Source organism: Phaenicophaeus curvirostris, chromosome 2 (assembly GCF_032191515.1).
Source record: "Phaenicophaeus curvirostris isolate KB17595 chromosome 2, BPBGC_Pcur_1.0, whole genome shotgun sequence".
Taxonomy (NCBI): Eukaryota; Metazoa; Chordata; class Aves; order Cuculiformes; family Cuculidae; genus Phaenicophaeus; species Phaenicophaeus curvirostris.
The window spans coordinates 122,872,753-123,360,339 of NC_091393.1; the positions used below are offsets into that span (position 1 = coordinate 122,872,753).

General features: G+C 41.6%; 1 protein-coding gene and 1 long non-coding RNA gene across 3 annotated transcripts; one reads left to right on the top strand and one right to left on the bottom strand.

The window, feature by feature from the left end:
• Window positions 1-79,122: 79,122 nt before the first annotated feature.
• KLHL29 (kelch like family member 29) lies at window positions 79,123-485,173 on the top strand. 2 transcript variants are annotated; one of them, XM_069850743.1, is made up of 15 exons: window positions 79,123-79,195; window positions 146,717-146,823; window positions 233,753-234,058; window positions 336,398-336,511; window positions 342,541-342,682; window positions 343,431-343,973; window positions 410,214-410,352; window positions 425,903-426,102; window positions 432,112-432,371; window positions 445,609-445,807; window positions 448,414-448,596; window positions 451,346-451,526; window positions 462,281-462,474; window positions 470,678-470,822; window positions 483,570-485,173. In XM_069850743.1, exons 3-15 carry the CDS (start codon window positions 233,798-233,800, stop codon window positions 483,751-483,753), a joined length of 2,745 nt encoding a protein of 914 aa, XP_069706844.1. In that variant the 5' UTR covers window positions 79,123-79,195; window positions 146,717-146,823; window positions 233,753-233,797; the 3' UTR covers window positions 483,754-485,173. The 2 variants fall into 2 exon arrangements, with proteins under 2 accessions (XP_069706844.1, XP_069706845.1); XM_069850744.1 differs by lacking the exon at window positions 336,398-336,511.
• On the bottom strand, window positions 266,556-267,868 carry LOC138717563 (uncharacterized). Its single transcript, XR_011336901.1, has 3 exons — window positions 267,713-267,868; window positions 267,045-267,200; window positions 266,556-266,771 (listed from the first exon to the last, which is right to left on the bottom strand). It is a non-coding gene; the product is annotated as an uncharacterized lncRNA (long non-coding RNA).
• Window positions 485,174-487,587: the final 2,414 nt, after the last annotated feature.

Consider the following 487,587-nt stretch of genomic DNA (forward strand, 5'->3'; position numbering starts at 1 on the left):
CTTGTATTCTGAAAGACAAGCAAACATTCCTCCGAGTTTTTTTTTCCCCAGAGTAGAATAACAGGGACAGTCCGTATGACTGTGGTCCAGGCAAGCCATTGAAAGTAAGAATTTCCAGCTTGCACTCTGATGCCAGATTTTGCAAGCATCCTGTTTACTGACTGGGACATTCAAGTGAAATGAGCCCGGTGGGCCATGACCGAAGCTAAAAATAAAATTGCAAGAAGCCTCTGGAAAGCTGCAGCTCTAATACCCCCAGAAAAAAATGTATGGCACCTTTTTCAATTTAATAAATATTTAGAAAAAAGTACTTCTAAGAAACTATATAACTGCAACCCAGGCTGAGTAGAGATGCAGAGCACAACCCTAACTTCCCTGGCTTGTCACCAAAGAGAATGGGTTTATTACAGCACGCAGGGAAAGATTTGACAGACAGCTGGCCGTCCAGGCACTCTATTATTAAAGCATGTGTTCAGCAGGATGCTTTGTTTGAAAGTTGTGTTTGCAAAAGCAGTCTCCTACTACTAACATCGACATTAACTATTAGTTCTATGAAGTACAAACTGCTTTGCAATGTCATTGACACAAAGCAAGCTTAGACCTGTGCCTACTTGAGGGAGAAAGGAAAAACAACTCCTGGGGTTATTTAGTTTTTTTCCAAACATATGTTGTGAAAGGCATCACGGCAGTTTGAAGGAACTCTCAGAGTTACAGCGAAAGACATGCTGAGACCTTCTCTTTTGCAAAGAAAAAGCTGAAGTCTTTTTGCTTTCATCAGGAGAAACAACGAGGATGGAGTAAGCTGAAGTACAGGTAAAACTTGTTTTGTCCATGCTGCCAGGTATAACAAAAGAAGGCCTTAGTAGCTTGATAGGCATATTATCCTGTAGTAGTAAATCCAGCCACAACACATAGGTTGGATATTAGCATAGTTTTACTACCAGAGCTCTGGTGATCCACTCCACAACCCAACAGCCAGCCTAATCTCCAGATGCTCTGGGGTTGTCAAATTCCAATGTAGCAGTTATGAAGGAAAATGCCATTAATGGGATCGGGGAAATACTAAAAGTAAGGCTATAGGCTCCTGCCTAGATTCATATGAACACTTGTAAAGCCTTCATATTTTTCTTTCCCTGAAGGTATGTTTGGAGCCAATTAAATCATTGCCAAATGTCTCCATCCTCTTTATTTGCCAAGGGTACATTTCTGTGCCCCTACGCACACACATAAATGCAGCACATAAAACAGGCAGACGTGCTCTCACCATACAGGATGAGGATAAGCATGCACGGTCGCTCATTGAGAATACCCCATACCCCTTCACATGAACCTTCTCTGCATGCAATAAACTGCAAGGTAAGAACCACTAGAGTAGGGAGGGAATCAGCACCTACATCCCACTGCTGCTGCAAGTTAGCAAAACATACCCATCACAGCCAACATCGGCTTTCAGATATTTAGTTTCTCAATGGACTACATTTATACTGCCTCTGTTGGAAACAGAGAGACAACAGCTATACCTAAATGGTAGGACTCACAAGTTCTTCTCAGTCTCATGGGTGGGCACGGGCCATAGCCATGCCCTCACTGAAACTTGAGGATTTCCCCCTCCATCCTCTCTGGCTTCTCCTGTAGAGAAACTTAGCAGGTTAGATACACCCCAGCAAATCTCCAGAATCTAATCCTTCTTGTTTACCCTAGACACCTATCTTATGGAATGAACCACCCACCCATATTTCTGTTGGCTGTAGATGACTCACTGGACAGCTAAACTGAAGTAAAATAAATTCCATCTGAAACGTTCTGCAGAACCAGACTCTATTTTACAATTACATGGTATTGTAGGAGTTTGAAGAGTTTTAAAAACTCATGCTTCTAAGCTCAAGTCCCTAAACATACCAAAGCTGTGAATTTTTTCAATAATCCATTTTCTGCTGTGGCTGGAACATGTTGAGTTTCTCTATTAAGTATTATAATTGGTAAGAAAAGAAACAGAACAGAAAAAGTTACTTGGCTGTTATGTTAGCTATCACCTCCAAGAATAATTTTGATTTTGCAAGTGTAATAGACATTTTTGGCTGGTTTGTGAGAGAAAAATCTTGGCACTCTCATAAACATCAATGTATTTGTCTTAAGAGTAATGTTCACAATTTACATAAACTAAATAAGATAAATGGGACGTTTCAACTCTCAGGCAAAAAAAGTGTCTAAAAGGCAATTTCAGATTGAAGTAAGTGCCAGAAGGACCAAAGTTCTACAAAAATATTGCCCTTTTCCTCAAGATAACAATGCCTCAAAACTGTGGACACGCATGCACACACACATCCCCCAGCAGGTGTGTACATGGATTCCTGTACCTGTCACCTCCTTAGGTTCAAATCCAGAGAGTTATGCCAATGTACCACTCTTTCTGCAATCTAAGCGTCTTTTTCTAGCCTAGTAGTTTAAAAGCTGGTCTTCTACCTCTTCTCGCACTCCATTATGATTTCAGAGCCGTAAATTGTCAGGCGGACCTGTAACAAAAGGTCACACTGTCTAGAGTTTGCAGTGTAGACCCAGCCAGAGCCGGTCTGCTCCCAGCCTCATCTGTCCTCCAGTAAATTCTCAATTATATTGCTCTAATGCAGTCTGATTCCCAGGTCTTTTTTCAAGCTAATGTTGGGGTCAGTCACTCATCACTTTTCTGCCATGGTGTTGCCAAATTTATGGTGCGTAAATCTCATAGTGTTTTTTTTTTTTCCATATGTGATAATCCTATGACAAGGCTGCTTAAAAAAGAAGTGTTAATGGTTCTGATTCTCCTTTGTCATGTACCCTGTCTGTGCATCTTAGCAGGATAAATGAAACCAAATTGGATCAAAAAAGATGATAAACCAAAACGTCAATTTTTCACACCTACCTTGACATCTCTTTGAAAGGCTGTAAATTATCAGAGGATTCAGCAGGGGACAATTGAGCCCCGACAATTAAAGATTCACTGTACATTTTTTTCAGGTGCCTTATCACATCCTGGCTTGGCAAAAAAATACAAGAAACTCACAAATCACAAAAGTGGTTTGAGGGTCATTCATGGGATGTTTTATGTTTCTTGAGTAGCTCACGTCCATTATTGTAAAAAAAAAAGTAAAAACAAGTAAAGACAAGAACAGGATTTAACCCTGAGATTTATCCGTGTTAAGAATGCAAATGAAATGTATAGATATCTCTAAAATGTTATTTATTATGCTGAAAATAATAAGTGTTTCAAAAGGGATCTTCTGTCGTATTCCTGTGTTTATGAAAGTCCATTTACTGTTAATGACAGTTAGTAAAAGTGTATTTTATTTCAGACTATAAATAGTTTAACTGTGCTGGTTCTCTCAGAGGGAGACTGTGAGACAGTTGCTTAGATCACACACTCCATGCTAAGGAGCCTAAAATCCCAAAGCCCTCCCCAAAAAAACAATTTCATTTTTTAGAGTTATCAAGTATTCACAGTACAGAGTCTGTATTCCTCTTCTCTTTTTGCTCATCCTATACGAATCACGAATGAAATATATTTGAAACTGAAACTGAGCAAATTACGTTAAGATTAAATTTTAATTACTCTCTTTAAGGATGGAATCCTGAAGTACTGGTGACCAAGAACCAAGAAATAGCTGTGAAAAAAAAAACAAAGTTAAAAAATACTTTAATCCAGAAATGATAAAAGTGGATTTCAACAATTGTCTTAGTTCTGTCCCTTATTTCCCATGTGGTCTTGGTTTAGTCGCTTGTATTTTTACCACAAGATTCCTATAAATAAAACAGTACATAATCCCATCTGATTTCCAAGAGGTTTAGTGTTCATAAAATAGTTAGTAGTCCAATCAATCATAGATGTTCTAGGAATATCAGCCATTATCATGGACACCACTCTAAGAAATGAGATAGACTGGTGAGGAAGCAGCTCACTGTACATCAAGGTCTACTTCCAGAAGCAGATGCTGCCAGGCTAATGTGGAAAAGAAGAGACTAGAAGTACAGAAGTTCTTGTGTTTAGGAAACACTGTCCCTTGACTAAATATTTCAAAGAAAGTACAACACCTGGTTTTGAAGATATGAGAAAAAGCACACACCTGTTTTAGAAATGGGAGGCAGAATTCTCATGTGGAAAATGAGGAAAATTTCTTAAGAACTCTGATGGCAATTCCCCCAGGCGGCTGGAAACAACTGGCTTGCGACAGCCAGCTGAGGGCCCCATCACAGCTGCTCAGAAGGAAGCTTCTCACACAATATGGTCAGGAGGATATAATTTTTTTGCAAATTGAAGTCGTAGGTGAATACACAAGATGCAAAGCATTTGTCAAGACTCCAATATATGTCATCAGCTGGGTGGGTGTCTGATGCTGGTCCCAAGAGAATGTGAGGGAGGGCATGATGAGGTAGGACCTGCCTGGCCAGGAGGTTTTTCCCTTAGGGAACAGAAATGGTGTGAGCAGGTATCTCAGCTAATAGTAAATAATCATAGAATCATGGAATATTCGGGGTTGGAAGGGACCCACATGGATCATGGAGGCCAACTCCTGACCCCTGGAGGGCAACCTAAAAATTTAACCATATGTCTAAAAGAATTGTCCAGGCACTGCTTGAACACTGAGAATTTCAAAAGGAAGTCTTTTATGGCTTCACACTGTACCATGAAGTGCAGCATCTGTCAGAAGAACACCAGGATTTATATTTCATAACACTACATGAACATGACTGCAACCACAAGTTACTAACAGAGCCACCAGGCCACTGAGATCAAGGGTCAGTTGCTGAGATGCCTAGTTCTACATGAGGTACTTCAGGCTGATTAAGACCTACAGGTGACCTTCACTATTCCAGACCATCAGCTGGAGAAGACTACTAATATACTGAGCATATCATATGGCACTAGGTATTTATACTTAGGCAAAACAGCTGGTTCGAAAAAAAAAAAAATACCAGAATAACCAGAATAGAACTCTCCAAATAACCACTTAAATAATAGAATTAGAGAAATCCAAGAGAGAAAAGTAATGTCAACTATTTTAGGAATGTTGGTGACTCAGCCCAAGACTTGCAAGGCCACCTTAATTACCTGGAAATTTCTATCAGTCTAGGAGTCTTCTAAATAATAAAAGGAGTTTAGAGCCTTTTCAGTATCCTGACAGTAAGTTCACATATAATAACCTGTTTTCTTCAAAGCCAAAGTTGAAACACACTCAAAATAGGTACCTACTTAACCATGATTTCATCTTAAAATTTAAACTATCTTAATAACTGTATTTTCTTTCCACAGTACTTGAGCCTTACTCACAGACAAGAACAAAATTGTAACAGATGATTTAAAAGCAATGAGAAAGTTCCTATGTTAAAGCGGTTAGAATCAGAATATAAGACAGGACACAGTAGGTGGTTGAATTCTGATGGAAGGACACAGGGAAAGGGTGAGTCAAAATTTGGTCACTACAAATGGGAGTAGAGTTAGTGAACATCAGCCCCTTTTTGAGGTCATCACAGAACAGATTATTTACAGGAGGAATTTGAAAGCTGGTGATGTGAAAATTTTGGATACATTTTTGGGGAGCTTCCATTACAGTGAGGAAGGTAACAGGAGAAAAGATGAGTATACTCAAAAATTTGTCAAGTAGAGGATGAGGAGCAGCATGAAGGGGGAATTTAAAATGGTTTTATAAATAACCATGCTAACAGAGGTGGGATAAGGATGAGCACAAGAAGTGTGAGTAAATAGCTTGTGACTGCTTTGACAAAGGGGATCTAGTGGAAATACCTTAAAAGATAGCACATCTTTTATGTGTTAATTCAGAAAAGAACATTCAACATTTACAGTAAACAAAGTTAGATCTCATGCAGGATTTTTTTCCTACAACTTCATTTTTAACAATAAAATTGATATAATCACCCTTTAGACACTTGACAAATTCTCTTGCAATTAAGTTTAATATCACTGAAGCGAAAGGAATCCTCTCCATTTATTTCAGGACTAGACTTGTGTTCTATTAATGAACATTTGAATAATTGTTTTTTATTCAATATATTACTCAAATATCTATTTGCTTAATCTTTATGAAATACTATGAGGCACAGGAAAGTTAAGAGGATACTTTTTTTGCCCCCAAAGTACAGAGAGACACTATAAGATAAAAATAAGCTTTGGTGATTTTTTTTTTCCTAAACTTTTTATTTCCATTATAATGTCAAAACATTTTACAGCATTGAACTGAACACTGAAAGATCTCTCTGTTTCTTAGTCCTTTTAAGCAGATGAGAAGCTTGTTGCAGAATGCGTCTCATCCCACATCAGTCTCTTAAGAGCTGCAAGGCTTGTGATGCCTGCAGAAGCACCAGACTGCTAAAATTTCATGCACCTGCTTTAAATTTTTTTAAGCCTTGCATTTCAGAAGCTTGCGGTAAACATCTTTGAATTCCTATTTACCTTCACATTGTGGGTTCCTCTGGCAAGGAAGCAACAGCATGATGGCAGCCCTGAATGAATGTGCGCCGCAGAATTCCTCCTTTATTACTATTACCACAATTATTAAAATTTCTGGGTATATTAAAGTAGCACCAAAGTATATGAAAGCAGCACCCAGAAGACAGCCGTAACTCCTGAGTATACAAACATATAGTAAAAAGAATTACCCCGACCTCAGCCTAAATAGAAAAGATATCCAAAGAGTGAGGAAATTCAGATCCTGAGGATGGGGAACTGAGGCAAAGAAAGACTAATTCACTTGCCTGAGGTGGTAGAGCTCAGAACTGAAGAAAAATTTCCCAATTCTCACACCAATGCCTTAGCCATAAAGCTAATCCTCTGCAGACCTTTACTTTTATCCTTCGTAACTTTTTAGAAAGCATTCCTATAGGGCTCCATTCTCTCATGGCTTTGACAGAGCACAAGGGTGAAATACTGGGGGCGGGGGCAGGCAGGTAGATGAATTGTATTTGGGATCCGCTAGCGTAGGAAAATGTGTTTGTCCTTTAACAGTGAAAGATGCATTTTTCATTCAGGTAACTCAAAAACAAGTGCTTTTTTATTACATATTGAACATAGCTAAAAGTGAACGTATTTCCTGATATACTTGTGCTCACAGAAATTGAAGGTAATGTGCTCAACCATTACCTAGTTCATCTTATGCAGCTTGTTAGGAGCCTCCTTTCTCTGAGTCTTTCACATAATTTCTTCTCTCATGATTTCTTCACACTTGACAAAGACATTTGTCCTCACTGAGAGCAGAGGCCAAACTGGAAATGTAATGATTTAAAGACAAGTTTGTGTTGAGCTTTCCAAATATAACAACACTTAAATACTATCTATCCCTGAAAGGCAAAGCTTTTCAGTGCACATTATTAAAAGCAATTTTGTCATAAAATGACAAGAAAATATTTTATTAAACCTCTTGGAATTCATTGTTAAATAACAGCAATGTTCAACATTTATATCCTTAAATCTCTGCACATACATAAAAACCCAAACCTTGCAACACAAGTGGATCAATTCTTCTTTTATTATTATTACTAAATTTGCTTTACAACAGCAGCAACAAGGCTCTATTTCCCACCACATTGTTTTCTCCCAGGTGTGCTCATTTATATACATGAAAATTAATTTAATATTTGCAAACATAGCAGTATTCACTCATACTGAACTTACCATATGACAGTGTAAATGACACCATGAAGTCCTGCATTGAGATTTCAAGCCTTATAGGCCTGGGAATCTGGTAGAAGAGCAATAGTCAGAGCAGACCAACAGGATCACGTGGCAGTAGATTTGAGAGCAGTTCCTGAGGTCTCTGTGTGTTCATCTCACCAGACCAGCAGCTCTGCTTGTGACCTCTACACTGTGTTTGCAAAGAGCTGTATATTTATTGCATAAGGCAAAATTAAAGGGACTCGAACATGCACAACTGATGGCCAGCACTTTCCTACTGGAAACAAGCCTTTTCCTTGTTTTCAGGAAGCAAACCTTCCAGCATTCAGGCAGGGTGGTGGTAGAAGCCTGACTTGCTTGTTGGGAGCCTGACTGGCTCCAGTCTTCTCATTCTTCCCTGCTTTCTTTTTTTCAAAGTAGAAGGTATTTTCACTGTAGCTTTAGCAGTATCATTCTTTTTACCAGACAGCTTAATATGTGCTGTAAAACCTTCTCTTGATTTTGCCATATTTTGTAAATATAGCATAAAAAATTTCAATTACGTAACAGTTCTGTTATCTCCCAGTCTGTAATACAGGGGTAGCTTTTCATGAACCGAGCAAGATGCACCATTAATAATGCACCCAGCAACCTCAGGAGGTGATTAATTTACCCGAAACAGCATCTTCTAAGACTTAGGGAGGGTTCTGGTGACAATTTACACTACATGGAGGCGTGCAGTGAAAAAACTCACCAGTGATCCCTACTGATTCTGATCCACAATTTCATTGTTTTGGTTTGGTTTCATTCTTTTCAAGTGACTCCCACTCTTTCTCTTGACAGACTGTTCTTTCTAGTTTCAAAACATTTATTCCAATCCATAACATCATCACTTTTGTTGTTACTGTTACTCTCCTAGATCCTGCTGCACCTTGATACCTTGCACATTACAGATTTCAAAAAGCCTGTGCCTGAGATAATCACCCAAGAAGTCATAAAGTCATATCCATCAACAGAAAAATAAATGGAGAGGACTCAAATGATGATTTATTCCAAGAGGAGACAGGTTTCTAAAGCTGATAAGAGGACTTGCCCTCTCTTTCTCCTTTGGCTATGAAGGAAGGCTAGGATGATAAGGATATACTTCACTGGCCAGTTTTTAGATACTTAAAGTTAGATTAAATGAGCCACAGTCCTACCATGCAGAAGCAAAAATGACAGATTATGACACCATGATGCTGGGCACTGTCCAAAAATATTTTGGCCAGCCCAGAAGAGTCATCCTTTAATCCTCTGAATTTTGAAGAATATGGTCTCTCCTCCCAAGTTTGCCTGAGGTTTTTACTGTGCAGGAAAGCAGCATTGTCGGCAGGCAAATGTGGGAGTAGTGAGGGAGATGAAAACACTGGGAAATTAATTAAGAAAAGGGAGGGTCAGTGGGGAAAAGACAATAAGAAACAACTTTTAAACAACCTGAAAAGCTATGGGAAACTCAGTCTGTCCTAGTGGTGCAGATTTGCTCACAGAAGGACTGCAGCCACTTCCCCTGAAGAGCAGGGTGCCTGCATTCCTCCTGTTACCTTGAAAACAGCCTGTTCCCATTGGGGTGGCACATTTCATCACAAACCCTCCTGCACCACTTCTGTGATTCCTCCCTCGGACTTCACAGTAGTGTTTGATGTCTCTTTACCTTGGTTTCTCCTCAGATAAAGCGAACCATGAGCCGAAATACTAAGAACAGAAGAAAGCAGAAGGAGCAAGGAATGAGAGATTAAGGCAAGAGATACAAGTGACGAGCAAAGAGACTCGGAATGTTAATTAGGAAATAATCATAAAGAAGTTAGATTTCTTTCAGAGATATTTATAGCAGTACAGAATTGCAGGGCTGCAAAGCAACACTGGGGTAAGGACTCCAAGGTGCATCCCTCTACAAGGAAGCAAGAAGTAAAGAATGCAAGGAGACACAAGCAGTGTGGGCACAAGCAATGAGAAAGGCACTTAATTAGTGAGCTACAAGGAGATCAGGGAGAACAGTAATGTAAAAACTAAAACAAAAAGGGAAGGAAATTTCACACAATTGATTTCTGAATTAACATTAGTCCAATATTAGATGGAACTTGCAGCATAGCGGTTCTTTCAGGGCTGGAGCTGAGTTGTCGTAGAAGAGAAAAGAACAGGATGGGATAAAACATAGGAGAAAAAAACAAATCTACAGTTAAAACTGTCACTGACCTACAGGTAGGAGAAATGAAATTGCCCAGATTGGTATCCGACTAGTACAGACTAGTTAATGAGCCCAGTGTGTGCAGTGTTTGTGGGAGCAGATGTGTATTGGAGAACCTGGCATTTAAAAGGACTAAAGGACTGTGGTATCTGTAACCTCACCAGCCTCTCTTCGAGTCCTCAGTCTGCATTGGATTCCAAGGTGTGCGCTTGAGCAAGAAACGGTGCTTGCAATAAACTCTTGCTACTGGGATTGGAGGGAGGATACGGTCACTGCCATCAAAACAGCACGTGTCGGATGCCATCCCGCTGCTGCCGTTTGCAGTGAAAAGTTAGACCAGAATAACCTGCACCCTAATGGTGCTGTGAACAGCCACATTTGAGCAGAGGACGTATCAGTTCTATGCTACGTTTGCTATGGGGATAGCGGTGTCTTTGCACAGCAAGATCCAGCCAGGCTCAGATGGGAAGCAGTTTCCTAGACGATGAACCATTGCTAAGGCTGCACCAGTCCATCACTGCTGGTGGAGAAAACCACGAGGAGCTGCAGGCGGCACGGTTCCAGCAACAGCTGGATGGAGGCCAAAGGGGAGACGGTGAGGAAACTACAGTGGTAGGAAGAAAGCAGGAGAAATTATTCCTGCATCCTGTCCTGGTTTTGCTAGTTTTATTTTCCACCTTTCTTCTTCATGAGGACAGTTTGTTCAGGTCCCCCATTCCTTCAAATTACTTCCATCAATAAAACAATTGGCAGCATCAGTTATACCAGCCGCAAGTATGTAGCCTACACAAAGCCCACGAAACCCCTTATCTCCTGTTCCCCACTGCAGGCAAATGTTTGCTGTTACCGAACTCACCAACAAGGTTGTTGGGATTTCGTAAACAACATTTTTCAGAGGGAGCCTTGTCAAATGGTTGAGGTACAAGGCTGGAACTCAGGAGAACAAAATTAATTCCTATCTTGCGTCAGGTCTCCTGGCAAGCTGGGGCACATCCCTACCTCAATTTCCTCTCTGTAAAACAGGGATAAAAACACATTCTCTGTCTATTCAAGGCATGCTTTTCTCCTTTCTTCATACAGCGCCTTGCATCATGGGACCACCAGTTGCAAGAGGGCCTCTCAGTAAAGTTCAAACAATAAAGATAAAATGCCCTAGATGGAATTCTTTAAGGAAAAAGAGGGCTTAATTGCGCCAAGATTTCAGAAACTGTGTATGCACAAAAGGCTTTTAAAAATAATTGTGTTTATTTTTAATCTTATTTGGCAGTCTTATCTTTCAAGCAGTCAGAGATAGCACCAATATAATCTGGCAAAAGCAACAGTAATTTAAAGGAAGGAGTAGATAAAGTGTCCAGATGCATGTCCAGCATGTAAATTGAAGAAATTCTTTTATTGTACTTTCCAGATTCAGTGAAGAAAAATGCTAAATATCTTAATGACACAATTGTTAAAACTTGAGGAGTTGGTATGCCTCCTACATGGCTAGGAAAAATCAAAGGACACCAAGGATAAAGGTCTACGTTATTCCGAAGTAATAAAGTGACAGGCAGACTTGGGCTAATAAACATGCTGAACTAAGAATGACGTGGGCACCATAAACAAGTCATCATCCAGAGAGTGCTCCCAAAGTTCATGATGCATATTCTAAATCAAGAAGCTCATAAAAAGTGCTGATAGACAATTCCACTGGGAGAGACAGGTCAAGAGGTGCCTGTGGAGGTACCATAAATACAGTTGCTATTTATAGATCAGAAACAAACCACCACCATGCACAGTTCAAGATCAAGTGCATTACATGAACGGCTTACCTGGGGAGGGAATCAAAAAATATGAGGAGATATATAGGAGCTGGTATGTATTTCTTGTTCTGCTGTCTGACCTTGGAGAAGTTATTTTGGGTTTAGACCTGAAAAGTACTGACCAGTCTTTTCTGAACTCAAAAAGCCTTTAGAAACATGCCTTGCCAATACTGTTGTTTCTTGTGGGCACAAAGAAGGTTCTTCTCACCTCAGAACAGAGCCTGCCAAAGTGCTTTGTTATAAATTGTAAGGGTGGCATCTGTTCTTAAAGCTTTATTTGCACTGGCTGTGAATCACTCCATCAGTGTGAGTAGGCATGGGCTGATCACACTCAGACCTCATCTGCACGCACAGCACAGAAACCCTGGAAGGTGACCAGGCTTCTACAAAATCCCTCTGTTGGCTTCACTTCTGTCTTTCTGCGTTCAGCTTCTGGGTCTCCTAACCCAGCTCCTGGTCCCTTTGGAGAACTTGCAAGTACTCAAGCCGTATGCAGAGGGTTGTTTGAAGCATCTCTCTGCTAAGTGACTATGAGTGTGTCTCCATCCACCCAGAAAGCTGCAGTAGCCTGTGGTCCCTTTGACCCCAGTCACATGGGCTCTTCCAAAGTCCTATGGATCCCATCCTCCAAGACATTCCTCGTGAAACCCACACTCCTGTTTATTTCCCAAAGACCCATGGAAGGAAAAACCTTTCAAAGCACCATTAAACTCCAGCTGTACACTTTCTGGACCGGATTCCTCTGACTCATATCAATTCTACTGCAGGATAACAATATTGATTTTAGTGGAGGTGCTGCTGATTTACACAAGGTTGAATAAGAAGAGAGCACTGGTGACCCCTGTAAGGTGGGGATAATAATCTTTACCTACAACCCAAGGGAAATGTGAGAGTTAATTAATTAGTATTGTAAATCTCTGTGAGATCCTAGCAGTCTATAAATGAATTCAAATGGCACCAGGGAGAGGGCATAAAATTGTTCTTCTTACAAAAGTTAAAAAATACAGACAAGGAGGAACAAGTGGAGTACAGATCCAACATTCTAACATTGAGCAATATGAGTGCATTTCAAGCCCCATTCCAGTAAAAGGGTTTGAGAAACATATAAGCCAAAGGATAATTTCACTCCTGAAAGCAAGACTCCCTGACATTTTCTTTAGAAGAAAATGTTGTCAATACAGCCCAAAGAAGTTCACAAAAGGGCCTGTTTTAAGTTTAGTCAATTAAAGATGCTAGAAAAAGAACTTTAGACATTGACCCAGATATTCTGTGGCATTTATATTCATAAAAGAACAGAATATGGACACAATGAATTGCAAGAAAAATTCCCAATACAGATGGTTAACTTGCCATTCTGCCCTTCAGTAGTGCAGAAGTCAGAAAGGTGATGGAGTCAGATGTAGAGGGCTATTCCCTGATCAAGGGAGGAAAGTGTGTTATTTAATAATAATGAGAAAAGAAAGGAGGATTTTTTTTAAGCTGTTGGAGTATCACAATGATGCTTCAATGGAGCAATAGCTCCCAAAGGCTGTGCTCTGTACAGGCAAAGATTCCCATTCCTAAAACCTTAGTAAGACACCCCAGGTTATTTGCACACCCAAATATTTTAATGTAAGCACACACATGGTTTGCACTGAATCATTAGGATTAGCTGTTCCTCCTTCTGCAGAAGTATGTAAGGACTCCAAGTAGAATGAGGCTCTTTTTTCATTGTGATACATGCAAACAAATGGCCCCCTAACCAAAAGCTTAGAATATCCATGTCCCAAGAGAGACTGTGTTCAGTCATGCTCTGCAGTCTGTTTCCCTCCACTGACCATAGAGAAAGCCCTAGGAGACTTGTTGAATGGCTTGAGCAGCCAAATTATGTCCCTAAAATGGGGCTTTACAGGCCATTCTATGTCCTTAAGAGATCATATCTGAAAATACTACCTGAAAACTATTCAGAGGCCTAAAAAGGCCTATAAAATCTGACCTGCTGCATTCTTTAGGGGTGGATGTGAGCATATGATTTGTTTTTCAAATGATTGTTTGTTTAGTTGTTTAACTCTTATCACCTACCACTTCCCAAAGCCAGCAGGGAAGCAGTTAACACTTTCAAGTGTATTTGTATACATTCAAAGATAGCATCACTGGTAAATCAACACAGTTCCTCTTCATTTAGATGATTCCAGGATCTCCTTCTGGCTCAAGTAAATCTGAAGAAGCAAAAGAAAACTCTTGCCTCTGAGTCATCATCATCAAACCAATGACTAACTCAGAGGAAGCTGGTTGAAGTTCACCCTTCTCATTGAGTCCCACATAGTCTAGGATGACTGTATCATCTAAAGATGGTGAGTCAAGACAGCTGTAGATCCAAATAAGAAACAAGGAGAAGCATTGCTAGCTTAATCTGCAGCATCATGTTGATAAGCCAACGATTTTGCTGTTGGTTTTGAATGTATTTCCCACTGTAGAGCATGATTTTTCTCTCCAAACAGGCCCGTGGCTTCCTTCACCCTGATGTTCCATTACTGCCTATTTGTAGCTGAGAGCTCTGTGAATACAAAAGCAAATATAAGGGTGTTACTTCCACAGTCATCTATCCGTTCTGTAACTAATAGCTTCCTTAATTTCACAAGTGACCTAGCCAATGTGATCACGCTCCCTTATGTATATGCAAAATCTTTGTTGATGAGACATTTTAATAATTGCTGTATTGTAAGGAACCATTTTTGGATGTATGGTACTCAGGTAGTGTTAAAAAACACCCTGAGCAGCAGCTGAAAGCATCAGCATTTTTCAGCTGCCATCTGTTATCAGTGTGGTATATCAGGTATAACCCAAGAGAAAAGGTAAGCAAACCATGTGATACCTGAAGGTTCCTTTAGAAAACACTTAGAAATAAATAAGCTCAAAACATTTTTGTAATCAACAAAAAATTACATAATTTATCAGCACAGAACCCCTGAGCCAGAGACTACACTTGGATCCCAACCCCAAAATCCCAGTGATCAGTGGTTTTCTTCTGTCTTAAGTATTAAATATATTTGCAAAGTAGCATGAGGAATCTTCTCTGATATTAGCCAGAGGGAGTAATTTCATGGACCGTGCTGGACTCTGGACTGTGAGTCAGCCAGCCTTTCCTCCACTCCAAGCATAGGGGTCTGAACCTGCATGTGTAATTAGACTTCCTAATGTCCTATTTAGATAGAAAAACATCTCTTCCTATGTACAGCACTGCATAAAACTAGAGGCCAAAAGCTGAGTTTTAACATTATACACCTATTACAAAGCGATTATTTAGTTCGCAATGTTATTGGATCTTCCTAGTGATGGGCAAAGGATGCTGTTGAATTAAATTAAAAATGAGATAACAGACACAAAATTATTTCAAAGGTTTCTGATTTTGAATAGAATAGAATAGAATAGAATAGAATAGAATAGAATAGAATAGAATAGAATAGAATAGAATAGAATAGAATAGAATAGAATAGAATAGAGCAGAACAGAAAGAACAGAACAGAACAGTTAGAAGGGACCTAGAAAGATCACCTAGTCCAACTGCCTGACCAATTCAAGGCTGAAAATTTAAAGCATATTAAAGGCATTGTCCAATTGCCTCTCAAACACAGACAAGCTTGGGACACTGACCACCTCTCTGGGAAGCGTGCTGCAGTGTTGGACCACCCTCTCTGGAATGTTTCTTAATATCCAGTCTAAATTTATCCTGATTCAGCTTTAAACTATTCACACGCATATTCTCACTGGATATCAGATAGAAGAGCTCAGCACCTTCCTCTCCACTTTCTCTGCTCAGGAAGCTGTGGAGAGCAATGAGGTCACCCCTCAGCCTCCTTTTCTCCAAATTAGACCGGCCCAAAGTCCTTAGCTGTTCCTCACAACAATTCCTTGCAGCCCTTTCATCAGCTTTGTGGCCCTCCTATGGATGCATTTGAAGATCTTCACAACCTTCTTAAATTGTGGGGCCCAGAACTCCACACAGTGTACAGGATCGGGTCACACCAACACTGAACACAGCAAGGCAATCGCCTGTTCTCACCAGCTGGTTGTTCTGTGTTTGATGCACTCCAGGATGTGATTTGCCTTCTTGGCTGCCAGGGCACATCGATGACTGGGATCCAGATCATTGATAAGTATGTTAAACAGCACTGGCCCTAGAATCCAACCCCGAGGAACACCACTGGTGACTGGTCACCAGCTGGATGTAGCCCCATGCCCTGCAACCATCTGAGCTCTGCCCTTCAGCCAGCTCTTCACCCCACACATCACAAACCCACTCATGCCACAGCTGGACAACTTGTGCAGAAGGATGCATTGAAGGACAGTATTAAAAGCCCTATTAAAATCCAGAAAAAAATGCCTACCCTTCACTCACTGGCAGGTGACCTTAGCATAGTAGGATATAAAATTATTTAGACAGAACTTTCCCTTTGTGACCCCATGTTGACTCCGCCTGATTATTGCATTATTCTTTAAATAACTTTCAATTACTATTATTGTCAATTTCAATTGTTGTCCAGTATGATCTTCTCCATAATTTTTCCAGGATCTGAGGTTAGACTGAGGTCTGTAGTTCCCTGGGTGTTCCCTCATGCCCTTTTTGTAGATTGAAATAACATTGGCTGGCTTCTAGTCAGCAGGGACCTCCCCAGGCTCCCAAGACCTTTGTTAGATGATTGAGAGGAGTCCTGCCATAATGTCCACAAGATCCTTCAGAACTCTGGGATTAATCCCATCAGGCCCCATGGACTTGTGAACATTCATCTGATCCAGCTGATCCCTTAGAATTTCAGTGCCTAGTTTAAAAGTAGAAAAATGTGTCAGGCAAAGAGTCCCTTCTTAATACACTCTACTACTGCAATAGAGAAAGTGTGCCTATAAATGTCAAATACTGCTGCTTTTCCTTACATGTGTTTTATTTAATCTTTAGGATTTGTGAAGGTCCAGATTTTGAAAATATCTGTGATGGCTCTTGGTACCTCAGTTTCCCCAATTTTAATATGTTGGCACACTATTCATAAAGGCTTGTGGTGCTAGGATGAGGGGGAATGGGTGTAAACTGGAGAGGGGCAGATTTAGACTAGACATTAGGAAGAATTTCTTCACCATGAGAGTGATGAGACACTGAAACAAGTTCCCCAGGGAAGCTGTGGCTGCCCCATCCCTGGAGGGGTTCAAGGCCAGGTTGGATGGGGCTTGGGCAGCCTCATCCAGTGGGAGGTGTCCCAGCCCATAGCAGGGGGTGCAACTGGATGATCTTTAAGGTCCCTTCCAACCCAAACTATTCTATGATTCTATGATCCTTGTTTCTTACACAGCAATAGTGCCTAAAGGCCTACCAGCTCAGCAATCTATTGTGCTTTGGTAAGATATGGAAAATCACAGTCTCTGCTCCAGAGTTTAGAGTTGTTTATCTTCATTATAGACCTCTCATGGAGCTTAATGCTCCTGAAGTGCTTAGAAAGCCTGCAGTGAAAAGTGGGTTATAAATGCAAGGAGTAGTACCAATGGTAATAGATTTCTTTGATTGAGATAAAATCATAAACAAATATACAGCGCAGTGCATTAACAGTAAAGGAAAATACCAAGGACTGAGTAATCAGCTACCATCAAACTAAAGAAAAACATCTCTGTCACCAAGGAGTGGCTAGAAAATGATGAGTGGACTTAAGTTCAAAAGTTCAATTATACAATTTCAGATTCAAAGGAAACTTCAGCTCAGCTATTGCCTAGCGATACGATTCCTAAAACCTTGAAGGAATGAAATTGAGTTTGAGCTGAGTGTAGGAACAGTAATTTACCAGATGGAGTATTCAGAAAACATTAACCCTGTAAATGCCATAAGCAAGGTAGAACTGATTAATGCAACAGTGGTTGATTTCTGATCATATCAGCTGATTTCTAACTCAGAACATAGAAAAAGTATATTTTCAACTTAACCATTGCTTAGACACAGGAGTGAATTTTTTCCAAAGCCTAAGAAAAATTTCTCCATCTTGAATATTTGACAGAAGAATTGATCTCCTGATCTCGTCAGAGGATAATCTAATCCTGGACCTACAATGCTAAAATCCTCCGTAGCAGTGTCTGATGGAAGAACTATCAGAGCTAGAGCAGATGATTGCAATAATCTAGTCCAATATCCCACTTAAGATACTGTACAGCATTTTAACCTGCAAGTCCAGCACCCAACCTAATAACACATCCCTGAACCAAGGATATGCTTCAGAAAGAGATTGATCTGGTAAGAGTCACCACTAGCTTCTGAATACCACGGACAAGAAAGTTTCTCATCCCCAGCAGTATCCACGGTAGAGGAAGAAAATAGAGAATAAGCTGAGCCTGAATTTTGGAGATACTTACTAAATTGCAGTGTCACATGCAGATGTTCAAATTCCATGTTTCAGTCCCACTTTGGAGTCCCACCACAGTAGATTGTGAAAAGGAAATTCCAAAATTGATGCTGCTTTGAACATGATCTATAAGAACCTCATTTTTCAGAGGAAGACATTGGAAACAAGGCAGGACACAGTATGGTCTCTCAAAAAGTAATTATATGTCCTGTTTAGAGAACTAAATCAAACTGCTACTCAGTGTAGTCAGTGAAGTCTAAAAAGACATTTAAATGTCTAGCTGCTGGAATACTCAAACATAAACATCTTATGCCGTTTCAGGTATTCTCAAGTGCCCTCCCCAGGGTCCACCTGCCACTCCCGAAGGTCACAGGTTTTCTGTTGATGCCATCATATCTGCCATCCTGTGCAGCAGCTGTGGGTGCTGTCAGGCATCTTAGAAGGTGTTAAGGCACCTCATGCAAAACAACCAGCACCATAGGTCAAGATTCAAGCACCATGTGTGATCAAACTGTAGAGGGCACCAAGCCTGACTAACCATTGACCAAGTGCACACTTTCATGAGCATTACGATTTAGCTCCCCCAAAATGAAGAGACAAGGCACGGCTCTTCCTGTGGGAAGTAGCTGGATGGCCCCTTGAAGACAACAGCTTGGAGAGATGACCACACCTTTGATGCCAGAGGAACTGCCAATGCAAATAAATCCCAGACTGCTGGCGAACATGGCACTCAAGGAGAAAAGCTCTTAATCTCACTAGACAGCTGGGATAAACATTTATAAAGGAAACATTTTCAAAAGACTAGGCAGATTATAAAGGCACCAGGAGTCACTGAAATCTTGTTAAACATTGTTCACTGCATTACTTTAGATTTTAGTTTGAACTTACACTGTCAGATAAATTCCATTTATCTCCTGAATGCTTTTCTCACTGTGAGAGTTTGTTGCTATGAATTCACACCTTCAGTGAAGATTTACATTTCGTCCTTGATCGAGACAAAGATAATGCTCAGCTTCAATCATTCTGAGGCACCTTTTTTTTTCAGTTAACTGGGTCAGTGTTTCTTAGTGTGAAACAGAAAACACAGGTTATGGTGTTCAACCGACAGTGCAGGAAAGAAGGATGGTCTTACAGGTAAGGGAATGAATTAGTCTCCAGAGAGAAAGTTTCTCTCAAACAAACCCACAGGCTTCCAGCCTGACCTTGGAAAACTACATTAGTCCCCCTGTGCCTCTGTAAAATCAGGAAATAAATGCTTTCTCCTCTCCTTTTGCTGACCTTCCCTATTGATACACACAAGTCCAAGCACACTGGAAACAAATTTTAATTGAGGTTTCTGGTCATTCTTTCCATATAGCCAATGATGAATCATCAACATTGTAGTAAATTTGGTGATTTAACCAATGCAATTGTTTCAATATAATTCAGAAGCATAAAGACTTAAATTATATTTTTGGAAGAGACTTAGAAGAATTCCCTTGAGCACTCCCACACTTCCATTTGCTATCCTATCTCACTTGCCAATAATTACAAACTAATGAGTGCCATTTTCTGTTCTGCATTGATACTTTACTTTCTCCTCCTGTGGGGCTATCAACTAGCATTGAAGGACGTGTCCAGACTGAAAGCATTTATCTATGCCATCTCACGAAACTCAGCGTTTCAGATAAAGCAAGACTTTAATACAAAATAACCCCTCTTTCCAAAAACTAATTTCACTGATAATCCCTTCTGTTTGGCTCAGTCTGTACTGGAAATTAGTTTTCCCCATACTCTCACTCAGATAGTGGTAAGAATAACCACGTGCCCCTTGACATTTCCCACTGTCCTCTGTACCTTTTCCTGATTTGCTGATACCATATTTCAGATCAAACTGTCCTTAAGCAACTCGGTTTTGTTTCCTGCATATTTTGCCTACTTGGAAATAAAAAGACAATGATTCTGATCCAAGTTCCTTGTTATAATCTCTGTTTGAGGCAACGGAGTGATAATAAATCTTGATCATTGTCTCTATGTACTTAATGGCTATCTACAACAATTACCTATGCTACTAAATCTGTATTTTTTAATTGTTACTCTAATTTCTGGCATGGTTTTGACTTGGGCTAACAACCTTAAATAACTACTAGACACGGTGAAGGTATCAGCATGATCCAGGTACCAGCCCTGGCAGGCTGTTTGGACACAGTGACCTTATTTTGGCTGGTAGGAAAATCTAACAGTGCAGCCATGGTCTGCTCTGTACTCAGACCACAAAATGGTGCTGGGTGCATTCCTTGTAATCTGCTTAGCAGCCACACATCTTCATGGATTCTGGACCTTACGTCAACCTTGAGGAGGAGGGAAGCATCAGCACCTCCTGTTCCTACCCTAGAAATCCCCATTGCCTATTCGGTGACTCAGTGAAAGATGGCAAGGGGTTTCTAGGGCTCAGATCACAGACTCTTCCTTAATGCCAACGTGAATAAGGTAGTTTTTTATGTCAGGAATCTTTTCTGTTAAAAAAAGAAAAAAAGAAAATGAAACCAAGGATATCCCAGAAGCTAAAAGTGATTGAAAACTCAGTGTCATAACTTAAGCAGCAGACTTACTGAAGTTTTTGGTAAGAGCATTAATTAATCACACAACTTGAGAGATCTGTGTCACTGTCAGTAATAAAATAAATATAGGACAGTGCAGTCAGACTATTCCTGAATATTGGATGTGTTATTACAATAATTAAGATGAATAGTGATTACCTGTCTTGTTTGTTGATAGTTTCTTGGGAGATAACTATAGCTACCTTAAATGACACTCTAAAGATATGTTTGGCAAATCATTCACTGATGCATTAACCCCTTTTACACAGCAAGCAAAAGCCACAGATATTAAGAGCTAATATATGATAATTAACTTACTTGAGCTCCAAGGAACAGTGGTGGGAAACAAGCTGTTCACAAACTACAGTGAAATTCAATCCAATGATGTTGTGCCTTTATCACTCATTGCTTACCCAAATTCTGAAATATGGGTCTTTTTTGTCAAAATACAGCATATTGTTAGAAGTGAGGTTAGAAACACACAGTTAGAGTATAGTTAGTATCTGACAGTGGAAAAGATCAGGAACAGAAAGATAAAATGACAGCAGTTTACGTTTCCCCCAGGAAAGAGGGAAATTACTGGATTGGAGCCAATTTAAACAAAAAGGGACTTTCTTTGCAAGCAGGAGAATGAACATCCCAATTAATTATTCCCAATTACTCTACTCCAGTGCAGCTCACCATAACCAAGTACCGCTTTGGAAAACTGGCAATATTTACCACTTCATGGGATTAGTCTTTACTTCCCAGTGCTTCAGAAAATCAGCTTTACCTCCCCATTACTTCCCCTCCTCCCAGGCTACTCTGTCCTCTGTCTTACTCTTGCAGCAATAACTGTGTTGTCAACATCAGTAGCAACCCAATAGCAGCTGTTTCTCTGGGTGGCTTTACACCACAATTCCCATCAAAACACAGGAATGAGTATATGGTAATTCTTTCTGTTTGTCTAGAGTTTCTATTCCAGATTCTTCAGTAACATTATTCTGTGCTCTTAAACAGACATTTCTTCCCACTCCAAAGGAATCTGCACTTCAGCACTGAGGGAAGAGACAGATGAGATTAGACTTGGCGTCCAAAGTACTTTAGTATTTTTCGGGAAACAAGGCACTGTAAAAAAGTTCTGTATTATCACCAAAGTTGTTAACAGAGTTATTAAAATGCAGAAATAGCCAAACAGGCTGGGGGTTCATCTGTTTGTTTGTCAGTTAGTAGAATCCCTGTTTTATGGAAGCTGAGCTTGAGCCAGTGTTTAAATGTGCAGCCTCAGATGTCCAGCATACAACAAAGAGATGGAACAATGACACAGCCTGGATATGCCAGCATAGCAAAAACATAGAGTATGTAACTGCCTTCTGAGCTGGGAGGAGTGCTTATGTTATATCAAACTTTTATAACAGAAGAAAGGGGGATCTCAGCACATAAAGGCTAAAGAGAATAGGAGACAATGTAGAGTCCTGAGGAACACCACAGTTTATCTCACTAGACTCCACCGCAGCATCATCTAACAAGAAAAACAGAGCACAAGCAGAGAGGAAAAGTTTAAACCACTTAAGCGGAGTAGCAGAAAACTCTATATGTACTTCAAGTTGCTTCATGATCTTGAGAGGCCAGAATAATTTGAACCATTTGAAACGAGACAGAGAGGAGTCTGCATTGTGATACAAATAGCAAGGCATTCCAGAGTCTTTTACAGCAGCTGTTGAGGGGTGAATGAGGATGTCACATAGCACAGAGGAAGATGGTTTGTAGCACAGGGCATTAGGGGAACCATGAAACACAGATATGTGCATATTCTTCACACGCAGAAGCAAGGGACTAAAGGACAGATCACATAAGGTTCTCCTAAATGGATGTAATACAAAACAGAGTAAGGAGGTCTGTGTTGTTCAGGTAGAGAAAGAAAACAAAATCAGAGCTTGTATAAATAGCACCCAGGAGAGTCAGACCAGTCATTAAATGACTTGCTTACAAGTCAGCTCCCATCCATGGGCATCTCATTCCTGCTGATTTAAACAGAAGGTAATATAATAGGAAGACCACGCATAATCTTTCTTCATTTCTCCAGCTATAAAACAGGGATAGGAACACCTCACTCTTCCTGGGTTTTAAGAAGATAAACACACTAAAGATGATGAAGAGTTTGCTTACAACAGTCGCAAAGAATATGTGAGCAATGAAGGTAAGGTACACAATCAGACACTAATAACTTGTGTCTTTCTTGTTTGTAAATACCACAGACATTGAGTCCCATTCATTCTTGGTACAATCTCATTAAAGAGGTCACATTCTACATTGTCTGTCTTTATCTTTCAAATGATCCCAGATGTATGGAAAATTGAGGCAGAGGAAATGAGAAGCTTTATTGTGCTTGGTATCCAAAGTGACAAGTCGTTAGTAAGTGATGAAATGAGATTCTTCTATGCAGGTATAGTGATGAGTCTTGAAAGAAGCCTGTTGCTGGATTAAACAGGGTAATTGCAGTACAATTAGGTACAAGCACTTAACTCCCCTCTTCCAAATTCTCAATTATAGTAATAAAAATGCTTTTGTTTTGCCTTTTGTGTTTCATGGCTTACAAATGCTCCTGTCTTTTGCATCTCAAGAGAAAAAAAAAAAAAGAGAGAAAGTAAGAGCTTTGACACATTTCCAATGCAAGCGGTACAGCGTCGCTCATGATACATTGTAGTGATGCTTAAATCCTGACAGCCTCAGTGTAACAGCATAGCTAAGTCTATCACTGTTCTTTCCTGCCTTTGGATAAGATGCAAAGCAAACCTCCTGAAAAACCTTTCACTGGTTCTCAGAACTCTCTCTCGTAAATCATCTGGTATCATCATTCACCTGAGAAAACTGGGGATTCAGGTCACAATCCTTTCATCGTTATTAGCTTTAAGGTACATTTGCTTATGTGTCAGGAGATCCCTCAAACCGTGGTGAGCAAGCAGGAAAAAAAGTCCATGCTTCCTTCTTTAAGACTTACCTTGCTAATAGCTGAAATTCATGCATAACATCAAACACACCTGGATAACACTTTGCACAGTTTAATTGAGTGGTCCAGGCTTATAGACAAACGTCAGCATTTTCTCTCTCTAAACATAGACTTTTGGTCAGGTATTTAATTTAGACTAAATTACAGCACTGAAAACCTGAAGCAGTAACATCAGTTAAATATGTGAAGCTAAAGGAGTTTTATAGACCAGAATCTGACCCTGTAGCCTGGAATGAACCCCCCATATGAAAGCCATGTACCCAGTTTATCTGTTGCAGCACAGAGCTCACCCTAAAGCTTGAAGGATATACAAATCCAGGTACAGCACCGGCTCCCAGGTACAGCCAGGTTACACCCACCCAACTGAAGCATAAACTCTAGCTATCTGTTACATGCCATTGCTTCTCTTCCTTTGTCATCTCTTCTAGGTTGTATCAGGCAGATTCTATACCCAGAAACCTCTATTCATCACTAAAATAAATGAAATTCAAGCAAAGACCTGGTACCATTCTTGGGCTTGAAATAAAATGTCGACATTGGATACGTGTCTCTAAATTAAATTATAATCATGGCTCTACATTAAAGAAGCCAGCAGCTGGAAAAGACTTCAGTCTAACCATTCCCTTGCTACAAAGGAGATTAAATACATTCAGTCCATACATTTAACTAGTTCCACCCTGACAGATCTTCCTCAGCCTCAGACAGCTTATTGACCTCTGTCATCAACCTAAAACTAACAAGAGGCCACCATACTCCATTTACTTGTGAAGTTATGAACCAAAAGCAGAAATTGCAGAATAAAATTCTTTGGTGTGTCTGTGTTACGGAGGTCAGATTAGACACCAACTATATTTTGCAGTTTTGTGACCTTGCAGAGTGCATGGGAGACAGCTTTGCACACAAACTGAGAACAGCATCCCTACGATTTTGTCATTCTCGGGTTTCACAAGCATCATTCCTAACTGCAGACAAAGGAGCCTTGATTCCTACATATATATATCCATTATTGACAAATATTTTCTAGGTCATCTCTGTGAAAAAAATCCCCAAGATGGGGAAAGTTGACTTAGCTTCTTCATTATTTGCAGTTCTTTTCTCATAGGATTTAAAGGGCACTTATGTCATCTGACAATGTTTCCTGAGTAGATGGCTTGAACTTTTTTTAAAATTTAATTAGGTCAACAAAAAATAACCACTGGTGAATAGCAGATATCTTTCTATGCGATTATCTTTCTTTACATGTGGCTCTGGGTATTTACATAAAGAAGGAATGGGAATTGCAAGCCCTAACCAAATCTGGCTTTGATTTTAAACTGTCCATTGCACTGTTCATCACAAGTGCCCACCTGCAATTCATATTCTTTGCTTTCTTCCTTCTGCCTTTGCTGCTTTACGAGACCCTCTTTATGGTTCATCTTGATTTTGATGGGGTTTTGCACATTGCATAGCAGGGCTTTTTTGTAGCTGTTTCCTCTTGGGCCCTTTCTAGCATCCATAAAGGCACAGGAGGGATCACAAAGCCCCCAAGAGAACATGGGGTGTAGGAGTACAATACTCATTCTCAGCCATTCAAAAAGTGTTGCTTTTCCTCAAGTGTTTTAGCAAAAGAAATCTCTTTTCCACAAATACTATGGCCAAATGGAGCAGATGCTCTGAATCGAAACACATATTTATGCATATTGAGATTCTGGATTTAGAAGACTGAGTCCTGAAGAGCACTTAGGTATTCACTTGATTTTATTCATAGGAGTAGCCCCAATGACATTAATAGGCATGAGTCATAAATAATTGCTGGATAAGTGCCCTAAGTTATAGAATAAAACGAAGGGAAGGGAAGGGAAGGGAAGGGAAGGGAAGGGAAGGGAAGGGAAGGGAAGGGAAGGGAAGGGAAGGGAAGGGAAGGGAAGGGAAGGGAAGGGAAGGGAAGGGAAGGGAAGGGAAGGGAAGGGAAGGGAAGGGAAGGGAAGGGAAGGGAAGGGAAGGGAAGGGAAGGGAAGGGAAGGGAAGGGAAGGGAAGGGAAGGGAAGGGAAGGGAAGGGAAGGGAAGGGAAGGGAAGGGAAGGGAAGGGAAGGGAAGGGAAGGGAAGGGAAGGGAAGGGAAGGGAAGGGAAGGGAAGGGAAGGGAAGGGAAGGGAAGGGAAGGGAAGGGAAGGGAAGGGAAGGGAAGGGAATATATTTCTTATTCCATATGCATCTATTAAAAAAGTATGTATATACATTTAAAAAGAAGTTAACTATAATAGGGGAAAAAGCAGAAGATCTTACTTGCTGCTGGAAGGACTGAAAGGTCCCACCAATCTCATTTTGCAATAGCTCTTTCCAAGCTTCTGCTGCAATGAACCTTTCTGCATATGCACAGTTGCAGCAGGTTCAGAACTAAACTTTGATATGTACTTTCTGGATAGAAGTTTAAAGGTGCTGGGCCAAAGCTGTATTTGAAAAAAAAAAAAAGAGTTGCTTTTAAAGAGGTTATTCTCTTCTGAAGGTCAAGTTATTGTTATATGAAAATGGGACAACTTCATGAGAAGGGATGTAGGACTTCAAGGGGTGTGTGGATGAGGGACACAGAGGAAGAAGCCTCAAGCATCTGAACTGAAGTTACTGCATGGAAATAGCCCCTTCTGTCTGCATGCTTCATCTGCAGTGATGAGGACAAAAGCTTTTCCCAGGTTTAAAAGCAAAAGAGTATTGAAGATTACAAGGTGTGTGTCTGCTTTGATAAAGCGGGTTTCATAAGCCATACAAGAAAACTTGAACACACACCTTCTTAGAGGCTGTTTCAAAATAACACATTTCCTCTTTCTTAATACAGTATTGGAGTTCAGATGGATTGCATTGGCTGGAAATCAAGGACCACTCAATCTAGAAAAAAATTTCCTCCAATATCACATGCCCTCTCCCCGCTTAAGATCATGTGCTATTTCTTTTCCATGCCTCTGTCCCTCCCAATTTCCTGTCATGAATGAGAAACAAGTGTGTTTACTTTTTCTTAAAAGCAAGCAAATAACAATGGTGTGTGGTGATCCGGCTGCAATGCCTCCTCCTGCCCACCACCTTAGTCCCTTTTGAACTCTATTGTTATGTGTTTTCAGAAGATTTGGAAAGCTTCTGTAAATTTTCTGGCCGGAGCACACTACACAGAGACTTGTTCTCCCAGACACACTGCCAGAGCTGTGTATTAGATCATAAATATGTATTTACATGAGCCTGATGCTGACAACAGCTATGAACCTAATAGAAAATTTTGCATTCAACAAGAGAAAAGATTTTCGTTTTTCATCAGTCTGTAAGTCTTGCTCTCAAATCCATTTCTTTCCACTGGATACAATCTAATATGGTTTGAGAGTATCATAGCAATCTTGATGCAGCACCTGTTGAAATATACATGGCCACCTCCTGGGGTGTGGATAAAACCTCAAAATGGAGAATAAATAACTTATTATAAAGAACTAGATTTCCAGTTGTTATTCACGGTAATATAAAAGAACTCCTGCTTTATAATTTAGAAACTCCATCGGGTTCATATCTTTATAGCATTTGGAAGGCATGCATCAGGTAGAAGGAAAGCATATGCATTTACTTTTCCATTAAGAAGGGGAGAAGAAGGGGAGTGCTGTGCTGCCTTATGTATAAAGACAGTAGTCACTGCTGAAACACTGAAGATGCTAAAGCTATAAACATTCTCACAAAAACAAATAAGGAGCCCGTGTCTTTCATCACTGAAATAAAAATATTAAAGAAGGTCCCCTAACATTAAATTTTTAAGGGGAAAAATACCCAAACCAACCCCAAAAACCCCATACAAAGATGTACTAAGGTTTTGGGTCACAAAGCCAGAAGATATCAGCATGAGAACAAATTTGTACTTGTGTCCCCAAATCAGGTGGAGAATGAGTTCCTAGCAGGGGTTGTGGGTTCCTATTGCATGCAAGGTGGGATGCTTGCTACATCAATTATCCATGGAGTCTCAGTGGCAAATCCATGCACCAATGAGACACCTGACACTGAATTAAGCTTCTTGGCCTCTTGGCTAGAACAAAATCAAATGCCATGATATCACAGCAAGTGGAAATGAAAAATGCAGTATAGTGAACAATAACATGTAAAGAAAATCAGAAAGGGATTTGAAGATACCCAGAGTAGGCTGACATTTGGATGTTGTATTTCAGTTTCAAAAAAGATGGCTATTATGAGAAAGCTATGAAATGTGACATTTTTTTACCAACTAGCACTCGGCTTCTTGTTATATCTGGTACATACTTTCTCTGCATGGATCGATGCCTGTGTGTGAGCACAACAGAACATAGTTTTTTATTACAACTTTGCACCACTTGAAGCAATCATAGTAACGAAAGTCTGAAATTATCTCATATTCTTTCTCTTTAGAATATTTTCTCCTGACCTTCAGGAGAGAATAACCTCTTTAAAAAACAACTCTTTTTTTTTTTCCAAATAAAGCTTTGGCCCAGCACCTTTGAACTTCTGTCCAGAAAGTGCATATCAAGAACTGGGTTGGCTTTTCAAAGCAGCCTGGATAATATGGATGAATCTCATCATCGAGTCCTTCAGCCATAATCTTCATCTCAAATACAGAAACCCAACCGGAGCTGCCTGAGAATGGCATTTGCGTATGTAGATACCTAAACTCACTCTATCGGCTATATCTGCACTTCTAAATTAAACAGCGCTGGGGCAAAGGCCCTGGAATCCAATCATTGTTTTGAACCCAATCATTAATTTTTGAATCATAGAATCACCAGGTTGGATGAGACCCACCGGATCATCGAGTCCAACCATTCCCGTCAATCACTAAGCCATGTCCTTCAGCGCCTCATCCACCCGTCCCTTAAACACCTCCAGGGAAGGTGACTCAACCCCCTCCCTGGGCAGCCTCTGCCAGTGCCCAATGACCCTATCCGTGAAAAATTTTTTTCTAATGTCCAGTCTAAACCTCCCCTGGTGGAGCTTGAGGCCATCCCCCCTTGTCCTGTCCCCTGTCACTTGGGAGAAGAGGCCAGTACCCTCCTCTCTACAACCTCCTTTCAGGTAGTTGTAGAGAGCAATGAGGTCTCCCCTCAGCCTCCTCTTATCAAGGCTAAACAACCTCAGCTCAGAGCAACCGGAATTCGGCATTTATGTATCTGCCTTTTTAAAAAAATAAAAGAGTACTGAGAGGATAGTTTTGTGCCTGACCACAGAGCCGGCATGGCAGTGGATTCAAATCCGAGCTGTGCTTAGTCTTGCTGTGTGGTCTTGGGAGTTAGACTTCATAGTCCTGACTCTCAGCTCATCAATAACACTGAAATGACAAAAAAATTCTCATTTCTGGGCTAATATACTCAGCTCATCGGGGCAGTATGTATACACCTCTTAATACCATTTGGGACAGCATGAAGCTCAATGGGCTCTCGCTCTCAATTTGGGCCTCTAGGCTTCTGGAATACACCAAACAATAAAGCCGTATGTTTTGAATAGCTTTAGTAAATCATCTGTTGAAAAAAATTTTCACAGAGCTTGCAGTGTGCCTCATCATGGGATGTACTGCCAAAATTGTAACAATTAGCTGTCTATCTAAGGTACTTCTGTGGCTCCCAGAACCACAGTATATCAGGATATCAAAAAAATTAATGGATTTTTCTTCCTCATACAGCTGTGAGACTGAGAATACAGTGTTAGCATCCCCCTTTTACAACAGTCAGTGAGATCCCTTTCTAAACTGGGGGAGCCTGGCAGCCTGGGAAGTGCAGCATATGGTCCCATTGTCACTACCCCTTCCCTGTTACACCCTCACCATAAAGGGAATCCCAGCCTAGGGGGCCAGAAGGGACTTTGGCATACCCTATCCAGACCCCAGATGTTGGAGGGTGAAGGACCAGGATCACAGGGTGCACTGCCGAGCGCATTTCTCCATCTGATTGGAGGTAGCCAGAGAGACTATGTCATTTGGAAGTCTAAATGCCACCAATTTAAACAAGGTTGGTTTTAAATGTACCTATGAACCCAGGCTGAGATACACATCAGTGCTCGTAAACTACAGACGGATCTGATTGTAATGTAAGATAGCTTATTCATGATAGCTACAAACTGTGCCAGTTTGAGTACAACTGCCTGCATGAGTTGTGGGGTTGGAAAAATCCAAGGAGCTGACCAAGACTACGAAGGACACTACCGACAGGGAATGTCATTTCTCCTCCATGAAGTCCAAGGTAAACCCTGCAGCCTCTAAGGTGTTTTATATTTTAGACATAATTTCCATTCTGGGTAGGAGAATCGGAGAAATACAATTTTGTTTTCAAAATGCTCTCCTCCTGTCTTGATAATTGACCAGACAAGTTGTGTGGCGGCTTCTGAAAATAAAATGGTTACCACACATTAAATGGTTTCTTGATTCAGGAGTGGGCTTTTTTCAACTATCAAACTGAGTTAATTTCTTAGAAGTATCCTGTACCTGTTGTCTTAGTTGTAGAGAGGGCAGAATCTGGAAGGAGACTCCTTCTGGATCCTTAGTGAATCTCAGAGGACAAGGAAATATTGTCATGGGTTTCCTCCCCCTTGATCTTGAAACCCTAGGCAAGGTCCCTAAGCAATAACTACTGATGGAGAGGGCCAGGAGGAGCTGATGTTTTAGAAATTATTTTGGAGTTAAATGAAGGTGCAAGAATAATCTACATTTTGAAGAAGAATCAAAGATCAGCTATAAGCCATGTATGTTCTTTTCAGGTGATTTTCTCTAAATTTGCTTCCTGGCAAAGAATCTTAGCTTTCCTGGTTCTTCTGCGATGTATGTCAGCACTGTCATTATTCTGCTAAGGAGGCGCACTTGGCAAACAAGGCAGAGGTATAAGCTGAGAAAATGGTTGGTTGAACAAAGCCATCCATTCTTTTCCTGCTGTTAGGCAGCACTTAAAAGAAACCGAGGTGGAAGCTAGTTTTCTTTTCAGCCTGAGGTTGGAGAACACCCAAGATCTTTAAATGCAGGTCAGCACCTTAGCCAGTGATGAAGAAGTAATTAAATTACATTTGTCCAGGCTGGTTGTTAAGTTGTCCTGGGTGGCTGAACAATAGGCTTCTCTGAGCCTAGGGAAAGCACATGTTTTTTCCAATTAGATGAAGCAACAAGAAGACAGAGAGATATAGGAAGGATGCTCTAAATGACAAGAGCTACAAACCCAGAGAATCTCATGTTTGTATTGCTAAGACAGAATGAAAGGGCTTCAAGAATCTTGTGAAGGAAGAAAGAGGGAGTAAGTAAGGCAGAAGAGGAAATCTAGAGGCGTTCACAGAGACAACTTATAAAAGAGACCAAAACCTCATTATTCTCTTTATACTATATTTTCTTAATCTGTGATGGAACTACATAAATCTAAAACCAGTAGCTACAATGTCAGTTAGAGTGTGGAGAGCAAACAGGTCCTACCCCATCTGCCTCTGCTCCAGGCATTTCCTAACTTCAGCCTCTCAGGCTCCAGTACATGCAGGGCTCAATGTAATAATCTGGAGGAAATTGCTTTGAGAGGTAGTTATTCGAGATTTATGTTCCTCACCAACGAATATGGTCTTCCAGGACACAGATCTGCTCTGCCTTTTTGGGAACACACACACACTTCACTGTGTGTCATATTTTCAGCCAATCTGAAAACCAACTTACATTTATATCCCTAAAAGCAGATTTATGTGATCATTTCAAGTAGTGAGATATGAAGACTTTTAAAATAAGTTACTGTTTTGTGACTCCTATCACTCCTATCTTTTACTTAAGGTGTTCAAAACTTCCATTGCACTGATTTAAAAATGAACATTTCCTTTTACTTTGGGACAAGAAGACTCACAATTTACATTATTACAGAACAGTTTTCACAATATGTTGCTCTGCAGACCTTACGTTTGTTTTTTGTGATGTTCCTAATTTTTGTTGGGAGATTTTTCAGCATCCAGTTGTCAGTCACCTGTGCTCTGTGAGTGACCATTTGTGTGCTGGCATGTCTGTGCAAGTCAAGGTTTGTTTAAAAGGGAGGAATAATCTCCTGGAACACACACTTCACACACAAGGTTTCCTATATTTACATAATCTTTCATCCCATTACTTTATTTCAAGTCTTCTCTCTCCAAAATAGGAACAACTGTTACTTCAATACCATTTAAGATCCAATATGACAAATAAGTGTTTGTAATATATGCTCTTAATCTTACAAGATGATCCACTCATGCCAGAGAGGCTCTTCTCAGACACTAGAGAGTGGTCTTTGGATTGAGAACAGCATAATTTGTGTCCAAAAGAAGTCATCAGGGAAACAAAACAAAACTCCAAGAAAACAAACATGATGTGGAAAAAAATAAAACACAGCTGTACCTTCCTTCTAGTGGTTAGCTTAGCTGGAGAAAGTCATAATTACCTAGTTTCATATGGCCATGGGACCACTGCAGAGCTGGGGTGTTCTGCAGTTTTCAATTAGTAGAAAATTGACAGAGTTCCAGAACATATTTTAAGTTGGGCATGGACTTAGCACTCCTACATGTGGTAAAAGAAAGCCAAGAAGAATGTGATATATTTCGATCCTTATGCTTCTGATTTATTTCCTGTCTTCTGTATTTTTTTATTACTATTAATTTCAATTAAATTAGAAGGGCCAGGCCTCCTTTATTTTGGGCACCATATACATTAATTAAAATGTGGATAGAAATATTAGAAAGTAATTCAACAAATATTTTTTTTAGATTGGGCTAAATAGCTGGGTCCAGCCTTAAAACATCTTTCAAAAATACCATTCACAGCAACTACAAATTTAGCTCTTTGGCCTCTCCAGTATAAAGAGCAAACCAGAAGGCCAAACAGATTAAGAGATCCAAGCTGAATAGGAGATCAGAGCATTTCTGACACTCAGCAGAAAGCTCCGTTGCATCTCAGTTGGTGAAGTCCAGATGGAATTTCATTGCTAACCTCAGTTGCCCCAGTTCATCAAAGGTGAGGAGTAAATATCCTCCCAAGGAAACAGGTTAGTGCTTTGCTGTTACCACCACCTTTCTGAATTGTCCGCATCACTCAGTCAACCGATTTGCAGTCTGCAAGGCAGGGGTGTATGTGCTCTCAGCTCAAGGAGTTGGCTGCTAAGTGGAGTTGTGCATTTTGCACGAGCTCTCACTCTCAGACACAATCACTCTTTCTTAAGGTGGCTGATACATGGGACATATCAGAGCAATTATCACATTTATCTCATCAGGAATAGATTTTATTCTCTTGGGACGTGCTCAAGGCCTCAGCTTTATAGTAGGTGCATTTTGCTTTTAGGCAACCAGTGTTGTAAACTCCTTTTCATACTGATTCTCTCTTTGTACTGATTGACTTTCTGGACAGAAGAGGTTATATTTCGAGTCTTCCAAGGATATTACAAATAAAGTAGCTGAACTGATACAAAATATGCAATCTCTCTTTCAAGGTGGCTATTCTATCACAGTTTGGTGGGATTTCAGAGGCTGCCCCTATACTTTAGTAAAGGCTGGACTCATACACTCCTATATCTTGATATTTTTTTTAAATTGCATACAGAATAACTTGCTACCTGATAAATCATGATAAGACAATATCTAATTATCATAAAGTCTGCAGAGAGAAACCATGCCTCACTACTCTATTAATATTCTTTGAATGTGTCAATAAATTAGCAGGTAAAGAAGAAAATATTCCTTCGATTGCGCAAAGGTTTTGACAAGTTTGCTAACAACATGTTTGTTACTACTGAACTTAGAAAGTCACACAGAAGCAAAGCAGCAGTGTGAATTACAAAATGGCTAAGAGACAGAAAACAAAGTAAGAATTAATGGCCAAGTTAAAAATTTAACAGTGGATGCCTTGAGATTTTACATTGTCACTGGCATTATTTAACATACCTATTAACACCTGGAACAGGAAGATGAACAGTGAAGCACCTCAGTTTGCAGATGACAATATATTATTTACATAACTGAGGACTGGGAGCCATTTGAGGGATTCTCAAAGAAACTTAACCTATACAGATCTTATCTTAATGAGCACAATAGTAAATAAATAAAGTTCACTATTAAAAAATGGGAAGTAATATGCCTCAAACTGAAAGAAATTTTGTTATACACACAACACACGCTGCTTTAAACTATGTCAGGAAAGAAATCAGTTACAATGACCATATAAAAAGGCTGCAATTCCACTTAAACAAGTAAATGCAATTTAGTAACAACAAGAAATCATAATGCCAGTATACAAAATACTGTCGCGCCATAATAATATTGTATCCAAATAAGACCCTGTAACATAAAAGAAAAATCTTAACAATTACATGTTCAGTGACAGGTTGAAAACCATTAAGAGCACAGAGGTTGCTTACATCAAATCAGAATGAAATGGCTGGGATTGTGGACTTTGCAAATTAGAAGACCTAGAAAGCCTACAAAAAAAAAAGGTTATAAAGTAATGAATCGTTCAAAAAGGCAGATTGCTCGCTCTGTTCTCCTTTGCCAAGGAGACATTCAATGAAAATGAAAGATAATCAATTCAAAGCTGATAGAAACTAGTCATTTTTCATCCAGTGCATGATAAGACTGTGGAACTCACTGTAGGAAAGCAGTCTTGAGATCAATAGTCTAGTAAAACTCAAAGAGGGACTTGCTTACTTATCGACAACAAAAAATATCCCTCCTTTTAAGAACAACCTAAAAACGTTGCCGGAAGGAAGAAATATTCCAAGGTTTAAGTCAAACTCTGGTGATTATGGACATCTTTGGACACATCTGCAACATTCTCACATGTTCGCTGACTCAGCTGGCCTTGGCCCCTGCAACAGACGGAGGTGGCCTGAATGGACCAGAAGTCTCATCTAATATGGCAGTTCCTAATATTCCCATCCTTTTTTAAATAATCATAGAATCACCAGGTTGGAAAAGACCCACCAGATCATCGAGTCCAACCATTCCCATCAATCACTAAACCATGTCCCTCAGCACCTCGTCCACCCGTCCCTTAAACACCTCCAGGGAAGGTGACTCAACCACCTCCCTGGGCAGCCTGTTCCAGTGCCCAATGACCCTTTCTGTGAAAAATTTTTTTCTAATGTCCAGCCTGAACCTCCCCTGGTGGAGCTTGAGGCCATTCCCTCTTGTCCTGTCCCCTGTCACTTGGGAGAAAAGCCCAGCTCCCTCCTCTCCACAACCTCCTTTCAGGTAGTTGTAGAGAGCAATGAGGTCTCCCCTCAGCCTTCTCTTCTCCAGGCTGAACACCCCCAGCTCTCTCAGCCGCTCCTCATAAGGCCTGTTCTCCAGCCCCTTCACCAGCTTTGTTGCTCTTCTCTGGACTCGCTCCAGAGCCTCAACATCCTTCTTGTGGTGAGGGGCCAGAACTGAACACAGGATTCGAGGAGCGGTCTCACCAGTGCCGAATACAGAGGGAGAAGAACCTCCCTGGACCTGCTGGTCACGCCGTTTCTGATCCAAGCCAAGATGCCATTGGCCTTCTTGGCCACTTGGGCCACTGCTGCCTCATGGTCAGTTGCTGTCAACCAACACCCCCAGGTCCTTCTCCTCCAGGCAGCTTTCTAGACAGACTTCTCCTAGTCTGTAGCACTGCTCAGGGTTGTTGTGCCCCAAGTGCAGGACCCGGCATTTGACCTTGTTAAACCTCCTGCCATTGGTCTCAGCCCAGCGGTCCAGCCTGTTCAAAGACATGGCATAACACAAACATCCTTTGGTTGGACTCCATCGAACGTGCGCTGTGGTTACTTGTCAGCCAGCAGTTCAGCATTTTGGGGTGCAGTTTCCCTGCCATGGTCTCCTGCACAGCTCTTCCTATAATGCTGCTTTTTTACACATCAGGCTGCAGTACCTAATGAAGGCAGAAGCTTATGTACTGTCAAATAGTTCATAGAGTGGATTTTCTATCTATTCTTTTTCTCGTTGTGATAGATAGCACAACTCTCCTTCCTCTCATTTACAAAGATTTTTCTCAAATGAACTATGAATAATTAAAATCTAACTCCATTTGTTCCTTTTTTTCTTAATTGAAGAAATTAAAGATGTATGTAGTGTGACTTCAAGGACTGCATATGAAAAGATATACATTATTTTATTCAAGTATAGCACTTTAAATGGTGCAGCACATATTTTTCTTACTAATTCATGCCTCATTCAAGTTAAATATTTGCGCTATATGTGGCAAATTAAGCTAATAAAAGCAATTTTATTATACACTGGTGTTTTTGTCACATCTGCAAACTCTAATTATTCCATCCCTGTTCTCATTGAACAGTAACAGTTTCTTTCCTACACTTTCTTCTCCTTTTCTTTTTTTTTAACCCCAACATTGAGTTATTGCATTTATATTATTAATAAGACTGTCCATAGTGAAATGACTGAAATATAGATTAGTTATGGATAGAAGCCCTCTTGCTGCAGGGTGTAAGCATATTGCTGACTCTTTGGGGTTAAGAAAAAGTCTCCCCAAAGGTCTGATTGTTACTCACTAGGAGATCTGTTGCATCCTCCCTAGATGTATCTTATTATGATGGCTTTTGGAGTCTAGATGCTGGAACAGACTAATAATTTAACAGACTCTGTGCTGCTGTTCCTCTGATCCTAACATGTCATTGTTAGAAAACTTATTGAAGATAGTCACTGGAGACAAAAGAATAGGCAAAACCTATATAGGAAGTATTTTCCTTACAGATCATTTGCTAATTAATTCCATCTATGGGTAAAGAAAAGATGATAAGACCAGTAGATCATTGGATCATTTTATGAATTTGTTTGCAAAGCAGATTTAAAGATGGGGGAGAGGGGTGGTTCTCTTTTATTTACAAACACAGAGATGCTTGTGCATCTGATTCTATTTCAGTGGTTGTCCTTCCCACACCCATTTTTAAGCCATTAGGATATTTATTATATCTTCAGCTCAATACACATATCAAAACACAGAAAGATTTGAGGAAGTTTTTTAGTGAATAAAGTATTTCATTGTGTCTCATTTCCAAAATCCCTCCATCAGAACATTTTCTCATCCTCCCAGTCCTCTGAAACATTCTGCTACCACTATTATAACTCCTCACCATTCCCTAAGGCAGAAAATCCCTCTCCATTTCCCAAAGCCACCTCCAGTTCCACTTTCTGCTCTTTGCTTGCTGGATGGCTGAAAGATGACTTGGGATGTGGTTAGCTCAGCACTACTTAGTGCTGACTGAACACCACACAGGGACTGGCCAGGTGGCCATGGCCAAACAGAATAAATAAAGGTTGAACTGTCCTTGACATGACTTCAGCTGGAGCAATGATATATTCTTTCATCTACTAAGCTGTTGATTTTCACAAAACTTGTGGGAATGTAATATCTTTGAAACCTTTACTCCTCTGACAAATAGAGTTGAAATTGGCCCCCAGGTTCAGAAGTTATAAGGAGGGAGCTGACAGACAGCATGATGGCGAAAGCCTTGTTTCCTTAGGGAACCTGGCTAAAACTATCAAACCTTAAAAGCATGAAAACGAAGAGCAAAAGACATCATAAATTCTACAAAGCTCCCATGATAAACAAAAATACACTATCCTTCCCAAGTGCAATGGAATGAGATTTCACCACCACACAACAGCCTGTGAAGCGCTGACTGCTTGTTGAAGTCAATGGTGCAATGAGAAGGAGACACACTGCAGAGTTAGCAACATGCTTATCTCTATTCTCTGCCCTCAATTAGATGTGTCATAAATTAATACCTGAGTGATCCGACAGTGATTATTGTTCTGTGATCCAGTGGCTGTCACCACAAATCAGAAACACAAGTTTCTAGCTCCACTTTAAGCTTGGCTTTATACGCACGGAAGTCTTTGGTGATATTCACTTGGTATGAAGCCAGACACCTTGCTGGAGAAGCCCAAGCTAGAAGGCTGGTTTCCTAGCTGTTGATGCTGGAGAAAGACTGTCTCTTCTGAAGAGCACTTGCTGTGTCAATTCATTCTTTGAAGGAGTTTCCAATTCTCTACTACCGGCAAAAGAGGAAATGGCCTCAAGCTCCACCAGGGGAGGTTTAGGCTGAACATTAGGAAAAAATTTTTCACAGAAAGGGTCATTGGGCACTGGAACAGGCTGCCCAGGGAGGGGGTTGAGTTCCCTTCCCTGGAGGGGTTTAAGGGACGGGTGGACGAGGTGCTGAGGGACATGGTTTAGTGATTGATGGGAATGGTTGGACTCGATGATCTGGTGGGTCTCTTCCAACCTGGTGATTCTATGGTTCTATGATTCTATGATTCCAAGAGACGTACGAAACTCATCTCCTAACTTAAGCTCCAGAGATTGATCTAAAGTTAAGCAGGAACACCCTTGCCCTTTAAAATGCCTGCAAAATGACTGGATTTTGTTTATGTTCTTCCTTTCCACTTCTTCTTCTCTTTAATGGCACATAGAAGAAAAACTCTTGATTTGTTTATTTTCTTCTATGAATATCAGTATCACATATGACCTTGCAGTAGCCTGCAGAGCAGGTGTATTTGTTGGCCACAGTTCCCCTTGCTGGCTCAGTGAAAATGGAGCTCAAGCAATCCTGATTCATGCTTCATGAAAGATGAGGTCTCACAGGCATCTTTCAGGTTCACTCTATATTTGTTGCAGTTTTGATGAAACTAAATGCTGGGCAACTAAGAGCCCAGGCTAGAGCAATTAATTTAAACTAATTATTTCCAGGTCCCTCTGCGCTAAAATGTTTAGGGGCTAAAGTTGTTCCTGAGCAGTAATTTAGATAAAATATTTAGACACAGAAGAATGTATCTTACCAGTCTAAAACAATTGAATGGTGCATTAATTCAAATAAATTTTGGGTCTGAACTACCAGACTGTATCAATTAAAAGGGCAAGAATAAGAAGAGTAACCTGTTCTGGCCTGTCTTCCAGGGTGATTATTGATGGTTTTTGAGAGGGGTGTACTAGATGGGTCCTATAAAATCACAATTCCCTCAACAAAATCAAGACACCCTCCAATACCAAATCTGTGCATAATTTCATAATTATGTCATTCATATGCTAAAAACCTGGTCAAAAATTTATTGATTTTCAGGCACGTTATTCTGACCAGCAAGAGCGCAACAAAGTGGGTAATTCTATTCATAGACTCACAAGGGGCTAAACTTAGCTTCACCAGGAGCTCAGAAGAGGGACAGTAGGATGATTCACTACCCAGGAGGAGAATGAGAAACGGACTGTGTTTCAGGGGCCACAATCTTTTCCCCATTTCCCTTCAGCACAATCATCTCTGCTCCATTATTTCGAACACTTTGTTTCCCCTCAGGCACTTGCAATACCCAAGCTTGCTAGAGGTGCAGAGCCATGACCTAATTCATCAACTCCATATGTCCACAGGGAGGTCACTCCTCCCACAAAGTCACTCTCTGCAATTCATGGGTCACCCCACACCAGAAAATGGGAGGAAAGCTGCACACGCTGCACTAGATGTCAAGAACGAACGTGCTTTGGGACAGTGGAAATAAAGACAAATGCCCCCCTTTTTACATCCGTATTATCAAACAGTTTAATTTAGGATAAACAAGGCTGATGGCCCTCACTGAGAAAAATCCACAGCCAAGCCCGTGCCTTTAGATCAGAAACATTCTTAGAAACTATGCACTCAGGTCTAATCAAAGCTTTTCAAAAGCCCAGCAAGTACTACCAAGATGAAAGCAAATTTTGGAATTTCCACCTCCCATTAAATTCCTCACTTGGAAATGAAAAAAAAGTGAGATTCTCATTTATAGAAAGGTCTCTTTACATTGCAAAGTGGTATGAATGGGAATCAAATATATTGTGTCGCATATATATATATATATATATAGCTAATATGTCTTTGCATGTGTGCAGAGTATCTTGTGTGAGAGGAAACACTTCAATATTTGTTCAGTATTTCATCTCCCAATATAATTTCAATATGTAAAACAAATGTTACTTATACAGTACACTCTTGTAAGTCATATAGATGAAGTTTGTTCCACCAGGCAGGATTTATTAGTCACAAATCCTAGCCAGTTTGTTTCTTTTTCTTGGATGTTGTAGTGTTCGTAAGACAATTGAGTCTGGGGACTGGAAAACATCCTCATATGCAAATCTACATATAAAGTATACCATTAAATTTATTGTTTGGATATTAGGTACTGTGACAAGATAAGTCATATGACATGTAATTGGCCCAGTGAGGATTTATTGGTGTGTATGATGTATACACTTTTATTAAAGTACAAGAAGAAAATTACTTTGTCAATCATTTCTATGAGAAAAAGGGCCTGGAGAAAGCATTAATTCTTCTGCTGTTACTTTTGGCACTGTAGTCCTTTCTATGAACAACTGTGCTTTTAAAACTATTGTTACTGTACTTAAACCATAAATAATACAAAAGTTTTCTCATTTGAAGCAAAAGATGTTCAAATATGTTCACATGTGCATGTGCACATGTTTCAAGCAGCTAATACCTGAGTTAATCATTTATAATTAAAAATCCAAATGGATAAAGAACCTGATGGGAATGATATCGTTGTCCCTGTTTTGTCAGAGGAGAGGTAAACCCTATCAATAGTTTATAATCAACTCAAGGCAACGCTAGCACTTCTGGCACGAGCATATTATAAATATGCAAACTGTCCTGTATCTTTGTTGATGTTTTTCCACTTTGTTGGAAATAAGACTTATATAATGGTCATAGGAAATAGAGGTATTTCCTTTGCTTTGCTTATATTTTTGTCCTATCCACAATATTACCTTGCTCACAGACACCTAAGGAAAGCATAGCAAAAGTAAGGTTTTTTCTGTTAAAGCACAGACCTCCTGTTCAGACCCTTCAGTTCCACTCTCACCTGCAAGCAACAAGGTCAAGACTCCTTTCCTGTCCCCTTGCTTTACCTTCCGTGTCAGCTTTCATTTGATTGTACAGTGTTCTTGGAGACCACAAATAATTTTGTCACAAACTATCCACAAGATAGGCCTACAGAGCGAAGTGGGAAAGGTTCTGTCTTTGGGCATACCAGGAAAAGATTATCCCAGGACTTGACTGGAATATCTGCTGGTTTTGTAAAGGAAAAGAAACAACTATCTTGTCCTTAAGCTGGGTGAGCTGGGGTTGTTTAGCCTGGAGAAGAGGAGGCTGAGGGGAGACCTCATTGCTCTCTACAGCTCCCTGAGAGGAGGTTGTGGAGAGGAGGGAGCTGGGCTCTTCTCCCAAGTGACAGGGGACAGGACAAGAGGGAATGGCCTCAAGCTCCGCCAGGGGAGGTTTATGCTGAACTTTAGGAGGAAAAAACTTTTCATGGAAAGGGTCATTGGGCACTGGCAGAGGCTGCCCAGGGAGGCGGCTGAGTCACCTTCCCTGGAGGTGTTTAAGGGACGGGTGGTCGAGGTGCTGAGGGACATGGCTTAGTGATTGATGGGAATGGTTGGACTCAATGATCCAGTAGGGCCTTTTCCAACCTGGTGATTCTGTGATTCTATCACTCTACAATTCTTAAGTACATCTCCGGCTTCACAAGCTTCTATGTCAAGACAACTTGCAGTAGTCACAAATGCTTACCATGTCCTGCTTCACTCCACTACCTCCATCCTGGGCCACCATCTCTGGCATTCAGAGCTAGTTCTATTTAAACTAGATGAACTAGATTTGGGTGCTCAGAGAATTTTAAATACAACATCTCTCCTCAGAGTTGGCATTTCAATAATATAATGTGCCAAGAGATTCCTGGGGCAGTGACTCTTCCCAACCATATCATTTCCCAATCATGTTATTTACATGTACATATGTGATCAATTGTAGATCTGTGTCAAGCCTGGGGAAAGGCTTTGCAGAAGATGCCAAGCCAGTTAGTACCCAGGTACCAACACACTCTCTTATTCATTGGGCACCCGTTTTGTAGTCCATTCACTCAGAGCCTGAACTAAGCTCTGCCAGCTGGCTGTGAGCCTCCACCAGTGATCCCAACAGAAAGTGTGCAGCCCAGGGGGCTGCCTGGACCCAGTTCTGTCCTTGGAGCAAAGAGCCAGTGGCCAACACTCCATAATGTGATGTCTCCAGCTTGCAAAAACATGAATGTTGGCCCAACTCTGCTGTTCTAGGGCAGCACTGACTTAGTAACAGAGGGAAGAGTCAGATCGATTCGATACCAAATGGCACAACTTCTGTTCTCTCGTGCCACATCACCTCATTTTGCAGCCAAATATTCTTTTACTGTTGGTCTTTCTTTTCATATGTAACTTTCCAAGCATTTATGAATTTGAGTCTTTAAAAGAACTGTAAAATAATATAACATGATATTGCTTCCTGGCTTCTCTTCTTCTTGGCTTCTTTCTTTCTGACAGAAACCTCTAGACCTGCTCTAGAAACCCTCCCAGCAGAGGTAAGAGAGTAGTTGACAGTAGCAGCTGTTTCTTATTCTTTGGGTGCAGAAGGGGGAATAAATGGGTATTTTTCCAATGTGATTTATGACTAAAGCCAGATGGAATGGGATGGGATGGTTCATTTCAAAACAGCTAACCTTCCCCATCACCCCAAAACAGACAGTGGTATACCTAAACCACCTCTTGCAAGTAGCCCCTGGCACATGCTAATGCCTGGACCGTGCCTGAGCATAACCTGGGAGTGCAGTGATTTGTACAGGTCAAAACAGTAACAATATATATATATATAACAGATATAACAAAATAAATCATAATTTTCTAGTGCTGGGACATGTACCCTGACATTGTCTTACTACTACAGGTGTATCTACTGTCTGCTTTTGTACAAATACCAGTCCCACAACTCCACTATTGATTCCAGGTACTGTCCACACACCTTCCTCCCGTTTCTTTAACAAGATTTTTCCACTCTTCTCCTCCATCTCCAAGACCACAGACCCACCTCTGACCTCCTGATCCCAAGCACTACTACCACATCCATTTTCCTCCTCCTGCTGTGCTTCACGTTCCAGCCATTAGCACTGCAGCAGTACCCAGCTCGCCTCACCCTCCCAGGGTGCTCACAAGATTTGAAACCCTTCAGACCTAGAACACCTCCCCAGTGACAAAAATGCATTTAGAGGTGTTTCCAAGACTAACTGGCCAAATGGAGGTAGCTGTGTGCAAGGACAGCCCTTCCCCGAGACACGGCCAACCTACCTGGCAAATTTCAAGCCCTGGCCTGAAATAACAGTTAAAAGCAGAACAGGCAAAAAACTTGTTAATAAAACAACTGTAAGATTTTTGTTTTAATATTGGCAGAAAAACATATTTTCCCTGACCCAGTTTTGAAAAGTGCTAATTCATTTCTCCTGAAAGATTCCTAAAATATTCAGCTAAACACAGACACTTTTCATGTTTTGGGAAACTTTTAATCCAAATTATTACAGTCTGGCAAAGTTATAAACCACTGAAAACAGAATTCAACAATGATAAGGGCTGAGCAACCTTAATCACAAGCTTTGCTACTATATTTAATCCCTGAAGGGGGTTATTACACCAATAATAATTTTAAAAGATTATGGAATTACTTAATTTTTGATTTCTTGACTTGGAGAGATTTCTAGTCTGAACATTTTTTGATGTCTAATTATGATAGGGGAATACAGCACCAGCAAAAGTTATTGCAGCACACGCATCAGTCAGACTGCACAACTCTGCTAAGAAAGAAGTTTCGGGGTGGGGACAGTGGAAGAGTTGGAGAGACCTTAGAGTTGCTCTTCAGCCTTGATTGTCTTCCATTGGATAGTGCAGTCACTAGTAGGCTGATAACAAATTCACATTTCTATGTTGGAATACATTACTTTTTATTTCTTTAGACAAGAGATGGAAAATTTAGGAAAAAATTATACATACCTTGATTTCATTATTTTTTAAGTGCCATAATGTTGTGAACATCATCCTTTAATTGGTGGAAAGATGGCTTTCTCTGCACAAGAACACACATTTTAGACTAGGAAGAAAAAAAAAGTTATCAATCTTCTTTCTGAATATCAGCATCATTTTTAGCATCATTGTATCAGGCAAATGAATTCTGGTTTTTAAAGCTTCAAATTATGAACAAGGAAGAGTTGCTTTTAACTTTGTTTAAAAGCTGGTCAATGTTACATTTGCTTATTTAAGCTTCATTAAATTCAGGTTTCCATCTGCCTCTTTTTCATACCATTTCCAAATGGAAGTAAAAGCATTAGTCTTCTCGGCTAGCTATAACAAACCATTCTTGTCAGTAATTGCTCTCTTGACAAAAAAAAATAAAAAAAACCTAAAAATTTAGCTGATAGTTCTGTATAAAAAAGAAAAAAAACTACCAAAATGAAAAAAACATCACCCCCCAACCCCCGAAATTCCTGGCCTTGCCAAGTAGACCAATATATTTGCAACAACATCTTTACGGAGTTCATGTATCTTCTTTATTGCTCTTCATAAAGATGCTATTGGATCCTTCGTACTTTCAACGTGAAAAATGAAAGAATTTCCTCCCATTCTTGCCTCTCTTATCTCATAATTGTTTTGTTCAGAGAAGTAGGACAGACCAATATAAATGTCTCTGCTGTTTTATTTGCCCTTTTCCAGCTCATTCATACATTCCTCGAGGGCATTTTTTCCTCCTTTTCCTTTTGATTTTGTATATGTTTACTGCTCTGTACACACAAGCAAGCTAAATTGTTTGAGATTTTATTCCAGAGCCTTATGTAACACAGATAACAGAACAAAATATTCAACAGTGAGATTTCACAGTGGCTTGTAGTGATGGCACAAGGTAAAAAATTTAGGGATGTGTTCAGCCCCAAGGAACACCTGTACAACTAAGCTTATGTTCCCAAACCTGTTAATGTTCTGAGTATGCAACATCAGCCTTCCTTTCTTCTATGTCGTTACAGCCCTTGTTCTGAGCTGCTAAGGAAAAGCAGGGAAAACCAGCTGAAAACTCTGTCTTGCATAGTAGGGTTCAGAACTCACACTTGTCTTGAAGTATCACAAGTACAATCAGGGAAAGCAAAGCGCTGGTTTCAGGAGAGATGCTATTTTTCATGACTTTAGGAATATAAATGGTGATGTGAAGCTTCAGAGAAATCACAGGACAGGATAATAGTAAAGATCCACTCACTGTGGTTGAGCCTTCTTGCCATATAACTCTTCTAACCAAAGTAGATGCATTCCATTCCTGCCTTCTTTCACCTTCCTACCTGTAGCTTAGGGAAAGCACTTTGGGTGTCTCTAGCAGGCAAAGGTTAAAGAGAACTATGGGTCAACTTATACATAGGTTAATATTCTAAAATTAAAATTCTATAACTGACACTCTTATAACATTTTCCCGTAACCTTCTACTAGCTGAAATCTGGCACAGCATAAAATCTCTGCCTGTGTTTTCAAATGACAGCCTGTAAGGCGTAAGACTGGTATGGGAATAAAGGTGATATGCTATTAATTATACAACACAACCTGCATTGAGAATCTAGACAAGGAAGTGTGGAAACGATATCTTCAGGGAAATTGTCGTTTGGTGTGGGTTTTTTATCCCTTTCTTTCCTCTGTAGGTTCTTATACCACGCTTACATCTGTAGCATCCAGCGGAGCATTAAGCAATGTGAATAACATCTGTCAAATGTGTGGTGTCTGCTTATGTGAATGCTTACTTGGAGTGTTCCCGAGGCTTGGCAGCTGGTTACCTTTTGTGATCTGGAAATCAATCAAGGAGGACTTCTGCCAAATCAGAGATTTTTCCACTCTTCTCCTAATCACAGCAGAAATTCCCTTGCTGAAGTAAAGGACAGTAAGCTGTGAGACTGCCAAACAGAAGTACCCAGAGACATGTGTTGCACAGGATGGCTGGGCAAAGTAACTCTCCCTGGTGGAGAACAGCATCCCGTGCTGCCTCACGAGATGAAATGAACTCTCAACTTCAGTTTTAATTGGCCATGTTTTGAGGGTCTAGGGACATTGTATCCTGAAAGAGGGGAAGCCTGCAGGAAATCTTTCATTACAGGAGTCATCCAAAACCAACAACCCTGCCAGAGCATGGGTGGATAAAAATTCTTCTGTGATAATCAAGCTGGTGGGTAAGGCAGATCGATAACTGCTTTAATAAGACAGAATAAGAAGAAAAATATAGGTTGCAAGTAAACCTTATGTCCCTTCAAATAGTGGCACCCCAAATTTGTGTGGCATGACACAAACCCTGGCTGAATATTCCCATGGTGCACTGCATAGAGCAGATCCTGGTCATGAAGAGAAATATCTCCTTTTTGGTCATTTGAGTCAATATGTAGTTTTCTTACAAGAAAACAACTCTATTCACTAAAGACTTTTTCATGACAACATCTTGCTGCACTTTTAGATAAAGGCAAGGCCATGCAGGCTCTGTAGTTGCTAGTAGCAGGTGGGAGTTGCCTGCAAGATCACTCTTACGATGAGCTGGCTGACGTTTTGTGGATTTTTGCAGCACAACACAGCCTGAAGTCCATGCTGGACATGCAGCACAGTGCAGCACAGGCTGCTCAAGTTAACTGCTATGTGGAACACCAACTCCACAGCATGCAATGGTCTCCTGGCTAAGATAAATACATTCTCTGCTTTGACCAACATAAAGTTTTCCTTCCCCAAGTATATTATACTTTACGGATTATGTTAATAGTATATGGGCTTCTCAAGTCCTAAATACGATGGACAATAGAGCAGACAAGGCCTGTTCAGGATCAGTAACTCCTCAAACACAACATCTTTTTTTGATAGGAACGGTTGGACTCGATGATCTGATGGGTCTCTTCCAACCTGGTTGTTCTATGATTCTATGATTCTATGATCTTCTGCATGGCTTGCAGTATAGGTAGTGCAAGGAGGGTTCTCTAAGAAAGCAGGGGAGTTGGATAGCTGTGTATAGCTGCTCTTCCAGGACATGAGACTAATTCTTCTGTGTCCCTTCCTATTCATTTTGGGTTCGTCGAGAGTCACAGAACAGCCCTGGTTGACCCAGACATACCTCTTAGCACTGACAGCATCAAGACATGTAACTTTGTTGGAGTAATTTAATTGCCCTGCTCTCTGGTAGAAAGGTATTTCAATACAACCTTGGTCAGCATCGCGAAGAAGAGGATTTAGGCATCCCAGATCCCAGGTTCAGAGTTGCCTGCACCCTACTGACTCATACACTGAATAATATTATGGAGAGAGGGGAATCTGTGTGGGATCATATCAGTGAGAGCTCTCTTGTCAGCAATGCTGTTTCAATCACTGCTTGCTGCATCTATGCCCCAAAGCAGGTCTCACACCATTTAAGCTCACTACCCTGGGGCTCACAGCCTCCCTGAGATGAACAAATATAGCTTGTGGCCAACAATGTCAGACATGACAGAGGGATCCACAAGTATAAGAGTGGATATTTGCCTTCTGTGATGCCTGAGAAATTTATTTCAGAAGCACAGCTAAACATTATATCAGATAAACTTTGTCCTACCATTTATAAAACACTTGAAGTACAGCTACTGACGTACACTTATTTAATACAATACTGAAATAAAAAAACTAATAAAAAATTAGCTCAATTAGCTGAAACATTTTTCTTTCTACCACTAACCTAAGACACATGTAAAATTTTATTATGTTTAATGGCTGTCTGGGCTCCTGCTGTAATGACTTCAAGGAGCTCACTGAGCTATGATGTTTTTCACCATGTGAAGTTTAAATGGAGGGCAAGACATTCAGAGGGAAATTTCAGAGAGAAACACAACAGGCTGCTGGACTTGACGAAGGCAGGGAGGTCAGGAGAGAACAGGTAGATTTGTAAGTCATTGATGCAAAGCAGATAGCTGAAGCCATGTGAGGCAGCGAGCTCACTGAGAGGAAGGTTTTAAACCAGAAAAGTGAGCCAAGGACAGTATCAATAATCTGCGAGTAATTGCCTGGTTTTACACTGGATGTCAGAGAGGCTGTAGGAAGCACCTCCTGGGATTCACCTTAAATACTGTAGAGGCACTGACTGTGGAAGGAGGCAGAGGGTGTGTCTACAGCAGTACTTTAGTTCCAGCCAGGACTGTGTGCTAGAAGTGAGCCCTCCTCATCATCATCATGTGGTAGGAGGCTCATACCACAAGTCGCCTCAGAGCAGGAAAACTGGACTCTTCAGGGATTAAATTAAACCAAAGGATGTGCTCCAGGTGCAGGCCAGGTGCACTCCATCTGCCAAGAGGAGTTAATTTCCCTCGATGAATATAGACTCAGTCCAAAGTAAAGCCTTCAAAACAGTTTTAGTGGGGATGTCAGGTCTCCAGCATGACTCCTGTCAGTGTTACAGCCCACCACTACCTGCTAAAGTGAGGACTGTTGAGGTGATATTTTTTCCAACTTCACTGCAGGCTTCCTGTATGGACTCACATAAATCACTTCACTTCTTTATGTCTGTGTCCTTCATATATGAAATACTCTTAATACCACATCCTGCGCTCACTGGGACATGGAAAGGGTAAAATTGTCAGCATACATCAGGCACTCAGACACCATGGTGACAAGCATCCCTCTACACTCCAGGTAAAACATTCTGTTTGCAACACAACTAGCATTCAGTAAATGAGATGGAGATCTTACCCTAAGCACTAAGAATAAACACATGGACCAGACTCCTTGATTCAGTGAGCTGCGCGCTTTCTTGCACACTCCGAAAAATGGGTCCTGCTGAAAGAGACCATGAGATAATCAAAGACAACCAGTTGAAGAAACAGCCCTGCCAGCTCTGAGTGGTGGGTACCTCACCTTGCTGCTTTATGTTGAGATGTCCTGGGATGCTCCTCCACTATGAAACTTCATAATGTTCTGCCATTGTCTCATTCAAGCAGTAACAAAACCCAATCCACTGCACAACAGAAAATGAAGGCTCTCCATGCATTTATCAAGTCTCTCAGCTGATGTCTTTGCTTGAATATTGGTCATCATTTTCTGTGATGTTCCTGAGGCTGATTCATTCCCAGTTTTAACCCAGCTGCATTCTGCCGTAGAATCCATTGAATTCAAACAAGAAACACCGGTCCTATACCTCATAACCTTGAAAGGTTTTACTAATTAATTCTGCACTCAGTATAACGCTACATCTATGTTCTGCAGCAATTGTCAGTGCAACAGTTACTGACTTAAATGTAAGTCAGGCTTTTCAGAAAAGGAGTGTTGTTCCCTCTTATTTCAACAGCAGTTCTTCCTCAAAATTCTAAATTGTATAAAACCTCCATGAGGATCCATTCCTCTTGCTGTGAATAACTTCATCGAGGCTGCTAATGGTCACAAAGCATCAGGCAGCAAACTACTCGAACCCTATATTGAGAGGCCATGTCCCACCTACAGAGCTTTCTATTTCAATCAGTGAAATTCCTGAATTAGCTTTAAAAGGACCGTTAGATTTTTGGAGCGTTCGCTTTGACACACTTTACTAGCTTTTCTGGGAAAACAGTCATAGTACCCAAAGATTTTCTCAGCTATTGAATTTATGTTTGTTTGCTTGTTTCTGCTATTTGCACACAAATCTCTTTCCACTACACTTGAGTCACTGAAAAGAGAAGATCCACACTCCCAACACCAGGCTGTAATAGCATAAAACATTTTTCTGCTTTGCTGGCACATCACATTATAGAGGCTGCCCGTAATCTTAGTAGAACAGACAATGTAAAAAACCTTCCTGCTTATATCAGACCTTGTTATTAAATTTATATCCATTTCTCATAATAACCTACATTTCCCTTTATCGGAACTCTGAAAAATAACTCCTCGTGCAGGACTTGAGCACGGCATTTGATACAGTCGTCAGAGGAATTCTGATGTCCTGTCTCAGAGACATGGCAGGGGATTAGTGGGATTTTGAGTAGATGGCTTCAATCATTCCTCACAGACAATACTCAGTGAGTCATGAAGACTTTTTACTTCCAGGGCTATCACCCATGGAGTCTTGAAAGAGTCCGTCTAATTCAGTGTTTAGAAGAGGGACCTTACTGTGAAATAGTTCAGATTGAACCACAGGGAATAAATATAGTTTAGGCACCGAGTGCTTGCTGGAATTGCCTCCACACCTCTGGTGCCCAAGGCCCCAAACGCAAAGGTGGCCGAAGAGTTTTTGGCCAAGGTGAGCCAGGCTGCAAGGCAGAAGCACCAGTGAACTTGCTGCAGCCGTACTGAGCTGCGACAGCAGCCTTTCCACTGTTCTGCTGGCCCAAAGGCCCTGACACTTATTATAAAACCATAGTTTTGAGTGGCTAATGAGAAGAACCAGTCTCCAGTTAAAATAAGAGGTGATGTGACCCAAAGCAGCCTCTCTCTGCTCTCAAATCTAGAGTACCTTCTGTCACCTCTTTCCTGAGACACAACTAAGGATGCTGAAGACAAGCGCTCAGTCACCACTCCTCTGCTCAGAGGCCGGGAGTAATTTTTCCAGCCCAAGAAAATGCTCTAATATGTTATCTTTTCCTCCTCAGCTTAAGTCTGGGCATATTTATGCAGAATTCTTCATTAATATCTTCATTCACAAGGTTTGCAGAATATCCTCTGCTTTGTGTCTACTGAACTTCAAAAGTTCAATTAAATTTAAATAGTGTAATTGAAACAAAGACTCGGATGCATCTGTGGCACAGTGAAAAGAAGAAAAGATGTGTTTTCTGAGAGAACTGGGGCTGTTCAGCCTGGAGAAGAGAAGGCTCCGAGAAGACCTTATAGTGACCTTCCAGTACATGAAGGGGCTACAAGAAAGCTGGGGAAGGGCTGTTTACAAAGGCTTGTGGTGCTAGGACAAGGGAAAACAGCTATAAACTGGAGAGGGGCAGATTTAGACTAGATGTAAGGAGGAATTTATTCATGCTGAGGGTGGGGAGGTTGCCCAGGGAAGCTGTGGCTGCCCCATCCCTGGAGGGGTTCAAGGCCAGGCTGGATGGGGCTTGGGCAGCCTGATCCAGTGGGAGGTGTCCCTGCCCATGGCAGAGGGTGGACCTGGATGATCTTTCAGATCCCTTCCAACTCAAACCATTCTATGATTCTGTGATTTCATTGCATGTGTGCAGAGGAAGACAGCTGGACTCTGTGGTCTGTGAGAGTGACTCCTTTGCAACCGGTTGTCAAGTTTACTGGCAAATTAAAACTGGGATGTCATTTCTCTTATGGTGCAGCTCTAAGACAACTGTTTTTAAATACTACTCCTTTGCCTAGACCTAATTATTCATCTCTCTCACCTTTTTATGCAGCATAGCTATTTTAGAAACTCTTACTGGGAGTGCCATATATAATGTGATACCTACCAACATGGGAAAATGTATTTCCTTCTTTGGAATAATTTGCATCAGGGATAACGCATTTGTGGTTGTTCAGGCATCACATGGATGTATTCAATTCCTTTTATTTTGGAGACCTGGTCGGCTCAGCCTGGACGCAGGGTTACATACCAAAGAGAAACAAAACACTTATTACTTTCACATTACTTTAACAAAACCAAATAAAACCATATTTTTAAAATGTTCTGAGAAATAATATATTCAAACAGCCCATCCCTTCAGCCTTTAGAATACATTCTTGCAGGAGCTCTCTGGTGGCACAAAAATTATTTTTACCGGAGATTTGCTTAGGAGGAAAAAGAAGAAAAGGCCTCCAGCATTCAGCTTGGATTTATGCAATATTTTTAACCACTCTGCATGGCAGAGAGAGTTCACATGCTTTCCAGTTTATTCCATGTGCCTAAAATTTGCACCCTGAGCTGCTGGCTCATATTCTGCTTGTATTTTACTCTTTCAGAGCTTAGCATAAGCAAGCCCTCTGGAATCTGGACAGACTATATTCCTGATGTTTCGTATTGATCCTGCCCAGCAGCTCCAAGATAGGATAATGGGTCATGGGCCTCTAACATAACCCTGTCACAAAAGAGATTGAGAAAAAGCCTATTTCTCTACCTATCTTCCCATTCACATCTACTAAAGCTTTCATTAATCTCCAGATTCTAAATTTCAAGATGAACCAGAGTAATTGAGACATCACTTCTCCACTTTGCTTAAGGTTTTAAAGTGGGAATCTAATATCAGGATACTAAGCCAGCTGTCCAGCTGATGTAAAATGATGGTACTGTTGCTATACGAGCATTTGCAAACAGAGGATCTGGCTTCCCAGTCTGCGTGAAGCTTCAGTAAGCCTGAAAGAGCCGTTATCTTTACTACCCTAGTTAACACCTTGGTAAATTTAAAGATACCAGAGTAAAATAGGTCCCATGACTCTGTAGTAAAACTGCAGTCCATTGACTACAAATGTTTGTACAGCTAAAGTTAGCTAATTTACAATGACAGATCAGTTGCCTTTTTTGACTGACCACTGTAGATGCCTAAACAACTCTAGCAAAATAGTTATCCCATCCTTAAATTGTTCATAGTTGACATTGTTATACAAGGAGACACAAGCCACAATTAGGACTAGCTTCTTATTACAGCCACTCCAGATGAAAACGAGTAGTCAAGGGTAGTCTCCAGTCTCTGAATTTGCAATATGAGTAGACTAGATGAGAAAGGAAAGTATTTACCTCCACTGAGGGCAGACTGAATCCTAGTGAGATGAAGTGACTTACTACCGGGAAGGATTTCTCACAGCCAGGAATTTAACTGAGATCTTCTAAGGTGCAGCTCAGCACCTTAATTACTGGATTATCTATCTACATTTCTCCTCAGGACCAAAGGTTTTGCCATAAAATTCTTCCTACGAGTCTGAAAGGTTAAGCTATTTAAGAAATGTGACTTCTTAAACCTGGCAAGCTTTGTCCAAATAAAAAATAAATAAAAAACAAAACAGCCATAGAAATAAAACATGAGTAGTTTTTACATCGAAGCAAAGCAGAAAATATTAGCTAATTCAACCTTACAAGACCCCTATGAGTTAAGTACAGGCTACACTTCTCAAATATGCTTTTTATCCCTCCTTCTCTCTTTCTCTAAGCGTGTAACCAAAATTACAAACAAAGTGTATAATGCTTCTGTGTGGTAACCATGGTAATCATCTGTATCAACCACTGTAAATGGCAACATATCCACAATGTCTCCTAAAAGCAGAGCTACTCCACTCTCACACAAGGTTTTCTACACACTGCCACAATGTCCTAAAAGCAACTCGAATATTTTTGCTGAGCAACCTCTTCCAGGCAGAATACTGCCATTTGTAGACCCGTCTTAAATGTGAGTAAAAAAATCACTTGTTGCTTTGAAAAAACTTAGCCCAGTGCCTCTCTATGCTTCAGACACTCTCTGACCAACACTGCCCTGGTTCTTTATTCTTACAGGTCCTGTACCCTGAACAGGACATCCTCTTCCGTGACAACTCTTTCTATCTGGATGAAATTAGCACTGGGATGTCAATAAAGATCGCTACTCGGGGAAGGGGTAAGGTTTAAATGAATGATGCTACAAAAAAAATATTCTGGGTTTTTCTTCACCAAACCTTAGCAATTCCCCCAACAACATTGCTCGCTTCATTGCTTTAAGCAAACGTGGTTTCACAAGAAATTAGCAGCACCTTCTTTGAAAGCAAGTATTTTTCCCAGCCTGCTGAAGTTAGACTGCGTGAGTACAAGACTGACTGATTCTCTGCTTTTTTGATTACTTCAGCTGAAGAAATATGAAAGTCAGTCCTTTCCTCCGAGCACATTCATACAAGATTACAGGCACTTCTAACCTTACCCTTTTGTATGCCCTACCTCAAATGTTTCTTTTATTAACCTTATTTTGTTTCAAAACTTAATTCCTCCAGGGCTTTGTTGCCACATGATGACTAAGGCTGCTTAGTTTAATAATGTCAAACACTTTTTATGCCCTTTCCACCCAATAAGGCTAAAGTTCCTCTTACCTGGAGATGTGTTTTTTTACATCCTAGCAGGCAGCTAAAATGAGGGCTCCAGCAGGTTGAGGAGGGACTGGAGCACATTGAAAAGAAAACATTTAAATCCGACTTTTCAACAGGCAGGATGGGGTTTAGCTGCTGTTGTGCTGACAATTTTGTGTGCCAAAATCCACCTTTTAGTGTCCAAACACTTATATAAATAAACGCAGCATACCTGTCCAATTCTGCAAATTGTTGTGTTACTTAGACAAGTGTTAAAGTTAATCTCAGTGAGAGCTCAGTCTGAATCTACAATGCGTAGGTCTGTGCTCTGTTTCTGCCACCAATTTGCATTATAGTATTCAGTTCCAAAATGCTTCACAGGCCTTATACCCACAAGACCATCTCTGGATGGAGAAGACAGAAAACCAGAAAACAGAGCGTTGGCCACCTGCAGAAAGAAAAGAAGGTTCACACAATGCTGACATTTGGGACTGAAACCTTGGGTTTATAACACAAAGATCATTGGCAAAGAGACACACAGCAACATCCATGAAGGTCTGTGTTACCCTGGTTGTCCAGCTACACAGAAATAGGTGCAGGACTGGGACCTTTCTACACAGGAGTGGCCAAACCACGGTATTCAGGTTTAATTCTGAAGATAAATGAATAGTGCCTTATTAACTGACCCACAAATCCAGGGAGATTCGGAGACTGAATTAAAGCTATTAAATGTGTACCTGCAATTTTAACAGTTGTTTGCAAGCAGATTCTTAAAACACTCCCCAGCAGCTCCTCTGTGCTTCCCTGTTTCCCTAAACAGAGGCAAATCGGCACATTTTAATTCAGTTCTAGTCAAGGTAGTTTTTTAGCGCACCTTGCCCACCAGTAGTACTATCGGTGACATGATAAATACCTCTCAGGTATCATTCATCTTCTCCTTCTCGTTATTAAGGTGAACTGTGTGTGCAGCATAACATTTTGTTTTAAAAGGACTTGGGATTTTCAGGGGAGAAAGGAGGAGATTAATACAATTGTCTGCTCTTATTCTGGAGAAGGCAGGTGAAAGAGGCAGGCAGCCAGGAAAGTGGGAGGTGATAAGGTTTGCAAAGGTCTTTAGTCCTCGAGCATCTCTAGTCAGTCTGAGAAAAATGCGCACCCCCCTCTGGCGGCCAAACCCCCGAACTGAGAACTTGCAAAATGATAAATATCGCTCAGGACTGTTTCAGCCTTTCTAAACCGAAGTATTAGCTTTGTGCACACTCTAAAATGGCATTAAAAATTGTGAAAAAAAGACTAATCCTTGCATTTTCACTTCTGTACCACTGCAAAGCATTATTGATGCAGCTAAATTAAGGCAAACAACGTTCTTTCTGATTACTTAATGTTTATGCTTTTGAATGTGAAGTCTCTGACTGAATTGGGTTTTATAAAAAACTGATACTGTATTACGTTATTTGAATATCACTGAATGTACCAGAGGCTAAGCAAGCAAAGCTAAGAGACAGGCGGTGGTGACTGCGGCATGAAACGAGGAAAACAAAAAGAGGGAAGCAATAAACACTGTATTCAGTACAAGCAGGCAGCAAAAGAAGGATCTAAAGAGGAGAGTTTGGCTTGCCTGACAGTATCATCTGAAATGCAAATACATTTAATTGTTCATAAAAGGGAATGGATAGCGCTTCTGCCAGTAAAGAGAAATTTTCAAAACCTGAAGATCATGTTTATAAAACAGAAAGGTGAGCGTAAAAACTTTGCTACATCAGGAACACTGTTTCATAAAGAAGTCTCTCATTTAAAGAGAGATGGTCCTATATCTGCTGTGAAACAATGAGTATTTACAAAGCAAGAATGTTAACCGTGCTGTCATGTTTTACATTGCTTCCTATAATTCAAATAAGAAATATTTCGAAATACTTCTTAAGGTCTATCATGTTTTTCTAATGTCAAGCCTGGTTTTGGGCTACCCCTTGGAAGACCTGTATAGGATGCAAAGAGATCAAGAAATCTAAAAACAACAAAAGAATAGTCCCTTAACTTAACATTACTTTGATCCTGATTATACATATAGAGGTCTGACTAGAAAGCTGCCTGGAGGAGAGGGACCTGGGGGTGTTGGTTGACAGCGACTGACCATGAGCCAGCAGGGGCCCAGGTGGCCAAGAAGGCCAATGGCATCTTGGCTTGGATCAGAAACGGCGTGACCAGCAGGTCCAGGGAGGTTATTCTCCCTCTGGACTCGGCACTGGTGAGACCGCTCCTCGAATCCTGTGTTCAGTTCTGGGCCCCTCACCACAAGAAGGATGTTGAGGCTCTGGAGCGAGTCCAGAGAAGAGCAACAAAGCTGGTGAGGGGGCTGGAGAACAGGCCTTATGAGGAACGGCTGAGAGAGCTGGGGGTGTTTAGCCTGGAGAAGAGGAGGCTGAGGGGAGACCTCATTGCTCTCTACAACTACCTGAAAGGAGGTTGTGGAGAGGAGGGAGCTGGGCTCTTCTCCCAAGTGACAGGGGACAGGACAAGAGGGGATGGCCTCAAGCTTCACCAGGGGAGATTTAGGCTGGACATTAGGAAAAAATTCTTCACGGAAAGGGTCATTGGACACCGGCAGAGGCTGCCCAGGGAGGTGGTTGAGTCACCTTCCCTGGAGGGGTTTAAGGCACGGGTGGACGAGGTGCTGAGGGACATGGTTTAGTGTTTGATAGGAATGGTTGGACTCGATGATCCGGTGGGTCTCTTCCAACCTGGTTATTCTATGATTCTATGATTCTATATGGTTACACTCAAAGAGGAAGAATTTCCTTTCAGAACTGTAAATAATCATGTGTGTCTCCCACAGCAAGTGCATCTCAGAAAGGAAGAAAGTTCTTAAAAATTGAAAGGCATTAAAAACCAAGCAGAACCATTTTAGAGCTATTGCATGTAAGTAGTAAGGTTACATGTGAATGAATGATTAAGGATCCTTTCTAGTGGAAACACAGCTCTCCTGATCAGAACTCCTTCATACAGAAAAGCAGGACATCTCCAGTAGAAATGTTGGATTCTCTTCGATTGAATCATTCCCCTTTTCAGGACTCACTCCATCCTCCCCAATTTCATCTGGCATGAGACCTCAATCACTGTCCCACAAAGAAATAATAGCAGTATTGACATTTACAGCTTTATAAAAATATACCCTAATAAAGGCATGTGGGTAAAGTGTAGCAGGCATATAAAGTGACAGTGTAATGGTGCACATGCTATTTAAAGAAAAAAGAGAGAAAAAAAATCCTTCATACTGGCTCTTGATAAGATTAAACATCCTCCTCTAAAGGAAGGAAGTGAACCAGAACTGATCGGAGATGGAGTCAGCAGAGTTTTGGAACGCTGTGCGTCTGCAAGGAGGGTCATTCCAGTTCTTTTGGAAATCGATTACATTCCTCAACTACCTACTGTTATATTGCACCAGGATATTATTGTACAGACTTGCTACACAGCCCTCCATTACAGAGCAGTTCTATTGGCATTTCAATGTTCAATGAAGGCTAGAATTGCCACAAAGGTTTCAATTAAAGAAAATTCAAAATGAAAATAGGGGAAAAAAAAAAAAAGAAAAAGAAAAAGGTTGGGTTGAAAGTTTCCAGCAAAGGTATTTATGGCTGTCTGTTACCTTTTCTCTTTTTCTTCCTCTCTCGTGAAGGTTAGTCTAAAGTGCCCATTTAAACAGGCATTTGTTTTGCGGAGTTCTTGGGAGAAACACAAATGGCATCATTCCAGTGGTGTAGCAGTAAATAAAAAAATAGATATCCTTACCCATTTGGTATAAACTCAATATTGCCCAAGTTAGGAGGGGGTAAACAACATTTACCTGTATTCACTCTTGGCTGCATCACTGCAGGATGCTACTAGGATACATCAAAAGTTGTTATTCAGTCCGTAGCAGGCTGTAATCACTATTTTTCCTAACTCCTACTCTGGTTAGAACACCCTGTGGTACCTACCACAACCACACAGGACTCCGTATATCCTTATCTAAACCGAACAGCCCAGCAGAATGTTTTTTTTACTGGTTACTGGTTGCATTATGTACATCAACGTACAAAACCAGAGCACTCTCCAGGCTAGCAAAGAACACAACTGCTTGCAAAATGTGGCTTATGTTTGCCTCTACTAAGGTTTGATATTTTAATGTTTTGTCTTTTCTGTTAATGGTCTGAACAAATTGGGTTAATTGTTTTGTTGGCGGTAACAGACCCTATATTTGAGTTTAAGATTAACGTTGCAGCCAGTTTCCAAGGTGATGGCCATTTAATTATTGCTTATGTAGAAGTGATTAACTAAATGCGAAAAAATCCTAGTTAAAACTTGAAAACAAATAGGGTTTGTAAAATGCTAATCATAAACCTAAAGAATTCAGGCAAGCATGTGAGATCCTGTATATAAGGGGGCTTAATTCTCTTGAACAATTTTATGCCAAGAATATGGTGTTTCCAATGAGTTTACAAAAGCTTTAATCGCACTTCCACTGTTCAGTTACATTCTTGAAAACTTTGAACAAGACATGGTTGGAATGAGAGGCTATCGTGCAGGGCAATGGCCGTATTTGAGAGGGGTTTTTTTATGCATAGATTTCTCTCTAATCCTTATTTTTACATCTTGATTGCATTTCACAATAGCAACCAGGCACTCCAGGCAATGTTTTTAGGGCAATTACCACAATTCTCGGGTGGTCACTCTGCATTAGATTTCATGCCTTATAAAACAACATGAGGTGTGCTATAATCACTCAGAAATATACAGCCTTTCATGTCCTATTGCTTAATTAAGGAGGGTGTTTTGCAGTACAGATATTATTGCTAGTCTGTGGGTTTTAATTTTACCATACAGTAAAAGCACCCTAATTCATACCAGTAACGGGCAAACCCGCAAATTAGTGCTTTTTCTGAATTAGAAAATAAGTGAATAAACTGCACAAAGAAAATCTAAATGTGAACTGTCCAATATTAAATCAAATGTGCTCATTTATCCTGGGAAATATAACTGAGTCTCATTCTGGTGATATTTGATAGTGTAACACCTTGGATTTTTTAAAACTATAATGAGGCTTCAGACCCCAGCCCTACAATGAGCTCTTTGTGTGCAGACTCCTGTGCAAACAGGAATTTCAGCAAAGTCTCCCAGGAGAGCACTCAGAGCATCAGTACCGAGAATGGGGTAACAAGATACTGGAAGGACCTGTTGAGACAGGAGGGATTTGTGGCAATTATCATTTCTGTGAGGTGGTAAAAAAAAAAAAAAGCCAGTGACTTCTACATTAGCATAAATACTGTAACTTTTAAAGCCATGCTTGATTTTTTGAGAGACGCTGATAAGTAGATAAGTCGCAAAATTTGACCTACTTGAATAAAATATCTATAATCTGACCAACAGTGTGCTGTAATCTCCATTTCTCTCTCTCTGTATGGCTCACAGAGCAAGTGCACTCACTCTGCCCATCTCCCTTTCTCCTTGTATGAGAAGTTAATAAAACTGTTAGCCTTAAACCTCATCCCAAATTATTTTGACAGTGGCAATTCTCCACATGTAGACAAGGAAAAGAACATTTCTAACAAATGCCAGGCACGCTAAAGCTCCGCGTTCAAAGCCTGGTGTTTGAAGGCCATGGAACAGCACACAGTGAGTACAGGGATTTATAAAGGATTCTCCAACAAGATCCAAATATCCTCTTCTAGCACAATGGTCCCTGCTGAAGGAGCCATTAGCTCCAGTTTGCTCATCACCCTCAATCAGACTTGTCTGGGTCACTCTGCCTGTCTCAGCCCTCAAGTGAATACGCCCTAACCCACAGCAGTTTGCATGAACTGTAGAAGACAAGCAACGATCACCTACACAAACTGCTTGAGCCAAGCTTTGATCAAGGTGGCCAGACTTTTGTGGATCTGCTGGAGGGCAGGGAGGCTCCAAAGGGATCTGAACAGGCTGGGCCACTGGGCTGAGTCCAATGGCATGAGGTTTAACAAGGCCAAGTGCCGGGTCCTGCACTTGGGGCACAACAACCCTGTGCAGTGCTACAGACTAGGAGAAGTCTGGCTGGAAAGCGCCTGGAGGAGAGGGACCTGGAGGTGTTGGTTGACAGCGACTGAACATGAGCCAGCAGTGGCCCAGGTGGCCAAGAAGGCCAATGGCATCTTGGCTTGGATCAGAAACGGCGTGACCAGCAGGTCCAGGGAGGTTCTTCTCCCTCTGTACTCGGCACTGGTGAGACCGCTCCTCGAATCCTGTGTTCAGTTCTGGGCCCCTCACCACAAGAAGGATGTTGAGGCTCTGGAGCGAGTCCAGAGAAGAGCAACAAAGCTGGTGAGGGGGCTGGAGAACAGGTCTTACGAGGAACGGCTGAGAGAGCTGGGGTTGTTCAGCCTGGAGAAGAGGAGGCTGAGGGGAGACCTCATTGCTCTCTACAACTACCTGAAAGGAGGTTGTGGAGAGGAGGGAGCTGGGCTCTTCTCCCAAGTGACAGGGGACAGGACAAGAGGGAATGGCCTCAAGCTCCACCAGGGGAGGTTCAGGGTGGACATTAGGAAAAACTTTTTCACAGAAAGGGTCATTGGGCACTGGCAGAGGCTGCCCAGGGAGGCGGTTGAGTCCCCTTCCCTGGAGGGGTTTAAGGGATGGGTGGATGAGGTGCTAAGGGACATGGTTTAGTGTTTGATAGGAATGGTTGGACTCGATGATCTGGTGGATCTTTTCCAACCTGGTGATTCTATGATTCCATGAAAAAAGATTGCTGGCCAAAAGAGATTATTGGCAAGTTGGCCCGATGAAATTACTGGCCAAGTTGGCTAAAACTCCTTTCCTCCAAGTCTCTGCACACCTGTAGTTGACTCACTCCAGCACCATATTCCAGGAGCTCAGCCAGAATTGTGGGTTTTGTTCTTCCTTTGAAGAGTCTCAGCTGCCAAACACCCATTTGCACCTGGTTAGCAATCATTAAGGCCTAATAATTATTGTCCTTAGTGTGGTGGAAGTATGTTTAGTCAGCAAAAGGCTAATTGCATTCTCTGATGGAGAAGTTCACAGGGTCATCTTTGCAGCTCCAGGCAGAAATGTGGAATCGTCCATAGACCAAGTCATCGCTTCCAAAACTGCCTGGTTTACAGTGTTTTGCTGCTTCTTTCTGAGCAAATCGTGCTAGTCCTATGCTAGTAGCGCTCCAACCTGCACTGGCAGCTTCTGGGCATCAACCTGTTATCCCATGGAGAGAAAGGGAGTTTGTGACCTGTCTAGGAGCGAGATTTCATCCTAGGTTCATGAAGAAGTATATGATGTCCCTCCTGAAAGTGAAGAAACATTGTTTTCCTGCCCATACGAATTATTAAGTCCTCTTCAGTCCAAGATCTGACTATTTGTGACCGTGAGCCCCAAAAGTACTGAATACTTTTGAAAACCGCTTCGGGTCTATGACCCGCAGTGGCAGTGATCTTAACAGCTTGTCAGCAGTGCAGCGTGAGGAAACATTTCCTTCTATTGACTTAAAATTTATATGCAACCTACTTCAATGAAGCACACTTATTTTTCTCTTCCCCTTGGGAAAACAGCAGGGGAAAAAAAAAAAAAGAAAAAAAAAAAGAGGAATGGCTGCTCTGGATTTATTTATGTTCTCTGTAATCATAAATATGTGCATTCCGTCTCCCTCTTACAAGAAAAACAATCCAACACTGCAATCATGTATGCCAGGCCCACTTCTGCACTCATTGTAGTCAGTGGCCAAAATTCATACAGATTTCACAGGGAGCAAGAGCAGGCTCTGTATATAAGCTCTCCTTATACATCTCACCATCTGTGCTGAAGTAAACAGAAAAAAGCCATATTAAAATCAAGCTCAGCTGGAAACAGAAGGAAAGAAGGAAATACGAGCAATTGCTAAATATAAAGCAATAAACAGTTTTAAAAGGTGTTACAAATAATGGATTTTTTTAAAAAAAAGTTACATCTGCTTTATACACGAATTCCTCAAACAGGCTCACGTTAAGGCTCTTTCTTTAGTGATTATAGCCTTTATTAATATAATGTATAAAATAACCTATAATATTCATTAACAGTGTAGACAGCAATATAAAATATTTTAAATTATTGATAATTTTTCCCTCTTGCAAGGAGAAAGATTTCTTCATTACAACCCCAGCCCAGTAATGGGCTGTGTGCATGCTTAAATTTGCACTGTTTCATTTAAGAGAAGCGCACAAGCCCTGGGATTTGTCCCCACAGATTTTCCTCAGAAGTAATAGGTTGAGGAGCTCATTCTAGAGAACACAATGATGTGGCACCGGCTTCAAATCAGTAAAGCACCCCTGTTTAGGGAAATACACCTAAGACAAGAAGCCCTAAGCATGTGCTTATGTGCTTCCTTGAATCAGCCTGATTGCTCCAAGTATTTTCCCTGAGGCAGAGATAAGGTTTACAGACACAGGTCCCAAATTTGGGGCAGCCCAAAGATAATTTAAATGCCTCTCTTTCCTCTCCCTCTTTTTACTGCTGAAAGAGCTGGGTTTGCTGCACATCTTACTCCTATCTGCCTTTATTAGGATTTTTATAAATGTGTAAGAAAAATAAATAAATAAAATTCAGCATCCCAGACGTCTCCTTGGGTTTAAGATCTTAACAAATGAGGACACAGCTGGGCTACTTGGTCTGTGGATTTGCTAGCTGCAGGATTAAGTCCAGCTGAGCCGAAGTTTATAAACCAAGTTATTGACTTTAAAAATTCTCATACCGCTTATCAAAACACACCACATTGAAAGAACACCCTTCCCAGAATCAAATGTGGTAAAGCTTTCTCAATTATAGGCAGCCTCTCCCCACACAGCCGCCCTCGCTGTAACCCTCCTAGTCTCCTGCCTCTACTTTATTTCAAGACGCCCTCTCAAGTCTCTCTGAAAAACAGCCTTTTCTATTTTCTATCCCAAATAAGCAGGGTCTAGGCAGCAAAAGGTTGGTGGCATATGGCCCAGCACTGAAATGGGAAACAAATAGTGCCACACCAGGCATCATCCTCCCCCTGCGAAACCCAGGTTGCCATCAGGCGCTACCCACCTCAAAGTATTTGGTTTTAGTCTGAAGTTAGCACAGTGCCTTTGTTCATTGCTTTTCACTAAGGGTCTGATCCATCTGCAATTAAAATCAATGAAAAGGCTCCCATTGACTTCAAAGGAATCGAGATATACCAGATATTGCAGTAGATGAAAAATACCAAAGGAAAAGAAAACCTCTGTCTTTTAGTGTACGCTTTCGATTTTTATAGAGTCTTCATCGTAACGATGTTCTGAAGGGAAGGCACTGGAACATTTTCCAAGCCAGTCAATGCTGAAAGCTGTACAAAATGAAAGTTTTGGACAAAAGCAGATGCTTTCCCATTTATTTCAAAATGTATTTTTTCTGTCAAAAATTGTTTTTAATAGCAAATAACTAGTTTAAATACTAAACTACCAATAAAGCCAGGAAAGTATTTTAAAATATATAGTCCTTTGAGACATACACATTCTTTCTACCCACTTTCTCATCAACCACCAGACCTCCAGCTCTGCATTTCTGTGACTTTGGTGTCATAAAAAGAAAAAAAGGCTGGATATTAGCACTTTTATTGCCTGTGTCTATAGGGAGGTTCCCAGAGCCTGCCTCTCAGCCCAGCGCTCTGTGACAGACATAAGATGGGATAACACACATAAGAAAGAGAAGGATTTATTACAGTACAGAAGAAGGCTGGGCCAGACACCCAGCTATGAAGTTTTATAGATGCATATATTTAAAACACCTTTCAGCAGCTTTATATACCATTACAGTTATTGGATTTTTCAGCTTTGACTTAGATATGAATTATTTAATTAGAAACTTCAATACTTGCATAACTTTAAAACCCTTCCACTATTTTTCTTATTAAAAAAAATATTTGCATCTAAGAGACCTAAGAGAATTTCCCAGCAGTCAAAACTTTTATTGAAAGCAGTAGTACAACTGAGGTAGGCTACGTTATTCAGGTAATTTGGATCAGGCTACACTTTGGTTCAGATTACACCTGGTGCTCCTTGAATGTAGTGACCCAACATTTGGTTATCACTTAGTGAATATGATTTTCTACCAAATACTAGTCTCTGGATTCTCTGGAATCATAAAGTCATAGACTCACAGAATAGTTTTGGTTGGAAGGGACCTCAAAGATCATCCAGTCCCACCCCTGCCATGGGCAGGGACACCTCCCGCTGCACCAGGCTGCTCCAAGCCCCATCCAACCTGACCTTGAACCCCTCCAGGGATGGGGCAGCCACAGCTTCCCTGGGCAACCTGGGCCAGGGCCTCCCCAGTCTCATAGTGAATCAATTCCTCTTTATGTCTGGTCTAAATCTGCCCCTTTCCAGTTCATAGCAGAATCTAACAGAAAAAAATCTTGAAAGCATCCAGACATCTCTAATTTTTTAAAACACTCACTTTAATTAATTCTCTGGGTTTAAAATATTTCATAATTCAATATCCCCAGCAGGTCTTTCCTTTTTTCCCTCCCAGTAGACTACTTTGAAGGAACTGCAAGCTGCTGAAACCCTACGCAGGGCATTTGTCCATTACGGAAAGGAGATCACAAAAGCATTTCATATCCTGCTGTTACAAGCAAGAACAAGTCTTTTTCTACCTCACATAGTAGGGTCACACACATGGTGGGTTCAAAGAACAATGATGAGGAAAATACTCTGTACGTCATATGCAATTATATGATATATATAATTGGATACAAGCACGTAACTTACCTAAGGGATCCCTGCTGACCTGCTCACAGGGAGAATCCGTAAGAGGAATTCTCACCCACCTGGAGTTCTGCAGATGATAGATGCAGGCAACTCACAACACATGGGATTTGTCCTCTGGGATTAACCCCTCTTGCACCCCAGGAAGCACAGACAGGACAGCACCCTTTCCAGGCACCTCAGCACAGGTGCTGGGGGCTTGTGCTGTAAATCCTAATGTGCCGTTAGCAGAAGGCACTTGTTCCTTAAAAATAAAGCTCATTCAAATCAGTAAAAGACAAGGCAGGATGTGTCTTTAAGAAATTTATGTGCGTTATGTTAAATTGCCAGGCAGATGTTTTGCCATCCTACAACTGCACCATGCTTCATGTTTTAGGGGCATGGAGACGGTTCACAAGGAGCAGCAATTGGTCTAGTTACTGAAGAGTAATTAGAGTATTACAGGGGTGGACAGGCTGGTTCATAAAGCTGCTCTAAGAGGAGATAATGTCTTTTTACTCCATAAAAGCAGCAAACTTGCAGGGTCCTGCTGCCACCCCCTCCCTCATGCAGATAGCACCAGCATGTAGGATGCTGCTGGGATGGTGAAGGCTGTGTAGGGGCACACGTATGCCTGGGACATATATAAAGTTACTCCTTCACAACCACCATCCCACCATCTGTACTCTGAGACTGCTCAGAGCTCAGGAACCTGACACAGGTATGCAGGATTCATTGTCTGCACTTGAATTGATCACACGTTTCACACCCAACCTTCTCACTGCCCTCTCCTATGGTGTCACGGGTGGCATGAAATCACCATCGAAGTACTCTGCACCAAAAAGCACTGGTTTTAAAAATATTTTTATTGGTATCTATCAAAAAATTGCTGTGAGCTGGCAGAAAGCACACTGGATATTTAGGATTTGGCATCATTTAATGTAGGGGGTATTCCTAGAGAGGAACACCCCGTTTTATGGAAAAATATCCAGCTTGATACCAGCTGGAAAAAAAAAAAAAAATTAAGGTTTGGGTGAACAACTGAAGAGCTTGGGGATGTGGCTCAAGCAGTTTGCAGGACAGCAGCCCCTAACAGTGGGCAGAGGGAAATGCAGTGTTAAAAGGAAAGATAATAATAAGCCTGTTTGATTTGGAGTCATAATAAATAATGAAACTGAATCACAAGTAACACGATAGTTTTCACTAACCCTAATGTCAAAATGTTTCCTCTTCCTTCTGCTTCATGTCCAAGACAGCATCGCTGTTACCATCTTGTCTTTATCAGCTTCACTACCTTGAGAAAGACTGGAAATGATTAATTTTGGGACTCCAGCCTCGGATGTCCTAACTGATGTACCCAAGTCCACATAAGCAGCTGAATACCAAGGGATTACTCTTGGAAGTCAGGTGAAGCACATGTATGTTTCTGGCTGAGGGCTTTGGACATGAAAGAGTCCCAGCTCCCCAGGATGCAAGGATTAGTTTTCATCACTAGTGCCTAACAAGATATTGCTCTTTAAAACACTCATTGATGCACGGGAATAGAATCATAGAATCATAGATTCATAGAATCATAGAATCATAGAATCATAGAATCATCAGGTTGGAAGAGACCCACCGGATCATCGAGTCCAACCATTCCTATCAAACACTAAACCATGTCCCAGAGAGATAAAAATGTTTTCAGTGTAGTAACAAATAACCTGAAATGGTCTGCATTGGCGAGTGAACAGAGGTTACATTTAAATTCAGCGTTCTTACTGTAGGTTTATAATCTTAAATTTATAAAAAGATTAGCCATTTACAGGCTGAATAACAGCTTCTGCACTCATTTCAGCTAGTATAAAAATCATAAAGGCTAACAAACCATGTGGATCGGAATATAAACTGAGCAGCATCTAGGATTAGGAAGAAATCTCCTCCAATTCATTGGTAAAGGCTCTCTCAAATACTAAATGGAGCTCATTATTCTATTTGGCTGCTAATAACTCAGGTGACATTTGCCACATGCCTTCAAAGAGCCTAGGGTCAATACGGATTTTATCTCTGTTAAGGCCTGCAGATTCGGCCTCAAAATGAGAGTCCACAATTCAATAACAAGTTGAGCATTCCCATTTTTAAACAGTTTTTGAAAGCAATGGGGATTATGTGGGAATCATGTGATGCAAAGGTGCAAGGGAAGAAACTATGGTGCGGTGGAAGAGTAAGATTTTTTACACAGGACAAATATTGAAGTAGGCAATTATTTTCTTTTCTTTGCCCAGTGTGCTAAAGTTGTCTTTTTAAACTGGAATCACTGTGTATCTCCAATAAAATCACATTCAAAGCAGTTATTCTAGTATGTCCCTAGCTGCATTTCCATAGTAATTTAAGCATGTTATCCATATGCTGAGTTTCCTACAGACAGGGAAATAAACCTGAGGAAAATTTTTCCATAGTTAAAACAAGGTACAGTGAAAGTTGACCTTAAAGTAAGGATAAGACTCAACGTGTGCCCTGTAATTTTTTCTGGAATAAGACCTGGCAGCCTTAAGAGGGTGCCATTAAACCTCAATTTCTTATGCTTCAAAACAGGGACACCTTCCACTAGATCAGGTTGCTCAAAGATCCATCCAACCCAGCCTTGAATGTTTCCAGGGAAGGAACATCCACAGCTTGCTTGGAAAGTTACATTTTCGCCAGAAGAATCCAACAGCCAAAGCTTTTCCCAGGTCTACGATTGCTGTCTAAAACAAGAAGGTCATCTGTACCCTGCCTGCTATGGGCCAAGGGAGGACATCTAAGGGACAATGTAAAATGGGGAGGTTATGTGATGATGCCTCACTAGAACATGTCCCCGAACTCCAGATCATAGGATCATAGAATAACCAGGTTGGAAGAGACCCACTGGATCATCAAGTCCAACCATTCCCATCAATCACTAAACCATGTCCCTCAGCACCTCGTCCACTCGTCCCTTAAACCCCTCCAGGGAAGGGGACTCAACCCCCTCCCTGGGCAGCCTGTTCCAGTGCCCAATGACCCTTTCTGTGAAAAATTTTTTCCTAATATCCAGCCTAAATCTCCCCTGGTGGAGTTTGAGGCCATGCCCTCTTGTCCTGTCCCCTGCCACTTGGGAGAAGAGGCCATCACCCTCCTAATAATTACAGCAAAAGGATTTCTAAGGCTGACATCAGTTCCTTTGAGTTTATCAGCTCTCCGTAGATATTTTTATTTTGGGAATTCATCCTAGCCCTATCTGAACCCACATAAACCTTTGGTATTCAGAGCACACCATTTTGTGAATGTCCTGTATGGAGAAGCTGTCTAGTGCAAATCGCAAGCAGAACAACTCCCTCAGGCTGTTTTGAAGCCAGCGCTTGCCATTTGCCTGTGCTGGCCCTAAGTCCAGAGGTGATGCTGTCACATACCTGGAACCCCTGCCAATCATAACACCTGACAGAGCAGTCAAACATGCTCTGTTTTCTGAAATGCGAGAGGCTATTAAAGTTATTTCTTAATGCCATGTAAGGGTCTGCAAGCTGACAGACCCAGTACTACATGAAATAAAGAGTTCCCAGAGGTTTCTCCTTGAGCTCCAGCCAGTGAAAACCTGCTCACATACAAAACTCTCCATTCAAGCCAAAGAGGGGACACTTGTGAGCAGAGTCACTCCCGTGATGATACCTGTCTGGTTTCCCAACTGGGAGAATACATGTTCCAAGCTGCACCAAGTGACTGATGTGGCTCTAGGGTAACCATAAACCAGCTGCTGAAGGTGGAAACAGCAAGAATTTCAGCCACCAACAAGTGATAACCCATTGAACTCATTGTAGTTTGAATATCTTACGCTTTCCTAAATCAAAACTTAAATCAAAGGCAACTTTTAAAAGACACTAATATGATTTCTGAGCCTCTGAATACCTTCCAGATCTATCTTTTCAGCACTGAAAATTTTTAGCAGTAATAAATAGAGACCTGATGCTGTAAAGTACTAAAAACCCTGAACTGTGGCTACCAGTTGATGTGGATGTTTTTCTGCCTGGGTTTACATTTACATCCACTCATTGCCAGAAATTAAAGTGAGTGTTCACAAAAATTATTAAGAATTTTTTCTGAAAATCATTAGTAGAAGTAGCATAAAAGGCAAAATCCTTGTAGAAAATCCCATATTATTAAAGAATTAAAGAGACAGTTCTGTATTAAATGTTCTCTGAGTGAGCCTAATAACAAACCATCCTTTTGAGACAGAAGGAAACTTAACATCTCCCAAGTTATCCAGAAACAGCACAAGAGACAAGGAAATATATTTTGCAGAAATATACTCCTTCTTCTTTGAGGAATTTGATGAAGAACACTCAGATATGGCAATTCTGTCTAGTCACATACACCAGGAATGTAATGAAAAATACAATGGATAGGACTAGTTTTAGAGAATACTCGTATGCTCAACTTATTTGTGTGATCTCCTGGAACACATCTGCCTCCCCCGTTCTCATACACATAAGGAGTTTATGGTGAAGAAAACATGCATCCAAGTAATGGAAAGAGGGCATTCTTTTCCTCTCTGAAAAGGCTACAGGATTTATTGCACTGTATCGTGCCATTTCAAAATGATTGTAAAAGTCTGTCCCTAGGCATAAAGTCTGCTCACTTACTTTGTAGCAGCACATCAGCTAATGAGCTCTTATTTGCCTTTCCGAAATTAATTACTCTTGTTACAGGTAGGAGGAATTTTGCAGTGGTGGGTTAAAAGTAATAGAGTAAAAAAGCACATTAGGCAACTTTTCTAGTCTGTTCTAAATCAAAGGTGCTTTACTGTTCTAACACCAAAGTACTAAACTCACACATCAAGTAAAAGTTGCTGGCAAAGTCTGAGGAAAGGTGCCCTTTTCTTTCACCGTCTGAGAGCGGCAACGCTGCCGTTTCCCTGCGCCTCCAGTGCTTATGTCATCTCCGAGATCAGTTTTCTGCTTCTTGAACATGACTTGGCTGTTTATGAAATGTGAAATCAGCATCAACAATCGGCAGCAACTTCAAGAAAGAAGCCTAGGGCTAGCAACTAATAAAAAAAATCCACATTTTTGCCCACAATGAGAAAAGTCTACAGAGCCACCACCTAAGGGCTTTCGTTGCCTTCGGCACAGAAGGAATCCACATTTAGAGAGCGCAGGCTAAAGATTTTCACTGTCTGAGCTCATCATTTATGTCGGTGGCAGACATCCCTATGTGAGACAACCTTGCCAGTCATCAATTCCTCTTTAGATTAAACATGAAAGGGGGCCCATCCTCCCGTTAGCACAGGGGAGATTTACTAATATGGCCCAAATTAATGTCCTAATCATTCCTCGACAGAATAGAATTTAAACTATCCCAGTTCCATCACCTCAAAATCATACAGCCTGAGTCTGATCATTTGAAAATCGGTGTTGGGATCTCAGAGTTCAGCTGAATTATTCAGAGTATCGGGTGCCACTGCACAAATTAGGCTGAGGCAGAGGGGAAGAGGAACGAGAGAGGGAAATAAGGGAATCTTGGTAAAAATCTAAACACAAGGTAGTTCAGCCAAACCCCGGCTTCTTCCCAAGTTATTTAGTTACAGAACAGCATTTTCCTCCAAGAGGCTGCTTGCAGAAAACACCATCTTTGCGCATACTTGCTTGAATACACGCTCGTATGGGCTTTCATTCTTAGTGTTTACTGGGGCCCTGGTTACATTCTCCAGCCAATTTACTCATATAATATGTTTTTTTCTCCCTCTAGCTACCGTGAAACAAAGCTTCAAAAGGGATGGTCAGGGGAAAAAAAAAATCGCTCTGGCTAATATTTTTCTCTCCTAAATACTGAGGAATTCTGCTTCCCTGGCACTCTTCTCACTACTTATGTGGGTGCAGCTGTGTACACACCCCAGCTTACTACCCCGTGCTCCCCACAAGGGACATAACTGAATAGGGTTATTCATAACCGAGCCCTCATATAGCTCAGCCTGTGCCAGGATTTTAGTCTGTGCTCACGGGGCTGTGATTAGTCCTTGAGATCATTATGAAAATCAACCTGGGTAATTATTACTCCAAATAACTGAGAAAGAAATGCAATAGATTCTCCAGGAAATGCTATAAGAGAATCACGATTTGGGTGTTTGAATTTATTTGTTTGCAAATGTTCTCATTAGCTCGTCCATAAGATTTATACTCTGTGCAAGAATTTCCAGGCGAAATGATATAGACTGTTCAATGAAAGAAGATCATAGCATCATGCCTTTTGGAGACAAAAGCCTCTGAATTTCCAAATGCCAAAATTTTGGGCAGAATATTCACGGTGATATTGTCAATCATATCCTTATTGACTATACAAACCATTTACAGGAAGTTTCACAGCATTTAAAAACAGAGCTGGGAGCCTCATCTCCTATATATCTCAAAGCAATATGCTTTATCCCTATTTTAAACCCCAACATGAAATCGCAGCCATTTAGTCCTTGGGAGACAAGATTAGTCTATAAAAGGAAAAGAACTGTCACTAACATCCAAGACCTCTGCAAAAGAACAAATGGACTAAATGAAAAACATCTAGATGATCCCAGTGTGCACATCGTGCCTGATGTACTTGAGATGCTGTGCAACCTTCAAGACCCCAGGCCAGTCTGACCTGAGGCAAAAGTTATAAGCAATTTAACTACTGGAATTAGTACAAACATAAATATGAAAGCAAAATACAGCACCCAGGCACCTATGACTGGGGAAGGGTCGGCTTGCACCGGTGCAGAACACTGACAAAAAGCCCCTGATGCTCCAGGGGAATACAGCAAAAAATGAAATAACTCCCAAATAACCAAGATATATGTGGCCAATTTCATCCAAGAGAAAAAATAAATCCTTCCTGACAGTCTGCAAGACCTCACCGAAGCCACAAAACAAGAGAACGATTATTTGATAATAATTATTCTCTTCTGAAACAGTAAGTGTTATGAGGATGCCGAGAGCAACACTGGCAGTGCAGGTCCCCGGAGCCCCACGAGGGACTGAATAACAGGAGGAATAACAGGTTCTCAGACTGCGAGACAAGGAACCGCCACCAACATCCTGACAAAGCTCCCACTCACACACACACACAGAAAGATGTACAGATTTTTCCACAAAGCGTATGAAAGCGTGTCTTTAAAAATACATATTTAACATCCTCTTAAACATCTCTACCTGTGACAGCTTTTACAGGACAAACAGTTGTATTATTTAGGACTCTGTGGGATAGGAAACAGTGCCTTTTAAGGGTGGATTTGTCTAACTTAAGCTGGTAAGCATCAAGTTCTGTAATGCCTTTGTCAGGTAGATAAAGTGGTACTTGCTCTTGGATATCTTTTCCATGGGTCAGTACCTACCTGCGGTGACCAAGTCACTTCTCAGCTTCTTCCCTGATGAGCTAAATAAGTTGAGCTGCTTATGCCTCATGTTGTCACGCTTGTTTTCTGAATCCTTTTTCATACCTTTCCTTTGAACTTCCCTTGGTATTTCCACATTGCTTTTGAGCAGCGAACGCCAAAAATGGACAGATCCTAACAGTCGTCTTACCACTGCTATGCACACGGGCAACATCAAATCCTCTTATCTGCTTGATATTACTCTTGTTTACATCTCAGGATTGCATTGGCCTTTTAGCCACAGAATTACAGCAAGACTTCATTTTGAGGTTCTTATCCAAAAATAATCCTGTATCTTTCCAAAAGGGAGCCTCCTGCCCTGTGGAGCCTGTTGTCTTTGTTCTTCGTTACATTGCCTTCCATCCAGCTAACATTAAAACTTCCATTTTTCTATTTTGACCTCTTCATTAAGCACTTCAGGTCATTACTCAGCAATAATAATTTGCCCCTTTATCACTTATTCTTCCATTTTTTTCTGTTACCTGTGCCATGTGTAAACCTGATTCTGTATCGTTTCTGGAATAAGTGATAAAAACATTTGGCTTTTAGTCAAAACTTGATTCCTAGCGGAATCTGTTTCAAAAGAGTTTTATGTAATATTCAGAGTCTATTCAAAGCATTAACCGAATCAAAACTGGGAGCACCATCACCATTTTCAACCTGACTTTTACCACATATTGAATGCACAGGAGGAAAACTTCTTGTCATAGTCAGAGGAATGATGCCCCCCTCTTCACAGGGTGTTGTGATGATGAACTTCCTAAACCCTATATGATGCTGGAGGCACAGTTTCATTTTCCTCTGTGAAACTACTCCTCATTCTTTTTGCAGTCTGGCTTATGAGGCACGTAACATTTACAGGAAAATTCAGTGTTTAATTAAGCTGAATTACATCCCAGCATTGTGCTGAGATTGTTTTGGAGGCCGTCTAAATATAAAGAAAAATTATGTGTAGCTACTTAACCTAAATATTATAGCATAAAATTGGGTCCTCTATTAAGTGACAGAAAGGCAGCATCTCCTCTCCATGCCCAGGTTGTCACAACAGTGTTTCACTCAGAGCTGAAATGAATTATTTGACAAGAATGGGGGGCATGACGTGTCTCCTAAAGGAAATGTGACTGAGTCATTTATATTTTTTGTTCTCCCTCTGTTCTAGTTATGCCACAGATGGCAGAAAATAGGAGTCAAACCAATTTAATACAGACATTCAGTTCAAAATGGCATGTATTTTAGTTCTCCCTGTATAATTATGAGGAATAGGTGGAAACACATTGTTGCTGTTTTAGACAAACAAATCAAACAACGCAATTCCCTTCAAAATCACCCAGAAAGTTCAATTCCTCCTACACCATCCCTCGCCATAAACCAGTGGAGTGGAGTTACTTCAACAAAATTCAAGCAACTGATTCAATGAATGACTTCAACAGCAATGAAAATGCCTTTCTGTGTGACTGAGTGGGACTAGAGGTGACTTGGAGATAAAATTGTTAAACAAAATCTTCATAAACTTTCAAAAAGTCCCAACAAAAGCCTAACATTGCTGTTATCCCCAACTATCAGAGATTTTCACATAATTCAAGACAGATCTTTTAGATTCTGCCCGTATACTGAAATAGATCTTACTTTTATTAGTGCCCATCAGAAATCAAAATCACAGTTCCAGCAGAACCCACTTTCGTCTTCTGGGGAAAGTTTTAGCAAATGATTCTGTCACGGCTAAGAGAAATCAACTCAATATACTGCTTGCTCTTAGAGGATCAGACTCTTCTCATTCCCTTGACAAATCAGGCACAAGGAAGTTTCAGCTCACACACCTAAAATCACACAAATCTTTATTTTGCCAATTCCAAGCAAATGACTTCATAACCTTGGCCCAAAGAGCCATGCATGTATCTGCAAACAGTTTGTGGTCAGATTAAAAAGCTAAGTGCCTGAGAAGATCAGGGATATATAAAGTCTGGGAGTTAGAATATAATCCTCTTGTGAAAAAATACGTGAAAAATGATCCGATACTAAGGCGATGATCACATATCTTCCTCATCTCCTGGTGAAATATATTTAGTCCCTCTATAGGTCATCAACCGAACAGTGACCATCTGACACTCTTCTTTTTGTCTGAAGATTGATTTGTTTCGCAAAAATAGCCACCCATCTTCATAACTACCCTATAAATGATGTGGAGGTGTGCGTGGTTCGGGAAGCATGAAGTAGAGGAGCCCTTTCTAACCAGCTGCCATTGACTGGGCACTGTACTTGCTGGTTTTGTCTTTCTAGCCCTGATATCAGCTCTGGTTACTCAGCAGAAGAGAGCAGGTTTGCTCAGAGAAGGAAGTATTTCATTATATTAAACATGTTGTGTCCGCAGGAGTCAATGATGTTTTTCACTAAATTCCACAGGTTAGTCATTTTAATCCATCTTGAATTCATATTTTGGCAATTAACTCAAGCTGCACATCTAAACATTACTTAATGTCATTTCTTGCTTCCTTTGGGGATTATCTTTCTGCTAAACACTAAGGATAATTGTAACAGATACGTACAGATGAACATTAAAAGTACCAGAGAACGTTCCTTATACTTCAAATAAATAAAAATACATGATTGAAAAAAAAACCCTAAGATATTTTCCTGATCTTCACTGACTTTTTCAGAACCCTTAAACCTTGGAAATACAGGAAATATCTATTACCACATTTTCCAGATATTCCACTGTATCTATTACCATTTTCAGACAGCAGAAAATTAACGCATTGAAATTAGAATCCAAGTTGTAACCCTATAATTAAGAGATCTTCATTAGCTGAATGCAAGAGTCAAACCTTGCAGTTAAAGTCTGGATAGCAGACATTCTTTTTTGACTGCGTCTTAGAAATATCCCATACAACACTTTCACAGATGAAATCATAGAATCATAGAATCATAGAAAAACCAGGTTGGAAGAGACCCACAGGATCATCGAGTCCAACCAAATGGCTCAACCTGAATCAAAAGGTAAGAATTTTTCTAGTAAAACCCTGAAGAATTATATCTTAAATCCCTTAAAATAGGTAGAAATTTCACTCTCTTATATGTCCAAACGTAGGAGATAAAGTTCACCATAAAGTGGGAAATATTTACAGGAACCACTTTGTGAAATCCTGGTACCCGATTGCTACATTGGTCCCTACAACGTGCCGACAGCTAATCTAATGGCATTGCATTCTAATATTTTGCAGACTAAAATGAATTCTCCAATAAGATGAATAGATCTGTGTGTCTTCTAATATTTTATCAGATGATGGACTTGATGCTCTGACAATTCAAGATGCCGTTAGTTTTGATATGATCAGTAAAGACAGGGGAAGTTGTATTATTCTCATTCTAATACATGCCTTGTAACATAATGATCTATTGCTAACAGAGGAAATCTCTTCTTTCAGCAGAGCAAGCTTTACCAGCCACCAAAGTCTTGCAGGCTATCACCTGCCTAATCCAAAACCAGGATTCTCACAAACAATCCTCAGCTTGTCAGGTACAGTTCTGTAATAGATTCTATTTAATAATAACACCCACCCATCCAAAAAAAAAACCAACCAAACCCTCATCACAGAATATTTGTTTTCCTGTATATAGATCTTTTGTTTCACTAGCATTTTAAGGATTCTTATTTTTGAGTGCTATTACTTGGGTTTTGCCCCCCTTAAATCGTGCCCTAAAGGAGAGGACAGGATATCCCATATGCTGAAAAAGGATGTGAGTGGCAGTGCCTTGTTCTCAGTGCCAGCAATAGCGTGCCAAGCACAGAGGAATTTCTCTAGACCCAGGTATTAACCTTAATTTTTAAACAACTTCTTGCACACTATGAGCCCACTGAACCATGAGCAGGATGCCTCAAATAATTTTTCAGCCACTTGCCCCTCTCTACAAAGCCCACCTGTAGAGGCATTTGTCTCAGAAACAGAGCAAAAACAAAAAGGGGATTAAAAAAAAATAATAAAATGAAGCACTTCCTTCTGAATTGTTGAACTCACTAAAATAAGAAAATCCAAGCAAGACAATGAATTGAGAATACTGTATTTAATGGAATCATATGCTTATCCTTCATGAAAATTGTGTCTCATATTCTGAGTTAAACTGATTTAGATTGAGAATAAAGTCACTGAGGATCAAGACATTCTTTGAAGTTAATTACCTGTACATGGCATCAGAATCTGACCCTATGTAAGCATTTGTAAATCAGATGTTTAACAAAATTTGAAGGGAAAACTAAGGTCAAGATTTTAACTCAGTCTTCATGAAGAAGCATGAATAGTATCTTCCTTAAATGAAACACCCAGAAAATGGCCAGTATAATAGACCTATAGAGCTTTGTAGCTTAGAAGTGCTGTCCAAATATTAGCGAAATCCTTGCTATAAACCTGTGAGGCAGATAAGATGGAAGCACTTACGCCGAAAATAAATAAAACCTAGAACTGTCTCATCTAACTGTAAGATTTTATTAAAAATAAACAGGGCTGGTTGGTATCCTTAACCCCAAGGTCACAAAACAAAGTACTAGGCACTAGAGGATAGCAGCAGAAACGAGTAGTCCAAAATCACTGTGTCTAATTAAGGATTCCAAAGAATCTCTGCTTTATGCTCTCTCCTGTCTCGAAGCATTCGCTGCGAGAACATTCAAATGCCACCGGGAGACTGACATGCTACTCGTTAGGTCAACGGTCCCAGTGAGACTTCTTCTCATCGGCTTTGTTGGATTCTGGGTCAACTATATATGCTGGGCAAATAACATTGCACCAGGGCAAATAACACCAAATGGGGCTCTCGTGTTTAAATGGGAGAAAACTAAGGGGAAAAAAAAGGAAAAAAAAAAAAAGCTGTGTGGAAATGGGAAGAGTGTGTCGTGTATGTGCTTGCTAAATAATTCAGATTTAAACTGTTCTGAACTTCTGACCCTCACACCCCACTGCGATGTACCAGACTGGAGGTTTCAATGTTAATCCACAATATATTAACAACAACAAATGTACGGAACCTTCCCGTTTCAGGGTAAGGCCATATTCTGCTAAAAGCATTCTAATATTAACGATGATGGTTGGTTTTAGAAATGTTTTAGTCCACCATTAAGAACGTGGTTCCATTTGTCTGCAAGGCTGTGAAGGGAGAAAGTAGAATTCCTGTTTTAACGCTGCACCCTGCTCCCTCCCAGGCATCAGGCAGCATGTGTCCCTTTTCCAATGAAAACGTTCGTTTGCCCATTTCTTTGGGATGTGTTCTTCCCTCCCTTCCCTTTGCTTAATGCTCAGCCCACAACTGCCTCACTTGCACCACGTTGGAGCGTGTATTTCCCCACGATGCATTTTTAACCGGCAAAGTGAGGAGAAAAGAATTTGATTAAGCTTATTTTTATGCTTACAGGAAACAGAAAAGACAAAGTGTTCTATGTTTAAAACTACAGCATATGCAGCTTGTGTGCACATCAGAAAGATCTCTACAAAGCAGCACGCGCAGACACAAGATTATAAAGAACAGAGAGACAGATGCAATTCCACGTGTAAAATCTGTAGTGACTCCAAGCACAATGGGTATTAAAGAGATAAATAAGGGAAGTGGGAGAGCAGTGTCAGAAGAGAATCACACCAACCTTTTCAAGGACTCCACAGAGTCACAGAATCACAGAATGACCTGAGTTGGAGGGACCCACAAGGATCAAGTCCAACTCCTGTCCCTGCAGAGGACACCCCAACATTCACACCGTGTGTCTGAGTGCATTGTCCAAATATTTCTGGAATATTGTCAGGCTTGGTGCTGTGACTGTTTCCCTGGGAGCTGTTCCAGGGCTCCACCACCCTCTAGGTAAAGAACCTTTTCCGTTCAAGCTAACCCTCCCCTGGTACATCTTCCTGACATTCCCTCGGGTCCTATCATTGGTCAACAGAGAGAAAAGACTAGAGAGAAGAGCTCAGTGCCTGCCTCTCCTCTTCCCCTTGTGATGAAGCAGTAAACTCTGCTGATATCCCCCCTCAGTCTCCTCCAGGCTGAACAGACCAAGTGACTTCAGCTGCTCCTCACATGCTTTCCTCTCTAAACCCTTCGCCAACTTTGTGGCCTCCTCTGGACACCCTCCAGTAGCTTTAGATCCTTTTTACGCTGTGGTGCCCCAAAAGAATACTTGAGGTGGACTTCAAGAGGCTTTTAGATCACCCCCGGGGGAGAGATGATTTAATAAAGCGGGGTAATATTTCTTTTCAACTACACGCGACTTTGGGGAAAGCCAGCTGGGAGTGAAAGCGAGCAGCGACCTTTTGGGAATCACGCTCTGCCTCTGCACATCCTTGGGGAGCGGAGCGGGGATGCGGGGCACTCAGGGGATCAGGGGATGCGGGGTGCTCGGGGGATGCACCCTTGGGGAGCGCTGGGGGGACGTGGGGAGCAGAGAGCAGCACTCGGGGGGTTGCGGGGCACTTGGGCTGTGCGACCATCGAGAGCACTCGAGGGGTTGCGGGGTGCTCAGGGAAGCAGGGGATGCGAGGCGCTCGGGGGAAGCACCCTTGAGGACCGCTGGGGGGACGTGGGGTGCAGAGAGCAGCATTCGGGGGGATGTGGGGTGCTTGATGGATGCGGGGCGCTTGGGGTCTGCATCTTTCGAGAGCACTCAGGGGGTGCGGGGCACTCAGGGGAGCAGGGGATGTGGGGGGCTTGGGGGATGAATCCTTGGGGACCGCTCAGGGGCTGCGGGATGCTTGGGGGATGCGCACTTGGGTACCGCTCGGGGTATGAGGGGCGCAGAGGGCAGCGCTCGGGGGCTGCGGGATGCTCGGGGGCTGCGCCCTTGGGTACCACTCGGGGGATGCGGAGGGCTCGGGGGCTGCGGGATGCTTGGGGGCTGCGCCCCTGGGTACCACTCGGGGGATGAGGGGCGCTCAGGGGCTTGCGGGATGCTCGGGGGATGCGCCCTTGGGCACCACTCGGGAGATGCGGGGCGCAGAGGGCAGCGCTCGGGGGCTGCGGGATGCTCGGGGGATGCACACTTGGGGACCACTCGGGGGATGCGGGGCGCAGAGGGCAGCGCTCGGGGGCTGCGGGATGCTCGGGCGATGCGCCCTTGGGTACCACTCGGGGGATGAGGGGCGCTCAGGGTGCTTGGGAGATGCGCCCTTGGGTACCACTTGGGGGATGAGGGGAGCAGAGAGCAGCAGCGCTCAGGGGCTGCGCCCTTGGGTACCACTCAGGGGATGAGGGGCGCTCGGGGGGCTGCGGGATGCTCGGGGGCTGCGCCCCTGGGTACCGCTCGGGGGCTGCGGGGCGCATCCCCACGGCGGGGGGAGCTCGGCTCCCGCGGGGGCGGCGTGCGGGGCGGAGCGGGGCTGTGCTCCGCCGCCTCCCGCTGATTGGCCCGTCCCGCCCCTCGCCCCGGCTCCCAAGCCGCCTCCCTCCCCGGCTAAAGCGGGCAGTAGGTGAGGGGAAAGCGGCCAGACGGGGAGCATGGTCGCGGCTCGGCGGCGGCCCCGGCGCTGCGCCCCCCTCTCCGCCCTGCAGCGCGGCTCCCGGCGCCGCGGGGCTCGGCGTTAGCGGCGGAGGCTGCGATGCACAAGCCGCCTCCTCCCGCCGCGCATCCTTCTCTTCCTCCTCCTTCTCCTCCTCCTCCTCCTCCTCCTCCCGCCGCCTGAGGACGCTGGCCCAGGGCCGCCTGCGCCCCCGCGGAGGGAGGTAAGCGGGAGGGGAGCTCCGGGCATCGCATCCATCGCATCCATCGCTGCCCTGCGCCTGCGCTCGCTGCCCGCAGGAAAAACTTCCTGCGTGCCTCCTGCTGCTTTTGCTGGGGAGGGAGGCTGTGCCGAGAGGGATATTGTTAGGATGATTTTTTTTTTCCTTTTTTTTTTTTATTTTCTCCCAGGGTGGGGGGGGGTTGTTTTTTGTTTGGTTTTTGTTGTTGGATTTTTTTTGGGGGGGGTGGGGGTGTCCCCCACGCAACTTCGGGCGCTCGCCCCGAAGTGGGGCTCGGCCGCGCATCCTCATCCCCGAGGGGTGGTGGCTGTGTCCCCCTGGGCCACCCCTTCCCAGGGGGGCTATCCCGCTGGATCCGCTCTTTCCTAGCCGTCCCCAAAGTGCCTGGGAACGCGGGGATGGATGTGCGCGTACCCCGGCAGGCAGCCTCCCTCCCTCCCCAAACACCGCTGCCGCCTCCTCCTGCCTGGAATACGTTGCCATCCTGTCTCTCCCGTCCTTTTTCCCCCTCTTCTCCCCACGCGTGATGTGTACGAGGAACTTCTCGGCACGGTCTCGCTTCCAGAGATGTTATTTTTCCTCAGCAGCGCTCGGTACGCGTTTCCCACGCCGCGTTTTCCACGCCGCATGACATTCCTCGCTGGTGTGAGGTTTTGTTTGGCTGCTGCTGGGCTTTTCTACCGATGCTTTTTTATTTTTTTTTCTCGGGGGTTTGTTTTTTTAACTTATCTTTGAGCCGAAGTGCTGCCTGGTGCCGTTAAGAGCAGGGAGGCGCATCCCTGGGTACCTGTTCTCAAAGGTCTCGCTTAGGATGGGAGGGAAAAGCGACTTCTCTCTTTCTATTCTTATATATGTTGTTTTCTTTTGACATTGAGTGGATGTGACCAGCTGTCCTTGTCGTGCGAGGATGCGGGTCTGTGGTCCCCAGGATTTCGGGTTCAGGTTCCTTCGCCTCCGTGGAGGGTGGGGAGAGATCTGGAGGAAAGGGAGTTGTGGGGATGGATGATGATGTTTATCCTGCTCTTCATCAGTAGCGTGTGCTCATAGTCTCCGATATTCTCATTCCCCCACCTCCCCGGCTTCATTTATTAAACTGAAAATATTCCTAGAACACTGGAGATGGATTAATCTCCCAAGCGCTACCAAAAATTATGGGGCCCCGGTCATGTAGTTGGCTGCTTATCTTTTGCTTATTGTGTATGAAAACAGTTTAGAAAAAAATACAGCGTTCTGGTAACTAGATTAAGGGAGCTTTAATCACTTTTCCGTCAATGAAGAGAAAAGACGTGCATGTTTGCTGCAGGCTTATTATTTGTTTTAATGGAAGACTGTGTGGAGCGTATTCTTGATAATTGGAGAAACTTTCTTTTTCTCTGATATTTCTTTAAACCAACTGAGCAAGTGTGTGCGTACGTGTAGGCACGTGTGAGTCTGTCGCAGCGATTTAAATGCGTTTATCGGGCTGTCCTTTTGAGGTTAATGTTGAGGTTTTTAAAAACCAAACTACTGTAGCTTTAAGGTGACTGCAGATAGCAGTATTACTGTCTCTTATAATTACCAATCTGCTGAAACTTTAAATCCTCCTTGATAGATGTGGTGATCTGTGTGAGAGAAGGAACAGTGTTCCAGCAAGCTTTATTCTTATTATTTTTTTCTTCAAAACAAAGCAACGGTATATCTTCCCTTTAGTATTGTTGTTTTCTGGCTTAAACTGCTAATGTCTTTGTATTTTTTTTTCCTGTGTGGAGAAAAATAAAGTACAGCTATATTTTACACTGACATTTATCTGCGTCAAACTTTAGTTATGCTCAGGAGGTTGTTTAATCTTCTCTGAATAATGTACAGGGTTTTTTTGTTCTTATAACCTGTCCTCATTGTGTGTATTTATGGAAGTTGTCTTCAATTTAAGATGAAATATGGGAGCTGTGCAAATAATTTAGTGACCCATCCAGAATAAGACTTAGCCAGCGTATGTAAACTACATCTTTCATTGCTTTGTTTCATATACATATATATATAATTTTTTTTTTGCTCTGTATAACATCTGTTTTGATATTTCCTGACAGAAAATGAATAAACCCTATGGTATTTTAATTGGAAATTGAAGTTTGGGGGTTGATTTACTACCTCTTCTAAAATCCAAGAGTATCTTTGTGATTGATTTAAAAGACAAAAAACATCCAGTCATACCAACTAGTTGACTTGCAAGTAATGACCAGTAATAATTTGGTTGAATTTTTCTTCATTTAGCTCCCTGTAGAGGGTCATAAAAGAACTATGAATACATACAGAGTTTTCGGTCTCAAAAAAACTGCCCGACTTTCTTGTATTTGTTGTCTCCGGCAGCTCATGAAATGCGTGCACAGTGTGTCAACCTTTCCCTTAACAACAAAACCTATGAGCAAATGTTCAGTGTGAATTATATTACTGAAATAAAATATTCTATAGTTGTCATGGTTACAAATAGAGGCAGGGTTACTGGTTTTCATCTGCATGCTGGGGAGGGGGAATCTAGTTTTGTCACTTTTTAATTACGTTTCTAATGAGTGATGGTCATACTTCAAGTACCTAGTGTATTAGATACCCAGCATAGTGAATTAGATTTTGTCAAAGTCTCACTGAAACGAAACAAAAAGTGGTGTGCAGGAGTAAACCCTTTCTTGCTCGTTTGCTTTTCCAAAGCAGAAATCTTGAGGAAAGAAAGTAACCACCTCTGTTTTGTCTCTTCTTCTAGATTAGCATGCTGCCAGGGTTATTGCTCCTCTTCAAACAATAAGAAGTAGGTATTGTGTATGTTGGCTGGAAATCCTCTCAATGAAGAGAGAGGAAGACGCTCATCTAGAAATTAGCTATGATTTTTGGATTTACTGTGCGCCGTATCTGGTGCTATCACTTTTAGTGCCTGTTTGTGAGGAGAATTCATTATCCCCAGGTTTGCTGCGTTCATCTCACCAGCGATATTGTTTTGCTCCCGTGTGTCCTTCTTCTCCCAGGTTGCGATCTGTTGTTTCCATTGGAATGGCTCCAGTTCAGCACTGTGGGAGCGACCCCCAGAATCGGGGCCTTAACTATTTGCAGTCATTGGTGCTTCTCCCAGTGCTTATTCCTCTGCTTCTCCGTGCTCATCTGCAGTTCAGTCTTGTCTATGTCTACTTGTTTTCCTGACCTTTTAATTTACTTCTGAAAACCTATGGACCCAGTTCTTCCAAAGCACGGGAAAAAAAAACAACCCAAAACCAAACAACAAACCAACTAAAACAAGGGAGGATGAAATTAATTTATTTTGTTTTTTTTCTTTTCTGTGTGAAGCTTCTGTGTGCTGTGGTGGAAACTCACATACAGCTTTGGTGGGGGGAATGTAGCTCTGGATCTGGGAAATGACAGTCGGTCCTGTCTTGCTTAAACCCTGTTCCATCCATTATATCCCTGTTGTAGGGTTTCTTTCTTTTAAAATTAAAACTGATCTGGAGATTTTTTTTTTTGTTGCACTTTTAAGTTTTGGGCTATCTTTAATATTTTATTTAATATTTTCAGTGTCTCTTCATTAACTCTAGGTCGAGCATAGCATTACAAAGGCTCTTGTAGTGACTTGTCTACTAGCTACAGCAATCCACTTGGGTTTGGTGCCAAGTCACGGATCCAGGGAGCCCAGGCACCTGAAGCTGCTCTGTTTGCAGGGCGTCAACTTCATGGTGCACCACAAAACTCTACAGCATTCTCGGATCGTTAATTCTTAGTGCTGTAATCAAGGCTTTTAGCTAGCTAAGAACTCAGCATGGGTTGGCCGCTTATTTGGGCCTTCAGCTTTTTTTTTTTTCCTTCCCCTTTCTCCAGGCCTTCCATTTTGCAATATTTGGTCTGTCAATGTGCTGACTCAGTAACCTTAAATTTGACCCAGTCCCATTAGATTCTATGATTTATCACTCTTTTAAAAAGTACTCATCTCTCCACAGAAGATATACTGTATAAATACCAATATCCTGAAGCTCATAAATATACAAATGAGATGGTGTTGCCTTGAATATACTCGTGGGTACTTGATATTATAGTATTAACCCTTTGCACATTTTCTTTTAATTTTCTTTCTGGTTTTGTGTTAGCAAAAGAGCGTGGGAAAGAGTTTTAGCATCTCCCTGTGCCATTTGCTTTTCTGTATAGTTACTCATAGGAAGATCGAGCTCCTATGCCAAGGCTAAACACTGTCTTCTCGAAGTAACCTGCCAACAGCAACTCTGAGCACGAGGCCGTGCGAAACATAAACAGCTTTGACATGCTTCTGTCACTTCTGTGTTTCCTTTGTTACCAGAAGTACAAAGAACTCTTCCCCAGCTATAAAGGAAGATTAAAAGGGAATAGATTAGAAATCTCTTATGGGAACGCCTTCGTGTCAGGTTTTTAAGTCTCTGCACTTCACAGGTTGTGACTGTGTGCTGTTTACCTGTGATGGTTAAACCAGAACCGAACAGACCTTATACAAGAGATGCCCTGAGAAGTCTTCCTGATGCTGTTGTCATGCAGCCAATTACTGCTGTGCTGTCTTGACCATCTGATAAATGATGGTATCAGAATTCCTGGTCACGCTCTTCCATAAATAATTTTATGCTGTGGATTAGAATATCTCGAATACAGAACCAGTTTCCTTAATTTTTATGTTCTGCTTTTTTTTTTTTTTCATCAGTGGTACTTAGGGCCTGGGGTTTCATATATTCTTAATTTGGATTTTTTGCTATAATTGGTTTTAATGTCAGAAAAACGCATAGGGTTTCACAGCCTTAAACTTCAGGTAACTTGTAGTGCTGGCTTGCAACAGTAGTACTGATTTACTAAAGCAATCTGCTTGAACTACAGTCAAACCCAGACTTTTAAAATTAATTCAAAATTTGTTTTGCAGTGCTTAGTGGGTTTGTTTCTTTTTACCTTTCTGCCATCCATTACAATGTGTTGTATGACATGTAATACTAAACGCTAGGACTTCGGTTCAGGTTTGGTTTGGCTTACTGGGAGACATGAATGTGCAGTTTCTGGACTTGTCTCCAGTTCTTATAAATACAGGTCAAACCCACTGTGATTGAGAAAACCAGATTATTTCTAGGTGCATGTTCTGGAACTCTTACACTGCAGCGGTTTGTAAGAAAATCTGCTACTGATACAATTCCTCTCCAATGTTACCAATGGCCAAAAACTGTTAGATGTGTGCATGGTAGGAGTATTTTTTTGGACTGTTGGTGTAGTTGAGAGATATGGTGAAGGATCTCTCAAGAAGATTCTGAGGCAATAACGGTGTCCTGTAGCAGGTTGCAGAAACTCAAGATGTACTTAGTTTGTTGAGCTGGGCTTTATTCGTACAGCTCCTGATGATATATTTGAACCTTGAGAGGGAGAGACTTGTATGTCTTCACTCTTCTTGTTGTTTTAAAAAAAACAACAACCAAAAGCCAACAAAGAGAAACCCCACCCCAAAGCCATGATCCGTGTGACAACACAGACAGTAGAAATCCTGGATTTAAAGTGTGATTTAAGAGCTTATGCTTCAGACGCTTCTTGAGGTCTGCACTGATGAGTAATTAATATTTAAATCAGATAATTCTGTTCTGAGGTATGCTTCGTTAGACCTTGTAGGATTTTATTTTTTGGTCTGCAAACACAAGGCAGGTGGATTTGCAGATCGCAGCATGTTGTAAATACTCAAAGAAAAAGTTTCTCTTCCCACTCTGAGGCTTAAACATGCTGCTTCCCTTAATTAGAATAATTTAAAAGCTGTTAGTTTTTCCAGCCACAGGTAAACCACAGATCAAAAGAAGGGATGCGAAAGAGTTCAGGAAGTTCATCATAATAATCACTTGACATGGAGTAACTTTAAAGTGGATGCAGCTGCGTTTACCTGTGCTTTGAAAGATACATACACTGCAAATTTTAGTTGACTCATAGCTTGTTAAACACCTGAATTCATTAAATAATTCCTAACATATTGTATACCTCAAAAAACTTTATTTTTATCTTTATTTTTATTGTCTCTTGCTTGCCACGAGTGGAAAAATGCCACATGGGAGCACTTTGTATTACAGAATGTTGTTGAGTCCTTAAATATCTGGAAAAATATTTTGTAACTATACAGAATGCTACAGAATAACTAAATTTAAGCAATACCTTTAGACCTTCTTACCCCTTCATAAAATTTGGAAGGCAGGGAAGGGTGAGGAATGTTGCTGGCAGGGGAGGAAGAAGAAAGCAGTTCCTAATTCTGGATGAGATCTCTTATATTTTGGAATGAGGGGCAGACAATAAAAGTACATGTGTATATATATAAAATGTATAAACTAATTCAACCTGCGTATCATGAAACAGCTCCTTGACAGTGCGTGTGTTCTTAAGTATATCTAATATTTTGCTAGTGGGATGGGTCAGCAGAGCTGTTGAGCATGTTGCTGTTGTTGCTTGGAGTATCAAGCCTAGGAACTCCGAAGGCAATGGAAGTTGATTCTTCTGCTTTGGGTGGGGCTTTTTTTTTTCCGTTCTGCCCTTTATGAATGTCTTATTTTAGTAAACTGGTTTTGAGGCTGTAAGGGATATCTTGGAAAGATCCTGTGAGTGCCAGAAGGAAAAGGATAGAATAAACTTTTTTCTAAAAGTAGTAGTAGTCCATGGAATCAGAGGGGCTTTCTGGAAGGCAGAAATGAGTAGCTGCTTGATTATATGACACCGGTTATATTTTAAGGATTCGGTTTAAGAAATGCGGGACTCATAAATGGTAATTGCTTCAAAGGTGCAACTTTTCTTCTTCTTCATCCTCCCTTTTCCCTTGGGGATAGGAGTAGGTGCAACAAAGCTTGTCCAGATGTTCTCCATCATGACTGTGGGCTGCTCTGCTTCCCTTCAAACACTGGTTTGATACCCCCCCTTCAAAAATAACTTGATTTATAGCATCTGAAAAGCCTACATACTGCCACAGGTGCTCTGTAGCCTATCCTGTTCAGAGCAGAGAAATACCAGATATCAGGATATTGTGTGGTGAGAGGTTATGAAAAATGCTGTGCTTCCTTCCTTAGGAGAAGAGTGGAAAAAGCATGGCTAACGCTTTCAGGTCATTTTTGACAGATTTGCTAATACAATGCAAAATTTTAAATGTACCGTACTGCCCTCTTTGTTATGCTATTTCTGGCTGACCATATGAGAAAAGTATGTATTATTTAAACAAAACTCACTGTTCTAAGTGTATCTTCCCTTCCTTCTCTCCCTCCATTATTTCACATTTCTAAACATTGAGCATACCAATCGATATTCCATTAAGAAAAGAATTAACTGGGGAGAAGCTTGCATGTATTTGCATGTAGTAGCTTATTTCTTGGTCTGTGGCTTTGTGTTGCTTTTTCCCCCAATGTCATCTTTTACTTCTTTTTTTTTTTTTTTTTTTTTAAAAAAAACACTCCAAATATTTGCACAATTACATCTAATAGCAAGGTTTTCCCTACCCCATCTTAATTCTCTTGGTACGAATTGCTGATACAGCCTTTTGCAATGCCCTGCTTTCAGGCAACATCAGTCAAATGTTTGTAGCTACTTTTTTAGCTTCTGTTTTACAATAGCTGGACATCAAGGTACTAGGCTTCAGATCAAATGTTGCTCTTGGTTACACACATGTAGTTAATAGAAATCAATGTCGCACAGATGTAAATGAAAGTTGGTTTTGATCTTTTGGGAATTAACTTGTATCTCATTTACACTGATGCCAGTCTGGATGCAGACTGGATTGAAGGCCTCAATCTCAAATTCAGAGGTTGGGACTTGTGCTGTCTGTGCCAACGCTTTATTTCTTATGGGCTCTGTACAAGCCTGAAAGTGAAAAAAAAAAAACCCCAAACCAACCAACCAACCAAAAAACCCAAAACAAACCAAAAAGCCCCCATTCTCTTGCTTTCTGAAGTCTAAGCCTTGAGACTGCAATGAGATTTGATTAAAAGCTGCCTATAGCACGCAAGAGGACCTTCTGGGGGACCTCTCAGTTGATCTTGATGTGTGAATTGCCATGAGAGCTACTGAGTGGTGGACCAAATCCTGGGCTAGTTAACACCTGTGGAGCTGACGTGTTCCAGCATGTGTCTCATATTGCACAGTGTTTTTGTACCCTGAGGAACAAATCACTTGTGAAATTCAACTGTAAAGATCTTAAGCTCGAAGAAAAAGCCTGCGGACCTCGGTAGATGACACCAATTGCAAAAGAGGGAAGTGGATGGTTGAAGAGTAGGCATATTTTCTGGTCTCTGGTTTGTGTTGTCCAGGTGCTTTAATGCCTCTTTTCTTTTCCCTTAAAGTTCTGTATTTTATAAAATGAGCCAAATTTGTCCTTGGCCCAAATCTGAGGATAAATTAAGTTACGTTTTGTACCTTGAAAATCTTAGATAAATGTCCTGCCTGTTCTTTAAGATTATCAAATCCCCAAAGTAAAACCTATTTTCTAGTACATTTTTCTTTTTGGAAGAAGAGTGTAATTTTATGATTAAACTTCTGGGCAGTTCTAGTTGTGCAACATCGCAACCTTATCTCTCTGAACTAAAAGGCAGTGGGAAGTTGTGGCTGATATTTGAGTTGTTATTTATAGGAGGAAAAAATGGACTATAGAAACGGTATAGGAAGTAAGGGAACAAAAAGGCCTGCCTCAAGTCTATAAAATACAGGACTGACTTTAAAAGTGCTACTTGGAGAAATGCAGCCAAAGACAAAGGGGAGAATTGTGGTTCACTTGCTGCAATAATACTCCTTATTTTGGTTTGATTTTCCTCCGTCTCAGAAATTTTGAAAGCCTGTTTGTGCGGAGAGGGAGGGGATGGTCTTGCTAAAAGAGAAATTGCAGCAAGTTTTCCTAAAACTCACTGTTTCAATATCACACTTGAACAGTTCACAGCAGCATCCTTCAAGCCTTCTAAAACCTATTCTTAGACAAATCTTGTGCTTGCGACAGCTAAGTTACTGAACTCTTGTGTTTCAAGAATAAAACAAGTAAATAAACAAAAAGAAAAACCAAACACAAACCCTGTGCTATACTGACTTCTTTTTTTTCCAAAGAACTTAATACAGGGATCTGATGGCAGAGTTGAGGGTCTGGGCTGGAGATCATGGATGGCACCTGGCTGGGTTGGGTTGAGAAGCTTAAGCTCTGATTTTTGATGGAAATGCAGGTGCAGCTGCAGGCATCTACACCTTGAGATGCTGATTAATGAGGACATGGAGTATCCCTATACTTTTCATCTGGTGAAGCCAGTGGACTGGTTAAGACTTCTGCTGTAATCTGAGTGGAAGTCCTGGTTAACCATTTCCTTCCTCCTGATCTCAGGCTATGCTGTTTATCATGCAGTCATTCATCTTCAGAACATGAGCAGGCTCAGATTTCATCAAGATGCTTACTAAAATGGCATCGCATATGACAGCAGATTATAAGCCTTCCACTGTCTAAATATTGCTTTGTAAAATTAGAACGTATCAGTTCGCGGTTTGGAGTAGACCTGTATCCTCTTGAATTTTACTATAGCCTTTTTTGTATGTTTGCTTAAAAGCATAGTTTTACCTTAAAAAAAAAAAAAAAAAAAGGTTCAATCTGCCTTTTTTATATGTAAAGACTGTTGTTAAATTCACAATCAGAGCCGTAGAGCCTTGGGCCGTTTTCTTGATTAGAAAATTGAAAGATACAAAAAAACCCAGAGTAAAGTGTTTTCTTTCTCCTCTGTGCTTGTCATGCATAGTAGCATGTATTTTATTTTTTAGTCTTATAAATACGTTATATATTTGTTTTAAGGGGCAGGGAGTGGTAGGGAGGGTGGAATAGTGTAACTTATATCTGTGATTGCTGTTGTAATGACAGAGCTGTTTATGAGCAAAGATTGACTATCAGGGTAGGATCCAAGTAATGTCAGTACTAATCTTACCTAGATAATCTGTTACTTTTAATTTTGGGCAAAAATTGAGGAGTGTGGATGATTACATGCACAAATACACTGTTTAAGCATGGCCTGCTGTGTCCAGAAAGAGAAATATGATTCACTGAAGCTGCAATAAACATAACATCTAGAGATGCTCGCAAGAGCGGTGATCGTGAAGCGGGGATGGACTTTATGCAGCACAACACCAAGCGCCAGCATTGCTCTGGGAAACCCTTAGCCTCTGCTTTTAGAGAAAATTGCAAATATAGCTCCGAACCTCTGGGTGGGCTGTTGGCAGAGAGGAATAAACAGGGGATCTTTGAATCATAAACGGAAAGTTTTTGATCTCTGAGCTGAAACCTGTCTGCTAGCCAAGCCGGGAGCAAGCTTAACAATTGGTATGTGACCTGGCTGCCACTAGAGAGGGACGGAGCTCTGTACAGAGCAGGGGTGCATCACTTCTATACAGAGCACATCTCAAATAAATCAGAGGGATTTTTGACAGTTTGTGTTTTCCTTTCCGAGAGTGGAAAAGGAGGGGGTGAATGTTAAATCGTATCATTGTTTATATCCAAGAACAACTTCACAAGCAAAGTTCTGTTGCCCAGGAACATCTTAAAAGGCAGAAATGCTTCACATTCCATATATAGATCAAACTCGCAAATATTTGTAGGATAAAGCAACAGTTAACTTCAGATTGTATTGTGGAAGCTGGAAATAAGTGTCTGTCTATCCAGGTGAACAGAGGAATTGCTATATCCTATATGAAATGGGGAAACAAAGGACTCCTAAGGAACTTGACAAAAGCAGTGGAGCTCTTAATGTGTTGTTGCGTTTTCTTCTACTTATTTAGCTGCTGCTCTCAAGCTTCTCTGTTAAAAGGAAAAATAAATATTGCTTGAAACTATGTGGGTTCAACTTTAATTCTGTGTATGTCTGCAGCTTCTCTTGGTTGTGATGGAGTCAGGCTTGCGTAGTCCAAACTGCCTGCTCTCCTTTTCCAGTTTTAGCTGTGTTTTAAAGCAATCTAGTTTACATATATACTCTCAAAGTAGCTCCACATGCCCTCTGTCCCCAGGTTGGTGAGTTAAGTTTTATGTCACCGTACCTTAAGCCTTCAGTTCCCTTCTTTATGTTTATCTCATTTCAGATTTAGGAAAGCACTACAAATAGGGACGAAATGTATACTGTTAACTTTGGTTTACTTTTAAGGTTTTTTTCCATCTTTTTCCATCCTTGCCTTTTCTCTTCAGGCAGTAAAGTCTTCTGGGACAAGGACTGTTATTTTTTGCCTGTACAATTAGAGCCTCCTTCCTAGCTGTGTCTTGTGCTCTAACAGGACAAAAATGATTCATAAGCTCTGAAAATGCTGCTCTTCTCCAGCCTGCTTTTCTCCATTTCAGTCTACAAAGATTCTGTTATGCCAAGGCAAAGCAAAACTTAATGCCGCATTCCTGTTCTGTTTCTCAATTACTTTTTCATCCTCAAAAGAAGTATCCTAAAGGGTAAAATGAACATTAATTTTAGGAATCATGAAATGCTTTAATAAGATTTTTTTAGAACTTCTGGTTCATGTCCTAATCCAGAGATGCTTAGCAGTAAAACATGGGCTCACTACTCAGGGATGTGTCTGCTTCTTCTGGAAAGCAAGTATGTTCTTTGTCTCACTCCATTAAATATAGTAATCCCAAGAACATGTTGAAGTCTCTGAACTATTTAGGAGGTGTCTGTTGCTGTACAGGTCCACAGTCACGCCCACCAGAGGGCATTTTATCACCAATTTCTTGGGGAGAAAGTTTTTTCTTAAGTCACGAATAAAATAGTAAATATTGGATGGAAAAGCAGTGTATGAAACACTGTACCGATAGCTTTTTTGTTTATACGTAAATACATATGCTTACTTCCTGGCTGTATTTATATGTAAATAAGTAATGATGTCAGCTTGAATGGTTGGGTTTCCCCTCTGCTTCCTAAATACTTTCTAATTTTACTTAGGGATAATCTGGAGGAGAAGGAGTTCTTTAAAGCTCTCACACAGCAGGTTTAGCCATCAGTTACCAGGAAACTGGTCTCCCTACCAAACAAGTAGTGCACATACTCTGGATGATTGTAGTGAACCTCCACTCCCCCTTTTCCAGGACACTCGGAAGCAGAGGCTGCTGTTAAGGAGCTCTACTCCTTCAGGAGGCTGGAATTTTCAGATATACTTAATAGCAAAGTCCTTGAATCTTAAGGAAACACTTGGCAGTTGAAAGTGTACATCTGCCAGATGGACCTGATGTCTGGTGTTTGGCAGCAGTTAATGCTACGGTACGATATGCAAAATCCATGAATGACAGCTAGGAAACGGATTTTTATTTGAAGAACTGTATTTTGGTTTGGTTTGGTTTTTTTCTTTCTCCTATCCATGTTCTGTTACGGAATAAAGCTTCTGCAGGAAGGGATAAAAAAAGAAAAAAATCCACTGCTGAAAATACCTTCTCTCGCTCCTTTTCAGGGTGATTCCTTGTAAAGTTGACATCTGTGCTGAAGGTTGGTCTGCCCCAGTTCAGATGTGTGACCTTCGTCAGCCTGGTACGGCACACGTAATGTGATTAATTCCCTTTAGTTCCCTGTGGACAAATATATTCACTCCACCGGAGCCCCTGTGACTTGTTTGCAACCTCAGCAGAGACCAAACTGCAAACCTGTGCAGGGATCTGAACAGCCTCTGCTGTGACGCGTAGGCAGAGCAGAACTAAAATCCTCCCTCCCTCTGCAGGACCCTCCCTGCATGCGTGTGGGACACGCTGTAAATGATCCAAATAGGGATTTGGATACCTGTGTCAGAAGTGCAGCTCTGGGACCTGTGGTTAGGACCCCGTGTTGTGTATGTGGCCATCTGGATAAAGATGGGAATTATTCCAAGCACGTTTATTGCTTGACAGAAGTATCTGGTGTCATGAGGATGGACAGTGATGAAATATATATTTTTTTTTTTCTTTTTCTCCCAACTGTTCAGGTCAAAACGCTGCACCTGGTTAGGGTGAAGCAAGCACAGACCTACAGCCCCCCACCACTGCTCCTCCCCAAGTGCAGTGCACATAGAGGCGCTGTGATTTCTTTGAGAATCGGGCCCTAACCCACTGAGTTTGGAGCGTTATTGTCTGGATGAAGGGAGTCAAAGGTACAAACCAACAGGACAGACCTCTGGACCCCAGTGCGTGGGGAGATACTTGCAGTGAGGATGGATGCACTGTCTTCCTTGCGTGGTGGGGAGGCAGAAGGTGCTGTGGCTTTCCCCTTTTTCCTGGTGATTCATGGCAAGACCAGAGTGGGAACAGCGCTGTGGTCAGAACAGATCTTGCTTTCCAACCAAAACAGTGTTAAGACCCTCAACAGATGGTGGTTTGGGAATTGTGTGGAAACAGTTGCTTAGACCTTAAAAAAATGTTTGCAATGAAAAAGTGAGGTGAAGAATTAATCAAGACTAGCTCCTGCCTGATCAGCAGCAGGCAGTCTCCTCGTAAAATGCCTGAATGTTTTTCAGCCTCTTTATTCAGATGATAGATCCTTTAGCCAAGAAATACTTTTTTTTTCCAGCAGTGTTAGTGTCTGTGCAAACAAATGACTTATAAAAGAACTTTATTAATCCTCTAGGACTGAAACTTTGAATAACGCTTTTTAGCTACATAATTTGCTTTCCAGAACTGTCCTGATGATTTGATAAGACCTTTGTCTTCGGCACCTTGCCATCTCTGAGTGTACTAGCTTAGTACCTGCAAGGGTTGTGAAATATCTTGTGGTTAAGAGTTGAGGGATTGTGGTAGCTGGTTTGGTTTGTTTGTTTTTTTCTCTATTCATATGTGAGGGCTGAAGTGTAAAATAGCAGTAAAAGGACTTTGAATCAGATCCTATGTTTTGTTTTCTTTGCTTTCAATTTTGTCTGTGGTGATGAGCTGGACTAAGTCTAAATGTGGGGACCCAACTGTAAAGACTCGAGTGAGCCAGTATAGTTGTAGTGCATGATTTAGTGCGCTAAGAACTTTGTTGGGATAAAAACCTGTTAGGATAAAAAGAAGTAGATGGCAGCACTAAGCTGTTCTGAGGGAGAGATGATTTGAAGGTGAGAAGGATGAAAAAGCCTGTTAAATCTGCAATTACTGCAACAGTGCAAAGCTCCTGCAACACTATAGTAACTCATATTAGCAGAAGAACCTTGCAATCTGGCTTCCCTGCTGTTACACTGGGAATAGATACTACTGCTTACTCTTATTTCATTAGCAAGGATCATATGAGGTCTTAGTGTAATTCTGAGCTAAAACAAGCTTATATCTAAGTTTCCTACTGAGTGACTTGGAGATTTGACCTGGCTGTTGTTTGTATCTTGGTGCTAACTTGTTACACTATTGCTATAGCATCCGAAAGAATTCCTTGGCTTCCAAAATATGTGCAAAAGCATACTTAATTTCAATATATTTTCATTTTGGCATATAGGTCTGTGGCAAATTTCTGTGAGTTATGCTTAGTTGGGAGGACCACATAGCCAAGGGCATTTCTTGACAGAAGTAGCCTGTAACAGATTGAAATCTTATAAACATGCTGATTATCCAGTATTTGAATTAGTATTTTGACATGCTTCAACGGAAGCCTTTCATATTGAAAACAACCACTTGTCACCTTTTGCTAACTTTTGCTGCTCTGCTCAGTCTGGTGTCAAACACTGATTTAAGGCACCTCTGGAGGGAGGGGGAGAAACTGTTGCTTTGGAGTCCGGTGACCTCCTTGCGTGGAAAGTATATTTGAGCAGAGAAAGGATGTCTTTCAGTTTTGTGAACTCCAAAAGAAAGGAGGAAAAAAAAAGTTCACTAATTTTTCACTAATTTGTTATAGTGAAACTTGGATGCCATCAGGACACTGAGCTTTGGACAGAATGGAGGAAAGTCCATGTGGTTTAGTTTTGATGTAAGAACGAAACCAGTTGTTTCCAACTTTGTCTGACTAGGGAGCAGGAAAGCCTGCTGATGGTGCAGAAGGTGAACTTCCCCTGGAGGAGCAGTGTGTGGAAAAGGGTACTGCATAGGTGTCGCAAACCAGCAAGGAGCAGAAAGGGGTTAACGGATGTCACCTGCTGGAGATGAAGGTTGAATTTTTTTTTTTTTCTTTTTTTCTTTTTACTATTTAAGTGTTTTGTGGAAATAAAGGCTCACAGAGCCCAAATGCAGCAGCTGGGACCAGAGATGTAGTGGCTCCTCCACAAACAATGCCTCTTCTCCCCATAGTTGTGGGCTTTAATTCTGCTGTTGGAAGGTGGCAAGTGTTCTGTAGAGTTGGAGGGTGTGATGGGGAGGATCATAGAATCCGAGACTGTCGTAACTTGGAAGGGACCCATAAGGATCATTGTGTCCAATTCCCTGCTCCTTGCAGGACTACCTGAGATTAACCGTATGAATAAAAGCATTGTCCAGATGCTTCTTGAACTGTGACTGGCTTGGTGCTGTTGCCACTTCCCTGAGGAGCCTGTTTCAGTGACAACCACCAGCTCAGTGAATAACCTTCTAATGTCCAATCTGAACTTCACTCCATTTCCTCACGTCCTTTCACTGGTCAACAGAGAGATCAGCACCCTCATTCACTGCCCCCTTTGAGGAAGGTGAAGCCAGCAGTGAGGGCGTTCCTCAACCTTCTCTTCTCCATGCTGAACTGATCAAATGACCTCAGCTGATGAGAACAGTGTTGCCCTTGAGGCCATTAACCATCCTGGTTGCTCTCCTTTGGACACACTTTAAGAGTTTTCCTCTTGTGTTGAAGCACCCAAAATAGCACACGGTACCTGAGATGGGGCTGCACCAGTGCCGTGCAGACTCGGACAGTCACCTCCCTCCACCAGCTAGCTAAGCCATGTACTGTTGGCCCTTTTGGCTGCCAGGGGACGTTGTTGACTCATGTTAGACTTGCTGTCAACACAAAACCTAAACTAGGGTGATCCTTGTTTGCCGTGAGTGGCCAATTCAAACAGTCTCTGGCCCCAGCTGGGTCCTCACGTGGTGGGGAGGGTAGGTCCAAAGCCCTGTCTTGGTCTGGGCAGGTTGGCTTTTTGGTTCTTTTGTTCTACTGGTGACTAAAAATAATGGTGGAGTTGGTGGTCTTCTGTGCTTTACTGAAACCCATGTCCTGCCCTAGAGGAGATAACACAGGTCACCACGAAGGTGTCATATATCTCCCCTGCCTGAGGGCTCAGCTCTGCAGAATGCTGTCCTCTCTCCTCAGAGCTCCTGCTCGGCTGCCAGATGCTTCATGCCAGCTGGCAGCTTTATTCAGTCAGGAGTTTAGGAAATGGCCTGGTTGATTTTGAATCTGTCCTTAGGATTTTAAAAAACAATAAAACAGCCTTAGTAGAACTGTTACTTCAGCATGTCTGTTCTGCAGTTCCCCCAAGGTTTACCTCTGTTGAGGCTTCTGCTAGTGGTTAGGTTCAAAAGTGATTATTGATGTATTTAGAGTCATAGAATCAGAGGCTGTCTCAGGTTGGAAGAGACCCAAAAGGATCTTCAAGTCCAACTCTATGCTCCTTGCAGGACTACCTAAAACTAAACCATATGACTAAAAGCATCATCTGGATGCTCCTTGAATTCTGGTGGTCTTGGAACTGTGACCACATCCCTGGGGAGCCTGTTCCAGTGACTGACCACCCTTTCCTTGAAGAAGTTTCTCCTAATGTCTAATCTGTTTTTCATCAGTTTGAGCGATCACAAACAAAAAATTATTTGTGTGGTTGGGTATTTGGTGTAGCTAATAACAAAATCCCCCAAATAAAACAACTAAACCCCAAACAAACAGAAAATGTACCCAAGAACATTTTACATAGGTTGGTTTGTAGCTTCTCCTGCGCTTACATGGTGCTGATTGCATGTACTGTTTGTTAATATAAGCACTATAGAAATTTGTCAGGGTTTAAGACTACTAAAATGTAATTTTAGAAAGCAGCAAGTAAATTCTTCTTCTGGAGAACTGAATGTGTTTTGAGGACACAGTCTTTAATATTACAATTTTTTGTGCCCTCTTGAGCAGTGAAGGAGGTTCTGATATGTGCTGGCATCTTATGGTTCTGTTGTGCCCTCAGTAAGCAGAATAGAAATATGATAATGCGGAATTTAAGTTAATGTGATATTCTTTCTTTTAAGAATGTTTGTTTAACTGAATAAGTGTTCTTCATTTACTGAAAAAAACACTCTTTTTTCAAGGGCTAAATGTGTATGAGAATGAAGCTTAAAAATAGGCTGACCGTGGTGCTGCCAGACCTCTGGTCCACCTGATCAAGTTTGTATTTCCATCAGTTCCCACGGCCAACCATTTATAAAGAGAGACATGATGCTTTGATTTGGGCAGTTGTAATTATCTTTGTCCCTCGCAGCCTTTCAGGGGTTATTCCAGAAGTTAAATACTCTGTACGGAGATTTTTTTTTGTCGTGGGCTCTTAAATCTCATGATGTTATTAACCACATCAGTGTGTCTGATTGCTTTGCAGGGCAGTTCTTGCTTTTTTGGCCTTGACAGCTGCTTCTGTCTTCAAACTTTGCAGTGTGGTTAGACATTTTGAGACTATCTTATTTTTATCTATTCTGTAACTTGTAGCTTTTATTGAATTCCCCTTTGTTATGGGACCAAGAGGAGAGGAACTGAAGTTATGACTTCTCTCTGCTAGTCACGATTTTATATTTTTGTTTTGTCTCTAAAGCCTGCTATTCAGTCTTCAGTCTGCCTTCAAATAAGTGTCTCCACATTCGAAATATTGTTGTTATGGTCCTCTGAGCCCTCTCTGAGTCTGCAGTATTTCCCTTGGATTTGGGTGTCTAGCACAGAAAGCAAGGAAACAATACTATTGATTTGATAGTGGCACTTCAGAACTGCATTATTGCTCAAGCTAACCCACTGAAGGTTTCTTTGGTATTGTTTTCCATGTCTCATTGAGCAGTTGTTTCAGGATTTTCCATGACCTTTTCAGAATGGTGCCCATATGAATTTAGCTGAACTACTTAAAAGAAGTGTGGCTTGCTTTCCCTGAGATGAAATAAGTCAATCTACTCTGCTTATTTAAATACAGGTTATGATTGGTGTTTTTAAGATGGGAATTTCCCTTTTGCCTAGATCGGTGGCTCTTCTGAGCAGTCCTGCAGATTGAGACACTTTTGGGAATCTGAATTGAATCTTATTCTGTCTTTGAATCTAGGCTAATGTAAAGAAACTTGTGGATGGATGCTTGTTTCTCATGAGTATATCAAGTATGCCTATTCTATCAAAGATCTTGCAGTTACATAGTTTTCCTTTGTTTACCGAGCCTGACATCAGTAGAAGATGGGGATTTGCTGAAGTTTAGATGTTCCTTTACTGTTCTCAGCGTTAGACACTCACTTCTTTACCTCTTTCTTTTTTCACTCTGAATAGAACGTGAAGAAGAGGGGAAGAAAGAGCAGTAAGATGTGGTGTACATCATACAAGCTATACAGCCCCTGAGGTTTCTCTTGGCTCAAGATGGAGCAGTAGTATCTTGAGTGTTGATAGTCTTGTGTTTGAGACCTCCTAAGTCCATACTCCAGGACACTGGTGTGTGTTAGATTTCTCCCAGCTGAGCAATGTCCTTCTCTGCTTGTCTGTCTCATCTGCATCCCAGCCACTCTCCCCTGCTGCCTTTATGAGTCAAGCTGAACTGCTTTCGAAGACTGGATCAAAAAAACCTTCAAACTCATCCTCCTTGCCATAAATGTGGCTTCAGTTTCTGGCTGTCATTTCTCAGGTGTCTGAGCAGTTGCCGTAAGGCTTCTGCTTCTCTGTTCATTTGTGCTGATTTAAGCTGAACGTGGCTGATTTATGAAATATATCCTAAACAAAGTTGGCTGACGAGCAAGGGTTTTTTCACTTCATGCGAACTGAATTACGGGGGGGTAGGAAGGATTTGGGTGGCTGTTGTTTTTCTGGGGTTATTCAATTCTCATGAAAACTAGATGCAAACATAAATACCGTGAATTTCCTTCATGCTCTAAATTCTAAGAAAATATTTATAAACACTGAAACAAACAAATAAAAACGTATCCTTTGCTTGTTTGCTTTGAAGTAACACTTGTATATAATCAAATGACTCCAGAAGCTGGCAGAGTGCTCTAAGAACAGCATCAAATGTGATTAAAGAAAATACTCAGTTGGCAAGCGTTGGACCTTTATCACAGTTAAGGCTTCTCGGTGCTCCTGAAACAATGTGAGAATGAATAAATAACCATCTTCGGAAAACCTGAGGCGATTGTGTCTGTTTTGGCCCCCGTCTTACCATTCTGCTCAGTGACTTTCTGCATTTCTGCAGTGCCTTTCACGCGTGTATGTCAGACTTTGCAAAGCTGTGCGGATGGGGAAGCTGAGATGCAGAGAGGAGAAGGGATTTGCCTGAGGCTCTCAGATCAAATGTATTCCCAGTTCTGGCGGCAAAAATTGCGAAGAGCACATTTCTCTCTAGGCTCAAATAATCTGTTGTCCTGTAGGCCAGCACTATTTGTTTGTGCCTGGGCAGTCTCGCAGGTGACCTGCCCTCAGGGGTGGGTTAGAGGCTCTTGGTTGCAGCAGGGAGGCGAAGCTTTGCCTGTGCTTCAAGCAGACTATAGTGATAATAAAATCACGTCTGCCCAGCTGTGAAGGACTCTATCGGTCTCTTAAAGGTAAAATTTGCTGTCCCTCCTAGTCCTCGCAGAATACGTGGAGACAAGATGGTGATATTTTATCATTTTTGTTCCTCTAAAGGTGAAGTGGTCCTTCGCTTTGTCATATGCTGCAACAGCACTGCCTGACAAATGCAATTCAGCATTTGAATTTCTCCACTTTAATTTGGGAAATACACAGGGCTGTGGGATGCTGTAGGCTCTTCAGAAAGACGCTCAGTCAGCTCCAATGTGCCTCTGATGGTCAGCAGCCCAAGAGGCCTGGCTGGGAGCTGGTAAATATGATATGTGGCAGAGTAGCAAAGAAGATTGAGCTGGAGCTTTAGAAGAGAAAGACCTGGCTTTGAAGCCGAGACCAAGGGAAAGTTTCTGAGCCTGGCAAAGGAGGCTGTGATGAGGGTTGCCTTGAAGCCTCCTGGGGATCAACACAGGAGAGTTCATGTGAGCAAACCTGGAAAAACAAGACCTAAAGTTGGCTGTGCCTTGCAGTAGTCGTCTTGAAGGCTGGAGGTTGATGTTCTGTAGTTCTGTGACTGGCTTAGGCAGGGTTAGAAGGGCCATCATGCTAAAGGGAAATGCGTATATCTTTGATTTGGTGATCATGGGATGCCAATGTAGATTAGAGCTGCAGTCCTAAATGGTTGGCCTCTCTGTGCTGTGTTTTGCTGGGTGTGAGTAGTTGAATGGGGGCAGCTACTTCTAACCGCTTGCTTCCTTGAAAGAGTTGCCTCTCATAAGGTTGGGTAGAAGGGGTTAGCGATGCTCTGGTTACCTGGAAGAATGCAGGTAGCTGATCTGCAGTACAGTTCAAAGTGATTACCTCCAGAACCAGTGCTCTGCAGTGAGTCTTTGCATTGGTGCAGCGAGAAATGGAGCTGATAGACCTGACTGTAGGGCGATAATCTTTCAAAAGGCTATCTTGATGGGTAGTCCTCATCCTGTCACTACTGGATTGTGTGGGGATTACTCTGCATCGCCTGCGGGTGGATTTTTTGCTTGTAAAAACAGTGAGTCATGAGGTAAGAGGCTTGTACGCTTTTCTAAGGTTCTGATGCCCAGTCACCAACGAGAGCTGTCAAATATCGCTTTCTCAGTAGCAGAGAGAAGCTAGGGCTGTGGGGTGGGATGGAAACTCTTCAGCAGGAAGATATCCTTAGCATATAGAGCTGGGAATCAAGGCAAGATCAGAGCAGCAGTGGGTAATACTGCTGCAGAGATGAGTGGTGTAAGCAGCAGGTATCAGAGCAACTAGGGTGTTGAAAATCTGAAGCCCTGTCCAGAAGGGAAACATCCATGCAAGGAAAGAAGGATGTGCAGGAAGGAGATGATGGAGCTTTTCTTGTTTGAGCTTATAGGAGAATTAAGAGGATAATCTGCTGTGACAGCTGCCAGGTAGCTACTGTACTGCTGTGTTAGTGATGCACCAGTCCTTTCCTAGCACCCACAGCTGCCAGCTGCTGATAGAGGGATGCAGCCATGGATGGGCCAAAAGGAGATATTCCCTCCATGCAAAAGGAAGATCTTGGCTTATGGGGAAAAGAAAAGTAGTTACAGACAGAGAAATACTACTTTTCTGCTCAAAATAGGTTATTTCCAGTTAAAGATAGGCTTCAGTGTTGCTTATGCAATTCTGAAAGCCTTCAAGAAAACGGGAAGTAGCAACTGAAAAGGTGGCTTGTGCTAAACTTGTTGAGAGCTGTTAAATACTCAAGCCTTTGGGTTATCCAGACTGTTTTATTTCCATATTTGAAAATCATCTGAGATAGAAATTGCTGTCCAACTATCTTCCAGTTGCCTTCTCATAGAAGTTGACCTTGCTTCCAGCCTAAGAATATTGCCAAGTACCTCATTCTTCTAGTTATTACTTTCTTTAGTTGCCTCAACTCTTACTTCTTGCCTTGATGGGGTTTCTCCTCATCTGTCATGACCATACTTATGCAGGTGGTCAGACAAGTCTTTAAGCTTTGAATGGTGGTTGTGGCAGAAGGCAGTTAGAAGTATTCATCCCTCTGGAGGAACATGTTGCTTCCTAACAAACTGGATGAGACACTTTTTTCTTTCTATAACCAAACCAGCCCTGCTGTGGCCTGTCAGGACTTACACTGATCTGAGGATCAAGAGGTCATGAGTTCCCCTTTCCCTTTTTGGCACTTTGTAGGCAGTGCTTTAGGAATGAGGAGTATCTGCTGGCTTTGGTATTTGACTGCCACTTGAGAAGTGGATTGAGAGGCTGTCCTGGGGCAGCTTTTCTTGAAGTGACCTACTTCTTTCATATGATACAGACATCTCACACAACCAGCAAAGCACAGATTATGTTCTTGTTTAATAGCGCCAGAGTCCAGATCGCAATTTTTTCTTAGCGTGGAGACCAACCAAGGAATGAAAGGGAAGGGCTTGTAGTTACCTGCTGCTTGGCAAATAATCCTGGCAAAGCGCACAAAACATCTATCATTAATAATTGGTCCACACAACCTTTCACCTACTTCTCGCCTAAGAGGCGAAGGTTCGTGCTTTGAACATGGGAAGGGTCAGGGTTTACTCTGTCCTGTATTCTTTTATGTAGAAAAAACCCAACAAAACAAATCCGTAGTTTAACAGTGTAAGAAAGTATCCTTTAAAATCGCAGTAAAAGAAAGCCTGTTATGCACTGGATGTTTTCATAAGTGGCTGCATGCGTTACTGGCTTATGCCACTTCTGGCAAGTTCAGCAGTTAAGCAATATGCTAAGCAGCAGTGGAATGCAGGGCAATGACAGGGGAAACTCCCACCGATGGAGAGCTTGCTTAAACTATTTAAGGGCTCAAAGTGGTCAAATCTCTAACTTAAGTCAGAGAAAAAAAAATAGTGAAATGTGTTAATTTACAGATGTGGTGCAGAAAGGGATGTCTTTTTCATAGAATCATAGAATCACCAGGTTGGAAGAGACCCACCGGATCGTCGAGTCCAACCATTCCCATCAAACACTAAACCATGTCCCTCAGCACCTCGTCCACCCGTGCCTTAAACACCTCCAGGTGACTCAACCCCCTCCCTGGGCAGCCTCTGCCAGTGCCCAATGACCCTTTCTGTAAAGAATTTTTTCCTAATGTCCAGCCTGACCCTCACCTGGTGGAGCTTGAGGCCATTCCCTCTTGTCCTGTCCCCTGTCACTTGGGAGAAGAGGCCAGCATCCTCCTCTCTACAACCTCCTTTCAGGTAGTTGTAGAGAGCAACCAGTCCAGTTTTTCAGTCCAGCTGAACATCTTCAGCTTGAAAAGAAAGTTGGCAACATGGGTAGATACCCAGTGTGTTTTGCAAAGAGCTGTTAGCCTCACTAGAGAGATGCCTGAAGTGAAAAATTCTCCAGTACCCTGAAATAGGTACCACTGGTGGATCCTTCGCCACAAGGCGATTCAGGAGCAGAAAACGGATCATCCATCAAGCAAGTTGAGGTTTTCGACAAGTTTTCATAATTTCTAGTGACACAGGGCAGCCACTGTTTGCTCTATCGGTTGGGTTTAGGCTTTTTTCTTAAAAAAAAAATAAAATAATAGCATTGGGGAAAAATAGAGCAGCGTGAAAGAGTTCACTACTTTTGCAAAATAGGCAAACTGGTCTGCTAGGAAGTATCATAATGAAAAGCAAACTACAATTGGCAAAATAAATGAACAAAACACAGTTTATGGTACATTAACTTGTTTGCTTACTTGCGCATACCCAAATTCTTTTGGATTAGCAGTTGGTCTCCCTCTCATTAGTGAGCATTAATTAGATTCTATTGTGATACTTACTGGCAAATTTGAGAATAGGGAAAGAAAAGGAAATAAGAATTGTTGGGACTGGGACCAATGTACTGCTAAGCTCTTGTTGACTTGATCTGAATTTAAAGGCGAAATTTAAGCTTTCCTTCGTGATGGGAGAACCAGCTGCCTGCAACCTGCCGGGACAGCAGCAAACTCTCTGTTGTCAGTCACAACCCAGTTGCTGTGTGATTCAGGTTCGATTTTTTGGGAAACGTCAGAGGTATTGCAGATCATCCTGTGTGGCTAAACCTGGGCCAGGGTCTGCTCTTTGCCCCTCCCTGTCATGCTTGGAGGTGAACAGTGCAGCTTGGAGGTGAACAGTGCAGCTTGGAGGTGAACAGTGCAGCTCAGCCGTTCTTGTGTTCCGCCTACTGGAGCTCCAGCTGCCTCTGTTGTTACTCATAGTTTTCCTAGGAGATGCAAGATGGAATTGGGGTGAGACTTGCCAGCTTCCTCAATGTCTGCGAGACTGTGAATAGCATTAGTGAAAATGGGCTGTAGAAGAAATCCTCATGTTGCTGCTGGGAGAGCTAATGGCTGTGTCTGAAGCATTTCCATGCTTCTGGTATCAGGGAATGAAGCACTGGTTTGTGTCACAGTCACAGACTGAATCCCTGCAACAGAGCAGACTTCTGTGTGTGTGTGAAGGTGGCAGAGAAGATGTCTGAGTAAATGCATTAATTCTTAGAGAATGATTGTGTGGGGTGGGATTCTTCTTCATCTGTATCAAGGAGGTTTGTCTCTTGACTCTTGAATATTACATGAGTAAGAGGGACAGGAAAGGACCTGTGTAATTCATTGAACTGTGCTTTAATCAGATGTTAGCACTTCGCAGTTCTACATGTGTGTCTTCCTAGATATCTCAGTAAGGTTTTTTGGATAATAGTAAAGCGTGAATCGTGTCACTCTTATCTTTCTTGCTTCACCAAGCAGGACTCAAATGAGGAGGTCAGTTACAGTGATACGAAGCCAGAGAGCCTCAGAGTTTTTTGCCATGAAAAGACTGCAGTGGGAAACAAGCCCTGGTGATGCGATACAGCAGAAGCTGCTTAGTCTTTTTAGCATCCAGGATGCCAAGGAAGAAGCCATTGGTTTTGTTCCTGAATGTTATTCTTTCATATTGGGTAGCAGGGGAAGAGCATGTTCTTCTCATTGTGAAGCTCCTGTTAATCAGTGTCTCCTGTGCTTAGATGTTTGCAAGGTCTGTGGTCAGACTTGATTCTTTTGTATTGGCCTGATAAGCTTGATTCAGAGTTGGTGCTTTCCTGCATACTTAAATCTAGTCTGAAATGTACTTCTAATAAATATGTTCTAAACTTTGTCTCCAAGCTCTTTTACTGCTGTTGGACATACAGTTGACATATATACATTTAGTGATAGCTTTGTTTTTATTTCAAAGAAGTTTCCTTATCCAGAGTGAATTACAATAAGCAAAACCAGACTGAGGGAGCTGGTTAGGCTTGGTCTCCAGTGCTCCATTTACTGTGTACTGCTGGCAAGTTTGGAGAGTTACTAACAGCTGGTCTTTCATGCTAAACTCCATATTTTCAGGGTATTACAACCTCACTGTAAAATGCTGAATTACTTCCAGTGGTTGTAGAAGAGACACAATTTTAGAACTTGTGGTAAAGCAGATTGATTAGTAATTTGGGGTAGTGCGAGCACGAAGAACGATGAGGTGTCATAACTCTGGAGGAGTCATCTGTGTGCAACTGAGCTCAAGATGTTGTCATCTCAAGCCACTCTGTGATCACTGAAGGCTGCAGAGGTGGGTTTTCCCGTTACTGCTGTGGGAAATTGTCTGGATGAACTCCAGAGTGGAACTTGCTTGGCCCTTTTGATCTCTGACTGAGAATTTTTTCAGCCACATTGTAAATGTGCTTCATCTAGCAAGGCTTATCAGTAAAGCCAAGTGCTATGTTAAGGTTAATGTTCCTGCATAAGCGAAGGTTCCTTGCATTATTTGTGTGTGAGTATTTTTATTTTACTTTGATTGATGGTCGGTACTTAACTGTGCGTCTAACTGCCAGGTCGGCAAAGCGAGGCTTGTGAAGCACCTTCAGTTATGCAGTGCTGGAGGTTTGAATGCTGAGCTGTTGGGTGCACGGCCAACTGTTAAAATACAAAGACTGAAATTATATACCTTCCTACTGAATACAGTTCATAAGGACTCTTGAACTCAGGTCCTGGAGATAAACTGGGCAGAGGAACAGTTAAATGTGAAGGTCTTGCATTGTCGTGAGAAAACACTGGAGCTACTTGTCTTGGTCCAGTCAATAAGTGGAAGGGTTGTGGTGAGATTCTTCTAGATTATGAAGTATAAAATGAGTATTTTGGCTACATTTGGTCTGAGCTGGACTTCTGTTTTTGACTGTCATTAAAAACTTAAACACTGAAGAGGGATGTAACTCAAGAATGCAGTAATGGGATTATTCTGATATCATTGGAGTTTGAATTCCTAAAACCCGTTCCCTAGAGGCACATCAGTTCCTATCTTGATCTATTCTCTAGGACTTTTCTTTTTTTAAGCTGACTTTATTCTGTGTTTAAAAAAAAACAAAAAAAAAACCAAAACAAAACAAAAAACTTGAAACCAAACCGATTTTGAGGAAATTATGAAACCCTGTACAACTGAGTTGCTGCTGGCCTAATAAAACAATGCTTTCAACCTGTATAGCAGGAATATCAAGTTGGGACTTTTTGACAGTCATCTAAATCTTGCTGTGTGCTTTGAGTTTTTCTGCAGTTCCTCTCTTTTTACCCTCTGCCCCCTCCCACGACTTCTTATTTCTACATGATTGTGCCCTGTTGGTTATAAAACAAGCATACTCGCTCCAGAAGGCTTGGTGATGCAAAGAATAGAGACCTAATCTCCCCATGGTGACAGAATTCCTAAATAGATAGTTGCCAATTTGAGCAAAGAAGCTGGGGTAATGGTAGTTTAACCGCTAGGAAATACATTCAAAGAGCTATTGATATTGGAAGAAAGTTAGCTAAAAACAAGTCTGTCCCTTCATAAAGTTGCATGGTTTAGAAGGGAAATGCTTACCAATTTTCCACTCCCCCCAGTTGTTTGACTTGAAAAGTCTTACTGAATCATGCAAAGAGATTGTCATCAACTAGGTATGCAACAAAAACTTTTCCCATCCAGTAAAACCACTTTTATAACTGTCCCATTGCTCTTTTGTACTGAAAATAGCCTTCTTGCAGAATCATAGAATCATTTGAGTTGGAAGGGACCTTAAAGATCATCTAATTCAACCCCCCTACCATGGGCAGAGACACCTCCCACTGGAAGGATGGAGGGTGCTGCAACAGGAGATCTCACTTACAGAAAAATGTGTGCCTTTGTATTAAAGACAGCAGTAAAAGTATTTGTTTTGGGTGTTAAATATATCAGCATTGTACAGAGCCAGCAACCCACTTTGTTTTTAAATGTTTAATCGTTCATTTGCTAGGCTGCCTTGAATTATGATTAATTATACAAGTCATAACTTGGTAAGAACCAACCCGTGAATGAAATATATTCGGGGGTTGTTTTTCTGCCTTTTTTTTTTAAATTTTGAGGGTTTATTTTGTTTTATTTATTTTAAAATAGGCTGGCTGAGAGGCCAGCTGGCATTATTACAGAATAATATGGGAGAGCTGTGAGCGTCGAGGAGGCTCAGCATGACGGAAGGCAGCCAGAAGGATTAAGGTATCTTAGAACTTCTTTGCCTCAGGCTTAGTCTGGTGGCAGAGGGAACGCGTAATTCCCTCTGCTTTTTTTATTTGTGGTGTGAGGGAGGGAAGGGGTCGGAGTTTTGCCACCGCTGTTTGTGGGATGGGGGTGATGGAGCTGGCACTGGGTTGTCATGAAAGTGCCGGCAGAAGAAATAGGAGGGATGTTTTAGGTCACTTTTCCTAAAACTGTCTGCCCGTGGGGCTGTTGGCATAAAAGGATACTGAATGGGGCTCTTGGAAGGGCAGTGGCCTCAAGGGAGGATTTGGGGTAATAAAAGCACACACGGCTTGCGCACACCACTTCAGTGTTAATGCTGGGCTGGCAGAACTCTACGAATACTTTAAAGTATTTTCACTGGATGTTCGGGGACTTCTGTTACCTCCTACCTTAGACACATGTCCCATTTAACCTGTAAGAGGATAGGCTACTTTCATCTACGCCCGTTTTTCTTTTTTGTAAGCAACAAAAATATATCAGTAGACATTGATATTTGAGATCTATTTCTGTGGAAATTCAGGAGAGACACTTATTTGCTTGGACTGAGGGTCAAGCTCCAGCTATGTCAGTCTGATTCAGGGCTTGGTTTTATGAGTATTGCTTACATATACACGTGCTTGTATTTATGGTTGTATATAGGTGTGTGAATATACATGTATGTATATGTATTTTACTAAAAGCCCTCAAAATTAACAATATAAAAAGATTCCAACTCTCGCTCAGAGTTGTTCAGATTTATTCTAAGAATTTAGGTGTGAAGTTGACGGTATCACTTTAATACTTGCACTGACAGTATCTCTTAAATACTTCCCATATTTGGTTTTAAAACATAAGTACTTGTGCCTCTTATCTTCTGCGGCCACTGTTCTGAGAAAGAAAATCAACAGTCTTTGTAGCTATTTTACTTTCAAGGTACTGAGCCCTCGTGCCCTAATCTCTCTCAGAAGGGATTGTAGGAAGTGAAGTGCTGACTTGCTGCCTGTATTTAAATCCTCTTTGAGAACTTTTAATCTTTTTTTATTTAATATTTTTAAGTCGGTTTGCAGCCCAACACTACTCGCAGCTGCAGAGACTTGCGTTTTAGGAAGGCGAACACAACCTGTTTCATGATGATTGAGATCTGGATGCCGGCGTATTTAGTAAGCCCTCGGGACAGAGGTTGGCTGGACTAAGGAACAGCCCTTAAACACACATGGATTCACTTTCTATAAAGCTGCTCCTACTTCTGGAAACGCCTTGTTTACAGTGAGTATGCCAAAAGGCTTAACGCCGGCATTACATATTATTGGGTTGACTAACTTTATTGCCTTAGCTGGTCTGAAGTGGATGAAGCTAAATGCCACCCAACCCTTCTGGCACTATTTACAAGAGTAATTTGAGAAAACTTAGTGACCCAACAGGTCGTGGGCACATCTCAAACTGGTGGCAGACGAGCGTGGTTGCAGGGGGGACACTAATTCTTCACATTTCTGACTTTGGAAATCCTTGGGGTTTTGCCTCACCATGGTCAAACTTTTTGAAAGGAAATCTTTCATTTCTCTCCTTCTTCTGGGATATTCCTAAATAATAGAGAATCATTTAGGTTGGAAAAGATCTTTAAGATCTTTAAAGGCCTTTACGATCTTTAAGATCATAAAGATCATTTATGGTTGGACTTGATGATCCGATGGGTCTTTTCCAACCTGGTGATTCTATGATTCTGTAAGTCCAAACCCAATACTACCAAGTCCACCACTAAACCAAGTCCCTGAGTGCCACATCTGTATGTCTTTTCAATCCCTCCAGGTAAATCAGATCCTGGAGTGTTTTATTAAAAAGTTCTAGGTCTGGAGGGTTTTGCGTTGTGAGCTGCTGCTTGTTTTGCAATTAATTCCTGGTTTTATGTGATAAAAATATTTGTGAGTTGCCGCTTGGTTTTGCAATTAATTCCTAGTTTTATGTGGTAAAAATATTTTTGTTGTTAGCACATATGTATTTTATAGCTGCTTAATATTATATAAGCATCCCGTAGTGCAGTTTGACTGGCCAAAACCATAAAAAACAGCAGAGACTTTTATTAATAAAAATTTTTTCATCATTAAATTGCCATAATTGGTGAAAGATGAGCTTACATCTTAGCAAGAGGGAGAAGAAAATTGCAGCTGGCAAGATTAAAGCCTAGTCTGAAGTAAGTGTTGATGAGATGGATTTGAAGAGGAAGGCAATGTTTTTCACTGTGGCACTGTTAAATCTCTCTCCCAAAACAATTGCATGTAAAGCTCCACCTATGTGGCTAATCATGTTTGCATTGTTAAACCTTTCCATAGCACAGCAGTGCTTGCGGTGCTGCTTTAGATTAGATTAGCTGCATACTGTGTTGAATAGATAGCGTTTTGAGTACCAATGTGTCAAGTGATACAGCCAGTAAAAAAACTGACTGTAGCAGCATCTTTCTTACTCTTTTCTGCTTTACTCAAACCTCCAGGATGCTTTTTAAACTCATTGGAGGCAACAGCTCAGTAGGGTTCACCAGAAAAGGTGATCTGAAAATATTTTTGTCCGTTGCAGGAGGAGACTGTTTTATTTATAGAAGAATATTAATTTTAAAAGGCAGCTGTACCCAAAATGTACTTTGTCTTTTACAAAGGGAGCACACAATTTTTTCTGTTGCGCAGCAGTTTTGTGATCAAGCCCTGGCTGTACAGCCCTGCATAGACTAAAATCTAGAAGTAGGTTATTAAAGTTAAGAAATGGTTTTCCTACATAGATGCTTAGGTCCTAATTAGAGATTTTTATTTTTTTTTTTATGGTTTAGACAGGGAGGAAGGTGCTACAATGTGAGAAAGGTGCGTTTCTGCTCATGCAGCAGAAGCATGTGCTCCTGAGAGGATGCCTTTCTCGGATGGCTGATAGGGGGATGTTGCTGTGTTTGCACACCTATCTGCAAAGCAGGTCTGTTATCTCTGCAGATTGTGGATGCTTGTTGTATAGAGGCAAAAACAAATATACGGTTGTGTCTGTGTGCATTGCTTGACAAGGTGAGTATGTTTTCAAAACAAGCCTCTCTGTGCTGCTTACTTTGGGGGCTGGAGGAAAACTTATTAAAATTAGTTTGAAGGAACAGATGCCTTCTAGACCACTTTAATAGCTCTTCTGACTGCGGCTCAGATGGACAACTGCTACCGTTTTCTTTCCTTTTCTTAGTATGCTCAGTGTCATGATTCAGGCAAGCAGATACTCAATTATTAATGATTTATCTACAAAGAAAAATAATTAAAAACAAACCCAAAGCACTAGAGCACTTAATTAAGGGTTAGTAGTGGAGTTTCTGCTATCTCTTAATGGAAAGCTTCCAAGAACAATTTTACCTTCCAGAAAGAGTACCTGCTTCAGTCTGCCTGATTAAAAATCCTTCCCACGTCAACTGGAAGTTGGATCATACTTTCAGGCAGGCGAATGAACTTATTGATTAGACGCTAATTGGAGTTCTGGATAGTGGGAAGGAGCCTGTACCTATTTCAGAGACTTCACGTAGAGACCTGCATTAGTGTTATATTACAGATGATCGCAAGAGGAGCTTATAGGAGGCCTAAAGAAACTTTGTCCCAGAAATGAGTTAAAAGACCTTTTGGTCCTCTACATGTTATGGGATCTCTTGTTACCCTGTTGACTTACCAACTCACTCGGGCATTTCAGCAGTGTTGCTGTTAACTGTCCTTGCTGTAGTACCGTGTTTTTTGCTAGTGTCTCTCCCTTTTCCACGTCTTCAAAACATCTGTGGCAAAGTAGAACGAAAAGCCAAGCATCTTAACTAGAATAGAAGTTTTCTGAAAATGCACTTTAGCAGTACTTACTTGTACGATAAGATGTAAATCGGTCATGGCAAAGCTGTGTATGCACAGACAGGTCTGTTCATCTCTCTGAGGCTGCATCCGGGCTGGCTTCTGCCTCCCACCCTAGTTCCCTGTCTTCTCCTTCCTGAACAGGTCTCTGAATCTCCTCCAGTTTGGAGAACACAGCCCTACGAAGTCATATAGCAATAAGACTTGCATGAATAAAATGCTGTCTCTGTCTCGGGAGTTAAGTGGTCTCTGTTCATGGGGCCAGAGCCCATGAGCAGCCACTTGGAAAAAAAAAAAAAAAGAAAGAAAAATAAATCAACTCATTGCTGCTGAATTGAATTTCCAAAGGTGTTTATTGTCTCACATCTCTTGCTGTCTGGTTTTGTGGGTTGCTGTATGCTTGCTTTATTCCTTCAATGTCTTTCTCAACACCCTGTGTTTCTGTAGTGCATTTTTCTTACCATGCAAGCACGTGGTATTGACCATCCTCATTTTGGCAATCTTATTGTCCTGTTCACCTTCTATCTGTGAATATCTGTCTGTAATTACTGAGGATGCATAAACAGCAAGTGTGCCGAGTGTCTTAAATGTAACTTGGTAGCATGAAATAAGGAGCAAAACCAGCAGGATGCAACCCACTGCTTTGCCACCGAATAGGTGAATGTTGCCTTGAATTACGTCACAGTCCTTTCTCTCTTTTTTTTTTTTGTTTTGTTTTTCCCTTGTCTTAAAGTGCTGCCAGTTTCAGTACTGGAGAGTTTTGTGTACCTCATGGTCCTCTCTATGCTGGGTTAGCTGCCAGTAAGTAGCTCATCAAGTAAATGATCTCAAGTCCTGTCCTCATGTCATTACTGTCTGCGGTGCTTTTGTTTCGCGTTTTCCCCCTCAAGACATAATACACCAGAGGAGGGCTTTAATTTAATTACTTGGAAAGAAGAGTCGGTGAGTGGTCACTCAAGATCTTGCAGGGGGTTTTAACCTACAACTCGTTAGCGTGGCTCGAGATGGAGTGATCAGTGAAAACCGAGCAGGCAGCCTTTTACAATCAGTGCAATCATCTGCTTTAATGATGTTACTTTATGTTCCCTATACAGAACCAAAATTAAATTTTATAAGGAAGCTGTTAATGAATCTTAAGTCATTCAATTTCTGCCTTTTCAGTTAAATTAGAGATAATAAATAGCCGAAACCTTGGCAGTGTCAGTTCTAAAACTTGTCTCTGGCTGCATTGTGCTTTGTCAGAGAATTAATGAGCAGAAAGATTATTTCAGTTGTAAGGTTTCTGTCCTTTCTGCTGGAGTCCTGTGGGTGTCAGAGGCTGGATGGTGGCGTTGTGGCTTTTAGATGGACTGCTAGAGAGAACAGCATTTCACAGACGTTGGGCTCCTCCTGCTTCATGTCAGCGATGAATTGGTAGCAGAAAGAACTGCAGAAGGGAGTTAAGCTTTAAGTGCTGTCCTTACCTGCAAGGTAATTTTGGCAGGGGTAGTATCATGGCATTAATGTTTACGTTCCATTTCCCATTCCTTATTCAGTTAATGAAGGTTTGTTTTCTCTGAAGGTGCAGTTACCCCAGTTTCTCAGCACACACATGCGATTGACTGGTTGACACAGGTAGCAAAGCAAGCACCTTCTGAGAGACGTGGTCAGAGGATGCATTGCATTGGCTTTCCACAAGCTAAGATATCTTGATTTGTTTGTTTTTTGCCTTTTACTTTAGCTATCCTTTGAAACTCAGGTATTGATCCATCAAAACTTGTGTGCTCTGAGTTTTTGCAAACCACCTATCATGGGAAAGCTGAACAGGGCTGCTCCTACTAGTATATCTATCTCATCGACTAAAATGTGGCCCTCTATTAGAGAAGAGCAAAGAGTATCAAAGAGCAAAGAGTATCACATTCTCCCTCCCCTGAGGCAAATAAATACTTTTTGACAGTTACCTTGATAACTATGTGTTTGTGTGCTATGTTAAGTGTGATTCCCGACATACCTAATTACTTTGAAATAGCAGACAAACAGCTCTTTATCCTGACTTGGCCAAAAATATTTTTGTTGCACATTGATTTATAAGAATATGGCATTTTTGAGGTGTTCTTAAGCAAACATATTCTGTAAGTGCAGCTGCATTTTTCATCGTATGGTTTTGAAAGGGGATTGTTGATTATTATACACTTAAAATTGCAAGGCAAATTTTAGTCCATATGAGAAATCCATGTGCATGACAAAAAGCAGTCCAGCTGCGAGCATGTGGTGTGGCTGCTCCTTTTCGCACGTAGGATATTTATCAGTGTGGTGGTGAGTTGTTTGGACATTATTTTTATCTCTCTGTTTCTGTTACTGAATGTTGGGAAGCTTAAGGAAAATATCATCTGCATTTTTAACCTTGCTGAACAGTCAGCCTGCTCTGGAGCTCCTGATTAGTGTAAAATTTGATCAGAAACTGTGATTGAGAGTAGCAGCTTGTCACTATGTGTGATTAATGACAGCTCCACCTGCCATGGAGCTTCCTAAGTGGTAACAGCAATCTGAGCAGGAGTGTCCTCTTCACTGAGTCACAATTTAGGTTGCAGATTTATTTCCTCATCTCCCCACCCATCCCCCACGAAGAGTGTGAAGCTGGAATAAATGATCAGAAATACCTGTAAAGATTTAGGATTCCAACAGCAAGCTTGCTGGCTGGTGTGGTGAAACAGTGGCAGAAAGAGCAGTGCAGATGTATTGATGGTTTTGGTGGTGGGTACACAGAATAGATAATTATGAGTGTGCCGTGCTGCTCCCTAAATGGATACTCCAGTGCAAGATGCTACACAAAATTAGTTCAGATGTGCTCCTTGTACACAGGCAGACAGTTCCACTGGCTGTCCTGGCTGTTCTGACTAGATTTTAGCCATTTTCCAGGCTAGTTCTGCAGTACTTCTTCGTAAGAACTCTTGCTGCTTTATTTTTTTGCATTTTTTTCTTGATACTTGTGTCCAAATTTAACACTTGCTCCCCAGCTCCTCTCCCTGCTAAGCTCCTCTTTGGCTCCTTTGACCAAAACCTGCACAGTATTGGGAACAAGCCTGTGTATCACACCTGACCCGAGAGCAAACCAGTCTGGTACCAGGAGAAATTAGGTACCTGGAAGATACTTCTCAGTAGTTGACGATTTCTGCATGAATGAAGTCTTGTAGATGTACTTAGTCATCCTGATTGATCTCACTAATGTTATTCTGGAGCGGAGTCTTTTACATTGCTATTTGTGCAAACTACAGCCTAGATCATAGGGACCTGCCTGGGGAAAGCATGTATCTCTATAATTGGCAAAGAAATTAAACCTCTGGTAGAAATGAAACTACAAAAGTATCACTGGTGGTAACTAATGTGCTTCAACATTACCTATCAGTGAGATCCTGCTCCTGTTCCCTTGTTCTGATGCCTCAAATAGACGCTATACATAAATGATACGTGGAGCTTTGTAGCTGACAGATCTCAAATAATAAAAATGCTTTTAAAAAAAAACCCAAATCGATTGTTGTTTGGTATTCAGCACTGGCTGCAGGTGATTTGTCCTGGCAAAGCAGGCAATAGTCATGGCTGCACAGGATAAGAATAATATCTCATGGTAGGAAGCATAGCCAGGCTTGAGGAGATCTCTAACAATGCTGGAGGTCTGGAAGAGAAGAATTTGAGAGGTGGCAACGGCGGATGGTGAGGGTGACTCAAGCGCTTTCTAGCATTGATAGCCTTTCTTAAAATAAAAGCTGCTTGCATTCGTGGCAGTGAGGGTGGAATTTGTCTCCCCTTACTTCAAACGTCTGAGTTTAAGCTCCTTGCCCCAGGGTGCCTGCACAGTCAGGAGAAAGAAAGAGACTGTTCTCTCAGTGTGTGTGTTTTGTGTTTTGAACATCGTAGGCACTAAGCTTAGATTGGGGTTAGCTTCTCTCTTGGCTGGTTTGTGCTTATATCTTCATTCCTTTGCTCTTAACCTAATGAAGTTCAACAAAGCCAAGTGCAAGGTCCTGCATCTGGGTCGGGGTAGTCACCAGCACCAGTACAGACCGGGGATGAACTCGGGTATATTAGTGTTTGATAGGAATGGTTGGACTCGATGATCCGGTGGGTCTCTTCCAACCTGGTTATTCTGTGATTCTGTGATTCTGTGATATTGGTAGATAAAAAATTGCATGCGAGCTGGCAGTGTGCACTTGCAGCCTGGATATTCAACTCTGTTCTGCGCTGCGTCAAGAGAAGCATGGCCAGCAGGTTGAGGGAGGTGATTCTCCCCCTCTGCCCTGGTGAGACTCCACCTGGAGTACTGCATTCAGCTCTGGCATCTCCAGTACAAAACAGACACGGATTCATTGGAGTGGGTCAAGAGGAAGGCCATGAAAATGGTCAGCAGGTTGAAACACCTCTCCTATGAAGAAAGGCTGAGAGTGTTGGGTTTGTTCAGCCTGGAGAAGAAAAGGCTTTGGGAGAACTTATTGCAGCTTTTCAATGCCTAAAGAATGCTTACAAGAATGATAGAAGCCTTTTACGAAGACCTGTAGTGACAGGACAAAGTTTAAACTGGAAGAGGATAGGTTTAGGTTGGACAGGAAGGAATTTACAATGAGAGTGGTGAGATATGGAACAGCTTGCCCAGAGAAGTTGTGCTTAGACGGGGTCAGAGAAAACCACATGGGTGTCTGTTCATATTGCACTGGTTGTATTTATTGCATTTATTGCAAATTCAGCCTGAAATTTTTGGCTCTGGCTGCCTCTTTGTTGCTGCTTCCAGCAAGCTTCCTTGGTGCTCTCTGCTGGGTAAGAGCTTGACACTTTAAACAAAAATATCAGTTTCCAGCACTTCTGGTTTGAATGCAATAGGAGAGAACATGTGCATAAACACTACCTCTGGCTTCTGCCTCTGTCTGCAGTGTGAGTTAACATCAGTGTTTTGTCTTCAATAAAAATGTTACCACATTAAGTTGTTACACACCAGTATGACAGACTAATATGACGACTGTATCCAACTTCTCCCCTCTCTCTACTTATTGCAGGAAATGCTATTAATTTAGGTAATGAGGAAGCCAAATACAGTAACTTGCAACTATTCATATTTTGGCAGGCTGGTGTCTCTAAAGTTTGTGGGCCTGTCTCTCCTGATCCTTTGGTTTTAGGAGATGATGCACTGGTTGTTTCCATTTCCTATCCTTACCAAAGACTCTAAACAGCAGCATCTTTTACAATGCAAGCATAAAATTTGTCTGGAGGAATACTTGATCTGATTTGCCTTAAATTTGTGGGAAGGAGATGGTAGAAGATGTTTGGGTGATAGTAACTTTCACAGTACCTTTATTTAAGGCTTGGCATCACTTAAGTGTATGAGCACATCATCTCGTTCTTCGATTTGAGGGGTTAAAGAATCCCACAGACCTTGGTAAAAGAGGCAAAACCAACCTTGTCGTACTAAATCTAAGTCCTGTTCCCTAGCAAGCTATTTGGAAGTAGGACACAGGACTTCATGAGTGTGCAGAGGAGCATAGCTTTTTTGTGCTTGTTGTGCTTGCTTGCAGCACGTTCAAGGGAATTAAGCTCGGAAGAAAGCAGTTAAAGACTTACTTTATTTCTCACAAGCTAGGAGGATACAGCTAGGTACTCTGCCTTGCTGACACACGGTGACTTGTTTTGGTGCAATGATAGGAATCTGAGTGAATGCAGAAATTAAGTCGTTTAGACAACAAGGCTAATAATCTTTTTATAAGTGGTGGCAAACTGGTGGTAGCTGTGGGTTTTTATTGCTTTTTTTGGGTGTTTCAGTTTGAGCCGTTGTGCATAATGAATGGGATTCATTTAGTTGATAGCAAAATATGTTCTTGGTCTGTGATTTTGATAAATCTCTTTCCTGATACATAATTCAGTTACTGCCTTAAAGGCAGAAAGAGCTTTAAGTGTACTGTTGTTTACTTCAGTCGAAGCAGAATTTTACCTGCTGACCTATGAAGGACTCGTTAAGATAAAGTTAGTTTTGCTGGACATGAAATACTGTTAAGCTTGGCTAAATCTGAACAGAATGAATCTGTATGTTGTGAAGTCCAAGTGATGTGCAGAAAATGTAGCATAAGCATGTGTTTTAAGCTGCAAAATGAAAATTAAAATCCCTTGGTGAAATTGCTTACCCTGTAACTGAGAAACCAGATGCTTAAGTTGTTTAGAAGAAAAAAAAAAAAAAATAGTGGCTTTATTTGTAGAAAGTGAAAAACTAGTAATACCGTAAGTCTGCTGTCAAAATTGACTGTATAAAGGTGACGTCTTGCTCAGCAGGTCTGTTTCTAGCCTGTATTTTGATGCCCATTTTCCTTATTTTATTTTCTTCCTTCCTCCTGATGAATGCTTTTGCTTTGGTTGGTTTTGCAGAGCTAGCACAGTGTCGATGGAGGGGGGCTGGCAGACACAGCAATCGGAATTATCAACTGCTTTGCCAAATTCTGCGTTGCTAACAGCTGTGCCAGCCCAGTGAGGACAGTGAGAACTTGCAGGTGGCCCCGCGCGTGGGCTTTGGCCATGGGCAAAACTGGAATATCACAAGGCCTCTCAAAGTTTTGTTTTTTTTTTTTTTACCTCTTCTCCTCTGTATCCACTCACAGGAAATTCTGTTATCAGCCCACTTATAAGAGAGCTGCTTGTCTGGAGTAGGGGAAAGAAAGAAAAAAGCTGAAACTCCTTCCACGTGGAATATTCCGTTTTGTGAAAATAACCGTAAACTGCTAAGGCTGTGGAACAAGTTTTCTGTGAACTCAGATAATGTTGTGCCTCAAAACACTTTTCCCTCAGGAAGCACGGAAAATAATAATAAAAATAAACCTAGCCATCCAATTAAATATTGGAATTTTGGAAACTTAGACACAGCAATTAAACAGAGCATCTTCCTCCTCTTATTTTTTCCAAACAAACCCAAAGCATTCAGCAAGTCACAAATGGAGGTCACACAACACAACCCAGTCCCTGTGGTCATTAGCCAGAAAACTGAAATACAGATGTCTCTGGGGCAAAACAAAGTAGTTTTTAAGTAGGACACAACTTTTAGGACAAGAAACGAATGTCATCGAGATGAGTTGAGACTTTCAAAGTAACTGAAGTTGAGCCCTCATCTACCCTTGATACGTGGGGGTTTAGTTTGTAGCATCCCATTTTGAAGTTGTTAAATTCTGTTGTTCTTCCATTAAGATGCCACGGAAAGGTTGAAGGACTTTCCCTTCAGCCAAGACATAGGAAATTTCTTCTTAACTTGAAATAATTTCACTCCTGTGGTAACTGAGGAGATAAAATAATCCCTTAGAACCTGTCAAAATGGAAGCAGAATCAGGCTTTGAAAGCCCACGTTTCAACAGGAAAAGAAAGCACTTTCTCAAGCTGTGGTGGTTGGTAGGTGTTTACAGTATTTTCACAATAAATACTCTAAATTGTATGACAGTTAAAGGAAACCCTTGTTGTCTTTAATAATTAATATTTTTTTAAAAGACACACTTTGCTAGATTCCATCATCCCATGTAAATATACTTCCATGAAATTCTAAATATTAAGTTGTAGGAATTATGATTGGGTTTTGTTTAACTTTAGCCTACACTAATGGTATCCTGCAGGTTGCAGAAGAACACTCTTCAGCCAGGGAAGATTTCTTGTTTGGGACCTGCACATCTTCTAGAGCTTTAACTGCATTGCCGTGAACATGGGATTTCTAACCCTCTTCCCATTCTGCTAAGGGATTTTTTAAAAAATTGTTGATTATGCCACCATCTGGGGACTTGCAAAAATTTTCAGAAGTGTGAGAATTAGTCTCTATAGTCATTCTGTGTAGAAAAATGCTGTTGGGGATGTGGCAAAGCTCATGTGTGCAGCTACTGCAGAGTTGTGAGATGATTGACGTGACTTTAATGGGACACTTTGGCAAGCGTCCTTGCAAAACTGACTGCGTGAGACCCACTTACAAAATGATGGGTTTGCTTGTTGGGAAGCATATGGAGGAGATGCTGTCTCTCTCCAAAGTGAGTTATGGGGCAGGGTTCTTCAAGACTTGCTTTGTGCAGGTGCCTTCTTGTATTTATGCCTTGGGATACTGGTTTGGCAAGCAAACAAACCTGACTTTGGAGGATTGGGAGAGGGATGTGAAACCAGAATCTTGGTAATGAGTTGAACGACAACCCAACTTTTCTTACAGAACTCAAGTAACATATGCTACCTTTTCTATAGACTTACGGCTTTATTTCAACAAATGGAAACCCAAAGCATAATGTCTATGGGAGGGACTAATAGAATTAAATGGGAATAAGTGGATGATCTTGCTCCAAAATCCACCTCTGGTGATGCTGACCAGAAATCTTTGGCCGAGGCTGGTTTTACTATTAAACAGGACACTGCATTTTAATGGAGTGAGCATGCAGCTGAGACATTAGCTCAAGAATCTTAATCCGTTCTTTCCTCTGATAATTCATTTAGGTTTTCAGTCCGTCTGCCTGCCTTTGAAGCTGTGAAATGGCTAAATTCATAATCCTTCCCGGAGGAAAGTGTGGTATGATATTAAATCCTACGCTAGGAAGGTCCCAGGGGAAGCACTTGTTGCAAGGATGCTGTAGCAATGTCCTTCCTCCCACCACCCCTTCTCCAAGCACGTGGAGGTTCTCTGTCTTGAAAGAGGACAACATGAGGCTGACTGTCCACTAGAAAAGTATGTAAGTCGTGGGTGAAGAAATATGCTGGGCTGTCCCAGCAAGGCCTGATGGAGCAGATGACCGCTCTGCCTGGTGGCTGTGAGCAGAAGGGAAGATGCTGCTCTGGATTCCTTTCCTCTAGTCTTATCACACAATGCCATTTGGCTCTCATTTTGTTACCATGGGTTTCAGACCTTCCCTCATCCCTCCTGCTGTGTCACTTCTTCCCCCCTTTTTCCTTGCCTCCAAAACCAACAAGACACTATCAAATGGAAATTAAGAAATATGTAACGCTTGTTGCCATTCTTTCTGTAGTGTCTACCTCCTTCTCCACCTGCTTCCATCTGTGCTCTTTTGACTGACTTTTTAGAGCAGGCAGTGCCAGTTGTGCATTGCAGATAAAGCTATGACAGCATTTGGTCCCAAATGATGTTAACATGACAATAATAAGCCCAGAGAGCTAACTAAAACCTAAATACGTGTAAGATCAAGAGGAGGGTGTTCCTCTCAGGTGATGTTTACCACTGCTTGATTCAACCTCTCCTACTCATCTGCACGGCCACGAGGGAGCTACTGCAAATCTTGGCTTTAATTTGATAATTTATCTTTTCCCAGGTGTTTGTGGTTTAGGTTTCTTGTTGTTGTGGCTGAGAGTGATCCTGCTGGGTCTGTCAACACCACATCTGTCTAACATGGAGTCTGACTGGATGCGCAGGTAGCAATGTACAGTGAGCCCAGTTGGTTGCTGTGTGTGGTTTTTTTTTCCCTTTAGGATTGTTTGTTATGCCCAAGTATATTCCAGCAAAATCACTCGAGCTCATTCTTGGACAGTGTCTTAGACAAACGTTATTTTAGGGCTGGTAACCCACTGGTCGTTCTGATTAAAATAGCGCTAATTTAAGATAAACTCACATTTATGTGGGTATATATGAAAGGGAGAGAGCACCCTCTCACTAGAAGCCAAGTTGAAATGAATGCATTAAACTGAAGAGAATCATAAGTTAATTTTTTTTAAAGATATTTTGAGGTAACTCTTTTGGAGACAGACTCTTTGTAATTTAAAGTCTGGACAATTTTTCCTTTTTGGAAATGAGGAAACTGTTCTTTCCTCCAGCTATTTTCAGTGAGCCAGTTTCTAGAATTTTATAGAGAAAGGATAATACTTAGGTCATATGAAGTAGGCTGTTGGGAGCTTGCTTCAAATATACTGTAAATATCATAGCAACAGTTATGAAAGAAGGGAAATAGTCACTTCTTACAGTATTAAACATCAAGTAGCTCAGCTCAGCTATTAATTAGAACTATCTGAAATGCAGTATAGTAGGCTGTGTGAATGAACCAATAAGATTTTCTATCAAAGAGGAGAAGTAACTGTTCAAGAACAGTAAAATGTGGGAAGATTAAAACTGAAGTATTTTTTTTTTAAGTGGAATAAATCAGGAAAACTAGTTCTGTTATCTCCTGGAAGAGACTCTGTAGCTTTTCAGTGCACAGCCAAAATATTTGAGACTCAAGAGCTGCATATGCCATCCAGCCATACCTACAACGTAATGCTGAGAGATCTGCAAGGCTAAATAAAAATTCAACACCTGTGGACATGAAAACCTTATTGAATGTAATACCTTCTCCTACAGCTGAAAGGGCTTTTTTGAGAGCCTGGGAATGGCTTGACAGAAATTGGTAAGAATTAATAAGTAGATTTTTTTATATGGTTTACACTAAAGTTGTGTAGTATCAAAAGAGAACATTAAAAACTGGTCTAGATAAGGGTTGGCTACAGTGGCACCTGGTCAAATTAAGAAATTAATTACTTCTCCATCACAAATTATCAAATGTTACACTTTGGCTTATGGGCACGTGTCATTAGTCACCGGGGCTTGCTAGTGTCACTTTTCAGTGGCTTGGAGGGAGCATGTGTGTGACTATGCCAGTTCAGGGACAGTTAAGTCAGACCAGCAGAGGCACTTTGGCTGTGTTGCTCCCTTGTCCCCAGACAGGAGGGCTACGTGAGCTTCTAGACCTCTTTGAGGTCACGGGTGTGGAGTCGACCTTGCAGTGAGCTGCAGCCTTGGAGAAGGTAATGCAGGTGTCCCTGAAAAGCTGGCTGCACTGGAGGTTTTCCTTGATCAGTTTTGGCTGACTCCAGCACTCAGTAGGCTCCTGAGGAAAAGGGAACAGTTGCAGGGGATTTGGCCACACGTAAAAAGAGTGAAGATGTCTTCTATGTCCTGCGTTTTGATGCTTTAATTGGTCTCTGACAGTTGCAGGCAACAGATATCAGCAAGGACTGAGTGCTTGTCAAGTGCTGTTTTCCTGTGGACAATTACTGTTTGGAGAAAGGAAATGTGTGGTGCTAGAGGTGGGAAGCAGAGGAGTTTTCCTCCTCTATCATTTCATTTTACCATCATTTCACACCAGGGTCGCACAATTTCTCGCAGAGGGTTCATTGAAACAGCATGACGTCTGCATTCCTGCCCCTTCCTTTGGAGGGGCAGAAGGAATAAGATTTTGTACCCTGCAGCTTGTCTTCATCTTGCCTGTCTTGAGGCACCTTTGGTTTAGCATGGAGCTCCCTGGACAACCTCTGTAGGTGGAAGGTGGATGGGGCACATGGATTAGATGAAGCAGCCTTGAAAAGCAATTATGTTTTCCTCTCACTTGTTATTCAAATGTGTCCAGGTGGCATGTTGATGGTTCTCTTTTGCAAAGAGAAGATGCTGAGCTGTTGTGTGTTTCGCTGTTGGGTTTTTTTTGGTACCTGCCAAGAGTTCTGTAAGGCAAGAGCTTATGGGACTGAAAAAGAAATGGATTGAAGCACACCTTTGGTAAAGCAGATGGGTGGTGAACTCTAAAACAAAATCCTCCCCACTTCTGAATGATTTAATTGGGAAAAGGATGCAGGAAAAACAAGGTTGTGTGAAAATTGAGCTGTGGTGTCACAGGGCAAGGACTGGTTTTGCTTACATTTCTGTTGCCGCACTCCTAATGCTGATGGGATAGTAGATGGCTCTCTGTTAAACACAAGCAAACCAGATTGTACAAAGCAATGATTTAAAACAACAACAGTCTTTCATCTTTGGTGAAGCCAACAAATATTATAAAATCTAAATTGTCTGGAAGAAGTAGTTTATCTTTGAATCCTGACAGCATTCAGCTGCTGAAATATATAAATGCACTCAATTCTAGCTTTCAAGCCAAGATTTAATGAGATGCTCTGAGGGAAATCTTCGGATGGGCTTATATAAATTGTGGAAATGGGCCACTATATTGTCACAGATAACTATTCTTTGACTCTTGATCCATTCTTATAAGCGATAATTTTACCCAACACGTGGGTCTGCTGTTTACCTGTTCTTGAAAATAATTTTCAGCAGTAACAAATAATCATAGGCTGGAGATAGAGTCCTGTCACTGATGCTACCAAATAATGACTGGTGAATGTTGAGCGGTGTGTGAGCTGCTGGGCTCTGCGTGGGTGTAGGATGGACCTACCTACAGTTTGGCTCCAGCCTTCCTGTGGATAACTACGGCACAGAGGAAAAAAACGGGAAGGGTGTGGTGTGGGTTAAAGCAGAATGTTTTGCTCTTGGTCTCTTATCCTAAAATGCACCCATGTAACCAATGTCTGAAAGGTGTGAGAGCTCACACTTTCTTACAACTGACTTTCTTCTAGCATAGCAATCTGTAATTTCACAGAGCAATCTGCCCTTCTCATTCACCGCTTAGTATAGCTCAGTGATGAGAGATGTTATCTGATATCAGCACCTTCCACTTAGTTAGGAAATGGTCTGGGCTTTTGTTTTTTTAAAAAGATATTCTCACATTAACATGAAGACATTATATTTTGGCAAAGATGTCCCAGTAAGAAGTAGAACAACCCTTGGAAATGCTGAGAGTTGCATCAAATGTTAAAGAAAGCTGATAAATTTTATCTGGCATCTGCTTTTTAATTATGAACTGCAATTTCTGGAAGCGACGTCCTTTATTTTTCCTGTTGTTGACAGCTTAAAATAAGTTAGTCTAAAAAGTACATGCTCTTAGTTTTTCCTCCAATGTGAATGTGAGCTATAGATACTGAAGTTTACGGCGTTTTGTTTTTGCAAAGGGCTGGTGTTTTGATACATTGGAGGCAATTAGGAACCACCACCAATATATTGTGGGTCCAGCTGTCCTAGATGCTCAAGCTGCTGAAGGTAATCCCTCCCCAAAAGTAGCAAATTAAATGCATAGAGGAGGGAACCAGAGAACTACCACATCTATCTGAATTGAATCTAATGCCATGCTTCCTGGGTTATCTCAGCCTGCTTATTTCCTATACCATCAAGGCCCAAAAGTCTTTGATGGGTTCTAGTCTGATTTGCCATTTCTCAAGTTCTGCAGGATTGTTTTCCAGCCTTTTCTGCATTTTCTCCAGTGGTTTTACTGCCCATGTAGGTGTTGGCAGGTGTTTTGGCCTCATCAGTATTACAAATTTGAAATACTTTCATCTTTTCCTGGGAAACCTCAGTTTTGATGACTCTTATTTATTCTCTGATTTCAGTTATTTTGATAGTTGGTCCTTCCCAGAGGATTTGTTTTGAAGTTATTTAAATGTCCAGCTGCAGTTTTGGATTTTGTTTTCATTGCCAGACAGTAAGCTGGAAATAATTTTCAAGTTATCTCCCCCTTCTCCCTCCTCCTGTGACCAGATCGTGCCAGCGTGTGTCCTGTCTGTGCTCCAAGGGGTTTGTTTCTTCGTAACAAGTTGAGTGAATTGTTTGTGTCTTTGTATTCTTGTCCCTTCTTATAAAATGTGTGACTTGGGATTGTTGTTGCCTTTGATTTTACAGCCCGTTAATATTACAAAAAAATATTCAAAATACAAATTCAAAAAGATATCAAGGTAGTTCTAAATGGTGTGTGGGATCCCTTCTCCTGCACGCTTCACTCTTTACTTTTACATTGGCTGGGTTACAATTTGGAGAAGATACTTTTATCAGCAAACTATGTTCTTCTAATCAGGATCACAAAGTAATTTGAGTTGGAAGGAATTGTCAAAGGTCACCCAGTCCACACCCCCTGCCATAGGCTGGGGCATCTCCCACTGGATCAGGTTGCTCAAAGCCTTATCCAACCTGCCCCTGAACACCTCCAGGGATGGGACATCTGTGACTTCTCTGGGCACTGTTCCAGTATCTCAGTGTATTACTGCTTGCAGTAGTGGGTAATTCTTAATGCATTTTAGAGCGAGGTCTATGGTAAAGGTGCCTTTCTGTTGGGAGATGGTGGTGTTGGGTTTGTGTGGTGGGTTTTCATCTTATTTTTGGAGGGAGGTTGTTTGTTTTGGCATCGGCAACTGTTTTAAGACTATTAGTTTAGTTTAACTGTGCAGGATACATGGGGACAGTGTTGTTTTACTTCTGTTCCATGTTACAACACTTCAGAAAGTGTCTGTGAGTGGATCGTGGGGGGCTTATCCTGACCCCGTGGCTACGGAAAGAAGTGGAAGAGCATTTTCCATTTGATGTATTATTGTTTGACTTTGAGCTGGAAGCCTGTGATTCGCTGCAGGTTTGCTCCCTTTTTCCATGGCAAGGAAGATGCTGGGGGAAACTTCTTGTTTACTGCTAGAAGGAGCATAAAGTGTCTAAGACAACTTTATTTGATATTTTCAGTATAATTTTACTTTTGGTTTTCCTCTGTGTGTTTTTCCAGGTCTGGGAGAATTTTGGGAATTTTCATCAGTCATCTCTTTATCTCAGAGTTTCAACATTTTCTCTGAGTTAGTTTTCACTGGCAACTTTCCCCTAAGCTGTTGTTATTGTATCTTTCATGCCATTGCCTGGGGTGTGAAACGTTAAGCAGCTTAGCCATGACTTTAATTTCTCTGTTTTTAAATAGAGTTGGCCTGCTTAGCACCTCTCCAAAGTTTGTGGATACCCTCCCATTACACTCTTGGTGCATGTTTTTACTTTGTCTGTAAGGGATAGCAGCTTTCTGGGTCGGGTCCCTGAACTTCGAAGTTATTTTGGCTTAGCTTTGTTCACAAGCTGCATGTTTAATATAGTTAACTGCATAATTCTTATTTTCAGCCTGTTTTTTCTTTTTAATTTTATTCCTAATGTCAGATGCTTATTTCTCTGGAGCTGTGTGTGAGGAGTTAAATGTATTGTATCATTTCTGCTGCAGAGAATATCCCTTGCCTCTGATTTCTGCATCTCCAAAATTACCTTCCATTGTGGGAAGCGGTTGGTGTAGAGCCTATAACATGTCAATTTTGAATTGTGTTGGATATGCATCTTACACTCCATAAAATCTTTTATTGATATTGATCTGAAATTGCCACTGTAATCGCGTTTAGTCTTCCAACGTGGATTTTTCTCGGCACTTTTTTGTTTCGCCTTTTTAAAGTTTGTTTTTTATTCTTGCTTTGCATGAAAGCTGATCAGACCAGATGTCAGCTGCACTACACACTTTAATATCCTGGATAAGTTGAGCTACGTTTTCATTCCAGTAGACAGGTTTTTAATCTGATCTATGGGTAGATATCTTACTAGGGGAATGAATATTCTACCAGCAAGAAACCCCAGAGCGATTCTGTCAGTCTTTTGCCATCCTGACTCTCTTTATTATTACTGTTATTTATTTATTTCCAAGTACGCTTACCAGATTCATTCTCTCTCCATTGCTGCCGGGACTCTCCAATGTGAGCAGATGTCATGGCTGAGGACACTGTCGCAGTTTGTAGCAAGCTGTGAGTTCAGTAGCAGTGTTGTCTGTTGGTGTGTGGTATCCTATAATTGTCATTTTCCTATATCACTTTTGAAATACAGCTTACAGAAATTGGCTGTTAATTGGCTTCCAGTCCTTCAGCACCATTTCAGCATTAGAAATCCTAATTTAATGTTGCTCTTTCTGCAGGGAGGGAGAACCATTTTCTCATCTTGGTTCATCATGTCTATGATGAATTCTTATATTTAGTTATATTTTTTTTAACCCGCTCCTCAACATCAACATAAGCTGTGGATTTTAGGAACAGGCTCATCTGCTTTCTGTGTTACTTCTGCAGCTCTTGACCTTGCTGATTTCTAGTATCCCAGAGAGCTATAATTGTAGTCAGCAGAGAAGCATTCATTTCAGAAACTGCTGTTGCATATGGAATATGTTACTGCCACTCCTCCATGCCTTCCCCAGCTGTGCTGCTGGTAAAAGGGGAGATGGGAGCACTCCAGTATCCAGTTTCATCAGTCAGCCCAGCCAGCCTAGGCTGAGAAATCACTGAAGAGGGTTTGGCGAACCGAGGCAAGGAGAACCTCGCAAAGCGCAGTGGAGTTGAAACCATTACTTGGCAGGTAACGATTAGAAGCCGCAGAGCATTTTAGCCATCTTCAGCTGCTCCTGATACATCCATAGGCACAGCTGGCTTGTCAGTGCCTTGTTATCCAGATAATTTCTCTAAAGGCATAATTTCTCTTTTGAGGCATTCTTTTAGCGTACAGCTTGTTGCAGTGGCAACTTTGTTTGGCTTATTGACTTCACTGCCCTACTTGGGTACCTCTGTTTGCTTATCAAGCCTGCAGGTCATTGCTGAGAGTAACTGGGATGTCAGTGGATCTGTAATACAGCAAATGACTTGCTTTTCAGGTGATCCTTGCTCTTCTAGACCTGCCTGTCTTGGCTTAGACTATACTGGAGGAAGGTGCAACTCCTGGTGTAGGAACTCCAAGGTTCCCATGATGTTCTCAACTCTCTTCTGCTGTGTCAACATGCAGATCCTAAGGAAGAGACCACTGGCTCAGATGATGTTAAATTTTAAATGTTTCTCTGCTTAGAGATGGATATTTTCTAATTCCCAGTTATGCTCAATCCTTTAACACAAAAGTTATGCATTTTTGAGAGTTGTAATGATGATAAAATTGTTCCACTTAATTTTTTTTTTTTTTATCCGTCTCTGTGTGCAGATTGGAGAAATAACTCTTCTACTATAGTAGTGAAATTTGTCTTTATAGGAAGTCCGAAATTATACTTGGCTTGTCATGTCTGGCATGCTGACCTGTAATCTTCATTCCACTATCACGTGTAGGTTTCTTGGCTTTCCTCCTGTGTGTGTGTGTAACTATATAATAAACTACACACCTATAACTTTATGTAAAAAAAAAAAGAAAAAAAAGGAAAGAAATTAGCAATGTGTTCTGAGTACAACGTGAGTATTATTTAATGTCATGTATGTGACATGGAATTACATTGAGAAAGCCGGCAGGCATGCATCTCCAGCTTTCCTTGGGATCTTGGACAGGGTTACATATAAGTGCTACTGCCTATAATCACAGATGGAGACTGAACTGTGAGGGATAATCTCTTGTTGCTTGTTACTGTGAGTGCTTTTTCTTTCCTTCTCCTGTTTTTTGAGTCCCTTTCTGAAGCAGGCAAAGCCTAGTTGTCCTTTTATCAAATCCCAGTTGGCGATCGCTATTAGCTACAAGATAACACGCTTTCACAAGCTTGCACCTGGTTTTAAAAAGCCGGAGCGTGTGCTGCTTTGAACATAAGCTTTGTCTCTTAGGTTATAAGGGTTCAGTTTGAATAGCTGATTCATGTTCTGTACTTGGATACCTAGTACTTCAGCTCTGTCAGAAGCTGTAACGTGTTTTGTTGGGCTTGCATTTCACTAAATTATGTAACCTGGAGAAGTTTTAAATGCAGAGATTTTCACCCCTGTTAAACTGTAATCATTTACAGTCATAAGGAATGCAAGGCAGAAGCTGAGTTGCTATTGTAGGTGTGAGAATTTTTGTAAGAAAGCTTGCTTGATGGAGGATCTTTGTAGCTTTAGTCAGTTAACTGCTTGATTAGCCTTTCAGTTATTAAATCAACTATGTGACTATCCATGAAGCGGTTACTGAGGTCCTTCCCAGCAGCTCTTCTGCAGACAAAAAAGGACTGTTTATGCTGAATCCAGCATTCCTTACAATCAATGAAAAGGGTGTTCTGTGTTTGAACTTTGGATCAGATCCTACAACATTAGAAACAATGAGGTGATTTAACAACTCGGCATGTGTTCTGCTTGTTCCCTGCCACCCGCCCCGCCACTCGATTTGTACTATCTGAATTTTGCTAATAGAAACCATATTGACTTTATGCGAGTTCTGTGAGATTCTTGTCTGTGGCAGTATTTCCGTGAGCTTCCAAGATGCCAGCAAGGCAGAGTTTTAGAAGGCACTAATATTACAAGGCCAGGTTGGATGGGCTTTGAGCAGCCTGATCTACTGGGAGGTGTCCCTACCCATGGCAGGGGGTGGAACTGGGTGAGCTTTTAAGTCCCTTCCAACCCAAACCATTCTATGGTTACAAACTGATGTAGGGAGGAAAAAAAAACCTAGAAATGGCACATAACCCCCGAAAATTCAACATGTCATCTCCAGTGTTTACTTATCTGACTCTGTGCTCTGTTGTCAACATTAAGTAGCATCTCCACGTTCCAGCACTGTTCTGAGTAAACATGTTATTCGGAAGCAGAGTGTATCTGTTCTGTCTGAAGAGCATGCAAGAGGACTTGTACTGGTTAAGTTGTTCTTTACTATCTCTTTGAAAAACTACCCCATCCAAATAATAAACTGGGTGGACAGCATTGTTTCCTCATCCCTTTCTGTGGTAAGCAACATCCTTATAACAGAATCACCTATGGATGAACTATGTAGCAAAACTAACAAAAATGTGAGTGTTTTCCAGTCATTCCCTCCTGTTTGTGTGTCCCAAATGGCATTCCTCTATAGATACTCCTATAATCTCATCACAGGAGAGGCAAAACTATACGCGTGTGCAGCAAAGCTGGTGTTTAAGGCACGGGTGGATGAGGTGCTAAGGGGAATGGTTTAGTGTTTGATAGGAATGGTTGGACTCGATGATCCGGTGGGTCTCTTCCAACCTGGTGATTCTATGGTTCTATGAAAGCCCTTGATGTTGGGATTTCAGTGACATGAGTGGGAGGGAGGAACTCTGGATCTGTTTTGGTTTGCAGGCTTTGAGTGAATATTGCAAGAGACTTCCTTGCACGTGCTAAACTTTGATTAAAAAAGCTTTTCTTGGTGAATTAACTTTTGCATTTGTTTCATGTGGAGGTTGCCTGGGAGTCCGATATGGACATGAGGGGCTGTCAACCTGGCAGATGGGGAGTGTGGTCCCTGAGCACGGGAGCTGAGGAGATGCCACATACGCTCCTTGGAGGCAATCGGATACCAAGGAGAAAAGATACCTAGGAAGAAAACAAGATCAGTGCTAACTCGTTCCCAAGGGTTTTTTTTTGCTCAACCCTTTGTGTCAGGAGCTGGTTGTTATAAAAGTCTTCCAAGAAGCAGCAAGCTCCAAGGCTGCTGGGGCAGCATACAAGAACGATTGAGTCCTTACAGAAATGCTTTTAAATGTTGATATGCCCTTAGCTAAATAACTCACTTCCCGAACTGGTACATCTTGCAAGAAGCAGGAATATTTCACAGGAAGTGGTGCAGCTGATCAGAGAAAACTTAAGGTTTGGGGTTTGAGGGTTTTTGTTCCTCCCTCAATACCATTTGTGTTATGTGGCCAGTTGAAGCAGTGTGAGCTGAAGACCTAACTTGGAGAAGTTGGGTCATCCCGGTATTTGCCACTGAAGATCTTTAGATCCTGCCAATATAGATTTTAGACTCTGTGTACCTGAGGTTGCTTTAGTTACTGTAAAGGTTGAATTTTAATTTTAGCTTGATTCTGTGTGGCTACATCAATATAGGTTAACTATGGCCAGGGCACAGGTTCAAGTGTCATTGCACGTTTGGGTGATCTTCATGTGCTCTTGGCAGGGTTTTGGTTGAGGGCTTTCCCTGAACCATTCCCAAAGGTGGGCATGTCTTTGGAAGCAGGATGGACAGCAGTACGTCTCTGGAGGGGGGTTTGGGCATATAGGTGGGAGCTGTGCGGTGCCAGTGAATAGATACTGACCTGCTAGTGCTATTTTCTGGTAGAATATATTTGTTAAAGTGAAGAGTCTTTTTGACCTTCTTTTAGGGGCTTTTAGATGCCTAGAGCTCACAGGTGTGTGTGGATATGTACAGAAGTGTGGTATGAGATGGCAGAACAGTTTCTGCCCCATGTGGGAGCGCAGTGGCAGGGAGCCTTGATGGCCTGATGGTTATAGCTGCCTCTTGAGGGCTGAAGGTGGAATTTGAGATCTCTGACAGTGAAGAGGATTGAGCCACAGATCTCTGTTTAAGGCAAGTGTTTCAACCACTGAGACATTGAAGGGAAAGGGAGCGATGCTTTTGAACTGCTTGAGGGGAAGAGGTAAAAAAAGCTCCCCCTTATTATTGCTTTTAGCAGAGGGGAAGGGAGATGAAAGAAAAAGCAAGCTCTGGTAGGGAGATCACCCCTAGGAAGCTGATGTGAAGGTTTTGCTGCCCCCACAGAGAGCTAGATTTTAAGATTGGTTCCTTCCGCAGCATTTCTCAGGCTTCTGCTGGACTCCTGTTTGCCCAGCATCCCAACTTCTGTGAGCCCCACAATGCCCAGCAGAGAGCAGGAGCATCATGCTGCCCCGTAGCATATTTCTCAGTGCTTCCCAACTTCTGCAAGAACTGCATTGTCTTTCATGATCTATCCTGTGCTTAATAGCTAAGAGTAGTAAGAGTCATTCACGTGGTATTTTAAAGGTGGTGTTTTGAAGGTCCATTGAGTTTATTTTTCTTTTAACATGTTTTTCTGATGTTATGATTCCTCCTTAATGCACTCAAGTTCCAGTCTGAATGGACTCTGTTACTAGGTGAAGTGTAATTCTGGGGCTTTGAAGATGCTTTTACAAAATGCTGGTGGGCTTTCACCCCCTTTTTAGTACTGTGTTCCTCTCTGACACTTAGTTCCATGAAATATAGCCTTGAATTGATGAAATTAACTTTTCTTGATCCAAGAGATTAAATGTGGCTGTAAATTTTTAAGCAGAACCAGTTGCTGCAATTCTGCATCAAAGAAAATCTTGTGGACTTGAACGAATAAGACTTAGGAAGAGTGTTCTCCTGGGGAAGCTGATTAGTTAATACTTACGTAATATCTTTTTCTTTCTTCTCCCCCTGCATCTCCAGACCTGAAACAACACAAACGATTCCTAGATCAAAAGAACGCTTGAGTCCCTTTTATCGGACAAATATCACAAACCGTAGGCTCTTACTTTTCACTTGTGCAATGCCACCAGCTTTCACAATTCCTTTAATAAACTTGAAGTAGGTCATAATACCCACCACTGCATCCTTAAACTGGTATAAATCTTGGTTTCTGGAGTTTTAATTACAGTGGCTGCTCCCATTAGGTGGTCTTGTTTCATGGCAGGTTGCTAGACGGCTCTCTTGCTCTAAGTCATTTATGTGGACTGCGGGTATGTCTGTCAAACCATAATGAGCAATGAAAGAATGAAGAATGTTAATTTAACTGATGCTGCTTTTGCTGTTAACGTAAGTACCACCAGCTGCACCTCGTAAACATTGCTGTTTGCTTGCCTCTGCATCGCCATTCAGCGAGACCTAACGTGATTGATAGAGGCAGAATTAAACTGATGGCTTGCATACCACAACTTTCTTTAGCTCCACTTCTGTGAATGCTTTTTTTGTTGCAAGACAGCTCCTAAATTTTAATTGCTTTTCAAACTAGCAAGTGCTGCTCATGTCAAATGCTGATAATTGGTTTATGACATAGAGGTACTATAAATTAAGGAGAGGTCAGCGTAGATAATGTGCGTATTACCTGTTAGAGGAACGATGGTTCGGTAGAAGTGACACTTAAGAGATGCTCGGTTTAGCGTGCAGGGGTTCTTGGTCCTCGCACACAGCTTCTCAAACAATGGGCTGTAATAGGAAAGGACTGTCTGCAACAATAGCAGTGCTCGAAGTCACTTTATAATTAGAGAAATTACTGAATAATGCAAAGCTCTGTGAACGGGTTTTTTTTCTGGCCCATTAAGTGTTCATGTAAACCTTCAGAATAAAGCTGCACACCTCCTTTCACCTGTCAGTCGTGATGTGCACTGAGCAAAAGCACGTTTTGTTCCTCATGGGCGGGTCATTAAGAGGGTGATTAACACTAAGAATTTGATGGAGGCCACTTGGCGTTCCAGTTTCAGCTCACCAGAAGCATCTCTCCCTTCTGCTTTTGCTTCACCAGTTAAGGTGCTCCTTTACCTCTCAGCATGAAAGTTCTTCTCACTGACATCCTGTTCAACAAGACTTTGCCTTAATGATTTCTTGGAGTATTTCTCATCTCTCGCGTAGCTCCATTCTCATTCTGTCCTGATGTACCCAGTTATTTTAGAGATGATTTACTACATGTTTCCATTTTTACTCCAAGTGTATGTCAGGGTGAAACACTCTATATCAAAATGACTGCCGTCTTTAGGACTTAAATTATTTAGGGTTTAAAATGAGAAATGCTAATTTAAGTAATTGATTTATTTTTGTTCTGTATTGCATATAACTTATTTCCATAATATTCTTCAGTTAGTAATAATTTAAATGTTGTGACTTGCAACTAAATACCTTAAATTTATATCACTTTACTAATCGTCATAATATAGTCTTATCTCTGCATGCTACCAGGTTTTAAAGTTTTATATTCTTTGTTATATAATAAATATTGTAACTTTATTAAATTTTTAACAGATTAATTGATTTATGGCAAGCCATACTTTGGATATTTTTCTGAACACCCCTAATCAGTGAAGCTCCTTGTTTTGAGTAGAGATGGGAGCGATCCAGAGCAAGTCAGAAACGGTGGTTATGACTTACAGGACCTCATGGTTACAGTGCTGGACCATTTGCATGTACTTCTAGTGACTTAAACTGGTTGTGACATGGCCCCATGCCTGTAAGTCGGTAATATTAGTAATATTTGGCTATAATATCTTTCTTTCCCACTTCTTCTGGTCTTATTTTCAGTGGAATCTTCCCATTAAAGAAAATACTTTCTGAATAACTGCTGGTTACGTTGAAACAAGGGAAAATGTAATTCTGGACAGGCAAGGCTGAAAAATCTGACTTATCGGGAAAGGTTACAGGAGGAAAAGATAAAAATAGTAGTACTTAAAAGTTACAAAAGTAATAATTTAGGTACATGCTTGAGATTTACAGTGTTTAAATACGCAAACATGCTTGAATTGATTTTGGAGGGCAAGGAGATCTTCCATGGATATTTTTTGTATAATTTCAGGGTGTTATCCTTTTAATCATATCTTGAAGAGAATTCACTGATATCACTTAACATTTTCTTTAAACCTTTGTCTGTTTAAGCCCTTACATTAAACCAAAGTTTTAATAATTCTTTTTTTTTAAATTAAATTTGAAATTATTACATTTTAATCCCATACAACTGAGAAATATTTATTTTAATACAACTTTAGTACGAATTTCATTATGCTTTCTTAAGCGGAAAACCACATTTCACTGTCTCATAAGAGCATTTCTATTTAGTGGATATCTAAAACTATTTCATTTATAGCCACTAAAAATACAAGCATTTGTTCCATAAATCAAAGGATCATTTTAAAGGGCCTGACAAACCAAATTCCATTAAAATTCCATATCATCTTCAAAGCGAGGTTTAGACTGGACATTAGGAAAAAAATTTTCACAGAAAGGGTCATTGGGCACTGGAACAGGCTGCCCAGGGAGGTGGTTGAGTCACCTTCCCTGGAGGGGTTCAAGGGACGGGTGGACGAGGTGCTGAGGGACATGGTTTAGTGTTTGATAGGAATGGTTGGACTCGATGATCTGGTGGGTCTCTTCCAACCTGGTTATTCTATGATTCTATGATTCCATTTGCTATCTAGTTCTTTTTGGATTACCTTTTTTTCCCTCGCCATAGATGTGTTGCGAGCAAATCAAAGAAAAGATGGTGTAGGTGTATTCAGGTACTGATTCCACTACTGTAATATGTGACTTCAACAGAAGAACTGTCCTCATCCTCTTTCTATTGGACAGAACAACCTTTGGATCTAGTGAAGCAAATCTCAGTTCCTCGGTCGGTGTCGGCTTGCAGCGGGTTTCCCAGAGAGCTGCTTTCAGCAGTGACACTGAAGGAAGGCAGCAGTGGTTGAAGCCTTGTGCTGTGTTACCAAAGCAGCCTTGGAAAGAAGCGGCAGTTAGAATCATAGGATCACAGAATCATAGAATAACCAGGTTGGAAGAGACCCACCAGATCATCGAGTCCAACCATTCCTATCAAACACTAAACCATGTCCCTCAGCGCCTCGTCCACCCGTCCCTTAAACACCTCCAGGGAAGGTGACTCAACCACCTCCCTGGGCAGCCTGTTCCAGTGCCCAATGACCCTTTCTGTGAAGAATTTTTTCCTAATGTCCAGCCTAAATCTCCCCTGGCAGAGCTTGAGGCCATTTCCTCTCGTCCTGTCCCCTGTCACTTGGGAGAAGAGACCAGCACCCTCCTCTCTACAACCTCCTTTCAGGTAGTTGTAGAGAGCAATGAGGTCTCCCCTCAGCCTCCTCTTCTCCAGGCTAAACAACCCCAGCTCTCTCAGCAGCTCCTTGTAAGACCTGCTCTCCAGCCCCCTTAATAGTAATGTATTCTCGGAATATGATCACAGAATTAATCCGAAAGTCACACCTGAATACAGGCTGGAGAAGTGAAGGAGGGATAACTGACCAAGTGAATTATGGAGAGGTGACATCCTTACCACCAGGTATTTCTTTCAACAAGTTTCAGAAGAGGCTGCTGGTATATTGAGCAATGTAGTTGTCCATAATCTGGTTTTATAGCTAATCCCCGGATACACCTGCAAATATATACCAGTTCTTTTTTTTCCCCCAAGAAAGAAAAGCTTCTTTGGTTTAGGAAGTAGAAAAATCTTAAGGCAAAACATCTAACTGGGTTTTGTTCAGCTCAGTTTCTAGGCTGGAGATGAGAAAATGAGATGTGCCAACCTTCTAGCTCCTCCTGTAACCTGTGGGGTGTCCAGATAAAGGGTAGGATATCTGTCCACGTGGAAGCCATAAAGTCAGGATCAAGTGAATGAAACTCCCAGCTCCAGTACCTCTCTCATGAGATGGTAACACCATTTCTTCTTTTGCTCTGGCATTGGTTTAAGTCTTGCTGTAAACAGATCTACCGAACAAGTACTTGAGTGGATTAAATATTCCGTGTTTAAAATTGAATGGGTGGAGAAAATGAAATTTTTTTTAACAAAAAAACCCAGTAGCTTCTGATCTCATAAATAAGTAAAAGAAGGCTGCATTAAGCAATCGACAAGTAACATTTTTGTTTTCAGCGACTCCACTTACCTTGTGCTAATTTTCATCTGGATTCCAGATAATATACTACTAACCATTATTTTCTCACCTAGTTTGCTCAGTAGTGACAGATAATAGATGATCCTATTACAAATAAATTTGACACTGCATCCATGAAAATGTGAAAATTGGAGTCTCTCATCATTATTTAAAATGTGCGCTCACTCACACAAATGAGGTATAAGAGTCTGCTCTGGAGATAAAGTAGGCCAGATTGCAGGAAAGGCTGCTTCCATGTCACACAGGTTAATGTAGATGTATTATGTATTTATATAGCCTATAGGAGGATAACTTTTTAGCAAATGATTTGGACTCAATGTGCACTTGATCAGGACCCTCATTTATAACCCATAGCCACACTGTTCTCATGGTGAAGTTACCCTTGCAATCACAAAGATTAATTCTAGAGCTGTCTGTTGTAGTTTGGGAGAAAGAGTCTGCAGGAACGAGTCGTGCATTAAGTGCTGAATGGAGTTCCCTACAGACTGAACTATAGATTAGGATCTTGCAGTATCCCTAATGTTTTGATTAAAATGACTATTCTTTTCTCAACCACAGATCTGGAGATTGGAGCAATACTGGGCTTTTTGTGTGAACGTGAGGGGTGTTCACGCTGCCTGCACCTCAATGAGGGCCCAATGCCAAACTGTAACGTTCACGCATGAGGTATCAAAGACAAATTGACTGTTTCTCATTGGGTCGTGCCCACGTTTCCACAAGAATTGCGGTAACACAGTGAAAAGTTAGTAACTCATGTAATGACACACCTAGCAGGAGGGAAGAACTGGTTAAACATTAGACCATAAGCATTTTCTTTTGTACTGGTAACCTGATTTACCAATTTTACAGATCATGACAGACCAATGCATTTGGAGTTCTTTGGAGCATGGGCATATTCAGTTGATTTGTCCAGGGCTATTACAAAATTTCATTATTTTGTACAGGCATTGCACATCTCTGAGTCGGAGTCGTTGCAGGAGCCGTGCGGCACAGCGAAATGGTTTTGCTAGACCTGTTCCTCAACAGTGTGTTCCTGCACTGTGGCGTTTGGGTTGTGGAGCTTGTGGAAATAGTCCAGTACCAGACAGTTGTCTGGATTTATCACATGAAGATGGTCAGTGTTTTGACTGTCGCTGAATTATATATATGACAGATTGGGGCACTTGAAGGAGGAAAGTTTGAATGGGAGTGTTGGATGGTATGAAGAGCTTGCGCCTGAATAGTACATCACCAGAGAGCTGGAGCTGTAGAGAAGCAGGGATAAAATTGTACTAATCTTGACACCACTGCTAGACCATGAAGAGAAAACAGAGGAAGTAAACAGCAGCATCCCTGGTGCAGGGGCATGATCTTCGTACGTACTCCATCATCAGCATATACTTTATGTTGAGAAAGGGGCGTGTGATAGTCTTATTCAAAGCCACTGATGACAGGCTGCAGGACACTGCCTGGAGCTGTAAGACAAATAACAGTAGTCTTCTCCATGGGTGCTATCTGACTTTTTAAAAATTAATACCTTCCTGGCTGTGCCACTGCTGGTTTGGTAGGACACAGACGAGCTCTCTGCTATTTGTGTAGCTGCTGAACTTGAACGCGTTTTAGTCAGAGCTGTAAACAAGGGTGTCAAGGGAAGCACTGCAGCTCCTCACCTGGAGTATTCATGTGTCTCCAGATACTGTCAAAGCATCACGAAGATGGTGATATCTTAATGATGTGAAATGATGTGCTGTAATGCCTCATTCAGGGTACATGTGTGTGGAGACTCCACCAAGCTTGCAACAGAAATAAAGCCTTGCTAGTTGGGAGGTGCTGGAGGTAGCACTGGAGTGCCACCACCAAGCATGCAATGGAAAATATCTGATTGCCAGGAAAATATCTGATTGCCAGGAAAATATTAATCCTCTAGGAAAATGCTTTCTCTCCACTTATATATAGCAATCTGGACGATTGCAAGCAGCGCTGACTATTCTTGATGAAGGTTAGCTCTCAGGCTACCCACTGATGCAAGTTTCTCAGCCCCATATGTAAAGAGCCTAAACCATATTTTTTTTTTTTTTATAACTTAATTCTTAAATTAATTCTAGCAGTTTTAACAGCATGATCTCCTCACACAATTGAATGAATTATTGATGGTCATATGTGCTAAAATCAACAGTTTACATCAGGAGGACAAATTCATGCTGTGAATAAATTGCTTCTTTTTCTAATTATTCTCATAGAATCAAAAGTTTGATTGACTAACCTGCTCACCTCCCACACTTCCTCTTCTGTCTTCTCGTGCTTTTTTTCTCTTTCCTCTAAAGGGGATCTTTTGTAACAGATATGTTTATTCTGCTGTTTCTTTGGGGATGACAAATTAAGCTGCAGATCTTTTTTTAGTGTTGTAATTGGGAGGTGGAGAGAGGAGATGAAGAGCTCAGCTATGCCAGTGTGCTGCTGGCAGACAGCTTTGCATGTTTCATTCATTGCTTTGGAAAAGTCACCAAGATCTGTGCCTCAAAGGTGTCAGTTTTTGAGTCTTGTCATTCTAGTATTGATTTGGGGTATAATAAATGGGGCAGCTGATAAAGGATTGAGTAAGACAAATATAATTAATGCTGATCAACACGAGTTTATAGAAAATGGATCCTGTCAAGCCAGCCTGATATCCGTTAAGTTTTTTTTATGGGATTACAAGTTTGATATTTATTTATGGGTTCTGCAAGGCTTGGTGGCACCATTTTGATTAAGAAAATAGGAACAAAATTTGATTTGGCATGTGTGAGGGATGGGATTTGAGCTTGACCAACTTTAATCTATTTACAGTTTGGTGTCCTACTCTAAACTAGTTGTCCTAGGTTCCCTCTGAAGTCAGTGGAGAGGAGGAGAGGTGGCTGTTGCTCCACCACTTAGTTCACACCAGGAGAATGTGAGCTTGTAGGGACAAAGCCATTGTGTTGCCTGGGTCAGCAATCTCTGTGCAGATCCTTAGGAGAACTTCAGGGAAGCTGCGCTAAATCTGGGTCTTACCGTATTGTAGACAGTCCCAAAATATTGTGTTCAGGTCTGTCTGCATGTTATGGAGGTCGATGAGATAGGAAGAAATGGTAGATGAATGATGGTGGTGGCTGAGGGGTGGAAAGGCGTGCCTATAAGCCACTGGAATGGCTTGCAATAATTCATTACCTTGATCTCAGAGAAGGAAAGAATTGATTAGCTTTTTCTGTGGGAAATTTTAAGGAAGGAAGAGTCTTCATTCTGTTGATTTTAAAATACAGCAAGATGCGTTGTCTAGAAACTAAAGCCAAGAAAATTCATAATAGAAAAAACAAATGGATTTTGACAGCAGGAATAATTAATCACGAAAAACTTTCATCAACACCCCCAAGGCATCACTAGAAATTTGGTAATCATGACAGGATTTTTATTTTTTCTTTCTGAACAAGGCAAGAAATTGAGTCCTGTGCCTTAGAATATGCAAGAGAATCAGACTAAGGTTGAAAAGGAACAGATAGTTGGTAAACAGTGCATTGGTCCCCGTGAAGAGCATAAGGTTTCACATGCTGTGGTCAATTTGTCAGTCCAAAATGAGTCTGAGACTAAATGGAGACTGTAGTTGGGGAATCAGAGGTGACTTCTGTCAATCCTTCTGTACCCAAAAGGTAACTTCTCTAGACAGACACCTACAGCTCTGAAAATCATTTTGGGGTACAGTATGTTGATGGCCATACTACGCTGTTGCAGTGTTATCACCTTGGCTGTATTTTTACCTTTCAGACTACTTTGTACCTAAATATATACATAAAATATCAGTGCAATGACCTTTAAAGGTCCCTTCCAACCAAAACCATTCTATGTTTCTATATTGCATAAAGATGTTACCTTCTTTTGGGGTGTGGCAGCGTTAGCTCAGATCATATGAGAAATGGTTGACTTTTGCCCTTTCAAGCAGGGGCTGTACTTTCCAAGCTAATGGAACGATGCTCTTCCTTCCCATTTTGCAGCATCAGACCCAACAGAATGTGTTTTCTTCCCCCTCTCATTCCTGCTGTCTGGTACATCATGACCCAAGTTCAGTTCCTATTCTCCATTCTGTTTTTGTGTTGTGCAAGGCTTCACATAAGACAACAGGGGACACACAAAACTCATAAGAGTCAGGTACTTACTTAGCCATGGCTCTGGCTCTTTTGCAGAAGCCCCCGTTCCTTTCCTGCTGCTCTACAGCTGCCTAATAGCTTTCCTCTCACTCTACAAAAGACACGATGTCGCTGTCTTCACATCACTTGCAGTTGGTTATGTGAGCTGACTCTGTGATAGTCCCTCTGAGTCTTCCTAGAAGAGTAGGACTTCCTATTAAAAACCACCTGCAAATGGCAAGCCAACAGATTTGTTCTGTTTCTACTTTTTCTATTGACTTTTTTGACAAAAATGTGGAAAAGACCTTAAACTGCAGAAATTCGGTTCATGATGTCAAAGAAGTTGAGGTCTTTTCAGCCTCAAATGCGTCAGTGCTTTGAACACTAGTCTCTCCAGCTGCTTCAGTGAAGCAATGGAGTTGGGAAGATATATTAGTCAAGCTGTCCTAAAACTTTTCAGCCTTTTAATCCTAATGTCTTCAAACCATTTCAGCAGAAGGGGTATCGTTGCTAGTCTTCGCTTCAATAAAGAAATAAAAGACCTTTCAACACAGGTTGCCTATTGCCTTCACTGAATCTCCAGCAAAGCCAGTGGACTTCAATGAATTGAGAAGAAGCTGACTCCACTTTAAGGAAACCTACTCCTTGTACTAGACTCTATGCATTTGTCTTGAAAGAAGCTTCCCTATTCAGGTGAACAATTTTGAACTGAACATTGCAGATCCATTAGAACTCTGTGTTCATTTGAATAAGCAGTCTTTTCAGCAGTTTCTTTTTGCATGTGAATATTTTGCATCTCTCTTTCGAACTCCACGCAACCTTTCCTTGAGCTTTTCCTGGGAAATAAAAATTAAATAAACTCAGAATGAGTAACAAATTCTTGTTTGCATCATCAGTCATCTGGGTGTGAGCCTTGCTGCAGAATACACATGATTTAATGTTGCCTGGATAATGCAGTTCAGTTAAATATGGTTTGGGAAGCACAGTTAAATACATTCTTTAAGGATGAGCCCCTAAAGTGTCATCTACACTTTCTTCTGGGGTTTTGTTCAGGTGGGCAAACATGTAGACTTTCAATTCATTTAGAACTTTGGCTAAAGGTCATTTGAAGAGAAAGATGAGGTTTGGTAGGCTACTAATGTGGGATGTCGGATCTTCTAGATCTATAAACTCACTACTAGCCTATGATCTCTCTACATCTTGTGCTGTTTTAAAAGTAATTTTTTTTTTAAGAAAGAGTGCCTGTAAGTTATCTTGGCACACTTAGACATAATTGCTCATTGCATTTGAGTTTGCAAAAATAGCTTTGTTTATGATCTGATATTTTTAATGGCATATTTCACTGTTTCCATTTAAACTTCGAAGTGACATCTTTGTTTTTCCCTTTTAAAGAGCAGCATAATCCAGATGCCTGTCAAAAAGTGTTGTTGATGTAGCATTTTATGAGTAATCTTTCTGTTTGAGTTTTTTTGTTTTGTCAGAAATGTTTGCCAAGCTCTTATAAAGCTCCCCATGAATATTATTGATGTACACTTCCTTTTAAAGAAGTGATTATCCATGCAGGAATACAAACTGAACAGTCAGTTCTAAACCACAAGCATTTTCTCAAAAGCTACGTAATGTCATAGGAGGAGTTCATTCGTCGATGTAATGGAACAGAGGAGTACTGAGCTAAAATTATTTTCCCTATCCTCCTCTTAACTCTTTGAAGCACAGGCCAGCATTTGAGTTTGGGCGAGTTACTCTAAAGTATGACACAGAATAATCTCAGGGTTACTGTCAGTCTGTCTAAATCATTGATGAAGAGATTTTAATAGTTCCCAGCCTGCTTTCAGAGCGATGAGTGTGATGGCAAGAAGCATCAAGGAATATGTACCAAGTAGTCTTAAGAATCCAGCAATTATCATTTCAAACCGGGAGCTGTTAGACAGTACGTGCAGCGATGCTCTTGTTTGTTATGCTAAAAGATTTATATAATAACTTGCAATTGAGGCATGTACCAACATCCTTCTCTGTGGTCTTTCTTGGGTGTCTCCTCAGTCTCAGTGGTTGTTGGTTAAATTATATTGGGTCCTGACAAGGACTGGCAGCATTACTGTGGTTTTTTCCAACCTTTCAGAATCCTTCTGGCTTGCAAATGCTCTGGGATCTGCAGAACTTGGAGCATTTTAGCCTGCAAATTAGTAATTGGCTGGTTGTCACTTGGGGAAAAGAGATCTGTAAGTTCTCTAATAAATAATAGATTAGGGTCAAGATACATCATAGCGTTCTGGGGGTGTCGCTGTGCAGAGTAGTCACTCTTTCCCAAGAAGTCAAGTGCGGCTGTGAAAACGGATTCATCCTTCATTTCCCACCCTGTGCTTTTATTTTTTCTGTCCCAGCCTGCAACACTTGGCTGCAGCTTCGCCCAGCTTCAGAGCCTGTGTAGCTTCTCATGGGATCCATAATTGCTCTCTTCTCAGACCACTTGCTTGGTTTCTGGCAACGTTGCATCAATACCAGGATTTTCCTTGTACAGCCGGGACAGCCCTAATCTAAATATCCTGAAGATCCTAGGATGGCACAGCAATAGTCCCTAACCTGTGCAGCACTGAGAGCTTTGGGTATGTCTGTCTGTTCTTAACACTTAAGGTGTCTGTAGGGCTTCCCAGTTGGGTGAAGCTCAGCTGTGTACAGGGTGACCGATTTTGATTTGCCAGATAGGCTGCCTCTAAGCACCTTTCTTTAGTTCTTATTAAACAACTACTTAGCCTGCCTAGTAAGCGTTACGCCTTAGACTGGAGTCTCAGTTCGTTGGTTTTGGGGTTTCTTTGTTTTTTTTTTTTTCTCTTTCTGATTTAGTTTCTTTTACTCTCTTAATTTGCAAAGATAGTGTGCTCCAACTGTGCCTCTGAGTGCTTCTTTCCCTTTCTTTATCCCCTGCTCCATGCTGCGGTAGCTGAGGTGGGGGAGGTCATGTTTGCGTGCAGAGCAGCTTGTAAAGGGCATTTTTAACGCACTTTCTACTTCACAGTTAATTTATAGGTTGTCTGCATGGGAAGGCTTTCACAGAATGCTTTTGCATTGAACTTTTTCTGATTAATTAACCTACAATAACTGTCTTCCTGTTCTTGCCTTTCTTTCTAACCATTTTTTTCCAAGTGAGCAAGATATGGGCAGGCACTACATCATTGCTGAGGTGTGTGTTGTGTGCTCTGCAGCAGTCTGTTGGGTGAACTCTGCTCGGGGGGAGCTCTGGGACAGTCACTAAAGGGCTCCGGGGCTGCTCCCTGCTTTTCAGAAGTTCGCACAATGCAGAAGAACAAACGCAAGTAATTCCCTACCCAGAGAGGAATGTGACAGCTTTGGAATATTTTCTTTACTCTTTTTCTCCCTTCTTAAAGAAGTACCATTGCTTCTGGAAGGAGAAGATTATTCTCAATCCTTTAATTTCACTAGTCATTATTCAAACTGTTGGCTTTGTTTTAGAGATGAACTCTGCTTTTCACCACACATTGGAAGATGTTAGCTTGCTCCTGGCAGGTGTGGTTCTATAGCAGTAGAGAGATCAGTCAGTAATCCTGTCCTGCTTTCCTTCTGGTTTTCCTAGTTCTGCAGATGCTGCACAAAGTAAGGCAGATGTCTTGGTGGATGATCCTTGACTCAGGGGAGTTTTGGTTTTCCAAGCTTCCTTTCATTGCAGTACTGGGTTTCTGAATGTTGCTGTCTGCACTTCGCCTTGCTTTAGATCAGGAGGATGCTGTTCAAATCTGTATATGCTTCTCACACCCTGTGCAGTTCTTGATTTTCTGTATTGCCCTTGAATGCTTTGTCTGCAGCAGGGAAATTCTGAAACTGTGTCTTGCTGCGTAAAGAAAGTATGATTTTGACTTGGCACGATAAGAAATTATTCTCTCCCTCATTCTTCCTTGCTTTTAGGAAAAGGCTTTTCTAATTTACTACTTAAAATTGAATCATAGTGAGCTTTCTGTTAGCTGCTTGTGCTGTCACCGTAGCTGATTGTTTGCTAGTACAGGGTAACTCTACTTTGTCCACTCAACAACTGCTCAAGTCTGGGGGAATCCAATTGCTGTAGCTGCTTTCCCCAAAAGTTCCAGACCTGGTTCTCACTGATCAGGTCTTTTGAGTCAAAGGCAACTCTGATTATTCCATCCCTTCATGAAGATGCCTGTCTTGGTGAGGTAGGTCAGCTGACACCAACTTCTTATACCATGTTTTGTCTGGCCTCTTGCTAGTATTACCCTGGAGAATGAATCATAGGATCATAGAATCATAGAATCACTAGGGTGGAAAAGACTCACAGGATCATCGAGTCCAACCATTCCTATCAAATACTAAACCATGTCCCTCAGCACCTCGTCCACCCGTCCCTTAAACCCCTCCAGGGAAGGTGACTCAACCCCCTCCCTGGGCAGCCTGTTCCAGTGTCCAATGACCCTTTCCATGAACAATTTTTTCCTAATGTTCAGCCTGAACCTCCCCTGGCGGAGCTTGAGGCCATTCCCTCTCGTCCTGTAAAGCTTGCTACTACAGTGATGCAGTGTCTAAAGCAGGTGCTTGGTTTTCATCAGATTACTTCAAGTAATTTAATTTAGAAGCTTAAGAACAATATGGGAGATACGACCTATCTCTGTTGAGGTTGTAGGCTCTCAAAGGGGAGATGGGGCTGCTGCTGTAGGCATCTGTAAGGTACCTTCAACTTCATAAGTATTGATAAAGGGAATTGAGGCTTTACCTCAATTACGCTGTAATGAGATGGCAACTCTTCATTTGGGTGTAAAACTCCTTGCTGTGCCTCTGCATCTTCCAGTTTTGGTGTTTTATTCAAGTGGTTCTGAAATGCATAGCAGGTGTTGCTCTCCTTACGCCCCCTCAATGGCAACTGTGGTAAAGCTTTGGTGAGAATAAAATCCTTTCTCATAAACAGCAAAGGCTTTCTAAAGTGGGGAAAGTAAAACCCACCCAAATGCTAGTGAATAATATAAATTGCAGTATGTTAAACAAGAAAGACAATTAATCCTGTTTTTGTGTTGCCACAAGTAATAATTTTGACTTTTACTTGGTACTGCATGTCTAGGAGCAAGCAAACAGATTTTGAACTTCAGCCTATCTTTGTCTCCTGTTTTTATGGTAATGGTTTGTTTCTTTTCTCGCTTCTTTCCTTCTGATCCTTCTTCCTTCAGATGTCCTGTATCCAGCTGTGAGGTCTGTTTTGCCTTTCCCTATGGCGCTGCCGTCTACAGTCTACAATACACTTTGTAAATATTCTTCACATCTTTTGTTATTGAGGTGGGAAAGAGAAAGATTTCCTTCATGTAAAACTGTCATTGGCCTCTCTGGCTTCTCCCCTATCAGAAAGCCATTTTATTTTTTATTACTATCAAAGGCTCTTCTTCTGTTCTGCATGGTCCTGGAACAAGAGTCCTGAGATGGCTTTGAAAAGTGGATGTTTCCCTAAGGAGATCTTCCAGTGCAGCTCTGGCGTAGTGTTGCCCTTGGAGATGATGGGGTAACTATGATATGATGAGTCGCTACGCAAAGGAGAAATGACTCCCTTGAGTTTCTTCTTTCCTTTCCATAAACTGCTTCATGAAAACAGTGCTCTTTCTGACAAACAATAAGCACAACAAAAAGGAGATTCTATTTTTGTTTGAGCTTTTCAGATGTTCCATGCTACATTCTTCAGTTGTGTTGTGAAAGTCAGAAATACTCTATTGAAATATCTCAGCAACATGTTTGAGAAGTGTTAAATAGATAAATAAGAAGACCAGCTATTTGAAAGCTTTAACTCCAGAACGAGTGTAACCCTGTAAACAAAGCAGGCTAAAGAGGAGGATGGAGCTCTGTGTGACAGAGGACAGGAATGATGACAGATAATGGGGATGAGATGTTTACGTATCTGTGCCCTCCCCAGGCCTTTTATGTGCTTCCTCCTTGTCTTCTCTTGCTTTAAATTTCCAAGAAAGTAACCTGCAGCTGGCTAGTAGTGAGGCAAGGCTCTAGTTTTTCTGCATCAAATGAGGTATAAAAATAGTAAATGTTTTGTCTGTTTGCTTTATGAGATTAATTTTGGGATGTCAGCTGGCCCTAATCCCATCGCTTCAAAGTCTTTTTTTTTTGTAGTGGTCTGATCTTTTTTTTCCTTCATCTGTGTGATGGTACATTTGCCTTGCAGCCAGCTCTCATTACAGATCATTCATTACAGGATGAGCCATTTGATCAGCTTGTCAAGCCAAAGTTTCTATATGCTTCATTTGCAGAAATGTAGTTAGAATTTACCAGTTTTATTAAACTCTCTTAAAGGAATAGAGCATGGCCCAATGAGATTCATTGCTTGACTGGTCCACCAAATGACCTTGGATAAGTTATTTAGTTCTTCCATGTGCTTCTGTTTCCTTTTCCTTCACCATCCTCACCTTCACCAAACCTCCTCAGGCTCTAAGCTTTTCGGCACTTACCCAGTTATAAGCTTTCACAAGAGAAATCGTTTGGTCAAGCACAGCAAAAAGTCATACATATATTTTGTAATAACACACTACACTAGCAGGATAGGAAGATATCTTTCAAGGAGATGTTTACATGATAAACTTTCTACAGCTTACAGGTAGGATTAGTGAAGTGTCATTCTACCACCTCAAAATTATTATAATTATACAAAACATGAAGTTTCTAGAAAACGAAAAGTTAAGGCTGAGGCAATGGAAGGGAAGCCCTGATTGCATTGTTCAAGGGAATTGTACTGTAAACTCCAAATTAGTTTGTATCAGCTCAATTACTTGTATGTAGCTGTCTTGTCGTTGTAAGAATCTTCTCTGTAGAAACTGAAACTCCAGTGCTAAAACCGTGAAATCAATAGGTACTGTTATATCCACTTAAAAAAAATTGTATTGATTTGCAGATAATGACAGCAGTTCATTCTTGCAGGATTACATGCCACTTCCTGTCATAAAGATTGCTTTCATATATATTACATCTGAGATGGAGAGCATAGGAATAAAACTGCTTTGCTTTAATGAATAGACATTTTACCCAGGGCATTAAAATGAGATATATTTCTTTAAATTATCTCTAGGGATTATTTTTATTTCACGGGCAAACCCTATGTTACCAAAGAGTCTAGAATGATGTTAAACTTTCAAATAATCTTGGATTGCCTTGTTTTGCAAGTGCTTGAACTCATCCTCTCTTTGATAGCAACTAATTAAGCAAAATATTGTGCTCTTTCTGGTCTCCCCTGCATCCTTGATTAGAGGGTTAACACCATGTTATCTTGGGTATTAGATGTTCTTTGCTAAACCCCAAGTATCTACCAGCGTCTCACTCTCTGTGCTTCGTAACAAATTTCTGTCACCTTCAGAGGATTAAATTCTTCATGCCGATCATGGTGGCATGGTCCCATTGTGCAGCTATTTTTTATTTGTGCTATGCCTCAACTGAGGCCTCTTCTTATTAAGCATAGATTGCTTCATTTTCATGTATTAAAGTTACTCTTTTCAACTCTTTCTAGGTAATCTGGCTTCCCAGAAACCTCCTGCTAAATGCAAGGGTTTGCTGTCCTGTTTACTGACTGTTACACCTGAGGCTCGTTTTGATACAGATCCTGGACATCACAGGGTAAGTGTGCAGATATCTGTTCTTTTTGTGGTTTGTTTTTCTTTCATGGTCTCTTAATTTGCTTGCACAAAACCAATTTGGGCTGTGCTTTCCCTTTCAGTGACTGCAGCAAGTCCCTATCAGAGCATGTGCAACTGAGCATCTGTGTTACAATAAAAAACTAATGTGCTAGGATGAATGCTAATGCTGTAAACCTGATCAGGAGTGTTTGAGCTTGGGGTTATAGCTCCAAGGAAGGAAGGAAGGAAAGTTTGTATGTCTACAGACTTGTAGGTCTACATCTTATAAAACTGTAAAAAGCTATTAGACTCTTACTCGGATGCAACGAACATTCTGACTTTTAGGCTGACAAATGTGCTTGTATTTTTGTATTACAAATGAAATATTCTTCATAACATACATGGTTATAAATATCTGTGAAGTTTGCAAGATCAATTTTAAATATTTGGAAAAGGGAGATTAAAGGTTACTTGGTTTCTTGGGGATGTGGGGAGGGGAAAGAAAACTGATCCCCTCTCTTATGCAATTTACTCTGCATATCAGACTAGAAACTTAAAATACTTGACTTCATTGCTGAACAACTCGTGTGGGATTTTTCCTCTCCCAGCTACTGGAGGAAAGCGTAATTTAGTGGACGTATATTTATTTTTTCATTTTTTTGCCTCTTCCTCAGTCTCAGTCCTTTGCTTGCACCTTCTCTTTCAGCCTGCTGTTTTTCTTGCCTCACCACTTTCGTGGTTTCTCATGGCAATCCTCTGTTTTTCTTCATGGAGCTAATCCTGGCCCTTGGTGCGATTTATCTTTCTTGTCTTCTTGGCATCCTTTGACCTGTTTCTGGCTTTGCCCAACCAGATACATAGGTTTGTGGAATAATTCAGGCTGGGAAGCACTTGTGGAGATCATCTAGTCCAACCTCCTGCTTAGAGCAAGGTCACCTAGAGCAGGTTGAATAGGGCCTCATCCAGCTGGGTTTTGACTGTCTCCAAGAATCACAGAATTGTTTAGGTTGGAAAAAAAACTTTTAAGGTCATAGAGTCCAACCCTTAACCTAACACTGCCAACTCCACTACTAAACCATGTCCCAAAGCACCACATCTACATGTCTTCTAAATACTTCAGGGGTGGTGACTCAAACACTTCCCTGGGCAGCTTGTTCCAATGCTTGACAACCCTTTCCATGAAGTAACACTTCCTAATATCTAGTTTAAATGTCCCCTGGCACAACTCGAGGCCATTTCCTCTCATCCTATCACTTGTTACTTGGGAGAATAGACCAACACCCGTCTCCCTACAGCCTCCTTTCAGGTAGTTGTGGAGAGCTATAAGGTCTCCCCTCAGCCTCCTTTTCTCCAGTCTAAACAATCCCAGATGCCTCAGCTGCTCTTCATCAGACTTGGAATGCAGACTCTAAAACATTATTGTGCCCTTGTTGCATGTTTCACCACATCATGAAGGATATTTTCCTCATCTGTAACCTGAATTTCCTCTGTCGCAGCTTCTTGCTTCTTGTTGTATCTCTATGCCCTTCGAGGAGCAGAGTTACTCTGTCTTCTCTGCACCTTCCCTTTGGGGAACTGGAAAACATAGTGGGGTCCATAGGAGCTCAGCCTGTGTTCCAGCCACCAATATCCTCCACTGGACTTGCTCTGCTGTGTCAAAACCTTCTTGTTCTGGAGGGCTCACATGTCCTGCATGAAAGGGAAGGATCACTTCCCTGGAGCTGCTGGCTGTGCTCTGGCTAGTTAGCGCTGCCCGGGATGGATGCAAGGGCATGTTGCTGGCTCAAGTTCTCCTTTCTGTCTGCCAAGACCACTAAGTTCTGGTTTTCGGTTGGTGTTTTTTTTTTCATGTTTGTAATCTGTTTAGTATTTTCACACACTGTTGTGCAATCCTTACTTCCAATACTTGCTGTTCCTGCGCAGGATTCCTTCCCGAACACCTCAGTATACCCAACGCACCTTGGTTGTCATGTTTCTGGCAGCCTCTTCCCATAAATGAATATGAACTACACTTTGGAAACAATGAAATCTCATTTCCAGGTCACTCCCTCTTGGAAGGCAGCATGTTTTCCTGAGTGGCTAGCCCAAAGCTTTCAATATAGCTTTGATAATTTAAAAATCTTGTTAAATTTCTATCGTTAGTATATTCCCGGTAAAACAGGAAACTGTGTGTTTGCTTGGGTGTGTACAAGCACGTATGGGATGGTGTATTTAATCCTTTTTTCTGTGCTGCCAGTATGCAGTCATAAATAGTGTATATAATAATATGTATAGGAAACTGTTGCTGGAAATTGAGTCTGAATTATGAATAAGGCTTTTATTTTGCATTCCTTTATGTCTGTGCCTGCATGTGTATATAATGCTGCAACTTGCCGATACCAACAACTGTAATTGCATTGTAGTTGTAGTTAAATCAAACGTTCTCCAAATTTTATTTTTCAGTAGCCTCTACAATGAATAATGTCTCTGTTTTTCCTGTATTTTAATAGAGCGTGTGAGCTGGGAGACATGCCAGCGAATGGACACGCAGGAACACAGTCTCAGCCTTAGCTAGACATGATCAGGTGGTCCACGGGGGCTCATGCTCCTGTGCTCCTACAAGCTTTGACTGGTTGACTTGTAATTGGAATAGGAAAAGGACCAAGAGGTTGTCGGTATCATCAGCTCAGGTCATCGGTAATAGTCTTGCCAGAGTGGCTGGAGCTCATGTGCAAATTCCTCGGCTTATAGCTACCAAGGAGGGGAGCAAAAGGAAGCATGGAGGGGACAAGTGGAGCAGAGATGGTTCAACACACTGAGTCAGGGGAAAAGTATAGAATCATAGAATCACCAGGTTGGTGATCATCGAGTCCAACCGCAGTTGAGTAGAAAATAGGTAAAAAAAGTAAGAGAAGAAGAAAGGAAAAGCAAATGTGCAGAAAGGAGGATGAAGACTTTTAACTTGCAGCATAATGTTTAGTTTCTAATTCAGAGGAGTGTCCAGCTCATGAAGAAGTAGTTATACCAGAGCAACTCATACAGTGATGAGTGACAGTTTAATTCACTTTCTGTGGTGACGAATGCCTAGGAAATCTTGCTTGTGATATGTTGCAGCATTGCCTAGTTCGCATCAGTATGAAATGCTGAGGGTAGTCATAAGCTGAATATCAAATCATTGCAAAGTTACTCTGTTAGGGTATGGTATGCCTGTGGATGTTTCTGCCACCATGGCTGCAATCTGGAATGGAACTGAGAAGCCAGTGGTGTGCAGGCTTCCTTCTGAAGGCTTCTGTCACTCATGAGAAGTTGTTTGAAAGGGTCTTGTATTGCACGCTGGACTTTGTCTCCTTCTGGGAGTGGTCTGCCTGTAGAAGTTGCACAGTCTTGTGTGGTTTTGGATATTCCTAGCTCAGCTGTTTCCCTTAAAAGGCCTTTTAACTCAATTAGCTTTTCTGGAGGATATAAAAAGTATTTATGTGTGTTGACTGTAGCCCTGCATATCTTGAGAATCACGTGCGGTTGCAATTTTTGTATTCCAGCTGAGGAAATACTTAACCCCATCTTTTTCTGGTTCAAACTGAATTAGGTTTTGCCATATGCAGCACCTCATATGAAAGCGTGGGTGGTAGGGAGGAATTTGAAATGAAGAAAGTGAGAACCATTTCTGTGATGCAGTTATTTTAATAACCATGGATCTCTCCGCACAGCAGACTGATTGCTTTTTGGAGTATGTCTTAGGAGGAGAGAAGGTCAGGAAGGTATGTAAACTCAAAGCGGGACCTCAAATGACCACGTACGTTTAGGTGCTTGATTGCATTTTGCTTTTCATTGTTGTAGTTTTTAGGTGGGTGAAAGGCAAAGATTTTGGTTTGTTCAGTTTCATCCTTTTCAGGACAAGGAGCAAGCCAAATGAAGTGGACTAAGTCAGCCACAGAAGTCCAGGAACACACTGTCAGTATGAATTTGTGATGAGTTTTGGGATGCAGCAGAGAAGCCAAGGAATAACCTCATTTGTCGTTGGTATGATATTCATAGCATAGATCAGTTTGGGGAGGATCTCGAGAGGTCACCTTGTCCAGCCTCCTACTCAAAGCAGGCCAACTGCTCAGACGGAGCAAGTTGTTCAGGACCGTGTCCATGTGAGTCCTTTAATACCCTCAAGGATGAGGGGCTGTAGCCTTACTGCTCTCAACAACTACCTGAAAGGAGGTTGTAGAGAGGAGGGTGCTGGCCTCTTCTCCCAAGTGACAGGGGACAGGACAAGAGGGAATGGCCTCAAGCTCCACCAGGGGAGGTTCAGGCTGGACATCAGAAAAAAAATTTTCTGGGAAAGGGTCATTGGGCACTGGCAGAGGCTGCCCAGGGAGGGGGTTGAGTCACATTCCCTGGAGGTGTTTAAGGGTGGATGAGATGCTGAGGGGCATGGTTTAGTGTTTGATAGGAATGGTTGGACTCGATGATCCAGTGAGTCTTTTCCAACCTAGTGATTCTGTGGTTCTGTCTGGGCAGCCATTCCACTAGTTAAGCGCCCACTCTGAATTTTTCTCCCTTATATCTTACCAGATTTTCCCTTATTGCAGCTTCTGCCTGTTGCCTCTTCTCCTTTTACTGTGTGCCCCAGGATTGTACTCTCCAGACCTTTAACCATCCACTAAATCATGACCAATCATGTTTATGAAGAGCTCAAGTCAATGTTTGTCAAGCACCTACACATCAGACAATATTTTTGTTTGTGTTTGAGTCCATTTAACTGGATCTGGGTTGGAAGATATTTAACAGGGCTCTGATCCTGCTAAGCTGCTACATCAGGGAGCAAGGATGGAGTGAGGCACAGGCAATGCTCACACCAACATCTCTATAGAGATGTTATATATACTATATATAAATAAATACCTATGTTCCTTTCTACCTGTAGGTAATACGTGTCAGGTAGACCTGGGTTTACACACAGAGCTTCGTGTTGCATATGGTTCCTATCACCGCAACAGCCGCCTTTTTACTAGTTGTGCCTCAGCTTCTCTGCCATTAAAATGGAGATTATATACTCTTATTCACAAAAGTGCTGTGTGTCCTACAGTAACTGTTAAATGGTTTCAGTTCCTTGGGAGAAAACTGCTATAAAAAAGGCAAAAAACTGAGCGTGTTTATAGTATAAACTACATGCTTGTACTTATACAGGGTTATGTTAACTCCATGCTCTTTGTAGGCTGCTTTTAAACCAAAGTATGCTTTTGTAATGGGTTGTGTTACCATACAAATTACGTGCTTTTATCCAAATTACTTGTTGGCAATTGAAGGAGACATACACAAGGGTTGCTAGGATGGCCTCATTTTTCATATTCAAGATTTGGAAGTAGAAACAAAGCTTATAAACTTGGTATTCTTTTAAAAATTAAGTCCTTTCATAGAAGCAGTTAAGTATTTTTTTTCCTCAGCTTTAATAATAATGAGTTTTTGATGCAGGGATGAGCGATAATTGCAAATGGCAAAAAGTCATCAGAACGTCGTTACTCAGATTGCAGATTTTATTAATCGTAAAAGAAATTATTCACCTAGAAAGGCTGTTTTATAAGTGCTCATTTGCATGAAGACTTGCTGCCTAATTTAGTTTAAAAAAAAAAAAAGAAAAAACAACCCAAAAAATGCCACAAATGTAGTCCTGTCCTTCAAAACTTTGATTATTTTGTCCTTCCTGTCCATTTTGCTTATAAGGTCATCTGTGCTACTGCTTGTCAGAGGGACCAATCTTATTTTTGCCCCTTCTCTCTCACATATCTGATGTGCTGCTGCTTGGATTTATTCCATCAGCTGGATATTGTGCATCTCTCCTAGATGCATTTCCTCTACAGTTAAAAAAGATGTTTATCTTTTATGACTGACTTCTTAGGTAGATGGGTTGTTTGGCCCTTTACATGGTTCTGATCTCATGAGGTGTTGGGATTTGCAGATGTAAATTAATTTTTCATCTGTTTTCTCCCACTTCTTTCATGTTGTTTTCAACATGAGTCTTGATTAAGTGAAGAAATAGAGCACATCCTTCACTGTAGGACTATAACTAGTCAATGAGCCTGCCCTGTGAAGTTAAAACAGGGCACACGCTAAAGTATCTCTTTTAATTGGGATGTTGGATGGTAAACTCTTCAGGGTATGGGTACAGCCTTCACATGTTCTGCTAGAGAATTCATACAGGGAGCATTGCTGCAGCGTGAATATTCAACAACTCCCTGTCCCTTATTCCTTATTCTGAAACACTAATACAGCAGTGATTCTGCACCTAATTTTTCCGAGACTGTGTGCATGGAAGTCGTCCTACTGACAATATCCGGCATGCACCCAAGCCTTTTGCAGGGTCATGGCTTTCTGGACCATGCTGAACACCAATTACTCACAGTGATGCAGCTGGATCTCCAGCTGCCGGTGCGAAAATGATGATGGGCTTTCATGTGGAAGGCGAGGAGCATGGACTCCACTCCCAGTCGTGTGCCACCAGGTCACCATTTCAGCCTGCAGAAGGACATTAGCTCCAAGGGGGGAATGAAGCTGCTGCTCATCGTAGCTAATGTAATTTCAGGCACGCGGCTAGAGAAGTACTTTAATGCCCATTGTGACAAAGCTGCCTTTGAATTCTGCTGGTACCAAACTGAGATCCTTCAGCTGGTGTTTTCATCACTCGGGCCTTTTCAGGGTTAGATTGTGGGTGACTCAGTGGCAAAACAGCTTCAAAAGTGCAGGATTCCTGCTCTCTGCCATGATCTGGGCTGTGACTTGCAAACAGGATTTCACAATTGGTACAGCAGACTTCTGAGTCTATTTTCTAAACTAATATTTAAAGTATGCCCCACTAATTCTGGTCTCAAAGTTGGTTGTTGAAACTGTAATGTCTTTCAACACAAAATTATGCAGGCTGAAGTGAAGACTAGTACGGTAGTGGAGCAGATTCTTCTGTTTCATGTATATTTGAAAGCTGAGAAAGCTTCTGCTGAAGTCAGACGACACAGGCTTGTCAAATCGTTCACAAACGAAAAGATTGCTCTTGGATGGAATTAATTTGCAGTATCTCATTTACCATCTTGAGTTTTGTCATGAATTTCCCCTACTCGGCAGCCTGAAATGCCAAGTGAAAAAGTGTTTCAGCGAGAGATAATATAATATATTAAGAAAATGTTATTGATCACAGTATGCTTTTACTGGAAGATGACTTTTTCTGACCGGAACACAAGGGACTTTGCCTTGTTATAGTAGGAAAATGTATTGTAACATACAAACAGGATTGTTGTTAAGGTCACAGCAACTTTGTTTTTATATTCCACTTGCTCTGGGAAGCAAGCTCCTCCACAACTAATGCTGTCAGCTGGGATAGGGGAAGAACAATTTCAGTTTCAAACTTGAAAAATAGTGTTACAGCAAGTTTTTGGTTTGTGAAGGAAGGAAACGAGCGCTGTTTTCCACATCACCAAAGGTCAGAACTTGTAATTCGATAGGCATTACTGTAAGCATTTAGTTATGATGGTGGGCTGTATTGTGGTGGTTCTTTGTCAGAATCAATTAACCCACCTTTTCTCATCTTACGTGTATTTATAGCCATATGTTATGGGCAGAAGAGGTTGTACATTTTGTGTTTGAGTGGCTTCCACACATGAAGACTGAGGCACTTGATTTTTCCACTTAATGTGAGAAGATTAGCCAAGTGGAAGAGTCTGTGTTGCTCAGATATCTTGTGTGGGTAGATGGACACTATTATTCTGCAAAGCATGAGGCCATAAATTTTTGATGGGATGCCCTGTATTGGGAACTCAGAACAAGGACACTTTTAAACATCTGTGATTTAAAGAGGGCTCTCACTGTATAAACAGTGGCTCTGAGCCATTAATATCCTGCTTGTAATGAGATTTCTTTCTGCTGAAGGGCTCCAAATTTACCCTCAAAAGTAAGCACGTCATAAAGATGATATTTCTTTAAATGTACTTTGAGCTATTTCTAGTGAAACTCATCCAAAACACATTCTACAAAACTTAACTCTTTACCGAAACTTCTCTGTCGTTTAGATTATAATATTATGAGCCACGTTAACTTAGACTGGAAATGCAAACTCTTTTTGAATAAGTCAGAGAGGGCTGCACCGAAGATCTAAGAATACTATATTTTCTGCATTTGTTTTCCTTTTGTCCTGCTCTACTTCCAACACATCCCTCCAGTGGTTTTGTCTGGTTTTGTTGCAATAAATCTCCACTTCAGTGAATTTGAAGACATAAACCTGACTGCAAAAATTCATCTCTGGTACGGTGGTGGTTTACTAACCCACTCAAGGTTTCTACAGGGCAAAATCATTTCTTCTCTTCAACCAACCATATCCTACGCAGGCCAAGCAGCGTTGTTAAAATTGTTGTCAGTTGCTCTTATATCCTGAAATCTAATTATATTTCTTTGCTGAGTTTTCTAAATTAGTTTGGACAATGAGAAGTTGGTGTCCTGTCCTGGTCTTCCCTTGAAGACTCTTCTGTAATGTTGCTATTCACGTGCAGGAGAGAGACCAATCGTGTTATTAAAGCAAAGAGTTAACTATTAAGTGTTGAAAGGTTTATATTCTGGTTTTTGGGGGAGTAAAAAAAACAAAGCCCTGATTCCTAGATATTTTTTTCTCTACTTTAACTGCAAGAATCTGGTATGGTTTGTTTAGCACAGTAAACATGAAGTGCAAGTGTAGCAAAGGTTACAGAGGAATATTGTTAGACTTCCCGCAAGAGTAAATCCATTGTTTGTACTTCTGAGAATGTTAAAAAATACACCAGAACCCCTCTCTGTTTTCCTCTGTTGCTTAAAGACGGGGAGAGTTACTAACATCGCTTCACTTCCCAATCCCGATGGCACCTTAGTTTAAGGCAACTTGGCTTGTAGGATCAGCTCAGCTAGTGCGGATGTTTACCCTGTGGGACCTGTGCTCCTAAAGATGCTTTATGTTTCTGTGTGTTTTCCTACTGCTTGGCAGCAAAATGATACTCGGCCTTTGTAATTTTCTTCATCTTCCTGGGATGTGCCAGAACTTGCCCTGCTCACAAAGCATCTCTTGTTGCAGGCGTGAGTCTCCAAAATGCAGTGGAATTTTGGGGCAGCTGGTAACGTCTCCGTGTCAGCTGTCTTCGGTTAAGAATAGGTAGAGTTTCAACACATGTAGTTTCTAAACAACTCTATCAGCACAGCTGTTCAGCATTTCCTCACAACCTATTGTGACTAGCTCTCCAGAATGCTGTTTAAAATACTGCTGGCATCAGCTAAATCTGTCCAGCCCTGTGGATGAACTCTAGTACTTGGTTTGATGTGCCTGAAAAGATGAATTATTTAAACACAAATCCATTTCATTTTCATGTTCCTTATCCTTATGAACTGAAAGATGAGGGGAAGAGGAGAGTGAAAAAAGAACCCCATGGGAGAACAGTTTGTGCTGCCTAAATCATAGCTAAGTTGTTTTATTTGGTTTTGAAATGGTTCTTGGTGGGCACTGTAAACACAGGAAAAGGTACCTTTCCCTTCTACAGCATTTTGTGCTGAGCGGAAAATTCGGTGGTAAGCAGAAAAGACAACAATCTATAAAATCCCTTTGTACATTTGTAGAAGAGTTTGATATAATGACACAAAAGATATCTCTTAATCCGTGCATCTAATTGTAATGCAGTAAAGAACAGCATCTCTGCTTACGAGTATGTGAAAGAAAACATTTACACTGAATGTTTATGGGGACACAAAGAAGCAGCTCTTGAAGAGTGCAAAAGGCTTTTGAATTTTTTTTTTTCCCCTGCTTATAGGAATTTTTTTAAAAAGCCTTTTGCACGGTTGAGATAAATTGAAAGATGCAGAATACCACATCTCTGACAGTGGTGGGGTTGTAGTGGGAAGATCACGGCTAGATTTGAATCTTCTCTTGCTTAGTCGTAAGCCTGCTCGTGAGCTGCTTTACAGCCCCGTGAAAGGCAAATCTACACAGCCTGGATTTGAATAATAGAGTTGCCATTAACGTCCAACATAAAGATGATTGGTTGTATGCTTGATTTATGGGAAGCCAGAAGTGGTGAAGTATACGGTACACGAGGGGATATTTATGCTGCTAATGCTTAAAACACAGCCGAATGTGCTGTGTGCTGTAGATGCTTTCAAATGGCAAAAACAAAGGTGCGTATAGCAGTAAATCCGGTTATTCTGATAGTTGAATGGCCCTAGATCAGGATCTGACGGTGCAGTCTCGTCGACATGCAGAGCAAGTCTGGTAAGCCCCTGTTTAGTTACTGCCTGTTACAGGATTATCAGCTTGGAATCAAAGAAAATAATTTCAAATATGCTAGGATTTAGGGTATATTGTTTCATCTTCATCAGTTTCTAATGCAAGAATTGTTTTTTCCAATTTATGTGCAAATAGGCTTCCAAAATCTGTAGCTCTGAACTGAAATTTTTGTCAGATTTTTTTTTCTTCATCGAATTACTCCTGTTCTGCTAATAACTGTCAAATTGCATCTCAACTCAGCATTTTCTTGATTTATCTTGCCTGCAGTTGCTCCCTGAGGTGTGTCACTTGGCTTCTTTGCAAACAGGGTGCTCTTAAAATACTCAGCTCTGCGTTTAGACTTTTTTTTTACTGTTACAGCAATTATATTTGATTGTTAGAAGAAGAATTCATTGTTGAGTCAAACTGGATTAATTTTTCAAAAATGTAGAGGGCTTTTCCTCGTGTGGTTGTAAGCTGAGCAGATGTAGTGCGTTCATCATTCTGTACTGTCTAAAACATATATTTAGCTCTATGCTTTTAAGTCTTTTTTTTCCAGCCAAATATTAGTCTGATCTTTCTACTAAAAAACAACTTTGTCTGCTCCATTTGCACAAATCCATGCCTTCCCATCTTTCTCTAGCAAAATACTTTACAAGGAGGGAGGCACTGGAGAGAGGATGGTTAGTAGCCCCCATAACCTGATGGTGTTAGTGGTTGTTTCTTCTGGCTGCTTCCTTTCCAAGGCAGAAAGATGTTATTAATTAAAGAGCACTTGCTGAGTTTGTGGTGAGTTTTGTCTTCTGCAGGAAGTTTACCTGTATTCCCTACAATACCAACTCTAAACCACTTTCTATATTTGGAGCAATTTTTCTCTCATTCAGGTATTTGGGGAAAACAACTACAGGTAAAAAAAAAAAAAATAAATAAAAAAAAAATTGGCTACTAAATCTGGCCAAGCAAAGCTTATATAAAGCCATCTTACCTCACTAAAGAACTTATCATTTTGAAAGACATAGAATTGTAGAATGGTTTGGGTTGGAAGGGACCTTAAATATCATCTAGTTCCAACGCCCCTGCGATGGGCAGAGACACCTCCCACTGGATCAGGCAGAAAGAACACCAGAAAGAAGGTATTTAATATTAAGGAAATGCAGATGAATACCTGTCTTGGTATGCTGTGTGAACTTGAACCAACAAGATCGATGCATCCAAATTATAGCAGCTTTATCTAGTGTGAATGAGATACTACTTACATTTTCAGGTAAAAGAAATCAACAACTATTAATTTGGCAGAATTATTTATTCCTTACTGATGATATTTTCAGTGTATCTAATCAGAGCACTCATGAATAGAAATGAAACAATTTAAATAGAGGCAGTGTACATTGTATGATCTTGTTTTCTCAAACTGTTCCATAATGCAGTGAATAAATTTATCTGTTCTACTGAAAAGACTTCTGCAGAAATCATGCACAGTGCTTTCACCTCTATTATTTAATACGACTGTTTTATAACTCTTGGAAGATGGTTATTTCTGCTTCTGCTACAAGCGTCTGGAAAAAATGTTCATTTTGGGGGAACAGAAGGGAGAAGCAGTCTTAGAGTCTGAAAATCCAGACAGATGCACCAGGAGCACTTGAATGAAAGGCGTGCTAGAAAATGATGAGATAGTCGTATTCCATATCACTCCCCAAGCCCTTTCATAGCAAGGTCCAGATGTACAGAAGGTAAATTAATGAGCGAAAAGAGGTTGGTCTGAATCAACATTCGAGCTCCTTGGAGGTCCAGGAGGACATGCAGCTGAGCGGAGCGAATGCTCATGAAATTGCATGGTGGCACTCTAATCTTTGAGTCATAGGATAGATTTGGGACAGTGTGGGAGAGAGGGAAGTTTTGGGTGGCCTCACTGCTAAACAACTGTTGACTGTCCATCAGGCCTGCGGGGAAGCTGATGGGCTTTGCAGAGGTCTGTGTTCTCAAGATGTATTACGGACTAGGCAGTTTTGGAGTTGGTGACAGCGATGAACTTTGCATGGAGAACGCTCCGTCATAAGCGAATTAGGGAATCTGACCTTGTGACGCAGTGCTCTGCGCTGGTTCAAGTGAATTCTCCATCCAAAATTCAAATTTGATTTTTAAAAGGCAGCTTTTATTTGTTTGGGGGTTTTTTTTTGAGGTTTTTGGAAGCAGATTTTGGTTTTTGTCCTCCGTTCTCCTTCCTAGGGAGAATCCTTTTACACTCTCCAGACTGAGTATCTTCTATGGGAGCTTTACTTGCCTTTGATAACTAAGAAAACAAATAGATCATATGGGTGAATGGAAACCAGCTGGAAACAAACCAGGAAATTAAGGTGGTGTCTTATCCTTACTGCTGAAAGGATGAAAATGCTAGATACCATCTTCATTTCTGTTACTAGTGCCTTTAAAAGCTGCAACTCTGCTGTGTTCTGGCAGGATTTTGGTATGCAAGATCTTTTAACTCAAACCCACTATTCTAAGAGGCTTTAGATTGCAGTAGTTAATGCGTAGCTACCAGAATAGAAATGCTTGCTTCTCCTCACTAAAGCCTTCCTAGGAGCCTTCAGCATAAGCCATAGCATACATTTCACACATTTCACTTTTCCACTCTTTTTAACTGTCCTAATCCTAATCCTTGGGACTGGTTGTGGACGGTGCAGGTGAAACTGGCTGCTGCATTTACAGCCTATTCTTTATCTTCTTTTTCTTTTCTTTTTTTTTCCTTTTTTAATCCCACAATGAATTCCAGCAATTACATGCTCTTAAATTTACCGGCAACCATCACCTCTTAATCTTTTTACATTTCTTGTGATTAGCAGTGCTTTCTAATCCTAACACCAGACCCAGCAGCAACTGTTAACTGCACTTGTTTTACAGCTAAATCTAATCCTTCTAGCAGTCTGAGGCCAGCATTATATTTATCACCCTGAAATTACTTACTGTAAGATGTTGTGGCAGATCTTGAGTAGTTTTTCTTTTTTTTTCTTTTAGTTTCTCTTCCCTTATCATACGTTGATAAATGCAGTGATTAGTATAAGGTTATTTTTTTATCTGTGATGATTTCCAGAAAAAGATGAAAATAAGTGCTTTTCCCCCCTCTTTTCTTTCTTTTTTAGTCTTTTTTTTTTCTTTTTTTTTCTTCTCCTGGTCCAGGAGAAGTAATTTGCTTTCTACCTGAGTTTGAATAGCAAGATGTGTAGGTGGAATATGTTTTAGTAGCTTTTTTGCACCCTCCCCTTCCCTTCCCCCACACCTATTAATATATCTGTTAGTAAGCTAATGCTATTAGGTTATGCAGACGTTTCAGTGTACAAGGAAAGATAAGACAGCCATCAAATCCTCACAGTGCCCCAAAACATCTCTCCTTTCTCCTGAAGGCTTTGTATGTGTTAGTCCATAAGGCAGCAACAGATTTTATATCCAGTCACTCAGCAAAGACCGGGTAAAGAAATTGCACTGTTATATTTACTTCTCTGGGATTTTTTTTCCCCCCACCTGGAAAGCTGTGTGGGTGTTTACAGTTGCTACAGGAACTGCTTTGAATTTGCATTAGGTGGAGGGGAAAGAGAGCGCTGAAGAATTGCAAACTTACTTCTCTTCTGTGGCTGCTTGATTTTAATTTTTTTTTCCCCAAGGGAGGGTCAGGGAAGGCTTAGCCAGGGGCACTGGATCCCCCAAATGCCCTATTTGCTTGAATCCTAAAATAATTTTTAAGGTGGATGGAAAGAATGCCCAAGAAGAGCGAGGCACAGAATAAGAAATAGCACTTTTCCATAATCACAGTAGGCAATAGCTAACTGTCTTCTGCTGCTGGGGTCTTCGCAGTGTCTGTTTTTCTTGGCTGGTGATTTTCTTTCCCCAACCAAAAGACAAGCTGTATTTATTACTGGCGGTGCAAGCTTGAGAAAATCTTTCAGATTTTAAAGCAAGGTATTCATTTTTTTATACATGTATATGTATATACATGCATATTTATATGGTTTCGTATTTAAAGAGCAGTGGTCTTCGCTCAGTGAACATTTTATGGTTGTGGATTTTGATGTCTGGAGGCTCGCCTGTTGTCTCTATCGATGGACTAATAAAGATGGTACTTCTCCCTCAGCTCTTCGTCTTACTTGTATCCTTAGATCAGGTCAACTCTGGCCAAAAAAAAACCCCGATAGTTTTCTGTTTAAAACAGGAACAAAAATGCAAAGCCGTATGTAGTTCAAAACAATCAAAATGTGATTGTGTCCTTGCCCTTCTGACCTTATTAAATGTATTGTTACTTAAACCACTTTAATCCATTACAAGCAAGATTGCCTGGCAGATGGAGGAGGAAACTGGGCTTTCATCTCTGCTCAGACAGAGCTGCTTCTCATCTCTGCTCAAGGAGAGAACATGTCAGTGCCTGGGCAGTTGGGTTGCCTTCATTTTATGTTGAGAAAATTTTGAGGAGCTGCATCCTCCGTGTGCACGTGTGTGTGCCCTCGCCCTGCACTGCCTGCTCTGGTTGTTGCTGGCTTCCCAAGGTGGCTTTGGGGCTCCTCATGCCTCTTCTAGCAGTGCCTTCTCCCTTTACCTCTTTCTTAACTGTTTTGTTGGTTGCCCTCCCCTTCACTCTCCTGCCTATTTGCCAGAGTTGAGCCAAGGTCCCCAAGGAGATTTATAACAAGTTTTAGTTGTGATAACTTAGACTTGACTTTCCAAAGATATAAGGGACCTTAGTATATAGTGATATGGAACTGTCAGGCTTTTTAATTCTCTGCTGCATGCCTTCAAGGTCTTTCCTAATTTAGATTTGTGCGCTTTTTATGATTTTTGCTCCCTACCTCTCAGATTCCCACGGGGGAAGCTGGGACACTGGCTGGGCTCTCCCTGGCAGCCCGGCAGGAGATACTGATCCTTGCTGTTCTTCTGAGTTGCCAACATCCATGGCTACGGAAGGAGGGGATGAAGTGAGAACTTATCTGGGAGCTGGCAATGTTTATCCTGGGTCTACTGTTACATCTTGGGATGTCTCACAGCAAGTGCAGGGCTCACAGTGCAGAAAGGAGGGGAAGCCCTAAATTTTAGGGTCCTAATTTCATCTTTGGTGGTAAACTGGCTTAATATTGCAAATTAGGAAGCTGATGGATAAAAACTAGGGTCAATAATACAAGAGAAGTGTGGGAGAAATAAACAGTATTGGAAGAAATAGCTGGTACCTGGATGAAACCTAAAGAAGTCTGGGGTAACATTTTCAGACTTGGTGCAGTTTTGCTGATGGCCATGGAGACTTTTGAGCTCAAGTCCTGCAGTTGTTTTATACTGTTTGCCTCCTTTTCTTTGGATGAATCTCTTAGAGAGAGAGAGATTTCCTGAGCCCTGCCTCTCTAGCTGTTCCCTCTCCATTCAGTGCTCCCGTTTCCTGCACAGCATCACACCTACATACAGTATGGCAAAATCACTCTAGATTCGTAGAATCACAGAATCAGTAGGTTGGAAAAGACCTCTAGGATCATCGAGTCCAACCGTTCCTATCAACCACTAAACTATGTCCCTGAGCACCTCATCCACCTGCCTTTTAAATACCTCCAGGGATGGTGCCTTAACCATCTCCCTGGGCAGCCTGTTCCAGTGCCCAGTGACCCTTCTGCGAAAAATTGTATAATGATTGTAAAGATAAAAAGGAAAACATGTTTATCAGGCATTCCTCTGTCTCAGCAAAAAGGGAATATCTGTTCCGTTGAGGTCTTCTGACTGAAAGCCATGATGAGAGTTCGTTTGATATAAGACGGTGGATATTCCACCTCTCTTGTTTTCACTTCCAGTTTTGAGTTCCAACTACAGAGGCAGACAATCCCATTAACCTGTTCCTCATTCAGTATGTCCACAGAAATCTTTTTTTTCTGGTATATATTGTAAAAATCAATATTCCAGTTGATGGAAGGAAGGAGTGGTATGCAGGTTGATACCTAGGGATCTACAATCTGTTAGGTGTGAGATTGCTTTCTCTCTGCCATCATTACATTCTTGGTCTCACACGCTGCCTACAAATTTTGAGTTTATGTAGGCAAGACATGGACTTTTACGTTTTATGATAAGTTTCAAAGGGACAGAATTGATCAAGGCTGCTATCATGAATAGTAGATGTCCGCATCCATAAAAATTGTTTGTGTAAGTAAATAGTGTTCCAGAAACTGACAATCCTAATCCCTTACATCGAATTTTATTCATTCTTCTACCTCTGTAAATGTATAAAACTGATAACCTTCAGGCTACTCTGTACCTTAGAAACCTCTTTACCAGCGAAGCTGAAATGGAAGGAGATAGTGATTAAAAACTTAATACAAATGCATGGAAAACGGGGAACAAATCTCTAGTCTGTAAGACTCAGATTCAAGAATAAGAAATTTTAACACCGATACAGCCCTGAATCCCAGCTGGGCAACAGTAACTGTAGACATAGTGATATTTATCTGAAAAACCTCTTTCCTTACCAATCCCACTCATTGATGCCAGCTCAGGTGTTTGACTGCAGGATGGAGATGCCTCTGACCGTCAGTGCTGCAGGTCGGGCGAGCGGGATGAGGAATCTATATGCAAAGCATGTTTTTAACTGCTTGAAACCCAGCAACATGCTGTACCTGACCACAGCCTATTTCAAGGTCTGTCAGCTTTGAGGATTCAGTGAGCTGGCAGTGTCTTTTTCTAAACATGCTCATGAAAATAATTGTGAATTATTAATTTTAATTACTGCTGGCAGAGAGCGGTTCCTCAGTTGTGTGGATGGGTTTTTATTACACCGTGTCCGAGTTGTTTGGGCTGGGAAAGTCTCGAACTTCTGTGGTGTGAAAGATGTGCTCAGGCAAGAGCAAGTCCGCAGGAGGCTCTTCTCCTGTCGCCCATAATCATTTAATGGTTGTGTAGCAGCTACAGCAGCTGCCCACGATGTGTGTGTGTGCATTAGTGCAGAAAGCACTCGCAGCCGGGAGGGGAGAATGACTGGAGGTGAAGATGACCGATGGCTATTTCTGGCACTTTGCGGTCTCTCTTCCACTTTGTGTTCTTCTGAACTGGAAATGAGCAGGGAGGACAAACAAGCCAATCTGAAAGAGCTGTATTTTTATTTTAGCTTTAAAATGCGTTCCTTCCATGTTATTGGGTCACAGTCATGCAGAAGTATTTTAATCTGACAGCATTCAGAGTTGTTGCCCTCCAAAAAAACAGTCATGTTAGACTTGTTCGATGTACCTCCTGCAAAACCTAATCCAGGGGTAGTGGACTGGAGAGGGGCAGATTTAGACTAGATGTAAGGAAGAATTTATTCACTATGAGAGTGGTAAGGCCCTGGCCCAGGTTGCCCAGGGAAGCTGTGGCTGCCCCATCCCTGGAGATGTTCAAGGCCAGGTTGCATGGAGCTCGGAGCAGCCTGGCCCAGTGGGAGGTGTCCCTGCCCATGGCAGGGGGTTGAATGGAATGGGCTTCGAGGTCCCTTCCAACCCAAACTATTCTGTGATTCTATGACTTAACCTCTGTTTCAGAGATGTAAATGAGAAAAAAGACTGATCAGAGGCTGCCTTACTGAAATCTGCTTGGCTACCTAACACCCCATCATCTATGTGGGGTCTCAAAGGCTGTTAGAGACTGAGTAGTTTTGAGTTTTGTCTCACCTATAACAGCTAATTTCCTAGTCTGAAACATCCGTCCTCTCAGACAATGAACCTGAGAGTCTTCATTCTGTTTTAGGAAGACTTGTTGATTCCTAAGGTTTGGATGTGCATTTAGATACATGTATACCCAAGAGATAAGAGGAGTTTTATCACATAAGCGATTGGCCTCTAACTCTGAAATCCACAAGTGAAATCATGTGCTTGACTTTACTCCTAACTTTCCCACTGGCTTGCTTTTTTGACCATGGTTTAATCATTTGACCTTTTTTTTTCTTATGTTTTTGCTTTCCTATTAATAACATTCATCTGCTGGGTAGGGACTAGATTTGTTTATTCCTTTTCTTTTTATATTCTTGCACAATACAAACAGAGAAACTTTCAGTTGGGGCAGAGTAGATCAAAATTGAAATTGCATGCAAAAATATCCTCCAGTCATTAAAAAAAACAAAAGCATCCTTAATTTAGAAATGTCTGCTCATGGAAATATTTGTTCTTAGCCAATGAAATTCAGTTCAGTGTTACTAATTCTTGAACTATAAGAGTGTGCAGATCAGCAGCAATGATTTATGTCCCTACAGAGTTCTAAGGAGTATTCCTAATCTAAGAGTGGTTTACAGCAGAGTTTCCATAGAAGGCTTGCTGCTTCTGATTTGAGTGGAGCTCTGTAGAGAGCTGAACTTGGAACCCAGAGCTGCTTATATAGTATCGTTTTACTCTACTTTAGCTATTTATACTTATCAACTCACTGACATTGGCCTTCTAGATAGAGGCAAGCACTACATTTCCCCAGGAAATATTGTGATGGTGCTGGGAGTCGAGCCCAGACCAGTTGTGCCCCAGACGGGTGTTTGAATCATAAAAAACGCTTCCTTCATTACTTGGGGGATGACTAAGTTGTCCCTGTAGAATACCGGAATGATACATTTTCCTGCTTAGACTGATCATGGTCATGTTCACAGCAACCAATTCATTGCTGAAAGCTGACAAGACTGGAGAACACCTGAGTCTCGTACCAGCCCGTGGACGTGGCTGGAAGGTGTCAGCTTTTTTTGATGGTTTGCAGAGTGGGTTTGTTTTATCCTTTTCCTTGAACTGTGTTATCAGTTAAGAGATAAGACGCCGTGATCATGGCAGTCTGCCCTTGTATTGTCTATACAGTTTCCTTTTGCCAGGATTATAATCATCTGGACTCTCTTTTAATTAAATTAGCTCAAACAATGAACCGTAAGAGAAGAGCACTGGGACTCTAATGCAACTGATGTGTTCTTTTGGGTAGACTTATGCGATATTGTCTTTGGTTTGGAGACTGATGGGGAGGAGATTTGTTGGGGGAGAGGCAATTCTTGAGTTTTCTTGGTCTGAATTCTTTAAACTGGCAGTTTGAACAGGGGTAGGCTTTTTAGTAGGCTTTTTAGTAGGCTTTTTAGTAGGCTTTTTAGTAGGCTTACTTCCATTTTTAGTGTTTCTCAGAGGAAGTAGAAGTTGGAAAAGAAGTGCTTTCATCTAAAGTTTTTTTCCTTGTATTTCTCTGCCCTTTTTTAATTCCTTTTTTTTCCTCCGATATATGTAAAATTAATAAGGTTATTTGGTACTCCCTTAATTGCTGAGATCATAACTGGTCAGTGAGAAATCTGCTGTTAATTACTGACTTCCTTTCGGTCATTATTAATTTTTCTATGGAAAAAAGCACCATACACGACCTAAAACCAGTACAATGTGTCTGTTCCCTCTGCCAGTAACTACCTATATATCCTCACCTTTATAACAGCAACCTTTAGGCTCTTCATGGGTTTTTTTTTCTCTTTTCCTTTTTTATACAGTTAAAACAAAGAACAAAATACATATGTAGAGAACAGGAGATAAAATAGGGAACAAATCAAAGAGCAGAAAGTCCTGTGTACTGTCAATATCTAATGCCTTTTTGCTTTTCTTCAGGCTTTCCTGGTGTAATATGACTCATTGAATGACCTGTTGTTATACAAACATCTTTTTTCATAGCCTTTGGTATGGACTAGAAGTTAAGTAAATGGTCTTGTTTAAAATGTATATGGAAAAGGTATATTGCAACGTCATCAGCCACATTTGTACCAGGGGCATATTTGTTCCTGCAAGCTTTAAGCAGTTTTGCTGCTACCCAGAAATGCTTCTGAGTTGGCAAGAAATTGGCAGATGATATTCCAGTAATCTGCCTGCTGCTTTGTCAAGAGATGATGGAGATGTAGAAGGATCTTCCCTCATGTGTGGACTATACTGAAGCCCCAGCTGCTGATTTATTTTTGTCTCTGTGCGTTTTGTTATGTAAAACATAGACCATAGAGGCTATATGATTTGTCCTAGCTGAAGGATTTTGCAAAACAGCAGATTCCATTTTTTCTACAGCTCTGAGTTGGTAATGACATCAGTTACTCAGACTACAGCCAGATAGCAAAAACCAGCAATGTAATTTCAGTGCAGAAACCTGCAGAAGTCAGGGGATGGCTCTTAATCGTGTTTATGTATCCCAAGCAAGGATAGAAGTGTTTTAAAGAAAATAAAAAAGTGTGGTGGTTTCCATCCGAAAATAACTTCTGTACATACCTCCCAGGTGACAACTTGTTCCCTGTCATCATGACAGCTTCTCTTGGAACTGCATAATGGTCTCTAGGAGGTCATTCGCAGAAAGGAGAAAGTACAAAGGAGCTCGGGGATCCAGCTTGGCTGCAAACAACACACCTTTCTTGTAGTGCCAGCTGCACGGCAGCGCCGTGGTTGTGCACTGGAGATGGTCATGTGGCAGGGGTTGTGTTGGAGATGGTGTTGCAGGGGTCTAGAAGGAGCAGCTTGAGTCTAAAACACGACATTTGAGGGTGGTGAGAGTTGTTCAGGCTGCAGTGCCGTTGTTCTCCTCCCAAACAATAGTGGGGAGTGATGTGTGGGTCATGGGGGGGTGTCACTCGCACATTGGGTGCCCCGTGCTGAGCACCGAAGAGCAAGAAGGGCAGCATCACCGTGCTTACTGTCACGCTGGACCTCAGCCACACTAGTCAGCCTGTCAATCCTACCCAGATCTGCCCATCACCCTCTTGGTCTTCCTGAACTGTGTCCAAAGAGGCACTTGGATTAACAAATAGTCATGTGTTTCTTGTGGGAAACCTCAAGTGACCCCTCAGAAGATGATTACAAATCTCTTTTTTTTTTTTTTTTTTTTAAGGCTGTTTTGATTAAATGGCCCGCCCTGCCGCACACAGCGCAGCATGTTGTTGCTTTTGTTCACAGAATAATCACTGGGGATTTGTGTCTCTATGTGCACACAAGTGTGTCTTTTGCTTCCTGTAATGACAGCAATAACTATAGGGAGAAAAAGCTGGGGGAAAAAAAACAACCAACAAACCCTAAAATTCAAAAGATGTAGAGAATCCGTATTATTTTTAGCAAGTCTCATGATTATTTTTTTAAGTGGCTGATTTTCTGATTGTTTTTGTTATCTTTGACTACTTTGAATTACTCATCACTTTCCTGTTATCGAAGCACTTTGCAAACTGCTAGCTTCGTATTAATGTGCTAGGTTCATATTAATGGGAGAATTATGCAGTTTTTTTAGTTTGCTTCCATCTTTCTTCTGCTGTTTTCTTTTAATTAATCTGCAACAGAGTCCAGCTACAACAGATAATTCACTGCTTGTCGGGTCAGGTGAAAGTAGTTCAGTGCAAAAGGCACTCTTAACAACATGTGGAAAAGGTTTTTTGCTAATTGGATTGCAATGCATATGTTACTGCCCACTTAAACTCAACAGAATCATTTTAATTTGATTCCCTCGCTGTTATTTTACACTTAGAATTTGTGACATTCAATCTTTTTTGCAAGAAATAAATATTATTTAATTAGAGACTCACAGAACGACTGAGGTTGGAAGGCACCTCATCCAGTCAGACCTGAGGCTGCCCTCAGTCTCTGCGTGGCTTGATGCTTGGATCATAGAGTAGTTAGGAAAATCCAGAATTCAGTGATCTTAATGAGAGACTACTGCTTAGGGTTAAAAAAACAACACACCTTAGTCGTTTAGTATGTTTAAATTCTGGTTTACACACATGTATCCTCCTGCTGAGCTTAATGGAAGTGGGTGTATACTCCTTGACCTAGGACACCATTTAGTCACTATCTCTGTATGTCTGTAAACGTAGAGTATCTTGATTTTAATAGAACTATGTGTTTTGCCTTTTTCTTCCTTTCTCATCACCGATTGCCTTTTCTACCCTGAAGAGAATTACATTTCCTACCTGTGAGCTCTGCTGCTGCAGCCAGCTGGAAGACAGGATGCTAAAGGCATTTGTTGGTACTTTCTGAATATATCTATGTTGCAGTTGCAGAAGTAATTGCAGTGTCATGCAAATACACCCAACCTAGCTTGGTATATATGAATATACCAAACCTGGTTATTCTCAAGCTAATAATACTCTAGCCACAGTCTGATGGAGTTTATAATAAGCTAGTGAACCCTGCTATTGCTTGAGCTGATTTATGGTGCTCATATTTACCTTGCAACCATATGACCATGTACTTTACTCCTGCTTGACATGCTTGTATGTGGGTTGTTTTATTTTTTCGTTCTTCTAGGAAAAAAAACCCTTCCTTAGTATTTTTCACTTCAAAAGCCCTTCCCACTGAGGAACTTAGTTTTTGGTCAAACAGGAGTAAGGTTGTCCCATGACCTGGTTTTCTGGGGAGTGCAGCTGCTTCTGGCATGGATCTCATGACTTAACTGCTGCAAGGATCCTTATGCAGAAAATAATTGTCTTTCAACAAAATATTGTCCTGCATTTTAACTTAACTTGCTTAAATTAAAAGCACTTATGCACACGGGGGACGTTTGAGAACACATAGTCACTTTTTTGAATCATAAACACGGTAGTGTAGCATTGTCATGCGGAGGAAATGAGAAAAATAGATAATCAGGTTGGAATTATCCAAGAACTTAACTCCGTGGGGATGCTGACTTACATGGTAGGTGGTATTTGGCTTTCTACTTTCAGTGCAAGAACAAGCTTTTAGCAGCCTGATAACCCTGTGCTCGGGAAATGGTTTCTGTATTGTCTTATTAAGGGAACAGCGGCATAAAAGAGCAACGAGAACCAGCTTTTGTCACCAGTAAGCAGTTAATGTTCCTTAAAAAATGCTTAGTGTGCAGGATTGGACAACCTCACAGAACGTGGCAGCATTAAGTAAACATGGGATCTCTTTATGCGATGCGCTACGCTCATCACGTGCCAGGCTGAGAGGACTCTTACCCGTTGTTCTAATTAACGTTACTCTTGTATGCGAGAGTACAGTGCAAATTCTTTGTCTTCTGCAAAGATCCCCGCTCGTGTGTGGCAAATTGTATTGACAGTTGGTTTTCCATTAACGGTGGGGAGAATAGCGAACAGCTACTGTCTAGACCTACTTGCAGAACTATTATGGCAAAAAGAATAATCTTACAGGAGAAGTTCCTATTTCCAGGACCTATTTGTACATTCTGACTCCTCTCCGTATAATAGGATTACACATTTCTTATCACAGCCACAAACTGGATGTGCGCCAGCCATAAACTGTGCACAGTGTAACAATATGATTGCAGGCAATCTTTTTTTTTTCCCCCCTCTTCTCTTATTTTTCTCTCCATTCCTTCTTATTCTGGGCTAAGGGGAAAAAGAATCATATTAGACAATGCAGGATGAATCATAGAGCATCACTTAAAACACTCCTATGCCCTGGTATATAGAAGCAAAACCACTTGACCAATGGAAACTAATTATAGACAAGAAATGTGCCTTAGGAGAAAAAGATATTGATGTTTGAAGTGTTTCCTTAATGCATACATTTGAATCTAGGGGGAGAATTAAGATTCTGTTGCTTTTAGGGCATCTTCATCTATTCATATGGTAAACATGGGAGTGACACCTATAGCTGAATGATTGTGGACAGGTACTCATTGCATTGCATTCCTGTTTTACTTAACATGTGGGGTTGATTTACATAGTACTGGGGCAGTAATTCAGTCTGTTCTGCAGTGTACCTGACTGTAATACATTGAACAGATTAAATAACTTTGGCCTGAGGTAACTTAAAGCTAAATAAATGCTGGAGGGGGAAATCTAAGCATGTGGTGACTACCTTTAAATAGGTTAAAAAAAAAAAAAGAGAGAGAGAGAGGGGTGAAGCCCACCTTCTTTAAAAAAAAAAAAAAAGTAAATAATAAGAAGTGGAAGTCTTGTGGCTCCTACTGTTAAATGTTGCTTCAGCCATCTGCAGAGAAATGCACATTCCTGGAGTCTGGCCAGACTTCAGTATAGTTTTATGAGAGGAAGACGACCCAGATTGCCCTTCCTCAGCATCCATACCAAACACATTTGCTACAGCTATTTTGGGATTTTTAAACTTTGGTCTGGGAAAGTGCAGTACATCTGCTGGGATGAGCTGCAGCAGCCATTTCAAAGGTTCAGCCTCTCTCAAAGATTGGCTGAACTGTGAACAAATGTGGCCACATTAAATGACTTTTGGGATTTGTTCTATGTCTTGAGTCTGCAAAAATAATGTCTGTTGCTTGCTAGCTTCCAATTCTGAAATATATTCTTGCAAGAGGTGAGGTCGTCATCTTTCTCTCGCTGTTTGGACTGGCTTGCAAATTTTAGGCAGAAGAAGAATAGTTTTAAATAGTTTTGTTCCTCAGTCCCAGTTTTGGAAGGACAAAGCTTTCAAGATGTTTGCTGGGTTATGTCAGCTATAAGGTCTTGCGTTTGTCCTGGATTCCCCCTTTCAATACATCTTTACTCTCCCTGAAACAAATGTGAACTGAAGAAGTGCGCAGGTAGGACTGCTGACTCAGGCTGAACTGGCGAGGAGGCTAATCAGGAGACAGTCATGGGGAACCATGGTGCTTTCTCTCCCCTTGCTCACAAAAGTCAAAGTAGAAATGGTTTGTGCTACGTAAGTGCATTTGATGTCTTTTTTAATAAAGCCTGCTTTTACTGAGTTGGTAAAAGGAGGAGTATTTTTAGCTGAATTTTGCTGGTCATTTGCAGGATGGTCAAGAAGTTTTAATCAAGGTAGAAGTTCTTTGCTAAGTGCATCATAGAAAAAAAAAGTGCTCTGTTCAAGATGGATGGGAAGAACTCAGGTCAAAACTATGGCTACTAAAGGCACCAAGTGTTTTTCAAACAGGTGTAGGTGGCATCTTGGCTGGGGCAGCTGCCACTGTGTTCTTGGCCCACAGACTTCTACTAACTCAGTTACAGAAAAAACTTGTGAAATGGAGATGTGTTAGTCATGGTTTTGGGAAGGGGTTTTTGGAAGGATGAGGAGTAAGACTGGCACAACATAAACCACATCCTTCCGGGAGAAGTTTTGAAGATTTCAGAGCCCCGTTCTCCTACCCCAAATCTTAACCGTATTATGCTTTTTTTGAGTTGTTTGAAGTAATTCTGCAGGTCATTGAAATTCTAGTCACACATACATAACGTTTCTCTAAACTTTTAATGTGTGAGGCTTCAATTACATGTGCTGTTGGATTCTGCACACTAAATATGGTTATTTCAGTAATTAATTCTAAAGGTATAGGTATGAGGTGGATTGATATATTTAGTCTATAAATTCTATGTAGAAATTGGCAAAAGTCATCTGCATTTATTTCAGTATTCAAACACTGCTTCATTCATTTATTTTTGAAACATGGGAAATGAGTGTTTAAAAAAAACCACCACCACCAACAGAAGAGAGCATGAAACTATATTGGGAATTTAATGTACAAGTTAGGAAATTAAAAGTTCCTGCAATAAATGCGACTCTGTCATATTACAGGTATACTGCAACATAAATTTCCCAGCCTCTACAACAACATTGAATTCTGAATATGTGCAAGATGGTTGACGTAGAGTGGTTATGAGAATTACAGCCTTGTTTTTCCTAACTAGTTCATTTAAATTCTCAACCTTAATGTTCTGTTAACCTTCCATTTTCTTGCTAATCTGCTTTAGGAGAATAAACAAAGTACAAACCTTAAGTGTCTTGAAACTCAAAGTGATGTATACCTGGAGGGAGAGAGATAACGTTAGATTGCAGCACTTTTATTTTGTGGCTTCATCAATGTTGAATCCTTGGCCACTGATGTTAAATATTACTTGTCTTCATGGAAATCATTGATGAACCTGTTGGATCTGCTCTCTGAGACTGGGAAAATGGGGCAGAAAACAGTTATAAACTCTCATTTGGAGAGTTTATAAAGCCTTTTTCTGGCCATTGGGGATGCCAGGAGCAAGGAGAGGGGTTGGAGAACCCAGCTGCTTGGTTGGAACAAGGTGGATCCGTTGCATCTCTATAGAGGGTAGGATCCATGGAGGGGACTACCCTATCCCACTCAGCCCTTAAGATGCTTACTAGCTCTACATCCTCACTGCAGATAAATTCCCATTATGTTAACTGAACGCATGCAGGGATAACTATTCTGATGGGTTAGTGTTTGATAGGAATGGTTGGACTCAATGATCCGGTGGGTCTCTTCCAACCTGGTGATTCTATGATTCTATGATATAATATTTGCACAGTGGAGCTGAGCGATCTTTCTGAGGTGCGGTATTCACTCAAAGCGAGATGATAAGGCTTCTGAGGGCTCCTTTCCTCATTCCCAGAGCCACAATAAATCACACTGCTCTGAATAGAGCTGCACGAAATTTAGTCCATCTTTTTCTGGGCTCGCATGTGCAGTTAACGCTTACTTCAATGCATTGTACAATTTCCCACTTGCATAAGAAACTGGCACACAGAACTGATGAGGCTTGGAGTCACTTCTGAACATGGGTCACCTTTTGTGTGACATTGAGCTGTATGTGGTGACCACAGGAGAGCTGAGAGCCAAGAAAAATGGCTCAGAAGTAGCCTTTACAAAGTAGTCGAGGCCGCTGGGAGATGGAAAACTGATTTTGCAAAATAAATCTGTTATTTCATATACAATGCGATACTAGTCCCTTTCTGAAATCTCTTGTGGTTAAACACTTCTATCATGTCCTCACCACCTGCTGGAAATCCAACACAAAAACAAGAATAACCAAATCTTAAGTTGTAGCAGCTGAACCTGTTTCAAATAAATTGCAAAAGCTATTGTTTACGATAAGTGTTATCTGATTGCTGGCAGAACCTGTGTTTATTGCTTTTGTGTATTACAGTCTCTTGTAATTTGGACAACTAAAAATTGTATCCCTTTTTCCATTGTACAGAGGGATGTGTAAGTAGACAGACGTCTATAATTATACTTAGTGGGATTGGGGAGTATATAAAGCATAAAATAAAATTGTTTGGTTTTAATCTGAAGTAGCATCACATTGCATTTTCCACTGTTTTTTTACATATCTTGGAACAAATATTTTTCTCATTCTTTGAATAACATTGGAGGACATTCAGAGACTATCATGGATACACTCTGTACAGACTGGTTTTATGTACTTGATGTTTTGAAATGTTTGCACTGAAAGTCAAACACTGGATGCTTATTGTACTGGTGATCATGAAGAAAAGCTATAAAGTACAGCCTGACAAGCGTCAATGAGTAGCTGGAGTGAATCTTTCATTTCAGCCTAGTAATGGGGCCTTTCCCCCCAATTAAAAAAAAACCAAGTAGTAAGCCGAGTGCAAATGGATCTTACAGTTCATTTTTTTTTCCATGTTCTGTCAGTCCTCTTTAGAGCTCATTCCTTCCCCCCCCCACCACCCCTCCATGATGAATGAAGAACAGAAAGCCTCAAATTATGTATAAAATCCCAAGTTGTAGCTGTAAAGTCGCAGCTCAGATATATTCCTCTGTATTTTTCTGGGTGCTCTTGGCTTTGTGTCTTTATTATTTATTTATTTACCATTTATAATACACTGACTTCTTCTCGGGGGATAGAGGCATGTGTATATATTATTCACACCTTCTGATTTTGTCAAATAATGTCACACTTCATGCTTTCAGAGTGCTCAATAACCCAGTCCTAGCAGTCCCACGAGTCAAGAACAGGCACGAGTGATCTACCACACAGGCTTTAATTTGGTGCTGAGTGAGCCTCACTGCTCCTTGTTCTGATCTGTCCTGGTGGTGCTGGCCAAGCCTGGGGGGCTGTGACCTTTCTGCTGACTTCCTCAGCTCACCATGTTTGCACTGCCTAGACCCACTGAGGTGAAACTATGAGAATTTGAAATGTTGACTCAATGAGAGCAGCGTCCTGTTGACTAGGAGAAATGGGTTTTGTTATTGGTAACTCCTGCATGTTGCAATCCCTGTAACAGAAGGGAAAAGGTTACTCGTCAAAAGAAGGCTTTGATCTGTAATTTTCACCTGTTAAAGCCTTATCTGTACCGTGGAGGCCAGGATATGTGTGTTGGACTAGGTAGGAACTAATCCTGATATGGGTACATGCTGGACAGTCATGAGGGCAACACCTTTACCCTCTGCAAAAGCAAGGGAGGGAAGGGGAGGATCAGTTTTGAAAAGACCATTTTGGAAACAGAGCAAAAGCACTGCTCTGCTTTTGAATCAAAAGCAGTGGAGAGTAGGCACTGTGATAGAAATTTTTTCTTCTCAGGGTTTCACGACCCAAATACCTTTTAACCCAGAATACTTCATTGTGCTATAAGTTTTGGACCGTTGCGATTGGTTGTCTTAAAAGCAGATATTTTTGTTATGGAATTTAATCTGAATGCTCACTGTCTTATAGAATGTGTATGCAGGAACACGATTTGAATGGCAGATCTGTGAGGTGTGTTTTCACAGTGTTCTTTCCTCAGACCCACCCCTACTTTGCAGTAACACAAATTATATTGAATAAAGGAAATCATGATGTTGAGTCAACCCAAATGTAGCTGGATGTTCGAGACCAAAAGGATTCTTACCAAGGATGACTAGCCCACTAATGTCTTCTGAAACTGCAGCTCCTTCTCTTCCCACCAAAAATGATGGTCTAGGATGGATGCACGGTGCAACGATACCTGCTCAGCTGGAGGGAATTCACTTCACAGATGCTTATGCATCGTGTCGTGCCGTAAAAGTGAAATGCTATTTGTTGGATAGGATTTAAAAAATGACAGACTTCTGAGGTACATGACAGGTATGTCATGAAATGTAAGATCACAAGGCAACATGTATGTTCAGTTCTCTGCAAGGGTAGTGTCTGGAGATGCTCACAAGTGTCTACTCTGTGTCCCTTAATCCACATCATGAGCTACTAAATGTATCCCAAGACCCTGGAAGAACACAAAGCCTAAAAGCCAAAGTACTGCATGGCCTTGGGGAAAAAAAAAACCAACAACCCTTCACTTTTCAGTCTAAATTAGAATTCTTGCATGATTTCTGTCTTCCGTCTGCTTTCAAAGGCTAGATTAGAAAAGTAAGTCAAGAACTTCCTTTTTTGGATTGGCTAAAAATCTCTTGCACCGTTTGATTGCTCCTGGTGTTTTGCATCTGTGTTTCTGCCTCTTATCTGTGTACCTGACATGCAAGGGTGTTATTCAGACGTGGCTTTGTGCGTCGCTATGATGATGTGGGCACCGCTTTCGGTGTCAATGTGTAGCAGTAGCTTCTCATTCTGTAGATGAGGAGTAAGCATCTGAAAAGCAAATAGAGTTGTAAAGCCCGGTGAAAAAGATATTAATTTCCTCTTTCAGAAAATGCACCATCATTCCCATTTCAAAGATAAGGGAATGCCTCCGTAGAAAACCAAACCGTCTATTTCATTATGTTTCTGTCAGGAGCATTGTTTGGAAATGTTGGCCATTAGTGACATATTTTGAAGACTGAAGGACTTTTTATAGTGAGTACTTTCAGAAACTGCAGGAAGCTTTTCTGTACTTCACAATCCAGTTGGCTCAGACTGGATGTCTCTCCACTGAGACTGCTGTCAAGCCAGCAGATCGTGTGCAGGTGCCGCTTGGGGGCTGGTCAGCAGTTACTGGAGGCCACAGATTTAGTATCTAGACACCAGTAAAAATGCTCAGAAATGGTGCCGGCATTCTAGGTGGCCTCTTTGACTACACTTTGTATCAAACTGTTCTTTGAAAGTATTTCTGTTACATTTCTAATTCTACAGCCGTGATGACTGTCTTGAAGATAGCAGCAAGGTTGGTTCACCAAATATGTGACTGCTCTATATGTAAAAGATACATGTGTAGTAGTCTAAAATAATCCATTATCCTTTTACTGCTGGTGCAGCTGTAATTTAGAAAAGATGGACATGTAGAAGTTACTGATTGGCCACCGGTTTATATGGTATGTGTAGATGCTCCTTGCCTGACACATTGAGAGATTTAAACTTCTTGGAATGAGAAGTAAGCGGCCAGCATACATATGCAGCTGCCTTCTGCTGGTTGATAGGAAATTATAGCATTAAATATAGCATTAAATCCACTTTCCCCAACATTTCCAAGCTTCAGGGATTTGCATCTATCGACTCCTACCCCTTATTTTAGCACCTCCTCCCAAGGGCAGGTTCTCTGCTTGCTAGGTAAGAGCAGCCACTTCATTGATATGGAGATTCAGAGGTAAAATTTGGAGGCAGGTTTGGAGTTTGGGGGGTTCAGAGAAGTTTAGTTAAATAGCCCCTCTCTGGACTGTATTAATATTGCAGCTGCCAGGTTTGAGAGGCTCCTTATTTCTTGTTTGAGGCAGAAAAGAAAGACAGGCAGGTCAAGGAGAGCTCAAGCAGAAGGTGGGATGACTCGGGTGTCTGTGCTGCTGTACCAAAGCACATGGAGAGATGCTCTGCATGTGGCAGAGCTCCCTGATGTTCAGGCAAGGCCAGGAGGTCCCCTGAGCCCTGGAGACACCCTGCACCATTCCTCCAGGGTGCTAGAACAGCCCTTTGGATGTTTTTCATGATCTGTAGCAATGTTTTCCCTAGACCCACGTGTTTTCCCTTTTGTATAGGGCTCTGCTTCCTTGCCCGAAGGAACAGTTGCAGACATCTATTTCCCTCATCCTTTCTGAGCCCTTTTCTAAGCTTCCTCCCCTCTGCAAGTCTTTGATATATTCCCTTCCCTTCCTGATCTGAAGACTGGTAAGCACAGCAGGTGAGGAGTGTTAGTGCTGCATCTGCGGCTAATTGGGCTCACAGGCTCATTTAGATAGCGCCGGCAAATGATATACCGAGTTAATCAGGAGCTGAGGTTTGTAGGAGAATGTTCATATTATGTAGGGTAAGCAGAGATTTGCATGTCAGCTTTTAAAATTGGAGCTTACCAGAATGAGACTGGCTGCTGCTTTCTGTTGTTGGCCTCCCCATGGCCACCGTTTACCTGGGGTGTCTCAACGCCTTTACTCGATTTATCCTCGCAGCAGCCCAGGAGTGTGAGCAGCGCTGCCGTTCCCAGCTAGGACATAACACCTGGGAGTCCAGGCTTTAGGGAGGAGGCTACACGACACGTGGTATTCGGCAGTGGTAGCTTAAGCAAATTTCTGGCTGTTTCTTCCTCGGAACAGCAGCAGGTGAAGTGCTGACATATGTTTCCTTATGCCACTCCTGCTAGGAGGGCAGCCGTCCCTGCAAAGGGGGCTGGAGAGGCAGCCAGGGAGCTGCATCCATCTTAAAGAGCAGCAGTTCATGCTGTCGGAGCGCATCTGTCACCACCACAGAGGTTCTTCAGCCTGGCTTGGACGGCACCGTTGGCATTACAGCCCTCCTCCTGGTGGCTTATTCCAGCCCCTGTGCCACCACAGGCTTCCCCAGCCTCACCTCTTCTCCTGCGGTTTTGCTGCCACAGCTGATTGATTTTGAGTCCTTTAGCAAAACTATGGCCCTCTCCCCAAAATACAACAAAACGCTTGCTTTAAACATCCTTCTGTTCAGTAATTTCGTTTACAGGGCAGCGCCTGTGGGCTCTCAGGGCAGTGCAAGTGTGGAAGCAGCAAATGGCAGGCAGGGGAAGGCAAGAACTTCTTAGACTGACTTTGCTTTTGAAGCCAAGGTATCCGCTAACTACAGCTTCAGTGTTTTTGCCTAAGGTCATGCAAGAACGCTTGGCAGAGTGAAGAACTGAAGTGGGTCTCCCCAGATCCAGGTTACCACTCTAACCCCTGGACTGTTTTTCTTCCAGCACTTGAAAATGGTCTGAACCTCCCACGAGGTATTTTGTGAGAGCTTTATAGGCAAAGATTTTGCTTTTTAAAAAGTGCCGTTTTCTTTGTAAGGGGAAGCTCTTGTTCCTGTTTCCTTTCTGATGTATCCCTTCTGTTCTTGGCTTGCTGACTTGATGATATCACGCCCCGTGCACTGGGCAAAAGCTGTTTTCCCTTCTATTCAAAGAGGCAGGAGGAGCAGCTGCTGTGCTGACTCTAATCTCTGGTTCTTCCTGCACTCCTGTGGCATGCCAATGGGAGTTAGGACCAAGGAGATGCATGGAGAACGCAGACGTAAAAGTGAATTTGCTGTCTCATCCTCAAGTCATAAACACCAGCAAACAACTTCTTTGCTTGTTCAGGAAGGATCTAGCTTGTTCAGTGTGTCCAGGGAACTGCTGATTACTGGGTATAGAGCACTTCCAGCCTCTTTTTAAAAAGAAAACCTGCATCACAGAAAGTGGAAGTCCTCTCCACCTGATGACCTTCCTCTGCTACCATATGGGAAATGAGTTCTCAGTACATTCTAACTCCATGAGATGCACAAGATGCCCATATTGTAGGAATGGATACGGCAGCATCTTTGTTATTTCCACACAGTGGAAAAACTGCATGAATAATTCATGTCCCTTCCTGACAGACAGCTTCCTTCAGTCAGGTACTCTGACCCCTGCCTTCTTCCAGAGGACCATCATCTGTCTAGGTCTTTGGTGCTTAACTCCAATGAATTTAGACTCACAGAATCATTAAGGTTGGAAAAGACATCTAAAATCATCAGGTCCAACCATCAACCCAACACCACCATGCCTACTAAATCACATGCTGAAGTGCCACATCTACATAGTTTTTGAACACCTCCAGGCATGGTGACTCCACCACTTCCCTGGGCAGCCAGTTCCAATACTTTACTGTTCTTTCAGTAATGCAGTTTTTCCAAATATCCAATCAAAACCTCCCCCGCACAACTTGAAGCCTTTTCCTGTTGTCCTGTCACTTGTCAGTTGGGAGAAACACTTAAACTTGCTCCTCTTTTTTTATGTCCTTTTCTGACAACGATATCTCATTTTTTTAGAAGAAAATAGAGTAATTGTTTCAGCGCTATCCACGGCTCAGTCGTGCAGGTGCCTGGATGAATTATCCCATGCATGCATCTAGTATTCACTCTGGCAGTCTTCTGTAATTGATAATTAATTTGTGAATCTTTTTCCATGCAGTTCTTTCACCTTGAGTGCTGGGCGTACTGGATCTCTGCCACCTCATATTTCTTGGATAAAGTCACAGTGGCTTCTCATCTTACAATGTCTGACTCCCAGCCAGTGCTACTTGTTGAAAAAAAACCTGTAAAATGCAGCGTGCGTTGGAAGATTCATTTAAAAAGGCAGAATAGTTGCTGGAGAACGGTCTGTGAAACAAAGAGAAAGTTGAAAATCTTGATCTATTCAGAGAAATTTCAAGGGAAGTTATTTACCAAATAACACAATTAGTCAACACCTTCATCAGAACCATTACATTCTTCATTCTTTTCTTGTGTGAAGAGGGGATGATATAAATCATTTTCTGGGATGCATTATGTCCATCCCATTCAAATGTATGAAATTCCACTGCAGTGGTGCTTTGATTTCTAACCTTTAAAAGTTATGAGCTGTGACAGAGAAAATTATAAACTCCCATTTGTTTTGTGTGCTTGTGTGGGGGGATTCTGTCTCAGTCTGAGCACAATGAAGCCTACAGAGTCTTAAACTGATTTATGAAGCCTTTTCCTTGATTTGCTTGCAGCTGGTATGTGTAAGTCCAAATTCAGTTACCACACCTGCAGTAAATCAGCAATATATAAATGTTTCCTAACTTGGGAGAAAATCCATTAGTGGTTGAATTAAACCTTTAAAGGACTCTTATTTCCTGAGTGTTAGACTACTATAACTTTTATGTGTGATTTTAACACGTTCTGAAGTGTTAGGGAAACTACAAAGAGCCACTGAGTATGTAGGTGATGATTGTTAATGTATTTTAAGAACGGTTTGCTTCTAGAAAAAAGAGCTCTGTCATGTAAATGTTGATGTATCAGCTCTAATGAGGGGGTTATAAAGCAGTAAGAAGTTGGTGACTGGGTACGTTTTTTTGTTTTCTTAACCTAAGGGACCATCTCTGCCTTTGAAACACCATTTAGTTTGCATTAGGAACAAGGAAAAAGCTGTAGAGAGTGACAGGAGAAATGAGCTAGTATTTGCTAATAAATGTTCCCCTCCGCCTTCTTCTCCATTGCATTCTTCGCTTTGCAGTCAAAGCGATGGGAGCTGGGAGTGGAAGGTGATCCAAAGCCTCCCTCTGTTTCCCCAGTGCAAAGGGTGAGGATGCCTGCACGAGCGCCCGTGCCGTGAACTGAATTACCCAACCACTTGAGCGCCTCCCAGCTCAGCAGACAGAGTTAGGGCCCCAGCCGTGGAGTAGGCTGGCTTTCCACAGAGGTAAATCAGGCCAGGCACACGCTACCCTGTTAGATCTGCCATCTCAGCTGCTCATTTGAGCATTTCCACTGCATTAAAATGAGCCAGAGCTTCAGCAGTTCAAGCGTAATAAGTCTTGGGTAACCCATGCAATTTTGCTGGCATGCTGTTAGCCATATGGATGCTGCTTGCGTGAACCACTGGGCAGTGGCAAAAATTGGACACCTGTCTTACAATTTCATCTTTTTTCTACTCCTGCGATTCCCCCTGTCTTTCCTTTCCTCTTGCACCTCTCAAAACATATTCCAGCCAACGGATCTGAGCAGGTACAGAGAAGTAAATAAGTTGCATCTCCACACTAAATTGCTTTCTCTCCCCTTTCCTCCTCAAAAGCGCAGAAGGGAATAGAATAGGAAGATTAGTTGTGTCGAAGCTCCATCCTGGTTCCATTCGTGTGCCATGGATTGCTCAGAGCTGAGCAGGTATGCTTTGTCTGGGATAAATAAAAGTGAAACTCTGTCTCAATTTTCTCTGCAGTTTCTCCCACTTGCATTCATTTTAAAATTTCATTCCTCGCTCTCATTATTGCGAGACCTGCTGTTTTGTGCCCAGGGGAGTCAGGTAAAACACTTTTATTTACTTTTGGTTTGCTTTGGTTCCACTTTTAACTTTTTCTCTTCTTTGAATTTTTGTATGTGTATGTGTTTTGTTGTGGTTTCCAGTGACTTTGGGAGGAAGAGGGGGCAGGCAATGGGGGATCGACATCTATATCAAGTAGGGTGATCTGACTTTGTCCTTACTGTCTTCACCACTGATTGTCGCCTTGATCTCAAAAACATCTACATGGAATGAAGATCACCAGGAGTTGAGGAATTTTGGAGCTACTAGATTGGATTATTTAGATTTTTTAATGGAATACTTGGCAGTTGAGATGTACTGTGGCATTTTATGGGTACCAGTCAAGCCACAAGTTTGCAGTCAAAAGCCTTGGCAACAGCAGTAGTTGAAAGACTTCGCCCTTTTTCGTTCTCCTTGTTGCCTTTTCAGGCTGCCTTTTCAGTTGTGCTGATGCTGCGCTTTGAGGGACGTGCCATGAACCAGATTATCAATTGGTCTGCACTAAAAATAATCTTTCAGCATAGGAACGGGGAGAGTTTTTTTTCCTACCTGCCTGAGGTCACTGTTTTGTCAGATGCCCCCACAGATTGTTGCAGCAGCTCAAACCAAGGGACAATATGGTGACATGCAAGGATGGGAACAAGACACTAGAGGCTGGGGAGAGGTAGGAGCTCTGTAAACCAACTTCCTACCAGAAATTTTGGATTCTGACCTGGTAGATGTGCCTTGCTGCAAAGGTTTTTACATATTTTCACTGTGCGTATCTGTAATAACTGCAGCTCTTGTAGCAGTTTCCGTATCGGTGTCTTGATGCTGGTGCTCTGTAGTCGATATGTTAATGCAAGTCTACCTTTGCTAGCAGTTGCTGTGGTTGCTGACGCAGAGACACACAATCCCATTCAATCGCCGTTGATCTGAGAATAGTAACCTTTGCAGAAGGCCAGAGCGATAATGAATTAAACCACAGCCACTAAATCTGCAAGAGCACATCTGTCAAAACACCCAAGCTGAAAAGGTAATGTAAGCTTCCCCTTCTCCAGCTTTACTCAAAAGAGACATCGCTGAGGCAGAATTTGCATAGCAACTTCCAAATCAGTGACTGAGTGGCTTCTGGGGTGAGGATGATGAGTGAGTGTTTCCCTATATAGTGACAGATGAGTGAGGATGAAGAGGAGTTTGTGAAAGAGGCTCAGGAGACAGAGATGCTCTCAGCCTGTTCATGACGGAAGAACCATGGGCAAACCCATGTGGGTTAGCAGACCACTAGACTATCTAAGCACTCTTAAGGGGCAAAGTTCAATCAGCTTTCACTCCAAAGAGCATTATCAGTGTATAACACTAATCCTATGTAACGGTCCTCTAGCCTGACACAGGTACCGTGAAGTAGATTTTGATGACGTAGATTGCCCTTACCAGTTTAGCGAAGACATTAAGGTGCTGTCAGAGTTGACAGGCCAAAATATGTTCTGAAATTATACTGCTTTCCTGATGGATGGCAACAAGTTTTCGCCCTAAGTGCTTATCAATAGCTAACCTGATGTGAACTTTGCAATATTAAAATTACTGCCCAGTTATTTTTGATCCTCTAGACTCTTATAGTGCTTGGGTTTAGCATTTGGTATTTTTTTGGAAGAGTTTTTTGTTTGCTTTAGCCACGACCATTGCTCCTTGAACTTGGAAGTGCCCTGCTTGCTCAGTCAAGTGCTCGTGTCCTTATGTGCACTGCTCCAGGCTGGCTCAGATTTCAGCTCTTCCAGCCTCTGCAGTATCACTTTGGTTTTAATTTTAAAGCATGTAGTAGAGGCCAGAGAGAACTCATCTTCAAACATTCACAGATGCTTAGATGGATAGGAGAATTGTAGTGCAGATTTCCCAATCTTTCCCTTTTCAAGGAAAGAAATAAGAAAAATTCTGCAGGTCACTGAAATCCTGACTTCGAAAACAGAGCATTTCTTGTGCCTTGAGTCTTCCTGCTGTGAGGGTTGCTGGGAAGGAGAGGGTTCAAGGTCCCTATTCATGCACGGTAGTCGTATTCTTCCCATTTACTTCTTTTATTTTACCCTCCCCTTGAAATTGCATTACCATGCTCTTGTGCCCATCCCTCCCCAGCCGTGTGAGCCTCTCCATCTCTGCATATTGTGTCGCTTTTCCCCTGCTGTGCAGCTCTCTTGTGTGCAATGGCAGGAGCAAAGTAAAATCTACTGAAAGGCTGATCTCTGAAGCACTGGCACACAGTGCTTTAGAGATTAGGATTTTAGTGCATTATACTCAACTGCTAGCGGAGCAGAGCGCTGTGACAAGGAAACACAATGCCAGAGCCAGGGGTTCTGACTTGGAGCTGTAGCCCTGGTCCCTCCAGGCAAAGCACTTCACGCTTCTCCTTCTGCAAAACATTTTGGTGAGCGTATGCATTGAGGGGCTTGAGTTTACTCAGTAGACAAAGAGGGATACCCAGGGGCAGGTTGAAAGCCTTTTGATCCGAATCATATCTATTATTCAGAAAAAAAAAATCTCACTAACAAAACAAAGAGAAAAAAGTTGTTACAGCAATATTTTTCCATATACTGTTGTATGTACCTCCTCATTCTTTCTTTTCCTTTGCTATATTTTGCTTTTTTGTTTCCCCAGAAGCTAGGGAAGATATTTTTCCTCTTGTTCCCATAGTTTTGCAAGCTTATGTTGCTGCTGTAGCAATTTGCTTTAGACCCTGGTTTCTTCTTCGAGGTTCTTGGATGATACAGGCATTTTGGGAAATGCAGTGTAGTACAAGAACTAAAAGTAGGCTTGCCGCTTGTCCAGTTTCCAACGAGCCTGGCTGGGTTTTGCTGTGAACTTGCCAATTGCTACTGGAGCTATTGCCTGTGTGCAGGTTAGTCTGTAAGTACCCAGAGCCAATTCTGGAAGGTGGATCACGGGATTATTTTTGTACTTCAAAGAAGGCAATGCTAATTAATGCCCTCAGCTAGTGTCTGCTCTTCATTGATTTTGAAAGCATCGTTACTTAACGACATAAAGTCATTTAAAAACTTGGTAATGTCTAATATCTTTATCAAATATCAGATAATCACACATTTTTTGGTGTATAGTTTTTCCGTTGGCTTAAGGCCACTTAGTTAAATAAATATTAACACTTTCTACTCAGAAGTTTAAATTCTATTTAAGAGTGTTTCTATTCAGAGGGGAAGGATATAATTTCAGGTACCGGAGGAAATTCTCTCTTCCAGAACAATGAAATATTTCTCTGGTATGGGCTGAGGTTTGTGCTGCATGCAGATTCTTTCTGTAGTTGTTGTTCTGTTCAGAAGCTCAGCATCCCATTTCCTTTCAACATCCCGTTTCTCTTCCTCCTCAGCACCACACTAACTTCCTCTTCCCTCTCTTTTTATCTTCTGACTTTGTCCATTGGCACCAGTTTCCCTCCTACCTTTCTGCTGATTTTCACAATGTCATTTCTCCCCTGGTTTCTGGTTTTACTCTTTGGCCTTGACCTGACCTTCAAATCAGAATGAGTTTTCTCTTCATGAAAAATGGCCACTTCTTGGACCTGGCTGCTTTATCGCATTCTCTTTTCTGATCTCGTTCTCTGATCACAGTTTTATTCCATGCTGTAGGTTTCTTTTCTACGTACTCTGTGACTTAAATATCCCAGTTCATTATTCTCCTTGTTGCTTGACATAACTTCCCTTTCACAGTCATTGTTACCTGGGATTTTCCCCATTTTCCTTTCTAACTGCCCTGTTGCTGTGAAGCCATGAGCACAAATCGCAGACCGACATTGGTTTCCTGCTTTTCAGGTTCTTGGTAGCTACTTTTAACAACAGATTTACTGTCTCGTTGCATGCAGTCCTCTGCTTCCAGTGATCTCCAGTAACTTCTGTCAAATTTACAGCCTTGCCCATTCTTCTGATGGATTCAGAGAGGATTTCACCCAACTGTAGTTCATGCTCTGCTCTCTACCACCTTCTCCCAACTTTTTTCTCCCCCTTTTTGTCTGGCTCGATGTTTCGCTATCTTCCACTTATCATCCTCTTTGACCTTTCTTCTTTTCTATGTTTTCCATGTAAAACCAGAGTCTGGTAGCCTTAAAGCATCCAACAAGTGGCCATTTGTATTTCTCTTGTCTCTTTTATTTGCAAACATAAGAGTTCAAAACTCACCTTGCTGAGGTTAGGCACAGTGGGAAATAAAAAATGAGAGTCCTTGAGCTCAAGTCCTGCTTCACGTAAGCTGAAGCACACACCTGGCTGCTGTGCGTGTGGACAGGGAATTGCATACGGACGAGCCATTCCGTACCCTGTCTCTGTGGCTCCAGACAATTCCCTCTCTAATAATTTGGAAGCATCAAGCCCAACTCAAGCTGTAGTGGCTGCCTGTGATCTGCTCGTGGTCCCCCTGGATTCTGGCTCTGAAGAGCATCACCTGCTCTTCTTCTCTCTTTGAGAAGATGCTTAAAATGCAGCCCTAGGAGGGGTAGCAAGGCAGAGGAGATGAAAGTATCAGAGGCAGTAAAGAAGCAGAAATGTCACCAAAAGTAGGGATGAATTACAGCCGTTCAGCCATAGCCAGGAAAAGCACACCGGAGACTGTGATGGGTGTTTCTCCAGAGAGAGGACACAGGCCAGAGAGCTTCCAGCACATGCTATACCTTGTAAATAAATAAACAAATAAATAAGTAATGTGCATGTGGCAGAATTGTAAAACAGAAAATACCTGATTTTTCCCACAAATTGAAGTGTTGCACTAGGGGAAATCCAATTATAAAACCTTGCTTTTTACCAGAAGCAACTTTTCCTAGGTGAACAGTACGACTGTCAGGGCTGATCTGCTGAGTGACCATCCTCAGGCTGCTGCCAACACACACATTGCCTAAGTGGGTGGTGACTTGTCCTGGGCACTATCTATTTGGTAGGATTTAGTAGCACTTCTTAGCTCTCACATACAGTGCCTGTCCTGGAAGGTGCTTGGCACCGTGTTCACCATCTCTCATGTGCCACGTTTTCCATGTGAAGGAAAAGGGACCCTGAGAGTGGATGCCTGTTGGGGACCTGCAGCAGCACATGTTGTCTCATGATCCAGAGGCAGCTGTAGCACATGATGCGACTGGTGATGTGTTGGAAAAGGGCAAAATTTAAGATTTGCATTGCAACTTTGCTTGCTCATGTAAAAAATGGGAAAGGTATTGTAATTGAGAAATGTTTACACTTGATTAGTCCTTGTCAGAGATAATCTCGCTGGTATGTGCTGCCCCCTTTAATATGCACGTCTGACCCGTATGATGCAGGACCATTACTGTGAGGAAAGTGTTCAAGGCCAGGTTGGATGGGGCTCTGAGCAACCCAATCTAGTGGAAAGTGACCCTGGAAGCAGGGTGGTTGAACTAGATAGTCTTTAAAGGTCCCTTCGACCACAAACCATTCTATTATGCAATGAAAACCATAGCGTGCCAACTAATTTTTAACAGGAAATATGCTAATGCTGAATTTGTCTTTCAACACGGGGAGAAAATATATAAAGAGGGTCCTAGATTCTTTTTCTTGTACCTCAGTTATTAAGGTAAAATTACTGAGTCAAGCTCAACACCCTGTGCACAGTGAACACCCAAACACAAGCACTAAAATCTCGTATTTGAGTCACTGTGTAGCAAATTTCTGTCTTCAGCAGGTCTATGCGATCAAAAAATGGCACATTGTCTTAAAAATACATCTATAGCACAAAAACAATGGCAAAACAATGCCAGACTTTTCTTGAAGCTGATATCTGCAAAAAGAAAAGTCAGGACAGTTTTGCTCCTTGCACTGCTGGGAACGATGCAGAGAGGTCAGAGCTGCAGGGGCACATGCAGTGCTTTTGTGCCTCTTTCTCATGAGGTTTTCCTGGTGCCAGGCTTCCAGACCTCCTGCCAAACCATGTGTGTGGCAGCCTCAAACTTGTGGGATGGGATGGGATGGGATGGGTTGGGCACGGGTTGGTCTAGGCATCCCGGGAAACCTTTTCAGTGCTCTGTAGCTGCTCAGTCTATGAGACTTCACAGCTGAAAGGCTGCACACCATATCTGAGCTTTTATTCTCAGAAGCATCTTTTTTTTCCTTCTTGTGAAAGAAAAATATCTATTTGCTCAGCAGCTTATGGTTAGGTGCTGTCCTGCCATGAAGCTCTGTGATGTGATGCAGGGAAACTATTTCCAGAGGAAAAGCTCCCATGATGGGCTCAGGTGAGGCCAAATTGCTAGATCAGATTCTCCTGAGCGGAGTGGGAATTTAAGTGGTGGTCAGACACACTGTTGCTTCTCGCAGAGGTAGTGATATGGCCACACAAAGGAGCCGCCTGCTTTTTAATAACCAGTTCAAGATGTGTAAATAATTATTTTAATTTATTTTTAGTTTTACTTGTGTCATATACTCACACATATGTATAAAACCCCCAATTCTACCAAGAAAATTACATTGGAGAGGGACTTACCTCACCAGTGGTTACTTTTATTCCTGCATCTGAAGTGTTTTAAGCTACGTGTTTTTAGAAAACTCAATGAGCATCAACATCAGAGAAGGGCATCCTGTACTTACTAAGCCACCATCTTCACATGCTTTAGCAATGGTGGCAGCCACCCATCATGCTGCTTGTTTACTCACATATTTGCACTTCAGATAGAGATTATGGGTTTTTTTTCAAGGTTGAGAGGCTGAGTGCTTCCAGAAGGGGCTGCTGTTGGGGCCTTACTGCAAGTGGCTGTAGTGGATGATGAACACAAACCTATTAAAGAATGAAACATGAGATTCCCTATCAGATAACGCCGTGCTGCTAATTCAAGTGTGAGGGAGACGGTGAGGTCATGGGCGCAGGATATAATGAGATACTGGTGAGTAAGCAGGGAGGGAACAGTCAGCAATGTTGGTGGCTTAATTCTTGTGTAAAATATACGAGCAGAAACCTGTATTTCTGTGACTGCTTCAGAGAAAACAAACAACCAGCAAAAAAGTGCAAGGCAGAAAACTGGCTACCAGAAAGCATTTAAATATAGAGGGAGTTAAATCCAGGTGACGTGGATTGGGTAAGATCTGCTCTTAGTAGCATTTTCCCCTTGTAATTCCTGAGAGTTGAGTTTTTTTCAGGCTGGTCTGGGTTTTTTTTTTCCATTTTTGGTGGTTCTGTGCAGACACTATATTACATTGGCATTGATTCACTGTGTTTATTTGTCAGCAATAAAATGAATGAAATTCTAGAGGTACAATTTCAACCAGCTGCTGTTGTTTACTAGTGAGACTGCCAGTGACCCTTAGCATCTATAAGTACTTCACTGTGAATTAAAAGCGGTGAACTATCCAGTAGTTTTTCTCTTTATTCATGTTTCCCAGATAATTTTTTACTCTGCCTTTTTTTAAAAAATTATTTTTGTTTTCAGTCTCATCTCCACTGCTTCAAGAAAAGCCAAATGTCAGGAGGAAGTTTTAATTTCTAGTGAACAGTGGACTTGGTCATTCACTACAAGACTCATCAAGCTGTTAGACCATGTGAAGATTTTTCTCCGGTCTGCATGGTGCTGACTTACAGTAATGGCCTTTTGAAGTGAAAATTCAGGTTTAAAATATCAGAGCATTATTTTTAGCTCTCCCGAGCTCATCATTCTTACTAAGGAGAAAGTTGTTTGCAGTCATTGATTAGTTACAACTGTAACTTCCAAATAGCTTTAGGAAATATTGCAGAAGTGCTGCGGTTTCTACTCGCCCTTTTCAGGGTGATTTTGTTTGGGGTATTTTTTTTTGTTTTTTCTTTCCTTTTCACTAATTTTGGAGGTTTGACATAGATCTTTATTATATCACAAGGCAGGAAAACAAACACTGTTGTTACTCAAGCGTAGCTGAGCATTACAAGCCGCTATGGAAAGATTTGCTCCTCAGTACTCCAGCGTGTCACAGAGTAAAATTCACCCAGCCCCACTGGGATGCTGAGCATCTCAGTCTAGAAGACTATATTACTTCTCCTTATATAAAATCATGGGCAACATTGCCAGCCCCACATCCATTTCTCCAGGCCTTGTTAGTGTTTGTTAGAGATTTGGGGATGGATCGGTGTTCAGCTTTTGACTTTGTGTGAGGATACGCTAAGCACACATCTCTACGCTCTTGCTGCAAGGAGGGAGCTTACAAATTTAAATTCCATGCTGCAGAGCACACCAATGCCTCCTTGCCTGGCCTTGTCCCTCTAAAAATTAATGTGGATACAGTCAACACCACTGGGTTGTGCAAAATCTCTGAACAAAAAGGCAGTTTCAGAGTCATTCATTAAAAAAAATCCCAGCCAGACGAAGGTGTTTTCTCCATGTGAGTCTGTGATGGGATGTGAAAGGAGATCTCACACCTCTCAGCAGAGCACTGTGAGCACCAGAAAGCCTCTGTCAATCTTTGCTGGCAAAGCTGTTCCACTTTCCATAAGGTTTTTCTGCATTTATAGGGTTGGAGCGAATGAGAGACTTCACTGTCTCAGGATTAGGACTGTCAGTGGTGCCACTGGCTGCTTCTCCCTGCTTTATATAGAACAGAGAAGAGTCCAAAAGGGAGAAAGGGGAGGAACCCCCTCAAGAAAGGGTAGGAGTTATCCAGGAACATCTCTATTTTTACTAAAACTGAGTCTAAACCAAACCTTTTCATATAAAAAAGGAAACATTTTATGTTTTGTTTTGATCAGCTACCAATTTTATTTCTAAACCCAATTAGAATCATGTAGCTCCAACTGCTACAGAATTTTAAATTAATAAACCTGAAAGGACGGGCAGTGCAAAATTTGCACTGGATCAAAACGATATACAGAAACCTGCTGAGAGTATATGAACCAAAGAAGTAGCCAGGTTTGGGGTTCAGCTGTTTTTTTGATCCTAGGAAATGGAGATCTTTAGCAAAATAAATTTCTCATTTTCCAGTCAATTGTTGTTACAGTCTTTTCTTTGAACCTTCCTACAGGGAAAGTTATTGCAGCTAAAGCTTTCCTTTCACTGATGAGCATCTTTGGGTGCCTAGAAATAGTGGTTTCTGCAACAGGGTAGCTGGAGTCACTTTAGGTCTTAGCAGTTTGCTCTCATGAGCAACCATACAATTTGGTCAAATAACCAGATTTGGAGATACGATTTAAAACTGTCCTCCCTGATTTTTTTTAATGCACTAAAAACTACAAAAGCTGCTTCCAAACTTTTCCTGATGAGAAATTCTCCTTAATTCTACCACTTGTGTCCTAAGTACAATGGGAAGCATTTTCTTTCCCTGATGATCTTTGAGGTATCCCAGTGAGGACAAAGAGAAGTTAGTCTCCAGAAGCTTTTGCAGAGAAGCTTATTACTGTTTGCTAGTGTTTTAAAATAGGAAATTAATTCTAAGCTGTTTTGCTTAAATGGCTGAGCTTTGTCTTTTTACCTGCAATTAAAAAGAATCAACATTTGTTGAAGGGAAAGAAGATAATTATATAGTAAAATTGTTACTATTCTCTTTTTTTAAAGACAAAGAAAAATCTAGCAGAGCAGATGTGAATATGCAGACCTGTAGTATTTAAGAATAATTACTGTACCTGATGTAAGCTAGTATTTTCCCTGTGTAATTTCAGCGTAGTTTTTCTTGTGCATTTCCAGGACGGCAGTGCTTTTTCATAAGCTTTTTCATAGGCTTGTCCATGTTTCCGGAGCTCAATTAATCTTTTTTTTTTTTTTTGGAAATGGTGTGCTTTTATTCCCCACGTTGTTATCACAGCAGGAGGAGGGGGAAATGTGTGACAATGGAAGAATTTTAACGTTTATGTATGCCACACATGAAGATAGGGATCCTGTGAGGTTTGTTTGTGTTCTTGTATATGTGTGGATGAAGATCTGTGGAATGACAGCCTAACAACTTCCTTCTGACATTATAAAGGGGCCACAATGGTACTATATATATATTTTATTATTTTTCTAGTTGTTTTTTTTTGTGTTAACTCTTTCATTTCTCTGGTGATTTCAAGCCTTGTTCACTTCTTCAGTCAGTAAGAGGGTTGCATCACTGGGGAGTCAATTAGACCTTGAATTTGAAACTAATAATGTCAGAATACTTAGCCTGGATCTTCAGGTAACAAGGGTCTAAATTTGGGCTCCTTCCCTGTTATCTCCTATATTTACTTGCTTGCTTGAGATGTGATCTTTTTCCATGCCCTTCTAATCTCCTCCTCCATGGTCTCCGCACAGTTCTGCAGGTAGTCTAATTGTCAATGATACCTCAACAACCTGAAGATGCAGACATGAATGCACCTCGCTGCTTTGTGTCTAATAGAGCAGACATAAATTTAAGAGAGCAGAAAGATGTTGAAGTTTTCTATGAAGTTCTCAGGCTGTCGTGCCTGGGAATGCTGGGAATGAAGGGCTTTTGGGTCACCACGTCCAGTCACTGTTGGTGGATCTCAATTCTTTCCAATTCCAGCTTACAAACTTGCTTGCTTTGGGTCTTTATCTCAGCTGGTTTTGCATTGTGTGAGTTAAGTTTGAGTTAGCAGTACATAAACGAGTATAAATGTATCATGAGTAAAGTTCAGACTAGAAATGGGAAATAGAATTTGAAAGAAACATTTTTACAAGTTTCTGCATTAACTTCCCAATAAGAACAATAAAGACCAAAGCCAAAAAACCATCCCCCAAACCCCAACAACAACAAAGTGCCTCACAATCTATTTTTGAGGGCCTGATCCAAATCCCAAAGCACAAACCTAATCAACTTCATAATGATTAGAAAGTCTAATGTACTTTCCTGGTAATCTCAATTCTTAATTTCTGTCTGAGCTATAGCAGATCTTTTAGGACATTAAGTTGACTGGTTTACAGATTCTGAGTGATCAAAAATCCGCACCATCCTTATGGTTTTTTTCCCAGTGATTAATTACCTCATGAAACCAACTGGTCTTGAATGTTTATTAACTGTTTCTGTCTTGATTTTTACTTTTGTCTTCCTATTGAATCTTCTTCTGAGATTAAAGACCTGTCTTGAGAGACAGCGATCAGCTCCTCTGTTGATAAGATAGATTGCATTTCTTACATCTGTCATTTATAAGGCAAGCTTTCTGTGCATTTGCAGATTATACTTTGTGACTACTTTTGATTTAATGTCTCTGTTTTAAAGCAGAGACAGTAGCACTGGCTTTACTGGTTCTCTGCGCCTTTCCTATATACTGAAGGATTTTATTCAACTTCATAACTGCAACATTGCATAGAAATCTAATGCTCAGTTGGTAATTTATGATAACCCCTTCTTAGCAATGGTGTATTGATTTCCCTAGCCTCTTCTGAGGGGAGGAAGGGTGACTTGAATATTAGAGTTTCCTACCATGATAGCTCTGTTTAATATTGATTATCATAACCATATAAGCTCCTGAGATCTATTGGATAGAAAGTTACTAGAAACTTTGAAAAACACATAATAGCTTCCAAGTAAATAGTAGAATACCCAGAACTGATACTTCTTAGACGAGGCAGTTCACCTCCTGCATATGAGAAGTATGTGTTTATGCTAAAAATCCTGCCGTAACGTTCTGCTTGGGGAATTGAGACTTGCTAACAAAGTTTAATATGCAAAGCTGAAAATCTACATTTAAAAGCCCTTTTTATGCAGAGACACAAAAAATTAGCAATTTTTAATAAGGGAAAGTATAACTTTAAGAAAAAATCACACAGACTATATAAATTGTATAGGTGGCAATCATTTTGCTCAGCAGCATAACGTGAGAGATGTGGAGCTCTCATCGAGGAGTGATGTGGCAGTCTGTGGAACAGCACCCAGCTACGCTGCACAACTCCGTAGGGCACTGCAGAAATGCCACCTTTAATTGAAACTCCATGAGGAACAAACGTGGGCAGTAGGTTATCACCAGAAGTGGAATTTGGTGAGGATAACTGGAATGAGTGCTGCTGCTCCCCGGATAATTGCCATCAGCCCGACAGTAGCCTGCAGGATCTCTGCTCAACAGAGATTGGGTATCAACAGAGAGCTTAGGGCAGCGAGAAGGATGCACAGCAAGCTCACTACCCTGGTCTTTGAGGAGAGAAGACTTTGGCCTCTTTGGGGATCTGCTTGGTAGAGTATCATGAGAGAAAGCCTTGGAGAAGAGAGGGTCCCAAGAAGGCTGTTTAATATTCAATAATCACCTCTTCCAAGCTTAGGAGCAATGCATCCCAACAAAGAAGAAATCAGGAAAAAATACCGGGAGGCCTGCATGGATGAACAAGATGTTTCTGGATGTACTCAAACACAAAGAGGAAGCCTACAGAGGGTGGAATCAAAGACAAGTAGCCAGGGAAGAATACTGAGAAATTATTCAAGCTGTCAGGGACCATGCTAGGAAGGCTAAAGCCCTAATAGAATTAAATGTGGACAGGGGCATCATGGGCAACAAAAAAAGCTTCTATAGGTATGTCAGTCGTAAAAGGAAGAATAGGGAGAATGTGGTCCTTCTCTGGAAGGAAATGGGAGACCTGATTACCTGGAACATGGAAAAAGCTGAGAGGTACTCAACAACATTTTTGCCTCAGTCTTTATCAGCAGTGGTGAAGCCACAACATCCAAGTTACAAAAGGCAAAGGCAGGGATTGGGAGAATGAAGAACCCACCCGCTGTAGTAGAAGACCATCTATGGAACCTGAAAAAGCACAAGTGCATTAGTGTTTGATGGGAACGGTTGGACTCGATGATCCGGTGGGTCTCTTCCAACCTGGTTATTCTGTGATTCTGTGATTCTGTTCAGAGGGAGCTGGTGGATGAAGTTGTTAAGGCACTATCCACCGTATTTAGAAGTTGCAGCAGTTGGTGAAGTTCCCACTGACTGGAGATGGAGAAAGATAAACCGTATTTTTTAAAAAGCAAAAAAACCCAAGGCCCAGGAACTACAGGACGGTCAGTCTGCCCTCTGGGCCTGGCAAGATCATGGAGCAGATCCTCCTGGAAACTGTGCTATGCATGGGAGATAAGGAGATTATTGGTGACAACCAGCATGGCTTCACTAAGGGCAAATCGTGCCTGACAAGTTTGATGACCTTCTATGACAGGGCAACAGCGTTGATGGAAAACAGAAGAGCAGCTGATGTAGTTGTCTACCTGGACATGTGCAAAACGTTTGGCACTGTCCTGTGCGACAACCATGTCTCTAAATTGGAGAGACACGGATTCGATGGATGGACCACTCAGTGGATAAGGAATAGTCGGGATGGTCTTACTCCAAGAGTTGTGGTTGATGGGTTGATGTCCGAGTGGAAATCAGTGACAAGTAGTGTTCCTCAAGGGTCGCTATTGGGACTAATGTTGTTTTACATCTTTGTCGACAACATGGACAGTGAGATCGAGTGCAACAATTCCTGGTATCGATAAGGCTGGAGTAGGCAGGAGAGTAGCCCTGAAGAGAAGGACTTCGGCGTACTGGTGGAAAAAAAAGCTGGACATGAGCTGACAATGTGCACTCGCAGTGCATAAGGCCAACGGTCTCCTGGACTGCATCAAAAGGAGTGTGACCAACAGGTTTAGAGATGTGATTCTTCCTCTCTCCTCTGCTCTGGTGAGACCCCACCTCTGGAGCCTTCAGCACAGGAAAGACATGGACCCATTGGAGTGAGGCCAGAGGGGGGCTAGGAAGATGATCAGAGGGCTGGAGCACCTCTCTTATGAGGAAAGGCTGAGAGAGTGGGGGTTATTCAGCCTGGAGAAGAGAAGACACTAGGGACACCTTAAAGCAGCCTTCCAGTACCTAAAAGGAACCTACAAGAAAGCTGAGGAGGGACTTTTTACAAGGGCACGTAGTGATGGGACAAAGGGTAATGTCTATAAATTGAAAAAGGGCAGATTTACATTAGATATAAAGAAAAAATTCTTCACCGTGAGGGTGGTGAGGCCCTGGCCCAGGTTGCCCAGAGAAACTGGCTGCCTCACCCCTGAAAGAGTTCAAGGCCAGGTTGGATGGGACTTTGAGCAAAGTAGTGTGGTCAGAGGTGTCCCTGCCCAAGGCAGAGGTTGGAACTCAGTGATCTTTAAGGTCCTTTGCAACTCAAGCCACTCTACAATGGCTCATCTGAAAAACAGTCATAAAAACTGATTCAGCTGTAAGCACACAACAGCAGCCACCTGAGATAAATAACTTCACTTTAATGGCATCTATTTTTCTTTGTAAATGGCTTTAATGTCTGCTGTGCTATATAAAGGCTTTCCAATATTCATTATTAAAGTTTTATGTAATGTATTGTAACCAAATCTAATTTGAGAAGTGAAATACATGGGAACATGCAACAAGGAGAGCTCCTAAGTCTCTGAGACCCAGTTAAGAAATATGGCTGTGTTGTAGCCTTACTGTCCCCACCCCGTGAAACCCTTCGGCTTACAACTGCTGTTGGAAGGCTATTCCCAACTTTTCCTTTGTTGTGATTCAAAGTTGTTTTCTAACCCAGTTCGATTCAGAGGAGGTTTATACTACTGTTTGTCAATGTTATTTTACAGTATCTCTTTGAGTCACAGAATCACAGAATGGTTTGGGTTGGAAAGAACCTTAAATCCCATCCAATCCCACCCGTGCCATGGGCAGGGACACCTCCCACTGGATCAGGCTGCTCCAAGCCCCATCCAACCTGGCCTTGAACACCTCCAGGGATGGGGCAGCCACAGCTTCTCTGGGCAACCTGGGCCAGTGACTCATCTTCCTCACTGTGAATAATTTTTTTCTAATGTCTAATTAAATTTTCCCCCTTCCAATTTAAAGCCGTCCCTCCTCATCCTATCACGACATGCCCTTGTAAAAAATCCCTCCCCAGCTTTCTTGTGGGCTCCCTTCAGGTACTCTTGCACACCACTGTTACGTACCTCAATTCTAGATTATTTTCACCAACTGTGAAAGAAAATATTTTTTTTATTTCTGATCATCCTTACCAGATTTACACCTGCAATGAATATTTAAAATATTCCAGAACACCAAGTACTCGATTTGTAATGCAAAACTTCATTTTTCATTGGAGTAGAAGCTATTTCCAGCAACAGTTTTGCTGCCCTAGCGTGCTTGTTCTGACTCCTCTCATCTTTGAAAACCAGCACTCAAAAGCCATGTATAATTCTACTGTTTAAGATAGAATGTCTCCTTGCTGGAGTTCTGAGTTTTCACTCACACTGAGCTGATTCATGAGGCTTTACCCAAACAGTTTATTCAAAGGCAAACCCTGGTTTTCTTCGGAGGAGTTTTCTTTGCTGGTCTGTGAGTAAAAGGTGCTTTAGCCAATTTGTCTTGCTACACAGCTCAACTTGGAAACTTGCTACTTCGTATCTGAAATTCATGGAGCTGAGCAGGACCCCTGTAATAATATATATTAATTTGACACTGTAGCGGCAGTAAAATAAACCATGCATTCAGATTTTAACTCTGCAAATACGAGCATCAGATTATCAAGAACATGGGGTCGATAGTTCTCATTTCTGTACTTAACAAAAACGTTAACATCCCACATTTAGTGTTGGATTCAGCCTTGAAATTTGATAATGGATGTTTTCACTTCTTCCCGGAAGAATTTTTCTGGAATTTTGGATTTGTTTTCTGCAGAAATTTTAGTATGCAGTTGTGCTAGGAGGTTTTTTAAGTATACTCCTGGTTTCAGCTGATTTCCTTAGCAAATAATTTTGTGTGCTTTGCTTTGCTCTGGCAATTTCCATAGACTCTCCGATAAAATACTAAAAAGGATCACATAAGCTTTACCCCTCCCTGTAACATTTAGCCCGTCTATTCCATTATAGCAAAATATTGCATTTTACATGCCAAGCCTTAAAACCTTCTTTCTAAAAATGGTAACTGTATTTAATAACTAATTACTCTAATGATCCTACAGAAGTGCTCGAGACCTGTTTTAGTAGTGGTGTCAATTACAACCATCTGCACGATGAATAAAGGAACTGTGGCCCAGCTGTAGAGTTGAAACATGTTGGCATTTTCCTACGGGCGGCCATATGGTACTTAACGAAAGCGAATTGTTCACACTGCAAACAGCTCTGCTCCTGATGAATGATAACGTTTTGTTCTGGAAAATGGTTCCACAAACACGAGGAGTATTTTTAAATGCTGGAAGTGTGTCTGTAAGTGACAGGCTATAAATGGGAAGGTCTTTGGAAGGAGGAGAGGGGGATGAGAAAGGAATTGTTTTGTTTGCCTAGGGGTGTTCTAGCACAGCCTTCCTGTCTCTTAATAGCAGTATCTATTTTGTGCATACATAGCCCTGAATCTGTAAATTTTATTTATTTTGGTAAGGAAGAAGATAATTAGAAATGTAATTCTCATTTGCCATCAGCATGCCTGAGCTTGAAGCTGGTGTGAGCTTTAAAATAGCGAAGCTGAGGCTGTGAAGAATTAATAACTCTCTGCCTGGTATATATGCAGACATTTTCTTACACTTGGAAAGGAGCTTCAGAGTTGTAACCGCGGTAAGTATGTGAGCACACAGGTTGGAAACAAGTTCTAGCTTCCCAGCACTTGGTGTTAGTCAGGGAAAAATCAGGCAGATAACAAATCAGATGTAGAAAACGTCTTCCACAGTTTTCTGTTAGAAACAGAAATCATTTTTTTCCCCATACGACTGTTAAAGAACAGTTCAATGAACTCATCGTGAGATTGATAGTTCTTTGCCCCCAAATCTTTAGCCCCAGCTCTGACCTGAATCAACAATAGGCTGTTGCCATTTCATGGCTGATAGGCAAACATTTGGGTAATGAGTTTGGTCTCAGTTCAGTTCCTAATATCTATCTTAAAGAACCTGAATTGATCGTTTTATTAATCTGGGAAATGGATTTTCTGCGTATGGCTTATGGCTTCTGTATGTGAGATGTAGTCAGAAATTTGCATCATCTGAATTCCTGTTTGATTGATTAATAAATACCTAATTGGGGGATTTTTGTTCCGTCCTGCGTGTTCTGTGTAAGTGGAATTTGATGATGGTTTCTTAGGTTTAGGGCATAGATGTTGTATTTGTGGTGGGGTACGTTCTACCTTTTGCTGGGAGAAGACTGTTTCCACGTGCCGGCGCTCTCGTATGTTTGCAGGCATTGGAAGCTGCTTAAAGCCTCTTGATAGATCTTGCAGTAGTTTTGCAGAAACAGCACAGTAAAATATCTCACCAACCCGTGCCATCTGAGTTCTCATTACCTGTGCACAGAGCTATTTGCAGATTCACAGCAGCAGTGGGGCCGCAGCTCCAAAGCCCCACGCTTTTGGACTAGGAGCATCTGTCACTTGAGCTTAAAGCAAATCTTTCTTAGCTCTCAGCTGCGCAGGGTGAATAACACTGCTGAGAAACCCCAGGTAATGAATCCATGGGCCCCACTGCTAATGCATTCTAACTCAAAGTGTAAGAGTTAACACAGGGACAAAAAAGCGCTCCAGTATTAGCTAGGATATATTTTCTTGCAGCCTCCTTGTAAGACTGCGTTTTTATCTGACTCCGCTTCACAAATCATGATCTTATGTTATAGCTAGAGCTGAAATACAGGCAACCAAACCATGGTGGGATGCAAACCCACCATGACGGCTGTGAAACATGAAGTGCTGTGATCTAAGAGGCATTAAGCAGCTAATTGCAGCGCATTGTGCTCCATATCCTTCTTGCTATTTGATCTGTTACAGCAGTGCTGTCTGACGCAATAAATCTTTCTCACTTTTAATTAATAGTTGTTCATCTGTACTGCAATAATTTCAAGTAATGTTTACATTAAAAAGAAAGCACGAGGGGGGGCGGGAAAAATATCTCCAGGCAGAAGAGTAGTAAAAATAAAAGTCTTTTCATCCAGCTGAGGAGCAAAAACTATAATTTGGGAGCAACGCATTTAGTGTATATTTTACAGAGGAAGGCATAGTCCTTCCATAAGGATCCTGCGATAAAAATATGTCTCTAACTAAGACCTGCAGAATTATTTAAGATGTAATTCTTCATTGCATGTTCTCAAGGGCAGTGCCAGTTTCAGAGGTTTCTTTAGCTCCTGTCTGGCAGTTTGCAGCCTGTCCTCTTTCCTCCTCTGCCCTCTCAGCTCTCTGGGTCCGCTTCTCCTTTTTTGCACGAGTGTGTTATCCATTAGATCAGAGAAATTGCTTTGACTTAAAAATTCAGAAACAAAAAGAAAGGTAGACCCATGGTTTCATAATGCAGAGACGCGTATTACCTTGAAGGCGAGGCCGTGAAGCTTATAAGTATTACTTGCCCAGTGCATAGCCCACTAATCGTGTTACAGGTTCCCATGATGTTTGCCCTGAAGGGAAGGAGTGAAAAAAACCACAAGTCACAGATTTTCACAGTGTGGGCAGCTGGGCCTGCCGGGAGCCTACAGCTTTTCCTCAAAGGGCAAACTGCAGAAAGCTGCTTAAAGGGAAATATAGCGCTGATAAACTTTACTTAACGTCTTTAAGCAGAATGTGTTGGAGGACCCAGATCAGGATACTTAACTGAGTCTCAGTATTTTGTTGTTGCTGTTGTTCACTTTCCTGGATTCCTGTGACTTGGTGCTAAAACTCTGTTGGTGAAAGCTGGGACTGTTGGTTTGTAGCCATGTGGTCATGGAGTGGAACTTGAAAATGTCATCCTGTAAATATTAGAAGCATAAGAGCATTTGAAATAAATAAACGAGTAAATTTCCTGAATCTGAATACTTGGATCTCAATTCATTTGGCTCAACGTAGGCACCCAGTGCCATTTAAGATGCCTCAGGGTCTCCCATCCTGCCTCCAGCTTGCAGTGCCAGATGGGTATGGATTTCCTGGAGGTCTGTAGTTGTATTTGCCTTGTCGGCTCTGTGAAGATGCCTTGTACACACTGGAGCATCTCAAATGATGCTAAATGTCTGTGTTTAGGCAACTGAATCAGCCCTTCATGTTGGAGAGCAGCGCAGCCCATCTCAGCTGTTTGTAAATACTCAACATAAGGGGAAGTTTCTGATTCGAATTTGAGGTCCGCGGCACTGGCAGCTTGCTTTTGGACAGTAAAGTATTAATTCTGGATGATTTCCACTGGGAGGTACAACACAGCTATGTCTGCCCATGGAGGGCTAAATCCATGCAGTAAATGGAACGATGCCAGGCTTAAGCACTGTCCTACAACCTCCCAAGCGTTGTTACGGTTCAGGGCATGGTTTTGACGTACTCAAAGGCAGGATGATGAAGTACAGGCTGGATAAAAGGGCAGTGAGGTGGACTGAAAGCTGGTGGTGTGTCCCAGGGAAGGGAAATAACCCCACGACCCCGACAGTCTGCGGCTGACCATGTAGAAAGCCGCTCTGCAGAGAATGACTCGTGGGTCCTGCGGTTCAACAAGCTGACTGCATGCCAGCAATGTGGCTTTGTGGCCCTCCTGGGCTGCACTGAGAAGAGTGATGCCGGCAGGTTGAGGGAGGTGATCCTTCCAGTCTACTCAGACCCATCTGAGATGCTGAGTCCAGTTCTCAGCTGTCGAGTGCAAGGGAGATATGGACTTACTTGAGTTAGCAAGTCCAGCAAAAGCCCACAGACATGGCCAAAGGACTGGAGCATCTCTTGTATGAGGAGAGTCTGAGAGAGCTGGGACTGTTCAGCCTGGAGAAGAGAAGGCTCAGGAGGGGTCTTAGCAAGGTGGGTAAATATTTGAGGGTAGCAGTAAGGAGGACAGAGTCAAACTCCTGTCTGTGATGCTCAGTGTCAGGACAACAGGCAAAGAGCTCTAACTGAAATGTGAGAAATGCCATTTAAACATAAAAGAAAACTTCTTTACTGTGAGGAGGGTCAAACACTGGAAGAGGTTACTCAGAGCGGCTGTGAAGTCTTATTCCTTGGAGATACTCAAAACGGACTGGACATGGCCCTGGGCAACCTGCTGTAGGAGACCTGTCTCTGAGCAGCAGGGTTGGACTAAACTATCTCCAGATGTGCCTTCAGCCTCAGCTGTTCTGCCCTGTTTGTGATTCTGTGACTCTTAAGGCTTAATCAAATAAAGGATTTGGAGTTTAACAGCTACTGCCATGTGTCAAAAGTCGTTCCAGTGATGTGGCAGCAATTCAAGTCTTTCTACTTCCAGACATGTGGAGTTCGGTTCCCGCAAAAGGTTCAGTGATTGTTGGTGTAATTCCCTCCCAGTGTCTGGGAATGCATCAGGAATTGCAGTGATCTTCCTGTTCTTCGCAAATAGCATAAGCTGTGGTTGGAGGAACTTTTCTCACTCCATCGTGATGCCTTCACGTCTAAGCTAGCAGAGGCTTCCTTCATTCAGCAGGCAAAGCAAACAAATATCAATGCTGGAGTGTTGAAACAGCTTTGTTCAGTATTTTGGCCTCCAAATTTAGATTTAGTTGCTGAAAGTTCCTTTTCACACTTATGTTTTAAAAACAAATTTTTTGCAAACTGGAAAAATTGACCTGATGGAAGATATTTTGTTTGGATTTCACTAATTTTTCCACATACTGAAGAAATGCCTTCACTGATTGAGGGAAAGCTCTCCTCCAGTTTCCTTTAGGAAAATATTTACAGTTGTGGTTTCAGTTTGGAAACCTCTTCCATATTATGGCACTTCAGCTACATTAAATATTAAAAACAAATTAATGACTGTAGAGCTGTGCCACTGCATAAAAGGCAGAAACTGAAACCACTTATGAATAGGATTGGAGCAGACTAGTGTACTTCCCAAGCAGAGCGAAATGCAGAAATAAAACAGCTAATCAGTAGTTATCCTAGAATCATGCTTAGTTTTAATAATCTGTGTGTACACATCCCATGGTATTTTAAAGAGAATAACTTACTGTTAAATGTATTTAGTAAATCTGGGTTTGCTTTGGATGCCACGGTACAGTACTGAGGCAGAAAAGCTTCCGTTCGTTCCGTAAGAGTTTCTTCTCCACTTCTTTTTGAGTGTGTTTTGAAGACAGGAACTGTACCATCTTTGTTTAGAAGGGAAGTGTGTAACACTTAGATACTTTCAGCACCTAACATTGCAATAAGTAGCTTTTGATTTGCAGTTATTGACCTTGGAGCCGGACACCAGATAAGCTGTAGGAAGCCTCAGAAGTGATGGGAGTTTGGTTCTGCTTTGGAGCATATTGCTGAAGGGTTGGTTTTGTACAAGAGAAAACCAAACATGACAGAACTGAATTTAACACATAGCAGATAGACACTCATGTTTTATAGGTTCAATCTTTATTCTCCTTTGCTTTAGCCTGACCCGCTGGGAGCAGGATGATGCTGGCCTAATGGCTGTTCTGTGCTGGGGTATAGGTTGGCTTGCAGCTGTTCTTGCTTATGAGATTGTTGATGAACCATCAGACATCAAGACCTCATTGTTGTTTGGATAAAACTATGGTGTAGATGAATTTGCTGCCACTGATTTGCCAAATAGAGATGAATATATATATATACACACACACACACTTACAACAGGATAAAAAGTCACCTTTTGTTGAAGAAACCAGCAATTGTAGACGTCTTCAGGTTTTAGTTCTGAAAAGAACTGCTAGCACTGGGGTTGAATATCATGTCAGCTCTTCATCTTCTTACCCAGAGCTCAACTTACCCCTCTGAGCCCTGTGCTGTCACATCCCAAATGTCTTGTCTTGCTGCGTAATTCAAAGGAGAGCTGCGACGGGAGATACTGCATTCCACCAGCTCGCGTGCTCTTTGGCTCCTTCCCTGGAGGTGTTTAAGGGACGGGTGGACAAGGTGCTGAGGGACACGGTTTAGTGTTTGATAGGAACAGTTGGACTTGATGATCGATGTTTTTTTTCCCAACCTGGTGATTCTATGATTCTATGATGCTGAGTCTGGAGAAAAAGGTGATGGTGATGTGCAAGGGGGTCAGAGAAAGATGCCGCCTACTTTTGTTTAACTTTTTTTTTTAATTAGTAGTTAACAACTGAATAATTGTCTATATTTTTTTCTTTACTTAATCCTGCAGAAAATCCCCCAAGCCAGGGTCACAGACCAAGATTTCCTTACGTTAGGTAGTGCGTGCATACAAAGTAAAGCCAGCTTTCCAATTCATTCCAAGCATGCTGTGTACAAGACGTAACACAGAAAAGATTTGCTAAGCAGTGGCAAAGGGTGGTGCATGAAATTTAGAGGGAATGGCCTCAAGCTCCGCCAGGGGAAGTTCAGGCTGAACATTAGGAAAAACATTTTCACAAAAAGGGTCATTGGGCACTGGCAGAGGCTGCCCAGGGAGGGGTTGAGTCACCTTCCCTGGAGGGGTTTAAGGGATGGGTGGACGAGGTGCTGAGGGACATGGGTTAGTGTTTGATAGGAATGGTTGGACTCGATGATCTGGTGGGTCTCTTCCAACCTGGTTATTCTATTATTCTATGAAACCACAGCAAGGCAATTATTCAGAGGGATAAGCAGGAGTCGAAGAGCACCTTGTCAAACAGTTGCATCTTCTGTGCGTGGCACCAAATATTCTGAAAGGGGGGAAGATATTTACTTTGTTCTGCTGTCTTACAAGCTGTTCCGTGAGTATTTCCAGGGAGTGTCGGCTACAGACGAGTGGCGTTGGAGTGTTGTGCTGAGAAGGTGAGGGCTGACACTGCTGATCAAAGGTGGGAGTCAGTGTGCCAGGAGCGCAGAAGAGATGACAGTCCAAAAGGGCTCAGAGAGCAGAGATGCACACACTGATGCAAGGGACAAGAGAGAGGGCAAATAGTCCTGGAAAATAATCGCTGTAGCAGCCGTTTGAAGAGGTTACCGGGCTCCTTCCTTGCAGCACATGACCTTGATAAGGTGTGAGATTTCCAGTGAGACAGCCCGAGAGACACAGCTGTGTCTACGATGGGGAAGGAGACTTTGTGGGAAGTTGTGCCTTTCCTAAGTGAGCCAAGCTGCATGCTTTTTCATCCCAAGGAACACAAGAAAGCTATTTAAAAATTGATGTGCATACATTAGACCTGCTCCCCTTTCTCTCCTACCCTCAGTTTCACAAGTACTAACTGAGAAATCAGTATAAAATTACTTTGAAGAGAAGAAACTAAAAAACACTTTCAGCAGATCAGAAATAGCAGTATCACTTCTACAACATTCAAACAAAATATAATTGACACAGCACAGTGGTAGCACAGGGACTCATTTTTAATGCACTCAGGGAAGGAGCCGTGAGCTACACTGGTATGATACAGAGAAAGAAGTAGACTTGTGATATCCCAAACCACATCCAGGTTCCACAGACCATATCTAACCCTCTTCCACAGTTTCCTGTAGCTTGTAGTAGGAAAAACAATTTGTTATTGTGAAAACTGCCAGACTGACTTTGAAAAATTGCTAGAATTTGTCTTCAGATTTCAAAGATAATTAATCAAATTGTTTTTTATACTCCAATTGTCCGATGAAACCTGCAAGGAGGATAAAGTGGGATATATGCTGTATTTTCGCTTCTTCATTTGCTTTCCTGTTTAGCTTTCAGTCTCATATAAATGTCAACTAGAGTGGCCATCCAGAGCTCTGGGTGCCTCTGATGTATGTTGTAATATATGGGAATGTCACAGGTACAAAGTAAAACTGGGTAATTTAACAATCCTGTGAAAAGGCATGTAATGATGGTTTGAGGGAAGGTTGTATTTTTGTTTAAAGCAGATATTCTTAGTGTCTTTCCATGGCAGAACCAGATAGCCAACCCGTACTACAAACTCTGAACTGGATGCCTGTTGTAAATGCAAATTACTTCAAGGAAAGAGCTTTTTAAAAGGAAAATTTCTCATTTTTAATTAATTATAAGGCTAAAAGCTGATATGCAAGTCGTGTCACTGAAGTAATTAAACTGGACTTCAAAAAATGAGTTTAATTATTATTTTGCAAGTTTGTGTACAAAATGGCCTTAATTTCAGAATAAATCTAGCCTATATTGAGGTAGCAAAAATCCACTTCCCAAACAGAAAATATGGTGACCAATTTGGTTTTGAAATCTGAGTGTCCAAATAAATTTGTACAGCAGTAATAAGGTGGGAGGCTGTTTATTTTCAGATATTTTTTTTTCCATACTGGTTCTAATGTATTAACTGAAAAACCTGTCTTAAACATTTGCAGTTTTACTCCCTCGGGTAAATTGTTAGAAGCACATAGAGACACTCTTGAACCTCCCTGTCATTTTTCCCAGATTGTCACAAGAAAAAAGGAAAAAAGCAAAGGCAAGAAGTTATTAAAAATTAAAAAAAAAAAAAAAAAGAACAAAATACTTGGATGTATTGCATATCTTGTTTTGATAAAATCCCGGAGTCTTGCTTAGTGCGATTAAAGCAGCCAGTATAAAATAACTGCTTATTCTGCGCTTGTGCTAGTCTCCCTTTTTTCCCACACCCACAATATCTTCCCCAGAGTGTTTGGTTTCGAGAGGCTTCTGTCTGTGGGCAATAATGTCAAGGAGAACTTTGTAACGCTTGCACCTGAAATCTCTGAAGATTAATTTATTTGTTTTGTCCGGCTGTATTCTAGTTTATGGCAGTATTTCCCCATAGCCATCCCAACACGTCTGTGAATACGTGACCAGACAACTCAGGTTAAAACTCTGGTTTAAAACACGTCATTTGCTTTACCCACCTCTGGTCTGCAGTTCTGTTTGGTTTTGCTCTTCAAGTATCTTAAAAATCCCATTAGCTGGACTGGCTGCTAGGGACAGCCGAGGCTGGCAGATCGTTCGGCTCCAGCTCCTCCTGGGCCAAGCTGATGGGAAAGTCTACAACAGTGTTTCCGGAAAGTTCCCTTTCTTGGCACCTTAGAAATCTCCAAACGGTAAATAATACAATTCTCCTCCTTTAACATAATTAGGGGAGGTTTAGGCTGAAAATTAGGAAAAAAAATTTCACAGAAAGGGTCATTGGGCACTGGAACAGGCTGCCCAGGGCGGTGGTTGAGTCACCTTCCCTGGAGGGGTTTAAGGGACGGGTGGACGAGGTGCTGAGGGACATGGGTTAGTGATTGATGGGAATGGTTGGACTCGATGATCCGGTGGGTCTCTTCCAACGTGGTGATTCTATGATTCTGTGATTCTATGGTTCTCCTGCACAGCAGAAATAAAATAAGGAGCTCTTGATCTTCTCTATGAAATCTCTTGTGTTGCAAGATAATAACATACATATATTGACCACGGCAAGTAAGACCCTGTGAAAGTAGGAATAATTCCTTGGAGGTGACATGACACACAGTGTGAAGTCTGAAGAATATAGAGAACAACTGAATTATTTGTACCAAAGGGAGGTTTCTGTTTAATCTGCAGGTACCTACCACTATCTTCCTTGCTGCTGCTGGGATGCAGAGGAAGAAGTTGTTTGTAGTTCTGTTCTTCTGTCTGTAGTTTAGTCCTTAATGCTTGTCCTCTGCAAACTGTTTCATTAAGTCAGCCTCTGACAGTGGGTTGGCAACAAAGAGAAGTGTTTGCTTTGTAGCATGTGTAAGAAAGCCTAGACAGACAATTTAAGACACTGGCTTTTTAATTATAGTTATCCAGCTGGAGAAATCAAAAGGGGGGTTTCTACAGAAGTCTAGGGTCATTGAAGCCCTCGCTGAAATAGCAAAGGTCTGCAAGTTTTAAATACCTCTTCAAGCCTGGCCCAGCAATGCAACACCTGCCTTCTGTGCTTCTCATAGAGTAAAAAGCTCGACATATATTTATAAATCCTGTGGTGCTATTTTAACACATTTATTCTCAGTACTTTAGTATATGCTGCTTAAAATGGACATGTGTGCAGCCGCATTATCCGCTGCCTGAATGACAAATGGTTTATCAAGCACTGACAGAGCACCCGGCTTCATGCTGAACGGAGGAAGGCAGCGACAAGGACTCTGGCTTCAGAGAGATTAACTTCCAGATAGGCAAATAATAATAAACAACAGCCCATAAGCAAAGGACCAGAAAAGAGGAATCGAGACCATAAAGTGGAATCACAAGGATCCAGACGGACAAAGGGAAGCAGATTTGTATATCTGAGCTTGAGATATGATAAATGAGTGGCAGATTAACGTTGCTAGGCTCCATGATTGCAGAGAGATTTGAAAGAGGGAAACGTGGAGAAGGGCAGTGCAGGAGAGCAGCAAAGACAACAGCAGCTGGCAAGAAGGGAAAGAAGTGGAGCCTGAGGCAGGGGGCGAAGGATGTGGGTCCCCAAAGGTGAGACGGGGAGCTGCAGCCTCTGCAGGAGAGGGTGGCGTGGTCCGAGCTGGGAGGTGTGTGTCATGTGTATCAGTGGGGTTTTAAAGCTGGAAGAACGGTGGTAGGATCATGTAGTCTGATAGTTTAGGCACTGTAGTTCCTAGTGCCTGAACTGTTAAAAACTGAGGATTTTGAAAAGACGCATTTAGGAGATATCTGGGAGTTTGTACTTTCAAACTCAGGTATTTGCGTTTACTTTGCTATCAGTACGTCTTGATCCAATTTTTCTCCCTGATAGTGGAAAATGCTCTTGAATCATTTGACATGAGTCTTATGACAGACGATACAGTTTGATTTACGCCTGAGTGATATCAGACTTCTCTGTTACCTTGCAAAGTTAGATAGGTGATGGAAAGTTACCACCTGTCTGCTTGCTCCCAAACTACTCCCTTGTGTTCAGACTTTTATTTTTTGGGTCGACATTAGGAAAAAATTCTTCACAGAAAGGGTCATTGGGTGCTGGAACAGGCTGCCCAGGGAGAGGGTTGAGTCACCTTCCCTGGAGGTGTTTAAGGCATGGGTGGACGAGGTGCTAAGGGACATGGTTTAGTGTTTGATAGGAATGGTTGGACTCGATGATCTGGTGGGTCTCTTCCAACCTGGTTATTCTATGATTCTATCATTCTATGACTGTATTTAGGGTGTAACAAGGAGCTGAGCATCAGTGATGATTCCCAAGTGGATGGATGGTTGTTATCTGTAATCTCTACTCTGGAGTCTCACCAAGTATGTCACAGTGTGGCACAGGGGAAAGTCAATTTACAGAGAACCATCAAAATACTGCAAGTTTTTATCACGTTACATGTCACCTCTTTACCTTCATATACAATATAATCCCATTACAGGTAAGAATTTGATATTAGTCTATTCTGCTAATCCGTTAATTAGAAACAGCTAATGTAAATACAGCTGATACTGTCTAAGAGCCATCTAAGAGTTGGCAAAGCCATGTGGCCCAGTGACTGGACCACAACCCTGCATCAGCATCTCAAACCTTTCCTTTCACTCTGTTCGTAACACGGTTTGTGACTTTGAGTAGGTCACTCCCTGCCTCAATTTCTCCATCCAGGCAACATTATAATTTACTCTAGTTTTATGTTATATTCCATGCTGTAGATCTGAAATTTTTACATCCTTACTGTGTTTGGAAGAGTAGTGAAATGCTGGTGGAGTGACTGCATGTGTTTTCAAACAATTTGATAAAGAACTACAATTCCGATACTTTGGAGTGAAAGTGCCCTGGGTTTTGCACCTCTTCTGTGAGATGGCATCACTCTTGGAGAAATGTTTGTGTAATAAAATACTGTGAAATGACACTATTGCCAAATGAGATTGTGATGAATAGAGCATTTGTAGTATTAAATCTATGGGTACTTTACATTGTTATGACAATAATAGTTTGCATTGTTGTAATAAGTTACACTTATTCTTCTTTTAAAGAATAAATTCAGTTAGACCTTAATGCATCTTGGAAAACATAACCTCCACTGGAATCAGATGTGCATCTCTTGGAATGAAATTGCTTTAAACATATATAAGGGTACGTCATATGGCATATCATAGGCAATTGTGAAATAAATGATGTTTATCAGTGTGCCTTATGTAAAAGGACTGCAAATACATGGTCCTTTTTGTAGTTCAGGTTTGACATAATCATTGCCATAACTCTTCTGCTTTTAATAAACAAAATTACATTGCAGCTGACACTTAAGGCTCTTTTATTAGAAATATCCAGGGACAAGACTTGCATTTAGGGGCTAGGGGGTTAAACGTAGCATTTTAGAGATTTTCTTCCCCTTTCCCTAATTATAGAGAAGGCGTGGCATGCTTACAGCTTGGCTTCTGAGACACTTGAAGGATTTTATGATCCTGCAGATGCCAGCACAGTTTGTTGAAAGCTTTCCATTTTCATAAGGGGAGCTGGGATGAGACTGTATTCCTGAACTGGCAGGAAAAAAGTGTTTTGATTTAACAGGTGCCATCCATGTTAAAAGGATGATTTTGAAGATTATTAGCTGGTATGACTAAGATTTATGATGCAATCTACTTTTTTTCTCTTCTTCAGTACAGATAAGGTGGGTTATTATTGTTAGTAGAAACACCTATTAAAATAAACCCCATGAAGCACTTTCAAGAATTTGATAAAAATGAATATGAAGTTGAAGCTCCCAGCTTATCTTTAACTCAAGTGATTTTCATGGGGTTATAATTCTTCTGGCGTGGGATAAGGGAGCAGGAGTGTGATTTCTATCTTCCCTCTACAACAGAAGGAAAAACCAGATTTTGTGTTCCATTCATTAGCACATCCCTGCTCAGGTTTATGTCTGCATGGGAGAGTTAATAAAGATTGCATAAAGGTGGGAGTGAACTGGGAATTTGCATGGATGGCTCATTTCCAGGTTGCACTCAGAGGAATCTAGATATTAGGTTCTACAAGGAGTTTTAGGGAGAGTCTTTCCTACCAAAGATGTGCTCAGAAGAGCTGGAGAAGCCTAAGGGTGAGGGAAACTTCAAAGAACTTCCCCCATAACACTTTTGCCATCAGATATCTGGGTCTTAGGCTTCCAGTCCTGCCTGCTGAGTCGCCTCCTCCTCTCTCCTACCTTTTACTCTTTTCCTACATCTTAAGACTGCCGTGACTTGATCTGTTGATCAAGAAGAAGTCATCAGCAGCATCAGCTGGAAATTTTGACAGTACAATGTGGTTTTATCTCTGTCTTGGCAAGTGCATGTGTGTCCGTCCCAGGCAGAATGGAAGTGAATCATGCTGAATTTGCACAAGAAAAGCAAGATATGGTATTGGGTTTTTCTTTATTTCCCTGGTTTTATCTTTTTGAGGGGTTTCTTGTCTTAGGTTTCAAAGGCAAGAAAGTCACTTTTCATGTTTCATTTTCATGTGTTCATTTTGCTGTTGCTGTATTATTTTCAGTCACAACTTTGTATTCTGAAATTATTTTCTATACAGCACTAACTGTGACCAGATTATGAGTTAGGTTTAACTGAAAGCTAAAAATTTTATATTTCCCTTCTTTGATTAAAGAAAAGGTATTGATGACTCAGAAAACAATTTTTAAAGTATTGTTGCCAAATATTAAAGGAATGGTTCATAATTTGTATACTTAAGATTGTTTTTCCTTTCAATTAATATCTAAGTTTAATATTTTTTAAATGAAATCTTACGAATTGGTTTGGTTTGATTGGGGATTTGGGGGATATTTGTGGAGTGTTGGATTTGTTGTACATATATACCATTTGTGCAATCCAGATTTTAAATGCTGTTGACTTGGACAATTAAATTAGTTTGGTAGCTTCACTTCTTTGCTGAGTAAGGTTTGTTTGCAGGTTGTACAGCTGAGTGTGGTCTTGTGTCCCCAGCAGTACAGGGGATGCTGCATTCGCAAAAATATTGTTTTGACCTTTGACTTGTCATCTGAAATCTTAACATGGAGTCTAGTGACATTGGATTGCCCAATGTTGGTTTTATTTGTCAATGTATTTTTCATTTAGTAGGGGATTTTGTCTTGGTTTCTGAGCGTTCAGCATAATGCTGTTCCAGATTTGTGAAAAGCAAGCGAGTTGAGTTCCCAAGGAACAAGAAGGTTTCCATTGCTAAAAGCATGTGGGGATCATTCTTCAGCATTCAAATGCTCATTAAGAAAGAAGGGAGACTTACTACAACAGGGTTTGCATTTTCTATCGGTCTCATGGAAGGGCACACACATCGATGTGCCCTCCCTCCACAAGCAGGTTCTCAGATGCAGGGATTCCCGTCGTGGCGGAGCTCTGGGATCTTGTTAAAAGTGAAGCATCAAGACTTGGCTCTGCTTCCTTTCTCAAAAGCCTTTTTGCATCTTAGCCAGGTGATCGGATCTCTTGGATTAAGCTTCCAGTGGTTTGGTTGAAAGCTCAAATGTCAGGTATCATCAAGTGATATCCTGGAAGTTGCGTGTGGTTGGGCATTTTCCTCAGTCTCTGCGGGGAGGTGAGTGTGACATCCCTCAGCTGGGCCACTTTTAAGCAGCTGAATGCTCAGACTTTCATTCTCACTTCCTTCATGTTTATTAAAAATGACTAGAAAGAAGTTCAGAACTTTTGTATCTGATACGTGTTGTGTCTATTATGGTGTCAGACAGCTAAGAAAAAAGTCACTGACTAATGAGTCTTAATTGTAACAAAACATCAAATCGTTGTCACTTCTGCTGCAGCAAATGGCATTCATTAAATTAATCCACTCCATTACAGAAGTATTTTGCAGAGAATACCATGACCCGACTGCTTCTGTAACAGTAATAAGCTGAACATATCACTATGGCACTATTAGGTATATTAGAAAGCAGTTTGAAGCATGGCTGCATGACCTGAAGCAACATCAGCAGGTCTCAGGTAGCATGTTTGAAAAAATAAACTACCTTAATTAGAGAGGGGACTAAAGCAGACCCTCGATGTGAACATTCCTGTAGCTTAGCACTGCAGGAAATAAAAAGCTGGATCAAGAACCTCCTTGGCTCCATTTGTACAGCGGCGCAAGCCAAAACAAAGCTTAGACCTTGAACTGGAAATGGGGAATTTTGATATCTGGATATTGCTCCTACTTCTTCACTCTTATGATCCCCTTTTAACTTCTGATCTAAGCCCAGCATGTCTATCTCCCTTTTTCCCCCTCTGTCGGAAAACAGGGAACTGCATCGCACCCCAACGCTTTTTTATTCTTTCACAACGGCACCATCAAAAATTTCTGGCAGGAGTTCCTTTGACTTTTAACGGCGTTCTATTTCATACCATATGTGTGCATACACCAAACGATGATACACCGTGTTTGTTACTAGGGAATGGTCTGCTTTATTAAACATCCCCCTTGCCAACAGTAAAAATGAACAGCCACAGTAAACAGACGCAGGGAGGGAAGCATAGTCCAAGCCGTGTCGCAGCACATTGTACCTACGGAAGAAAACGTCAACCTCTAATTGGCTCTGAATGCAGCCCACCTACTTAGCAAAATAGGCTGCCAAAAGCAAATTGCCCCAGTGCTCTGTGCACCGCGCTGCCTTCCCATTGAATTCAGTCAAATGGGAGGCTTTTACCTTCATTTTTCCAAACTCTCCATGAGTTGGCAAAAAGCTTTCTTGGGGAGAGCCTCTCTGTCTAGAATAAAAACCTCCCAAGGATGCGTTTCCTCCTCGGAGGGTGGTGCCACTCCAGTTCTTCTTGAAATTTGAAGACATCTGCAGGAGGGAAGAGGTGTATATTTGTTTTGGAAGGAGGGGAATTATTTGGTTTTTCTTTTTGGGAAAACACATTTTGGCCTAGGAAGAATGAGCGAAATGAGAATGTCTTGGTGTTCTTAAGCTGCAAGGAACAATATTCAGTGCTTATATGTTGTAGCATTGCCAGCAGCAGGTATGCAGAGGCAATGCAGAAAAGAAGGGATTCACGTACAGTGTCCTTAAAATGATGCTTTTTTTTTTTTACTTACAAAATTATAATTATTGGGTTTGGCCCAACTTTTGCACACCAGCACTAGCACGTGGCTGGGATGCTTCTGGAACAAACTGCACTGTGGGATTTAACTCCAGGAATTCCATCGCAAATAGAAGTGGTTGGTTGATTGGCAGGTCTTCCTGCTGGCCAGTGAAATTTTTCCTTCTAAACTAATAAAATTAATTGTCCAAAATTAAAGTCTCCTGCAAGGCATTAGCAGTAGATAGATGAGCTGGGAGACGAAGAGTTTGTTGGTTCTCTTAAAGGTTCCTGTTAAATATCTTATTTAGGAGGGAACTTTTTATTTCCCTGGTTTTTGGATCAAACTGTACTTAAAAGCTTAATAAATTATAAGCTTGTCACTTCCATTTCATCATTACTAAATTCCCACCTGCTTCTTCACCTCTGTTTTCTCCTCTATAAATCTAAGAATAGGATACAAATCCTTTTTTGGTTTTTAATGGTGTCAGCTTGCCAAACTATTGGTACATCAGGTCACCTAATAATTTATTTTAGGGATTTTAAGATGGAAGAAGAAAGGTCAAAAAGATAAGTAAAGAAAACAACGTTTTCCAAACTATCTGTTTGGGTCATGCTTGTTTGGGGGCAGGGGAAGGTCTTTGATGAGTTCTTACTGTGACGTGGAGGAAAGAGGGAAAGGAACCTGAACAGGAGCACATGGTGCAAGGGGAGGTAGTGAGTAGAAATACGAGACAAAATGGACACGTGGTAAGGATGGAAAAAAAGTTAGGCCCCCTGTACTCAGCACTGGTGAGGCTGCATCTCAAATACTGTGTTCAGTTTTGGGCCCCTCACTACAAGAAGGACGTGTTGGAGCACATCCAGAGGAGGGCAACAGACCTTGTAATGGGTCTAGAGAACAAGTCTTACGTGTAGTGGCTGAGGGAACTGAGATTGTTTAGTCTGGAGAAGAGGAGGCTGAGAGGAGACCTTATCACCCTCTACAACTGCCTTGAAAGCAGGTTGTAGCAAGGTGAGTGTTGATCTTTTCTCCTGAGTAACAGGTGATGGGGTGAGAGGAAATGGCCTCAAGTTGCACCAGGGGAGGTTTAGATTGGATATTAGGGAAAATTTCTTTACCAAAAAAGTGGTGAAGTGTTGGAACAGACTGCTCAGGGAAGCGGTGGAGTCCCCATCCCTGAAGTTGCTGAAAAAACATATAGGTGTGGCACTTCAGGACATGGTTTGGTAGGCATGGTGGTGGTGGGCTGATGGTTGGACTTCATTATCTCAGAGGTCTTTTCCAAGCTTACTGATTCTATGATTCTATGCGGCATAGTCCCAGCCTTAAGCTGCACCTGAAGGTGGTCTGCTCTTGCCCCTTCTCCAGCCCCATCTCCTTCACTGAGCTTCATTCCAGCCTTTCCCATCCCCCTGACACCTCACTACTGCCAGCCCTGAGTTGCCCCCAAGTCATGGTATTATAAAGGTGGAAGGCTGGGCACAGTACCTTTTAATAGGCTTATATGGTGAAAAAATAAGACAGTCAGATTTTCTTGCCTGCTTCAGAAACCCAGTGGTTCAAGATTTAAAATCAGACCGTTAACAGCAAGCTATGTTTTGTGCATTCCTGAGAAGGGCTTTAATTCAGTGTTATTTGATATTTCCATAGTCGTGACAACTGCATAGCTGTATTTCTCATTAAAAGAAAAAAACACAGTGATTTCATGAATAGGGTTTGACTCCCCCTTTCCAAGGAATTTAATCTTGGCCATTTTTCTAAGTATATTAAAATCCGCGGGGAAATTGTTTCTTTTTCCTTCCATATACGCATTACTGACAGAACATGACTTGTGTAGACTTTACTGTAACCTGTACTTTAGCTCGTCAATGTAATTTATAACAGAGAAGCTACATATTATAATGACATAGCTTTCAAAGTACGTGTGTTGCCTCCACTCAGCTGTTTTATGGCAGTGCTACAAAATATTTTACCAGTGTCTGTGTAAATCCTATAATCTTAAAAATGGAAATGCAGGAAAAAAGAGCACCTTCATCTGACCAGGAAGGCAGAAGCGTGTACTTCGTGCAGTAGCTGAGCATGTGAGTGCCTGAGGAAGATACTGGCACGCTTGCTAAATCACAGTGGCTTCAGTCCCAAAGAGTGATTGCAGCAGAAGCACCAGTGTCCTCCCTCATGAGCTTTGGCTGAGCCGTGGGGTTTGGCTAAGGCTACCCAAAAGCTCTGTTAACAGAGTGGTGAAGGCATGGTGATAAATTGGCACGTCCTTTGTTGCTTTTCTTATCTCTCTCCAATGAGCTCCAGCACTCTGTTGAGCTGAGCTCAGAGACACACACAGGACATCTCAAGAAAGCAGAGGATTATACCCACTCCGTGCCTTCAATCTAAAGCTGAAGTTAATAAAGAGACAGTGCCACTTAAAAGAGAGCTCCAGCCCCAATGCTGTGTTGAACATAGCCATGGTGGGTGCATCAGCATCCAGCTTCTGGCATGGAAACCTCTGACACCAGTAGGTTTCTATAATGCCCCTTGTCTGAGTTATATGGAGAGCTGAAGCCGGAAACTAGATCCCTTAGCAGGACAAGTCATGTTGAATTACCTCCCTTTGGTGCTCATCTCAGAGCATCCACGTGTTTTGAAGGGACTCATGACATGACGCCATGGAATTTGGACAGTGGTTGCCTCATTTTGGAATTTCCATTGTTCCTGCAGAGATAATTGTCCAAATGATGTTCCTTTTGGCTTATATCAGCAGGATGCTGGGCATCTAAATAGCTTTGTTAGCAAAAGTGTGGTTTCACAAAATCACAAAATGACCTGAGTTTGAAGGGACCCACAAGGATCATTGAGTCCAGCTCCTGGCCCTACAGAGGACACCCCAACATTCACACCATGTGTCTGAGGGGATTGTCCAAATGCCTCTGGAATATTGTCAGGCTCAGCACTGTGACTGCTTCCCTGGGAGCTGTTCCAGGGCTCCACCACCCTCTGTGTGGAGAACCTTTTCCTAATGTCCAACGTAACCCTCACCTGGCACATGTTCCTGCCATTCCCTCGGGTCCTGTCCTTGGTCACCAGAGAGAAGAGCTCAGCGCCTGCTCCTCCTACTTCCCTTATGAGGAAGCAGTGACCTGCGATGAGGTCCCCCACCTCAGACTCCATCAGGCTGAACAGACCAGGTGACTTTAGCCACTCCTCATGTGGCTTCCCCCCTAGACCCTTCCCAAATTTGTGGCCCTTTATGGTCTCCTGCAGACTCTGAGATACATAAGACCTGAGGAGTTTTGCATGTGTTTAAGTTGTATTTAGTGTCTGAGCCCTGCTTTTCTTACCTGAGGGCATCTTTTAGCTTTGGTCTGTCTTCACTCCATCCTCAGGTCATCAGAAAGAGGAATATCGACAGGTCTGGATGTCAGAAGATTTTATCACGGTTAAATGGTTATCAACACTGCTTGCATATGATAGTGTTTGAGCAGGATAAGCAGTGAGAACCCAATGGCACAAAGAAGGAAATTTATGCAATGCACGGATGTATTATTTTCTTTATCTTTGACTTCTACTCATACCATGTTTTTCTTAAACTCTACTTCCATGCTGTTGGTCTTGCATGTGTGCATCTCCCAAGAGAAATCTTAAACAGACCTGAGCGTAATGCCAGGAGCACGTCTCTCATGGAAGTGGGATTGCAGGCTCCTGTGCCGTGTCCCACGTGTCGTAGCAAGGGATGCTCTGGTATTGGCTCTCAGTGGATACAGCACTCGCTGTCACAGTATCTAGGGCTGGATTTGGCTTTTCATTCAGCCAACAGATGATGTTTCCAAAAAGAAACTTCTACAAAATGGGCAGTCTCTGGGAGATAATTAGGTAGTTGTATAAATAATGAGTGAGGGCCAGATATTATCTGCTAGCTCTATAGTCACGTCCGTGGAGAGAAGAGATGAGCTTTCTTCAGAGGCAGAAGAGTTCTCTCAGCTCAATTAAATGGACATACAGTACTAGCCTGACACTGAGCATTTGTTCCCACAGAAGCCTGTTACAGGGAAATACAGTTAATGTTGCATACAGGCTGTGTTTAGACCTCCTGCTTGGATTACAAAAAAATGTTAAAAAATACCCTGCTCATTATTTGAGTTTCAAAACTCACCTGGCTCCCGAGTGCTCTCTGCAGCAGGGCACAACACCTTATCCACTGGCCGATTAGCTTCTTGTTATCTTGTTGCAAACGCCCGGCATTACTATTCCTGCACTTTATTTTAAAAGGTTTTTGCTGTGTGCAATTGAATATGCTGTAATCTTCTTATCAAATACTAAAGCTCTTTAGTGATGCCATTTTGAAACGTACTTCAGTTTTTCAATTGCAAATTCTTCTCTGGCTGGAAGGTCTCTGTTCTCGGTTTAGGTGGTGGTTGGGAATATATATCTCTGTGTGTGTGTCTGTATATAAATGCTTGAAAAACATCCTGTCCTGTGTTCTGATAATGTACATTTGTGAATTTCCCTCTAGATCACTGGAAAGGGAGGATATGGATTACAAAGCTGGTAGCTGCCCTTCTGGATCATTTCAGAGTGCTTTTCCTTTGTTTTTTGGGGTTGCATTCAGAGCCTTCAAAGTAATGGATAAATTATGCTTGAACAAGAGCAAGGTTCTTCATTGTTATTTTTATTATTTAAGTGAAAGAACAAGGCTAGTCTAGTTTTGAGTACAGTACTGAAAATCTGAGTTCATATATTCCAGTCTCACATCCGTCAGTAACTTGTGATGTGACTTGAAACAAAATCACTTAACCTGTGAGTCTGTTTCCCTACCTGTAAAATGGGGTTGGGAGTAAGAGGGATGCCACGAGCATTAAATATTTAATGTTAGTAAAGTGCTTTGAAGACTAAGACTGCTACATAAATGCTTATCATTGTATTAAAATGTGAGGAACCAGATAACCTTGTATAGGAAGATTTTGCTAGAAACTGTAACTTTGGGAATGAAGACCAAAGCAGGAGAAGAAAAAGCATCTTGCAAAATCATGCATTAAGAGTTTTGAATAAAATGCACTGTAGAGTCTGTCTCTAAAGAATTAGCAGAGACAGTCTTCAGGACCGTTGAAAATAACCTTCGGAAAATCATAGGATTCTGTAAACAGACAAAGTTGGACTTTTCTGCTAATAAAGAAAGGAAACTTCTAAGCAAATTACTCTGTATTGCCTGGCCACAGTCGCCAAGCATGTTATGGGGCCATTATGCGAATGCTGGGAAATAAGACATCTAGTTATAGACAGGCATTATTTTGAAGTGTATGTCTAATCCATCCTCGGTGGATGTTATTACTTACCTAAAAGATCAAGGAAATGCAATGGGTATGTGCTTTATTCAGGAAAGCAATTGGTAGAGCACTCCATCTCTGAAGATCATGCCAAGCAGCTCATACACTTGTGTCAGCTTAGAAATTAGTTACAAGTGGATAGGCAAAAATACAGTGATACAATGCATGGAACAGAATTTTGTAAGAAACTGGCAATAAAGCACATATCTTCAAAGCAAGTAATAAAGTGAAAACACAGTCTTCATAATAGTGTAGGAGATCTTCCCCATGGTGTCTTTCATAAATACAATCAAATATTGAGGATACAGAAATAGTCCTTTCTGTCCCTTCTCCCTGCTAGTACAGAGAATATGAACTGCCTTGGGAGATTCAAGAACAAAACCAAAATAGTTCTTTTTTTTTACTGCAGGTCTTGACTCGCTGTGGTACATTGGCCATGGCTGGTGTTCAGACGCTCAGTCAAGCCACTCTCTCGATCCCACTCCTCAACAGGACAGGGAGAGAAAATAAGATGAAAAACAAGTCAGGATAAGGATCTGGAGATTTCTTGCCGAGAGCCATCATGGGCAAAATAAACCTGACTTGGAGAAAACCAGTTTATTGCCAATTAAAATAGAGTTGGATGTCAGAAGCAAAGAGACAAGTTAAAACAATTTCTCCCAGCTGCCATCTCTTCCCAGGCTCAACTTCAGTCCTTCATTCCCAGCTCTCCTGCCTCTCCCCTCCCCAGCAGGAAGAAGGGAAACGGGGATTGTAGTCAGTCCATAACAGCACTTTGTTTGCCACTCCTTCCTCTTCATGCTTCTTCCCTGCTCCAGCACGGGTCCCTCCCACGGGATACAGTCCTTCACAGACTGCTCCAAGGGTCCCTCCCATGGGCTGCAGTCCTTCAGGATAAGCCTGTTCCACCATGAGTCCTCTATGGTCCACAGCTCCTGCCAGGAGCCTGCTTCACCAACGTGGGCTCCTCTCTGTGAGGAAAATACCATGAAGTCATCCATGGGCTGCAATGTGGGTTTCTGCTTCCCTCGTGGTCCTCTCCACAGGCTGCAGGGCAATCCTTGTTCTTGTGCCTGGACCTCCTTCTCCCCTTCCTCCATCTCTGACCTCAATGTTGACAGGGCTGCTTCTCACACTTTTTTTCCTCTTTCCTCACTGCCTGAGCAGTGGTTTTGCCCTTTCCCCTGGCCTCCTCCTGCAGACACCACCTGTGCAGCCTCCCCAGTTCAGATAAATGACTAGGAAAAAGAGGTGGATGGCATGTTAGTTCATTCCAATAATCAATTATTTTACCTTTTTTGTTCTTTTTCTTTTTTTTTTGGTGAGGGAACTGTTCAGGTGTTTATGGGCAAGCTTAGACAGATATATTTTATAAATTTATGTGCAACTTACTTGGTCCTTGTTTCTGACAGACAGGTTGCTGGATGAGACAGGGCTGTGGTGTTCACAGAGTCAGAGCAGAGCGATCATAACAGCATCTTGTGCCTTTTGGCCTTAAAAATCCATAAATTCGTAAGACTAACAGGAATGATGCAGTGACTCATCCACACGGCAATCAAGGTGTCAGAGCAAATCAAAAGTTTCCACTGCTTCTTTGAGATGGGGATTCAGAGAAAATGTTGACGGTAATTAAAAGAATTGCTCATACAAGGCTGTGAAACTCCATCGTGCCTGATAAGATATGTGTCTTATCTCCAAACTATTTCTGGGTCCCTCTTAGGTAGTGTGTGCCTGCACCCAGAGCTGGGGAGCGGGACGTGGCTGCTGGTGCCCTGCATCACGCAGGGCTAGATTTTGTATTCAAAGCCTTTCCTCAGTGTTTTAGAGCTGTGACTTTATTCCCTCACATGCCATCATCCATTAGGATTATTTACTGGGATTGCAGTACCTTTGCCTGATCTTCCCATGCCCGCTTCTGTTGATGCCTAAGAATTGCTTCAGTGATTGTAATTCACAGTCTCAGCTTTTGACCACTGTTTTTGCTTTCTCAAAGAGCTTGAATTCCTGGCCAAACCGATTAGATAAGCTGCAGCTACATCATTGCTGCTACTTAGGATGTATGGTTCTCTTAAGAGCTGTGCGGTCTACATGTGAGGAATAACTCTGCTCAAAGTGATGTCTCTGTAATATATTCATTTACGTCTCCTTGCCATGTTTTAGATCTCTGTGAAAACACACTCCTTAGTAAGGTTTGTAGCAGTAATAAAATAATTTGCCTCAATGTCTCGCTATTAGATGTCACAACATACTTTGGGTTTTCCTCTTCTTGTTTATGGGGAAACGGCAATGTAAGGAAGGATTAATCAATCAGGAAAATGATCTGTTATTTCCCTTCTCTTTTCATCTATCCTGAAAAACCCTGATGGGCTGTGATGCAAAGTGTCTCTAAGCAATGCATATAATGTATGCGATTACTGCATGCTCAGCAGCCAAATGCAAACATTGCAGAGTAGAAACACAAGGTTTATCTAAAAATAAACAAAAAGGAAACAGAAATCTGTACTTTAGATTCTACACACAAGCTGTTCAAACAGTCAGATCTTAATAGTAGATTTAAACATGTCAACAGCAGTGGCCTTGTTTTTTTTGCATGGTTAAAACTTGTCAGCAAATTCAGTCTTTTGAGTGATAATAACACTAAAAGGCTTACAACAGACTGTCCTTGGTGTATTGCAAAGAGAAAAACCTTACAGGAACAACAAGTATGTGTTGACCTGGGGTCAGCATGGGAATCACAGGTCACTGTTGTAGGCTGAGAAGCTTCTTGAAGTAAGAGCGAAATCCGTGAAATCATTGCATTGCTTAACCATGCAGTGAAAGGTCAAAAGGGAACAGACTTCTTCAGATTATATATAGTAGCTATGAAGATTTTGCTTGTAGTAGTAGTTGCTTTGCACCGTGTAGTATTTTGCCCATCCTTCTCCCCGCTCCTCCTTTGAAAAATTTCCTCTGATCTAATCTGAAAGTAATCACACACTCAGAAGCAGTTTTTCCATCTTTTAGCGAACCAGAAAAAATTATTCTAAAAGCAAAAAAAAAGAAATTATTTTGCTCCACGTCTGCTTTTTGACAGATGGGCCGGGCTGGATCCGTCCTGGAAGACACGGGGATGGGATGGTAGAGAATAAGTATGTGATGCTTCCAGGTAGTAAACTCTCCTGTGATGCACTCCTGTAAATTGAAGTGACTACTGTTGCTGTTAAGGTTGGCTTTACACATATTTTTTGCTGGTGTTGACATCTACTGGATAAATTTGCTACTGGCAGGAGGAATACGCTGTGTTTCAAAGAACCAGAGCGTGCTATTCCCCTCCTTTTAGGGTAGATCACCCTGCACTGTTCTGTCTTGCAGAGTCATATTCCCTCTCTGCTTCCTTTATTTTGCTGTTTTCTTTTTGTTGCGTTCTGTTTCCAAAACTGTCCTGCAAACCAAAATTGAATTTAAAGATAGTAAACTGCAAGCACATTTGGGCAACAGAGTGATGAAGCAGCTGCAGTTTCTTCTTCCTTCGACTTCATTTTTTTTCTGTTTTGCCCAAGGCTGTAAAGGGAAATTAGTTTATTAGTTTCACTTCGGTCACTGGCGAATATCATCCCCCCTCACAAGAATAACACTTTAATTCTGCTTGATTTGAAATAATTGACCGATCAGGAATGAAGCATGTGAAGGGAGCTACCAAGGCTGAATTACACCGTAGGCCTGGAAGATCAATTGTTTGGGAGGAGAGACGAGGCACCGCAGCCTTATATTACACCTGCCTGTTTATTACACTTGGCCTGAGGGGAAGGCAATGCACCATTCTGATCTGTTGCCTCGGAGAAGTATGGATGTAAAGTGAATGCAAAATAAGGGAACAGCGAGTTAGGTTTTTTTACACGAATACATTTTATATAGATATTGAGGACATTGGAGTAAAATGAGTTTCTAGTTTATGGAAGAGCATATGTATTTTTCCTCCTTTCTCTGCCAATATTCTTTGCTAAATGCAGTTTAATTTTGCTTTTTTTTCTTTTTTTTAGTTTCTCAATAATACTTGCAGTGATTGACTAGTAGCAATAGCACAAATACTTAGTAAAATTAGTCCAACTGGAAGATTACTCAGACGCTACAGCTCCTCTTTTTACTCCTCCTTCCTCTGCTTTTTCTGCCTGTTTTAATGATTTTGTTTTAAGAAAAAATGACCTGAAGCACAGCAGAGAGAGAAAAATAATAAAAGTCACAAGAAAAAAAAAGAACTGATGGACTTAGACTTTGGCAAATCCGGGGAACAGAAGTGAGGCCAGATGTTTGCTATACAGGCATTTGGCATGTATATAAGACTGTCGCTACAAGACTGCATATAGAGTTTTTGACAGCTTTGCCTGAATGAAAATGAATGATTGCTGTTCAGAATAAAATGCAAACATTTTGACCACTGCTTGCAAATCTATGTTTTTTCAAGTTGTATTCTTCAATAGATTCTTGGTATTCTTAAATCTATATTTAAGTAGGTGCTTACCAAACAGAATTTGATTTCTCCCCGTAATTTTTAAAAGGTTTGCATCACCTAACACATCTTAAGAAGGATATGGTGAGTGATTCATGCTTTTGAGAAATGAGCTGATTTCTATTAGATCATGTTATTTCTAAAGCAGTTAATTAAAAGCTTGAGACCTCTGGCCTAGAAAAGGTAGGTTGCTGATTTACTGCATTCACCAAACAGTCTTCATCTGACAGTTGAAAAGATAAAACATGAGGCGCTGGTGGCAATTTTAAGTGAGAAGCAAGAAAGGATGGTGGAAGAAGTGATAACAGGAATAGCTTTTAAGAGGCACTGGAGCAAGCTGAGAAGCAGTTAACTTTGATACAGGATATGGTATAAATTCATTAGGATGATGGCCCTGTCCCTCTAATTCTTGAAGCATCGTCTTTCAAAACAAAACAAAAGTAGCAAGTGGATGTAAGTGATGCTTATTCTATCGAACCAACTGAAAATATAATCAGTCCATTTTGTGAAGCACGCTTGGGCCACACTGAGGTGATGAGCTGTGACTGCAGATGGACAGATAACATGGGCTCTGGCCAACTCCAGTGACATGCACCAGGGAACGTGTAGGTTTGAAAGCCGTAAGTGTCTGCCAGATGAGGTAGGAATCCAATATTTGCAGCCAGGAGAAGAGGCTGAAGCATCTCATGCCATGAAGCATCTCATGGAAATATGCAGAGAAACTCTCCTCTCCAGGCTCTTCACAAACTCCGAAAGTGTGACAAGAATATAGGAGGCTCCTTAAATGAGAACCAAGGTAGCTTTTGAGGGTATGTGGGTGGAGGTGAGCAACAGTCCTTCATTTAAGGCACCAGAAACCAGAAAAACTGTAGTTATTCCCTTCGATGTAGAGATCTTGCGTAGTCTCTGGAAATTCAGTTTCTTATTGCAGAATCTGGATAACTGCCCCTTCCTACCTCAGACAACAGTATGATTCATGTTAAAACCTTGAAGGCGCTTGAAGGCATGTTGATATGGACTGCACTGGTCTAATGTTCAGTAGCTTTAATATTTCTTGTTTGTTTCTGAGGCATTTGGCATCTAATAGGCTCTTTTTATATACCAGATGCTTAGTGACTGTTTCGTGCTGTAAATGTACATGTGGTCTTGATTTGGGAGAGTGATATATTTCTCCTTTTAACAAAATGTGTCAGAATACTCAGTAGGGTCAGAGGGCATCAGCCCTGGAAGAGAAAATTTACTACTTCCCCTGGCACTAGCTGAAGCTTTTTAAATGTGAACAATGACAGAGGTAGGATGACCCAAAAATATCCTCTAAGAGGGAAATTCAAAGTACAAGTTCTTTATTATACACTTTTGCAGCAATACAGGTCATCCGGAGAGTTTTTGCTGTAAAATGTCTTGCATTTAACCCTCTCCTTGGCAGAGACCTTTCTCTTCTAGTAGTCTTGACTGATTGATCAGTCTTCCCCAAGGGCTGCAATATTGAGAATGGCAGTAAATCAAAGGGTATCTCACCTGTCTTGCCCAAATGTAATTTGAAGACCTTGCTCCCTCCTCCTTCCCCCCACAAGAAACCAGCTCCACAAGAGCCAAGATCCTGTTAATTAAATTTTTTGAGGTTTAATTTGTGACATTGGGCAACACTGACAGTAGCTTATTCTATGTTTCTGCTTTATTAACTATGAAGTCTCAGGCAAGATTAGGTATGTCAGGTACTGGCAGCCACTTAATGTTTTTTGAGAAGATGGCCCATTCCCCCAGAAGAGATCCAGTCATCTCTTCTCTACCTCCCTCCCCTACCTCACCCTGGTGGGCACCTTTGGACCCCGGCCACCAGCTGATGCTCAGCCAGCCCCTGTGCTGGGAGTCGGGTGCTGGCCACTGGCTCTGCCCTCTGAGTCTTTTGGCCCAAACCCTCCACGAACTGGCCTTAAATGTAGCAGCTTTTGGCATTTGATTTTCTTTTGTTTGCTTTTCATGTTAATGAGATAATTTAATTAGGCAAGTCAATGTTTTGGACAGTGTTTTGCAAGCAGGAGCGTTACAGAGGAACGTGATGTTTTTCTTTCTCCCTGTTTTTGACCAGGCTGGGTGCCAGGAAGTGCTGGCTACCTAGGACCCTACAGGAACACCTGAGAACATTATTATGTGTTCATCTAATGTTCTGGTGGTTTTTCATTTAGAAAACTGCTCTGCGAAGTTCCAATCACATTTGTGCCAAAGTAACTTAGAAAGTCCAAGAATCTACAGCAAATGGCAGCTAGAATCGATTTTTGGGAACGGAGGGTGGAGAACGTCGAGTTCTGCTCTTAGCTTTTTGTAGGATGTTTGCCACAAACTAAGGAGGAGAACCAGATCTTTCTTTTCAAAACCTGAAGACGGAGGAATGGATTAGAAATTTTCTCCAGATCACAGAATCATAGAACGGATTGGATTGGAAGGGACCTTAAGTTCATCCAGTTCCAGCCCCCCTGCCATGGGCAGGGACACCTGGATCAACTTTCTCATGGCTTTACCCGACCTGGCCTTGAACCCCTCCAGGGATGGGGCAGCCACAGCTTCCCTGGGTAACCTGTTCCAGTGCCTCACCACCCTCAGTGTGAAGAAATTCTTCCTTCTGTCTAGTCAAAATCTGCCCCTCTCCAGTTTATAGCCATTGCCCCTCATCCTATCACCACAAGCCTTTGTAAATAGTACCTCTCCAGCTTTCTTGTAGCCCCTTCAGGTACTGGGAGGTCGCTATAAGGCCTTCCCAGAGCCTTCTCGTCTCCAGGCTGAACAACCCCAACTCTCTCAGCCTGTCCTCATATGGGAGGTGCTCCAGCCCTCTGGTAGTCTTTGTTGCCTCCTCTGGACCTGTTCCAACTGCTCCATCTCCTTCTTATGGTGAGGGTTCCAGAACTGGACACAATACTCCAGATGAGGTCTCACAAGAGCACACATTGCCAGCTCATGTTGAGCTTCTCATCAACCAGCATCCCCCAAGTCCTTCTCTACAGCGCAGCTCTAAATCACATCATCCCCCAACTTGCATTGAAATTGGGGGTTGCCCTCATCCATGTGTAGGACCTTGCACTTTGCCTTGTAAAACCTCATGAGGATCGCTCAGCCTCACTTCTCCCTCCAGCTTGTCCAGGTCCCTCTGGTTGACATCCCGTCCTTCTGTTGTGGCAACTACATCACTCAGCATGGTGTCATCTACAAACTTGCTGAGGGTGCACTCAATCTCGCTGTCTGTATCATTGATGGGTATCAGTTTATAGTTGACAATGAGTGTGTGTGAGGATGTAGCAAGGTAGTCTAAGATGCTTGGATAATGGGAGGTTTGCCTGGAAGGAAATGCCTGCACCTGATGTAAACTTCATAACTTTATGTGCATCCAAATTTGGCTTGCAGTAGGATTCGGGATGGGATTAGTATTCATCTTTTGTTCAGCAGTGTGAGCAGCAGGACCACAGACACCTCGGGACCTTTGTGAGTTTTCTCACCCTACAAATGCTCATGATCAGTGAATTGCAGGTTGCGTTATCTACTCCGTCCAGGTTGTAAAGGAATTAGCATTTGAAAGCAAATGGTGAAATATAGGAGATGATCGTACTGAAGATAAATTTTCAAGGAGCTTAGCAATAAAACATATGCATACAGATATTTTAGTAACTCCTTATTTAGGAAGATCATATTCATCCAACTTGGAGAGAAGGAGACCAGACTGGTAAGGTATGGAGTCCTTCCATTGTGGCTGGCTTTTTTTTTCAGCTATATAGTCTAGTTTATCCATCTACTTATCTAAAGATAAGATTTGCATACCCATCTTAAGTACTCAGAAATAATAAGTGTACATGCTTCTTGATGATATTTTGAGACAAAGGAGCAAAAGCCTCATTTCTGCTTCTTGCAGAGTGACCTCTGTCCTGAGAAGACTCTGTTGTGTTGCTGCTCTGCTTTTGTGTGTGTGTGTGTGAGTGTGTCCCAAAGCATTGCCTCCTCCAGCATATATTTGGAAAATTAAATCCTATATAATCTCTTTAATCTACTGCTCCTTTATCACTTACAGGGTTAGGATTTGGGCTTTTTTCCCTTCTTTTTTTTTTGAACATCTGATTGTAGCAAAGCAGCTCAAGTCTCTCTGCCTTGTCTTGGATTTTACAAGAGCTTTACAACTGTTTACAAGACTAAATCAGGGGTTTACAAAAGTAGACCTTGCTTGATAATAAAGTTGTTTCCTTGCCCCTCAAATATTTCTGGGTCTTATCTTTCTACACAGCTGCTTGTAGTTCAGCTTTACAGAATCTGTTGATTGGATTCCTAGTGCCTTCATCTAACAAAGAAGTCTTTCAACGAAGTCACCCAAATGGAAAAAAAGAAGTTAAGTAAAAATTGTGAAAATGGATTAGTCAGATCCATGTAGGCTTATAACAGTGATTCCATATGTGTCTAAGAAAGTCTTTGTAGGTTATAAATAATATTGAGCGTGGAGTTTGTCACAATTCTGAAGCAAAGAGCAGCTGCTGAAGCTGCCAGGTAAGCTGGCACCTTATTTGATTTGTAAGATTTTCTTGAAGACGTGTTTACCTGTGTGGAATATTTGTGCATGTATGATCTTACTGTTGAGTTGTATCCAGAATTTATGGTAACATTGATATATTTCAAGTGGATTTGGGTGCCGCATGCATAAATTATGCCTTCAGTCCTGTGCCTGAGGAAGAGGTTGTTGTGTCAGTATGCACTGATAAAACTGCATCCAGTAACATTTTCCCTGCAGCGTATATCTGAAATCATTCAAGCTTGGGTACTTAGACATCTTCTTTATCAGTTGCAGTTCTTCATGCTAGATCTGATTACAGCAAATCTCTCTCTTCTTCCTCCTCTTTTTTTTTTTGTGTGTTTGTGGATCTCATAAAATACTTATGCTTTACATGCACTTAACTGCTTTTGAAGCACTCTTGTAGGCTATTTTATCTATGCTGCTGTTCATCCAATCTGAAAACATGTAAGGCTATTTAGCTGCTTGTTTTAATGTTTCAGACTCTTTTCTTTTCTTCCATTTCCCTAATGACCGTGTATCTACTTCCGTTGCTCTGCCTCCCAACCTCTCTTCCCTATCATATTTCTCTAATGTTATTATTTAAAAGGTAAATTTAGAAACAAGTGCTTACCCAGGAAAAATTTAAATTAAAAGGTTGACCTTTATTTTTGAAGTCACTTAATGAAGTTGACTAATAGTCTAAGAAATCTGATTCTTCAGTTTCAGACTGGCTGAAAGCCTGTTTTTCCTTATATTTATATCTGTGAGGACAGACCTTGACTGAATAAGCGTGGAGAGCAGGGAAAATCCTCTCTAAGGCTCGAGCCGGACTGTCATTTAGAGGAACATGAATAGGGAACATTTTTTCTGCAGAACAGTGAGTGTTTTGGGCTTGGGGGAAGAAGGGCTGTGTTTAAATGTATCGAGCATAAAATGAAATGTTAATCACTTAAGTTTAATAAATCTGCACCAATGATCTGTTTGAACCTGGTAAGAGGCCCGTAGTTAGCACGCTGCTATCTCAAGCGCCTCTAGTCTTTTTCTTGCCTCCCGTGTATGTGTGTGGAAACAAGGAACAAATGAACTTGCATAAGAGATGCAGTGAAAAATGAGTACCAGGAGGAAGGTGTTTTTAAACTAAGAAGGTAGGAGGCTTTCCAAATGGCCAAAGTGTTTTTTGTACATTTGGAGGCTGGGTGTAGTCATCTGTGTAGGTGCCCCACATTTATAGCCCCGAAGACACTCACGTTTTGCAGAAAAACTTTCTCAACTTCTGTTGTTGAGCAAGCTGTTTATGTGAGACATTTCTAAAACTCCTCAGCGTAGAAAAAATTATTTTCTGTAGCAGGGGTACTCTCACATTTTACTTCCCCCAAGAGTGATGGATTTAATGGCATATATTTCTCACCTGCTGCATTGCATATTTTGGCCTTGGAGGGCTAGCAGAGATGCCTGCCACATTCCTCACAAGAGCATTCCGTGTTGTCATTAATTCGTTACTCTTTTCTCTTCTACCATCTCAAGCCCATTGTGCCGTGAAAGTAAATTAAGGAGGAAAGGATTGAGTGTGTGTATGGTCCTTATGCCTGGCTCCAGGGTACTTTCCATAACCCGTCTCTGAAACTGAGAGGGCTACCTGTGTGTTGGCATGATTTTTGCAATGCCCACACAGAGATGCCGTCTTTGGGGACTGAAATAAGCATTTTGTTTGCTTTGCCATATCACTAAATCTCATTTCAGATTTGTCATGGGACTTTCATTTTCCTCTGGTTACTCGATCTCTCTTCTTCAGCTTATAGCCTTTTCCACAGCTCTCCCTTAATACCAATTTGATCTCCTTTTTGCTTTGAATTTATCAGTTCATCCAGTGACAACTGTGGGTTTGTCTCTTCTCTCTCTTTAGCAAGGTGAGGGGTTTTTTCCCTCTAAGAGTTTTTGTTCCTTTTGGCTGCACGATAAAATCCTTTGATTCTATGTGACAAACAGGAACACACGTTCCCTTTCTAGTAGAGATTAAGGACACCCAGTTACTCCAGTGATTACGTCTTGAGTAGAGAGTGGAGGAGGGCCTGTCTCGTAGACTTTACCACCTTCATGAGATAACATGTCAGCTGCATTCACTGTACAGAGTGATTTCCAGCAGTAACAGCATGCAGTGTGCCTCCTCATGGACTTCTATTCTCAGATACACAAATCATACGTGCTCTCTATTGCTGGCTATGTCTGCATTGCCGTTTTATGGCTCTGATGTAGGGTAGACGTGTCTGAGATAGCTTCGAGCTTATCTGCTCAAGAACTGACTTCTAGATGCGGCAGCGGGGAGCATCTTGTTAGTTGAAAAATCGTCCCCAAAACTGAAGTTGATAGATGCATAATTAGCCAGGGCTTAGCTGGAGTGGTGGCTTCAGTGCAGACAGACCAGGGAGTTCCTCAAGAAGCAACACGAAAACCTTTCTCTTCCTTAGTGCTTTTTAAAGGGACCTAAAGCTAGTTAAGATAAAAATATGTGCATGTGAATAAGTGTTGCTGAAAGGTTCCCTTAAAAATGAAAAGCATATGAATTAATTGTCATTATTGATATTGATATTGATATTGATATGTCTTAGGTGTTGACCTTTGATAGGAATGGTTGGACTCGATGATCTGGTGGGTCTCTTCCAATCTGGTTATTCTATGATTCTATGATTCTACGATTCTTTTTCCTTCTCTTTATCATGCCAGCGGAACAGTTAGGTTTGTTGGGTTTTTTTGTTGTTTACTCTTAAAGATATAAACCAAAACAATCCATGTCTGCAAAATCTTAGCCTAAAATCATGTATTTTGGAACCAGTAATGACTGGGCTAGGATGAAAATTCTCATTCATCTTTGATGACAGTGACTGCTTTCCTCCTTGCTGTTTGTTTGTGGTTTCCACTGGCCTCCGTCACTGCTGATTCTCAAGATGGTTTATGCTGCCCTGTGTAAAATTCTGTGGAGAGGAATGTCATGATTATGCTTGGCTCCACTTTGTTGGAGAAGCTTTTCTTATGAGTACAAAATATATTTAAAGCATTATTGTTATGATTATGATCCTTGACAAAAATAGTCTAGACAAAGCATAAACTCTGGATCCAAAAATACATTTAAAAATTAGCTAGCCTGTTCACTAACCATTTCTTACCTCACCCAGCAGCTATTTATGAGAACATTTTATATTGTTTCTAATTTTAGACAATTAATAGCGAGCACCAGCAGTTGAATACTCGTTTATTAGATAGTTATCCCCTCCGGTTTTTCTACACAACTTGTTGCTGTCAAATGTCTTCATACATCGCCAAAAATGACATGTTGAAACAAGCAGTGTATATTTAATGCAATGCATAGAAGAAAAAAATACAACATTCAGCTCTAGCTTTTATTTTTTCTTTGAAATATTTTCATGAAATACAGAAGCTGGACAAAGAAGTGAATTTTCTCGTGAAGAGGGTGGTGGGTTTTAAGTGAACTTCTTAATGCGTGGCTTAGTCACAGGCTTTTTTCCTGCTCGTTATTGACATAATTGCCTGTCAGTCTCATCTGATAGTAGAATTGCTGGGGGCATGGTGTCTTGGATCGTGTGGCAAAAACTGCAAGCTATTGACTTATGTGCATGTGTGCCTCTGCTCTCTGCTGAATTAAATGTCAGATATACTCAAGTGTGTGGGTGGGTGGGGGATATGTGATTTGGTTCTCTCTGGTTGCCTTGTCAAGAAGTGCACTAATACAGCTAATGGAGATCCTTGAGCTCTGAAGGAGAAGGGCGTTCATTTGACAGCCACCATCCAAACAGTCAAAAAAGACACATTCATACAATGGTGGAGATTGTGTGGCCTTAAAAAGAAACTTTTCCAAAGGGAAGGAATAATAAAGGATATGTTGAAATTATAGCTTGCGGTTTACTGTCTCCCTTTTTGCCTGTCTTTGCAGCAGGTTTATAAAACAAAAGGAAAGAGGGTTACACCTGTGACATTTGTAAATTTTAAAGATGCTGTCTTTAAGTACTGATTTTATTCTGAGGTGGTTGCCACTACAGGAAAAACTAGCTTTCTTCACCTCTCCTAAAATAAAAGTTTCTGTTTGTTCTACAGCATCTTTCACAATGCTCATGTCTGGGTTTTGCCATGTTCAGTGTGTAGCCGTCATTTCCACATAGTCTTCTGGAAAAAGAGAAATGAGCTTTCTGAATTAAGATATCAAATGGCCACAAAAGCACAAGAAAAGAAGAATCTAATTAAATATCAGTGAATCGTCAACCTTTAAGTCAAATCTTGCATCAAATCCTACTGGAGGAAAAATATATGGCTCTATCAGATTAAGAGGAGTATTAATTTTGTGATCAGCACTCAATATATGCTCTCGCTGGAGGTGATCGCTCCTGCAGAGAAGCAACATAACCATCACAAATGCAGCTTCTTGAGAGATGTGGTTCAGCTGTTTGCTGAAGGTAATGATTGTAGAAGGGAAGTTTTGTTTTTTTTAATAAACACTTATATAACTGAATTTTTAGCTGAGCAAGAGTTTTCTTCATCTCAAGCTAGTAGCTGTATGATGAACAAGGTGAACCTTTAATTATTTAGTCATAATAGTTGGATTTGTTTGCCTTTTCTTTTTAATTCCTACCAGTTGAATAACTAACACTGTTGATGAGTTCACTGGTTTATACAACTTTTAAGTTACAGCTCTCTTAAGTAGTTTCTTGGTTTTAAGTTTCTGGGTCAATTGGGTTCCAGCTCCCTCCTCAGCCATTATGAGCAGATGTTTCCAATATCCATTTTTGTATCTAAGAATTTATGAAACAAAATTGCTTCAACTGACCTAATGTTACTGTTGCAAAGAACTTACTGGGTCGTGTGATGCAAATAAAATAAATCAGATGCCACAGTGACCTAGATACTCATTATTTATTTATGGGAATAAATATATTTAGCATTTATTTATGCTGCTCTTCAATTCCAAATGCTGTAAACTTTCACTTACTCTGAACTCAGCTGGGAAAATAGCATTATTGCCACCATTCTGCAGGTTAGGAGACCTTGGCAGGAAGATTTAAGTAACTGCTCTAGGCTACGTAACATGTAATTATCAGAACTAGGATTAGATGTTGGGAGTCTCAGCTCCCATCGTTGTGTTCAGAGGTCTTGCTCCTGGCAGATAAAATCTATGGATAACAAAGACTGAAGTGGTAAGTAATGATAAGGACAGGCTGATCGTACAAAACAGCCTGGTCATTTGATCGTCCTAGGTATATTAAGTGTTTTAAGTTTAGCCCAAAGCACAGGAGAAGACAAAGACATGTTGGCCAACCCTGGAGAGCAGCCGTGCTGTGGAGAGCTCGGGTGTCACAGGGCTGGAGCGTTCCCGCAGGAGCTTCCAGTGAGGAGGTCTAGTGAAAGGAGAGGAGGGGGCTGCATAAAACAATATTTGGTTTTGAAAACAGAGATGCAATGGATAGATTTTGTAGATAGATTTTTTCCTCCCGCTGATCTTTAGGATTAATATTTGGTCATGCATTAGATGCAGAAAAGAGCTAGAGAAAGCATTTGAGGGCTACTGAGAGAACTGCAAGACAGGGCTGTTGGAAACATTTTCCTGCTATCAGAAGATCTGGCTGATGATTGTCTTATAACTCAGCTTTTCATGATTTCTGTACTGTTGCTTGTTATTCTGCTGGAGACATTGGGCAGATGGTGTTTCCTTAGGTCTGAGGGATTGGTCTCTCTACTGCATGCTTGTAGTTGTCCAAACTCTCTCATTTGTGTTCTAAATTAGCATTTACTACAACACCACTCTCTCCCTCCTGATGTTTAGCTGGGAAAAAGGGAGAAACAGTGCTCTCTAAGGCACTGAAGGCATGTCAGGGACTTGCCCTGATGATTATGGGGTACAATCACTGTGCTGGGACCTTATTCCTAACACCTCTCTGCTTTTAATCTTGCAGGCAAGCTCTCGAGTTCCCTTTGAGAAGAAGCTGCCCTCCATCGAGATGTCACGGCACCACAGCCGGTTTGAAAGAGATTATCGGGCCGGGTGGGATCGCCGGGACTGGAGCGCCAATGGCAACCACGTCAGCAGCACCAACTGCAGCAGCGCCGTGAGCACCAACAGCAACAACCGCCCGGGGCTTCTGCCCCTGCCCATTGTCCCCTCCCGGCTCCCCACCCCAGCCACCGCCGCCTGCACCACCGTCAACACTGATGTGATCACGAGCCTGGTGGCCAACTCTTCTCCAGCTTCAACTACCAAAGTAAGAATTTAGCTTTTTTTTCCTGGGGTTTATGGGATGTTAGGGATGGAGCTTCATCTGTCCCTTCGCAAAATCCGTGTTTCCTCGAAGAGGAGAAAAAAAATTTTCTACAGGCAGTCGGTGTCATTTTTTTATTCTTGTGTGTGTTGTGCCTACAACAGAGTAGGTCTTTCTTGCTCCAAGACTGAGGGTTTCCACCCTCCTGAGAAACCCAAGCAGAGCAAATGCTTCTTTCCTTTCAGCAGTGCCTGCGTTTGGGCTTTCTATTGCTTTCCCTGGAATGTGTAATTCCCACTTTTGCTTTTGGGAATGTTCTTCTCTGTTAACCAAGGCAGAGCTGTGGTTGAGAACAAACGGATGTGGTTTTCACCTAGAAGGAGTGGAAAGTGACAGAAGGGGATGATTTTGGCTGGATGGTGGTTTTTCTTCTCTTTAGTTTGTATTTAAGGATCCTAAAGTCCCATTTTTAGTGCAGATAGGAGTGTAACTCTGGGACTGCAATAACCAGGCTCTCTCATTTGTGCAGAAAGGCACAATAAGGAGTAAGAAAATGTTAAGCAGTAAAGAATTGAAATCACTAGTAAACCACTGGGCTTTTTTGTTCTGCTATTAAATTGGAGGGAAGAAGGTGACTTTTCCTTCTTTTTAAAACATTTAGCCCTTTTAAATCTGCAAAGTGCAAGTTGTTTTTCTAATAGAAAGTTGGAGTTTCTTTCTGCATGCAAATTCAGGTAGAACAGCTGGGGAATAGAAAACCCTGGCAAATTGTAAAGGTGACCACAGCATTAGCAAAGCGAGCCAGAAGCACTGCTGGTTTTCTTTTTATGATATTTAACATTTTCTTTCAACTTGGTTTCATTTTAATAACTGCAAGTGCCAAATACGGCAGACATAGACAGAAGGAAAGGAGACAATAAAGTTATTTAAAGTAAGCCAAGAGCAAGCTAAAATTTTACTGCAGTACCATTATTATATTGATTTTTTTTCACACAGTAGAAAAACAAGGTCAGTGCTGCAGAAGGAAACATTAGGCCAAAGTTTACAGTGTGATTGGTTTTAAAAATATTCCATGGCATCTTCAAATTATTTTCATTTGAAAGAAACCAATCAGATTCTGATCAAAACATATTTAGAGTTCTCCAGATGCTATCCACAGATAGATGCATTTCAATCGTGCCCTGTCTGGAGAAGATTGAGGCAATTTTGGAGCCAAAGCAGTCATTTCATTTATCATGACCTTTGTTCCTGGGTCTGCTTAGAGTCCAACGATTGTCTGGAGCTGATCAGCCCTTTTCCCAGATGTTCAAAACCATTCTGAAGCATTGCAGTGCCAGTAAACCATGTGTTTATTGGGGGAGAGGCGGCAGGAACAGCAAGTAAAGAGCCTTTTGATCATATACTCAATGTGAACTGTCTTCTAAATTACCTTATTAGACAATTTTCTGATGACTTTCATTAGTAAGAATGTTTTGGCGTGAATAGATCAAAAGCAATAAATAGGCAAGAGTGGAGGTAACATGGGACACTTTTTATTCTGAGAACTGTTAATCAGCTGTGTAATCTCCCATAAAATAAATGTGTAAAAATGCATAGTCTTTGCACCAGCCTCTTCTGCTGAGAATCAGCTAAACAGCTCTAAACATTCAAAACTGCACGTACTAAAGAGGAAAAAAACTTTGAAAAAGCAGTGCAGTGAGTAGGATGAACAGAGATGTAAGGGTATGGTGCCTAGCAAGTTTCCAACTAATGATGTGGAACGGTGTCAGAAAAAAACATCAGGTGCTCATACATACTTATGTTCACCCTGCCTGAGTCTCTCTCTCTCTCCTTCACACACAGCAGATCTAGACTTGTGGTTAGCGATGTTACCAGCCCGTGCCTTTCCCTTGTAGAATCCAGCTTGTGGTTAGGCATAAAAAATTAAATCTGTATAATGAGGTGAATGCAAGTCAGAAGAATAACGCGGTTGTTTGGTTTATTTTAAAAAACAGGAATGTGCCGAGTTGCCTTGAGCTGTGGAGAGTTCACAGTCTACACTCTGCAGCTTTTTTGTGAGCGTGTTTATGGGTACGAGCTCATGGGGGACTGGTGTCATCTTAAGCTGAATTTCTTAGTTCTGTTTTGTGGTCGGGAGCGGGATATTTGATTGCTTAGCTGCCCTTCTGCAGTCTGAGCCTTCCCCAGCGTTACTGCAGATGTCAGCAGCAAGGCAATGCCCCACACAAGAAGTGACACGATGAATAAAGTATCATGGTGTTGCAGAGCAAGAAAACTGAAAACTTGGTTATCCCTGTCTCAAGGATATTGGTACAACCAGCAATGTTCCTCCAGGCTGAGGACAGAAAGGACTCTGTGTTGTCTAGTTACCAGTTTTAACTTCAGCTTATCTTCCTCAGCTTGTTTGAAGATCAGGTCAAGGCCAGGTTGGATGAGGCTTTGAGCAACCTGATCTAGTGGAAAGTGTCCCTGCCCATGGCAGGGGCACTTAAGGTCCCTTCTTAAGGTCCCTTCCAACCCACATCATTCTGTGATTCTATGATTCTACCTTAAAGCACAGAGGTCGATCGTCCATCTCCCTTCATTTTGTGTTCCTACTAATTAATTATCCTACCAGTTAAAAGTTTGTTTCAATATTTTTTTATAAACCATTTAGTCTGCCTTCAAACTTTTGAGCTCCTCTGGTTTCCTGCTGTTTTCCAGATTTAGTAGCCTCCAAATAATTGTGTAACTTCTGCATCCGCTCCCTTCTTCATTTAACTTTTAAAATCTTAAGTACCAAACCATAGGCATCCTTTCAGTATCAGACTCACAATTCCCTTGCATGGCCATAAAAATAATCCCTTCCTCTGTTCCCTTGCCTGCACAGCTAATAACTGCTCCATATTTTTTCACCAAAATTTTAAGTCAGTAGTTATTAAAAATACATACACATACCATCATCCCCCGTTGCATGTTATCAAACAGAGCCATAATCTTCTCAAAAGCTGGATGGGGGCTTTTTACAAGGGCGTGTAGTGATAGGACAAAGGGTAATGGCTTTAAACTGAAAGAGGGTAAATTTAGATTAGATATAAGGAAGAAATTCTTCACTGTGAGGGTAGTGAGGCACTGGAACCGCTTGCCCAGATAAGTCATGGATGCCTCATTCCTGGAGATGTTCAAGGCCAGGCTGGATGAGACTTTGAACAGCCTGACCTAGTGGAAGGTGTCCCTGCCCATGACAGGGGGCTGGGATGAGGTTGCTTCCAACCCAAATAATTCTCTGATTCTATTTTGTAAATACAAGATTAAGAATTTCACCTGGAGTTATATGATGTGAATGGAGGAAGCATTGGAAGGGAGAGAAAAAATTGGTGAAATTGTATGTTGAAGAGGGGTGAAGTTATCTTCAGAGGGAAGCTTAAGATATATAACACCAACTATGAGGCGAGTTTAGTCTGTGCTTTTATGCTTCTGGAATTGCGTTTTACGTCTTTCTGTGGAGGACTTTACAAGGATTTTATTACTAATTATTAATGTGTGGGAGAACACTAGAACTAATTATACTTTGCAGACCTTTGAAATTTATTCTCAAAGCGTACCTGTAGCCTTCTTACCACAGATGCTTTGGTACAAATCACACTTAGTGGATCTGCCACTGTTAAGTGGTTACGGATGTTTGGTCTGAGTTATTTAAATAAAAAGCTGTATTTTCTTGAGCACTGTTCCTGCCCATTTCATTGGAGGCTGCCAGACAATATCAGAAAGCTTTTCAAACCGGAACAGCCTATAAGAAATAGTTCGATTTTACACTGCCTGTATACCAACAGGGAAACTGAGGCACTCAGAGGTAGCGATTACTGTTTTTTCTACTCATTCTGTGCTGCTATGAGAAAGTTCCAGCTCTTTTACTCAGTTTGGCCTTTTCACTCTGGTGCTGTATCCAAAGCGTCGGGCACCCAGAGTCAGCGTAGTTTGAAGGAATGAGGCTTTCACTAGAGATAACTTCTTCAACTCCTTGAATACCTGAGGTAGTCGATAGGAGAGTGCAATTCCTGCCATTAGACTGCTGCATTTGGATCAATTTGTCATACTCTGAGCCCACTCATGTATGATGATTGAGCTCAGCTTTGGGTTTGTATGTGTGGGGTGGGGTTTGGGATTTTTTTCTCACAGTGAAGCTATTTGTTGATAGTAGGAAGCTATCAAAGAAATCCATATAAGTCCGCAACACTGCTTAAGATATTGGCAACAAAGCAGTCTAAAATTCATTTAAGGATGCTGCACACCATCCCAGCTATGTTTTCTGTTCATCTCAGCAGCACCTTCATTCTTTGTTGCTTTTCCGAATTACTTTGCGAGTTACTTGTACAATTTTCTCCATCAAAGCTCCTGTATCACAGCTTCAATTTAGAAGTGTTGTCATGGGCTGTAATTTGAAATTTTATTATCAAGAGATTTTTTTGGTTATAGAACATTTGCTTTTATCATCTCTATATTATTTTTAAATGCCTGAAAAGATTGATACATCAACAGAATTGGTGCAACACCAGCAAGATCTAATTCTTTTTCCAACCTTAATTTTAAAACCCCTTTGCTTGAAACATAAATTGATTCTTAAGCTCCCACACCCTTAATGATTTGTTATTCTCAAGGTTAAACCTATGACAAATTTTATAAAAACGCCAGGCTTCAGTTTTGATAAGATTTTTTCTAGTTGAGCTCAGGGATAACTGTACAGGTTTAAGTCTTTAAATAGCATAACTGAGATGTGATCCTGGCCTCCTGTATGTACAGTACTTGCATAGCATTTAAGACGTGTGTGTCTTGTTGCTACTGTAGTTTTTATCCCGCTGTGGTTACCCACAGTTATGATGTGGGAGAGAGCACAGAGATGGTAAAGCGTTTGTTAACCTCTCTGGAAAGTCAGGCAAGGATTGCAGGGGAAAAAATCACCCCCACTGTCTGTCTCCATGCAACACTGCAACTAAATAGCATCAAAAAAAGTGTGAGGAGGGAAGAAAATTTTTACATTAAAGGAAAAGCAAGTCAGTATGGCTGAGGAATGCATGGTAAAAAGTAATAAGATTAAAACGGCACATAGGTAAAACATTGTATGTTTCCTTTACAGTCCAAAAAAATGTAATTCCCTCTACATCAGTCTGTCATATGCAGATGATTTGCTGTACATTGCAGAATTTCTGTTGTCTGTTCTCTTCCTCTTGCTTCTGAGGTGATGATTTGCTAAGCTGGTTGTATGGCTTCCACAAATATTTAAAATATTGATTAAGCAGAGGAAAAATAAACATGAATTGTTTTTCGAGTTGCGCCTTATGTTGTACATGACTAATTACTTACAACAATTTGCTCTGCAACGGTAACTGAAATTTATGTACTCTTTTTATTATAAAACATAAGCGGCTTGCATAAAGAGAGAGATTATAAATATTGGAATACAACAGTTGCTAGAAAAACATTCAAAACATGCAGTGATGAAGTATATAGGATTTGCTCTTCTAGCTCCTCAGTGCAAAGCTACTCTGCCACTCCCCTGAGGGTTTGTATTGATAGCTGGCATATTTTTGTCACCATTTCAGATTGTAGCATGTCAATTCTTTGATCGGGATGTGATGTAGCAGTCCAACCCAAGTGCAATAATGGCAGAAGCTGTGTTAGAGATCCTCCTGATTCTTTTGGCAAATTACTGTGACGGTAAGAGAGGCATCAGTCGTTGGATGTCAAAGAGTGCAACTGATTTTTTTTTCAGGAGCGTATTTTTATCTATGCATCAGTTTCTGAAATAGAGTAACGTCTAGTTTCATTGGTAAATGAGATGCAAGCCTGTTCCCACCTATGCAGAGACTTTTGTTGAATATGAACCTCTAATTATGGCAAACTGTAACATGAATGTGTAGGAAATCAGAGCAATGCCCAGAGTACATAACAGTGAGTGGTTTCTAACAGAAGACGAGGATAGGTTTTCCCTGGCACCCAAGTCTCGTTTTACTGATTCTGTAAGTTTGAAAGTTCGATAAGCTTTGCACAATTTACCTTTTGGGGTGACACACCATCTTACTGGAATGCAGCTTACAGTCTCCTCCTGGTATCCTCAAAAAATTTTGAGGGTTGCATTTGAGCAATGGTCAGAGCTTGTACCAGGAATGAGAGGAGGAAGCACAGGGATCTGATCATTGACTCCCAAAAGACTTTCATTCTTTTTGCATGTTACAAATTGACAAATTTCTGTAAATTGAACACAGGAATGACTTCTGCTGAAGTACCCATAATAAGCTACAAGGAAAAAGTTACAAATCCTGGGAGGTAATCATGCTACCAAGGGACACAAGTGACATCAGTGTTGGGTTCGAAAACTGACGTGTTGAAGGCCTTGAAGTAGAGGAACCAATTTTTAGCTTTGAATAAACTGGAGTGACACCTTGGGCATTTTTCAGGCTCCTCTAAAGAAGGCTGTTCTTAATAATTTGTGGCCCTAGTCTCTAGGGCTTATATTGTGCTGATAATCTGTCACTTCCTCTTATCATCTTATTTTTTTTATTTATTCTCGGATAGATTTTTACCTATTTTTAATAGTGTAGAAGTTGGAACGTACAAAATGTGGATTTAGTTTGTCAACTTTTGCAGATATTTTGTTGGACTGATATTGGCCTGAAAGCCCTCACATGCTAATTTATCTTTATAGTCATAAAAAACTGCTTGGATTTTTTTGACTTGCAATGTGTTTATCATCTGTTGAAAGAGCGAAGAGATCTGGCCAGTTTCTAGGCCCAGTTCCATTTGAAGATGAAAGGCAGCATTTTTGAAGCACTAATTGACATAGCCGAGTACTTACAAGGTCACAAACATGACAGCTTTGGATAAAGAAAAAGAGTATTTCTAGGCTTTGGCACGTTGATCAAAAAATGTCTTGACTTCCAAAAGGGATAAATATCAGTAATAACAGTAACCTAAACAAAATGTGTGTTGGCCAGGATTCAAGTGCTTGATTCTTTGAATCTATTTAAAGTTCTTCTTATTTTCTGAGTTATTGCTCATTGTTACTTCATTTTCAAGTCAGGTGCAGATTATCCGTAAAAAATGCAGCAGAATATATACTTCTGCCATTCAGGAGCCATGGGTGTTTCATTAGAAAATTTGTCCCAGCCTCTTGTCAGGCTAAAAAAAACCTGCCAGAGAGATTCCTTGCCTATTCCTTGCCTTCTAGTGGAAGGTGTCCCTGCTTATGGCAGGGGTTTGGAACTAGATGATCTTTCAGGTTCCTTCCATCCCTACCCATTCTATGATTTTATGGTTTGATGTCTTCTATTATTCTATGATTTTATGCCCTCCTAAAGAAGGGCAGGTTATCTGAGTTCTAGACGCATAAACTCCTTAGGTTGGTTGCTGTCATTTAGGAATCGATTGTCACCATCAAACCTAACTACAAAAAGAATTTTGCAAGGAATCACGTGGCGGTTTCCTGTTATTTTTACTGTCAATGTGTAACTGTACCAGATAGGCCCTAGAAAATATTTTCAAGAAAGCTGATCTTTCTTAAACTGTAATTTCTGGTTTTGATGTTGCATGAAGAAGGTAATATCAGAGGAATCATTGAGGGAGGGGATGAGTAGATTAAGGTGTATGTTGGGTACAGATGAGCCTCTATGCAGTTTATAGAAGGCTGCAGAAACGGTTGGGTAGGTTGTGTCCATACCATAATTTTTGTTATAAGTAATAGGAAAACAATGATCATTTTTTTAAATCACAATTTTAATGCATATGAGAAGGAAAGTAAGTTGCCTGCCAAACAGGTAGTATTTTCTTGATAGCATTGGTTTCCTAGGATTGCTGATTGATTTGCGGTTTTCAATTCAGAAGTTGCTTGCAAAATAAATGAAGCAAATGAATAAAAAGCAAGAAAGAAATGAGACAAGCTTCACTTCTCCCTGCGATTCTGGTGGGCCTTGAATTCCTGCTCGATACAGCAGTTTTCTATCAAGCTGATAGTATAAAACCAAATTTGACCCTGAGAGTGATAAAAAGTACATTACAGTCTGGCTCCTTGTGCTGCTAAACGTTGCACCTGCAAATGCTGGGCATGAGCTGATGTTCTCTGGGCATACTGGGAAGCTCTGATGTGCCAAGAGCTGACACTCCAGATTGACATTAAAGCAGCACCACTGCCCTGTCTTCAGTCCTGAAAACCCTCTTGAAAAAGTTGTCCAGGCCTTTAAGATCTTGTGACTTGATGGCATGAAATGTAGGCAGCCTGGGCTGTTGTGACAGGATTGTTCTGTCGATGCCATGGAAAGTAATGCCAGGAGTCACGTTGCATCAGCGATGCTGAACTGGGCTCCGTCCCATCTGAACAATGAACTCAAGGTGCAATATCTTCTGCATAAATGGAAATACAGTGACTCATTATCTTGTGAGTGGGCAAAACACAGGCTTATTGTCAGCCTGTGAGAGTACATTGAGGGAGGCCAGGCAAGGAATTCCTCACACTTTTTCCTGACTCCGGTTTTGCTCTCTAGAAGCAGCTCTAATGAAAATTTATAATCAGCCATTACTTTTTGAAGTAGCCTGTAGAAAATTATAAAGCTTCAGGTAACCGAGTTATTTTGTTGGGTTTTCTCTTGGAATCTGAAGCATTGCTAAAAGTCCAAATGATGGTTAACTGCTGAACAGATACTCTGTTCTTGGATGAAATAGAAATTTTTCAGCAAACAAAATCCACATTTTACTTCAGCTTGGAGGAACTGACTATTCCGAATTCTCCCAGAAGTCGGCCTCCCTTTTCTGTTTTCGGTTGTTCTCCGCTCCTGTCAAGCTGAAATATGTGTGGTTGTTACCCACAAAAATTTAGCATCACCAAACTGGTTCACTTTGGAAATCAAAGCTGGTAGAAGTTCTGCAGAGAAATATATGCTGTCTGTAAAGTGGTGTTTGTGTGTAAAGCGATATGCACCCACTGTATAAATAATGAATAATAACTGGTAATAAATTCTTCATATTATATCATTATTTCTTACTGTTTATGATCCCAGGTCTTTTATGGTAATCCTGAAACAAAGCACTGAGAAGTATGTGAATATTTACAACTGCTAAGTGGTTGCACAAACGTGTCAAGAAAGGGAAGCTTTTTTGCCTGTGTAATTTGAAAGTTTAAGGTTATATATTCTTTATATTACAATATTATATATAATTAAAGTTATCCTTTTATCCCACATGAACATAAAGTTTTATGCAAAGTCCATGCATTCAAAACCACTGAGGTAATTCATCTTGCCTGAACATGGAAATCCTGAGCAAGCTCAAGTAAACAAAGGAGGTTTGTAGGAACAGGGGGAATCACTGTACGGTTGAGGTTGGAAGGGATCTTGGAGGTCATCTGGTCCAGCTCCCCTGCTCAGTCAGGGCCACATAGACACAATTGCCCTGTCCAGGACCATGTCCAGATGTTTTTTCAGTATCTCCAAGGAGTGAGACTCCACAGCCTCTCTGGACAACCTCTGCTAGTCCTCATCAACCTTCAGTAAAATAGTGTTTGCTGTTCTTCACAGAATCATAGAATCATTTGAGTTGGAAAAGACCTGTAAGATAGTTGAGTCCAACTGTGAACCTAACACTACCAAGACCATCACTAAACCATTTTGGTGAAGTAATTATTTCCTAATATCCAATCTAAATTTTTTTTTGATGGGAACGGTTGGACTCGATGATCCGGTGGGTCTCTTCCACTGGTTGTTCTGTGATTCTGTGATTCTGTAAACCTCCTCTGGCACAACTTGAGGCCATTTCGTCTCATCCTGTCACTTGTTACTTGCAAGAAGAGACCTACACCCACCTTGCTACAAATCTCCTTTCAAGTAGCTGTAGAAAGCAATGAAGTCTCCCATCAGCCTTCTTTTCTCCAGAGGAGACAGGTCTCAGCCACTTCCCATAAGGCTTGTGCTCCAGATTTTTCACCAGCTTCGTTGCCCTTCTCTGGACACACTCCAGCACCTCAAGGCCTTTCTCGTAGCGAGGGCCGAGAACTGAACACAGGATTCGAGGTGCGACCTCACCAGTGCCGAGAACATGGGGTTGATCGCTTCCCTGGTCCTGCTGGACACACTATTTCTGATCCAAGCCAAGATGCTACTGGCCTTCTTGGCCACCTGGGCCACTGCTGGCTTATATTCAGTCGGCTGTCAACCAACACCCCTAGGTCCTTTTCTGCTGGGAAGCTTTGCAGCCACTCTTCCCCAAGCGTGGAGCATTGCATGGGGCTGTTGTGGCCCAAGTGCAGGACTTGGCACTTGGCTGTGTTGAACCTCATAGAATTGGCCTCAGCCCATCCACCCAGCTTATCCAGATCCCTCTGTAGAGCCTTTTCTCCCTCAAACAGATCAACATTCCTGCCTAACTTGGTGTCGTCTGCAAACTTACTGAGGGAGCACTCAATCCCCTCATCCAGATCATTGATAAAAATATTGAATGGAACCAGCCCCAATACTGAGATCTGGGGAACGCCACTTGTGACCAGCTGCCAACTAGATCTAACTCCATTTACCACCATTCTTTGGGCCCGACCATCCAGCCAGTTTTATTACCCAGCAGAGAATGTGCCTGTCCAGGACATTTGCAGCCAGTTTCCCCAGGAAAATGCTGTGGGAAATTTCTGAAGGTTAGGTAGACAGCACCCATAGGCTTTTCCTCATCCACTAAGTGGGTTGCCTTGTCATAGTAGGAGATCAGATTAGTTGAGGAGGACCTGCCTGAGAAGGAAAAACTGAGAGCTGTTGAATGTGTGGAAGGGAAGGCTCAGTGTGAGTTTTTTACCTATTTACACCTGTATAACTGGGTCAATGCAAAGAAAGCCAGATTCTTCTCAGAGGTGTCCTTTGAAAGGAGAAGCAGCAATGACAACAAATTGTAGCAAGAGAAATTCTGATTACCTGTAAGAAGAAAGAGAAAAAAAAAAAAAAAGAAAATCTTAATGTGACATCCAAAACAGGAGCAATGGCCCAGAACAGCTGCAACATCTCCACAACTGGAAACACTGCAAGCTCAGCTGGACATGACCAGGGGAACGATGATCTAACAATGATCTAACATCAAAGTTTGCTTATTCTGAGGAGCAGTGGACCAAGTGACCTGAAGAGGTCTTTTCCAACAAAAAGCATTCTGTGATATAATCATGACATCATCCTAGAATTGAATTGCTGCTTAAAGATACTTCATAAGGCAGAGAAGTTGTCATTTTGCTTTAGAACAATACCTAGAATTCTCATTGGCCAGTAAAGACGAGAACTTTGGATTTATTTTAGGTCTTCTGAGCCTAACTCCTATCTTGGCATAGTCATCAGATTTTTGTTTTTGAACAGCTTGTTTCCTTTAGAATTTCTGCCTCATGCTGGGCTGGAGTAAGACTGAATAATTTATCTTCCTTTTCCTCAAAAGCTGAGCAATAGTTATACCCCACATGGATTTGAGACATTATTATCTTTCTAAGCTTCCATTAATTATCTTTATCATCCCTGCTTTTAAAGGTCTAACATTTATCTTTGCAAGGTTCTTCAAGCTGGATTATGAAGGAAAATTTGAATGTATTAATTCCATTCTTGCTCATGAAGTTTTAAACTTCATTTCATAAACATTCTTTTCCACTGCTCATGATAATTCTTCTGATAGTTTTGCTGTGACCGAAGTGTGACTTTTCAGGTCTTTATGCATGTGCATATTTATCTCAGATGTGCTGCTTTGATTAGGAAATGCACGTGTATTCAGGTTTTGAACATACGGATCACATACCTTTTTTTGCCATGTAGAGCAGCTGCCATCTACCTTGTTTTCTCTGTCTGCTTAGAAATCTGAACTACTTTACAGTAACTAACATGTAGCTCTGGAGCAGAGCAGGATAATGCTATTTCGATTTTTTTTTTAGATGTCATCTAAGCTATGGATTGCACAGCAATTCCAAGTCTTCCAATAGATTCATCTTCATGCTATGAGGATGATACCTAAATTCTCTGTGTTGCCACTGTTCCTATCACTGGTTGCTTTGTAAAGGGACAGCATCAGTACTCTATAAAGACTGGAACATACTCTTTGATGCAGTGAATTGAGTGGAGTGAGAGAGGATCCTTTTAAAATAATGAGAAGTAAAAGAGCAGAGCAAGACACCTGTAAGCTCCTCCAGACAGACTCAAACTGACCACTTCAGTTTGTGTTCCTCTTCTGTTCCCTGTGGGCCATGTTGCTCCTCAGGTTGTGCTGAGTGGTTGTCCCATACAGTAGTTGGGTGAAGTCTATGGTGGAGAGGCTGAAAGTTGGATTTGCTCAGCCTGGAGAAGAGAAAGCTGAGGGGGGATGTGATTGCTCTCTTCAGCTCTCTAGTAGGTGCTTTTGAAGAAGACACTGCCAGAGCCTTCTCAAGGTGAACAGTGGAAAGACAACGGGCAGTGCACCCAAAAGCCAGCAAAGGAAATCCTTGTTAGAAAGAAAAAAGTGCTCACACTGCAAGTGGCCAAACACTGGCACAGGAGCCCAGAGATGTTGTTGAGTGCCCTGAAGTTATCCAAAAGTCAAGTGGACAGAGCCCCAGGCAATCCAGTGTAGTGCTAGCCTGCCTTGAGCAGGGGATATACCCGGTGGCTTTCAAGATCCCCTTCGAGAGAGACCAGTCTGGTCGTTTTCGGGTAGTGGAAGCCTATGGAGAGGAATCTTTGAAAAAAGTCAGTCTAGACTGTCTTAAAAGGTTTCTTTCCGAGAATAGAGAGTTGGCACCTGTCATGCAGAGACAGTTGTGGAAGTTACCTTGACCTGGGCAATAAGTCTGCAAAGCCAGTCTTGCTTATCTAGCCTTGTGACCCACTGGCAATGAAGCAGATTTGCTCTGCAGCAAAATCTTTTGGGATTATTCTTTTGTTAGGGAGCAAAAATGGTTCAAAACCAGACTGAGAGAGAGAGAAGGCGAATGCAGCAGTTGTTCAGCAGAGAAGTCTTTTTGCATCCAGTTCTTTGAAATAAGAGATTAAACAAAACTTAATGCTGCAAAGTTTGTGAACCAATCCAAGCTTTCATTCGTGTGTCTTTTTGCCGTTCTACTTCACTCTCGACGTCTTTGTCCTTCTCCCTCATTTTCCATCAGACACTTGATTTAAACTCTTCTGACACTTCCCACAGTGAATCTGCCTAGGCTGGAAATGCCATAGGTTGCTGGAAACTACCACTGAATCATTGGTAAGAAATGAAAAACACTCAACGTTTACCAGAACTGTTTTGACTTCCTATTGTTTTGGCAGATAGAACACCTCTGTGAAAATAAGGCTGTCTGGAAAAACTTAAGAAAAAAAACCCAGAATAATAAGGAAGAGAATCATGAAAATGCATGGAGATTATAAATTTGGTCAGATACTCTTATTTCTTTTTTTGGATCTGTTTTCCAGCCAGCTCTGCTCACAATACAACTGCATTTGGCTGGGTCTATGCTCATAGATTAAGCGGTGCCAGGGCACAGCCCCAAGAGCTGGAACTTGACCATCTATACCATTAAATTGTTAGCACAGGCTTTGCCTTGCATTTGGCCAGGACCTGCTAGTGCTGTCATAAACAATTCCTAGGCATGGCTTGGGGATTAGCGAGGGCCAGCAGCTGTTCCCGGTTGGCAGTTCGGATATAGCCACCTTGTTTTGGAGGGTAAAAGTATATAATCCTGTGAATATGGCCAGGCCGTATCATTTGGCCTCAGAGCCATATAACAGGTCCTGGCCCTGTTTATTTTCCTAGCTACTGTGATGGCTTTGTGTTTGAGGCAAGAGAAACTGGTTTTACTTGGCTCTACAGTTTCTTACTTGACTGAGTCGTATCTGAACAATAAGGAGCATGAGCATACCACCACTCTGTCTATTCCTTCACCTGGCATACTTATGCACTATGGTGGTATGGTCTGTCCTTGTTGTACTTGTCACAGTGACTAAAATAGTTTGTGAACTCGGTTTCCCATTATTAATAGAAATACATAGTCTAAAGGTGTCTATAAGTGTGTGTTCTAGAGGGTTGTTTCAGCTGTTATTCAGAAATCATTGTCATGGAATTGCACGTGGGCCATCAATTGCTGGCAAATTCAGTTCCTGTATTGGAGTGAAGGATAACTTCTGCAGATGTTCCTGGTGCCAGGGAATGATCTTTATCTTTTCTATTGGATCTGGAAATAAGAGCTTGTGTTATATATTGGATGGATGTTGGCATACAGCTGGTATGAAAGATCATTTTAGCCATTAAGTGTTGAAGTAGAAACACCTCTCACTACCTACAGAATTGATTTTTCACTTAGTAGAATGTCTATTCTCTTCCTTTCTCAGCACTGCACTGAGAAGAAAATAATAACGCTTTCTGCCAATGAAGGCCCATTAAACTTGTGATAGTTGCCAGGACTGGGGAAATTCCAAGAGTATGGTTATATCCTTTTGTCCTGCCCTGTTTTCATCAGCATGCTTCCATTTCCAGCTGCCTGAGGTACAATTATGTATGCATCTTGGGTTTTTTGGAGATACATTATGAATGCATTTTATTTTATAACAGAAGTTGCCTGATTACATGAGTGAAGAGCTCCAAACTGCCTTGATGTTGCATCCTCCTAGTACAGCAAGAAAGGAGGCCTGAGGTTTTGCTTTACCTTCAGCATTTTAGTCATCGTATAAACTAAAATTAGTGTTCCCACAAGTGGCTCCACAGACCACATGCACCCTCTTACACATGCCACAGCCCATGCAAACGAAGTTAAAGCAGCACAGTTAATTTGTGTTTTTCCTTGTTGAGTGGATTTGGCCTTTATTTTCAGTCAGTGCTGACAATTTTGGAGGCTTCTCAGAATCAGATAGTTTATCTGAATTATGTATTGCAGGATCATAGAATCATAGTATGGTTCAGCTTGGAAGGGACCTTGAAGATCATTTAGTTTCATCCCCCCTGCCATGGGCAGGGACACCTTCCAGTGGGCCAGGCTGCTCAAAGCGTCATCCAGCCTGGCCTTGAACACCCTGAGGGATGAGGTGTCCACAGCTTCTCTGGGCAGCCAATCAGTGCCTCACCACCCTCATAGGAAAAAAATTTCTTCCTAATATCTAATGTAAATCTCTCCTCTTTCAGCCTAAACCATTACTCCTCATCCTGTCCCTGCACTCCCTGATAAAGAGCCTCTCCCCAGCTTTCCTGTAGCCCCCTTTAAGTACCTGAATGCTGCTCCAAGATTTCCCTGGAGCCTTCCCTTCTCTAGGTTGAACATACCCAGCTCTTTCAGCCTGTCCTCTTATGGGAGGTTCCCCAGTCCCCTGATCATCTTCATGACCTCCTCTGGACTCACTTTAAAGACCCATGTCCTTCTTGTGCAGAGAACTCTAGAACTGAAAACAGAACTCAAGATGAGGTCTCACTGGTCCATTTATGATGGCACCTGGACAGAAATCCATGAGCATAGGTTATATTTGTATACTTGCCCTCAGAAGAGTCTACAGAAACAAAGCCTGGTGTATCTCACCTGTGGTGTCCCTTCTTGAAGAGCTCTGGTGACTCCCTTTCTTCTCCCATCAACCATAAAATCTGTGAGATCTATCATACCTTTGTAGAGAAGCAGCTTACGAGTCTATTTGAGGAACAGCTTAGGGGTTAATAGTGGAGTGTTGTGCCAGTCAGGTTCAGTCAAATGTAACGCTATTAGCACCAGGTAGTTGTTCAGTGCCTTGAAAATGAGCTTCTGTTGCTCAGCCCTTTTCTCTTTGTGTTTCTGCTTCATTGTGTTTAGTGCCCTGGCTGTTCACTTTTCCTTTGGAGGTGAGCGTTCCTGGACAGAATAAAAGTACATAGATGGTGCAGTGTGTAAATGTGCACAGTGCTGCTGAAACCCTTTTACAAGAGCAAGACTGCGTGGAGAAAGAAAAAAAGAAAGAAATCCAATTGCAGGAAGCAAATCTAAATAAGCTCCCATTCCACCTTTTTCAAATATCTTTCTTCATATCATTTGTCTTTTTGATTGTCAGATCGAATTGAGACAGTTGGAATGAACCGTGGTGATCAGAAGAGAAGTCCTGAAAACCTCTGTTTAGCTGCTGTCTGGCCTCAGTGCAATTGGTTTGCTTAAATTTGCTGTAATAACCTTTTAAGAGACGTGTACCCATTCTTCACTGAGGCACCTGCTGTGTGCGTTGTGATTATGTTATCTGCTGCCTCCCTGAACGTTTAACGTGATCAAAGTATTGTGGGACTTGGGTTGGGGGGAGTTTTTCTTTTTGTCTAGGTCCACCCCCTTGAAAAAAAACCAAAACCCAACCAACTTGTATTTTCAAAATATAAACTTCTATCGCTTGTTATCTATTACTCTGCATGTGTCCGTCCTCCTTTTCTTCTCCCCCTACCCTTTCCTCTTTCAAGTATCTTCTTGGTGAAGTATTGAACAAGCGTGCTGAGTAGCTCTGATAATTAGGTAATTTGAATTCGGGGATGGATGTTGGATGTTAAGTCATGGGATGGAGGCTGGTTGTGTTGGAAGGCGCTGTATTCAGTCTCTGGGTAGGAGAGAGTTGAAATGCCCTTTATATCAGCAGCGCTCGCCAGCGAGCCAAGGGCAACAGCGTTGAACATCAATGCGATTGCATGGCCTCGTTCGCCCTCTTTCTCAGGGAAAGCAGCAGATGTTGACAGTGAATATAGTGAAGTGCAAATGGGTAAAATAATGAACTGAAGTGGTAGCTTAATGGAATTATTAATGGGATTTGTGTTCAAATAGTGAACAAGGATTGATTTTTATTAACGTAGGTTTTACACATGTAAACTTATGCGAAAGATTATGCCACACTTCACAGACTACGCTGTACGCGCAGGGTTCTCCCAACTTCTTCAAATATTGCCCTTCTCCCTCTTATCTCACTGTGCTTCTCAGTGTGTAACACCCCATATAAATCTGTGTAATACACCCAGAGATTTAACCAAACAGCGAGGAAACCTTGAAATTAAAACTGAAGTAGTAGGTGTTCAGTGGGAGTTTGGTGTTTGCTTGTTCGTTCTCACCAGAATAAAAGGTGGGAACATGACGGATGGCTCAAAATGCTAAAGTGCAGCTCTGTGCAAGCTGCAAGGCCTCTGCTAGAAGTGGCTATATACCTACAAGGTGGTGGTGGAGACGTCATAATTATGAGCTGACATTTAAAGAAATGTCAGAAGCATTCAAACAACCCCCCTGCTCGGCTTCCACCCATGTATCTTTTTGTGTCCCTGATCCTGCCATCTGTTATCCCAAGGACTCCAGTTTTGATTACCTTTTTGTTTGCTTTTCTGATAAATGTTTTGTTTATCCTCTGTGCCTGGCATGTGCTTCCAGAGATTGTTTGCAAGCCCCTTGCTCTCTTCCTACGTGGATATCTCCTAAAGAACTATTTACCACCATGATGCTGGCAAAAACTAATCCTTTGATTGTGGCTGGGCTGTGAGTATTTCTGAATACATCTGGATTTAGGAGCAGACTTTCCCAAATACCTGTTTGGAGTGTGTGTACAGAAGCACATGTGGTATCACTCAACGTCATTACCTGTTGTTTACTTACTTGTTTCTTGTGTTATTTTCTTCACGTGTTGTTTTCTTGTCATTTCTGGATATGAGCTCTGCAGGGCAGGGACCATGCCGTTCCTGGCTTTCAGGAAGTTCTTTTTTCCATTTAATAGAGTTTTATTGCTACATGTCTTTTAAAAAGCAAAGAAAAATGCTATATTGCCTTTCTGTGCTGGTGCAGCAAGGTCTGTGTGAACTTTATTGGTGACCATTAAAAAAGAATTCTTCCACAGCGGCTGCCGTACTTTACTGGTATTAGTGATAATGTTGAAGAATGTTTTATGCGTCTAATCCTAGTTAGGGCCGTAAAAGATAAGAACAGTCGTAGTAGGTGAGACAATGCATTCATACAGCTCGATATAGCACGTCAAGTAGGGGATTTACATTGCAGTGCACAGTGGGGGTACTTCCCTGGGATATACTGCCTGCAGCTTGGGGTTTTCTTTCACTACATGTTGTATCTTTGTCTTTCAACCATCTGATAAAACGTGAGATATATAGATATATGCTTGCCTTGAAATGTGCAAGTAGCCCCATTGGCCCCAGAGTGGCTATTTTCATGGCTACTGTTTGGTATGTTTTTAATCATTCATAGAATCATAGAATGACCTGAGTTGGAAGGGACCAACAAGGACCATTGAGTCTAACTCCGACTCCATTGGACTGAGACTTTCCTATGGAGAGCTATCCACAGCAGGTAGCTTCTGGTGAGCAAAACCAAAAGGAGCTGAAGTGTGATTTGAGTCTGCATGGACCTTAAGAGATGTTTTCATTAGGGAGAATGAGTTCTTCAGACACACGTCAGTATCTGGAGGCATGCGCAAGAGGGAGAGGACTCAGGTCATGTCTAATCATTTTGCCAAGTAATTTCCAGCTGGGCAGAGGAGGGAAAGCCCACTGAGCAAACCTTGACTTGCTTCTTGGAAGCGGTAGTTCAACACTTAGCAAAATACTGGCACTTTAACAACCAGAAATGTATGTAAATTATGGCTGGTGCTTCCGTAGAGTCAGGTGGATGCAAGGTCAAGGTCAGATGCACAGTGTGGTAGCAAGACTAATCTCTGACGGCAGTTAGTGCCTTCTATTTCTGGAAAATATGCTGACCAAGTGATTTTTTTATATTGTAGAATCACGTTAGTCCTGGGGTAGGAAATATTGGGTAAAATATATTGTACCCATAATTCATATTAATGAAAATTCAATAATGGCAACCTGTCATCCACAGGGATTAGAAATGAGTCCAAATGTTGTTCTATAAAAACATTAAAAAGGCATTATGAATTAGAATCTATTGCACCGTGTTTTGCTTGTTATAAATAACGGAGGGAAAAACTAGTCCTTGGAAGTTTTTGGATTGTCCGTTTTGAGAGAAGCCAGCAATTACTTTCTAGAGCTGACTCTGCACCATTGATCTGACTTATGGATTTCATAAATGCAGTGGTCTGCTAATTTAATAAACTTGCTCAATCTGTTTTTAAACAGAGTACAGAACTTTGAAAAATGATTTCCTTTCAAACTAAAATTAACTCTTATGGCTTTTAAACATTAGGCTGTGATATTTGCTTCCAGTTTTTCATTAAAGCACCTTCTGGTTTCACATTTTTCCTGGGATGGGTAGACGCTTGCGGCTCATGTTTTATTATATTAAATACTCATATTTCACTTATGCAAATTTGGCATTGAGCTATGAATTGGAGTTATTAGGCAAACCTTTATTTGGTTCTACATTGTCAGTAAAGTTTACAGCTGCCTACAAAGTTTGTCACTGCCAAAAGGTTAGATATAATAGTTTGGTAAACTAGGAATTGTTGTAGACTAGGCAGAGTATTGATACATGAGATGTGATACCTTGTCCAAGTAGTTTGTATGTCAGCCTCCACATTTTTGGGGGGGAGAACTCACGGTGTTTTTAATAAATTTGCAGCAAGCTGAGTAAAGGGAGAACTCCTTCTCAAATTATTGTGTACTCTCAACCATGAGATGGGATTATTTCTCTCTCTAGTCTATTTTAGCTGTTGTAATCACAGTAAGTCATAAAACAGTTCAAGCTGCTTTTGAAATCTGACTTCTTTTGCCAATTTAAAGCCTGCCTCTTGGACTTCAGGTGTAAAGAGGTCAAATACTGTGATGGCAAGTTCTATCAGCTTCAGAACTTCAAGATTTGATGATACAATCTCCGTTGATGTCCAGGGAGTCTTGTCATCTGAATTCTTTCTCCCTCCCTCTGAAAACATATCTACCCTGTTGGAGCATATAGTATAACTAGGGGCCAAAGTCTTCCACATTAAACAAATTCTGAACTTCATGCAATACAGATCCATCCTTCCTTCCCTACACCGATCTATGCAAAATGCACTGTATCGTGAATTAGCATTGACAGGGTGACTGAAGGATCTTTGGTCAGATGCCAGATTTAATTCATATGTTATCAAGACCAAGAAACGAATGTGACACTGACAGTAGTAATTATCTTCTTCTCTAAAGAAAAGCAATACAATCTTACACATTTTGGCTAAAGGGAAGATAAAGAAGCGTAAGGCAATTATACCTATCATACACTTTTGACCTGTGTTTTTATTGGTCTTGACAAGCTCAGAAAGTATGATGGCACATCCTGGCTAAGGAACAGCTAAATTCAAATAAAATAACTTTCAACTGCTACCATATTTGTACTGCAGACTGATAAATTGCTTTTTCAGAAATCAGCTCGGTTGCATTTTTTAATAAAGTTAATGAGCTAGGACAGACAATAGTGGGTTGCTGTCTGCTTAGTGTATTCTGGATACAAAATGAAATTCCCTCAATCTTATTTAATATTACAAGTTTGGGGTTTCAGAGAAAGAAAATGAAAAATCAATGACATTTGCAACACAACACAATCTTGGGCAGCAGGATTCGGGGAAACTTGCTAGTGCCTGACCTTGAGGACTCCCACTAATACTATTTCCCTTCCATCTCCTATAAATGATAGAATCATAGAATGCCTTCTGGGTTGGAAGAGACCTTTACAGGTCATCTAGTTGTATCACCCCTCCTTGCAGGAAAGAGGACGTCTTATAACTAGATCATGTTGCTCAGAGCCCCATCCAAACTGACCTTGAATGTTCCCAGGGATGGGATCTCCACTACCTCTCTGGGCAACCTGTTCCAGTGTTTGACCACCATCACTGTAAAAAATTTCTTCCTTATATCCAGTTTAAATCTACCCTCCCTTAGTTTAAAGCTAAGTTTAAAAATAATTAGGAATAATGTTGTTTACTTTTCATTCTTATGGCTTTGTTGGATTACTTGAACAGCTGTTATGCGCTATTTGATTGTGGACACCTTTGGAATTCCTGCCTAGGCAGAGGTCCAGTTCCTGCTGATATTCAGACCATTTTGTATTCAGAAGGTCTTTTGGAAGAGCCTGAAGAGTGAGTTGGCAAAAGTATGAGTGTTTTGAAAAAATGACTGGAGGAAGAATCAAGTTTCTGCCTGATGCGGGGTAGGAACCTGGTCACATAAATTTAGATATGAATCTATCGGTATCTTTAGGTACTTTTATAGACTTTGGAGCCTAGCTTTGGAAAAGGCTTTTCTAAAGCTACACGTCTAGAAAAGTCTCTGTAAAAGTGCTGGTTTGTAGCAAGTCTTTCATTTATCCTTATATGGGGAAATATAATGATGTCAGGCTGGTGGCAAAGCAGCAGTGCTCTGTGCTGTTCACTGCCACCAAAGTCGAGCTTGTCAGTCGTTGACCAAACTGAGAAGTTGACAGTGTCATGAAGACCAAGCCCTGAAGGCCTGGCCAAGAGGCTACATCAGTCATCTGAAAGACTGAGCTCATGGTCTGCGTCTCGTGGTAGTAACAAAAGAAGAAACTTAGCAATATTTCTCTCGAAAAAGCGATGTTCCCAAAGACAGCAATCTTTCTGCTGCTCATTGGGCCATTCTGCACATCTGCATCTTCCTGATCCTGACAAAACATTCCTTTTCCCTGATGAGTTTTCTCCAGACTCATCAAGTCTTTCAACAGTATTTGCTCTTTCCCTAATGAAATAAAAGAAAAGAGAAAAAGCTATTTCTTTTTAATGAAATCTCTTGTATGAAAACAGAAAATCTCAAATTATTTCATTGATCTTTTTTGGTTCATTTTATTACTTAAGCACTAAAAATGAAATAGTTTAGATATAAATGAACCGCCTCATCTTTTGTTTCTTTCCTGCTCTTGGAAGTCTTTTTTCTTGTGCCTACTATACAGATTTGTCATATGTAATGCACTTTTTTTTTTTTTTGCTTCTCATCCATTTTCATGTCTTCCCATTTATTTTTATTTCCAACACTGTTGGGGACCTGGAAGCCTTCTGTTGCACTCCTGGGAACAGACTAAGTCTAGCAGATGAGGCATAAGGAAAAGTTTAGGGAAACCTAGAGCGTAATACCGTTTCACTTGGAAGCTGCTGATGAATCACAGAAGCTTTGATTCGCCTTGTATATCTTTATCCATCCAAATGAGAAGCATCTATTTAAAGGTAGCTTGTAGCCTTCCTTCCTCTTCATTCAGCAGAGAGGAATAGCACTCTCCAAAAGATTATTTTTCTCGTCCTAAAAAAGACAGGTTGAAGCTGTCCTTTGGCATGCCTTTCTATTCCCATTGGCTACAGAGGGACCCTGTAGATTGCTTTTGGGTATCTGATATTGCAACAAAGCCTGTCCTCCCATTCTTTATCATTTTATTCATCTGTGTCAGCTAGAGCTGTGTAAGCACTTAAAGATCTAAATGTGAAAAGAATACATGTTCCGCAAATGGTTATTGATATTGTAAGTAGAATTATTATTATTATTATCCACCTGCTGAGGGAAAAAAAAAAAGTCACATCTTGCTTATAGTGAATCGTTCGTGTGGCAGGCACTTTTCCCAGTGTTTCCCTGCGTATATTTATTTCCCATTTTTATCTTGATTTTCCTTTTTTCGTTCTTCATTAGCGCAAATTTTTCTCATTTGTGACACTAGTAGGAAGTGCTTGGCCCATTGCACATAGCTTAGTCATAAATGAGGTGTTTGCTCTTTCCCATGAACAGAAGTGTCAGAAAATTTCATTCTGGGTTATCGGTGACATTACCACACTGGAGTTGGCTGTTGCTGAAAATTATTTTCTCTGCAGAGACAGCACTCAACCTCAAGATTTTGAGGTAAATCCACACAAATACAGCAGTTTACCATCTCTGGTCAAATTGCTCGTTTTCAGTTGTGTGGAAAGGCTATAAAGGAACGTGATGGAGAACCTGTAGAGGCCACAGGGAGCTAGAAAATTGAGTACAAAGAACAATGATATTTTTAGGCTATTAAGGTGATGGGGCAAGAAAGGACAAAAATCACCAAGAGCCTTGGGTTGGCTTTGAAGCACGAAGTGGGGAACTCTGCTTCTTTCCGGGCTGTCTGTTCTTTGACACCCAACCGCGCAGAATAATGCTTGTAGGAGGTGTTGTCCCGATTGAAGATCTCATCTCTGGGATTATGAAGGCCAGTAAACATTTTTAATCTCCATTAACTAGTAGTGGAGGACCCAGAATAGTGTGGTAGTGGAGTGTGGAGTAAACTAGTGGAAGATCTGAAGTAGCTCTTCACTGTGTCTTGGCCTGGGCAAATCATCCAGGTGTTGAATGTCTTTTGCCTTCTGATTTCAGTAGCATTTTGGTATGGACAGGTGTAGATTTGGACTTCAGTATTTTTGTCATTAACTGTAAAAGAATGGAAAACACCTGCACAGAGGATACATTTTTGAGGATAAACATTTTAAAGATTATGAGGTACCCCAAGGCTACTTCCATACCTGTACCCTTGAACAGCCAGGGCATGGGTCTAATGTTTTACAATTCTTGCAGCAATGCAAGAACAAATTGTACTAAACAGCATGCAGGTAAATGGATTTAAATTCTACTGAATTTTATCAAATGTTAGTAGATGACCATTGCTAGAAAAAAAATTACAGCTGACCGAAGAGAGTTGGGGAAAATAAAGAAAGGTGATCTGGACTGCTCCATAGTCCAGGAAAACACAGAAGATAGTAAGAAATCTAGACACTGTGAACTGCCTGTAGTGTTATTACTCTGTTTGCAAAAACATGGTTCTAGGCTTTAGAGACTTTGAGAAGATATTTTAAAGAAAGCTCTGAAAGACAGAATGGCAGCATTTCTGAACATGATTGCCTCAGCTCTCTACTCCTTTGCCACAGATTCACTTATAGCAAGGACTGCAGGATGAGAATATGTAGCTGCAGTAGCTACAGAAACCTGTCTTTCCGCATAAAACTGATCTTCTCAACTGCTGTGATTGAAGTGTGAACGTACCTTCTGTTCTGCTGTCCCATGAAATGGACTTCTGGAGCCAGCAGCGTCTTAGGCCTCACAGCTTAAACCACCAGGACTTATCTCTTAGGGCCCTCGGGAAAGGGCATCAGAGTTTCCTAGATAATCACCTCAGAATTAGCTGTCAGTGTAATAGTGTAATTAAGAGAGCCAGCAAAGACCTTGGTGTCATAAAAGGAGAAATATCAAGCAAGAGCAGAGAAAGTATTTAGATTAGTCTATTCTATTAGCAAGACTGATACTTAAATACTCTGCCCAGTTCTAATGTCCATAATTGAAGAAGATGGAAAAATACTAAAGCAAGTCTTAAGGAGGACCATGAAAATTACCCAGGCCTAGAGAATAAGCTATAAAATGTGTTTCAGTCTACTCAGTTTGCTGAAGGAAAGTCGGAAAATGATTGTTTCGGTGCTGATGAATGGAAAAAGAGCTGAAGTGGAGAAGATGTAACTCTTGTGAACAATACTGAGTGACTGGAACGAGCAATTAGATGGTATCGGAAAATCGAGTCATCCAAAATGATCCTGCAAGTTCTTCCAGCCTTAGGTGGTGAATCTAGAAGAGCTAGAACACTTGATAAGAGCTGCACTTTTAAATTATTAATGGACTGCAGTCTTCTGCTTAGGTACTGTGATGTCTTCCGTACTCTCTTGAAAGGTTTTGATTCGAGGATGTCTTCACACCAAGGATTTATTTTGCAATACCATTAAGTTTTAACTGATTCACTTGGAGTACGTGTTCTCAGTTGCAGAAACCAAGGGAAAAGAAGTTATGTATTTATTTTTCCATGAAGACTCTTAACTTTGAACTTGTTACTGTTCCTTCTAGAGATTTCAGTGCATGCATTTGAGCATGGTTCTTCTAATGCAAAATTACTGGTTGAGGTGTCTTTGCAGGGAAGATGACTGAAAATGAAACTCCTGTAGCTGCAGCACTGTTTGGCATCTAAAACTATGGTTAGAGAAAGATGCTTGCTGTGTTAATCCTGCTTACGACTCTGCCATGTTTTTTTTATCAGGTGTACCGTAAATGTCAGGTCGTCAGCTGGACTGAGTTGCTAAATGTCCACATTTATTTTCTTTGGTTTTTTTCCACTATTTTATTTTTATAATATTGCTTTCTGCCTCCGTTTTTTCCTGCCTCTGTAGCTCCTAAATAGTTCCTTTAATCATATCACTCATTTTATCTAAATAGCAATGACATGGTAGCTAGGATTACATTCAGTTGTTAACATAATGCAGCAATTAATCAGATTGCACTGAGTATTTTAGGATCATTCAATAATGGGGCACTAGGGAGACCATTCCTTATGTCTAGTAATGCATAAACCCATGTAGGTCGCTCTGTAAGACTTGAGTGCAGAAGGAGAGGGATGTGAAAACAAACTGCATGGCAGATGTTAGTCACTGTCACATCACTGAAGGCTGCAGTGAAAGGCATTCATTGATATCACTGAGCTGCTGGCGAACAGGGCATACGAATCATAGAATCATAGAATCACCAGGTTGGAAGAGACCCACTGGATCATCGAGTCCAACCATTCCTATCAAACACTAACCCATGCCCCTTAGCACCTTGTCCACCCGTCCCTTAAACCCCTCCAGGGAAGGTGACTCAACCACCTCCCTGGAATCCATGTGATGTAGAGTGGTTTGGGGTTCACAGTGCTTCATTCAGCTTTTGGATTTCGCCTTGCTACCTCTCTTTGCTGGGTCTGACGTTTGTCAGGTCCAAAATGCTGAGAGCCTTCTAGGTAGGTGTATCATGACAGTGTTAGAATTGCAGACTTAAAAGTCATGATAAATCTCATTTAGTCTCATAACATAGGAATGTTTATGTAGTTACAAAACACTCAAGCATCTGCCCTGTCGTGGTAGACATTGTTTATCTGTTCTATCACATTTTTCATCCTGTTAGCATTACTGACTTCTAGTGTTGTCAACTCCAGACATTCCAATGTTGTGATGCAGTCCTCAAAAATCATAAGATTTTTACAACATAATAAATTTGTGGTTGCTTTGGTTCTCTTTATGACTTTTTTAGGTTTTGGAGTATGGTCAGATTGCATTTCACATTATTCCCCATAACAGTCAGCATTAGAAATTGTCTTTTCTAAACGAAAGCAGAGCTGCCTCCATGAATCATTTGGAGCTGTGTAACGTCAAGTCACCCATTAAACAGGGTCCTTCCCAGGGGGGAGAGGGAAGCAAAATTCAGACACTAAAATCCAGAGTTGTAAACCTAAAACTCCCTGCTGTTTAACCCTGGGGGCTCCATAGGTGCCTTGGTTTGAGGCAGTTCAGAATGCCACTGGCATCTTCATATCTCTGAAGTGCCAGAACTGCCGCTTTCTTGCAGCTAAACCTGTCTGGGACTTTGAAACCAAATATTGCTTTACCAAAATCTGAATACAAGACATAAGGTCAGCAGCAGCTTTCTTTTTTTAAAAAACAATGTAGCACTAGGAGATCTTAGAACTGTCAAAAAGTGTGGGGAGCAGGGATTTTTGGATGGAGCATTCCAAGTGGCAGGTTCATCATCTCTGCTCTGGGGTCAGATGTGCACTCTCTGGAGAAGCTTTTTCCTTCAAGACCTCACAGTGGATGCTCTGCTCATATTTAAGAGGGAAAGGGAAAAAGTTAAGGTCTGAAGAAGAAGGAAAGGGTATGTCCAGTATTCAGCGGAAGAAATGTAATCCCAGCAAATGTGATCCTGCTGTTTAAAAGAACCAAAAGAAAGTGAAAATTATTTTTCATTAAAACAAGTCAAAGGGAAAAAAAGGAGCCTCCAAACACACAGTCCTGAGGTAAGACTTCAGAGCTGCAGGGCAGTTTAAGGGTTTATATCCTGTGGACAGTGAAATGAAGGTGAAAGGGTGAAAGCGTTGGAGACTGAGTTGTTTCTGTCATTCAAACTGGTATCACACATCACATCATAATGTTATGGTTAAGAAAGGATCCTGCTGTAATTATACATTTAAGTTTAGTGGGTTAGGGTTTGTAAACATGATTCTAACTTTGCAAATAATGAAATAACTTGGTCTTGCAAGAATATGCTTGTGATGCTTTCACTGTCAAGTCAGTCTGTTATTAAAAGTCAGTCTGTCTGAAGCTTACAAATCCAGGATGCATGTGTTCTTTGGAGGTGAAAAATCAATTACAGCAGCCTGTGTTGGGGAACCTTCAAGCCTGGGAGGTGGGTTTATCTCAGACTGAATAACGAGGGTTTGTAAGAGAGCTGGCATCACAAGTTGCTGGGCTCTGGAGAGAAGCATTTCCCTGTAGATATAAGCCAGGCTGCTCTTGTAAGAGGCAGAGAAGTTCTCAGTGTACCAGTCAAGCCCCGGATTGTCACATGTCTGAAGCAGTATGAAAGAATCCTTTGACTTGATAAAATTAAGCACAGTGTCAGACCACTAGCCTATGAAATAGAAGACCTACTTCAGTTGCCTCCTCAGTTTGAGGAGATTCAGGCTTACACTTCTTAAGTCTCCAGTGCTGTTTTATTACACACTAACATTTCTGAATAATGTTCGGTACTCCAAGAGCAGAGATATGAACCTGCCTCTTAGAATCGTAGAATCATAGGATAGTTTGGGTTGGAAGGGACCTTAAAGATCATCCAGTTCCATGCCGCCTGCCATGGGCAGGGACACCTTCCACTGGATCAGGTTGCTCATGGCCGTGTTCAACCTGGTTTTGAATGGGATGGGATGGGATGGGATGGGATGGGATGGGATGGGATGGATGGCATCCACAACTTGTCTGGGCAACCTGTTCCAGTGCCCCCCTGCCCCCACAGTAAAAAAACTTTCCTCCTAATATCTAATCTAAATCTAGTCATTTCCCTTCCTATCCCATTGTGGGGCTGCAGAGCCAGACAAGCCTGAATGATGTGTGTGAGGATTTGAGACTCTCTTCTTCCTCCAGCTTTTCAGTTTTCACAGATACTTAATGAGGTTCTTTAAGGATACGTATGTATGGTGCCTAATACATCAAGTCCAAATTCCTGACACAGAGTTCTGGGTTCTTCTTGGACCAGGAAAGCATGGAAGAGAGCAAAAATAGTCTAACAATCCTGTCCTCCCACCATGGTGACGGTGATCCATCAGTATAGTCTTCTCCAATTCCCAGGCATGCACATTTTCAGCCATGAAATTTTAAAGCTCTGATTTAAGTCTCCAGCAGTGTCAGTAGTGCCTGAAGAAGACTGGAAACAAAGATCAGAATATTTTTTAAGAGGGGTCAGTGGTTCTGACCGCCTGCCCCTGCTGGGGCAGGCAAGCACCAGCCACTGGGCATCAGACACAGGAGAATGGACAGGGATTGATGATCATGATGTGAAGCCACAGGTTAAGAATATTTTAGGCTTTAATTTCTGCTTGTTTGGGGTGGGAAGCTGTGAGCTTTGACTTTTTGACCCACTTTTTACATCATTTCCTTCTGCATCTATCTTGGATTTATTTGGATCTGGAGGGGGTTTTGAGGTTATTTTCAATTGGATTTTAGGTTAAGAAGATTAATTTCTTGGTCCGTATGTTTAGTCGTGGGAGAGAACTCTTTTAAGCATCTTTGAAAAGGCCCAAAATGTGACTGTTTAAAAGCTCCAAGTCCAGCTGAATTTTTTAGCCCTCTATCCTTCCACTGCCAACACTTTCACTATATGAATTGATTAATCACTACCAGTTATTTACTTTTTGATTATAAAAAAAACAACTGAGCTGTAATTTCTCATTGACTTCCTATTTGTGTTTTAAAGAACACTGTAAAAGTGAGGTCCTGGCTGTTGGGGTTTTTTACTGTGTCCTTAAAATTCTTAGTACTCCCACCCCCATCAGTGGAGGCAACTGATGGTCCTGTTCTAGGAGGAGATGAACATGCAGATTGGCAAAGCAACCCATATACAGCAGCCTGTCAGGTAATAAAAATCTGGTGCAGCAAGAGAAAAAAAACAAACCCAAACTTGTAACAGAATCACATAATAAGGACATCTTCACAGTGTTCTTTTCTGGAGAACATCTGGCAGCTGAAATGGTTTAGGGGCTTTCCATTTTTCATGAATGGAAAATTCTCCAAGCAAGTGGCTACAGTCTGTTGATCACCAAAAGATTTTTTCCTACAACTGAAAATAACTGAAGTAAATATGGGAGAAGCCCAGAGGAGGCCTATGGTGACTTGCTGAGATGCAGAGAAGCCTGTGCAATGTAGAAATCTACAGTGCGTTGCATCCCGCTCCAGAAGCCTTTTATGTTATGAGCCTGAGATAGGTTCATGCTGCGAGTACTATTTATTTAGGTACCTAAATCTGGCTTTCAGTTATTCTGGATCCAGACTTTAGCATCAAATTTCCAGAACCTCCCATCTAAATGCAACGTTAGATGAAAAAACTTAACAGTGTATACATCATCCTGGTGATGTTCTATCATGCAGTTTCCTATGGTTTCTCAGTCTGAAAAAACAGGGACTACTCAAGAAGTTTGTCACAGGACTGAGGTGGGCAAAGCAGTAAGAAAAGTAAATTGGCATCTTTCTGCATTATTAATGGAGAAGCCTGTCACATATTTCCCCAAGCAGCAGGACTTGCACAGTTTTTAGAGGAGTTACACTGAAAAGCTGGTAACACAGTTGCATATATAAGTGGAAATGTGCTTGGACAGGTCAGAAAATGCATTGCAACCCAAGTATCTTTGAGTAAGTGTAAGAAGAAGAATAACCCCATGAATCATTTGAAAGGATGCAGTGTATAACTGTGATGAGTATCCAGCCTGTAAATGTAGCTGATCTTTGTGGGCTCTATCATCAGGGAAGGTCTGTGTGGTATAGCGTGTATTCAGCAGATAGACTGCTGAGGTTTTCACTGAAAATAAACATTTAGGCCTCAGATGGAAAGGATGAGACTCAATTTCTTTGAAAATAAGTTACTACAAATGCCATGGGGTGCCCCACCAGATCATCAGCTTCATGAGGGCGTAGGTGTCTTGTAGGACCTGTAGTCCACCATCCAGACTGGTGCAGATGTCTTGAGTTACCTTGGATGCTGAAATCAGCACTAGACACTAAAATGTAGGCAGCTGAACCTCTACCACCATTAAGTTATTTTGTACTAAATTATGAAGCTTTGTGCAAAGGCAGCAGAAATGCAGCGAGTCAGCTGGTTGTCGAGATTAGTGAGTCATGCAGCAGTGAGGTACCCGTGTGTCCTGTCTTCAGCCATCAACCACGGTCATGACTGTCCTTCACGGAGGGGCAGCAGAGATTCTCCTAGCGAGTGGTAGATTTTGAGGACTTAAAAACTGAAAAGAGGACAGATTCAAACTAAGCCACAGGGACAGCTGCTAACAGTGAGCCTTACTATATTGCTAAGTGATGTGGAGGAAGCTGTATTACTCTTGACTGCATCATTGGATGGGATATCACTGCAGAAACTGTAGTAGGGGACAATCCTGCACTATCAGCACAAACTGGGTGAGCTAATGGCTGTTTTTCCTATGCAGTGCCTGGGATCAAATCAGAACGGCAATCTAGCTGGAATGAGCAAAAAAGAAATTACATAGTGGATTTCATGGAAAATTAAGGCTTTGGTTGCTGTACATATCAGTAGTCTTGAGTAAATTAAAATCTGCATGTATTTTCTGGCATTTTTTACTTTTCTGTTTCTAAATCTTCAGTTTGATGCAGTTCCTTCAGTGATTACATACATCTTTTTATTTCATTTTTATTGTACAGTTGAGGCAAATATTTAAGGAATAGAAGTAGGGGGCTGAGAGAGGACCAAAAGTTAATGTTATAGCTTTTTAATTAGAAGTCTTTTAAATTACAGCAGTTTTATACTGTATTAAGTTTTCAGGGCCCTTTAGGTTCTAAAATACCTGCCAACTGGGAAAGCCAGCAGTTCATCTGTTTTATTTTTCCTCCTTTATGTCTGTAGCAGAATGTAGCTTTTATAGATGTTTGCTTTTCCCCCAACGTTTCCTGCTAATATGTTTGTTTGTGCCAGTGCAGTCTTCAAAATGCTGATACTATGTCATCATCCTGTGTTTATCATCTCCAATCATCTTTGTTGTTTTTTTACGGAGGGAATTGGTTATTCTTCTGGGTAATGATGTTTAAGGTGATCCGTGGATGTGGGTCTGCGTGTACCAAGAGGAGAAGACACCCGTTAAATATTCTTACATGTCTATCTGCCTTCAGTCAGCTTTGCCTGCCCTGCACTTGCGCACGATGGGTTTCTTGCCTTCTTCCCTTCTTTGCTGGTGCCTGGAAGAGTTGTCACTGGTGACATTGCCATCGGTACAGCCCGATGGAGTGCTAAATGAGAGGCAAGTCATGTTAACAGTCTCACACAACCCTACGTCTCATGAATATTTTAGTTTACTGGCAGAGCTCCTGTTGTGCTGCACGGTCCGTATTGTGTATAGCAGCAGTGCTCTGGAATACAGCTGGTAAACAGGGAATAAAACGGTGTTTTATATCTGGAAATTTTCTGTTATTTTTATATATAAGCTTGCTAATTTAACATAACATTGTCAGGAAAATCTGAAGGAATTGATTTCAGTCAGGTCGGACTCATAAGGAGTCAAGTGGGGTTTGATATGAGAATAGGTCAATGCTACATTGAACTATCAAATACACATCTAGAATAAGTCAGAGTCAGACCCAGTTATTATCACCCTACCTTTTGATGAAAAGAGGACCTTTTGAAAGCAAACAGGCAAATGCACCCTCAACCGTTTGCTGTGGGAGTTTTCTCTTTTTAAGCTTAACAGTGATGTAAAATTTGTTTTCCTAAGGGTGTTTGTTGGGTTTCATTCCTTAATCTTTACAATGTATAGATGAGACAGCAGGAAGTAATAATCAGAGCATGGGACCCTGATCTAAGTAGATCAGACACTGCAAAGAGCCTCTTATTGCATTCGGCAAATGCCTACAGTATCTGTCAGTAGCGTTTTGTATTAAACTGCTGGCTGATGTGGCTGGGACGAGACGTCAGAGAAGGTTACAGGACATCCGATGATATGCATGAGGCCACCTGTTGTCTATGGATAAGATGAGATCTGGCATACAAGATAGCTAGAGATGTTCCTGTTGTTTCCCTGGATCTTATTCTCATTCTTTTAACACGGTTGTATTTTTATAGAGAGAGAAATACATATATTCTGGTTTTGTCTTGGTTTGTCTTTCCCAGGTGGCTTGCGTGTATGCGTGTCAGAGGCAGCCCTATAGTCTTCACTTCTTTCTTTTATTTATAGCTTGCTGGGTTAATGTTGTTGCTGTTGATTATTCATAAAGAGTTATTTTATCAAGCTGTTTTCATGACAGCTAGGTAAAATTGGAGAGAGAAGAACCTGTACTTAATTATTAATGTGGCCAGTGTGATTTGTAGTAGATGTTGTTGATGTGTTTTCCAGTACATGGAAAAAAGCCCTACTTGAACACTTTTTTACTCAGTTTCTGAGCTGCTTTCGCAAAATAAGTCCTTTTTGCAAGTTTCTTACTTGTGGGTTAGGTGTGTGAACCCCAGCTGCAGGCGAGCTGCAGAGGAGGACTGCGCTAACAGGACTGATAATGTCCCTATTCAGTAAAACAGGACTGAAAATGTCCCTATTCAGTAGAACAGGGCCCTTTGAAGAGGCCACAGCTGCTGCAAGGACCATCAGTGGGCTCGCAGCTGGTGCCTGGTGTTTGGGTGAAGGTGGTGGGCTCTGTGCAGATCCTTTCTCCAGCAACCCAGTCAATGCTCTTCCCTTCCCTTTGCACACCATGACCTGATTTTCCTTGCTTTCAATTTTTTCTGCGTAGCAACACTGGGAAAAATAAAAATAAAAAAAAAATATAAGAAAAAGGTTATTCTGTGTGTATCCCTCGGACTCCTAACCCAGAGGTAAGGGTCTCTCCTGGCTGACTGATGTCCTTTCAGCCAGGGAAGAATTTTAAAGGGTCTGTGTGGCTCAGATACATCTCCAGCTGACAGCTCTGTTGCAGAGGGTTGTTTTAAATGCGAGTTAACTGTCAACACTGAAGCACACAGCATGAGGAGAAAACTTAAGTAGTAAACTTAAAGTTTTGCCACGGCTTACTTTCAAGGCTTCGTCTCCTGCGCTTTGGGGCACGCCGCAACGGGAGCCAGCCAGCCATGGCCAGGAGAGGCAAACACCGGCAGAGAGGGGAATCTGAAATGAGGCGTTCCCTTCCTCCCACTTGTTTCTCTTGCTGGGGTGTTTGGCTCACGTGGCCTCAAATGGATGAAAAAAAAATGGCAAGTTGATTGGCAGGTCACCTTTGAGAGGCAGCCAAGTCCTACAGTGGTTATCGGGCAGATCCTCGCTGCCATCGCCCGCGGCCTCACAATAAACACAGATGTGGCAAAGACAAATAGCAGGCAGAAAGGAGAATTTGAATGGGAAGCAAAAGCAGCTTTTGCATGGACGCGTGACTGGAAAATTTAGTAAACCAAGCAAATTGCTTACCAAAAGCTTAAATAGGATTCCTCTGGTATCCAGCAGGATTCACGATGAGTGAGCAATTTCGAAACCAGCACATCCACAAGGAGAAATAGCTTCACTGAAACCAGCCAGCCAGCACCTTAGCGATGCACTGAAATCACTTCAATAAATCAGTTTGGTTTTTCATAAAACTTTAACATTCCAGATTGTTAGTGGCATATTTGTGCAGCGCTGAACTTTGCAAGCGTGTCTTAAAGCAAAATATTTAAACAGCAGTTTTTTTGCGTTTTTGAAGTACTGACCTACAAGTTGTGTTGCGCCTTGTGCAGGGCTTGATGAATCACCGATGCCCGAGGCTGCACGGAGAATCCAGGTCTGGCTTTGTTTTCAGGTGTTAGTGATTCAGCAGTAGTTTCTGGGGAAATAAAGAAACTTGAACTCTGATCGGGGCAGGTAAAAAGCCTTCCGGTTTGCTTTTTAATCCTGGAAAAATACAGTAGCTTTTCCAACTCAAAAAAAAGAAAAAGAAACAACAAAAGTGTATTGCATAAAGGCAATAGGGGGAGGATTACTATGAACTGTCCAGACAAGAGCAGTTATCACTGGAAGATAAGGATTGGGTAAAGGCAGGCTTAATTTGTTTGGTAGGAACGGTTGGACTCGGTGATCCGGTGGGTCTCTTCCAACCTGGTTATTCTGTGATTCTGTGAATTTTGGAGCTTTTTAGGGCAATGGACAAAAGAGTTATTTGGTCTAGATCAAAGGTCATTCCTCCACTGCAACTTGTTAATTGTTGTACTGGATGTTGCTATTGAGGTACCAATTTGTTAACTATTAAGAGTTTTTTTCAAGGATAATGGAAACGACCCCGCCAAGCCTTGTCAGACCAATTCTGCTTGATATTGCTCTATCACTGCTTGTGGAGATCTTCATGGTGAGGAGAATTGGGTCTTGCATCCCATGCCCAAAGGACCTTTGTCTTCTGTAGTTGGAGCAGAAGGTTAGAAAATGCCAAGGGCACGGGGGGAGGTTTCCTTTCTGTTTCTGGGTATAACTGTAAGCAACTGCTGCCAAGTTCTTGAGCATTTCCCACCTTCTCAGATGAGTTTGGTTAGCCCTGTGTGAGCTCGGCTGTAGAAAGCCTCCTGGCTTATTCCTGTTTGCTGTGCAATGTTCTGTAGCCACACAGGACACCGAATCCGCATTAGGTTGGAGACAATTGATCCCTTCCTGCCTTCTCCATCAGCCTGATTTGTAACGGCCAGGCTGCTACCAGAACCAAGTTAGCTGATTTAAAGGCACGATAGCTGCGGTGCAACCATGTCTTCAGTTTGATACAGCAGATCATCTTACATTAAATTTCAAGGAGGCAATTGGTAGCACCAGCTCTGCATGAAGTGTGGAAATGAGTCAGCTATTTAGCACATATTCATTTTTAATCGTTGCTTTGTGAAAGAAGATACATTTTTCTGCCTGCCTTGTTTATTATAAACAATGTGCTTGTTATCATTATGAAACAAAAGTAATAGTCTGCCAAACAAAGTGTTGAGAAATTGAAGCTTGACAAATGCAGATAAATTCAGAAGTTAAGACTCAATTTTCAACAGTGAGGGCGATTGACCAAGGGGTCAATATACCAAGAGATTTTTGCACTAAATCTCCATCACTGTTGATTTTTGTATGAAGATTAGGTGCCTCTTTACAAGATACACTATAGATCAAAGAATAATCAATTTGTGGAAGTTCTGTGGCTTCTTTTGCCACAGGTCAGGCCATGCCACAGGTCAGGTTGGATAATTTTAAAAGATCCCTTCTGATCTCCTCTGTGAAAGAAATACCCATTTAAAAAATCACAGTTTATATAAAATACAGTTCCCCTCTTGCCTGATGCTAAATGAATTGCGAAAGCATGTTTAAAGAAATGTGGCAGATTGTTCAGAATACTCCTAAGAAAACGCAGCTGCTCTGGAGATGGGAACACGCTGTATTTTGAGGTTAAGCAAATAAGGTTTGTTTCTAGTAGGATAAATATATATTCATAATTCACGTGGTTATAATTTATCTCCTTATCGACATCTTTGAGAGCATAGTTTTAGAACAGGGATTCAAAGTCCTATGTCACTTAGTCCGCGTGTGAATTGCTCATTTCTCTCCTGTACGGATCACACTGCAGTGTCTCCTGTGGATTAGTGAGTTGGGAAGCCTATACAGTGCAGTTTACTTTTATTTGGTTTACTTTGATATCATCTTTGTTGCTGATGGCAAGGTCAAAGAAATTTGCTGTTCATAAGGAGCACGCTGTGGGGTGAATAGCGATGTTTTTACTGCCCTGGAGTGGTGCAGGGTTGCCCTCTGTAGCTTCCTGGCCATGGCATGATGCTTTCACCTGAATAACTGAGCTGTTGACTGCCATGTTCATTCAACACCTTGGCACAATCTTTCACATTTTCAGGACCAAGACTCTGGAACAGCTTAAACAGAGGCCAAGACCTTGCATAGAAATCCAGTTTGCTCGGAAAATAAAATAGGAGACACAGAGAAGAGAGATTGGACCATCCTTGTGATGGTTGGTTGGTGTTCCTGGGGGTATGCACAACAACTTGAGTCATAGCTCATTACAGCCACAGCTCCTGTACCACATCTTTGAGTCTGCTGGCCCCCAGCAGGCAATATTCTGCGCCACTGCAGATCACTTAAAGTATGTAGTGACCACGAAGGTACATGCCCTGGTCCTTGCCACCCTATGGCGTGGAGGCCCTGAAGGAGAGCAGGAGAGTGGAGAACAGCAGTTCTGGCAAAATTCCATGTCAAGTACTTCATGGAACAGAATAGGAAATGTTACAGCCCCAGCATCTCTTGATTATTTTTTTTAATATCTGTTCCAGAGTTTAGGTTGCTGATGTACTAATTGCAAGTTCTTCATTTTCATTCTTCCCCCTATATAACGATGTGTTCATCTGTTAGGTTAGGCAATGCAATATTATTTCTGGGTTTGTGCCAATTGTCCTTTTGTTCTTGTGCTCCGTCAAACAAATATTTTCTAGAGAATTTTGTGATGTTTCAGAAGACAGTGCAGGAATTCCACCTCAAATCTAAGAATAATGTACGCTGTGGCTCATGATAAGAGCCATATTTCTTTGAGACAAAAGACCTAACATGGGCACCGTAACAAGGATATGTAATATTATGGACTGTTATCACCAGTAAAGTAAAGACATTGTGATTATTCCTCCTTCTGCATGAGTCCAGGCTGATAATAGCAAGCCTCTTGCGTTGATTTTGCAGGACCTACTGCTAGAGACCAGCAAAGCTGAATTTCTTTCTCTCTTGTGCTTCAAAAAAACTCAAAAAAGTAATTATTTTTATTGCTGGTGTCGATGGTATATCATGTGGTATATATGTGATAGGATGGAGTCCAGGCAGCTCTTAAGTATGTATCATATTAGGCAAGTCACAGCACCTCTTTGCATCTCTTTCTCTGCCTGCCATCCTCTTCCCGTATCTTAGTTTTTCTGTAATTTTTTTGAGCTAGAAACTCTCTCCCGAGGCAGATACTCTTTCTTATGTATTCCTGGCGTGTCTAGCCCCAGCTGGGATTGTAAGATGCCGCTGTAATACAAACAAAAAATAATAATAACTAGAGATAAGAAGAAAAAAGTATCCAGCTTGAAATATGGATCCCAAGGCGCCTGACAGAGAGACAACTAAGCAAGTCTTACACAGAGGTCATTGAAGGAAAATAAATAAGGATGCTCAGCTGTCAGATTTACAAGCTCCTGAGAAAACTGCAATTAATAAAATATATTAATTGAGAAGTGTGAAGAAAATCTTGAAGCTTAACGCATGGAAAATATGTATATATATCCCAAGAATAAACATTACAGTGAGGAAAGGCAAAGTTTATACAGCATAACCAAGCTCGGGATGACTGTTGTAGGTAAGTAGATATTTATGATGTTCTGACATGTGGCACTGAACACATTATCAGTAAGTAATACATTAGTTCTTACGAAATACTTCCAGTGTTTCTAATGGAGTCACAAACTTAAAACAATTTAGAAGCTCAGTATGGAATGTCTACGTGTGATTTTTTTTTTTTTTTATTAATGTGGCCTAAAAGCTTTGAAAGCAGCTGTGGTAGATTTTAAAGCTGGAACTGTTATTTCCAGCATGGACATTTCACTTTTTCTGACCCTCCAGATAGCAATGGAGTTGTTTTTTTCTTTTCCATCAAACACAGATTTCTTGCTGCAGATGAACATTTATATTGTACCTTTCCCTACATTTCCTATGGAAAGAGAGAAGAGGGAGTTTGTACAACCTAGCCTGTGCATTTTCCTTTCCATCAGTCACAATATCTTTGCTTTGCCATCACCGAAAAAGATCTTTTATGCAATTCTGTTTATCTTCAGGTTGATTGATCCTTGCGTATTCCTTATACACTACCCGCCTGTGCCTTACAGTCGTTCAGGACTGGGACTGAGTTTTTCCTGTTTATTTCCTCAGCTGCAGGAATTAAGCTTCTTGGAATGATTTTCATAGATTCTGTTCTTTAATCCCGAAAGCACCTTTGTTCTCTCTCATACTGTAACTTCATTTAAGATGTTTCTGCTTGGAGGGGAAAGAGGTAAGTTGCAGTCTGCAAACAAGGCTAGGACTTGGCAGACCGAGGGAAGGATGGTGTTTGATCATGTCTTGATGTTGTATTGTTGTATGATACAGCTGCTCTCATTAGAAGAAAAAGAGACAGAGAGGGCCTACTAGGTCATACAGACAATGTGTCCACCAGCGTTGCCACTGCACAACTCACTTCATTAGAGTATATATATTACCTTCTTCTGTGCCAAAATTACTAAGTTGAAAAATGTGACTTCCAGCTCTTCCAGACAAAGTGTGTCGGCCTTAACTCTGGATTTCTTCTTGCCTGTAACATTACTCTGAGTGTACCTTTTTGTGCTGGACTAGTTTTTCAGTGTTTATTTTGTTCTGACGTTGGTGCCTAAGCCCTCTGCCTCCTGGTCTCTCTGCTGTTTGACTCTTCCCTAACATTGCCATGATGTTTTCAAGAGTGAATTCCACTATTACTCCAAGGCGTTTTCAAAATCTTTCTTGTGGTCAAGTTCAATTCCATTTATTTTTGACATGTGTTTCCTACTTCAGAGACCATTGTGCATTGCTTTACATTTCTGTCAAACTTTGTTTCACAAAAAACTGTGACTTTTCTTTATTGTCCCTCTTTCTGCTGCAAAGAACTCTGCTTCTTATTTTATTTTATTTTTTTTAGTATATATGACATCAGTCACATAGAACCACAGAATCATTAAGGTTGGAGAAGACCTCTTAAGATCATCAAATCCATCAGCCCAGCAACACCATACCTACTAAACCATGTCCCAAAGTGCCTTATCTACATATTATTTTAACACCTCCAGGCATGGTGACTCCACCACTTCCCTGGGCAGCCTCTGCCAGTGCTTCACCCCAGAGACATCTTTTTCTCATCACAAACCAGGGCAGAGGCTTGGGATGCCTACACCCCATTGTTGTCATGGAGGCGAATAATTGCTTCAAGTTTATTCTTTATGCTTTTAGCTGCAATTCATGTCATATTGTGGTGTGAATTTCAGATGCCAAGAGAGACTTGGTTGCCTCCCATCTAACTTTAGACACTTAAATGAGATATCAGACTTAGAGTGATCCCCATATAATCAGAGGAGGGTGCCCAGTGAAGGTCTGCCTCATCTCATCACTGACCACAAAAGGGACTTTGGGAGTAAGATGCCTGAGACACATCATTAGGATGCTTAGAAAATGAATTCAAGCCAAAGTTTCCTAGATTCAAATACTGGAGGACATGAAATTGTTGTGTATCTTGATTATTTACCTAGTGCTTGCACTCCCTTTAAATAACTATCCCTCAGCTTAACTTCACATCAGTTTTGTTACAGACTTCAGTGAATTGAGCAAATGTGCCTTTGAGGATGGTGAACACTCTACACTGTTTAAGAGATTGTCCTTGATGAGGGGAGGAATGGAAGCAGTGACATCTTTGTGGTACTGGGGACGATGGTAGGTGATGAGCAGAGGAGGAGATGAGGAAGCCAGGAGGAGAAAAAGAAGTCAGGAGATTTCCGAGAGTAGTTTATTTTGCAAGGAAGAAAGAAAAAAAAAAGAGATTTAGTATGCCATCTTTCTTCCAAGTGATCTGATTCAGAAGTAGAAGTGGAAAGGTGCCAGGAGACGTAAGGTACGATAATCGTTATGGAAAGGAAGGAATATAAGGACTATCACTGAATTCACACATAGGCTATGACACTTGGATATAGTAATCAAACGGCTAAGTCCTGGACTGAGAAAATATGGATTCTTTTCCTAAAACCAGCTCTGTGACCTTGAAAAATTTGCTTAACGTCTAGCATTGACACCTCCTTCTCAGAATCATCCATCTTACCTATTTAGAATGTAAGGTCGCTGTAGTCAGGCAACCTCCTGTAGCGATGGGCCAGTGCCCAGCGCAGCTTGGCTCGCTTTGGACCCCTAGCCATGTTAAAAGCAGTAATACTTTAATACACTGCCAGCCTGGGCAGCAGGAAATCAGGAACGGCTGTGTGGAAAACTGAGCAAAATAACTGCTTTTCTCCTAGCAAACCACCTGGGACATTTGTTTTGTTTTGCTTTGATAGCTTCTGACACTGTGTCTTATATTGCGACTTGTCAAATTATGTCAAAATTGTGATATGCTGCCGTGTTACAAACCGTATTTATTGCTAATTTCACACTAAAATGTTATTTCGTATCACTTCGTAATCTGGTGCCATATTTACCGATTTCTGTATTCCATCTGGAACTTATCAGCCTTTCCATGATGTCTGCCAGTAGCCCGAAAGTTTCTTTCTTGATCTTCTCTAATACCCAGGGATAACTTCCATCTGGTCCTAGAGATTTGTTGCTTTTAAGTTCCTCTAGATTATTTTCTTTCTGTCTCGCTGGTGCTGAAATCAGCTCAGATTGTGGTTGTGACACACTTTTTTTTTCTATTTTTCGAAAGGCATTCAGAAAATACTAATTTATTTTTAGCTTTTGTGGGTATCCTGCAGTTTTCTTCAATTTTCTTTCCCATTCCTTCCCATGATTACAATTCATGTGATTGAAATTCTTTTGTAATTCTCAATTAGCAATTAGTAAAACAGCAAAAGCAAGAAATTAATGTCCCTAGCCCATGGGGCTTTTCACAAAGTTAGATGAAATTAAAGCAAAATAATAAGTAGAGACAAAACTGAGTTTTTTACATTCTTTGATTTTCCTTTCATAATTTATGTAGTAAATAGTTTCTTCTTTCTCTCTTTTACTTTTCTTTTCTTTTTTGAGATATGTGACTTATTATCATTCGAGTGAATTTACATACCAAATGGGTTTTAATGTTGTTTTGCTGCTTTGGGTCATGACATGTATTTATTATTTTTGAAACACGAGTAGTTTTAATTATTTTGGTGCTACTCGTGTAATTCTGGATAGCTGCTAGCAACTGAACTTTTACATTTTTGTTCATGTTATTAATAAGGCATTGTTTTTAATTTTATGAAGATTTACTGCTGCTCTTCCATGTAAACTAAAACAATCAGTTGTACTTCAGGAGAGTCTGTTCCACATTTATTCCAGGTGATATGCTTGTTCTCCGCTTTAACCACCCCCTTCTATCAGATCAAAGTTACCCATGTAGGTATGTCAGGAGGCTGCATTACAAAAATGTTTCCACTGCCTAAACATTAATAGCCTTGATAGCATCCACTTTTCTTCTAATTCAGGTTGCCAGAAGAATCTGTATTCTTTAACATAAACTTTGCTGCCTTTTGATCTAATATTCAATCCTTTCGTGTCTTCCCAACCCCAAGAGATAATATGGTGCTCTGCATCCTTAAAAACACGTACTTTAGCATGATGTATCAACTCCATTGCTTGCACCAAGGGGTAGCCCTTGCAGCTAGAGACACCTTTAATCAGTAGAATTAATCACTGTGGAAATCAGCATGAGTGCTTGCGGGAGGAGTTTGTTACTCCTCGTCAAAAGTGAACATGGAAAAACTGATGTGTGAAGTGAATTTTCCCTTGGAAACTGAATTTTCTCTATTGATCTGAGACCCCAGCTAGTACCTCCTCTGCAAGGACGGTTCTCCTCTGTTGTTGAGTGTCCCATAATTGTGCCCCTCCAATTACTCTCTGTGCATTTGTGGTCCAGAGGTAGGAGAAGTGGTCAGCTACACGTCAATAATTATCTCTACCAGTAATAATTAAAAGGTGTGATTCATACTATTTGTCACTCGCGTTTCTGTTTATCCTTCTGCGAACTCACTGGCTGAAGGACAGCAAATTGATCGCAGGTTGAACTGTGGCTTTTTATTATTAAAAAAGGAAGGAAAAGGAATTTTAAGTGGAACAGCTAAAGGTTGCTGCATTGCTGTTTCTTCAGTGGAAACATTTTATGTCTCCTTATTAAAAATTGCCCGGTACAAGTTATACCTTGAGCAGAGTCCAAATTACCTTATGTCATGTTAGATCAAAGTATCTTCTTTCCAACACTAGTGCTTAATGCCACCTCAGAATATTCAGTTATTTAGTCTTACGAATGACAATGGAATTCTATTTTATTTTTTTCCTTTGGCTCAATATTTTCTGAAGCAACTTTGGTTAAATATCATGGGAGGTCTTTTTTTGGTTTGTTTTTTTAAACAGGTTATAAACATGTAAAGATAAGCCAAATTAAGGAAATAGAAGAAAAATTTTCAAGGGAAGTACTGAAAGAAGCCTTTCGAGATAGTCAATACACTAATAATCTTATTTTTTCAATAAGTCTTGCTCTTTCCTCTTGCTGAGAAATAATAGTCTATATAGCCTAGGATTTGGCAGAGAATAACAAAAGCTGTTCCTGTGTTAAACTGCAAAGATATTTCTTTATTCCATTATAAAAGCAGTGAAAAAAGAAATTAAAAGTAGATGGTTTATTGGCACTTATAAAGCTGTAAAAAAAAGGAGGGGGTAAAGAGGAAGCAGAGAAACCCAAATGAAGCCTCAGCATTGTTACTGAGTGGCAGAAGTGCTGGACTTGCAGTTCCATGGTAGCACTGTTGGGTCTTTTGGTTCCTATCAATTTGTTGCTGCCGAAGCTTGGGGTGAGCAGAGCTGGAAAAGCTTTGCTGGGGCAGCTGCTGCTCGCTGCCCCATTCAGAGAGCTGTAAAATCATCTGCCATGTGGTGGTGGAATTCAGGCTCCAGCCAGTGCCACCCTTTTCTCCCTCTGTACCTCTCTGGTTTGGTTTCGCCAGCTTTTTCTGCTCCTGAAGTTTGGAGCACGGGTCATCAGGGTTGGGATTGCTTTTGTTTTTACGGTGGAAAACTTCTAATCTCTTCTTTGATCAGGTCATTCTCAGAGTTACCCTTTTAGTTCTGCCAGGGCTAGCTGAAATCACAGCCTGCTCTTACTACCTACAATTAGAGCACACATCACTGAAAATAAGTGTTCTAGATTTTCCAAATTTCAACTGAAGTATTTGCTCAATAAATTAATACGCCTTTGCCTTACCGGCCCTTGCAGAACTAACTCTTGTCTTAATTTCCCCGTTAACACAACATTTTATGCTCAGATGGTGCCTCGTATTAGCAATTGGTTATAGCATCGAATAAAAATATGCATAAAACATCTTAGCATTCGTGTAAATGTAATCAAGCAGCTATAATACGGAAAGCCTGTATTCAAATACGAAATGATTGGAAATATGCGTCTGAGGAAGAACTTGTATGATCCTAAGCACTGTAGAAGTAGGTAGTATCCATTGAGAAGTAGTTTTACACATATGAATTTCTTTAGACACACTTTAGAGTGCTTATATATGGATATTTTCATCTTGGGGGTGAGGTTTAAATTAGACATGATGGTTTCATTACTTAAAGAAAAGAGGCAAGAAGACCAGGTAGTTTATAATTCCAATAGTAAATCCATTTTTGACTTTTTGATATTTCTGTATAAAGAAGATCCTAAAATCCTTTCTCATCACAAAGCAGCTTCCAAAGGGACAACCGTCCTACAAAGTTCTTCAGATAATCTCCACCAAAGGAGTATGTTGTACATGAGGGAGGTGTGGTTGACTGCTTTTTTTTTTTTTTAATAATAAGATGCCCTTGTAGGTTTATTTACTTATTGGCAACATGATTTCTGGATTCCCAATCTGCTACATAGTATGATTTGTAATTAGGGATGCCTTGTGTGAAGTAATCTACATAAAGCACCATGGTAACAGGAAGACATGTACATATGTTAAGATCAGGTATAAAAAGATACAGAATATTAACTGTTAATTCCAAACTTGCATTTGGAATCCTCTCCCGTCTTATGCTTAGTGAAAAACCTGGCTTTTTGGCTAAGGAGATTCTATTGTCTTTAGCACTTAGGGTCTTTTTCAGTTTTGTGGAAAGAGATCCTCATATTTTAAGCATATTATACAACTGAACAAAGCCAATCTGCATGGGCCCAGCATGAGGAACTGCTAATACTGTGTTAATTTCCTAGCAATGTAAGAATAATCGAACATAATTGTATTAACAAACACATTTGCTCATATACCACACATTCCCCAGCTCCAGGATGGAGGAGTCTAACGCAGGTTCACTCTGGATTTTTTCCTTTTCCCATGACTAGGTTTTTGCTCGCAGACGTAGGAGCACTTAAATGCCTTTCTGTCCTTACACCCTCTACTGTGTTTTGTTTTGCAAAAATGCAGTGTGCATGGAAGTGTTAGAAACAAAAATGCCCCTCAAGCTTTAGGCTTCTGCTAGGATCTTAGTGATTAGCAGGGCTTCTCTGGAATTTGCCTGGCCTTTTTGCAAAAGCGCTTGCACAGGTAAGATAGCATCTAGTGAACCTCTGGGAAGGGTATAGGCTTGTTTGGCTTCGTCTTATATAATGCAAAACAAACAAGAAGATAACGAAGATATCCTGTGTTTGCAAGAGCAGTGTTGGGCAGAGGGTGTTTACCGCAAATGCACAGAGAATTTTTGCCTTGCATATTTATTTAGCAATAATATGTCTTCACTTCAGTGCTACTGAAAAGTTAAAGGTCACCGTGTGCAGATTTGGTGCCTCAGGGGTGAGATCTGAATACACATTTGCAGTCCTCATACATTTGGGAGTTTTCTCAGAACCTCAAGACTTCCTTACATTTGTGGAGTTAGTTAAAAGTTTGAGGTAGCTCTGAAGGAGATTTCTTCTGATTCATCAGTAAGGCTCGATTTGCTGCCAGTAGCTGGAAGGCGATATCTCTCTAGCAATATGTGTAGATGATCTTCACTATTCTACTTGCAGTGCAAGGTATTTTTCTTTTGCTTGCATTTTCTAGCATAAACAGATAACAATAAATATAAGCACAAGAAATCTACAGACAAGAAAAAAAAACTTAAAAACACAATAAACATCCCCCTCCCATCTCCTACACCTACAATGGTAGAAGATGTACCAGTGTACACTCATATTCTACTTGAGGTGTAGAACTTAAGCTGCAACAAATGTGAGTCACTGCTTAATGCTCTGTTGGGAGCTACTCAGAAAGGTACAGATAGCATGTAAGACTAGTTAGTGAATATTTGGGGTGGTTTAGGATGCGTTGAAAACTCTTTGTGCTTTATATGTGCTCTGTTGTTTTCATTGTGGTTTGTTCAGACTATGAGAGAAAAGAACCTTTACTTGTAGAGTACAATCCCAACCCAGCTGAAGTCAGTGATGTGGTAGGGGTCAGAATTTCATCCCACGTCTATGGGTAGGATCAGAGACCCTTGAAGCCGTGAGCTACTGAGGCAGAGTAGGAAGAATGCCTCTGCTTCTTGACTGTATAAAATAGATCTGTTCATAGTCTTATTAGAGGTACATTTATGGAAGAGATACGTGAACTTTGAAGGGGCTCCCAAAGAGCAATTTTATGGTAACAACATCATCATCCACTATAGTGAATGAAAACTGAGATTATATTGGGCAAAAAGCAGTAATTCAGCAAATCACTTAATTCTTTGAATGGGAAGATTTTTCATTCCAACTTTAGGCGACAAAGAAGCCTTTTACATGAATTCAGTAAGCTGCAGCAAAATGATTTCAAACAATGGGAGAAATGTTCTTTTTTATACCATCAGCTTCGGATTATTCACTTTTCAGGAAAGAAAGTAGTAAGTTGGCTGCTATTAGCTGCTTCACCTGTCTTATTTTCTTTCTTATTGTTCTTACTAGATAATCCTACTGCTTGATCGATATCCTCATACATGCTTTGTTTTATTGCATCTACTTAGAATACTTAAAAAGTCTCGGTGGCACTTGAAGAACAGAACTGAAGTTAATTTGATTACAGTGTTTTTTAGATGTAGCAATTAAATGTAATCATTTTTAAATAATATCATTTTATAAACATTGTATAAACATAATGTAAGCTGCAAATAGCTACTGCAAATTTATAATAAACGAACAACTTCATTTTGTATTTTGACAAACATTCTGAAAGCTTGAAATATTTAGAGTTTTATAGACTGTTGTTCATATCAGTAACAAAAGAAAGCCTGACATGTTTAAAGAGTGTGGATGTAGGACAATAGATTAAGCGTTTTCAGGATTTTTTAGAGGAACTACTTTAGGTTTCTTAAGCAGGGTATAACATTTCAGTTTGGGGTTGGCCCTGGTCTACTTACCATTCTGAAATTTCTTTAGTGTCCATTGCCTGGTAAAGAAATGAAGAATTGCTCAACACCAACCATAAACAGCCATCTCAGTGAGAGATGTGTGAAACTAAATGGGCTCTCCACTAAGGTATCTTTGCCACCTTTGTTGAAATTAAGTTGTAAGATCTGGCTCCTGAGTAGGTGGAACAAGTTGCCAGAACAACATAGAGCTGGGAGAACTTTAGCTAAATGACATGGTCACTCCTGAATTAAGGAAAGCATATTTTAATTTTTTGTCTTGCTTGTTTTGTTTACTTTAGACTTATTTTTGGTAACCGTCGTTCTCCAAAAGGAATGGCAGTTGTCCATTCCCTTCAGTAGCAAGACTATACTTTGTTAGGGATGCTCTTCTTTACATTTTTTCAAGCTGTAGGCACATGTGTAAATAAAAAATTAATAATCCTGTAAGATGAAGAGCTTGCAAATACAGACACTGCAGGTAAGTGAACTTTTTTGAGTGAAGGATTTTTTTTAATGAATGGGTTAGGCAATACCGGAGCCTTCTAATTCAGAGCTCCACAGGCTTTCTCTCGTGGCTGGTTTAGCTCCCTTGGGAATTTAAAGCCACTTTGACTGTGAGCCATGCCGGGGACCCCTGATCACAGTGGGCAGCGTTGCCGTGATATGGTGAGGTATTTTTCATCAGCTCAGCTGCAGTAACAGACTGTGTGCCTTCTTATAACCTGCCTCGCTTCTAACGAAAAACATGTTAGCTCAAGTCTCAAATATACACATGCAGCTTAAGCTTATTTTGCTTCTCCAGAGGGGCGCAGTAAAAGAAAACACATGATGTGTTACTGCAGCTTGGTTATTATGTGTTATTTTACAGTAACGTAGTTGCTCGCGGTCATCTGTGTTTCACCGTAGTCCTGCGTAGAAAAATGTAATGTAATTCCAAAAAAAATCCATTAAATTCTCATTTCAGTTAAGCCTTTGTAGATCTGGTTGTGGTTCTGTTTTGCTTGCATTTTGTGTCAGTCCACAGGTCTTCCCCTTTCAATTTTACTGTATGCCTGTGCTGTCAGTTGGGTAAGAAACCAGGGGACTGATGGGGAAAAATTTAACTGGAATGACAAGTGCTGGTTAATGTATATCAAGCATGACTCAAGATGTTATACAGGTAAAAAAAAAACTTGTTACTGGAAGTTCAGTGCCATAAAATCTACATTACGTGCAATGTAAGATATGTTAACCAAAAACTTAATGCACAATTTAAAAGAAATTGTAACAGCCTGCAGCTGTCAAGCAGAAGAGGTGTGCTTTCTTTTCATGCCGTTTACTCTTTAATGCCTCTTCAGCTTAACCCATGTCCTATCCTTGCTCAGACTCAAGCAGGGAAGTAAACAGATGTTCACCTGAATGGTGGGCAGTAGTAGAAGTCTGCTAGCTAGAGGCTATTTTTACTTTAACATGTTCTGGGTTTTTTTTTCCATAAGTTTAAAGTGATATACATGTAATTTAGTGAACACGAAACCTGCATTGGATAACTATATCAAATGCAGTAATAATAACATGTTTCATATCATCTTTACATCAGAAGGTTTTAGAAGGCGGCATCTCTGTATTTTGGTTGGTTCATTCTCTTCTGAAATCCACAATGGCTTTGTCCTGTTGGTACCTTGGGTGCAAACGTGGTCAGTAAAGGCATAAGCCAACAGGGATCTTGAAGCTCGGTTTGCTTTCCATCATGTACAACAAGCCTAAATTCTGACTGGGGCAAATCACCTTGGCAGCGTTCAGATTAGTCTTCTCCTTTTCGTTTCCGTGCTTTTCCTGCAATGGGTCATTGAAAGCCTGAAGGGAGATTCGGGAAAGCATTTTTCTTCCTCCTGTCTTATTTTGCACATTTGAACTACTTCAGCGATTTCTCTCTTTTTGCTGGACAACTCCTCGGAGAAATTAAAGAATTATTTATTTATGATTATTAGTTTCCTTTCAGCATTTTAAAAAATGTCTTCAATGTTTGAAGCACCCCAGCAGGCATCAGAAGCAAAATCTGTAGCAAAGAAAACAACAATAAAGCAAAAACAGTGACAAATACTGTCCAAACAGGAGAAGGAAGGAGTTCAGCAGCAATAATTAACCAAGTTTCAACATGTTTCAGATGCCTGTGGAAACTACCTGACAGATTCATGGGGTTTATGGTATGCCCTGAAGATGGATGGTTCTGAGCTGATTCACTTGCAGCTGAGAAGAGTGGTTAGCTTGTAAGCCTCTGAGGAACGTATTGCTTTTTATAACCGCCTCAGTAGTAATAAAAATTAGTGCCAATCATGTTTATGACACCTTTCTCCTGTCTTAGCCAAAAGACAAGACAAGATTTTGATCGTTGGAGCAGAGGCTGAATTGTGTCTTCACAATTCAGCCTTGAGACCTTGAGACCTTGGTCTCATCAAAGATCAGAGATGTTATCAGAGGACACTGGACTTCTTCACCCTTCAGCATCCACTGAAGACAGGCTGCAAGGAATAAAAAACTTGTAACTGTTATTCTTTTGAAACATCCAGAACCTGATGTGTGACCATGGTGCATAACAAGAAACCTATATTACTCAAACTCATCTCCTTCATGTCATCAGTTTTTTCTCCTCCCAAGATCCGGCATCCCTGTGAGGACTCCATGTGGCAGTTGTAGAGGACACTTAGAGGAGCCATTTAGTCTAGTGCCAAAGGCAAACATCCATTTCATAACAGACCTTTCTTTTCCTACAGACTGTCTGAACTATCAGATGAGCGGGATTCTCTCGTGGTTGCAACAGAAGTTCTAACTACAGCTCCTAGCCTTCAGGGGTCATCCTGGAGATCCTTACTGTTTCTGATCTTCCCATCATTAAAGCAAAAGAAAATAATTTTTCAAATCTTTCTGTTCTATTTCCTTTGAATATCCCCATCAGAGATTGCAGAATAATTGTATATTTTTGGAGATAAGGTTGCTCCATTGAGAAGGCTGTGGGTGATGGCTTCCTCATGCCCCAGTAAGGTCTTGATCTTGGTTTTTTGAAGTTACTTTGCCAGAAAGGACCTTCCCTAGAGAGCACATATAACTCCTCTGCTGGATTTTTTCCTTTACACTTCTAAAAAGGTCTGCGTAGTCTTTAGAAACCTGTGGGTTTTGTGGTCACAGAACATCAGTTATCCTAATTAAAAGAAGATTTTTGTGATGTCTCTTTATTTTAAACTATGCAAAAGTACTGTGGTGAGATGAGCTAGCTGGAAAAGGCTTGAGGAGTAATCCTAAATGTGGCAATTGTGCCAGCCAGTAGCCGTGTTGCATCCCAGCTGAGGTTCCTGGGGCATTTAAAAGCATTAAGTTGCCTAAAGGGAGTTGCTTCCTTGGTCATGGGCCTATTTATGCAGAAACTGATCTGAAAGTCTTTTAAAGTACAAGATTTTTACTCCCAGAAGATGTTGACCTGGAAAGGATCTTTGGTGTTCCTTGAGTCTAAACTCTTGACATTGCATGGAATTACATTATTTGAAGTAGATTCAGAAATATATGAAGAACTACCTAAAGCAAGGTGGAGTTTTGATCCCCATCAATGCCTAATGACGCCCTTTCAGAATTTCATTTGTCCGATGGTTTGTTCACTGAGAGGTTGTGGCCGTTTCACGTTGAGCAAACCTTATTTTGTGTTTACCCCCTGTATTAGCAGAGAGCAATTATACATCCTCCTGCTGCTACCTCTCTCCCGTTGGCTTCCTGACCACGTGCTCCATACAAGATCCACCTTCCACGGCGCCACATTGAACCCTGAACTTATCTCTGGTGGAGAATGCAGTTTTTAGCTTTTAAATCAAGATTATACCTGTTATAAAACACTGCTATTTCAGACTGGGTGAGCTCACCAGGAGGTTATTAAATAGATGATCTAATGTGTTTGTTTCTCTTCCTCCTGTCAGAATCCTCTCAGTTTTGTTGTTAGTCTGAAATATGAAAATTGGGCCTGAAAGAAGACAACAGCATGTCAGAATATCTTGGTTACAGTTTTGTCTGGATGAAGATGGAGGAAAATTTGCTTGTACCACTGCAGGTGTGCTCTTCTTTGGATTACCGCATGACTAAAAGGCGAAGAAGCATAACTCCTTGTGACTGTAATTGAGCTATAAGGTTCTTAAACCAGAAACAAGGAGGATGCGCTTTGAGGACTACTGAGATATTTTTCCCTTCCATATCCCTGCTCTGTTCAATGCAAAACCAAAGCAGACCCGTGACATGTCTGGTGCCAAAATCTAGAATAGAGAGGGAGACTCTGCCCAGCTGGGGAACTGCCATGTGGCCAAAAGGGGGGTGTGCACGTGCTACTGCTACCCACGTGGTATCAGATACACTCCCATTCGGTTTGGTAGCTGAATCAGTCCTTGAAGTGGCTACTCTAGATTTGGCATTTAAAGTAAAAAAACACAACAATTAAGCCCAAGTCAGCACAAAGTGAAGGGCCTTTGAATGTAGAGCCAATACCACGGTGAGCACGAGAAGCTGATACTGCTGATCCATAGATTTAAGGAATTTCTATTCCCATTTCTGATAAAATGAGGCCCTGCAGTATTGCTCCAGCCTATTTTAGTAAGATTTGAGCCACTGGGCTTTTACCTTTTCCTTACAGAATATTTCACCATTTTCATAGAATCATAGAATAACCAGGTTGGAAGAGACCCACCGGATCATCGAGTCCAACCATTCCTATCAGACACTAAACCATTCCCCTCAGCACCTCGTCCACCCATGCCTTAAACCCCTCCAGGGAAGGTGACTCAACCCCCTCCCTGGGCAGCCTGTTCCAGTGCCCAATGACCCTTTCTGTGAAGAATTTTTTCCTAATGTCCAGCCTAAACCTCCCCTGGCGGAGGTTTTATAACAATTTTATAACAATCGGTAGAGAGAATTTGATTAAACAGCCCTCCTTTTCCCTTTCAGGGAAGATACGGGGGCATGAGGCCATCCTGCCGCCGTTCATCTCCCTAAGACTTCACACAGTACATTCTTGATCCACAGCTCATAGGCTAGTAGAGGCTGCAAGAATAAAATGCGGTACAGGGGGAGGGTGTCTGTCTATATTCAGAAAGTTAGTCTTATGAACATAAGACCTGACAGCAATTGCTTTTATTCCATCTGTTTCAATTCCCACCCAAACATGCATACTTCTACCGAAGAGATAAAACCTTGAATTACTTGTATGGTCTGCAGTCAAGCTACCAACAGAACATACAAATATATATATATATATTGCATGCGCCAAGCCCTACTGTTCCTACTCAGCCCAGCTCCTCTCCATCGTTTCAATTAGACAGAGTTTTGCTTTAGTGGGAGATGAGTAAGAATTGTGAGTTTTGGCCTGAGACTGCTTCAGCAGTTATGTGTCACGCTTTATCTTACTGCACAGCAGTTTGCCAGCTATACCATATTGGAGACACGTTGATCTTTGTCGCTTCCAAAACTGACACTTCCTTTTCCAGTCCCATCTTTTAAACTATTTCAGTTGGACAACACCGGGTTTTCAAAAAATGCTGCTATTCCTCCAACTTTTGAAACAGCATTTTATTATATGGGCTTAGTTAGGCTTAAATCTTATTGTTCCAACCATGCCAGTTCAGGTTGCGGTTTTTATTTTACTAAAAATCATAGTGATGCTAGTATAAAGCGTATTGCGAATAGGGTTACACCCTTGGCTAATTTTATGATAGAATGGCTTGCCAAAACCTGTTTTTCTACCCAACTGCTATGTTTCCACGTTGTTCCTCACTTACATTTTAGCATTCTGGCATTCTCTTTGCTGCAGAATTAGTCTTGGTCATATTGGCACAGCTTACACCCTCTCTTATAGGCAGCACCATAATGTGTTACAAAGCCACTGTGGAAGGTCAGGAAAAGGTGGTCTGAAGGGCTGTGATGAATAATTACGGAGTTTTAGGACTAGCGCCATGTCCTGCTTGCTAGAATTTCAGTCAGTAAGGCTTCTTCCCAGGCTGGCCAGAATTAAGGATGTTTTGACACCTTGCACACTGGATTTTTAATCTCCTTTTAGATATCGGGTGGATCTGGGAGAGGTGGGAAAGCTAGGAGAAAAGCATGTCTTTCTATAAATTCTGGATTAAGGCAAATAAAGCAGCTGCTGCTTGTCTTTGGCTTTGTTACCTCTGTACATCATTTTATGTATTTGCCCTTTGGAACATGTGGAATTTGGACGCATGTGTGCCTTTATATTGTAAAACTAAATGAGGACAGCTTAATTTCATCTATTTCATTGGGAAGAATTCCTGTTTCGTAGCCAGTCTTTCTTTCTAACAGAGGCCATTGCATTTATTTATGATTGTTTCAGTTGGGGGTGGGTGAAATCAATAAATGCCATTGGTCTCTGCATCCACTGGGATGTGCACATGAAGCTGTATCGCCTTCTGTGTAGCTATTGTTAAAATACAAACACGTATTTATTTTCAGTATGAACAGAGCCAGAGAGAGAAGTTTATCCCAGTGTATTATCTTGAACGCGGCATTACCTAAAGGCTGATGATATAGAAATAATTGAAAGTAAGTACTGCAAAATTGTTGAGATAAATTTTGACATAAAAATGTAGGTTGGTTCATAAAAAGTTGCAGTGACAATAGGTTATAGTGACAGCTTTTCAGCAACTGTATAAGCCTCCAGATGGAAGGGAATTTGGGTTAATGAGTTATAGGCAGTCTGTGGAACACAAGCTCCTTTTATAGGAGCAGATCAGAAGAAAGAATAAACTTATTCATACTGGCATGTGTTAAATAACATCATTGTAAAAAACATAGAGTTGATAAGAGACTGACAAATGCAAGACTTACAAAAAAATCCACTGTTAATATCTCAAGACCTTCGGGCTCCAAAGCAGGACACTGGTCTGCTGTTGTTTCGGTGTTATCTGATAACAATGTCATCAGCCACAGCCTTCTGCTGCTGAGATGACCCTCCTGCAGGACCTTCTTCTTTGTGTCTTTACTCTAACTCATCAGGAGTGGGACAAAAACCTCACCTTCTGTTTTTATTTCCCTGCCTCTCCTGGTGCAGTCTGCTAAGGAGGATGGTTGCAATCCCTGCTCATGCCTGCACATTCTCTCCCTGCATCTTTGCCCTGGGTACAGAGTAGCCTTTGCTGGTGAAGTTTATTACTTTCACCTGGGGACAGATAGTCAGGGCTTCTCAGAGAGTCTTTTTTTCTCTAAGCTGTGCCACAGACAGGCTGTGTGACCTTGGCAAATTACTTAATATCTGCTTTCCCATCCAGAAAATGATGATGATACTTACCTGCCTCCCAGGAGAAGCATTTGGGCTTCATTAAGGATTAGGACATGCTCTTAGTTTAGTTAGTTGTGTTGAAATGTGCTTGGTAAGCAAAAGTTATTGTTAAATAATGAATGAGGAGAAATGCTGTCAAAGTAATATTAAGGACTGAGAGCCAGTGCTAAGAGCAGTAACCAAATAAAAATCACATGCGCCGTGATGTAAGAGCAGGGGAATACGACTGAAAACTAAGAATAAGCAGCAGATGTCAGTGACTCATTAAAATAACAAACTTGTATTTCTAATTTTGTCAACGTACTGTGGCACTTTTGATAGGGCAGATTAACTGCTGATGAGCTCGTAGGATTTTTTATGCACGTGGCGGTGAGTTAAGGACATAGTTATAGCCTTCAGCCTGCATTGCTGAAACTGTGGCTGGTTTACGAGGCAGTATTAAAATCCACAGATTTAAGATTCAGCAATGCAGGAAATCTCCATGAAACTGCTAATCGTGGATGCACAAAATAGTAAGTTATCTGAGTAGGGGGTGCTTTATCTTGGTAGAGAAATATTTTTCCAGCATGTCTGTGTTTTTGGATGTTATCAGGTGGCCTATTTTGCATCTTCCAACTACAGCGAGCAGCCGTGTAGTGGATGGATGCGTTTACTGTGGATGTGGTACCGACACTAAGTATTTTCTTACAGCAATAACCAGAAAGATGCACAGCCAACCACTTATTTATCCCAATCCCTGTTCATGAGCACAGGCATCTTAATTGTACTGGCAAAGCAAATGTGTATGTTTTGTCAGCGCGACTGTGTGTTTTTGATAATCCATCTCCTCAGACTCTGCTCGGGCTCATTTGTCTCAGCTTACTTTATACTTAGGAGCACCTGGATCGTTATCCATGCACCTCATGAAACCTTTTTTCTTACTCATTTTCCTAATTAACAACCTGTACCTGCCACGTGTGGATAATAACACTTGCATCCTCACACCGGTAGAAGGAAACTCTCAACGCAAGTCTTTGCTTTTTCCCCCTTTGCATCTCTAAAACAACCTAAGAAATCTTTGTTGAGACCTTTTTTTTTGTACGGAACCCTGACCTACACGAAGTGAAGCTGCAGGGTGCTGGAGGTCCTGCCAAACCCCAGCGTGGTGTCAAGCTTCTGCCCACCACACACAGCAAGTCAACGAGAAGAAAGAGCCGAGTGGCTCCACGGCGTCACCGTCAGCCCTCACCTCGCCCCGGGCATCATGTCTCTCCCAGAGCACAACAGCGCATTGTACGACACTGAATGACAAGCAGTTCTATATTAAGAAAACCATGAAAACACAGCTTATTAGAAGCCACGGGGTTGATTGAAAGCGTAATAAATGGCAGCCTACCAACAAAGATTGTTGCTCAGGGTAGATAATCTGATTAGTAAATATTTATTTCATTACAAAGTCTCTTTTATGGTTTGATCTGGGTTCAGTCAACAATTCTAAATGACCTCTTCAGCATTTTAAATTGGATCTGGAGGTTCTGCCATTTGAACCAGGGATACTATAAACAAATAAAGAGGGCCAGTGCAATTGGAGGTATGAAATGCAGTGGTATTTATTTAAAGAATCCTCACAAGGCGTCTGCTCTTTGATTAGGCAGTTTGTTTGCTTTGAGCTCCTAACTTGTTTAATCTTAAACTTTGAGAAGATGCTGAAATATTGCACCCATCCAGTGGCAGTTAGAAAGTGTTGACTCTGCTCTTATTAGTGTATGGGCACCTGTTTCACCAATGCAGATCTTTAGCGTAGCTGATAACCTTAGGGCCAGCAAATTGCACTGGACCTGGATTCTTCAAACAGCGTAGGAAATGCTTTTTGCCCTAGTGTGCCTCGTATAATCAGCTGTCGAGATGAAAGGGAAAACATACAACTGTTATCATCTTTGCTGGTGTATTGTATATATTAAAGTGAAGCAAACAAATCAGGACATCTTAATAGTTTTATTGTAAATATATATGACAAAGTCATTGTTTCTCAGGCTCCGTGAGCTCTTCAATGTAATGTTCAAGGGCTGCAGAAATAATAAAAGCATTTTTACTTTGTCCAGTGGCAGTGTATCAGATAAATGAATGCAGATTTAAAGGTGAAGAGTGCAGCACTTTCTCCCACTGGAGGTTGTGGGTTTAGCTTTAAATTCAGAAAATGCTTAAGAGAACCTTATGAAATGTAATAAAGTTTTCCTTCCCTGAGCTCACACTCTCAATTTGAAATTGTATTGAGGGATTTTGAGTTTCAATAGTGTCCTTACGGAGCCGCTATGCTTATTACTTAGATATTAGAGGTGCCCTGTTGATGTACAAACATTTGAATTCCAAAGGGAAATAAAGTCTGTATTTTCAGCTTATTATTGTACAATATTGTAGGCACTCCGCAGTAAGTGTCTGAAAAAAATTGTTCTTTTTCCTTTCTAACTTTCACCACCTAACGTGTTGTCTTGGCTTCCTACCTTTGCTGCAAAAGAAAACAGCAGCTTAAATTTCCAATTCCGTAGTAAGAGGTTATGTACATTATAACACTATTATAGCTAATATTGTTTATGTACATAATTCTTTCTGCTAACAGTGGTGGCCACAGTTTGAAGTCGTCATGCCACCTAGGTGCTCAAGAAAAGTGCTAAAATTGCCCAAGAGCAGTGTGTCCTCTCCTGTCTTGTCTCCTCCAACGCTGACTTTTAATGTCCTGCTAAGTTTGCCTTGTAAATACAGGTGTGCTCCAGGTATGTTAGTTGTAGGATGGCTCCCTCAAAGAAGGAGAAGCAAAGCTATGCAGCAGGCACATGGATGTACTTAGAAGGAGCTGCTCTGGATAAAATTTCCTTGTCACATCCCTTACCTTCTCATTTTCACTTGCATATGCTCCTGCAGTGTTGTGAGAATATGCTTGTTCATGGCCTGGCTTGTGAACCCAAATCCCAGTTGTCCTTCCCACCCCGTGCACTAGAAATGAAAAAAAAGGAAAGAGCAAAAGCTCTTGGCTCTCTCTACTCTCCACGTGAAATGGAGCGTGGAGGAGAGTGCTCCAGGCAAGCATCAGCTCCCGAGTTAACTGCCAGGTCAACGCGGAAGGCCAGGAGCTGGTCAGGATGCTCGCAGCGTGTAACTGAGGCAATGCTTGCCGCTTTTTGCAATGGATAGGATTATTTATAAATGATACATGAAGGGATTTTGAGGTCTGCAAAGGCAGTGCCATGGCAGGATCAGAAAATGCTTGAAGGTATTCATTCAGCTAAGCTCCTTGGCCATGCTTCCCCCAGTCCAAAATAAGCCCCAAAATGACGGGGAATAGAAGATTTTTGCTGGGCCCCAGAAGGAATTTCTCCGCTTCCACTTGCACAGCCATAAAATGAGGAAAGAACTATGCTGTGCGCGTTAAGGGAGCTCGTCTTCTCCACTGTGTTTCTTTCTGTCCCCAGCAAGTACAGAAATCTTGCCGCCAAATAAAATCCCAGGGCAGAAGTCCCCTAGTTGAAATGAGGGAGCTGAGCACGCACATGGGTTTTGATTCATGCTTCCTATAGGCAGCTTCAAGACTTCTGTAGATAACTAGCCTACTTTGTATTTCATTGTGTCTATTTAAGCTCTATTTTAACTCTAGATTTGGAGGGACTTAGCCCTGGAGGTCATTTAAGAGTGTTTGACAAGACACTCTCTATTTTAAATTAATTCTCTTAAGCGGTAGCCTTGTCTCAGTTCTATAAGTTGTTACCAACCTTGAAATTGTTGTTTTCCCTCCATATAACAATTAGTCAGCTAAAGCATAAATGGTCTGTCTTGGAGGGAAACAGATTATGGGGCTCATTAAACTACACGCATTTAATGTGGGATCCATGTATAAATTCTTAGCACAAATGAACAAACATTGGTTTCCATAGATACCCTGGTGTTAGTGCTGGAACTGGGAGCCCTTCTTCCCCCAGAGCAGGTCTGCTAAATTTTAGGTTGTTAAAAAGTAGGAAGAAATCCTTTTGACACATGCAGAGGATTCAAAACAAAGACACTGTTCGTTGTGCTGTTACAAACACACCCCGAAACTGAAGCTCAGGCATTTACCTTCTGGGTTTTGAACCTTCAGTGACTGAGTTTTTCCCAACCAAAGCAGCTAGAAATTTATAATGAAAGTCATATTCTTCGTAAGTTGTTACACAAAGAACTAGGGCTCAACAGAAAACAAACTACCACTAGGCTGGAGATACAACGGAGATTATTACAGCTGGCAGTAATGATTTCCATTTTCTGGGCCATATCTTATCAGAGTCTGAAAAAGTGCTGTATTAAAAAATAAACATTCTTGGGCAAACATGAAGCTGCCAGTATGGGAAAAGTTCAATTTTATCACTGCTGTACTGGCAATGCCAGTCTTCGTATTCAACTACTACGTTAATTAAGGGAGGAGTTGGCTTGGAATTCGTACAGGCGTCTCCTTACAGGAGTCTGCCCACGTCGTGGGTCCCTCCCCTCAAGTGTGACGCCTCCACAATGTCTCTGCTATTTCCTACAATTGAATATATTCCACAAAGGGGGAATGATACGATTTTTGGTGAAATTCTTTTGTGCAAACAAAAATATGAGCAACTTTTGCATGACCTCGTAAGAAAGCCGTCTTACCTGAGCCTTTCTCGAGCTACCATGTGTGCATGTGTTAGGGTTCAAGACTTTTATGTCTGTTTTTTGAGCTTACAAAAAAAAAAAACATTCATGCTGGACGCATGTTGGATATATTGAATCATCCGGTTAGATCTTCTTGTCGGATGAAATATAAAATCCCTGTTGTATCCATTTGTGTTCCTGTATACCTTTTCTTTTTTTCTTCCCTCCAACATGGAGATTTTTAGCCCAAGAGCTCTAATTTCTACAGCTCATTTACATTCTTTCGCCTTTCTCTTGGCTTTTGCTCTCCCATGCAATACTGGTCACAAACACTGTGTAAGGATGACGCACTCCACTTAGTTGCTGTCTTCTGCTGCCATACACAACAATGGTGCCCAGGTTGTTCTTAAAAAACTCCCCTTCCCCAGCCTCTTGGTGGCCCAGAAGCCTTCCCCTCCTCTTATCCTTCTTCCACAATTCCTGTCGTGCCTGTACCAGGAGGAGGAAAGTCACCCCTGAGTTGTAATGCGTTTTAGGTCTTCCTGATGTAGCAAGATAAAAGACTTGTAATAATTTCTCTCCATGTTAAGTGTTGATTTATTCTTTTCCATGGCACATTTATGCCATCAAGTTTCAACCCTCACTCTGTGTGTGTGTACTTCTTCATACGTCGATACTCATTAATATCGGATGTCCTGTCAATTCCCTGTATTGACACTGAAGCGGGCCATGCGTTTGGAAGCACATATTGATATTTAGGAATTGCCTGTATCAATCAAAGATTTCTTCCCATAGGAAGAAAGAGCCCAGCCAGATAAACAAAAAGTCCCTCTGTGGTGTGTAGCCTTTGCTGCTGAAGCGTAGACAGGAAAGAACATGACCTTTTTTTTCTACCCTAAAGAACAATTCCCTGAAGAGCCTGTAGTCCACACCTCACTGAGCTGGGTTGATGGCTGGAGGTCGTTTTTTTGAGATATTCCATCCTTGGTTTCACGGGTTGCTTAAAAATAGCAAGGAAGCAGCTCTTCAGGTTGAAGCCCCATACCCGTGGTTGCAACCTTTAGAGCCCTGGGGATGACGAGGTAGGCTGGGGAGCCCGAGAACACCATGGAGGCAGAGCAGAATCACTAATTGATATAATTTAATAGTATAGCCTGGTGAGCTAATTGCTTATGCTGTATTTCTCCAGCAAAATGCATTTGTATGCATTATGGCTAATAAACACACTGGCCAAATTCAAATAGGAGCTAAGACTGTGTGCATTTCCAAGGGAATTCATTGCTGAAAGAAGAATTTCCTGTGCTCTTCTCCCGTGCTTTGGTTTGTTTTATGGGGTTAAAGAGGTTAGGCTGTTGATAGTACATCCTGTAAACAGTGAGTCCTCCATGGATGGTAGTGGCTGGCAGGGGGCTGCCCCCACTTCTGCGTGTCTTTGCACCACGTGAAGGGTTGTCAAATCCAACTGGTTCTGGGAGGTACTTCTCAGAGGGCTGGCAAAGGGTTTGCTGGAAAAAGTAATTGTACGAGTAGCTTCTTTCAGGAGGAAGTGGGTGGTCAGACTTGGAGGCTGAGGGGTCAGCAAGCACTTTCTGGCACTGCTGGCCTCTGCGACCTTGGGCAGACAACCTCACACAGCGTTTCCTTACACTGCAAGTACGCAGTAATTCCAAAATGTAAAGGGTTTTTTTGTCTCCATAAACAAACCTGAACATCAGGAATCTTGTCTCAATCTCCCCCTAACATTGCTGGGTCGGGGCTGATGGTCACACGGGCTGTGCTGTGGTAGGGCAGTCAGAGGGCTTCTGTGGCTCAGCAGGGTTGTGCTGAGACTCCTGACTTTTGCCAGTTATTGTTTGAGGAGGAGTATTTTGTAGCAATTGGGGCCTGGCCGGGGCAGTGTATATCCCTGCACACATTTAGAAGTCTACTTATATGTGGCTACACCACAAACTTCTCTTTTTTCCATCAACAGAGCTCCATGAAGCAGCATGCTGTCCTGTTGTCTGTCACACATGGCTGGTAGCAACCCATCACTACCCACTGCACCATCAATTGTAGTACGGTTCTTTGTTCCTGCACGTGAATTTTCCAGGTGGTACTTGCTGCTTTGCCCAACTCACCAGTCTGGGTTTGGCTAAGATGCACTATGAGGCACCAAAATAGCCATAATTCTGCGGAACAGGGCTGTGGAGACCGCTTACAAACATGTTTGGTCTCTTGCACCTTGTTTCCCCTGAGGAAAGGGTGTGCTGACATAGCTTCCCTTGAGTCCTTGTCGTTGCAGTTCCCTTGCCCACAGTTCACCAAAGGGTCTGGGCCTGGAGACAAGGCTGTTGGGACTCACGGATCATGGGATGGCTGGCACTTGGCACAGAGCTGTTGTGTGTGAAGAGGCATCAAGGCACAGAGTCAAGACAAGGGATATCTTTGCTATCGCAATCCTCACTTGAAGGACTCAAACTCACGAGAGAGGCTGTCACACTGTAGGGCTTTGCAGCCCCTGACTTCTGGTCACTGGCTAACTGCTTCAAGATGGACAAATACACTGTGGGCCAAGTGGAGATGGAGGGATCTCAAGCTGTCTTCCACACGTGCCTTGTTTAAATATAGATGGTGCTAATGAAGTCGTGATCTCCAGAGGGTTCCTAAACTGCACTGGAGCTCGTGGTGGGATCCGTGTTCCCATGTCATACCCCATCCATAGCAGTTACAGCTCCATGAACAGGAAAGCCTAGCGGCCCGTTTTCACAGAGGTCTTGGGGTGGTGGTCCCCCATCACACGCTTGTTTTGTGGGTGATGCCAGATCTGAATTGAGCACCATGGTCAGCATCAGTCGCCGCCTCATTCTCGTCACGCTGACTTCTCTCATTTCTCCTTCAATTCTTCCCTCTGTTCATAGTTCTTTTAGTAGTTTCTCTCCTACCTTCCCTGTTAACAATTTTGAACTCATATTTTACATATTCCCAAATCTGTCTTCAGCCCACCAATTTTGTGTCCTGTTTACCGTTGAAACTCCTTTGCATTATGTATTCAGTAAGAAATGTCTCTCTCTCTGAAACGCCTTCTGCCTGCAAACACCCCATTTCCCTTAAGACTTCCAGCAATGATCTCAGAAAATATCCACACCACTTCACGGAGAGCTCGCCTCTGGTGTATTCAGATGTCAAACTGTTTGTGGCTTGGCTTGGAGCAGACGCTGTCTCATTTGTGTGCAAAGCCCTACTGTGCGCATGGGACACCTCTCAATAAATAATAACACTGGATTGTCTGTTGCATCCTATAGTAAAATTGGAAAATAACCCCAAACTTTTCACAGTTGAGCACTGTGTCTCCTCGCTTTCTTTCCTGCATTTTAAATAATGTTTTTTCCTGTGCTTCCATTAAGCTTTTGCAATTGCATCCTCCAGCCTGTGAAAACTCCCCTTTGCACAAAATTGGGCAAGGTGGAATTTCTTCTGATGGAGATGCTACTAATCTAATGCTACCTTCTTTCTCTAAGCCGGAAGACTGGGTGAGATGGAGGATGAGGTGAGGAGCCAAAGTCTGATGCACCTTGTATGAGGTGAACCTAAGGTAGATGTGGGGGATCTTACATCATCCCTGCAAGGAAGGGAAGGACCTGTCCTTCTCTGACATAGAGCTGGACCAAACAGGGTTAAACTAAGGAAGCAACACTCCTTGCAGTGTCCAAACTCCTTGCAGTAGTAGGGCATTGAGTAGGACACATTTGCTTCTTCCTCCTCTCCCACATGGCTCCCTCCTGTCTTCCTTTTCCAGTGGTTGAGTTGCATGAGACATCCTGGATCTTTTTGCCCAATAGGGATTAAAGAAAGCAGAATGAGGGATTCTAGGAGCTGGAGTAGCTGTTGCAATGAAATGAGGGATATTGTGGTAATCAGCAAAGGAACACCACAGCAGTATCAGATGAGTGTAATCTACAATGGAGCCAGACAGCCTTCTGGTCTGTCTATCCGAGTTGGCTGATTTTAATATAAAAGTGTTTGTATTTGCAGGGGAGATGTGTATTCAAGCAAAGAGGGATCTGAGGGGGCTTGAAGGGAGGGATGTTGGAAACCTACAGTAGCAGCACTGTGTTGCTAGAGATGCCTACGTGCCTGTTTCACCATCCTGCTTTTCTGCCTGTTGTCCATGGTCTTCTTGAACAAGCAGGATATTTCAATACTTGAAAAATTCCTCTTTCCAAGGGACATTGCGTAGTTAAAACAGCAACTAATCTGTGAGGTGACCAATCAACACCACCACCCTGGGTCTGTTTGTGCTCACGAGTGTGTCTGCGCATCGCAACTCATTCTCTGCTCGAGAGCCACCAGAGTACTGTAATATAGAGGAATCCTGCTCTTGCGCAGAAGCTGACTGCAAAACAAACCCTTGCTGCCCTGTCCTGAGGTTTGTACAGTGGATGGACTTCCAATCAGGGCTCAGCAAATAATTGATGCATCTGTTAAGCTGCCAAATTGGAAGAAGTTGTCACTGTTGTCGTTTGAAATGCTCATAGATGACAAAACAGCACCAGGTTGGTTTCTTTCAATCAACATAGCAGCAGGAAAATGGAGAGGGGAAAAAAAGGTAAAGGAGGAATGAGGTTTCAGTGTCAAATGAAGGAGTCTAAGGTACTAAAAATGAAGCAGTAGTCCGTGGAAGAAAAGTGGGGGAGAGAAAGGCAGACTGTGGAGGGGGAGAATTGGATGGTTCCCCTTTGACCTGATAGCTCAGTGATTCAAACCTTCACCCAGGTTGACACCAGCAAATGCCAGCATCCCTTTCCTGCCGGGAACAGCCTGGATCCATCCCCCTGTGAACAGTCAGCCCAAAGCATCCACTCCACTCTTCCTCCTTCATGGATCATCCCTGCCACGGGCTTGCGGCACCAAGAGGTTGTCCTTGCCGTGGTGTTACTCACGCCTTCGTATTCTCTTCCCTGATGAATAGCTGAAATATTTCCATCCCAGCAGGCTGTGCTGAGTGAATTGCAGCCATAGAGGAGTTCAGGCTTTCTCCTCAAACGCAGAGGGCTTGATCTGTGTCCACCCCTGAGCCAGGCTGTGGCAAGACTTGAGCCTGTATCCCACGTCTCAAGGACTATATTGAAGTTGGTTTGTCTTAATTCATCCCATTTCACATCAGCTCTGCTGTGCACCAAAGACATAGAACATGCTGTACATATTCATGCCACTCTACAGCAGTAAGTAGAAATTACAAGTCTGCTCTTGTAGCAGATGTTCTTGCAACTCCCCAGAACAGAGCAGTGGGACATTAATGAAGAAAGAAAATTAAAATAGGCAGAAATAGCCCGCCTGGCTTGATCTTACACTGAATTTTTGGAGAAAAAAAGCAGCAAGAAGCTGCAAAGCATGGTCAGGGACAAGGCTCTGCTATCACAGGCCTTGGAGTGAGAAGACCTGACCTCAATCAGAAGAAAATGGGGGGCCCGGAAGGATGGGGACCCAAAGCCTTGGCAGTATGTAACGTGAGAGATGGCCACCTAGGTACCTTGGGCATAAATTGTAGTTGGCACTTTAATAATCTTGCAGCCCTTGCTTTGGCAGGCTGATAGATTTTTTTCAGAATCAGGAGGACATTTGAAAAATGTATTTTCTGGACTAGATGTTAATTTGGGGGCCTGTCAACCTTGGCACTGTCCTTCTCTTAAAGTAAGGTCACCATGACATCCTTAACCTGTGGAGTATGTGCCTCTCCCAGGGATTTAAATCTCTGAGACACAAAGTAATTTATGATGTTGTAAATATCTTTGGGATTGCCAATTCTGGTGATTTTTTGATTGCAAGTCTTGTGGCACTGTGTGATTTGGAAGGGGAGGCAAGGGAGTGACGGTTGTGTTGCTGTTGTGGCTTTATTTCATTTGGCTTCAAAAACTCAACTGTGAAATTATGAACTTATGGGGGAATGTTTTTAGGGTTTTTTTTCTTTGCTAATATCGAAGTTCAATTAAAATTGTCCTAATTGTACTCTTTGTTTGGAATACTTTGTAGAAGTAGTTGCATATGCTGAAAAATGCATTTCTCTGGCTTCGGATCGGTACCAGGGAGCCCAGGGAGCCCATTAGCTCTGGCTGTGCTGCAAGATCTGAAACCAGCTCCTCCAAAATAGTTGTGCTGTTCTTCCTGTATTCAAGGACAAGTACACATCTGATTGCACAGATGAAACCAAACTGATGTTTCCTGTCTTCTTGCTGCATTTCAGCATTGTCATTTGTATCCCTCATATAAGCTGTGCGTCAGCTCTGTATCTTGACGAGAGTGGCCAGGTTAGCCACAGCTTCTGGTTAGTTGGGCAGGTAGGATGTAGGCTACTTTCCTTGATTTTTTTTTTTTTATTTCTTTTTTTCACAGGTGTTTTGGCAGAGTCTCTTGTTGCTTTGCATGGAGCACCTTCTGCTCAGGCGTTTGATTTATCCCAGTTCTTCAGCACTAATAATTTCCTTTGCCTCTCACTTGGCTTCTCGGGGAAAATTAGACATCTTCATGCAAATGACAGTTGTTCATATAAATTTAAAAAGTAGCAGCAAAAGTAAGTCTTGGTGCTTTCGCTGATGTGCAATAGTTTTTTCTTGCTGGAAAAGTATCCACTTGCGACTGCCCTTTGTCTTTTACCTTTAGACTTTATAGAAGCACGTCAATTATCTTCTTTCCTAGACATTAACCTTTAGCAAGAAACAAGGTCGGGGGGGTTAGAAATCCAGATAGCTGATCTTTGCTGTTCTTTCCTTGTCAAACAAGGCTGTAATATCCTCAAAGACATCCACTGAGCGAGTGAAACATCATCTCCCCTGTGCTTGCTCTCGTTGGTCCCTTTTCTCCCTGCCTGAAATGAGATTAAAAAATAAATTCGTAAGTTCATCCTTTGCAGTCTGCATACAGTATTTTAAAATTTCATTATGTAATAATTTCTTCACTTCCCCTCATTTGCTATTTGGTCTTTTGTGGAAAGATTGTCACCATCATGACAGAGCCGTCTTCCTACAAAGCCATTTTAAAACATGGGGTTTTTCCAACTTCTGTGAGCAGAACAACAGAGGTTAATGCTGATAACTTCTTCTTTATCTCAGATTTTGTGTATAGATCATGGTAAACGTTTTCCTTCAGCGTTTCTGCAAAATCAAACAATTTCCCATTCAAGGCGCATATAGGTTTCTTAAAGGCATGTGGATGCTGTAGGGCTCTAAAAAGTGTAGTGAGCTCTAACAAGCACAGAGAAGGAAAATGGGCATTTTTATTCCTGGCAGACTTAGAGTGTGTCCAGTTTAACAACTTGAAATACTATAAATGTTCTCAGGCGTTTGTCAAATAACATCAGATCTAATAGATGCTATTTAAAGTTGCTAAACATCAGGCATTGTGTTATTCAACTGATCTTCTGAAAAATACGTTCTTCTTTTCTTGTAATTAATCTCATTAAAAAGTCTTTAGCTGGTATGGAGAAATAATGGATCTTTAATGTTTTGTTTGATATTGAAAGCAAGTTTTATAGTGAGACATTAAAAAGTAGTTTTCATGTGCTGCTCAGCATGCGTGGGTATCTGCAGACGGTGATGCCTAATGGAAATGTGATCAAAACTGCAGCTTAGGCCAAAAAAAGTGCCTGATAAATGTGCTGAGGGAGGATGGGATGTGTAACTTGGCACCTGGGGACCAGTATCCTCCTGCTTCGAATATAACGGCCGCAGGGGAAGCAGCAGGTCTTTGTCAGTAGCTGGTGGTTCAACAGGTCACATATTCTATGCTACCAATGTGTGGTCCTATTTCATGAAGAAAATATATGTATATATTCACAACTTTCATAATTTGCACACATTTTTTGTAATTCAGCAAAATTCTGAAAGTCCGTGTTCTGAAATCTTCCTGCTTAAGAAGTAGATCTCAATGTTTAGCCACAAGCCCAGTAAAACTGGGAAAATAGTTCCCAAATGATCTGAAATATCTTGCAATCACTTGAAACATCTCCTCTGGATCTTGTTCGAAAAGAAGGATCCCATTCTTCTCTGGGTCTTGTTCAAAGTCTGTCCCTGCCTAGTTTTGAAATGGGAAACACCAATGCCAAGTAGAATCACAGAATCATAGAATGTTTTGGGTTCGAAGGGACCTCAAAGCCCATCCAGTTCCACCTCTGCCATGGGCAGGGACACCTCCCACTGGACCAGGCTGCTCCAAGCCCCATCCAACCTGGCCTTGAACACCTCCAGGGATGGGGCAGCCACAGCTTCCCTGGGCAACCTGGGCCAGGGCCTCCCCACTCTCATAGTAAAAAATGTCTTCCTAATACCTAATCTAAATCTCCCTCTTTCAGCTTAAAATCGTTAGCCCTCATCCTATCACTATGAGTAGTGAAGTGCCCAGAGACCTGCAGGATCTTGGTAGAAGACTGTGAGCCAGCCAGTTCCCTAAACAGGTGTTGTTAGCAAATAGTAAGCTTTCAGCTTTCAGACTAACAAATAAAGTTGAAAACCAGCAAATATTATGATGAGAAACCATATATTAAAAGGAATTTGAAGTTACTTATTTAGTATTTATTTTCAAAGTAAGTGACCAACTTATTTTGCTTGCATGTAGCAGGTTATCAGAAACCATCCAACAGGTGCAAAGGAAACGGAGAAGTTGATATGTTGGGAGTTGAATAAAGTTTTTCATATGGTCAGATGTACCATTTAACCAAGGAAGTGTGGTCAGACTGAGAGGGCAGCCCAAGAGAAGGCTTTGCGTGGGGTGGCCGGTGCCCCGGCTGTCCCCATTAGCACACACAGTGTTGGTGTGTGTAGATGGTGATACCCGGGGAGGAGATAGATGGGGTGGAAAAAAACAAGAGTGCTGTCTGTTGATAACCTGGTTTATTAGTGCAATGCAATTCTGTGAGTGGAAAAGGACATAGGGAAGGAAAAAGCCATCCAAATCCACAAATATAAAAGGGGAGCTGAGTGGCTAGAAAGTGCTGCTGAAAGAGGAGCTTTATATCAGTTGGTAGGAAAATCTTTCTGGTGACAGAGACAGTTAAGCAGTGGATTTGGGGTCCTTGGCAGGGTATTGAATTGCCCTCTTAGGAGACCTTTAAAAACTAATGAGATGTGTACAGCAGGGGCCAACTGTGTCCATGGGTAGCACTTCTGAAGTGGCTGGTCAAGCTCCTTCCAGCTTTCTACCTAATACCTTTCAGGATGGGGTCGTATCTTACCAAATCTGTATCCTGTAATGGAAGAGTGTTGGCATTGTGTGAGCTCAGCCCTGCGCCTCCTTTGCTGCTGAATGCATTTTCCTGTATTTCACAATGTATTTCTTGACAAATACTATCTGAACGCAGAATAAAGAAATACACCTGACAATTACGATGATGGGATTTTTATGCTTGCAGAACTGCTCTGACAACGTCTGTTTATTCTAATGTTTAAATTTCCTTGGGAAAAGCATTATGGGCTTTTATTTTCATTTTAAGTAGCTGAGAGTTCAGGTAGAAGAGCCCTTGTATCATCCCTGCTCATGGCTAAAAAGGCATGAGGAAGCTGGCAAGAAAAGAATATGCTTAATAGGAAGAAATGGGACTGAAAGTACAAATTTTCTTGACTGATTATATACTGGTTTGGGCAAGTCACGTACCTTCACTTTCCTTAGCCACTCTGAGGCTCAGCCTGATCTCTCCTGTGAAGTTTTGGAGTAATTTAGAGAAACAGAACCATGCAAGTGCTAAATATTATTCTTACTACCATTTATTCTCCGAGCAGTTTTTTATGAGAGTCCTACTTTTTCTTATATCTTCTTTAAGAGGATTTCAGGGGCATTCTCTTATCCTTTTCCCTTTAGTTAACAGAATTTTATATAACTAGTTTGTTGATACAAAATGGAACTCCACACATTTCCCATTGCTACTGAATAAATTGGCGCATTACATTGTCAACATGTTTGTAAAGAACTTACACACGTAAAAACTGCAGTTAAAATGTGTGAGGCCAGGAGGGTGCCCTGGTCTTTGTGGTGCTACTGAACATTGTGGTCTAAGAAATATTAAGTCGCTGCGACATTGCTGAACACAAAGGGAAAGCTTCCTCTTTTTTATGACAGAAAATCAATATATAGCATCAAGACTGTATATTGACAGCTTGATTATAAAGGACACTGAATATGCTTGACCCTGGAATAACACCAGAATGGAACAGAACGAGACATTTGTACAGCACCAACAAGGGTAGCATGCATTAAATCCTGCTTGCTCTTCTCAGCTGCATCTGGTATTTTTATATCCTATTACCATTACTGGTTTTTTATTTTTCAGATCTCTTCACTTTCTGTTTGTTTTTCCTTAGCTCTTCGGCGTTGATGCTTTCTAGCACATGTAGCTGGTGGTTCGTTTCTGCACTGAAGCTTTGTCACTGCACATCACTCCTTACTCTTCAGAAACATCTTGCGTGACTTACGGGGGGAAGATATGAGCTTACAGTAGAAGCTGTGCGAGAGTTGAATTTTACATGGGTTTTGTCTTTTTAATTTCCTGTAGCAGGGATGAAGTTGACGCGTGGGGTGGTTGCAAGTGTCCATGCTCAGACCTGATGCTAGTAGGTGCCAGAGCTTTTAGTGGGTCTGCATTGCTCTAATGAACCGTAATTTGTCCCTTGGAGCACAACAGCAGAGGAGCAGTCCCCATGGCAAGTCTTTCTGACTTCCTACACACGTTTTTCCATCTCATCTCAGGTGCTGCGTACTCTCTTAACACCAACGGTGAGGTAACTGGGCACAGTGCTGGTTATCCTACCCACTTCCAGCTGGAGTACAAGACAGAGGACTGAAATGAAGGGCTGTAGTAAACAATATGATTCATTTAATCCAAAAAGGGACAAAATGCTAAAAATGGTAGCAAGAAAATTCTCTGCTTTCTTTATTTTACTGTCTTAACTTGGGGATAGCTGCAGTTACTAAAAGCATATTAGGCAGTTGCAAATGAGGGGGAAATGAGTCTGTAGGGTAACTGCTAAAACATATCTGGCATTATGAAATTCATGAGAAGTTCTAGTTTTCGTAGAAGAGTGTAAGCTCCTGTTTGTGAGTCACTGCTGTGGCTTTGCTTCCTACCTCATTAGTGCCTGACCCTGAGCATTACAAAACTTGATCCCTCCCTTACTGCGGAATAAACCATGGTGACATCATATGCCATCTCTCCTTGACGTATTCTGCTTCCCGGTACTGTTTTTCTCTGACATTTCATTGCTGGTGCAGTTCCCATAACACTATTATCTCCATTTTGTAGCAGTTTCCTTGTTTTCCTTTGACAGTGAGCACAAATTCCAGAAGTTTCAAAAACAACAGAGCTGTCTTGGCTGTTTCCCTAAGCAGAGCAGTCACACCAGCCTGGGTATCTAATACATTCATGAGCAACTAAATTTTGCTTTACATTTTTTCAGCTCCTGCTTTCCTAACATTAATGGCTAGATAATAGCATTCATTAAAAAAAAAAAAGAAAAAGGCTAACATTTACAGATATATCATTCATGTTTCTTCAGTCAGTAAAGAAAGGTTAATCTGTGCTGCAAACAGAACTGCAACCACAGTACAATCAGGATGCTGTCCTAGCCTTAATCACAATAGCTTGTAACAGAAACAGAGGAGGTGCAGCAGGATAAATGTCATCAGTGTCTCACCATGTGGTTGAGGATCTAGGCTCCATGCTGGTACCCAGGGCAGCGAGATTAACATTGTCTCCAGTGCTGCTGGAGGTGCTACATTTGCTTACTAATTCTGGATCGCACATTTTATTTGGTTGATGGTTTTGGTTTTTATTTCTGTTTGCAACTGAACAGGAAGCAATAGGACTCTCTTCACTTTGGAGGTGGATATTCATCATTCTCCTCCCTGTCTCGAGCTTTCGGGCAGGCACACACTCAGCGGGGAGAATCAGAGAATTATAGAATGGTTTGGGTTGGAAGCGCCCTTAAAGATCATCCAGTTCCAATCCCTGCCATGGGCAGGGACACCTTCCACTGGGTCAGGCTGCTCAAAGCCCCATCCAACATGGTCCTGAACACCTCCAGGACTGGGACATCCATGACTTCCCTAAGCAACCTATTCCAGTGCCTCACCACCCTCATAGTAAATAATTTCTTCCTAATGTCTGACCTAAATTTATCCTCTTTCAGCTTAAAATCTTTACCCCTAGTCCTATCACTACATTCATTTATAAAGAGCCTCTCCCCAGCTTTCCTGGAGCCCCTTTCAGCTCTGGAAGCTGCTCTAAGGTCTCCCCAGAGCCTTCTCTTCTCCAGGCTGAACAAGCCCAACTCTCTCAGCCTTTCCTCATATGGGTGAGGTTGCCTTTCATGATCTCAGCAATTGTTTCTCGACAAAGTTAAACAGGAAATTAGATAACTTTTTTACACTCTTGCAAAGCTGCTAAAGCGCTGTGTGGATAAAGCTGAGTGCACATTTGTCAGTAGAGAAAACACAACGCCTTTTCCTTTATTATTTAGAGAATATTGGCGCACACAAATGAGTTCGACTCCAGCAAGTCACTTAGGGAGAAGAAACCTCAAATCTTTGGAATCCATTTACCATGTCATCCTCCCTCTCAAAGCAGCTTTCAGTCCTAGGATCTTCGTAGGAAGAAGTTATATAAATTAGGGAACTGAAATACTTTGGGTTTCTGTGTATGTTTGTGTAGTATCCATCACAAAATGCAGCTGTCTCAGCAAGAGATTTTGCAGTGCTTAAAAGGTGCACCACATTACAAACCAGATGACGGCACGCGGGGAAGAGAACCTTATCCAATTAGAAGTACAATTTGCTACAGAGAATAAATGTGGCAAACTCGTCCCTGACAAGTTGTTTGTCTGCTTAGCTCAGTTGCAATAACAAAGGAAAGCCCAAAGCACTGGCTCCTTTTGTGCTGGATCCTTCAACATACATAGCTAAAAGATCGTCCCTCAAATATATATCTTATGAGGTTATGATAGAAAACAAGAGGTGGATAGAGCAAACAGATGGAGGGAGCACAAAGCGAGACCATTCCATTTAACGTAATAAGCCACGGTCACACCATCTGCCTAACTGTTCTGGAATGTTTTGTAGTCAAAATCTCACCTAAAACACCCCAATTCTTGGGAAGATTGCCACAAAATCTTTGCTGACTGCAGGAATTCAGGATTTTCACTTAAATCACATTTCTAGAATGATGTTGCAAAACTGCACTCTTGAATATTTAGCCACAGCTTTGGTCTAGAAATAATCCAGCAAATGGTGATGGGCTGCATGCTGTTATTAGAGCTTATTTTTGTGCTCTTGTTTGTTGTTGTAATTTGTGGAGAAAGGCCATAAGTTTAATCTCTGATTCACAACAAGTTTTAATGTAAATCATATCCCATTACAGTACATCATAGTGATATAATACAATATGTTAGTTTGCCCTAAGTGGATGTATTTGTCTCTATTTTCTGGCTCAGATAATAGTTACCATCTGGGTGTGTGTTTATTTTTTGTTGTTGCTGTTTCTTTTAATCATTTGTGGCACTGCTTGTTTTAAAGCCGAAAATGAGTAAAATTTGAAGCTCATTTCGGAAATCGCCTGGAGAATATCAAAGGGAACATCAGACACTTTCAACGCTTCACGTTTTTAACCTATTACTGAGAATGTTTCAGTAGCCTTGAGGCATGTTCCTCCCGTCCTACTCCAATATCTATCTTTGGATAGCTTATAAAATCGGCAGCACTGGGGTTGAGCATGAGAGAGCAGGGTAGGGTTCCCCACTTCATACCTCGCTCTTTTCTCTGGAGTTAATGAATATCAGATAGCAGAGTAAAGGACTTCAGTGTTACCCATCCCCATGTGCAAGGGTGGAGAGAGATATGTGCTGCCTGATTCTGAATCCAAGGGTTCATATTTCTGGCTGTTGTAAGCATTTGCGCTGCAGTCAGTTTTGTCTTAGGAGTCTGCGTATATAGCTGTAACTTTCATTATCTCTCTATTTTTATATGCATGTATTTTGTACATCCTTCAGGCTGTTTTATTTAATTCCTTGCGCGTCTCTTTATTCCAAGCCTGTCACCAGTGCGTCGTACGTAGGAATGTAGGTGATTAATTTGCACCTAGGTTTTAGGTGCCTGGTGAAGATGCCCTCATAAGGTAAGTGAATAAATTCCATATAAAGTCACTGAGGAGAAACCGTTGCTTTGAAGGCTCCCAAAGAGAGATCGTTTCTACCTGACTTTGGCACTTAAGTTGCTCTCAGTAGTGCTGTGATCTTTTTCCTTCTGATGAAATCTCAGGGATTTGAGGTATGATACACTTTTCTTGTTTTGCTCTGGTGCAAGACGACTGTGGTATTCGAAGATCATAAAGAACAGACTGAATTGAATTTGGCCTCTGTCAGTGAAAAAAGGATCTATATATTCAGTTTTCTGGTCTGAAGCACATATAACACTATTTTAGATGTGGATTTGAGGAACATAAATGTTGGCTCCAAACTTGCACACAGTTAGATAAGGAATAGATCCTTCACTGCAATATAACTGCCTTCTGGCAGGTTCCACGTGCATGGGCAGGCATGTGCCTGTTAAAAGACGAGGTCTCAAAGCATATTACTTTTACCCTGAGAACTGAGAAAATGTGACCCTCTTTGTTCTTGTGCACCACTGTTCATAGGAACCCTCAACACATCAATAGGGACCCTCTCCTGGTTTCTCTTCAACCATATCCTGGAAGCATCCATTTTCTCATCCCGTGCACTAGTTTGGATACAGCCTTCTAGACTGCATTTGAGCCTTTTACTCTACTTAATTTTTCTTGCCTCACACAAAGAAAAGCAGAATTTATCCCAGCATCTTTCTCAGACATAAAATAGTTGAATCATATTTTCTAATTATTTCTATTCAGACATGGAAATCCAAATCATACAGTCCCTAATGATGTTACATGCAATGAAAGGAAGAGCCTTTCCCCAAACACTTGACTTTATTGTGTCATGATTAGAGGCAACAAATAAATAAGAGAAAACAAGGTTTTGGTTAAATAGAAAAGTCATGGCTATTTTCTCTTTTCAAACTGTTTTGATATGATAAACTGCGAAAAGGAAATTACACATGAGAAAACACTTGAAATTACTATTGGTTTTGTCATTTGCTCGAAAAATATCTTACATTCAGGCAACAGTATTCTTCAGAAGCAGTCTTGAGATCAAACCCTCTGGGATTGAATTGGGATGAGTCTGAGAAGCATCTTTCTTTGCTGTGTAATTCTGTTACGGCTAATTGTGCCTCTGATGAAGGTTTCCAGGTATGGCAGGATTTATCTCGACCAAATATATGGTCACATGATAGATGTATGTTCCTCACCACTGATACAGATAAGCATCCAAGCTGGGCAAAAGTACAATAAATTGAAAGTAAATTGCTTCATTTTCTGTAGACACATACCACCAATTCTTTGGTTTGTTGTATGTACTAGAGTTAAGTATGACTTTGCCCATGCTTAAGGCTCCATCATCTCTTTTGAATTTGACTGTGTAAAAGGTATCAGATAGAGTAGTTTTATTAATTTGGAGATTCAGAGGTGGGGCACAGAAGCTTCATGTATCTGCATAGCAAAACTTCGAGTGGAACCAGCTGTACTCCAGCTGAAAAATGGCCAAAGGGCCTTAAAGGAAATTAAAACAAGCTGTAACAATTGGAATTCGCACAAAAGCATAAAGAACCTTTCTAAGATAAATAATACATGCATTTAAAAGCATTGAATGGGAAAGAATGCAATAATGGAGATTAGCCCTCAAAAGCAAAACCAGAATCAGATAATGGAAGTAAGGGCTTTGAGTGAAGAACAAAACTGTGACACTGCACCTGCAAGGACTTCACAGGGAAGGCATACGTGTAGCCTGGGTCTCCTGCCTCCTTCTTTCTCCAGACACTGGGCTGAGGATCAAGCTCTAAAGTCTTGAAAGGAAAAGGTAACTTCAATAGTCGATCAGGCAAAGATTTCTTGGATACTGGGGGATGAAACCTGAATCAACACTGGATTTGTATAGAAATTAAATACATTGCTTCTGTAGTGGACATGATTATTATGGGGAAAATTTCTAAAGAATTGTAACAGATTTCTATCCACAGCATCTTAGAGATCAAAAATAGAAAGGAGTAGGAAGAGGTGCCATTTAAAAGGATGCTGTTACTGAAACACTTTGGAAAAGGCCTTTTAACTCTATTATGCAGGAGATAAGAGCAGATAATACAATGATGTCTCTGGCTTTATAATCAGTGCAATAGTATAAAAGCCCAAATAACTTGGAGAAGGCTATGTCTGCAATTCATGGCAGTACAGACTGAAAACCAGTAACCAAAGGGATCTGGGTTTAGACAAAACAAATCAAAAGGATGGAAAATGACAGAAAGGGAGTGACAGGGATGGCTCAGGTGGCACCTAAGTTGTTCTCTCATTCCATGGCTCATCCTCTACATTCCTGCCCTACTTTCTCTGCTCTATGTACTTTCCAGTGACTTGAATGTGCTCCAGGATCTTTACACCAGTCTTAACTGGAGCAGCAACAGTGGCTTCTTGGCAAGTGAGGGAGACCCAGGAGCGGGGGTAAGAGCAGGGCAGGCAGGGCGAGGTCAGAATCCCACAGGACCTCATAGCATTTACTTAACTTACCCCTAAAATGGACTGGCTGGACTGGTTTGGGGACTGGCTGATACTAGTTGACCTGTCTTGGGTTTGAATACAGCAAAAAGAAATGTTCTCATGCAACTGTGAAAGTTGGTGGTTTGGGGCACAGAATTCCTTTTATGTTTTCTTGTAATACAGAAGACGCATGAGAATAGAGAGAATCAATAGGATAGACCTGTCTGTCTGTACACTGTCAATAAAGTCATACACTGCATGTCTGTGTTCACTCCATGGGCAATATCCATAGATTGTAAGAAGAATTGAGCACTCTATACAAATTAAGCCCTTTTCTGAAATGAAACAAAAGTCTTAAACCATATTATAACGTGAAACCATCTTATTACATATTATATACCATGATTATGACATCATCAGTGTCTTAGATTGTTGCAGCAGCAAGGAGTTTGGTAGATGAGTATGTGCTGGTATTTCTGCAAAAGTCTTGGCACCATGATAGGGAGAACACGATAAACAGTCCCAGTCTGACCATAGAAATTATCTTCTCTGATGAATCACAACATAGAGCTCAGATCTGCTTTTGAAACCACCCTCTGCCACCCCCACCTGCAAGATTATCCCAATGATATTGGAAAAGCTCTAACTCATTAGTGCTAAAATCTTCAAGGGCTTATCCCAAGCTCTTTTGAAGTCAAAGGGCATGTTTATATTGACTTGATGAGTTTTGGAACAGACACCTTGGCTCTTCACTCATGTGACATCTAGCTCCCTAATTGTGTGCACATAAGAAGAGAAAACATAAAAGCTGTCGAGTTTCTGTGCCCTGTGATTGTCCTCAGTGATGCTTGGTACTCTTTTTTTTCCAGAAAGCTTCTGCTACTTTCTTACTTCAGGCTGTTTTGATGACTTAATAAGGAAAAGCTCTTGCCATCAAACAAAGCTCATCCAAATACACATCTGTCTTTGATGCTTCCCAGGTCTCGGACTGAGACTTTCAAAAGCAATAAACAGAAAAAAAGAGAAAACAATTATCAACTTTGTGTGTAGACATCTAAGCTTCTAAAACAAAGCTTTCTTTCATGTCTTTCAAGTGTTCAAGGCTAGAAGTAGGCTTTTGACCCGATTCTCTAGAGAAACTCCTTTAGAAAATAACTTCTTCTTTGATTGCTTGTCAGGGTTTTATTTCATGCCAGTCTTCCTAGACTAATATTATAAAAAGGACAATTTCAGGAAATAGCCTTGAAGCCAGAGAGAGGCTGCTAATAGCTCCAGAAATAAGAAAGCTGCAGGTCAATTGGAGAACACAGAATTAGCTGAAAAAATCAGCATCAGCAGACATACTGGCTATGTGTCATGAAGATCGCTTCTTCACACCGGTGGATATGATACACCTTTTGTTCGCATTACCTGTTAGAGCGGTTATCAAATTTGTCCCCACCAAGGACAGCAAGAGATTACATGCTCATGGATGAGGAAAAAAAATACTTTACAGCAATCATTTTCTCATGTTGTCATATTATTTTATTTTATTCCTGGAAATGACATTTTTCATCCAGCAGATTCCCAAGTTGTAGTGTGCAGTGGAAATATTTCATGACTGAAAATACTTCATCCTGGTTACTGTATATTATTTGTTAGCTTCCTCTAGAAGTGGCTCAATTCTGCAGGATGATGAGCACATTAATGCATTCACATTTAAAACCTAGACTGCATGTGGGTTTACAGAACTTTTTTCATCATTCTCTTTAATGCTGTCTAGTGTTTACCTGCATGAAAGTACTTGTAGATGGCTGACATGAAACCCACAACGTAAAACCTAAATATACTTCTCAAACCACTTGAGTTTTTCATTTATGTGTGAAAAGGCTGGACCTTTCAGGCAGGCTTGGGGAGGTTTAGCATGTAGCGAATAATGCTGTTTCACAAAGAGGCAATAAACACAAAAGCATTTGGTTCTCTTGGTTATGGCAAACAAAGTAAGCTGTATTTCTCATGGTGGTTAAAATTGCTAAAAATTATTCCGTGGTGAAAAGAAAATGTCCCATTTCCACAGCAGAAGTTCATCTCTCAGTATTCCGTTACTAAAATACAGCTCTCGAGGCTTTTTACTCCTCAGTCCTATGATAATTTTCCACTGTTCTTTATAAGCCTGAAGGCAAACTTATCCACCATTTTTTCCAATTAAAAGCACTTGCAGATGAACCCTCCTCAAGCCAGTCGTTGTTTATTACTAGCTTTTTTATCATTTAATATCTCTGTAGCCTCTCTTTTTTATTTTGTGAAACATTTTATTTCTTCATAACCACTTTGGCCAGCAAATAAGAGATTTTCTTCTCCCTCCATGTATCTGTTTAAGGCCACAGATTATGCCTGTGATTACCTTCTGAAAGGCCGTAGAGTTTCACCCAGTGATCCTGGAGCAGATCCCATTCTTTAAGACAGATGAAGAAAATTACTTGAAAATCCCCTTCATCCTTAGTTTAGTTCATGACGGGCAATCCTCCTTGTTCCTTGACAATGTGTTCTGTTGGTTAACTAATGTCAAAACCTTCACCTTATTTCCCCTCTGAATGTAACCTTTTACAGTTCCCAGCAACTGGATCCCTTTTTCCTTTGTCCATTGGGTTAAAGAATGAGGGTTTTCCCGTTGTAGGTTAGCACTAGGCTTTGATGATGTATCCTCCTATCTTTTATAAGTGTTGGTAGATATGAAGGAGAAAATATTTTAGAGTCAGGAATCAAATAATGTAGCCTTCAAGGAAGCCTCTGAGGAAACCATGAACCAAATTACATGTAGTTGTTTATGTGCTGCAATTTCAGGGGTGTGATGGTCCTATTAGCGTCACACTGTAAAGATTCTTACTATGCCCCGGAGAAAAACCTGACACATGTAAGCAAACAAAGGAAATGGAAATTATTAACAACAAATCTATTTTTTTTCTTTCTTTATATAAAAAATGGTGTCAAAAAAATAAGTAACAAAATTCCACATTAGTTATATTATTCCCTGGGGAAGACACAAACTGCATCATCCATGCAAGTCATACCTACTTATATTATGGAGGCAAGTGGTATTAAATCCTAAGATGAGGCACAGATAATTATCATAGATAATCCAGCCGGTTCTAATGACAAGTCTATTTAGAAAGATGTGTCTTTTTTGACCTAGCAAAACTAAAAATGTTTTTGAGAAGACAAAAGTAAATCACAGGAAGCTTTGTAACTGGAGGAAAGCTTTAATTCAATTACTTGATGAAGCAGCTCTGAAAGTATTCACTTAAAAACTCAATGTCATTTAACCTCCAATTTATTTAAAAACTAATTTGAGATGGAATGTTTAATGAAAATTAAGCATCTTAAATTCAAGTTAAATCCCTCACAGACTCTGTCTTACCTTAGTCGGCTTACGTTGTCTGGATGTTTGGGGTTTAGTGGAATGAGCTTTTAATGAAACTCAAGTTACAGCAACATTTCAGTGTTCAAATAAAAGCAACGTCAAGAACAAATAAACCTCTGCAAGTGCCATTTACAGAATTTCTGTCATCCCTTTGAGTCGGGGTGAACACTTGTTTCTAAAATGCTGTCGGATTCTTTGGGGGCTCTTTTGGGATCCTCCTTTTGCTTTATTTCCCAGATATATGGTCACTAATGAGTTCCTCTGCTTGCAGTGATGTTTTTAAATTGGGCAGTACTTTCCACCCTTAATGCATCAGGTTCTGACATGACTTTGAAATTTTATTTTGGAAAACCTGTATTCTTCACAATATCATTGCAGTTCTCTAAGTTCTTTAGCGTGACGTTCTTAAGAGTATTTGAAAGTTCTTTCACCTGCATTAAGATATAGTTTGCATATATCAAAGTTCCTTGATTTATAGAAAAAGTACATTGAAAGTTTATATTATTGATACGGCACACTTGCTTGAAATACTGAGTCTCTTCAAGTGTAGCTTCTTCTGCTGAATACTTCCAGAGGCTTCTTGTAACTGAAAATTTAAATAGCATGTTTCATAGGCCTTCCCAATAATTAATTCCTCAGTTATATACTCAAGCAATTTCTTAGTTATTACACAACCAAAATATTGATTACTTGTAACAGAATCCTCCTTGTGTCCTAAAAGCAGGTGTATGTTATCATCCAGTCCAAAATAGCATCACAAACAAACACACACAAGGTTTAAATACGAATGAATTATTTTCTGCTCTAGGAATTGCATTTTAATAAAGTTTAAAGACAGAATATTTACAGTGTCTGAACACAGATAAGCAAGCAGGTTAACACCTCTAAAAGAACTAAGGAATTGAAAGTAATCCAAAAAAGTTTCTCAAGTGTACCACTATTCTGACATCAAAGTCTTCCTTTTAATTCTTGGTATGTTTGCAAAAGACACCATCATTTGATATGATCATTTATAATAAGACATGTCTCCAGAGGAAAAGCTCCATGGTTTAAATTACATTATTGTGCAGGAATGAGGTGGTCTATTTTTATGGATGAGCTTATGGCTTCGAATAACCGAGATTGCTGCATACACAGTGTATTCAATTAAAGAGTTAATTGGTTGGGTTCTTTTAGGATAATCTTATTTTGAAGGGGAGAGGCAAAATTGTCATCAGAAGAGTCGCTCTGATTACAGACATCTCTAAGGAAAGATTTTTGCTTGTCTAGTTTGAGAAAGAGTTTTAACTTCTTTACTTATTCAATTTAAGTTTACAGTTAGAAGTCTCACAGCGAGTATTTTGCATGTGATAGGAAAATCATTGCTATGTTTAGAGTAGTGAGAAGTTTCAGTGGATCTCTGTGTCTGAACAGAAAGTAGTAACCAGGTTTCAAGGAAAGATTTTTGCTTGTCTAGTTTGAGAAAGAGTTTTAACTTCTTTACTTATTCAATTTAAATTTACAGTTGGAAGTCTCACAGCGAGTATTTTGCATGTGATAGGAAAATCATTGCTATGTTTAGAGTAGTGAGAAGTTTCAGCGGATCTCTGTGTCTGAACAGAAAGTAGTAACCAGGTTTCGTGAACTTTTGCTGTCCTTTCTTCCTTTTTACTGCTTACTCCTGTTTTACTTTATTCACTAGAGGTTCTTATTCTCCCCAAACTGCTGTATTGGAATCTAATTCCCTCTTATTGCTGTGCGTTGAGAGTCTTCATGTTGATGATTAGTCTTTTTAGCAAGTAATTACTTAAATTACCTTAATTATATAATAATGTAAGGTCAGCAACAAAATTATATATACTCTAGCTGAATCATTATAATGCTGATGACATTAAGTGCCAAGCACTAGCTTCCATCCTGTCTCTCCCAAAGCCAAGGTTTTGTACGATCCCACTGCAGTTTACTCAGTATAATTTAGTTTGAGGTGTTTATCGTAGTGGAGATGGCCAAAAAGGTATTTGAGATAATTAGTTAAGTGATTTCATAATTGCTAAAACATCTGTCAGAATTAATTCTGGCAAAGTAGCCATTTTATTGAAATAAAAATACTCTCATCATACCTTTGGCAAAATAGCTCCCTTGAAGTCATTGAAATGGCTATAGGGAGGAATCTGGGGCTTTGAATTAGTCTTCAGTTGCACACTGCATAAACTATCTGCCCTTTTGTCATTTCGGCTTAGGAAGACATTGTCAAGCTCAGTGCAGTAATTCTTTAGCTGCTTATAATAAAACTCTTTCAGCTTCTTTGGCACTGTGGTTGTTCTAAGGAGTCTGAATGGTCCTTGTGCTCACAGGGTCTTTCCTTTGTGTCTTCCCTGACCTCAGATGTGCTGGCACTACAGTCTTTTCGCTTGTTAGGGCTCTAATGAGAATCCACGGGTGTGTTTGTTTCAAGATTTTAGTTTTTATCAATTCAGACAACTGTAAGCCTACACATTGTCTTTTCAGAGTCCATAAATGAAGCCAAACTTCTTCAAACACAGGTAATATTTAGAGCATTTTTAGAATTTAACAGCAGCTAACATTCTGAGAGCTAACATTTCAGAAAAGGCCAGTGATGCTTCAATTGAGTATCTGTGGTGGAAAAAACATGGTAAAGAACGCATACAGACAATAATGCAGCCACGTTGCAGTGATACTCCTTTTAAAAAGTGCAAGCTGCATGTATGCCATAATTTAAGCATCCTCGGTGAGCAGGCACGGAGTCCCTGACACCCAGTAATGCTCAGTTGTGTAAATGGTTCTTGCTACAATTTGTCTTGACCCAGCTGAGAATCTCCCAAAAGGTTCCGAGTTGCATGGCAAAAGTTGTCACTGCTTGGTTCACTGTTGTGGATTTAGCCTTAATTTCCATCGGGTCCAACGAAATGCAGTTTAGTGAGGTCTACCATGTGTAAATTGTGCTTGGCTCTGTGATGAGTACCGGAGTAGTAGCCGCCGTCCAAGACATGCCTAGTATAGATGAACTAAGCTACTGATCTTAATCTTGTCTTCCATCCTGCCAATGGACAGCATGGAGTCATCAAATGATGCCATGAAGCTGAAAATTGAGCTCAGAGCTGATATGATACAGAGAACTTTGCATGTTGAACCAGATTTATGTACAGTGTGATAACTGGTGTGTGAAAGGAGCAAAGCAAAAGGCAGGGAGTGACGGGTGAGTACTCAAGTGTCCAAAAAAAATAGATTTCCATATATTTTAGCAAAATTTTCCATAAATGCATCGACAAGATGGGCCGATCAGAGGATAGTGGTACTAAAGATAGAGAAGAAGCAGAGCTAAGATGATGGCTTATCAAGGTAAGGAGAGTATCCAGAGAGACTAAAGTGGTGGTGTAGAGGAGGACAGGGCAGCAGTAAAAAAGGAGAAAGTGGGTTAGAAAGTGTTTGTATTTACTGTCGTTAAGGTTAAGAACAATTCATGGACCTCAATTGTGCAGAGCTGGTCTTAACTTTCTTATTTACCTTTTAGACCAGACGTGTTTAATAAGGACTGGTTATTTCAACGGTAGCTTTAACTTACTTGTGAACTTGTGCTGTATCTGAATTTTTCAAACCTCCATGAAAAAACAAGAGAAAATGCAGTTCCTGGTGATTTTTTTGATACAGTTCTCAGTCATGTTGTCTCAGGACAGAAGGGTGATGAGCACTAGGAAGGCTCAGTATCTCCAAAGAAACTGTAATGAGACAACCTGTAGTACCACATCACTGCTGGCTCCCTGCTCTGAGACTGAGCTTCCCCCTTGCACCCAGGTGCTCAGAGTCCATGTCCCCAGGAACAGCCTCGATACCGCACCAAGAGAGAGCTCCCAAAATAGTTTAATCAGAGAATGTAACTCTTAGCACCCTTTTCAAACAAATTAGACCAGTGAACTGACCCCCATACAGGCACCCAAGTGTATTCTGCTCTCATTTTCACAGCTGATTACAGAAGTCAGTTGGAAAAAGTGGAGGGATGTCAGGGCAGCTGGATGTTGTGTGCAGGGAGCAAGACCTGTTTCAAATGGAGAGAAATGGATTTGACTGAAGGAGTGTGAAAGGCATTCAAAGAAATATCAGGGTATTTCTGCCTAAGTGCTGGATATTTTCTCTCTCATTCTACTTGACAGGCATCAGTGCTAAGCAAGACACTCATGTTCTTCGGTAACTTTTTTGGAGGGGGGAAAAATAAAGATAATATACAAAAAAGACATTGAAAACAAGAGCTTTTGTCTTTCAAAGAACATTAAGATTTTAAATTTTTTTAATGCATGTGGCTGATCTTATTTCAAAGTCACTTGGGGGTATATGACGGATGAAAAGTTCCTTGGGGATGAAAGAAATTTTAAGTTTTAGGTTTTTTTTAAACTGGAAAGACATGTTGAGTCATATTGCAACCACTTGGTTGTTCCTCAGCATTTTCATTGGTATTATTTTCATAATAGAGAAGCTTTTGTAGTGGTCAGTTTTGTGCTTTATAACATAACTAAAGCCATTTGGAGTCCATATGCCTGTGACTAAATTTTCAGCTGTAGTAATGTGTGTCAAAACAGAAATATTGACATCTGAAAAGCTGAAGCTTGTGAAAAATCTCAGCATTTAGCTGGACGTAGAACATGAAGTTAAACTTCTTGCATCATAGGCAATCATCATCACCTCTTTGCCTGTAAGAAATCCAAGTTATTTGATGGTGTTCAATAAAAAAGACAAAGAAGAAATTACTAGATACAGTAAGATTTTTCAGCTTTTGGGTTTGGCTTCTCCTCTGTTTCTTTACATTTCCAAAGAAAGATTTAGCAATTGACAAATGCAATAGAGGCAGCACAACAGTTGGGTTAAAGGATGAGAAATCCGCCAAAAGTTGCAAGTTTCTCATTGAAAAAGAAGGAATATGTAATTTTATCAAGGTTCATTTGCATGTGTAAATACAGACGTTTGTGCATAAGTACGATAGCAAATGACACAGAGAACTGAGTTGTGTCCACTCTTAAAAGGAGCAGAGGAGCCTTCAATGAAATTGTGGAACATCTAAACTTGTTATAGGTCAGATGGGTTCACCTGAAATGCAACCCATCTGCGAAACACACAGCCACAAACTACCTCAGTTTTAAGAGCCTGTTCTGCTTTTATTTCGTGCTCATATCCATGCATTCCTGAGCCCACTTTCCCCAAGTGTCCCATTGGGAGGGGCCTGGCTCTTGCTAAAGGAATGGCTAAGTATTAATGAAACACATATGGGATCTTTACGCCTCAGGGCCCACGTTGTCCACAGCATAGACATCACCACGTGACAAAGAGCTTTCACCAATTTACCTTATTCTCAAGTGATTCACTGAAAGAATGGAGGTCCTGTGTGTCCCATAGTGCTTATTTCTCTTCAGCAGACAGCAGATGGTTGTGCCTTTCCTTAGAGATAAACACCAACATTTTTCATCTGTATAGATAGGTGTTATGTCCTTAGAAATCAGGGAGCTTATCAGACGCAACCTGATCTTAAATATTCTGTAATAAGCTCTTGGAGTATGGGGTAGCAGAGTCAATAGTGTTACCATCCAGGGGTGGTCCATTCTTAGGTCATAGAATCATAGAATCACCAGGTTGGAAGAGACCCACTGGATCATCGAGTCCAACCATTCCTATCAAAAGTTGTATACAGTGAATGCACCGAGGTCTTTCTCTTCATGGTAATTAGAACTCATGAGCCCTAGTTTAGTGGAAAACCTGCTTCATCCCCCAAACTCACAGGCTCACCTTTTGCAATATGGCATTTTTCCCTATTTTACATCACCTCTAACCCATCCCCTTGCTTTCCCAGCCCACATCAACAACCCTGACCCTGCTACGGTCTCCTCCTGGGGCACAGCTGATGCTTTAGGGAAGGCAGACAGAGTTTGGAAGACTAAAGTACTACCCATAGTAGAATGAGATGGGCCTACAGGCTACTTAGTCATCTGGGCTTATACGAGTCCATTGGACCGGACAAAGATAACAGTGCAAGTCAATCACTTTGACCTAAGTGAGGCTTTTGACAGTCTCCCATAGTCCCCTTTTGTGCAAATTGGAGCTGTGTTTCCAAATTGGAGGTATATTTTGGATAGTTAGGCTGTAAGGTGGGTGGACTACTAGTCATGAAAGGTGGTCATCATGGCATGAAGTCGGTTACTGGTTCGTGGGGATTCCTCAGGGGTCAGCTCTGCAGAAAAGGGCCTGAGGACAAATTGAACGTCAAGCCATCAGCGTGCTTCTCTGGAAATGGAAGTGAACAGCATTCTGGCTGTATTCACTAGTGGAAGTGTAGCCAGCAGGTCCAGCGAAGTGGATAGTACAGTACAAGAAACGTGGACATGCCAGAGTGAGTCCAACTAAATTGTTTAAGGAGGTAGGTACAGCACAAAGCATAGAAGGAAAAGCTCAGAGAGATGGGGTATTTTCAGCCTGTATAAGACTTTTCTTGCTGTGTACAGCTACCTATGGGAGGGTGAAGAGCCAGCAGTCAGACTCTTCTCAAAGGCGCACAGAAGAAGAGGCAAGTTGCAGCAAGGGAAATGCCAATTAGATATTGAAAACAAAATGAGGTGATCAAATACTGGAGCAATTTGCCTGGAGAAGGTGTAGCATCTCCATCCCTGGAGATATTCTGGACTCCACTGGGCAGAGCCCCAAGCAATCTGATTGATCTAACTTTGAAGTTGGCTCTACTTTGAGCACGGGTGTTGACCAAGTGGCCTTTAGGTGGCCTTTCCAACTTAAATTATGCTGGTATTTTATAAACCGTTGGACAATAATGATTTAAAAAGAGCTCCAGTAGTCCGGCTCATCATTTCAATATCACACTCTTAGCACTGACTTTCTGACAATGCAAGGGCCATTTTAGTCTCTTCTGTTCTCCTTTTGTGTCTGGGAAAGCAGTGCCTGCAGATACCTTCTTTCAGTAAATTCTGCTGCTTTAATGGGGCTTCCAGCAGTGCAGAGAAGGGGTGTTGGATCAAGGAAAGACAGAGCAAAAAGTCTTCCAGGGCAGGTTGATAAATACTGTGTCCATAAGGCGAACTGAGTGGTTAGCACCTCCTGCTCACAAATGAGGTCTGAGATCTTTGTTTGGTTAACCTTTCTCTCTGCTGTGTGATGATATCCAGCCAGCTGAAGGTCAGTAGGAGATACCAATGGGCAAGGTAACTTTCCTGCTTTCCCTTGATATATAAAGTTAACATTTAATTGTTGCAACTGCTTTTGCTGCAGGTCCTGGTGTTGAACAATTAACTTATCAATTTCTAACCTTGTACCCGAACTCTGAGGAGCAGATCTATACTTGGTAGAGCTGCTGCATTTCATTAAGTTTATACTAGAGATCGGTTTGACCTGAGCTACACTCTGCTGTTGTCTAGTAGCAAAGCTTGAAATTTCTCAAATTGCTTACCAGTATAACTGCTGCAAAAAGAATAATAGAGATTTCAATGTATCCTGATTTGTTGATGACCACATCTCATCCAGCTAGGCAGTAGTAAAATCACAAAGCCAATTTCAAATGTTCTTTATTATGGGTGCCTGAATTCACCCTGACCAATTTCCCTTCTCTTTCGAGCTGTGACTTTGTATTTGCCCCAGAAGCCTGTTGGAGAGTGGAAGGATGCGGCAAAGATTTTAAGGGATTGTCAGAGAGCCCCTGGAGACAAGGATCGAAAACTGGTTTCATAATTATTCCATGGACTAGACTGTGTGACGTCAATGTGATTCATGCAAGGTCATTACAATTTATCTTCACGCCGAGTAAAAGTGGGAACAGGATACTGGGGGGAAAAAGTACTTGCTGTGTGTCCAATTTTGGGATAAAGTGCAGAGTCATAAATAAACAGGTGCCGTCTTGAGGAGTTGGGGTGAAGTAAGGTGAAAGGCACTTTCCTTAAAAAAAAACCACATTTGTAGGACATTCTCATGTTGCTTGATACAGATTATATGTAAAGCTGCTATACGATGATAACCACCATAGTAGCAAAACCATGTAATAAATAATAAACAAAATATGTAATGTTTGGTACTGTTGAAACAGGAAAGCGTTTATGACCTAAAATTTTGTTAATGCCTCTGCCTCTTCTAAGCAGAGTTGTGAGGATTGCCACCTATTTCTAAATGCAGATATTTTGCAGGCTGATTTCTTTTTGCCTGCTCCTCCTCAGCACTTCTCATGCCATCTTTTACTCCTCTTGAATTACCATATTGTGCTTTGTACAATAAATGGCATTCGAGTGTCTATTCGAAATGACCAGGATTGGTATTAGAAATTAAATAAAATATTACCTTTTTTTCCCCTTTTTGTAAATTGCTCCAATAGTAGCAAATTAACAGTAAATTGATAGAGAAAGGTAAGCACAGATCCTTTAAATCATAGTGAAGTTTTTGGCATTCAAGCTAGAAGTGTCTCAATTTAACACATCATTGGTTTGTATTATTAGAAATTTCATTGGTTTGTGGAGCGTATGATGGTTATGCTCTAAAATTGAAAGTACATAGACTCAAGACTTCTACAGTAGGCTGAGCTCTTAGGCGGTTACTGATCAGTGTGCAGCAACTGCCACGGCTTGTTAATAAGCACAGGCAAACCACCATTAAAACCCTACTTGCCACTGTACGGAAAGATTTTTAACAGTACTTATTTTCTTGTTTATAGTTCTATATCAATCATGAAATGAGAACTGAGAGACCAGTAAATGTCATTTGCCACTTTTCGAGTGGCATGAATTTATCATCTGCATTGCATTTCATCGCATTCATCTGTTTCCTTCCAAACAGGAGTAGGGGATTAGAGTAGAAATGTGTCTTGAATCTTTAAAAGAAACTCTGCTTAAAATAGTAACGTAAATGAAGCTAGCAAAACAGTTTCAGCCAATACTTAGGCAGTGTGATTCAAACTTCTTTTACTGTTTTGAACTTCAAACTCTGAAAATTATCCCGGAGACCTGTCAAAATAGGGAATTTTTTTTTGTTGTTAAGTAGTTAATTATTTCTAAAAGCTCCCTAAACTTTAAGGAGATCTGAATTTGCTAACCATTATGGCTGCCTTTTTCATGGTATATTTGACGTGAACTTAACAAAGGTTTATTATGTCTATAAAGTCCTGGCATGATATTTATTCTTTGTCGTGTGCAGCCTATGTTAAATGTGACTTCTGCCACGGTCATGAAGCTGGTTTTATTCAGATGGTGGGTTTTCCATCTGTGAGGAGAGTTGACTGGGTGACACTGTCTGATAATGAGCATTTCTCCACTCTCATGTGCCGCTAGGAGATCGTAACTTGGTGCTTAAGATATGGTCTTTGCCCTCTCCCTTGGTGGATTGGACTCAGTGTTGTCAGCCTTTTACTCTTAAAGCCTCATGTTCTTAGTTGTTCCTTGCTAAATAAAAAATGTTAAAATGCTTGTGCTAATGTAGCATAAGAAGCTGATGTGTCGGAAGCATAGGTGGTTTCTTTGACTTGTCCTGGTGGTGTCCCATTCGCAGGACAGAATTTTCAGAGTCTCCGTTGAGTACATGCCTAATGGCACCACAGCTCGTGTAGGTAACGCATCTAATGGTTTTTGGTTTGCACACATGGTCCTGCAACATGATGGACGTAGGCATTGCATCACCAGGCTGTGCACGGAAGCACTTATACCTGTATCAGGTAATAAAACGTATTAGTCATGGGATGGAAGAGGGTTTTCAAAACACTTGGGAAACCAAGTCACAGTAATAATGCCAGATTATTTCTTTCTTGTATCTGGAAGCTCCAGGGTAACAGTGTTGTTGGAGCAGTTAGCGAGTTGGATCCACCCTGCAGGTGACAAATTAAATATACTTATTTCATCTATTCCATGTGCTAAAATAATTTCCATGGTTGAGGATGCTCAAATCCAGCCCCAGTTCAGGCAGGCGATTTATTAAGAGGAGCAAATCCTATCACAGTCACGCAGATATGTTTGGTCAAGGACACTGTGATGCAGGATAGGGCTCTTTCAGCACAAAGAATATCTGCACCATCTACACTTAGACTGAGACATTCCCCTGCAAAGTCTAGTTTCTTAATGGAGCCAAAAGTGGGATCTGAATGAGTTGTAACTTGAAAGCAATTGCTTCTCTGCTTTTAATTAGTACTGGTTGAATACTATTAGTTGAATAATGTATGTGATGAATAATGCTGTTGTCCGTCAAATAAATAATTCAGTTAATTTTTTTTTGCATTACCTAAACACTTCTACAGAAGGTTGCAAATATCCATTGAATAATCTATTAGAATGATGCATTGCTTTTCAAATGTACTGTACAACAAATAATTTTATCTAGTATTCACCCAAGTTTTCCCTTAATTAAAATTTGCATGTATATAACAACTGTTCCCAAAGAATCACAGAGAATTTAGGTAGTAACAGGCACAGGGTGAAGTGTTTCGGTTCATGTGGATGATTTATGTTTTATAACTCCTGTGATATTGCGTTTTAAGAGTATGTCAGGGTTGCCAAGAGTTTTGAAGAATCTTTTTTCCCTTTTTTTTTTTTTTTGTTTAAATAGAGTTACTTTTAGACTGATCTCCAAATAAATGTTGCGCATTTTACCAGTGGTGTGTGGCCACCCTTGAAAGAGGAGTGGCTTGCAGTCACTTCATTGGGCAAGAGTGGAGAATAAAGAAACAGAGGCTGAGGAAAAGAGCCAATTTGCCCACAGATGGATTCACACGGCAGGCAGCATCTTCTTGTCTGCGCTCGCATGCAGCGAGCCCTCACTCTAAGCAAATGGCTCAAAGAGCCTTTCATAGAAGGGCTGACTGCTCTTATCAGGGTCCAAACTAATGGGTGGCAGGTGTCCCAGCTTCCAGAGCTAATGTTGACATCGATATTTTGCACATGCAGTTTGGAGAGAGCTCTAGTATGAGTAGTAATGACTACAGGGTAATGGCTCACTCTTGCCTCCTTTAGATGTCACTAGCAAAGCATATATATGTCCCTGCCCATGGAAGGGGCATTGGAATTCAATGATCTTTAAGGTCTTTTCCAACCCAAACTGTTCTGGGATATATGTGTTGGTGATAGGCAGTGATAAGGAACGTGCCCCAAACCCACTCTGGCTGTAACAGCACACGGCTAAACAGCCTGGTCAGCTTTTCCTCTTAAGCTCTTTGCTGAGAAACTTTCACCTTTCAAGAGAGAGGCTCTTGTGCGTCTGAACAGAACCTGCGTGACCAAAAAAGGAGATTTCCGTCCCTTACACAGACGGACAGTGTCTCTCTCCCTCACACACACACCTTGCACCTTCCTAAGCTGTTTCAGTCACCACTGGTGCTTTTGGAAGGGTTCAGTTCCATTTCAGTCAGGAGGAGCTGGTGAGGGGCTGGCTGTGCTGCTGCTACGTGAGCTGGTACCGTGCGTAGCATCTCTGCGGGATGGGTGAAGCTTGTGGCCTTAGACTTGGAGCCCCGTGTCAGGGAGATGGTTTGTCCAGACTGAATCCTCTGTCTATTTTTGCCAACACTCCAATGCAGATAGCAGCTCGCGTTTCCAAATGCATCCACGTCCCCTTTTTAGAGGCGACTGAGGCCCCTGAAATCTGCCTTTCAAACGCCTTTAGGTGCATCTGGATTTTCAGGCTTGAGTATTCGGCCAACTTAATTCTGTCTCTTTGGACTTTGGCAGAAATCATGAACCCTCTCTGACTCAACACTTTCAGTGTCTAACTTGAAATTTTGGCCCTAGAGGGCTGTTGTGGTTTGAGCTAAATTAGAGTCAGTTTTGTGACTAACTCAGTTGCTCTAAGTAACATCATTCTCCGAAAGCTTAACTGCACATTTTTGAGACAGCGTTCCTCGCTAAAACTGAGGGGGGAAGGGATTTGGCAGTCCAACTGCATGGTTTTAGCTGCTGAAATTAGCCAGGCTTGTGCTAAACTGTGACAGAGGCGTTGCCAGCGTTGCAGGTCCCTCCCGCCTCGTGCGCTGGGACGTGAGCATCCCAGGGTGGGACACGAGGGACCAGAGTCCTTAGCTGTGGAGGAGCAGAACTGCAGTGCACGGGGCTCCCCGTAGAGTAGCTTTCACTAAAATTTACTTAAATAAAAACTGAAAAAACAGTCGTGTTTCGATTTAGGAGGGGGAAGCAAAGCCTTTATTCTCACAATTACATTTCTCTTTACCTGCCAGTTACTAGAATTAAAGAGTAATTTAGAGGTTCAGAGGATCTCCATGAAGTATGAAATAACCCAGTCACCACTGTGTTTGGGGACCTCAAAGACAGGCAAGGAACCTGGATTGAGGCCATTAAGGTCATCTGGTTTTGTCTCACCAAAATCAAGTGGGTTTTGATGTCTAGTTAGTTGGTCAAGAACACTTTTAAATGAGAAAAAAAGACATTTATGCAGAAATTTAAGCCTCAGGTTTTATGGCTAACCCTTGGGAATGATTTTGCAACAGCTCACTGTCTCTCTTGTTTAGAGTGTCTGTCTCAAAATTATGTAGGCTCTTGATCTAGCCAACCTAACTGTATCTTTTTATTAAAGTTGCACTTCCTATGTTATTGGGTTTAATTTAATGCAAGCGAAATTGTGTCTAGGTGACATGATCTGACTGTGTTATGCAAAATCCTACATTATGACATTCCTCTCACACTAACTAAAAGCTTTGTTGCAACATATTAATATAGAAAGGGTTATTTGTTTTGCTAGTAATAAAGGCTGTATATTTGCTGTTTAGAACGAGTAATAAGGTTGACTTTTACACAACCTTGGGGAGAAAGTTGCTTTATTTATTTATTTTTGAAGAGTTAAAAATTAAAAATGCATCTCGTATATGTTCAGATGAGACGGGAGCGAAGGAGACTACATACAAATTCCATCAAATACAATTAGCATAATCAGAGGCTGGATGAGAGCCACAAATGATTGCACAAGGGGAAAAAAAAAGTAGTTCCTGGGATCTTGGTGCATTGCCTGAAGCTGAGCGGGACACGAAACAGTAGGAACTATTTTTACCCAAGGGCAATTTTTACTGATATTGCCCTTGCAAGCAGATCTTATTTTATTACTTTTATGGATTCCTTTTCTGCCCTAAACTTGTATACTGAATTATCTGTGAGGATAACTGTCAGAGTGGATTAAGATTAAATTAGAAACTAGATACCCCAAAACAACAACAACAAATATATCTCCTTCCTATGCACTTCAATTTTTTAGTTTAGTTTAGGATTGTTTGGGGCGGGGTGCCTTTTTTTTTTCCCTTAAGATGCACCAGGCTGCAGCTGCATAGACAGTATTTTCTTTTGAATCTTTTTACATTAAATTTTCTGCACAGATAATTTAACTTCCAGTATCCCATCTTCTTCGGTTTAGGGCATCATTCTCTTCATACAGTTCCTGGATTTCTTTCTTCGGCTTGTAATATAGCTGGATGATGTTCTTTGTCATTTTTTTTTCCTCTCTCCCTCTTTCTGCTGCAGTGCACACGGGGGCATAGTCAGAGAGTTTACAATGGCTTCTACCTTCTGCAGAGTGATGAGTAATTTAGACCACTTGTTATCCAGGGCTGCCAGACTCCAGCTTCTAACAGAGTCAATGGAGAGAAGTAGGCATGACACCTAGATTAGGTACCTGTATTACATCGTTTAACTGCTGCCCCTGGATCTTACCGAGTTAGTTATAATAACCCTATTGATGTTAGTAGGTAAAAGCTCAGCATTTAAGAATTCCCCCCATGCTGTACACAGAGTCTTTGCTTATCTGCAGGACAGTTTTTTCCCTGCCTGCTTCTTTCTTCCCGGCGGGTGCTTTTTTCTGTCACTTTGTGTCTCATCTCCTGTTTTCTCATCTCCGCTTACCTCCTTTCCACTCCCTGTGACACATGCAAATGCTACAGAACACATTCATACACTCATACTTTATTAGTCTTTCTCATATGCATTCTTTTTTTTTTTTTTTTTTTTTTGCTGAACTGGTTTGGTTGGCATTCTTTTTACATTTTAATGCAAAATATACTTAACGGTGTGTATTTAAAATTGCAGAATTGCAGTTGTTTAAACACTCCAAATGGCCCCTTTGGGAAGTGGGAGGAGTGCAGGGAATGCAGACGAAGGCAGCTGATGATGACTTGTGTTTAGCACGTCTTCCTTTGCCCGCAAAACCAGGTTTACAGGATTGATTAAACCACTTTCTGGCTCCGAGCAGCTTGCAACAGTTGCTTAATCTTTAAAACTAAACTAATTTTTTTTAAAAAATTGAAAACCAGTGTTTCCTCTCACTTTGTGCATTCAGAGATTCAGTTTTTGAGAAGCAAGATTGCAAGGACATACAGCTGGAAATAGGAGTTCGATCCCATCAGGGAAAGTTCCAATTTCTGTATATAGGAAAGATTTTTGGAGGTTTTAAAGTGTTTTAGTTACACTGTTCCTTCCCTCTGGTACTCTTTCAGTTGGGCTAATGCTACTGATGCCCCTGGGCTTACAGCTCGAGGTAAGATGCTGTGCTGGGCTTGTGACAGCTTTTCTAGACATGGAAATGTCACGAGTTTAAAACCTCCCATTTTATGCCCTATAGAGCTGTAAAGAGGAGTTTTATTCTACTGAGAAAGGCAGATTTTTAGTTTGCCGTTGGAGTTAGCTCTCCTGGATAGATCTGAAAGGGCTTGAACTCCCTGAAGCTGAGTATTGAAAAGCTGTAGACAGTCACATCTTATAGATACTTTACTTTAGTGAAATTGAAAAAAAAAAAACAAACCACAAAAAAAACCCTGAGACCTACCTGTCACAACCTCTGGTAAATAATTTAAATGTCCAAATTTACTCATGAAAGAGAGGAAATTAAAAGATGTCTCAAGATGGCTAGTTCCAGAGGCAGATAAAAAATATTTTAAAAAACTGCAGCAACAATATCTTCCACTTTTCACCTCTGGAAGAATCACATAGCTATTTAGGTAGTAACTGCTATCACAGAATCATAGAATCACAGAATGGTCGGGGGTAGAAGGGACCTCTGGAGGTCATTTAGTCCGATGCCTTTGCTAAAGCTGGGTCGCCTACAGCAGGTCGCACAGGAACGCATCCATGTGGGTTTTGAGTATCTCCAGAGAAGGAGACTCCACAACCTCCCTGGGCAGCCTGTTCCAGTGCTCTATCACCCTCACAGTAAAGATGTTTCTCCTCATGTTCAGGTGGAGCCTCCTGTGTTCCAGTTTGTGCCCGTTGCCCCTTGTGCTGTCGCTGGGCACCACTGATAAGAGTCTGCCCCCATCCTGTTGACCCTTGCTCTTTAGATATTTATAAGCATTGATAATCATAGAATCATAGAATCATAGAATAACCAGGTTGGAAGAGACCCACCGGATCATCGAGTCCAACCGTTCCTATCAAACACTAACCCATGACCCTTAGCACCTCGTCCACCCGTGCCTTAAACCCCTCCAGGGAAGGTGACTCAACCACCTCCCTGGGCAGCCTCTGCCAGTGCCCAATGACCCTTTCTGTGAAAAATTTTTTCCTAATGTCCAGATATAATATACAGAGAAATAATGTATTACAGGCAAAATATATACAGGGAAAGCTGTGTTCACTGCTCAAGTGTCTCTGGTTTGGTGCTGAGCGTGGCCGTGGTGCTGTGAAGCAACGTGGGACTTGATTAGAGAATTCCCACATCTCCCTGAAGCGGCAGGGGAATATTAGGCAGGCAAAAATGTAATTACTGGAGTTGAAATTGGACCAAGACAATGGAACTGACAGTATATTCTTGGAAAATGTACTCTTTGATCATAAATATCCATGAAGCAAGCTTGCCAACGGTATTGATTTTGGCAGTGGATTATCACTGACAGCCAGGATCTGCTGCCCTCCCGCTTTAAGCGCTGCCCTAACAGGTTTTTAGACAAACTGCCAGGGTTTTACATAGAGAATAACTCTCCAGGATATGTTCATCACATCATGGGTTCGCTGGCTGTGTTGGATTGACCACATGGGAAATATTGTACAGGCATTTAGTGCCAGGGCAGCGAATCCTACATATTTGGGATATGCTGGAGATAACACAGACTAATTACAGGTGCCCTACGTAATGTATCCAACCTCGCGGTGTTGGCAGCTCTGTGCAAGTTCCCATTCTCATCCTAAGGATAATCTTGCTCAGCCCCACTTCCATCATGAGCTTTGACCAAAACAAAGCATGAGCTAAGTCTGACCTTCGTGGTGGCTTTTTTTCCTTCAATATCTGCACCTGGGAGACAGTTGCTGGCTTTAGCAAATGTAAGACCTGTGTTTCAATAGCAAGTGCACTAGGTAATGATGATTGCATGCTGATGGTACTTTTATTCTTAAATGGAGTTCTGTATACTTATGAGGAGGGTATTGGTTAAAATAATGAGATAAAATTTGGAAAAGTGCAGAATAATACCTGCTTATCATCCAAATGATCTTTGTCTTTGGGTGAAAAATGCATTGAGATTGTGCCCTGATCCTCATCTGACAATTCTAAGTCCTACTGTAATACAAATAATAACCAGATATTTAGAACAGATAAGAATTTACTTTTGGATCCATTAGCATTTCTGTTAAATCTGACAAATGATTTAGAAAATCTATATGAATACAAAGTGCCTGCTCATCATATTTTGTGACAGCTGGGTGAATACTTGACATCTTTGTGCTCTTAAAAGAACATATGCAAAGACTCAATTTAATTTGTAGGGTTGAGGGAATTTATTTGCCTAATTTTGAGCCCACTAGCACATGATGGATTTGAAAGTTCAGTTCTAACAGGAGTATAATTGGGTTCTCATTTCACTTAGGAGAAAGCGTGATAGAAAGGGTGAGGAGAGAGACAGAGACATGGGAAAATAAAGAAAATGAAACTGAGAATACTCATGAAAGAAATTGCAATGAGGCTGAAAAAAAAAAAGAAATGTAGCAAGGCAGAGCATGAGAAAAAGGCCGCACATACAAATAAGATACACTTTGAGGGGGGCAGAACAGAAAAAATAATGCATTCTCAATCATAATGCCAAATGTCTTTTGGGCTGGAAAGAGCTGCTACTTTAAAGTATATTCACCGTGGTAGCTGAAAACAAAGATAAAATATTAAGTCTTTAAGTTGTGGGAAGGGAGAAAGGAATATTTCTCTAAATACTCTCTCAAGCTCAGTAAGAAAAGCAGCTCATCAAACGTTCAGTCCCACAAGGCGAGTCCTTCACTATCAGTATCAGCCGCAGGCTGTCCCCGTGTGCCGAAAGATGAGCCAGTGGAGAAGAAGGACAACCTGGCTGAGCAGAGAGCTTTGGCTGGAACTCAGGAAAAAAAGGAGGGTTGATGACCTTTGGAAGAAAGGGCAGGCCACTCAGGAGGACTACGAAGATGTTATGAGGGTTTTTATGCAGGGAGAAAATGAGAAGGGCCAAAGCCCAACTAGAACTTAATGTGGCTACTGCTGTAAAAGGCAATTAAATATGTTTCTGTAGGCACATAAGTAGCAAAAGGAGGGCTAAGGAGAATCTCCATTCTTCAGTGGATGCAGGGGAAACAGAGTGACAGAGGATGAGGAAAAGGCTGAGGTATTTAATGCCTTCTTTGCCTCAGTCTTTAACAGTAAGAAAGACCAGTTGTTCTCCAGGTACCCAGCCCATCAGCCAGAAGACAGAGATGGGGAGCAAAATGAAGCCCCTATAATCCAAGAGGATGTGGTCAGTGACCTACTACACCACTTATATACGCACAGATCTATGGGACTAATGAGATCCACCCAAGGGTACTGAAGGAACAAACGGAAGTGCTCGCCAAGCCACTTTCCATGATTTATCAGCAGTCCTGGCTAACTGGGTTGACTGGAGGTTAGCAAATACAATACCCATCTGCAAGAAGGGCCAGGAGAAGGATCCAGGGAACTATAGGTCTTTCTGTCTGACCTAGGTGCTAGGGAAGGTTATGGAACAGGTCATCTTGAGTGCCATCACATGTCATGTACAGGACAACTAGGGGATCAGACCCAGTCAGTGTGGGCTTATGAAAGGCAGGTCCTGCTTGAGTAACCTGATCTCCTTCTTCCGTGGACGAGGGGAAGGGCTGTGGATGTTGTCTACCTAGTAAAGCCTTTGGCACCTTTTTCCCAATGCTTTCTCCTCAAGAAACTGGCTACTCGTGGCTGGGACAGGTGTACTCTAAACTGGGTGAAGACCGGCTGCATGGCCAGACCCAGAGAGGTGTTAAGGAATCGAGTTAAATCCAGTTGATGGCCAGTTACAGGTGGTGTTCCTCAGGGCTTAGTGTTTTTTCTGACCATCAGAAGTAAGTCTGATGTCTCTAATGGTTTCATGTGGGACAAAGACCAACTAACACTTCTGAGGTCAGCTGTCAGTTGCCTAAGGAGTGAACTTGGTCTGTTCCCTGCATGCATGGAGAGTCTTAGGGTGATCGCAAAGGATTAAATCCTGCCAGGTGACAGATACGCATTCACGGGATGGACATGATGTCTCCTTACCTTTACTGGACAGCATATACCAAGAAACTGAAGTGATGCTGTACCAAGTGATAGGGAAGGAGTCTTCCCATACAACTCCTGCTTGCTTCCGTGAGAGACACGGGATGGGTGGGGCAGTTGATTTGGATCTGATCTGTTTACATGTACTTTGGCCTTTGCTCAGATTATGGACACACTCTGGTTTGTTTTTTTTCTTTTTTGAAAGCTGGGGTAACCTCTCTGCTTGAGCCTCTGACGCGTGGAGCGTGGTCGCTGGCCGTGTAGCTCTCATCTGTTGTGTTATTGAGGATGCTGCCTTGCAAGTGACACATCCACCGGTCCAATGTCCTCCCTTGTCCCACTTTAGTGTGTGTGGCCAGGATTCTCAAGCAGGACTGCCTGCCAGCATCCTAAAGCAGCTTTATTAAAAGCCCTTAAGGAATACTTCTCCCCATCCCTCAAGTTTATCTTTTAAATTATTCTCTTAGTGGGAAAAGAAAAGGGCAGGAACTGAGTTTGATTTCACTCTGTAACTCTCTGCATTTACATTTTCCTATCTGCTTCCAAATGAGCTGGCTTCTGATGTCCCCAGCCTTTCTTTTGCCTGGCTTTAGACACAAAGTCGCTTTGCAGCTGGTTACTAATGGGTCCAGCTGAACCAGCACGAGCACACGGCATTTGAAGGTACATCTCTGTTCGCTGCTGTAGGACCTTGTTGTCTGCTCAAGGCTTAGGTCAGTACACAGAAAATGGAAGTAATTTTCCTGTGATACTTGTATTTACTTTGATTTTTAGGTAAGAACTACATTTCCCGCTGTATCACTGGCAACTTTCATTAACGCTCCTTGTAGAACAGCAGCTTTTTCATCTTTGTGCCTTGCTAACATTGTAGAATTAAATGGGTTTTTCTCTCTTTTTGATTGTATCCTGATATTCTGTCGCCTTTTGATCTCTCTGTCGTACATAGACTGTAAACTCCTTCAGGTGCAGACTGCTGGGGTGGGGGGATGGGGGGGTTTGAGGGGGTATATTTTTTCTTTAGGGGGTGCCTACTACAGCAGAGCCCCAGACAACTGTGGTACAGTGAAATAATAGTGATAGTAATGATGATAATAATAGTAGCAGTAGCTTTTTATAATAGAAATAAAAATAAAAATAAAAATAAAAATAAAAATAAAAATAAAAATAAAAATAAAAATAAAATAAAAATAAAAATAAAAATAAAAATAAAAATTAAAAATAAAAATATTATTATTACTATTAGTACTATTAGTACTATTATTATTTCCACGTTGCCCTCTTGATACCTAGGAGAAACAATTTTGTTTAAAGTTTATTGAGAGCTCTAGGAAAAGCTAGAAATACCAACCTACAGACACACTGAATGGCCTGAAGTACTTATACATTTCTGACTTTATGCAGCAACTTCTGCTTAATCCGATCACTGGTTAATTTAATCGTGTTTCATTTGATTGGATCCCCTGGAACAAAATCATTTGTATTGTGTTTTAGTCTGATATTTCTGATCATTGTCTTTGTTAATTTGATCAGGATTGATTGAACCAGTCATTGAAAATAAATCACATAATTAATCAAATGCAGGATTAGAAAAGCAGATCCTCAGCTAGTCTGTTAGCTCTTACCTCTTGGGTTTTTTTCCCTCAGTACATGTAGTTTGGATTTCCTTTAGAAAGAAGCAGAGTTGAACATTTTTAATAGCTTCCATATTTAATTAGTGCAAGAGGAAAGATGTATATATAGGTATCTCTATATATGCATTTGTTTAATTGTTTATAAAGAATAGATTAGAATAGAATGGAATGGAATAAAATGGAATAAAATAGGAGTAGTTCAACTGGAAGTGACCTACAACAATCATCTGGTCCAACTTTGTATCTCCATTGAAAGTGTCCCACAAACTCTGTGACCCTTTCTGAGACAGGAGTGTTGGATAGCTATGGGGTGGAGGGTCTTGATTAATGGCTCGACTCTCTTAATGACTTAGTGATTTTAAGGGAATCTGCATGTGATCCACATTTGGATTTGGAACAGAGTCATCAATAAATATAAGAACCAAGATAAGGCTCTGTGCTTTGTTCTAGTAAGGGCTGGTTTGTCTGGTGTACAGTCAATGCTTGCCTGAAGCTAATGGTTACTCTGAAGACTGTACATGGGTGGGAAAGGAGATTCTGGATTTGCAGTAAAGATTATTTTGATCCCTTCCTCTTATGTTGAAAAGAAATTATCCTGTTTTCTTTTTTTGTTTGTTTCAAAGTAGGTGTTTGGTCCCCTTTTGACTCTTGCCTTATTCTGATCGATGCTTCTGACCAAAGTTGGCCATTTTGATCTGCACTGTTAGATATTTATAGATTTGTATTCTAATTGAAGCTTTATTACAGCAAGCCAAGGCTTTATTTATCTACTGGAGGCAATGGTTGCACAAAGAACAGCTAGAAGTCCCTTTGTCTTTCCTGAAAGCCACAGCAAGTTCAGCAGGGGACATGCTGCCTCTTAAGGGGTATTAAGTGCAAAGACCCTGGGCTGGTGTCCGTGGCAGGTCATCCCACGGGGTTAGGATGGCACTGTCTGCCCTACGCTCATCCTAGCAGAAATAGTAGCTTCTGATGAACCATGACCTGCAACAGCGGAGGAGGAGAATTAGGAAGATCAGATCATGACCTGCTGTTGTAGGTGTGGTATCCCTGTGAAAGGTCATTTAATTTTAGCTTGTCCTTCCCTACGTGGCTTACAGAACCAACCTGCATTAATTAGAACTCATAATAACCCCTCTCTCTCTCCCTGTCATGCTGAAGTTTTTTGAGTGGGAGATTATTTTTAGAAGTGGTTTACTTTGTGTTCACTTCCTAGGAATAAAGAAAGTAAAAGGTTTTACGGTTTTAGTAGCATATTTTTTTAAAAAAACATACATAATAGAGGATTTTCAAAAGCACAAAGTCTTTGGCCAAACATCCCGCCCTTACTGGATTTCCTCTTCTTAATTAGTCCAATGGCCTAAACTGGGCACCTAGAAGAATTTCATCTTAAGGGAATAAAAAGTAAAGGAATGTAAAGCAATTTATTGTTGAAGGAAGTCTAAGCAGAGTTTAATGTTGACGATATCCATTTATCCTTGGATGTCAAAGGACTATTTAGCATCACAAATTGCCATGAACAAAGTAGTATTGAAGGATCATCTGATTCACACCTCAAAAATTAGAATGGAGTGCCTGGAAACAATGGGTAGCACAGAATTAAATCGTAGAGTCACTGAGGTTAGAAAAGAACTTTTAAGATCTCTCAGTCTGACTGTCAGCCCAACACCACTGTGTCTAACAAACCACATCCCGAAGCGTCACGTCTACATGCTTTTTGAACCCCTTCAGGGATGGAGACTCCACCACTTCCCTTGGCAATGTAACACAATTTTGGCAGGCCTGCTAGTACCACTAGCCCCAGCTATACCATTATCTATTTTACTTTAAATTGTGTGGCTGTGGACAGCAAATAGGTCTAATAGCCATTTGCTAGATTTATAGCTTGGTATGCGATGTGTTTGCCATAAATCTTTTAGAAGAATGATGGGTGAGGCAGTTGAAGCATTCATGCTAGTCCACGAATCAGTTCTGCTGAAGGAAAACAGGAGAGCCGGGCAGCTTCCGACTGGTAGCATGGGGATACAGAAACAAAATCAGCAGGAATACTTCGATGTAAAACCTACAGAGCAGAAAAAATGGAGAAAACGGTGGCTGTTTTTCCAGAAAAAAAAACAACATATATTAGCTTTCTGTTGTAAATCAAATTAAATGACCACCCAACTGCCTGGACCTGCACTGAACTTCTTGTGTTATTAAAGCTATGAATCTGAATGGAAGTAAGGTTGCATCTTGAGACCTCATTCCCAAAAAGGATCTGCCAGTCATGTCTGATCAGAACAGCTTGGTGTATGTTTAGCTTCTTTTAAGAACCAACTGGGAGATTGATAGGTTCGAGCTGTTTTTGCACAGACTTGTTTAAGTCTTAAAATGCATTTTCATCTGTCTGCACAGGAAAAAAAGGATTTTAATAAGAACCATTGAGATACATGATTTTAGATTAAAAGGGAGTGCAGTGTAATTTTTTTTAGTATTTTTTACTGCAGAATACATTTGTGTTTCTCTCACATAACCCAAATTTTTAACAAGACCAGAGCAATTACAGCAATAGCCAGTTTTTAGATGTTATCTTGTGTGTAGGAAAAGGGATGGATTATTAAAGTGTATAGCCTCTTTGAGAGATGCAGCACTCTAATCCTGGTTTTCACATCTTAATTTTAGTAACTGCATAACTTACCTTCATAAGATGCTCTTAATTGAACATTTCAATAGAATTTGAATAAAGTTTAATATATCTGGGATTCCTCCTCCACTCCTTTAAAATATGATGTGAAATTTATTAGTCTTAATGTACATATCCCAGAGCTAATTGTTTTATCTTGTAAATCAGTTTCTCCTCATCTTTTATATGGCTTTTACTTTTGGATTTAAAGAATAAATAAGTTCTTGATTGAGAAGTCTTTGTTGTTTTGCAGTAGAAGAAGGGGGTAGCTTTATAAATGTAAAAGGATTTTTAGTTCTTTTTTAATTATTTACAAACGCTGAGTTAAAGGACAGCGGAGTTTAAATTATGCATTAAATTAGCATTTTACTGATGGAAGACTCTCAAAGAAAGCTGAAATTTTAAAATTGTTATGAGCCAAATTCAGCCACAATTTAATAGCTCAATTGATGTTGATGAACTTAAGGCAGTGATAAATCTGGACCTATGAGCTTATTTTTCTTTTTTGCTGTGAAAGGTAAGCATGCTGTTTCTACAGTACTGACTGTCCTTTTGTTTGAGAATTGACTGAGTATACTTTGATCCTTTTTTTAGAAAAAGAGTTCTCTGTTCTCCCTTAAAGAAAGCTTCCTGAGACCTGGATCATATTATGGAAACTAAAGTGAGCACACAAAAGTGCTTGTTAGAAAGTTAAATTTATGTGCAAACTAAATGTGCCCTTGATGATAGCCTTATTGATCAATCCAAGTTAATAAATCAGTAATATCATGCAGCACTGTTCAACACTCCCAGCCTTATCTTGAGTTTCTTTTGTTTCTTTTTTTTTTTTTTACGTGCCTGCTGTGTAGGCAGAGAACATGCACTTTCCTGCCACGAAGCGTGTACTACAATTGAAACACTGAATTCAGAGGGCTTGAATGTAAAATGTTGGCATCCAATACGACAAAAGGGAACTTTTATAGAAGTAACTTAATACTGGGCTTGCAGTAGTGACCCAGCTTTTATTTTATAAGTATTCCTTTCTTTATTTCTAGTGTTTTAGGCCCTGGTCCAGGTGAACTTCAGGGTGCTGTTTGGATAATTAAAAGAAATCCATGGGAAATACGGGACAAAAATGACTTTTGAACCCATCAATGGCCAGCATTTGCATTCAAGATAAATGTTTACTTTTCAAGCAGCCTGCCATTAGGTCATTCTTGAGTAGCTTTGTCAGTACACAAGGGTTGCATCCTTTGTACGCCCTTGGGATTCTGGTCTGACAAGCACTTATTCCATTATTACCCATATTTCCTTTTGCCCTCTGACAAAAAGCACTTATGATGAACTGGATTTATCTGCCTTTACCATGGGATGCCTGCAGGATCTCCGAGAGCCCTCTTCCATTGCGTAGTGCATGTTCTCTGTAGTACGTGCTGCCGCGTTGTTCCTGATGTTGCGTTTTCCTCCACTGGGAGATGGTTTTGCATTCGTAGCTTTGCTCTGATTTGGGGTTGATCTGCATGCTGACCGTGTTAGCAGAAGAGATTCTGCTCAGGCTAAAGTGGGGCTTCTGTGCTCGAACCCAGTGTCGTGCGCTGATGTCCCTGGTGTCCTGGAGCAGCAAGTGTCGCAGCCGGGACCTCGGTTCGATACCTCAGCTCCGTTCCCTGATGTTCTCGCTGAGAAACGAAGGCGGCTGGGTGAGTACCTGAGCCTCTGCTGGTGAAATTTGCCAAGACAGAATACAAAGTACCATTTTATGAAGTGCTCTCATCATTCCATGGTCCCGCACTCATTCCCACCTAATGCTGAGCACCTAACTGGAGCACTGGTATGAAAGCAGTGGTTGTCCTGGGCAGTGCAGCCACCAGAAAGAAACAGATACCACCTGTGGTCAATTCACAACCTTCTTCTATCTCATCTTTCTCCCCACTTTTCCATAACCTCATTCCTCCTGTTGCTTCCTCAGATCTGCAGCCGGTGTGGATAGGGAACCTTATAAAGTGTTAATGGAACAGTAGCAGTTGACCCATTCCCGGTAGGGGCTTATCTCCCCTTGCATTGTCAAACTTGGGAATTTGTCTGACTGCCTCATTTGGGAGGGTAACTGAGGCAGAAATACGAACGTCTTAGTCCAGGAAAGATGGGGTTGATGTTGGTGGGGGGAAGAAGCTGAGCATGCTCATACATCTGCCTTCTTAGCAGCCCACGAACTGGCTGGTGAGAAGCTCCGCTCTGCACAGAGCCGGGATAAGGGCTGGTAAAGTCAGTTGTGCTCTACCTGTCTGGGGCACGGACCCTGCTGCACTCAAGGGTTACTCCAAGGCTGTGTCATTAACCTCAAGGTGGGGGGTGTCTTTAAATCCTCTGAAAAACGGGAATGCATGCAGACTGTACCCCGCTGCTAAACCATGTGTCTCGCCTGGAGGCTATACCTCAGTGCCTCAGAGCTCACAGTGGCTGGTAGCTCGTCGCTGGATGGTGTTTAAGATGCTGATATTGAATTATTCTCTCCACTTGAGAGGGAACTAAGACTTCTTTTGTCTTTTATGCAGGATGGAAACATTTTTCCTATGAGCTAACTGTATCATTCTCTTTCTTGCTGCTCCCACATTAGCTTTGGAAAGAGAAAAACAACGCTGTGTCATCGCAGAATTGCCTGGTGATGGGAACTGTAAGGTAGATGAGTTCTCTCCACCCATGAGCAAGTTCTTGAATGAAGTTTTACTGCAGGACACCTCATTCTGTTCCTCTTGCAAGCTAGCCTGTCCACATCTTTTAGGATTTTAATACATTACAGTACAGCCCTCTCCTAAAACAACAGTTTTATTTCTGTAGCCCACCTCAACAACCAGTGCTAGGGGGATATTGCTGTCTTCACTGTATTGTTAAAAGCTCTGCATCTATCCTTAAGAGCTTCTTTCTCAGAATTATGCTTGGGATCCTGTCCAACACAGCATAGGGCTTCACCCCATATGAAGATCTGTGTGGTTGAGATTTTACATGCTTGCCTCATGCACACAAATAATACCTGTTTCATGCAATATTTAGTAGCGTGAACTATAAATTAGACCATAAACTCTTTGGTGCAGAGACCACTGAGCTTTTTAGAGCACCAGACACGTTCAGGTTTAAAATGCAACCAGGGCCACCAGTCATTACTTGTTAGAGCGAGGCATAGCTAAGAGCTTTAAAAGGAATTCCCTCATTAAATCGAAGTTGCTTTTACCCATGACAGGCCATAAAACCTGAATCCGTGGGAGGGAATGTTTGCCTCTATGCATGCGTGTGTCTTAGCCTTTTTATTTTCAATAGGAAGAGAAAATAGAGTGGGTTGCATATTGGATACATTATCTTAGTATTAAGCTGCCATTCCCAATCTCTTTTGGATAATTGGAACAGAGAATCGCTACTTCTCATCCATCACTTTAAATGAAGGCCTTAGTAAAATAATTTTGGTCGCTGGAAGCCACAAATAGGATCCCTCTATCCAGATTAGTTCTTTTTTGCTCATGAAACTGTTTGAATAGGTCTTAGCACTCTGAGCTGTAGCAGGATGCGTGTCAGCAGTTTTACAGGCCTTTGGGGAAATTGCTCAGATGTGTTTATAAGGACCTCCCAGGGAGCGTTCAGTGGTGTTGAGCCTGGGGAAAATTGTCTTGGAATTTTAGTTGTTGGATTTTGGTTGTTGTTGAGTTGGGTTTTTTTTAATTCCACTAGCATACTCTGTATTGCTGGTAGGAGTGCAGTAGATTTTATCTTTCCATCGAGGTCAAAAAGGTCTTACTAAAAGCACAGGTCTTATTTCATCAGTTTGTAAAGCTCTGGACTTGAAGTCAGGCTTAGGAGCAGCTATTCCTCCTGAAAACCTACTAGTAACCACGTAAACTGATGCAGTATAGACCAAATCACTAATTCCCAATCTTTAGCACCAGCTGATTGCTGTGAACTCACGAACTTTCTTGTGGATGTTCTACAAAGCCCCGCGAATCTGAAGGTTTTTAATGTTTTAATTTAATAAGGTTCAGTGGACCAGCTGTACACCAATTACTGTTGCCTATGGGCCATGGTTTATGACTGTTTGAGCTACAAAAAATCGACAACCTGGCAACTTGTCTGTGTTTGTCTCATGTAATTCTGAAATTGTTCCATCTTGCTCCTTTCTGCCTGTACATCTGTATTGCAGTTAATTTCCTTAAAATGGGGAGATTGCTCACTGCTGGAGTTCAAAGTGGCAGGCATGAGGTGAAACAGAGGCTTCAACTGAGAATTTTGGTTGTTCTTAATGGTTATTTCAACAAAAAAGAGGAAAAAAAACCCTCAAATTTGGATTTAGGGTACTCTATCTGTGACAAGGAGCACAGATTGAGCATTTTAGGGGTGCTACAAAGATGATGATGATTGCTTTAGTAATCTTTGTAGCCTGCCATGAATATCAAACAATTAAATAGCCAGCGCTGCTGGTGACTTGCCAGGCTTCAATGGACCTTTTAGAAACCTTCTTGTCTTTTCGTGTAAATAGGCTTTTGGCAGTATTTTAAAATGTATACCCAGCAGATTTTGTAATGCGTTTCCTTTTTTCATGTGTTCCATGTTTAATTCAAACAAGCATCTGACATGAAAGCTAAAGATAAAAGTGTAACAGTACAATTAGTTTCTGTGAAGTCTGCAGATCACTAATGGAACACATCTCTTCCCCCTGCACAACTAGCATAATACGGAGCATTTTTTGGTCATTTGTGTTGTACAGTAAAAGCAAATAGAGTGCTGCCATGTGCCTGAGCGCACGGACAGAAGGTTCCTCTGTTTGATAACGTTGGGAATAATTTGGCTTTCCAAATACACAAATCAGTAATTGCTGCAATCAGATCAGAGACGTGTAACACTTGTAATTTAACCCTTTGTGTATTAAGATAAATCACATCACAGATCACAACTATATATACATTAAAAAAAAGTTCACTAAGTCATTTTTTTCTGTTTCTACCACCATTATTGTATTAACTGTGTTTCATGAACATCTGCTTTGATTTCATACCAGCTAATCTCTAGCTCTTTCTGATGAAATAAAGGCAAGCTCAGGAGTGGAGTTTGAAAGCGATGTGCTGCATTTAAATCCACTGAGCCTCTAAGAAGCAGGGTTTGTGAGCATATTAGTGAAAAAAGATTTTGAAAAAAATAGCATTTTTTGGAACTGGAGGAGTAGTATTGATTGACAGCAAACCTCCTTCCCCTTTATGGATGCTCAGTCTGGTATTTAGATTTAGATTCGGGTGCAAACTCCACCAGTTTCAAATGTGTCTGATCTGGTGCTCTAGTTTTTTTGGAGAGCAAGCTTTCCATTGCAAAATAGGCAATGGGATTTTTGTAGGATTTAGGAGAGCTGTGTCACGTACTCCCTTTCTTACCCATTCTCTACAGAGCATATGGGTTCCTTTAAAATTATAGCATGTGTGTGGTTCTGTATTACTTAAGGTACAGGATTTTTTTTTTCTTTATTTAGATTGACACTGTTTTAAAGCAGCTTGGAGATGTAACAAAGTTACACAAGATGCTGCACATCTTGACAATGCCACACAATAATGAGAATATGTATTTCAAACCCACTTACAAGACTTAGTTCATTCAACAAAGAAATGCAACAAACAGATGCCACATGTGGAACTCGAGTGGCATGATTTGAGTCTTGAATACTCCTGTCCATCTTTGATGATTCATAAAAGTGTTCCGTTCACTATACTGCATTTGCTGTTTTCTAAAGCTTTGTTTGAAATAAATGATAATCTTTCTGGGGGAAGTATCTTAGCTGATTTATAGGCAGAGAATGCTGGTTGTGCTTTTTTTTTTTTTTCCTTTTACTGCAAAGTGCTTAGGCTACTGTTAAAAGTTTAGCTAGATCCAAAAGGATACTGCTAACATGAACTAGTAAACCACCAACAGTGTTATATCCTCTTGTGTCAATGATCTTCACAATGTAAAAACTAAAGGTTTTCAGATTAAGCCTTTTCTCAGAGTAGTTTATAAATATAAAGCATTTTTTTCTTCCCTTCCTGCCCTTTCCTTGCCATGAAAACAAGAGAAGCAATCTTGAAGCTCCTGCTTGTCTGCACATCTTCTCTTTTTGCCTTTCCTGAATCATTTTTATTTCAACTGCAAAAGTTATAGAAGGTCTGAAAAGTTAAGAAAATGAAAATGATGGAGGCTGAAGAAAATCTGATCTGCATCTTGAGAAGAAGAAAAATTAATTTGGACACAAGCTGAAAATTCTCACTTCCAGATTCCATAACAAAAAAAAAAAGGATGTTAAGAATCGTTTTTCCCGGTTGACCATCTGCATTTAACAAAATACAGGATTTCTAGTGGGGAAAGTATTTCCTTTGTGGCTTCTGGGAGCAAAGGGAGCAGCAGAGCAAAAAACCTACCCTCCATCAAGATCTGCATCCAAGACTCCTGACTTCCAGAGCCCAGGGAGATGCCAGTGGGGCAGAAGGGAGGGCAGGAGGAAGCCACTGAATGCAGGAACTTCCAGTGGATTTAAAAGAGCTGAGGAATGACTGATGGGCTTGGGAAGGTGTGCATGTATTTGTAGAGGGCAGAAATGGGTTTGATAATGACTTCTTTTCATGGGGTGACCGAGGTACTGGTGACGGGGAAAAAAGGCTGCTGGTGTTGACAGGATTTCATTGGTACTACGTGACCCAGGGCATTTATGGAGCCACTGTACCCCCGTCTCAGAGCTAAATTACTTCCCAGATGTAAGTCAAACAAGCAATCGCTCAGACTGGTCTCCTGTTCTTTATGGCTTCAGTTCTCAATACTCATTCAGCAATAGGCAGCTGGTTCCGTTTTCTTGGTTTAGAGGTTCTGACACCAGTAAAAACAGAAAACCAAACCAAAACAAAAAAAACTTTTAATCTTCCAGCAATGCAATACACTGCCAAGTTAAATAAATGAGACCTGTTGGAGCAGCCTTGTTTTCTACAGGCCTTTTTCTCAGCAAAGGGATGGTTGTTTGCGAGCAACCCCTGAAGCTGCAGGGGGGGCTGGCTAAGCCTTTAAATTTCACGCGATGGTTTCTTTATCAAGAAGTCTCTTTCAGATCATATCCCCTTTGATGATTAGTCAGCCCCGATACTTCCCCTACTTTACAGTTATTTTAACATCTCTGAAGAACTGCCAACATACCGACTTTAGCGGCCAATGACTGTTATGCTGCTTTTTTTTATTGGCATTCAATTTTAAGGGTTGACAGACAGTAAATACTAAGATTTCTCTTTACTGCTCTACAGCAATTTGTCCTATGGTTGTAAATAAGTCTCTCTTGTTCTGCCTTCTGCTAAACAAAACTCACCATTTTTGGAAGTCTGAGCAAATGGAATTGTCACGTTTTATGTAAGCTATGACTGAATGGTTATTACCATATGTGGTGGGTTTGGTTTTTTTTTCAAGGTGAAAGAAGCAACTTATTTCTGAAAATGCTAGTTTGATGTGGATTTTTTTTTTTAAATGTGGATCTATTCAATCTCCTGAAATATTTTTTTTCAAATATATTGTGTTTTCCATACAGACATGTCATGCAAGCCTGGAGGAGAATAATATTTAAGATTTTAGGATATCCTCTTGGACTATAACAAACAAACAAACAAGCAAGCTACTAGCTATGAGGAACAGTAATTATTCCCAACAGTCTAAACTCTTCTTATTCTGTATTTTTCTTTCTCTCTGCTAGACGCCTTGCATTTCCAAGACTGAAAATCAGCCTCAAGGACTTGCAACAAGCGTCAGGTGGGGACAGACACCCATCAATCAGTCCACGCCCTGGGACACTGATGAGCCTCCATCTAAACAGATGAGGGAGAATGAAAACCCAGGTATGTTTCTAATCTTATTTGTAATTCTACAAGGAAAAATAATTCAAAGGAAATTCAATGCATTATCTCCATTTACTTCCACAAATTAGACTTCATTGTGAGCCTGTTCTTTATTCTTTAGCAGCATTTTTCGCTCGTTGTAAAGACCCCTCAAGTTTCTTCTGTGCTGGGGCTAATATAAATGTATTAAAATGCCTGCAAGTTCATTAGAGTGCTTTTTTTTTCTTCTCTGCCTTCACTAGAGGAAAAGGCACTCTGTAATACTTTAAGACCTCTTTTATGTCCAGAACTACCTGAAATGATTTCCAGCTTCCAGACACATATCATACATTGTGCTACTATGCCAGACACCTAATTACAATCTCTTTGTAGTGGCTGGAGCACCATTATTATACACAGAGTGTTTGTCAGGGAGCCATGAAAGCACGGTGGGGAAAGAGGTTAATTTTCTTGGAAGCGTGCGCTTAAGCTGCATAAAGCGCAAAATACATAAAACCGCAAACATGCCGCGTGTCACCTGATGAGTATTTTAACAATTGTACTCACATCGCCGTAGCAATTTTATGCACTTATGGGTTGGGAACAGTTCCAGACCCTGAACCGCTTTAGAGACCATGAAGGAGAAGGGCGCGTCATTGCGGTTCAGTAGCATACGTGGGTGCAGGAGGGAGAGGCGAGGGTGGGGTGTTTCTCTCTGGTCTCCCCCTTGCTGAGCTCACTGCGTTGCCGGCCTTCCTTCGTGCCGCAGGTGCAGCACCTTGGGTCACCACGGTGGCGGCAGGCAGCCAGCCCGCCCTCATCACGCACTCCTACGGGATGACACAGCCACCCACCTTCAGCCCGGCCGCCAACGTCCAGGCTCCCGTCATCGGCGTCACGCCCTCCCTCCCTCCGCACGTCACCCCGCAGCTCCCGCTGATGCCGACCCACTACCAGCTGCAGCCGCAGCCCTCCCAGCCCCTCAGCAACATGGTGGTCAACCTCCAGAGCCAACCCTTGTACACCAACAGCCAACCCCTCAGCATGTCCTCCATGAGCGGCGTGGGTCCGGTCGCCCACCCAGGCCCCGGAGCGGTGGGCAACGGCCATCTGGCCTGCCCCATGCTGCCACCGCCGCCGCCAGCCCTGCCCTCGGCCGCCCTGCCCAGCAGCGCGCCCGCCACCAACGGGCAGGCGGCCGCCCCGCTGCCCCCCAACGCGGCGGGGGGGCCAGACAACACCAACGGGGTGCAGATGCTGCGGACGATCGGCGTGGGGAAGTACGAGTTCACAGACCCCTGGCACCCCAAAGGTAAGGCGAGCCGGCTTGGTCCCCTGGGGCGCGTGGGACGGGGCGGGCAAGGGGGCTGAGGATGGTGGCGAATCTCTGGGCTTCCCCGCCGCTCTCTTCAGGTCCGCTGGCCCAGCTCCAGTGTCTGTTTTCATGCTTCTCTTTAATGCGTAGCTTTTATGAGTTAATGACCACAAAAAGTAGCGCGTTAGGAAGAAGGAGGATGAGCTATGGGTGTATTTTGTAGTGAAAAACAGCTTTCGAGCCCGTCAGATGAGCCGATGCTCCTGATGGTAGAGTGACCATCATCCTGTGCCCCTCCCTTTGAAACACGCACCCATGTTTCCATCCAACCACTTCCCTTCTGGCTTCGGTTGTGCTTTAGTCACGACACTAGCCTCCTTCTTCAACCATCGTCTTTCCCCCGTCTAGTAGGAATCCAAGCCAAATGCAAGTAGCCCTGCTGACTGAAGCTGAACAGCCCAAAATGTTCAACATTAAGGGAAAAACTCTTCATTACCAGCTTCATTGAGCTCAAATGCTGCAAAACACTCTGAATAGTCATGAGCGTTCCTGAGAGGTTGACCTTTTCTGATAAGTAGTTTCTAAATGAGCTACACCATTGGGTCACGTTGGAGTGTTATTTCCAAGTGTCTATCTCTAAACACTTCAAAAATACCTACCTTCTGTGTACTTAGTTTCTGATTTCGTTTTCAGAGTTTTCCCTGCCTCCCCTAAAAATCATGGCTCTGCCACGTGTGCAGGTAAAGCAAAATGTGGCTTACGGAAATACAAATGCAAACCTATCAGGAAAATCAATTCAATTGATTTTTAAAAAAAAACACCCCAAAGGCTTCATTAAGTCTGTGATATTTTATGTATACATTTGTATTCAGACACAATCCATGTGTAAATTATTTACTTGCCACAAGCTATTAAGTTCTATTGTGTAGCTCTGTATTAAAGACAAGGAATCTCTATTAAAAATGATTAGTCCAATAACTCTTCCTGCTCATTACGTAAATTGTACTTCGGTATGTGCAAAACCTTACCAAACACCTCTTGAAAGGGATTTCAGGCACAAGCTCAGCAGTACTTTTCTAAAGCTAAATATTCAGACTGGTTTTAAATTTTCAAGTCCAAGGCCCAAATATGATGAGAACACTTGCAGAGTGTTGAGCTTCTGAATTTTTCTTTAAGATCTAGATGGTCTTTAAATGATACCAACCCGGTCAGGTAGCCAAAAGTTCACCAAGGGTTGCATCATAAGAAAGCAAGTTGCAAATCCTTGATTTTGTAGGAGAAAAGGAAGAGATTTATGCTCTAATCCTGGTAAACTGAGATGCAGTGGTTTTACTGGGTGTCTCTCCTCTCCATGGAAGCTCTTTGTCTTCTAAAAGGCATCATCTCCACTTTTCATATCCACCTATCCCAATTTACCACACCGGGTACTCGGATACGTGATCAAATTAACACCATTTAAAGGATTACTTGGTGTCATTGGAGACGTGCAAATAAACAATACAAGGAAAAACACATAAGCTTAAACCACTTTTGCTGTGGTAATTTGATCACATATCTGAGCCCTAGTGACACTAACCTAGTGAGACAAATGAGCACGTCAGTGGCTGTACACTTCAGGTTAGGAACACTCTTAAATGCCTTGCATACTTAGGGCCAGTAGTGTCAGCTGTTATTTACTCTTCCTCCATCAATTAACCTTCAGCGTATCCCTGGCTAGCAGCTGAAGTAAACTTCAAATCAAAGACTAAGTAAAAAGATCGTAAAATATTTAATCAATCTTTTAATATTTGATTTGCAAAGCCCTAATCAGCATTCTTGCTTAAACTACTCTAAGCCCTAGTCTAGTCTAATTGTCCGAGCACCACTGAGCGCAGTCAGCTGAGAAGATGTTCATTAAGGTGAGGAGGAGTGTTTCTTGCTAGAGTACGCCAGGCATGCCCCTCCTGGGTCTGGTCTGGCATTTGGAAACCTTTGTACCTAGGAGAATAGTAAAACAAGCCGTATTTCTAATCCATGGCAACTGCTGACACATTAGCAGTACTGCACGTTATCAGTTGCAAGATATACAACTGTTTTCCCAGGGATTGGCTACCTTCTCCGTGACCATCAGCTATTGAGTTATTCCTGTTCCTGTAGTGGTTAAAAAACAAAACAAATGTGAAATAACAATGCATATACAAATAGGTCTCATAAGCAGGACCTATTTTATAGAGAAGAAGTAATCTCTTCCTCCATTTCCAATCTTAAAAGCCCTTACATCTAAAGCTATAGTTCTTGTCAAACCTAAAGTCAGGAAAAGTATATGTTGGGTTTGATTGTTTTGAATGATCTTTGCATAAGAGAGAAAAAAAATCAGGAAAGAGGAGACAACTGGGTGTCTAATCAGACCTTAAAACCTCGCTAAGATAAAATTCTTAATATAAACTCTGTGGATTTCAATGAGGCGCCATTTTCAAATTATTTTTTTGTTTTAATTTCTGCCCAAGGGATTCCAGTCTCTAAAGCCTGGCTGATTTCAGAGTCTTATGTGATAGGCGCCTTTTTTTCTCCAGGAAGGAATGGAAACTATGAGACAGTACTGAGCTGTTCAAATATACAAGTTCAAACTAGTTCTCTACAAGTTTCATTTAAATATTCTCTCGCTTTTTTGGAGAACCTTGGCCAGTATTATAATAAGAGCCACCACTAATGGCCTTAAGATCTATCTCATTATCCTGAGATACTCTGTATTATTATTTCACTTGACAATCCAGTCTTGTACAGGTTTGAATAATTATCCAGCTATCCCTTAAGTGAAAGAGCAGCTCTTGCTGGTTAATATGATAGGTTTTCTTATATTTTTAGACTTTATTAGGGACCTGATTTGAAACATCACGTTTTATTTCCCGTAATTATCTTTTATTTGGCTGTGTACATGTTTGGGCCAGGTTACACTGTACTTATGCAGAACTAGGTTTCTTACATAACTGTTTATAAACAAAAGTAAACAAATAAGTTGTCAAAAGTTAAAGGCACTGCTGGTATGTAATCTCATTTGCAATAGGTCAAGAGATCTCACTTACGTGACTCAAAGAGTCAAGTAATTTCAGTGACTCTGCAAAAAAAATACATCCTGATAACAAGAATCATGATATAAAACAGATATGTCACTCTCTTTACAGTGTCGCAGCTAATTCCTACCTAACTCCATTGAAACTACTTACAAGGAAATAATCTTTGCATGGATTAGAGAATTTGCTTGGTCTGGATGGGTTACATTCTGTGAAGGGATTTTTTAATTGCTTCTGTAATATGTTAAATACAAATGTTAAGTTTAGCTGCGTGATCCATTTACTTAGTGAATTTGTAAAGCAGTCACATTATGAGAGACATAAATAAAGTTTTGAAGTAATTACTGCTTTTAGCAATGTGTGAAGAACAGTAGAGCTGCCTTATGAAATGCATGGGATTTTTTACCATACGCAATCAACAGCAATTTTGAGGAGTATCTGATTTAGCCTGTAATTGCCCTTTGGATAGGATTTTTGCCAAATACTCCTAGCTGACTTCAAAAGCCATGTCACCTTAACACAGACACGTAACCTCATATTTTAGAACAGAAACAGCCCTTGTTTTCTATCCGTGTCCTAAGCCTTGCTCTGTAATCCAAAGATGAAGTGCCAGGGGAATTAATAAAGTAGAATATTCAGAACCATGAAGAAGTTTATTGTGATCATATTAAGCGAAGACCCACTGAAGTTTGCATAGCCCGTTTTTTATGTGGCTTCTTCAGAAAATACAGAGTTGCAGTTATTATTCAAACATAATTTCAGTATCTTCAGTTACATGATGTGCCAGCACAAGTTGTCACTTGCACAACATGCCTGCAGAGAAGAGAGAGGGATGGAAATCATCCCTTCAGTTTCTGACACAAGATACTGGTATCCCATGCCATGGCACAGTGACAAGAGACCAATATCTATGTGCCTGCCAATCCAGTTGAGCGCAAATGGAGAGAAATTAATCAGCTTGATGAAGGACTAGAAGAGATTGGTTTCCTTGCAGAAATAACCAAGTAACTGAGATATAGTCCTTGACTTTTTCATGGAGCAGTGTGCTTCTTTATATCTGAGACTGATAATAAATCCAAAATTGAACCCTTGGTGAATAGCCCTGCCATATGTAGGACATAAATGCCCCAGCTTGGACTCCGTTGCACATTTGAAAAGACATTTGCTTCATAAACTTGATATACTTGGGCGCATAGTCGCTTACACAAAAGATGAGGAAAATAACACTTCTTCATTGCAGTACTTTCTCCTTCAGTGTAAAATTAGCCACGGACATTATGAGTCTTAGTTTGTGGATGTTCATGGATAATATTCATGTTTGTTTCCATAGCATTTTTAGTCTATAATCCTTTGGTTTGCAGTCCTTAACTAGTGGAAAAGAAATCAGATGCTAATTAGTCTTCAGAATGTAATGACTGTAGAAACGTAACAATATCAGAAATAATATCTGAATATTAATCCTTGTAACACTAATTTCTTAACACTTCATTTTCAAGCATCACCAAATACCATGAACTAAACAGTAACAGAACTACAAATGAATACTGTTGCATCATCGCTTATTGATTGCACCTTTCACACTTGACTTTATTGCGATGGAATTCTCATTAGACCACAGACAATATTTACTTTCATTAACCCTGAGTAGTAACAAGGTAGACTACAACATTTTGTCAATAACCATCAACTTTTTTTTCAGAATAGGCTGAATTTTCAAAGGGGTTTTGGCTTGACCTGCAGTTCTGTGAGTGTGCCTGGTGCTAGGCATGAATGCTGGGCCTGGAGGGGTGTTTGAATTCAAAGTGCAAACTAGCATTTTAAATTCCTATAAAGCCAACTAATGGATATTGTGTGATGAAGACTCTAGGAAGTCTGTTTTCAGTTCTCTGCCTTACACTAGAATACACGCCCTGTGTAACCTTAGGAAAAATCTCCCTTATTTTTGTGTCCATAGATATAGATAGGAAGATGGATTTTAGCGTGCGTGTGTACAAATATATACATGTGTAGATGAATATATATGCATAGAATTGTGGGGAAGAAAGTCTACAATAGAAATAATACTGCACTCTATCTCCTGTTGCTTGTAGGAAGGTTAGGTTAGCACGGAAACCTGTTACCACTGTACATGCTTCTTACTGTGTTTTCATTAAGATGGTCTTGATATTATGGGGCAGCCTAAATGGTACCAAGATAAGATGACTAGTGATCATTCGTAAGCTCAACTTGGTAATGAAGCATGAGAGTTCACAGAATCACAGAATGGTTGAAGTTGGAAGGGATCTCTGGAGATTTTCTGGTCCAGCCTCCTTGCTCAAGCAGGGCCACCTAGAGCTGTTTGCCCAGCACCACGTCCAGATTACTTCTGAATATTTCCAAGGATGGAGACTCCACAGCCTCTATGGGCAGGTGCTCAGTCAGCCTCACAGTAAGAATGTGTTTCCTTATGTTCAGAAAGAACCTCCTATGTTTCAGAATAATGTTAATGGAATTCTAAAGTTCATGAGGGTATCTAAGCCATAACTTTAGTGAAGCTGAAATACATTTCACCTTTTTGCATTCCAGGTGGAGTATTTTCAGTGATTTCTGCCCTATCTTCTAATGCCACTATTAGTTGGGTCATGATAGGCAGTGATTTAGGGCACTAAAGAGTCAAAGAGGACTTGTAGTAGTCCTAGAACATTGCCTTGCTAAGCGCACAGCATAAAGAAGGTCATTGAATTCTCTTTTGACTGACAGCTCGCAGTGACTTGAGATTTCCGAGTTTGAATTGGAGCAGGAGTCTCTCGCCACTACCAATATTTTATGAGGGTTGTTGTAAAATAGAAGTGTAGGCTTGCTAAAGTGTGTTAAAACTCCCTGAAAGTGCTCTTAAAAGTCATCTGCTGCTTGCTGCTTTTTTTTTATACCTGGATTTTTTTTCAAGTAAGCACCAAATTTGCAGCTGTGTTCATCTGTTCTTGAAAGTTCTCAGCTGAAGAACTTCGATTTTACTCTGTTATGTGATATTATGTCATCGCTTGCAGATGCACTTAGGTAATTAGACAATGATACATTTGAAGATGTCTTGAGTTTCTTCCTACCCTGAAACCTGAGACACGGTAAGCTTAGAACATGGTTTATTGACAGATATGGTTTTATCCATGACAGTGGCTGCTAAATGAATTAAAAATTAGTCTGAGAGGTGGCAGAATTTTGTTGAATTACTATTTTCTGTCCCACCCACACAACACTCTACACAACAAAGTGCAAAATTCCTCAGGGGCTGGATGATGACCAAAATCAAGGCTCCCTTTTGGCACTAAGCATATTAGTGGCAACTCTTTTTAAATACAGCTTAAATTTCCAGGCAGGCTACCTGTCCATGCATCTAAATGCTGTCCCAAAAATCGCTTGCAAAGACCTGGACCTGCATTTAGTTGTTCTGAAAGTTATTAATTGTCGAAAACACATGCAGAGTCTCTGCTCTCCTTTCAGAACTCCTTATATTTAATTTCAGATTTCTCTGGCATTGTCTTCTCTTGGTCCTCTGTCTTGTTCAGCTCTTGACACATGTTTGGATGCAACTGCTGTCTGCATCCAATCCTTTGGATGCAACAGAAAACATACCTGTGCTCTTTCACGCTGTTCTCATATGCCTGGGGCCACCTCAGAGCTACCTTTCCTGAATGTTCAGTTCTTTCCACAAGTTTGGTCTTTCCTTGAATTTCCCACTAAGATTTTTTCCTGCTCACAGCAGGATAATTCTATTTCTTTTGCTGTTATGACTTAAAAAATGGACAGTCAGCTTATAGCTACTACAGAGAGTCTGCAGAGAGTGGGGACTTCACACTCTTCACAACTTCACTGAACAGACTAGGTCCATCAGGAGCCAGGCAGTGCATTTGTGTATATACTTAAATGTTTTAAAGATGGGCAATTCTGCGATCTCCAGAGATCTCCAGACAAGTGGATTTATTAAATTGCAAATGGTTTTTGGTTTCCCTACAAGAAAGTGGAAATGCTTTTGTAGTCAGCAGTCCTCTGTGGAGCAGTACCTGAACTCTGAATGAAGAAGAATCATTTCTGTCTCACTGCACTCAGAACAAGAATGATTCTGTCCCATGTTAGATTAAAAAAAAAAAATAATCTAAACAGATTTGTGAAATATAAACATTTCCAAATAGTGACTTTCCTTACCCTGCTGTGCCTTGAGATTGCTGATGATAAGCTCTGCTGTCCCACAGCGAGGCTGGGCTTTGAGCTGCAGTCAATAATAATAACATGGGATTGCGTAAGACCCTGCATCCTCAGAATGTTTTTATGGACATATTTTTTTAAAAAAATTAACTGCTTAAGTAACTGATGTGCATATTTTGTAAGACTAAGGGTACAAGGACTTGGAAGCAAAAGCAAGAATAGCTGTTAGGATGCTAATTTTTATGTAGAATCCCACAAATCTGCTTGTTTCAGATGTCCTCTGTGTTCCCAGGGTACATGCTATGAGGAGAGGAATGCTTTGTGTTTTACAAGTTTACATGCATTCATAGCAATGTTTCCTTATCTTTAGTTTTGCTTTCATTGTTTAAATTGAAAATAAATTGGGTGACAATTCTAAAGGTGCTCGTAAGAAACTCCTCCCAGTAACAGGCCCATTTGTTTCTCTGTGTTGTATTCCAGTGTATTGTCACAAAGCTGTGCTGAGAAGTTCTTTCTGCCCAGATAGACGGTGAAGCTTCTTGCATTGTTGGTTTTGTGTTGTGCATATATTCAGGTTTCTGGTTGTACTAAGTGAGGGCAACCAAGGTATTTGTATATGGTTCCATCTTAATATGATTATTTAACAGGGCCAAGTGCCAGGTCCTGCACTTGGGCCACAACAACCCCATGCAAAGCTGCAGGCTTCGGGGAGTTTGTCTGGAAAGCTGCCCGGCAGAAAACCACATGAGGGTGTTGGTTGACAGCTGGCTGAACATGAGCCAGCAATGGCCCAGGGTGCCAAGAAGACCAACTTGGCTTGTGTCAGGAATAGCGTGGCCAGCAGGACCAGGGGAGTGATCGTGCCCCTGTACCTGGCACTGGTGAGGCCTCAAATCCTGTGTTCCTTTTGGGCTCCTCACTACAAGAAAGACATTGAGTTGATGGAGCACTTCCAGAGAAAAGCAACGAAGCTGGTGAAGGGGCTGGAGGACAAGACTTATGAGGAACGGCTAAGGGAACTGGGGTTGTTTATTCTGGAGAAGAGAAGGCTGAAGGGAGACCTTATCACTGTCTATAACTGCCTGGAAGGAGGTTGTAGCGAGGTGGATGTTGGTCTCTTCTCTCAAGTAACTAGCAGTAGGATGAGAGGAAATGGCCTCAAGTTGCACCAGGGCAGGTTTAGATTGGATATTAGGAAAAATCTCTTTGCTGAATGAGTAGTGAAGCACTGGAACTGGCTGCCCGGGAAAATGGAGGAGTCACCATCCCTGGAAGCATTCATAAAGCATGTGGATGTGGCGCTTTGGGACGTGGTTTAGTAGGCACAGTGGGATTGTGTTGATGGTTGGACTAGATGAACTTGGAGGTCTTTTCCAGCCTTTATGATTCTACGATTACAAATATTTACATTTGATTGCCACACTAGATATTCTGGGAAGTATTATATCACAAGGTCATGCAGTCATCACTAGGAAGCAGATATATAAGCTTGCAGGAATGATTACTTGTAGGCACCTAGATGTGTGAGTAAAAGTGATATGAAGTTTTGTCATATTAAATTCAGAAAATTACAGCATATAATGTTGTACATGGTTAGTACTGTAATGGAAAAATATTGGGCTACCAGCAAAATCAGGAGGTTCAAAATAAGTGTTTGACCAGGAGTATAGATACACCATTTGCATACACCTATATGTGTGGACAATTAAGTCAGAAGCATTAGACTAGACCAGGTACAAGATACTTGGTGAAGTTTGCACAGCTTAACTGTCTAGTACTTTCCAAGAAGACTGGAGGGTTTGAATGCTGAAGACTTTGTATGCTGTACTTTTGCACAATGCTTAGTGGCTTTGCAACATCAAAAAAAAAACAACCAAGAACGTAGGATGAAAGAGAACATTATGCTTTTATTTAGGATTCCTCTGATGTTTCAGAGGAAGACAAAATGTGTTTTGTCCATCAATCTGCACACTGCTTTAGGTGAGGATGAAGAATATATGAAAAAGGCAAAACTGGCTAAAATGGAAGGCTTCTAAAGAGAAACATGGGCTAACACTCCTGTTCAGTCTGACTGATTTGTAGAGGATCCAAATCTAACTTCAAGCCCAGCTCCTCTGCCTGACCTTTTACTTGGGAATGAAGAGGGAAATGTTCCATGCATCCACAAGGTGTGGATGCTCTTTAAAACAAGGATCATTTTGCACAAAACACCACCATCCTGTGGAAAACAGGTGGAGGAGCAGTGCTGGTAGTTTCTTATTGCCTGTAACCTAGGAAATAGGTGATGGTGCTCTTTGCCTTTTCCTACATGCTGTGCAGATTTTGTTACAGATGTGAATTTTCTAAATGACTGAATTTGCTGAATGTTTTTCTGCTAGATATACTCTTATCATGGCCAAACTGTGCCCTTCCATGAACAGTGCATTTCTTTGAGGTTTTTTTTGTTACTTCTGTAGATTGGTTAGGGCTCTGATTTGGAAGCCGTATTCCAAATAGAAAAGCACTTTTCAGGAGATTTTCAGAAGAACTTTTGCTGGATAGATAGTAGGTACATCTGGCAGGAGGCAGTCATAAGATTTCAAGTTTAGACTGCTGCAGATGTGTTACCACATCAGTATGTAGCAAATCCTTGCGCTCTGAAGAAATACAGAGATCTCTCTTTCACTTGTGTAAATGTAGCAAGAACAGGGGTTCATGTTCCTTCACTTCCAGAATAACACAGTTCTTCATGTGTTTTACTTGCTGGAATGATAAAAGCAGATTTGACATCCTGCCCAAGGATCAGCTATTCAAGGACAGTCAAATCTGTTCATTATTAGAAATTCAGTACACTCCAAGAATGGTCAGTCTGTTAAAACCCCACACCAATAAGATATTCTTCTGTGAGAACTTGAATGAGTTCCACAGCCCTTGCCTGGAAGTTCCACTTATGCCTTTGGATAAGCTGTCATGAATTTACTTTCTTTTTTCCTTCTTTCAAAACTACCTCATAGGCAAACCACGTGCAGTGAATCTAGGTGTTATCAGTCAGGGATGCTCTAATTCCCTTTTGTAGAGACAACGTGGTACTGGGAACACTTCTTGGCTTTAAAGATAAACTCAATCAAGAATTTTACTAAAGCCAGGAAACTGTATTTTTGTATATTTTTGTCCACATTCTTGGATGTTGGAGTGCTAGATTCAGTATTTCAGTAAGATTTGCTATTTCCTCAGCCTGAGTTTTCTTTTTGTGTTTTAAAGAAAGTAGAGAAGATTTATTCATAAGTTCTGAAGTTGTACAAAGTGTCTGGAAATAATGTGCTAACCCTATTTAGAAGACAAATAAATTTCAGCAGACAATTAAGAGAAGGAGCCTATTTCAAAAATACTAAGTCCTTTTGCAATTATTGACTTAGGCACAATGGCTAGTTCCTAGCCTTTGAACACACTGAAAGAAACAGTGGGATTTTAAGACTGCTTCACGGTGCCGTGGGAGGTAGCCAGCCTGGGAGTAGAGTGGGACCACACCGTGTTTTTATGACAGAAAAGGGGTAGCCGTGTTGCATCCAAATGAAATGAGAGGGGTGGTTTTAAGGATACAATTTATAATTACCCAGTCTGGATCTAGATTTTAATTACCTAGCCTGGAACTACGCCAAGATGCTGAAACTAATATTTCAAGTTTGGATGGAAGAAAAATGCGATAGTATTTGTCTAGGTTGGTAGTTGTTTATCAGGCATGAGCTCAGAAGCAGGAGAGTTCAAGGAACTTACCCTGAACCTACCTCCCAACAACAGATGAAGAGACTTTTCCTAAAATGTTAAATGCATGACAGAATAAGTAAAAAAAAGACATCATAATAAGGAAAAGGCATGATGACCTCTTTGAATGTTATATGGCTAGTAAATGAGAAAGAAAAATAATATCTGTTCAAAACTGAAGAATTAAAGAATTGTAACCAGTAGTCAAGTCTTCTAGATAACCTTTCTTCCCTGGCTTATCTAAATGTAGAACGTAAATACATCACTCCATCATTTAAACATGGGCAGCTAGGACCACGTTCATCCTAGGGCCATAGTACATCCTATGTGCTCTTTTGGTACTAATAGGGCACAGCTCTTCCAAAGGTGCTGGCCCTTTGTAGGTGCCTTGGCTATCCCAGAACCCATCAGCAGCTGCACTGAGCTCCTGTGACTGTCCAGCCGAATCACTCTTGGCTTCGTTGACTGCACTGATTAGCCATCCACAGAAGTTATAGGAGCTTATGCACCTAAGCGACTTGAATGCCCTTGAATTTAAACACCTTATCACAACCTGTATCCCGTTCTAAATATTAGGAGTAGGGTCAACATTCCTAGCAGATGGTCACCTCAGGGTGAACACAGCTTCACTGTCAGAAGTAGAATATTATGAAGTATAACCCTTGTGTTATTTTACTGTGCTTGTATTGAGAGGGTATTTTGATATTATTGGTTTAAAATTACCTAAAATTAATGCAATATTTGCCTACTAACACTGAAACATGTTGATCTAGGTGAGGTAAGCAAACTAGAGCCTGTTTGTGAGCAAGCTGACTCTCCTCACCTGCCTGTGGTGCTTCTAAATATACACCCAGTGTTTCACCAGGCATCATTTTCATTAGTTGAAGCTAATTTGGGCATATTTTGTCAACAGCTGTGATTCATGATTTGTTAAACTGCTACTTAGACTGTTATCTAACCTAATTTCCAATTCTGTCTTATACTGTTTAATATATTAAGGCCTACTACGAGGTGTAAGGTTAAAAGGGAGGCTTGTATACCTCATTCAGGGCACGTCTCTTGCAGTGGTTTGGTGCCTCGCAGGGTACTTGAGCTTTTTGGTTCAGCAGTGACTCAGAAAAGAAGTGTGCCGTGTATGCAGTCTCCACCAGCGGTTGGTCTTTTCTCAAAGGTTTCCTCACTAATTCCCAGCTCATCACGATCCTCATCAGCCTGTGTAATGTGCTCATCACACGCTCGTTTTCAGCTGCTGATTTGGCCAGACGGTCTGCTGGGGAAGGTTTCCTCTGGTAGAAGTCTCCAGGTACATGAACAAGTGAGCTCTAAGTGTTACTAATAAAAAATCCTTTAATCCACTTTAACAATGTTAAGTTGGAACTGAGAACTACTCCTTACTTTACAGATACATTCAGTTCAGAGTTTCACCTAAGTCACGAAATCATTTTACGGGTAAGAGAAAAGTCTTGAACACCCCAATGTGGACAATAGGAATTAAAGGCCAAATGCTCAGTTGCTCTTACTGGGTATCTCAAGCACCTACTGCTGACTGAACTTCTACTGATGTAGCTAGTCGGTAGCAAATTCTCTGGTCTTTGACATTATCTTTATTCTTAGTTCACACTGGAATTTCCCTTTTAATTTTCCTCACCTTGTAGTTGGTGCACGATGAAAGGATGCAGCTAATCAGGACCACAGAAGTTCAGACTGGGCAAAGATCTGGCCAAAGTATGCTTTTCTGGATTTAGATACATTTGCTACGTTGTTCTGGTAGTAAGTGCATCACACCTAAAGTCTGTGCTATTATCCACCTGCTATCCTACATTTTCTTTCTGCTCCGGTGTTGAGGAACATCAGCGGATACAATGAAAAATGCAGTATTTTTATTTTTCTTCTCAAAAGCTTAGCAGCTTGAGCTAAGGGCTCATCCCCAATGGTTTGTTCCTCTTGCAATCCCCACAGATATCTCTTGCAATAGTGGCACCTGAAAGTTTCATGCAATACAGCTCATGGCAACATTATACCAGGCACAAAGTAATGTCCAGACAGCAGGAGAGCTCTTACAGGAGTCTTCACCCTACCTGGCCTTTCACATGTCAGTGCAATTGCTGGATTCCGTGTTGGAACATCTCAGGTGCCTGCTGTGTACCTTTATCTTCCGTGACACAGTGAGGCTTTAGGAGGCAACACGCGTTCCAGTACCTGGTTTCCAAGCATCCATCCATCACTTGCAAGCAGATGTAGGCTTATTGTTTCATGTCGAATTTAGAAAATCTGGCCCCAGTGGCAGGTTTTTGTGCATCAGTATACTAACATCTGGCTTTTACTGGCTTGGCAGGCAGTCTGTATCATTAAGCAGAACCAAACTATGCATCGATATGGACGGAGATGATCCTGCACCAATTTGCAAAAAGATGGAAGGGCTATTGGCAAATTAGGTAGTTGGAGAAATTCTCCATCTCTCTTCTTTTTCGTGATGTATCAGGGAATAAAAATGAGGGGAGAGCAGAAAACAAACTAATGTGAATGTAATTCCCAAATTTCAATCTTCTGCATATTATGGGTCATTACCCGTTAATTTGCTAAATGGCAGTTTTCTATGAAAGAAAAGTTTTGTTTAGCTGTATAATGATGACAGATGATGTAATTAGTATCATCCGCGCATTGAAAATGATAAAAGCATTTCTTTTGTGTGTCACTGCTTTTAGACTATATAATATCAGAAATGATAACAGTATGAAAATTGCACCGGCCGCTTTCATATTGTGCATGTAGAATACCTCGGTGATATGATACAAGTAATGACAGGTACTTTGCCATGTATTCATTTTCTCCACTCTCTAGCCTTTATATTACAACGAAATTAAAGCACCGCACTAAGGAAAGCAGACGTGCCTGAATACAGACCCATCTTATGAAATTGTAAACGGCTAGAGTCCCTTTACCATTGCTGGTTACGATAATTAAGTGATTATAAACAGGGTTTTTGAGGGAGAACACTGAATCCTCTCAGTTAAAGGAGGTAGGGGGAGTATTTTAATTTCAGGCCACATTTGTTGCTTGAATTAGTTTTAATTATATTCGGTATAAGTACTTGCCCCGTATTCCTGGTCTTGATAGTGGTAGATATTCTCATTTAAATATAAATAAATGCCAAACTTATTTAACATGGAAAAGTGACTGCTGTGACTGTGTAGTAACAATTTTCTCTTTGTTGCCATGGTTTGGATTTTTATATAAGCTTTGCAAATATAATAAAGCTAATGGAGCTCTTCATCCAAGGAAATGGGTATATTCAAGAAAATAAATTACATTTTGCAAGCTAATGAGCTCTACTAATTGTGTTTATCCTTGTGAATTAATACAATTTAAGCAAATCTATCCCCCAAAATCAAGCATTTGATTGCATTTTAGCTGCGTGGAAATCAGAACATCCGGATCAAATCTGAGTTTACTGGATATCCAAGGGGTAGGGGGGAAGGTTAATTTCCATTGACTTGTACAGCTGGTGCTCGCTCCCAGTAAAGCAGGGAAAGTTAGACTTTGAAAGTTGCGACTTTCATCGTTTTTTTTTTTTTTTCATTCAGCTGCTTCCCACACAGGCAGAATTCTCGACAAGGAGTTGCGCGTAATAAATCCCATGTAATACGATGGCAGGCGTGTACGAGTTGTGCTAATTAGCCCACATGCCCACAGGACAGGATAAAGGAAGGAAGGAGAAGGGAATAACAGTTGTACTTTTTAAGAGACAACTTGTCTTCACCCACTTCCCTCACTCCCTCCCTTTTCTCACACTTTCTTTTGCCAACATTTGGATTTTTTTTTTTTCTTCTTATAAGCAGGTTTTCATTTCAGTGAGGCATTTTGGGAGATGTGGGACAGATTAGAACACCCTGCATATATTCTAGCAGATTTTAGGTTACTATCCAATTCAGCTTTTTTGGAAAACTGATGGAGAGTAGAGAAAATGGACAGTTTGAACAGTTGAAATGCTGCACATACCCCCAAAAACTCAGAAGCAAACTGTGTTGGTCAGCAGCAACAGGCAAGCAAGTGCTGACCACTTGTGGTTTGTGCTATAGGACGGTGACAGCAGTTGTCAGCAGTGGGTCCTTACGGAGGCGGCTGAGCTTGCCACGCGTTGGGTTGGTGCCATATTTAACACCATGAGGGAACGCGCGCTGGAGATGAAGGCTGAGCCCAACTGACTCTACTTCCTTAGTCCTGGCTGCAGTGTAACCCTGCTTTTTTATCCTGCCAGATCATTTTCAGTGCTGATGCAGGAGTCCCAGTACTTCATAGCCATCGCAGATTCCTCACATACAGCAGGGATGAGATGAGAGTTCTCCTATTTCTCAGTCGCTCTTCGTTTAAAGCCAGGACTGGGAAGCAGAGCCAAACAGCTTTTCTCAGCCACTGAAAAAAAAAAAATAGCATCTTGAAGATGGATAGCAGACACAAAAAAAGGCTCAGAAATGAAATTGTTTGTTTGCTTGTTTATTGCAGCTCAGGTAGGAGCTTGGATGATCTTTCCCAGTCTGTGCGCTGAAAAGAAATGCACTCCTTCTATCCCTGGCAATCAAGTGCTTAGAAGGGCTGTTAGGACTTGTCTTCTAGAAGTTTTGGATTGATTATATTTGTGTAGTGAGAAGAGCACAACTCCTCAGTGTAGATGCAATTGCACTGTTATAAAAATGCTCATGATAGCTTCCTCCGTAAGAAGTAAAGAGGAGAAATTAAGAGCTGATAGTATGATCACATCCGCAAGCTGGTATAATTGTATCCAGAGCAGGAATTGTATCGGAGTAATAGCTTTGGAAAAAAAAATACTAGTCAGTCTTCTAAGTGAAATAAGGGAAGTTCTTGATGCACAGAACTGTTCTGGTTTCCATAGATTCCCAGGTTTTGACACAGACCAGAGCAATTCCAGAGGAGACGTGCCACAGATACATAAGGGTAGGGTCCCAAAGTACACATTAATGAAACCATTATCTTGTCAATAATGTGGAATGTAGAGCTATCTTCAGCAGAGGTTACTATGATTTTTCATAAAAGAACAGGAGTTTAGTGACATTTATATTATTTAACAACACATCACCATTAAAAAATGAGAAGAGGAAGCCAGAGGAAGGATTAAGTACAAAAAGCTTTGTATGAAAAATATTGTTCACCTCTGATAGAAAATATAGGCAACTTTGAGAAAAAGATTTGGAGTTTGGTCAGTTCTTGGCATTGAAAGATTTTGAAAGCAGCAGCCTAGAAGTTACCTATTGCAGAAAACTGCGTCTCAGAAAGGAGCATAGCCATGATGATGTGATAGTTGTGGGCCACTGACTTACTGCACTGACCCATGCGTATCAGCAAGAGTTAAAATCAAAGTAGAATCTCAGTTTTGAACTACTTTTTTTTTTCTAGAGCGTTTGAGTCAGATGTTCAGTGTTTCATGTCTCGCTGCGTGGTATTGCAGGGGTCACTTCTCAGGCCCCATTGACCCCATGCAGATTTATTGTAGACTTGTTTCGGGGAAAACAGAGCTTTGATACATCATGCAGGTTGCCTAGTGACTCCTGCAAAGTGCTGACCACCCCAAGTCAGAGAGAAGAGATACCGGCACGGAGCTGAGCTCTGTTACAGGTTATAGAGCTGGGACAGATTTGAATGATAGGAAATGTTCTGGCAGGCTGTTAGCTCTCTTCAGCTGGGAAAATGGAAATGTTTATTAATAAGAACCTTTGACATGAAAGGCATGATATGTGGCCCCTGCGCTAGGCCCATGATTAATAACATTAATTATGGGGAGTTCATTATAGTCTCATGGGGATGTGATATGTAATTCAGCCAGCATTTCCTTGTAAATTAGCATTAATGTCCACTTTAAGTACAGTAGCTATCTATGGCCATGCAGAAGACGCTGCAGTCGGTACGTACATAACATCGCCTTCTTATTAAATGATGGTAGACTTTAACCTCAAAGAATTATAGACCTGTTGGCGTTTCACGTGCGTTAAATCTTTGCTGTGGCTGGCAGTGTAATATCTGTTGCAACTAACCTACTGGTACGATAAAGACTTTCATGAGGAGTATTAGAAGAGCCTAGCTCCTTGCTGACTTTTAGAAGGAACTGGATAATTTTAAAATCCAGCTGGAAGTAGTCTTGATTGCAGTTTCATTAGCAATTAAAAGAGCATGTAACCTAATGATTTTTCCACCCCGGTCCTGAGAAATTATGCACAGTGGGCAGCTCTTCGGTTGGTGTAAACCGTCAGCGATGTAATGAAAGCAGTGAACCTTCACTGATTTGCGCTGAGAATCTTGCCTGCTCCAGAATGTTCAAATATATGCCTTCCTAAGGCTATGCTTTATTTGTTTAATAATGAAAAAAAATATTTTATCTTACTTGAAATTCCCTTCTTTAGCTTGACTTACAGGAATCCATTGTGAAACTGCTTGTATGTGGCCTTAGCTTCTTCTGAACCACACATACTGATTCACTTACTTTCAAACAAATAACCTTTATATACAAACATGGTTTCTTTTCATCCTTATGTAGCATCTCAGAAACCAAGACAGCCTCTCAAGGTACTCAGAGCCACTGTCTTCCTGTGGTGGATCCTGGAAATGGCCCGCAGGACCATAGCTATGGTGGTTTCAAATACGTGTGCTTTTAAGCAGCTGGGGAAGCAGCTGGTGGCACTGTGGGAAACATCATGCAGATGCTGGAAACGGGCTGAAGGACAGAAGACTTCATTAAAAGACAATGTGCATGTTAAAATGTGTAAGTGTATAAATAGGGATCCAGTCAAAACAGAAAGAATAGGAGAGGGAGGTGCAAGAACTTGTTGTTCTTTGAGAAGAAGCTGCAATATTGCCAAGTTATTATTCTTACTTATTTGTTTGGAGTTTTAGAAATGCAAGGCTAGAAAGGGCCTCCTGGATCATTGTATCTAATCTTCTGCAATCACAGGTAGCCGTGTGTGAAACATCTAGTTTAGGAGAGCCCAAGGCTCCCTTGCCTTTCGTGCCAGTACATACCAGGGGCCACAGAATACTTCCTCTCTGAAATTTATGACCTCTAGTGAAAGACAGAAAGCCATATCTGTACTGTGCCAAAGGAGGACAGGAAGAGAGCTCAAGGGCATCACCAGGAGCTTGTGTCCTCAGAGTTTTCTGTTTGTATACCTGGGAACTTGTTCTGTTTTGTTAAGTCACCTACCTAAACTGAAGGCGACTCGAGAGAACTGTAAATCAAAGTAGCTCTGCAAGCGTCTGTACTAGAGAGCCGGGTGGCAGCCTGCAGCCATTTGGCACCGAAGGATGCAAGTTGCCGAGATCCAGCACCTGTTGGGCTCTGAACACTTTTTCTTAGAATTTGCGCAGCTGACTGGCTCCTGGGGGAAAGGCAGCAGCTGCTGGGCAGCAGTGGTTAAATATAGGAAACGGAGAATGCCGCATCCAACTGGAAAGGGAAAGAGGGAGACAGGGATCTAGCCGCAATGAAAACTCTTCTTGGTGAAAAGGGCCCTGGGGTGATCAGGAACCAGAGGCTTTTACACTTTCTGTTCTATCTCTTGTCCATGACGGCACCCAGTGTTGCACACTACATCAGCCTCAGATAATGCTGCACGTTTGGTTGGCAGTGACCGTGTTAATGGATGTTGCTCCAGGAATGTTTTGGAGTAGTGTGTGAGGACCCTGCCTCTCACTGCAAGTCATGTATGGTTGCTGAGATGTGTTGTCCTTAATTTACCTTGATTCTTTGTAGCACTTTTAATAGTGAAAAAGCTGTGAAAAGCTTAAATATGAAGCCGTACAGCTTTGGCACAGATGGAGCTTGAAAGGACATTCAACCTCCTCTAATCTTTTACTGAGATCAGCAAGTAAAGCAAAAGGAAGGACAACCTGAAAGATAATATTTTTTCATTCTGATGATCTGCGGTAGTTTAATTTCACCCAGGCATTTACATGGTCCCTTTATTGAAGAGTCTGAGTGTTTCTTTTGCTTTAGCAGGAGGACTGATGAAAAGGAACAAAACAGCAAAGCCCATTGCTTTGCCACCTTTCAGGTGGTGCCAGACGTCCTCACAGAGAAAGGGAACCAGGTGAAGTTGCAAAGGCTCAGCTACAGATTGAAAGATTATTCCTATTTTTCAGACAAACACAACAAAAGAAGGCAAGAGGAAGGAATGGGGAGGAGGAGAGAAACTCCTGCTTTGCTTTATTTGCACGCTGCACACATCCGCAACAGAGGGTAAAGGCACGCAGGTGTGGCCCAGCCTCTGGCCCTGGCTTATCTCTTCTTTCTGGGAGGACATCTGGCCAGCACGCTGTCCTCTCCTCCTACCCCTTCTACTTCATACCGGGCTGCAGTAGCTCAAGCTGGCTGAGCCTGTCGTGGTCATGATATCATGCAGTTAAATTAATTTCAAAGCCGGTCAAGCTTGGAATCAATTAGACAGGAGACAAAAAAGGAAGCTGGGAAAGAGAGAGAAGCAGTCTGAGTGTGAAGCAGTATGCAAGGAGAGGGAATAGTGGGCATGTTCCTAAAGGTGACTTGGGTTCAGCTTAGCACAGAGGATCTGAAGGTGACAGGAGCATCACAGCACCACACAGATCACCTCTGTCTCCCAGCTATCCATACAGGATTTCAATGATGGCTTCTGGGCCATATAATCAAGATAGCATCCGGAGCTCAAAAGGAGGATGATCCTTTACATCTCAAGGACAACACTGAGATGGAAATAAAGATTCCTCAGCTTATTATACAGCAATCATCTCACTTTACATTTACCTCATTCCCTATGACTTGACCATGCTGCTGAGGGGAACCCAGGCCCAGGAACGGGCAGTGCTGAGCAGGCACCGTGCTCTCCGTTTACAACCTCAGCATCTGCTGCAAGTTTGGGCCAATAAATCACAAACACTGGGAGGGAAGGACCACCTTCCCACCGCATGTCCTGACAATGGTTCCCTCAGCGGGCGTCTGATCCTTGACTGAACCTCGACGCACTGCCATATGCAAATAGTAGTAATCTCTGGTTTGTTGTTCCTCCAAAGTCGGATGCGCCTGCATGTGTCTGCTTGGAAGCTTAAACAAACCCAGTTGAGGTTTGTTTGCTTTTGCAAGCTTGATTCATCAGCTTTATTTCCAGAGCATGTAAAATACTTCCCAGTTGGTCAGAGTGGCATTTTGCCATCTTTCTTCCAAGTTTGCCTTAGAGAAGACTTTTTAAGAATACGTAGTTTTTAATCTTTTGATACCTTGGAAGCCAGCCTGAAAAAAACTGTGAAACAGCTGGCTTCTAATTTTGAATGTTTTCTGTTTTCTTCAGTGTAATCCAAAGACTCTATGAAGAACATAAAAAAAGAGTTAAAGTACAACTTTATATATCGAGCCAGGTGTAAGGAAAGGAACAAGGACTTCAGTAAACTAGGCTATTTTAGGCCCTTCTTTATGAAGCCACTTCGAGAAACTTCAATATAATAATCCCTAACAGGGCCATCAGAAATGGAGCCTTTACCAACTTTTACACCTGCAAGATACCTTGGTTTATTTTGTACAGCTGCTCTGTTATACTCATGTTATATTATTTTTATTTACCATACAAATTCTTTATAGATAACGTTGTAACAAGAAAGGAAAAAGTAAAAGGTCGCTGCACCAAGCATTCTATGATCTATAAGTGTCTCCTTGGTCCTGCAGCCATGAATAGTGCTTTTCACTGAAGTAAGTGGAAGTATATCCTTCCTAAATTGCTGTACCTGGTCAAAAGAATTTGCAGAGTGAGGACCAACACTATTGCGTCCAACTACTTCAGCTATAGCAGGAAAAATAATTATTAGGTCCTTGAATCTTTTCCTAAGTGCTGGTTGTAGCTTTTCCACATATACTGTTAGCTCTTGGATAGTAGTGAGCTCATCTATCGTCAGCAGAGAAAGAGGCATTGCCAGGGGGATGGTTGATTGTACAGCAAACTTTAGCAACTTGCTTGGGATAGAGATGTGACTTTTGGATGCTGAGTTATAAGCCTGATACTTCTTACAGACTGCCTTGCAGATCTCAATTTCCTCATTCATATTATCAATAGTTAATGGGAAGAGGTGGTTTATGGTAACTTCCAAAATGCAAGGCTTGGGCTTCTGTATATGAACAGTTCAGAGGTCCCTTCCAACCTAAATTATTCTGTGGTTCTATGAGACTAAATTTTTTAACATGTCCTTAAAATTAAAATTAGGTGGGGAAAAGCTTAACTTTCAACTATTCACAGAGCTACTTTAAATCTCTTCTTTGAAAATTTCCCTTTGCCTGCTATCTGAATTTGCTCTCTGCTGGCAGATCAGGTTCTTGGAGAGATGAAAAAAAATGCTGGGAATATATTTTTCTTGCATTTTCTGTCCAGAAGTCAAATCTAGTAGGCGCTGTCTTCTCGAGTGCAAGCCCATTAGACTTCCTATATGTTCCCATATGAGATGCTGGTACGTTTGATGCTGAAGTCCATACTGTCTGGATCCATGGGCTGAATTAAGCCTCTGAGACCACATTTACACTGATAAGTATGATACGTATGAGGTGGATGCCTGGTACAGAGATACAGCTGGAACCGAACAGTCTGCATTCTTCTTGTTAAACCCATGTACTCCTCAAGAGAGAATGCCTGTGGGTAAATAGTTTGTTGAGAATGGTCCCTGTCTTGTTGGGAGAGTTATTTGGCCTGGACAAAATACGACATGAGTGGCAGAGACAACTGATTTCTGGTGCAGAAGAGCATTTGCTGGCAACGATGAAATTACTAGTACAGATATATCTTCAGGGAGCCCATTCTTACAGACTCCTGTTCGCGAATTCCGAGTAGATGCATAGTGTTCCTCTAAGTGCACGCATTGTGAGCTGAGGATTTTTTTGTTGTTTTTCTCCCGTACTCACTCTTAAAATGGTTTATTTTCTGTTCTATTGCAAATTCTGCTTATTACCCCTTCCTTCATAGGCTCTCTCTGATGCTTTCCATCAAATCTTCCTGATTCATTAGGACTAGGAACGACAGCATGCTGTTCCCTCAGCCCACATATGGACAGTGTCAGATGGACAACATCCTCTGTAATATCATCTGCCAGTAGAGAAGCTGAACCTTTAACTTCAAATCCTGGCTCTTTGCCCAAATTAAATAAATGAGCGTAGACTGACCGCCATCGTTTCTGTGAATTAACCACTAGAGGGAGGCATGGCAGACTAGGCTTATTTTATTTTTACATACTTTGTACTGTACACAATTTTATATACTTTACACATCCAGTTTCTCTAGTCCTTCTCTTTTCCGTAAACTAAAGCCAGTTTTTATACAACCCTCACTTGTTGCAACCTTAGTGGGATGTTGGTTATGGGCTGTTCATCACAGACACCGTCTCATGGCTTTGTTTTTATGAGGCATCTAGTGAACTGTCACTGTGCTTGCAGAATATATCACATTTTCACATCGTATGAAATTGTGAGTTTTGTAGCTCATTTTAGTAGCCAGAATTCTCCAAACGTTCCTCCTTGGTAGTTTTAAGTGCAGCAGAACAGGCAGTCAAACATTGCAATGGCATGTTATTTCATGCAAGGGATTTTTTTTTTCTGCTTTCAAAACTAAAAAACCACTGCCAGCAGTGGGAATTGATCAAACCGTAACATTTCTGTGTGACGCCCTAATAGATTCTATAATGCCGTTAGCCTGGCTTACAACATGGCAGCTAGACAGGCATATTAGTCGCATCCTTTTACATGCAGACCTTGCTGTTAAATCGTGTTTGGCTAATCTTCCCTTAGGGGAAATTGGATTTCGGCCCCCCTCCCACCTCAAAACCCACTGTAAGATATAAAATTGGTTTTTAGAAATCTCTTTGTCTCTAAGGCACTTTAATTGGCATAAGGTAGTTGCTCTTATAGAGAGACTATTGATTAGCATTTTTATTTTGCTATACTTTCAAGTACACCACTTCCAAAAGCATTTCATGAAATACCAAGGCTATAAACCTAGCAATAAAAGGCCAGAATGGAGACTGACTTGGCTTGCTTACTCCTACCTGTCTCATGTGTTTTATTTTTTTGTTTTTAAAACCAGCAAATGGCTGAAGCTGGTTTTCATTCTCCTTCTCACCATCCCTTTAGTGAAACCCAAGTTGGACATGGGAATCGGTGTCAAGTACACAGCAAGATTTGCCCCCAGGATTGAGGGGAGCTGAGTTCCAGGTAGTCTTGCCCAGTGCAGCATGTTCTTTGGTACCAACACGGAAAAAAAGCAAGCACAGCCAGTGCTTAGTCTTCCCCTCCTTCCTCAACGCTGGGGTTGTGGAAGTGCTGTGGCACCAGCCCTGAGGAAGGGGGGCAAAGTCATTAGAGAAAACAGATTTGGGGGATTTTTCTGCAAGAATATCTGAGTGCATCTTAACATCTAATTTTTTTCCAGCATACTTTATTAGACTTTTAGAAAAAGTCTTTAATGTGATATTTTATCTTTGAAAAGATGTTAAAATGCCTCTTTTAGTCCTCAACACCTATTTTCAGCATAAGTACACTGGTGACCATTCTCGGGGCTTTGTTCCTTTGGGCTTTCTTTGATCCCAGAAATTAAATAAGTTGCAATTTTCAATGTGACAGTCCCTGAAGTTAAGTCTGTCTCATGTCTGTGTCAGACTCAGTTTTCTTTTAGTTAATGGGTTACTGACAGCCTGAAGTCAGGAAATCATATGTCTTCTAGCTACAGAGTATGTCCCGAATGCCACAATTTTTTTCAATTTATCTTTTGTCTTCTACTGTCTATCATATTCTGAAAGCAAAAATAACACTTGGCCTCTTTCTCTTTGCCAGCACCAGTGAAAATAAAATTTAAGTATGTCAATGGCAACACTGTGTGTCTGGAAACTTATATATTCGATAAAGTAAATACACAAGTTGCCAGAGCTTTGTAACAAAGTACTCAAGAACAAAAATGCTGAGTGAAAACAACTTGGTGATCCCAATCCAATCTTGTTACATTACTTATCATCGAAATCCAGGGCTTGGAAGCAGAATAATTTTGACCTAAGACGAAGCATTTGTGTATTTACTCTGTGCTTTCTTTTATAGAAACCATTCTGGGGGTACATTGCTTTGCCTGGATCTTGTGTTTAATGGCACTTTGCATCCATCTATGCCACTGAGACAGATTTAATTTTAGAATGTTTCAGAAGGGCCTTTTCGCCAATCAGACATTAGCTGTATGAAATCACCATGAACTGCTTTGCTTTCTCAGCATGGCTCGGCTTTATCCTCAGTCAATAGACATCTTATCAATCCTTGTTCAAAGACATTCTCTTGCTTCCCCTGGGCTAATGCTGGTGATAGATAAAAAGTCTGCAAGCTTGGGTTGTGATTTGTTAGTCCCAAGTTATTTCAGGCAAATGGATAATAAACAAATTTTGAAAGTCCACCCAGTTCATTAAAACTCGAAGCAGTCATTTGAAAGTGTGGTGGGGTTTCAGAGGGCTCTCAGCTTCACAGCATGGCCCATGATGATGCATGTACAAACCAAAATGTAATATAAAGTACATTTCTTTCATCTTCACATAGAGGTTTTATCATACAGCCTTAAAGACCTTTAGGTCTTTCTACCAAAAAGAAAGAAAGATCCAGCATCTCTTGGAATTTCTCAGTGTAGATTCAGAACCCCTTTAGTGTCTATTTCTTTGAATCTCTGAGTTAACTCTCATTTTTGTTTTGTATTAAAGTTTCTTTTTTTTATTACTTTTACACTTACAAGGGTCGTTAGAGGATTATCCCCAAACTTCAGAATATTAGCAATTTCTGACAGCTCCTGCTATTTCCCTTCCTATGGTTAACTTGACTTTTCACTTGAACGGAAAAAAATAATTCTTATCATTGCTTTATCTTAACTCTCAAAATTTCCCTGAAGAACATCTTCAGCTTTCTTTAGTGTCAGTGTGATAGTCTCATATCAGACAAATGAAATGGTTCATATGAAAAATTTTTCCTTGTTAATATTAAGACTATTTTATGTCTATGGATCAAGACTTCTCTTTTAGAAGCAATCCATTGGATCTGCTGTAGCAATTAGATGTTATTAGAAAATTAGGTCTATGGGTACGTGGAAGAAACACAAGCAGTGCTTCTTCTTAAACGAACATAAATTATAATACATTCTGCAATCAAAATGTACTCTGTGAATAACTACTTGTAATCTGTTTGTACACCCAGACAGCTTTTTTTTCCCCATCCACTGAGCTTTCAAGACAGCCGTTAGTCTAAAATAAACAGCCCTTTCCAACTGAGAAAATTATAAAGAACTTTTGAGGAGGCTGGGCCATCTGAGGATGCTCCAGTATAAGAATGCAAACCTAAAAGCATTTAAAAGACAGGGAGGTTTACATCCATGAGCCAACATACTATGGACTTGGGAGAAAATGAATGTGTATCAGCAGTTGTGTTAGCATTTATTATAAGGCAGTGACTGGAAAAGTACAGATAAATGGTGAAATCATACGTCTGCCATCTGTTTTAGCCCATAAGATGCTTAGAAATCCAAATATACTGTCATGGAGAGACTGTTCTGCTGCTGCCTTATTTTGTCTTATTACTGTGGATGAGAAGCTTCTACAGGCAGATTTCTCAAATATTACCAGTCCTGAATGCCTGTATTAGGGACTGAGACAAGAAAATTCCCGCATATGGAAGAATGTTTCTGAAGGATATCAGAAGAGGAGTGCCAGGACATTTCCTGAATTAATCTGGAGAATTCTGACAGTGGATTCCACCTCTTCTTCCTTCTTCTCCTTCTCCTTCTCCTTCTCCTTCTCCTTCTCCTTCTCCTTCTCCTTCTCCTTCTCCTTCTCCTTCTCCTTCTCCTTCTCCTTCTCCTTCTCCTTCTCCTTCCATACCATCATTCCTACTTTGGTAGAACTCATCACACAACCTCCTACAAAGAGATTTGGAAGAGACAGCTCTCAGATTACAGTTTCCATGTTGTTGTTCTTCAAAGGTTGCAATAAAAGTCACCAGAAATAGACTAATGGGGGCAAGCTTCTAGAGGGCCCCAGCCTGTCGGAATGCCAAAGGCTCAGGAATGCCAGTGGGATATAAGCAGATCACAAAAAAGCAACAGGAACTCATCATATAACACCGAACATTCAGCTAAGTGAATACATATAGCATCTTACTGCCAAGTTATGGATGGTTATTGAAACGAAGGGAGCATTTTAATGGATAAATTGTGCTATACAGGTTAGAACTATTATAGTCCTACCCAGTTGTGCAGGTGATGTAGTTTATGAATGTGAGAACAGAGAAAAAAGCTAAGCACAAGTGTTTTGTTTAGCTTGAGGAAGCAATATGTACATGGATATGAATCTCAGAAAGAGATGTGTGCAGAAATGTGTGCATGTTTTATAGCAGTTATGTATGTAAACTTGATAGTAATGCATGTGTCAGATGACTAAAGATCTAAAGGGTCTCATATATGCAAAATTATCTACTGGCTCTTTGGACCCAGTTTTCACATTGTGATGTGACCAGATTAACTTCCAACCATGTGGAATTGAGATCCTTAGAGGATACAGTCGGGAGATTGTCCCATCTCTCTAAACAAGTATTCTTTTTCATCAACCTGTGCTACACATAAAAATGTAAAGAGTAGAAATAACTAAATTGAAACTACTCTGAGCTGCCTGCCTTGCCATCATGGCTTGTACAGTACTTAGATCTGATTCTTAGGAAAAAAAATGGAAAAAAATTTGCAGAAGGCACTTGTAGGACCTCTCCTATGCTGATATAGCTCCTCGTTTTCATTTGAAATCACCTTCTATTAATATTTCATAATTTCAAAGTAGAAAGAAATCCATATGGCAGAAGGATGAGAGTAACAGAATTTTCTTTTCCAAGACTACTGTAAGGGTCTGAAGCTTATATGATCACAGTATTTTGATATGAGTGCTTCCTGCCATTGTTCCACTAGTTTTTTATAAGATTAGCCCACATAAGTCAAATTTTGCAAAGGGTACCTATTCTCAAAGACCGTAAATTTCTCCCAATTTCATTAAATACCTAATGAGAAGAGGGGCTTCTACGTTGCCTCCATTGAAGAAACACGGAATATCTCATGAACATGATGAAGGCCTCACTTTTTCTGTTAGAGCTCAGTCTTCTGGAAAACTAGAACATGCAGCCATGAGACTCCTTCCCAAGACCCATCCTTGCATGCTCACACATTTATTTATTTCTCTTCGATGAATGCCTGGTAGCCAAATGTTTCTCCCCCATGCATTATGCTGATATAACTGAGCTTGTTGACTAATAAGCAGAAAATACAATTAATTGCAAGGATTCAGTGAAATTGCTGCGAAGGAAGCTGCTTAGAGCAACATAGGTACTTAAAGTCAAGTGTCTGCAGAGGAAATATTTTACCGTTGTATGGGCTTTCACATTCTTATGTGGCAAAGAGTTTGCAGGGCTGACACTGTGCACGGCCCCAACGTGCTTGCTGGCTGGAACAGGTCTCTTCCCCACCCTTTAGACAAGGAGGCCAAGCCAAAAGGTGTAATGACTTGCTGAGGTTCACAGAGCTTTGTATCATAGCGCTTGCTCACTGCAATCTGTTCCTCTCTTCTGAAATGAGAGTAACACATGCTAGTGCAGATAGTTGTTTAGATCTCAGTCCCTAATGTTGATTTGCCAACAGAGTTTCAATTTCTCCTCCCATTATTCCTACATATCTTCTTTCTTTTCGCCTGTATAGGACAGTCATGCACCAGCACTGTCCTGCATCAAACTCTGAGTAGTTCTACATGGGTTCAACTTGGCATGTGGGAGTTCTGCAGGGGATGTAAGCTTATGGAGGGTTAGGGTCTTGAAGTAGGTGGTACTTCATGATTTCACTGAGGTTTGATACCACAGTTCCTGCTGGTCTCTGATGCTAGCGTATTATGTTGCCTAGGGAGGTGGTTGAGTCACCTTCCCTGGAGGTGTTTAAGGCACGGGTGGACGAGGTGCTGAGGGACATGGTTTAGTGTTTGATAGGAATGGTTGGACTCGATGATCTGATGGGTCTTTTCCAACCTGGTGATTCTATGATTCTATGTTGTTATCATATTCTTATATTCTTATCCTAAAACAAAAATAAATAAGAAATCTTCAGTGCAGAGAATGAGGACAAGTCTGCCTTCTAAATTACTTTCCATTCCTTTGGTGGTTTCTCTGTGATTGGATTAAAAGAGGTTGTCAGTACATGCTCGTGCAGTAACTGCCTGGCCTGTCCCCTGGCTAGGTATAAACACAAGCTTGCCAGATTCTAGTACAGCGTCTTGTTTAAGCTCTACAAGTACCAATATTTACTCAGAAATTTAAAACAATGCATTCAGCTTTCTCTTACTGGAGGGCAACAGGAGTACAAAGCGGCCAGTCATGTCCATGGCGTGTCTGCTCTTCCCATGGGGTTTCACTTTCATTATCTCTCGGCTGTCTCCTTTTGTTTAACGTAAGAACTGAATTATGAACTGCTCAGGAATTCCAGACTCATTACGGCAATCTGCGTTGCAGACAGCTTTCTGTTAGATATTCAGTAATTGCCTTTATCTTACCCCTCACAATGGAGCTAGGAATGAGACATTTGCCATTTTGGTTTTCCAGCAGTTGAGTATCGTGATACCCACGCTCACAAATCTACGGAGTTGTGTCTATGATTTCATTATGCAAACCCTTTTCCCTGGTTCCTCTAACTTTTGCTGTTGTTCTTGTTAAGAGGACAATGGATTTAATCATGTGTATGGTTAAACAGCATAGAACAAGAAATCTTGGAAATTCTGCATACTAAAACCAAAATTCACTTATGAAATGTAAAATAATAGTAGCATTGTACTGTATTTCCCTTATATTTTTCACTACAGAAAAAGGCTTAAAATCCTTACAAGGGCGTGTGAATGGGAATGTTTCCTAAAAAGTGCATTTTTTACTCAAACAAAAGAATATGTTCACCTCTGAAATGGTCTTTACCAAGCAGCCTGGAATAAAAATACACAACTTGAGAAAGCCACTGAGTATACAGCAACAAAAAAGAGATTATAGTACCTCTGCATGGTCTAGATATAGAAGCAGACCCTCCGCCCACTTCTTTGTTCCCAGAATCCCTGAAGCCTTCCCCCCTCCTTTCACCATGACACGTCTGCAATCTCTTTGGGCTGCTACAGATTCCTACCAGTCCCAGGCTGTCTCATTGTTGCCCTCCAGCCCCGGCACTGAAATCTGCTTTACTTGCTTTTATTTTCTTTCACCCTGACCATTGTCTGCTCCCCTGTTCCTAGAGGGGCTTAGGAATTAGCATCCCAAGCCGCCCAAGTCAGGCTCTGGGCTCTGGGATGGAGTTAGGAGCTGGGCTGAGCAAGAGATCACAAGGGGCAGTTAGCACAACACGGCATCACACATAGGACAGGTAATAAAAAAGAGCAAAACAACTGATACACCTAAAATCTCACCTCTCTTAAAGAGCTGGGTTCCTTTTGGAAACTTGGATTCACACCCTCAAGCACTTAGACCTCTAATTCACATACAACCAAGCAGAGGGAGGATGGCGAGGGCAGAACGCCTGCTGCATAGAGATCTTGGTTGACAAATAGGAAACCCAGACTCACTTCCCTCCTCCAAGTTAGGGACTCAGACTCATGTCTCCCACCTCTCAGGGGAACGCTCAGCCTCCATCGCCTCCGTGTGGGCACTGTCTCTTGATGTTAGGCTGTTCCGCATGGCAGGCATGGAGCTAGGAGATCATAGAATCGTAGAATAATAGAATCTTTGGGGTTGGAAGGGACCTTAAAGATCATCTAGTTCCAAGCCCCGTGTCATGGGCAGGGACATCCCACTAGATCAGGCAAGGTGATCCATCGTGGCCCACTAAATCATCTGTGACCGTGGGAGAGGGTTTAAGCTTTGATGCCCTCTTGGGAGCTGTTGGACAGTAAATACCTGCTTTGTAGAAAACAGATGTTATAAGGAGGTTGTAGCTTCATGGGGGAAGGGACTGGGAAAGTTGCCCAGCTGACAGCACTGGGCTTGGTTTAACTGCAGATGCTAAGGGGTCTTCCGAAGCTGTGAGACAAGAAGACAAGAAGTTCAGGGGGACAGTAGATGGTTGTGGGGACACAATGGTCACTTCAGCCAGTGGGCCTTTCCAGTGGCCATCCAGGGACTTAGCTGTGCATCCAGGCGTCCTAATTCTGCTGGTTACTGTGAATGGGCTGTGGCTGCAGTGCCATTTCCCATTTTAACCACACTAATGATCCGAGCCCCTCGTGCATGCTATGCTGTGGGCTGGATATGTGTCTAGTTAAGTCCTCTTGTCATGAAACAGGCTGACAGGACGGTCTACGAGGAGCCTGAAATTCTCTCTCCTGCTCTTTTATCTGAACTTCTTGGTGATACACTCAGTATGTGTGCAAGAAAGATTTGATGGAAAGGCTAAGGCTATCATTCCTTGAAGATGAAACAGGCTCCTAGGTGACTGGCTGAGATCCTGTAGGACTGACAATTTTGAGGCTGCCAAGATTTATTTTAAATTATATATATAGTATAATTAATGCAACATGAGATACATGTATATAATTAACAATGTTAGGGCGTCTGGAGTCTTGTATAAGTTAATAAATAACCTGAATTAATAAATAAAACAAACACATGGGGTTACTCATAAAGAGAACTACAAAGCTACACAAGGAAGGGGCTGCAGTTTTCTGCATATACGGTTGGATGAATCGGATTCTGTGAGTTCCCTGAAAAATGCCCTCATTTTCTGTTTGGTCATATGAGTGAGTTAAGACTTTCACAGTGATCTGTGATGCTCTACTTGATAAGTGTTCTGCAGGTCTAAAGAAAACATTTCTTTCGTGCGTGGGCATAACAGCTGAAATTAGGGGAAACATTTCTGGTGAAGATTTTGAAGGTAGAAAACCAGCACACTGGAGTTTGCCTCAACTGTTGCCTTCTGGGATATGTCAGCTGGAAATGAGAGCAAAATGTCAGGTCTCTGCATGATGGGGTTGGACTTGGGCTGATTTCAGGTCCTAGCTGTTAAAATGGGTCTGGTACAAAGCTTGTTGAACAATTGCATGGCAATCAGAGAACAACTATAAATCAGTTTGTGAAATACAGCCTGATCTGCATACTTTCTGCTAAATAGTCTTTTAGTCTAAGAGTTTAAGCTTTTTCTAAGGCTTAAAATCTGCTAACAATACATAATATACAACTTTGATATATAAATAAGTGAATCCACAATATCATTGTCTTTATTCCACAGAGTCTCAGTTTTGCACTGGCTACTTTCAATCTGTGATTCTAAATCAAGTGCATGAAATACCTGTCCAGCTTTCTTGCTGGAAGACATTAACTTGGAGTTTTATTGTTGCTACTGAAAAAACTGTGCTGCTCAGACTGCCAGAGCAAAAAAGAAGGTTTTACAGATGCTGCTAGTCGCTTATGAATGTCTGTGTGTTCACCCACGTTAAGACAGGACTAGGGGAGAATCAAAGGGAGTTTTCAATATCATCAATAGCTGGTCATAGCTGTGCAAAATTAAGGTTCAGAAAGGATGGCTACTTTACAGCAGTGAGTGGAGATCCTCCAGCTAGACCTTCTTACCTAAAGAAAAGAGGGTGATTCACCTCCAGTGCCCCTAAACCAAAACGGAAGCCACAGGAGCAAGTGAGCAAAAGCATATTCAAAACCAAGGGGAGAGATTTACATGGGAGGTGGTGTGTGGAAGGAGACCACAAGCTTGCAAAAAACCTTTGCTAAGTGGAGCAAAAGGAGAAAAAAAATAAGATATATCCTCTTAAATCTGCAGTGAGTCACCACAGGTCATGTTTTATGGGGGGTTTATTGCATGTTTTGTGTGTACCTTGGAGAATAAAACCATATGCCTCTGATTAGATTACCTAGTACTAGGAGTATAAGGTAAAGGCATAAATTGAATGCAATTATTTCTAAAGGAAATTATATTCCTGCTGCTTTCTGTCTGTTTGCTGTCCTCTGTCTTTTTATTGTCTCTTTTATCTTGGTTCTAAGATGGCTTTCACACCATATCTACCTTGCAATCCCCTAGTTTGTATGAAGGCAATTCACAGCTCAGTGCATTGCCTGTCTTCTCTGATTGTTTACAACTGGTTTATTAACCAGGCTTTGTCTTGGACTATCTTTGCTTCATCAGGAGGGAGGGGGAGAGCACAGTTCTTCATTTTGCATTAAGCATGTGTGCTGATGTGGAAATATCCAACCATACCCCTCAGCAGAGATATCTGTGTGAAAATGAAACCAACTTTTATAGGAAAAAAATTAATTTATTACCAATGCAAGGTTATTACTTGGACCATATAATCCAGTGTAAGTATGTGATATTGCCTGCACCTAAGAGTCCTGTGTTCCTGATTAAAAAGTGCCAGAGGGGAGTATATGCCTTGCAACCACTTATCTGCCCCGTTTTCAATTTCACCTGCTACAATATTCCATTTGAACTCTTTCTTAGAATTTTCCAGCTGAAGTGAAATATTTGACTTTCGCATTGGGCTGCAATTTTGGGGTGAGAGGGCAGGAGCTTGAGAAATTTCTTCCTTTTCCCCGCTGCCTTCCTGTTCCTTCCCCTAGAAATATGTTGCCTTAAGTGCCTTTGGCAAAATAGTGATTAGCTATAATGAAGATCTGTCTGAGAGAGATTACTGCCTTTATGAGGTGGCATTTTTCAATGTGACTGTGCCTGTACCTTCCAGGCAGTTTACTTTCTTTGTCTACAATTATATTTATTTATTTTGTTCTATAGTTTTAAGTACGTAGGCTAGGCCAGGCTGATTTATTCATATTATTTAAGTAGACACAACATGTAATGTATTGTGCCACACGTTCTAACATTATATGTTATCATCTTTGCCTTCTACAATAACAAGCCCATGTATAACTATCCACTTGCTCCCCAGATTCACAAGAAGAGAGTTACGCTTTGCAGCAAGATTGAAAAACTGTATTGAAAGATGCATCTAGTCTAATGATTTTTGGATCTCCCCTGGGATCCAAACCTGTTTCTTGGGGTAAGATTCATCTCATCTTACTTCAGGCAGTCTACAGGGTAGATGTGGACATTTGAGGCGGTTGTCATGGTGTCTTTTTCCACTCAGTGGAGATCTTGACAAGAGTATTAAAATAGTCTGAGAAATTGTTCTGATCCTCAAAATGTGGATTGTACATGTGACTCCATTGGTGCCATTGACTACATCTCCACTGTCAGATCCATGAACGAGTGGCCCAGCTAGAGATGTTTACACCATGTCAGGTGGATCCCCGCCTTTTTGTCCTACTAAAATCTCAGCCTGTAACCCTGAAGGTATCTTACCATCATCTCCTTTTACTCAAAACTAATTATTTACTGCCTCCTTTACTTAGCTGCTGTGAGCAACAGTATCATCTCACCTGCCCTCTCCAGGTATCGTGTTCGATATGTGTGTCTGCTTCCTCATAGCCAGGTTGAATGGACAAGTCTTGCATTTTTTTCCTCTTTCCCATGATACAGACTTTCCAGGTCGTTCTCATAGCCTAAGCTCCTTTCCCATCACTCTTCATGTCGTATCTCAGCCACTAGAGCTTCCTCTTCTTTGGCTTTAATATGACGGGGTCTGTTGCTTTCAGAGCTTTAACGAAGCCACTAGAATGGTTGTAGACTGTCTTCAGGTTGCCCAACTTGATGAATCTCTATATTGCCTTCAATTATTCTGCTTCATCAAATATGTTACCTGCATTCACATCAAGGGACATTAAAAGTGTATGCCTTTCCTGTCTGCTGTTATCTCCTGAAGGAGCTGCTGTGCTCAGACGTCATACCTGAGACATCGTATCTGCTTAGGAGACCAGCACTTTTCAGCCCAGCACTTTCTTTTCCCGTGCTGCTTCTTGCACTGGGGAATTGTGCCTATAAGCAACTCTAAGAGCACGACATAGTTCTCCTTCCAGTCCATCTGGAAAATTCTGTTCCTTTGTGTTCAGGAGGGGCTTACAGCTAGGAGATCTGTATTTAGACAATCTGCATCACTGCTGGGACACATTCATGTTCCTGATAATGCACACACATGTACCTTTGAGCTGCCTGTCTCCATGATAGATTAACCGTAGAATCATAGAATAATAGAATCACCAGGTTGGAAGAGACCCACCGGATCATCGAGGCCAACCATTCCCATCGATCACTAAACCATGTCCCTCAGCACCTTGTCCACCTGTTCCTTAAACACCTCCAGGGAAGGTGACTCAACCACCTCCCTGGGCAGCCTGTTCCAGTGCCCAATCACCCTTTCTGTGAAGAATTTTGTCCTGATGTCAAGCCTGACCCTCCCCTGGTGGGGCTTGAGGCCATTCCCTCTTGTCCTGTCCCCTGTCACTTGGGAGAAGAGGCCAGCACCCTCCTATCCACAACCTCCTTTCAGGCAGTTGTGGAGAGCAATGAGGTCTCCCCTCAGCCTCCTCTTCTCCAAGCTAAACACGCCCAGCTCTCTCAGCCGTTCCTCATAAGGCCTGTTCTCCAGCCCCTTCTCCAGCTTTGTTGCTCTTCTCTGGACTCGCTCCAGAGCCTCAACATCCTTCTTGTGGTGAGGGGCCCAGAACTGAACACAGGATTCGAGGAGCGGTCTCACCAGTGCCGAGTACAGAGGGAGAATAACCTCCCTGGACCCCCTGGTCACGCCGTTTCTGATACAAGCCAAGATGCCATTGGCCTTCTTGGCCACCTGGGCCACTGCTGGCTCATGTTCAGTCGCTGTCAACCAACACCCCCAGGTCCCTCTCCCCCAGGCAGATTTCCAGCCAGACTTCTCCTAGTCTGTAGCACTGCATAGGGTTGTTGTGCCCCAAGTGCATGAGTTCTCCCCTTGAGCCAGGCAGCATCCTAGCTGTATTTACTGGTCCTCATCTACGCTTCCATTTCGGCTGAAGCCCTGCAAGAACCGATTACAAGCTTGGGGTCCACATTTCCTGTTGCTTGAACAAACTTTATTTTTCTTGCATTGCCTTTGCCCTTTCCAGTGCTCACCCATTCATTTTCTGAAGCCAAACTGCTCCCTCCCACCATACACTGCAAAAATAAGGAGAAATCATTTACTTTTTCTTTTAAAACATGAGTACACACAGGACTGACCACTTCTTCACCTTTTGAGAGTATCGCTTTGTTAACATCATTTTCAATAGAAGTCTTTATCTGTGCTTTTACGGGTCTAGCGTTTTTACCCTCCTGCAGTATGTTCTTGGACTTATGGTTTTAACCAGATCCATTATTATCTAAATACTGGGGAAGCAGGCAAGGGAGGGAAGAGAGAATGACAAGTGACTCCTTAAAGTGCTGTTCTCGGTAGATCTTTACAATATACATTAGGAACAGCAGGGAGAAGAGCTTTCATGGTAGATCTGAGCCTGTTAAAAAAGAAGTCATGGTGCATAGTCTTGAAAAAAAAGGGACTGGTTCGTCGCTGTCACTATCGGTCTTGGCATTTTGTGTTTGCATACGGCGATCCTGTTGTGCATCGTCTAGACAGAGCAGTGTCAGGTTTGCCCCTGCTGCTTTGCAATCATGCTGGGTATAGTTTGCTTGTGAACAAAATCTCTTTAGGTGTTTTGGGATACACAAGGCTTAAGGTCTTAAAACGCTGCTCTCTAGAGTGCATGTTCCTATTAATGGCCCCATAAAGATCCCCTTATTTATTATGGTTTAATTATATTTAACCTGTTGCTGCAAAATAGCTGTGCATAATTGGTATTTATTTCCATGCTAGCTTCTGCGTGCGGGTACTTAAAAGATACATTTTGGGTATGGTGAATCCTGCATCGCTGATTGTTCGCAGTGACTTTATTTTCCATTGTCTTTCCTCTAAATGTTCTTTTGATATTTAGAGTGTTAGTGATGATATTATTACATTGCTGTTAGCTATTGAATGAATGATTACTGTTGTATTCTGAATGTGCTGATGCTGAAAATCTGTGGTATAAATAAACTTCCTCTGGTAACATCATTATAATAGCACAAGCAGCAGAAATTTATGGAAAGAACAGATTAAATGCTTAGACTTAAATTCTTCAGTGTGCAACTCTGCTTAAACTGCTGTGTCTGAATTTTGGGTTGCTGAATCAGGTGGAAAAAATCAAACTGACACATCGCTTGTCTGTGCATTTTTACTATGATATATTATGTTACTAAAAGAAAAAGCTCAAAAGCTACCATTGATAATCCCGGCTAAAACTTGGAACATAAATTATTAAGATCTGTAGTTTCTTTTCAAAGTGGCCTGGGATTTAATGCATATATCACAGCAAGGAAATGTAACATCAATATGTACTTATGCATTATAACATGAGACATTTTTATGTATGTAATAAAGTATTCACTGTGTAACTGTTTATCTAAGCAACAGATAGGAAGGCTGAGAAATTCACACAGTTAATTATATTTATTTAGCTAATTAACAACTAATAGCATTAATCATAAAATGCATGAACGTTTGAAAAGTAATTTATTGTTGAATGTGAAAACTACTCTCAAAGTTGCTTTCCAAAATATATTTTGTTTATTTATATTCATAAAATCTCCCAGGACACCCAGTCTCCATATTTCACGTACTTATCCTATAAATTGGAAATGCAGGATACAAAGTACCATATCAAAAATTTACCAGAGATGCATACACCTCCACTAACCATCTCCAATTATCCTGTGTAATCACTTCTAGGCTAGGGAAATGAGACTCCCAAAGTCAGTGTCGCTTATCTCCGGGTTGCTGTAGTCACCTACACTTGGTGCGGAGCTTCAGGATTTTCCAGAAAATGGGTTGCAAGGTAATATTATAATTATGCAATAAGATTGGTGCAGTGGTCCCCAACCTTTGCTGCCCTTTGGCAGCAATACTGAGCAAGTAATGTTGTACAGTGGGATCATAATTTGTTCTCCCTGTCAGCCTTAAGTGTTAACTCCTTAATTCCCTGTGGCTGGGAGCAATGCTGTCCATTAACAACCTGTTGGGAATTGACTGAGAAAGCTGAAGACATCACCAGTGTCTGGGTTTCTAATTCAGTAGGTTTGTTCTCTTCCTTTTGGTGACTTTTTTATTACAAGTTTAATAGTGCTCAGTGAGACTTCCTAATAAATGAATGAGTGTTCATTTCCTGCCCAGGTTTTGTCAAATTTTTCCTATTATCTCCCAGGTTCAGACTAAGAGTAATAGAGTGACAAGGCTCGTCTTTGAAAATTGAGGAGAGGAAGGTGTGTCCCTTTGGGGGGAGAGCAGAAAGAATTGAATAAAGGCAAACTTGAAGCACAAAATTGAAAAAAAATGAAATAAAATCAAGTTTTACCTGTATTTTTCAAATGTTTATTTGTGACTATGTTTAAATTAATCAAAGTAAATAACTGAACTCAGCGGGTAGGTGAAAGCTGAAATATATAATCACTCACAGAAAGCGTTACAGCAACACATTAGTAGTGCTGTGGAAATGACTTGGGGGGGGGCATTTTCATACCAAATCCTGTTTTTTTCAGTAACTTATAATTGTTTCAGGAAAAAAAACTACATTCCTTCAGGGCTTTGGACTGGAAGAGCAGGTGTTTGCTTTCTTTTTGATGGTGCATTTTAAAACTGGCAGTGTTCTCTATGGCCATTACAGAGTTATCATACTGTGGTACAACTGGTTTACGCTAGCTGATTTTTTTTTTTTTCCCAAATGTGTTTTTACTAGTTCGGGTTTCATTCCAATGAGCTGAGTGTTAGTTTATTACAGAAAGATTTCAGTCAGTAACTTCAAACTGACTTGGACCTTAATCCTGCAGTGATTTATGCACATATTTAATGTGTCCTGTAGAGAAGCCAATAGGCCTGGAGTCTGAGCTTTATGGTACTGCCTTCCTTTGGCAACTGGAGTGAGATCTGCTGATGGGAAGCTTTAGCAAAGACTAACCACAATTAACAATCATTTTAAATGCTCACTTAAAGTGGGCTGCGAAGCACACGGTTAAACCTGTCTGAGTGTCATCCTACTGGGCAACTTTTCCCAAATATTCAGAAATTACCTGGGTTTAAACCCCCCGTAGATGCTGTTAGAGCTGAAGAAATTCAGTGTAAAATAATGAAGCTGTATATTTGCAGGCACGTGTACAATTTGGTACTGGATCATTTCAACATTGCACTCAAGTTCTGAACATAAGTTATTTTTCTTTTACACACAGCAAGCAAAACTGCAGTTAAGTCATATTATGATCTAAGTGTATACTAATATACTGCAGTCTGTGTACACAAAATGGTCATTTTAGCCTCCAAGTATTTCTGCATTTAAACTTAGGCATAAACTGTTATAGATAAGGCCTATGAAGTTATAAATTACTGTAGTCCCATTGGATTATAGGAATTATGAGGTTATTTTTAAAGTAGTTATGCTTTTGTAAACTGATCTGGATACCTAATTTAAAAGATAATAGCCCCCTTTTCTGGATTTTTGTGGTGAGGGTATGGGAGGAGAAAGGGGGAAGTTTTCATCCCTCCTATAGAATACTCTTGAGAGGATTTAAAGGAATTTTAAATCGTTTAGAAAGGTAATAATTTTCTCTGAAGTCATATGGAACTCAGCACAAAGTGCTGATGACTTATTTTCATGTAAATTCTTCATCTTGATATAATTCATGTGGCATCAGCACTGATAAGTAATCAGACCTTTCTGATAAAATCTAAAGAACAGAAGAATAAATGAATGCCATGCAGTTAACTCTTTACTGTAAAGCCATACTATGGAGTTGGTTTCAACTGTTTAAACCATAAAATATACATAATTCGCTGTAGCCATCTGAGGCTGGTTTTGCACTTGCTGGGCTTCTGCACACCATACTGACCTTGGGCATGGGACAACAATGTCTTTGAACATCTAAAGTTATGCCTAGGAGTAGGCTTACGGACCCCCCCGTCACATGCCTGCAGTTGAGGATTCTTTGTTCAGCCCCCAAATGAATTTTATTTGCATGTGTATCAGTGTTTTCTGCTAGCTGGGGACAAAGACATATTAATACTTATTCAGTCTTTTGTAATATCCTTTGCAATCTTCAAATTAAGGTGCCATGTAAGTATATTGTAGTGTTGTCGGTTATCCTTGTTATTAATCCTGAAATAATAAAATGTGTATTAGATAGAATCAGGGCAGCTCAACAGTATATTGCAGGCTATAAGCTTTCATTAACAGCTACGAGAAATTTTTTTGTTAACTCAATGTGTGTAGAGGGAGGGAGGGAGAGGAGCTGGAGGGAGTGTGATTTGGGCTCGATAAAGGCAGGATAAAACAGGGGTTGGATTTGGATTCTGGTCAGATCTGGCTGCTCTTCAGCTTTGTCCATCAGTTGTCTTCTGGCAATACATTGTGTGTTGCAGTGTTCAAACATAATAACAATCTTTTCTAATGGTCTTCTAAACGTGTGTTTCCTGGGCTGGGTAGTTTAATGTGCAATAGCTTTTTATTTTTACTACTTTTTTTGCATTGCTCTCAACTAACAGGTGAATGCAGAGTGCTACAGAATGCAGCAGCTTTGGTGATTTTTTTCACTATGATTAAGGAATGGTTAATCTATAACCAGAGCAGATCTCAGTCACCAGGAGACTGCAGTGACAGGAAGGGGTATTTAATCATCTGGCTAGGATAGGATCAGGAAAGAGAGCCCATTGTTATTGCTGCAATCTGACTGCTGAGGAGAAGCCGCCAGAAGTAAACCACCAGCTCCTACTTCCATCCATCTGCTCCCTACTTTTCCTATTTTTCTAAATATTTTTTTTTTGGTGCCACTTCAATTATGATCAGCAGAGACGCTTGACAGAAGCTCTTTGTTCTGACAGGCGTGGTGGGTCCTGCGATTTCACTGCTCCTCTCGCTGCGAATGGTGGAGGAGCACTGCAGAAACAAGAGCAGGATGATAATCTCAGGAGGTCCTTTCACCTCACCTAGATGTCACACACACTTGGAAGGACATGCATGTGGTTTTTTTCCAAACGCTTTCAGCTGGAGTGGCACGTGAAAACCCATTTCACATGTCGGTGTGCAGTACCTGGTGCTTTCATGTTCCTCAAAGGCATCCGATGCGGCTGAAGCATCATGACGAGCTGGCTGTCGTTGGGATCAGAAGGTTCAGCATCTCTTGGGCTTGCTGCATCTGCTGGTTCATTTGGCAAGAGAAGCACTGGTTCGTAGTAATGCCTCTCACCTCCCAAGCTAAGCAGAAGAATATATTAATTGTAGTTATGTGTTGTCTCTGTACACTCGGGAAACAATTAGGGAAAACCTTCCTAATTTTCTGTGCAAGCTGAGCCTCGGGTGCTCTGTAATAAACTAGCAAACTGTGACTTTGGCATTTGGATGCATTTGAACCTTGCATGGATGCTAAGCTAAAAATGAAGCATTTCTTTGTCTCATTCCTTAATTCTGATCTTAACACTTTACTTGCACGGTTTTCTAAATCTCAGGTTTCTGAAGTTTCCCAAAGTAGCATTGTTATGTGGCTTTATAGAGTCTTTTGTGTGGGATTGTATATGGCTGAGAAAAGGAATCAGCTGATTCTCCTACATGAATAGTGCTGCATTTCTTCAGCAACATTTCTCCTTGATCTACACGTTTCATTTCCTCTCGCCAGGTTTCAAAGAGAAGTAGAGTCAAAAAAGTCATGGCCAGTGCTAGACAAGGAAGCAACGTGTTGCTAGAGATGGAAAGTGGAAGCTCTGTATCTTCTGCTTGGGCCACTTCCCTTTGCTTTGCATCCAGGGAGGCTGCCGGGGTTGTGGCATCACCCAGCACGGTGCAGAGAGCAGCACGTGAATGCCCGAGAGTGTCGTTGAGATGAGTCGAGCTCTGCCAGTTTAAGTAATCAATCAAACCAGTCTGTCTTCCTCATCAGTTAATGCAATGAATGAGATTCATAATGTACCATGAAATGAGAAGCTTTTCTGGGGAGGCTGAAAAACAGAAATGTGACTGCTTAGATAAATGCTATACAATTGCCTTCACTTCCCAATCATATGCTATCAACTTCAATTAGGTTGAAAACTATCATAAGGTTTGACTTCTGCATCTGGGCAGTGTCTTATATTGGGGTGTTGGTCATAGGTAAATACAATCTGACCACCAAAACACATGGAGAAAACCAGCAGGAGACTGCACCGAGGCATTGCAGCTAATGACAACTCTTTCAGCTGCGAGGCTGGTTTACCAGCATTCCCATAAATCAACTTCTCTATCATAGTTTAGGCATTAGAAATTCTGTTTATCACACCGCTGTCTTTTAAAATCCCATTGCAAATGGCAATTGCATGTTGTAGGGTGTCTCAAATGCCTCATTGGTGGTGCTGATGTTTCTTTAGTGTTAATGGCAATAACACTTTTTCAGTATTAATTGAAACTGCCTTTCCAACAGATGCAGTGGCTTATCTAAGCCTATCATTATAGCAGTCATATGCTTACTGGGAAAGTGCAGTACCTTATTTCACAGAAAGTTAAAGAATTATTGACAGTTTAAGTGACAGCATGGTGTACAGGGAGATGCCACAGTGAAAAAGTTACCTGATAGCTTAGATTTATTTTTTTCCTGTTGAGTTTAAATTGTCAACACTCCTTGTAATAATAAAACTCTTTGCATGGAGAGGACTATAATTTAATTTACTACTGTGAATATTGATTCCTGGATAGTACACTCTTTATCCTGCAGATGACCTAGATCTTTGGTTCCCTAAGGGTTTTGAATAATAACAGCAGCAAAGGGTTTGGATTACATAAGAGACTTGATGGAGATTAGTTACTTTCTCTGCTGACATTTTAATTTTATTCATTTAATTTATTCCCCATATTCCTCGCTTTGCTTTGTAAGCTGGAAACCACTGTCAGTTGAATTGGTGTCGAACAGCACTGACTGTTCTAAACATTGTACTTCCCAATCATGCTAAACCTTATGTTCAAAGTAAACCAGAAAAGACCATATTCATTTAGAGAAGTGATTTCATTTCTCATTAATTGAAATAATCCTTAAAGAGATTGTTTAGTCCAAGTTTCTATATCAGGAGGATGGTCACCATGAACTCCTGACAGAATCTCTTTTCAGCAGTCATCATGGTGTAGGGTTGCAGCTTTTTTAGAATCTATGGGGAGTATTTCCACAATCCAGGCAAACCAGAGAGAGTTCCCCTGGGAATCCACGAAATGCATTACTGCCAACTCCTGTCATTGAAAGGAAGGATAAAACCTCCAGAAGTGATACAGGATTCTTGATAAAGTAGGAAAAGGCAGACGCGAAGGAAAGGTCAGCAAAGGGAGGGAGAGAAGAAGGGGGTAGAGGGGAAGGTGAGGAGGGTGTGTCGTCTGCTTTTTGAATTCCCAGTATTGAGGGTGCATATGGACCAAATATTCAGGTTTTTGAAGTCTCTGTAACCGCAGGGACCAGGGACCAGTCAGGGTATCAGGAGCCTATGCGAATTATCAGGTGTCTCAAAATCCTCAGTTTGCCCACAGGAATGTGGCCGAATTGCACAATTCTGGAAAACCCGGAACAGAAAATGACAAAATAGCATAGTTTTAGAGTAAAACAGAGGTTACTTCAGAATTTTTTTTTACTGCTATTTCCTTTGCCCGGTTATCTTGAGTCACTCTAAGGCGATTAGAGAGGCTCGTTACCGACGCTCAGGAGTTGAGAAGGCGAGTTGTGTTCCCTTTTGAGAAAACTGTCACTATCTCAGCGTGAGCTCAGATGGAATTGAATAAAAGTCTGGTTTGTGCTCAGAGTACGGAGCCAGCCTTCTTTTTTCTTCCAGTGACTGTGGGTTAATACAGGCAGCTGGGAGATCTGAAGCCTGTTTCCTCCGTCTTGCAGCCGTCTGCTCTGTGAGCTCGATTGCAACAGAAGATATTATATATGTATGTTAAAGAACTCTTTTCCCTTTCTCCTAAGCCTTTCTGTGCGGCCCACCAAAGAAACCTTTACCTAATTTTGTGCCTGTTTTCTCCCTCAGACACTTTCTAGTCAAGGACCTAAATAGCTAATACTCTTAAGCTTATGAAAATCTTTTCATTATCTTTATTAGAAAGAAGAAAGATGCAATTGCCTGGTTAGAGTTTGTAGTGAAGACATCTATTGGCATAGATAATTTTCTAACTATAATGGGTAGATAAAATTGCTCTTATATAAAAATAGAATTCTCAGTATATTGTTAAGTCCATGAAAGTTATGTTTTAATTTTGTCTAAGATGAAACAACAGATTTGTACAGCTCTGTATCTATTGTGGACTTACAGGGGAAAAATTATTGTATGTGGGAGGTGATTAACCCTTGAAACCCATCTCTGTCTGGCACCAGGACTGAAATATGACAAAGAGATTCTTTAAATAATTGGAAGATATTTTTGTTGAAAATAGAAGTTTTAAAGTTTTTAATCATAGACCCTGGGGTCAGAAGGTTATGTGATTAGATAGCTTGTTTGTATACCAGGAAAACCAGTATACTTGACCACAGATTCAGTTTCCAAGCAGATAATGACCTCAAACATTCTTAGAAACAGTATAAGCATCTAAGAAATGGTATAATGAAATCTGAAAAGAAACTCAGGATCGAGCAGCCTGGTATTCATTTGTAACCTTAGCCATTTGGAGCAAATGCAGATTTTATTTCATTCAGCACAGTCGCTACTGTTCCTTTTATATCTCCAACACTTCACATTACACAGTATGTTCATACAGCAAAATCTTCAGGCACTGAGAGAGAAAAACAAACAGTTTTTATTACCTGCAGTTTTTAGATAGATATGGTTTCTTCACTATGTGCTGCATTTTGAACCATCAAATGTATTTAAGTTTCAGTTTGGCAATAATATGAGTATTGGACTTAAAATCTAGGTCAGCCTCTTAAAAGATTGTGGGATAGGATGCATGTCAGCACTGGGCAAAAGCATTTTCCATTCTGGCTTCTGTGAATATGCAGAACTTCATATGAATTTTTATTGCATTAAAGAAAAGGTTTAAGGAAAAGGCCAGAAGGGTTTGTTAGAGATAAAAAAAATAAATCTGTCTTTGTAAGTAACAGGATTTTGTAATTTAGCCCATATGTTAATGGTAAGATGAGTCCTCAAAAGTATTCTTTTCTATAATACTTCATTAATGGCCACTGGTTAATAAGGCTACTCTAATTTCAATAGTTGCCTTAATTTAAACTGCTACCTTGATTTTCACAGGAATGGCTCTTATTCCATGAATAAATTATTACTTTGTCACTCGTTTTGTCAGTACTATTAACTATGGAATATATTCTGGCTGGTCATTTTAAGTGTCTTCCTTATCAGTATTGTGCCTAGCATTCATTATCCTCTTATCTCTCTGCCATTTCTCTCTGTAGAGAGGTAATGGATTGATTACTTTCACTGCTGTATTGGTCAGGATGTACAACAAATTCTCTTCAGCTCTATGGCTCATTCATCATGGATATCCTTTAATCCCCCATCCCCGAGTTTAAACGTTTCATTCTCTTCATATATATTGGAAATTATTAACAAAGACAAGAATCCAAGCAGTGCATCTTTTATCACTCCTTTACTGAAAAACATGGTCACTGAAAATCTAAGGGGGGGTTTCTCTCTGTAGTGCCACTCAGGGGGGTTTAAGTGCTACAGAACCACTAATTCAGTAGCATTTGCATTTTCTGAAAGAATTATTGAAAACAAAATGCACAAATAAGTGTTCTTTGTGATGTGATGCTCCCCAAAGTGCTGCACACACGTAGGGGTAGTAAGGGCATCCCTGCTGTATGGGTGCATATTTTTAACTTGTAGATGGTATTTGAAAATAAAGTCTGTTTTCTCATTTAAAAAGTGTGTGCGTACATGGTATGTGCATACTATACAGAAAATCCTGTTTGAGCAAGTTGAATGGAAATCAAAGGGTTTCCTCATCTGGCAGAGCTCTAGCAATCGGAGAACAGAGGGTAGGAGTGCTTTTCTTGGCTTTTTTAAGAAACATGTTCTTCCTGGCAAAACTGTCATTGCAGCTTTGTCCAGCGGGGCCCTGGTGAAGGACCAAGGCAGTAGAAACACTATAGTACAAGCTGAAACTGAAATTACACAGAAAGACCCTTATAGAGAAGCGGAAATTCCTGCCATAGGTATATGAAAGACACACAGAGGCTCTGTATTGCAAGGGAGCTTCCCCTAAATCTAGCTGTATAGAAGATGTAGCTCTGTATCACTAACTGCTTATCCTTCAGAAGGTACATTTGCTTCCCTTGTCATTAGCACAATTTTTAATACCGATGTGTATCAGTCTAGTCTGCACACAGATGCTGATGTGAGGTTATACTGGCATTTCTTGTGCAGAAGTGCTTAACACGGGTTTTTGAAGGCATCAGCTTCATCCTGGGAAGAGAAAAACATGGCTAGAGAACAAATGGGGAAAAGAAATATTCAAAATCTTCCAAACAAGTATTAGTTAAATATACAGAAAGGCACCATTCACCACAATTTACATCCGAGGACCAAAACCTCCGGCTAGTCCTGTGACTCAGTCTCTGTTACAGTCAAGCCCTTCCTGAGCCTCTTGATGAGGAAGGCTTCTCGCAGTACACTGAGATTCACAAAAGGCCTCTCTAGTGCTTTTCCCTCATGTCAGAGACACGATATCGATCATTTACAATGATGAGTCATCTAAAATGCTGTCAATATTCAAGGGATAACAACCGTGGTGCCTCTGAATAGGAAAGAAGAATGAAAGAAGGAAATCTTCAAGACAATTAGAGAAGGACCTACATTAGAGCGTGTATCATCCAGTGCTACAACAGACTGAAGAGAATAGTCTAATCACAAATGACCTAGTACACAAAGATATATAGAGATAGGAATTTTATCTTTTTTTTAAAGCATAAATAATAAAGCACTGAAATATTTCCGTGCGTGCTTCTGATGACAACACACTGCCTACCACGAGGTTTGCAACAAAAAATATATTGAATATCGAGATGTTTTAAGACTGTCATGCCTTCTCAATTCAAAAAAAAAAATTAGAAATCAGGTATCTTTATACCTGTATTCATTCTCTGGGGAGACAGTCCAGAAAGAAGATTGTATCACTTCAGCCTGGTAGTGAAATCTTTGTAAGCAGCCCCTTGCCTCTTTGACATCTTCTCTTAGATGTCTTGTCAGAGGCTCTGCCTCTGACATCTCTTTCAGATGTCTTTTGTAGTTGCTTTAAATGGAACATGGCCAAAAATTAAGTTCGCATCCTTCCCTATGTCCCTTTTATTGTTATCTACAGTGCTATTATCATCCCTGTCTCTCAGCAGTCGGCGTGTTCATAGTTACAGTTCTGAATGTTTTACTTCCCAGAATTTGACTGGTGGGATCAACAAGGTTTTTGTCACTGCTCTAGAAATAATTAGAAAGGACAGATTTCTCAGCAAGACAGAGGCATGCAAGCAAATCTAGACCCGTGTTAGGATCCATGAAGGTTACTGCTTACAGAGAGATTTTCAGTAGGGCAATAGGGCCCAACAGAGGGGGGGAAAAAAGGAGCATTTCTCCCTCTGTTGTTTAATTTGTACTGAAACTATTAATAGACCAGGCTTTTCTCATTTCCTGTATTTTTCACAGTGTGTTGTCACTTTCTGCTTTTGCTTCCACCAGATTGAAATGGAGAGTTATTTGTTTTCTTTAGAAATGTCATTTGTCCTGTATCACAGTATTTGATTTCCTGGCACCTTTTGCTCGGCTGTGTGGCTCACAGTATGGATAATGTTGTGTCTCAGCGACCCCATCATATTGTAGTGCGGCACAGAAATTCTTTCAGGTACGCGTGAGAGGGAGAGCTGCTAAAAGACTTCGAAGTTGCGTTCTCCCACAAAGAGCACTCTGTATTTCAGCCGATCATTTATTTAATGTTTTGACAGCCTCCAAAAGGAAAGGAGGGTTATCCATACACATAAATGCATTCTGGAAGGGAGAGATTCAGCCCGTGTTACAGTTGGACGGTCTGCACATCCAGCTCCTTTGGCGGATTTCTGTTAGTATTTAAACAATTTCAAAAACAACCCCTATAGAAATCCCACTTTCAGTCTGCCCCACCCTTGAATCTAGCTTTCAACCTCCAGGATTCAACCAGAAATCAATTATTCACGAACCATAGAGAAGTATAGAATCATAGAATCATAGAATAATCAGGTTGGAAGAGACCCACCGGATCATCGAGTCCAACCATTCCTATCAAACACTAACCCATGCCCCATAGCACCTCGTCCACCCGTGCCTTAAACCCCTCCAGGGAAGGTGACTCAGCCCCCTCCCCGGGCAGCCTCTGCCAGTGCCCAATGACCCTTTCTGTGAAAAATTTTTTCCTAATGTCCAGCCTAAATCTCCCCTGGCGGAGCTTAAGGCCATTTTCTCTTGTCCTGTCCCCTGTCACTTGGGAGAAGAGCCCATCTCCCTCCTCTCTACAACGTCCTTTCAGGTAGTTATAGAGAGCAATGAGGTCTCCCCTCAGCCTCCTCTTCTCCAGGCAAGCCCCTCTGGACCCAGGACAGGCTTGATGTCACACTCTGGTCTACAGTGGAGTCTGGTGTGGGCTGGGACTGAGACCTACGGAGTTGTATCCAGGGAGCCACAGACTCACAAGGGAGATGCCCAGCGAGTTTTTGGGTGCTCTGCTGTCAGGCAGTGATACTGCACATGCTTTCTGGGTTACCCCTAAGCTTGTGTCCATCAAGTCCTTGGGTGACTTTAATCTTGTCCTTGGTGATTACCTTTCTGCCCGTACTTTAGGCTGAACTATTTCTCTTATCTACACCAAGATCATCTGAAGCTCAAGCTACCATCCTCCGATTTCATACCTGGAGGGGCACCCACCAGTATGGTATTTCCAGCTGACTAGTGGTTTTCTGCTTTTTGAGAGCACGGAGCTTCTAAATTAGCATCTCTTCTAAATTGCTACCTCTGCTGTGCATTACCTCTGTGACCTTTCTTTATTTTAATAATGTTGCCAAAAATATATTCAAATGGATGTGTCAAGTTTGTCACCAGGAGCTCTTAATACTGTTCTTAATATACTATAGGGCATCAGGGTCATTACTGAGAGACTAAATACTAGCCTGCTGTATTTTTCTTCCATGCAACTCCTGTGCATTGATTTGACAATTTTGGTAATTTTGCGTGTTTCTGCTTTTGAGTATTTTGTGAATAATGTGAGATTAAATACCAAAATCAATATGCATTTACAAAAAATTTAAGTGATGAATAGCTGACAAAATAGTGGCCAAATTTCATTGAAGATACACTATTTTCACGCGAGTAAGTTAAACTATGAAAGATTTCTTTATCAGCGTTTATATTAAAATATGCTACTTAATTTCTGATTGTTTTTATTTCTATTAGAAATGCTAATTCAAGCTGAGAAAACGTTTTTTTACAACTTGCAGCTGAAAAGAGATCCGCAACCATCACTGAATAGAATGGGGCAGAATTAATGAGGTCTTTTTTAAAACATGTTGAAAATGAAAAGCTGAACATAGCACTGCCAAATATTAGCACTATTCCTTAAAAACATGCAATACAATATTCAATAAGTTTTGATCAAGTGTTTTACAAAAAGGGGGAATTTCTGCTCTTTATAAACTGATTTTATTATAGGAGCATTTGACTATTAGATGATTTGCCTTGCTAGGAAAATACTCCCCTTTTTTCATCCTCAGATTAGACTGAGGCTCAGTTTAGGAGATGAACTTCAAGATCTGGGTTTTTCAGTTTTCTAGAGCTATACAGGATAACTCTCCTCCCAGTTTCTCAAGAACAAGTGCTGTATCGAGTGTTTGCAGTGTGAAGTTTGGGACAGCTATTACCAAACTGAAAAAAAATCTGAACTTCTGCTTTATAACCACTTTTTAATACAGTATCAGAAAGATGCGAAAGATCTGCCTGGAGACTGGCATTTAGCTATTGTGCTCTCTTAAATTAAATGACAGCTCGTACAGGCATTCCAGGGCTAGGTGTACAATCCTGTTATTTAAATATTGTCAAAGCTTGAGTTTAATTAACTCTAATTCAGAGTAGTTTCCCCATCCTCACATACTCTTTCTGTCTTTCTTTCACTCCCTCTCTGTCTTCTTGCTGCTGGCTTGAAAGGCTTCGGAGCGCCTGTCAGGGTTATAGTGTGATTTCAAATGCCTTCGTGCCTGTTGCTGAGTGGAAAGAAAATTACGTCCTAGCAGAGCAGCAACGAAGCATTTCATTGTCAGCCAGGAGATTTGGGCTGCAGGGTGAAGCTGGAGTGCTAAGTTTCAGCCTGGCTGCGGCTCTTAATGTTTCAAATGATGTATGCACAGTTTCTAAGGTAAACGGAGCAGCGCTGCTTCTCTGATCAAAGTTGTAGAGGCTGCATTTGGATTGCCAGAGTGAAAACGTCGTTTGTCAACTTCACCATCACATGAGGCAGCGGAGGTTGCCCCGTGCCTGTCCTCGAAATGTCGCTGCAAGGGCTGTCGGGGGTTTGGGAATAGCAGCGCGTTGAGGATCACAGCCCAGCCGCAGCCGAGGACGCGACTGGGGATGAGTAGCATCTCCTAAGAAACTCAGCCAGCAGCGTGTGGCAGGGGATGGTGAAGCCAGCAAGCAGTGCGGTGGTGTAAAGGCATAAAGAGATCAAAGTCTTAAGTTGCCCTTCATTTGTTGCTCATTCAAATTGTTATTTTTTGGCAGAAGTAGTTCAGATTAAAGACAAGCTTTCCTGAGTGCTTTTAAATAAATACACTACCTCCAATGCATATCTACATCTCTTTCTCCTCTTTGATATGCTACTGCGGTTCCTCAGACACTATGGATATACAAATTATTACTCTATTTCTTCAACGTGATTTTGTATGGCAAATATTCCTAGACTCTGAAGGGTGGTTTTGTAATGAAAGTCGCGCTAGAACAGGCCAGGAACAAAAGCATACCAATGGTTTGCTTTTATGTAGCATATATTCAAACGCAGTCTTACAGCCTTTGGGTTGTAACCGATTTCCACCTCAGCTGTGCCCAAACCAACAGCCTGGTTGTCAAAAGTAAACCCTAAACTTCCTCTCTGTTTGAATTCCCCTTTCCCTTTTTGCATTCAGTTCACGTGCTTTTTCTTTTAGGGCTTTCAGAGCTTTTACGGCTTCCGAAGCCTCTTCAGTTCCCCACGATGACTTCCCAAATAGCGAAAAAAAAAAAAAAAATCACATGCTGATTTTCCCCAGACCAGGAGACCTCTTTTTGTCCTAATCAGCTGCCAGCGTACACGTGGTGTCCTTCATGCCAGTGGCTCCAGTGCCGGATACTCCCCATCCACCGGGAGCAATGTGGGCAGCCCTCAGCAATCTCTGCCTTTCAGCGGATGAGAGTTAACCCAGCTGGATCAAAGGAGTTGAAAAATGTGGATGGCTAATCAAAGCTGATCAGCTAGCCTTCCTTTATACTTAATAGAGAGAGATGGACAATCCTGGGGGAAACCCAGCTGTGCTGAAACAGATGTCCAAGAAAGCGAGAAGACGCTCCCTCTGGATGCGCCTGTGTCTGGCTGCAGAAGGAGCTTGGATAGCAGAGTTAAGGCTAAATGGTTTTTACACAGTTAAATGTAGATTTGATTCATTTCAGCCCAAAATGTGTACCCCGTGCAAAAGCGCGCATGTTTATCACAATTCAACTTTAATAAGTAGTATTTTGAGGAGTGCTCTCCTGTCCTCTACCTGAGGGACCAGTGAGCGCAAGGAAAGCAATCACATCCTCAGCCGTCTGCTGCAATGCTAACAGAGACAAACTAAAACAACTGTCAAAGCTGACACATCAAAGATCTTTCTAGCATTTCCCAGCCTTGAGAAAAAGCAACCTGCTCGGATGTTTTCCTTAAATGTTTTGTAGATTTTTCCAATGCTTCACTTCTCATTTAAAAAAAAAAAAAACAAAAAAAAAACAGAATAAAGATTTTAATAAAGATAGCTCAGTTATTTTTCCATCACCCGAGGAAAGCCATGATTCTTCTTATTAAAAACATTGATCCGCATGCAATACCGTTAATACTGGGAAATAAGACTGACTTAACAGCATATATTGCCAGCGCATGTCTATCAAATATGTGAAATTATAAACTTGAAAACAGGTATACAAAATAAATACATCAACTTGAAAATGATAAAAGGGCAAGAGTTCTGTTGCTTTCCAGTCTGGTAGAAATGAATAGGCATGTACAGTACATTGTTCTCCTTCGCTGGGTTTTAAGGCATGAAAAGCAATTTGGAGTATAGTCTTGCTTTAATGCCATTTAGATTCCTCCCACGGTAATGTCGGTGCCTTTCGTGTGTGTGGCGGTGTCTACATAATGTGTTTCTAAAAAAGAAACTTAGCTCAATTCTGGTTAAAAAGTTTTGGTTTGTTACCATTATTCATGCAAACTCTGGATTTTCTAGAGCTCCATGAAAAAAGTGCTTTAAAGGTTTATTGCTGAAGAAGGTTGCACCAACCCATCACGACCAGTGGTTCAGGACATGTGTGATGTTTCCTTTCGATGCCAGAAAGGAGATTTAGAGCAGTTTGAGTTAAAGGACACTTAAGTTGATGGGGCAGACCGTGCTGTAATGTCCCAGGAGGATTTTGATGTCACAAGTCCAAATGCAGGCTAGTTCTTCACACAGGCCATCAGGAGATCCGGAAGCCTTTCCTAAAGGGATGAGCTATAAGCTTAATTAAGCACAGCTAGTGATGCCCGCATATCACCAGGCTGCGTTGTGCTGTTTTGCAATAGTGCCCTGGGTCCTTTCGAAACTCACTACCCCGCGCTCCCTTTTCTGGTCTGGAGGTACCTGATGAGATGGTGCAGGCGTGAGTTTTGGGGCTGAGTGCATCAGGAGCATCACATCATTCAGAATATAAACCGCATCCGTCTATGAGGAGGTGAGGGGGCAGTTCGCTTTGTGAACTCAGTGCTTTGATTAATCTATTCAAATATTAACTTGCCTGGTGAGGTAGACCAAAATATCCTCTGGATATATAAATATTCATGTACTGACATCTGCCGCAGCTGCACAGTTATAATTTTGTTTTCATGGGAGGAAAAAAGTCTCTTTGAGGAAGGTCCAAAGTAGCAGAGGGTCTCTCTCTTCATACCTGTCACTGAGGAAGTTGAGTAACTTTTTACAATCTTTTAAACTTCTGTTATTTTAGCCTGGTCTATGAGGATTTCACTCCAGCAAAACAGCTATTTATGTTCTTGGATCACTTTTAGTATATGCATGTGCAGTGGTATGTGTTGTTCACCATATAAAACAAACCCTTTGATCATTTGCAGGCTGTTTTCTGCCCCTGGCACAGTTCTGAAGCAACCCTGCTTTGCACAGTTAATACTATCAGTTTTTCATTATGGTCTTGCCCTCTACCTTTGGCACTTAAGAACACACCTTCCGTTTGCTATGGCTTGGCACAGTCCTTTGAAACTCCGGATTCTTTCATTTTATTTTTTTATTTTTATTATTTTCTTGCTTTACAGTCTTACTTTATTTATGGTTGTCCAGATCCAAGATGTCTTTTCACTAGGTTTACTCCTAGCTTCACTCCTCTGAGTTTTGCCTCTAAGTCTACTTGGCCCTCTTCTTCCAAGAAAAGAAGAAAATAACCCAAGAATATAATCAGCAGCCCTGTTTGCCAGTAGATTCCATACAAATCTGCAGCAGCTGGATTGCTACATATTAAAAAAAAAAAAGATTACTTATTTTTCAATTCAACGTATTGGAAATCTTTGTGGCTTTGTGATTTTTGGCATAGGGAAGACATTGTTTTGGTGCTCCACCAAATGTGTGAGGGTACAGCAACCGTATTCTCTTTTTGCTTCTGAGAAGGACTTGAAATGGATTGTTCTTCAAGTAACGTCAAACCAAGTAATTTATCTTTTTCCCTTCTAGAAGCTCTATGCAGTACTCTACAGTTGTTTTTTTAAGTTACATTCGTTTTTCTCATTTATATAGCGAATGCTGAAGACCAGGAAAGAACTGGTTTGGGCTCCTTTTTGGGTCCATTAACTACACAGGGAAATACTGTGAGAACAGCAAGAGATCACACGTGCAGTTCTGAACTCTGACTTCTTTTCCTTAAACCAGTATTAAAGATTGGTATTAAAATGATACAAAATTTGGGTGATTAAGACAAGAATTGCACAGTCCCCTACAAAAGGGGATGTCTTATTTCTTTGTGAAGCTGTCATTGCAGGCTGTTCCCTGCAGAACAAGCAGAGATTTAAAGCTCCGTAGAATGGCTGTTTCACAGAGTAGGTACTTTCCTGCCAGCTTTATCTCTTTAACCTTTGACATTACTTAGATTAGTCAAAAGCAGTTTGACCCTATTATTTCAGCAGAAATCATTGTTTTTCTCTATGACAAATTATAGACAGGTTAAATTTTCAAGAGCTGTTCAGTCCCAGGCTTAGAAGTTAGCTGGGCATTTTGCAGAATTTAAACTAAATCTTCTGGGTTTGTGGTTTGGCTGGGTTTGTTGGGTTTTTTTGGTTGTTTTTTTTTTTCATTTCTTGACGTTCTTGTGAATAGGAACCCCAGAGCTTCTGTTTTATTTTGCACTTAGAGCATTATGTATTTTTAAAAAAAGACATTGCAGCCTGCCCAAATTACACTTCAGTCTAGCAATTTTATATCCTTAAGAATGCACTGAATTATCTTAATCACATACTTCAATGATATATTGCCACCTTTAAAAAATACTGCTAGGAGACTATCACAAGCATACAAGAGGGAGTTGAAGAATAAAAATGTAACAGTTAGAGGAAAAAAGGAAAACTAATCAAAACCCAAGATATAAGTTAAGCTGACTAGAAAATTAACCACTCAAAAGTGTCTGGAAATCAAGAAACAATAATCCTTTGATGGTATTCCAGGTATGTGTCTGTATAACTTTAGTTTACAGTAGCAGGAACCCAATTCTGTTCTTAGTTAAACTGGTGCACTGGTTAGAGCTGGTAAACACTTAAAAGGGCTTCGTATCAGTTTAACTCTAGTAGTTACTGCAGAGCCACAACTCAGTTAAAGCAAGCTCTGATTATATATAAATAGCTACTGTCTGATGGTGTATTGACAGTGTCTTCACTGAAATAAATTGTCCTTGAAACTATTTTTTGCTGTAAGACACCATTTCAATCAGAGTTTTTTTCCAAATCACACTCGTTAGAAAAGTCATTTAACCGTCGTTAACAAGGCACATATTGCCAGAAATTATTACAAGAGATGATGTTGTTTCAAAATGTATTTTGTATTTATTTTTCAGTTTAGTAAAATTAAAATAGCAAGTAGATATGATAGCTCATTAAGATGTAAAATGGTCAAATACTCTTTTTTCATTTCATAATGTCATGGTTTTAATTGCATTGCTGCTACTTAGTATGAGAGAAACATCTTCTTTTCTAGGTCAATGTTTCATATTTGTGTTATGATTAAAACAGTTTGACATTTTGAATAAAAATATATTAATTTGTTGTATTAATTAAAAATAATGACCTAGAAAAATGTTTCTAATACAACCTAAAGACGTCAGCACAGTGAGACATGACAGTTGTGCCATATTGTCACTATTAATGACATTTTATGAAGAAATGTAAAAATGTACATACAAATGAAAAAACTAAAATTCTGAACAATTTTCATTTTTAAAACCCTCTATCTGAAATCTTCAGTCCATAGAAAGGCTCACAGATACTTGGGAAGACAAAACCGACTTTTGAAATATTGACATTTCCTGTGAAATGTAAAGGGCAGCTTTTGCAAAGGTAGATATTTGTTCTTTTTAAATACACGTTAGCCCTCTGCTGCTGGAGTGGGGAGAGGGCAAGAACTCAAGAGGTGAAATCCTGAAGCCTTTGAAGTTTAGCCATAGATTTTTAATGAGATTGTTCCCAGGGTTGTTCATTTGTACATATAAACCGCTAATACCAAATCGTTAATTAAAAGTATCGCCATTTTCATAAATATGTATATGATATATGAAAATTAATGGTCTAGAGAAATGGGAAATAATAAACGAAATTACAATAATTATCTCTCCTGAAACCAGTTCAGACACGCAGCTCACACTAGTGAGAGACACCAGGTTCTACTTTGTGTCATAGGGCAGAAAATCACTGAAGACAAACTAAATAATCACCAACTGTTTTGTTCCTGAGGAATGCAAATTAACATTAAAAATTCCGCAGACAATAAGTGGTGGCTATTTCATTTCCAGTCCTGTATTTTCCTTTTTGGAGATGTCTCTGCTGAATTTAAGGCTGCAAGAAGGCATCTGCCCTTTGAGAGGACCTCAAAGACAACCCTCTTCTCCAAATTGGCAGTAAGCCCTGTTTTAGTGTGTCACAGATCAGTAAGGTACCTATTTCTATTTTCGCTTCGGCACCGTGCGTTATACTCTAGTTTAAGCCTAAGAAATGAAATAGTGGATCTACTAATGTGACTTCCCCCAAGTCCGGTGTACCAAAGAAAGTTTCTGTATATCGTCTACGCCACTGCATTCCTGATTTTCATTGAGAGACAGATGAATCAATTGCCATCAAGAAGACTTTCTCTAAATTAGATCCCATTATTTTCAGTTTACCTAAAGCTGTAGCAAGGCCCCTCTCCAGAACTGCGCGGTTTCAACAATGTCTTTCAAAGATACCCGTCAGCCCTTGACATTTCTTACATTTCACTGTCTTGAGTGCTCAGGTTCAAACCTGGAAACAGTTAATGTTTTACTCTGTATATAGCTTTTCAGAACAGTGCAAGTGTCTTTATGGACCCCCGTTATCCTGCAAACGACCATTGGGGAGCTATTGGTCTAGATATTTCGGTCATTAGCAGGAGAAGCTGCTAGTATCTTAAATTAAAATAGATCTTTGATTTCCCGCTAAGTCCTCTAGAAAAGAAATTTACTTCAATTCTTTCATAAAACTTTACAACTTTGTCTTCCCTGTGCAAGCTGGAGCCCTGGTGAGGCTGTCGTTTGAACTGAAGCTGTATTGCAGCCTCTTTTGTTCTCTCCTCGCCTTAGATGCCTGCTTGCTGCCTGCTGGCTTGCAGGAACGAGCAGGATGACTTGTGGTGACAGCTGTAAAGTTGCGGATGGGAGCAGAGAGAGGAAGAAAGCCCTTGTTCGGTTAGGAGGGGTTTTATATCTCTCTGTTTCCATAACTACACGGAAGGAGAAAAACATGCTTCTTTCATGCTTGTCTAGATTCAAAATTGCCTGTTGTCATCCTTTCATGGGTTCAGCACCTTTGCGAGTTGGTCTTAGTAGCGTTTTTGGATTATGAAATGATTGTGAAATTTGTATATTCCCTTCACAGTTGAAATTTTGACTTAATCACTGTGTTTTCTGAGGTGTCCCTTTGTTTTCATTTGTATTTGAAATGTTTTAGCCAAGTCTTATCAACCATCTTCATTATGTGAAAACCATTCAGCTCTCAAAGTAGTCTTTATAAGCTTGCTTAATTCTTAGAGAGCCCATAAATTTTAATACTCATTAAATAAATCTTTGTCCTTTAATCTCAACAGACTTCTTAAAAGTGCCTTTTTTTTTTAATTCTGAGTTTGGTAAGGCAGCTACTTAAACACTTCCTGATAATGTGTTCCTCTATGAATATAAACAACATTCGCAGTTAAACGGTTTCTTACATTATCAGCCACAGTCACAGCTCAGATTCTCTTGTCACGGTGTAGAAACTCACTGTTCATGCAACATGGATACTAGGAAGTGGCTCGGCCAGGATCTATACAAAAATATTTAATATTAACAACAATACATTCCAAAAAGTTTGTTTAAAAATCAAGGTTTAAATACCAAGGTTTACTCTGTTAGGGGGAAATGTGAGTTAGGGAGAAATTAGGAGAACATTTTACAAAGCATTTCCTAAGCAGCTGCAACACTGTTAGACTTGGAAAACTTTACAGTGCTTATAAAAGGAAGAGGGAAAAAAAAAAAACAATTATGAAGTCTTTCACATCTTTAGGACAGGTATAATCTAGAGATTTAAAAATGTTATAAGTAGAGAGACATTCAAAGAAAATCTGACACAAATGATGGCTTTTTTAACATATAAGACCTTGTTCCTAAAGCTAAAAAGCACATAGAAGTTAGAGGGCTGTTTCACTGAGACCAGGCTGCCTCCCCAGCCCCTCATTCCTGCTGCCTTCTCCCCTTTTCCTCTGCTATTATTATTAGTTCTCTGCCTTGAGATGTCTCTACAGGTATGCCCCAGCTCACAGGGAACTAAAAATAGCTTTTTTATAATTTTTTTCCAAACCTGTTGTCATTTATGATTATGAGGGAAGTTAACAGCCTTGTATTTATTATTATTATTATTTCTTCCGTAACCATGAGTAGGGGATTGGAACTGGGTGATCGTTAAGGTTCAACTCTATGACTGGACATGAATGCAGCCACTGACAGATGCTGAAGCTGTAGAGCAGGGAACCAGTTGTTGAAGAAGAGTTGCTGGGTTGCACAGTACCCCAAGTGAGGTCCCAGAGTTGACCAGCAGCATTTTCATTCGTTTCACATGTTTTGATTACAATTAGCTGGTTTGATAGTGTAATAAATCACTGGGTCTCATGGTGGAGACAAGGTCTATACTAAAAGAACAGTTCTCTATCACAGGAGACGTGCACTGGACCAAGAGATGCTGTTGCACGCGTTTAACCCAGTGCATAAGAGATGCCTGGTGTTAAGCGATCCACTGAGCATAGAGGCCTAAATACTTAGGTTTAGTACTTTATTATTTATAGAAGATGTATAATGTTTTCTGAAAGACCAAGATTTCCTTGTCAAAGGAAACAGGCTGCCCAGGGAGGTGGCTGAGTCCCCTTCCCTGGAGGTGTTTAAGGGATGGGTGGACGAGGTGCTGAGGGGCATGGTTTAGTGTTTGATAGGAATGGTTGGACTCGATGATCCAGTGGGTCTTTTCCAACCTGGTGATTCTATGATTCTATGAAAGATTTGAGTTGGTTGTATTTGTTCTTAATAGGGATCATATACTGCAGTATATGAATGCGACAAAATAGGAGCATTGCCACTGGACAGCAAAGAAGGAGTTATTTTGTTGATTACACTTACTTATATTTTAAGAAATTCTAAGTTCTGCCCCTGTTGAAGCTGGGCAGTGCTGCCTTTGTTTAAAATGGGCTGAGGACACCCCCCTCTCTTTTCTAATTAACATACGTTAAGTGCTTTGAAGTCTTTGATCGTCAGGTGTTGCACCTTACAACACCTTACAGTTGCGGGGGTTTTTTTACCCTGATAGGTGCAATTTGTGTTGGATGCACCCCTGATTTATTTCCAGAAACCTATCTTTTCTTATTTTGGAAAACAAGAGTGTTGTTTGCCGGCTGTAGGTGCTCACACGCGAGTGACTGAGTGCTGTTAATACACAATTCACAGCTTTTGTTCTTACGCCACCAAAGCTGGTCGGCGTTTGACTATTGCTGACATGTTGGGAGCCTGTTGATTACACTATCGGTTTCACAGATGGGTGCTTCTTGTTCAAAGCCTTCAAAACTGGGAAACGTTTAGCTGATGCCTTGCACTACATAAAGAGATCAAAAAGGTCTAAAAGCTATCTGCTAGTCTTTCTGCTACAAGCAATTAGGATAATACTGAATCCATCCCAGATCACATAGTAATAAATATTTTAGCCTTCCCTTAAGTGTGTATTGATATTCAGGGCTGCCTGCTGGTAAATAAAACAATCAGAACTAAATTTCTCTTTGAGTCTGGGCTGTTCTCTGTTACCAGCACTCACAGGGGTTAGGGTTGTTTTTTTTTTTCCTTCTCTTTCTGTCTGTCTCTCTCTCTCATTTTGTCTCCGGAGAAAATTATTGTCTGCCTGGAAATCAAGTTACAGTGCTAACTGAAATAGCGGCGTGTTATATATGGAACAGGGGGCCAGGCTGGCAATTTGCTGAGATCCCCTGGGGTTTGTTTGCCTTGGCCAATATACAACAGGCTGCAGCCAACTTTATATTTAATCAAGGGTGAATCCTATAAAAAAAACTCCAGCAGATCCTGATACAGGAAGCTGCATCTTTATCTCTACATCTCAGTAGGCATTTTTATGCTGGATCCTTTGGTCTTGCTGCTTGTCCTTGTATGGATCACAGCCGGTGTTGGAAAACTAAAGAGATCAGATTGTCTCCGTATTTTTTCTTATTCTTTCTGTGCATTCATATGTGTAATGTAAATGCAGTTCATTTTCAAAGCCGGTCACATACGCTCACTGTGCATTTGTAACCCTGTATGATTATAAATTAGCAGGCATGGATACCATAGAAGACTTTACCGTATAAATCAAAGCGGCAAAGGCAGTTTAGCCCCCAGACTCCCCTTTTTATTATTTTTATGTGTAACTGTGATGCCAGAATTTCTCCAACGTTGCATTTAAAGTAGATTTTCTAGAAACCAGGGGTGTAGTTCGTCTCTGAAGACAGTCAGAAAATATGCTGAAATAGTTCTACAGCCAAATATAGGGAAATCTCAACTCTGTAATGTGTGAAGGCATCCTTGAGCTACCTCCTAATGTCAGTTCTAGTGATGATAATAGGCTGAAAATTGGTTTCAAATCATAATACAGTGACTCCCATGGGTTTTTTATATATTTAGAGAGGCTCCATTTACACATAGAGCAGTAGTTGTCTTCCTCAAGTGAGTAATCACCGCGGCTAACTTTGTTGGCCCACTCTCATGTTAGAAGGTGAGAAGAATTTGTCTATGTGAGCAGTGAAAAATTATTCAGCACAATGGGGCATCTCATTGCCAACAGTCCTTTGAGTAGGCTTATCCTATACAGCCACATACATGTTGTTCAGGAGGAGATATAAAAATATTTTCCCACTCTCCAGCATCTGTTGCTGTTTTCTTAAACAGCACAGGTATGTAACAGTGTCAACAAGACTAAGATCTAGACAGGTTGGTCTGCACTACCAAGTCCTACTGCCTTGGCTGTGTCAGCTCAGAGTGTGACAGCTTCACACCTTGCATTTCACATTGCTGTGCTGACAAAACCCAGCAGAAGATGACTCTCGTTGCCTTTTGTTCAGAGGTCGGTGTAGCTGTGCCAGCAGCAATACCTCTCCATCAACATATGCTCCATCTTCACTAGGAAGTGTAGCTGCGTAGCAGAGACTCAGCAGGGCACGGCCTCGCTGAGCCTCTACATTAGGGCTGTAATGCTCCTGTAGACAGTATTGAGTTTTCTCAGTGCATTTTTTTCTGGTTTAAGGACTTATGAAAGCAGGATGGTGTCCTGTGGAAACTATGTAATCAATACAGATTGAGAGAGAAGGGCCGGGCGCACCAGTATCATCAGTGCTATTTTGAACCTCCATCCCAAGCCATTAGCAGCCTTAGCGTGTCACTGTACAGAGTGAGAGTGTTTTACCATTTGTCTGCCTCCCCCATCTCACCAGTAAAGGCAAGTCCCAGCTTAGTTACGCCCCCTTCTCCTTCTGCTCTTGACGAAGAATTGAGATCCAAAAGGAAAAAGTAGAAGTTGTTTATCTGCAAGAGATTAATTCTCACCTTCTGTGCAAAATATGAGTGTCTAGTCTCAGCTAATTATCTGATCTCCCTTAGTAATCCTTAGGGAGAGATACCCGTGGTAGTGCATCCTACCTGACTGAGCACACAGAGGGGGCTGGGTTGAACATGAAACGTGTTTCTGTCTCTAGAGGAAGTTTTGATAACCAGATGTTTAATTTTTAGAGTCCAGGAAGGGTACTGAAGATCACAAGATAATAACTGAGACATCCTCAGCTGTTAATGATTCCCACAAGGCTTCACTCATTCCCTTTTTTGTCTATTACTATTTCATTTCAGGCTAAAAGAGAATAAGGGACCTATTTCTTGTCCTTTGTCCTGAGTAGGGAGCTTTTCTCCATAGGTGTGTACTTGTCTTCACACCACATGGAAGCTGCTGTAGCTAGTGGTGTGTTTGTCAACTGGAAAATAACTAACTCCTTGCCCGATAGTCATGGGAGAAGCCAAGGGAGGATGTTCAATTGTAGCTGGGAATTCTGTTGTTACCTCTCTGTGCTTCAAGCAATGTAGCAACAGTGCAAGGGCAAACGGAGCACTCTTCAGGCTTTGGGGTTCTCTATTTGGTGGGTGTAACAGTGAGGAGAAAGACTTGTCAAAACTGGCAAAAACTCATGAGTTCTTACGTGGTTCAATAGGACAGGCTCACCATTGGACACTTCCCCGTGACTCACAACTCCTACTTGACTGACTCCAGTCAAGCAGAAGACTCCAGGTCTTCTGCTTTGTAATTTAATTTCTTGTAGCTGCACATTCTCTACTACCACTGTCGATCAAAATGAGCATGTGTGTGTAGTGCTGGCACTTCATGGTTAAAATGTTTGTTTTACATAACTGGAGCACGACCTTGGGAAGTAATCTCCTTACTTATAAAAGCAAGAAAGTAATTGGATTTTCCTTCCAGTAACTTTTCTTGGCTTTCCCACATTTTCTCTCCCAATCATGAAAGCGTGGAGCTGTCTGGGCAAACACTGGTCTCTTGCATGTTCTTCACAAGAATAATTAGTGATGTTTCATCAATTACCCTTTGCTTTATAATAGGTTAGTTTTTCTAAGCAAATTTTAAAAAATACTTTTTGTAAATTATTCTTCCATATTTCACAGCTCATTATATTTTAGCTCTTGCTACCCCCTTTTGAATCCTTATCTGCTAGGATTTAAGTAAAGAGTTCTTCATTAAAAGTGGAAATAAAACAGAGAGCCTCCGTTGTGCCACAAGAGTGTGCATTAGAGAGGATCTTTGGCTGGGTATCTAGGCTTCACTGAGCCCAAATTACAGAATAAATAAACTTGGGGAATAAGTTCCTTGTTCATTTTTATTTCTGATCATAAGTAATTTAAAAAAAAAAGATTCACTATATCATTTCTGTTCCCTTTACTTGATCTACGCAATTACACATTTGTTCTTGGTCCTACATTTGAGCCAGGGCTTGTGGGGTCTTTAGCTTAATTTGTAATTTGTCCATTAATTAAGAGGAAGAAAATATAGTGTGATGGATGGAGCTGGGGACCAGGAATCAAAGCTTCTGAGTTCTTCCTGCCTCTGTTCCTGACCTGAGGAAAGTCACTTACACCTTCTGGCCCATATTGTCTCTGGGACTTGCAATATAATTACGTTTAAATGCCCCCAAGCAATGATATGAAGGCTGATAATGGCAAGATAGAAGGTGCTTCACAAGCTCCACAGAGATGTTCAGTTGCCGGTTTCAGGTCAAGTCCGCTTTAGGTTCCACTGCTGTGTGGCTCATGTAATTATCGAAGAACATGGGAGTGTCTGATGTGTACTTCTTCATAAAGAAAACATTCAACCAGTCTTTGACTGAGGGTAATTTAGCATCAGTGATGATGAAGAGGAGAGAAAGGACCAGCTTGGTTTCTGCAGTCCCAACACGTGTGTGTATCTGGGACAGGAAGGAAAATCCCCTGCATTCTGGATGCGTTTGCTGTGATTCACTGAGGAGAGGGAACATTAGTGCCTGCTCTGACAAAACCTTGCACTTCATTTTTACCTGGATCTCTTAAAAAAAAATCAAGCGAGGAAAAAATATCAAACAAAATAAAAAATGACTGTAAGAACAAAGAAACCAGCGGAATAAATAACTACTAGGAAATTCCCAGCATATCCCTTTCTGAAGGTTTCAGGAAATTCCGTTTGTTGGAGGAAACACTGAAAATTAGGAGTTGCCCAGAAGAGGGACTAGCAGGAGACAGCCAAGATCATTTTTCACTGCCAGGACTGCACTGTGTTGTCTCTCCTTTTACAACTCATCGACAGACATTATTACCTGGTGAAAAAATTTGTTTTGCAACTCATCCTGAGCCCTCATAAATCATTAATGCCTGGCTAAGCACAGTGTGAGCATTACAAATACTCTGAGAATGAGGGCCCGTTCTGATACAACCCTGTGTCCAATACTAATGCCTGCTAGTTATTTAGTAATACAAAGGAGCCTCAGCGGGGAAGATCGATGAATCAATGCAGTCTCCTGACTTCCTTTTCCTCTCCCCCTGCCTGTTCTCTTTTGAGATCAGAGACTACAAAAAATGCAGGACTATTCGTAGCGGTCTCTGTGGAGGGCACTATAGCAAGTCAGGGGAACGAGGAGGGAATTCTGGCCTCCAGATGCCTATAGGAATCAGTTTCTGGTTAGGGCTTGTTCTGATTTCTGGTATTTTATGAGGGAAATTGCAGCACTGCTCCAGACCTGTTTTTTTCTAGATGCAAACAGTATAAAGAACACTGGAGTGTGTAAAGAGCATAGATAGTCACTGTGTACAGGAACTGCAGGACTGGAGGTAATTAAAGGGTGCTCAGTCCAAGTAATGAGCCCATTGCCTGGGGCAGCCTTTTGAGGGCTTAAATGTTCAAATCAGCTCTCAAAATAGTGGAGATAGAAGGTACAGAAGGGACAGCAACTATAGGTAAAGTGGCTGAACTTTGTGTCTTGTTATTCAGCAATCTTGGCCATAGTAATGAGTTCACGGATGGTCTCTACTATCATGCTTACCCAAAACCCATTTCCAAAAACCCCCAGCCCATTCAGAGTGCAACTAAACTCTGTTTCCTCTGGCCTCGACACTTGGAGCTTAGATTCCATCCATGCAGTTGGTATCCATACAGCTGTGCTCTTTCAACACTAAGAATAACTGATCAGGACCTTTAAAAGGCGGGAGTGGAATGAGGTGAGATGGACATTGACCCCTTGTTTAGGTGTGATCTTAAACTTGGATGACTTAGTCTTGGTTGGAGCCCTTTTCTTGAAAGGCTTCTGCAAGGCAGATTGTAAAGAGCTGCCACGGATACTAGAGAAAAGGATCTTCCATAGGAGCTCAGGAAAAGTGCAAATGGGGATGGTGGACAGTAGTTGAGCGACTTTGAAAAGGGGAATGACAAAACAAAAATGAAATTAAGTACAGTATGACAGAGTATCAGAAAGTTTCAAGGGAAAACTAACTGTAAAGCATGAAATGATAGAAAATTGGTCAGGAGGAAAATGCAGTTGCTGCAAGTGAAAGTGGGGAAAATGGACAAAGACAGGGGAAAAAATTGTTCATATGTGAAAAGGGACAAAAAAATTGTCTCCAAAATTATGCAGCTAAGAAAGCACCTGGTGCAGTTCCTGTGAAACCTGGGACCTTAGTCACTTTGACCCCAACTCAGGCTGAACACCCCTAGTGTCCAAAGCATCCTTGGTCTGAAGCATTTGTAGTCATGTCAGACTCCAGGCACCGCACCTGCAGCGAAAGCCTGAAACTTCTCTGCAGAACATTCAGATCCCATTTTAAGTTTTGCTCAAAATGTATCATTGTGCTTTAGCTCAGATGAATTCGTTAAAAATAGTCCCTGCTATGGCACCCACAGGACAGAGTGGTTTGTTTTCCCCTGTTATAGATCTGACACAAGCCTGCTGTTATTTCTGTGCCCTCTCTAACGATCTGCTTGCTCTCTGGAGAGCACTGACCCATTTCAGCACAGAATAATTAGCCTTTCAGACACTACTGTGTTTCCATTAAATAGACATAAATGTGCAAGGTGACATTTATTTACTTAGGCCTGAAAAATGGTCACCACAGATAACGGTGCTTGGGAGAACTTCAATTCCTTTTCATGCAACAGTTGTATATTTGCATGGTTTCGTGTTTTTTAACCACTAGAGCTTCGCTGAAATGATTCCCGTTGAGCTTCACTCGGGAAGCAGGGGAACACAAAAAAATATTTGGGTCTTCGTTTCACCCTCAGGCCCTTCAGCGATGCTTTGGCAGCCCAGCACCTGAGCCCAACAGTGACGTTAAACGCAGTTATAGTTACGCGCTCTTCATGTCCCCTTTATTTTGGGGGGGGGGGGACTCTGTGTAAAGAACTGTTGGTGATTTACAGATCTGTCTGAAGAGGAATGTGTTCAGGGTGTTACACTGAGAAAATGAGAACCTTGACCTATTGCAAACATAAAATAAAACCAAAATCCTTTAGTATTTAAAATCAGCCCTTTTATCATCTTGATCACTGGCTTCTGAACCGCCAGCCTATTGCCCAGGTGAAAAGTATATTATTCATCTTGATAGCCACTTCGGTCTGCAAAGTTGGAGGGAAGTCTTACCCGTAAAAGTCCAACCAGCATATAAAACATGTAGGTTGCTTAGTAGTTCACATCCACACAGGAAGACGCGGCATACTATTATTTCATTCTGTTAGTACCAATAGGCTTTATAAAAGGAGGCACCATGCAAGGTAGGTGCTTTATTGCAGGATGGAAACACTTTCGTAGGTTATTTTAATCATTACGATTCTTTCATGATGTGTGAAAGTTGATTGTTGCTGTAAATGAAGCCATTGAAGGCTAAAAAATAAAAATGCTGTGATGGTAAAAATCCTCGGAGTGCAAAAAATGGGAAATGCTATAAAAGGCAGTAATTTTTTCTCTGCGTGAGATTATTTTTTATCATAAGCATGCTTTTAAGCTAATTCTGAAACATATACAATTGTAGTCTATGTAGCTGAGGTATATTGCAAGATGCTTTGATAATTCGACTAATATTTTATGCACTGTAATTTATATATTATTTAGAAATACTGTTTTATTCTGTTAACTGAGAGGCTTAACACATTTTTACTATGTTAAGGATAAGTTGTTTTTGCAGGTTTTGTGGTTTTATTATTTTGACCCATATCCAGTTCATATTGCATCATAATACCATATTTTTACTGATGTTATCCCAGTATGTTCAAAGCTTATTTGCATTTGGATATAAATTCATTAGCTCTTGATTTTTCTTATAACAAATTATTTTAACTTTTCTGTGATAATGCATTCTCTGTGTTTCTGATTTGCTGATGCTGAAATATTTTGGTTTTGTTTTTAACCCTTCCAAATTTAGGATTGTTTTTGCTTTTTTTTAAAATATATGTTTCAGTTATTTAGACCTACTGGTTCCTGCTTTTTTCTTTTTCTTTTTTTTTTTAATATGTTATGTTCGTAACTTCTGACTGTCTGTGTTGAGCCAATCTTACCAACAAAAATATCAATTGTTTCCTGTTTCTCTACTTCTTTACAAAAAAAAAATTTGCAAAGTAAAAAGTAAAAATAAAAAACTCTTAATGGGAACCCTGGCACTGTCTGTCTTCTCTGTTCTGCAGAAATGTTGAAGGAGTTGAACCAGCAACGCAGAGCGAAAGAGTTTACAGACCTGAAAATTATTGTTGAAGGCAAAGAGTTTGAAGTCCACCAAAATGTTCTAGCTTCCTGCAGCTTGTATTTCAAGGACCTGATTAAAAGGTTTGCCTTCCTTCCAGCTGTGATCTGCTCTGTTCTTTTGTAGGGCGCATTTGTGTCGCTTTTTTTTCCTCCCCTCTCTTGCAGGTTTATGAAGATTGAATCTCCTGTCACAGAGCCAGTAGCCATTCTTTCCACCTCCTCTGAATGTATTTCCAAACTGAGACTCAGAACCATTTGTTACACATCTGACCCGTACAGTGTGATTATTTCTGATCAGTAGAGGCCGGTTTTGGCCGAAGAAAGTGTTCCACCACTGAGGGAGCTAAGATTTAAACTCAGCTGCTAATGGTGATTCAGAGAACAACTAAAAACTCTTGCTGTCGATGTTTTCAAGGGACTCCATCACGTAATGGCAAAGTTTGTCCTTCGGGCTACAATAAGCCATCAGCGTTCTGGTGAACGATGCTGAGACCTCGGGCTAATAAACCATTTTGAGGATCATAATCCCTTCACCCTGAAATCTTTGTTACATGCTTTTGTGTGGCTTTTATGGGCAAAGGGATTGATATTTTTATTACTTGGGGACTTTTGAAAGCAGAATAGACAATTGATTAATTTCTTTAGAAAAGTTTGGAGATGAGATGATTTCCTGGTCAAAACATAGCTTAGTCTGCATAGTAGAGTAAGGGTAGTTTTTCCTACAGTCTAGCTTAGGGTAGGTACAATATGTACATTTTCTAAACATCATGTCTCCACCTTCGCATTTTCCCCCCTCTGTTTCTAGCTGATTGATTCTAAACAGTGCATGATAATCTTTTTTTTTCCATTACATTGATTTTTCAATTTGTATGCTTCATATACTTGCATAGGAATAAACTGGTACTCTCGTATTATTAGTAAGTTAGAGTAGCAAGTAGGGAGAAAAAAAAAAAACATGAGGATAACTTTCATTTTTCTCTCAATCATCAGCAAATTAATGCAGCTGCTGATTTTGCCTTGCAGTATTTTCCTGAGCAGACTGAGCCTGGACTGTGCTATAAAATGGGATTAAAGAACATTTTGCTTGCTTCAAATCCTGTATTTAAATTTTGCCAACTAACACAATAGTGACTGTATTTTATTTCAGGATGGCATATTGGCTGGTATCTCCTTTCAGTGTCTTATGTCCTTTTGCACAAAGCTGGTTTTATAATTATGGATATATATTACATTTCTATGATATAACTGTGCTGACTGCCTTATCAATTATTCATAAAAAATATGTTGGCCTAGGAAGCATGTCTTTTCCCCTCTGTAAATCTAATGATTGCTAGCTGTAGCTGTGCCAGATCTCTCCTGTCCTTTCTCTTCTGTCTGCTCATTATCATTTAATTGTTAAGGCTACAGTATATGCTCTTTAGGGTGATAAGGAGTAGAGTCAATAGGGAAAGAAAATCTTAGAATCAACTTACAGAAATCAAATAACTGACTGACCAAAGATTGTTACTGGGATTTTGCTGTGAAGACATCTGTTTGTGTGCAGAAGTCACCAGGCAGTATCTATTTCTAGAAGCACAGGAATGTTGCTGCTTTATTATTTAGTTATCAAACTATACCTTAGATTGAACACTGCTCTGATATGAACTCATTTTAAGCAAACAAACAAACAAAATCTCTTTTGGATTTCTCTGAAAAGAGACTGTGAAAGCGAAACCCTAGATTTATTGTCTTCCAGCTGCTCACACAGGCTTACATGTGGTACGAGAAAAAAGTAGTAGCAGGTTTAGCCCATTTGCCAACCTCACCACTTTTTGCCTTGTTTCACATCATCATCAGCAATAAATATTCCACAAGTCGATTTGTGTCCATAGCCAGGTCACTCCATCCCAGTTGTCTTCCATATATAACCTCAGATGCACACATCTAACCTTGATGAAGGCTAATGGATTTGCACAGGTGTATCCAAGGCAAAAATATCTTTATTACTGATGATGATGCTTGAATAGGGGAAAATCCAGCTTGTTGTCTAGTTGAGTTTGCGAAACTGTCAGGTGAGAAAAATAAATATTCACCCATAAACTGAGCAAATGTGTCTTTGTGAGACAATAAACTCGGGGCTATGGGGTGGAATTTCTAAAGACTTGCTTTTTAGAGGATACTTGCCTAGTCCTTTTAGAAACCCCATGAAGTCGATGAAAGTCAATGAGTCAAGTTGCAAGAGGTACTCAGTGTTTCGTAGGATCATGCTCTTGATAATACAAAATCATTATAGTTGACGGAATCAGTAGGTTTATATCACATCTAGAATCCTCTCCTGATATTTTTTAGATGATATTTAAGCATTATGTGATTTTTATCTTTGTATTACTATAGAATTCAAAACAAGAAATGGCAGGTTTTCTTGAACAATAAAGGACATCTCTCTGTTAAGTATAACATAAAGGCCATTTCAGTCAGTGCCTGCTCGGGTTAAATTCCAATGGCATTCCAATAGAAGGCAATAATAGGTCTCCAGAAATGTCAATGAGAAGTTGACCTATTTATGTAGGTGCTATGTGCATCCATGTAAACATGCAAAAAGTTGTATCTTTCATCAGAGTATTTACTTTGGCTGTTCTTTGCCACAGGCTAGTTATTGTTAACCTTATGTTCTGCCATTGATTCCACTATGTGCTGGAGTTGGTATCTGATGTTAGAATAGCAAATAGTGTCTCAAAAGGATAAAAATGAAATGTTCAAAAACAGATAAGATCAATTATCACCTGCTCAAAAAAAGCCAAATCATAGGCAAAAGGTATCATAAAGTTAAGTTTTATTGTCCATCTTGAGGATGGCTATTTGATGAGAATTAGTCATAGCAGGGAAAAAAATATGTTGTTTTAATTGCACTGTCGTGAAAAGATGATAATCAGGTTTGATTGACCGAAACAATTCTAACATTGTTTATTATTTATGAACAAATTTGGTAACGAGAGCACAGTTTGAGACACAGTTTCTCAGAAGATTGTTAATCCTGCAATGTGCTGAGCATTCTGGCCCTCATCCAGAAAAGTTCTTGTTCCACATCATTTATGTTCTAAATATATGAGCATGGCCCTTTTGAGGTTGACTTAGTCCAGTCCTGAGCCTAAGGTCAACGCGGTACCAAGCACTGTGCTCTTGGAAATGGGTTAACCAGTCCCCATCAGGAGCTGTGCCGCCCTTGAGCCTAAGCCAGGACTGGACGGTCATCTCCTTCGCAATAGCAGCTGGCTGTGAAAAAAACACTCCTAGTCCTTTCCAGTGCGAAATCATCTGAAAAGGGTTAGGAACAGCAGGTGTGAAATGTTCCTGACATCTGTCGCACTTCGCTGTGCACACAAAGAGAGGAAGGAGGTGTAGAAGAGGGATGAAGGTGTGTGAAGATGGGTGTGTGCCCAAGGCTGTTCCTCCGGTAGGGATTAGTGCAACAACCTCAGTGGCTGTAGGGCTATTGCTGGCAACCTTAGGAACAATTTTACACAATAGTAAATATATTTAGAGAGTGCTAGGTTTCCTTAAGCTCTCTTCATAAAATCCTCTTTAAAGTATTTTCTCTTTTTTGAGCCTGCTTTATGCCAGGTATGGGGCTGAGTACTTGGCCTTGCTGCTTGCTCATTCAGGCATGCAGCATACAGAGGAGTTGATATACTTTATCTGCACTTAGGGAAATCATGTGGTTAGTCAGCTTCTTCAAACTATGACCCAGACAAGATTACTGCAGCATGGAACTTGAGGAGAAAATGGATGATAAATAGTGGTTGGAATAGGGATCTGTCCCCTGAATACCATCTTGTGTATTTTTAGTGCACTGTCAACCACAGTTGCTTCCACTCTGCCTGACATTGGCCTCTGATTTGCATCTGTATTTTAAATACTTAAGAAATCAGTCCAAAGCAAGGGCCTAAGTATGGTACAAGCAGTGAAGAGGAGCACCTTAAAGGCTTCCATTCCAGAAGGAGCCTTTCCACCTAATCCAGGTACCTATGTGTAAGCAGGTAGGAGATTTCTTTGGAGAGGTGCTTGTCTCTTGCTGTTAGTCAACCCTTAAGCCCAAACTTGACATCTGAGGCAGGTTTTATCTAACCTCACCTTCTAGACTCTGCTGTAGTCTGCAGGGAGGGTGACAAACCTCTCCAAGAGGCAAGTCCTCTCATCATAAAATAGGAGTCTAAAACATGAGGTGAAGGACGAGGTCATTCCACTTTACTATTAAAGAGACAGACGATGTAATTTGCTTAGACTATAAACTCCCCATGAGTGTTATTTTGCTTCTTTCATGGGTCCAGCCTGAGCTGGTTATCGAGGCTCCCTCTCCCGTTGCGAGGGAAGATGGGGATGTCTGTAGGGCGATTCATCCCAGCTTATGATAAATAGCATGGACCACGTTCTGGAAGTGCTCATTTTTCATTGCCCAGAAAGAAAGGCCATTCACCCAGCCAGAATAGTAGTTGGCTCAAAGTACATGAATGATTCCTTCTGGAAATGAATGTTTGCTTGAATGTCACATACATATATGCTCATAGATGTACACAGAAAGAAAGAAATAGATCAGTATCCATCAAAAAAACCAAAATAAACCAACCTCCAACATGACCTTCATGCAGAGCACAGATTTTCTTAATTAAACCATTCTTGTTTTGGCTGAGGAGAGAAATAAGCTCTGTGTCTTTGTATCTGCCCTTGAAGAAACGGTGGAAGATGTGTGTGTTCTGGATGGAAGGAAGGAGTGGAAAATCCCGTGAAGAGGCATCATTTTTTTCCAGCTGCAGTTTGGATAGACAAATACAGCTGCTGGATAAATGGAATGTCTGATATTTCCGTAACAAAGAGAATTTCACCGGAACATTTTAATTTGCTGCTTTCTTCTTCTTAATCCAACCCAAGTGCTGCAATCTTTACCAAATATGACGTTAATAATAGGAAGCACTTTACATAAAATTCTCTTCTTGGACGAAATGCTGGGTTTTATAAGCAGACTTCAGTTTTATGTCTCTGTGGCCAGTTCCTAAAGATACACAGATCCTGTCCTACATTGATGCTTCATAATCTTGAGGTCATCCTGGCTGCATAATTCCACTAGCACAGAGCAGCAAGTCACACACACAAAGAGATTTGGTGACAAGAAGTGAGCTTTTTTGATGCAGTGTTATCTGGCAAAGCTGTGTTCATTTTTCTTTTCCTAAGGAGCAGAGCCAGTGGCTTCATAGCCAAATCCCTTTTCCATGATACCTTGTCTCTTTTTTTAAGCGTTCAGATGTTTTGTTGTGTTTTTTTTTCCTAAAATAGGGTTTTATATACTCTCTTAGGGCTTGAAGGCAGGGCAGGAAGGCAGGAGAAGTAAAGCATTGAGGGTGAGAGGAACAAATTCTTTTTGCTTTACACCTACACTGAAGACAGAGATGTCATTCCGCATTTTACACCACTGTGCGGAAAGGCAGCATTTGGATGCAAGACAGAGAAACCTGCCGCTATCCATCTGAAACAGTCTGACAAAACTGCAAAAGCATTTAGGTGTCTGGAAAACAGACTGTCTGGTTTGTGTTTGCGTTGTAAAAAGCCCAAAAATGAGAAATAGCAGATGAAAGAAAAATCTACTCTTGGTGACCCCTTCATGTTTTCCTGCTTATTAAGAACCTTGCTTTTAACTCTAGGAGAGGAGCAGGCAGCATTTGTACATCTGCATGCTTCAGCTCAGTTGAGGAACAGAATGGATTTGGAAACAAATTATAACATTTCTTTGGCAAAAAAAGAGAACTAAGGAGTTAAAAATAAGATGTTTGTTTCAGGTGCCAAGAGCAGTATAGTGTGCCTAGACACACAGCACCAGTGGTTTCTGTTAAACCACTTAAAGGACTCCATGAGAATGGGAGGTTCGTACGAGTATAAAATGTTCTTCATCCTTCACTGCCAGGGTGCAGGTGTAAATTATGCTATGGATGACATTTTTCTCTTAAATGAGGGACCAATAATTGCTGTGTGTTGGGTGCAAAATCTTGGCACAGGAACCAGCTTTGTGTTTTCGGTGGCTCCTTTCCGGGAATGTCACTTCGCTCGCTCTGCCTGGCCGAGCAGCCGCACTCCTGTCTGTCGGAGCTGCCTGCTGGGTTTCAAATTTTGCAGCTGCCAGGCCTTGGAAAACATGTTTTCATCAAGCAAAAATGTATGGTCTTCTACATAAATGAACTGCAGCTTACAAACATTCAGTGATGTTGCTGGGCTGCCAGGCTAAGGGACGGCCACAAAACCCATAGCAGGTATCACAGCCCACCTATTTCCAGCCTGGCGAGCATGGCCATGGATTAGGAGGGTGAGTGGCTTGGGCTGGTTGCTGGCTCTGAAATGAGGGATGAATCAATGTGCCCTACTCTGAAGAGAAACCATGGCAAGGAGGAGAGAAGAGCTCCTTTTCAAGCCTCGAGGTGCAGCGCAGAAATTGAGCTTCTGCCTATAATGGCTGCAGCTTGCAGAGACGCCGAGCAGAACCACTTAACCTCTTGCTCCTCTTCCTCATTGACAGCATCTCTATTTACTGTAGTTCGGGCTTCTCGCTCACATAATTTCTTGACATAAGTACAAATCCTGCGAATCTTATTCAAGGAATGACAGCCTAATCACCCCTCCTGCTCTGGCTAGACCTATCTGCAAGCCGTGCAGCTGTCATACAACCAGTCATGAGACGCCTCTGCGGGTGACCTACCTGTATTTGCTTACATCTCACAGCCCTGCCTAGGCACGGCTGCGTTGAAATTTCGGGGTGAAAGGGAGTAGTTAGCTAACGAGGTGCAGTTCAAGCGAAACGGTTCAAAGACAATGAGAAAACTTCCACAGCATAGACACTGGAGCCCTGTTCTTGAAAGCTGTCATTTTGGGGCCACTTCCAAAAGCCACCCCTGCCCTAAAATGAGGGTAATCAAATCTCCGACTCCAGCATGCTCACAGGTAGCTCCGAGGATCAGCAGTTCACTTCCTTTCATTTAAGTCATCAAGGATTAGCCACTGCTGGATTGCTGTAATGAATTTAAATTAATATGACCAGATTGTGATCATATCAGATAACAATCCCCCCCGCTTTTTCGCTTGCGTAACACTAAGCTTCGGTGACTGAAATTCTGCTGGTTGGTGTAGGCAGGGATTGATGGAGTGAGAAGATCTACCTGCCCTTTCCTGCATATGCTGTGGTCATAGGTGATGCAATATATTACCCTTCCTTGATGTCCAAAGCGCAGGCTGGCTAGAAAAGCGCTAGCAACACCCTGTAGCTGAGTGAGAAAGAACCAGTGCCTGACAGAATTAATTCTAATTACTGCAATGCTGATTGGGATCTTTGGGCACTACCATAATCATAGTAGTAGCAATAAATAATAATTGTGGTTATCTTTATTTTATTATTGTTTTCCCTCTAGACATTGCAATGATGAGAAAGCCTTGGATAGACTTACCTAGATAATTACTTGTATAAATTTCACCACATTCCTAAGAAACAGATTTATTAGCTGCATAATGCCAGCTCTCTGCTAAGCTGGTTTTTGATGGTGTAATAAATATCATTAAAACAAATCAGATAGGAGTTGGTTAAGTGGTTGAGCTTTAAGTTTGATGAGAATAAATTTTTTATTCTGTCATTTTCTTTTTAATCTTCCTTCCCCTATAATCCACCAAAACACGCTTGTATCTCTTATGTACCTTTAACAAATAGTTGCTCTCACCCCAGGCTATTTTGCCACATATTTGCTGAATTAGGCTGCCAGAGATACTTGCAAACAAGTTAGATCCCATGCTGTTAATAAGTTGGCCCAGATGTGGGGTTTTTTTTACTTCTCCAGCCGTACCTTTTGAGATTCAGTTTATCCTCAGTCCCTAGCAAAAGTCTAGGTCATGAAATGCTGTTCTTCCAAGGGCATGAGCTATTCACTTCTTCATTCACTTGCCGGCGTTTAAGCCAGCATCTTCAAACTTGTCATCTTCTTTCTTAAATCTCAGCAGGGAGGCGGATTTGTGCCTCTGACTGTGATCTCCGACACTATAGCGTTACAGGCTGCCACTGATCCTGCGCCTTTAGAAACAGTCTTGACCGAGCAATTAGATTGTGTTCCGTCGGTGAATAGCATTAAGGGTATATAGGAGACATGGCTCTTTTGTTTGTTTTATTTTATTCTGGCCATGTTGTCCGCGAACAGAAGCATTTGCTGTTAATCCCATTGCTCCTCTTGGTTTGTAATGATCATTTCTGTGATGGTGAATTAGCAGGAGCTGCTAGTGCATGCCTGAGCTCACAGCCATTAATTTTCCTGATTTTCTTCTGATAGAGCAGGTGCAAACTGGCAGTGTTTGACCCTAATAAGTTACAGTAGTCTTGCCAAATTTTGTTTGCCTGGAACAAGGAACATTGTTTGTATCAACATCCTGGTAAAAAAATGAGCAAATGGATTTGTTGATCAGGTAAATTTTCATGACAAATTTGCAAGCCTGTGTTTAAACAATGTAATTTATTTAATCTTGTGATTTTACTACTTCTTTATCGTAATCGCACAATAGCACCATTACCATATATGTGTTTGTCTCTCATGAGACAGATGGATAGTGGCTGAGGCTCAAAGATAATATTTATCTACAAGATAGCGTAACGAAGTCAGAGATTTGCAAGTTAATACATTTTGAGCTGATAAAATAATTCCAAAGGAGAAGCGACGCTAGGGTGTATTTATTTTTTTTTTAAATCCGATTTCAAAGAACATTCAGTGCCTTATGACATACATATTGCAATGATGTTGCTCTATAAATGTCCCTTCCTGTCATCATTTACATGATTGATTGCCTTGCAGCTGCATAAACTTGAATAACTCAGTCAATAACCTGTTACCTCGGTGTGCACGTGCGTCTCGGTGCGTGTGTCGTGGAAATGCATGTTGGTATGTTTGGACAACTGTGCTTTTATATCTCATGAGCATGGCATAAGATAAATCAAGCTCTTCGGTACGAAAATGCAGCTTTCCATGTAGAGTGCCCTGTCAGTTCTGTTCATAGCTGAAGGTTGTCTATTATATGATGAAGTCTCTTTGTTGCTTTTCCCAAGATAAATAGACATGTGAGGTTTGAACCATTAATACCTCTGAAGATGATGAAAAGTCAAATAGTGGACAGTTCAGATGCAAGCAACATTGCACTCTTCTTTGCCTGGATCCTTTACGGATTACATTCCACAGTACCCAAGATGTTCAGTCTAAACTGTATAGACTTGAACAGGAGTTTTTAATCAGCACTCAGCTAACAGACTCTTAAGCCTCATGAGAAGCTGCCTATCCCAATCTGGAGTCCTTTCTTTGGTAATCAAAATAATTTGACAGAGATAAAAAGAAGTAGCTTCTCTTCATTTAAATACTTCATCTTACATAAAAATCTTAAATTCCTGTTTTTTATAGACTAAAACACAGTCCAGGGAACAAAGGGATTTAATTTGATTTTTTTTTTTGTCCTCTCTATCTTGATAGCAAATATTTTGCTCTAGAGGAATGGGAACACAATTAATATAGGGTAAACATTTATGTGCCTAATTATGAAAGCAGGCCAGCAAGATCAGCATGTCGTGCTGATGGGGCACATCCTGGGAAGGTACAAGGTGAAGAGGCCATCAGGCAGATGACCAGTGGGACAGACATTGCTTGGGTCACAGAATCATAGAATAACCAGGTTGGAAAAGACCTCCAGGATCATCGAGTCCAACCATTCCTATCAGCCACTAAACCATGTCCCTCAGCACCTCATCCACCTGTCATACCTCCAGGGAAGGTGACTCAACCACTTCTCTGGGCAGCCTCTGCCAGTGCCCAATGACCCTTTCTGTGAATTTTTTTTTTCTGATGTCCAGTCTGAACCTCCCCTGGCACAGCTTGAGGCCATTCCCTCTTGTCCTGTCCCTTGACACTTGGGAGAAGAGGCCAGCTCCCTCCATGCAGGGAAGAACCAATCCCAAAATACGGGCTTCCAATGCCTCAGTCCCGGGTGGAGCTGGAGCTGCTGCCTGTGTGACAGCTGTCCTGTAGCCTTCCAATAATTCAAACAAGTGCATTTAGTGGAGGATATTCAAATTCCTGCATGGTATGAGATCCTTAGCAATAGATAGTCGAAGATACCAAATATGTTTTCTTACACTACCAGAATCAGTCGGTTTCCTATTTCTTAAAAATAAATTCTGAGTGTAATATGAACAAAATTGAGGCTATACTATGGAGCTAGATCTTTGCTGTTGCATCCTGTTGGGAGAAGCAGGTAATGATGGTATGCTGTCTGCTCACAAGCAAAAGTGATAGACCCTGGGGAGGCAGAAAGAGAAAGACAAACACCAAGTCCCCACGTGCCTGGGAAAAGCGCACAAGTGATAATTCTGAATGTGTCTTTATTTTAAAAGATGATCATTTATTGTGGTGCCCTTTTGGAGCGCAAAGCTTAAATATACGTCATACCTTTGAGTCTACGGCACAGTGAGTCATATGGCTTCAAATGTAAATAGGTGTCACAAACTCTGTCAGTCCTCCTGTTCCCAACCAGGCAGCCTGGGAGGAAGCTGAACCAACTGTTCCTAGGCAGGAATGTACATTTACATAAAATGTTTCACATTTTTCATGTTTATTCTGTGCAGATGGCTCCATTTTGAATATCCAGAATTTGTTTTGACTTTGTGACTATAGCTTGTAAACAGAGAGTTGGCTGGCATCTGTACCGAGTATAGGTAGCTCTTCCTATTTGATCTAAAATTGAGTGAGGCTGTAGCCAAACCATTACTCAGTCAGAATAATGTGGCAAGCCGGTTAAAGGCAGCATATCCAAAGCGTGAGGGAAGCTTGAATTAGAGGTGTTAGTGCTGTCCATAAATTGACATATTGATGCGCTAGTGGTGTTTCACTTACATTGCTGCTTTAGCCAGACTGCAAGCACGGCTTTGCAAATCAAGGCACCTCACTATTAATGTTTTGAACTGAATTGCACTGAAGTTCTGTTATGTGAATGTGTTGATACAAATAACGCACGGAAAATGCATAGATAGAACTCAAGATGCAGCAAACTTGGTTGCATCGCTATTAAGTATGAAAACACTAGCACTGGTTCTTGTCTGTGCGTATTACATGTATAGAAAGGATTTATTACATGTATAGAAAGGATTTTCAAGGACAAATGAATACCAAAAATGTAAAGTTCTCTATTTTTTCTTTTGTCAGATCCACTCCTAATCTTCCAGATGAGGTTTTAGGGCTATCTTTCCTGCTATCAGTATTTAAATACTTTAGCTCTTTTCTATATATTAGTTAACAGAAAAGGACACTGGTTTCGATTTGCTATTTGAGAGTGTAGTTGAGCCATCTTTTGCTTTAAAAGGTTCCCTCTGCCTTTGTCTTCTCTAGTTTAAGTAATTAAGTTGAAGGGTAAGTAGCCAGAGTATGTTCAAAGGCCATGGCTTTATTTTGTTAGACCTAATTATTCAGTATATTTTTCAGTAACTCCCCCTTACACATTCAGAGTGTATCTGTGCTTCCTGCTTATCTGCAGATTCAATTCTGCTTGCACATTGCTCAGGTCTATCACCTTACTGGAGAAATACATGATTTGTAAATCTGAAAGAATTCCCCAACAGCTACCATAAAATTAAGCTGTTAAAGAGCTCTTGGAGCTTGTTTAAATGCAGAGCTAAACAAACCTCTTTGCTGCTTAGCTCAAGATAAATCTTTTTAAAAGTCCTGTTCTAAATCACTTCCTAATTTTAATGAGTTTATATATCAGCCTTTGCCAGATTTTTACTGTAGCTATTCTCCAAGATTACAGCCATGATAAAGTAAGGACTAAAATTGTTTATTATATATTATTCTTCAGAAGCAAAACTTTTTCCCCCAGAGGCTGTTGGGAGAGCTATTGATTTTCTGCCACAATGTGAAATGTGTGACCTTTATAATATGAGCAATGATTACAAGGCCAATAAAATGACATCATTCTGTTTAAACTTTAGAGTTCGCAGGGCAAATAGCAGAATGTGCCACATTTAACGATGTCCACGGACAAGAAGTGGACATTGCCTGTCTTCACATGAGACTGAAACATGAAGCAGGCAGGCTCTCCCTTCCCAAAATGCCCCGTGTTTGTGCCAGGAGCAGAACAGGAGTATTGGTACCAGGTGGAGCTCTATTTTTCCCAAGGTCTTAAGGCAAGAAATCTGCTTTTCTGAGAGCAGACTTTTCTAAATGTTTGCATCTACCAATGCCACTGACAAAACTCCTTCTGATGTGATACTGGATGAGCTATTTGGGGCACAGCTATATGAATTCGTACGAATTTTCCCCAGTCCACTGCTTATGCATTTGCAGCACTAAATTCTGTTCCTGTGATGCAGCTTTAGCCACTTCACTGCGGTTCGTCTAGAGTACCCGAGAGAAGGGTCTGTCCCAAATATCTGAATTATAATTGCACGGAGCAGATTGGTATTTTAATATGTGTGAAAACAAAAAATACTGAAGGCTTAAGTCAGGCTTGGAGGGGGATGCCACAACCTGATTCACTGAAATAATTTCAGAGAAGAAATTTATGGAATCTCTGCATTTCCTACTTCAGTCACGCCAGTTTGTTTCCCCACATTATTTTCTTCCCTTTTCTCAAAAACTCGTTTTTCATCCGTCGGGATCTGTTTCAACCAATTTCCCACCCATTCTCCAGCCTGTACCAAGCCAGATCCCGGGCACGGAGACCGGAGTCATTTCCATTTCCCTTTGCAGACTGAACCCAGCCTGTGCTCGGTATTTGGTTTGGCTGAACGTGGAGTCGAAGTGCTCACTGCCTAGGAAGAGCAAGCAAAGCAGCACAGCACATTCACAGCATTGCAGAGGAAGGAATAGGGATGATTTTCTTTCCCATTTCTAGCTCATTGTGTAATATCGATATCTCTGTAGCTTTGTATTATACTTACTGTAAGGGGCTCTAGTGATTGATTAAACACCGTAGCTTTTCTTTGGCATTTAATCAATTGCAGTAGTAGTTTATTGCTTGGTGTATTACAAAGTTAAAGAGATTATTACTTAATTATTCTGAAAAATAGCAGCTTGCAGTTGCTGCTAACGTTGGTGTGTGTCTACGCTGACACTGGTGTCACGTCATCCTTTCCTTTGTGCCTCCTCCTCTCTGCTCTGGGAGAGAGCGTGTGATTCCCGCCGGGTCACAAGCATTCATTCCCGCAGCCATCGCCAGCACAGTGCAATTAGCAGCGTTAAATAAATAATTACATACGGTGGGGCTTCCCACAGTGCAAAGAGCCTGATTCTGTCACTCGCTGGGTGCCTCCAAGTCTCACTTAAATTTTAGGCAATGTCCTTATTAACCAGCCTATGTGACTATGAACTCACTGCCAGGTACAAACCGCTTATGGAAACAATTCATCAAGAATTACGTCGGTACCAGGAGGCAGTTTGATAGCCCAGGGTGCAGCACCAGATGTGTGCACAACTGGAGATAAATCAGACATGGGGAACATTATTGGTGAGTGAATGGGAGAAAGCTAAAAAAAAATCTAACATTTTGTGACATCCTCCCGAGGGTCTGTGAAACGGCAGCTCTTCTGTTTTGACACCTGAGGTTTTCTGCCTTGAGTGCAAAATGGAATCTGTATAGAAGAGTTTAGGAAGAATATTGTGGTGTGATAAAGCATAAGGATTCAGGGTAATGTACACATCTGTGCATATAGGGGTACCACAGGTATCTCCATCCATACGTATTCTCATCCATCTGCTTGTGGGTAGGATCTAACTTGCCTGTATTCCCATGCAAAGGATAGTCCAATGTTTAGAATTAAAAACCAGGATTTATTTCCTTTGCCCCTGACTTTCTTTATGATCATAAGCAAGCACTTTGTCTCCTTGTGCTGCAGTTTCCTTTTGTGAATGGGAATAACTGCTGGTCAGTACCTTAGAGAAGTAAATGTGCTTAAGGAATGCTAGCTGCACCTCCATTGTGATGATGGGCACCACCTAAATACTTTCAGTAGAAAAATGGAACCTCTTTAAAGCTTTAATCCTGCAAAGATTTTTACAAATTAAAGCTGTGCCCTTGACTTCAACAGAGATAGTCAATGGAAGACCAGTGACAAAGCATCCACTGTAAATTTTAAGCATTTCCCCCAATGATTTTGGAGTAGGTGGGCTGGGCTGTCTTTGGGGAAGAAAACTGAACCTCTTATGTTGTTTATTTTTCCTCCATTGTGGTAGTAGAGGTCTGACCATCGCCTTTTGAGGCAGCTTTATGAATCCAAGAGCTTGGTAGTGCTCTTGCTCATGCTTGAAGCTGGCATTGCCTGTGAATAGTGATGCTTTGGCCAGTCCGTATGAAGTCACAGCATTGTACGCAGGTTTTGTGTCAATCGTGCGATGGCTTTTGCAAGTACTCCAGCAGAATTGGAGCGAGCAGACGTTGACTGTCCAGTGACTAGGAGAAGTCCATGTTTCTTTGAGAAGGTGCTGGATGGTCCTAACCATTAAAAGAATTTACTTTCTTACTCCAACAGATTTCCCCACCCCTCCTTGATGTTACAAAATTTATTACCACTTTTGTCTTTCAGGTGTAACCTGCCTTTAGTGTTGCAGACACATCAGCCAACCATGCATTAAGAACTGGGCCCTTACCTTAATTCAGTATAATTTTCTTTTTGTCCAATAATTTCACGAGCACTAATCCACACTTCAAATGCAGGAGATACTTTGATCCCCAAATTGTTCAGCACTTCATGCGGGAAAAACCGTAGGCCACAGTCATGAAACTCCTAGAGGATGGCTGCTGGCTTCCTGTGGCAGAGCTGGTTGTTGTTTTCCCCCCTCTCCCTTCTTTGCTCTAACCATTTTGTCTGTCTATCTTGTCTTGTATTCAGTTTTCAAAGCAATTGCCATGAAGAGCTTCCTTTTTTTGGTGCCTAAAAGGGAACAATAGATTTTTAGAATAAGCATATACATATTTTTATATGACCGTCTGTATATGCGTATCGCATCTATCATATTTATACTTTAATAAAACATGCTGAAAAGTTCAAGTTAAACAGAAATTAATATTTATTATTGTTATTTTTTATGAAAAGGTCTTTAAGTATATCTTTAAATGCACATGACATTTAAAATTATTCCGGTGCTGGATTCCTGAAAAAGTAGATGACCTTTTCTTTTGAAATTGGAAAGTGTTTTTTCCTTATCAGTTACATTATGCACAGAAGATGAGATGTTAACCAAGATGTTAAAATGTATTGTTTCCCTTTGAAAGCTAATCCTGTTCCTCATTTTCATTAATGTTGGCTCATTCATTTTTCTTTTTCTTTCTTTCCTTTCCTTTTCTTTTGCAACTGTTTTTGCATGAAAATGCAGAGTAGCAATAAACAGATTTTTCGTAAGACTCGCTTTAAGACTCTTCTCTTTCAGATCCAGTTAAAGTTTTTTAAGTTCAGTTATTGTAAGATTCATATTCCTCAGTTCCGTAAACAAAAATAATGGAGAAATATAATGAGGTGCAAAGCGATTTTCTAGCCCTCACTAATCAATAAATGCCAACAAAATGGGGATGGTGTAATGTCCATAATTTAATTGTCTGCTGTTACCAGGTCACCACGAGACAGTAACAGAAGTGGGGAGAAGCTGGAATTGGCCATGTCCAACCTCACTGCGGACGTCCTGGAGTTACTCCTGGAGTTTGTTTATACAGGTTCTTTGATCATAGATTCAGCCAATGCAAAAACGCTACTGGAAGCTGCCAGCAAGTTCCAGTTTCATACTTTCTGTAAAGTCTGCGTTTCATTTCTAGGTAAGAATCACTCCATCTAGTGAGATTTTAAGAACGCATTTTAAAGTTTGTAAGCCTTTCTTTTAGCAACTCTCAAAAGATAATTAGGAAACCCAAAATTAAATATAGTTTTAAAAACCCACATGATTTATTTGGATTGAGATTGAATTTAAAATGCTGATGCAGTGGTCAGTGGAAAATGATCTAGAGAAGTGTAGCCTATTGGTTGCTTTCACATCTTGGATAGGCATTTTTGTGTCCCGGAGGCTGATCTCTGCACAGATACCAGGTTGCTTATAAGTGTGACAGCAAATGATGGGTAAATACATCAGGCCAGCTTGGTCAAGCACTAAAAGAGCTGGAGGTGGATTCCCACAGAGCAGTCTAGATCTGCAGGTTTTTTGCATCCGTGAGGAAGTCCTTCACATGTCCAATGTTCTTGTAAATAAGATACAGTTGAACTGCTCCAGGATGAATATTCATGGGGTTTATTTTCTCGTACAGATTTATGATCTGATGGGTACAGGTCATCACAAATGGTGGATGGAACAAAAGGCTGCTGTTCCCTCCCTTAGTAACTGATGTGTCCTACATGTATGGGGTGCGCTTGTCCCATTGAGGAAGATCAACATCGTCACCAATGTCTCTGTCCATGCTCTCATGGCCACATGAGAAGCTGATTGCTTCTTGTCCAGAGCACAATGTCATCCTGCTCCTTCCACTTTCTTTATATTTTTTATTATCTATTATATCTAAACAGTCCTAGGTGGCCAGCTCTGTTAACTAAGCTTTACTGCTCTGAATGGGAGCCGTCCAGACCTATTTCTATCTTGGCAGAAGAGAAGGCAGGAGTGGAGCTCAAATTAAACATATGTTGGTTCATATTCCTGCCTGCATCACATGTCATGCTTTCACTAACATGTATCAGGTAACAACAGAGTAATAATTTACAAATTATTAACATGGATTTATTAATACAAAAAATGTGAGCCTGTTCTTCTAAGACTTACTTCCCATGTCCAGGTTTCAAATATCTTTTTTGGACATCAGATTTCTATTCAGGGTCCCTCAGCCTGGAAAGGCAGATCCCATTCTCTCTGTACCCCAATTATATCCTCAACCCACATGAACTATAGGTTCTTCTTGGGCGGTTCTTATTTAAAATTGACATCTAGAATTACAGTGTGTGGAAGATGAGAATTTAGAAAATGTTGCACTCATAAAAAAAAAAAAGAGAAACCATAAATGAGTCCATTTTACTGCTGTGTTAATTTTCACTGCTAAGCTGGCCTGCTGGCAAGACGAGTGGTGTGACTAGGCTGATACAATGCAAACATCAGTAAAGGAGCTGTGGTATTGTAATCTTCCCTTCATTCCAGCTCTTTATACATCACTTGTTTAAGAATCTGTTCTCAAATGGGTGGGTAATAAGGAAATCAAATCTATGCTCTGCGATCTCACTGTGTTAGTTGTGCAACTTGAGTGCGGGCTCTGGCTCTGGCATTGTTTTCCCCCAGCTTCCCTTCACCGCCTTTTAAAGTGATTAGATCTTACAGCCTTTCCAGGAACAGAAATGTTTAAGTCATGCTGTCTCTAAAGATTCAGCCACAAAATGAAAATACATTTATTTCACTAAATCAATGTGAGATTTCTCGTTTCCGATAGTTAATATTTGAATTCAGTGAACCATGTTATGGTGTGAAATAGTAGAGTTGGTTATAAGTTCAGTGATATATGGGGAGTTGCTGAAATTTTGTATTCTCATTTGCAGAATTCATGGAGTGTAATTGCTTATTTTTATTTATAGCTGTGACTGGATTGCTCTACAGAGATATTAGAGCAATTGCTGTCTAAAAAGTTTAGGGAAAGACGTTTAGTCTTCTCTGTGGCTGTATTTTTTTTTCATCCCAGCCACCTCTACTACCAAAAAAGCAAAGATATGCTAAAAAGTAGGGGATGGGGAGACGTGTTCCAGGGTGTCTACAGGATTCAACACTACACACAGTGATTCTCTCCCATCAGAACTGGAGGGAGGTCCAGAGAGGCCCAAAGAAGTAAAAGCCCCAAAGTTATAGGTCTGTTCAGCGCTGCACTATCCCAGGGGAAATCCAAGTCGTTCTTTTTCAGCCGTGACCCTCCAACAGGGTCCTAACTGGTTGATGTCTAGGCAGCTCTTCTGTCTCTGTCCTGGGCCTCTCAGCAGCACTGGGCAGAGGCAACCAAATCTACTTGCACTTTCTGGTGGAAACTTGCTGCGAAAGTGTCAGGAATAATTGTTTCGTTTCAATGGAAGATTTCTTAACCAGCTTCACCAGGCTAATTACAGCCACGTTCTCCCTGCCCCCCACACGTTATCTCCTCTGCTTTTGTCTAGACCATGAGAAATGACAACAGTTTTGTGCTGACTGATGCAGTGATGCTGACAAGGTTTGTATAGGCACCATATGATAACTGGACAAATGTTTGCAAACTAGTCAGGGCATCGTAGGTATTTCCTCCATCCATATGGCTGAGGACTTGAAGGCTTTTTTGCTTTTTTTCTTCCCCCAATATTTGTTTTATTATTATTTATTTGTTTCAGGAGATTTATCAGTAATATGGTGTGGGTCCATGGTGCAGAGACCCCCATCCCAGGAGTGAACAAATTCTAAGCCTGTACTTCAGTGTGCTGCTGATAAAAGTATTCTTCCTTCAATCTAAAGAAGCCGGTTGAACCTGTTGGATTCATGTAGGAGAACAGGAAAGAACAGGAGCTCTTTGTTTTCCTGGTCTTTTCAGCAAAGGGCACAAAGACAGAGTTTGCAGAGTATGAGAAGGAGCTATGAGAGAGACAGGACAGAGGACCAGTGATGAGACCTGCATCAACAGGCATATGCACCTGAGGGAAGAAAGGCACATTTTATACTAATTTTAGTGATCTCCAAGTCATCATCTAGAAAGCATCCCTAAGTGAAAATACGCTACTTAATGCACACAGAGGGTGCTTACATCCACCACTGAGATTCCATCATGCTGTTACCGCAGTCTTGCTGAGTAATCCTTCCTACGTACAACCTATCTCCGACTTTATCTCAAGTCATCTCACTTCCAGAAGTGCAGTTTTAGCAATCTGTCTGGCTGATTATCTCCTGATGGCTCCACATGGGATCCCATTCCAAAATCACATCTAACACAAGTGGAGAATACTGGCTGCTGATCTGCAATGTTATGACATACAAGTGAGAACCTACTAGACAGAATTTGATACCTTTAAAGTCCACTCATAAGTCTGTTATGAACTGTCCTTGAGCCCTGGGAATAGCTTCGTAGTCAGCAGTTACGTCCTGAATGGATTCAAGGTGAAGCTCCACAAAAATGTGTTGTTGCAAGTCTAGTGTCACCGTGGCAAAACCAGCAATTAGTATAAACGTGTCAGTGTCCAAAGGAAAACAGATGGAGCAGAACCAGTCCTTGTCAGCAACCTAGAAATGCCCCTGGGTTGCAGTCGCTTGGGATGGGCTATATTATGTAACAGAAGTCTGTAAGTAGTCATGTAGGGTCCCTTTGTAGTCAGTGAAGAGTGACATGCATTGGTAAGGTGTGGTTCTGTACATCCTGAAGTCATTACCCAAAATATTACCATATTAAGCCAAAATATTAGCAGATTTCTTCTTTGTTTATGAGTGTACAGGGATACTGATGTCATTTCTTAGTTGTACCATAGACAGGTGGATTCAAGAGACACCAATCTTGCCGCAGATTTTGAGTCAGGGATGAAAATGAAGGTGTGCTTTTCCAGTTCACAGGACAGAGGTTTTCCATACCTCCTATAGCTGTTGCCCCAACTGCTGTCTTGCTCACCTGCAATGAATCCCTCTAGTTCACACGCCAGCCCTCATCTTAAAAAGGCATCACTACACCCACGTTGCTGTGGTGCTCATCACATTGAAAGTGATCAAGCATCACCAGCTTCCTGAATATAACCCTAGTCTGCATCTCCCTGGAACCCCTCTCTAAATGGCCTTATGATACTGGCTGAGTCAGACAGGGGCATCATCATCTGGGTCTGCCACCAAGTGGTTTCTTAGGGAAGAGGAAGGAGTGAAGCTTCCAGGGACAGCATGGACTGCTTGGACACCAGTGTTCCACCCAGCATTGCTAGAGGTAAACAGACCTGCCCAGAGCAGAAGAAACAAGTCATGACCAGTGTTCTTTCTGCCCTGTGCCACAGGCTCAGCTGGGGATGGTATGGGAACCTCTCCTGATAGAGACAGACCTAGTCCTTTGAAAGTGAAGACTCATCCTTGCAAATCTTTTTCCATTCTGTGCTAGTAAACAGCTGCTTAATGAGTCAGACTTGATTATTACCTTTATTATAAACCCTGTGAGAATAAGGTGGAGCAGTGTCAGATTTGTCTTTGACTTGAGAGTTTGCCAAGCGATGATGAGAGTTTTGGGCTCTGCTAGATGATTATTTTACCCCCAGCCGTATGTATACATGAAACTGTGCCAACAGACAGAACCAAGGAACCTGGAAGAGGGGTTTGGTTCTTTTTTTTTTTTCCGTTTTTTAGGAAAAGAAGATATTTTGGGAGCTTTGTGCTTCATAGCTATCAGTTTGCAGCCTGTCTCTGGGCAGCCTTTGAGTGACAAAATCTACTGACAACAAACGCTGCTACTGCTCCAGTCTGCTTCGGGAAATGGGCTCCTTGGAGTCAGAACAACCAACTGATGCAAAATGAGATAACCTAGTTTCAAGACTGCTGGATCTGTAAAAGAAAATAAAAAAGGGGAGGGGGTGTAAAAATCAAAACAAAACACAAAACTCCTAATCTCAAGCCAGGTTAAAAAAAAAAAAGAAACAAACAAAACAGGTCATAATTCCATTTTAATAAAAGCCATATATAGATAGTGTGCAGGTTTAAAATCTGATGAAGGCAGAAGCTGAGCGTAGGAAAAAAATCACCGACCACTTCCAGCAGAAGCAATGTGGTGGGAGTTCTGTTTGAAGAGATGTGGGGATATTGCACATTCCTTGCCAGTGCTCTGAAATAGCACACTAGGATGTGGCACTGCCCAAGTGTGATATACTTCTCCTCTGACAGCACAGAAGCCTGCCACTGGTACCCATGCTTTTGTGATCTATTGCAGTCTGCCTCTCCTTTTTTTTTTTCTTGGTCCTCTATCTTAAAAGAATATATTCTGCCTATTAGTAGAGGCTTGGTTAACAAAAGCTGAGACGAATCTGAGAGTTCCTCTTATAAATGCCTGAAATTGGTGGATTTTTCTTTAGAATAGCTGAAAAGGGGAAAAGTACAGGCAAAAGTATGGTGTAGAACACTTAACGCAAAGCTACACACTGTGCAGTTACTTCTGTTTGCTGGGTAGGAGATAATGCTGTCTCCTCTGTGCATGATTTTCTTTGAAACCCACTACACAACATTTAACAGAAGGCGTTAGTATAATCTGTGTTTTGCATAAGGGATGTCATCACATTCAGCAGCAACAAAGTTCCTTTGAAAAAAAAAAGAGTGGGGGGAGATTTATTTTTTTTTATTATTTGAAGTAGCTTAGTAGCTGAACAGGGCAAAAATTATCATAAAGCGACTGCAGCATCCTCAGAAATGTCCTTAGCGCTGTTTGCATTTATGCTTAAGTGTCTGCACTGGCGTTTACATCTCTGCTGTTTCTTAAAGCGACATCGTAGGCGGTAGGAAGAACAGCAGCCTCCTGGCTGGGTTCCCGTCCCTCGGGAAGCCCCAGACACTGTTATGTCAGTAGGTTTCCCCAGTGCCTTGTGAAGCCTTACACGAAAAGCAAACTCAGAAAGCGCGTTTCTCTCCCCATCCGTGCCTCAGCTGTTAGACAGACTTTGGTTTTTCTACTTTAAACCCCGATTCTAAAGTAACCCGGGGGCTGCTTCTAATTAACTCTATGAAATTAATTATGGTTGGAGGTGTGTCCGTAGCACTTCTTTTTTTTTGTGATCATGGTGAAAATGTGACTCTTTCTTTTAATAATGCTCATTTCCTTTTTTATTTTTTTTTTTAGAAAAACAGCTGACTGCTAGCAACTGCTTAGGAATATTAGCCATGGCTGAAGCCATGCAGTGCACTGAACTATACAACATGGCCAAAGCATACGCCCTGCAAATCTTCCCAGAGGTGGCAAACCAAGAAGAGATCCTTAATATCTCAAAAGATGACTTCATCTCCTACATGTCCAATGACAGCCTGAACACCAAAGCAGAGGAGCTGGTGTATGAAACAGTGATAAAGTGGATTAAGAAGGACGCTGCAATCAGAGCTCAGGTAAAAAAATAACCTCAGCAGCCTCACTCTGCTCTGTTCCTGTGAATGCCTCTTTTAAAATAGAAACCATCCCCGTGCAATTTTAAACATGAGGGTGCGTAGGAGATGGGATGGGCAGTTCATATTAAAAAAAAAAAAAAAAAGAGAGAAAAGGAATGAAAACTATGCACTAAACATATGTAATTTCAAAGTCTGATCCCCATGTCGGATCATTTAGAATCAAAATCTCATTTGCGACATGCATGTGTACAAAGCTAGGGCCTCGAGTTGTTGGCTGCAGGCTTGGACAGAGATATATCGGGAAGGATTAGAGCTGTGTGAGATGCTGCTTTAAGAAGGGGTTGTGTTTCAATAATGGGGGGTGGTGGAAATCTATCAGAAAATCTGCATCTCTTTTGATGCCACATACTGAATGAGAGTAACCTCAGTACATAAATAAAGATTTTGTATCTCCGTTGTCTTTTCAGATATCCTCTTGGGTGTTATATATTTACTAGAGTTAGCTTTTCCTCAACCATCTGAGCTACACAGTCTGTTCTTGACTCAAGAAACTGAGTGTATGACTTAGCTCAGCACTGTCTCCAGATTCATGCTAGAAGCATTGACTATTTTGAGGCTATTGAACGTCCTTGGGACCAGAAGACGTCCCTTGTGGTATTTAAAAACCTGCCACTCGCCTTCAGTGCAGCTCTTGCAAATCAGCTTTTGTAGGTAGTGAGTTGTGGTGGTCTGAACCCCAGACATCTCCATTTCTGGAGACGTTTCTCCAGAAACTTCCCGCAGCCTCCAGAAGGAGAAGGTTGTTTTCCCCTTTCCCCTCCTTCAGAGGCCAAAGCTGCTGGCCTGTCCTGGCAAGGCCAACTTCTGCTGATCCCTGGTCACAGTTTTGCTGGTTTAAGGAGGACAGTCCAGTCACTTGCGGACCACACTGAGACTTGGCAAAACTGGGCTACACGTTGTCGATGCTACCCTGCATCGTGAAGCCTTGATTTAACTGGGGATTCAAGCAATTAAATGCAAAATGGGGTATTAAATACATCTTTGGATGTGATCCGGAGCAGCGTATCTCTGTTCCTCACCTGGAAAATAGGAGAAATAGCATTTCCCAACCTCACCAGGCTGCTGGATGAGGATAAGGACATTAAGGATGGTGCAGCGCTCCATGCCAGGCCAAGCCTTGCTGCTTGTGCTGCTGCACCGGCTCAGCCCCTGGCCCTGCCAGCAGCCTGCAGCCCCTAGGAGCTTTATCTAAGCTTGTCCTGCCCCGTGGGATGGGGGAAGATAACTCAGGGCCGTGCCGTGCTGGAACCTACCACACTCTGTGACCACCTCCTGCACATGCAGGGGATGCCATTGGGTATTACCCAATATAATTATTGCCTGAAACATTTGAACAGTATCATTGATTTACCGAAATGGGCCCCTTTTTGGCTCTCACTGGCCTTGAAAAACACACTTTTATTTCACTCCTTGCTTTAAGTGTGATGACAGCAGTCAGCTCAGGGCAGCTCTGAGCTCTGAACCTAATGCAACCTTGGGGATTATTCCCAGGGTCTGGAGCGCAGGAGCACTACGGCAGGAGCCCGTTTGCCTGGTGCAAACAGAAGGTGTCACTCACCAGGCGGTCCGAGTTATATTTTCAAAATTGCTGGTTTAATCATTTCCTTCTGCGCCCTGCTGCGGTGATGCTATGAATTTATTTTTTTTAAGTGGTGGTTTTTCTTGCCCCACTCACTGCTGCCACCACCATCGTCTCGTCTCTTTCTTTCCTGTTGTGGTTGGGTTGGTTTTCTGTTCGGGTTTTTTTTTTTTCCTTTTTTTTATTTCCAAGCTCCTTTCCCCTCTGCCCTGCTTCTGCAGTGCCTTTGTGCTTTACAATGGCAGTTTTATTTGCTTCTCCAAATTTCTCTGTGGTGCTTTGGTTTCATGCATTACTTTACAAGGGCTTTAAATTTTTAATTTATATTTATTCAGAGATGAGGGTCTTGAATAAATTAATATTAAAGATGCCAAGCAGATAACTATTTTCATGCCCAGTCCTGTCACTAGACTAGTTTCTTTGGATCGTAGCTCTCACTTTTTTGTACTCTGTGCACTGCTTGATCTATTATAAAGCTCTTAGCTAAATAGGTACTTATTTTCTAAAAGTAGGAACTCATACTTACCATGAAAAGTACCATCTTTATAGTAATGACTTCTGCATTTTCAAAGCCCCCGAACAAATAGCTCTGACAGTGGATAGGAAGGAAGATAGACCTAAATAATCTTATTTCTGATAAAGATGATGAGTGAAAATTTGTGCCTGGTGCAGGGCAAGGCCCGACAATGCCAGGAGCTGCCCAAGCTCCTGTGAGACATACAGGCTGCTCGCAGCTTTGCAGAACTGGGCAACCATGGCAACAGCAAGCACGGGGATGGACCTTCTCGCAGGAGCCATCCTTGGATATTTTGACTTTATTCACAGTTCGGTAAGATGGGTTCGCTCAGCCCTTTTCAGACTCTTTGAGGTGGGCAACCAGCAGATGGAAGACACCAGTGCAGCAACAGGATTGTTGCTTCTGCAGCCAGGCAGTGAGACCTGTTGGGAGAGTTGCTGGAGAGGTTTTAGCCACAACTGCAACAGCCCCAAGCACACCCAGGTGAGACATCACCCCTACTCTGCTGCGCTCCTCGGGTGACCGATCTGGTCTCTCCCAAAGGCAGTCCTGGCAGTTAAATCTTCCAGGGCTTGGATTTCCAGGGTCCGTGCTTTGTTCATCTCTCCCCTCTCCCCATCTCCCTTTGCCTGACAGGCCAGGCTCTATTGTCATGTTTTTATTTTCAGTAGCTCCAAGGGCAAGTGATTGAAATTCTTCTTTGGCAGCTTCTTCCAAGCACTGAATTGGTGATTCTCCCAGAGGTGGATGGCTGGCATGAACAGGGAAAGGTCTGTGCTCTTCATCTCACCTGCATGTCCATCTTCCCTGGCCAAGCCTGGCAGGGGCTCGCTCAGCAGAGACAGCCCTGCAGAGGAGCTTGGAGAAGCAGCCTTCACTTTAAATCAGCATCCCCTGCCCCAGGGGCCTCCGCAGCCCTCCAAAAATCCTTGTGTGTTAATGGCTCTGTGTCACTCTGGAGTGCAAGCTTACGCCTGGGGACAGTAAATCTCACCACTCGTGTTCCCCACACCACAGCTCCTTGTGCTGCGCTCTCACAACAGCTTATCCATCACTGCTTCCCTCCCCTCCTGTCTGGATCTCTTTCTGAGAGCCTCTGGGAAGGAGGTTTTCAGCTGAGCCTCTTGTTCTCGTGGAAGGGCATCGAGTTTGCTATCTTCCTGCTCTTCTCTGCCTTCCTAAAAGCTCTTCATTGGGCACCTAATTCTTTCTGCTTTTGTTAATTCTTTCCCCTCCAGGCTGGAGGGCAGTGGCAGGGAAGGAGCCAGGATTTGCTTGTAAGGCAAGTTGAGGGGCTGTGCTCTGGCTGATTTCTAATTCTGCAAATTGTGCTCGTATGAAGTCTTACGATGCTTATAAAAGTCTTCTGCAGCATCACAAAAGTCAGCAGCAGAGCCTTGTTACAAAGAGAGAATAACAGTGCTTTAAAGGTTATTGATCCATCTATATAAGACAAAGGCAGTTCAGAGAGGGACATATGTGTTAAGCTAGGATTTGGTAAATAACCTTATCCAGTGCATTGGAGCAGCGTGGTAACGTTAGCTATTGAGTGCTGCCAGTAGTGCAATTGCATAAAATGGGTCAAACCAAAAGAAGCAGCCTGTGATGTGAGGTCTGCACTAGGTGGGTAATCGCCTGAACCACTGGATCACAGAATCATAGAATAACCAGGTTGGAAGAGACCCACCGGATCATCGAGTCCAACCATTCCTATCAAACACTAAACCATGTCCCTCAGCACCTCGTCCACCCGTGCCTTAAACCCCTCCAGGGAAGGTGACTCAACCACCTCCCTGGGCAGCCTCTGCCAGTGCCCAATGACCCTTTCTGTGAAGAATTTTTTCCTAATGTCCAGCCTAAACCTCCCCTGGCAGAGCTTGAGGCCATTCCCTCTCGTCCTGTCCCCTGTCACTTGGGAGAAGAGGCCAGCTCCCTCCTCTCTACAACCTCCTTTCAGGTAGTTATAGAGAGCAATGAGGCTGAGCGCTGGGTGTAGGAGACCTCTTGATTGCTTGTCACCGAGTGGAAAACCTGCAGCCAACTGACACATCTGGAAAAGCTGAAGTTACAAGGAAGTTTATTTATTTCTCTTCCTGACTGATGGACAAGATTGTAGGGTTTATCCTAGCGTTTATCGCCTTGATAAGCTTATTACAACTCTGGCAAACTCATATAAAAAATGTGTTGTATAATGGAGGCTTTACTGTCTGGAAACTGGCATGGTCTGAACCGTCTGAATAAGGAAAAATTTCTACCAGGCTCTAAGCTATCTTCACCTGAGCTCATCCCCCAGCTCTCTGCGTGGCCTTGGGCAGGTTGCTTCACCTTTCAGCCCCCATTTCTTACACTATAAGCTGGATGAAAATGATGCCTCCCCCACATGGACTGTTGGGAGGATCTGGTGGCTAACGAGCCATGTTTTACTGGTACCAATGACCACGCTCAGCATCAGCACAGGATGAGGAAGATGTGAAAGTGCTGGATGCGCAGCAGTTTGCTGCCTGCTCAGAGCACCGAAGCTCATTGGAAACCTTCCCAACTTCTGCTCCGAGTCCAAAGTTGTGTCTGTTTTCTCTGACATAAAAAAGCATAGCAACGTGTTTATTAATAACAAAACACCTGGGAAAACAGAATTCCCATTGCGTGAAGCTCTCTTCTCGCCCTGAAGAAGAGCAAGAACTGAGGAGAGGGCAAAGATTTCAATCAGTTGCCCGGATGCTGAATGGCAGTCACCTTTTGTTGCACTCTGCAACGATATAATTGTGTGCCCTTTTTTTAAACCCTGTTTAAAATCATGGTGCCCAGCAGGAAAATGAAATGCCTCCACCGTAAATGCATTAACAAGCCTTCTATGAACTTGTGTCCTCAGAGGCAGATTTGTCTGAACAGCATCTTCATAGTGCCTGAGAACCAGAGATGCGTAGACAAATTGGAGGTAATTTAGAGAAGAGCAACACAAATGATTAAAAGACTGAAGGAACTGATGTGAGAAAAAATAGATTAAAAGATGTGAATATGCATGACTTGGCCTAATGACAGCTAAAGAGGGATAAACGTCTACAAGTGTTTGAAGCCCCAAGGAGAGGAGTTACCTAGAAGGATGCAAGGGGTGCAACGACAGTAAGGACCTTTGGGATGAATTGAGACTTGACAAATTAATCTAAGCAAACAGAAAGCCCACCTGGAAGCCCTGTATCTGCAGGTGAGGGCAAGGAAAGGTGATAGAGAGAAGGAGAAGATAAATTATGTCAAAAATGCTACAAATGCCCATGAGGTATATTTTGGCAGTGATGGAGAATAGTATTTTGGAGACAAAATCCTTCAGAGAAGAAGGGGTTGGTAACCGTGAGAGAGCAGATGGAAGATCCCTGGTCTGCCTTTAGGCTGTTGAGATGGTAGCATAATTTCTCAGGCACATTTTAAAGAGTTCCAAAGTTACACAGCAGAGTGGCTTGCTCCAAGAAAATGGAGAATCTGACAAGAAACGAGCACAATCCCAACTCTGCTCTTCAGTGAAAAGGAGGTAGGGATATATTCAGAAGCTGATACCCAATACCAGCATGTACAAATTACTTGAATTCATCTTAATAAGGAAATTAATTGATCAATCAGTGTACTTAAGGGCGTTAAGCTTCAGGAAAGCAGTGCTGGAATAAGTATGAAAAGGAAACTTCCAAGGGAGCCTAAGTGAATTAGGCACTAGCACTCTATTACAGTTCAATTAGTCTTCTTTGAAAAGCCCAGGCTACCCTGATGCTTTCAAATCCATTAATGGGAAGAGCAGACAAATTCAAAAAGATGCCATAATGATAGCACAAGAAGCTCCAATTTCCCTGAAAGTGAGGGATGAGCGAGATCTCTGAATGCCAGGGATGAGCAGTAACCCCTGTGATTTCCCAGGGACTCACTGCCCAAAGTGCTCTGGTTTAAATAAAGCTTTTGCAGACACACTCAGAGCCTGTACAGGCTTAGAGAGGAAGCAGAAAAGGCAGCAGCAGGAACAGAATCTGTGCAAGAACATGCTCTTAGTTCTATATTGGAGAAAGAGACTGCATTAAATAAAAAATAATAGAGGATGCAGGTGACGTTAGCATTTCTTTAAACTCCTCCCTTACTAAGCTTCTGCATTTTTTTTTAAAGGGATACCCTTGACTGAAAATGTGCTGAATTATTACGCAGAAGTTAAAATTGGTTCTAACATATTTTTTTATTTTTTACAAAATATTTCTCTGCTGTTGCTGAAGCAACAGGCTTACGAAGACACTTGTCCACAAGCAGCTCCTCACACATGCTGGCTTGTGTTGCCTTGTGCTGCACATGGCCCCAGCGCTCAGGACTGACCTCCAGAAACAAAATCATTATACGCTGTAGGCAAAAAGCAATTCGGAGAATTATTGTACATGGATTCATGCATCAGTGTGCTACAGGGATGGATGTATCAGGAGTTTACTCGGTTCTCTGAAGCCTCGTAGAAGCTTCAGCCGTTTTGATATTGGCAGCATGGTTTTGTGGTGCATCTGTTGGAATGAGTAATTGCCCATAAACAAAAGAAACGTCACTCACTACTGTAGTAAACTTTGGGGAGACTTAGGGGTTTTAATCAGCAACCTAGAGATTGCATGGTAGAAGTGAAGCTTTTTTAAGTCTTGGTATCAGGTAAATTCCAAGTATGATGAATCAATGATTTATCTTTCTTTGTATTTAGAAAACTCTCATAGTGTTACTGCTAGAAATACCCACCCATGTGCTGCTTTGTGAACAGTTCTGAGAAGAGGGCAACAGTTCACTGGATGCAGCACTGATGACATTACAGTGTTTAGTCAGCTGGGCTGCCGTAAAGATGTCACGTTGAAACCTTGTTTTAGGAAGATGGAGGGGCTGCTCTTTCCTTCTTGTTAGGCATGAGATTTATGAACGTGGCATCCCACCACCAAGCCACCAGGTGAATGCAGTGCCTGCAAACCATATTTTCTGCCACGTGTTTATATCATGATATTATGAGGCTTTCAACTGACATGCTACCAAGCCTTTTGGTTTAATCTGGAGGCAGCATTGCAATTCCAAGAAGTCAGTTTGGGCAATTAATAAATACCGCGCACATCAGAGAGCTTAGGTTGAGCTTAGACGTGACCTTAGATGTAGGAATGTGCAGGTTACTGGAAACGGAGCATGTCATTGTAGTAACTCAAGGTTAGATCATAGAATCATAGAATCACCAAGTTGGGAAAGACCCATTGGATCATTGAGTCCAACCATTCCTATCAAATACTAAACCACGTCCCTCAGCACCTTGTCCTGTATCAAAACAAGATGTATCGTAACAAGTACTCACATTACCAAGTAGCAGAGTATCACTGTGGTGCACTACTGATGGCAAAGTAGCGTAGCAATAGCTTTGGCTTCCCCAGACCAGCCAGTTCCCTGATGAGCTTTCACATGGAAATTCGGAGTTGGCGATATTTTGAATATCAGGTTGGGTAACCAGCTAGGGAAGCCTGGGCTGAGCTGGAGATGGTTGCAGGGAGGCACTGCTCACGTCACCACTCCAGTGCACTTTCTTGCTTGGTCACCATGCTGCATCCGCAGCCACCACGATCAGCACAGCCCACTGGGCGGTTCCTTACCTCACTGCTAGCATCTTCAGTCTGGGGGGTTTGGGTGGTTTTTATTAATTAGAGAGCCCTCGTCTCACCTAAGGGTGGTTTATGCAGCAAGGAATTGATGCTGCTTCAGATCTGTCCTCACCTGTCCATCATCATAGGTGGCTTCCTCCATCCAAGGAGGTTCTAACTGCAGCTGGGCTGGTGCAAGACACGGGGCAAGTTTGAACTCAGGGTTTATGTGAGATGAGAAATCACCTTTGTTGGTCTCAGATGAATATGTTCCTACTTCATAATGTTTTTAAAAATTCTCTTGGATTTACACATAAAAAGCTGAAACAGCAGTTTGTTGGAGCAAAACTCTATCGTATTGTGGGTAATCTAACTTCTGTATTTGTATTTCTAGCTGAAGACTGTTTCTTTAGGCAGATAGCACAAAGGGTCCTTTGTAGAAGTAACAGTAAACGAGAGAGACAGATGAGTTATAAGGCATAAGGGAAGCGTTATTTTAACCTCTCTGGGCATTACTTCAAAAATGTTAAAAATCTTGAGAGCTTTCCAGTGTAGCATTTAAGGAGCAGGAAATCTTACTCTGTAGCAGTAAACATATTTCCTTTTAAAATTAATTGTATACTGATGTAGCCCAAGTCTATGGAGGAACACACTGAGAGTCCTTTCAGAGAATACCTGTGAGGATTTTCCTGAATTAGAGATTTGAGAATAAAAAGATTATTTTTAATGTGATACTGAAGGGGATTTTGTAACTGAGACTCAGAAGATACCAGAACAAAGCCCGCTTGCAAGCAAGTGTTCCTAATACTAATATAATTAGTAGGAGAAGAAATGTCACTAAAAGTTTAGCAAAGTAAATGTCCTCACTCAAACTACCAACCAGGAACAAAACCAACTGTTTCGTAATCTATTTTGCTGAAGCTCTGGCCTGCCTGGCAGATGGGAATAACTTATCATAGAACAGTTTGGGTTGGAAGAGACCTTTGAAGATGACCTAGTCCAACTCCCTCTACAATTACCAGGGACATTGTCAACTAGATCAGGTTGCTTGGAGCCCCTACCAACCTGATGTGAATTTTTCCAGGGATGGGACATCTACCACCTGTCTGGACAACCTGTTCTAGTGTTTCACCTCCCTCTTTGTAAAAAAATTTCTTCCTCATATCTAGCTTGAATCTACCTCCTTCTTCTTTATAACCATTACCCCTTGTCCTATCACTACAGGCTCTCTTAAAAAGTTTGTTCCTATTTTTCTTATAAGCACCCTTTAATTACTGAAAGCCACAGTAGGGTGTCTCTGGAGCCTTGTCTTCTCCAGGCTAAAACAGATTATTAGGGAAAGGCTTAAAAGGGTCAGTACAGGTACAGTGCATGATGTTGATCATATGTTCTTCTTGAGTCAACACTGAGCCAATGAAAACTTTTAGGCTTACTTCTAACATGATTACGACCTTCCAGGCACAGCACCATGGGCAGAGGGACACACCAATTCCCACCAAAGGGGCAAATTAATCACCCTGCATTTGGGTTGACATCTCATTGTAGACATCTCGATGTGGCATGATTGGAAGCACGCAATCCCTTTTCCAGGAGCTGGTGGCTCATAGTTTCAGACCAGAAAGGGATATGGGTATTCTCTGCTTCCCCTGGTGTGTGATACAGCCGCTCCACACAGATTGCTCTGGGGACTGTGTTAAGTGTGTTGACTTAATCTCTGTTAATTATAACGTGAGTTTACACATGTCTAGCTGCCAAGTAAATACTTGCTGGTATGTACCTATTGACATGTCTGGATCTAGAGCTGTATCTCTCCCTGAAATGCCTATGAAATTAAGGAAAGATAACATCTCCTAAGATTTTTCTTTCATTGTTTTTATGAAACACACTTGTGATTGCAGACAGGGTGAAGACCCTGCTTTCAGTTCAGCCGCTGAAATCAGTATTGGTTGAAATAGGTGCCTTGAAGAAGGCCAGATAGCATCTCTCTGAAGTTGCTGCTGTACTGTAGCCCCTGCGACTGTCCAAAAAGCCTTTGCTCATGTCATAGCAGTGCTCTGGCTCCTGCAGGATCACCCCAGCTGTGCATGGCACCACGAGAGTATCCAGCAGCAGCCTCGCTCTGCTAGAGTTTACAGACTAATCCTTTGCTGGTGCAAAACCTGAGCTGCTCCCTTCATCCAATGGGAGCTACGCTGAGCTTCACATCTCCTGAAAAAAACAGTCCTGACAGTGTTCAGAAACTTCCCTAGCATTTTAAACAATAAATTCATTAGATTTTTGCATAATAGTACCCATTTTCAAGGAGCTGAGGCATGGTCTCCCATGTCTATGAGTTGATAGCTCCCAATTTTAGGCCAGAAGGGACATTAATATTCTCTGCCTCAGCCTTGCATGTGATGCAGGTTGTAGAGCAGTGGTAAGTGATTCCCAGCAAAGACCTGGAAAATATTTCTACTTGTCCAGTCAGAGCCCGCAGCCAACTAGCAAGAAGAAAACACCCTCAGAGTTAGAGGTGTAAACCGCAACTCCAAGGACTGGAGGTTGTTGTCTGCTGAATTTGGCAACATGCCCTGAGCAGGTATTCTCCTGTTTTAATAAAAACCAGTAACATCAGTAGGTGCTGTCGATAGTTCATAGCTGTATAAGGAGCAACGGAAAGACAAGAGAGAATGGAGAGCAAATAACAGATGGTAAGGAGGTTGAAATGCTTTACGGTGCTTATTCCAGTCTTAAATGAAAACGATAATAGTAACAGGATATTTAGTACAATCGTAGCTGACGGAGCTAGGAAGACTTCAAAAGGGAGAATCCAGAAGAAAAAGGCTGCTGATTGCCTAAATCACTTGAATATTCTTAAATCAGTGAGGCTAAATGAAATTCACCCTTGACTATAGTGCTTAAAAGACCTGGTGTGAAAAGCTGTTGGTTTATAAAAACCTCTCCTGTCTTCTAGAGATGCTGCAGTGGTACATACTCTTCAAATCCCTTGGTGAAAAACACTGCTATTATATGTACCCTTAATGCCATCAGCAACGAGCCTGAGTCGCGACTGCGCAGTCGTTCACACACGCACGCTCTCACACACAGAGCTGGCATTTTCTAGCTGTTTGAACAAAGAGATGAGTAAGAGTGAAAAGTGACATTGGTTTTGATATGTGACATTAAATTTCAAGCTGATGAAGGGGAGCAACATGTTCTAATTATTATTCCCCTTCAAAATAAGCCACGAGCTCAGACAAAAGAGGAGAGAAAGGAGAGAAAAAAAATCCAGGAGAGAAAAAAAAATCCAGGAGAGAAACAGAATCACATTTTCTCAATTAATTAATTAAAGCAAGGTGGGTGAGCAAGAGGGAGGGCTCACCATGCTCAGGCAGTGATGCTGCCCCATTTATCCCAGGAAAGGTGGGAGATGGAGGTGGTTGCTCTGCCAAGCCTGTGGGAATTGTGTGTCCCTGCTGGAAGGGGGTTCTCTTCCCAGCGCTAATTCTTCACACTCAACTTTGGGACATTCTGGTGCCTGTTGAATCCTATGTCCTAATTTAGTGGCACAACTCTTTGTGCCTGCGTTTTGCCTTTGTTTATGGTATGGATGCTTCCAGCGCAAACCTGCTTCGGGAGCATCAAGGGCCACTCTGGCATGTCCCACCACTCTGAGGGAAGGTGTTGCCTCTGCTAGGCATTCCACGTATTTCATAACTTTATTTAAACTGCCTTTTAGCGACTTGTACTGCTTCCTGAGCAGCGTGTAGTGGGGATTAACCTACCCGGTGGGGGTTTTCTGGCTTGTCCCCAGTACACCCACTATCCGCATTATTCCCATGTCCCGATGCCACGTTTCATCTTGGCTCCTGTGTAAGGTTAAACGCCCCCAACCTTCTTTAAAAAAGCACTTCCTGAAATCAGAGCTTTGCCACCCACTGCCATATGTCCATTGCTCCCTCTCCTACAAGGCACCGCTTAATGACATTAAGATATCTGCAGCCAAGTGCCTGACATTTGTGACTCCACAGAAGGGGAGCAGCCATTCTGCCTCTTAGAAAGCGCCTAAGAAATGGATTTCAGCAAGGGAAAGGAGAGGAGTATCTTCTTTTCTGGTGTGGAGGCTGAGGAAATGATCTCAAGCCCTACTTGGCCCTGTGCCCTGGGTGTGAACCTACCACTCACGTAGGGTTTTTTCCAGAAGATGAGTGTTTTCATTTTCCTGTGCCTTTTGCATCGCTTCTCAGCCTGCTTCTTCAGTTTGGGTGGGGAAAAGGGAAGCTTTGGAAGCAGCCCCGAGTGTCACTGCATCCTCACCTGCCCGGGCAGCTGTTAGCTGGCTCAGGCCACATCCCTGACTTCCCATCTCGCCAGGTCCCTTCCTCATTCCCATCACCATTCCTGCTGTGACCTGCCTCTTGCACTGGAGGGACAGGCACACTGGTGAGAAAGAAAGCAAGAGCCAAGTAGCTTCTGGAAGACCAGAGGCATCTGCAGGCCAGCAGATGCTCCTGGCACCCCACGCGTCTCAGGACCGGTTGCATGGACTTCAGGAATATTTATTTGCGTCCTGGCCTCAATCCCAGTTGGGATCTTTGGATGCCGCTGCTGTATGAATATTTATTACAGCAGATGATTATCTTTTCTTACTGCACACCCTTAGTTTGCATCCTGTTTGCATTTCTCCTTAAAAACCACGTTTTCCTATTACTCTGCTTTTCACTGCACTCTTGTGCTGTGTTGTGATATAGCCAGTTGTATATAAAAAGAATAATCTGGGGATGGACTCGTGTGTTTTCGATTGCAGTTTTCTCTCTTGGGGTTTGTTCTCCTTCAAGCCGCCTTCAGTGACAGACAGCTTCATTTGCTGAGATGTCCTTTGGCCTCCGAGGTTTCATGTATTTATTTAGAAGATGAAACTTACTGTCAGTATTTGTATAGCACCCTCTGGAGTCTGACTTCCTCAAAATCTAGAAGTACAAGATTTGTACAACAAATAAACCCTATTAATGAAAAGATTTTTAGCAAATTGGCTGATATTATTCAGTCTCTGCCATACCAGTTGTTGAAAATCACACTATTTACAGGCTCGTGTTTCAATTTATAGTCCTAGAAAAGACTGACATTCCAAGGTTAATTCACAAAACTCGAAAGTTTACTCAGTGTCTCCAGTGCACAAGATATTATATTCAGCTGAGTTCAAAATGAGCTTTTATTTCAGAAATCCTTCCATACAGCGCTATATAACAAGTGTTGTCACCTTTTGAAGACTATTTTTGTTCCCTGGGACCAAAACCAGCCTGAGTCAGGGAGCACTGAGGGCTGCATTGTCTCTGTCCTATCCCATCACTAGGCAGGGTTTATATACAACATCCATGACAAGTGTCTTTCCAGGTTGGGTGTCAGAGAACGGTTTGCAGGGAAGGTTTGCAGAGTAGCTGAACTCCATCACAAAGGCTGCAGTGTGTTATTATTTTTCCCCCCTCACAGTACGCCGCGGAGTTGCTGGCAGTGGTGCGCCTCCCCTTCATCCATCCCAGCTATCTGCTAAATGTTGTTGACAACGAGGAGTTGATAAAGTCTTCGGAGGCTTGCCGGGATCTAGTGAACGAAGCCAAACGTTATCACATGCTGCCGCATGCCCGACAGGAGATGCAAACACCAAGGACCCGGCCCAGGCTCTCTGCAGGTAAAGCAAAACTTTTTTTTCCACAAAACCAGGTCCCTTGTTCAGCATCTCCCAGGCGTGGCCAGGAACTCAGCTCCTTGGCTTGGCTTCTTATTGGCGCCCTCTAATATTACAAGATCAGTTTTTCATTTCTACTTTGCTCGAGCATCTAGGAGCCTCTCCCAATGGTCAGATGTGGGTGTTTAGCTGTACGGTCCTGAAACCAGGTTTAAAATGAGCCTGATTTTTAGGAATAATTATCCCTGGCAGAGAACATGACATTCCCTCATTGTCCTCAAAGTAAGCCCGTTGCCCTCTATGCCAGAGTTTCACTAGCTGTAAAAAAAAGGTGAATAATTTGCTTCTTTGCCGTTCAGCTTCTTGTGGGGAGGATCTGACTGATATTCATAAAACAGCTTCACTTTCACAGCCCTATGTAAATACGTTGGTTTCATGTGGTGAGTCTTAGAGTGCCAGTTTAGGCTGTCTGCTGCCTCCAAAACAAATGGATCAAGTGATATATTCCCTTTTAAAAACCCAGCAAGTATTGAGAATTGTGTATCTTCCAGAAGTTTCTCTTCTGAGAAATGCTTGCATTTTCCTCTTATTTTTTTTTAAAAATACATGGAAAAAACACCAAGTGCCCAACTAGCCAGCAGAACCCATGTCATGGTAATACAATAAATATCCTAAATATTTGGTGAAGAGAGAGTGGTGCAAATATCATGCAGGAGAACAGCATCCAAGGAGGAGTCAGATAAAACAGGTGAATTGTTTTAACATGCCGCCTGTACTTCTGCCTTCCCTAAGTACAATCAGAAAGCCAGAACTTTCTGTCGCTGCCGCTAATGCTAATGTGGCACGGAGATGGCATATCAAACCACGGCATTTGCAGCTTCTGGAGACTGCCTCATCAAGGCACCTTTCAGAAGGATGAAGTGTAGAGGACTTTCAATAACAATCTACCCTAAAAAGTCTTTCATTGAAGATGAGTAATGGTGTGATGTTTGAAGGGATTTTTGAAAAGTGCTTATTTTATGTATATAAAATTGTAGGTGTAATACGATCCATTTCCAGAAGCTTGTTGATGAGGGGAAAAGTGATTCTCTCGGGGTAAGAGAGGGTGATTATAGTTTTTTAGGTCAGAGTCTAATTATATAGAATCATCTTATTTTGCATATCAACGGCATTCATGTAGGCACAAAGGATCTCTGAACACCCTTTGTGGACTCGCTGCGGCATGGCACATGCCCTCTCGAGGTCATTGATTATAATCAAGTTATGTCTTGCACAGGTGATTAGATTTTCTGGTGTGGCGCAAAAATAATGATCTCTTGTTACTGAGAAATATTTATTTAAAACTGTACGGCACTTTAACTTAATAACTTTTAAGAGAGTAACCTTGCTTGAATGACACAAATATATTATTTTAGAAAAAACTAATGAAGAATGATGATAATCCGTTACTCAGAAGGCACGTTGCTCTCCACTGCAGCTCCCAATCACTCTTGCTGGCAATCGCGCTTCTGACTCCCCAGCCTGTGCACACTTGGCTTCAGACTGGGCACCGTAACCCATCACAGCAATGGGTCTGGCCACGAGCACAGCTCCCGAAATAGCGATTCCTTCCAGCCCGTGGCCTCATGGTCCTGCTTCTGAGCCTACCTCTCCTGGCAACAAGTTGCACCGGGGCTTGGAATTGCAACAGAGAGACTTTTAACGCTACTGCTAAATCCAAATCATCCCCAGCACTTGATTCTTGGGGTTGAAGCCAGAAAACGTCATAGAACTGAACTGCAACCCACCACTGTGGAGATTAGTCTGGAGTAGCACTCAGATCAGATTCAGCTCAGCTCTGGCTGTAAAATGGGAATAAAAACTCTGAGATGCAGATTTCAAAAAGTTTTGTCCATTTGCATGAACAGGGAATTTGTCTTGCAGTACACCCTGCATGCTCAAGTAATGTAAATCTCATTTATTAACTACATTAGGGCAGGGGCTATCTTCAACATATTTCCTAACACCCAGAACGCAAAGACACTGATCCATGGCCCGAGTACATGTTACCTAAGTCTGCAAAACCTGCTTTCTCTGGGAAAAGCACAGAAAAAACAACCAGAAGATGATCTGTTCACAGAATATATGGAGAGAGGAAATCAGGATGAAGAACTGTAACTGCAACCTAAATCTCCAGACATTAGCTTTTAGTGTGAGAAGGCCAAATATACTTTCCTGGGTATTGACAAGCTCCAAAGCTATCAAAATCCTTGACAAAATTCCCATTTTCTTCAATGGAACAGGAATTTGATCCATGCAGATCTCATTCAAAGACTGTTGAATCAAGGGACATCTTTACATGGAAATCTTTCCACTTCAAGTTTTGCCCAGATGGTTTGCTCCCTCCGAAGTTCTCCCAAGCGTGTTCCTAGTGTCATTCCTCACCCACTGCTCTCCCCCTCACACACACTCCCTTCTTTCTCACCCTCCGTAATTTGATTGCATGGTCTAAAGCAGATTTATATATGAAACATTAAAATTACACTGAGTGCTGAGTATTTTTTATAGGCTCCTGCCTGGTTGAGAGATGTCACTTTTCTATAATGTTAGTTTTCTTACTTGAATCCTAGGAGTAGCTGAGGTAATAGTCTTAGTTGGAGGTCGTCAGATGATTGGCATGAATCAACGTGCTTTAACAGCGGTCACTTGCTTAAATCCTCAAAACAACAAGTGGTACCCATTGGCCAGCCTGCCTTTCTATGACCGAGAGTTTTTCAGCGTGGTCAGCGCTGGGGACAACATCTATCTCTCAGGTAAGCACCAGATTTCAGAGAAATACAGAATCACAGAATTGTTTAGATTGGAAGGGACCTTTAAAGATCATCTAGTCCAACACCTCTGCCATGGACAGGGACATCTTCCACTGGATCGGGTTGCTGGAAGCCCCATCCAACCTGACTTCAAACACTTCCAATGATGGGGCTTCCGCAACTTCTCTGGGCAACTTGTGCCAGTGCCTCACCACCCTCACTGTAAAAAATTATATCCAAACTAAATCTACCTTCTTTCAGTTTAAAACTACTGCCCCTTACCCTGCCACCACAGGCCCTGATAAAAAGTCTCTCTCTGTCTTTCTTACAAGACCCCTTAATATATTGAAAGGCTGCTATAAGGTGTTCCCAGAGCCTTTCTTCTCCAAGCTGAATAACCTCAACTCTCTCAGCCTTTCTTCATAGGAGAGATGTTCCATGCCTCTGACCACTTTTGTGTCCCTCCTCTGCACACGCTGCAACAGGTCCATGTCTTTCCTGTACTGAGGACTCCAGAGCTGGATGCAGTCCCCTAGGTGGGGTCTCACCAGAGCAGAGCAGAGGAGGAGAATTGCTTCCCTCAACCTGCTGGCCATGTTGCTTTTGAGACAGTTTGGGGTACAGTTGGCTTTGTGAGCTGCAGGCTCACATTCTCGGCTCATGTCCAGTTTTTCATCCAGCTTTACTTCCCAGTCCCTCTCTGCAGAGCTGCTTTCAGTCCGTTCGTCCTCCAGACTTACTGGGCTGGGAGAAAAGTTTCCTCCTTACAACGTAGGCAGCTTGAACAAAGAAGGACATGTGGGAGTTTTACACAGCTGCTCCTGGAGGGAAAAATAAGACAAGTGGGAGGGAGGCTAGGAGAGAGGGATTTCCCCGCCTTTATCATTCTCCATTTCTCTGCAGTGTTAACATTCTCTCATAGCAGTCACCAGCAATATTTTGCAGTTCCAACGCGAAATGGGTCTGGCAACCATCAAGCATGCAAAGAGGTTTCACTGCCATAGAAACACAATTTAAAATACTGGCTGTAGTTGAGTCTAAATGGTGGTTTATGGAATTTGAGACAGACAGGCTGAACGGCTGAATATCTGACCTGCACTTACAGTATTTGCTTACAGGAGCATTCACATTTTGTACTTGTTGTTGAGACCTCTCTTTTGACAGTAGTCACTAGCCCTATAATCTTCTTAGTTTCAATGAAACTGAGACCACACTCCTTAGAAAGCTTTAACTCCCCAAGTAGCTGTCTGCACTGCGCCTGTAGCATCACGGTGTCTGGGTTTTTGCAGTCTGGTGGTACCTCTGCTTGGCTGGAGGGGGAAAAGCAATTCCCGACAGGCCATGCAAGGATGCTCTGGTGGCAGCTGAGTGGAGGTTTGATGATAAAAAGAGGAGCCTGGGCAGGGAGGTGTGGATGAGCGTGATCCAAGGATGTAGCTGGGAGTGCGGATGCACCAGGCAGTACCAGTAAGGGATTACAGCTGTTCCCTTTCCCTTGCCAAGTTTTCTCACTGCATTTTCTGCAGTAAATTGCTGCCTGTCGTGTTAAATTGCATTAATACTGCGTAGAGGCCCTAAAGATTGATTGGAAATGATTTCTTGACCTCTTTTTGCCCGTGCTCATTTTGCTGCTGGAGTATAAGCCTTCTATGGAGGCTTTTGTGAGATGTTGACTTTTAGTTATTCTTAGCTGAGGTAGTTTCCAATAGGAAAAGGTGTTGAATTCTAAATTCAAATCTTATTTCAGCTCTTTTCCTTTAATGTGGATGAGCTGGTGGTATTTGATTACTACAATAGGAGGGCTGGAAGTCCCACATGGCTGGAAACCTAGCTGAGCGTCAGTGGATATTTCGCTTTACTCGAACGTACAAGACACAGGAAGAGGGAAGGGGAGCCAACAGAAGTGGTAATGAATTCCTGTAAGCTCCAAGTACTGGACCCCACACTGCACAGAGTAGGTTTGGAGAGAAAAATACCAAGGAAGAAGCCTGGTTTTCTCATTAAAACACAGAACTGAGTCTAGTTTCTTTCCTGACTCAACCGCTGACTCCTAGTGTGGTCTCAAATAAATTGTTTCACCTCTTTCTGCTTCAAAACGGGGACACCCACTAAGTGGTGACCTTGGAAGCTTCAGTCAGAAGTTAAAAAATGACCAATATAAATAATTCACTGGCACTTCTTGAACTGTTTTACAGGAGTGGTGCAGCTGGTTCTTTCCTTTATCACAAAATGAAAATAAACAAGAAATTTGTCCCTGAAAATTAGGTATTAAGCTCACTGTGCAAGCACTGGCTTCATTCTGCGCATGCATGTGTTGCTTCAATCCATTACTGTATGAAGCATTTTAGATTTCAGACTGGCCTGTGTCTCGCAAGCCAAGATAGCCTCAGCCTCCTGACACCTTCTTGCAAGTGTTGCAGTAATTTAATAGGCTGGAAGTTATTTATGAGCACTGAAAAGGGTCTGTCCCCTTATGTACATGTCCCTCGTGGCCTGGCATCTTGATTTCTTCATGTCATCTTATTAAAAAAAAAAAACTGCCTTTGGGGCGCATGAATAAATGACACAGATATGCATCATCGGAACAGATGCTCAGTATTGAGGGTGATTTATTTTAATTAGTCAAATGTCATTCGAAGAGTTTTTTACTTTGTAACTGGCTTTGATTGCTGCGTGCGGAGCTGCTGCCGTTCCAGGATCTCACGTAATTCTCCCCCTTTTTTTTTTTCTCTCACCTGCACATCGGTGCCAGGCGGCATGGAGTCGGGTGTCACGCTTGCTGATGTCTGGTGTTACATGTCCTTGCTTGATAACTGGAACCTCGTCTCCCGCATGACAGTCCCAAGGTGTCGACATAACAGTCTGGTGTATGATGGCAAAATCTATACGATTGGAGGAGTCGGCGTGGCAGGCAACGTTGACCATGTGGAAAGGTAAAAAAAAAAACCAGACCCATGACGTTTACTGGAGCTTTTTCATCATGCTATGCATGAGGGACCTTTTAAAGGACACATGAAATGGGCTGTGTGTGTTAAAATAAGCTTTTTTTAACAGCTAAGAAACTATGCAGGATTAGATTTCTTTTTAAAGCTTCAGTGGAAAGCATTGTTTTGAAACCAAAGATGAAAACTGCCAATTTGTCACTTTGCTTGGGGGAGGGAGGAGAGGAATTAAGCTTCTATGGACACTTTGCACAGATTATGCAATGAACTAATACATTCCATTGAATTTAGTAGTGATGGAAGTCTTTATAGTCCACAATAATCATTTTTTTTTCTTGGAAAAAAGAAAAAAAACAAAAAAAAAGGAACAACAAAGTAAGTTTCTCTCGTGTGTTCTCCTGGTAAAGCACCTCAGCCTTGACCTGGCTGTAAGGAAGATCCTCCTTTTGGTGGTCTTGGCCTGGGGCTGGGACCTGCCAACCTCTAAGTAAAACGATTGAGAAATAGAAACAGTTTTGAATTACTGGCCAAGTAGGGCTGAATAGAGATGGGAGAGAGTGGAAATTTCTCTTTTCAAGAAGACTCCAGATACAGAAGTTTTCCTTTTATTGCATGGAATTTAAAATACAAAAAGGAAGGAACAAAACCAACTAATTTCATGTCAACCATACCATTCAATAAAACCATAAATTTTGTATGCATATCAATGTTTTCATTAAAAAAATAGAAACCACTTTGAAATGCAGTATATAACAACATTATATTCCAAAACAATCGATACAGCCCTAGCCTTACCCAAACACTTAAAAATGCACTGTGACAATAAACTAATGATACATTTTTTGTGAAATGTTTTTCCATAGTGCCTCTGGCAACCAAAAATATGAGGGTTTTTTTAATTTTTATCAGTTTTAATTGCTGAATTTGAATACTTCTGCAACAACATTTTGAAGGAGACATTTCCCAGTAAAAGTTGCCTTAACAGGCGAGCCAAAAAGGGATAGGTCATGAAGAAAGATTTGGGAAAAAAGAAGTACATTTTTCAAAAGTTTAGGAACTAAGATGCTTTCAATCTATTATTTCTGGATTTTGCTGCTGCAACATTTATATTCTATTTATATAAGGAGTTGTTTTTTTTTTCATTTAAGTAGGTGCCATGAATACTGATTACCAAAACCTATGTAAAAAATCTTTTAATGTTTCAAAGTCAAAACACAGAGGAAATTAGGAAATGCCAAAAATAAAGTTTCCTTCTGCAGATCTACTTTTTGGTACAATATTTGATGGTGCGAGCACTATTTTTTCCCCAACTGTTTCTGGCTGGTTCTGTGCGTGGGACAGATCAGTTCACAGAATCACAGGATCATGGAATGGTTTGGGTTGCAAGGGACCTTAAAGATTTTCCAGTTCCAACCCCCTGCCATGGGCAGGGACACCTCCCACTGGATCATGTTGCTCAGCCTGGCTTTGAACACTTCCAGGGATGCAACATCCACGACTTCTCTGGGCAATCTGTGCCAGGGACTCACCATCCTTACAGTAAAAAATTTCTGCCTAATATTTAATCTAAATCTCCCTTCTTCCAGCTTAAAACCATTCCCCCTTGTAGTATCCCTGCACTCCCTGATCAGTCTTGAGCCGCTCCCCATCTTTCTTGCAGACCTCCTTTCAGTCCTGGAAGCTGCTCTAAAGTCTCCCCAGAGCCTTCTCCAGGCTAAACAGCCCCCAACTCCCTCAGCCTGTCCTCATATGAGAGGTTCTCCAGTCCTCTGATCATCTTCGTGGCCTCCTCTGGGCTCGCTCTAGTAGGTACATGTTGGGGAATGTGTGCTGTGTGACAAGGTAGCTGTCCCTCCCAGCCCAGGCATGGGCTGAAGAACTGACATTGGTGATGATGTTCTCAGGGAGGCAGGGAAATGCAGGCAGTGAAGAATGAATAATAAATAATAGCAGCATATGCAACATGTGAGCATTGCTTCCCTCCTTACCCCGAGCTTGAGGTGGGCGCTGCCCTTGGGACTGGCTTTAAAGAAAATCTCACTCTTTTATGCAGATTTTTTTTTTTTTGGATTTCTGAAGGTATTTAACTCAGTGAATTCGTAACTACCAGAAGTGTTTTTGTGAACGTGGGAGAGAGCGAGGCCAGGAAGAAGATGCAGTCTTTCATTCTTTCTCTTGATAGAGGAGCATCAAAATGATGCTGTCGCAGATAGGTGTCTTGATAGATGTCATTGAACAATCTCTTTTAATTTTTCCCAGAGTCTCATTTCTTTCTCTGTTTGAATTCTCATGGTCTCTCTTTAACAAAGCATCAGAAACACCGGTCAGCTGAATAAAGCCCAAATCAAGCAAAGTCACCCCTTCTCCATCCTTATCATCTCAATCACCCAAGCCCTTGCCACACATGACATTGCAGCCTGCAAAGTCACTCTCCAGCCCTCAGCGCACCCCACGTGGCTCGCTGAGAGCAGCCGTGCTGGTTTTCAGTTGTAATAAGCACACCGAGAGACTTCTGTGTGGGAAAGGAACAGTTTTCCTCCCTATCATTTCAGCACACACTGTCTCAACCGCAATAAGGATGTCTTGTCATGGGGATTTGCTAAACCCATGGTTATAATTAATCTGCTATTGTCTCTGAAGTGACCTGTGAGACGCAGCTATGGAAAAAGTGCAACGTGGCCTCCTTTGGGTTATGCCAAGAAAAGAGAGAGGGTTTTGGATGTTTTCTTTTTTATCCTTGGTATTAAAATGACAGCGGGGGATGACAGAAGCAGAGCCTGGCGTGGCTGAAGCGGTGTATTTTGGAATGGATGTTCCAGGGTTAAAAATGCAGGTGAGAAAAAGCTAGCCCTCCTAGCTGTACTGAGCAAAGTCAGGCCCTTGCAGACAAAAGCATTTCCCATTTGGAGCAGGCGGCTAATTTTTGTGAGCGTTCAGGAATTTAAATAGCAAAGATCACTGTACCCACTTTTGCAAGTGATTTTCATTGCAACTTTCAAAAAAGACTACTTCAACTGCTCAGTTATTTGCAGTTGTGTGCACGGTTCCTACTCACTTCTTGACTCTGTGCTCTCTTTCTTTCCCCCAGCCTTAAGAGCAACAAGCAGAGCTACAGAGCTCCCACCCTGCCTCAGTGTGGGCTGTGCATTCCTCTTCGACTGTTACTGTACTTTGGATGGCGCACTGAGATGCTGTATCTCAGGAGGAGAGGAACGTCTCTGTCATAGAATCATAGAATCATGGAATGGTTTGGGTTGGAAGGGACCTTAAAGCCCATCCAGTCCCACCCCTGCCATGGGCAGGGACACCTCCCACTAGATCAGGCTGTTCAAAGCCCCGTCCAACTTGGCCTTGACCACCTCCAGCGTTATGGCATGTCAACTTCCCTTGGCAAACTGTTCCAGTGTCTCACCACTCTCATGGCTAAGAAATTCTTGCTTATATCAAGCCTAAATCTGCCCCTCTCCAGTTTATACCCATTCCCGCTCATCCTATCACCACAAGCCTTTACGAATAGTCCCTCTCCAGCTTTCTTGTAGCCCCTTTCCGGTACTGGAAGGTCACTGTAAGATTTGCTGTTATTCCAGCAGATCTACAAAAGTGCTGTTTTAAAATTATAGTAAAGTTATTTGATCATATGCCCTAAGTCAGATGGTGCCAAAAATTACGTTTACCTCTGAGGTTGACCTTGCTCCCTTCAGTGCTGAATTACAGAGTTGTACGCTTTTGGGTTTTGGTTGTTTTTCAACCCAAAGGAGGCAACTTCTGTAGCCCTGTCATGCACCCAGATGGAGGCACGGGGGCTCCTTAAGGCCTGACACACAATGCAGTCTTGGGCTGTGCCACCGGTGTGAAGAACAACACGGTGGACACCCTCCCTTGCCGGGCTGCCTACCACCTCCCCTCATGCACATGCAGCTTATCTTTCCCAACCACATTTTGCTTTCCGCTGGCTCAGTTAACTCAAGCATGACTATGCTCCTCTTTGGCCAAGTTTCAATGTGTTTTTCACTGGCCTGGTGAAGGGCATGTCTCCAATCCAAGTGATCTACCCTGGCCTGACCGGTTTGCAGCCCCAGAGCATGGAGACTGCAGGGTCTCACCACAGTGGGTCTTTGAAGATGGATAACATAACGTTGTTTTCCAGTTTCCTTCTTGTTCTCCACCAGTTTTTTCGCAGAATTCTTAGAATACTTCATCCTAAGTGGTTAAAATCTTACAAAGATGTTTTTATGGCAGTTTGGTTTTTAAAAACAGATGTCAGACCATCTAAGCTATACATGCTACCACCTGACTACACCTAATTCATATGCTGTACCATTAGAGAGCATTAAGGCAAGTAGGGACCACCAGATTCCTAATGATTTACAGTATCATCTCCTGTGCTTCTCACTCCATGTTTTCAGCTTTCTCACTGATGCTGAAGGATGCAGCCTCAACCAGAAAGTCTGCTGCCACTTCAGTCAGTGGGTGTTTTCCCATCAGCTTCAATAGGGCTGAGATTTTTTTACCCTTTATCTACCATTTTTTCTGTAAAAAGGCAGTAAAAATTCCGCCTTGATGGATAGTATTACAGGTCTATCACAAACAGACGGGTAGGAGTCATTCGTTACTCATCTTAAAACAATATGCATGTGCCAGAGGGTCTGAGTTATAAGTCCATTTTTGTGGCTCTACATGGGTATATATTCAGGGAGAGTTATGTTTTTGGAATGAGTGTTTAGGGAAATAACAGCGCGGCTGCAGTTCTCCATCAAGGCCCTCTGGCAAGTTTCTGTGTGACAGGGAGCGAGTCATTAGGTGTTAGGCGAGAGGGTATTACACTTTCTGTCGTCTTCTGAGATATGAGTTGAGTTGGGAGGCGGCAAAATGAAGTGGATCCACGATCTAGGTTTTTAGATAATGGATGGGCCCTGTAATAAATGCAATTTGAGAGCCAAGAAGGCTGCGTATGCTGACAAGACAATGTATGAGACTCAAAGTGTGGAAATGTGGGTGCTTTGTGGTTATTATCTGTTTGAAGGACAGAAGAAGATGAATCCCCTTGACCTGACAGCACTTTTACAATAGGGTTGTCTAAAATTGGGAGATTACTTCGGTTGGCAGTGTGTACTCCAAAGACAGCCTAAAAAATTCAGTGTAAAGAATACACTTTATAAGCCTTAGAAACTGCTTCAGAACCTACTGTTTTATTGACATCTTAAGAAAATTAAATATATAGCCTTGTCCAGGGATAGTTTCTTAAGCTCCTCAGAACAGTCAGAAGAAAATAAAAAAGGCAAAAAACAGTAATCCATTAATGTGATTTTAAACAACATGTGAATCATCTGAAGAGCAGATCAATATGACACTGTACAGCTTTATTTTAAACAGTAGCTTTCCTGCAAACAGAACTAAATAATGTATAAGAAACTGGAGAGTGCATGTCTGCAAGTGACTGACCATGATGTAAGGATTTTATAATGTGAATAAATGAAGCTACTCATATGCCTGTTTAACCTAGAAGAAGAAAAATTAAGAGACTGAGGAGAAAAAAAAAATGGTTTCAGGTATTGAAGAGATCAAAAGTCAAGAAGGCAGAGAAGCAAACAGCACAGCTTGAAATGAAGGGTTCTCTGATGTTAATACTGAGGTGGTAGGGAAAGAGCAAGAAAGGAGGCATAAAATGAGTGAAGCAAGAGGAAGTTCTGGCCCACAGATTAAATCCTGGGAGTGAAGAGTTATGGAAACCAGCAAGGTTATTTCTGCATGTGCTCTTTTAAAGCCCGGGTTGTATTATCTGCTGCGTTCAGATCATTTTCCGTATTGTGGGTGTATAAATAATACATAGAATCATAGAATCACAGACTCTAAGATTAGTCCAACACCCCTGCCATGAATTGAGACATCTTCAGCTAGATCAGATTGCTCAGAGCCCAGTCCAACTTTAACTGTTTCCAGGGATGGGGCATCTACCATCTACGTGGACAACCTGCTCCTGTGTTTCACCTCCCCAGTGTAAAAAATTTCTTCCTTATATCTAGTCTAAATCTCTCCTCTTTTAGTTTAAAACCATTACTCCTTGTCCTGTTATTACAGGCCCTGCTGAAAACTTTGTCCCCATCTTTCTATAAGCCCCCTTTAAGTATTGAAAAGCTGCAGTAAGGTCTTCCTGGAGCCTCCTCTTCTCCAGGCTGAACAACTCCAACTCTCTCAGTCTGTCTTCATAGGAGAGATGTTCCATCATCTGATGATTTTTGTGGCCCTCATCTGAACTTGCTCCAACAGCTTCATGTCCTTCTTATGCTGAAGGCTCCAGAGCTGGACACGATCTCCAGGTGGGCTCTCACTAGAGCCGAGGGGCAGAATCACCTCCCTCACCCTGCCAGCCACAACTCTTTTGAGGCAGCCCAGGATGCATTTGGCCTTCTGGGATGCACGTGCACGTAGCTGGCTTCATGTCCAACTTTTCATCCACCATCACTGCCAAATACTTCTCAGCAGAGCTTCTCTCAATCCCTTGTAATCCCCAGGTGACAGAAGAAGAGGGAATGGCCTCAAACTCCACCAGGGGAGGTTCAGGCTGGACGTCAGAAAAAAAAAAATTTCACGGATAGGGTCATTGGGCACTGGAACAGGCTGCCCAGGGAGGGGGTGGAGTCACCTTCCCTGGAGGTGTTTAAAAGATGGGTGGATGAGGTGCTGAGGGACATGGTTTAGTGGTTGATGGGAATGGTTGGCCTCGATGATCCTGTGAGTCTTTTCCAACCTTGTGATTCATCTCCCAGCCTGTGTTGATACCAGGGGCTTCCCCAACACAAGTGCAGGACCTTGCATCTGGCCTTGTTGAACCTGGTGAGATTCACATGGGTCCACTTCTCAGGCTTGTCCAGGTCCGTCTGGAAAGTGACAGATGGGGACACACGCATCCTGCATGCATGGAAGGCCCAATGTCCAGAGCATGGCAGGGCCATGGGCTGCGGGATGCAGGGACTGCTTTGGGGGCAGAGGAAGGCACGCGAGGACATCTGCGTGAAACCACAGCATGCAATGAGGTCTCCCCTCAGCCTCCTCTTCTCCAGGCTAAACACCCCCAGCTCTCTCAGCCGTTCCTCATAAGGCCTGTTCTTCAGCCCCTTCTCCAGCTTTGTTGCTCTTCTCTGGACTTGCTCCAGAGCCTCAACATCCTTCTTGTGGTGAGGGGCCCAGAACTGAACACAGGATTCGAGGAGCGGTCTCACCAGTGCCGAGTACAGAGGGAGAAGAACCTCCCTGGACCTGCTGGTCACGCCGTTTCTGATCCAAGCCAAGATGCCATTGGCCTTCTTGGCCACCTGGGCCACTGCTGGCTCATGTTCAGTTGCTGTCAACCAACACCCCCAGGTCCCTCTCCTCCAGGCAGCTTTCTAGACAGACTTCTCCTAGTCTGTAAAACCAAGAGTCAGTCATGTGAAAGGAGGTATCCCCAAAGTTTCCGGTTCAGCAAATTGGATGAGCTTGGTAGGCCCATAGCCAACGATGGGCACGGACACATCGAGACTGCAGGGAGCGGTGCAGGAGGGGGAAGAAAAACCTTTGCTTGGCTTGAAGCCAGCTCCCATTAAGTCTCCATCTACAGCTTCAAACAGGGGAATCAAATGCAAAGCTTGACTAATGGAAAGAGATCAAAGTGATTATTCTTTAAATCAGTTCCCTCCCTGCTGGCCCTGGAGCACAGCTGGTGCTAAAGGCAGCGGAGGAGCCCCCACCAGCACCAGGGGCAGTGGAGGGATGGCAACGCTGGAGATGATGCAACATATGGAAAGGCCCTAGGGCAGAGAGGTAAGGCAGATGTCATTATTTCCTGTCCTGGAAGGTTACAAAGATTCAACTTTATTCATTTTTAAACCAATTTAGTTAATCTGGTACAAATCCTTTTGTGATCACATTGAGCTGACTTGAGATAGACCAAAATGGTGGAAACCTGCCTTGCAGAGAGTTAAGGAGCTTAGACTACTTACTTTATCCCACAGAAGGTGAAGAGGTGACTATTATTTTCTCAACTTCATATGTGAAAGAGAAAGATTTGATAGCAGAAGGCTTTATAATCCAACATAAAAAAACAACCAACCAAACAACTTTCTGGAGGGTAGGAGCTGAAGCAAAACAGAGACTAGAAATCAGGTCCATGGTTTTGCAAGGAAGGAATGAACCAGAGGAATAAATTCCATTGCGATGAAGAGACTTGATGTACAGGTATCAGGAAGCCTTAAAAGCACCAACTTCTCCTCTTCAACCCTAGAGGTAAGGTAAGCGCTTACTTAGGAGGGTTGCTTCACTGAGCAGCCCCTGTAAAACCTGCATTCAATGTCTGTGTTAGGTGGACATGGACTGGCTTCCACCTGCTTTATGGGTCACTGATTTTTTAAACCAAATGATCCTCAAGATAAGATTGGGATTTTTAAGCTGCCCCACTTGCACCTATATGCAGTAGATTTGAAGCCTTTTGCTTTCAGCAGGTGAAGTGAAACTGGTCATTATTTTGTTTCACAGGTGAAAGAGAGTAGGAGAAATAAAGATCAGTTCTATCATCACAGGGCATAGACAGAGAGCAGTGAAAGTGGGTAAAAAAACCAAGGTCCAGGCGTCCTGAGGTCCTAATAGTGAAGTTCATCCAGAGGCAGGACAATTAATTTTGTAATTTGGATCTTTCTCCATTATTCCTGTAAAAGTGGTCCTCAGCCATGCCCAGTCCCCAGCAGATTTGAAGGGTATAATCCCTGCTTCCCCAAAACATATTAGGAGGATCAGAAAGTCATTGGCAGGGACATACCAGTCTTGGGAGCTGTGGTTGGCCAGGTACTTCTCCCAGCTCCTGGGAAGGCAGCAGGGCTGCTCACCATCCCATCCCAGACCTCTCTGACTGGCCACAGAAGTTCCTGCTGCTAGGTTGCTGTGGTGTGAAACAATAAGCATCGGGTGACAGGTATAATTTATCTTAGAAGCTGAGGAACTAGAAAGGCACAGTAGGTCAGTTGTTCTCGACTTTGCACAGTGTCTAGCCAGGTATAACCAGTTCCCTCACCAGCTTTTATTACACATCAACAATTAAATTACCAAGCCTCAAATGATGACGGTTAGCAAAGTGTAACACGAAAGCAGCACACAAAACTTCATATTAATGTGACATTTTTGTGTATGTGCTGCCCCGAGTGCTGTGGGTGGATGCAGGTGCTGCGGCATATGGTGTCTCACCTGGAGGAGCTGCTTGTGCAGTCAAACATGCATCTGCAGGGTTGAGCTTGGTACCAAACTTTAAGAATCAGTCCAATATAGGTGTGTCACCTTGAATGCTCCCAGCACCATGTTGTTTAATCTCGTTATATTTCTCCCCTTTGATCACTTTGTTGTAGATTAATTTAATTTCTCAGTAGCTAATTTAGGGCATTGTACGAGGCAGTTCTCCGTGCTCATTATAAGGGACTTTCCTCATCCCTTTCAGTCAAAGTTTGACTCCCTCTTGCTTTTGCTTCATTTTCATGAGTGTGTTAATTACTTTCAGGTATATTACTCGGAAACTCATTAATGCGTTTTCATTAAGCACATTATTTTCTGCTGGTTCCACCATTTATATTATTTATCCCTTTTATTTTCCCCGAGTCTGGGCAGTGAGAGTTTGAGGGACACATTGCAAAGGCAGAATTCCTCTGTCACTAAATCTTTTTTTACAGCTAGGTTCGTGGCCATGGATTCATTTCATGTTTACGTATTGCATATCACTAATATTAAGAGAAAAAGCCCTAAATGGGTGATGAGGGCTTCTGTTCTTGCAGACAACAATTCTGAATAATCACTACACAGGAAATTCCTATTTGACTGAATGTGCCATTACATGGAAATATAGAAGCCTAAAAAAATTACATTATTTTCCTGTCTCCAGGACTCATTTTAGAGCAGTTATTTGGATCTCTGCCACATTATCTTTATAAAAAAAATGACGTCTGTACTTGTGACATTGTCTAGAGTGAATCTTCCTCCATGGATTATTAACTGCATATCCCTTATGGTCAATGGCTTAATTAAATCAGATTCTGATGACCTTAAAACTAATTTAGCACTTTCATGCCTTCTCTTTTCTGTTTGCTTCGTGTCAAATATGGATACAATGTTGAAATCTTATTCCAGCATTAACAATTGCAGCTTCTTGGAATGAAGCGCAGCGGTTTGGTTTACACAATGAAAATTAAATGGAAGCCACTTGCTCTGGCACAAAACCTGCATCTCTGGTCAGTTAACTGGAGTAAAAAGAGCTATCGTGTTGCATTATGGTGCAGGTGAGCTGTGTTCCACAAGCTGAACAACTGAAGTATATTAACAGTTGCCTGCCTGCGGTTGCTATTGAATATCACTGCACTGATTTGCAAGAGTAATCTCACTGTACACTCATTAATAGAAATTAATTAAGGGAAGACATCTCAACAAAGATGTCCAGAGTTTCTTTAGCTTGGGCTGTAATGAGATTTGAGAGGCATATAGAGAAAATAGAACCAGCTTTCTCTAAGCTTTTCTCAATGTTTTAAAAGCTTAGAAAAAGCATTAATTACACTGTTTACCAAGTGGCTGTATTTGTAGGATGCTAGAAAATACATTTCCACCTCCGCTTTTCTTCTGCTTGTCAAGTTGTTTTTCTGTTCCATCCCAGGTTGCTTTCTCTGCCTGTCTATCCTGCCTTTACTGTTCACCCCGTGTTGCATCGTCTCAGCTCATTCCGATTCCTTCTGTCCTAGGTACGATACAATAACCAACCAGTGGGAGACCATCGCTCCTCTGCCAAAGGCTGTTCATTCAGCTGCTGCAACGGTTTGCGGTGGGAAGATCTACGTCTTCGGTGGGGTGAATGAAGCTGGCCGAGCTGCGGGTGTCTTGCAGTCCTACGTCCCTCAGACTAATTCGTGGAGTTTTATAGAGTCGCCGATGATCGGTAAGGGAGGTGTGGTGGCAGATTAAGCCCGTATTACAAAACGCTGTGCTACAGGTAATTTAATGCCTTTGCTGAAGGCAAGTGAGTTGGGGGTGAGGGGAGATGCAGCTTGACAGGAATGTATCATATGTTATGCCAGAGAGGCATTTATCTGGATCTTTACTGAAGGCAGTTGTCACTCCTTAATACAGCTAGTTATCAAATAGAAGTGTTGAGTTCAAAGTAAAGGAGAAAGGAAAGCAGTTATTAGATATGGGCAACTAGTAATTTTAGATCCAAAAAATCACAAAGTGCAGTGAAACTTCACCCTGGCATCACGTGTTGCTCCATGCGGTTTTACAGCACTGCTCAGTTAATGGATTATTACTCATGGGTTTGTTAAAACAATGCCTGTCGTAGGGGAAGCAGTGGTCATTCTTACCTGGGGTTTATCAGTGGTGTCTGAAGGCATACGTGCTTGAGAAGTTGAAATCTCCGAGATGTGCAGATTATTAAAACTCTGTTTACTACTTCGTGATGCCCTCCGGCTCACCGAACATTTTACAGAATAAATAGGAAGATGAGAAGCCAAACGTGGCACCACATCAGCCAGCGTCAGAGGTGCAAACTTCCTTCCATAACTACGATAGCACTCAGAAGATTGCAACTTACTTGTTTTCTGTGGTGATGCGCAGCCTGAGTGCTGAGGCTACTTTTGGAAATGGGGTTTAGCATCCAGCTTCACGGGGATGTTACTGCGGGGTGGCAGCTGACCTGGACCACCTGCTCTGCGCTGGGTGACTGGGCAGCCTTCAGTCTGGCTTTACTCAGGTGGCCAAAGAAAGAGCACTTGTGCAGTCATCGCTGAGAAGATGCTGTGGGATGCCTTGCTTTTGCATCCTAGAATCATAGAATCATACGATAGTTTGGACTGAAAGGGACCTTTTAGGGTCATCTAGTCTAACCCCTCTGGGATAAGTAGTGACATCTTCAACTAGATCGGGTTGCTCAAAGCCCCATCCAACATGACCTTGAATGTTACAATTGATGGGGCTTCTATCACCTCTCTGGGTAACCTGTTCCAGCGTTTCACCATCCTAAACCTCTTAGTCATGTTGAAACTGTGACATGAGGTGCTTCATTTAAAATAAATCACAGCCTCCCTATTGAGCTTGGTAGAGCAATAGGAGTAGCAAGTAATAAATTATAGAAGCACAGTTATAAGGTATTCAGGTAAGGCCTAAGCATATTCAGACAGCTAACATAAGCTGTTCTTTTTAATGTAGCTTGTTACAATTATCACGACTCTTTTCTTGGGGTTCCCGAGTAGATCAGGTCATGAGGAGCCGGCGGAGGCAGGGCTGTAGCCTCCCCCGTGCAGAGCGCTGCTGCTTTCTGACTCCCTCGGTGCTGTTTGTGTCCAGCCTAACATAACATGACATGCATATGATGCAGCATGAAGGGCCCAGCGGGAGGGCGTTAACCGAAAGTCATGTTTATGTAATACAGCAGCGCAAACAACCCTATTGCCTGGCTTTTTCCATCACATGGCTACGGCTGCTGCTGTTCATTTAATCCCCTGACTGACAGTATGAGGTTTTCCTGTACTCACGGCGTATTGCAAAAAAAATGAATACATAATCCAAAGAAGTGTTCTTATTCCTTACCAAATAGTACAAGTGCCACAGGAGCTAAGAAATCACTCGCTGGGCTTGTTACACTGTCCTAGCAGGCATCAAAACCACGCGTGCTTGGAAAAAATCATCCAAACCATCCAGAGCTGGGTTCATCACCCATTGCTCTAATGGACAGGTACCATTATTTCCTAACGAAAATACATGAAAGACGCCGGTGAAGTTAAAAGATGGTATTTGTGTTTTATGGTGTAAGCAAAGTTAATTAGTTGAGCTGAAGTCATGAAATATATGATGAAATACAGAGTTGCTGTGTGTCTTTGCTGGGAAATGTATAACATCAATTTGTTTGCAAATGAAGTAAAATAACACATAGCCTGAAAAATTGCACCCAGGTGGAGAATGTCTGGAAAACTGAGCTAAAGTGATGCCCAATCTTCACTAAAAGGCTGTGGAGAGACTGGAAATGTACTTTAATTTCTCCACCTCTACAAGAATCGCAATATCACCTGTATTTGTGAAGTATTCCCCAAGAACTGCAAGCAACGCTGAGTGCAGTACAGTCAACATTTATCTAAAACAAAGAGGGAGTAGAAGGAGTCTTGGGGTGCTTTTTACAAAAAGGAGCTGAGATAAACCCTGATACGATCATTGCTGGGGTGCCTTTGACAGCCTCAGAGCCTGTTTGTATTGATTTGTGAATTCTTTAGGTATCCCTCTGAGCTAAGTCAACTGAGATATCTGATGGCGAGTTGTGTTGTTTAAGGTCACCCCAGAGATCAGTGAAAACTGTTTGACCTCAAGCAGGACAACAGATTATTTAAAAACACCTCAAGCATGCTCAGGTATGTGACACTAGATCCAGGTATTGAAAGCAGCCAAGTTCTCTGGAGATTGTTAGACCAGTAATACTTGTCTCAAGCCCCTGTGGCGTGTTATGATAGTGAGTGGACCATAGCGTGCCACACATGAACCCAACAGATCCACCTCTTCCAAGGTGTCACGTGCCAGCCTAACCCAAAGCAACAGCTGCATCAACCATGACAAGGGAGAGGGGCGTTTTTTAGCAAACCTGGATGGTTGGACTCAATGATCTTGAAGGTCTTTTCCAACCCAAACAATTCTGTTATTCTGTGAGGTGAAGTAGGGTGAATGCTGACATGGAGTGGGGTCCAACAGCAAGTCCATGCAGCCCAGCCCCTGCTCTCTTCTGTTTGGATCTCGTCTAAGAATAAGCAGCAGATTCACTCCCAGTTTCCACTTATTCTTTCGTGTTCACCTCCCAGGAGGTGCTGGGATGTGGATGCCTGCACGTGATAGGTCTGACGCTCACAAACACGTTGCATGTGGATACTGTGGTAGCATTTGTGTAGGTGTTAGTTACACACATGCATGTTTGGAGAGGGTCTTTCTCAGTGCCCCATCGTCTGCCCTGAGTCTGTCATCCCTACCTTTGGAGCTGACGGGTGTTCCTGCAGCAGCACAGCCCTCAGCTTGGTGTCACTGGGGTAATGGAGGCTTCCAGAGTTTTCACACTGCATATTTCTGGTAGAGCACCTTGCACATCCCCTTCTTGTGTTTGGACCTGTAAGAAGTTTTCTACTGCCAAGCCAAAGTCCTACAAGAGTAGGTGAACCCAGGCTACCTACTTGCATCACCTGCCTTTCCATTTCTTGCCAGGCTGCCCTATATAGCTCTGCTAAAAAAGTATTTTGTGCCCAGCTTCCTGAGGTTTGTCTTATTTAACAAGATGGCCATAGACGTGCTGAAGTCAGTGACTGCAAGCAAGCCTAATTATCTTGTCACTGCCTTTTAGTTCACTTTGTGCCTTCATGCCAGGACTCTGAAATATACCTGTTTTGATAAGCTGAGAAGTCAGTGTCTGTACTGGTGGAATTAGAAGATTTTATTAATGTTTCTGGACTGTAGGCAAACCAGTGTTAATTATCACCACTATTAAATTTTAAAATCTGGTGAGAACTACAGGAACACAGTGTTCAAAAATCTATGATCATTTCTGGTTTCTAGTCCAAGTATTTAGTTCCTCTAGCATAGCAGTGATGTGTCCAACCAAACTGGGACAATCACAGAGCTAAGAATGCAAGAAATATCTGGAAAACAGCGTTACCAGCATTTTTTACTGCACTGTCCCATGGCTTATTTTGGTTAAAATGCATGGTCACTCCCATGAATTTATTTTTGGACTTTACAGGAGAAATTAGATACATGTTTTGGCCTTTTCCTCAGGGTCAGGAGTTTGGTACCCGTGTGGGGGTTGGGGCAGCTCTCACCTGGAAGTCTCATCCTTCAATGTGTTTTTCTTTCCATGACTAGTTCTTAATCTTTTTTCCCACTAGTAAGCTTGACTTTTACTTGCCTTTCTCTCCCGCATTTCTCCTCTGTATGTGCCATATCCTCCATTCAGAGGCTTTTTCCCCCCTCTACCCAGCAAAGTCGGTGGTTTTGTGTTTGTCCTTTCTCAGATGTCCTCCCTTTCACTTCCTACCTCTGCTCCATCGGTGTGGCTGTGCTTTGTCCAGCTTTCTTCAATGCATCCACATTTCACCCATAGATTTGATGCTGAAAATGCCCCACGATGGCAGATGGAGCCTTTTGCTTTGGCACGGGAGATCCCCACCTCCCATACACAGAACGAGGCTTTGCAAGTGAGGACACTCACTTTTCAGGGTCTCTGAGGAGGATTGGCTCCAGGGTCGTTGGGGAAACCGTAGGGCTCTGCAACCAGTTTTGTAGTTGTGAGAACTCAGCAATCCTGTGAGCACCATGCAGAAGGGCTGACATCCGAGACCCTGCTGCTAATCGCAATGTCTGCGCCTCAGCCTCGTGAGCTATGTTAAGGATCAGACCACAGTCTCCTGGCGGCTGCGGGATATTATCTTATCCATTACTGTGCCGTTCTTGAGCTTGTCTGCATCGTATTCAGGGAGGGGAAGAAGCACTTACTATTAAAAGCAGATCGAGTTTGGATTAACTACTCTCCTTTCTCCAGTCTGCTGCATCATGTGCATCAACCCCCCTCACCGGCTGCCGGGAGACCCTTCAGTTGGAGTTATAGCCGGGCTGGTGGCGCGCCCGCATTTCTTCCTCCTGATAAAAATGTTTGACTAGCTCGGTTTTAATAACCTGTTTCCATATGAAGTGCTGCCGCCATTCATTTCAATGACACTTCAGGTTCTGACCGAGTGCTTTACTGGAAGGCAGCATAAGATCTTTAAGCAATCATGGAAGGGAAAGCAGAACTATGCTACTTGACCATAAAATGTATCAAGAGACACGAGAGCCGTGAAACACATTGCAGACAGCACGTTGTTGTTAACTAAGTGAGGACCACACCGGTAGGTTAAATTATCAGCCCCATGTGAAGTACACCTCCAGCTCAAGGGTTGTTGCTGAGTGCATACCCCTTCCTGCAATGACCTGTCACTACAATAGAAATACTTGCATATTTTCATATATAAGCAGCAAATGAGAGTGATATTATGATGTTATCCACTTGGAGGGAAAAGTGCCTTTTATCTATTATTTCCTTTGCATTTATTCTGCCTTTTAATCTCAAGAGTGCTTGCTGTGCTGGACAAATCCTATTTCAGATCTTGCAGCCTGAAATGGATTACTGCAACCAACACTTGAATTTTGGAGGCAAAAGGAGGCTGATTCTCTTGTTTTCCATGCTTCCTCTCCCCTCTCTTCCTTCATTTGAAATAACTGATGTCCCTGCTGTATCCCACAGCCTCTGACCCATAGAAGCTCACGTTCATGCCCATTGACAAAAAAAAAAAAAAGATGCAACCAGAACATGCTTTTGCAAAATGAGGCTCCCCAGCTGCCCGCTTTGCACTCTGAGCATCATGCTAAGGACTTAGAGTAGTGACAGAACTTCAGAGTCTCCCCAGTGTTTGCATGAGGTTACCAAGCCCTGGAAAGGACAACAACAAGGGAGGAGTGTGAGTAGCACCTGGGACGAAGCACAGTTAAAGACTGAAGGTGCTCGTTCACACCTGGATAGCAGGAATGACGGCTGGAGTTTTCCAAGCTCCCTGTATCCGTGAACAATTTCTGCCTCCATGGTAACAAAACAAAAATAAAATGCACTGTTTTCTTTCTACCTATCTCTGGAGGGGTGTCCCTCGTGTTTTTCTGCCGTGTCTTCATCAGGATCAGGAGGCTGTTTGCTGTGAACTTCTCCCTTCCTGAAAGAAATAGCAGAGATTTCTCTGTTTCTCTCTCTCAGGCTTGCTTTATACCAATTTCTGAAATTGTAGCTAAAGCCAAAGCAGTAAAAATACAACAGATAGTTGATGTATTGAAAAATTGATGAGAATCAAACATGATTGCTTCTTAAAAAAAAGATAAAGAATATCAGACTGTCTATTTGAAAAGAAAAAAAAAATCACTAAAAAAATAACCAAGGGGTTTCCCTCTCCTTCTTTAACAAAAAAGGAGTGTGGAGTCAGTGATTCAGTCTCCTGAGAAGTCACTGTTTTGCCTTGAGGGAGACCCAAATAATTTCCCTGTGAGATTTGGGAGTTGAAGGTGGTTTTTTTTATATACAAGAGTTTCATTCTTCTTCAAAACAGTTCTAGTTGAAGGAAAAAAAAAAAAACAGGAAGACACGATAATTAAATACGGAAAATTTCTGATGGGTGTCTTAACTGGAAAAAATGTCACATATGCAAGTCTGATTTGGAAAGGGATGTGAGACGGGTTGTTAGGACAGATAAGTCTTTCTGATGAATTACAGTGGCTTAGTGGCACCAAGAAGAAACTGAATACTCCTTGTTCTATTTTCTGGATGAATTAGTTTCTTCCCATCTGTTCCCAAGGATCAGTGACATTTTCCTAATACATCCATGGTTTTTTGACATATGCCTGTAGATAACTCAGTGTAATAGGAGCCCAACTTTAACCCATAACATGTTTTGTCTGTTGTCATCCTGGGTGCTGAGCCCCCACGTGTCCCCCTGGACAGGCACCAACGTAGGGTGAGATGAGTAGAGCCAGACCACCCCATGGCCTTGCTGGAACAGAAGCAGACACCACAAACCCATTATTTTCCTTCTAGTTTAACCAGTTCAAACCCCAGTTAAGGACATTACCTCTCTTCTGGAGTCGTTCATCGGCTTTCGCTTAATTCATGTCAAATTAGATCCCTTGTTAAATATGTAATGGAATAAGGTGGTTTTACAAGAACCTCAGGGTTACACACCAGCCATGCGAGGGGTAAGTAAATGCCAAAAGTAAAGCTGCCAGGGCTGGTTTAAGCCCATCTCTTTCTGTGTTTGTAAAAGGACGCGGTCATGGTGTTATAGACCTGGGAGGAGCATAAAGGCCCCTTCAATGTTATGTAGAGGCTGTTAACGGAGATGTAAGAGCACAGTAAGGATGATCTCACACCTCCTCTGCAAGGCATTGCCCTGATGCCCCCCACTCAGGAGTGTTGCAGGGGCTGAAGCTGATTCTCCACTGGAGATGCAAGAGGATCACCCTTTTCTGAGCATATGGATTATTTTGATAGAAGTGTCCCCTGACACCAGAGTAGCCACCAAGGAAGCGTTCGCTTCACACCCGAAAGGGCTTAGGCACTTGCATAGGGAGCTGGTTGTAAGGCTTATTTTAACTCGAATAAAGCCATGCATTTTCTCATCTTTTGTTCCCAGACACTGCTGATTGGTTTCACTGAAATGTTGATTAAAAAAACCCGATATCGCATCAAGACAGACACCATCATGAGAAATTTCAGCCCAACTGGCTCATGTTTAATAATGTGCATATGGCGTGCTAGCAGCATACAGGACAAGTCAACTAATTAAATTAGAGTGATTTTATTCGATAATTTATGGTTAGTTTTGCCAGGATTTCTAATAATACCACCGCTAACACAGAAATTTTAAAGCATCCTTGGAAACTCTGATTGAACTTTACTTAGATTAAGGGACTTGTGTAATTTCAAACTCCAGCCTCACGCACTTTGTTGATAAAACACAGGACTGCTTGGAGGTAAACGCACATCTGAAAATAAAAATGCAGGTGAATTTGCAAGAAGGTGGAGGAGGTGGAAAAAAATCAAGTCTCAGAAAATCTTCTGGATTATGTGGGTGACCTTCCCACAAGCAGCAGCAGAATACAGAAGAGAACCAACTATTGGATATTATTAAGGGTATCTCAGCACTGTGGGTTTCTTCTGTACTTAGCTGCTGCAGAAGCATGGGAAGCGTCTGAGTTAAAATTTGCAGCAATTCAAAATTCTGAAACAACTTGACATCTTAATTTCATATGTAAGAGTGGAGCTTTCACGGTGACTCCATTAGTCTATGGGAGAGGATAATTGTACTTTACCAGTTTAGAGGAAGGCACGTACTGGGGGATGAAGGACTTATGAACTTTAACAGTGCCTTTGAGAACTTGGAGAGAGAAGAACAAAACCAGGAAAGGTTTCCTCATTTTTCTTCCCCTAGCCGTGGAGGTTTAGAGAAGCGTGACTTATCTATAAATAAGGGGAATGTGTAAATAAAAAACCAGTCTCCAAACCTGAGCCTAAAACTGATCTTGGTGTTGCTTTCCATTGACAGATAACAAATATGCTCCTGCAGTCACTCTCAATGGGTTCATCTTTATTCTTGGAGGAGCTTATGCACGAGCAACCACCATCTATGACCCAGAGAAAGGCAATATTAAAGCAGGTCCCAACATGAACCACTCCAGGCAGTTCTGCAGGTGAGAAAAAAACATTAAAACTGAATTACCGGTGCCTTAACATTTTCTGCTGATATATAAGCTAATACAACCTAACAGTGAAAGGGAGAGGGGAAGGGAGGTGTGTACCGTCTGGGGGTTTTCCTCATCTCTTTTTTGTGCCTGTTCAGGGATGCAGAATTTCCCAAAGCGCACATTCAGGACCCTGCTATGGTTCTTGTGTCTCTTCGCATTCAGGCGTGATGGATTGGGGTGGGGAACGTGTGTTGGGCTCCTCCAGCAGACTACAGGAACACCGTTTTCCTAAGTTTGCCGTGTGTAACTGGAGGTTGATAAATACCTGCTGTAGGAGAGGCCATCAAAATATGGAACATGTTTTTTCTATATTAGTTAAAAGATCCTTGAAAGAAAAAAAAAAAACTGAATAAGCACCACATGCTGATATTAATTATTATTTATTACGTGCTTTTGATTGCTTCTTGGGCTCACTTCCCCGATCCTGGTCACAAGTTTAATAAACTTCCCAAATTGGCTGACAAAAATAAAACTTGGCACCCGTCACAGGTACTGGCAGCACTTAAAGGGCTTTCAAAAAGTATTACGTGGCTGTTAGAGAAAGAAGGGCTTGTTTCAGGCTTTATACAGTGCCAGCCCCTTGCAGAGCAGATCCCTGTGCTGGGGACTGGTTGAGCTATCGGTTTCATGGGGAAAAACTATTACTGGTCTGCAAACGCCACCCTAGGTGCTGGGAGAGGGTTTGTTATTGATGCCCGATGCGGCAGCATCTCAAAGCACTAAAGCAAAACCAGTTGTGCCGGGCGAGTGCCCAGGTGAGGGAGGAATAACAGCAACGGGGCAGCGACTGGGACCACAAAAGACCCTCATCTCCTGCCTGTTCAGCCAGCAGAGCTTCTCTTTGCCCCATGGGTATCCCCAGCCCCCATTCTATGGTGGCGTTTTAACTTGTTGCATTTAACTTTTGCTTTGGTGCAGGTGAGAAAATTCCTTTTTAAGAAAGCATGCTCGGTTTCTCTCTTCAGGCTGGGTTTTTTTTTCTGTTTTTCTCCTTTTTCCCCCCCCTTTTTTTATTAATTTAAGGAGCGCCCTCTCTTGGCTGCTGAAACATATTTTCTTGTAAGTAAAGGTGTTGGAGCAGCAGGCTCCATCCTGGGAGCATCCTGCACTAAGGTCAAGTCTTCCTTCTCTCTCCGCTTTAGCAGGAGGTGAAGTGGGATGAGGAGAAGCCTGCAGCGCTCAGGCAGCTGATGATAATATTTTTCTCCTGAAAACCACAAATAAAGGGTACAATGCAGTTCAGGATTAGATTCCTAACCAGTAAAATCAAAGGCAGGGGACTTGTACATCTGGTTAATTTCTGCATCTTCACACAGAGAGGGATGAGCTGATCTTTAAACATCTCTGTTTTGTAACACTTAACAAAAATCTGTTAATTAACTCTCTGGAATACACGATAAGAGTGCATTGCATGAGTGATTTCAACCAGGGGGTCTTGGCTAAGCATCTCACCTGAAAACTTCCCAGCATCTCTAACGTGAAGGGATGCTTTGCTGTGCACCTCACAGAAGGCAACCCAGTGAGATACCTTGTGATGGACCAAGGACAGTAAACCAGTGACCTGAATATTAGCTTCTGCTTAGGCGTCCTGATAAACTGGCTTTTCTTGAGTAGAATACGACATCTGTCAGTAAAAAGTCACTTCAAATTTTTAAACGATTTCTTTTTCCGAAGCCTAAAGCGACAGCGGAAACCTACATTTATAGAGGGATAGTCACTGAATAAAAACTTCAGTACATCCTAAACGGATGCCAAAAAGGGCACAATTTCAAACATTCTTAAATGTGCTGGGGAAAATATTTCAGCAAAATGAAGTATAAAACCTATGGCAGAAACTAAATAAATCGGTATGTATGGAAGCAGGGAAAATGGGAGTTTGGCAGAAACAAATTGATTAAAAACTGGCTACTGGCTACTAAGGGATAATTGGAGTAAAAAAGAAAGGCATTTAAAACATTTGGGGACCAAATTTGTTATTGCATTTGGTTATAAAACCGTTGCTGATGAAGGCAGCACAGTGATCGCATGGATATTTCTCATTTGTATTTGGAAGGACACGACAAGGTTTGGTTCCATATTCTGCTGTGAGGGGCCAAAATCGGTCACTGCTGGCAGCAGGGAAAACTGGGGCTTTGGAAATTAAGTTCTCACATCAGGCAATGCGGCTGTCTTAGACGCAGGCGTCTTTAGAGTCTTCGCTGAGGAGCTGATTGAATGACTAATGTTGACTTTTAATGACTCTTACAGTTCAGGATGGATCAGGGCACTGCCAAAGTGTTTCCGTGTTTTGAAAAGGTGAAAGGGAGAATTTCAGTGAAGCAATTAATTTCGCAAAGTACCAACATCAGGCTAAGTGGTCTCACTTAGCCTCACGTTGGTCCTCTGAAAAAAAAAAAACAAAGTGGTTAATTTGGGATTTCATCAACAAATAACTAGATGCTAATAATATAATGAACCGCAATTGATGCACTTTCCTGGAAGATGGGTCTTTTTAAACCAACCTGTTGTCTTTTGCTTTTTTGGGGGGGAAATGGTGAACTTTGCTTTGTTTTTTAATAAAACACGCCTGGCTGCTAAAGACAACTGTGATGCTATAATATACTGCAATTTCTCTAAGGTATTTGGCTGGTATTATATGGAATTAACAAGGCACACATTAGAGAGATTAAATCTGCTTCACTGACAGATCTCAAAATGTATTTGTTAATGAGAAGATATAATTGAGCAAGGCCACTGGTAGCAAGCATTGATTCTTCTTCAGTGCTGTTTCTTACCAACAATCCAGGTAATAGAAAATCTCCCCTGGTAAAGGCTGCACGTGGCATAACACTCGGTGGGTAAAAAAATTTTATAGAAGGAGCTGTTTTAGCCAGTTACCTGCGTGTCTCGCATAGACGGTCTCAAGGTAGCAGCGGTATTTTAAATGCAAAGTAATAGATGGAGGGAGCACAATCACAACAGCCCCGCTCCCCTTAGAAATACAGGCACTCAGAGGAGGACATAAAGGAGGCCACTCAGAGCTGCACAACACAAACTCTCATTGCAGTGCGGTGGATAAAAGGTCAGCGTGATGTTGAATATACAGTATGAGTCCTCATACCGAAATGAAAACAAGTTGAACCGGGGAAGAGAGAGGGTGCTGCTGTGTACGGCGCCGGCGAGATGAATGCAGGTCTTGGGTCCACGCATCAACCTGTGGAAATACCAGCAGAGGTTCAAAGGAACGCTGCAAAACTGACCCCGGGTTGCAAATCAAATCTTTGACATGAAATCTAAGGAGTTTATCAAAGAAAGGCTGAGAGGTGATTTGATCACTGGGAGCAAATGGAAAAGCTTTCAGTCTCTCAGACAAAGGCGTAGCGGGTTACGAGGGCTCGAAAGTCAAGTTACACCTCTCAGCCTTGAAGTGAGGCACTTTCCCAACAGCAAGGATAATTAAACAGCAAGGGAGGGGGCGATAGCACCAGCACTCGGTGTTTTTAAGAGAAGGTTAGATATGTTTCCAAGCCGGATGCTGTCTGGGGAGAAGTCCATGACCTGCATAAATACAAGCTCAGATTAACTAAGCACAGAGATCCCTCCCTTCTGACCGTAGCCTATGAATCTATATATTCTTTGTTCCACTCATTAGCATGGATCACAAAAAAAAAACATGGTTTAAAAGCAGCAACATAAACAACTTAAAAATTAACTGCATGCTATTGATCTCTTCTCACCAGGAATCATTCGATACTGAATTTTCTGGGAAAAATCTTGACCGCGTCACGTTTATTTTTATCTGCACCGTTTGTACATGTTAGTGACTAGGGAGCATGATGGCTTTGAGCACGGGGAAAAAAAAATGTGTGCGACATCGGCCGCGTGTGAAAAATTAAAGGTCCATTCAAATAGTTTGAATATCAAGTTAAATTACTTTTAATGAAAAATGCAAAATGAAAAATAAATGGTTTGGTTCTCCAGCTCGCAGTGAACAAAAGAGCAATTTGAGCATCATTTTCAGATTAAGCCCAGGGAGTCGAAAAGAAATTTGTGTTGACCTAGAATTAACCCTTTGAAGGCTGGTGCCAAAAGGGCAAAGAGCAATAATATGCCTGAAGAGTTTTAAAATTCACTGAGAGTTCACACACGGGTCTTGAACATCTTCTGTGCAATATGTGAGGGTGAAGGAAATGTTTGGCATTTCCCAAACACTAGGCAAGCGTGACCTGTTTGCCACCACAGCCCCTATTTCAGTTTGGCAGCCCCTGTGTTCGTCTGCGGGATCTTTGGTGGCAGAGCCAGCATCCAGCAGGCTTGAGGAGCCAGGACGATCGCTCCTTGCTCTGCCAGACATTTCCTTCCAGGAAGACTCGCAAAGACTCCCCACCAGCTCTGGCAAGTCCTCCCTTTGCAGGCAGGCGTTCTCCCTTCCCACCATGCCCTTCAAGGGTTTATTTCTCCACAAGTAAAAAGAATACCAAATGCCTTTCTGCGCGTGATTAAAAATTCCATATTCTGCTTGCTTAGGATGCAGGCGGCGTGCAAACAGGCGTGTGCTGCAGAGAGCCTCCACGGGGCAACAGCGGCAGCATGATGGTGCCAGCAATAATTCCAGAGCAGCTAATTTAGTACCAGCAATTCCCAACAGACACCAGAAAAGCATTTTCTTCCTCCTCCTCCTGACTGTTAACCAGTAAGATTTATTAGATGGTTCTGCCGAATGGAAATCTTTAATAAAACTTCAACTCGGGCTGAACGGCACAAAACCAGGGTTGGTTTCTAGGTTTCCTTTTTTCCCCTCTTCTTTTTAAATAAGCCCTTGTTTTTGAACAGCGAGGCATGGTGACTCCTGTGCTTAACTACGAGGCGTTGCTAATGTTCTGCACCAGCCGCAGACTCCCCCCTGCCGATTCCTTTCCTCTTTGCAAAGTTTGTGATAACTCCAGGCACTGGAAGGGGTTAGAGCGCAGCTTGTTTGGATGGATATTCCCAGGTGAAGCTATTACGGAGCAGGGTTCCTTAACAGCCCCACGCTTCTCGAGCCCACAGACGTAAAGGCTGGTCTGCTCAGCAGGCAGCGTTAGCAGCTGGGAGTGTTTGTGGTCCAGAAAGGAAAACTGAAATCTTCCAGCATGTCTGAAAGGAGATGTGTGGCAGGGACTGTGCTCCAAGGACAGCAGATGAGAACTGCCTCACCAAGCTAATAGCAATAATTCCTGTAGCGGTTGATGACATGAAGGATTTCGGTGTGCATTAAAGCGTAACTGATACAGACAGAGCACTCGGGCCGTTACTGATGTGTGATGGACTTTGGAATAAAACAGCGCTGGTTTTCAGCAACAAATAATGATGCCACATGATGGTTTTGGATCATTAGCAAGGTAAAGTGCTCATGGAGTAGGGGAGAATATAGCTGGAGCTTGGCCAAAACACCCACACTAATAATCCCGCTCCAAGAAGTAGCATGATATCCTCCTAATTGACCATGACTAATCTGGATCCTCATTTATCCATCTCATTGTAAAGATGACACCTCTGGCAGCCCAGCACAGCCACCCGAGCTCGAGTCCTCCCTCTCAAACGTAGCAACCTGGCTGCCAGCGTGGCCGCAAATAACCACAGAGGTTGGTGACACAGCTACCAAACGCGGGACGACACCTCAGCACCCTGAGCACCACCATGCACGGGGACGGCAGCGATGCCTTTCACTTCGCTGTTGCAAACCACCATGTGGTTTTCACTCAGAGGTCCCTGGTTTAAGCAAAAGCTTATGGGACACTCAGAGCTCCTTCCTGCGGTAGCTGGTTCCCTACAGGCTTTTCTTATCCTAGCACATACTCCCCCTACTCACAGAATCATAGAATCATAGAATAACCAGGTTGGAAGAGACCCACCGGATCATCGAGTCCAACCATTCCTATCAAACACTAACCCATGTCCCATAGCACCTCGTCCACCCGTGCCTTAAACCCCTCCAGGGAAGGTGACTCAACCCCCTCCCCGGGCAGCCTCTGCCAGTGCCCAATGACCCTTTCTGTGAAGAATTTTTTCCTAATGTCCAGCCTGAACCTCCCCTGGTGGAGCTTGAGGCCATTCCCTCTTGTCCTGTCCCCTGTCACTTGGGAGAAGAGCCCAGCTCCCTCCTCTCTACAACCTCCTTTCAGGTAGTTGTAGAGAGCAGTGAGGTCTCCCCTCAGCCTCCAAGCATCGTTCACTTCCACTTCCAGTAAAGCCCTCCTGAAATATTAGAGTAGGAAGGAAATTCATCCACTGGTAAATGCAGGGATATTTCTGTTTCTAAGCAGATTCTGTGTCTCTCTAACTGATAATATTTAATAACCTTTATGGAACTACTCCAAATAAATTAGCGAGCACATGTGCATGCATAGGCAGGAGTGGTGAGGGAAAGGAGCTTTGTTTGTTGGCTCAGAAGATATTAAGTTTCAGGAAATCAAAACAACATGCTAATTCAGCTGTTTCAAATCTCTTTTACAACCCTAGACTTTACAATATAGGGGTTTTTTTTTTTCTTTTTTTACCATTTCCTGATAAGACTGATGTGATCTTTAGGACTAAGCAGGAAATTTTCAACTAATAATAATCAAAATTTTAAAACTTTGCTGGTCTCTTTTGCATCTCACCATCACGACTGGGAGAGAGAAGGGATGGAGCAGGAGCTCCCAGGTGCTTGACTCTCAAACAGTACAGAAGAGAGGTGCTGACGTCCTCTGCTTCCATATTAGTGGCCATCAGGAGGCTTTCCCTATAAGATGCTTTGAATCTCTTGGTGGGAAGGTGGCCACCAAGTGAATGGCAGCTGAGGTGCCTGAGCAGGGGCTCTGGCTCGTGTGTGCCGAGCCCTGGTGGTCCATGCAGAGCTGGAGCACAGGTAGGACAGGGTTTGCAGACACATCAAGTTGTTGAGCAGGCAGCGAGGTTGATGCTCAAGCGTGAGTTAAGAAGTTGATTAAAGAGCAGGGCAAAGTCAAATGCAGCAATGAAGGCAAGTCAGATCCTGGGCTCATCTGCAGGGGCACTACTAGATTAGATAAAGGTGCGATCATCCCACTTGTCAGGCTGCACCAGGAGTGCTGTGTCCACTTCTGGGCCACACAACTCAAAAAAGACAAGGACAGACAGGAGCGGGTCCAAAGGAGGCCCGTGAGGATGATCAAAAGGCAGGAGAACCTGCCCTACAAAGAAAGACTGAAGGAGTTAGGTCTTTTCTACCTGGAGAACAGAAGGTTCAGAGGGGACCTCACACTATTCCAGCACTAAAAGGTGGCTACAAAGAGGAGAGAGTCTTTGTCTTCACAAGGAGCCACATGGAGAAGGCAAGGCACAACGTGTACAAGTTGCACCAGGAGAATTTTTATCTCAATATAAGCATTTTTACAGTGAAACAATCATCCACTGGAACAAACTCCCTAAGGATGGAGCGGAGTCCTATCTCTGGAGGTATTCAAGGTGCAATTAGACAGGGTGCTAGATTATCTCATATACTTTCCCCTTCTCACAAAAGGTTGGACCAGGTGTTCAAGAGCCTTCCAGCCTGGGCTGTTCTATGATTTTATGATTCAGTGATTCCCTTTGTCCATTAAGGCCTTTAATTGACCAGCTGTCAGTGAGGAGTGCTCTCTGCCACCTGTTTGCTCGTGCTGGAGAAGGACTGCAAGGTGGATGGGCAGAAAGGAGATGTAAAGGGTGTTCAGATTACACAAGCACTCCGGTGGCGGACAGCCTGGTGCCCCTCAGCCCCGCTGTGATTTTCTGAGGAGCATGATTCATAGCTTTGTGGAGGTCAGCAGATGGTGGCAGTGTCAGGGGATCGACCCTGCTCATGGTTTGGGCAGTGAAGGACACATTGACACCTCGGGTGACTCAGCTGCAGGTCTGTAGGTGAAGCCTCTAGTAAGCAGCAGTAATTACCTGGGGAGTGGAAAGCAGGGTTGTTAGGAAAACGCTGAAACTTATTTTCCTGGAAGAGTGGATGAAGTGACTTCCATTTTGATGCCGATTACCGTCACCCTGGCTGTTCTGCTGGAGAGATGGAAGTCAGGCTGCTCCTTAGCTGAGGATGTCACTGCCCCTGAAGTTGCTGGAGGCTTTGTGTCTCCACAGCAAGGCTCTGCAGCTCAGAACTTCCTTCCTTCCCAGGCTCTGACAGCCTGTAATCATTTCATCTCTCAGGATTAATGGCACCAAGCAATAAACTCGCATCCTAATTATTGTAATTATTTCTTTCTTTGTACGTCAGCCTTGGTAATGATGTTTTTACAGCTGATGGGATGGAAAGGAGGGGAGAAAAGAAATATTGTCACAGTAATGAAGAGGGAGCAATGAGCATACTGCTTTCCACTGACTTTCCTCAAGGTTTTAGAGCCCACTTGAGTTTCCTGTTCCCTAATGTCCCAGGAATTCATAGAATCCTAGAATGGTTTGAGTTCAGAGACACCTTAAAGCCCATCCAGACACCTCCCACTGGCCCAGGCTGCTCCCAGCCCCATCCAACCTGGCCTTGAACCCCTCCAGGGATGGGGCAGCCAGAGCTTCCCTGGGCAACCTGGGCCAGGGCCTCCTCACCCTCAGTGTGAAGAATTTCTTCCTAATGTCTAATCTAAATCTCCCCCTTTGCAGTTTAAAGCCACTACCCCTTGGCCTGTCATTACGTGCCTTTGTAAAAAGCTTTCTTGTAGCCCCCTCCAGGTCTTCCTGGAGCCTTCTCTTCTCCAGGCTGAGCAAGCCCAACTCTCTCAGCCTGTCCTCACAGCAGAGGTGCTCCAGCCCTTGGATCATTTTCATTGTCTCCTCTGGACCTGTCCCAACAGTTCCATCTCCTAATTATGTTGAGGATTCCAGAACTGGACATGGGACTCCAGGTGGAGTCTCGTGAGAGTGGAGTAGAGGAGGATAATCCCCTCCCTCCCTGCTGCCCGCGCTGCTCTGGATGCAGCCCAGGACACGGGTGGTTTCTGGGCTGTGAGCACACATTGCCAGCTCGTGCCGAGCTTCTCATCAACCAGCACCCCAAGTCCTTCTCCTCAGGGCTGCTGTCAATCACATCATCCCCCAGCCTGGTTAGAAACTGCAGATTGCCCCCACCCAGGTGCAGGACCTTGCACTTGGCCTTGTTGAACCTCCTGAGGTTCTCACAGCCCCACTCTCCAGCCTGTCGAGGTCCCTTCGGATGACATCCCGTCCTTCTGGCGTGACAACCACACCACTCAGCTTGGTGTCATCTGCAGACTTCCTGAGGGTGCACTCGATCTCACTGTCTCAATTAGCAGTGATTGTCCTAATACTGCAAAGTGGCAGCAATCAAGGACTAAATTCCTAATTGATCTTAAGTATCTACCTGCCACTTTAGCCTTGGAGATGTCTGAATGTCTCCAAAGTCCCGCTGCGTACTTCGAACTGCCTGTTTCTTGATAGCAGGAATAGCTCCCTGTTTCTCTGAACCCCAGGCATGACTCACAAGCTGAGCGTTATGCCAATCTTATCTCGGGGAATTGCATACGGAGGGGGCAGAAGTTACTCTAATCACATTTAAAATTCATGAAGCTTTTCAGAGGGTGGCATTCAGCATCCATTTCTTCCCCAGCACATTAGCACCATGACGGGAGGCTACAGCGCTGAGCCTCTTGTCACAGCTGCTGGGCAGGAATTTCTTTCAGTGCTGTAGTTTCTGGGCTTGAGATGAACCCAGATCCTTTGGTGAAGGTGAGCTTGGCTACTCAGCTGCTCGACACGGGCAGCAGCTCTGGTTTAGAGTAGCTGCTACTAAACATGCCGCAGCGGAGGCTTTACTAGGAGAAACATGGGCTGCTAAGATACTACACAGGAATTATAGAATGGTTGGGGTTGGAAGGGACCTTAAAGATCATCCAGTTCCATCCCCCATGCCATGGGAAGAGACTCCTCCCACTGGACCAAGAATTTGTAAAGCACCCACGACTCGGTTTAGAGCCCTAACCGTACCTGTCCACTGCTAAACCATAGTCCTGAGCACCTCATCTCCCTGTCTTTTAAACCCCTCCAGGGATGGGGACTCCTCCACCTCCCTGGGCAGCCTCTGCCAGGGCCTGGAACCCTTTCAGTGAAGACATTTTTCCTGATGTCCAATCTGAACCTGCCCTCGTGCAACTTGAGGCCATTCTCTCTCATCCTATCGTCTGTCCCTTGGGAGGAGAGACCAACAACCACCTCACCACAACCTCCTTTCAGGCAGGTGTAGACAGGGATGAGGTCTCCCCTCAGCCTCCTTTTCTCCAGGCTAAACACCCCCAGGTCCCTCAGCCACCTAAGGGAGCGAGCAGTAAGCGTGGTAACAGCCGCTAAGTTCCTCTGCTGTGCTGGTGTGAGGTGCTACCCTCTACACTAGCATGGTAAATAAAAACTTAGCTGAGGCCGTTTGTGGGCACTGGATGTTGATCATCAACACTGATAGAACCAGCGCCAGGCCCCATGTTCTTCTAATTGCCCATTATTGATCGTTGTGCAGCCAGATCTTTCTTGGGGATCTTGTCTTTATTTGGGAGTGTGGTTTTTCCCACTTCACCTAACAAAATAGCTAAATTAACCCATTTGGAATTCTTTTTTAGCGCCATATCAGCATTTCATTAGAGAACCAAGGCAGCAAAGCTGCTCTGTACTGCAATCCGTCTCTTGACACTGGACCCTCTTCTGCCTAGCACATCCCAAACCATATCCTGATTCAGATAAGCTTCCATCTCCTGCAGCTTCACTATCGAGAAAACAAAGTGAAACACAGACCACAACCACTACTGCTGCTTTCTAAACGCTTACCCTGCTGGTTTCAGCAGCCCCTCGGTCACATCAGGGTTGTTTCAGCATGGAGAGGGACCATCCTCCCCCCTCCCCATGCCATATTTTGCAAGCTGTAATTCCTAGCCTTCCTTCGTTTTAAGTAGTAACTCGTTCCAATACAGAGATGGGTCCTCCCCCCCACCCCCCCAGCAAATATCTTAGTCTTAAACAGTGGTTTAATTTGCACGTTTATCTGATTTACTGGGTCACCTGGTCCCGCCACCTCCGCTGCCTTCTGGCCGTAGGGACCTCATCCCTGGCACGAGTCCCTGCCGGGCAGTGCCTCCCTGCCACCAGCTCCGTCTCCTTTGGAGCTGGGCTCGTTTCTCTTTCAGAGCCGTCTTTCAGGATGACACTTGCTTTACTCAAGTCCTCCCTTCTTCCCCATTTCTCCCTGACGTCTCAAAAATAATTACCAGTGGTTCAGTAAGTTCATTAGCAAACTCCCTCAGGACCCTGGGCTATGTATCATCCAGCCCTGCTGATTTGTGGATAGGCTCTAATCAAGTGTTTCAAGTCTCTCTCTCCTTCCTCCTCCTTTCAGATTAACAGTTATTTTGACAAGATTCTCATTATTTCCTATTTCCTGGCGGTACCCAGGGACTAGGCTTATTTGAGTCCTCACTGTTGTCATTGTGGGTTTATTTTTAACCTCGGGCTCTGCTTCTCCGCAAGGACATCAGAGTTTTGTGTTCTTCAGAAGCACGTGGCTCCATCGGTGCCATTTTAGTCTCGGTTCATCCTGGGTCTTCCAGAGCTCTTTTGCCTTTATCACTTTTCATTCTTCTTCTTCCCACTGCTCCAAAATTAGCTAGAAGAAATAGCTTTGCTTTTCCAAGTCTATGGGATTACTACCTTTCTTCACCTTCTTAGATCCAGGTCACCTTTTTGGCTGCAACTAATTTCTTGTCCTCCTCTCTTCCTTCTTTTTCTCCTTGCTGTCCTCCGACATGTAGACATTCTCCATTTTCCTTCCCAATGTAACCACCCAGCTGCCTGTCGTCCTTCTGCCCTTTCCAGGGACACACGCAGGAGCCCAACCCCTCGTTGTCTGTCTTCGTTAGCACAAAGTGAGTGTCGTGCCCTGCACACGATTGCTGGAGAGGCCAAGGGGTTGAGTGGAAGGAGGAAGGAGGAAGAGATGAGGCCAAAGGGCAATTTTTCTTTCAAATACCTTTCGCACCTGTGTGCCGTCCCTCCCATCAAGAATCTACAGACCCTGAGCTCAGCCCAGCCTCATTGTCCTTGATTCATGACCTGTCTGAAGAACTGTCTAAAGCCGAACAATTCTGCTTTTAAAAAGCATTAAGCATTTTTGTCTTCTTCAGCTGCCCAGCCATCAGACTTGTGTGCTCCAGGTGGAGCTACATGGGTGTCCTTGGGTGGACAAGGAGGACAAGTCAACAGGATCTCCAGGCACCCGCACCAGAGCTTGACCACAGACAGGGCTGAAGCAACAGGGTATTTCTCAGAGGCTTTCTCCCCTTTTCGGCATCCGTCGATAATTAGAAGAGTAACTTGAAGCAAGGGTTTATTCCCAAGGCAGCAGAGACTTTGAATTGTTTGGATTGCTTTGCATGTGCCTGGTGTTACAGGGACGTGTCATCCTGCTACACTTCCTGCAGATCCCATGTGTGGCCTGGAGAGACATCTTACTTGGACTAATTTCTTTAAGTTAGAGACATTTACCCTCATGGCAGGAACACAAAAAAAAAGGATTAATTTTGGGGAGAGAGTAGAGAAATGCCCAAATGGCTTCATAAAGTCAAGAATAAAAGGTAAAGTCATAGTTTACCTGTTGTTACTAAAGACTAGATTTGTTGCAAGCCTAAAAAGAAAGTTGTTGGATAATAAGACTAACTAAAACTTCCTTTTTTTTTCGTACAGCGCTGTGGTTCTGGATGGAAAAATTTATGCCACTGGTGGGATCGTTAGCAGCGAAGGACCTGCCCTGGGGAACATGGAAGCCTACGACCCTAAAACAAATACATGGACACTTCTACCAAACATGCCCTGCCCTGTTTTTCGACACGGCTGCGTAGTAATCAAGAAGTACATTCAGAGCGGCTGATGATACCCAGGAGCTGATGGAGAACTGTTGGTACCTGTTGAAAGCAGGCAAGAAGAATACTCCTACTTAAGAAACAAAAGCAGCAAAGCCAGCCAGTGAACATATTGCTCTAAAGTCTTGAATAGTGTCTACATTGAATGTAGAAAAATCATCCTCACCTTTTGGTGAACGAGGAGCAGAGAGCTCCGTGCTATGTAAGATATTGTAACTTAATAATACAAGGGTGTCACTAGATGTTATAGTGGCACTTGTTCTGGACGTCGGCTTTTGGTCAGCCCAGGTGCAATAGAATTTCACATATTTTTTAAGCTGGGGAAGAGAGGAAAAAAAAAAAAATCTGCATTTTACTTCTAGAGCTCAAGCTTGATTCTTAAAATAACCATGCAGATTAGTTTTACTATTACACTTTAGGCATCAATCTATTTGAAAGGTCAAAGTGTCCTTACCACTTTGATTCCTGCATTTGTTTTTAACAAATACATGCTTTTCAATACCAATGACTGAGAGGAATCTTGTGTGACAGATGGCTTACATCGATGTCAGTCTTCCATCAGCTCAAACAACTATTTCAGTTCTCTAGAGCAGAGCCCAGAAGGGGGGTGAGGTGGGGGCTGGGGAGAAGAAGAGTAGCCATTGGTAACAAAATCCATGTAAAACGCTGAAAAAACAAGGTCTGTTGGGCTGTTTGAGTTTCTGCTCCTGGCGATACTTGTGTGGGCACGTGTGGCCGTGCCCGCAGGGGAAGGGGGGAACTTTCCAAACCTTTTTCTTCCCCGTTTCTGCTGATGAATGAACTTGGAGTGCTCGATTCCCGTAATGCAAAGAGAAAACGCTTTCAATTCCAGAGGCATTCTCCTTCACTTCTGATCGGGATCGCATTAAAACACAAAGCGTTGTGTGGGATTTCCACGTGTTCATCAAAGGGAGAAGATGCCTCCTGTCATGGCTATGCACTCAGTTTTGGCTCTCAACCAAAATTCCTTACGTTGGGATTATACGCCACTATCTTTTATGTAAAGTTTGAGAAGTATTTTTTATTTTACTTTATTTTTCAAGTTTCCCCATAGGCGTGGAAACCTTAAACTTCTCTTATTTACAGCTTTTAAACACACGAGTTTAAATCCCATGGTAGCAAAATGCATAGACTTAAGCCCAGTACAAGAGACTTAAAAGGATTACTATGTAGAGTTGTAAGTATATGCACAGCACAGGGGTTATATTTTTATATATATTAAAATATTGTCTATCCAGAGAGCATTGTGATGTGGAAATTCTTTATAAATTTATACATGAAAGGATCAAGTGGGAGGTGGACCGGGTACCATAGAGGGGGCTGGGGAAAGAATCTTCGAATTCACCAGTAGGAAGCACCCCCAAGCTACAGCTTTGTCTGATTTCTTTCGAAGTAGTGGGAAAGAAAGTTGCCATACTTGCCTTTGCAGACTCCAATCCCAAATGCCATGCCAGTAATTCCAGAAGGAAGGTCCTCTGCAGGGCGTGGGTGAGATCTTACAGTCAATGTCTAGTTGAATTTCATACCAAATACGCTCATCTTTTTATACGGAGGGAGGTCTGCCTACGGCTTAGGGGAAATCGATGCAGATGGTTCGCTAATCATCTTATTTTATTAATAATCGTTTATAAAAGGAAAAAAAAAAAAGAAATTTGTATCTTGCAGTATTTAAAGAAAAAGTGCTAAAGTCAGCAGAGTCACGCGAGGGGGTGACTCGAGTCTCTCATTTTGACAGTGAGGTTCCAGCCTTTGTTATGCAGTTGTTTTATTTATTCTTTAAAGAAACAAAATAAGCACAACGAAATTATATACTATGTCATTTAAAGTATTTTATGTCAAACAGGGTGCAAGTGTGAACCTAAAGATTGGAGCACAAGTTTCTAACTGCCTGGGGCAGGACTAATTTTAGTGTTGTTGTGTGTCTGCCTCCAAAGGAGGTGCTACCTGTCAGCAAGACCTAAACACATTCAACATTTCCAATTTAGCTTATTTCTTCATTTCTCACACTGGAACAAAACTGGCTATTTCTGTGAATAATATTAAAAACAGGGTTATCTGTAATGGTATTGTATATAGTTTATGTTTCCTGTTAAGTTCTTGTTATATTATAATAAATATATTTATAGATCTAGATTCAGCATCCAGGTTGGATTAATTTTGTCACGACTGACACTGCATGAACGGCGACTTCAGGTTTCATCCCAGCCATGGGTGAAAATGGGTTCATTCCATCCCACTCCTGCAAATCCAGAAAGGTCTTGCTAATATTTAAGTGCTTGGTAGCTTCCAGAGTACTCCCAGTCTCCCTCCCAAAAGAATTCTTAGAACTTATTTTGGATTTTATTCAGCAAGACTATTTCTTCTTCATGGATTTTCTCAAACTTAAGTAAAGAACAAAAGGGCTCAAGGTAATTTGGGGGTTGGAACTAGATGATCTTTAAGGTCCCTTCCAACCCAAACTGTTCTATGAGTCTATGGTAATTTAGGAAGCCATCTTGAGAAAAAAAAATGCTGAAAATCAGCTTTGTTTTTGTTTTCTTTGTTTGGTTGCTTTGATTTTGTTTTATTTCAAATGGAAGTTGGGATTTGCACTGCGCTGCTGCTGCAGTGTTTGAAAGATGAAAGCCATTTTTGCCTTATGGTCAAAATTCCTTCGTATCCAGAGTGGGAGCTCAGTAACTCGCTGGCTGCATCTTTCAGAGAGCACTTAAGTGCAGCCGTTCGTGGTTTCTTTGATGTTTTATTAGGGGGGTTATCTGGTAGTTGTAAAAGCGGATACGGAACAAAGAGGAGCCAAATATAATCCATCGTACATTCCACTGCAGAGGAACCTTGCAGCTGGGTCCTTGGAGGCAATATCTGTTGGACACATTAACAGGAATAGTCTAACACGCATTGAAATTGTCTCTGGTTCTCGCCGCATACATCTATGGGAGTATTTAAAAGCACGAAGCGCGGTTCTTCAACATTTTAGTTCAGGCTTAGTGGCTCAGGTCAAAGAACCTGTGAAGATTACGAAAAGCCCCGCGATTCAGCGTTACACGATAATCCCCACCAAGTGGAATGAGTTGCCAACCTTTTCATCAGCGCTCCGCCAAGATCTCTTACTCAGCACTAGTCAATAATACTTGGTAGGATGAACAAGACACAGGCTATTTGCTTTACTTGTATGGGGAAATTATTTTAGTTCCCCTCGGGGAAGCTGGCTGAGCGCTTTTGCCAAATGAATCGTGCACGTATCTGCTCGGAGGTTTGTTTTTTTTTTTCTTTTTAAAAGCTTTAAGAAATTCAGGGGACAGGCTGGCTCAGCAGCCTGGGAAGGATAAAAACTGGCTCACCTGGGAGGGAGAGCGATCTCCGAACGGGGCCGGTGGCTGCGTTCAGGTAATCACCCACCCCTGACAATTTACTCCAGTCATCCTCCTCCCTCCCGTTGTTTCATCTCGCGGCAAACACGCTGTACTAATAAAACCTCAGCAACCTTCTCTTTTAATTAACTGCAGCTAGGTGTTAAGGCTGAGCTTAGCCCGGTGCAATCGGAGCAAGCTAATTAGAGCGCTCGTTACGCTTCAGCTTGCCCTTGGTGGAGTCCAGACAAACCGAGTGCAGACAAGCACCAGGTTTCCGCAGCTGCAGGGATTAGCCGCGAGAGGAGCCAGAGCCCGCGCTCGCTGCCTGACTTTGCGAGGACCATTATGTTCACTCAGCAGAGACAGCGAAGACAACAAACCGCTTCAAGTACTTTAGCCACCCGCCCGGCTTCTTGTGAAGAACGTCTCTGGGAGTTGGAGCCGATCCCAGAGCTTTCCTCAAATGCAAGG

Excerpts from the sequence above, each read along its gene's own strand:
- KLHL29 (XM_069850743.1), top strand. The coding sequence starts at position 233,798 with ATGTCACGGCACCACAGCCGGTTTGAAAGAGATTATCGGGCCGGGTGG. Across the intron at positions 432,372-445,608 it reads ACGCTGCAATCAGAGCTCAG|TACGCCGCGGAGTTGCTGGC; the intron begins GTAAAAAAATAA and ends CCCCCCTCACAG. Across the intron at positions 451,527-462,280 it reads AACGTTGACCATGTGGAAAG|GTACGATACAATAACCAACC; the intron begins GTAAAAAAAAAA and ends CTTCTGTCCTAG.